This window comes from Ptiloglossa arizonensis, chromosome 6, assembly GCF_051014685.1.
Source record: "Ptiloglossa arizonensis isolate GNS036 chromosome 6, iyPtiAriz1_principal, whole genome shotgun sequence".
Classification (NCBI taxonomy): Eukaryota; Metazoa; Arthropoda; class Insecta; order Hymenoptera; family Colletidae; genus Ptiloglossa; species Ptiloglossa arizonensis.
This window is the reverse complement of record NC_135053.1, coordinates 12,798,367-13,278,603: the sequence shown is the minus strand read 5'-3', so window position 1 is coordinate 13,278,603 and position 480,237 is coordinate 12,798,367. Positions and strand designations below refer to the sequence as shown.

At 38.5% G+C, this 480,237-nt stretch overlaps 34 protein-coding genes and 3 long non-coding RNA genes across 98 annotated transcripts; 18 read left to right on the top strand and 19 right to left on the bottom strand.

Moving 5' to 3' along the window:
* Positions 1–3,713: 3,713 nt before the first annotated feature.
* On the top strand, positions 3,714–17,204 carry LOC143148384 (uncharacterized). The gene is made up of 8 exons (XM_076314687.1): positions 3,714–3,899; positions 4,671–5,273; positions 5,835–6,746; positions 7,473–7,809; positions 12,462–12,786; positions 15,602–15,725; positions 15,800–15,960; positions 16,533–17,204. Exons 1-8 carry the CDS (start codon positions 3,714–3,716, stop codon positions 16,591–16,593), a joined length of 2,709 nt encoding a protein of 902 aa, XP_076170802.1. The 3' UTR covers positions 16,594–17,204.
* A 328-nt stretch (positions 17,205–17,532) lies between these two features.
* LOC143148332 (E3 ubiquitin-protein ligase LRSAM1) lies at positions 17,533–22,325 on the top strand. Of its 2 annotated transcripts, XM_076314586.1 has the most exons (13): positions 17,533–17,737; positions 18,090–18,332; positions 18,701–19,114; positions 19,194–19,223; positions 19,469–19,570; positions 19,666–19,774; positions 19,908–20,069; positions 20,139–20,238; positions 20,324–20,567; positions 20,654–20,779; positions 20,856–21,050; positions 21,135–21,338; positions 21,425–22,325. In XM_076314586.1, exons 1-13 carry the CDS (start codon positions 17,660–17,662, stop codon positions 21,548–21,550), a joined length of 2,133 nt encoding a protein of 710 aa, XP_076170701.1. In that variant the 5' UTR covers positions 17,533–17,659; the 3' UTR covers positions 21,551–22,325. The 2 variants fall into 2 exon arrangements, with proteins under 2 accessions (XP_076170701.1, XP_076170702.1); XM_076314587.1 differs by lacking the exon at positions 19,194–19,223.
* Positions 22,326–22,424: 99 nt separating this feature from the next.
* On the bottom strand, positions 22,425–23,632 carry Chrac-14 (DNA polymerase epsilon subunit 3 Chrac-14). 2 transcript variants are annotated; one of them, XM_076314590.1, is made up of 2 exons: positions 23,127–23,632; positions 22,425–22,969 (listed from the first exon to the last, which is right to left on the bottom strand). In XM_076314590.1, exon 2 carries the CDS (start codon positions 22,954–22,956, stop codon positions 22,567–22,569), a length of 390 nt encoding a protein of 129 aa, XP_076170705.1. In that variant the 5' UTR covers positions 22,957–22,969; positions 23,127–23,632; the 3' UTR covers positions 22,425–22,566. The 2 variants fall into 2 exon arrangements, with proteins under 2 accessions (XP_076170705.1, XP_076170703.1); XM_076314588.1 differs by having other exon boundaries at positions 22,425–22,974; positions 23,127–23,586.
* A 933-nt stretch (positions 23,633–24,565) lies between these two features.
* Positions 24,566–26,646, top strand: LOC143148038 (gamma-soluble NSF attachment protein-like). Its single transcript, XM_076313887.1, has 8 exons — positions 24,566–24,775; positions 24,946–25,013; positions 25,089–25,173; positions 25,289–25,306; positions 25,413–25,620; positions 25,691–25,939; positions 26,004–26,246; positions 26,369–26,646. Exons 1-8 carry the CDS (start codon positions 24,726–24,728, stop codon positions 26,498–26,500), a joined length of 1,053 nt encoding a protein of 350 aa, XP_076170002.1. The 5' UTR covers positions 24,566–24,725; the 3' UTR covers positions 26,501–26,646.
* Positions 26,647–28,181: 1,535 nt separating this feature from the next.
* On the top strand, positions 28,182–35,293 carry LOC143147775 (syntaxin-6). Of its 2 annotated transcripts, XM_076313354.1 has the most exons (7): positions 28,184–28,446; positions 29,633–29,829; positions 30,674–30,768; positions 30,958–31,017; positions 31,675–31,907; positions 31,995–32,089; positions 35,077–35,293. In XM_076313354.1, the coding sequence occupies exons 1-7, from the start codon at positions 28,412–28,414 to the stop codon at positions 35,160–35,162; spliced, it is 801 nt and encodes a 266-aa protein (XP_076169469.1). In that variant the 5' UTR covers positions 28,184–28,411; the 3' UTR covers positions 35,163–35,293. The 2 variants fall into 2 exon arrangements, with proteins under 2 accessions (XP_076169468.1, XP_076169469.1); XM_076313353.1 differs by lacking the exon at positions 35,077–35,293 and having other exon boundaries at positions 28,182–28,446; positions 31,995–32,635.
* Positions 34,867–51,907, bottom strand: Lanb2 (laminin subunit gamma-1). 3 transcript variants are annotated; one of them, XM_076313350.1, is made up of 26 exons: positions 50,747–51,907; positions 49,491–49,867; positions 48,084–48,342; positions 46,478–46,779; positions 45,727–45,932; positions 45,009–45,112; positions 42,693–42,881; positions 41,834–42,059; positions 41,141–41,397; positions 40,843–41,015; positions 40,644–40,776; positions 40,341–40,565; positions 40,063–40,251; positions 39,799–39,984; positions 39,347–39,549; positions 39,057–39,272; positions 38,700–38,970; positions 38,457–38,635; positions 38,247–38,377; positions 38,072–38,182; positions 37,725–37,923; positions 37,414–37,651; positions 37,174–37,349; positions 36,914–37,096; positions 36,716–36,833; positions 34,867–36,640 (listed from the first exon to the last, which is right to left on the bottom strand). In XM_076313350.1, exons 2-26 carry the CDS (start codon positions 49,641–49,643, stop codon positions 36,405–36,407), a joined length of 4,863 nt encoding a protein of 1,620 aa, XP_076169465.1. In that variant the 5' UTR covers positions 49,644–49,867; positions 50,747–51,907; the 3' UTR covers positions 34,867–36,404. The 3 variants fall into 3 exon arrangements, with proteins under 3 accessions (XP_076169465.1, XP_076169466.1, XP_076169467.1); XM_076313351.1 differs by lacking the exon at positions 50,747–51,907 and adding an exon at positions 50,654–50,671; XM_076313352.1 differs by lacking the exons at positions 45,009–45,112; positions 45,727–45,932; positions 46,478–46,779; ... (1 more) ...; positions 49,491–49,867; positions 50,747–51,907 and adding an exon at positions 43,013–43,555 and having other exon boundaries at positions 34,869–36,640.
* Positions 51,908–52,045: 138 nt separating this feature from the next.
* LOC143147776 (rhythmically expressed gene 2 protein) lies at positions 52,046–54,674 on the bottom strand. Of its 2 annotated transcripts, XM_076313355.1 has the most exons (4): positions 54,535–54,674; positions 54,179–54,301; positions 53,328–53,625; positions 52,046–52,739 (listed from the first exon to the last, which is right to left on the bottom strand). In XM_076313355.1, the coding sequence occupies exons 3-4, from the start codon at positions 53,610–53,612 to the stop codon at positions 52,257–52,259; spliced, it is 768 nt and encodes a 255-aa protein (XP_076169470.1). In that variant the 5' UTR covers positions 53,613–53,625; positions 54,179–54,301; positions 54,535–54,674; the 3' UTR covers positions 52,046–52,256. The 2 variants fall into 2 exon arrangements, with proteins under 2 accessions (XP_076169470.1, XP_076169471.1); XM_076313356.1 differs by lacking the exons at positions 54,179–54,301; positions 54,535–54,674 and adding an exon at positions 54,101–54,159.
* Positions 54,675–55,017: 343 nt separating this feature from the next.
* Positions 55,018–65,569, bottom strand: LOC143148240 (uncharacterized). 3 transcript variants are annotated; one of them, XM_076314373.1, is made up of 7 exons: positions 65,315–65,565; positions 63,576–63,878; positions 63,204–63,302; positions 62,955–63,108; positions 62,691–62,868; positions 62,442–62,607; positions 55,018–62,322 (listed from the first exon to the last, which is right to left on the bottom strand). In XM_076314373.1, exons 3-7 carry the CDS (start codon positions 63,275–63,277, stop codon positions 61,701–61,703), a joined length of 1,194 nt encoding a protein of 397 aa, XP_076170488.1. In that variant the 5' UTR covers positions 63,278–63,302; positions 63,576–63,878; positions 65,315–65,565; the 3' UTR covers positions 55,018–61,700. The 3 variants fall into 3 exon arrangements, with proteins under 3 accessions (XP_076170488.1, XP_076170487.1, XP_076170485.1); XM_076314372.1 differs by lacking the exon at positions 63,576–63,878 and having other exon boundaries at positions 62,442–62,604; positions 65,315–65,569; XM_076314370.1 differs by lacking the exon at positions 63,576–63,878 and having other exon boundaries at positions 65,315–65,568.
* Positions 65,570–68,769: 3,200 nt separating this feature from the next.
* On the top strand, positions 68,770–70,522 carry Rab21 (RAS oncogene family member Rab21). 3 transcript variants are annotated; one of them, XM_076313911.1, is made up of 5 exons: positions 68,770–69,043; positions 69,136–69,255; positions 69,506–69,673; positions 69,733–69,851; positions 69,975–70,521. In XM_076313911.1, exons 2-5 carry the CDS (start codon positions 69,226–69,228, stop codon positions 70,213–70,215), a joined length of 558 nt encoding a protein of 185 aa, XP_076170026.1. In that variant the 5' UTR covers positions 68,770–69,043; positions 69,136–69,225; the 3' UTR covers positions 70,216–70,521. The 3 variants fall into 3 exon arrangements, with proteins under 3 accessions (XP_076170026.1, XP_076170027.1, XP_076170025.1); XM_076313910.1 differs by having other exon boundaries at positions 68,789–69,043; positions 69,136–69,301; positions 69,975–70,483; XM_076313912.1 differs by having other exon boundaries at positions 68,770–69,255; positions 69,975–70,522.
* Positions 70,523–72,126: 1,604 nt separating this feature from the next.
* Positions 72,127–76,306, bottom strand: Rhogap68f (Rho GTPase activating protein at 68F). The gene is made up of 10 exons (XM_076313665.1): positions 76,087–76,306; positions 75,351–75,458; positions 74,972–75,109; positions 74,535–74,715; positions 74,216–74,434; positions 74,030–74,128; positions 73,750–73,937; positions 73,467–73,667; positions 73,250–73,356; positions 72,127–73,163 (listed from the first exon to the last, which is right to left on the bottom strand). The coding sequence occupies exons 1-10, from the start codon at positions 76,133–76,135 to the stop codon at positions 72,990–72,992; spliced, it is 1,464 nt and encodes a 487-aa protein (XP_076169780.1). The 5' UTR covers positions 76,136–76,306; the 3' UTR covers positions 72,127–72,989.
* A 1,291-nt stretch (positions 76,307–77,597) lies between these two features.
* On the bottom strand, positions 77,598–156,184 carry Mical (Molecule interacting with CasL). 8 transcript variants are annotated; one of them, XM_076314244.1, is made up of 27 exons: positions 155,871–156,184; positions 99,930–100,227; positions 98,823–99,147; positions 97,837–98,195; positions 97,502–97,759; positions 96,468–96,670; positions 95,944–96,077; positions 95,313–95,560; positions 95,084–95,206; positions 94,298–94,525; positions 92,967–93,206; positions 92,158–92,299; positions 91,675–91,796; positions 91,548–91,598; positions 90,789–90,948; positions 90,552–90,715; positions 90,275–90,477; positions 90,010–90,191; positions 89,794–89,918; positions 82,630–86,172; positions 82,481–82,510; positions 81,623–81,767; positions 81,387–81,534; positions 81,166–81,275; positions 80,931–81,104; positions 80,684–80,798; positions 77,598–79,601 (listed from the first exon to the last, which is right to left on the bottom strand). In XM_076314244.1, coding segments are annotated over exons 1-27 (7,929 nt in total). In that variant the 5' UTR covers positions 155,873–156,184; the 3' UTR covers positions 77,598–79,504. The 8 variants fall into 8 exon arrangements, 7 of the variants coding, with proteins under 7 accessions (XP_076170359.1, XP_076170353.1, XP_076170354.1 ...); XM_076314238.1 differs by having other exon boundaries at positions 91,402–91,626; positions 155,871–156,183; XM_076314239.1 differs by lacking the exon at positions 155,871–156,184 and adding an exon at positions 149,655–149,768 and having other exon boundaries at positions 91,402–91,626.
* LOC143148330 (uncharacterized) lies at positions 136,252–139,632 on the top strand. Its single transcript, XR_012992455.1, has 2 exons — positions 136,252–136,618; positions 139,501–139,632. It is a non-coding gene; the product is annotated as an uncharacterized LOC143148330 (long non-coding RNA).
* LOC143148200 (STING ER exit protein) lies at positions 156,018–159,224 on the top strand. Of its 4 annotated transcripts, none has more exons than XM_076314259.1 (5): positions 156,018–156,305; positions 157,909–158,035; positions 158,134–158,290; positions 158,462–158,690; positions 158,984–159,224. In XM_076314259.1, exons 2-5 carry the CDS (start codon positions 157,915–157,917, stop codon positions 159,128–159,130), a joined length of 654 nt encoding a protein of 217 aa, XP_076170374.1. In that variant the 5' UTR covers positions 156,018–156,305; positions 157,909–157,914; the 3' UTR covers positions 159,131–159,224. The 4 variants fall into 4 exon arrangements, with proteins under 4 accessions (XP_076170374.1, XP_076170372.1, XP_076170373.1 ...); XM_076314257.1 differs by lacking the exon at positions 156,018–156,305 and adding an exon at positions 157,479–157,589; XM_076314258.1 differs by lacking the exon at positions 156,018–156,305 and adding an exon at positions 157,484–157,604.
* A 53-nt stretch (positions 159,225–159,277) lies between these two features.
* LOC143148196 (uncharacterized) lies at positions 159,278–170,171 on the bottom strand. 4 transcript variants are annotated; one of them, XM_076314247.1, is made up of 11 exons: positions 169,319–169,343; positions 169,182–169,225; positions 168,637–168,861; positions 167,901–168,098; positions 167,043–167,171; positions 163,098–166,852; positions 162,614–163,029; positions 162,329–162,520; positions 161,715–162,251; positions 161,397–161,633; positions 159,278–161,271 (listed from the first exon to the last, which is right to left on the bottom strand). In XM_076314247.1, the coding sequence occupies exons 3-11, from the start codon at positions 168,828–168,830 to the stop codon at positions 160,192–160,194; spliced, it is 6,738 nt and encodes a 2,245-aa protein (XP_076170362.1). In that variant the 5' UTR covers positions 168,831–168,861; positions 169,182–169,225; positions 169,319–169,343; the 3' UTR covers positions 159,278–160,191. The 4 variants fall into 4 exon arrangements, with proteins under 4 accessions (XP_076170362.1, XP_076170363.1, XP_076170361.1 ...); XM_076314248.1 differs by lacking the exons at positions 169,182–169,225; positions 169,319–169,343 and adding an exon at positions 169,942–170,171 and having other exon boundaries at positions 162,614–163,026; XM_076314246.1 differs by lacking the exons at positions 169,182–169,225; positions 169,319–169,343 and adding an exon at positions 169,942–170,170.
* Cdk9 (Cyclin-dependent kinase 9) lies at positions 170,015–172,922 on the top strand. Its single transcript, XM_076314256.1, has 7 exons — positions 170,015–170,415; positions 170,508–170,592; positions 171,432–171,522; positions 171,620–171,786; positions 171,871–172,112; positions 172,180–172,327; positions 172,398–172,922. The coding sequence occupies exons 1-7, from the start codon at positions 170,309–170,311 to the stop codon at positions 172,704–172,706; spliced, it is 1,149 nt and encodes a 382-aa protein (XP_076170371.1). The 5' UTR covers positions 170,015–170,308; the 3' UTR covers positions 172,707–172,922.
* A 332-nt stretch (positions 172,923–173,254) lies between these two features.
* Positions 173,255–221,030, bottom strand: Magu (SPARC related modular calcium binding-like protein magu). 5 transcript variants are annotated; one of them, XM_076314253.1, is made up of 11 exons: positions 218,361–221,030; positions 217,172–217,275; positions 187,231–187,390; positions 185,137–185,508; positions 183,595–183,819; positions 176,735–176,815; positions 175,170–175,250; positions 174,559–174,792; positions 174,307–174,479; positions 174,032–174,197; positions 173,255–173,937 (listed from the first exon to the last, which is right to left on the bottom strand). In XM_076314253.1, the coding sequence occupies exons 3-11, from the start codon at positions 187,355–187,357 to the stop codon at positions 173,849–173,851; spliced, it is 1,548 nt and encodes a 515-aa protein (XP_076170368.1). In that variant the 5' UTR covers positions 187,358–187,390; positions 217,172–217,275; positions 218,361–221,030; the 3' UTR covers positions 173,255–173,848. The 5 variants fall into 5 exon arrangements, with proteins under 5 accessions (XP_076170368.1, XP_076170365.1, XP_076170366.1 ...); XM_076314250.1 differs by lacking the exons at positions 217,172–217,275; positions 218,361–221,030 and adding an exon at positions 210,910–212,323; XM_076314251.1 differs by lacking the exons at positions 217,172–217,275; positions 218,361–221,030 and adding an exon at positions 210,910–212,322 and having other exon boundaries at positions 176,735–176,785.
* Positions 199,348–223,748, top strand: LOC143148201 (uncharacterized). Of its 3 annotated transcripts, none has more exons than XR_012992435.1 (2): positions 199,348–199,745; positions 223,041–223,748. XR_012992435.1 is itself a non-coding variant. In XM_076314261.1 (2 exons), exons 1-2 carry the CDS (start codon positions 214,133–214,135, stop codon positions 223,274–223,276), a joined length of 339 nt encoding a protein of 112 aa, XP_076170376.1. In that variant the 5' UTR covers positions 214,118–214,132; the 3' UTR covers positions 223,277–223,748. The 3 variants fall into 3 exon arrangements, 1 of the variants encoding a protein (XP_076170376.1); XM_076314261.1 differs by lacking the exon at positions 199,348–199,745 and adding an exon at positions 214,118–214,235; XR_012992434.1 differs by lacking the exon at positions 199,348–199,745 and adding an exon at positions 222,106–222,882.
* LOC143148202 (uncharacterized) lies at positions 221,471–224,053 on the bottom strand. Its single transcript, XM_076314262.1, has 2 exons — positions 223,772–224,053; positions 221,471–221,590 (listed from the first exon to the last, which is right to left on the bottom strand). The coding sequence occupies exons 1-2, from the start codon at positions 223,847–223,849 to the stop codon at positions 221,486–221,488; spliced, it is 183 nt and encodes a 60-aa protein (XP_076170377.1). The 5' UTR covers positions 223,850–224,053; the 3' UTR covers positions 221,471–221,485.
* A 545-nt stretch (positions 224,054–224,598) lies between these two features.
* On the top strand, positions 224,599–231,853 carry Med23 (mediator complex subunit 23). 3 transcript variants are annotated; one of them, XM_076314056.1, is made up of 11 exons: positions 224,599–224,872; positions 225,146–225,387; positions 225,459–225,591; positions 225,659–225,841; positions 225,916–226,200; positions 226,295–228,437; positions 228,521–228,760; positions 228,827–228,986; positions 229,061–229,348; positions 229,430–229,636; positions 229,773–231,853. In XM_076314056.1, the coding sequence occupies exons 1-11, from the start codon at positions 224,828–224,830 to the stop codon at positions 229,909–229,911; spliced, it is 4,065 nt and encodes a 1,354-aa protein (XP_076170171.1). In that variant the 5' UTR covers positions 224,599–224,827; the 3' UTR covers positions 229,912–231,853. The 3 variants fall into 3 exon arrangements, with proteins under 3 accessions (XP_076170171.1, XP_076170170.1, XP_076170172.1); XM_076314055.1 differs by having other exon boundaries at positions 225,143–225,387; XM_076314057.1 differs by lacking the exons at positions 224,599–224,872; positions 225,146–225,387; positions 225,459–225,591 and having other exon boundaries at positions 225,740–225,857.
* LOC143148122 (pyrimidodiazepine synthase) lies at positions 230,189–232,387 on the bottom strand. 2 transcript variants are annotated; one of them, XM_076314059.1, is made up of 7 exons: positions 232,149–232,387; positions 232,032–232,070; positions 231,556–231,713; positions 231,306–231,470; positions 230,988–231,120; positions 230,784–230,899; positions 230,189–230,713 (listed from the first exon to the last, which is right to left on the bottom strand). In XM_076314059.1, exons 2-7 carry the CDS (start codon positions 232,054–232,056, stop codon positions 230,591–230,593), a joined length of 720 nt encoding a protein of 239 aa, XP_076170174.1. In that variant the 5' UTR covers positions 232,057–232,070; positions 232,149–232,387; the 3' UTR covers positions 230,189–230,590. The 2 variants fall into 2 exon arrangements, with proteins under 2 accessions (XP_076170174.1, XP_076170173.1); XM_076314058.1 differs by having other exon boundaries at positions 230,190–230,713; positions 232,032–232,077; positions 232,149–232,386.
* Positions 232,388–232,820: 433 nt separating this feature from the next.
* Rhogap15b (RhoGAP_ARAP and RA_ARAPs domain-containing protein RhoGAP15B) lies at positions 232,821–254,831 on the bottom strand. Of its 8 annotated transcripts, XM_076315176.1 has the most exons (20): positions 254,265–254,828; positions 253,062–253,264; positions 252,789–252,937; positions 252,468–252,630; positions 252,081–252,353; positions 251,064–251,947; positions 250,542–250,878; positions 250,317–250,459; positions 249,091–249,886; positions 246,797–247,628; positions 242,635–243,100; positions 241,961–242,150; positions 241,262–241,394; positions 240,291–240,530; positions 239,191–239,403; positions 235,178–235,599; positions 234,279–234,518; positions 233,586–233,788; positions 233,464–233,505; positions 232,821–233,392 (listed from the first exon to the last, which is right to left on the bottom strand). In XM_076315176.1, the coding sequence occupies exons 9-20, from the start codon at positions 249,799–249,801 to the stop codon at positions 233,254–233,256; spliced, it is 3,831 nt and encodes a 1,276-aa protein (XP_076171291.1). In that variant the 5' UTR covers positions 249,802–249,886; positions 250,317–250,459; positions 250,542–250,878; positions 251,064–251,947; positions 252,081–252,353; positions 252,468–252,630; positions 252,789–252,937; positions 253,062–253,264; positions 254,265–254,828; the 3' UTR covers positions 232,821–233,253. The 8 variants fall into 8 exon arrangements, with proteins under 8 accessions (XP_076171291.1, XP_076171285.1, XP_076171286.1 ...); XM_076315170.1 differs by lacking the exons at positions 250,317–250,459; positions 250,542–250,878; positions 251,064–251,947 and having other exon boundaries at positions 254,265–254,831; XM_076315171.1 differs by lacking the exons at positions 250,317–250,459; positions 250,542–250,878; positions 251,064–251,947 and having other exon boundaries at positions 252,081–252,369; positions 254,265–254,830.
* LOC143148647 (polyisoprenoid diphosphate/phosphate phosphohydrolase PLPP6-like) lies at positions 251,342–289,021 on the top strand. Of its 3 annotated transcripts, none has more exons than XM_076315192.1 (4): positions 251,342–251,512; positions 287,749–287,880; positions 288,226–288,325; positions 288,471–289,021. In XM_076315192.1, exons 1-4 carry the CDS (start codon positions 251,507–251,509, stop codon positions 288,851–288,853), a joined length of 621 nt encoding a protein of 206 aa, XP_076171307.1. In that variant the 5' UTR covers positions 251,342–251,506; the 3' UTR covers positions 288,854–289,021. The 3 variants fall into 3 exon arrangements, with proteins under 3 accessions (XP_076171307.1, XP_076171308.1, XP_076171306.1); XM_076315193.1 differs by lacking the exon at positions 251,342–251,512 and adding an exon at positions 283,333–283,655; XM_076315191.1 differs by lacking the exon at positions 251,342–251,512 and adding an exon at positions 286,815–287,281.
* Positions 266,102–283,761, bottom strand: LOC143148641 (uncharacterized). 6 transcript variants are annotated; one of them, XM_076315181.1, is made up of 7 exons: positions 283,685–283,761; positions 276,785–277,117; positions 274,719–274,862; positions 273,396–273,556; positions 271,235–271,522; positions 270,155–270,395; positions 266,102–268,725 (listed from the first exon to the last, which is right to left on the bottom strand). In XM_076315181.1, the coding sequence occupies exons 2-7, from the start codon at positions 277,115–277,117 to the stop codon at positions 268,483–268,485; spliced, it is 1,410 nt and encodes a 469-aa protein (XP_076171296.1). In that variant the 5' UTR covers positions 283,685–283,761; the 3' UTR covers positions 266,102–268,482. The 6 variants fall into 6 exon arrangements, with proteins under 6 accessions (XP_076171296.1, XP_076171295.1, XP_076171297.1 ...); XM_076315180.1 differs by lacking the exon at positions 283,685–283,761 and adding an exon at positions 281,485–282,243; XM_076315182.1 differs by lacking the exon at positions 283,685–283,761 and adding an exon at positions 281,718–282,243.
* LOC143148649 (uncharacterized) lies at positions 283,666–286,274 on the top strand. Its single transcript, XR_012992557.1, has 3 exons — positions 283,666–284,448; positions 284,706–284,843; positions 284,909–286,274. It is a non-coding gene; the product is annotated as an uncharacterized LOC143148649 (long non-coding RNA).
* On the bottom strand, positions 284,473–286,606 carry LOC143148645 (uncharacterized). Of its 2 annotated transcripts, none has more exons than XM_076315189.1 (5): positions 285,775–286,606; positions 285,579–285,726; positions 285,175–285,495; positions 284,818–285,085; positions 284,473–284,742 (listed from the first exon to the last, which is right to left on the bottom strand). In XM_076315189.1, exons 2-5 carry the CDS (start codon positions 285,610–285,612, stop codon positions 284,664–284,666), a joined length of 702 nt encoding a protein of 233 aa, XP_076171304.1. In that variant the 5' UTR covers positions 285,613–285,726; positions 285,775–286,606; the 3' UTR covers positions 284,473–284,663. The 2 variants fall into 2 exon arrangements, with proteins under 2 accessions (XP_076171304.1, XP_076171303.1); XM_076315188.1 differs by having other exon boundaries at positions 285,579–285,709.
* On the bottom strand, positions 288,268–291,371 carry LOC143148648 (uncharacterized). 5 transcript variants are annotated; one of them, XR_012992556.1, is made up of 7 exons: positions 291,158–291,371; positions 290,991–291,090; positions 290,377–290,907; positions 290,111–290,273; positions 289,729–289,816; positions 289,575–289,611; positions 288,269–289,487 (listed from the first exon to the last, which is right to left on the bottom strand). It is a non-coding gene; the product is annotated as an uncharacterized LOC143148648 (long non-coding RNA). The 5 variants fall into 5 exon arrangements; XR_012992555.1 differs by having other exon boundaries at positions 288,268–289,611; XR_012992553.1 differs by having other exon boundaries at positions 289,575–289,816.
* On the top strand, positions 291,228–293,598 carry LOC143148646 (polyisoprenoid diphosphate/phosphate phosphohydrolase PLPP6-like). The gene is made up of 4 exons (XM_076315190.1): positions 291,228–291,694; positions 292,150–292,281; positions 292,615–292,714; positions 292,860–293,598. Exons 1-4 carry the CDS (start codon positions 291,686–291,688, stop codon positions 293,252–293,254), a joined length of 636 nt encoding a protein of 211 aa, XP_076171305.1. The 5' UTR covers positions 291,228–291,685; the 3' UTR covers positions 293,255–293,598.
* On the bottom strand, positions 293,587–317,498 carry LOC143148643 (alpha-tubulin N-acetyltransferase). Of its 2 annotated transcripts, XM_076315187.1 has the most exons (9): positions 316,580–317,498; positions 314,605–314,746; positions 307,288–307,437; positions 304,044–304,215; positions 299,545–299,686; positions 297,874–297,979; positions 297,250–297,337; positions 296,667–296,713; positions 293,587–294,907 (listed from the first exon to the last, which is right to left on the bottom strand). In XM_076315187.1, exons 3-9 carry the CDS (start codon positions 307,398–307,400, stop codon positions 294,625–294,627), a joined length of 951 nt encoding a protein of 316 aa, XP_076171302.1. In that variant the 5' UTR covers positions 307,401–307,437; positions 314,605–314,746; positions 316,580–317,498; the 3' UTR covers positions 293,587–294,624. The 2 variants fall into 2 exon arrangements, with proteins under 2 accessions (XP_076171302.1, XP_076171301.1); XM_076315186.1 differs by lacking the exon at positions 314,605–314,746 and having other exon boundaries at positions 316,580–317,493.
* Positions 317,499–320,152: 2,654 nt separating this feature from the next.
* Cyp4aa1 (Probable cytochrome P450 4aa1) lies at positions 320,153–327,725 on the top strand. 2 transcript variants are annotated; one of them, XM_076315185.1, is made up of 7 exons: positions 320,153–320,306; positions 322,420–322,588; positions 323,405–323,782; positions 325,690–325,768; positions 325,896–326,431; positions 326,940–327,119; positions 327,201–327,725. In XM_076315185.1, exons 1-7 carry the CDS (start codon positions 320,292–320,294, stop codon positions 327,386–327,388), a joined length of 1,545 nt encoding a protein of 514 aa, XP_076171300.1. In that variant the 5' UTR covers positions 320,153–320,291; the 3' UTR covers positions 327,389–327,725. The 2 variants fall into 2 exon arrangements, with proteins under 2 accessions (XP_076171300.1, XP_076171299.1); XM_076315184.1 differs by lacking the exon at positions 320,153–320,306 and adding an exon at positions 320,875–321,041.
* Positions 327,726–334,856: 7,131 nt separating this feature from the next.
* Positions 334,857–338,178, top strand: LOC143147967 (uncharacterized). 2 transcript variants are annotated; one of them, XM_076313747.1, is made up of 3 exons: positions 334,857–335,575; positions 336,458–336,649; positions 336,825–338,178. In XM_076313747.1, the coding sequence occupies exons 1-3, from the start codon at positions 335,339–335,341 to the stop codon at positions 337,005–337,007; spliced, it is 612 nt and encodes a 203-aa protein (XP_076169862.1). In that variant the 5' UTR covers positions 334,857–335,338; the 3' UTR covers positions 337,008–338,178. The 2 variants fall into 2 exon arrangements, with proteins under 2 accessions (XP_076169862.1, XP_076169861.1); XM_076313746.1 differs by having other exon boundaries at positions 334,858–335,575; positions 336,771–338,177.
* A 161-nt stretch (positions 338,179–338,339) lies between these two features.
* Positions 338,340–340,091, top strand: Nthl1 (Nth-like DNA glycosylase 1). Its single transcript, XM_076315428.1, has 2 exons — positions 338,340–339,421; positions 339,599–340,091. Exons 1-2 carry the CDS (start codon positions 338,873–338,875, stop codon positions 340,004–340,006), a joined length of 957 nt encoding a protein of 318 aa, XP_076171543.1. The 5' UTR covers positions 338,340–338,872; the 3' UTR covers positions 340,007–340,091.
* On the bottom strand, positions 339,470–341,735 carry Vito (nucleolar protein viriato). Of its 3 annotated transcripts, none has more exons than XM_076315429.1 (5): positions 341,323–341,735; positions 341,065–341,184; positions 340,800–340,987; positions 340,619–340,724; positions 339,475–340,560 (listed from the first exon to the last, which is right to left on the bottom strand). In XM_076315429.1, exons 3-5 carry the CDS (start codon positions 340,907–340,909, stop codon positions 340,072–340,074), a joined length of 705 nt encoding a protein of 234 aa, XP_076171544.1. In that variant the 5' UTR covers positions 340,910–340,987; positions 341,065–341,184; positions 341,323–341,735; the 3' UTR covers positions 339,475–340,071. The 3 variants fall into 3 exon arrangements, with proteins under 3 accessions (XP_076171546.1, XP_076171544.1, XP_076171545.1); XM_076315430.1 differs by having other exon boundaries at positions 341,497–341,735; XM_076315431.1 differs by lacking the exons at positions 341,065–341,184; positions 341,323–341,735 and having other exon boundaries at positions 339,470–340,560; positions 340,619–340,710; positions 340,800–341,057.
* Positions 340,968–357,233, top strand: Agps (alkyldihydroxyacetonephosphate synthase). Of its 3 annotated transcripts, none has more exons than XM_076315425.1 (7): positions 340,968–341,237; positions 341,984–342,111; positions 342,675–342,764; positions 351,917–352,197; positions 354,375–354,663; positions 355,770–356,079; positions 356,169–357,233. In XM_076315425.1, the coding sequence occupies exons 2-7, from the start codon at positions 342,023–342,025 to the stop codon at positions 356,940–356,942; spliced, it is 1,833 nt and encodes a 610-aa protein (XP_076171540.1). In that variant the 5' UTR covers positions 340,968–341,237; positions 341,984–342,022; the 3' UTR covers positions 356,943–357,233. The 3 variants fall into 3 exon arrangements, with proteins under 3 accessions (XP_076171540.1, XP_076171539.1, XP_076171542.1); XM_076315424.1 differs by lacking the exon at positions 340,968–341,237 and adding an exon at positions 341,767–341,902; XM_076315427.1 differs by lacking the exons at positions 340,968–341,237; positions 341,984–342,111; positions 342,675–342,764 and adding an exon at positions 347,063–347,274.
* On the bottom strand, positions 357,157–365,816 carry Hel89b (histone acetyltransferase 1). Its single transcript, XM_076315423.1, has 15 exons — positions 365,657–365,816; positions 365,021–365,070; positions 364,333–364,580; positions 363,890–364,248; positions 363,408–363,762; positions 362,381–363,003; positions 361,525–362,303; positions 360,885–361,455; positions 360,512–360,806; positions 360,138–360,439; positions 359,734–360,047; positions 358,912–359,662; positions 358,516–358,794; positions 357,809–358,447; positions 357,157–357,724 (listed from the first exon to the last, which is right to left on the bottom strand). Exons 2-15 carry the CDS (start codon positions 365,029–365,031, stop codon positions 357,524–357,526), a joined length of 5,727 nt encoding a protein of 1,908 aa, XP_076171538.1. The 5' UTR covers positions 365,032–365,070; positions 365,657–365,816; the 3' UTR covers positions 357,157–357,523.
* Positions 365,817–367,474: 1,658 nt separating this feature from the next.
* Positions 367,475–368,510, bottom strand: Atpsynf (ATP synthase, subunit F). Its single transcript, XM_076315229.1, has 4 exons — positions 368,327–368,510; positions 368,151–368,249; positions 367,734–367,850; positions 367,475–367,622 (listed from the first exon to the last, which is right to left on the bottom strand). Exons 1-4 carry the CDS (start codon positions 368,409–368,411, stop codon positions 367,594–367,596), a joined length of 330 nt encoding a protein of 109 aa, XP_076171344.1. The 5' UTR covers positions 368,412–368,510; the 3' UTR covers positions 367,475–367,593.
* A 483-nt stretch (positions 368,511–368,993) lies between these two features.
* Aln (divergent protein kinase domain 1C) lies at positions 368,994–379,488 on the bottom strand. The gene is made up of 4 exons (XM_076315228.1): positions 379,074–379,488; positions 372,778–372,938; positions 370,700–371,387; positions 368,994–370,263 (listed from the first exon to the last, which is right to left on the bottom strand). The coding sequence occupies exons 1-4, from the start codon at positions 379,221–379,223 to the stop codon at positions 370,033–370,035; spliced, it is 1,230 nt and encodes a 409-aa protein (XP_076171343.1). The 5' UTR covers positions 379,224–379,488; the 3' UTR covers positions 368,994–370,032.
* Positions 379,489–382,632: 3,144 nt separating this feature from the next.
* On the top strand, positions 382,633–478,706 carry Gbs-76a (Glycogen binding subunit 76A). 4 transcript variants are annotated; one of them, XM_076315225.1, is made up of 2 exons: positions 382,633–383,148; positions 476,271–478,706. In XM_076315225.1, the coding sequence occupies exon 2, from the start codon at positions 476,373–476,375 to the stop codon at positions 478,704–478,706; it is 2,334 nt and encodes a 777-aa protein (XP_076171340.1). In that variant the 5' UTR covers positions 382,633–383,148; positions 476,271–476,372. The 4 variants fall into 4 exon arrangements, with proteins under 4 accessions (XP_076171340.1, XP_076171339.1, XP_076171342.1 ...); XM_076315224.1 differs by lacking the exon at positions 382,633–383,148 and adding an exon at positions 414,625–415,668; XM_076315227.1 differs by lacking the exon at positions 382,633–383,148 and adding an exon at positions 468,961–468,988.
* Positions 478,707–480,237: the final 1,531 nt, after the last annotated feature.

Sequence of the window (480,237 nt, the reverse complement as noted above, 5' to 3'; positions counted from 1 at the left end):
TTTTAGGCACCGAAACGTGCGTGTACTGTGTTCGAAAATCACGCTCGATTTAATCATTCGTACGAAGTACGCGCCTCAGCATCAGTGATCCGTCGAAACTTAACCCGTGTACGAGGTCTGCGACGATCATTGTGCGAGTTGGTATTTGCTATCTATCGAATACGAGAGGGTATCTTTACCAATGTACGAAGTAATTAAGCTGTAAAGTGGCTTCAGTGTATTCAGATTTTCTAATCCAGATTAGATTACACCTGAAGCATCCACACTCGCAATAGGAACTTCTAGTACAGTGCACGGCTCACGAGAAGAACTCTGGCGAGAATGCAGGTGTGATTGGTAGAATGGAGGGGACACGCCCAGTTTCGCGCATACTTTGAATTGTAGGGTGCTATTCGCCACGCTGACCATGCGCGCGCACATCGTAGACCGATTGACGAGGAGAGTGGGGGCTGTGTAGGTGGAGCGAATCCAGGAATCCCCTTGGCCCTGTGACGTCTCGGAGTTCTTCTAACGAGCGGTGCAGAGTACTATACCTGGATTCGTATCGAGCTCTGTATACTCGTACTGGTTGACGCGTAACTTTTCTAAACCTTTACTGCCTCGATGGTGAACACGCAGTTGACACGTACAGGGTCTTTTCGATGAGATAATTCAAAACTTTGCACGCAATACTCGTTATATAGTCTATTCGTTGCTTACGGTAAAGTCATCGCTTTATTGTTCGAATCCTGTTACAAGAAATACTGTACACGTTGTACTCTGTTTGGTACATTGCATTGCCCTATGTTTTCCTACTGTCGGTAATAAATAGACGTGGTTAAATAACTTACATCATTGAAACAAAGTATCGCTGTTTACTCCGAACGGATTGATCGGCACGCTTGCATTGACCAAGAATTTTTTACTCGGTGCGGTAAGAATACTATAATTTTTTAACCCTCGATACAGGGTTACCGCGATGTTTCAATTTCATTGATCGACTCGTGGGACTGAGGCACCGATCCTTAACCACCATGTCTTGCATCCGACTATACCGAGAATGTTTCGACAAGAGATCTAAACATCTGGGTAATTTTTCTTTTCAACAGTGTAATATTATATTTAAAGATTATGTCATTACCTCGGTTTGGATCCTCTTCCATAAAAGTGTCGATTCAAAATTTTATGTATCTATAAAAAAGGCTACGCCAAATTATTGTTCTCCAACTTACGCCACAAGCGCACAAAGACGAAGATTCCTCTTTCAAACTGTGTCAACAGAGTTAAGAACCACTAGGGACTACGTACCCTAACACATTTGGGGTTGCGGGAAACTGAGAATCTCGGGGTAATAGAGTCTTAATGCCCCCTTGGTTAGAAAGCAGAGAAATGAAGTCTCTCCTAACATCCCCCTTCATTCGAACCTGTATTCGACTTTATTCTTTTCACTCTATGGTATCGTTTAATCATTTGCACTCGAAGCTTTCTCTGTTAGGGAAAACTAGAAGCTCGGTACAATTTCTCAGTGTGAAAATACATTATACCCACAGTTTTTAATGAAATATTTAATATTCGATGTTATACGTACTTCTACATTATACAAGATACAATATTCGAGCCGCGAGCCTCGACAGATCGATTTGCTGTCGAGTGCAAAGGTTAAAGTCATCGGTACCCCACTCAACGAGATTTTGCACGGCGATGAAATTTGAAATTCTATTGCCAATAATACACGATTTTGAGGTATAGACGGTCAACAAACTCTTAACGTTACAATTTTTGGCGACCGTTGTCTCCCGAAAGACGAGCACAGTTTCCAAGCGAAAGCGTAACGCTGCTGGTAACGCAGCTGCCTACCAGACCTACGATACTCTTTTATCGTAGGTTTGCGCCCCTTTCTCCGACGATATATGTACACATGTATTTCTTTTATACTGTCGATACTTTTCAACATTTTTGCAAGCATTATACTCAATCGATACTTCTGTAGGATTGTACGAGAACTTACGACGAATAGGAAAGTTTCGACACACGCAGGTTACGAGTATGTCGACGAACCAAAAACACGGACTTATGAGCAGATTGCAGCTCACGGGACGAAAATCTTCGTAGCAAAGATGTGAAAAATTTGTTACACGATCATCGTCATCATCCGCTCGTTCGTAGACAAGTAAGGCACTGTTCCTTAGGCGTACCCATTTTCATCGGGTATTTTCTACGTGGACGAACAATTATATATTTCTGTCGTACGTGACTTCCTTAGACTATATTTTTATTAGTTCGCAATCCCATGCAACGTATTATCGCGTTACATTTTTACAAAAATTCGACTTTTTTAAAAATCCTTGTCCAATTACCAGTACTTGGTCAGCACTCACCACTGCCCTCAGTGTGTTCAACGTGCGATGCTACGCCACTGGTTGCAAGTCGGAGGGCAATGCATGTCGAGTTGGTGTACGTTGGTGGGTTCGACCACCCTAGCAGCGAGCCGATGGTGTGATCGAAATGAAGGTATAGCAGGTAAAGCATAGTTCTTTGGACATACCCATTAGCCACTCTACGTGACACCCGGTACTTTCTACGTGGACGAAACAATTGTGTATTTTTGTCAGACGTGAGTACTCTACGCTTATTTTTGACCGGTTCTCAGTCCAGTGCAACGTGATATCGCGTTACATTTTTACAGAAACCCGACTACCGTGTTTGCACAGGGATTACCAGTACTTGGTCGGCGCTCACCGCTGCCCTCAGAGTGTCCAACTCGCGGCGCTACGCCACTGATTGCAAGTCGGAGGGCAATGCATGTCGAGTTGGTGTACGTTGGTGGGTTCGACCACCCTATCAGCGAGCCGAGGGTGTGCAGTGATCGAAATGACGGTATAGCAGTGGCTCGCACAACGGTGGTAGTATCGGGCGTCGTTCGAATTAAAGGGAGCAATACATCGTTCAACTACCCCACCGGGTCGGAGGAGGCGGCAGCAACGGCGTGTCGGTGGCTGGCAATACATACGAGCACCCGATTGCTGGTAGTAGGTACGTAACACGGGGGTAGATCGGTGAAATGGCAGTGGTGGTGAACGATCGTGTCAGAGGGCAATGGATGAAGTCAGTCAGTCGGCGTTCGCTTGCGCCGCCACCACGATGGAAGTTCATCCGTCGTGCTTTCGTTTCAACGATCCTCCGTGTTGATCGCGAACACATCGAGTAAGTATCGAGTATTTTTTCTCGGATCGTTGCTCATTACCTCCGTCTACACTTGGTGTTCCCTTTCTTTCTCTCTTTCTCTCTCTCTTCCTCTCCCTCTACAATTTCACTTGGCTAGATTGTATCGTAGACGATTCTAAAAGACCTTTCGTCGAATCAATCGCGATCGTACGAACGTAAAAGTGTAAAGTAACTATTATCGGTACACCTTTCTTGTTCGACTCATTGAATGCTGAATACTCCCGGCTGAAGCAATCCGCGTGGACGCCTCGTGTCTAGGGGTGGCGATTGTTGATAACGGAGTATACTTTTGCTATTTTTAATAGATTGAATGTACACACAAGTCGCTATTAAGTTATTGTTACAATTCAGTTACGTTTAATTAGATAATGCGAGAAAGTTATTTTCGAACACGCGTCCCTAACACTCAAAGGGTTAATTTCGATTTCGATGCCAGGGATCAGCAATGAATCCTTACGTGTAACATTGTCGCAGAATGTAGTCTCGGCGGGTTTTCTTCGAGCATTGGAATGTCAGGACCTGGAAAATCGGCGCGACCGGTCAGGCAACTGTCTTTGCAACCACCTGCACCGCGTCGACAGCAAGTCAGACGACAGAGGTCCGCGGAGGATGACAAATCGCTGCAGATCAGCGCGAGTCCTCTCGCACGTGGCAAACGCGGAACCAGCGGTAAACCCGGTTCCGAGAGACCCAAGGTACTCCGAGGAATGCTTCTTTTGCGATTTTTTAATTTTCTTTCGATTCGACACTGTTACCAAACTTTCTCCGTACGCTACACCCGCTGGTGACACTACGATATTTTCGTAGCGCACCTCGACCGAAAGAACCAACCAACAGTTACGTTTATCGACACGTTCTCGAAAAATTTGTTTCAGTTTCTTTTTCGTTCCCATCGATGGTTACTAAGCACCAACGACGCGTTTCTCACCCAGTGTTGCATGTCCACGACACACTGTCAATTTCAATTAATTTCTCAGCCACATATCTACTCGTTACAAACGTGTAAAATAATCACTTTCAATTTTGCTCGGAAAAGACTATACATTCACGGGTTGAAAAGAACGAAAGAAATTCGCGTAAGCGTACATAGGTACAATTTGATATTGTTTTCGAATTATGGGGAACTTTGTGTTCCAGTCGTTCTTTCGATATTCTTTCTACACTTTTCATCGTGCGATTATGGTAGCGTGGTGCATAGTAGATCGTTGTTACATCATTTTCAACCAACATACCCACAGTTCCGTCACTGTGCACGTTATCGTTCTCGAGAAGAAGAGTTTGCCCAACGAAACTAACCCTGTGACCCTGACACACCATACGGAGTGTTGAGAAGTTTGAAATATTCCATGGCGAACAGTTTGGGAACCACTGCTTCGACCGAACACGATAATCGCAAAATAAATATTTAACCGTTTACACGGGTGCGTACATGTTGCACGATGATCTGATCCATCGACGAGTTTCAGGTTCGCGTCGCCTGGAGTGAGAATCGTCGAAAGAATGAGGAAGATCTCGAGCAGGTCGAGGTGGTGGCTCGTCAAATTCCCGGACGTTCCAGACCGCTCACTGGAAGATCGAGATGTTTCGCCGGGGTCGAGAAACCGTCGATCCTTTATTCCAGGCAGGAGCTCGCGGAGAGACTGAGACTCGCTTGGAAGCACCGCGAGGCGAACAAAGCCAATATCAATATTTTCCTGGCTCACGGGGTGCTGGAGGAGCGATGCGATTCGGAGATGTCTGGCCAGACGACGATCAACGATCCATCGTCACCTCTGTTGAGGAACAACCCGCCCGAATCAGGTTCGCAAGACGAGCAACACGAAGGGTCGAGGATTCGCGCACGTTTCGATGGAGATCGCACTTACAAGGGAACGAGGAATAACATTACCGGGGAAAAGTCGTTCACAGCTTTGGCGAGCAACGATGCTCTCGATAAAAATGAAGACGAGCTAGATTTCGAGCACCCTTGCACCGAAACGCAACAAATTGCAGCATCCGAGGCGGAAAACTCAACACACGCGAGAGACGAGAGAAAAGAGAGGACCAATGCGGAGGAAACGCGAACAGATGTAAGTGATTCGCGTCAATCGCGAGCTTTTCCTTCCAAGCTGCACAGTAAAAGTTGAATAAGAAACGATCCAGGGCAGAGGTGTGCAACTCAGGCTGAACGCGCTACCTCCGACGCGTCAGTTGCTAACCGCTGCCCGACTTGCCAAGGCAAGAAAAAGGGAAATTGTCGTATCGTGACGTAACAGTTATACCTATCGCGATTCTCGATAAAATTCGAGTCTCCGAATCTATAGTCTCTAAATTAATTTGTATCAGGATTCCTTGCGTTCGTGATAATTCTTCTACTTTTGAAATCGTTTCAAAGACGTTGTACGCCCGAGCAATTTCCATTCGTTAAGGAGCGTCGTCGTCGGTCCTCGTTCGATTCGATGCGAAAATAATTTTGCGAACTCAAGGAAATCCTTTCGCGTGTATATTCTCGTATACTTCGAGAATAGGGGAAAAAGGTCGATTTCTCGAATCCGGATTACCGGAATACACCTCGTTAACGGTTCCCCCTTTGGGAACCCCTACAGCGTTCGCGCGACGTGCCCCGTGTAACATTCCCAAATTTATTCAAGCGAACATCGAGAGGTACGAGCGTCGACGAACCTCCCGTGAACTCGAAGAGGAAACCAACGTTGAGTATCGACTGCACAAACCCGCGTGTTTCGTCCACGACGTTGCCGTCGATTAAAATCGAGAACTCGACACCGAGCGTCACCGCAAAAACGTCGAGAGAAGACTCCTCTTCGGCCAAGCAGAAACGAGCGAGTTTCCATAGCGGCGCGAACCGAGCGTTTCTCGAGCCGATCAGATCGTCCACGGAATTGAAATGGAATTCAATCAACGAGAAGGTTGCGCAACAGAAACCGACAACGGACATCAAGAACGAGAAAGGTTCACCGATACCTGCGTACCTGGAAAATAAGGATCACAATACGGGTGAGAAAACCACGATCACGAGGAACGCATCCGAAGCGGCGTGTGGCTCGATCGTTGAGAGAATCGGGAGTCAAAAGACCATTGTGGATGGTAGATCGGATTCGACGATCGAGAGGAATTCACGGTCGAGGACCGTGGTCGAAAACAAGGAGCTTCAAGACGATAAAACGATCGGTCAGAGGACAAATAAAGCTCCGTCGACGATGAAGAGAATCGCGTCCGCGAACAGTATCGTGGAGAACAAAGATGGCCGCGACAGGATTGGTACCACCGCGAGGAACGAAGTTAGATGCAGCTCGGTGAACGAGAGGAATCCACCGTCGTTGAAGAAGACGACCGAGTATCAGAAAATCGATCAGAAATCGCGGAGGACCAGCTCGGCGCCACCGCAACGCCACTTGGTGAACTCTTCGACGAGTAATCGTGTTCAGGTGAACATCGTAATCGAAGCATCGGGCACACCGACGTCGGAGAGGAGCAACGATCACGAGAAAACGAACACGGATTGCAAGGACAACTTGACGGACAGGGTGGACACTGTCCCCAAGGTACGGTGATTTTTCAAAAAATCTACTATCTCGCGAAAACGATCCGATGACCCGCACGCGACGTTAAAACGAAACAATTATCGAATCTTTCGTCGTTACGCGTTGGCAATACACATTCGTGCACATTATTCGTACGATATTAACATTGGAGGTTTCACGACGAGTGTCTCGCTGTGTCGTGTTTATTATTACGGTGACGAGCAACTTTCTTTCCACGGTGTACCAAAACCTCGAACCTGATACAGTAGTCTCCCCATTCTCAGATCATCCTACCGTCTGAATGTAAAATGAAAAGTTAATTTACTGCAATATAGTAATACGAATTAAATAGGCACAACTCGTGAATTTGGACTGTTGGTCGAGTTACTTTACGATCGTAATTCGGAAGTTGCAGCCACTTGGATTACGTCTTTATTACAGTAAATGAGTAGTGTTCTAAACCGTTGTTTTCCTATTCACGTTTCTACACAAAATTTCAATCGCCGAATATTCGAGAGATTTGTTAATTCAATGTACCTTAAATAAGGCATGTATTATACCCTAAAAACGGTATCTATTATGCCGATCTATGTACTTATATGTACCTATAAGTTGTCCCAACGACTCTTCGTTCAACGTAGAAAACAACACTTTCGTTCAAGTGTCATCGTACGTAACCGAAAAGAAAAAAGAAGCAAATGACACGAATGAAAAAACGTTTCACGAGTCTCGTGTGAATACGATCAGGTGTCTTCGGGGAGGTCCGTGAGATCGGCGCCGTTGAAGAGACGCTCCAGAAGCGCGAAGAGACGTTTCTGTGGCACGAGCAGCTGCAAAAACGACGAGGACGGGAAATCACGAAACCGATCGGCTGGCCGTGGAAGAAACTCGATCGATGCCAGGGCGATGGATATCGTCACAATGGTGTCCCTCGTCAGCTCCGCGGACAGCGACAGCGACACCGAAAATTCACCCGGTGACGATAAATTGATCGATCAATTACGAAGTAAACTGCCCACCACGTCGATCATCAAACCATCGATGAATCCAGCGCTGAGCATCGCGAGGAAACCCATCAAGTCAGGTACGATACAAACGATGCCATTACACTTTTTCGAAAATTAGAAAACACCCCCAAAAGTTTCCCTTAAGGTGAAAGACTTGGAGCGAAACGTTAAAACGAAAGTGATCTTTGGCAATATTTTTGCAACGTAAAACTATGTTAGAATAAAAAATCAAACGAAGTTTCCTTTCGTAATAGAATTATCCATGAACTTTAACCCTGTTTAAAAAAATATGTAAAGTCAATGATAATACGCGGTTCTAGAAATTTCCAGGGAAAATAAGATTTCCACGTTTTGTTGAGTACCATTTACGCTGCGAGTCACTGTTTTTTTAACTTGTATCTTACCGAGTCAGGCTCAAGTTACAAGAAAAGAACTTGAAGCGGTACCGAGGTATCTTCTCCTATAAAGAATTTATCACGTAGAATATCACCGGTTTATTTATTCGCGAATTTGCATAGGACAACGTGTCGTCAGTTGCTCGGTAATTTAATTATCTCGCATCGTTAATGTATGTTTCCAAACGGAAACGTATACACTGTATGCAGTTCCAGAACCCTTAAGAGCTATGGTGAATGACGACATTTGTAACACTCATCGACGAATATCGTGCAGGAATTTAATAACACACACGCGTGCGGAAGCGGCCGTGGAATGATAATTGAACGAGTTAATTAGAAGTGACGCAAGACACGCGAGCTGCGCATGCCGCGAATAATTTCGAAATATCATCGTCCGATCTTTTCGCATTGTCCTTACGTACGATAAAAAGGTGAAACACGAAACCAAAAAAACCACGCGCACTTTCCGTCGATTATCCCACCGTGTTTCTGCGCGATTTTACTTTTCGATCTACGGAGGAAACTAAACACGATTCGATCCACCAATCACAATTTCCTCGAACGCGTACAATTTCGACGAAACTCGAGCGAACAGCTTCGTACAAGTACAAAATCGTTTCTCTCTCTCTCGGTTGTACTCTTTTTCCTGAAATCAATCGGTTCCGGTGCAAACGTGTACTCGATTTAATTACACCCTCGATTTTAAAACGATCGTCGCGAAACGTGTTTTTATCTATCGTTAAATCTTTCAAATGTCGCTCCATCGTTATACAAAAGCACCACTACTTTCCAAATCGAATTCCATCGAAACGTTCCACGCCTTATCTTCGTACAGTTCCTTTCATCCGTAAAGAAACTTAAAAAATTGAATGGTTATTCTCGTGTAAAATTTTATTCCCATACCCCGATAACACCCACGAATCGCGATGGAAATTTTATCACCGTATTCGTGAAACATCACGTGAAAAATATCAACGTGGGGTATACGTAACGATAGATCGTTACCACCGAAAATCGATCGGTGTTCAAACAAAATTCGCTGGGATCGGCTCGCGAGCCAGTATTGTCCTCTCGAGTGACGACTCGATTTTCTCGAAAATTGAACGTGCTCACGTGACAAAATTCCATTCCCAGCGTGCTTTCGACTCGTTTTTCTCGTAACCGATTCGTTATTTTCTTTCGTCTCTTTTCGATCGTGCCACGAATCGGCCAGACCCCTATCCTCTCCGCAAGAACCTAATTCCTGCAAGTTCTATCATTCCAGAATCGCACCTTTCGCGCCCGATAAACGTTACCCTGTTACCGTTCGAATCGCTTCGCCAGCCTTATTTATATACCGTATCTCAGGAAATACTTCTCGCGGGAAACTCGAAGTATGACTGGAATCTGGAAATTCCTGAACGTATCTCTCGCGCGTATGCATCGTCGGTAATACCATCTCGGGTGGTTCGAGGGTGGTGGTTTCGAGGGGGAGAGCCACGTTCTATCGTACACATAGCCGCGCTAATTAAAGGGAACTTCTATCGTGCGACGACACGAAGCTCCTAAAGACAATAGGATCGAACACGTTAAATCGACCAAACTTCTTCTCTTCGTATTACGCCACTGACCCTGAAGCGAAATATTCCATTGAAACTCGGTCCCCTCCCCCATCTCCTAATCGGCTCGTAATAATTGCACTTCTGTCGGCAGTTGCGCGGGACGGCGTAACTGCTGACACGATTAAAGTGCATACCACGATTTAGAGTTGAAAGTTGAGAAAATTGTACGCTCTCAAGGACCCCGCGATGCGAAACGTATTCGCCGTGATTTCGTTGAAAATCGTTCGTTGAATCGTAGCTGAGAAGAAACGAAAGAAAAAGAAATAAAGAAAAAAGAAACGTTTCGAAAGTGATCGAGAGCGCGAGAGGGAGTTTTTAAAATGTCGTAACTTTGGAAACTTTGGGAACGCAAGAACCTAACGACGAAACAACGTTGTATGCATTCAGATGCGTCGAACGCGTTCGTTTCCCGGTTATGGTCCTTCCTCGTCGCCTTGACTGATTCTAGGCGTCATTCGTACCTTCGTAACGCTGTATAATGATGCACGGTTGACTAATTACAGTAACGATCACCGTTTGTGTACGATAACGGACATTTCGGTGTACAGAATGACGCAAACCGCAAAGCTTTCGACCGAGATACACTTGAAAAAGATACACTTGAAAAAAAGCGTTTATGGAAGCCAAAGCGTGAATTCTTCACGGTAAAGATACGTTGTTCTCCACAGTCGACAGGTTGCAATTATCCGATAATTTATTCACCAGTTCGATCTTCTGTTCTTCGAAGACGTTCGAATGCTCACGAGCGATAGTGTACGCACTCGCGAAGTTGAAGACACAGTGTCGAGCACGACCGATTGGAATATTTTCTTCAAAATTGAATTGCTTTCTTTTCTTCTTTTCCGGAATACTAGTTTGTAGAGTACGAGCGATTAGAATATTTTATCGAATTTCCTTTTTTTCTTCTTTTTCGGAATACCAGTTGGTAGAGTACAACCGACTGGAATATTTTGTTCAAAATTGAATTTTCTTCTTTCCTTCTTTTTTGGAATAAAAATTTATAGAGTACAACCGATTGGAATATTTCGTTCAAAATTGAATTTCTTCTTCTCTTCTTTTCCGAGATACCAATTTATAGAGTACGACCGATTGGAATATTTCGTTCAAAATTGAATTTTCTTCTTTTCTTCTTTTCCGGAATACCAGTTCGTAGAATACGAACGATTAGAATATTTGATTCAATTCCATTTTTTTCGAAATACCAGTTCGTAGAATACGACCGATTGGAATATTTCGTTCAAAATTGAATTTTCTTCTTTTCTTCTTTTCCGAGATACCAATTTATAGAGTATGGCCGATTGGAATATTTCGTTCGAGCTTGAATTTCCGTGTTTTCTTCTTTTCCGAAATACCGGTTACCGACGGAATTTTCGATTCGAGTCTCGTTGTTCGTCTTCGAGCCGGTTTCTATTACCGAATGCCCGATGAAAATATACAACGAGGGAAAAAGACGGTTCGCGGAAAATATTAATGGCTCATTTAGTCCCGTAAAACCGAATCGATGACACGAGATATCGTTTGGCCCAGTTTTCTGTAAACGGCCGAGTGTTGTGATCGCCGACCCGCTGAATCGGGTTACTTGATAAACATATGTATCGTGACCATAAAACTCTACCGATATTACCTTGATTCAATTGAATCGACTCCGGTGAACCGCACGGTACGATAGAAAAACGCGATCGAACGATTGTAGCAAGTAAGTTGGGTATTCGTAGCGCGAACGACAAACTAATGCACGCCCCATTACGCCCCGCGACCACCCTGATTCGCGTCTGGATCGTTCGTGAATATTTTACGTTGTTCGTTGAACGCGAGAAAATCGATCGCTGAAATCGCTGGGGTTTCGATTGACGCGAAATCTACCTATGGATAACTTCTACGAATGATTACGGTTCGAATCCGAAACTTTTCGATACGGTGCTGCGTCTTTTCTTTCGTTTTCCTTCTCGGGACCCCCGTACAGAAAATACAGGGTTACTCGTAAACGTACATACTTCAAGGAGGATCAATCTACGCGTCGAAAGAAGCAAAAAAAGCTCTTACGTACGTACACCTTGTATTCTTCAATCTTCGAGTTACGAAGAATCGAAGGAAATGTTTGCCCGCCTCGTGTCGATAAGAAACGAAGCCATTAGGTTCGTCGTCTTATTTTTCTAAAGACGATACCACTGTTCGATAAACGTGTGTAAAGTTTCATATACTTACGATTGTTCAAAGTTGAAGAGTGTCGCAGTATTTTTTCTTTACAATGAAAAAAACGACGAAACTTATCGAACAACCTGATACACTTCCTTTGGAGAACAATTTTAAACACCTTCGCAAATCGATGGACCTATCGTTACCAGCTACCGTACCGGATCTCCCGATTCGAAACAGTTAGATTTTTCCCTATGGGGCCTCCGTTGTGCAAAACAACGCGAGTGAACAATATTAAAAATCTACGAGAAAATGTACAACACGGGTTTGAGACCATTCAACGAACACCTGACATTTTTGAGGAGACTTCGGAGAACACTTTCTTCGACTGTTCGCGACTCGTACGGTAAGTCGTACAGTGGGTTTTGTTTCGTAATAGTGACGTTGCGTTTCGTTGCTTAATTCAACGCGTGGATCCCATCCTGATGTGTAAACACGTGCGTTTACGAATCACCCTATAGATCGAGAGAACGGCCGAAACGAGGTGAAAACTTTGATCGTCGTGGTATTAATAAAAACGAACTCCCCGCATAGTGTCCTTTCAGAAGTATTCCGTCGACGAGGATCTGCCAAAGGAGCAACAACCCTTGTCGAACGAGGAGAAAAAAACGACATCGGCGCGGCTCGCGATCGTTAACCAACGTGGAAACGGAACTGGCCTATCCGGTGAGGAAACACCGCCTTGGAGAACAGACATACCCGGTTTGGCTCTACCTATACTGGCATTGATTCACGATACCGAGGAAGCTCACGATGTACCGTTGACTGATCGCGAAAAGAGATGCCTGGCCGTGCCTATCGGTGATCTACACGACAAGAAGCGGAAGCTTTTGAAAACACGTAGCGCGCCGTCACGACCGTGAGTAGAAAAAAAAAAAGAAAGAAACCTTTCTTCCATCCTTTCTTCTTCCTTCTCGCCTGCCATTTCATCGAAAACAACCTGAAAAGAAGCGGACGCGGATAAATTGATTCTATCGTTCGATACATCCACGAAAGGACTCGTTTCGTTCGCTAATAGTCACCGAGATACACACACGCGCGCGCACGCACACACAGTGGCTCGAAAAATTATTCGAACACGATATTAGAAAGAAATTCCCTTAATCTACAAGTCTGATTTTAACGAGAGTTTGGTACGCGCGTGAAACGTACCGGGCCGAAATTTTTTTTTTCTCGACGAAAAATGTTCTCGAGAACGAACGATAAAATCAATATCTGAAAATTGAATGTTTCTTCGTTTTTTTGATAATGTTATTTGGGGGACTTTACAGCGCTAAAAACTGAATATTTTTTACTTTTAAGAAAGTTTTTCTTGGATCTCGCGCGAGATCACGAAGTTACAAAGTGAAAGTTGTTGCAAACGGTGCCGCTTTGATTTTTCAAATACAACTTCGCGGTAGTGCGAAACAGAGCAAAACTTTTCATATGAAAAATGTTCAGCTCTTAGTGCATTGTCATTCTGTTGTAAAAAAGTCCCGAAAACAATTGCGTTGAAGGAATAATAAAGAAAAAAAGAAACATCGAAACTTTCGAGGCTTGATTTCAACTTCGTGAAGAAATTTTCTGTGGACAAAAAAATTCCTTTATATGTGCAACTATCGTGCACTACGTGTACACAAACTTTCGTTAAAATCAGTCTTACCGGTAAGGAGAATTTTCTTATATTATAGTTTAATTTTCTTATATTTTTCGAGCCACTGTACATATATATGTGTATACGTGGTTTAATAAAATTAACACGTACATACAGGAACGTACGTACACGTAAATTTGATAAGTAAATTTCTCAAAGTTTGTAGAAACATTTTGTCCATCGTTTCATACTATACACGCTTAAAGGAAGCGCGATCATATTTTCACGATCGTACTACGCGTTTCGTATTTTCTTTTAGTGTTAACATTGCACACTCTTTGAGTCGATATCTCTAGGCGATGTGACGTAAAGAATGGATTCAAGATAACCTTGTAATTTATTAGTGATACAATAGTGCCAGATTTACGATTCGTGAATCGGGATCAGCATTGCTGGAGAGAGTCGAATCGATTCATTTTTTGAAACTTGGTTTCGAAGAGTAAGGGAAGATAGCTGCTACACAAAAGGCAGAGTCTCATCAATGACATCTTGCCTCATTCTTTAAGACCGAATTTCAACGACTTTTTCCAGCAACGTCGATCGAGACCACACCTGGACAGTAATCGAGATAGGTGAATAAACGTTCCAGGAATTTTCGCCTTGAAACGGGTACACAGTTAAAGTGAGAAAAAATTGAGTATCGATAAGGTAATGATACTCGACTTAGACACATTTATTTATTTTAGATAGGTATTGTCATCGCAGCACACGTCAGTTCTTATAACTGATAGACATAAAGACTGGCCGTAAAGTAAACACGTTACATGTCCTGCAATCGAGGTGGCCATTTTATAAGTTCGCTCGTTTATCACCGAAACTGTTATAATGTATAATTATACGTTTACTTGTCAGAAATATTATTAAAATAACGCTACGAATTCCTCGAGTAATAATTCTCTTTTCTGTCTATTTTTCTTGTCAAACTTTATCGCGTAGGCGTTGAATTCGTCTCGGTAGTAACTATCGTAAACGGTAAAACAAAAAAAAAAACAAAAAAATGAATCGATTCGAAGTAAAACCGTAACATTGTCGTTTCGTGACCATCGTTGCAAATTTTTAAAAATTATCCCCAAATTTGTATCTCGTGTGTAAAAAAAAAAAAAATTGGCGAAGCTCTCCGCTTTTTCGTTTCTTTTTTTAAAATCTTACGAGAGAAACACTAGGGAGTAATAACGGGAACACCCTGTATATACAACGTATCGTATTTCGTTCCGTGCGAGCCGTTACTTCATTGAACCCTCGTTACACGCTAAGAAGATATATCCGTAATTTTTCTACTATTTTTACCGAAACTTATGGATGGCAAAGTCCACGTTCCTATTTCCCCCGCGTGTGCCGTTAAATACGAAAATCCGCGAAAAGAAAAAAAAAAACTACCGCGGTGAACCGTACTTGTTAAAAACGTTCGTCTATCTCTTGTTCACGTTTTAAATAACCGTACGATTCTGATAGGTTGGTGACTGAAAAAAAAAATGGCGAACCTCTTCGTTTTTTCGCATCCTAACGTTTATCGTACCGAAACGACTCTATCGAATTACGTTGTAAAAAAAAAAAAAAAACTGGACTTTTTATTTAAAATGACACGGTTGATCTTCAAACGTTGCAAAGATAGTCCGGTGACTTGAGCGGGAAGCGTGCGATCGTTTGATCGAATCAATTCTCCGAATTTGTTACGCGCGCAGGTACGATTTCGATTGCTCGAAAATTTATACGATATCGAAAAAAAAAAACTGGAACGATAAGGTTCACCCACGATGATGGAAACAGGGAGGATGGTACGATCGTGAACGAGATGTATTAATAGTTCTCATAATACGCTTCCTTTTATTCAAGGACTACCGAAACGACCGAACGATAAGAAATCACTTTCTCGATTCGTTTACGTCGCAACGATATTGATGAAAATTGTTCGCCCCTCTTTTGTATAATAATTATCAATAGTTGTATATTTTAAGTATCAATAATTATCTAAGATTCTTGTATCGTTTAAAAAAACAACGACACCAGGACGGATGTATTATTCTATTTAATTGCTTTGCAGCGGAATGGAGAAACAAACAATGTCATCGAGAATAAAAATACAAGAGTCGCCCAGAATCGTTCAGCCAAAAATAGAGACACCTGTGCAACACGTCAAAACAACCGCGAACAATTCCCCTCCAAACGTAAGACGAGCACTCTTCTCATCGAATGCAATGTACGGTAGAATTGTCGTGAATTAATTTGTAAAAATTCGTAGACGAAACAGACATTCGCGACAACCTCGAAAGAGGGTGTACAACATGTAAAACCGATACCCACCGAACCGCAATTCCAAACTCATAAAGAAAAAGAGTGCTGGCATCTTTATAGGAAAATGTGCGACAAAGGCGTTTGCGTATCATTTGACACTGTCTTAAGGTTGGAACACTTACGACTATATTTCTAAATACAATTACAATTTTTTATATACGATTCGGTAGAAACTTTGCGATTTATCGATTATACAAGGTATTTTATTTTTATCGATGCAGAGAAACAGATTGAAATTATTAGTACTGTTAAAAATATTTCAAATAGAGATTCAACGGTTTCGAAAATGCATTTCGAAAAGCATGGTCGGGATTCGTTCATACGTGGTCGTTTCGCTAATTGTATCAATTTTAACGTCGGTATTTAAAAAGATGATCCGTGAAGTTTTTCGAATTCACGTAATCATTGGGGTGCGTGAAGTCGTTCGAAAGTGTTACGTTCGGTTCACCTCGGGACGATGTTCGTGTTTTTCATAAAAGTACAATATTACGCGAAAAGGGTACTTATAATGAAGTAACGACGCACCCCTATTCCGAAATCTTTTAATTTTCATCCGAGATACTTTTATAAATTCTGATACAAATGGAACACTTTGTATAATTATAGTTTATAAATATTATAATTGCATAATTGTATATTAATAAATATTTTGTACTCAACGAATCCTGTTAATTTTACAGAGGTATGCTTACACCAACAGAATATCGATTACGACAGAGGGAACTTTTTCAGGACTCATGATAAAGTTGCAGAATCATTGGTGCAATTTTTTTCTTACGAACTCCCAACGGTACTCTCGTAATGAATTTCAGCTGTCCACTATCTACATTCGAACACTTTGAATAGTACGGACACGCGCACTTAAAAAAAGAACGTTACACTGAACTACGTTAAAACAAAAGCAACACTCCAAATCGAATAGCGATCTGAGCTCATAGAGAAACGTATAGCCCAGTATTGTATTCTCAGATTTTAGATACGAGTCGTGTACCTAGGACTCGCGAAAAGACTTTACCTCTTAGCGATTAAAATATCCGAATTAGTTCTATCGAGTTTTAGAACGTACATACACATACCAACTGCCTATTTTTTAGACCATTTATTAACGTACACGAATACACTACTGTACAATAGAAATTGAACTAATCTTATGAGGAAATGAGATTTATGAAACAAAGTTCATAGATGGCGAAAAAAATATCGCTACTGTTAATTATTGCACAAATTGAAGTACACGAGGTTTGATCAGCATCTGATATATTCGAAATAAAATAAATATCGATCGCTATCGTATTCTCGTGTATTCAACGTTTTATATGATGTTTATGACTTGTTCCTTTGTATAGCAATTCATAGTTCAATAAAACCCTTAAATTGTTGTTAGTAATGTTTATTATTTAACATCATATCCGTATGAATGTAGAAAAGATCAAATTTCTAAGTTATTTTATTTTTTTAATTATTAACGATACAATTTTTTTGCACTAATATTAATATTTAACTATTATGATTTAATAAGAAAAAAAATGAATTTTTTCAATTATATTTGTTTAACCTTCCGTTTTTAAAGAAAACAGTTAAGTTTTTCAAAAAGAGTGTACAGACAGAGAATTCGTAAAAATTATCACGGGGACTTGCAACGGTAAGATACGTCACTATTTCGTACGTCAAGTGATTGTCAATTTAACAGTTATTTGGTTAGCATTTTGAAAAGTACACGAAATCACGTGTTGGTGATTTCAGATAAATCGATGGCAGAATGACCTGCGATCGTTATATTTCTTTATTGTCATGACATATACGATTAATGATGTCTCTACCAAGAAAGCATGGGAACAAGGTTAACGTCGATTATAAAGCACGGCTTGAACACAAGTTATACCTGGTATGTTTCTTAATGAATGGAGGTTAATCATTCAGCTCATTCGTATCATCAATAACCTTGTTTCTTAAGCTTTGCACTCTCCCGTACATACATAATAATATTCCCGTAATATCTTACTATTTTCCAATTATAAATATGAATAATCGAAAAATTGTCCGATACGTAATATCCTTTTTCCTTTTGTTCAATATTGGTTTAATTCATTCTTTGGTAACAACATTTTCAATTGATTCTAATAAACGTAATTTCTGAGAAGTGTAAACAAATTTTGAACATATTTTAATAATACAACTTTTATACATATTATTGTTATTAATACTTGCATACATAAATATTACTGTTCATTATATAGGCAAGAGAAAATCCAGAACCAATATTTGATGTATCAGAATGCGCTTTAAAGCATGTACCCTCTGGTATTTACTCATTGTGTAAAGTATTTAGAAAAAAGGTGCTATGGATGTATAATAACAAGTTAACTTCACTTTCGGGTGGAGGTGCCTTAAGCGATTTGTCATTACTTGTTGTGTTAGATATTCATGGAAACGAATTTACCAATTTACCTTCAGACATAATGTGTCTTGTCTCACTCAAGGTATGTATAGCTCAAATATTAAGTTTACTATTAAAAGTAGACAATAAATTGAGCCATCTATGTATATTTACAAACATTATGTTTAACACGTTTGCAGTTTGCACTTATAAGCATAAATATCACTCAAATGTGGAGAAAGCTTTGTTGATTTTTATAATAAATATTCTATCTTTTTTTCTAAATGATAGACATTGTAATCTCTATGATATATCTACATTTTACAATTCTAAACAAATTTTTAATTTAATCGTCCGTATAATATTTATTAAGCTGAAAAACTGTTTAACATACCTGTAAGTCAGAGGACTGTGAACGTGTTGATACATAAATAAAATACATTATTAATTATATTATTTCGTATGCTTTAGGAGCTTTATTTACAAGACAACAATATAAGGAAACTGCCAAATGAAATAGTACACTTAAGTAAATTAACCACTTTAAATGTTGCAAAAAATAATTTGAAACAATTGCCAGAAACTATGGGAAAGTTAAAACAGCTAACTACATTAAACATTAGTCAAAATAAATCCCTTCAAAAACTTCCTAAATCCTTGGGTTATGTGCAGCAATTAGCACAGTTGAACATTGATGGGTTAAATCTATCTTATCCGCCTCAAGATATTGTAAATGCAGGCACAATAGTAATTGTAGCATTTTTAGCAAATGAAAGTGGCATTGAATTTTCACCAGAAGAATCTATTTCAGAAACAGATTTATCAAGAGACATAAGTTCTGAGGGTATGCAAGCAGTATATCATAATAAAAATAATGATGTACAGGTACCACACATTACAGGACCATAAATTTTGATGTTGCACTTGCACAGTGTGTCTTAAATGTTTTTGTTTTTATTTTTAGGCAGCATTACAGAAGCTAGAAAAAATGAAGGCATGTGGATGCTTCTTTTATTTTAGTATGCTTCTAAATGTGTCTCGCTGTATATTAATATTATTTATTATTAAATTTAATTTTGATTTATTGAGTATTTGTTATATGTATTCAAATTATTATACTAATTTTAAGCAATCTTTGATTTTGCTTGAATTATTTGAAAATAATTATTTATATAGTATTTCATTATATTAAAAGAATACATTAAAAATTATGTTCTAATAATTAGTTTCATTTTACAGGAACATCGTCAAAGTGCATTAATGGAAGTGGAGAAGAATATTAAACAACAACAAGAATATGAAATTGGAATTCAATCTATGTTAAAAGAACATAGGAAAAAGGTATTTAATATTACAGTTATTATGTTAGTATTTTTTACTTTCATGTAGAATTAAATTCATTCTAAGTTTTTGCACTAAAATCCTTGTACTTCTAGCTTTTGGAGGATCTTGCTTTACAGCAAACACAATTGGAACATGAATTGGAAAAAGTACAACAAGAAAGAGATTCCAATAGAGCACGTCTACTTTCTTATATTTATAATGGTATAATAAAAATATATATATATATATTTTTTTTTTAACATTTATTTTCTTAAAAAAGAAAATAGAACTACTAATGGAAATGTATACAAATTCTTTAACATAATTATTTTTAACTTCTTAATTTTATTCTTAGCTGAAAAAGAAGCAGATAATGTGATCAAAGAATTTTTAAGAAACAGCGAGGAAGAAAGACAAAGCCAAGCTGAATTACTTGAAAGAGAAAAACGAGAAGAAATGAAAATATTATCCTCTTGCCATTCAGAACAATTTATGTTTAGAACAAAAGATACCCTTCGTAAATATCAAGTATACTATTTAATTATATTTTAGTTGTACATATATACTTACATGTATATATTCACAGTTTCAATGGAGAAGTTGCTAGAAGAAGAACTTCATAGAACAAGGAAATTGGAAGAACATAGTAAATATAGAGATTATGCTGCGCAATCTTTGCTCACACTGTTAGTAAGACAATAATTATAATGTTCCAAATAAGAGAAAGAAAAATATAAATCTAACATATTGTAAATCTTATAAATATTTCAGAGAAGTAAGAAATAATGATCATTTAGCACAAATAGTACAAAATCAGGAGAAGAACAGGCAAAATTTAATTGATACATTAAGGCAAGATGAAGTTCTACAGAAAGCTGCTGTTGCAGCATTACTCGAACGTAGCGATGCACGTTGTTGGAGTATTGTGCAGCAAGTCAATTTAGTACAATCGCAGTTAGCTGCACTTACAAACATTGAATTGGAAAGAAGGAAACTAGAAATTAATCAACAACTTGTATGTATTATTTATGATTATGACACTTCTTTGAACAAAATGTCTAATTTTTTTATCAAAATGTTTCACTACTTTAAAAACAATAGAATGAAATTGCTGAAAAAAGAGTGGCTTTGAGTGCTATTCTGGTAAACCTGTTAGAACAACAAAAAACCAGGAGAGATCAGCTTCTAGAAACAATCAATAATATAGAACAGCAACGTTATATTAGTGTAAGTACAAGTTTAATTTTAAGTTTGTTACTTCTATAATAATAACCATTATAAAATTACATCTTTATATTTAAAGAATTTTAGAAGACGAAGTCAGTTTTGGTTAATGCAATATCAGTTTCTAATGGAAGCGCGTCCTCAGGGTTTATTAGAAATGTTAGAACCCATGCTAGTACGACACGTGGCGATAGCAGGGGCATTGCATTGTTTACCATTTTTAGCATCCCTACCATCATTACTTCCAAATCTTAATGATGAGCAATTAAAGAGTGTATGTGAAAAATAAATTTTTTAAAATATATATGTGATAGATATTTACTAATCTGTAGTAAATCATACATTTTTAATACCATAGATTGGAATACATTGTGAAAGTGATCGTACTGCTATCAAATTAGCAGTTGAAAATTACTTAGCAGAAGTAAAACTCAACGAATTCAAAACACCTGTTACACCTTCAGCACCACCTGAAGAAGCATGTACAAGTTCCAACTACCAAGAATGTAATGCTACTCAGAGTATCAATACTGCCGAATGTGTAATTTGCCTGGATCTACAAGTAAGCATAATTTTTATTCTATTTAAAAATTTCTATAATAAACTTAGGTTTCATATAATTTCTATATGATTCTGTATTTCTTATAGTGTGAAGTAATTTTTTTACCATGTGGACATCTTTGTTGCTGTTCAGGTTGTGCAAATATGGTTCATTCGGGTTGCCCAATGTGTAGAAGTACTATAGATCGCAAAATTCACATTGTAAAGCCTTGAAATTTAAATAATGCTTTTTGTAAATAATTCCATTTAGTCTTTACATCTTTAATGCTATGTTATGTGGACAATATGCGTTTATTGTTTAAAAATTGATACAAAAGAAAATAAGTTATGATATACATATTTATTTTAGACATTTCCAACTATATTCCATTATATAAGACATATAACATTTACACTTGTCCAATGAAAGTATTTTTTAATTATATACCTCTTTCACTTTGTAATTCACATTTAGTGCAACATATTTTTATTTTAGAATGTTATGTTTAGAAAACAGTTTACGTCAGACACATGCATGTTTGCATTCTAATCTGTTACTTTTCAGTGTTATAATAACAGTTCTTTATACCACTAATATAAAAATAGGTTAATATTGCCTACCTTTTTTAATATTATATCTACAATCCATATACTAAATATTTGAAAATTAATTGATAGAATGAATTGCATTTATTAACACTTAACCAAAAATATCAATTTTTATAAAACATGGTCACTGACATATCTATACGTGTAATAGCCTTACAAATACTGTGAAGAAAAATACATTTTAACCTGTTAAGGTGGTTGAGAGTTAATAATGCAAAAGTCAAGATTGTAAGCAAGCTTTTATAAATGATAGAAGTGAATTTTTTATAAAAACTAAATTTTCGTATATAAATACAGTATCTTAAAAGTATCCATTAATAAAGCATTAGCATTTCACTGATTTGTGTACTGTTCAAATAAAAATTGTTAAAGTAAAACAGATCATAAATAAACGGTTTTGAATAAAGAAACTGTAAACCAATTATCCTTTTCATTTAGAAGAATAATGAAAGTTAAGGGAAATTCACTAAATTACAGAAAATTATTTTAAATGCTTGAATGCTTTTTGTACTAATATATTTTACCTTTTATTTAGTAATAATAAATAGAATGTGACAAACTTTTAGACTTATGTACTAATCATGTAAAATAGTATGAATCTGTATACTTATTTTTACATACATTTATATGATTAATATATATCAAAAGACCATAACTTCCCTTCCTCCATCTTCTTCTTCTATTACATCATCTTCATCTTTTTTCTGTTGCTTCTTTTTTGAGGTCGCATCTTTTTTTTCTTTTTGAACTTTACGAAAATTTTCTAATGATTCCTGTAGTGGATCGATAAATTGATCAAAATCTATGTCATTCATTGCTTGAATAACATCTTGGCCGCTTATCATTTTTCGATTTCCTTTTTTTGCAATTATATTTGCAGAAGATGTTAAATACAATATAAAAATTGAAGAAGCCTTTGCTACAGCGGTTCTGGCGTCTTTCGCAATTGTAACTCCTTCTGGTAATGCTTCTTTTATAATTCTTGTTACGACCGCATTTGGTAAATTGAGGTCTTCAAGACGTTCTGCCATCGGATTTTTTAAACTATTCTACAGAAACGTAATATCATTGATTGTAATCCCTTCAAAAAGTATTAGTTTTATATTGTTAGATTATTATGTTTGAAGGTTATGACTTAGCGTGCATGATATGATACGATACACAAACGATTATAGAAAATTAGAATTATTACAAGAATTACCTTGGTCTGTAAACGTTGACTTGATAGAATTATTAATTAGATGAACTGAATTGAAACTGAATTAAAATAAAAGTGATAATTTTCTAAGAACTTCTTATTTCCCGCCAATGCATTCAATTATACATATATGTGAAACAAATTGGAAACAATGTGAAATAAGAAACATTACATGCAACACTTAACAGAACGTCATAGAAGCACAAAATTTACTTCAGCTTGATTGCATGTATTACTAAAAATTTCAGTGAATAATATCAACACTTATACATCTGTTTATAATAGTGATGATATAAAAAGCTTTACCGCAGCACCATCTACTCAATAATTTGAGGCACAGACGAAATAATATTGAATAGACGTTGTAAGCACTGCTTTTTCGTGCTACACGAATCGAAGGCTCACAAGCCCTTTCACCATTTCCGCATCACTTCTAACGTTATCGATTTGAACTAGACTAAACTTTCAACAAAATTAACTATAAAGATTAAAAATATACATAACGAGAATTAATTATTTTGATAGCAATTAAAATCACTATCACAGACGAGATGTAGAGCAGATGATTTATAAAATAGTATCAGACAATCTGAAATACCAATCTCATAAAATATTAGTGATTTTGAAGCGATTGTCTTCTTTAAGAACGGTGAATCTGAGAACTATATTTAACTGAACCACCGAAGTCGGTAAAGGTGATAAAGGTGGTAAAGGGGGTAAAGGTGATAAACTTAGAAAACCTCGTATTTATACGTTTGTAGTACTTACAGATTGATGTGGCAATAAATGAAAATTGGAACATTTTAGTATTATGAAACAAAAAATATTTTCAAAATTACAGTTTTTCTAACAACTTATTAAAATGTTTCAAATTCCATCTCTTGTCATATCAAATCATATTTTTGAGATTTATAAGTTTTACAGAACCACAAATGTTATATAGGAACGAGTTTTTCTACGTTGTATCATTCTTTAAATGAGAAGTCGCTTCAAAACCACTAATATATGACGAGGCCGGTATTTTATGTTGTTCAACACAAACTCCGGTAAGATGAAATGTCTATTTTATACCTTGTCTGTGATAGAAGTACTTGCAAATTGTGTGCAACATTTTGTGCCCTAACAAATTTATAAGACATCTTCGCATAAAATGTAACAAGCTGGTATCTTGAAAACCATTAGAAACTGTTCTAAAATTATGTTTACAAATTTTAAAGCTAAAAAACAAATTTAAAAGCTTTATTGTGATTAATAATTGTAGATAGAAATTCATAGTCAATAATTTCAAATGACACTCACTACTTCCGCCAAAATGTTGTATAGTGTTACGTCGGTAAAACGGAGAATGATATGAAAATGATAAGATAGCAGAGCCCCCTATACCCTTTTCGCATACTATGTATATGATGTATGCATATAGAGATATACAGTGATAAATTTCGTCTTGGAAACATTTAATACTTCGTAGAGCACGAAGCATCTATCGTCTGCAGGGTAATTGTCGAGTGGCATTCAAGATTGAACTGATTCCTAGAGTAACAGTTTTACTGTTACGATTACCGAATTTAAAGAAAATCAAACGAAAGCACCATTCGGAAGAAAATGACAAAAATTGAAGAAGGAAATGCTCATATGCGGCAAGCTGAAAAAAGGTACTGTCAATGTGAAATGACTATTCACGGAAAACTGTGTCAACAATTAATTCGATTTCCATCAACTTCTTACGTGGAACCAATTATATGTATTTTTTTTTTCGAAATAAAAATGATGTAATTTTTATCGATTCATTTCATAAAACAATTAAAACGAATCTATGTTATAGCTTAAAAACAACACTGTTAAAATGGAGACCTGATTTTGATATAGCGGCCGCAGAATATACGATTGCTGGTAAAATATACGTCGATATATTGTATTTGTAGTGTCCTATATTTAATATAATGTACTGCATTCTTTATGTTATAGCTACCTGCTTTAGAATAGCAAAGTCTTACCCACAATGTAAAAATTGTTTGATGAAAGCTGCTGATTGTTATAAAGATAACAAATCGTATCCTTTTCAAAATAAATATGTATTTCTCTATAATTTTTAGAAATATTATGATTTCAATTTTTTATATATGAACTAGAAATGTAATTATTCCTTAACGTTAATTATACAAAAGATGGTTCCAAGCTGCTCAGTAAGTTCTATAATAATTATAATATAAAAAGTTCCTCTTTTAAAGATTTTTTTTAGAATTTGTGTTATACTTTATTTTATAAGAAGTATTATGTTTAAAATTTTAGAAGCATTGAACAGGCTGTATTGATTTCTAAAGAAATGGGAAATCTTGATGAAGTGTCAAAGTTGGCACACAGGTCTTGTTCTCTGTACCAGATGCACGGATCTCCCGAATCAGGTGCATCTGTACTTGACAAAGCTGGAAAGATACTAGAGGCCAGTCAACCGCAAGAGGCACTAGAATTATTTAAACGTGCTGCTAATGTTGTTATGGTTAGATAATGTTTATTCTTATGGCCGTGAACATATAATTAGAAACTACATGACATACTTTCTAATAAAGGGTGAGGATAGTGTATATCAAGCAGCAGAATATATGAGCAAAGTGGCAAGAATATTAGTAAAATTACAAATGTATGATGAGGCAGCAGATGCCATTCGCAGAGAAATTGGAATGCGTCAACAGTTAGATCATGGACCTTCTGTTGGAAGATTAACAGTGGCATTAGTCCTAGTACAATTAGCTCGAGCTGATCAAGTAGCTGCAGAGAAGGCTTTCAAAGAATGGGGAAACTATTGTGAAACACCTGAGGTACAAATTACATTCTTTTTAAATTTTAAATTTCTTTCCAAAAATTTAACACATTCATCCATAGATTCATACATTAGAAATGTTATTACAAGCCTATGATAATGAGGATGCAGATGCTGCTAAAGCAGCTTTAAATAATTCTTTTATTAAACACATGGATGTCGAATATGCCAAACTTGCCAGAGCTATACCTTTACCAGAACAAACATATGCAGTACAACCACCAGGAGTAAGAGCGAATGCTGCAGAATCATATACATCTCCTAATGCAGCAAAATTAATTGATGAAACTACTAGTGAAGCACAAGTATGTAATGTGCACTTTAATTTTTTTCTGTTTAGCAGTAGCACAAACAGAATCATTAAATGGTGTAACTAACTTAAGCAACAAATTCGTTGTAATTTTTAAGAAGAAAAATTACTTTCTAGAGCACTAGTGACAAAGCATCTGAAGATACAACTCAGAAATCGTCGGAAGATATTGTTGCAAAAGAGCAACAACAACCAGCAGCATCCTCACAGAATGAAGAAGAAGATGAATATGAAGGTGGATTATGTTAAACACCTATAGTCATTAAAATCAACATAATTTATGTCTTGAAACATATATGGACTTTATTTTATGAGAAGTATTATATCGTGTTAACTCAGAGATATGTATTTAATGCCTAAAAAATATTCTTTGCAGGCATATATAAATATATATATATATTAAATATATATAATATATATAAATATTTATATAAATATATATAATTGTAAATCTCAAACATGTTAAATAATTCAGTGCACTCTTATTGGCTTGATAAAGAGATTTTCAAATTCTTAAGAAAAATTATATACATAATATTTTATTCTACAAAGTATTTTCAAAAATGTGATATTCTTGAGAAAACTTCATTCATTTAAAATTGCAGTTGCATCAAATATTTTAAATATAGTTCGTTGTGTATATTAAAAAACATGCTATAACAAGAAATAAATATATAATATATATGCATTTATGTTTAATAGAGTACATAAAGTTAATCTTTAAAGGATTAAGCGCGAACTGGTTGCATACTGCTATTTATTTATTTAATAGATAACTCCTCTAGTTTATACAAGTATAAACATGTGATATCAGCTTTGTAAATGTTATGTTTTCTGGTACTTGTAGGACATCTGCGATAAAAATCTATGTATGATTGCAAAAAGCCATGTCAATAAAAGATATATACAAAACACAGATATTTTAATAATCTAATTTCGTGTCTACAAAATATAATATGTAAAAGTATATGTAACAAAATAAATTGTTGTTGAAAATATATAGGCAGTATGTATGGTAGATTCATTTATACGTACATATATATCAAAAAAGAGGTTATGCACATCAAACGTAAGTATATATAATTATAACATAGAATTTTCCACTCACTTGCTTTAAATGTTAAGTTCACGTATACTGCTTTCTTCTATAACAAATCTTCAAGAAATAATAAAAAAGTTTTTTATATAGTACTTTCACATTATACACAAGTCTTTAAACATACTCTTTTACTTGCACGCGTTTTTAAAAGATTGCCGCGAAATTATACGGTGTACTAAACCGAAGACTACAAAGGATACGAATCATACATTGTACAGTTGAATTAAGAAATGTACATTTTTATATAAATGCATTTTATATATTGAATAAAATGTTTAAATTAAATTGTATTTATTTGTATAAAGAGTTTAAACCTATAATTAAAAATCCATTTATTAAACCAATACCAAGCATCTCAAAAATACATACGCTTTATTGAATTTATCTAATGGATTAAAAGTTAACTTTATACAAGTTATCATTAAAAAAAGTTAAGCACAAAATAAAATTAAAATAACGATGAAATTAAATATGCGTTCAATAATAAATTCGACATTTAGATGACATTTTTAAAAAATTAGCGCGCAACCGTTCTTGCAGGGTTTAGTCAATGGCTATAGAGGGGTAAATACTACCACATGATTAAAGAAATTTAATGAAACAATAGAAAACATTTAAACGTCGTATATTGTAGGGAGTTTTATGTAGAATATAATTGAGAATGACATTTGAATCATTATTGCTTACATTTCATTGGCGTTTCGATTATTGGTCGTTCCACCAGTTAATGACTGTGAACTTCACTTTAAGCGTTTCAACGTGAAATCAATATCACACAGTGGCTCTTAGAGAGGCGTGTTTGCGCACGAACGTTAAAATCGAATAAATAGTCGTCTGCAGGAAGAGTCGGAGCAGACGTCACAATACACCACGACGCGTGGTAGCATAACAGTGGGGCGCGAGCAAGTGTCAATTTGATTATTGTCATCGTTTCCGACGGTATTGGTGCTTTTGTTGAGATCGTTCGGAATTTCTACCGATGATCGGCAAATCGTGTATACAAATTCCTGTGGGTGCCGTGAGGCGGCGAGAAAGGCCACCTCTTTAAATTAAAAGAAGGAATGACGCTGGAGAATCCGTTCTTTGTCGTCAAGGAGTAAGTAAAACTTAAACACTATTGCAAACCCCTTTTAGTACTATTTTTTTAACTGTATGACTGGGTGACGATCGAAGAATGTCGATTGTACAAAAATGTACACGTTTGTTAAGTTTAAACTTTTGTTATTCCTTTCGCGACATTGCCGTTGTATATATACATCAGCCCTTTAAGAATAGTCACAAGCTGAATTACAAAGAAACCTCACTTTTGACGTTTTGAAATAATACTTTCAGGACATTTGTTATATATATATGTGTTTCATGGCAATCCTTTTACACAAAATCTTATCTTACCATACATAAATTGTAGACACCTCTAATCTTAGCTTTTTATATATTCTTCCATTTGTTGTATTATTCAACGTCGACGCGTTATATTTATCGGAAGTAGCGTTGAACTTTTTTCGCAATGCTTTTGATTACATTCAATGTTTTTTTAATTGTAAAGCATTTTAACGCATTGATAAAGGAATTTATCAAGTTTATAAAATATATAAACATAAATTCAAGAATTATTATTTTCATAAAAAATAAAGTTAATAATTTCTGCATAATGTTTTGATATAAATACATGGACAAAATGATAGTTAAACATAAAATGATAGTGTATCATCGATTGATTGATATCTTTTTATCGAAATAAGATAATTCTTTGTTTATCAATATCTCTATATCTTTTTTCTGCGCTGCAATTAATTTTCTTCTGATGAAAAAACATTATAATTGTTTAAAACGTTTCTTGAGAACATAAATATGTAATGTTTTTACTTATTATTGCAAAAATTCTAGAAATGATTAATGTTACTGTATTTAAAGCAAAAAGATAAAATTTACTTATTCCTGCCGAAAGTAGACAAATTTTTCGCCATGTAGCAAAAATTTTTGTACGGTTACATAACGCTTGTATACTATGTTCAGATAATCTACATTATGCTTATATTTATTACGAACAGAGTATTAGTACAATAAAACGAAAGGATTTAATAAAGTATTAAATAATTCAATTAATTTTATTTCACACAAGTAATCACGTTTTATTTCATCTTACTCGTTTTGCAATGGTTGTTACATTTCAACATAAGAGGATAAAGAACTTTTATAAACGAAATAGTACGTAGCTATCACTATTTAAATTAATATTTCGTTTTGTGCTCGTTATTGATAATTCTGTTTCTGTTTTTTAGCGAAGTTTGTAAGGCCCTAAATAAAAATCGCGGTTTATACGGGCGCTGGACGGAATTGCAGGATGTTATTGTCACGAGCCCTACTGTGAGTGGGGGAATTCCGATCTCGCGCGACGAATTAGAGTGGACAACTACCGAACTACGGAAAGCATTACGTTCGATTGAATGGGATCTGGATGATCTAGAGGACACGATTCATATCCTTTAATGCATGTGTGCAGGGTGTAACGTAATTAGTGGACAGTACTTTGGAGACTGATTCAACACCTAAAAACAACGAAAAAAGTTCATGTAAACATATGTTTTATTCATCTTATTTACCAGGTGTAGCGAGTTTTGTGTTGTAAGTAATAATAATCCGGCAAGCGAAACTAGTACTACGTATTCTGTTCAACTGTTTACGAACGATGTCTGATGTCTTTCATATGATTCATATCATCTCGTAGTACTCTATGAATCGATTTAATTTGTCTTTTTAATAAGAGCAATACGCGTCAGACTACTGTGTTGTGATCTTTATTCCGTATTAGAATTAAACAAGGATTTCAACAAATTCGATTAGGGATTAATAATCACATCAATAACAAGACGTCTCTAGGTATGCATTGGAATGCACGGTACTCGTTTTGAACACCTGTGTGGGTAACTAAATACGAAATAATAGAATGCAAAATATATATTTCGTAAACAAGATGAATTAGGACATATGTTTATATGAACTTTTTTCATCCTTTTTAGATGCTGAATAAGCCTTTAAAATATTGCCCACTTATTACGTTACACCCTGTATAATATACTCTGTGTATTCGATATTACTACCGAATATTCTTTCGGTAGTAAGATTCGATCACGTAACATAACATCGTCCGGGGAAAGTTTATGGACTTGTTTCTTAACTTTATCGCACTTTTAATAAATCTTATATTATAATTTACGTGCGGTGACGTTAAATCCGATATAAATTGATCTTAAATGGTTAATTTCATACATTTCGAATTTCTATATTCTATATTGTTCTTAACATTTCGTATATGAATATACGTATCGTAGAAAAGAATCCGGCCAAGTTTAAAATAGATAATAAAGAGTTAACGGTTCAACGAAGTTTTATTGAAAAAACACGAGAAGAAGTGAAGGTATTACATTTCATGTACAATCTCAATTTTTACATATTTATTTTCTACAGTATTTCACAATTTTTCCTGTATATGTATATAAAGTGTGGCGTATAATTTTTATTTAATTTGGCATGTTAAATGTTTATAAGATTTTAGTGTAATTAATTAAATATGTAAATAACTGATTTTACAACTGATTTGTTGTAGATCATGAAGGATAAAATGAATTTAAGTAGAGGTCGGGACCGCGACAATACAGCAAGACAGGTTCGTAATAATTAAGTGTTCTTTATAAGTAGAGAAAAATATAAAAACATATATATTTCATATAAACATGTAACATGTATGTACAACAATTAATTATATAATCTTCTTAATTTCCGTGTTTATATTTTGTTTTGTAGTAACAAAATTTATCACGATATAACTGACTTGATTAGTTATTTTTCGCGTCTTTAAATTCCGCTCGCAAAATAAAATTGTGAGCGTTGCGACATCTGTGAGAAACTGTCAAATTGCTGATAATGCTAATCAGCTGTGAACGTCTAGTCGTAACAGTGCGTCAGAAGTGATTCCCGTGTGTTTCTTTTTTTCTTTACGGTACGTTTTTTTATAGTTTCACAAATAAACTAGCATCAATTGGAGTATGATGTAAATACACTTTAAAAAATCTACAGAAAGAAGGAAATGGTTTATGCGGTAAATCAATACTTCTTATCGTTAATTATACATAAAACGAAATCATGAAAAAATATTTTTAAAATCTAGTAGTAATACAGCAATTTAAGTACATTTATTAAATTATTAATTAAAGCATTTTCTCCATTACGTTTCCTATCATTACATAATCAAATAGTTATTAATTCTTTAATTTAATAATTATATTCTTTCCTTATTTTATATAATTGTATATTAATACCACAGCCGCTTTTGGATAATAGTCCTGCTCGAGTTCCTGTCAACCATGGTACAACTAAGTACAGTAAATTGGAAAATGAAATTGATAGTCCAAATAGGCAATTCTTGGGAGATACACTGCAGCAACAGAATGACATGATGAGACAACAAGATGAACAATTGGATATGATAGGAGAAAGTATTGGAACCCTTAAAACAGTATCTAGACAAATCAATACTGAATTAGATGAACAGGCAGTGTAAGTTTATTGATTAATAATCTTTTATTTTCTTATAGAGTAATTTTAGTAATGGACATATTCCTGTCTAATTATTGCATATTTCAGTATGCTAGATGAATTTGGTAATGAGTTAGAGGTGACGGATTCTAAGCTAGATGCAACAATGAAAAAAATGGCCAAAGTTCTTCATATGAGTAATGGTAACTATAATAATTACATTCCTGCTCCTACTACTGCAACATCTAGTGTTTCTGATCTTGCCTCTAAACCTTCTTCTCTATCATCCTTATCAAATACAATAACTAATTGTTTTTTATGTTCTGGAGATTAAATAGGTACTGTTACCACAATTGTACCATAATTATTCAGTAAATTTATAAAATCAAAGCATTATTTACATTCCATTGCTTAACTATTTGCTTCATTCAAATTTATTTATAACATTAATTCAATTTTATTATGTGCACTTGATTTTTATCTGATTGGTATGATATTAATAACAATTTGAAGCATCTACTGAAAACATATGGGCTTCTAAAACAAATCTGTTGTTGGTCACTCACTTTGTCATTACAATAACATTGTATAACAGAATCACCAATGAACAATTTATTTTTTTATACACATTCTGAACTAATTGAAACTAACACTTAGCACTACTACCTTTTAATTATTTTTCTATTCTTACTATTTAACATGTATAGAGTTATATAGACATACGTTTAAGTTCAAAAAGTGATTTATTGGAGAGTAGAAGTCTTGTTAAAATAATATTCAAAATAAAAGTTAATAGATATAAAATATAATTTTTATTTAACCATTCAGAAAACATAAATTGAAATAAGTTTTCCAAAATACTTGTTACATTCTTGATTCATGTATAAAAAAATTAAATTTTTACATTTTTCTGCTTTCATTTTTTTGCTCAAAAAAAAAAAAGAAAAAGTTATGTGAACAAAGCATATTAAATATTAAATTCACACATTATTTAACATATTTTTATTTTATTTAAAAAATATTAAGTAATTAAAGTTTTAAGAGAATGTTAATAGTATAGATAAAATATGTTATAAACATAAAATAAAAGTAATAATTAGTACATATATTTAGTAGTAATCATTACCTGAATACTGGCATATTCCTCTACTATTTTTTGTATAAATTTAAATTATAAAATTCTATAGTAATTAATATGGAAACTGAAACTTAACAAATTTATCTTTCAAATTCTATCTGTGATCTATTCATTCTCTATGCTTTCTTTACATGATTTACATTTAAACACAGTATTTTATAAATGTTATATATACTTATATTTTCACTCTAATAGAAGTAAACGCAGACAAAGAATACTAATTTTTTACTAATGCGATTGAGAGTTTATGTGTCTACAAATAATTTAAAAATTGATAATTTACAGAAATTTATTATTTATTTGAATTTTGTTAATGCCAGAAATGTAGTATCAAAATGGACCAGTTGCAGTCATTAATAATCATTACGTATATAGTATAATAGGCACTAACGAGGGTAGTACATTGCAATTCAATAATAGCATCAGAGACGTATTGTTGAATCATTGTATATCACAAAACTGTAGATAAATGATATATTGTATTTAAGTACCTCATTTACAAACAGATTTAACAAAGTTATGCCAAATATTGTAAGCCAAATGTCAAACCAAGAAAAGTAGCACAAGTAATGTGTGCCTAAGAAAATTTTAACATACTAGACTTATAGATGAAGATATATATTAGAAAAACTTTTCAGTATAATTTGAAACCCTGATACTTCTACTTCCAATGTGTACAACATGTGATATTACTATATTAATTGATGCGTAGATAAAGATAGTTTAGTACACAATATGTGGAACACTCACATGGTATTTTGCGAAAATACCAGTCAGTTTATGTGTGTAATGAATGTAAATGAAAATATAACGTTTGAAAGAAGAAAATGTTTAAAAAAAAGAAAAAAAAGAAAGAAGAAATGTAAAAACAATTAATTGTACGTATGATGGCTGCTGATTGATTGTTTTCTCAATGCGAACAAGATTGTTCATGAATACTATGAGATTTAGCGGTTGTAATTTGAAGCTCCATTATATAAAGATTAGAATTGAGCATTAGAAACAAAAAGCATTGGTAAATTAGAAAATTAAACATTTATTCCATTGTTAGAAGAGTGTTACTAATATAATGTTGTGAATTCATACCAAAAGAGAAATTGTTTATTCTAGTATGTAACTAAAAGCTAAAATGAAAGAGTATACTTTATATTATTTCTCATAAATGACCAATTGTGAAAACAGATACAGATGAATAAAATTTGCGACTTTATTTATACTGTACATGTTGCTGTAAAGTGCCGCAAACTCCTAACCCATTAAAATTATTCAAATAACAATTACAGTAGTAAGATTATATATAAGAATTCGTCACATTAAATTCTGTGCTTGAGAGAACTCAGCTTATAAATAAAACACTTTAATTTTAGTTACAAGTAATTCTTTAAGCAATTTATTTTACCAGCTGTATTCAGTTTCTTTTAGAATTTGTGCTGATTAGTTTTAAAAAATCTCTCAACCATGGAGTATAATCTTTTTCATTTGGAATATACTTATGAATGTGCGTTTATAGATGTGGTATTTTTCTTAATTTTTTTGCTTATGTCTATTTATATAAAAAGATGAATACATATAAGAATTATTGTTTTTGGAGCTTCCATAACATAATTAATGTTGCCATTATTGATCGTTAATTATAAATAACTTCAATTCTACTCGTGTTCCTTTTAGGAATCATTTAAAACACTAAAATAGTTTAAAACATTGATCCTTTGCACTCTAACTTCTTTTTTAAAACAAAAATTCAAAATATATTTTTATCTAATTTGTTAACAATGTTCAATTTGAGTTCAATTTCACTACTTGAGTGCAGGGTATCAATTAAAATTTTCTAATACTGTTACTAAAAGCTTGTTGAAAAAGTGCATGTTCAAAATAATGTACAATGTTCACTGTTTGAAGAAGGGCCAAATATATATGCATTGATTTTTCTTATACAGTATGTATTTCACTCATTCAATTTTATCACTCTTCATTGAATGGTGATAAAATCATTTGATTCTAATAACTTTTTTTATAAGTGACGCATGTGATGTTACTTTCCGTTTGTTTTAGATCGGAGACAATGGGTAGCCATTGGAGTGTTGACTGCTATATTGGTGTTTCTAATACTTTTATTTATAATTAAGCGAATTATTTAATTTCTTAGCGTCCATAAGAATGATTGGTTCTTCTTCATAGCATTTAGTCGAATGTGTTAAATTCTGTTTTAATAACAAATTATTAATAGCGATATTTTATGATCCATTACAATAAATACTTACAGTTATTATATTTTTTACAGGGTTTTTATAAATTTCCTTTCCCAAGAGCAGGTAATAATTGATTTAAAACTGTGGTATTGTCCCAAAATTTATATTGTTTCTAATATTCCATGGTTTTTGTTCTACACTTACTCTACCCTTTAACAGGTTTTAATGATTGAAATATTAACACATCGTCACGTATCATTCGATGATTGTTAATATTTTTATTTGTATTAGATATATAACAATATTTTATAAAAGTGTCATACATAAAAAGAGTTTTATGTCGATATACATTGTAAAATATATTTAGGCTTCTATTGTTCTCCTTTAGATTACTCAAATGTTTTTTTTTTTTTTTTCAAGTTTTAATATAACATTCGACGTAAAAGTAATGCATTATTCTGCTCTTACAACCATATAAATAAGTCACACAATGTAATACATTCAATTTTGTACATTGGAAATAACAAGACTTGCCTTTTTGTCGGAGGAACTCTGGAAGCTCTCATAGAACTTAAAAAAAGACTTAAAAGACATGGCAATTACAAAAAAATGAATGTATATAGATATTATATACATATTTGTACATGAGTACAAAAATCGTATTATAAAGATGTTAAACGAACTGAATAATGCAAATGACCTGGCAATGACAGCAGAGAGAAAATATGTCTACTATATAAAATCTTTGGTATAGTATTCATTATTGCAATCACTCATATGTATACGCGCATGAAATTAATCTTTAAAAATAAATGCAAAAACAGTTCTAAATGATTTGTTAAATAAAATAATCTAAATATAAATGCAAAAATAATATTATTATCTTGTTTTCGTAACGATTCACTACTATGACATATTAAATTCTATCAAATTTTAATACAATTTTTTTGTTCAAGTGAAAATATTTTTTTTGCTTCTCGAGCATATAACTGTAATATACAGTGTAATATTTTGGTTTTTTGAAGGAAATTGATTTATTTAGGAGTTACTGTTGTAAAACATTCACACGTTTGGTGTTATCCTTGATCCATATTTTTTTAAAATGCACGTAAGGCACTTATATAGTGATATGAAAGAAAAAATGGAACGATCGCACTTTCAAGTATCATATAGTTTACAATATACTAATATTTATGGTTCCAATCGTACATGCTTGTGACAATCAACAGGCAATACTTTTCTTATGTCACCGATATTTTCAACTTCCATTCTTAATCTACTAACCTCATCTTCATAATTCTTTACCCATTGTGTCTGTAAGTTCTTTGCATCAGTCAACGCGCGAATTCTTTGATCTAGGTTTGCAGCTGCGATCTCCTTTTCAGCTGCAACTAGACGCTCTTCCAGATGATTTAAGTCAGCGTCATCTAAGTTATAAAAAATTTAAGTTAGATTTTTTAACAAAATTGCCCGAAGTAGAATAATAAGAAAAATAAATAAACCTATTTCCGGTAAATTGTCAAGTTCTTTTATTATTTCAGCTACTTCAGCTAGAGCTTTGTCCACTTGTTGTGATGCTTGAGTTCCGTTAATTTTAGCTTGACTAATTTTATGATTTGCCTAAAAAATATTAATAGCGTGGAAAATATATTATTGTTTAAATATAATATTACATTTACTAGAGATGGCCGATATCTTACTTCTGTCGTGATATTTGTATCCTGACCAACTTTAATTTCATACTTTGTCATCATGGAATCTGTAGTATCAATCCTTAGATGTAATTTTTCAGCCTCATTTCCTACACGAAGTGCTATTACTTTAGTTTCGTTTGCATTAGATCTAATAGCATTCGCTTTTATACTGGCTTCCTCTGCATATCCCTAATGAAAACATTTATTTTTCGTTTAGTAAATGAAAAGATGTGTTATATCACATATTCAATGCACGATTAATATACCTGAGCATTTTGCGCTGTTTCGTAAGCATATGTGGCGTTTTCTTCCGATCCATTTAAAACATTTTCTGCTTCCACAGCTTGATTTCCCACATTCATAATTAATTTCTCAATATTTTCTATATTTTTTAAGGCATCTTGAGCTTTAATCCATTCACGCTGCACTTCAGCATCAAACTCTAAAGAGTACGGTCGCAATTAGAAGTTGCATTATATCTTTTTTTTAATTAAAGTGATAAATACCGCTTAATTTTTTTAACGTTTCCTGAGCTTCCTTTAAAGTTTGATCGCCTCGTTTTACAGCATCGTTCGCTTTTTCATTTGCACCATCTACTTCTGCTAAAAGTTCAGCAGTAACTTCTTGTTGATCCTGCGCTTTTTCTATTAATTCTTCGCTTTTTTTTACTTTTTCTACCATTTCATTTATAAGATTTTCATGTCGGTCTAGTAATAATTGCGCCTGTTCTTTTAGCCGCAATGCCTATAATGATGTTTTCTTCTTAGCATACAGGTTTGTTTTGATATTACAAGATTTATTTTAAATTAAAATTTACCTCATCATTGACCTTTTCGACTTGACTTCGTAACTGCTCATTGTCAACTGTTGGAAGTGTTAAATCCAAAATTAGTAAATTTATCGCTTCTTGCGAAACGGCGGATGACTTCGTGGCTGCTATACTGGTAAGATTTTTCACCTCATTCATACGATGTTCTAATAGCTCTAACTTATTCTTCAATCCTCTGATATCTTCGCTGAAAACAAAATAAACTTTCTAAATAAATATATACTATGTATTTGGATAAATTACAACAAATTTTAGATTATAAAAATTTAGCGAAACGCTTAAAATCAAGCTTAGGACTTTCGCACGATACCAGTTTATAAGTAATGGATACTTACGTCAAATTAGTACTTTTTGCTATAGCTGTCTTTGCAAGATTATAGGCTTCTATTGTTGTATTTCGAGCTTTTTCTGCCAGTGCTTGAATCTTCATAGCTTCGTTAACATTTCTGTGAACAGTCTCAATATAGATAAAGATACAATATTAAATACATGTGATAATGTATTACTTACAAATCAGCTAATCCACGTGCTTCTTGTGCGATCCAAGTCATTTGTTTGTTTTGTTGACCAACTTGTTCTGCACGTGACTTTGCCTCAGTTAATGCAGTCACCCCATCTGTAGCTAAATAGTCTTCAGCATCCTAGGATTTGATAAATTGAATTTAAACTTATTCTCGTTATTGTGAATTCTATTAAAAGCTATGTAAATATTATTCTTACAGTTAACTGAGCGTGTATCTTGTCAAGTACTTTTTCTGCTTCTTCAATGCTCATCAAACCTTTAGAAGTAGTTTTATGTGCCTCAGAAGCTGTTAAGTCTACCGTTTGTGAAATCTGATCAATTTCATTCAATTGATCACGCAGTTCGTCCAGTTGTTCCACCAAAGTTTTATTTTCACCTGAAATATTTTTATTACGAATTTTGTTTAAAAAATATGAAATAATCAGTTAAACCATACTTACTGCCAGATCCCTGTTTCGCAATTCTCAAAAGATTCTTTACTCTATCTTGAATGTTTTGCAGTTCTTTCTCAAAATCTGAGTCTTTTATGACAGTTGGACTACTATTAATTTTTCTGAGTGTGTTTTCTAGTTCAGCCAAACGTTCTCTATGACCATCAACTGCATCTTGAACAAGATTATAACAATCCGGACAATCAACGCATCCATTTTGCCTGTTATGTTTGTTTTCCTTGCAACGGTCGCAACGCCTTCCTTCCACATTTGCGAGACACTGTAGTAATTATATTGTAATAATTGTACCGATTAATCTTCATGACCCACTGCATATATTTAACTTAAAGTATTTGTCAAACTTACTGGACACTGTCCATTAGTGTCACACTGTAAACCTTGGGAACCGATCCTGTCACAATCACAAGGCTTGCAACCTTCTCTGCTGAATCCATATTGATGAGGAAGACATGCATCGCAATATTGACCAGTAACACCAGGTCTACATTCGCACTGGCCACTAACGGGGTTGCAAGTACGATTGTAAGATCCTTCGGGATCACAATTACACGGTGCACATCCCTAAAATGCATATACGTTATTACTATGTTTTTAACAATAAATACTTATTACATACTTAAGAAAATTTGAAGTACCTCTCCACTTAATATGTGATAATATCCTTCTTCACATTTATCGCAATTGCGACCAATAACATGATATTTGCACTTACAATGTCCTGTCAACTGTTCGCACGGCGCTATTCTGCCATCATCGAGTTCAACTGTACCCGATGGGTAACACTGACACAACTTGCATCCGTCTTCTTTACGATCGGATAGAGCGTCTCCATAATATCCTAAGTACAAATATTAATTTCAGCGTTAGTTATCGGTGAGACATTGTTTGATGTTTGTATCTACCGACTTGTATCATGGATGAGTCATGAAAGTCACAGTAAACAAATTATGTAGTATGATGACACGGACAGATGCAATGTAAAGAAGGATTTTTATGATTAATTGTTTGATTAATATAAAAAATATGTTACATAAAAATCAGTTTGCAAATACTTGGAAACTTATGTGGCAATTTACACGTTGTGTACCTGAAAGACATTCCTCGCAGTGAAAACCAGCTGTATTGTTCACGCACTTTAGGCATTCGCCAGTTTCGTGATTGCAGTTTCGAACAGCATTTAAGTCAATGTTATTGTTACAATCGCAAGGGCGGCAAGCTACACCTTTTTCAGGATTTCCAAAATATCCATCCGAGCATGTTTCGCATCTAGGCCCTAAAGATAATGATAGTAACAGATTATTGGCCATTTATAAAGGGTATTATACAAATGTTCCGAAGGTTCTGTTTTTACCTGTTCTACCCAATGGACATTCGGAGCAAATCGGGTCTGGATTATTACCAAGTAATATACAAGGTCCATTGTCTGGACAAGGGCATGGTTTACAATCATCGGGTGTACCCTTCAATGGGTGACCATAATATCCACGTTTACACAATTCACAATTACTTCCAGCCGTATTGTGTTGGCAAATACACTGACCTGAAGTAAATTAAAGTGAAAGGCTTAAGTACAAGCAAATATAAAGTTTAAAATAAATTTTGACCATGAGTTCATTCTGTAATAAATACCAGTTTCGGCTTCGCAAATATCTGCATGGCCGTTACAATTGCAAGTAATACAGTGAGCGAAAGGTCCACCATTTGGTGGGTCGTGATGGAATCCAGGTGCGCACGACTCACAAAATTGACCTACATAGCCATTGGGACACTGACAATGTTCTACCCAATCAGCAGGATCACCTGCAGCCCCACGATGAGCCGTCTCTAGCTTAACGTCATCCAAAAATCCTCTACCTGTAAGAACGAAGCAAAATGCATTAGAAAGTTTATTAACGTAATGTAATTAATGATTAAAGATCGTGATTGACCTACCTTGATGCGTATACGTTCCACGAATTTTTATAGCTGTCAGATTCGATAAGATGGACATGAAAGCTCGAGAAGATAAACGTGGTTCCCATCCATAATTAGGATGCTCGTGCAATTTAAAATGATATTCTTGTGGCTGTAACGATTTGTGATAAATTTAAAACTAACGTACGAAGTTTCATTGCTTCGTTGTTTTACTTACTGTCACTGTAGGTACACGATTGTTTTGCCCAAAGATCGGTTGTGTGATTTGTTCACCATTTCCTCCTTCGAGTATTATATCGCGAGCAGTAGGTGCGGGACCACTTTCTCCGATTCTCAGCGTGAACGATAAATACTGATTATACGATGCTCGTTGATCACCAAGGAATCTATCTGCGCACGATCAATTTTCTATTAATATCTTTTTCACGGTTTTTGAACGTTACACAAATTTGACTTCTTGTAAGTTTTAATAAAGATTGCATTTGAATAGCGCGAAAGTATGTTTATATATTTACCAGGTGCAACGAAATAGACGTTGTCTCGGTCCAGTGCCGTAGCAGATATCGTTTGAGTAAGAGGATCGTAATGAAGTGATATCGAGTTACCAGCCACGGTAGCTGTCCATCGTTCGGCTGCTCTCACGAACATACTCTCGATTACAAGTTTAGAATATCCGGTCGCCGGTCTGCACACTGAAGAGTGACCGTAACAGAAGCACGGTGTACAACCGAACTCATTGTCCATCGCGAGATTGAAATATCCTGGTCGGCATCTATCATCAGGACACAGTGTAAGTGAATTTAATTAGAACATTAAATCGTTAATTTAACGCGTTGTTTGTTTCTGCACTTCTACGGCATACCACAATACAACCGTCATTATCCGAACCTGTCTATTACGCTTACAACACTATTGAATATTACTTCTATAATCTATTATACAATATCCTTTACATTGTCTATGATAATATTATTGAAATATTATTCTATAATGGTTACAGTTAATTCTGATCGCAACAATTTTTTATGACACTTGTTACATTATCGTTGCTACTATTAATATGTATGCTATTTTACTTATTGAAATATAATCGAAAAATTTAGTGTTCTATTATTCGAATATTTCTTCGTTGAAACCTTCCCTACTACTTCGGATAATGAAAATTCTATTGTACTACTGAAATCTTTATTCTAGTAATGTCCACTAACACTCGACATCGCTTTCCTTCAACGTTCTCTTTACAGATGCAAGTGCCAGTGACAGGATCGCAGCTCAGTGTATTTTCCAGGGAGCCGGCTACATTGCATTCGCAAGAAGTGCAACCGTACGAGCCGAAGTTGTAATAATTCGCTGCGCATTGATCACATTTGTCACCCGTGACACCAGGTTTACACTGACATCTTCCTTCGCTGTTACACTGTAAGCTTCTAGAACCTGAAATTGTACCCAATCGGTACTATTCTTTAATACTGTCCCTTTACTTTGTATCGTAGGTAAAAAAATCTGTCGATTCGATTACTGGATCACTTAAATTTGAACATCGATGTTTCGATTACCATACATTACCGCATTACTAACTAAGTTAACCAGGCCATCGACAGATTCTTTCTTCTTAACTTTCTTACATTGTAAATATATACTTTCTACATTAACATGCACCACTTTGGATAAATAGAAAGACTACATACATTTGCACTTAAACTTTTCTTCAATTCTCCTCTTCTATTTGGGACTTACGATTATTTATAAATGGAGAACTAAAGAATATTTTGGAATTTTGTAAACGTACCGGAAAATCCGACCAAAGAACAAAATTGAAAAGTGTAATAACGGGATAACGTTCTCCAAGGAATTGATTTTTCGAGTGAAAATTATTTCAATCCCAGAGGATCCGAACAGAACAGTGTTGTTGATCTTGGCAATTTGCAAGCACGTAAGTTCGAAGTCACGAGCTGAACGAGCACTTGTTTTTTCATCAAGACGGTACAGTGACGTTCGTCCTGATCGTGACCTTCGATTATGAATTGAAATTCACATCGCGGTGAAGCGAAGAGCGCATCCGTATACCGATATCGTTGCAGTTGCAGGCGACGCAATAGTTGTCTTCCTGGCGTTGGTAAAAGTTCTCCCGGCAACGTTCGCAATTCGCGCCGTCACGATTAGCTCGACAATCCAAGCAATGACCACCGTGGCCAGTCGCCTTGTACAGTTCCTTATCGAAGTAACATCTCTCCGAGTAACTATTGCAGTTGCAGGCTGTAAAAGAAAAGAAAAACCATGAAACGAAAATTTAATAACGAAACTCACAAGTACGGTGTCTACACCGTGTAAAAAAACCATCGTAGATTTCTCTCAGAAGTTAACAATAACATTGTCCGGATATTTACTGGATCCCGAGTACCATGGAAGAATTCCGTCCCATCGCGATGGTGTGGATATCGTTACGATCTCGAATATTAATGTCACGACCAATATCGCCCGTAATAAACACTCCATCGTGGCTCTATAGAAGAAAACCGAGAAAATACGATTTACTTCGGTTGTTCTATCACTTGATACGTGAATTCATCTCAGAGATTATCTCGTTGGACGAACGTGCTCGTGTGTTCGCGGTACTCTCGTAAATCGTTCGGCGACGGAAATATATTCGCGAGACAGAAACGATGAATCTGTTACGATGCACGTAAGGGGATTTAAGAACATTCATAAATTGAACATTTTCCGTCGTCGGTTTCCCACTGATCGATCGACGTGGAAAATCAAAATTAAAGGTCCGTAACCGGAACCGAAGTCGATGAACGATTAACGATCAACGTTCAAGACTGGTCGTCGCGATCCTGTTCTCGTTCTAACTATCCGTTCGCGTGCACGATATCGTCCAATTTCGCGGCTCGATCGACGCGATAAATAAATAAATGTTCACTAGTATCGCGGTATCTTGAGCACTGAGCTCTCGCGGCTACAGAAAAGCTGCATTGTGTGCCCCTGCATTGCCAACAATCCCCACTTCAGAACAAGCAATGAACGTAAAAGGTAAAGCTGGTTAGGTAATGCCAACATGCTCGTGAACGCAAACTCTCTTCGGCCGCTCGAGAAGGTGATACCCATAATGCCAAAGAAATCTTTCACCCTCGTGTAGATATTTTTTATTCGTTACGACGTTACTGATAAACCGAACGGATAAATTTCTTTAGAGCCTCGTGAACTTTTGTACGCGTACTTTTTTTTTAAATTTCATTCAATATATAGACGCTGTATTCTTCTTTGGCGAGATACGTGTACGATATCTTAACGCGTCGATCCCTCGAAATTCGAAATTCAACAGCAACGTTGTTCGAACAATCGTGATCGATTTTTAATTTTCACCTACGATCAGAATCTCCTCCCGACCGGTGGATCGGAATTTTTTTACAATAATTACGATCCCGTTTCATTTATTAAACCGTCGTCCCGTCTTTTAAACATTTGGCGTTTTCTCGTTTCGGATTCACCGATGGCCTCTTACGTAAGACTCGTCTAGCAAATTCTACATTAAGACCGAGATTAGATTTGAAATGTTTGCACGTCGTGTTTCCCTTAAACGATGTTGAAAAATTATAGATTTGTATTAAAGGTACGTGACAATCTTCAACAATTTCGCTAAGAATAAACGAACACTTTGTACGAAATCTCCAAGAAATTATCCGTAACTTGGAAACAATACCAAGCGAGATATATGTTAAAATGGTACCTCGAGTGTCGTACACGCTCTGATGATACTTCGAATGTTTTCGTTCGATGTGAAATTTATTTAAGATCTCACAACAACGCAACGGTGTTATATTGAAGGTGATAGTGAAATTTGAACAATTACGATTTCTTGCGACGGTTTCGTACCATGGGTAAATGAAAATATAATTTATGATAACTGCGAGCCATGCGCTTTGGTCACCGGATATAGAACGGTGAAAAACGGCCGTTTGAAGAGCAGGTTTGCCAAGGCCCACCTACACACTGACCAGTATACCGACCTTTCAAAGATACCCTCTCTCATCACCCACACAACGTGCGTGTTCGTTGCGGATAGTCACAAACACGTGCTCTATCAACGCGTTCATTTTTTGTTCGGTATACTACACTCTACGGTACGAACATCGGTATTCTGAATATTTCGTATATAGATATGGATATATAAACGAACGAGAATTTGGATAAATTGATCCGTGTCCCTTTCGTGAAATACGCAGACTCGTAAAACGATCCAATTTTCTTAATTTTCGACCGTTTTTTTTTTTTCTTTTTTCGACGAGCGTCGAAAAAATGAAAATTATTTCAGGAAAAAAAAAGATACTCGATAAAATACAACTCACGCTCGTCTCGTTGAAATAATTACGGTATACTTACGTTTGCATTCGTGCGCGTTCGTAGTTGTAGCACGCCCCCATGGCGCGTCGTTGTAAAATGGCAAACACTCGTTACAATCCGGACCCGCGGTATTGTGCTCGCATCTGTAAAGCACAATTTATCGTAAACAATTGAAAAACATCATTCCGCTCTTGAGAGTTGTCGATCGATTGAAAAGAAGGCTACTTCGAAATTTACATAAACATTTCGACAAACGCTAAAATCGTAACAGAAAGATTGAGAAAGATTAACGGTAGAACTATCGATAAATTCCCGTATACTAAGGTATACATCGTGTGTATATCTGAGGCAAACAAATGAACGAGGAAAAAAGGAGTTTGTACAATTAATCGTATGTGTAGAATAGAAAAAGCCATAATACCTTCAGAAATTATGCTAAAGTAAAATACGGTGAAGTAAATGTCTTTGTAAAATCAGTTGGAACCAGTTATTTTGATTCGTTGGAAGATCTAGTGTTGAAACTCGGAACAAGGAGAAAATTCGATCGGTTAGCGAAACAATATTTTGCAAAAATACGGTTCAGAACTTCTCGTACCTCCGAGGAGTAGAATAAGGATGAATATAATTCGATGGTGAATTTTAAAGTCGGTACGCGATATTATCTCCGTTTGAATGGGGATAAATAACGATACAGACGTCTGGTAATTTTTCATCGGTTAATATGCGTCGAGGAAGATACACTTATAAATTATCTTACCTACATACTCTGCGAGTTCTTCCATCTACGCTGGTACTGTTTACACATTCTCCAGCGTGGCCATTGCAGGCACAACGTGCTCCAACGGCGACGTCAGCGATCGCATAGTAGTAGGATTTCAATACATGATCATCGCCGAACATTTCATCACCGAATGTATTTAGTCTGTCCAGCGTGATCCTTAAATCGATCGCTTGGACCCATTCCTTGAAACGAAAACAAAGTTCGTCGTTTAGTTATTCCACGCAAGGCGTAGTATCGTTCTTAAACAGTTTTCAAAGTTTTTTTGATCACATCGTTCGCAAAGTTTACGTAAATTCCGTTTTCCTTAACAATGATTCAAGGTACCGACGACGGTGCAAGAACATTGAAAACGAATTTGAGAAGAACTATATTCCGTTAATGTAGAGATTCACCAGGAATTTTTTCTTGGAAAAGTAAAGTGCCATTTTAATATCGAAAAGACTGTTTAATAATTCGAACGTAACTGTACGTAGTTTGTAATTCCTGTTGACGAATAAAACGTTCGAAATTTTTTTCGAAAATCATGATCCGATGAAATTTTGTTTATTTGAGTTTACCTTAGATTAAAATATTGATTCTCTTCTTTTTTTTTTTTAAATTTATATTTTAAGTATCGTTCCAAGATTGGAGAAAACAACTCGACTATATTAGAGAATCCGCGATAATCGTTGCAGTGACTCAACGATTTTATGTACGTACCGATGTTTCAGTAAACGGAGTATTATACCTGCAAAGCCGTATTAGTTTCGAAGTAGTAAGCCGAAGGTCGACCTTCCAGAGTGGAAAATGCGACCGTGCCCTTTGTCAGCGGTGATATATCGGAAAAATCCGGGGTACACAGCACCCTTGTGTCGTCCCCTTTCACCGTTTCCTTAGACTCCGGTAAACCATAGTTATCTCTGCAAGCCTGGGAATAAAACTGATAAGGCTCCCATGGTGAATCCTCATTTTTCCTTTTGAAGATGCCCCAGCTTTCCGGACGCGGCGACTCAAAAAGTACTCGAACGTACGTTATGTCGAAGGTCTTGCCTACAATCATGTTCGTTTAAAAATAACAGTGAAAACGGAAAATACGAATTAAAATATTTACCGTACAATGTGAGTATTAATATTTATATATTCTACTGCGCAATATTATAAATGTAGTCGCAGATGATATATTTTAAATACGAGAGAACGAATCAAGTAACGTCGAAGTCCGAGGAAACGTATTCTACGCCACTGTGATTCTCCTACGATTCTACTTTTAAGAGAATGAAAAAAAAAAAAAAAAGTATAGATTAAAATATTTATCGCGTATCGTTTCAATCGATTCACATTTCTTGTCCATTGTTATTATTAATACAGTTGCAAATAGGTTATTTGAATATGTAAAAAAGTTTAAGCGATATTGAAATTATGACGAAAGCGACGAGTTCTACGCCATTGCAATTCTCCACTGTAAAGCCAGCGGGGTGCAAGTGGCTGATTCTTTCGTAAATGAACATGTGGCGCACAGACAGAGATTCTATACATTTCCCATTTTTAAGGAGGATCTACTATTATCCGGATTCTTTTAGCCACTCTTTAAACCAGTTATTCAATGTAATTATTTGTAATTTGAACTAACGGAGTTCAATATAGGAAAGTGTTTCTGCTTTTGGAATAGAGTTCGTTCAGCAGATTATTTTCTAACGGCACACGCTATTAGCGGATTCTGAAGATGCAACGTTAGCATTCCTAAACAGAGATTAAGACCATTACGCTGTGAAACTTTACAATATTATTTATACATATATATATATATATATATATATATATATATATATATATATATATATATATATATAAACGACTCTATAATTGTACGATATTCTTTCCTTGAATACAAAAATTGTATCGAAATATAGTAGTTAAAAATTGAAGACAATTTTTCAACTAACTGCGTAAGTAAAAGCATTCGAACGGAAAAGCTCTACCGTTGAAAAATAGAATATTCACGCTCGAACTCGTGCCTCGCCTGTGTTTCTTCATCGTTCGTGTTCCGAGAATTATCTCATCGTGCACGCATCCTGATAGATAAGGAAGTAAAATGGAAAAAGAAGACGAGAGGCGATGGAAGAAAGAGAACGACAAACATTGAGGATGTGTTAAAAGTTCATCGCGGATACTGATGAATGAACTCTCTTTTTCTATCTATAGTTGCGAGATTTGTCGAAGTTTATCTATTCTAATTCTGCAAAGGAACACATTCCTTGGGATCTAAATTACAAAACCCGATCGATCACGAACAAACCGATTCAAGTGGACGTAAGTTATTGCCGATTCGTTACATTGGTAATATTGCATCGTACCTAAATGAAGTGTGAGATTAACTTGATTCGGATATTCGATGCCTTCGAACATTGTTTCCGACTGCCACCAGGTCGCGTTGTCATTATTATCATGATCGGTAAGGAACAAAGCTGGATGGTCGCCATACCGACATATCTCGCAGGACTTCTTTTGGTCACCAGTCTGTTTACAAAATTCTGTAGGTCGGTCCTGGCCGCACGTGTTCGTTGCTTCCATAAGCACATTGAAAGCTGCGTTCTCGAAAGGTGGTATACACCTCTATAACACAACACGTTCAACAACAACTTTCAATTATAACAATTTAAATTCATATCAAAGTTGTTAAAAAATCATCATGTTCCAAATTTTACAACTACTTTTTTTGTACGCATCGTTAATAACCGAAAAATTTGAAAATTATTGGATATAACTATTTCTATCCTTCTTTTATCGAAATTATCAAAATTTAAATTCTCAATATTAAATTTGAAATGATCTTCGATGGTTACGATAAATTTTCAGATATAAAATATATACGCAGAGATACAAGGTATCCTTGTAAGAGGTGAAACATTATTATAGAACCATCTAGGTGCCGGTGTGTAGTGCTTGACTATCTGTAGGTAGTTTCGTTTCCAGGAAGTTTAAGGAATAAGTTTTGCTGGTAAATCCTAACGACGATTTAAAGTCTCTCGATGTCATTGCATTGGGCACAGTTTTGCAGGATTCGTTTTAAAGGAGTAATATTTCCGATTATGTTAATATTTTCGAAAAATTATAGATTCTTTGCACTATTCTTTTGACAAAATATGGACCGAAATGTACACTAATTATTCATAAAGGTTGAGTCAAATTAATCAATACCTTGCAGACTCTTCGTTAAAAACATTCAGTATTTCGACTGTAATATTCATACGAAAAAATATAAATATCTATAAAACAAGAACGAAGTTTATTGCTTCAAATTTGGAATTTTTGAAATTCTTTTACGTTTAGAACATCCACCTAACTTTATCTTTATATGGCTATCGTTGCAACTCAATGTAACTTCGAACCTTACTTTGATAACCTAATCTAGTATCGTACAAAAAAGTTGGAACTATGTTGACTAAGAACGAACGAGAACCTATTCACGATTGTATTTATACTTCTAGGCTAGTGTTCCTACGTGTAGTTATTTATACTTGTGAAATAAATGAACTAATACAAGATTTAAAAAAGCAATTAAATTACTATACTACATTCGAGAACGTTGTTCGAAGTGTAAAGTCAAATGTAGCGCGATTTACATTACATTATGTTAGTAATATATTTCTCAATATTTACATAAAATTTAACAACAAAATTATTTAAATGTTACTGAATTGTAATGCATTGTGATGTTTTACATAAAAAGAAATCTAATAAAAATAAAGTTATTTACAAACCTGCGGCTGACCGTTGTCATCATAACACTTATCTTCATCACGATTTTTTAGAAATCGATTATAAAGTTCTTCCGACGGTTCGGGATCCGCAAGTACCACCACCAAAGAGATTGCAACTAGTATCAACATCCTCTTGTGTCTTCCTCGCGTCATATTTGAATGTCGTTAGGTAACCCCTCTTTGTTTTAACGTGGATCCACTTTCTTCAGCAGATATAGGTAAGTCCGTCAATTAGAAACTCTCACTTTTTCGAATTTCTTTGAAGGTTAGAGTGAGTATTGTTTCTCGATTGAGTCCATCGGCAAGGAGATCCGCAACAATAATTTTTACTTTTTATTGCCGAGGCCGCATTCCGCGAACGGTTCTCGCCTTCTTATCTAACGTTCATTAATCTTTACATTAGTGTACCGAATAGCTCCTGTTTCTTGATATACCAAACTTGATATATCGATTTTTTTTCTTTTATATTTAGAATAAACAGCGAATAACCATAAATAATTCTGTACAAATAAAACTCTTTTTGAAATTGTATTCAGTAATTTTCTTCTCTTCATACTTTATTTTAATACCGCCATTGTCATAATATGGATGTGACATGAAATTTAATGCACAAATTATATTACTTGATTACCATAAAGGAATCCAAAAGAATCAAAGTATATTTAAAAATGTAGCCAATAATATTGAAATTTTGTCTATAACAGACAAACTAATATGACATGAATAGAACAAGTCTGCCAGCAATCTCATCATTTTTAATTTAAAATAATGTTTTTCTACATTAAATTATTTACAGGTGGCATTCGTTCAGATAACGATGTTTGTGTACTTGTACAACTATTCAAATCTCGATAACTGAGGAACTTATATTATTACTTATACTTTAAATATTTTAAAAATCCTATTCCTTGCTATCTACATCAAATCACGTGAGACTAATATACATATATTCGATTACACGACTTTTAAGCGCACAAATCACAAACCGCAATCTGATGAAACATTTATGAAATGAAATTCAAATTCAGAAACGTTACTTTACGACATAATTGCAATCGAAATCAACCGGAAAATTTCAGGCTAAGAAAAAATCTCGCGTCTCTTACAAAAGGAACAGTAAGATCTGTAAATAATTAACATTCACAACTGGATGAAACACAAACCAATTTGTAAAGCGTTCACTGATTTATCAATTAACAACGCTCGCACTAGGTATCGCGAATTTTTAAAACCAAAGGATAAATTCTCGTTCTAACCTCTTCGACCGACAGAAGACTGGGAAACCGTGAAGAAAGGCTCTCTCCACGCGACAGTACACTGAGAAACTGAACGAGAGGAGTCGTGAGTGAGGCTGTGGGGAAGTCGAGTGTACCGATACTCGGTGTTTGTGGTGGTAACACGCCGCCACTCGTGGTAGAAAGTGCAGGCCCAGAACAAGCCAAGAGAAGCGTAGCGATGGAATTGTTAGGGTTACATTTTATATATTATTATTATTAACAATAGTATATACACAAGCAATAATTATATATATACAGATTTAGTTATTCCCGGATGTATGATATTTTAAGTAAAGCAATTCAGATATTGAACTTTTTGCAAATTATTTCACATCAGATTACTTTATAAATAGTACATTCGTATGTAGTACCCCTAATTTTTGAACGTAATGTTGTATTTAAATGTACTTTTTATTACCTTTAACTTTGCTCAACATCTGTATCTGTAAGTATTTATATATTTTTTGCGTTTCTAAAATTTCTATTTTAATATGAAAAAATATATTTGTCACAAATTTATAAAACGCATAATGTATTCTAATTTTTTTATAACAGTCCTGCATTCGATAAAGGAAGTATAGAGAAGAATAATTTAATAGTTTCAGGCTTTCGTGAGCGAAATCGGAATTTATAGATCGCTTTATTAGCACTCATAAACAACAATCCGTATCTCGTTAAAACGGAAGTAAGAAAGAGATTACTCAGGAAACGATGACTTCTTCCTTCTTCACCTCCTACTACTATTTCATATACGATTACTTTTTTAACTTTTTGATGGTCACGTCATTTGTTAACAAAAAATATGGAAATTTAACATCTACGTAAAAACTGTATAATGAAAATTCGAGTTTTATAATGGAATAGTAAAACACAATGACAATAGGGGGTAAAATTATAAAGTCACTTTTAAAATGCAAGGTAATCTAAGCATATTGAAATATTTTTGTACGCGTCTATAGAAAAATTTAATTTCTACAGTTTACTGTCCATCACATGGGACACACTAGGACAATTATCTTTCTACCAGGAAATGTGTAGCGATACCATAAGATCACCCACGCGTTTATAATTCTTTGATCAGTAGACAAAAAATTAGATTAATTTTTACAACATCGTACTTATATTTTTATAAAAATCTAAACATATATTATATATATATTTTTTCATATTATTGCTCACGATAATGTTATTAGATAATCACAAAATATATACAAATTAATCCTTATTACTATTTAACTAATGTAAAAATAAATGAGAATGTTGTTTCTTAAGCTGCATATTCTATATTGCTATATATTTAAATAGTTTAATCTAAATAAAAATTATACCCATCAGAAGTAAAATTGTTCATTTTATCTTTTATATTTAGGGATAAACAATATCACAATACGGTACAAACACTATAAAATATAATTAAAAAAACACTTCGTTAAAACCGGGTGTGAATGTTTTTTCAATAAGTATTATGTTTTAAAATAATTTTAATAAATTATGGACGTTTTGTTTCCTTATCAAGAAGCGTGGAAAAATATGCTTGCAAATCTTGAAGATTTTTAAAGACATCTTTTTTATGAACATTTTGTTCGTTTTTAACATCATCATCGTGTTTAATAAGAATGGCATTCCAATTGGCGGTTTTAGCGCCAATGTAATCATTTTTGACAGAGTCGCCGATATGTATTGCTTCCTGGGGAGTTACATCGATACTGTGCTGTTCCTTTGTTAATCTGAGCGCCTCGTTAAATATCGAAGTATCTGGTTTCTCTACACCGAAATTGTAGGATGTTAAAACGAACGAAAAATAAAAACGTATCCTCGTATCCAAAAGTATCGCTTCCAATCTCTCATCGAAATTCGATATCACCCCTAAGATCATGCCCTTTTTCTGCAGATATTCCAGTAATTCGATCGTGCCTGGATACTTGTGCCAGCACATGCTTGTGCCGTAGCATTCTATCAAACTGTTAGCAACCTAAGGGTCATAACGATAAACAGGGTCATCGATAGTAGATACGAGTTTGGTTAAATGGGTAAAATCGGCGCTTCTCATTTTTTTTTCTAATTTATTTTTGCGTTTTCTTTTAAAAACATTTTTCTAATTCATAAATATTATCTTACGCCATTGAAATGAGCACAAAGAAATTGAGTTGAAGATAATAAAAAAATATAATAATTGTTGTATAGATGCACTTCAGTTACAGAAAATATCTTAATTTCCTGATGTATACATTTGCGAATATTTCTAACAGTACATGATCGAACCATTTTATATAATTCACCATTAATACGATTTATCATATTTCATTGTATAATATTCTTTGTAGTTATTGAGTTTATAATAATGTAGTAATAAAATAAAGAGTATACGATAAAAATATAGATGACTAATATAGCGGTAAATGCTATGTACTTTACAACTCAAAATCCTTTTCACAAAAGGTAACGCATCGCGCAAATAATATTGAAGTAACAACAATAAAATTAAATACGAAAAGAAAGACGAATAAAAGTATTCATTTTGTTTAAAAAAATGTAAATTATTTATATATTAGATCATCACCTTATTTAAAGTACTTTCTGAAATGTAATTATGTTGATCCTTGAAAACATTGTGAACAATCTGTCGCCACCAATTCTCCCATCCAATGCCTGTGTGTTTTCCATAGACAGGATGTTCCACGCTAAGCTTAACAAAACTGTTTTTGAAACTTCGCGCCAATTTGCGCGGATCGACCGACAAGCCGTGCTGAGTCCCGATTTTGACGTAATGCTCTTCCAGTTTTGTCATGAGTAACGTGCCAGTGACATCGAACGTTACCAACCGCGGTCGGATGAACTTAATCATCGTTAAATCTTGACTACGAAGAGAAACACTATGTATCTATGTGGAACAGTGTTTTTACCGCACCGTATGAGAAAAAAGTCGCAACCACTTCGTGTCGGAAACAGTACTACCAATCGATTTACTGACATGACAGGTCTTTTAACATCCCAAGCGCCGCCAAAAGAAAACAACATAATTTCGAATCACGATGTCTAAAAATATCAGTTTGATATGGCCTTTCGTTTTTGTTTAGATATGTCTCTTACTATTCTTTTTACAATCTTAAAACGGTCGGTGTGTAAAATGCGTTTTAAAGTTAATGCTATGACGTATTAACTTTGATGTTCTTTACTGTAACATTTCCGTTACAGTAAGGAATAAATTAAATAAAGAATTGAATTATATGAATTGTGTATAACTCTACACGATACCAAAGCAGTTTTATTTATGGATTTATTTAACATTTTATGAAATCGATCAGCTTGAAGGATAATATAAACTTGACTTACCTCCAAAGTAAGAAAAGCAGTATAAAGAAATACAAACCGTATAACAATGAAATGCGTTGAACTTGTATACTTACGTACCTCTTTCAACAAGAGCTCAAACGTGACGATTATTTTGATGCCGTTGACACGTGACATATACGTGAGAAAAGCACGTGAACAATGTTAGATATTGTGACACGCCTCCCACCCTATTGTCATTTCCTACAAAAATATGCAAATTAATTGGTCCTTGTATGTTTGCTTTACACGCATTATTCTGTAATAATATTTCTATATTTTGTAGTATGAGTTTCTTAAAAAATATTAAAAAAAAAAAATGTATTATAATAAATTACTTTGGTTAATATTTATAATATATACATTAAAAATTGTAGTTTCGTATTATACTTTTAATTATTAGTAATTTATGTTTTCGGTATATTATTTACACTTACCGGAATAAATAAATATTATAATTTAAATTTTGTTGCAGGAATAAGTAGGTAATTTCAAATCTGTTTTTTATTGAAAAACTTTGAATGAATAAGTGAATATTTTATATAGAAACTTAAACAAATTTACACAATACGAAAGATACATAAAAATGTTAAATTAATGTATAGAAACTTTACTGAATAGAATGAGCTCAGAAAAACGTACGAACTTTATATACAATATTTTAATCAATATTTAACAGTTGGAATAAGTACATAATACTTCTTCGCAGTCTGATCACGACGTAGTAGATAAAAATGTTTATTCAGTATATAATGTACACAAGCATCTTTAAGATGCGTATGTACATATATATCGTACGTATAGTATACTTTAAAAAACTTCTCTATACAATTGTATTTATATATATATATATATATATATATATATATATATATATATATATATATATATATATATATAAAAGTTACGAAACATTGCTATTCAGTGTTTCTAGAGTAATAGTATAGTAACGTATATCACGTATATTAGTACGTATGTAAAATGCAAGATTTTATTACATTCACGTAGTACTATATTAGGGAGAAAAATACCGAGTGTAAGTTTGGCCATTTAAGAATCTTTATCAGTAATCCTAGTTATTGCGTGTACCATTTCTATCATTCTGATCGCATTGTTATGTTTTGATTCCACGTTTGGAGATATTTTCAATTCTAATAAGAATAAATTGCGGAGTCGTCCCGTTGTATTGCTATTTGATTGATATAAACGATGTACAATGTTTACGACTTAAAAAAAATTAATGTCTTAGCACTTGATTCGGTAGAGCAGGGTTTCTCAAACTGCCTGATACCGTACCTCTTGTTTTTACTAATCGATCACTACCATCGTCAAGACTTTTAATTGTTTATTCAATTAAGTTTTACTACTTGTTTCTATTTACTTTCTGATTTTCATTTTATTATGATTAAGTAAGAATTGAATACAAGCAGTTTCTACAAAAGTTTCCAGTACAGGTTCATATATAATATTTTTAATAAGCATTTTGCACTTTCATCGATCCAAGTTCCGTACGAGTACTATAATATTTAGTTTATTATTTAACCCTCTATACGTATCATCATATCGACTTTTTAAGGAAATACGTTCGTTTTGACCACAGCATTTTAATTGCACTTTTACAATCTTTTAAAAATATTTACGAAAAGGGCGGGAAGTTCCGGGACCTTTTCAGTCTCGAATATTATTTAATTTTAAACGCTTATCCTTTTACTATAAAAACATTACATAGAGGGTTAAAAAACTACTCGATTTAACCATAAGAATTATCAGACAATAAAACTTATAAATGCAAAATGCTTCGAGTAAATGTTTCAAATAATTTTCTAATTTTACGAGTTTAAATAAACTTTATGGATTTCATACTTTTAAGTGAAAATTAAATTGAGAATCCCCGCAATAGCGAATTCTCGATTGTAATTATCAATTAACTTGCTGAAGCTTTAAAGACAATAATGTCGTACTGACTAATCATCACAGCAGAACAGCAAAGATGTATATAGTTTTGTATCTCACAAATCTGTATACACCAAAAACATAAAATGAGAGATACACTTATAAAGAGATATTGCGCATCCCCTAAATATGTCTCTATATATATACGATTCACGTTATCTTTTATCTATCTATCAAAATTTGGTATCTCACAGACTTTTCTATACGTGTGTGTATGTGTGTATATATATCTATATATCTATATATACCCATTTTTTTCTTTAATATGATACAAATTTATTAATTCACAATTGGTATTGATTTGTCGATCACTTTTTCCTATAAAAATCACGTTGATGACACATAACGGTAAAAAATACGTACAAGGAAAATCCATTCAATGTATAAGTCTATAAAATCAATTCGTAATCAAACGGAAACGTTTCATACTATTTTCGTTCGTAGAAGTTATATATTCACGGTGTTCATTTTCAGTGTAATAACGTATTGGTTTTCTAATCTGTGTGACTGATGGATTCTTAAGAGTTAAACTGTTTTATTACAAAGTTGTACATAGTTGAAGGTGGCATACTTTGTTTTTCTGAATTATAGAACGATCGTCCCAACGGTTGCTTCTCATCCTCTAGAACCTATGGGATTATCGATCAATCGTAATACTTCCACGATCATTGTACAGTGATTGGAATACGTGCGTTAAAGTCTAAATTAACACAATATACATGTATATATGTACAAATGTTTATACGGTATAATATAATAATCATTGCGATAACGAGATATATTTGTTGCGGCAGTCATCGTTCCTTATTATTAGAATTTCATTTATATATGCACGAAATGGTACAATACCCTTCCCTATCTCTAACAGTTGTATGTAAATAAAAGTTATCTGCTAAATACATCGATCAGTCTCACAATCGTTATTTAAATATTGATGTAAAAGTTTCCTTTTCTTTGTTGCTTCAGCACAGTGCATTAACTATAGTCGATATAATATAAACTGATTGTTCAAGGCCACTGAGGGGCTACTCCCGCCACACCATTTTTTTATTCTACCGTTTTATATGCAAAACTTGCAAGAGTAACGCTCCCTGCCTTTCGAATAGATGGATAAGATGAATTGACATGAAAATAAAAATTGTATTCAATATAGTTCATGGTCAAGAAAGTGGCCTTGAGCAGTCGCTTAAATTTGATCCGACTATAGATGTTCTTTGCGAGATCGAATCCTCTCTTAACACACACACACACACACGCGCACGCGCGCGCGCGTATATATATATTTTTTTACATACATATTTTCCTTGTCATGCTTCAACATTTTATCATTCTTTTCATCTGTCTATCTTTCTGTCCATCTTTTGCTCCAAGTTTGTAAATCAGACAAATTTAGTACGACATTAATTTCTATAACTGAAACTTACTTCATTGGGGGAAAAATAGAGAAACAAAAAATATTGGTAGGGACGAACACCAGTACTATCTGCAGATATAAATAACAGACGTACAAAAACACTCAGAATTTTAAATTCAAAGTCGCACCATAGGTGTTTCCGCACGTGTATACAGAATAAATGCAATTCAAAATGATCGTGTTTCGATAAATACTTAAAATTACAGGACATGCAGAATCATTATGAATCATTTGCTGTCAGACAAACACTCTCTGGATCGTATTATCCCCCCTGTTTATTATCTATTTCGAGTCACCTCCGATCCTTTAAAAATCTCAGATATAAAAAGTCCAGCGTAGAAAAAAAGCTTGCAGGATACTTTCGGGAAGATTCGTTCGTTTCTTTTTTTTTTTCATCGCAAAATATTCAATATCGGAATCTGCCAGGTCACTGTAGTAAAATACTTGCACCACTTTTTTCTTTATCTATCTCTCTCCCTCTCACTCAATCAGTCAATAATATTCTTGTCCGAGGACATTTAGAGAAATGATCGTGAAAAGGTGAAATGCAATTCGACCACCAGTGAATCTCCCAAAGTCACGCAGGTCTTGCAAGATCACATTTATCGATATCATAGACTATATATGGAATGAAGATATACATATGTACATATATCTCCATTTCAGCACATTCTGAATATCTTGTCACACGTTAACATATGACGTATTTAAACGATGCATTGCGTATCCGTGGATTTTTACATTAATGTATATACATCTAATAAAATGTATATAAAAATCAGCAACGTGTATCAGTTTTCCTTTATAATTTGATTTGTTTTATTTTTATAAAAATTCTCGATTCTGAAGAAAAGAATAAAGCTGACAACGTTGTGAACGTGTGTAAATTTCAAAAGGATGCACATGACGAGGACCTCCTGTAATGTTTTCCGTCATCTGCTGATAATTGCAGAAGTGTTTGTAAGATTTATTGAAATGATGGAACAGCGGGTCCTGAGAAAGAGAATTGTCACCTTAATTTTGATCCAAGATTCGTTTGTCGTTCATGTTTCTATTCTGATACTTATAAAACAATTTGAATTTGTTTATTCATAAGATATTGTAATGAAAACTGTTTAAGAAGACGCACAAATAAGAATGAAAATTTTAAGTACATAGTGCTGTCTCTCTCAACTTAGATATTTCAATATATCTCACAAACTTTATCATCTAAAATTGTATTTTCTCGGAATTTTCTATAGATCGAAATATATCAAGTTCTTTTTTCAACTGTTGTGTATGCACGTACAAAAACATCAAATTCAATTTACACGATAGCAATGCACAGACATTTCGATTATATTTTTTTATTTAGTTTCGTTTCTTCAAGGACGTCTAACATGTTGGAAATGACATGTGTATTTCTTATCTTTAATTAACATCTCAATACCTATGCAAGATAATTTGATGTTCTTTCGCATTATTCATAAATAGTATTACTTTGATAGCTGCACATACAATATATCCATTTATATCCTCTTTATCAATAAAGTTTTAATTTATCATCCTCTTTTTGTTTAAAAACACACGAAATTATTCGTATTCTTTATGTATCACGCAATCATGTTACTTTGAATATGAGACCATTTTATATCCATTACAAAATTTTCTTACATAAGCTTATTTTAATGATTCTAGTGCCTAATCAATCTGTGGGCACCATTTACAGTTTTCTTAAGATGTAAATAACTCAATAATAGATTAATATACAAGATAATTGAAAATAAATAATTCACTGAATATTGCCAGGAGGTTGACTTGGAATCAAACGTTTCTCTTTGCGTCATTTCCTGGCAGTGCTACAGAAAGTTCATTCCATAAAAAGCAAAGATTAATTTGTATAAAAATATATATAAATTTATGTAGAAAAGGAATATTATATATTGCAAGTAAATAAACTTACAAAATAAATAAGTTAAACAAGTATTTCTTATTTTTTCAGTTAGAGGAAGGATCATAGAAAGTTATAAAGATCATTTAAAAAATTATATTAGCTATGTGCTGAACGAGTATATTATAGAAATCTTAATTGTAATTTGAGCTTTTTAAGTTGCAAAATTCATTCCTGACTTTAAAAAGATCAACCTTACACGATAGTGCTATATATATGACTTGTTGATCTATGATCCAACCTTAGATCTTGACATATATTAATTATTATAAATCATAACGTGAGTTACAACAAAAACATAGCTATTAATATTCACAGTAAAGAGATCATAAAGTCTCCTAGTCCAAAGAAATATACAATTAAAATTTGTCAAAGGACAAGGTGGTCAACATTGTCCTTGGACAAATTGGAGTTTCGATGTTTGATTCCATATGAAAAACTGTTATCGTTTCCTTGTTACATAACGATTGTCAATGAGCTTAAGCCAGATGGGCAGCAAACGCGGCATTTTAAAATGTAAATCAAATGCCTATATGAGAGAAAATTTACTATAAAGATTGCCAATATCCCAGAAGTAGATTAATCTTAAGTTTGATTATTATCTATGTTAAATTCATTGATCAAAAATTCGGAATATTTTAATTCAAATTATTTAAACTTTAAATTATGCTTGATGTTATATAAAATAAAAGCTATGTATTGCACGTTCATAACTTTTAGCTTTAATTCCGCAAATACTCTGTTTTAATAAAGATTGATGTGATTAACCAAATTATTTATTTAATATAAAAGAAAAGTATATCTTTTGCACATCTTTGGTTTTATTGTTAAGATTATTTTAACCATATGTTTCAAGTTATTATTAATGTTATTGGTTTTATATATTGCTTGAGATGCACTTTATAAAATATAGTTGTAAGAAATTTTTTGTGATCTCCTGGGTTTTTCTATACAAGATATATTACATGTAGATTTGGATAACCTTTGTGCGTACAATATTAAGAATTGACCAAAAATGCGAAAAAATATTAAAAAAAAATAAATAATCCAATGATCACAGTAATCTGTTTTTAACAGGTACTTTTGTGTGCTTTTGTTCGGTCATGTGCCCATCTCTGAAAACTAGGAACTAACAGTTTTCACTTATTTAGCATTATACTTATTTTGCATATCAATAATCTGCTGTTATTCAATTCATTTTCACATTTATGTTGCAGTCATTCTGAAATACTTTAACAAAGTTTACTGGTCCAGTTTGCCAATCTGATTGCCATATTCTCGTTCAATTTCACTCTCTAGTAATACTGCCTAAATATATCATCATATTGATATGATGCTATTCAACAGACTTTATTTATTTTATTATAAAGTACTCTTCGTATTATTGCTATTAATGGGTCAGGATTTACAGTACCTGAACACATTCGTTTCTTAAGTTGAATTACTTAATTTTAACGTCATGGACCTTGGCATGAATCATATCAAATGCATTTGGTACAATGTAGCTATCATGACCCTTAGTGAATTCTTCTTTTAAAATTTTTGGACCCAAATGTTTGAAAAGTGATTGGCATCTTGGAACTCCCACACAAATATTCACATATACAATTGCAATGATAGGTAGCCCAGAGAACAAAAAGCTATGGATAAGAAAATTGTTACACCATACAGTAACTAATGCTTAGGATGTAGATACTATAAACTGCCACTTGCCGAATAATAATCTTATATCTCATGTTACATTAAAATGTCATCACAGTATTTTGATGTACGTAGCTAATTATTACACTTAGAAAATAATTGAAAACTTTCCACGCGATGGAGTTTTTTGTGGAGAGTTAGCAATTATAAGTTCGTGGCAGTTTATTAGTATTCTATATATACTACAAACGGCATTCAGTAGAAACAGTGTGCTCTTTTTCAACTATCTCTCTTAAGAATCATCTAACAGTCGTGGAACACGCCTCAAGAACTTCCGTCCATAAAGACGATATCATATATAATTATATATACTTTTTCAACAACCAACGATCAAGAACATGAATCTTATGCAACCTTTCCTAAGAGCACTATCTACCTACTGTACATTATAACAGTTATTCTAATTACAAGAATTCATTTTTCATCATTCACAACAGTATAAAATCTCTGTGCTCGATATGATAAAACTTAAACACTCTCATCCAGAGCCTTTGTTATCTGGGACGGTAATGGTAGCATACTTAACACACAATTTTGCATCGCGGCATACATCTAACTATACTGTATAAGAAAAAAATAAATTAAAACTCTATGAGAGACTGACATTAATTAGAGACTGATTGCCTAGAGGAGGCTGCGTGCATGGCAAAATCGACGAGTGGATTATTTGGGACGGTAACAATGGAGTGTGAAGTACTACTGCTTAAAGTAACATTGGCAGAAGAAACTAAAGACAATGGCTTACAAGATAGTTGATCAATTTGTTTTATAGGTACCAATTTGATTGGTATGTCTGTTTTTAACCTGACAGCTTCCGATACTGGTATAGCTTTTAGCTGAACACTTTTTAATGGTTGTATTTTGACTGCTGGTTTTACAGTAGCACTCGCATTTTGAATAATTTTGGTTATTTTACTCTCACCAACTCCTTGGTTGGAAGATTCATCATAGCCGGAATCTGATGATGAGTCACTAAACGTTTTACTTGTCTGCTTAGAGACTGCAGTCTCTGTACCAGACTCTACACTATGGGCAGGACTAGCAGATGCAGAACTGTGGACAGGACTGGCTGATGCAGAACTATGTGCTGGACTACAACTTAATGTATTTGTTTGTTGTTGTCGTTGCTGTCTAGCTATGCAACCAATACAAGGCTTTATCAATGAAGGATCCACTATAACTTCTCCATATGGACCTTTGAATATTGTTCCACAACAAATGATCTCCCTAAAATAATAACATAAAAGTAGAATGTATGCTTTAGTAAAAAGAATTACTAAATGTGTTTTGTTAACCATTAAGAGAACATTATATAATTATTTATAGTAATTAACAATGGAACTAACCTCTTAAAATAGGATAGATCAATAAAACCATTAACAGTTAAATCATTCTTTGATTCTGCAACATTCTGCATATCTAATGGTTTTTCAGTAACTGGAATATCATCGCTACCTACAGGACTACCAGCTCGACTTGAACCTTTACTGCCATCTCCATTTAAATAATCTTCTATGGAAAAAAAAAAAATTTAAGATATTATGAAACCTCTATTTTTAAAACCTTTAAATGGAAAATAGTTTTTATATGCCAACCTGTTAAATCATCACTCATTGCTGGACTTTGTTCTCGGTCTCTATCAGTTTTCAAATAGATGTGTTTCTTTTTCATAATCTTCTCAAATTTTTCTGGTATATCTTTCATTTTCTTTTTATTTTTTGATTTAAACTTTGTTAGTGACTTGATACCAGGACCTGCACGTGCATCAACAACCTTAAAAGAGATAAAATTTCATTTATAAACAGTAGTACGATTAATCAACTAATATTAACTATATAACAGAACATGTTAGCACTCACATGTCTCCAATTGCGATTGCTTCCTGCAGGTAATTTTTTCCACCTTTTTACCAAAAGTACACATGCATTACATATTTCTCCAGTTCGTCTTTCTTCAAGTTGGAAACATTCCATAAAATCATCTTCATACTTTTTACTGTCTGTGAATCTTGAACTATAGGCATAAACAAATTGTTCTTTATTGTAATATCTTATTCTCAAAGTATTATTTTATTGTACTACATTAATTAGAATCGTCATATTATTTACCTGCTAGACTTGGCTTTACAAATGCAGCATCCAGTACTAGACCGATACACCTTTGGCTTGTGAAAACTAAACATTTTGCACGTTACTTTTAGACTGCCCCTGTAAATGAAAGAACATTAAATAACATTTTTAAGTTAAAATGAAATATCAGATTAAAAGTTTATAAAACCTTAGACAAATAAAGCATATTACATGATAACAAATTCATTAATAACCAATACAAATTTATTTCAACCAAGTTCATTCCTGTTTTACTGAGAATTTATTATCGGTTTATGTTTATAATTGTAAGTAATTGCCTACAAGAAGAATTAGGTATAAGGATAAAATAATCGTCAACCGTATGTTTAACGCGTCCTGAAAATAATGTACCTTTACTGAAAACAGCATGTTTCGATGATTGTGACAGTAGTCGAAATTAGCTTCATTCTATCCGTACGGAATGTATAAAATCATGTAAGAATTCAATCGCGATAATTTGTCACGACGAAAAAACCACTGATCGCCACCATCTTTATTATACTTGTTTACATCGATTCGTTGCCAGTTCTGTAACTAACACCGCGATTTCGGCTTGACAGTGTATACGTGCGAGACGCTACGCGCCGTGACGCACGCATGCTACTAGGGGGCGTCCATAATCTCACAAATCCCCACTTATAATACACGATAAAACTGCAAAGAAAAACAATGTGCTAAAGGAAATCGACACTTTACAAACACTTCTTTCTACACAGAATCGCCAAAATCTGTCACTTACATTACAAATCATGATTAGTTTACAAATGAACAATATGCTGGACAAAAAAAACAATTTATTCTGTACGAATACTTCTTTCCAGAAAGTCATGTTTTCTTGCTCGTGCCTTGCGAAGTTTATTATTACCAAATAAATAAATTATGTTTTTTGTAATTCATTAAAGAGTGAACATTCATGATGCTATATATTAATTATTTACATATATATACATTATAAAGACAAACTTTGTAATTGTAAAGTATGATTTCATGTAAATATAGCTTACACCAAATGCAACTCTTATAATGTAATATACAACAAGCATTTTAAAAATTCATCAGTAAATAACTATAAAGATAATGAAACGAGCAATTTTGATGTTAGAATGATAAGATTGTTTTCAATTTAAAAAGAAGAAAGAAGAGGAATTGGGAACTGTGTGTCGACAACACATGGGTCTAAAAATAGGAAGCACGAAACCACAACATAGTGCAATGTGGGACTAATATGATGAAGCATAAGATTTCTTAAAATATCATTTTTGTTTCTCCGATAAATTTTTGTAATGTGAATTAAGCTATACGAGTAAAACACGTGTATATCTATTGACTTGCAACCTGTAGTTTAATAAATATTGAGTACATACTGTAAAAGATACTGAAAACCGTTTTAAAATAACATTAAAGTGAAACACACGAAGATTATTTGTTTTTACGTGTTTAATGTTAAGAATGGTGGCCAATTCATTAATGTAATTTATATTTCAGAAATGATCGACGTCAAAATTTGGATTGTACAATATCTATTGTAATTGTTTACTCATTTTTCATGCTATATCCCCTTTTGTCTTAACTAAATTTTAAAAGCAGGTCAGTGACGTTGCATGGCGCATCACACAGATAACGACCAATGAACATTAGTAATACGAGGGCGTGTTTTACTTCAGCAAGTTCGTTGGTCACTTAGGAATATACACGCGAGGCGGCATTTATTCGAGATATACATCGTAGTAGGTGCAACGCGCGGAGGCAAACCAGTTTTCCTTCGATATGCCGAATTTGCTCTGTATAGTACCCATCCGTCCTTGTCTTTCTCAAGGATGATTTTACCCAGGAGCGTAACAGCATTTTCAATGATCCGAACGTAACGTTCATATCACGTACGTAACTACATTCCATACCCATGTCATCCCATCTTAATTAATATTTCATTAAACTGTATCTTAACACCTAGCCTCATATAATTATCAGGATGTTAATCAGAAAAGCATTTAGTAATTATAATAAATACATTTTGAAAAAACTTCACATGTAAGGAAGTTTAATTTGTTACGAAGAATGAATGCAATGTAAATATACCTGAATATATATACCTGAATACGAACGTCTTTCTCGACTCAATGCACAACATATTTTTTCAATCATTCTGGGAGTGGCGCCATCGGTAGTTGAAACCACAAAGCAAGAATGTTGCAACGTACTGTACGCAAAAAAATGTAAATGTGCTTTCGCCGCGTTGCAGTCGATGATTATAGTGGGGGACGATGTAAGGGACATCAGACAACAGGAAGGGGAAAAAAGAGGAGGGTATAGCGATGTTGCCACGTGGTTTGTTGATCGGTTGCCTCTTCATCCCGATACGACTCAGATCTCTGACCCCACTGCGTGCATATTAAATAGTACTCATATTTTGCGTATATGACTACAAATATATTTTTAATATCGATAAAAACAGTAACAACTGTTAACAATTAGTGACAAACTCGCGGTAGCTGTGAGTCTACTTTATTTCATTGGGCAATATATTTTGCAGTCTTAACAATTTATAAATTTTAATCTGTTTATAATTATACTGATTAATATTATCTTGCTTACGTTTACTGTACCCGATTTAATAAAGAAGATTATACATTCAAGCCCATCGATAAGATATTTTTGTACTACTTTTATGTTATTTTCAATTATAAAAGAAAGCAAAACAAGATGTGTATGTGTCAAATATGCTAAATTTATGTTAAATTAATTATCATTGTATAGATACTTTCAAGTTTATATTGTTAATGTAATTTATTATTAAAAACAATATTCTTTACGATAAATTACATTAGGAACTCATTAAGGGACAAATATGGTAAAAACAAAAAATGTACCATGTCTGAACACCGTGTCCCTGACACGCTAACTTAGTAGTTCAACTTTCGTTCTCACTTTTACAGTTGCTTTACGGTTTTAAAAATAGAAGAAGGTACCAACACCAACCATCCCTCCATGTAAATACATGTTATCCAATTATATGAGTTCTTATAAAAATTATTGCAGAGATACAACTTTATTCTTTATATACTGAATAAACAATTAGAAAGATTGCAACCAATGATAAAATTATTTCAGACCAAGAAACTTCGATTTCGTTCAGACGATGTTTAACGATGTCGCAAGTATCTGATCAAGATGACCTACATTATGATAAAACAGGTTCCGGTATTTTGGTCAGAATAAAAATACCGAGACATATTTCTCTACCTTTGAGATATATAAACTCGTAAATTAATTTAATTTATGAACTCGTAAATATGAAATATATTAATACATGTATCCTGAAAATTAAGTTTAAATATATCGAGTATTATCTAATTATAATTACCATCGATATCAAATTTTTTTAATCGTTATTGGTATAGGACATGTCACGTAATACTTGTATCTCTCCCCTCCTCTCCCTGTTAATGATAATATTTTCAAACAACTTTCAATAATCTCCCCAAATTTATAACACAGAATATGTTATATTTAAATAAACGCCACTTCCACATAGTAAATACTATACTACAATAATTAATGAGTTTAAAATTTAATGAACGTGTAATAACAAAAATTGCATGTATGATTAATTTAACATTTCAAAACCAACAAAATCTTAGTTTACTCAATTCACCGACTTATTTAACGAAATTGTTACATTTTTTTGTAATAAAAATTATGTGCTAAATTAATTTAAAAGATATAATCAAATATACAAAAATATTACAAAAAAAAGACGATTAAAAGTGATCTCCGGTCTTTAAAATTTGTCATACATAGACAGTGCTTAGCGTGCATTCGTGAAAAAGTGCATAAGCTGAAGACTACCATCCTATCTAAAAATGTCTTGGACTTTTTTTTTATTCAGTCAGAAGTAAAAAAAAAACCTATCAATTTTCAGGACATATATAACATTGAGCGTAGCTATGGTGATTCCTCTTACAAGCATATTGGGTTCCTACCGAATATCACTCGCGACAGATCGTGTGCCATTTTCATGAACAGAGACAAAAAAAGAAATCTACGGATAAACGTGGTACACCGAACGAAGGACGTGCACGAGCAAGAGACCGACATGGCGCGTGGCACAGTACGGTCGCCGCCATCGTCGGTTCCTTCCCTTCCCACCGTCCTAACCAACCCCGTCACATACTGTGATGAGCACACAGTATGTTCATCCGAATTATTCGATAAATGTAACATTTCCTCCGATTAATTTTCCAGAAATTATTCGAATGATTCCTCTCGAACAACCCATGTGACAATACTAACTGACATGAACCTTGAGCGAACAACACGAGAAAAGTCAGCGATACGATACCCGCCACAAGCGGGCACGCCATGACAGATGATACGGCACGCACAAACAAACAAGTCTACTTGCCAAGTGGAGCACCGCGCAAGTAAAAACGCGGGAATCATCATCGTTCTGAAAGATGAATAACATGTAACGACCGGTCGATCTCTATCACGGTCTATGAAAGATCTTCTCTGTACGTTATTAGGTGTCCTGTCAATACGATGACCAGTGCCGACAATGAAAAATTCGTGAAGGTACGCGGTACCTACGACGGTCTGGTGAAAGTTTCTTGCCGCACTTGACATAAACCACTAAGATTTCAACGATTACATTAACGTGCAGCGAGGGCGGATTAATAGAACAACAAACGAAAAGGCCGGGAAGACAAATACATGTCAAATGTATTGGCGATGATACAGCAGCAGCCTGGCAGATTCTGACCACGGAGCCGAAGACGCTGACATCTCGGAACATATTTATCCGTAACACGTGAGTAATTTCGCATGACAATCCACGAGGCTGCTGACAACGCGTCGCGTTATTAATACATCGTATTTTTGCGACACGTGCTCACGAAATTCACATTAAGATGTTGAGATTAATGACAGCAGAGTCACTTACCTTTTCAATACAGGTGACGGCCAGATTTGAGAGCTCCTTTGCGCAGGCCCACGGCGCTGACTCCGTTGCATACTCTAGTCAAAGAAGCATCTACAACTATCAAATAAGAAATTATGTTTCTTGTACGTTATTATCTTTTTTGATTTTAGAGAAGTATATTTTTTCAAAATAAAATTTTATACATATTATGCATGGTTTATCTCGATGATACATTGAATTTAATACATAAATTTGTCTTTATTCGTGTGAGTTTGATTTCCGGTAGAGGATTTGATTTTTGTCGGACATCAGTTCGATGAAATACCACCAGGGCTCCTGGATAGTAAAAATTCGTTTTTTAAGATACAAATACAATTGAACCGTTTATCTTGATCAAACTTCAACTTATAAATCCATACATAATCGATACAATTTCTGGAATTTGCAACAAGATATCTTCTGTCAGAATAATTTGAAGAAAATTTCGGCAGCTTCGTAACAATGAATGCAGCGCCATCTTCACGAATATTGAAGATGATAAAAAAGAAATTACGCGTAGATGTTGGTTTTTAAATGTAATGCATCAACAACAAATTTTATCAATATGCAATGCATTGAATGTACCTTCATAACATTATGTTAATATACAATACCAAGTTGGATTCGTTTATATTATCTGAATTGTAAGACATTTATGTTAGAAATTCAGTAACATCTTTCGAACTTTAAGGTAGTAGTGCCTAATACTTGTGATTTGCCATCTATCGGCAATACGTTTGAAGTAAGAATAGATGTTTTTGCTTCTTGTTTGTCGGTGGTCATTGAAATGAAAACAGCTGATTGTTTCGTTTTGACGTTGTTCAAGGGAAATAAAAATATAAATCTGTGCTGCTACAAATCCGTAAATACTCAAAATCGTTATGATAGACACTCCTTAAACGATACTAGCAACAATCATTCTACGTAATTATAAACTTTATATTCTCTTCTAAGCATATAGATTAGTTACGTGCAAATTATGGCCAATTCAGTTAGTAGCACTGGTAATGGTTATAATTTCAAAGTGGTTTTACTCGGTGAAGGATGTGTCGGGAAAACTTCTGTTGCACTGCGGTACGTGGAGGGCAAGTTTAATGATAGACATATTAGCACATTACAGGTAATAAATACCATGTTGCTTACTTTTCTTTTGGTCTGTGCTTTTACATTGTGTTTTATTTGTATACTAAAATTAAGTTCATTTTTCTTAATTGTTTTAATGTGTAATCAATACTTTTATATAATTGTTTAATATATTCTACATCCTATAAATTATACATTGCACTGAGTATTGACAGATTTGCTGACAGTTTCTTGCTTTTAGGCTTCATTTTTAAATAAGAAATTGATTATAAATGGAAAGAAAGTAAACTTATCAATATGGGATACAGCTGGTCAAGAAAAATTTCATGCATTAGGACCAATTTATTATAGAATGTCTAATGGTGCCATTTTAGTTTATGATATTACAGATGAAGATACATTTCAAAAGGTAAATTCACAAATGTTTTCTTTATCATCTTATATTCTGTGTTAACTTTTGTTTTACAGGTAAAGAATTGGGTCAAGGAGCTTAAAAAAATGTTAGGCAGTGAAATTTGTTTAGCAATAGCAGGAAATAAAGTAGATTTGGAAAAAGATAGAAGTGTTTCCATAGAAGAAGCTGAAGAGTGAGTATTTTTTACTGTCATTTCATTTTCACTCATTTAATAAACAATTTCTTTGTATGAATGTATTAAATAATGAAAAATGTGTAATGAAAGTATGTTGGTAATATAAAACTTTATGATTAGATACGCTAAACAAGTTGGAGCTATGCACTTTCATACTTCTGCTAAGTTAAATCAAAATATTGAAGAAATATTTTTGGATTTAACAGAACAGATGATACAACATGCAGATGAAGTAGAACAAAAGTCTACATTAACAAGGACAAACAGTACACGCCGTAATGTTGTTGTAGTTGAAGACGAAGCTGAAGAAACAGAACCAGTTAAGACTTCTTGCTGTGGTGGTTCTTCACAAACGTCTTAATTTCAAATGCTTATTTTGAGATGGGTTCTAATTATGAGCAAGTTATATATATATATAAATGTATATGTGTGTATATGTGTATATATATATATATATATGACTTTGAAAAAATTTGTTCTAAACTGCATTTGGTACAATGCAAAAAATGTACTATGGCATTTTAGTACAAAACCAAATATATTTTTTGTTTATATTTTATAGTATAACTGAACAGTAAATATTGTTATTTTATATTTATAAAAGGTATACATATTACGACTGTTTTCTTTTTTTTTTTAATATTACTTTATTACATTAAATAAATCAATAATGTTGAATAATATTGCAGTACTAAAAACATAATTCAGTGTTATAATATGGACAAAGAATTTAAAAAATTTTGTAACTACAATGATTGAACATCTGTAAACATTATGAATTTAAACATTTTTATACATACGTAAGAATTTATTTTAGATCTCTTGTAATATCTCAAAAAACTTCAATGTTATTTCATATAATAATTTCACTTATAATAATGTACATATTAATATTGGTAATTTTATTGTACAAAGTCTATCAAGGCAGTGACTGATAAGCTACATATATCATGAAATTTGTAATATTTTATTTCTTTAAAACGAATAATATAGATATAAAGTGTGAAGCCTAAATAATTTAACTTGGCATAAAATAAGAAATACTGATTATATTTTGAGAGTTGATTTTCATGTATTTCAATATTTCATTACACTAATAGATTAAACCTCAGTTAATTCATAAACCAAATATCTTGTTATTCATGTATATCATATAGCTGGAAGATTTATTATAATTACCAAATGTATGTATTTCTGTCATATAAATGTATCTATATTTAAATACCATTGTGTTTTAATAAAAACTTAATTAACATATACATATATGGAATATAATAGTTCTTGGGAATGTATGGTGTTTTATAGTTCACAATTTAGATTAGTTTATAATTAGTTACAAATTAAAGGACTGTTGGAAAATATAATTATCTTAATTTAATTACATGCATAATATTCGTGAGACTAAAGTACAAATATTCTACTCTATCACAGGTACATACATAGATCATAAACATTCACAAATTCATCTATTGTAGCAACATAAACATTTTTTCATACTGATTCATTATTTCATAATTTTAATCATAGTTGGATGTAAATTTATAGATGGGTTGTCCATGGCCATTTGTGAACCAGAAACATATTTAGAGCATTGGAAATAATGATAAGAAATTATGAATTGCGTAATATACATTTTATGACACATTCAGTATTCTACTTTTTGTATAAATAACCATGCTTTAATACAGCAATGTTATTCTATCAATGATAACAAGGAATGTAATTGAGTTGTATCAGTTCTATAGAAGTTTGGGTTAGTCTTTTTTGATAACAAAGAATGTATTAGATGGTTAGCCTCTATTTTATCTCAGACACCCATAATGGCAGGACTATTTAAAAAATGTACAAAGATACACATTTGATCCTGAAAAGATTAGTGTAAATCTTTTATCCTTAAAATGACAAGATACATTATGCTAAGTATTACATTACACAATACCCTGACAATGATTTTAATCTAATTGTTAAGTTACGATAATAATGAATAACAATTTCTATAGTTCCATTACTATCTCTAACTAGAAAATAATCATGCGAATTATTTCTTTTTAGAAATCTGTTAATTCACAGATTACGATCACGTTTAAAGTTATAGACCAAACATCACATTACATGCTAATCATATCAACAATTGATTCCATTGTATTTACGTGAAAATAAGAAATTTTATTGCAATTTAAACTCAATTTTATAGTGTAATGTAATCATTTTAAAAATTCATTAATATTTTTCATATTTGTATAGTTAAGTGGACAGTTTCATTTAATCAGACTAAAATTTTATACATTACTATTAGTTTTAGTACGTATGTACATAATTGTAATACAAAGGATGCCATATACTATTAGTAATTACTAATTCGTTACCATATTTCGCTTTGGCTATACTAATCAACTATAACAAGATATAATGAATAGTTAATTAATTATGACTTTTATGAATTGTGTCATGTTCATTTTTCTTAAATTAATAAAATTATGCGAACAAGGCATCCTGTACACCATTATACTTCTGCTTGTCTATTTTTATTATGTTATACTACTCCTAAATAATCCTAAATTTTACAATAATTGCATGACATTTTCATGTATCTTTGGTATATCATTAATTTTCATGTAAGTTTACATATTTTTGAACTAGCATCCAGAGTCCTTTGTATTATTTCAATATTTAGTATTTTCATTCTGAAATCATTGTATCAATTCATTAAAAAATCTTGTGCAGGCTGTATAACTAAGCGCTATTTGTGACATTAGTAGGTATGCAAATATTTCTCTATTTGTATATTCAAATATAAAAATATTTTAATTAACGAAGTACGGATGTTATAATTAAATATGAATATTATACATAAATTGTTACGTTCACTTTAAGTTTCAACAAGTTTGATATGACTTCGAAGATCTAAAATTGATAAATGAGATTTTCTTGTTTTTATACATTAAGATGAAAGTCTCAGAAACTTGTCGAAGTTCTTATTAAAAATCCTATAAAATTTTTCTTCAAAGTTATTTTGTGATAGTTTATATAATATCAAACTTGGCAGCCAAATTTGTAGGATTTCTTTTCTAGAACATACATAAAATACTAATTTCGTTTCAAATTAGGCCTTTAACATTTACTTCTACAGTCCCTTTAAATAATAAATATTTCATCTTGATGAATGAATAAAAAATCTATGAATTGATTAATAGGACCTATTGCAGAAAGCGACATTCCACGTGATGGTGGTGCTCTGACAAGATTTGGCCCAAATACCACTGCGAGATTACTTGATGTCATTTTGTTCAAATCACATGTATCCATTACCTATTGCAAATAATATATTTGATTGCAAAATTATCAGTCGTATATATTAGAAACAATTTAATGTAACTATTAGAATAATATCTTACCCTTGATAAAAATTGTACAATATATTTTAAAACCTTATAGTTGTCTTCTGGAAGTTTTTCAAGTACTAGTATTTTTACTTTTCTTGGACGTTCATCTTTTGATAGACCTGAAGAATCAATATTTAAATAATTACTTCCATTACTTAAATAAATTATATACAACAAATTATACATAACATATATAAATAGTAGATATGAATTCAAGTGTAATATTTACTTTGAAATTGTGTTATTTCATCGTATAATTCATATGTCATAAGAGGTTCGTCTAATTCACGAAGAAATGTTTTAAGAAGAACTGCTGCTATATGTGGATCTCCTTGGAAATCGACAGGCAACCCTTGATTACAACGATTCTGAAGTTCTTTAACTACCGCTACATTAGCTGATCGTCTAAATATTCCTTCTGTTTCTAATGCTACAAATTTACAATAATCTTGTTATTACCTTGATTGCATATTAAAATATGTAATACATACGAATAAGTTAGTTGTACACACCATCAGGTGTATCAAGAAATTCAATACATTGTCGCACTATTGGCGGTATAGGATCGCCGTTGTTATTTTCTTTAATAAAAACAAGATTTGCTCCAAATTGAGTAGTACCAACTGGTGTTGTTACTGTACTCTGAGGTGGACTTGTTGGCAAATTCTTTTTATTCTTTAACATTAGCTGTTCATTATGTCTAAAAAGGAATACAATTAAGTAATTGTACAGCAAGCTATTATCAATAAAATAAATATAAACAAATTTAATAATTATCAAAAATATACTTACTCTATTACTTGAGGAGGTATAATAAGTTGATCAAGATTAATATATTGGGCCAGTTCTTCCAAATAATTAACATACATCATTTTACGGCCAAATTTTGCACTACAATAAAAATGAAAGTAAAAGCAATTTTAATACATTAATATAAAAAGTGTATACATTACATAGAAGTGAAAAGAAAAAAATTACCTAATTGCTGGCTTAAATATTTGCCATACAATTCTAATGAAATTGGTTGGGTGTACTAAATACAAAGCCTTTAAATTCTTTTTATACTTTCTATCAAAAGCTTTATACGCTTGCCATAACCAAGATAATGGTGGTTTATTTTTGGAAGTAAGACCATAGTGAAAATAAACCAAACTATAATCTTGCTCTACAAATGTATCTAAAGTATGTGTAAGATACCTGTTGAATAAGCAGATTATTATACATTTGTTACAAAACTAATTTAATTCTAAAGATTTATACATATACATTGATAAAAAATGTATCTATATTAACAAACCTGAGAAGTTTAGCATGATTAAACGTTTCTTTCCCAATAGGAGGTAATTTACATGCAGATACTACGATTATTTTACGACCAGCACTGTCATCACCAGCCACTTCTACAATACCATATCTCGAAATATCAAGATAATCTTCTTCATCAGTAAGTTCGCCATCCAATGCAGCAAGATCCTCTGCTGCTTATTAAAATAGATTATTTTCACAATAATGTTTGATGTTAAATAATTTCTGTTTTCCCCTTGACTTTTTTTTGTGATATTGGAATCTAACACAATTTAGTATTAAGAAATAAAACAAAGTCATTTGTCCTCACTTCTGTGCATTGTTATACCATGCAATAATAAACTGTACAATGGTCTACATAATTCACCTGCTATGCCCCAAATGCCATGACATTTAGTGGCTACTAACAGAAGATAAAAGGTCACACACCAGATTCGATAACTGGAGCATCTACTAAAGCTTCTTCAAAGTTTTCTTCGATCGTTCCATCACTCACTGGACTCTCTAGATAATCAGTACCTGCACCACTGTTAATCAAATCCAATTTTTCTTCTAAAAGTTGTACAGCTATAAAATGATTATTTTAATTATATTCTACAATAATTACATAGAATTACATTTTTAAGATACTTTTGTGGATATTTTTTGATTCACATTTTGAATGAATACAATAGAATTTGCAAATACTATAGAAATGATAATAGTACAAGCATTCAATTTAAATCTATTAACATGATAGTAAAATGGTTTGCATTAATAGATAATAAAGTCAAATATCAATGTTATTATTTATGCTTAAATGTCTTACCATTATTTGAAGTGGGTTGTAATTCAGTATCATCAAATTCCAAGTTGGGCTCATGATCATGATAATCTGACAAACTTGGGTATGGATCCTCGACGTCATTAGCTATTGCTATTATACAAACAGAAGTATGCGCATTATTATTTGTATTAAATAAATTTCAATGAATCACAGGACACTACACTGACCATTGTAATTTTTTACTTGATCAATGGTTTTATTTTATAAATGGATACTTAAAAAATATTAAGTAACATTTTTTAAAAATTATGTTTGCGTAAGAGGTATCATAAATTGATGACTCTATACATTTCGCGGTTTCTCGTTATACATAATTTTCTGGATCGCATTACACGGTATACGATCTTCAATAAACACTTTGTCGCTTTTCATCGGTGTTTACAAACCACCATAGAATCGTAATATCCCAAAAACGAATTTTCAACCAATACGTGTATTTTAACCAAGCAACAAGATTATGTCAAGTTAGAATCTATCTCTGATTTTATGATATGCACTATCATGATAATACGTGAATTATTCGTAGTTTATCGACATGCTTTTTCATATAGTAAATCGAGATCCATCGTGAAATGTTCTTTTGCTAGAACGAACACAAAAAAATATGTGTCGATGCCAGGTGAACTTTTACAATCATGATTTGTACAGCGATATGTACTTGACGTGACGTTTATTTGACATCTAAGGTAGCGTCAACAATCGCAATGGATAAGCTCACCTGTCAAAGTTCGCGTTGGGCTTAGCGTCGGTTGATAGTTCGCTTCCATTTTCTGGCAACTGCACGACAAAACAGTGCCGGGGTTAAATTACGGGGCTTTTTATGTACCCTGCTTTACAAACGGACAACGTTTCTCTTCTCGAACGACATTATCTCGACGCGGTATGGCAAGCCGACGTATTCACGTCACGCTTTCATCTGTTGTGTCGCTAATTGTAATTCGTAGTCACTCGTCACTCCCTTTCCCCACTACGCGATTAACGAATATCTTCATACTGATTCCTATTGGTTCGTCTATACTTTTGCGATATGAACGGCGCGCGCTAAAAATATAAAAGAGTCACGTGACAAATTTAAACGTTAAATTAGGATAATGAATATATACCTAGTCTTTAAATAAATAAATGGTTAAATATAAACCATCTGCACGTGAAATCATTTATTCTTTAATCATGACACGCTTTCAAGCTGATTTTGAATGTGATTGAACTTCTTGTCGTGATATTAATGAGTTTAATTCAAATCTTTCAGAATTTAAAAACTTGATTAAACATGTTTTTATTCGATATTACATACCAAATTCAAGAGAATTAATATTGTTTCTACATAAAAAGACTTTCTAATATTTTTGAAATTTTTAATTCAATACTTTTCGTTTAATAATTTTAACGAATAAATTTTTTACAGCAATTAAATAATCATTAAAGATATTGTATTTATGAAATACAATCATGTAATTTTTGTTAGTTTTTTGAAATTTTATACTAAGAAAATAGTTTGTTATGGATTTGGAAACTTTTAAAAAATAGAGATAACTATTATTGCTTTTTCTAAGACTCATTTTATAAAGCTATAATTTAGGGATAGGGTTTTGGCCTTTTCACATATTTTGTCAATTGTATATCTACATTTATAAATTATATATTCAAAAACGGTGTTTACTTTAATTAATTAAAATTAGGAAATCGTTATTTTTAAAGTACGATGTTAAATAGTTTTCTAATTTTTCTTCTTTAGTTTTCAGACAAAATGCGGAAAAATCGTTTGCTCATTTATGGCTTAAACAAACATTCTGATAATTCGATACATTCATTTATATTTAGCTAAGTATCTCTTTATAATTTGGCAAAATTGACAGTACACAAATTGAGCAACTGTGTGAGAAATCCATAAAGTGATATGTAATCTGCCAATGTTAACAATTTGCCCATCTCTATTCTTGTATGTATGGAAACACTAATTTTGTATTTGATTATAATAATTACATTGTAATTACATATTATATATGTGTATACATCATTCCATAATTTATTGTAATAAAAAAATTTAATTCCTGTTAAAGGCATAGAACATAATAAAATTATAATAAAAGACTTATATGATTGTACAAGTCATGTTTCAGTAAATCTTGTACAAACTATAACATTATTTATTTCCTTTTTAAGGGATTAGTTTTATTTATAATAAAATTACATAGTTTCATAAGGATTTGCACAAAAAATCAAACTGAGTACATGAGCTTCCAGTTTATCGTTTATATGATTTGCTTTCAATTACATATGTTGCACAATTCCACTTTTTAGGCACATGTGATTGCTAATCGTAGTACAACTTTCCCAAATGAGATTGAATATTACAATTAAGAAGCAGGTCAAGGTAGTTCATTATTTTAATTTATAATTATGAGGCACAGTTTATGATAAATTATTTTTAGTGGTAAAAATGGTAACTAAAGTAATAAAAGCTGTTCTTTTACCATAAAGTATATGTATTGTACAATCAAAAACTATTAAAAATTATTCTCTGAGAAGATTAAATCCAAGAGAAGACTAGTATCAAACATGAAACTATCAAATATAGACATATTAAAAAAGAAAGCAGTTTATTAGTTTTGAATTTATTAATTTCTAGTTTACTGATCTATTAACTGATTGCATGAAGTCTAAACAATACTATATAATATTTAGAACATCTTAGCCTTCAGTTCACATTGTTGTTACGTACACTGACTCAAGTTTAAAGAAAACATTTCCTTTCCTACAATTTTGTATATATATTATATGATTTAATTTTTATTCTGCTCTATCTGTTTTATATTGTATATACCTTATTAGCATATCTACAATGACATTTTATATCTTGTAATACATGAAAATATTTTTACATGGTAGATTAATTTAAATTTTGTTATTTAATTCTTATTTAAATGGCAATAATGATTAGAATGATACTACATTTTCTACTTACATTTTGTAATTTCTTGTGTTAAGATTTACAGAGTAACGTTTTCATTACATATTTATTTATATTCTGACTATTATTGTGTTTTTACATTCCAATTAATTGTTCAAATGCCTAACTTTCAAGGCTAAAAAATTGGCAGCTTGCTTCGATGTATGTAACTGATGGTGTAAAGTATTGTGTATATTGAATAGAGTAAGGAAATTAGAGGCTGATTTTAAAATCTTTATCTGATTGTAAATATAAGTTCATTTTCCAATTGTGATTACATTTCATACAAAACTTTACACGTTTGTGCCTTATTATTATTTCATAATTTTTCATACATTTTCTTCACCAGTCTCTTTGTGAACATAAAAATAGATTTATACATCTTATTGAATTATAGAATATACATATCATTCATGTGTATATGCAAAAGATATTTACTATATCACTTCTTCTTTAGTCACTCTATTACATTGCAATATACAACATTTTGTGTTTGCAATAATCGTGTCTATGTATGTATAATGATTACATTTTGATTGATTCACATGAAAAGGCAGAATGTTCTTCTGTATGATAAATTATTTCATAACTATGGTCAATACTTCGCAGTGACAAAATATATATGTATTCACAAAATTTTCTTGAAATCTATATGTCACATTGTGTTTCTGTACAAATATGCACAATATATGTGCAATAATTTTCGTTACGATCATATAAATATTGTTAATCATATTGTTACTCATGATTACTCTTACCTTAAGTTTTAAGCGACAACGATCAAAGTTCATTTATAATACAATTCCACGTGCTTGGACAATTTATAAACGCACGATGTATAATACACAAAAAATGTATACTGTAAATAAACAAAGACTTTCAAACACATATATGATGTGTGCGACTCAAAATAGAAATTTGCACTAGGCAATTTATAAAGTCAAAGATTTAAACAGAATGTTTGGTCCATGATTGTAAAAATTAATATGCGCGATTCATTTATATGTGGTGAAAGACTTATGATACAATATATATTTCAGTATGCATCAAAATTACATGTAACTTTAATTTTGTTTTGTATAAGTTACTATGTGCTTCTTATTTACAGCATCATTAATTTAATTGTTTGTTAAAATTCATTAATGAAAATATAGAATGAAGTATATGTACAATAATGTGATTCCTATTAAACCGAATACTTAGGACCACATTTTTTTATTGGCGTTAATCTGAGGCCTTTAGCCAACATTTGAGCTTCAAGGTCGCGATCTTCATCTTGATACCTAAAAGAAAAGTGTTTCTATTACTGCTAAATATTACAACCAGAATTTAGTTTTTACTGCAATGATAACATCTTTATTTCGTGCAGTTAAAATGTCACAGATATGAATACAAAAGCAACAGAATGTTGATATTGTTTGTATAAACAAAAATGTTTATTATCGTTGATTAAATGTTTCTCTTTTATATTTTATTACCACAGGTAAGATTTAGCAAATCTATAATAATATACATTATACTTCCATTCTTTTTAAATATTGTTTGTTTAAATATTAGTTCTTGGGTCTTTCTCAAAATATACTTAATGATTCTTAGATCTTACCACCTTTTAAGTCAGTGATATGTGTTTAGAAAATAATTATCATAAACACATAAAATAATATATTTTATTTTATTCTCAAATAGATTTAAATACAACTAAAATATTTTTATTCTTACATTGGCACTACTTGTAAGAGAAAACACTAAAGAAAATAGTGTATAAAGGAATGACATGCTTAATTGGATTATGATAAAGATTTAAATTGCACAAAAAAATATAAAAAGTTCATGCTTTTATAACATGCACTGTAAAGTTAAATTATAAGTGAGGGGAATGGTACAGGAACATTATTTTGTTCATTAGTTTCAACAGCATGAACATGTGCTTTTTTTAAAAATAAGTAAGAAATAAAATATGCATGGCTTTGTAATGAAAAATAACATTTAGATTGAAATCTTATAATATAATACTGTAATTATATTCGAAATTGATTTAAGAAAACGTAATTGATTATAAAAAAGTATTCTTTGTATTTATGAAATGAAGAAGTATCAGATTTTATGAAAATCTGAGTAACATTTATGAAATTTAGAAAACACATAATGCATTCAAAATTTGAAAAATGTTAAAGATTCTCTGTGAAAGTTTACAAAGAAGTCTATTAAGTTAGTGAAAAACACGTACGCGAGTAAAATGACTATCAAAGTAAGCACAGAAGATGTTTCATTGAAGTCACAAGGAAAAAAGTTAAGTACGTGCGGGGACCAGGCAATTGTGTGTGTACAAAAAGGTATTAATGTTTGACATGTAGATTTACACCACCTTTGTCGCTCTTCTTCTAAAAGGGCGATGAGCGAATCCCGCTTCGTGACGATTTCCAACATTTCTGTCAAAATTTCCACTTCCTTTTTTACATCAGCACTGGTTTTTTTATTATCTGCAAAATTTAAATATGTTTTTTGTTTCTATACTATTTTTTTAAACAATTTTGTAAGAAAATATACCATTTATAGGAAAATTTTAATTTAATATATTCACAATTGTTATAATATAATATTAAAATATTAACCATCAATAGCTAAACGTTCCCGTAATTCTTGTTGCAATCTTTCATGGCGATCTTCAAGCTGAACCTCTTGAGCTCGTATTAAAAGTTCTTTTTCGTATCTACGCAATTCCGTTCGTTCTTTCATAAGATCAAACCATTCCCTGAGCAAATCCGCTTCTTCTCGATCGGAACAGTCTAAATATTAAAAAACACTACTTCATTTATGTGTCTGTATAGCTATAGTGTTTGATCTTACCTCCTTCCCCACGAAGAGCTTTTTCAACGCTAACACCTCTACTTTCTAATTCTCTCTGTTTAACTTCCGTTTCTTCAAGTTTTCTTTGTATTTCTTGAGCCATACGTAACCTAATAGAATTCATAATTATAATTTTATCATTTTAATTATTGTATAACAATTGTATCATGATTTATTGCATTTCTCAATACTTGGAGTGTAAAATGTCTTTTGCTATGTACCTTTTTAATTGTGCTTGCCTAGCTATTCGTTTTGTAGCTTTTGATTTACGAGAAATACTATTGCACGATCCTTCTGTAACTGTAGCTTTCTGTATACATGAAGTTGACACTGCTGTTGCCTTTGTATCATCTTCTGATAAACTATCATCTGCCAAATAAAATTTATTACTGAGATTAGGAAATGAGATTCTTTTTATTATTTATTAATTATAATAATAAATGTATATAGTTTATACCTGATACTTGTGTAGTAGAAATAGTGTAATTAAGTGGGGGTGGTGGAACTGGTGGCGAATTTTCATTTAGGAAGTTTCTTGTGAGCATACCCTCGCAAACACTTTTTGGTCTTGTAGTAATCTTTGGCAGTGCGACCTTATCAAGCTGAAAAAGAAATTTTTTGTAGCACTGATTTCCTGTTATACTTTTGAGAAATACGAAAAATGTAGGTTGCTCCTGCAATTAATATTATCCTAATATTCAAAACAAAAATTGTAAGAAAAAAAACAGTCAAAAGACTTAAGCTTAACCATGTAAAAAAATATTATTGAAAAAGAAAATAAAGTTAATGCAGTTGTAAAACACATGTTCACACACAGTTGCAAGTATTATAGAATTACGATAAGTAATATTCTAAATATATAAATTTATAATTGATAAAGTAGCAGATTCAATTTGTGCATTGCAAGGAAGCTTAATTAAATGTAATAGCAACTGTCAAATAATTAAGTAACTACCCATCCATTTATCTTTAAACAATATTTTCTTAATATTTACATTATCTATGTATGTTAAAAACAATTTAATTAAAGCACACTACAAAATGAAGATACAAACAGTAATTTATATGTGGAATAAAATCACATGCTTAATTTCAAAGAAGACCATCACTACAAGGATTTAACAACTGTACACTGTAAATCAAATTTAATACATCTTATGCCAATTAATATGTTACCCCTTGTAAGCAGACGAGAAAATGCAGCAAACGAAAATAAAATCATAGTACCTGCACGATATACAATAGCGAATACAAATAGTGGCATAAGAAAGCTAATACTGGAAAAATTAGTATCTATGACTTATGAGTTGCTTACATCTGACCCTTCCGAATATGATTTACATAACTGAAACATTTTAGAATCCAAGTATTAGTTAAAAGAAAATCGAAAATCAGGAACATATTGACTTTGTACAGGAGAAAAAATGTAGAGAGTAACAAATAAAAGAAAGAGTATGTACGTACTTTGCCTTTTGATTTAGATGTTAAGCGGAACATAGATAACTTGTCTTTCTGATTGGATGGTGAAGGAGAGGACTCCTTCTTGAAGAAGAAGTCTGATACTGCTTGAATGATACTTTTTCTTCTTTCCGGATCCTTTGGTTTTTGCTTCTTGTCTCTTTTTAAAACTGTAGTAGAGTTATTTGATTTTGAAGAACAACTAGCATGCAATAGCTCATCCATCGATTTCGCATTGACAGTAGATAGACCTCCAAAATTGATTGCTTCTGCTACAGCCTTCATATTGTCTGTACTTTTGCTTGTCTGTAGTTTTAACCCAGTTTTGTTTGCTCCAGCGCTATAAAATCTCGCTCTAGGTTCAGGTTGAGTTTCCTCTTTATTTTTTCTATCTTCCATTGAAAGCTGTCTTCGCGCTACTTTCATTCTCAGTTCCTTGATCTTGTCCTCTGGGCTGAGACCCAAATCCTCATCAGTCATCAGTCTGGCTCTTTCTCTAGCATCTTGCCTTGCTTTCTCCGCTGTTCTCTTTGCTTCTTCATGCTTCAACCTAGGTGGAGCAATTGGTGTTTTAAACATGTTTCCTACTTCATTATCTGCTTTAATCGATGTGACACTTCCAGAAGGTTGAGCATTAGTTTTGCTGTTTTCATCGTTTTCGTTTTTCTCTGGTTCCGACTTCCAAGGAAATTCCTGGGACTCTTGAGACGTTTCTATCTCGAGAGATTTTTTCGTTTCAGCAAAAGTGGTTCGTAAAGGACTGTTTGTTGGTGTAATTATAGATGTGGGTACAAATTTATTGACAGGTGGAGCGTTGGTAACAGGTGGTCTTATCGGCGATAAAACAGGTGTAGAGTTAAAAGAGGAAGCTCTGGCAGCTCTTCTTGCCTTCTTTTCTGCGGATTTCTGTTTGTGAGCCTCTAGTTTATCCATCAACAAATCTTGTATCACATTTTTTTGCTTAGACCTTTCCCTCGTAATTTCTTCCAGCTTTCTAGAGGTAACTGGAGAATTAAAACTGTTGTTTATTGCAGTTTCCTGACTCTTAATTTCTTCTGCTATCATTTCTGCGGTACGAGATTGCAAAGAACTCTTCGAATTTTTCCTCTTTGATTTTCTGATGTCTATGGAATCTTTTACGTTGCTAAATTCGGCAATTCTAGATTGTAGACGTTTTACGTACTCCAAGTAATCCGGATTGCTTGAATCTGCTACCGTTTTCGTTTGTTCCTCTTGACTTGGTCCTTGTGTTAAAGTTGGAATTATCGAAACTTGTGGATTAACAGGGCTAGCCAGAATCGTAATTACTTCGCTGGTAGTCGTATCTTCGGCTGGCTCGACAATTAGTAAACTATCCTCTTCCATTGATTGAAATAGTTCCTTATTTACTGCTTCTGCAATAGGTTGATTCTGTTGTTCACTACTCAAGTTTGTATCTGTACCTGTTTCTATTTCTGCTTTCTTTGTAGTACCATTCAATCTGTTCCTAACATCATCCATCGTAATTGGATTTATTTCTATCACATTTCTATCATTGTACGCTTCATCTTCCGAACACGAATCATTTTCTAGATCTAATTTCGCTATCGGAGCATCAGCGAATAATTTATCCCGTGAACTTGCAGACGTCGGAGTGCTTTTAATATTCACAAATTCGACATATCCTCTGTTCTTAAGCATCACCATATTGGAAGCGTCTTGAAGACTATCATCTAACAGCGAATCGTTGTCCGTATCCATGAAGTCTATGTTCTCACCGTTAGCTAAAAGCTTCGAGGTGTCATTAGTAGGGATGCTTAGCTTCCTATCAAATTTGAATGAATCCAACTCTTGGTCCGTTAGGTCTTCTTCTTTGGCTATTGTGATCGGAGCATAACCGAATTTCGTAGAGTCAGACAATGTAATTTTTTTTCTCGTGGTTATAAATTCTGGGTTGATGTTGAATTCAACATCTTGTAAATCATCTGAGGCTAAAACCTCGCCATCACGAGCCCATTCTGAGAATTCAGTTTCAGTAAGTGCTGCCGTAGTGATGTCATTTTCTTCAGAATCATCATGCTTATTGGATATAGTTGAGGCTACTGACGTAGGACTACTGCAATTGCTAACGTTTCTCTTGCCATCGTCTTGCAATTCTAACTGCTCAATTTCGTTCTTTACCATTTCTAATTCGACCGACGTTTTGTTTACGCACGATATTGGATCTAAAGTCGTAGACATTAACTTATTGTTGAACTCTTTGTCTCGTAACAGTGAACACTCTATAGAGTCAGGTTCAAACGATTGGCCATCGTCGAAGTCTGTGCATTTATCGGCTTCCTCGTCTAATAGCAAATGTCCCTCTGTGCTATGAATTTGCAATCGTGGTGGAGATAAGTTCACAGCAACCAATTGCTGAACTTGTGCTGCTTCTTCTACTTCACCATCGCTAGAAGACAAAGAATCGCTGTCTATCTCTGAGTCTCCGCTACTAACTGTTTCTTTCGTCTCTTCCTTATTTTTACTCCAATCTACCTGTGGTACAATGATGGAGGTCTCGTGCAATGGACTCCGTGGCCGGAAACCATTTGTTTCGTCCACGTGTCCCGCAAAGTTATTTTCCGTGTTTTGTGAGTTTTTTACGTTTTCTAATATCTCGGTATTTTTAGCTTGACTGGGCACTACTTGTTCCTGTATCAGTTCCTTGTCTACCACGCCTTTAGATTCGCTACAGACGATATTAGGGGCAGTTTTTGACTTTAGAATACTCGATTCTTTTACTAAGTCTGGCAAGTGGGTTTTCGATATTTCAGGTAAAATTGTAGCTTTATAAATAGGATTATCGTTGTTTAGTAAATTCTGAGAGGAACGGTTAGCAATATATGGTCGTATCGAAGACGAGGAGAACAGAGCTGTAGGCGATATAGGAGAAAGTTGAGTATTGTTTGATCGTAGCTTACTAGTCCCTTGCAAAAATGCTTGCATTGTAGGACTTGGTTCTGGGGCTGGGTTCAGAAGTTTTTGATGTTGAGAAATGGCATCGGTCAAATTTCGTAATTGAGTGTCCACATTTGATGCTGATCCAGATTTCATGACGGAACCACCAAAAGCTGTACCACCAAGTAAATACTTCTTTTTAAGTTCCAAAGACAATTTGGAGGCAATGCCTTCTGTAGAATGAGTTCGGTTCAATAAATAATCACCTTTACGTGGATTTATCAGTGGAACTCGGTTTATATAATTGGATCCAAGTAAATTCGAGTTACTTTCCTTCTCTGTATGAGAAGGATTCAAAACATGAACCGTTTTCTTTAACTGCGACTTCGCATCTGTGACTTTTTCTTGTTTTAAGTTGCCATTGAATGGTGAAATAACTTTGCTTTTCACTTGAACTTTTTTTGGTTCTGCATAATTTCCCCTAGTTTTACGGATGTTTGAATCGTTGATTGTAATTTCTGGAATCTCGTGCTGGGTTGGAGTTGCACCATCATGCTCGAATTCAGAGTCGGTGGATATTTCTGTAGCCGAATTTTCCTCGCTTTCCTCTGATGTACCATCGTTAGAGGCAACCTATGAGAATGCAATGACGATTAATAAATGAAAGAAAGCATTGAAAATATTAGATGTTATCGGAAAACAGAAACTCATTTTTAGTGTATTAGTGAGATGACAAATAAAATGCCAAGGAACACAATGCATTCGGTCAGAACAATGCTCTGTACATACAATTTCTTACTCTCTTTTAACATTTTTCAGAGCTTAATAAAATGTTGGCATAAAAATTTATTGTTACAATGAGTTTTTAAGTGCGACATGAATGTATTGAAAAATGTATAATGCTCCTAATTAATTAATCATTTGTAATTGTCCACTTTTAAATATAAAATTAATTATGATGGTATTTGATTGAATTTTACGAAGATGACACAGTGAGATTTTTAATAAAGTATTGGCTGGTGGTAATTTCAAAATTAATAAAAACTTGGTAAGTTATATTGCCAGTTTTAGCACGAACACTAAACCAAGCACAAACAATTAATTGGTTTGAGTCACTGTTAATTCAAAATTAGTACAATAGATCACTCCATTCATATATAAAAATGCTTTACCTTTTCTTCAATGGCCTTGGGTACTTTAAAATGATACATCACCATCAGCCAACTATAAGTAATATCTATTTTTACTTTATTAACATATCTCACATAATTTCTCTAAGTATAAGCCATAAAACTGAAAAATACACTTTCACAGAGATGTAACAATTATGTTCATAGATTTCATTGTATTTAAATGTACTTGTATCGATTAAAAGTTAGTTTATATATGTTGTATTAATTAAAAATTACTTTATATATGTTAGGACACTACACATCTATCTTTCTTTGATCGATCGTTCTTAGAAGGTACGGATTTTGTAGATTCGAGTTGGTCGGATTTAATTGATGGCGGAAACTTTGTGGGATGAGAATGTTTCTGCTCAACAGAAGTATTTCCTAATGCATTCGAAATTTTGCTCGTTCCACTGCTTTTGTTGACTACTTCAACCGAATGTTTCGAGACGTTAGCCCCCCTATCCTTTTCTGTATTTTTGTGCTTATTGGTAACAATGTCCGGTGTTGTCAACCTTTCATTAGATGTAACTGGACTTGACTGCATATTAGAGATAGGTTCTTCCGAAGAAGATGCAAAGGTAGATTTTTTTTTTGCTGATCTTTTTCTTATTGGAATTTCAGGAACAGATGGTACACTAGAAGTATTAGATTTTGTTGAATAACTAAAGTCATTCTGAAGACATTTCCTTTCCGGCCTTTTTGGAATTTTGTTTTCTAATGTATCAGATAAAGTAATACTACCACTTATATTTATTTTATCTACTTGTTTGAGTGTTTCAGTATTTTGTTCAACAATTTTAACTTTTGCTAATAACTCACATTCAGTTGAAAGACTTGTTAATTCAGAAGATTTGAAGTTTTTATGCAACTGGTCAGCTATATTAGAACTCTGTTTTCTTATATTTAGATTACTATCACTTGCATAGAAAGCATTATTTTTATTAATATTTGTTATTTTAACGTTATCGAGGTGTGGAGGCAATGTTACTTGTTTTGTATTAATTTCAATATTATGAGAATCAACTGTGTTGTGTGTTTTCTTTTCATTTAGTTTACTTTCTAAGATGTTATTATCAAGTTGCGAAGAAGGCATTTGTTTTACATTCATTTCAATAATTTCATAAGGTTGAACTATGGTATCTGTTTTCTTTTGATGTAATTTAGTTTCTAAGACATTAGTGTCACAATGTGGAATAAATGTTGTTTCCTTCTCATTAATTTTAGTATCTTTATGGGATTCAATTTTAATGTTCATTTTCTCTTCATCTAATTTACTTTTTACAGTATTACTATTTAAATATTCATTTTCTTCATTTATAGAATTCGCTTGCAATACATCAACTTTGTTGTCTGCTGTCTTAGAAGATGTCGAACATTCTCCTACTTTATTTACAGTTTTTGTGTGATCTTTTTTATTTGTGTTTTCTAAATGCAATTCCATAAATGGAGTGTTGATATCTAATTTAGCCTCTACCTTTTCAGTATCAATTGAAAATATTTCTTTATCTTGCTGTTCTATTTGTTCGAACTGCAAATTAATAGTATCAATATCACTGTCATCAATACTCACATTTATGTCACATTCATCTTTATGTTTCTTACCGTCGTTAACAGTTTCTAATTTCTCAGATTCAAGTTTTGTCTTCTGAAAATATTTCATTATATCCTTTGCTTCAACTGTCATAGACACCCTGGGTTTAATGTCTAGCTCAACGATTGTAACATTAGGTGAATTGTTATTTTGATTCTTCGTCTTTTGTTTCTTCTCTTCTACAAAATATTTATTCATCTTTTGTTGAGCACTTTCTTTGGACAGAGGCCGAAGTTCACCCACTGGGAGTTTGTTTTTTGCTTTTCTTTGCCTCAAGTCTCGTTTCAATTTGTCAAATGAACTATTTCCATCAGATTGAACTGGTTGTTTACGGACTTCTTTGGGAACAGTTAATTTGGTCATTTCAAGAGATGTTTCTTCCGATGCCTTTTCATTTGTTGGAGATGGAGAAGTAATGGTCAAGATTGGAATTTGTTCAATATCTTTTATAAACAACTTCAATTTGTTCTCCTTTTTATCCAACATGTTATTTTCTAACTCTTTGTGTCTTATCATATCATTAGATTCTAATTCTTCTATAATCATTTGATCTTGCGTATCGGACATGCTTAATTCATCGTACAATGTATCAGTTGACTTATACATTTCAGACGAGGAAGATGATGGTGACTCTCTACTGCGATTTGGGGAAGAGGTTATCAGATCCGGTAGTTTCTCCTTGAAGCTTGCACCTTCGGTGTTAGGCAGCATTGTATTATCATAACTAGTTTGACTAAATGGAATAGCATCTGGAAGCATAATTCCTGCAAACGCTGTTTGCAGTTGAGTGTTTAATATAGTACTTGTTTCTGTAGTGTTAATATCTAAACCAGAAGTTACTTCATTACTTAAATCATTATTAACAGAAATCATTTTTTCAACTGGTTCATCAGGGACAAACTTTATTTTGTTGAATTCGTCATTGAGGAAAACTATTTGATTACTTAATTCATTGTTACCCATGTCATCGAGTTTTAAAATAGAATGATTATGTTTATTTTTATTTGGCAATTCATTTGAGATTTCCTGGACTTTATTTGAATTTGAAAGATAATTTCTCTCTATTAGATTTTCATATTCTGAAATATATTCTCCAGTATCTTTATTTTTACATAATCTATTTTCTATAACTTGTTCAGAAGTAACTAAAGGTATTTCCAAATTAATGATATTATTTACTGCATTATTTGTAATTAAACCAAAGGAGGGATCAGGTATTGGAATTATACTTCCACATGCTGCACTTTGAGATGTGTTCTCTATTTGTTGATCTGTATTTACTATCGACTTATCATTCTGCACTATTTCTGTATTCATTAAGTTCTGAATATTTGTAGTACCAATTATATCTTGATCAATTGCAGTATCACTGTTACTCATGTTCGTCTCCTGGGAAGGTATTAAATTAGGGGCTTGCACAGATACAGATTCAAGAAGTACGAGTGACCCTTGAGTTACGTTATCTACAGTATCTTGAGAAATTTTCACCTCCGTTTCTGAACCAGTGTCCGTATCAGAACTGCGAGTCGGATGTTTCAGCCAAACTTCTTGCTTTCTTAGTTCTCTTGCGCGTATGTCTTCTTCATCTTCCGTAGCAGTTGTACTCTCATCATCTGTAGAACAATAAAAATAAGAAAACATCGTGATAATTCAGTGTTTCTAAAATTGTTAAAACAATAGACAGATTTATTTCAACGATATTACCTTCATTCGTATATTCATCACTGGAATCTTCATATTCGTTGCTTCCCGTATCAGACTGTCCCAACGTAGCATGCGGGTGAGAATACCTTAATGTCCAATTTTTAGCAAGTTCAAGAGTTCCTTCAGTCGTTAGCGGCTGATCTATCGCCTCCTCGTATACTTCGTTATCGTCATCTGAATCACTATTATAATAATAGAAAAAATTAATGAAACTATTCCTACATTTCTTACCTACATTTAAAAAAAAATCTAGAAATAATTCTACCTCATATCCGAAATATCGTCACTAGACCCCATTTCTGCAGTGGAAGCACCAAAATTTCTGTCCGTCCATTCATCCTCGTCCATTTGACTTTGTGGTTCTTCAGCATCTGATATACCTGCTAAGTTTTCAAATTCTATTCTTTCAGGCGTTTGACCACGATCGAGCAAGTCAAGCCCAACAACGCCTTCTAAAGGTATCTTTGTCTAAAAGTAATAATTCAAATTTACTCTATTGATTTCAAAAGAGTTTTGTACATAAAATTGGAGATTGGTTATACCTTTTCAGGTGTTTTCAAGTTAACAGGTGCGTTAGGTATATTCTCCTTATTTAACGACGTAAGTCTTTTCTTCTCTGCGCGAGCTTTTATTGTTCCTGAGAAGCCAAAGTGTTGTGAACAATAAAATCGTCCCCCACTTTTCTCCCGATCAAAAGTATGGTTTCCTATAATTGAAAAAATAGGGAATAAAAATCGATTACCTGAATACATTTTAAAATATAACAATAAAGGTCAAACCTATTCTTAATGAGGTAGAGCAATATTCACAGCGGAAACAGCCTCGATGAAAAAATTTCCCTTCAGCAGTAAGTCTCTCCATCAAATAAACTCTTTTATTGCAGAAATGACACACCTCCGAACCTCCTTGTGTAGGTAATGTTATTGTAGGCTTAATGTTCTGTAAGAAAAATGCAAAAGACCGAAGTAGTAACTACTAACTTTAAATGTTCAATACAAAAGAATTTTAGTCAGCACATATATTCTTTTTAAATGAAACACTAACACTTTTAGTAACGTATTAATTGTTACGTTATGATGTATAATTAAAATGTATTGCTATATATTATAAATACAGTACTATCATGTATAGTAAATAATTTTTGACATTTTAGTAAGTAGTTTAGTAGTGGAAATGTTACTCATTATAAACACTATACTAAACGTTCATTAAAAATGTGTTCCTTTGTATCCTGTGAAAAAATAACAAATAATATTTACAATTAGACGGGTACATGAAACGAATTGACTGTCTCGCACCAAATACTGCACGAAATACAACGAACGTCACAAAGACTCGAACATCTTGCTGACTATATCCTCGAGTACTGATATTCAGTAATATCGTATTTACCGATTTCTGCACTCTGGGCTCCGCGTCTTGACTTTTATTCGAAAACTGCTCAGCCATAGCTGAGACTTTATTGTGCCCGAGCACATTACCCTCTTTGATCTTCCTGTCTATACTCTTCAGGGTATTGTCAATATCAGCGTACTTACTATCTGTCTCCTTCTGATCACGTCCCTTCTTCTCCATCTTGATTTGTCGAGCTAAAAACTGAATGAAGCATATACACATCTGAAAAAACGTTGATTACCGAGTACTGTTAATCTTTTGTATGCCAACCTGTTCTCGACTCCATTTCGGTACACGTTCTACTTTTTCGTGTCGAACAGAACGACCCATCTTATTCTCCTCGATTTTTTTTTCAATTTCCTTCACGTTCCAATCAGTCTTCTCGATCTTGCCTTTATAATGGAATTATAAAATTATACGTTGAAAGTGACGTGCATACACTTGAAGTACATAACTGTAATCATCTTAGATTTGATTTTGAATTTGCACTACATAAATAATACACAAAGGAAGCAATGTTACTTTTTCAAGAGTTGTTTGTGGTTTTTAAGACTTTAAAACTATTTTTGTTTTTTTAATAAAAACCTATTTTTTTTGATAATGAGAGAAATTGTGGATATACTCTTAATAAGAAAAGTTGCGGATAATATTAAGAAAAATGCATATATCAAATGAAACTTTACAGAGTTAATAAATTGAATCGACTCTATGCGTCATACTCATGATATATGACATGATACATATCATACAAACCAATAGCACGTAGAAGATCCCTGGGCTTTTTTTCAAACGGAGTAGATCCTTTTAATTTATCTTCGATACTTTTTATTCTTCCCGAAAATTCTTCATCTATACTGTTTCTACGATGGCCAGCATGTATCTTGGGTTCTCTGTCCTAGAAGCAATTAGTGGTATGAAATAAATTGAATATACACATCAGAAAATAAGGACAATCACAAATTTATGAAACTTGTAAGAAAAAGCGAAAATGCACTATAATTTGTAATTATAGTACATCTATGGAAGGAAACCAGGAATTGTATTAATATACATTTGTTATGATTAGCAGATTAGCATATTACGTTTATTTATTTCATAGTGTATACTGTTAGTGTCACAGCACTTTAAAAACATATAAAAATATTCTGTTGATATTATAAATACCATTATTTTGTGAGAACAGTTAGTAGCATAACTGAAAGTCTTCACATTGTTTAATATTATTGATGCATCCCACATGCATAAAATTCGTATCCTTGTACTTTCTTTGTATGGTTAGTTAACACACTCGTTTTTAATTCGTAATGTAAAATAACAGAACAATTTGATTACCCGCTATAATAAAATAAATTAGTATGCAAATACGTAGTTCACGACTAAGTAATTTACACACAAAATTTATTGTATTATATCATATATTTTTTATCACATTATCCATTATATCGTTGGATGAATATAATAATAATATTTTCAGAATTTGTGTAACCGTTTGTTAAAAGTGTACTTAATAAAAAAAAAAAAAAAACATTATACACTCCCAAATCATTCACTCTCCAGCTTACTGGGTGTAATATTTTCTGTTCTAGATATTTCACTCTATCCTTGAAATCCGCTGCTGTTTGGCGATACAAGAATATCGAATAATCTTCGAACGGCTCGTCTTTCTCGCGTTTCGCATTCGCTTGCAGCATCTGCATACTTTTGTAGAATTGCTGCGTCGCCATCTTTCGCAAATATTGCCGCCTTCTCATACGTTCTGCGCGATTTTGTTCTATTTCGGTGAGTCTCTTCTGCCTTTCCTCCTTTACGTACAGCGCAAAACGTACAACAGCGTGACATTAATTTTCCAATTATTCGACAATCGCAAAATCTGTTTTTGTTTTCCAGTTTAAGTCTCATTTTGCCAATTAATTTACACAATGTGTACACCTTATGTTACGTGGTTTAACTATCTATTACATTCGTACGATCACAGCAAGTGACAAGATAGTATTACAAAAACAAGGTAAACGAAGATCGAGGGTTCTTTATCTCGGGTTTGGCTACGCTACCAATATCTGCTCTTTTCGAAACAAGAACGTTAAATGTTGTTTCTACTTTTTGAAATTTAGATTTTTTCTTCTAGCAGGACATTCGTTACAACAAATAGGAAAGAACTCTATTGTAATCTATTCATTAAAAATGCTTTTAGTAAATAGGACAAATACAAGAGCTGGCGTAGCAAATATATTATGACATAAACATAAATAAATATATATATATATTTGTATGTATGTATATAGAAAAAGTTTAAAACATAACCGATAGTGTTCGCAACGATCCACTGACACTTTCGTTGACTATGCGAAGCGATTAGAATGCAATGACTTCCTTCTGCGTCATGGCAATGGTAACTCCAATAATTATGATTAAGAACGATACGATTATCCCACGATACATAAGTGCTTCAATCTTCTGCCACCGTGACTATAGGATACAAGCATTGTAAGTATCGCGCGTGTGTGTATGGAAAGTTAGTGTTCAATTTTTAACCCCTTATGGAATATTTTTATCTGCACAATACAATTAGAGAAATTTATATTGTATTACCATTAAAGAATTGATTCCATAAAGCGTTAAATATACGATTCAACCCTTTGCAATCGCACTGGATTTGCTGTATCTATAAATATTTAAAAAATTCGGAATCAAATTACGCAAAGGGTTGATCTCAGATTTAAGGAAAACAGAATGTTTCAACCTTGGACTGTCTGCTGACTAAAAGCATTCAAAAACATATGATTAAAAAATTTGTAGACAACAGGTTCTATGTGTCTTGTGATGATATATATATTATAATATCGAATACTCTAAACGACTTTCAATTAGAAAGAAAAAAAGAAAAGAAACCTACCACTGTCGCACCCATCTTCTCCGTGCTGCGTCTCTTTCGAGAACGTCGACTAATAGTGTCCCCCTTCTTATCCGTGGGGTTTAAATTTTCGTTATGTCGCGAACGTGAGTGTCTCGTTCTCGTTGCGCTCTCTTGCCTGACGATACGATCGAGCAAGTGAACTTTTTGGTCAGGCGTTAATTGGCTCAATTGTTTACTGTGCGCAGGCCTTTCTTCGTTTTCAGGTTCCTTCATGAAACATGATCAATGCGTTTATTCGTAATATTACAAACTACATAGCTACTATAAGATGAATTAATTAGAAGGGAGTATTATTAGCTCGTTAACTTTACTATTTTCCGTACGACAATATTTCTGGTACTCCCTATTGAAATTTTTTGGCGATTCGAATGTTTTCTTCAACGACGGTCCAAATATATTTTTCCAAAATTTATTTCTTATCCAGCTTATCGTGGATCTGTTATCTTCTGAGATAGTTTCGCTTAACGATATCCTGTTATTATTATAATCTAACGACTTAATGGTTTCCTGAGAAAACGTTCGAGGATTAGGGTGCGAAAATGATTCTGATCTCCGGTCATGAACGATGTATGATGGAGTACGGTTCCTACGGGACGAAGGATCGGGCGTTCTTGGACGAGGATATGTCTTGTTTAGCAAAGAGTGTGCTGTTGACGGTAAATTTTCTATCCCTGATTTCAGACATGATACTGAATACTATAAAACACGGAATATAAATTAAAACTTTCTTAGATCGCTTCTCTACTAAGATACGAATCTACTTACTAATTTCGGGTGTTTAATATATGGAATTTCACCACGGAAAACCTCATATATTTGCGTCAAATATGAAAACATGGCAAGCTTGTCAGGAACGTCGCATTGAGCCATCTCTTCTCCCGTCATTATCTACAAAATTCAATATTTACATTTCGCAATCACTCATTTTTTATTTTGGTTTTCGTAAATTTCGTATTTTCTATTATAGAATTTATAATACGATTAATTAACTTGCCGGAGGTATGCCCAATTCATTTTCCAATACATCGAAGGCCAGCTGATTGTTCTTCGCTATATCCTCCGATTGTAAGTTGTGAAAGTCTATCAGATCTGGACGGTATCTGTGAATGATCGCACAGATAGCCAGACCATTTTTGAAGGACGCACCCATGTCTTCGATTTGAACTGAGTCGTACAGAGCAACCTGTCTTTGTAGCCAGCGAAGCAACATGTCCGGATGAACTTGAGATTCGCCACGGAGATCTGTGAGATATACGGTGACTTGTGGTCATAATATTTAATCGCTATATTTTAACACTTTGAGCCCGGTGATTGTGTAACCAAGCATTCAAATCACCCGAGCGGCGTCCATCTGGTTATTACGTTTATGATTTCATTATGCGAATGTTTACAGCGTTATCGATTTGAACTCTTTCACTGTTCGATTTGCGACTTGTTATCGAATTTTCCATCTTTCCTGGTGTCGAGATTTTAGATTTTCCATCATAAAAATCGATAAGAATAAAATCAACCGCCACGAGGTTATTTAAATGGTACTGGACTCATAGTGTTAAGTGTGCAATAAAGAATCGGTCGAATTAAAAAAAAAAAAAAAAGGCATTTGTTACAAAAGACTCGTAACTTACCGCGTCGGCGACGTTTCTTAGGGATATCGACGTCAGATTGCACGGGGGGCTGTTTGATGCTGTCGGGATCATCTGTATCGAGGAGACTTCGCACTTGCATTGGAGTTACAGAGGATACATTCAGATTTGGGTATCTTAAAGAGAATTGATTAACTGTAGATAGCGAGAAAACAATTATTACCGGGATCAGTAAATGACATTAAACGTTAAATATTGTATTTAATATCGAATTCAAGTAAAGTAGTTACTCGAAGAACTATCTGAATACCATAAATTACTTCAACATGGAAAAACGTGACTAGATCGGAATTTTTGATTTTAAAACAGTTTATAAGTTTTGTACGCATATTTCTCGTTGGTGATATTTTCCTTTTTTTATTTTAATTGAAAGCAACGAGTTTACAACTAAATGTATATGCATACAATCTAATATGTCGTATACATTTTATAATGCATACAGGTGTTGAAACTAGAACAAATTGCACAGTGCAGGAACATTATATTACCCGAGTAGTGCGTTATACCTGGTGTGAGGGTCCAGCGTGTACGCTGCGTAATCTCTGTTTAAATTTTCCGGTGTAGTCTGTCCAAGAAGTCTATAAATTGATTCTCGCTCTGCGATTACTTCTAACGGCGACATTGAGGCGCCCCATTGTTTGATCGCCCAGCAGGCGTCCAACGAGCTCAAGAATCCTCTCGCGCACCCAGAACCCGTCGGCCAAAACGGCTGAAATAATTTTTTACTTCAGTTTTTGACATTTTCATCGAGAAAATGAAAGGCTTAACTTTCTAGCATTGATTTTTACAATTGCAAGACAGACGAGAATAACAGAAAGTTTGCCCAGTTGATACCGTTTTAGATGCTTAGATATAAGTCGTGGATTTTGTTTTGAAAAGATTATCCAAAGAGTCAGCAACACAGTGTAACATATATAAGTTTAATGTTCGAGCAAGTGCCATTGCTTGGTATGACAAATGAGCAAATACCCGATAACACTGATATTACTGTTTTCAAACATTTAGTAATGCTAATATTACACAATGTTTTTTTTTTACTACACGGTTACACTAATGTCACAAATACACGACGATCACGATTTAACGTTAATAGTCGGCCACTTGTATAAATCATAGTTTTAAAAATTTACGTTCCTTTCTCTATACGTAATTTTATATCACTATGAACGTAAAATTATTCCACGCCCGATAATATACCAGTAACCGATACTAATTGTTCGTGTCTTTGGGAACAGTACTGCCACAACATAGGACAAAATTTCCAAATAAATATACTTGTGTTTGAAAACTTTGAACAATATCAACGAAAAGAGTCCAAATCGTAAATATCTCAAAGGTGACAAAAATTTAACACATTTAGAATGAAATTTTCGCAGTTTCGGACCTCACGCTAGTATTGGAGTTACAGAGGATACATTCGGATCGCGGCGTGGAAGTGTTTCTCTCGAACACTTTCATACGAAACGTATTGTTCCAGACTATTCTCGCAGTAGTATTAAAATCGCGGCGTGCCCGTAGAGGAGGCCAGATTTTGATATACCTCGAGCAGGCTGTCGCCGACAAGGATCATAAGCAATCTGTGACCGCGACGCTCCAAAACCCGACTAGCATTCTCCGCCGCGTACATAGACGTGAAATCGAACATAGCCACGTCCGGTTGTCCGTAATGATTCACTGCGAATTCCATATCCATCATCTGGTATTCCGTGGAGAATTCGGCCGCTTCCCGAGCGTAAAGCATCAATGCTTCGCGATCCACATTCTCTTTGGCGAGCAGCTTGGCAGTGTCCGCGTGGTCCTAAACATCGTAAACCGTTATAGTCACCATCGAATTTACCATTCGCGATTAACATTTACCGTAAAAATGATCAATACCTGCAGTATAACTCCCTTGTCGATTAGACTGTGCTTCTTGGCGGTCATCACGAAATAGTGAGTATCGTCCTTGTAATAGACAATATTTTCAAGGTCGATCCCCGTGTCGTGGTACAGCTCCTTGAAGAACTTCTGATTGAAGATGAACGCCACGCCGCTGATCTCCTCGACCCGAGCCTCCGCTTCCGTGCGTTTATTTATGAAATTCGCCGTAATGGCGATGGCCAGCTTCCCCCGAAACTCTTTGCGCTTGAAACCCTCCAAGGTGTTCCGTTTACCATCGGCGCCGATCAACACGTCGAACTCGTATTGGGAGACCGGATGGTCCGCGGGCGTTGTCTTCGCCCTCCAACCGATTTCTGAAAGCAACCGTGGAACAATTAACATTGAAATTGGCTCGAGTTTCAAGCAACGAACGTCGTTGATTCACGGATGGGCGTGGAGTACACATGGCTGGGTCAAGAACGACCCGTACCATGGTATCCGAACTCGGTTAATCCTTCCTCGTGAATATTGTTATGCACGTATATCGTACGATGAGAAATTGGGCGATAAACTTGAAAATCGTACGTGAATAACATTTTTTTTTTTTTCAATCTACGTTTACATCTACGGTCGAGCGGTACGGAATATAGTGCTTCGAAGATCCGTCTTCTCGGATATTATCTTTCGCGAGTTGGGGAGTGTTATCGTCGAGTCGAACGGGTCTAAAATGACCCGGATATTGGATCACGGGGGTTCATCCACCCGATGGTTATTGTCCCCGCGCACGATCTTTTCCGCTAACGATGGAAAACTTTTTGTTCGGCAAAAGCTTCGCGTTTCGATCGTGCGCGGGGAAAGTTTCGTTGTCTGTTCGAGAACGCGCGTCGAAACAACTGGGACGCTTCGCGTCGCGCGACAAACTCGTAACAAGTTGAGAGAGCCCGATTACGGGACGAAAAGGGTCGATTGCGCATCGTAAAAGGGAGGTCCGGTCTACTCACTGCCTTCCTCCTGGTTCTCCGGCGGTGGTATCAAGGAATCGAAGCTTACGTTCTCGTGGAACTCAACGCCCAGTATCAGAGCGACTTTCAGCAATATACACTGTAGCTGTCGGATGCTGATGTGATCGATGGATCCAGCGCAGAATTTCCCGAAGAATTTCTTCGCGCCCAGTCCACGAAGGTCTTGTATAACGAAGGGCCAAAGGTGGAGAACATTGTTCCTGGACATTCGATCCCGTTTCTCCACGACGACAACTTTTGCACCTAATAGTTGCGCCTCGATCGCGGAACGAAGCCCGCAGGGGCCACCTCCGATGATCAATACCTGTAACCAATATATACGATCGATAATACACACGGTGGATCACGTTTCGACGTAACCCCGCTGGTCGTTATCTTAATTAAAAAAAAAAAAAAAAAAAAAAATAGTAACAAACGTTCGTATTCAACGCGAGTAAAAACGAGCGTTACGGTGCAACGGTGCAATTAGTCGTCCATGAGTTTCCAAGGTCGACTTTGTTCCTGTAAATAGAACATTATATTCTTCACCGTACAGGGTTAACAACCGGTTTACTACAAACAGCCTTGTTTTCCAACGATAGAACCTGCCGTTCAAGGTTACAAACGCGTAACAGAACGATCTTGAACAGAGCCGCTTTATCGACGAATCGAAGGCCGAAAGTTCGAGCGTCTATTGTGAAAAATGATGACCCAACGAGATACGACGAGATTTCAAGATCACTTCATCGTGACTTTATCGTCCCTTGGTAACCCTGTGCGACAGGTTGTTGAACTTGCTTTTAAGTTGTGTCGCTACGTTGGATGAAAAATGAGAGAAGAGACCGAGCTGACACCGAGAAACGTTTCGGGTCTACGCTAAGAGCGTGGAACTTGTTTTCACGTGCACCCTTCGGAAGGTGAGTTTCCCCAATTAGGTTCAAACGGTTCGGTGGTAACGTACACCGGACGATACTTCGTCGAAACGATGATCGACAACGTGGATCGAGTCTAGATCGAGTCTAGATCGAGATCTGTCGATCCGAGTGTACTCCATCGTTGGAATAAGTACACTTGGTTCGAGGGATTAATGGATAAAATAATACTTACCCTCGTGTTCGAGCATGCTTTCCCACGATTGTAACATTTGTGATTGGCTCTCTGATCGAACTTCTTCCAGAGTGCTTGAGCCTTCCACGATCGCAGTTTCCCTTTCAATTTCGGATAGAACTGACTGACCGAGTTCGGTCGTATCTTCAACAGTTCGCAGAGATGTCTGAAGTGTCCGAGAATGGACTTGAGCGTGGTTGCGTTGCAAAACTGATCGAACACGTCGTTGGCTATCGCCACTTCCGGCGAATTCACCGTCTGTTTCCGACCGGGCTGCTGATGATCCATGTTCCTGATCCTGCGCATTCGATTTAAGTCCATATGAAATACTCGTTCAGTTTCGAAACATTCAAAAGACAATATTACAACACAGGTGTTTGTACACACGGTGGCTCGTTTATTTTGCAGAAAGGAAAATATAGGAAAAGAAAAATGTTCCTTAGAGAGGGATACATTTAACGATAGCGATGATATTTTTCCAAGACCAGGGTTTTCGAAATTTCAAAGAATCCGACAAAGGGAGTACGTATTTTTTTATCGGTACCATGTTCTACTCGAGGATATCGCGTGTAAACTTTGATACCGCTCAAGAGTACACGATCGCTCGTAGATACGTACATATGTTTGATAAAAGAGGCAACTCTGTCCGATTTGTTAAAAATTAGCAGCAATTTTCGAACAGAGATTGAAAATTCTAAAAATTTGAAATCTTTGGAGATAATTTTAAATACTATTAGAGAATACAACGTATCCAAGTTTGGTAAGGTTCGTAAGGCTCTGAAATAATCGTCAAGAACTCCACGAACCAAAATGAACAATTCTCAAAATTTGGAATCTCTAGAGATACTTTCAAATACTTTTAGAGACTACAACGTATTTAAATACTTCTAGAGTCTATAACGTTTTTAAATACTTTTAGAGCCTATAACGTTTTTAAATACTTCTAGAGTCTATAACGTTTTTAAATACTTTTAGAGCCTATAACGTTTTTAAATACTTTTAGAGCCTATAACGTTTTTAAATACTTTTAGAGCCTATAACGTTTTTAAATACTTTTAGAGACTATAACGTATTCAAATTTCGTAACGTTCGTGTGGTTCCGAAAAATCGTCAACAACTCCAAGAACACTCGCAATGGACAGTGTGGGGTGTTCGTGTTTCATAGTTTGAAACTATGTACGTTCGAGTATGTGTGTGTGTGTGTGTGCAAAGCCTGTTCTCTTGTAACTATCCTTGGGCGGTGTATTTTTGCAAGACACTGGTCCATTATAGTGTTTATGAAAGTACAGAGAGTCAACGCGTGCAGGTACTTAATCCCGGAACGAAAGAAACCGTTGCTATTGTTCTCGCGAACGATGACGTTTCGCCGAGTCGTCTCTTCGTTCCCGACGCTAGAAATATTCGACGGAAATAAAACGTGGCTGCAGGGAAAATTCCAGGATAAATCTGGTGTCGTGTCGGAAGTAGAAAAAGAAGCGTCACGCGACGCACGAGAAGAAAACCGCAAAGAGGCTGAGGCGGACAAACGCTATTGATTTCGTGTACTGGTATTTAGGTGGATTACAGGCATTACGGGAAACATTATCCGGCTAACATTCCACGTGTAACGCGTTCCACGTAACACGAACAACGTTCGGCATACGGATATTATTTATTGTTAATTGGTTTCCATCGGTTTCTATCGTCCACGAAAGAAACCGTAAACTACCATTGTACGAATTTAATTACGATACTTTAACGTTTGGTAAATTATATTCCACAATTACGTGGAACACGATAATTCCCTCTTATCCGTAACTGTTCATAAAACGTCGCCTATTTCGATTGCACGTTATCGGGGTTAATTGACAATAAATTCTAATTAGATTCGAGTGTTTTCGTGCACGCAATCCGTGCGACGATTAACGTTGTTTGCGAATCTCGGTGCAGTTTTACGCTGTGCACGGTCCCCTGTTGTTAATTTATTGCTGTTATTTATTTTCGAATTCAATTAGTTTTTATCGACCATTTTGTTCGACGCTTTACCGACCGCGTGTCGTAAGGGGACGGTAATCGTACACGGTTGCTCTTATTTACCAATTATATATCGTTGCAAACACGAGGCCCGGAGAGAGAAAGGGCTGAAAAATAATCGTTAAACGACCGCCATTGAGGTTTTTGTCTCTTCGACCAAGACTCTAACGCGCTAAAGACAACCAGCCTCGGCTTACGAAAACACAGAATCAATTTTAAACGCGATCCTTTATTTTTGGTAATATGTACACCGGACGTACCTTAAATCCGGCCCGGATTCGTATTTTAGTATTTAATTAAAATCTCGCCTCTGGCATCGAGCTACACGTGTAGATCAAACGCCATTTAATTGCAAATTCTCTTCGAACGAAGACTGTTACTCCAAGGACAATTTATTCCTTCAATTATATCCGTTCTGTTTACAGCATACGGTTCGAAACAATTAGAGGATCCGTGTTCGTAGAAAATTTAGGAGTGTCCCGTGTCCGGTAAATGTTAATTTCTTTTCTTTTTAAATCGATCACACGAATTCTGTTTACCCTCGATATAGTCATTTTGGCGACTAGATCGAAAGAACTATACATTTTCTTCGGCCATCGACCACCATCGATCGCGATCCTGTGCGCGAGACACACGCTTCTGATATTAAAACACGATTAGGCGTTCCGTTTTCCGTGTCCGAGTTTCCGAATAAAAATGAAAACAAAAAAAAATTACAACCCGTGTCCTCCCCGAGTGCGCGATGTATTTCAATATTTTATCCCCGCCCTTCGCGTTTCCTCCGTTGTTCTCCCAGCTAGGGCGTGTTTCGCTCCGTTAAAAGGACAAGACAGGCCTCCATTGGGTTTTCGTTGGGATTACGCGATAATCGATACGTTAAAAATCAAACGTGATTCCTCTGACGTTGCCCGCGTGATGAGGGGAGCGCCCACGTGACACCGCGCACGGTGAAACTGCACCTATTGATTTTTCATTATCTAAGATAGAGCGCGCGATCCGCGACGTGCGCTTAGAAACGGGCCTGCGAATAACCCCGTACTGCTCTATCGTCCCTTACCCCCTCCCCTGTGGTGCTCTATCGCCTCGTATCCGTCCGTCCCGCCCCCCGTCCACGACACCGCGCGAATAACGCCGATCCGCGAGCGAAGAAGAGCGCCCAGAGTCGAGGGTACCTGAGCCAGTCGTGTCCCGGAGCATCCTCGAGCCACTCGAAATGTCACGAGGTGCTGCCCGGGATGCCTTCTGCGTGCCTTTCGCTGTTCGACTCGACCGCGTAGATCGCATCGGTCCTCGTCCTCCGATAAGTGCGAGCCAAATGCAACGAACAGTCCGAGAACCACCGCGACGCTACCATCGGCGCCCTGTATCGTACCGAGCGTAAGAGAACGGCTGCGGGGAGGGGTGGGGGAACGGACAGCAGAAGGAGAAGGAGATACGGGGAGCGATTCGGTCACGCTTTACTATTGATTTACGAATCAATTTAGAAACGACTTCCGCGATACGAGTCCCATAATTTATGCGGATTAGTCGACTGTTCCCTGCGGTTTCTAATGCACCACCACCACCACCATCGCTGGCGTCGGTCAGCGGTGATAGCCCGTACGCTGTGTGTAATGTTTCTTTAAACCGTTGTAAGCAAAAAGGATGTCACGTTGAATGCTTGATTAAACGCGTACCGGACGATTCTCGCGAAGCGGTCCGCGCGTTGATGGGAACTTTTCGCCTTGAGATTGGATATCGTTTCAGTGGTGGAGAGGTAGGAGGGGTGGAGATAATTATTTTAAGCGTCGTCCAGAGGATCGCTTCGAGGCATTTTTTGTCCATTTGTACGGGGACCGGTCGAACGTTCGTTGTAAGATTTCATTGACAAATTTAGAGACGAGACGCGTTCACCGTGGATGCATTTTAAGGTTACCGAGCGCGAAATTGCGGAACACGAGCGAGTTCCTTGTTCCGGGAACGGGGAGCAGCCAAGGATCAACGCGGAAACGATCGTTCAACGACGAATGCGTTTTTATTTTCGTATTTTCCGGTGTAATCGGACGAAATTGTGATTCGGTTGTGTTCTTATGTTCTTACGGTATGAGATTATAGGAATCCGATACGTACGATCTGGGACAAGGCTAAATATGATTGAGAAGACTCCGAACTTGTAAAATTTCAGGCACGCGATTCCGCATTTCCGGTGACACAGAACAAACCGAATTTGGACTCGTGAGATCCAATACGCGACAATCCTGGGATTTGCGAATTTCCAATTACTAGAGATTCGTGGAATACAAGAGACTTTGGGTTTCACGAGTCCAGAGTCGATTGTATCAGGTTTCAGGAGTCCAGAGTCGACTGTATCGAGTTTCACGAGTCCAGAGTCGACTGTATCGGGTTTCACGAGTCCAGAGTCGACTCTATCGGGTTTCACGAGTCCAGAGTTGACTCTATCGGGTTTCACGAGTCCAGAGTCGATTGTATCGGGTTTCACAAGTCCAGAGTCGACTGTATCGGGTTTCACGAGTCCAGAGTCGACTCTATCGGGTTTCACGAATCCAGAGTCGACTCTATCGGGTTTCACGAGTTCAGAGTCGACTGTATCGGGTTTCACGAGTCCAGAGTCGACTCTATCAGGTTTCACGAGTCCAGAGTCGACTGTATCAAGTTTCACGAAACCAAAATCAATCCCATCGTGTTTTACGAGTTCAAACTCGATCGTATCGGGTCTCGTGAGTGCACGTTTTCATTTTTTTCTATCGGTATCGTATCAGATACGATAGCAGTCAAGTTAATCTCGTTTTTATCCTTTCCATTTGAAAGCGTTTACTCGACTTTGGGGTATTTCTCGCGCTTCCACCTACTCCTCGGAAATCGAACAATTTTCAAATTCTAGAGATACTCGATCGCACGTTGAATAATCGAGAATCATGTTTCTGTATAGCAAGTGTCGGTCTTATCCACGACACTCGACACAGAATCGTATATTTTTCAACAAAACCAGATGCCGCGCAAGTACACGCACACCATCGCGATCGTTCCGACGGTGTTAAGCATTTGGCAGTACGGACGCGTTGTCGCGAGCACGAGAATCGTTTCTTCTGGCGCTTCTTGCCCGATAATGGGTTCGTTCGATGTGTGCAATTTTATCTTGCAGGGTAACCGAGATGCGAGAGCAAATGCTAATTTCTCTTCTTACCGTACAATGACTTGTTATGCACGGCCACGTCCACGCGAGCTAGCGCAATATCATGCCACGAACACGTCGATATACCCGATGCTCTTCTACACGGTTCTTTGAACTTACGACCCGATAACTCTGCGCTCCTCCTGCGGATGTTCTCCTCGTGCCTTCGACGCATTACCCCGGGTAAACGGAAGCGGGAAACTTTCTCCGATAGACGTCCTCGGAAGATCAAAGTACCCGTAAACTCGCCGAGGTATCGACTTTTGCAGCGATGTCTTTTTTTACTTTTTTTTTTTTTAATAGCTCAATCGACGATGAAAATAAACGCCGTTATTATTCCTGCGCATTTATTCTCGTTTCCACGTTACTTCCGGAACATACCCAACCAAGAACGATCGGGTGGGGTGGTTGCACTCGAATCGTGAAATGATGTCACGGTAAACAATATCGTGAACGACGGAAACCTGAGTTTTTCAAAATTACATTCGCCTCGATCGAATTGGGTTAATTCGATGTTTCGAGACAGATTAGAAAGTCGTGCTCTTTATGACAATCGCGGACGTATTTTTGAAACAAAGCACTACGATCGAGGTATTTGAGTCGGCTGCGCGACGTGGAACGTGTTAATAGAATACTGCATTATACAAACGTGTAAATTTTGCCCAAGTGTACTAACGTAAATAGAACTGAATCGCGAGTCACGTAGTTCTAGAATTATTTTCACAATCGACTAATTTATTTTGAGACCGGTCGCATTAATAGCGAATACATTTGCTAACTGGAATGATGCAATAGCAATTAACGCGCGGATAATTAGTCTATTAGCTCATATTATCTGTTTTATTTCGTATATTCTACTAAATGATTTACAACGTCAAACAAATGGGGTCGCACGCACGCGCAAACTTTGAATCGGAACTAGTCCGATGGTTTGAGTCTTGGTGTACGTTAAGTATCTCTTTGGTCAAACGATTTGGATGATTTGTAACTTCGTTGGCACATTTTGCACGATGATTGGATGTTCCTTTTTAGAATATTACTGGTCAGAAATAATAACGAGTTCGTTGACGCGTAGACTATTTTGGATCGAAATATTAAAAAAAAAAAAAAAGAAAAAACTATCAAGGTTCGAATTACGAATTCGATATTAACAGTTCGTGCAAGATTCAGTGTACATTTGAATAAGCAGAATCTAAAATTCAATTTATGATCAAACAAACGATAATAGAACAACAGAGTATACACTTATGCAATAACGTCGGTTCGTAGCCGTAACTAACCATTTATTATCTCTATTCAACGTTCTCGATCAATAGTTTACGGTTATCTTCGAAAATACCGGCAAATTATATAGCGACGAGCTACAGATTAAAGTAACTACGTGTTTAAATAAATCGAAATACAAAGATGTAGTTTTCAGGATAAATAAACGTTAACGACGTTACAACCGAGACGTTGTTCGTTTCAATCGAACGAGCTTTACTTCTAATAATAGAACAGTCTTTCGTACTTGTTCCAAAACGTTGGCAAAGAAACTAATACTCTTCGTATTATGTTGAAGCGTTCGTAAAAAAAAAAAAAAAAAGAAAAAGATGAATCAGAGCCTGAAGAACTCGTCGCAACTAAGTGCATACAATACCATCATCCGTATTGCGGAAATTCGAACGAGCAGTCCAAGTTGAGATACATGGTTTCACGCCAGCACCGTAGGAATCGTTTCTCGTTGTGCGCACACGATCAGCTGTTCCGGCCATTATCACAAATTGCCAGGGCAAACGAGCGTCATCCGACGTCCGCGTTATACCTACGCGCATACATACTTTTCGCCTCTAGTACCTTTGTTCTTGGCAAGTGACTCTTGGTCTTTCGAGAAACAACAAAAAGGGCTACCCTCGGCGGAATTTTAAACATTTTCCTCGGACGGTTCTAACGCAAGGTAAACAAGAGCGAACAAGGTAACAAGAGAGAAGAAGCTGCGAGACTCGAGCGGTTAAAATTCAAATATTTCAAAAATTCTTCCACGGGGCTGAAATATTCGAACGTTTCTTCACGAAACACGAACGATAGAAAATATCGAGATCGTTGCGCGCGAAAGAAACGAAGCGTTACGCAATCAACGGAATATATATTTTTTTTTTCAAAGTAAAGAAATATTCTTTAGAAATACGATCGATTATCGAACCGAAACCGATGCCCCGGAATTGTGAACACGTTGGTCCGTTATCGATTCACCCGCGACGTTCAATTACAATTCCGATTGTCGGATAATATTGTATCGATATTCAAGGAAAAGTCGCGGGAAACTCGATTCGCATTCGAGAATAATTCGCACAATGCAGTGTCAATCTCGATACGTTTAGGTCATCGAAGATCTCGATTTGAAAAGAATTGCTTCAAATTCGGGATAAATAAGTTTGCACGGTACTATAGTCCGCGTGATTCTCATTTATCGAATTCGACGAGCGGAATACACTCGATATCCATTTTCCCGCTTCGACGAGTGAACGTAAATCATCGACGAACGTTTTGCAATTCAATTTGGTACGACTGCGAGTTTATTAAAATACGCACGCTCAAATATGCAAAGACTTGGGAAACGATCCAAGAAAACGGAAAAAATAACGTGGTTTTGCAGTTGTTTAGAATTTAAAACGTTCTCTACCGTCCGATCATACGACGAAAGTTTTCGTTGCGAGAACGTCCCGAACGTGTGGAACAATTTTAACTTAATCGTATAACGAGAGAACTGAAGAACTACAGGAGCATTCGATCGCGTATAATAGCTACAATTGCAGAAAAAACGTGTACTGAATCAGAACGCGATGGGTCGAAAGAGACCCGGTGAAATGCAAAAATTGAAATCTCGGTAAATAAAAATCGACGTACTCTAAGGTACACGAATTCTCGATTCTGACAGTATTCGGATTCCTTTCGTGTATTCACTGTGAAAGAGTGACTATAATAGATACTGTCGCAGAAAAATCGTATACTGTCAGACACGCGATGGGTCGAAAGAGACCCGGTGAAATGCACAAATTGAAATCGCGGTAAATAAAAATCGACGTACTCTAAAGTACACGAATTCTCGATTCCGACAGTATTCGGATTCCTTTCGTGTATTCACTGAGAAATAACTGAGAGAAGGTTCGATCGTTCGAGAGTACGAGGCTCGACGGAATCGCTCGCGAAGAGATTCGCGTTAAATATTGTGGTTTACGCGTGTCCGTGCGATAATTGGTCGTCAGAGTGGACGTTCGATCGTACGTTTTAAATATCCATCGATGTTCTAGCGATCCGTTCGCTTATTCCGCAACAGACGCTTAGCTAGAAGTTAGAGCTAATCGACAGCGAGAGAGTGCTGGGAGCCAATTAACACGAATCCGCGAATGATATCTCTAGGAGGAAGATTCGAGTGGTTTATTCGCGGAACTGGAGTCCGATCGAAACGAGTAACCATCACGTGGCTCGAAGGTCTATCGAAAACAGTGTACAGAAAATTTACCGTAAGCTTTGTGCCACCTGCGACGCTTGATCGAACAAGTGACCCGAATGTTAAACGTTGTACGTGGTTAAAGAACGAGCGCAACCGGGCAAGCGGTTCACTGGGTTATCTATTAGAAGTCTTGGAACACTATTGGGCAACTACGATGCCACTGTAGCTAGGTGTCGTGCTACGTTTTGGAAGAACTTGGAACTGAGCCACTGTTCGTTCATTCGGTCCTTTCTGTCGCCGACGAGATGGCGGAAAACACCGATCCGTCCCAAATCCGAACGGAAGAGCCCGATAAAGAGTCGAAAGAATACCACACACACGTACACACCCACGTTTCCGAGAATCAACCGCCAAAAGGATCTTTCGACGAACCAACTTCCGACAGCTTTGTCCCGCTTCGTGCTACAGGGTGATTCAGATATGCACGGGTAGATTCGTCTCACTTGACGAGATTAAGCGATCGAAACGAAGGAAAAATGAGTAAATAATAGTTTACGAACGTATATATTCTATGTAGCTTGGTAAATTGATTTTTTCGAATCGATTTATCAAAGTACCTTCTTAAGGAGAATACAGTACCACGTTGTGTAGGAACGTGGACAGCAATTTTTACTTATCGTTAACCGTGGACCTTCGAAGATCTTAAAAAACGTTTGACCGGATACGATTCTCAATTTCCTTCAGAAGTCAACTTCTCAGTTACGCACAGTACATTGTCGACTTCCGTTGAATAGACGATAGATCTCAAACGGTTCCAAAATAAACGCGTCGAACGACGAAGAGGACACTTTGCAAATTTTCATTAATCGTCCGTAACTCGTAAACTAAGATACACAAGATACAGAAGATATTTCGTGAAGCATTTTTTATTCGTCGTGGCGCGCAGATTCAACCCCCCGAAGTACGGCCAAGTATTTCAGAATCACTCGGTGCAATTCCTTTGTTCCCCGTGTTTGCTCCCAATTGTTCAGAATTCTGATCCCCCCGTGATCGCTTCGAGCGATCCCTCTCCGGTTCTAACACGAATACGAGCTGGAATAGCAAAGAAGTATTGGCCCGGGCTTTCGTAGAAACGAAATTCCATTTCGTCGTACAGCGATAAGATCCGGTTCGTGAGTCTCGAATTTCTACAGAACGAACGATCACGGAACGTGTCCGTTCGAGAATGAAATCGAAAGCGACGAGATTCATCTTTCGATTCGCGAACGAACGTTTCCCCCAGTCTCGTACACGCAGCCCTTTGTGGCCGCAGTTTCCGAGTAATATTATCAATAGTCGCTCTCTGGTCTTTTCAAGTAAAGTTTATCGAAGGAATGCACGCGCAAACATTGATTACCTCTACGGAGAGGCCGTTTCGCGCGATATTTTCCCAGTTTCCCCCAGATTGATTAATCGACGTCCGTGTTATAATAATCAATTTATCGAAGCTCCGCTCAACGAAGCGTGTAAAGGCTCGTGAAACGACCCATCTCCTCGTACAAAATGTTACAAAGTGTACCAACGGGGAATAACCAAAAGGAGACGAACTAGACTACCCGTGATATCAACGGTTTAGGCGATCATGGGAGAGACCACGCGTGGGTCCAAACGGACCCGGTTTCATCTTGCTCGGTAAATATTTCGAAGAACACTAGACCTCATTTCATCGTACTCTTTCTCGAGTAGCAAAATGCGGACAACTCGATTGTTCATCGTTAATACCTAAAATTACCAAAAATGTGTACAATTGCTGCAGAGACCGCGTAATTTCATCTCGCTCGACAAATATATCGTATAAAAATTCCACTACTTCGTCTTCTTGGCACCTTTCTTAATTTCCAAGGGAAGTCGTGCGAACGGTACAATTGATCGATGAAAAAAATCTCTCCGTGTCCGAGAAGACAGCAGTACTTTGGACGTCGAGGGTTAAAAAACGAACGAGATGGTGGTGGTGGTGGTGGTGGTTGTCTTCTTTGTCCCAATTCCGCGAGTAACGCGACGCGAGTTATTCGCGCGTCGGTTCGTCTTTCTCTCGCGGCGGCGTTTATCTGCGCGTATCTCTCGCGCGCCGAAACGAGCGGTATCATTGGCAGCGAACAGATACCTGTTCCCCGTGGAACAAAGTAACGGCGGCCTTTATACATAAATGATCAGAAGCGAGGGCAGGCGTCTATAAATACCACGAATGAGACGGTTTTCGAGCCGCGTTCGCGAAAAAAAAGTTCCAACGAAATGGGACGGCATACTTCGACGGGCGGAATTTCAACAAAACCTTCGCGAGTAAAACGTCTCGGGGTTTGCCGTACCTTCCCGTTCGTTCTTCTTTCCTTTCTCGTAAGGAAAACCCGCTCGCTCGCTCGTAGTAACTACACACCGGCTGGCCTGGCCGGAGCGTATCGATACACATCGAACCGTTCGAACACGCTCGTTAAAAATTTACTCGCGCTCCGAATAATCTTGTAAACCCCTTTTCGGATCGATAACCACACTTTCAGCCGGTCCCGTTTGACCCTCTTTCGTAAATTTTACCACGCCGCGGACACTTTTCTCGATCAACTTTTTCGAGCGTACGAAATCAATCGAGGAACGAGCTTTGGGCGTTCAAGCGCGACGAAAGATGAAAGAAAGCGCTGTTCGGGGGTGTCGTCGTCGTCGTTGAAACGAGTCCCGAATCACGAAGATCGTGCCACGATCCGTGATAACGAGGAAACACGGTGCACCGAACAGAATTTTCGATGAACTAGTGGAAAGTCATTTCGTTTTCCAAATTGGAGAATATACAATTTGACAAAACGTTTGAACATTCTAAAAGAAATCGTGTTTCATTTCTACCGAAAAAATACGAGACGATTTTCCGAACGAGCCAATATATTTACGAGAGAGAAAGAGAGAGTGTCTTCCGCGCCGTGAAAAGCGTTCAATGGTACCCGGTCCGTTTAAAAGTAAAAGTCCCGCTTAAAATGTACGTAACCCGGCAAACGACGACGCCTAAAAATCAATAACCATTTTCAGCCGGTCCCTACTACCCCTCTTTCTCGCTCTTTCTCCCTTTTCCTCTCCGTTGACTCTTATATGGTTTTCCTCTGACCCAGAATCCTTTGCGCGTGCTGCTCCTAAATATACGGAACGCGAAAAAGTCAATGTACAAGTAACGACGAATGTAACAGGTCACGGATCACGGACGGTGCAACTGCAATGTGGCGCGTTTCAATTTACGTGTTCTATATATAGGGTGTGGTTTCAACGATAGAAAAGCTCGCGATCGTCTCGTTGGACAGCAAGGATACGAAAACATTTTACAGCCGGCCGATCGAAATCGATCTATCGCGGTGTGATCGACTCGTTACCGATCGTTTCTCCAACGCAATAAAATCCTTACATCGACGATCATTTGTATCGTGGATTGTTTCGCGCGCGACAAAATTTTCACGATAGACGTTTTCACGGGACATCCGAGCTGACAATAAACTACGTTATCGAAGACGTCGTTGGGTCTCGTTATCTCGAAGAATTATTTATTCCAGAGGTAAAAAAGGTACGCGATTCCATTTGAGGAGATACCGATAACTCTCGTCACCTCGAAGAAAAGCATTTTCGTAAAGATTGTTTGCATTTCGTCAACGGTATAAATCTATCGGGTTATCTCGGTTTGAAGAAGAAACGATGGGTTCGCGCTCTGTCTTTCGAACGCAATGGGCGGACCAACGAGACTAAACACGGAGAGACGGAGTGGTAACTAAAGAACGTAGCGGAGATACATTTTATCCCGAGTAAAATTATTCTTTTCTCTATTTACATGTATCCTACCCCAAGTAAAATCGATTATTTCTCAGTCACTTGTATCCCATCCCGAGTGAAATTATACTTTTCAAATTTGATTTATCTGTATACCCTCGCAAGTAAAATCAATTTCTCTTTGTACGTACTCCATCCCGAACGAAATGATTTTTCCTGTTTATTCGCGTATACATTCTCTCCCGAGTGAACTCGATCTTTTTTTCGCAAAATTTTCCCGGGAATCGACGATTTTCCACTGCCCGTCGAAGACGTCGTTAGGCGCGCGTGTCGCTGCACGAAAACCTTGGAAACTAAGCGTCACCTAAAAACAGTGTCAGCAACCAAGTGGAAGCGAGTATCGAGAAACAAGAGTCAGCGATAACGTGTAACATTGGGACATCCATTAACACTCACGTACTAAACTCGTCCACATAGAACCGAGTGGACTTATCCGCACACGCGTACTCGAAGATCCGATATATACCATTAACGAGTTTATCGGGCACGAAAAAACGGTACCTACTACGCTCAGTGGGAAACAACAAACACTGTACCAGAACGACCACAGGGGAGAAGGTGAGTGTTCCTCTATAAATACGATGGGTCGAGGTGGGCGAGCGAGGGATGCAATCCTGTGGAACTAGAGCGACCGAGCCGACGACGACCAATTTTACAGACGTCGTGGGCGTCGATGAAGAAGCTGCTGCTGCTAGTGGTGTCGTCGCACACGTATTACTGAATATGTCGGTACGTGTAACCAACGACCGACCGACACGAAACGAACAGATTGGATTTTCGTATCGACTCCCCTCCTGCGCGCCAGTCAATTTTCATTCAAAGGATGGACCAGATGGTCGACGTAATTTCAGATTAGGGGAACCACAGGTGGATTCGTCTTTAATCATTTTTCCATCTTCCTTGGATGCGATTACAGTCGCCCCGTAAATAAATGCACGATCGAATTTCGTTAAATTTAAGAGGGCTCTCGAAGAAACGTCGAAGAAGACTATCGATCCGGTTCGAGACAGAATTGGCTCCTAATTGGTCCGAGAGTGTTTTCTTGTTTTTTACAAGATTCAAGACGCACTGTTCGCACAACGCGAAAACTCTAGGAAAAAGAACCACCGTAATGGACGACAAACCAGCGATGACCTTTACGGATAAGAATTGCTCCCAAAAGGAGGGCGTGACTCCACGACGCGAGAATAAAAACAAGAACACTCGACGAAAGAAAATAGAAAGTAGGATACGATTCATTCCGTGCCCGTGGAAAAAGATGAATCGGCCCAGCGATATTTTCTTTCTAATCGTCGCGCGTTTCGTGTGCGAGGAATTCTCAATGTGTAACGATAAATACGATGGGATTGTATACCGTGAAAATGCCGGGAGTATCTTACGTTGAACGTGCACAAAGAGTGACGAGGGGGAAGAAAAAGAACGAGTGACTGAATGATTCGGGTGTGGAAACGAATACAAAGAAAGCAGGTATTTGAAAGGACGTAAGGACAAGAAATACGGAACAAGCGACGGAAAAATAGAGATATTGGAACACCTACCAAGTATACACGTACTTGTGCCAGCTTAGACGCGGCACAAAGAAAAATGGCGGAAGCCTCTTTCGGAGGACAGAAGGAGGAATACAATGAGCAAAAGCAACGTCAGAAAGGATGAAAGGAAGGGAAACGGCGAACAGCGCGCGGGACAGGATATTGTATATTGCAACTCTTCCAACATCGAAGAGCAAACGATAAATAACTAATATTTCTTAGGAGAACCTTGACAATGGTCGTACTTAACGACGATTGTTTTCGAAGAAGGTTTACCAGTGTTTGAAAAGAAAAGCGCGACTGGTGCACGGAAATGCATTTTTTTCTTTTTTTTCTTATTGTTCTACACATTGCGAGCCGAAGGCTCGACAAAAACGTGAATCGTTCGTTGATAAACGAACGATGAATGTCGATGATTGTTTGTGTTACGAGTTACACGTTCACATCGAACCGAAATATACCATTTTGTCGAACGTGTATTACATATCGCTACGCTTTCGATTTAATTGCCAAACAATGATTATTGTTCCCGAAGAACGTTTACTAGTGTTTCTTCCACGAGTATCTGAAAGAAAACCGTAACTGATACACGGAAATGCATTTTTTGTCTTATTGTTCTGCACATTGCGAGTCGAAGTCTCGACAAAAACGTGAATCGTTCGTTGATAAACGATTTTTTTATTCTTATTGCTCCACACATTGCGAGCCGAAGGCTTGACGAAAACGTGAGTCGTTCGTTGATAAACGATTTTTTTATTCTTATCGTTCTACACATTGCGAGCCGAAGGCTTGACGAAAACGTGAATCGTTCGTTGATAAACGACGAATATCGATCGTGGTTTCTGTTACGAGTTACACGTTCACATCGAACCGAAATATACGATTTTGTCGAACGTGTATTACATATCACTGCGCTTTCAATTTGATTGCCAAACCCATCGACGTAAATAACTCGAATCGAAACAGAATTTTCGAGCGCGCGCGAACGTCATCGAATAATGGCGAGTTACAGATAACCCCCCATGGTGGTGGTGGGACCAATCTCTTCGTGCTGGTTTTGATCTTCACCGACGCGACAACGGGAACGTAGCCGCTACGCGATCGTCGTTCGTTTGTTTCTTTCCTTTTTTTTTTCCCCGTTGCCAAGGGTCATAAATTTACGGCAATTAGCGGTATCTACCACGTCGATAGACGACCACCAGACGAGAGCGCAGGTTGTGGACCTCGCGCACTATTGCCAGCCGTGCAACGACACCGCGAGCACTCGGCATGTGCACAATAATATGCACATCGCTGCCGGTGCACGTGGGCGCCTATCGATGAACGCCGGAGACTACTACTATTTTCGTTGCATCGATTTTATTGGACGAACGCGTCTCTACCATATACGGACCTCTATCGTCACACACGTTCGTCTATTATTATCCGTCTCGTCTTCGAACAGAATCAGTGGTTCGGTTCGAAACGCGAATTACTTATAGCTGCGGGCGTCGATTAATTGAATAATAACATCGAACGACCGGGAGAAATTTCTTCCACCAAGGTCTAATATTCAATCACCGGTTGTCATCCGCAGCTCGCCTACAGCTTGCGAAATTTCTGGATGAAAAATCTCGACATTTTCCCACCGCAAATAAAACGAGAATTTAGATGTTTTATTCTCGAGATTAAGTTTCGATTGTATCTAGGATTCATTGTCGAACAAAAATTCGAATTCGGACGTATTGTATTTATCAAATAATTGTATTCGTTGAGCCAACAAGGTCGATGTTGGACGTTTTCCTTTTGAAATCAAGTTAGTTTCATCGTTGAACAAAAATTCAGATTTCAGTGTGTTCCATTTTTGCATCGAGTCTCGAGAGCTATCGCGTGACCAGAATTCGGATTCGAATGCGTTGACGTTTATTGAACAATGCACCGTACCGATCGCTCTACCCGAATCGTCGATGAGTTTCTTTTATCGAGGTTAATCGAGATTATTAATTAATATTCGAGACACGGTTACCGCGCTCGGGCGGCTTAATTTTTTCAAATCGGATGCAATCTCAATAATCGGATGAAAATTCAATTCGCCTCTTTCGAAAATTGTCTACGGGACCGATCGACTAATGGCTGGAAAATGAATACCCGGAGAGTGTTAAACCGAGAAACTCGACGGTCGGGTTGCAATGGGGAATGAACGGAAATACCCGCCTCGTCGCGGCGTAGAAAGTGAGCGCAAGAAGAATTCGTCAGCGTCGCAATTAGCGAGACTTCTTAAATTCCCTCGACAATTAGCGCGTTCGTCAACGACGACAGACAACCCTCAGACGGAGCAAATAGAGAGCGGCGCTGTCCGGAGTTTATTAAGTTGTACCTCGGCGGCCACTTGGTCGAGGTGTAAAGGCTCTGTTGTGCACACGCGGCCACGTGCACTGCACTCCCAGACGGAAGAAAGTGCACCCGAGATGCACGGCCGTTACACTTTTGCGGAACACTTCTGGTAGAAAATCGGAATCGTATTAATTGTTATCTGTTACCTCTGTTGCGTTAATTAGCGCACGATTCCTCGGAACCCGTTTCGCCATTAGAACCGATTCGTCCATTGTAAAAACCTTCGTTAAAAGAGACAGCCGTTACACGTTTAACGCTTTGTTTCAATTAGAAAGTAGAACTGGCAAGGATACCGAATTTTAGCCAGCGAAAGAATATGTATATATACATACACTGTTAGGCGAACCTAGAAATATTAATTGGGTTAACAATAAATTCCGGTATACCGTGTTTCTGTGGTTCATTCATTTTGAGGTGAGCAATATGTTTTTCTGCTCGTTGCACTCGGGAATATTTTCGTTCTTCCTTGGTACCCGTGGCCTCTTTACCCGCAAATTATATTACCGTTCGCGCGAATGTATTTTTCATATCGTGAAATATTCTGACCTAAAGAAATAAATGGTTTGTAAATAGGCGAACGGTTCATCGTTTAATTTGTAATTATTATCGCTGAATTCGTTCGAATGGTGAATTACCGTGCCGTTCGACGGACGAAATAAAATCTGAACCGTAAATTATGCACCTAGCGTTGCGAGCCAAGACGGCGGCACTGAGCCACGCGGAAATAAACGATTCGAGAATTATTGACGAAACGTCCTCCTCAATTATCGATCACTGGATGTACAATCGTCTATCGACTCTGAAACCGAATCGTATTGCTGCCCACGCGCATCCGTGCGCAATAGGTATCCAGTATCTTGTAAAACGATTCTGTGCGTAATTTGTTCTACATATCCGGCGGTATACAACGTAATTCTAGAAACTATGCTGGACTACAGCTCTTATCAAAGCTACGGATCGTGACGGAACGACAAAGGAGAACGTTGCACGATTTTACGTATTTTATTCTCCGATATCCTTCAAAACGAATCGTACCTGCGCATCGAGTGAAAAAATTAATTTCCCTGTTCGAAAATAAACGGTTTCATTTTTTTTCAAATTGAAAAAAATGTGCAATTTCATTTCCAAACATTATCCACTTGTCGATACACCATAATCTTGAATTCATTTCCGTGAGAGTATAAGATACGATCTTCCGTTCGAGGCACGCGTTGTTGTTGTCGTAAAAGCGACCGTACTGCCGGAACTTTTGTTACGACAGCTGAACAATAAAATGATAAATCTCCCGGATAAACGTTACGTTTCCCGTTACCGATTTTCTTTACAGCGCGACGCTCCAACTTCCAGCGATTCTCTTCCATAGAGGAAAGTATCCACGGCTCGGCCCGCTTTCAAGTGTCGGCCTGTACATTTTCTCGAGCGCGATTTCGCAGCCAGCAGCAGCAGCACCACCAGTAGCAGCTGACACGAAGGCGGCGTTCTATTTGCCGTCGAGGAATCCTCGCACGAATTCGAAGAGCTTGGGCGTTGCACAACGCGAAAAAGCGCGTTTCGACGAGTGAGACGCGCCGCAACGCTCGGATAGGTCACTGGTTACGCGTTAAAAAAAGAAACTGAATAAAGTCTTTGCGTAAATTGACTACGAACTAGGGCAAACGCGGCGCTAGTCTGACCTCGTGCCATCCCCCGGACACGTTCAATACCGAAAGCACGAGGAGAAGAAGCGTCGATGACGTCTTTCGAACGTCTTAAAAATCCAACGAGCTGTTACGAACGCAATGTTTGAAATACGTGCGCGCGAAACTGGTGCAGCGATGCACTCGCGTGCTTTTCAACCCTTTCGTAGACGAATTTAAACGATCACGGATCGTGCTCGACCGCGGCGAATAAAATAGTACAAAAATAAGAAAGAAAACACCTTCATTTTTTCTTTGGTACATTCGAACGCAGCGATTCTGATGTACGTTGCATCGAGATGCAATGCGTTGTGTGTTTTATCGAAGTCATCGACGATTTTGATAAGTTATTTTAAACTTTCTCGAATTCTCGTATTTAACCCCCTTTACCCGATAAAATTAACTAATCTGCAAGGGATTGTGGTTTGTTTCGAAATAAATCGTCGAACAAAAGGTTAATACTAGTCGTTAGTGACGATTTGTACCAATTGTACAATATTCTTCTTTTTCATATAGGATAGCGAGTGAAACAATTTTAGTACCAAACTTGGACTTCGTTTTTGCACATAACGGTGCACAGATATTGAAGGTTCATTTATACTTAATAGCAAAAAATAAATAAGAGGCGGTGAATGTTCCGCGCGAGTGTCGTAACACGGTGAAGCCGATAATTTTACTATTCGTTTTATATCTATTACAGAAGCCAGATTGCTGATACGTAAGAATCGTTTTCATTCGAGTGTCGACTTTTCAAGTGACCGTGGTAAAGATAGACTTTGTCGCACGTTTCCGATCAATTGGTAATCTGAACAAATTTTCACGCATAAAACAGATCTCGAGCGATACTGTACTTTAATTTCGGACGATTTTTCGATTAAATAACTTTGAAAATAATTTAACCAAGTTACGCGACATAAGCTTCATCGAGACATCTACCCTTAAACGATCACATTTATTTATCTGTGTATAATAAATGTTATCTATCTTTGTTAATCGGTGTACAATTTATTTGCATTCTGGAAAAAGAATCGAGAATCGTTGATCGAATTTCGATCGTACCTGCGGTGTGTTCGATCCCGTCGCTAACGATCGCCCAACAAACTGCGGAAAGAATTCCGCTTGACGAAATAAGTGCTCCCGAGTCCTCTTTTTTTAACACGACTATAGAGACGTTTTGCCTAGAAGAGAAAGTAGAACCGACGTACGGTCTCACTCCACGGATTTAAGTGTTTTTCACCGGTGTACGGAAAATATTCCGTCGGGGACTATACACTCGCTGTGAATCAAAATTGTTAACCGCGATGATATAATAAGCGTCGCGACGAGAATAAAACGTCTCTTCGATGGTTTCGCTGCCAAGAAACGAAAATGGGGTTAAAACTCAATTCGCGGGTAGAAATTCGATACGTCGCACGATGCTCACGGCAGTGACGAGGAAGTACTCAATCTTACGACGATTATGGTCGGAGATGTTTCTGATTTCAGCCCATTTAGAACGATTCACGTATCATTTTATTTTTACGCGCCTCGATGGAGCGCTTATCCGCTAACGGAATATCCAAGAATTCGAACGAATTATCAAAGAACGATGATCTCTACGTTCGTTTTACGACCGATACGAACAACGGAAGAAACTTTGAATCGAATAAAGTGTTAACAAAAAGAAAAAGAAGAAAAAACTAACGTTGATACGATAACAGTTTCGCTCCGAGTTCAAAGTACGCATTTTTTTTCCTGTAAATATTGTATTTCATCCTACCGACGAAAATAGTGTTCACAATGGCAGACGATAGCTATTTCGGTATATTGAACTCCGGGGAGGGTAGATTCGTCCACGAATCGGATAGTTCCATTAGTTGCAATAGTTGTTCAAACAAACGTGAAATCTAGGTTGGAATTCCGTTTTAGCGATCCAATCCGTCGATAGTGCTGCCTACTACGGTATGGTATATCGTGGCACTCGAAACGAGCTCGATTCTGCCACTTATCTTGGAAAAAGAAAATCCATGTCGGAAGAATTCCACAAATTGCGTTAAACCGTTATCGACGCGAAAGAGGAACAATTGAATCGCGAGAGGTCGCCGATATCATTCTACAACGAGTTCTGTAATTAATTACTTCAATTTACGAGAAACAACCAGCGTGTTATCAATATCGTTGCGTTCTTGTGTTCTCTGAATACCAGACGAGAAGAAACACAAAGGGATCGAGCGATGGAGAGAAAAAAAAAAAGAAAAGGTTTACTTTCTGTACGAATACATACTTTCTAACGAGCGAATATCGAAACATTCTTACGAGTGTTCCATCTAGAGTGTACTTAAGGTAGGACACCACCCCGACGAATCGGAAAAAATCGAATTTTTCTTCGTTTTTTTTAAAGTTCGAAGTACGTAGAATGTTCTATCGAAAAGATATTTCGAAATTCAAACATTTAACGAAGTAGCAGAGATAAATGAACTTCCACGTTTTTTCTCAAAACTATATTTTTCAACCTGGCCGACACCACGAAATCTCCGGAACTACACGTCCGATTTGCTTAAAATTTTATACAGATACTCTGCATAGAGTATTCTACGATATAGCGTACGATCTTTGCACCACGTTAATTATTTAATTCTTCGTAAACGTTCCAAACCGTTCTTTTTGGATAAAAAGTCTTTTCTTCGAACTTCGACCATTTCTATACAATTAGTACAATTTTTCGAAAAATCGTACGCTACGTTTTAGACAATAGTCTCTAGTTTACGAATAAACGACATTTTTTTTATTTCGAACCTCCCTAATTATCGCTAACCCTAGCAGCCAACAAACAACGTCTCACCAGAAGAGGTTCTGGGTACAGCGAATAACTTCGCCATTTTGTACGATTTTTGCTTTAGCAAAATTGTAAAACGAAGCTAAGGGTTATATTAATATTCTCCGAAAAAGACTACATTTTTCGTTCAGTGATTACTTGGAAAAAAATTCGCAAAATTTAGCCATTTCCCGACGTCTCGGAGCGGTCTCTCCCTTTAAATCATGATACAACTCCGCGTTGTCTGTCGTCTCTGGTAAGAGGTAAAGCTGTTCGCGATGATTTGTCGCGTCGTCCCAAAGAGAACACGTTCTCAGAAGTTATTTCGCTTATTCTTACACGAATTCTGATCCACCGCGTTATTTAACGACGCGATAAACGCGCGCAGCTGTTTTAACGCAGCCCATGAAGTATACCGTTGTCGTTTATTAATTAACTTGGAACAGTAACTTATCAGCGGCAGAATGACAGTTCCTCGCCCCTTAGTGAATTTATGTCCATATTTTCACCAGCCACTTAAAATATTGGCTCGTGTCCGTTTTTAAACAACAGATACGCGACTTATTTTCTTCGTTCTTTCTGTCGGTGGCCGTTAAGTTAATTGACTCGTAACGACGATTTATCGCTCCGATTGGCGAATCGTATCCGCGAATCGGTGAATTCGAATTCGATCGCGCTTTCAAGAAATTTAGTGCGCCCGGATAATCTACGGGCGATTCGTTACCAGCGAGACAAATGCTCTTTGTCCTGTTGGCCTATCTCGTACTTTCGAAAAGCTTTAAAAGCGTGGATCGAAACAGCGATGAAACTTTTCTCGATAGGTTTCGCGTAAACGATCGTGAAACTTTTTCTGATAGATTCTGTGCAAACAATCCGAACGAAACTTGAAGAAACGGTTGCGTTGTAAAGAAGTTCGAATAGGATTTACAAAAAAATAAAAATTCTTGCGCAAGAGGAACAGGTACTTTACGCGTTCATATATTGCAACAAATGCTCGGTAATATTCATTGTTCTTGGCGTAAAAATATACGAAACGTTGCACAATTTTCGAAGAAATATCCAACGATGAACTATTTTTCCATAAAGCTGACGGGAGAACAGATATTTCTTTTCAACGAAACGTGGATATTCGAAATGTAAAAACAAAAGGAAAATTAACCGTTTCCCTCGATCCTCGGTTGTCCAGCGATAAATCATCGACGTTCGTTTCACGTTTTCCAATCGTTGCGTCCGATTCGAAATTTTATCAGTCGATCGCTGTTATCTCGCAACTCTTCGAAAAATAAAATTTATTACGCGTCTCTAAGTATCGAGTAATTAGTCTTGCGTAATCTCGTCCGTTGCAATAATATGGAATTTATTTCGTTCGGTGTATCCTCCATCGGTGTAACCGTTAAACAATATCTATACTGTGTAACGAATGGAAAGGGTTGCAATCGGAATAACGATCGAGAAAGTTCCTCCGAATTCGATGCAAATGCCACCAAATAATAGATTGTTACAATAACTAAGACTTGTCGTTCGATAAAACTTATCGAGCTACCTAGTACTATACTATTCAATACTTTTATCGAAGCACAAAACTTATCGTGCAACCTAGTACTACACTGTTCAATGTAGCACCGTTCAATGTAGTACTCTTCAGTAAATTTTATCGAACAACAAAACTTATTGAGGAACCTAGTACTACACTGTTCAATGTAGTACTGTTCAATGTAGTATTGTTTAATGTAGTACTGTTCAATGTAGTATTGTTTAATGTAGTACTGTTCAATGTAGTATTGTTTAATGTAGTACTGTTCAATGTATCACTGTTCAATGTAGTAATCTTCAATAGGTTTTATCAAACGACAAAACTTATCGAGCTACGCTGTTCAATGTATTACTGTTCAATGTAGTACTGTTCAATGTATTACTGTTCAATGTATTACTGTTCAATCCAGTACTGTTCAGTAAGTTTTATCAAACGACAAAACTTCAATAAGTTTTATCGAACGAGAAAACTTATTGAGCAACCTAGTAGCCCTACCTCTTTGAGTTGCAAAAACGGAAGAGGCGATTCGAGGAAGTAGAATGGTCGTCGCGATGTAAAATGCAAATCAGGCGGATACGAGGAGTCAGTTCCGAGCGGATCGATGAAGCAAGACGATAATCGGATAAGCTTATGGCTTATGCGACCGCTGCCTGCCCCCGTGGCGATTGACTTGCCTTAATCCGTGTAATTAAACGCGAAACGAGTCCATCTTCCGCAACGATAGGCGAACGAACAAAAATATTCGTGTTCCCGGTGTAACGTGAATTTCATCGAATCGCTCGGAACGCGGCCGCGCGAATCGATAAACCGCGTGTATGGAAACGAGACTCTCGCGGACGTTAAACCCAGAGGAACAACTTTTACTTATCTGCTACGGATTCATAATCGATGATAATAGCGAAATTTATGAGCTGTTCCCGACGAGATCGCGAACGTTCACGCTAAATTAACGATCTAGAAAGCCGAAGAAAAGAAAAAAAAAAAAAAGAAGAAAAGAAAATGATCGACACGGTTCTCGACCGAGCAACGTTTCCATCGAAACGACACAGACCACTTCGAAACGAGATAATTTTCCAATATTTTTCGAAAATCGTTCCCCCCAACGAAAAGAGAGAATTTTTTTTATCGAGAACAATGAATTTTTCTTAGGTTCGAAGTTTTCACTCGTACGAGAATACTGAATGATCGTTCGACGAAACTCTACCGTTACGTGATAATTGTACAACGATACGAACATTTTTCTTCAAGTTAAAATTTACATCAAGGACACTCATCGGCCGAGATAAATGTTCTACGGTTATTTGAAATACTATAATACGGTAACGGTTACGATCGAAAATAAGCGTATTAAGTTTCTCAATGATGCAACGCGCAGCAATATCCGTTACCAGATTGATAGGTATCGTGTATTGATATCGGTTCGATTTTCGGTTCACTTTGTGCAAAGCAATTCGTTCTTAACGCTCGAAGAGTTTCAAACGATACGAATAACAATATACATTCCTACGGTCGTTGATCGTCGATGATCGACGTGTTAAGTAACTTGGCCGTACCCTGGGTCTTTTCTGACCCAGGGACTCTCGCACGGTTCAATTGTATCGTCAGTATCGTAACTTTCCTTTAGAAATTGAGAAAAGTGTTCAAAATAATGGAATCTCGATATATTTCTGCGAGATCGAGTTAGGGGTCTTTTCGGACCCGGGGAGTGGTTTCATCGATATCGTCGGTATTTGAGACTGTTGGTACGAACAAATGTATAAATAACGTATATTTTTCCGCGTCGAATTATTTCTTTCGCGTCCCCTTTAGATAATAAGTAGCTTCGGTTAGGGTTCGAGGGCTCTGCTTTGGGAAAACATTGTTTCAACGTAATCCTCGAAAGCTGGATACACTCCCAAACGTTGAGGAACCCCTCCGTGACCAACGAGACGGAAAGTTGGAAAACTAGTTCGATAAGCAATTATCGTTGAAAGATTATCAGCGCGTGGCACGTGTACGGGCCGTCGTTTATCGAAAGGATGTGTTTTCTTGCGACAAGATGTTGAGGTAGAACACAAGCTGAGATAAAAAAAAAAAAGAAGAAGAAGAAGAAAGAAAAAAGAATCAGAGGTGCTGAGACTTCCTTATCGGATATAATGTTAACACAAACCGAACCGACGAAGGGCTAATTCAAAGTGAACGATAACACCGGACCTCGTAGGAAACGAGAGACAGAGACAGATAGCCGTTAAACCGTGATAACGCTTATCGGACGAGCATTTTATGCCGCGCGACAGGTTCACTGTTGGTGGAAAGATATCCGTACTCCAATGATTCATAACGCCGTTTCTGTATGTGTCTGTGTGTCGTTTTTTTTTTTTTTTTTAAACATTTCTAATCGTATTTCATTCTTCGACGAGAGAACGCGAGTATCTATTTGGTAATAAGATAAAGCGGACTATTGACGAAGATAGCGATAAGAAACAAAGGTTTGCTTACGCGTGTAGTGATTTCGCGAGCAAACTCTACGTTTCCAAGGAACGTGAGCTTTTGTTTGAGAATAATATTGAACGATGAGTATTCGAGTAGAATTTCTATGAATTAAATGTACTCGTGGCATCGTATGAAAAGGTATGAACGGAGCGATACGCGGTAGCACGGACCAATTATGGTTGTTGTTAAATCTACGTTGTAGCGGATTCGATACGACGAATAACGCGCAAAAGATACCGGTAATTGATGTGTAACAAAGGGGTCAAAGAGAGAAAGATAAAACGATAGAGAAACGTTATCAGAGAATCATCGCGTGTATCGAAGGTATACGTGTGTACATTATACATATGGGTTGAGGTCACAGTCGATGGCCTAGGGTACAATTTTCTTAATATTTTCAGGTTGAGGATGATCCTTGAAACCGAAACGCTGACACGTGATACCGAAGATCGATGGTGTCAGGGTTCTGCTAAAAGATACGGAGGACTGGTAGTAGCTGACATTAGCAATCTGTGGGTCACAAGTGCCGATATCGACGACCGACGAATCGTAGAACTCGATAGTGACGATAATCGTGACCACTTATGTAATTTAAGGATTGTTGGAATCGGTTTAAACGGTACGGAAGTTGCCACAATTGATTCAAACAACTCAGAGGGCGTTCCAAGTTACTGAAACGACCGAGAGAGTGCTGCAATAGACTCGAACCGTCTTTGGTACTCGTTGTTACGGACTCGAACATCTCGGGAAGTTGTTGTAATATACTCGAACACCTTTGAAAGTCGTCGTGATAGATCCAAATATCTTTGAAAGTCGTCGTAATGGACCCGAATATCTTTGAAAGTCGTTGTGAGAGGCTCGAGTGAGTATGAAAGTCGTTGCAATGGATGCAAACGTTGTTGGAAGTCGTAACAGACCCAAACGTTGTTGGAGGTGGTTGTAACATACTCAAACACCTTTGAAAGTCGTCGTGATAAACCGGAATATCTTTGAAAGTCGTTGTAAGAGACTCGAGTGATTTTGAAGGTTGTTGTAATCGATACAAACGTTGTTGGAAGTCGTAACAGACCCAAACGTTGTTGGAAGTCGTAACAGACCCAAACGTTATTGGAGGTGGTTGTAATATACTCAAACGCCTTTGAAAGTCGTCGTGATAGACCCAAGTATCTTTGAAAGTCGTTGCAATAGACCTAAACAACTTTCAAAGTCACTGAAATCGGCTCGGACCACTTTGGCAGTCAAACAACTTGGGGAGCGTTGCAATTGGCTCGAACAATTTTAGCAGGTTGCTGCAATCGATTCTTCAAATAGAAACAACAATTTGAGAATTCTCAGCGCTGATCCTCGGGACCATAGATTTTTATACCCACGAGACCCAGCATAAGAACCAAGGGTGAATCTTGTCCGCAATCGTACGTTCGAATATATTTTCTTGAAAATATTAGAAAGAAACCCTTGTGTAATATTTTCAAAAAGAAAATTCAACGTTCACGAGGACAGTGAGAGGACGCGTTATCGAAATTTAAATCGTAGAGCAGGCAGTTAAATCGATAAATGACAACGAGCAGAATCGTCGAGCAAAAGTCCTTTTCGGTTTCGCGGAAAACGCAACCCTTCAAATTTCCGTCCCACAGTTCGCAGTTCACTTTGCATAAGTAACAAGTTTCAATTAACCGTTGAACCCGAGAGACGTCGTTCATTATACCCGTGATCGTCGCGCGATTATAATCGCCGATGTGGCACGATTTAACATATAAAGGACAACGAAGCCGTGCAGGAAAGGAAACCCGATCTCACGGTTTTATGCAAAAGCCGAATGACGGGAATAGAACGACTCGTTGGAGAGATACACCGGCTCGTAATTGCGGGTAATTGCCACGGTGAAAATTTCACGCGATCATCCGAAGGGAATACAGGTTTCTGCGAAGGCCTAACGATGCTATCATAATTAGGACGGTTCGCAATACTGCAAAGCATCGCGCGTTAAATTACGAGTAAAACGCGCAAGGACGTGGGAAACCGTGCTGCTTAGCATACAATGACGATAAAAAGACAAAAGACCGAGAGACGAGGAGGAGGAAGAAGATGAAGAAGAAGAAGAAAAAAAAAGATGAAAAAAAAAGAGAAAAAAAAAGCAGACATCGCAACCGACCGACCGGGTAATTAAACGAGAATCGTTTTCCTTCGATGAGATCATGTCGATGCTGTGCACGATGAAGGCTCGTTTAACCGAGCCAACAGGCCAACTAATTTAACGTACTTAGCGCGTTAACTCCGCGCGTATAAAGGAGCTAATCGCGCAACAACGCTTGTACGAACCGAACGCATCCGAAACGAACCGGATCAGAAATTACTCCCGCGAAAAGTGCCAACAATTTCGTACGAGCGCGATGGACCGCTCGTGTTCACTCTATTCGGATAAGATCCGATCGTGGATCACGTTTTCTATACCCTCTGAACCGTGTTCGACGCGCGTGGTCAACCTAAACGCGGATCCGGCACCAGACGCGTTAGTTAACGCGAAAGCAACGGGCGCGATGAACCTCTTAGGTACCTTTATTCGGTCAGCGGAGGCACACAGCTCGGTGATTCAGACGGTGGTGGGCTTTCAGATTTTGTCCCGATGAGTAATCCACTGTTCCAGAAGGCTCGTGTACAACCGTGTAGAACATTCACAGAACGTAGGCAAAGATACTCCTCCTCTGTCCGCGCGAAGTTACCGTACGCTTGGGAAACCAGAGTTCTTGCACTCTGGTGCAAAATCAAACTCGTAAGAATTCGTTATCCCTGGTCGAATTCTCGAAATTTCCGTTTTCGAGCACTCTTTCGACAATTCGAACCTTTCCTCGCTAAACTGCGAGGACGAGACTTCGTCGAAACGAATCTCGACTTTCGCGTTACGTTTCGCGTTCGAAAGTTCACGAGACACAATTCATCCCTCGACGATTGACTAACTTTTTTACCCGCGAGGGTCTATATTGATTTCTTCTTTCGGTGTTACGTAAACGGTGCCGCTGGCACGTATCTGGAAACTCGACGAAACGAAACGGTGTACGCACTGGTCGTTCGAGGATCGTCGATTGTCCGGCGAGTTGTAAATACGAGGAATACTCTCTCTCAAAAAAAAAGAATAATTACATTTCGAACGGATCAACGAATTCGTTTTCGAGAAACCACGAGACTTCGACCGATTCGATGTGCGCGGAAACACGATGGGAGGAGTTGTAACGGTGGACAGAAAGAAATTGGGGGAAAAAAATAAGAAAAAGTACGAGCTAATTTTCCACGTGGTTGTTTCGTGGAACGGAAGAAGAGTTACTTGTTCTTCGCTGGATGACGGTCCCTTTCGTTCCCCTCGACGGGTGCAGTCCTGTTTGTGCGTTTGTATGCTGGTGAGGGGGATGCGAGGGGTGTTGTTGCTGCGATCTCTGGTGCTGACGTCACTCCTTTCCCAGGACAAAGCTCCTACCGGGCGAGGGTGCGTTTATATATCCCAGAACATAGACGGGGGGGCCGGTTCGTCGGCGCCGGGCGTCGAGACGCTTCCCCAAACTCTCGCAACAAAACGTTCGTCAGCCCCCATAATACTACAACTTCTCCTTCGTTCGACCCCTGGACCCCCCTCCCCTGCCCCGGGTATCGTTTTCCTCCGGCTCCTTCTTCTTCTTCTTCTTCCTCTTCTTCTTCTGCTTTTAAGCTCTCTCGCGTCTGGCTATCCTATTTTGCCCTTTATTTCCTGTTGACCCTCGCGCTTTTGCTTTCATTTGTCCTTCCGAGTCGCTCCTCCCCTCCAGTTCCGTTTTAGACTTCTCATAAGCCCAACCCTCTTGCCACTTAGATTCTCCTGCCCCCCTCCCCTCGGTCGCTCCGTTGTCTTTGTTCGATGTTTGTCCTTTCACGTAACCGTGCTGCACGCGTTACACGCGACACAGCGAGTCGCGCGTGTGGACGCGTCGGAGACGCGCAACCGTCTGACGTCTTTTCGTGTTTGCACGCGTATATATACGAATATCGCCGACACAGCCGCGGGGGAGTCGTTACCGGTTATCTTTCGAGCACAAAAGATCTCTATCGACCTTGATGCAACGCGAACAACAGCGAGGAACTATCAACGTAACGTCGTCCAATGTACGAAGAAAACGAAGAGATTACGAAATAATAGATCGTTCGATAAGTTTCGCAGTTCGATAAAACTTATCGAACAAGCTGGTAGAATTTATTGAACGGTTACCAACGATTAATTGCTATAAGAGCGCGGTGGGGTCGTAAAAGGCGAAAATACAACCTCCACCCGGGAACAGGGTTATCGCGGGAACACATAAAAACACCCTAAGCTTCGCGAAAGACATAAATCTCCACGAGACGACGTAATCGCGTAGATTTGAATAAAATTTACATCGAGCTTATAGAAAGACTCGTACACATATATGATAATGATAATTGACAGACATCGATGAAATAATCGAAAATATCGGGTCGGTCGGAAAGTCGTTTCGTTTTCCAAAACGGAGAATATGTAATTTAATCAAATGTTTGTACGCTCTAAAAAAATCGTGTTTCGTTTTCACCAAAAACTATATTTATATCTACGTACGAGAAAGATAATCCATTAGGTTGTTCCGAAAGTCATTCCGTTTTTTCCGGTGAAAATGAAACACGATTTTATTAGAGCGTACAAACATTTTATTAAATTACATACTCTCCGTTTTGGAAAACGAAAACGAGCTTCCGAGCAACCCAATAATATTTTCGAATCTTTCGTCGATGTCTCTCGTCAATTCCACGATAAACTCGATCCGAGAACGTCATTCGGACACGAGAGGCGTTCCGTATCTTTTATCGCCGATTGCAATTACTTAATTGCGTTCCACATATTAATTATCGATCGATTCAATATCCGTTGCACCGTTCGCGGTTGCTTCTCGTGTTTCACGTTTCCTCTCGATGGTGAATACGCTGAATCTCAGCGCGGCAGATTCGTCGGATCTGAAAACATTTGATCGGAGAAGTTTCCAACTGTCGAGGGTGCGTTTTCATCCTAGCAACACGCGAGGGTAGTCGACCGACGACGACGACGGTGCCGAGCGTCGAGACGCTTTTCAGACTGTCGCAATAAAACGTCCGCCGCAGCCCCTATCTAATACAACCAACTCGGCGTTCCCGGGGAATCGCCATATTTGCATGAGAACGCCATTTACCGCGAAAAGATCTCTCATGACGAGCACCGTCATCGTGGAAATACGTTTTTACCCCCCTCCCGGTTATTATTCCACCTCCTTCTTTTTCGCGACTCACCGCGGCGAATTATTTTTACCGTCGTACAACCGAACGGACACAACCAACGTTGATTGTGATCAACCGGTACGATAAATTATTTACAGCTCGTTGGTCGAACGTGGACTCTTCGATTCGCGAATACAAATAGCGTTTCCGTTGACCATGGTGTTTTGCTCGAGGCCGTTTAAGGCCCCCAAGTGTGCGTTTTGCGTTTATCACCGAAATAAAATCAACGGAGACGTCGGGACGTCGGTTGGAAAACTGGCCGGGAGTACGTAACGAATAAAATTAGGTTCGATAGGTTCCTCGTAGTACATTTAACAACTTTGCGCGAGATTCTCTCTGAGATTTATTTAAAAACGCGTTCTCTTTTCATTTTTACAATCATCGAATATCCAAAACATCAAAAATCTACGAGAGACACTGACGGAGCATTGTCCGTGGATTTTGTTAAAAATTGAATCGGTTCTCGAGACCAGAATATTGAACTTCGAGAATGTTACAAATAATCGCGTTAAGGGGAAAAATGCGTGTGTGTTACATTTAAACATATTATTAGAAGATTTTATTCGCGTTTCAAATTCTTGCCTTGGAGATTGCCCGATGTTCGAACAAAATTACGAAAAAATTATTTTCGTTGAACGATTTTTATACACGTTGCTCGGTAATATGGAGAGATTTGCAAGTATATTGGAATTTTGGGCGGAAATCGAATAAAATAATAAAGAATGCTCGATTTATCGATTCTGTACTATTCTAGACGAATAAATGAACGGTGAGGGAGAGACGTAATGTACTTGTTTACGTTTGAGCGTTTTATTACACGGAATGGATAATTTTAAGCGCATCCTTTGCTTAAATTAATGTAAGCTACCACCTGCCGATTACAATCTTATCGTAAACCTCGTTGGAAAAATACAACACGAGAGTGGTACGGTCGGGTGAGCTCGTAGGTCAGTTACCTGAAAGGGGCCGTGCTGCGACCTTTAACAGCTCATTGGGATGTTAATTATGAAATTCCCGCTCTGGAAATAAATTGTTCCGCAGAGGAAGCTTCGAAGAATCGGGGCATGTCTATCCGGGATGAACCGGCGCGCTTCGACTCGAAATTTACGGAATAAAAATTCGTTTACGATCCCAGAAGGAAATTAATTCTCAAAAATTCTTCTCCGGCAAAAACGAAAAACTCAATACCGGTTGATAGTTTCGGAGATACAAAATTCATGTTTTTTCCATCGATGCAGTGTTCCCGACCGTTTTGGATCAATACACTTCGAATTGGAAAAGATTCCCGCGACAATTTTTAAAAGAAAAATCTTCAAAACTACCACAAGTGTCGTGATACAACACTTTGGTATATATTTTTCACGGAAGAAATAATCGTACAGTTTTTTCAAGATAGAAATAATCAAGAGTCGAGTACAGTTTGAGAAAAGTTATTCGATGAAAATGATCGAGTATAGGATAAAATTTGAAAAAAAAATAAAAACACATTTACACTAGATACCTATATACTCGTGTGTCGCGGGCTCGTGGATCGGGAAACACTGTATTAACGCGATCGGGAAGGTGAGGAAAAATAATTCCATAAATTGAATTTTCCATTCCACGTGTATATAATGTATCCACGTAATAGGTGCCCGGGTTTTACACCGCTCGGGGCCTGGATATTTATTACACGACCGTTCTTGGAAAATGCTCGCCGACCCTGATCGTTAAACGGGCTCGTCGAGTAGCGAAAAAGGAATTTTCCGGTGCGTTTTCGCGGCTGGCTTTTCCAGAGACTTTCTCTTCGCGCTTCTTCGGGAAGAAAGAGGGGCCCCTCCTCGCGTTTCTCCGTCCTCGTTATACGCACGTCGCAACACAAGAGCGAGGCCACTCCCGCGTCCGTTGCACCGTGTTTTCAGGGTTTGTTGCTCCGTTAATTAGATCGTCCGCGACGAGACCAGAGAGGCGGAGAACTGGTCTCGACGATCGTTACCAACTGGACTGATAGAAATTTAAATTCGTCCCTGTTCGAACCAACGACGAAATCCTCGAAATCCGCGCGTCCGACCGATTGCAACGACAGATCGAAGGAGGAGGCCGCTACCGATTCGCGATTATTGCTCGTATCGTCGTTACGAAGTCCAATTTCATCCTTAGTCGGTACAGTGACATTAGTACGGTCACGTTCGATTATTGTCTCGAAAGTGTATTTCGGTGTAGAATTTTAAAGAAATGAATTTTTGTACACTTTCGCGAAGTATATACTTTAGAAAATATACGTGCAAAAAGATTTCCCTGAATTCGTAATTCCATTTGAGGGACAACTTATATCGTAGAGCGGTACGTAAGTTTTTGACTCGTGCGAACGAGTATTATTGTCTTAAAAGTGTATTTTGGTGTAGAATTTTGAAGAAATTAATTTTTGTACACTTTCGCGAAGTATGTACTTTAGAAAATATACGTGCAAAAGGATTTCCCTGAATTCGTAATTCCATTTGAGGGACAACTTATATCGTAGAGCGGTACGTAAGTTTTTGACTCGTGCGAACAACGAGTATTATTGTCTTAAGAATGTATTTCGGTGTAGAATTTCGAAGAAATCAATTTTTGTACACTTTCGCGAAGTATGTACTTTAGAAAACATACGTGCAGAAGGATTTCCCCGAGTTCGTAAAATTAACAAAGTTACAGTTGTTCAAAGAGAACAGTACACGACCCGCGGCGTGTAACAAGAACTTTGAACGCGTTTTCCTCGAATTACGCCTCTCTTAAACTTCGAATTTGAAGAAAATCTTCCCACGACTTCTCTTCATCGTGCGTGTCGCGGATTTCAAAATTTGTTGTTTCTTTTCTATTTTTTTTTTTTTATAGCGCGCCAAAGTCAAAGAAGACACTAAACATCTATATTTAACTTTCGAAAACTCCCACTTTTTCAATGTTTAAAATTAAACGACACCGATAGTCGTAACAGGGTACTTGTAAAAAGGAAATGAATTTTTCAACCAGATGTTTCTCACCCGAAATATTCTCTCAAATCGCATTAATATTTGAATAAAAAAAAAAGAAAAATGAATATTTCAGAAAACGCTAATTGTATCGGTAACCGTATAGCCGAATACGAAACGAATAGAAAGTTTAACGTAATATCGGTGACCCCAACGTAACCAACTACGGGTTAACCGTATAGATATCGACACGCGAAGGTAACAAAATACGCTCGAAATACGCACGGCTACAAACTAACGGTATTGTAAGCGCGGAGAACTCGCGCTTGGAAAATTGTCAACGAGAGAATCCATTGGGCCGAGTTAAAGATACACAGAAATGTTTATTAGCGGGTTTACGCGCGTTTTATTTTTAGTACCGTGCGACGATGTACACCGATTTAAATCGCTGACACGAGGAGGTTTCCTCGGTTCGTTATCCTTCGTTCGATGATCGTGGTTCGTCGCGTTTATGACGTTTCGGATATAATAATTTTGCGTACGTAATCCGGTGTCGCTTTCGTTCGCGGTACGATGGCAGCTGCAATAAGCGCCCGACGAGTACCACTCGGTATATTTATTACGACATTAATGCCAAGGTAATAACAAGTTTTGTCGGTCGAGCGCGCGCGTATCGTCCGCTATTGATTTCTAAAACATTTCAGGTGTACAAAACCGCGATACAAACGAGCGCGAAGAATAATGTACTCGTCGACGGTTTGAATCGCAACGTGTCAATGAAGAAAGGATAATAACGATCTTCATCGAGTATTACTCTCTCCACGAAGAAGATGGTACATCGATTCATTCTTTTCCTTTTCTTTTACGTTTTCTCTCGATAAACATCAATTCACGATTACGATCCAAGGAAAATAATAACGATGATCATTGAAGGAATATAATAACGATTATCATTGAAGACTACCGTCCCTACGAAGAAGATGGATTCCTTGTTTTTCATTTCTTTTTCGTTTTCTCTCGGTAAAAATAAACTCACGATCACGATCGAAGGAATATAACAACGATGATCATTGAAAGCTACGAGAAAGATTAGAAACATCGATTCCTCCTTTTTCGTTTTCTCTCGCTAAAAATAAACTCACGATCACGATCGAAGAAAAATATTAACGCTGGTCACTGAAGACCACTCTCTCTAGGAAAACGATGACCGATCGGTTCTTTTTCCTTTTCTTTTCTTTTTTTTACCGCAATGGATAAACGTCGAGTCAACACACCTTTTCGTGCAGAAATTAACGCACGGTTACAACTGCCGGATTACGATTTCGGAATTTAATTGTTTACCGAGCAATGTTTCACGAAACGCGGACGTCCGTGTACGATCGATACAGTCATCGAGGTTTCCGAACACGCTGGTCGAACAAATATTTTCTTATCTCTGAACGCACGCTGCTCCAATAAACCGTACCTCGCTTATTTTAATAACTGCGCTGTTTGCGAAGCAAATCCGCGAATGCTCGGTCGCTTTATAATATATACATACATACATACATACATACATACATACATATACATATATATATATATATATAAAATTCATACACGTATGTGTACACGTACATATAATTCGCGAAAATGTATACAACAGCAACGGTTCTGCTCGGCCGTGGCGAGCTTATTTATACAAAATGTTGCGCGGAATATTCGCTGTACAAACGAGCAGGCACTTGAAAAGCTCAAGGAAAAGCGATGTAAAAATTTTTCCTACGGCGATATCAATTCGTGGATAACGAAACAACGAAGAAAAAAAAGAAAAAAAAAAGAAAAAGAATGCTCGGAGTGGCGCGTCTCTCCTCGTATCGTTCGCTTCCCGACAAATATTTCACGCTTATCTCGAAACACCCTATACATACATGCAACGCGTTAACGTTGTCCCTAACTACGACGCAAACACAAGCGGCTGTGTTTTCCATCCTGTTTTTAGAAACGGAACAATTTTAGAAGAGCAACAAAATACGCGCAAAGAAAATTAATGTATGTTTACGTTGGAACTGAGTTCCCGAGCGTGTTCATTCGAAACACGATTACCCGCTGGAAACACCGAAGCTGCGAAATTCTTACACAACTATCGCATTAACGCCAAAGAAGCACCTTCAGTTAATAGATCAACGCGTATGCAGAGTCCACTTTTTTATGCAGCTACGAATTTCGTTCGAACGTACGGGAAATTTTCTCGGTTATCGTGGCAATTAATATTTTATATTCTTCTCTAAACGATGCGCTTTGTTATCCCGTGCGGTGCATCTGCATTTTGCACTTTTCGAGATGATTCCAATTTAATCGTAACGACGTCGTATTTGTCGAATCAGAGATCCGATATGTTAATATTTCTAACGAACAAGCTTTAAAGAATTCAATTCTAATGAAGAATTCTCGATTTCGTTTCAATTTTCCGATGAAGTTCTACGAAGTGTTTGTATAAAAATTTCCGAGTTTTCGAAACGACGAAAGTTTTTGAAAACTCGCTGAAATTTCTCGATTTCGTTTAAATTCGCCAAACTTTGTCCAGTGTTGGTTTAAAAAATGTTCGAACTTTCGACCAGCGAAGTTCTTTAAAAACTCGATTTCGTTTGAATGTTCCGATGGAGTGTATAACCGGTGTTCGTTTAAAAAATTTCCAACCTTTTCGAAACAGAGGAAGTTTTTTGGAAACTCGCACAGATTTCTCGATTATGTTCAATTGATCGAATTCTATCCACTGTTTGTTTAAAAACCTGTACGGACTTTCAAACGGGGTACTTTGGAAGCTCGCGGTAGTTTCTCGATTTCGTTCAAATTTTCAATCTCTCGAGTGTTTATTTAAGAACGGATCACCCGGAACGTGGCCCGGAGATCGACGAATATTTCTCTACGTGTTTGCGTGTTGTATCGTGACGCCAAAAACCAGCTTTCAAACGTTCTCGAGAACACGACCCGAAACCTGAACGGCCACTCGGCGTCGATCTCGAATTTTGAAAATCGGTTCCTTCGATCTGAACGAAGACGAGGCCTCCGTATCAAACGGAACTGCCACTCCACGTCGTCAGAAATACGAGACCTTTCGGCTGGCGAAAATAGAATCGAAACACGTTCGTCTTCTTTCCGTCTTTTCCGGACTCTATGCGTTGATGTTACTTCTAAACGTGGCGCAGCCAGCCGCACTCGAGGCAATTAAATGCGGAACATGATTCACGGGACGATCTACGAGATCGTGACGCAACGATTCCTTTCTATATGAACACGCGCGCGACGCGCGCCTCGCGAATCGGCTTCTTTGCGAGGGAAACGTGGAAGAACGCGTTTCACGACAAATCGTGTCAACAGCCGATCGGTTCGTGTATATTTTTAACCATCGATGAAAATTGCCACGTGTCCCGTTTCTCGTGAAAAAAAAGAAAAAAAAAATGAAGAAGAAAAAGAAGAGGAAGCTTCGACCACGACGAGCGACGATTGTCCCATTTCTATTAACCTTTGATCGTCGAACCGAACGTTTATGGCAACAGTACACTACCGAATAAATATACAGAGCGTAATGAAAATTCTGATCGAAATTCAAACTCACGCGAAGGATCACGATCGGATTTACCTTCGTCGATCGTGTCGTACCCTGCAGGTTCGTTTCGTTTCGACGTTCGATTATAAATAAAGGAATCGAGAATACGCGCGTATGAAATTCGAATCGGTTTGAAATAATTTCGTTGGACGATTAATTAGAATTCCGTGTGCGTATCGAAACGAAAAGTGTTCGTTAACGATACGTTCGTCGTACTGGAAAATCGTCGAAGGGAAAATTTAGACGGAAATTGACGCAAGTTTAAATAAATTACATTTCGAACGTTTCGAATCTGCTGTTCTCTTTGGTGAAGAACGAACATCGATTTAAAAAGAAAGGGAGGAAGAGGAATTTTTGCAAGATTGACGAGAACGAAGAACATTTACGTTACGATTTTCAAATTGTAAATCGTACATTCGATTCAAATTGTAAATTGTACATTCGATTCAAATTGTAAATGGTATATTCGATTCAAATTGTAAATCGTACATTCGATTCAAATTGTACATTAGCTTGGTCGATCTTGACCGAACGCTCGACATTTTTTCGCGTTTCCCTTGTTTCTCGTTGATCGGACTCCACGTTTCGAATTAATTTTTAGCCGCTTCTCTCGCGTCGTTTCATTCGAGAATCCGGGCCGGGAATATTTGATTGGAAACGTTACCGTTTCCGCAACATTTTGGCCGCGTGGCTCGCGCGAAAGTGACTTTTCAAGGTAAATCGTAGACGTTTCCACGAAAACACGTACACGCGTACACAATGCCCGAGTTCGAAAGGAAAAGTAGATCCCGTTTAATTAGCGGCTAATAGGTGTACGGGGGGACTTCGTAACTTCGTTCGAATTTGGTAACACGGTTCGATGATGTTACCGTTATTGCGTGGTTGCGTATAGGTGAATTGCCGCAACGCAAATTGCATTTCGTGCTTGTGTGTTTCTACCTTCTTACGAGATTTCCCCGATCCTGCGTTACGTAACATTTGCGCGCGTTCATCGTTGAAAACTCAATCTCCCGCGTCTACGCTACGTGATCGCGTACTATTACGAGCGATCACGCTCGATCGGAATATCTCTCGCGGGGAAAATATCGCTCGAAACGCGTTCGATCGTATCTGGAATCGATCGCGACACCGCACAGCTTGGAATAATCGCTGGAATAATTATCGATGCATTGGTCACGAGGCTCCTCTCGCCGTCGTTAAATTTTCCATTCGCCCACCGCTGTAAAACGATTCGCGCCAAGGGACTGGCCACGTTGAAACGATGTAGGCGCGTGCACGGCGATTAAACACGGTTGCAAAAATAGTGATCGACGACGACGACGACGCTCGCCACCGCGAACGTCCGACAATTTAAATTTATCGATTGGAATCCGTCCACCGCGGATTATTCGATCGTAATTACGTTATCGCGAGGCGAGCCGCGCATCGAGGTATTTGGCCCGAAAACCCTGACACGAGTCGTTTTCAAAAATTTTGCACATGCGGTACAATTCACCGTTAACTCGAGTTGGTCGAATACGCGAGAAAACGAAGTAACGTTTACCGACACGTTCGCACGATGGTGAAATTACACTTCGGAATCGATCAGCGATTGGTAGGGCTCGACGGACTACGGAGAATTTTATTATCGTCGAAGATTGTATTTATTCCGGTTTCTTGGTAAATCGATTGGAGAGATTCGTAACGCAAGATTCTTGTTTTCTTGGAAACGTTTATGAGAATTTGAACAATAGGGGCCCTACAGACCGCGTCGTAACGCGTGTGTTACGAAATAATTACCATGCTAAGGGTTAATGCTTTTCATAGCGTACGTTACTGTGATATTTGTTCCTTGAAACGTACACAGTTCGCTCGCTCGCGATTTTTGTACCTTTCGAAGAAATCACGTAAATTTCCCTCCATGGAATTTTTCCAGGTAGAACGTTCGAAAAACGCAGGTCTGTTTTAAATATTTGTATCGCGGTTAAAAAATATCTTCCTTTTATCTCTGTTCTACGTACTCTGTAAGGCAAACGATCGTACTTTCCAACGGTACCCGTGAAAATCGCAAAAGAGTGTCGTTTGCAATCCGTGACGCTGGACGAGCATCGAAAACTTTTACAATTTCACGCACCTCGTTTAATCAGCGTATTTCACACCCCGGACCACTCCTCCGTTTCGGTGCACACAGCGTGAAGAATAAAAAATCCAAGCTTCGAAATTTTGTTTTCTCTGCGTCGATCTCCGTCGAATTTTAACGCAGTCGCGAACGGTCGATATCGAGTAAATTTTAAAATAGTTTTGCCCCGACTTTTCGGGCCAAATACCCCACACGGTGCGACACACGACTGCGCATAAATCGGCGACCACGAAAATTCACGAGAATTATTAACTGGTCGCGAGACCGGCAAGGAGCAAGACAAAAAGATTCCGTGACTCAAGGTAGAGATAATACGCCCGGTGCCGGTAAGTCATTAGTCATTGGGCTTCCAGTTGCACGTTCAATCGACAGAGACTGACGGCGACATTGATCGTTCAACGACGAAAGAACGAAACGAGTTCGCGACGATTAAACACCGTACGCTCGAAGCGGTTAATAAATTTCTTTTCGCTCCCCGAGCCTCTCCTCGGTCTACTTTACACCCTTCGGGTTTAATTAGTACGCGTATCGTTCGTTCGTCCGCCGTGTGTCGTAAATTGCCTTTTTCTTTCTCTCTCTCTCTCTCTCTCTCTCTCTCTCTCTCTCTCTCTCTCTCTCTCTCTCTCTCTCTTTTTCTTTCTGTTCCTTCGACGATTTATTTATCATCGATACGCGAGACTTTATCGATTCTGTATCGTCGAGATTCGCGAAACGCTATCTGAACGCGGTACTCGCACGATAACGACGCAAAAACGTTGTTAAATCCGGCCACGATCGAAAAACCCAACGAGGAGTACACTACTCTCGGAACGGTTTGTTCTAGAAGTCACATTTTTGCTCGGCTACTACGTGGGAGGCGTATACCAAGAATAGAGATTAGAACGGTATTTCGGTGTAACCGCCGACGCCACGAATATGATAATTTCGTAGTATCGTCGTCGTTCCTCCTCGTGGCTAACCATTTTTCCATACTACGCGCACCATTTTCCACGATTTTCGACGAAAATGCCCGGTCATCGATACTTTCGATTTGCTTCGCTATTATTAACCGAGAAGGTCATACTGGTTTTGTTCTTTATTTGGAAACTATACACTTGTATATTGTATAACTAGTGTATAGTGTATAACTATATACCACGATTTTCGACGAAAACGCCCAGTCATCGATACTTTCCATTTACTTCGCTATTATTAACCGAGAAGGTAATACTGGTTGTTTTTTGGAAACTATACACTTGTATAGTGTATAACATCTTCTGATGTTATTACCTAGGTAAGAAACAACACTCAGAATTTTCTATCGTCGACGATTCTCGAAACGATGTGTCCACGATTGGGACATTTACCTTAGGCTCCGATTGAAAGAATAAAAACGATAAAAAGTCTCGACGAGTTTCGTTTCTGTAGCTATGGATACAACGTTCTCTCGTTTTGAGAAAGAAAAATTGATCAATGATTGAGAATCCAACGAATGGAGACACCTCTACTCGAGACACTTAAATAATGAACGTGTCTCGATTAGCAATTATCGAGATATCCATACGGGTGAAGCGTACCCGCGAATCAGCGAAAAGGTGAAGGAACTTCATCGATATAGAATCGAAAAGGGAAAAGAAACTTAAAATAATAATAAAAGCAAAAGTGTTTGAAATATTTACGTACAGACGCATAACAGATACGCTAACGTAAATCTATTATTTCACAAAGAAAGAAACATCGACACGAGACACGGTCGTGTTTCACTCGTCCATAAATTCCACACGAATTTCCAACGAACCGAAAAGCTCCTCTTACGATTGCAAACGAGTTTCGAAGCACTTTGAACATCGTGCTCGTACCATTAGAAACTTTCGATTCCACGGAACTTCGGATCCCGTGATACGGTCATCGCTAACGATATTAACTCTTCGGGAAACTCGACGTAATTAAAAATAGAAAAGGAGAAAGAAATTCGTTCGAGTCTCGAACTGTCATCGGAAAGGAAATGCAATTTGCTTCAAAGTTTCGCGGTAGTTCGTGTCGGTCGAGGCAAGGAATCGGCCCGTTATATTCGAGCACGCGAAGGAAATTTGCCATCCCCATCGTGCATGATCATTGCACCGCGGCAGGACGTTATCGTCTCGTGAGTCAACCGCACAGACCGAATATCGATTATCTACGATCGGGTCTGCCGGTCACGTTTCAATGACAATACAAAAACGGGACGATCGTTCAATAAGGACCCGGCCACGATTTTATCGTGCGTTCGATCGTGCCGTTTGTCTCCTGCACGGTGCACGCGTCACGTATCTGCATCGTTCGCGCGCGAATCGATCGTGGCACGAAAAACCGACTCTCGACGGTGGAAATTTCCTTCCAATTGCCAAACACGGTAAGTACAACCCCCATATCGGACTTGGCTCGTCTACTATCCGAAAGTACGTAGATACGCACGAATCGATTGAATTTTAATTAATTATGCGCACGGTACAAAAAGCAGTCTCAAAACCACATCGTAAGTTCGAGCGGTCTTCTTCTTCTTTTTTTCTTTTTTTTTCGAAAAAGTTATTTCAACTTTGGAATGAACGTAAATTTTCTCGATACTTGGAACAGTGAATGTTGACAAATGGTGCACGGTACGAATTTTTTACGATTATTTATCATCGATCGGTTGCGAGTACAACCCTCATATCGAACTTGGTTCGTCTACTATTGAAAAGCACGAATCGATTGAATTTTAATTAATTATGCGCACGGTACAAAAAGCAGTCTCAAAACCACATCGTAAGTTCGAGCGGTCTTCTTCTTCTTTTTTTCTTTTTTTTTCGAAAAAGTTATTTCAACTTTGGAATGAACGTAAATTTTCTCGATACTTGGAACAGTGAATGTTGACAAATGGTGCACGGTACGAATTTTTTACGATTATTTATCATCGATCGGTTGCGAGTACAACCCTCATATCGAACTTGGTTCGTCTACTATTGAAAAGCACGAATCGATTGAATTTGAATTAATTATGCGCACGGTACAAAAAGCAGTCTCAAAACCACATCGTAAGTTCGAGCGGTCTTCTTCTTCTTTTTTTTTTTCGAAAAAGTTATTTCAACTTTGGAATGAACGTAAATTTCCTCGATACTTGGAGCAGTGAATATAGACAAATGGTGCACGGTACGAATTTTTTACGATTATTTATCATCGATAAATATTATCTCTCTCGAACTAGCTTCACGGTCTATGTTTGCGAATAATAAAAGTTCGTACATAGAAATACGCGAAAACTTATGAACTGTTCCGATAACCGATCCTACCCAAAGTACTCGAACAACAAAGATTTATCATTACAGTAGAGTAACGATAGGATCTGTAAATATTTGAACGAACTATGGATTCTCTCCGTTTCTATTCGAATATGAATTTAATATCGAAAAAAATTTTTGCTATCCGAATAACTTACAGATGTGTCTCTATTAGTTCGAATACAAGAGGCTCTGTTGAACCAAATAATCGAATTGCATCGAAACCGTGCTTTCAAAGCAGTGTACCGAACAGCATTGAACAAACGCACCGAGACAAATGATGCACGCAGAAGAGAATGATAAATAAATTATCTTACAATGGAAAATTATCCAATTGACGTTCTCTGTAACTTGACACGCGGATAGAATAATGAAAAATATTAAACGCGTATTTTTTTCATCGGCTGCTATTCGTGTTCAAAGGTTGCGCTATTAACGAAAGTTAGATTTCACGTTGCTCGAAATAATTAGAGTACGATAGACATCAAGGACGAAAGAAATACCTTGTATTTAAGACATTATATGTTTACCGAATGTCTCGATCGCGTACCATATTAGAAATTTTAAGTATTTGGCTCCCGTAGCGAACGATGAAATCATTTCTGTAGGCGGTATTATAATTACACTTCGAACGGTACGTTCAAATACGGAAATTTTTCCTTTCGCTTCTTTTTATCGCGTAAAGCAATTTTCCACGATCCGATCTAACATTGTAATGTTATTACGATTAATTTCGTGTACCGACTCGGATCAATTTTGCAATTAACTTCCTCTCGCCTATTTCATTTTCCAAGTTCTAGCATACTTGATCAGCACGTTCGCTCAGAGGAACGGGGATATCGCGCCTGTTTTCATTAACGTGGAACTCGGGATACTTTATAGAATTTTCTTGCTTTTAAATTGACCATTCGCTGCATTTTGTTTGCAAACAAATTCAAATCGATGAAATTACCAACAACCTCGACTTTTCTCTCAACTTTCACAAGTTTCCCGTATATTGCATTGTACTCCGAGTTTTGGTACGTTTCGAGTGAAAATCGTCCAAAGAAAATATTTATATTTCAGTCACCTTTACAAATACGTACCATTATTTTTCGGAACACTTATATCGAATTGTATTTTATAAATAAAAAGTAACCTGCCCGTATTCAAATACACGATTTCACGATGCCCAAAGTGTTTCGAATCTATTGATTTACATTTTGGGTTTTGAGTTACTTTACGATATCCCATCCGCAACAACCCGTAATAAACAAAGATTACAACAGAAACGCAAACCGTAAAACGGTCCCCAACTGTTACAGATACATCGGTTTCGATCTATATCGATTCACGATTCTTCGATATCGATGTTACATCGGTTCTACGCTTCTTATCTTTTTACGTAACGTTATAAAGAACCGAATCGATACAGAAGTGAAAAGTATCGGTGACGAAACCGGATAAAAGATCGTTAATACGCTAAAACCTCTGCCATATCAAAACCAAACCGACACATTACAACCGAAACCGATATTACAACTGTCTTCGATCACCGGTTACAAAATTATGCAAACAAACCGACAAAGGTTCAAAAAAATGTCAAAAGCACCTGAAGTACAGCTCCCCAAAAATTCGATCGAAATTACAACCTATGGGAGTGTCTCTGCGAGTATCCCAATACTCGTAAATACAATCACCGATCGAATTACCCGTACAGTATTCGAGAACACGTTGTCTCGATATAACTCGCGACACGGTCGTTCCCATCGCTAATTGATACCACGCAACCGCGGGGCCGAACAAGTTTTTCAGCCCCGACGCACGATCTATGAGTAATTTACGATCGACAAATTAAACGACCGGCGCTGGAAACGAAAAATCTCGGTACAGTTAAACGCGATCTTCTTGTTTCGTTTCGGTCGCGCCTCGGAATGGGACTCGATATCGTTTCACCGGGAACCAACGACGTCGCGCTGAAAGAAGATCGCGTACCACCCTAAGTGTGTTAGATAGGTAGTTAGGTGTCGTCGCGTCGATTCTTTTCTCGCACGCGACGCGAGCAATCGTGGATGTATACGCGCGAGGATCCGGAGCGCTCGTTTCGGCGTCGTTCGCAATCATTACCGCGATGATCGCGAAACAACATCGGCCTCGTAACCGGCGCAACGGCTCGCATTAGGCTAAACTACGGGCGTGGAAAAATATAATTAGGGTCACGCCGCCGTAATTCCGCGGTACGCGAAACCTTCCTGCAATTGGACGCGATGAATTTATGCGCGCGGGCGCGTTACCCCGGCGGTGTTTCCGCGCCAGCGAACATCCCGGCAGAAATTTCGTGAACATCGCGAAACCAGGAGATCGAAACGGGGTTCGTTCACCGTCGAACCGGCGGCGTCTCGTTATCCCCGGTACGAGTGTGTGTCTCGCGATGGAAACCGAAATAGGCGAATCGCGCGACCTCGCTTCGAATCTTTGCACGCGCGCACGGACGCGGACACGGCGCAAGAAGCACGCTTGTTGTGTTGTTGTTACGGCTCGGAGCGAACGAATATTATGTATAAAGAAAAAAAAAAGAAGAAGAAGAAGAAGAAGAAAGAGAGAGAAAAAAGAAATCCAGACTGAAACACACGAGATCGGTGTGCAACGATACAATTAACGCGAGGTGTTTCGGGACGCGTGTGCACGGATGTCCTCTACGGGAGCCACGTTGATGGCAATTAATAAGATTGAACGCGGACGGACGGACAGATCGAGATAAAATTTTCATCCAACGTGTATTTAATTTTTAATTGCCACCGATAGAATTCGTAACGGGTGGGGGTGCCCGCGAAACCTCGAGTTAATTGTATAACATCACCTCGATAAAGCACCGGACTTCTACAATCGTGGACTCTTTAATTGCCGTATTATCAATTGATACGCGTAACGGGATTAACGGAAGAGAATGTTACTCTTGTTTTTCAGAGCCACGGTTTATTATTTTCAATGGTACGCTACCAGCTAACGACCGTAGATTTACTCGTCGAATTTACCTCGAGGTTAGTGGAAAACGTTCCGGAAGAACGAACGAAGCTTCTCGTCACAATTTTTTCGGGCATAAATAAAAAGGGCTTCGTCGTCCCTCGGCTTGGTTGGCTACCAAAGGCAAAGGGATCGAATGGTCAGCTACGTTACACGGTCGATTTTTATCGAAAATTTCTACGGGACAAAGGAGTTTCCAAATTTAATTCGCAACGGCCATTGTTACACAGGTTTTCGTCGCAAAAGCAACGACGAACCGGATATCGTACGTTTTTTATAGTTGGCAATCGCTCGCAAAATTGTTCGATGTCACACGAAGTATAGATTTTAACGTCGTGGTTAGTCCACGGTTACGCTTCGCTCGTTTTAATGGGGTATTTTGCATATCCTGTACACAGATCGCGACAAGACGATAACGAAGAGATTCTATCGGGTACTTGTACGCGATGGAAAAATTGTGAGTTTTAATTTTCAAAATTTTCGAGGGGCAAGAATTCTTCGATTTTGCGCGGTATAGATTTTAAGTTGTGACTACTCTAGAGGTACGCTTCAGTCGTTTTAACGGGGTATTGCGCGTATCGAGTATAGATCGCGTTAACCATAAATCGGACATTTGTCAAATTTACACTCGACGAAAAATTTGGTAATTTTAATTTTCAAAATTGTTAATTGCGTGCTCCATTGTCGTCGAAACAATATCAGAGATATCGTACACATTTTATGCTACTCACAGTCTCCTCTTCGAGCAAGAATGATTCGATATCGCGAAGTTTATATTTTATATACACGGTAACGAAAAAATTCCATCGAAAATTCAAACGCGACGAAATCGTACATTTTACGGCTAGAACTTCTCACAGTCCCCTCTTCGAGCAAGAACGACTCGATATCAAAAAGTTTATATTTTCCCGTCGGGTTATTTTATAGACACGTCCACAGTTTCGTTGCAATCGCTCTAGTCGTTTTTCCGGTAACGTGGTAATAAACGGACACAATTGCCCGTTTTATTTGTATAGATTCTATCCGTTGCAGCGATAAGGGATGTACAAGTTTAGGTAGGGCCGCGAAAGGCTTCGATAGCGAGTTCCAGTCATTCGAAGGTTCTAAAGAAAATGATCGGATGATTCGTCGAGCACGCGTAATACTAATCCACCGGTATACTAGTATCGCATCGTGCTTAAATAGTAGCAGCCAATTAGATACCCGATAACGATCCGAGTGACGATTACGGTATCGGTAAAGGCTTCGTTTCCGAGAAAATCAATTCGATTCGAGGTACACCGAGGATTAAAAGTTTAAACGATATCGATACTTCGCGTACAAGCTCCAAGGGCGAGAATTTCGGCCAATACCTCGCTCGAGGTAAGCAAACCGTATCTCGAGTAATTTATTCGCCAATAACGATCTGGATGCAACAGTCTGGTATTTAAAAATCGAGAGAAAATCATATCCTATCGCGTAATCTATACTGGAAACGTTACCGGTAAAAGTACGATGTTTTCAACAAGCTCGCGGATGTGTATTATAATTAACACGTGCTTTCACTTTTATCGAAATCGTACGACTTGACGCGGTTCCGATGCAATAATTCATGTATCGTAAAAAAAAAAAGAAACCGCGGTCGGCGTGCAACCGATATCGGAAACTTAACGAAGTTCGCGAAGATCGGGAAAGACTACTATTATTATTATTATTGTTGTCAGCCTCTCGAGAAACCGCTCTCTAATGATACTTCGCGGCGAGAAACAAAAGCAATTCGAATTGCTTTCTAACGATGCAGGAATTTTCAAGGGTGGAACGAGATCGTCCACTTTTCATTCAATTTCTTTCTAATTTTATACCGGCCGCATTAAATCTTCGTTACTTTCGTTTTCGCTCATTCGACGACTTTCTATCGTATACATGTATAATTGTCTCGGTTTCGACTCGCGAATATCGACCGATCTATCGAACACTCCGCACCGATCTAGAAAGCGTAAAAAGCTTCGGTATGGAACCCGAGCACAGCGAGTAGAAACGACGAATCATCGCCGCGTCCCACCGTGGACAAATTCAACGCAACAATTGGATCGTGGCATCGATTATCGTCGTCAGGGGACGTTCCAGTTTACTATGAAAACCTACCGCGGTTTGCTTTCACGTAATTTTCGACTCGACCGAGCGCTCCCAATTTCCTTCGTTCGCCTCTGCTCTCGGCCCGTTACTCGACGAAGTTCGCGGTTCGATTTCCTCGCGCCATCTTGGGACACGTTTCTCACGAGACACGCGAACTTATCGAAACAATCCAACGAACAATGCTGGAAGATATCTATCGTTATGTATTTTATTTACACAACGCCGGATTGATCGTGTACCTGGCTGTTGAACGCGATTGCGATCCGCCGAGAAACGATCAATCGAACTTGGAACAATAAATATCGTTGTACGCTTTGGTCCGATAACTTCTGTTCCGTCGTGATCTTGAATCGTTTCAAAGAAACTTCAAACCCTTCGTACGCGCTCGATGATAATATTAAACAATTTTCGTTGCCGCAGTATCAACCGTGTGTTTCTTTTTCCCTGGATCATTCTTGATGATCGTGGTACAATGACGAAATAATCGCGAAACTAATTGGTATTATTCTTTCCTTTTATAATTTTATCACGATACCGATGTATATTTAACAACAAAGGGGAATAATGCTCGTAGTATCTAAGGGCGGGCACGGAGAAGCTGAACGAGTTTAGTGGATTATTATTTTATACTTTTACGTTATATACTGGACTACTTTTCTTTAATACTCTCCAATGATAGTTTCGAGTATACATTTTATAAATATTTATGTATCCAATTGCTCGCGATTTCTCGCTTAGAAAAACAATACTAAAAAACTTTGTACAACGTTGCGTAAATTAAAACAGTTTTGATATCAAATTGAACGCGTTGCAACAAATTGTCAATGTTTATGAATTTGTTCCATCGCGGAACCAAATTCCGTTCGTAACCGAAACGCAATGAAACGTCGATTATTCGAAACGTTAATTATCCGAATTTCGGTTATTCGGATGACCGATTATCCGACACGAAACGAGTCATGTAATTAAACTACGTATAGTTATCCCTCGAAATACACGAAAATTTCGGAAGTAGACGTACCGTTTAATTGAAAATTGACCTAATTTTCAAACTCCGTACGCCAGTCTCAAATTATCATTAGACACGTAGTTTCACAATGTATCGTACATATTTATATATTCTCAGAATAAAATATGTGGGTTAGGGAAAAGAAAGTGTTATTCAGAAAATTGTATGTAAGGACGAGAAAGTACTCTATGTGATATAGATACATATATGTATGTGTACATATACATGTATACATATATATAATGTATTGCGTACACGTATTATTTACCTTTTGCGAAAGTACATTTTAATTTTTCCTCAAAACGACTTCTCTTTGCATTATTTTTATATATTTTTATGGACACCGATTTTCCAGTCAACGTTCGTTCGAATTTTAGCGCTCGTGTCATAGAAGGATCTATATATTGTAAAAAAAAGTCACAAACAGTTTTAAATAACCGGAAACCTTCTTTTGGAATATCTATTGTTTTTATTCCATCGAATTTTCTTTCACGTCAATGACGGTGATCGATCGTCGCTCTAAGTCAACGCTTTCTTCGAAATGGCGGCGACTTCAAAGACCGTGAAAGAAACCGCGTCACTTCGAGGGATCACTGTATATAACAATGTTTACATTCTGGATTCAAAAACACGTAACGTAATTCAAGAAATCCTTTGAACTGCTATTTATTTAGAAGATACGATTCTTTATTTGCGATGCGATACGGAAAGATGTACGTATTTCGGAAGAGGTGTACTTTGTTTTATAATCTACGCTTCCTGTGTCCCGATTTTCAGTTCCATTGCACCGACCACCCTAACTGAGATACAAGTAATCTAGGATATCAAATTATGAGCGACGATATTATTTTATCCGTTCTTAACAAAAATAGCGATAAAAATGATGACACAGAAAGACAGGATGTACGAACCCATGTACTGTACCAACCAGGAAGTTGAAAATGCATTGGGTATTGTATTACAATGCGCAAAACGATAAAAAGAAACAGGCACTTTATATGTTACGAACGGATTTGCTTCCGATTATTTCAGACGATCATTTGTTTACTGTAAACAAACAAAGTGCGACGAAAGAAACGTATCGAGCAAGAGATATGATCCCATTAACCTCATCATTAAGCCCCATTACGCCTACCCGTCCCGATAACTGATCACACGCGATACTCTTTCCTGCTCGAAGCGATCATAATGCGCTTCCACGTTATTCAACTTCGTTAATCCTTGTCGGATCACGCTTGGGTCTTTTCAGACCCAAAGAAACTTTTGTATTGCTCAATTATAGCGTTTGTAGAACTCTCTTTACAAATTTGGAAAAGTACGATAAAATAATAGACTCTTCGCTCGAAATATTTGTGCGAGACAGATAAAATTACAGATCCATTAGAACCCATGCGTGGTCTCTCCCGTGATTGCCTAAATCACTGGTATTACAAAGGTTAACACTAGGGATTCAGATCTTAAATCGATATTTGATATTAGTAAATCGATTTTTTGTATCGATTTTTAACGAATGAAAAATCGATTCTTCCAACAAGAATCGGCACCTCTAATTAATATATGGGAATGCTCGCGTACCTTAATTTTCGTCCCGAATTCCCCGAAAAGCGACGAAGTTGCACAAAATCGACGTCTCGCTATTGCTGGAAACTCTCCTGGTCGGAGATCCGATTTCTCCTGGTCCCAACGTCGCCACCGTGTTGCAGATTTCGCGTATGCCTCTAGACCGTGCGGGAGCACAGAACGAGATTGAGTTTCGTTCGTTGAAACCGTAGAACGATAACGTATCGTCGTGGTGCACGGTGTAACGTTTCTTTTTTCCGCGAAGTGCACTTGCGCGGGAAGAGAACGGAGAAAGGGACAAGAGAGGTTAGGAGAGTCCATCGTCGTTCGCAACAGCGAATGAAATTCATAAAGGATCGCGCGGCGTGCTTGGCTCCGGTGGTGGTGATTCCCGTGGATCGATAAACTCGTAAATTCCGACGCCGAATACCGGCTGCAGCCATCGCGTACGTTGAAAGACTGTGTTTCTCCGAAGGGGCTAAGAATAGCGGAAGCCACGCGAACGGCTCGAACGCGAATTCCGATCTCTGGAATCGATCTCGAAAGAGGTCGCGATAAGAAGATCGCATCGACCCGCGAACGGAATTAAGGTCGAACGTTGCGCCAATCGACCAAGTCATTCAAAGATCGTTCGTCGATTCTTGCAAGACAAAGAATCGATACAACTTCGTAAAACGGCGTACGCATGTATTGAGTCAAGGGTGGTGGAACCTATGACACTTTGAGGTCTCATTAGTACGCGGCTGAATTCTGAATAAAATTTTATATTTGAAAACAGATACGATAGATTATAAAGTACGTTTTTATATAACCATTTACCATCGTAAGAGCAACGGATCCCGGTGATGAATTATTCTTGTCGAATCTATTAAAAATTAACCAAAGAACGGATATCTTTTAGGTTAAATACCGGTAGCGTGCGCGCGCCGCTACGTTGAACATCCTTTCGGTCGGTCCATAGTGTACTAAATCCAACACTGGGAACGATCGTTTGAACCTTTCTAATACGTAATTGTTTTTTGAACTTTTCTAATACGTAATTAATCTCGAAATTAAATAGAGAAAACTTGACCAGTGAAAGAAAAAATTTGTCCAGTATTGAATCTGCATGAAAGAACTAGCAAAATGGTGCCTCCGTCGTTCGATAAAGTTACTCGCATTAAACTTTACACGCTTTTAATTTTTATGCCCAAAAATGAATCGATCTAGTACTTGGACGGTATTATTGGAAGCGATTCGCGTCGCAAAATATGCCTTTGCCAAAATATCCTTTCTTAAAAAAGACCGTCGATATCGTGGATACATATCGGCCCCCAAGCGTGGAATTTCACCATGCTTTCCAAAACAGATGTTTGTCTGTTGAGAACGCTCCACGTGGAAGAAATATCGTCGAGAACTCATCGTTTAACGAGAGTCGCGTGTACAGAATGGTCAATTTATTTTTATCGCCCCAAATATCTCCGTTGCTTTTAATAATCGGAAGAAGTTGATTCTGGGTGACAAACAGAAGACTCGGGCGACCTTGGTGATCTCGAAAATGTTATAATAACCTTCATAAAATTTTTCCCCGATTCTAAAATCGAGATATTATAATAATAACAATTACAGAGAATAACAACGACAGAAATGATATAAAATGATGAATAAAGAAAGTTCTGTAATGATTGTTGAAAAAGTAAACCCCATTTTTTAGTAGTACACGTATGCAAAGTGAAAGTTAACTATAAGTACAAACTTCGGTAGTCGATAAAGCACGTTGAAAGAGATAAAAATTCTTTGCACAACTACGAATGATGTATATGTGTATACTTCGCGCGAGACATTTTTAAACAAAAGTGTTCGCAGCGATGGTCGCTTCGTTTGGATGCAGGTCTCTGCAGGTTTATTTTCTAAAGATGACTCACGACTCAAGGGTCGAAACGTTATAATAAAGAGCTCAGTTAAAACCGACTAAATTATCATTCCTTTATATATTATATCGACAAACTCAACTTTTAATATATTTATCCAAGATTTGTTTGTTTTTATCAATGATTTTTATTAACCCCCACATGATAATTTAATATATCGATGAACGTAATCCCTCGTTGCACTCGCAGCAGACGTATCATCTCACACTCATTATGATCGTAATTTTCAACCAAACGGAATAAAATCGATCGCGAGGGATGGGGTTATAAATAGAAAGACCAGGGGGCCATTGATCCTGGTATTCCTATTCGACGCTACAGAAAGTGAATAATACTCCACAAAATCGTACATTGTTGAAGAAAGAAAGGTAATTGAAAGATGTCGCACCAGGTAGAAAGATCGATGTTCAGCATCCTGGACTCTATTGAATGGGAGGCTTTGTAAGTGCAGGAGTGGCAGAAGGATCTCACTGGATCACGTGGATGTTTTCTTCCGTTTATTTTTCAGCGATTCAGAAAAGTACCCGAGGAGCAGCTGCGCAAGGAAGGTGAAGCCTACCGCTTGAATCATCGTAAATACACTTCGCGCCGCGCTCGACTTAATGCTCGATTCAACTATAATAGCCCGGCCACGATTACTACTCGTTGGATCGATATTTCTTTCCAGCGGAAAAAGCAATTTGCTGCTATTTAGAAAGAAGATATTTCATTCGTTATGAAAACAGCGTGTCGCGCCACCTTGCGAATGATTTCTAAACTCCGGACTGATTGGCGCGAAGAAACTCGATATATGTAGTTTGGAAAGGGTTCGGTCACTTAACCTCTTCGAAGATACAGACACACGTTTAGTTAGAAGTAACAATCGTAGTTGCGAACAATAATTTACAATTAAAAGTTCAGTTTGATTTCTTCAAACGAAACAATTTATCCCCGAAAAGGTTATCCGATATTTCATTTCTTTCTATCTCCGCCAGAGACTGTCTTTCGTCTACGATCGTTATTTTCGAACGAGTCTAGTCGGTGCCAATGAATCATCGATCGAAGGACAATTCGATATTCAAACCGCGTCACCGATAGTTAATAAAAGTTTTCTGCGTATCGGTTGCAGCAACTGCAACGTTATTTACAGGTACAAACAGTGATTAAATCGCCGCGTAACGTAACTCGTTGAAACTGTTCGAGCAGTCGGTCGTTCGAGTGTAATTGCAGTTCAAGTTGATCGATTATTCGAGCAGCAGGCAGAACGAAACTTCCGACGATATTGGGTCTAACGAAAAGTTCGGTCCAGTTTCTAAGGTACAAACGTTTCTAGGATTTGGAATATCGAAAGCATGTGGCAAATATTCTCTCGTATCCGTTTTTGGCCACGTACCTATATGTATATTATTTATATGGGGTGCGTCATGCAATTTGAACGGGTCATACTTCTTGTTTTTGTCTTCAACGAACAAATAGTACATGAATCAGTTAAAGGATATAACAAGGTTTAGGTATATTTCTATGACTTTACTTTTTCCACAAATGCAATGAATGCATTGACAAATTCTGTACACAACTTAATTTTTATACGACATAAAAACTTTCGACCGAGGATACTTTCATTGAAAAATATTTCTTATGATATATATTATTATTGTCTATATCTATTATTTACTGAGTGTTCGGATATTTATACACAGTAATATATATAACATATAATGAAAAGTCTTATATAAACTATATCATCGTATCTTTAAAATTAACGATTATCCGCACCTAATATTTTGCATAGAGCAATAGGAACTCGTTTATTACCATCCTGCAAAAGCAGATGAAGACAGAAGGGGAGTGCTTCGAGCTCCTCCTTTGTTAGAAACGAGCAGAACTTTTCGGTAGACCCGATAGATATTGTCCAGAGGTTTCTGTCTATTCCCTAAAGAGGCGAGATCACGCGTGGTACGCGCGCGCGTGGACGACGAGAGGCTTGAATTTTGTCGACCACGCGAAAAAGGACAAAGGCCGGAGCTTTTATCTGTTACAAAGCAGTACGCGCGGCCCACACACGCCGCTGCTTAGGCTACCTACGTTACACAGCGATAAAAATTGTTTGCATGGACGACAGAGCCGCATCGTGGATAGTGGCAATACTTAGATTGCACGCACCTCGACGCGCAAACGCCGAGACCGAGATTTTTCCGAGTGATTCGAGAAAGCACACAAATGAGAAAGTGTTTGGGGACAAACACTTTCGAACTAGGGAAAAACTCGATTTCACACCACTGCAAAACAAAATACGGCGTTTTAAAGGTTCCAGCATGCGGTACACGATAGAACGTCTAAATATGCGTATGGTTCATTTTGAATGTATGGTAATACTACTCGGCAGAAAGTTAAGGGAAAGACTACTATCGCCCTCTCTTCGAGATTTCAAAATTGAGGTACTTTTGTCAATGGAAATGATTCCCCCAGTGAGTTGCACAAACAATTCTAAATACGTTGTTTAATATATAAGGCTGCTTAATTTATTATTTATGCAACTTATTGAACTAATAAATGAGATCACGATGTATAATCTTTTAATTAATATTATTGTCTTCTTACTATAATGTTGTGCGAAGTCTCGAATTTCTTTGGTCGATAAACGTATTTATTAAGGCGGTCGAAAGAAAAACGAAATTATGGAAAATAATTGTAATGGAAAACTATGAAAACGGATTAATTACTGTGAAATTAATTACAATGATTATCGACAAAACGACGAATGAAAAACTAGGATTACATAATATATGTATGTACGTGACGAACAAATGTTCCCACTATAATTTTAAAGGGAATGCGAAACGCGACGTCGCTCATGGAATGAAAGATAAAACCGAGCTTGTTTATTTGCTAAACAGAAGTTCTTTCACTCTCGCCACTGTCCTTCGAGGACAGTAAACACAGATAGGTCGAGTGTCTCGATCATTGTGCGAGAAACGTGTGAACATACTCGCTTGCATGGAAAAAGAAATATGGCTATGCCCCAGTCAACCTATGTAAATTAATAATTCAACTTATTGATTGCGTTCGTTTCGTCGAACACAAACAATGCTATTACAAAATCATGATTATTGGAATTGAATTAGTTCTAAGCAGGAGCATCCTAACTGACATAGAAGCCTTTTTTCAGTCATGAATATCGTTATGTAAGATTGAATAGGATTTAATGACTATTTCCTTCGCTTGCAAACTACTCTTGCGAATTACCTAACTGAATATGCAATATCTTTTTACTTTGTATTGTGCAAAACATCAAATCTTAAAATAGTAATAAATCGTTCATTTAAACGTTTGATTATTGGAATCATTTAACATTCAAAAGTTTCATGAATGAAATTCCTTTCATATAATAACAATAATTGCGAACGTAATCTTTCTGTGCAATGTTTACACCTTTACGGGATATTTTAAAGAGAATCTGAATGAAGGAAATTGAACGTAGTGCATTTTACTCACAAAGTGATTCCGGAATGTAATATCCGTCCTCGATCTTCCGTATTCGGTGTCGTGACGGTGACAAGGAAAAAGGTTTAAAAATGCTGCACACGGAAATGATCGCGAATTGACATGACATGGCTGACTTACCGTCAGCTGACAGATAAACGATTCTGAGATTTTCCAATGCATGCCGATATTTCTCGTAACCTAAAACGCCCACGGTAATGCGGCTGATTTCATTGCATAGAATTGTGTGTAACACGGCTATGCCTATAAATCTCCTCTCATATTATAAACACCGTCAAATTATATCATAGATAATACATCGCGTACGCTCACGCGTATCATTTAGTCGCGACACGGCGAAAGTAAACAAAGAGAGCCGCCTTCGATCCAGCGAACGTTAGTGCATTGAATTGATCGAATGTTTCGCAAGTAATAGAAGGGGAGTCGTAGAAATGTCATGTCTCGCCGTGCGTTTAACTTGTTAATTCATATTTTCAGCGATACACCACCACAAGAGCTTACTACTCTCTTTCTTTGTCTCTCCTCCACACCTTCTTTGTCAGCGCTAAAGATTCTGTAAATGCAATTGACGCACCGTGCAATCGAATTCCAGCGAATAAGCCGGCGCGAATAGTTCGACTATCGTTCATAACAAGTTGGAAAACCGTACAACGCATCGTGTACGAAGCCGAGGGGGCGCGGCCGTAAATCTCGTGTAAAACGAGGGAAAAAAGTGCGACTACGTGCAAGCTACTGCAGGAATGCAGAAGGAACGTTAGAGTGGAAGAGAGGAAACGGAGACAGAGGGAGAAAGAGTCGGCGTGTGAGCCTTTTGTATACGAGCATGTGTAATACATACATGTATGTGTGCGCGAAGGGCCGCTCTGCGTGCACCACCAATCAAACGTCGAGTCACTGCACTTTGTCGCCTTTTACTTTTTACAGCTCACATTACCGCGCGCGTTTGCAAGCTCGATTACAGTTCGATTGTGCACCACATTACGCCGATTTATCACTGTTCACATTCTATCTGACGATCGTCGCGCGACTCATTGCCCACCCACCATTGGCATCTCGTGCTCGCTTCGACTGGCCTCCTTCGACTGCGCGTCAAACTCTGTACCGCAACTGAACGCCGAGTGCGGTCGAGTGAAATTTCCGACCACAGGAGGCACTGGAAAATCCTCTTAGCTCATCCTGCATGATACCGCGATTTTGACCGCCAGATGGCAACACATTTCTACGTTTCTAGCACCATCTTACGGTTACGATCGAAAGAAAATTATCCAAAGAAGTGAGTAATACAGAATAATATAGAAACTACTTCTCTTTCATTTTATTTTTTAAATCAACTTATGTCCTTTCTTTTTTAAACAGTTCCGTTTTATAAAATTTATACTTCATTATAGAAATTTCGGCATGTTTAATGTTTTACATATTCTTTACCACTGACTTGAAGTCTCGTGGGACGACACGGGGGTAAAGAGGAATCGGACCGCCCATCCCCACATGAGCTACACATTCTGAGCCTTAGCCACGGTCTCTGTCATAGTAGTAGAAATAGATTTTAATTGTATCCCTATTTCAATATGGATATGAATATAAAGCTTGGAGATTATAAACTACCGAGGTTTTGTTTATGCTTATATTTAATGCATAAAACGTTTATTTTATCTCATAAGAATTATTTAATATATAAAAAACAATATTATCTAATATTAACAGTTTTTCTATAGGTGGAATAATGAAGATGATTTTGATATATAATTAATTTTCCTTAATCGAATCAAATATTTTGTATGACACAATTCGACTTAACTCTAGTTATTTTCCACAAAAAAGTATTAAGCCATATTTCCCAAGAGAACAATGTTCCAAAGGTATTCAAATTTGACATTCCTATTACCGCATACAGGAAATGCTGAGCGAACAGAATAATAAAAATCAGAAAATTAAGCCTTTTCTTAAAGAAAAGTATACATCTTTTTAAGAAAACAATGGATACATTTTGTCCGCACATTAACACATGAAAGCTGTTATAATATTCATCAAGAAAAATGTTGTTATATCTACATTTGTAACTGACCAGAAACTGATTAAATTTAGACTGAAACATTTTTTCATCAGAGTATTGAAAGTGCCTGAAAAATCGCGGTAACACTTGTGTACCACATACTGTAAATAACTTTTTTTGAAATGAATAAAAAATTCATTTTTATTTATTTCTAAATTATATTTTTATTAAATTATTTTTGTTCTTGGAAAGAATTTTATTTAATTCTCCTAGTAATTATATAACCAACGTTTTTCTAGCATATTGTAAAAAAACCAGCAAAAATTGTTATCCTGTTTTAGGTATAATTAATGTATAATAGTAATATGTTAAAACTACGCCAATGAGGCTCTGCCTGTCGCGTGTTTCTCATTATCTCTCTCTATTTTGTTACCTTCTTCGTCACTTAGTCTACCTGTGTCTGTAACTTCCGCGACAAATAACGGACTAGAATTGAATGTGTACGTGAGAATAGGTGTATCTTTTCCACTTCTCGCATTCGTGCCACGGGACTTCAAGTCAGCGGTGAGGAATAGTATTGTAAGCGCATTGTAAAGGTTTTCAATCAATTAGAAAAAAATTAATATTTTATAACGATACAAGATTATCAACTAATACAGAATTATTTATATAATTATAAAAAGGAAATTCGCAGCTGATTAAAATGACACACAATTTTTCACAATTTTTTATCACTTTTATGATTTGAAAGAATTTTTTTACAATGTAGAAACATTGTGTATATCAATAACGTAAAGAAACACTGATTTTATCATGACTGTTCTTACGCATTAAAATCTGTCATAATGGTATCGAGTGTGTTACATGTATTCTTTAATTTCAGGTGAAAATGCCGAAAGTAGTTTCAAGAAGTATAATATGTTCCGATACCAAGGATCAAGAAGAATACAGCGAAGAAAAACCGCTACATATTTATTATTGTTTATGTGGACAAATGACGTTAATTTTAGGTTAGATTCATTTTCATTATTATTTACATCATCTTTACTTTATTCTAGCAAAAATTCTAATTATACATACAATAATGAATGTTCACACATTTTTGCAGATTGTGCCATAGAAAAGTTGCCTTTGAGAAAGAGAGATGGAGCAAGAGTTATTGATGGAACCAAACATGCTCATAAAATGACTTGTGAGCAAGATGAAATTGTATATTTGAAACGTTCTGAAGGCATAGAAAAACAACATCGTCAAAAATGTAAAAAGTAAGAAATATTTCTGTATGTTTTCAGTAAATATTTAAAAATCCATTTTTATAAATATTTAAAAAGGGTTTCAAGAATAATTATTGTTGATATCAATACTTATATTATAAAATGTTTCTGTAAGTTACAACAGAAGGTATTAATTATAAAATTGTACGTGTGTTTTTATAGGTGTGGACTTTTCCTCTATTATAAACATGACCCAGGAACAAACATTGTATTTATTGTAAAAGGTGCAGTGATTAAAAGTTCTGGCGAAGGTCCTATGACTGACATCTACAATCAAGTAGCTATTGAAAAACCCAAGAAAATAATGGTGACAAAACACACAAAAAATATGGGAAAATTCAGTTCAGTTACTGTTTCTACAATTGATGAAGAGGAAGATGAAATTGAAGCTGTAAGTTAATTATTTGAATATTATTTTGACATTAAAAAGAAGTTTATATATTTAAAAAAAAAAAAAAAAAGACAAAGTAAATTATTACTTGCAAAAAAGGCTATATTTATCTATGATATAATATGCATAAAATTAAAATATAATACTATACTATAAATTTGAAATTAAAATAGATAATCCATTTAAAGTCTTAGGAGATTTTGTAAAAATATAATCCTAAATTTACAAATTTATACTTTGTTTATTTTGTAAAAATGAAGTCTGTATTCAAGATGTATGGTTTATATTTTCAGAGAGAAGTTGCTGATTCATACGCTAATAATGCACGAATAATAGAAAAACAATTAGAGAGGAAAGGAATGAATAAACGGAAAGCCATGCCTCCTCCTGAAGCAGATCCAAAGAGAACAAGACCCCGTGGGACACTATTAGATGTATAAAATTTAGTTGTATATTATTATATATTTAAGCTAAACACCATTGTATATAAAGAAAAAGATTTAAATAAAATGTATAAATATTTTATAAATTTTAACTTATTTTCTTCTTGTCATATATCAAAACTTTTAGACAGTAATGACTTAGAGAATTAAACAGTCTGTTAACGTTATATCGAATTATTTATTAACATTACATAAAAGTAAATATTTAAAATATATAAATGACTAGATACAAATATTGCATAGAAATGTACATTGCAAAATATAGATATAAATGTAATAAATAAATACAATAACTACATATAATTCATTAATAAGGATCACTGGAGGGTAAACGGAGTTCTACTTACAATCAGAATTAGTTAGTAAGATGGCAACATCAAATGGTAAGACAAGGAATTACTTTACATATACTGCAACTAGTAAAATTAGTAAATAATTCTACGAAACAATTTTGGGTGATATGGCTGCTTAATGTGGGAGAAAAAAAAAACTATCTAAATATATTATCTAACTGGCCATGTTAGATCTACAATCTATAAATATGCGGTGTGTAATACTATGACATATTAATGCGCACATTGGTTGAAAACTGGGTGGGACATTAAGCTAGTTGCATTTGTGACCAAAAGTAACGTTGTTGTCGTTATCCTAGTTGTGCAGTATAATAAATTAAATTCAATTGATACCCAAGATGTCTCTAAGAGTCTCATACTTCTATTCTCTGTTAGAGATCAGATAATTGAAAAATTATTTAATTTGAAATCTGTATATTCCTAGTGCCATATTTCATTCATAGTTATATCTTTAACATTATAACAAAATCATAGCACATTTTCTATATATCTAATAAATGCATTTCAAATATATTCCCTTTGACGATTATGTCAACTGCAACTTGCATTAAATTAAAATTATATATAATTCTATTTTTACACATAGTACGATTCCGCAGTTGGAATTATCACGTTTGCGATTACAGATGATAATTTTATATATAATTCGTAAAACTAATGACGCGATGTATGTACAAAAACATACATAGCGATCAATCTATAAATTTAAGTATTGATCTGAGAAGATTTAATATCAGCTTTTTTAAGTATCGTAGGCTCGTCTTTTAAAAAGGTTCCTGATCTAGAGCCCACTGTAGGTTGTTTCGCAACTTCCCCATTATGGCACTTATTTTTTACCTTCTCATCGCAAGGGGCCTTACTAGTTGTCCTTTTATTGGTGACCGCAGTTTTACTTATTTTATTAGTGCCAGACGATTTTGGGGAAGATCTTTTACTAGGGCTTTCGGAACCCTGTTGATTCGGCACTCCTTCTTTCTTTTCTCTTTTTACGGTAGGGTGATTAATCATGGATTGTGTAATCGGCCGTGTATTTGCGGGTTTACACGACACGTTATTCAATGACTTACTTGGAACATCCGGTGTTTTTGCGGCATCTAAAAGATTTCTTCGCAAACTAGGTGAACCGTGGTAAGCGCTTATAGCTGCTACCCTGCTTCTACTTGCTGCAGTCGAGCTTTCCAAAGATCTGGGTGTTCTTCTTGTTATAGTGAGTGGACTTCTTTGCTGTATCGGTGGTGAACTCTTTTTTACTTTGTCATAAATTTGCACTTTATTCGTTGTTTTCCCTAAAGTCGGTGAAAGTTTGTTTGATGCATTTGATTTAGGCGTTGTTGTGATTTCAGTCATAAGACTATCCGTAGACATCGAGGTGTCCATTTTATTGGGTTTCTTTTTAGCAGCTACTGGCTTATTCTTTGATTCCGCTAAAGAATCCACAGATAAGCCTATTTCCGCATTTTTCTGTTTAAAAGTTGGCGATTCTGGACGTGTAATACCGCAACTTTTGCTAATCGAATCCTTTTTATTATTTGTTCTACTTGTATTGGGTTCAGTTAAACTGTCCGAAGAAAGAGCTTTCACATCTTTTTTTATAGGTAATTTTATTTTTGCTAGTGGCTTTTTATCAGTAGCACGTTTCATAGCCGGACTAGATGTTCGAGACGAATCTGAAGACGAAATCATTATTTTTCGTCGTGGTTGCACGATTACCTTTTCTTGATGTACTGGCTGGGTAGTTTCTTTAGGAACAGATTTGTTTCTAGGTTCCAAATATCTCGATTTTACCTGAAAATTCGTACATGAAAAATTTCAAATAAAAATATTGGACTTTTTAAATGTAACTCAATGCATTTTATAATTTAATTGTAATTCCAAAAATGAAAAATTATTAACGAACCCAAAAGAATTACCTCTATTTTATTGGGCCATGATTTTGGTCTACTTGTGTCAGTAGTAGTAGCTTGTTTATCATCTTGCATTTTACGTTCTAGTGGATCACTTTTTGGTTTGTTAACTACCTTCTTTGTTTGTTGTACTGTTGCCATTTGTTTTAAAGTTTTGTCATTATGTTCAGAAATAACCATCTTTACACGCTTCAAATCTAAACTGCGATTTGTTGCTAAACGACTCGACGCTGGTCTCGGTTCCTATAAAAGAGAATAAATTTGTTGTAATCAAGGACAGTCAATATATTTTAATTTAGTTACGTTTTATATAATGTCATTTACTTTCACAAAGTTAGAATGCCTTGATTGACGTTTTGAAGTTTCATGAGGTAGAATTACAAGACATGCTAATTCTTGTATTCTACGTCGAAGTTCTAAGTCCATTTTTAACCATGTGGTGGTTCTTGCTGCTCGTGTTGCATCTCTAACTAAGCACTTTTCCACTCGGCTCTGAATTTTCTTCAAAAAGTCAACAAACAAAGGACCCCATTTAATTTTTTCTTGAGCTTCATCTAGTTGTGCCGATGCTAACATTTTATGTAACTTTGAGTAACTTTTGCATGCCTGTTCAGGAGGCAAACGTTCTGCAGCCGCTAAGAAATTATCTTCCAAACGACTGATGTTCCACGTTAACTCCCGACCAAGAGATTGGAAGTTTTCATTTCCCAAAACTCCTGAGAAGTTATCTGATAAAAACTTCACTGATGTCTCTAGTAAATTTGACACCATTCTAAATACTGGTTCTGCCCAACGAACATTTGGCAAAGTTGCAAGAAGCTTGTCGCAATCCATCATTGTTTGAAGTACATTGTCCGTAGACTAATAATTTGTAATAAACAAAAAGTAATTGTTACAACTTAAAAAATCAGTCAAAAGATACATTAAATTTTGCATACCATATGTACAATATGTTGATGGTAACACTTTTCCATGAGTTCTCTTGGAAGAGTTGCAAATGCTTTACATGGCCATATTCGTACAAAATGTCTAGTAATCCATCGAAGAGATTTTCGGTACACTTCGTCGAGACCATAAGCCGCTGCCAAGGGCATGCATTCCAATACACCAACAGCACATATTTGACAAGGCTAAAATATGTGTGAATAACAGATGAATAATTAGTGTGTTAATAAAAAATGTATTTTAGAGTATTTTACTAAACAGACATAGGTTGTCAATACCTTATGGAATAGATGACAATATTTAACTTTAAGCGTGTATCCAATAACTTCTTTAAGCCCTTCCAAGCATAGCATATCAGCTAATGTTGCTAACTCAACTATACTTATAGAATCTGGTATATTACTTTCTCCACTGTATATGTGGCACAATGCAAAATGTACCGCATCGTATGAATATCCTTGCAGAGAAATAACATTTCCTGCACTTTCGATCCACCCTCCACTAAGAATTGCGGCAAAATATTGACAACGAGAACTCAGTATACATTTGTGAGCTCTTATACGACGACCAGCTACATCAATTGTAACATCTGGATTGATTTCTTCTAAGAACATTCTTAACAAATCTTCTCCCAATCTATTGTATGGTCTTCCTCCTGCTAAACTCGACGTTTCTGTTTCCTCTGTACTACCTTCTAACAAGAAGATATTAATTAATATATAAATGATAAAATAGATACTATATAAATAGTAGATTACATACCAGCTCCAGAACGACCCATACTACTTTGCATACTGCTTAGATCAGATTCTGATATAATACCTTCACCATCATACTCTCCTGTTAAGTCTTCAAGAGGAGATTTTTGTTTAGATGGCAGGGAAGTGCTCATGACCGAAGTAAATTTTCTGGGAAGTGGTCTAACTGAACCATTTGTTCTGGACATAACTAATTTACTTTCAATCCAGGAAGTCTCTGGAATACTATTACACATACGGTATGAAGTTCTATCTTCTTTTACAGTTAAAATATCTGTTGTATGAGATGCAATAGGCGTTTTATCTAAATCTGACAATCGGACAAAATTGGATGTTGTTGCTTTTAGATTAAGCCCCATAGTCCTTTCATTTTTCTTTAATATTGTATTATGGTTATCATATGTTGACTCTGGCTTCACATAATCTGGACTCTTCAATTCACTTTCAATTTTCTTGATTGTTTCATTTAAAGATTTATGGGTTTCAGATATTTTATTACCTACAGCGGGAATTACTTGAGTTCGTTCTATATTTGGCACCTCACCGTTTAATAATTCAGATAATTCATAATCGTGATTATCGCTGTCTGGAGATGGTCCGCTACCACTACTGATATCAAACGTTTCGCTTTTACGTGTCTGTCCTTCGGTACTTTCTGTACACGTCTTTTCCCAAGCCGAAGTTTCCGAATATTCATCTTCCAACGCCTTAATGTCAGCAGCGTTAAGGTTCTCCGTGGTTCGTTCAGTTTTTAATTCTGTGTATTCGTGTTCTTTTATACTTACACGAAGTTCCTCGTTAATTACTTCAACATGAGAATTTGGAGGTGTGTCTCTTACATCATATTCAAAGACATCTTCTGAAGATGTGTCCATATTATTCAAGGCGCCGTTTCCTCCTTGGAGAAGTTTAGAATTTCTTTGAGTAACACATTCTGATTTTGTTGCATCGTTTAAAGAATGATTAGAAGAACTTGGCTTTGCTTGTAGTTTCTTCAAATCTCCCCGGTCTACAGAGAGACTATGTGCACGTTTGTGCTCTTTTCTGAACATTATTTCTTTTGCAACATGTCCATTGTTATTAGCACCTTGCGTTTTATCAACATTCCAAGAATGCCGCTTAAATGCTGGTCGAGAAGAAGACAGAGTTCTTCGTCTTACAACTGGAGAATCAGACTCTATATACATAAACACACTTGGTTTAGCCTTTTCTTTAACACATTTTTGTTCGTTCGGCGATTGGTCTGTCCCAGTTGTGGTACTGTTCTCGCTAGAAATAGTATCATCCAATTTTATTTCCACTCGTTTATCACAAAATGTGGAAAAACTTCTCCTGTGAGTAGGTTGTACCGTATTTTCTGTGCTCTTGGATGAATCACTTAAATCAATAAACATGGAGAAAATATTTTTCTTGTCACCACTTTCAATAGACTTTTCAGATTTGTTATTAGTTTCTTCTACCTCTGATTTTCTACTTTTTAATGTAGTGGTTGTTTTGGATATATCAACATAAAATTCACAGTAAGATTTACTATTTCCATTTTGTTCTTTTTTCTCTACTGGACAATTTTGTTGCTGTGTAACAGGTTTACGATCCATATCTTTCAAGTTAACAAAAAAACCTAAGCTGCCATGCTTGTCATGAACACTTGTTTTTCGAACAGATTTTTTAATACATTCAGAAGTTGAAAAACTTTGTGACATGCCTACATGGGAATTATTTGTTGACTTAGATTCAGTTTTATTACAATCACTCATATCAACTACCCATGCAGTCATGGAAGAAGCCATTCTTGAAGATTTCATTCTTGATTCAGGTTCACTCATAATAACAGAACCTCCAGAAACAATTGGTGTAGACTCTGTCTTCCGACGTACAGTAGGGCTATCAGTAGGCTTAGAATAATCCGAAGTGCTGACACCACCAGAAATAATAGGTGTGGTCTCATCACACTTAGTCTTTTTTAGAGTATCTGTTCTATTATCTTTTTCTAAAATACAATTTAATGTAACAGGTAAACTGTTACTACAACTGCTTGACCCATTATCCAACTCTGTATGGTAATCCATGACTACTTCTTCACTGGCACTTTTTGTTACAGGATAAATTATATTGGATTTACTATCATTTTGCAGAGAATTATTATTTTCTGGTGGTGTCTGATTAATCTCATATTTTCCATTGTCTAATGGCAGATATGGCATTGCATGATATTGTGTACCAGATGGAATTTGAACATCTATATTAAATTTGTTTAGTACAGTGCTTACAGGAATTGGGGGTTCATCTGGTGGATTAAAACATGAATCGCCATCGACCCGATGTCCCGAATATTGAGGTATAGCATTTTGAAATACAAGATTACCTTGTCGTCGTTCATATTCTTGTCTTAGTACCGATATTTTTTCATCATTAGAATCTAGTTCAAATGTATTTCTCCTAATGAGAGAGGGTCGTCGAGTATCGTCCGCTACATTTGTATCTTTGTCATTGGTTTTCTCGGATGCTTCTGTTTTATTATTTATGTTAACAGCAGTATCTTTGTCGTTATTTACTCGTGTTATGACAGGTCGGTCATTGTTTATATGTTTATTATTATCAGGACAAGGAGAAGGATGTGCGCTTTCGCCACTGTCTGCTTCTTTAATTTCTACAACTAAAGACTCTTTGTTTGTTTCTGCACTTATATTTGTCTTATCCTCGGACGTAGAATCGGTTCTTCTTATTTTTCGCGTATCTGTAAGCGGTTCTAAGTGTTCTGTAAGTTTTAATTCTCTTTCAAATTCTGCTACTCTTTCATGTCCAGTTTGCAAATTAGTTGTTTTCAGAGATGTAAATTTATAACACTGTTCATCAACAAGATGATTAGATTTACTTGTAGCATATTCAGAAGAACAACAGGTATATAACTGTAGCTTGTCATCAGAACATTGAGTTTTAGTTGCATTTGAAGATGGAACTTGTACTTCGTCATTCAGAGTAGATGCATCAATAAAATAATAATTGCTTGCATTGCAGGAACTTTTTTGTTTCGGTATATTATAAGACACTTGAAGTCTTGCATTTTCTGATTGTGCATTTTCAATTTGAAAATAATTGGAATGACATATCTTTTCATCTTGCAACTTTTCCGTGCATTCTCTCTTTACGGATTCCTTTTCTACATCAATACTCACAGAAGATGCATTACCAAGATCAATAAACTCAAATGACTCGTTTTCGTCACTACCGCAGTCTGATTCATAAAATGGATCGCTAAGTACGTGATTTTCGTATTGAAAAATTTCATCTGTGTGCAATTTTGCCTTTTGAGCATCCGTAGATGAACTAGAAGAATCTAGTTGTGGTTGTTCTGCATCAACAGAAGAGCATGTTGCACTATGTTCATTTGAAGCACATTCCATCAACCCTGATTCTACTAAGTCCTTTATATGGCATGTGCTACTATAATTATTGGCTGAATCATAGCGTTCTGCATCTACAACTACTTTCTGATCCTTGGTATTCACGCGTCTAACGCGTACATTATCAAAATCATCGTTTGCAGAGGTATATCCTGTGACTTGCAATTCCTCAAAATCAGTACTCGAATTCTCAGATGTTGTATTTTCATGTGGACTTACGGAACCAGTTTCTAAACCAGAATCAGCCATATCGGATAAAGTGGGACTTACATCCACTGTAGCATACTCTCTCACATTTCTTGCACTTTTTGTGTTAGGTGTTGGATTACAGTTTGTTGTTGTGCAATCTGCATATCTTTGACATAAAGACAAATATTTATGAATACATATTGAAAAGAAAATTAACACAAAATTTTGTATAGTATTAATGGAATTACAATTGTTAAAAATACAACTAAGAAATCGTAATTTTAAGCAAACAAAAATAAGATAATTTAGAAACATTACAAAATAAATTTTAGAATATTATAATTAAAAATTGTAACCTTTTATTGTTATTGGAAATAGTATCAACACAGGATACATTCACAAATCTTGATTGGCAAGTAACATTCAAAATAAGGTCTACCAACAGTTGTTCTTCTTGCGAGCAGTTTGTATTGCTGTATAAAAGCCTGAAAATATATGATGCTGTTAAAATATACATAAAAATAAGAGAAAGGAAAAGATATCTACCATATTTATTTTTCTAGTATGTGCATTCTGTTATATTTACAGTAGGAGTGACAAATGAAATACTATAACATGCTGTTGATTATAATTTACATTGTTCATTGAAGTAATGTATATTATGTCACAACAAACGATAATGGAAAAACATTAAAAAATATAGTAAATAGAACTAAAAAATAATAAAATGTATAAAACAAATTAATTTTCTTCTTTTAATTTATTGATGATTAAATATTATTTATAATGTCTAAGTAATTATTTAAGAAGAAGAATTTTTACATGTTCTTTTATACAACAAATATCGATTTGATAAAAGACAATTGCATACATTTTTTACGGGCTCAAAAAACTACCTAATAAAGAAAAATGTTTAATACATAATTTTTACAAAATGCATGCAGATAAATATTTTTAAATTTGTAAAGGAATACATGGAACCTTTAAAATGTTTAATCAGGAAAATTTGTTTATTTTTCTTAGTTGTATTACTGAAATTTTTGTTATAGATGAGTGTTACATTCAGTTAATAATTTTAGAAAATATCAATTTTCACAAATATTCCTGAATTAAGCAGCAGTCCATACAGATACAGTTTGCAGTATTTAAGTAAGAAATACACATAGTTCTGGTAAATACTGCTTCTAGATAAAGGATTATCGATATGGCGATACCTCACAAAGCCTTCAATGTGATGAAAAATTTCCGGTTTATTAATGATGCAATCAATGTGACTGTTAGTGTGTGTAAAATAGGGCCTGAGGACCTTATAAAAATGTGGAGCTCTTGTTTTAACAATACACTGGTTTGTTGGTATTACGTTATGTCCATGTATTATGTTAAGATCACAATACAAGGAGCCCGTAAATATTCTACAATAAAACACTCTATTCAGTTATGTATTTAAGAACTTATATTTTGCATACATAATGGCTTTATACACACATTCTCATTAGTTACAATTTAATAATAACAATAAAGACAAAATTCAAACGAATGCAACAATTATTACATAATGAAATAAAATGTAACAGATTCTTAACAGTTTTTTGGTTGCTATGAATAATTTCATATAAGAGTTTCAAATATTTTATAATTTTTTACAATATATTTGCCAATCACTTCAATATTTAATATTACACATATTAATTACACAAATCACATTACATAACTAAAAACAATTTAATGACACTTTAGAAACATCATGCATGAACGTATAGAAATGATTATATTTTTTAGGCTAAAAACAACTTATCTTTATTTGATAATGTACTATCTTGTATATGATATAATTGTGTCTTAAGAAAATATTTTTTAGTTTTGTCATAATTTTAATCAAATTAATCCTTGAATGTATTTATTAATCATTTTTTATTTTTTAAATGTAATAATATAAAATTATTGCTTTACCTCAAAATATTATTTTGTAGATCACTTAGACTTTTTGCAATAATGCGGTTCTTTTCTGCACGTTGATACCTTTTAAATGTTTCACTTGAAGGAAGCTCAGGCACGACAGAAGCATAAAGTTGATGGCAACATAGCCATTGACATGTTCTGTCTAAATTTCCACTTCGCTTGTTGTTGCTCCTGCCTCCAGCCATGAGGCATGTTTAATGTTTCATACTTGTCCACCTTTAATGTACAAAACTATTATATAAAATAATAATTGAGCATAAAAGTATATAATATATAAAGTAGTTAAGTAAAAATATAAGTTTAAAACTTTAATCCTTTGTGCAGCAGATTTTGTAACTTTATATTCAAATAACCAATTTATTAAATGTATTAAGTTTTATATATATCTATATGAATTTAATTTTGATCAGAAATTGAGAGAATTCTAATACATGAAAGAGACAGGTAGGAAAACTTAAAGTGAATCAATGATTTTCTTTTTAATACATGCATTGCTGACAAAGTAGACAACAATTTCAAGGTCAACATAGTAGTACCTCTTGCATGACAATTACCATTCCTTTTAGGGTATCTTTAATATCTAAACAATTATTACAATTTATTTACACACATCATATAACATACAAAACATCGCAAAATCTAAAGAATTATGTACTCAATCAAGAAATATTACATAATCTTATTTTTAAAGCATCTTCGAAAAAGTGTTAAATATTTAGTGAAAGTATATAACATGCCACTTTATTATGTTTAACCTTAAATTTGATATACAAATGTATATACGTTCATGAATGAAGTAATTTGTTAAATATTTGAAATGAAAATCCAAAAATTTGGTGAAGTTAAAATACGGAAGCCAAAAATAAATGTGTACAGTTTTAGAGTAGTTGAAAGTAGAAATTCAGTCTAAACTGAAAGATATTAAGGCAAAGTAAATGATGCCGAATAATCAATTGGTTTATGGAGTTTGCTGTTATGACAAGTAAAATAAGATACAAAGCGTACTGTCATCAAGTCACGGTTTTTTGACATTTGAAAAGCTCTCATCGAACACACCTTGTTGACTGTCATTCAACGCATCTTTCTACGTATCTTAAGTACGTTTTCAATTTCGAATATTAACTATAACATGCACGAATTAATACGAATTGACAGAGTACATTTATTTTCAGAAAGTTATAGAGGAATGAAAATATTTTTGTACAAAGTATTGTAACATTAGGACATCTTAAATATATTTTTGATAAGACTTTCTCAATAATTTATTGATCGCACTTGGTACATATACGTACGTACCTCGCATTATTTCGGTTCTTGAACACCGGTCCGGTTATATCATGACTATGCGTTGTTATAAGCCAAAATCTTCTCACGCATTTTGTTGAACGCGTCCGCTACGAAATTCGCCGGATATTAACAGCACGATAGTATCAAACGTTTGCTTGTTTGTTGTTCGAAACACATAAATATGCGACGATCGTTCTCAATATGAAAGCGTGAGACAGTCTACAGCAGGCTCCGCTAGGTGACGCGAGGATCGAGATCAATTTTTTATTTTGAGGTTATGTACAAAAATGTTCTGTCAAACTCTTGCGTGGAACATCATGAGTTCAGCCTACAATGCTATGTTGCGGGAGTTATGTTTACCTGATGAATATCGAAGATGAACACGAAAGAAAAGGAGAAGTACATCGAGGAATTCGATTTTCCCCATTGCGACGAGTCCTCGAAATATGAAAAAGTTGCAAAAATTGGCCAGGGTACTTTCGGGTAAGTTCAACTTAATATTCTAATTCGGGTTTAGGTTATGCTCGTACACGACTTAACATTTTTGTTTCTGAAAAATTATGATCGTTTTATAGAGAGGTGTTCAAGGCTAGAGATAAGAATTGTACAAAAAAATTTGTAGCTATGAAAAAAGTGTTAATGGATAATGAAAAGGAAGGGGTATGTACACGTTCAAATATTCGATTGTTTGATGCATCTACAATATCCGAAAAAAGTATTCATACACCATAACTTTGTTCGTAGAACATTAATTTAACAATGAAATACAATAAAATGTATTTCTTTCATTTAGTTTCATATACCTTCCGGAATAATGCTATTTTTTTATTGTTCCTGATTTCTTATGGTCATTTACGATATATTGGATGGTGGCATGGCTTTTTCCTACTAATTCACTAATTTTTCTAGCAGAATTTCCATTTTCATAGAGACTAATTATGATATTCCTATCTTCTAACGTTATTTCTTTGCTTTGGTAGACATTTTAACAATACATGACATTTGACTATTATGGACAGAATAATATTAAACGAAATGAAACAAAAATACATGCACATTGGGATTCTCCTTATTCTATTGTTTTAAATATGATTTATCAATAGATGGCAGCTGTATGAATAATTTTTTCCAATGGTATTTGTACTTACTAAGAATTTTGTTTTATATACTGTAATGAAATGTTTAAACCTTAATAAAATACTGTATCATTTAAAAGCTGTATCAATTTCTTACATTTTATTATATTTCATTGTTAAATTAATGTTCTACAAATAAAGTTATTGCAGTTTAAAATAAAGTACTTAAAGGTATATGAATACTTTTTTTGGATACTGTATTTTCATTTTGTCTACAGCATTTGTCTGCTTAAATATGCCAATTGTGTAAAGTTAGTAATTCATTGAATTCTTATTTTATTCTATAGAGACCTTTACATCTGCACTTGTATTATAATAAAGTATAAATATACAATATGAAATAAATTACTTTTTTTTTTACAGTTTCCTATAACTGCTTTAAGGGAAATAAGGATATTGCAGTTACTAAAGCACGAAAATGTAGTCAATTTAATAGAAATATGTAGAACACGAGGTACACACTTTTCTTGGATATTTGCAAAGTAAAAATGTTTTGAAACAATATTTTTTTATAAAAATGCAAGATAACTAATGTTGAGAACTTTTTGCAGCAACTCAGTATAATCGTTATCGTTCTACATTCTATCTTGTATTTGATTTTTGTGAACATGACTTAGCGGGTTTGCTATCAAATGTAAATGTTAAATTTAGCTTAGGAGAAATTAAAAAAGTTATGCAACAGTTGTTAAATGGTCTTTATTATATTCATAGTAATAAGGTAAGAATAGATGGATTATATGATTAAAGAAAAATAATTTATTTCGTATGATACTTGCACCATAATTAATACATTACTCTTTAGATTTTGCATAGAGATATGAAGGCTGCAAATGTTTTAATAACAAAAAATGGTATACTAAAATTAGCTGACTTTGGATTAGCTCGTGCATTTAGTGCAAATAAAAATGGCCAACCAAATCGTTATACAAATAGAGTTGTTACTCTCTGGTACCGACCACCGGAACTTTTGCTCGGTGACAGAAATTATGGCCCTCCTGTAGATTTGTGGGGTGCAGGATGCATAATGGCTGAAATGTGGACCAGGTTTATATCTTTGTAATTTTTAAAAAATTTATTATTAGACATTTTTTTTTAAATCTCTGTTTTATAGATCACCAATAATGCAAGGAAATACAGAGCAGCAGCAACTCATATTAATTTCTCAGTTATGCGGTTCGATAACGACAGAAGTGTGGCCTGGAGTAGAGAATTTAGAGCTATTTAATAAAATGGATTTACCTAAAGGTCAAAAACGAAAGGTGAATACTGAAAAATGAACAAAGTAGATACCTGTAGTCAGTGTAAAGAAAAAGAAACATTTTTATATAGGTCAAAGACAGATTGAAGCCATATCTAAAGGATCCTTATGCGTGTGACTTGTTAGATAAACTTTTAATTCTTGATCCATCTAAAAGATACGATTCAGATTCTGCATTGAATCATGATTTTTTCTGGACTGATCCAATGCCTTGTGATCTTAGTAAAATGTTAGCACAGCATACACAAAGTATGTTCGAGTACTTAGCTCCACCAAGACGACCTGGACATATACGTCAACCACATCATCAAATACCTGGAGGGCCAGCAAAACCTAGTTCTAGTATGACTGATAGTGGTTACCAAGATCGTGTATTCTAGCATATTTTGTTTGGACAAGTAAGACTGCCCTCTATTGTTCATCTTCTTCAGCTCTTAGAATTTTGATAAATCATATAATGTTTGATTTCAACTCCATCAATAATGATAAGATTTTAAGTTAAAATTAAATGTCTGATTTATACAAACTCTGAAAATAAGATGTAAGATTTCTTATAAAAACACACACACACACATATAAATTTTGTACAAACAGAAGCAGTCTCTTGATTTAAGCCTTACATTTCCAGAAATGTGGTTTACTCAATTTCTTTCAGTTGTGCATTGTTTGCACAAGTATGAACAAAACCATAAGATTTCATATAATCTGTTGTTTTTATTTTATGATCATTATATATTAGAATTTACTAATATTCACGTCTAAATTTGTAATGTTAATAATTCGTTTTTAATACTGTAATTCTTAATTATTTCAAAAATCTAAGAAAAAAGTGAAAACGCTGTGAAATTGTGGAAGAATTCATTAAAGAAACACAAAGTTAATAATAGAAATATTCAGAGCAAAAATAACATCTATTGTTATTTTGAGAACTAGTTCGACAAAGTGTCATGTCAAAACAAATTTATTTCAATAAACAAATTTCAATTTTACAATTGTTTTCAGATCGATAGTGTTAATAATTATAGAAGAAATCTTAAACATGTGCGAGCCTAAATTTACTAAGCCTAAATTATAAAATTTTGAGTAGTACTCATGCAACGAAAGTGTGACAATTAGCTGGTTCGATAGCATTCAGCGATTGTTCACCTAATTTCGCGTTTGCATTACCGTAGTCATGAAAAAGCAATATCGCGCGTAGCACCGAGAAGATATTAAATATGTACACGATCGTATGCCCGTAATACTTTGTTACTTTTATCCTTAAAACTACATCGTTATTATGCTAAAATATACTATCGAATTATCAATCTGTGAGGTACAGATAAATATGATCTATATTAAAATAAATGACGTGACAGTGGTATTTATCACCGGATATAAAAATACAAATAAAATTCTGTTAACAGTAACTGGCTTCCTTTTGAAAGTTCCATTGCTCGTGTTACGATCAGCGTATTAAATGAATGATCACTGTGACATATCGATGAAATGACGAACACACATTATTATATCACATATATTTCTAATCATCGTCGTTTTTAAGAAGCTGATCCAAAGGATTCGGACCCATTCTCTTCGGTTTACTTGTAGACGCTTTTTCTGTGCTGTCAGCTGAAATAATTTATGTACGTGAAATAAGTGTCTTTGGTCATTAAAAATCTGGTGTTCTGAAATTTTCAAAAGAACATATTTGAAAAATAATTACATGGCGTAGGTCGTTGCGCATTTAAACAACTAAGCCATTCTGTCATGCTGATCCTTCTGTCATTGTTGATATCACAGTATCTGGGCAATCTTTTGCCACATCTCTGAAGCTGTCTATTGCTCGCTACCATTGTACGGAAACTTTTCCACTCTTTTCTTTCCAAAACCTGGAAAGATATAGCACATATATTTCCTGATTTTGACTCACTAGAGATTTGTTTACAATTTTTAATATGAAAAGTTCTCAATATTATTAAAAGAGACAACTATACATGCCTTATTCTTGTTCTTATCAAGCATAACAAAATGCCAAGTCGCTATTTGTTCTTCTTTAGAAGCTTGCCACTTAGCTGTTGTTTCTTCAGAATCTGTACCAGAAGCCTTCATCTTTTTTTGCATTAAATCCATTAAATCGCGTAGAAACAGTTGTTTCTTTTGCTCCGGGCAACCTAACACCACAGTTTCAATGACTCATTTAAATTTTGTACTTGTTTCAATTGATACAATAAAATTGTACGATCTAATTACCCTTCATGGGTCTGCTAGGAGTAGGCACTGGATTACAGTTTGGAGTGCGGTCTTTAGAAGATGTTCCGGGAATTGGTTTGCCAGTATCTTGATAGACACACCAACAGTAACCAGAATAACACTGTACTCTGTGATACCTTCCATCAGGAGTACATTCAGGTACATAGAACTTCTCTTGAGAATGTTGCCTTTCGTCCTCTAACACGGATCGTCTATCCGTTAAACAATCGTTTGCTGCAAATTTTATATCAAAAACACATAAATATAATGTTTACAAATTCTTACATTACATGAAATAATTTTTCATTCTTTTTATATTTGTGTTTAGAACTATCACAGGTTTGTAGTTTCTTTAGAATTATTGATATAAATTCCAAATTTAATTAATCTCATTCTTTGTATTTAAACCATCAACTGCAATACAGAGTTAATTTTCTTACAGTAGAATAAAGTTTTGTTGCTCAAATTTGTGGAAATCAAAGATAAATATGAGTCTCTACAAACTAGGCATTCCTTAAAATTATTATTAAAATATTTGGTTCAATCTCTTGAATCATTCAAAAACTTAATTCTTGAATTAGTTTGAACAGTATATATGCAAAAATACTGACCATCGCTATCTTCTTTAGTGTCCGTTGGATCATCGCTAAACGTTGGTCGAGAATGTACAGGAGCAGGATTCCCTTTTAACACTGTGAAAGATAGAGAGCAGAATCACTACCAAACGTTCATTCGTCATCTATTATTACTCGACAAATGAAGTACGAAAATCGACCATTTCACCGGTGACAAAATTCTGAGATTAATGTTAATAATTATGTACAAGGAAATGTTTTAGAAATATTACGAAATCTCTCACTCCCGAATGAGTGTACACAGCGAAAAAATGTCGTTTCTCTATACAGGCTGGCGGTTGTTTCGTACAGTTTGTTAAAGCAGCGGTTAATTTGGAAAACGAAACTCGTATTTACACACACGGGTGATCAGAAGTCTGCACTTTGCTTCCTTCGTCCTTCTCGTACAGAATTTTGAATAAAAAAAAACCGTCACCACCCGACAAACAACAGGATCGTTCACACACACAGACGTACACATGTCGATATATTTATATTCTTTCTGTTTCTTTTGTTTTTACAACGCATGCATGAAATTAGACTAAAAGCATTTTTACGAATAATAAATTATAGTACAGTGTGCGTCGCCTTTTGCTTGATATTTGGTGTTTCAATTTTATACAGAACTGTACATTAACAAACGGGTGGTGACGCACAGCTTTAAGGAAAACTATCGACGAAAGTTATTTATTGCATAAAAGTCCGTGTAATTTGCTTCATTTTAAGAGCACGTGCTTACGAAAAGTAGCATTGCCACGTTGATCGTCCAAATGATACGATTGTTACACGGTAGTTGCAGAAAAATATTCAGATAACTCTAAACGACGTTTTGGCAACTTGAAAGATCGAAAATATTGAAATTTTTTGTTACACAGAAAATACAAGATATATAAAGTATATAAAACTACAAATTTTTGAATGAGATCATTACTATTGAATTGCTGCAGGGATTCTTGCGGATTTTTCACTGTAATAGTTCATCGATATCTTAACCTCTTTTGAACAAATATTTACATTGACCAGGTATCGAAGACTAGCATCGATTGTATTTTATCAAATGAAGCAGCATAGCGTTCGTTTTTATTTATTCCGTGAAATGCTTACGAGCGAAGATGATTTGTATCGGTCTGAATAATTTCTGTACGATAGTCTGAAAAGGAAAACAAATTAATTGGTCTTAACGAATTGGAAAGGGTCATTTCTGTTACACGTTTCCTGTTTCTTGTAACAACGCGGAATTGAACGGAGTTCAAAGGTTATATCGATAAATTTTTCACGCAATTAAAGTATTTAGCGGCGCGAGGATGACTTTGGCTCTAAAAAGTGATTGCCGCGATGAATAATATATTTGAAAAATAACTGTCGGTGACAGTGAAACGCCTTGGTGACTCGTGATCGAAAGAATCGTGGCTGGTCATTCAAACGTCAATATGTATCGGTTTCATAAGTGATCCGCCAAAATCCTTGTAGCAGCGAAACAGCAACGACAGTAGAGGAAGATTTGAAAAGAGATTCATAGAAGTAACGTGACAGTGCTGTTGATGTGCAGAACTAGGACTCACCTTGGTCCGTGGCCCGGGTCCTCTGGGCCTCAGGGACCTCGGGGCGCTCGTCTGCGGGGTTCAGCGACAAGAACAAACGTACTAAATGATAACAATGATGTCACTCAGCCGACCGGCCTTACCTATATGTACAATGTTTTTTTGTCATTCGCGCATCGCAGGTTTTCTAGCAGAGCAGCGAGCGGTGGCGAACATCGAATTGGGTTCTAAATGTTTTCAGGCAGCAGTCTCACGCACCCAAAAACTGGTTTCTTTTACTTATACGCGCATCGTCTAACCTCCTCTTTCGAACGGATGGTTTTTACGATTTCCGTTCCCCTTTGCTCGTACCAGTTACAAATCGAATATACTCATGCGGGATTTTGGCACGTCGTCCGTATTGACCATGCGATGTACGCGTTGCGTACTCGGGGAAAATATTCTACGATTACGAAAAGTTAATCCGTCGAATAGCACTTGTACAGCGAAGAGTGATTTTATCTATACGTATGGAAACATTTAAAGTAATTGGAACAATATACCGAGAATTTAATAAACATTTGGTCCGCAGATACGAGAATCTCGAATTATTTTGAGCAGTATGTCGTGCGTCTAGCTACACAAGAAATTTTCTCCGAGTACGCTTTTCAAGTTTCTGCGATCTGCGCGTTTGGACCATGCAGCTCGATGGGAGCGCATAGAGGGTGCAGTGGCGACTACCGTAACCATTCCATGGGGCGATATTTCGTGCAATACTAAATCGAAATTGCGGAACAAATTCTTTTCGCCCACGGCTTGGTTTTTCGATAAAGTTGATTTTAAACGTTTCTCCGCAGACTATTATTACTTCTGGTTTGCGAATATTGTTTGTAAATATTGTAAATATTACGAATTCTCGTCAATGTTCTACGAGTATTTAACTCGGTCGAATCTTTCGTTCTTTGTTACTCAAGAGCATGCGCGTTAGGCCGATCTTTGAAAGCGATTCTTTCGGTAACCGCGCTTCGTACGAAATGAATTCGTTTCGCAATGTTCGTTTATTTTTTCTCAAGGAATCACCCCGTCGTCTGTTCGCTGTTTGTCACCCCCCGGGGTTATCGCTGCACCCTGTGTTGTTGTAAGTACGGCGGAATACATGCTCGAGATACATCGTGCACAAAGAGTTGGTTATTCGTACTTTACAGCGTGCTAAAAGAGAACTGCGATCGCAATTCTTCTCCTTTATGTTTTTTCCAAAGGCACGCGAGCGCCGAGCGAACGAAATTTCGCGAACGAATGAAATTCCACGAAGTACCCGAGAACAAGACGGTTTTATCAAGGCCATAAGAATATCTACGATTCCCGGGTCACGTGTGTCGATACTGGGTCGCACGAATGCGATTACATGACATGCAATTGACCACAATTCTACGTATCGAGCACTCTATGCGCGATTCTACTCTCGTTGTTAGCGCTTGCTCACCGATAGAATCGCGCGAAAGCGAGCTACCTAGATACTCGCCTCGAAGAAAAAGAAGCGTATAGGAGAAAAAGCGTTCTACCTTGCGCGCGCGAACGAAACTTTCCACGGGTAGCGTACGATTATCCCTTGTCTCGAAAATCTACCTATTCGCTCCTTCCAAAAAAAAAAAAAAAAAAAAAAAAAACTAAATACATTTACAATTTTACACGCGGGATGTAAGTCGGAACGGTCGACAAATACCGTCTCTTCGAGTTTACGGCGGTGTGTACGGATAATTGTGAACCTATTCGAAAATACAGAGAACTTGAAAACCGGCCGAGATATTCTCTTCTCTTTCGCAACCGAAAGTTGTCTCTCGACGATCGCAATTCTTCGAACCGAGATGTGTCTCTCTACGAGTGAAACGCTCGTGGGAAATTGATCGAGATGCATCGTCGATCGGTGCACGGCGCGCGTTCCGTCTTCTGGAGCGAAATTAATGTTACATATGAAAACGGCATTAACTTACGGAACGAGCTGATAGTTCGCGTAGGCGCGGATTTACGAAGCGACGAGCCAGCCGAGCGCGGGCGGGTTCATTCTCGTAGGCTAGCCGCGAGTACGGAGCATGTACGCGAGAGGTCAATTGCTTCAATTCCTCGGTAGCCGGTCGCAGTGTGGGCAAACTTCCGGCAGGATTCACGAATGTTAAGCGGGCCGGCTACAGAGACGGCCCTTGGCGTGCGCGACATCCTGTCGAGGCACCGCTTGTAATTTATGCCACGATTTAGACGCCGAGACGACGACCGCGACGACGATCTTCCGGTATTATCCTCAAACGACACGCAATAAGTAAGACTCTTTGTGAAATTTTTATTTATAGCACCGCGGTGTACGTTTCAGCGTACACCCGCGCTCGCTCGTTATTCCCATCGTCGGCCATCTTTCGATTTCCGTTCAACCCTCCGCGGCGCGTCTCGAATCCGAGTCGAGGAGCGAAACCGGCGGGTAACGAGCGGCAACTATACCAGAATGTAAATTAACGTAGAATCGATAATAGACGACAGGCTAAGTACAGTCAGAATCGTGAGTAATGCGTTCTACGAACGGGTGAATGTTTCTTTCGTTTCCTGTCGCTCGTGATATTGGGTAACGGCGATTTAACAAACATTTTCTAGGTGGTACGCGGCTGGTACCGGTGGGATACAATTTACGAAACCGTGTTCCCCGGTTTCCAACGAAAACAACAAGTCGAATCGGTCGTCGCACGGAACGGATGCATCCGGGATCTTTCGATCCAATTGTACCGGGAATTGTCTCGTGTATTCCGTGTATTCCAGCGTAAAAGCGATTCCCAGCGACGCGGTTGCTTTTAAGAAACGATTTAACCCTTCGAGCGTTGAATACTCCCGAACGAAGCAATCCGCGCGCAAGGTGCGAAATATTTCTTCTTCCAGGTGTGAACTCTGTCGTTTGAATTTACGTACAAGTTGCACTGTAGGTTATCATTGTAATTTTTCCATGTCGAATTGAACGATACGAGAAAGTAATTTTCTTACAGATACGCGTCCATAGTTTACAGCGATAGCTTTCTGTGGACGTGTATATACGTTTAGAACTCTCAGTGATAGCTGTCTCTTGACGTGTATACGCGTTTACAACTCTCAGTGATAGCTCTCTCTAATCGTGTATATACGTTCACAGCTCTCAGTGGTAACTCTCTCTGGACGTGTATATAAGTTTACAGCTCTCAGCGATATCTCTCTCCGGACGTACATATATGCGTCCACAGTATTCAAAAACTTGATCCTCCGATTAGTTCGGAGTTCTGTGCCCGAATTATTTCCGATCACCGATCGTGTTCACGGTCGCGCGAGTTCTTCGTTTTCACGCTTTTACGTCGCGAATTTAAGTTAAATACTTAAAAGCGTGTCGATTTTTCGCGGCACGATTGTATCCCGTTCCTTGTTCTTCCATACGGGAACAACGAGAACAACGAATTCGTTTTTGGGGCACCGCGAAGCAGTCGTTCGATCGGCAGAGAACACGGAGGGTCGAAGTGTAAAGACACCGGAAAACGGTGTCCCAGATAAGTGCACGAGGGGTGTGGCGATCGTCGTGACGAGCGACACGGGAAACTCTCGAAACGCGGGAAAATGGAAAAGAAAAAAAAGAAACCGTGCCCTCTGCGCAAGATGGGTTTCGGGACCGCTGGAAAACTCGCGGGACCGAGTGTCGACGACACCCGTCACGTGAAATACGATACAGACGATGCCAGTCACATGGAACCCGATACAGACCGCCTCGAATCTCGTGGGACCCGATACGAACGACTCTGGACTCGTTCGATTCGATACAGGGGCCTCGAGATGTCCTGTACAGCTCGGGACGTCTCAAAAGATCTCATCGGTCCCATCGGGTACGCAGGATAGCGACTATCCAGAGGTCTTAGGACTCTCGGAACCTCTCGAGAATCTCGAGATTCGTGAGAACGCTGGTACCTCCAGGATACCTGAAACGTTGTTACGATCTGCGGGAGCATCTGAGACTCCTTGGAGCTATTGGATTCTATACAGAGGTTTCGAAACGCCCTCTGTGTAGCTTAAGGTGTTTCGAGAGTCTCGAAAGATCCCATCGGGTGTTTAAGATGGTACCGTGTCTACCCAGGGATCTTCAGACCTCTCGAGAATCTCGAGATTCGCGAGAACACTGGTACCTCCAGGATACCTGAAACTTGTTACGATCTGCGGGAGCATCTGAGACTCCTTGGAGCTATTGGATTCTATACAGAGGTTTCGAAACGCCCTCTGTGTAGCTTAGGGTGATTCGAGAGTCTCGAAAGATTCCATCGGGTGTTTAAGATGGTGCCATATATCTACCCACAGGTCTTCGGGACTCTTGGATACTTAAGATCTCTCGAGATCCACGAGACCATCCGAGACTCCCAGAACTTCGAATACAGGAGTCCAAACTCATCATTAATGGATGTTTCGCGAACCTCCCCTACTGAGATTCGTGGGTCGTATTGGATCGTCATCGAGATAACCACGTGATCTGAACCGTCTGCATCCTGAACTCACGATCTCTGATCCAGTATCGAATCCCAGAGTGCTACAGTGCTGGTAAGTTGGCGAGTGGTAGCTCACAGGGTAGAGAAAGGTGCTCCAATTTCCAACAAGGGCACAACATCCTAACAAGGTCTGAGAAAATTTGGTCCTAACAACGTCTGAGAAAACTTAGTCCTAAGAAAACCCAAGAACCATAGTTTCGGAAAATTGTAATTATCACGAGTTTATCCCGATAAGAATGACACAGCATTCCTCGTACTAGCCAACCTACCAGTTACCCATGATAGGAAAAGAAAACCCATGGACCATAGTTTCGGAAAATTGTAACTATTACGAGTTCGTCCCGATAAGAATGACACATCATTCCTCGGAGCAGCCAACTTACCAGCTCCTCATGGTACCATTGTTCTTGACGAACAGTGCACGAGTGATTCGAGTTTCGTAAGGGTTCGACAGTTTCCAAAGACAGCTGGAAACGCAAGGAAACGTCCAGATCGGGGGAGGGGGGAAATATTTCCGTAACATTGTTCGTCGTTTCGCACAGACACGTAGTCGCGTTCGCACGAGGAATACACGGGGTGGCGCAGGAATGTACAAAAGAAAAGCAGAGTACGTCGAACGTTCCGCTTGGCAAAAAAAGCTTACGTATGTTGTATTTATGCAAATACGCTACCTCCGTGGAAATAAACTATACGATCGCCGCGGGACACCTTGCTTCGTTTCCATTTGGTTTTGTTTCGAATTTTCATGCCGCGACGCGAGCCGTGTGCGAGCGGGCGAGCGTAGTAGCGTTCGCCGCGCCGGAGCGCGCGAAACGACGACGCGGCGGTTATCGCGCATGCGGGCGCGTTATAATAAAATGTCAAGCGACCGTAGAGACGTTCGAACGAAAAAAGAAAAAAAAGAATACACACACACACGCGCGTGCAGAACCGAGGATAACGAATTTTAATTCGACGGATATACCAGTTCGCGCGCGAACACCGATTACGTAACCATTATTATAACCCGCGTAATAAAACGAGCCACGATGCTCGTGCGCGCGATCCTCGCTTCAGATCGCTTCGTCCCGTATCGGATAAATTGTCCACTTTTCGTAAGAGAACGCGCATTGGCGGTCGATAAAGCACGATCGATACATTTCCGTGATCGACGAGCACGCCGATAACTGTACGCGTTTTTTTTTCGCAACGTAATCGCTCCCGTGATTGTATCGTGAGCGAATTCGTTCGAGTCCGTAATTTTTGGTTCCCCAGTGGAACCCTCTCGCGGTTCCCGGCACCGATCGAACGTCCCGTGTGAACGGAACCGGTACACCGGAATTTCCGTTTCGCGGTACGGCGTTACGCGCATCCGAAAGCGACCAAAGAAGCAACCTTCACCCAGGGAAACGAGGAAAGAGGAGCACCGAGCGCGGTAATTGCTCGCGTACGATTGCAATGCGACGCGAGCGGATAGATTAGCACGTGTTAGGCAGCGTAAGTATGAGCGCCGGCGTTAATCCCGATTTACGATCGCCGTAAAACCGTAACCGAAGGTAACTGCGAATTTAACACTGTTCTTTACGCCTCCGGTTTCACGCTCGCGTTGCGACTGGATCGATTCGCGCGAGCGAAACTCCAACCGGCGGACACGCGCTCGACGAGATTGCGCGAAACGGGGCAAACTGAGAAAGAAAAGTGGAAAAGAGAGAGAAAAAAATTAAAAAAAAAAAAAGAAAATACGGCTGCCGTAAATCGAGATCAACCGTACCGTCGTTTCGTACTCGCACGAAAACGATCCTCGATCTTTGTCCTTCTCGTCGTCTCGCAAGGATAAACGTAAAAACACACCGGTGGGACGCGATCGCTTCGAAAGGATCGCGTATCGCGATTCAACCGACGAGGAGTTTTCCTCGGGCGATAACGCGCACCTACGCAACCGATGAGTTCCTAGAGGAGACAATCTTTCGTGGCGCAACCGCGTGGCGCCGCTTCGCAAATATCGTCGTGATCAAAATTGATTTATGCACCGAGTAACCTCGGTTGTAACCTTGGCTAAAAATCTCACCTACCAGGAAAGCGGTTTTGCAAGCGATATTTGCGACGCGAGTTGACAATTCGGTGTCGAACGGTACCGTTTCGATTCGACTCGATTCGAAAGCTGTGGTATACACCCAAAGTTAGTTATCCGGCGCTCGAGATTTGTCGCGAGACGACCCGATGTCGCGACACAGGGAGACCGTACACGATTTCGAGACTTCACGAGCGCGAGAGATCGAAGATCGTTGGATACGTGCGAGTGTCGTTCGTAGAGGTCCGTGAGGCCCCTTGAAAATCTCCCCCGGTATTTTTTTTGTGTGAGAAGCCACGTGCACCACGTGTTAAACTTACGAGTGAAGTCGTTCGCGAGGCAGGCACCCCATTCTTGCCTGGAGAGTTTCAAATCCCGATTTAGGTCGCACGTGCGGGCGAACGTGCGGGCGCATTTCTTCGGCCTTACCGCCTTCTTCGCGAGCCTCCTCAGTTCCTTGTACTCGGCCCGGTCCAGGTAGCCGTCACCGTTCTTGTCCAGCGTGACGAATTTCCACGACAACACGCGTTCAACGTTTTTGTCACCTATCGATCAATCGATCGCGGGGAAACGACGTAAAAAAAATGATTCAGAGACACTGCCGCTCCTACTGAGGAGCCATCGACGACGACGAGAATTTTTCTCGTTGGTATTGGAACTCGAGATCGGAGTCGAGGTCGGGTAAGTCCTTTTCGATTTTCGTTCGCGAGCTCGAATGGTACGTTGCGAATGAAAGATTCCGGGGGAGCGTGCGTTGAACGGTGTATAAAAAAAAAAAATAATGGCAAACTTTGGTCGTGGTTTAGTCAAAGTTTGAAGCGATTTTCGATTTCGGTGATGTCGGTTGTTTAATTTTTCAGCGGGAAGGGTAACGCGTTTTTCGAGAAAATAATCTTTCGGAAAGTACTTGGACGTAATGGACAAGAGTGTCGGATTAATATCGATATTAATAACCGGTGTTGCAATTTTGTAATTTCATGGAATGGCCGCGCTTCCTTGTACGATCGATAATTGGAACAATTTGCATGCGCGTGGAAATGGAAGGATACTCGGAACACCGCAGATATCGGGGCAAGAATATAGCAAGATAATCGTTTATTTATATACTGCCCGCGATGGACGCAAGAAAACGGAAGCGTTCGCATCGTTGAAAGAGAAAATCGCTTCTTACTTCTGCAGGATCTGCTAGATAAGCCTTATCTCATGTGTTTCACCGACAGATTCGGTGATAACTGTTCTCCGTACCGAAAACACTACTTCAGGTATAGTATTTGTCAACTCTTTGAGGCGTAGTCGTTTAAAAAGTGTCTCACCATTTTGATACGCACGGTGAATTTATTTTTCGAGCCTTTATAAAAAACGAAAATAACCCAAATTCGAGACTCGAAACAATCGTTTTCAATTCTTTGAGGCACACCGAGTAAGTGTCTCATCTTTTCCAATAGCCCGATATACGCGCGAAATAAATTTCGATCGTGAAAAAATTAAACAAAATCTACACGAGACAATATTCCACCCTAAACTAGAAACTAGGCACCCGATTTATATTTTTACGCGTTCGATAACCGTATCTCTCTAAGTTAACGCACCGAGGACTTCCAAACGAATGTGTATATCTCCGAGAAATAAAACGGTCGTTCGAAATCTTAGAGAGGTGTTCGATTTTTAAATATCGTATACGGAGAGATCCGTAGACTCTACACTGTCTCGAAGAAAGAACGTGAAACGTTCGAACGAAATTCGTATTCCCGAAAATCGAAAAGAACTTCCACACGAGCCGAGCCGAGCCACGGGTATTCCGTCGCGGTGTGTACGGAATATTTTCCGTCGCGTTTACGCGAATGTTTCGCGGTTGGCCTCACCGTCGGTGGAAATGTTGGTCCGCCTGTACTCGATCTTGAAGTTCTCGATCAGGTTCCCATTAAACTTGGACTTCTCCGCGCGATCGCAGGTGTTCCTGTGCTTACTGCTGTACTGCCTGCGCTGCTTCCAGTTCGGCGAGCGCCTCCTCTGGCCGCTCCTGGTGGAAGCAGCAGATCTGGGACCTGGTTTCAAACATCTTGGTCTTTGGTGTCTTACCGAGGTGTCGGGCAGCGGTCTGCCCTGCGGCGTCACGCACCAACAGTACCCGGTTTCCTCGTGACATTGCACCGGTGCATAAGTGCCATCGGGACGACAGACTGGTCGTGCGCCTGGCCTGGCGGTCAGCCTTGCGGAGAAGCACGCCGGTGTCTCTGGATGGACAGGTTGAACGACGTTGTACCTCGTTAGACGTGACCATTTTTATCGAGACATTTCACTTATCGAGTATCAATTGGTAGCCGATCGCGCTAAAATCGAGGCCCGATGCGGACGTGCGACACATTTCGTCGCGTCGTCTTTGCGTCTTCGTTATTTTCGAAGAACCGGGAGAGTGAGCACGAGTCCGCGTCGAGCCTGATCGCGAGAAGCTGAAAGTCACGTTCAAAGCAACCGAAAGAGAACGAGAAGAATGAAATAAAAAATGATTCTTGGAAAATACAATTATCGAGGTGAGAGAAGCACGCCTGAGCATCGAGCCTGATTCTAAGAGGCCATTTATCGGTATCGAGATTTCAACGGCTCGTCTTCAAAGATACCGAAAGAGGATTCGGAGGGATGAAATGGAGAATGGTTCTTGGAAAAGGTAATTATCGAGGTAAAGCATGGGAGTGACTATTGATACGGTATATTTAACGCTAGAACTACCGACGGTGAACGTATCGCTATTTGTATCAGACTGTGTATACGTATCTTCGAACTTTGAAGTCTAACTTAGACCGAGAAATGGTAAATTAATTTACGAGTACCGTTAGTTTTCTGTTATGATGATTGTTTAAGAATATTGTAGGGAAAGGCACCGTTAATAATCGAGTGATTTTTGAAAAGAAGTTCGAAACAAGTCAAATTGACTCCTTTGGTGGTTCTAGTGTTAATATAGAAACTGGTTCATCGAATTACGATTGTTTGTACGAAAGGTACGCGTGAATATCGATTCGTGCAAAATTAATTCGGCAAGTATTAATGCAAAGATTTAACGAACACGATTCCGTTTATTTCGTACAGGCCTCCGCACGCGAAATCGTGTAACTTTCGTCTGACCCATTTTTCTCTAAAGAGAATCATACAGACGTAAAAAGTAGCAAAGTCCGTAAAATAAATTCTCCCGCGATCTACACGATTATCAGTCAATGCAAATACCTTAAGAACGAATAAAGTTAGAATGTTATAAATACGCAATATTTATTTCATTCTTTGTAACGATTAATTACGATTTTGGAATACTTATACACATCGCAGGGAAAATATTTTTGCAAACCTTGGTATATATAAAGAAATCGAAACGAACGTATTTACGTATTTACGTAATATACGCTACGATTTGTTCGTATAAAGTTACTTATCGTATTAGAAAAAAAAAACAATGGCCAACATTGTACAGGTAACAATATATTTAAACGTTTCGACTCCAATTTGAATTCCTTTCGATAGAATTGATAGTGTAAACAATCGAAAATATCAAAAGAAGAGAAAGTACAAGAAGAACAAGTTGCGTAAAAGTATAAACGATCGAGGTAGCGAGTTACTTGTTACTGGAACGGTTAAAATACAGAGGCTCGATATTAAAATTATATTAAAGTTGGAATATATAAACATTTGTACACGTACTTTGGGAAAATTGGTCAAGAATGTTACAAATTTTTCTTCTCTTCTTTCGAATATTGGGTCACAGTTTTACCAAAGAGGATCCAACCAAGGAAACGTTCAAATATATCCTTAGTCGAGCTGTATGTCGCTATTGGCCGTTGTCTCCTTCTCGTGTGAGAAGATAACCGATCTCTAATTAGAAGAATATTTTCAGCACCGTCGAGATATAAATTAAGCGTCAGTACGGTAAAACAATCTAGCGTTACTGTGAGTAGAATGTATCACCCTACCTGGACAAGGGCCAGTGTGTTTGATAAGAATAGACATGCCTTGACACTGCTTCGAGATGACCTGACACTGACTCGAATACGTAACACCGTCGCTCCCACATACCGGTGTGCTTGCGCCGTCACTCATTGTGCACTCGGCTATCCTTTTCCTGCACTCCTCCTAAAACACACAACCCACACGATGTACACAAGTCAAGAAACACGCGAGCATCGAAGCCGCGAACTCGATTCGAATATAATTTCTTCGTCGAATCATCGGTGACGAGTTACTCGAAGCGACGAAACGTCGCTTGCATCGGATGCACGTTGCACTTACAATCGCGAATACCGATCTACGGAAAATTTTAACAATTTTCAGGAGCAATGGATACTTTTTTCTTAATCGAAACCTTAACGTAGCATCGACAACGAGGTAATAGATTTACCATCTTTTCTAAACAACGCGTGAATGATTAATATGTAAATAATTATTATCCTTGCGATGTGCAACGCCGTTCAAAAATTTGGAGCAACTGTTCATTCTCGGACGAAGAAATATTGTTCGATTCGTATTCAAAGGTTACGTTTTTGGTAGTTTGTGGGAAAAAATATTCGTTTATACGAAAGATTGTAAGTTGCTCCAAACTTTTGAATAACGGGTGTCTACGTTTTACAGCTCAGGGTAATTTTTGATCGTGCGAAAATCCACAATCACGGAATCGATAAACTGTGAACACCGTAACGAATCGATTTTGCGCGGGACTCCGGGAAAACAGAGTATCCGGTTGTGCAGATGCGAACATCCGCGAAAAAACCAAAGATTCGAGTCTCGTCGCTTACGTTGAAATGTAATTTACGCGCGTCTCGAGAGATTCTAATTGATAAACCGAAGTTGACGAGGTTCGCGCGATTCTCGGGCTTCCAGTTCGTGGAATCACCGTAATGAAAACTCGATAATTAGAATCAGGTATTACGCGGAACTCTATCCGGCAATAATGTCACTGGCGAGGCGATCGTAAATAAAATTTCCTCGATCACTTCACCGGCCAACGATCGATCGCACGAATACGTTTGTAAAAAGGAAAAATTATACCTAATCGAATTACAGCCAACGATCGATCGCGTGGATGTGTTTGTAAAAACGAAAAGTTATACTTAACGAATTACAGTCAACGATCCATCGTGTGGATGGGTTTGTGAAAACGAAAAGTTACACCTAATTGAATTACAGTTAACGATCCATCGTGTGGATGGGTTTGTAAAAACGAAAAGTAACACTTAACGAATTACGACCACGGAAAGACAAATATCGTTATTTCGCGCTTAACGATAATTAGGATCGCGTGTCATCGGACGACCGCACGTCGAATTTCACGTTAGGTGTAATATCTTCGGGTTCGCGATGAGTAACGTTTGTGAATCATTTTATAAATACCCTTAACGTAATCGACCGGTCGGTATAACGTTACAAATGCCGCGTCTCGTTTCGCTGTAAGGATACGATGACTCCTCTTCGAGTGGCGCTGGTAAAGAAAGGATTAAAATTAAAACCGGGCGGATGTTTCGCGGTATGACTAATTCTTTGACGATTTTCCTTGAATCCATCGACATCGTTCGGTGTTCCGAGAAGATCGCCGGCGCATTACACTATCTTCCGTGACCTCTCACGCGCGTCTGCGAATCTCATTTCTTGCCCATAATTGGTGGTCGTGTACCAACCTTCGAAACGGTACATACGAAACGGAGAGAATCGCTCGATAATATATTACTCGCGTTGGGCAACGTCGTTTAAAACGTTTCTACCTTTCTTTTACCCGCACGGGACTATCCGACGAGTACATTCGGTAGCCATTTTCGTAGCCATTTTCGTAGTCATTTTACGATCGTCGATCAATGATTTTGGACTTCCTCGTGGAACGATAAAAAAAAAAACAAAATAATAATAGAATCGTTCGTGACGAACGATTTGAGACTTCCTCGAGAACAAATGAAAAAAAAAACATAATATTTTGAGACTTCCTCGAGAACGAATAAAAGAAACAAAAAGATAATAGAATCGTTCGCGACGAACGATTTGAGACTTTCTCGAGAAGGAATAAAAAGAAACCATTCGCGACGAACGATTTTCGATTTCTTCCAGGACGAATAAAAAAAAAAAAATACCATTCCCGAAGAACGATTTGGAACTTCCTCGAGAACGAATAAAGAAAAAAAAAAAGAAAAGAAAAAAAAAACAAAATCGTTCGCGATTAAAGTTCTTTAATCGGCCGCGTCTACCAGTCTTTGCGAAAGGAGACGCGTTATCTTATCGTACAGGAAGACGAAGACACAGCGGCGAACTCTTCCCGAAAAACGTCAACTTGTTTATCGAACTGGATGACTCGGCGCAACAGGCTAATTACACGAAGATTCCCCGATCGAGAACCTCTCTACTTCGGGAATGATTCACTCGGAACAGTCTGGAACAGAGGCGTCTTTAACTCGGCTGGAGGCGCCTCTATCCGGCAAAGAAGGCGCCTCCGATCCATCAGAAGAGGCGCCTGGATCGTTACGTCATGCATTTGCATCGCACGGTATGCGAAACCCGATTTACGATCTTGAATGCGCGACCGTGTCGGTAATTACGGCCGTCGAAAAATTATTTAACGTATCGCTGGGAACGCGTCGCTAATTAGCGCGCATGAAATACTACCATCATCGTTTCACTGTCATTCTTCGCTTCACCTCTCGCGCGTGGTACTTTAACCGGTGTCGGCTTAATCTCTGGATCGTAGGGAAAAATTACATTTACAAGCGGCGAGATAACAACTCGAAACGTGTTTAACGGCGACGTAGATACCGAAAACTCGAATCGTTTACGCGGAGCTCGGAACAGATGGGTGAGAAAAATTTGCAGAGCCATCGGGACGTTTAACTGGATCGATGCCGAGCAATTGGAAGAGTATATTTCATCGACGATCGTTAAAGAAAGAAATTTATAACTATACCACGATTCGAAGTGTAATATAGAATTATCCACGATAATGAGTCTAATATAAAGATTTCCACGATCGCAAGTGTAATATAAAACTGTCTACACTCCTAAGTCTAATATAAAATTATCCACGATCCTAAGTTTAATTTAAAACTATTCATGATCCTAAGTCTAATATAAAACTATCCACGATTCTAAGTGTAATATAGAACTATTCACGCTTCTAAGTCTAATATAAAATTATCCACGATCCTAAGTTTAATTTAAAACTATCCACGATCCTAAGTCTAATATAAAACTATCCACGCTCCTAAGTCTAATATAAAATTATCCACGATTCTACGTGTAATATAAAACTATCGACGATCCGAAGCCTAATCCAAAATTATACACGATTCTAAGTCTAATCTAAAATTATCCACGATCCCGAGTCCAATCTAAAACTATCGATCGATCCCGAGGAATTGGAAGAGTATGTTTCTTCGACGACCGTTACAAAAAGAAATCTAAAACTTTCCACGTCGATCGAACCCGGGACAGGCCGGTGTCGAAAAAAAACATTTAGGCTCGCTGGCATAACGGAATATTTTTCGCAAGACGCCATCGATTTCCATAGGGGGTTTCGGAACCGTGGACACGAATTCGACCGGTTAGTTTATCTCGTACATATGGAATAAAAAGAGACACAGCAAAAGTAATAAACACGAGCGCGTAAATTCTCGCGGTACTCGGTTTTTCAGCTCGTAAGCTGGTAATTTCTTGCACGATCGCGTTGTGTGTTCGACGTGTTTTCAACTAATAGGTGACATCATAATGGTACCCAAGATTCACTTCAAGTGGTGTTAACTAACAATGGTTGCTTACACTTATTCAAATACAGAAACGACGATATTCGTCCGGTCGAGACGTAAAAACGTTAACGCGAGGCCATTCTACGGCACGCGCCCGGGGAATCATCAACTCGTAAATTAAAAGACTGGAACGTTTAAAGAATGGAACACTTTTCGGACTTATGGTTGTATCGAGACCTTTAAAGACGATTTAAAAAAGTGTTCGACCGAACGATACATTTTTACCACGAATCCTCTCGTCGGCTCGGAAACAACGATCGCGTACTATTTCAATAATCACCGAGTATTATTATTTACTTCGATCCACAGTGAATAAACAATATGAATTTCCTCGAGGTATCGAAGCAATTACGATCGAGCAAAATTAATCGAATGAATATTCAATGATACATTCATTTCAACTTCGATAGAAACTCGCGCAAACGGTACGTTCGAATAAATATTCAACTACAATTTAACCGAATAATATTCAAATCGAGAATCTTATTAATAAAACTTTGTAAAACGATCGCTGCGATACACTTTCCGAGAAATGAAAGTATCATATTTCAAGTCCATTTTCAATTCCAACATCGAAACGGGTAGCACCTTCGAACCATTTCTCAATAATAATCTCGCCAATTGTAATCCGAGCCGATAAAAAATTCATCGCTCGTTTCACGCAGCCGGTGATCCGTAACACCTTCTAGGATCCAAAGGTGGCGCCCGATCATCGACGGTGCACGCACCCGCGTTCTCGGGAATGCGTAACGCCGTGCTGCGCCGATGCAATACGATGCAATACAGCGTAATACGGTGCAACGCGGTGCAAGCGCTGGTATAATCGAACAACGCGTTGAATGCTAACGATCGACGATCTACGCTCGATGTGGCTCACTTGGCGCCGCCGCGGACGCGATTAAAGAAAACGACAGATGCGAGGAGCAAAATTGTACCGAGGATCGCTAAGGATCGCTATCGCGAGCGTGCGAGCAAGCGCACGCGAGTGCTCGCGCGATCTATTTTCCCGAGGCACAGAAATTCTTCGCGGTTTTTGCTACACCGGACCAGCTTGATTTTTCTTGCCCGCCTTTTCCCCACCCCACCCCGCCCCATCCCCCTTGATCTCGTCCTTGTTCAATAATCGCGGACGTTATGCACCGAACGGAATGCAACTGGGAAAAACTCTTCTGTTATTTCCGGATCGCAGTCGACGCCGGAGGGAAATTCACCGTCGATGAACGATTAAATCGAGCGCACCACCGCACCACGAGGCGCGCTCGACTCCTTCTCGTTCCTTTTCTCGTAATCGTAGCGGCCCGCCAGCTTACGAACGAGATCGATCTATCGTGTTACACGCAATATAGTGGCCCCCTTTGTGTCATTTTCTCTCAGCGCGTTACGACACCGCGTTTGTCCGATGCATCGTGCACGCATGCACGCACGGTGCGCACCTACGGAGCGGATTCAAGGGGCGTTCGATGCACGCGCGACACAATGTCCGCTGGACACAGGGTGCTCGATAAATAATTTCGCGAGGAAACGAACAGTGGACAGATTGCATCCTGCGTCGATCAGCCTATGCGTTTTATAGTATACCTGAGCGTGAACGAGAATGCACGGTACGTGTGAAATATAGCGAACGAATGGAGAGATCAATGAATCGGTCGGGAACAAAAATTCTTTAACGAATTTTTAATCGAGAATGTTTTGTGAACGAATTTGAAATCGATGAAAAAAAAAATTCCACGGAAGAGGATTTAATTTTCGAACGAGGATTTCGTAACGTAATTTAATTTCTTAACGTATTTTATTTTTTAATTGCAAAGCCTCTACGTACATTTTCTTAACCGTTTTCAGAATATTTGTAGTTTTAGTTGCTAGTATTCTGTGATTTTTTTCAGAATATGAAATGACACTAACACGGGGGTTGTCAAGTTTCCTATATCGAGGTTCGTACAATTATCGAGGTGATCGATGCAGTGTGAGAGAACTGCACTTATGTAAGATACATCTATCTGTGATTTGTGCAAACAATTTGTGCATCAATTTTACTCGTTTCCACTTTTCGATGCAACTAAACAGACGAAATTACACGTATTGAGGTATTTTTCGCAGGATGATACACGTGCAAATCATTGATATCGGAATTGGTTATAATTTGGTGGCTGGATTAGATAAGATAGTTTATACGAACGTCTCTAATTATGTTTCGTATAACTATATTCGTTCTCGAAGCTATATCCACATTTTATAGACCACAGTGTAAGTAGTCTCGTGAATTGTCACTTTTATAATTACCGAATAAAATATCCTGTTCGTTTACAAACAGTTGAACCTGTCTGCTCATTTCCACCTTGGAGTGATCGAAGAGCAAGATAATTATTTCTGTACGTGGAACACGCTATAATACGTGGAACGTGGCTGTCCATTCTAAAATAGGCGAGACTTTAATTCGAGTGGAGTTAGGAATCCTAAAAGTCCTTTGGTGTTAATTGATTACAACGTGCAAATCATCCTTCGTATTTCATACGTGCGTGTAAACGAAAGTATACGGTACGTGTGAAATATAGGAATAAATGGAGAAATCAATGAATCGGCCGAATGGAAAGTGTTCGTTGGTATTCCACATTGAAGCTAATTTATCACGCGTAATGGTAGATTAGAATCTCACAAAGAGAGAACGTACGGTCGAATTCGGTTGATTCTTCGCCGACACCCCGTAGTATCGGCGCAAACTGTTCAGACGAGCGAACAGCATGTAACCACGATGACATAACATGATTAGTAATTATCTACGGTGGTTAAGTGGCGTTAGAGTGATGCACCTGCTCGTGCTATCCTATGCATAGAATCTTGCGCGATACACTCTGATATAGTATCAGGATGTATCTTCGCGATACGGGCAAAAATTGTCTACTATATTAACATATTAACGATCGTAAAGAACTGTTAACGATTATACGATATCGTTACATAACTCTTCGTAGGAAGCGCGTAACTCAGAGCCTGGACATTTTTCTGAATCGAATCCCGAGTTATGGCACGGATAAAAACACGTTTCGAGCTGAGTACATGCATCTAATGACGGGTTCCCAGTAGGTGTAGTTTCTTTCTGCAGACCCGAAGACTAGAGAAACACAGTGATTTGTCAGTGTCTCTGATTATAAGGTCGCCACCGAGGACGCTTGAAAATAGCGATTAACGACCAGTCACTTATACGTGCCACCGTAGCACGTTATTAGTTATGGAATTGTAGTTTACGCGCCGAACCAACCAAAACAATACGACTGACGCGTAGAACTGTCCGAGTTGCTCGAAATTCGATCCGACGGGCTCAAAGTTGCTCGATTATTCGAATATTTTGAAGTAATTCGCTATGGGTTCGAATCTTTTCCGAGTGGATGAACTCTTTCAAATTATACGAACCGATTCGAGTCTCTTGAATTCCTTCAAGTCACTCGAATTTTCCCACGCTACTTGTTCCCTCCAAGTTACTCAATTTTTCCGAGTTTATTATTTCTTCATGAATTTCCTCGAGTTATTTGAATTTTTTCAAGTCACTCGAATTTTCTCGAGTCACTCGTCCCTTCCAAATTATTCAAATTTTTGCAAGTTTCTTACATTCTTCCGTGTTACTCAAATTTCATCAAGTTACTTGAGAATTATCTCACGTTACTTGAATTTCCTCGAGTTACTCGAATTTTCCCACGTTAATCGAATTTCCTCGGGTTACTTGAATTTTCTCACGTTACTCGAATTTTCTCGAGTTACTCGAATTTTCCCACGTTACTCGAATTTTCTCGAGTTACCTGTTTCTTCCAGATTACTCAAGTCTTCCCTTCCAATTTACTCGAATTTTCCCGAGTTACTCGAATTTTCCCAAACTATTCGTATATTTCCAAGTTATCAAAATTTTCCCGAGTTACTGGTACTCTTTCACGTTACTCTCGAGTTACTCGAGTTTTACCGAATTACTCAAATTTTTCTGTTCCCCGTGAATATTCGGTTGCTCGAAATATAACCGAGTAGCTCCGATCACTCATAATTTGTATTCCAAAGTGTTTCGGACGCATTCCGTGTTTTATGCGCTATCGTTTCGTATTAATGAAAATCACCGTACCGATAACTATCAATAACGTTCGTTTCGCACGCAGTTCGTAGATCCAGCAACATAGTCGTCCTTTGTGTCGCAAGGAAAAAATACTTGTGAACGAGGGAACGTGTCAAGTGCTGCAACCGCCACAAAGGGGAGACGTGCGAATCGTTAGAATCCTCGCTGAGGATACGTACGAGTAAATGATCCTTTAACATTCTGCCGGTGTAGCTGGTCGACTGGAAGCCGATAATCAGCTACGAATGTTTAAACAACCGCGAGAACCCGCGCACACGCTGTATCGTGTGTTACATCACGAACGTGCACCAGGATTCAGGTATTCGAATACGAATTGACAATTAGCACTATTATCCGTGGTTATGAAAGTCAAAGTTGGCGTGTTTTACGCCTCTTTAAAACGTCGCTCGGATACAAAAAAATATATATACACCTAAACGAAAATCAATAACACGCGCCACGATTGTTTAAAATATCACCGACGTCGTTCTAACGTGCAATATGTTCGTTTCGGTTCCTATTATACAATGAAATACATACTGGTCAAAAAAATTCAAATCGTAGAGATACAGCTGCTTCGTAGCTAAAAGACGCTTCACCTCACCACGTTTATTTTATCTTTCGAAAAATAAATTATTCCTCGGTTATTTTATACCTCCGTGAATTAATTATGAAATAAGTAACCGAGGCTGCGGAGAGACTGTCCCCGTAAGGGAACATCGTGTGTTAACATCGTAAATTATTTTTATTAAATTATCGATCGAGCACGATGTGCAACAGAGAGGGTCAAGTTCCATTCGAATGGTGTTCCCAAGATCCTATGCGATCATCTCTTCCACTTGTCAACGCAATGCAACGCGCGAGGTTCTCGTGCAATCACCGAGATTGCATTTCTCGAGATTCCACCGTACTTACGGCGTACACTGGACGGTCGTCATTTTACCGCGACACCGATGTTAAGATAACAACAAACTACTAGTTTCTTATGTAAATCACCCACCATCGATTTATCAAGTGTCTCAACCACGATGAATCTACGATCAAGATACCGCGAATAAATTTCGTTACCGATAGAACGACGATTTATTGCAAACATTCGCCTGAAATTTCCATCGTTATCGGAGCTACAATATTAACGAGAACAAGCACACTTTTTCCACATTAATTCCATAAATGTTCCCGATTTTTCTCGTCGTCGAATCGTTAATATTCACGGGAGATGGAATCTCGGGAGTAATTAAGGATAATAAAGACACAAACAGTTCCGAAACGTAATATAAAACGATCGATCGTTCGTTCGTTTCGTACCTTTCGTTTCTGTCTGAAAGACACGATCGGTAAATGAAAACCGAGCAACAAGTAAACCCACTTATCCCGGTAGCCCTTTTTCGTTACCGATCTTAACTAGTATCTCTACTTAGAATTGTTCAGATCGGGCCCCGATACCGCTCGGAGACTAACCGTGGACTTTTTCCACGCGCAATTATTTAACGGCTTCTCCGTGAGCAACCGCAGAAAACTGGGAAGCATGCGCGTACAAGTAATAAATCGCGCACGCGGGGATTCTCAATGAATGATTCCAACCGCTTCCTCGTACAAAGAAACGAGTCTTCTTTTTTTTCCTTTTTTTCCTCTTTTTTCTTCTGTAAAAGACAACGTTTCGAAGAACGCCGTGAATTCCCGTCACGCGATCCATTAACGAGCAGATAATGCGAAACGCTTCGTTCTTGAAATTCTAACCAGCCGCCGACGGAGTCGTTTACGTCCAATTTGTTTACTAATAAACCTAAACGAGTCCTCGACCGGGAGGGAGGGAGGGAGGGTGGAAGCGAGCGAGCGAACGTATCGCGTCGCTCGTAAACGTTACGCGGCGATTTACGAAGAAATTAATTCCGATCGCGAGATCGCGCTTGATTGTCGCGCGGCGGGCTCGTTCCGTCGCCGGCGTGTCCGCTTGTCTCGTTAACGCGCTCCCCGTGGAAGCGTGCAACCTACAAAAATTTGATAACACGATTCGGTCGCTAGACGCGGAACGAGTTTTTCGGCGCGTAATCGCGGACACGGCGTTTCCATCTGGTGGAAAATAAATCTCCGCTCGGCTGGCGTCGAGCTCGCCAAACCGAGACCTGTACCGGGTGTTTGTGTCGTCGAACGAGGAGGGAGGAGTTCGGGGCTCGGGTCTTCTCCGACCCGTCGTGTCCTCCGATTATTTACTTATTTATTTACTTATGTATTTATTTATTTATTTATTTATTTATGTAGATAAATGAGAAGAAACCATTAGTGTACCTAAGTAAATTAATCCATGTGGAAAGAAAACCTACTGTGCGCGACTCGCGAGAAGTCATCTGGAGGAAGTGGAAGACAAAGGAGCCACGGACCTGGGTATCTAAGTAGTGGATTTTCTCCGTTTTTTACATTTTTGGCCAATCTTTGCAATTGCATAGACTATTTTAATAATTATACGACCTGTCTTTACAATTGTGTGGCCTATCTTTCCGATTGTACGACTTATCTTTACAATTGTATTGAAAAAAACGAGCCGGTACCCAGTCAGACGCGCGTTCCTTTCAAGTGACTTCTTGCGAGTGGTGCACAGTACATCGTTACAGATAGAAGAAGTGAAAACGGAACATTAAAAACTTGTCAAATTACGAATTTGACTCTTGAACGCGAAGTTGGTTTTATCTGGCTGTGATTGCACGATGATGCAAAAATTCCGATAGTAAGTGTACGTCCTTAGAATGCGCGAAGGTAATGCGATGACGCTAAGTTGGTGATGAGTATAAGAGACTGTGGATAAGAGAGAAAGAGGAAGAGAAGCAGTGTTTGTAATTCGAGCGCGAGGTGAGAAAGGAGCGGAGTCGGTGGAAGCGAGCGTAGAAAGCGAGAAATTAACGAAAAGTGTTAAACCGAAGTGAGAGCGTAACCATTGTTTGTCTATTTCTTCGTTACTTGTGTTAAATATATTTGTTTATCGAACACAAAGAAGGTATCTCAATCGTCACCGATCTATTCACTTTTCCCCCTCGAATCGTTAGCGTTAAAGATCGCGATTTTTCGTAATATTCCTGAATAATTTTCACGCGTTCTTTCACCGTGTACTTTTCCACGATTAATTTCCCATCTGTCCAGATGACGTATGTCAAGTTACAGGTTAATCGGTTTAACGTTTTAAAAGTAGCACGAAATTCAAATCGACCGGTGACGATCGGGACACCTTGTATTTACTAGCTTCGCTCGTACTGAAGGTAACGATAAAAATGCTCAAAGAAATCGATAATAATTGTACAATATTCGTCACGTATACCACAGATTAGGTCGAAGCGAGCCAAACGAGACGATAAACCGATAACCCGAAAGGCCTGGTACAAAAGTTAATGCTCAATGGATTCTATCAGTTTCCTATAATAATTAAAGTGATCGCAATAAACGGGACATTCTTCTCCCAGAGATTTCGCGGGTAAGGTCGAGTAACGTTAATAAGAACTTTGGAGGAGTGACTCTAATTAGGGAGTGCCAGGCGAGTCTACCACCTAAAACCATAACTTTGAGAGACGTTTGAAAGGAGACTTTTCAACCTCAGGGATTTTACTCAAGGGATTAACCAGACGGAAAAAGAAGGTAAAGTTTACGAAATTTTCAACGAGAAAATATACGTTTCAATTATTAGTCAACGTATCAGGGAATATGCACTTTTACGCGAAGAAAAGAAACCGGTGCAAATTCCGATAAAAATTTCAATATTGCTAAACACGACCCTCCCGGATAAACAAGGTACGTTAATTAAACAGCACACTCGAATAAGCTAGTCGCTAAGGCGCATCGTGGATTTTGTAGCGTCTGTTGGACCTCCTACAGCGACGATACCCTCAAGCTGTCGAATTACACGGCGATTTGCTCATCGTGGCGCGAAACGACTGTGAAATCCACCGAGCCGTGGAAATTCGTTCAGGTGGATTCTTTCGCGGATTTTTGCTACCGTGCCGTGAATCACAGTAGCGATGTTCAGCCACGAAACGTAGAATCACGCATCTCGCGTGTCGCGCGACTAATTGGAATTCTTAGAAAGGGAACACCGGGTGTACAGGCAACGGCGACGCGCGAATGCAAATTTATACAAATAGGTATCGACCACCGCCGATCACTTGTTGCACCTGTCGCCGATCACCTACGTCCGAGCGCGTTTAGGATTTCGTACAGTTCTCTGTGCACGATCCGCACGCGTGGACAGAGCGTTTCGAGGGAATTCAGATCGATCTCGTTTCACCTCGGAGCCGGTTTAACAACGAATAGCGAAAAATCCACGGTGAACATTCGTCACACGTTTCGTTTCTATTAATATCGGAACGCCGCACGAGCGTACGGGGATATGAATCTCGAAATTGAAATTACATAAAATGATCCGCGCACGCGACGTCGACCGAAAGTGAAACACCTGGAGACGATAGAATCGATGTATAGAGAGCAAACGAGTAAATACGAAACGATCGAAATATTGACGTTACGGAACGATTTCGTTTGGAACGGTAATGACGTGACACGTCACGGTGGGACGTTACAACTCCTGGCAAAGAGGTTCTCGATCGAACACGGATCGACGTGACTACGGTAAAAGGTATTTACATATTGGAGGTAGAAAACACTTTCACTGCCAGGCGAAAGAAACGAAATGGAGGAGTTAACTGTACTCGAACAAAACGTTAACGGTAAATGTTTTCGTTTTTTTTCCCTTTTTTTTTTCTTTCTTTCTTCTCTTTCTAGATAACGGAGAACGAACGAACGTACGTTTGCACGCACACGGGACCGGCCATCTTCTTGCACGATGTCTTCTTTATCCGTTATTGAATCAATTTCCCGCATTCTTTCGCAAAACTCGGTCGGTCGATTTTCAAAAACACGTCGAGCATTTTAACTCTGTCGTGTTCCACTCGTTGAAGTTTTTTTTTTTTTTTTCGACTTTGGAATAAAGGCCACCGCGTATATTGTTTATACTCGCGGCGGACCGTGTATCGTGTTCTGCTTTATCAGATTCGACGAACACATCGTGCATAATATACGAACTTTTTGAGATTCATTTTCAACCGATAAGTATCTTGCACCGATTTCGACAGGTGACAAACGATCGAGTGTAGAGGTCGTTTTCTGTGCTTAGACGCACAGTGGACCAAACGACGATTCTAATTTATAAAAATTCCAAATTTTCATCGTTCCCTATCGATCAATTTTTACTTCGTTTGAGTTAAGATCTATCATTGTAGATCTCTGAACGAAATGTCATTTACGTACGAGAATCACTTAAATAGAGCGAAACGTACACCGAAGTCTTTAATCATTAGCGATTTCAATAATACGATACATAGTATTTGACTATAGTGTTCGTGGATTTTTTGTAAGGAAGTATGTACTTTCGTTCGACGGTGAAAGAATTCGATGAATTTGATAACGTTTAAAGATGGACGTATTCAAAATTAGCTGATTTTTTACTTAAAAATGTATAGAGAACTATAAAGAAAATATTCTGTTGTGTACCAAGATGCAACAGAAAATTTATTCCGTGCACTGTTATTTCTCTCCGATCTTAGAATATTAAACGTATGCGAAACATCATCAATACTGTGGAAAAAGGAAAGTGTGCTATACAAAGATGTGACCGATTTATTATCAGATTCAGAACTTCCGGCGTTGCATAAGTGTTCGCTCATAAATGAAGACACTGATCGGGCTTCTGATAATTTTCAACATTTCGGTAACAGGTACGATTGAAATCACATTGAAGTTCTCATTGATACGAATCTCGTCTAAAATAATAGAATGCGTTGCGAAGTAAACGGTACATCAGACACGACTGATAATTCTTCGAAGAAGACGAATGACTTTATCTTCTTTTAAAATACAAAATTGGAAAACGTCGCGCAACGATCACTTTACAATCGTTCGAAAGTACAAACCCTTTGCATTCGTAGTCCTAAATTCTATTTCCTCGAAAATACTTCTGTACTAACAGACGATCGGGAAAACGACGATCTTTCGAAAATTAAAAATAATTCAATAATTCGCGCAGAGAAATACTCTTAAAATGTATGCAAACGATTCGTTATTCGATCGATATTTTAATACAAAATCGACTGTTCTACAATTGTTACCCTTATTGTTTCGAGTAATCCAGAAAACGATCCCGAGCTGTGGTATCGTAATTAAAATGTGCACGTTTCTTCGAGATCGTGTTCGTTCTGTTGTATCGATGTTTTCCTCTTCCGTCGTCGTGGACGTAAATTATCGTGTAACATTGTAAAATTCTTCGTTCGACTTTCGTTTTTCGTACCGTGTTAGATAAACGTGCGCGTACTTGGGCGGCCGATCGCGCGTACGCCAACAAATTGCCAAACGATCGGCTAGATTCGATAACTGCTCGTTTTAAACGTGCGGCCAATCTGAGAACACGAGCCGTCGGTTAACCAATAAAAATGAATAATGATTTGCGAACAAGAGGGAGGTAACCGCTTCGATCCGTCACGACGAGTGGATGGGTTATTAATTAGCCCGAACACTTGCCACTCGAATTCCCAACGAACGAAGGACTCCTCTTAACGGAACGAGTGTTAATTACCGAGGCATGTCTTGACGGCGCCGTCGTCATTGACACGCGCGCCAATTATCAGAGCACATTTTCCGCGGTAGTCGCTATTAATTGTAGGTTCGAGCGAACGTCACGAACGATAATGACGCACCAGGAATTGGAACGTAGCGAGAGAAGTGGCGTAGTGCCGGTTAGATGACGAGAGAGAGGGAAAGAGAGGGGAGCACGAATTAGAGAGAGAGAGAGAGAGAGAGAGAGAACGTTAAAAAAAAATGAAAAGAAACGATATTCTCTCGCAAACGAAAGATAAAAGTAAAAATAAAAATAAAAAAAGAATAGTGTTCCAGCAGGTTGGCGCCATGCGGTACCGCTTGCCCCGTGGTTGACACGAGGAGAATTGATTACAGTGTAGCTGGATTGATTCGAGCCACGATAGTGGCTCAATATTACCATACCGATCGACGATCAAGGTCCCGGTCGGCCTGTTACACCGATTGTAAAATTACGATCGATTTAATTACTTTTCGATCGCGACTCGTTGCGCCGCGGTAATTGGTATTCAAATCGAAACGAGTCGGACTCTACCGCGAGTACCGCCGCAAGTTTCAGGCTTTTTACCCCGCGAACTCGTTCGAAATTCCAGCGACGCCGGTGGATAACGATGCCACGGATACGGTCAGGAGGAAGTAGAGAACCGTGACCGAGCTTTGACTCGGGGAACACGCATTGGAAACGATTGCGCAACGAATGGATAAAGAATAGAAGAAAAAAAAAACCGTGCGTTCAATTGTCAAATTTTCTTATAGATACTTTCTACATTGGTGGCGCGCGTTTCGTTATAAAAATAACGGAGAAATAGTTTCAGAATGATTTGACGACTATTGTAGAGTGTTTTCGATGCAGCGAACGACACTACAGTGTTTACTACTCGTTACTAGTCGTGGTAATTTTGTATTTCTCGATATCGTGTCCAGTTCGTTTCGTTTTTTCTTAATCGTTCGTGAAGTTGGAAGGTGGTACTTATATACGCGTCAAAGTTCGTTTAATTCACATTATCGACAAAATAAGAACAGAACACTCGAGAGAGTACATTTTAGCTACGCGTGGACTGGAACGAGAATCTACAGTCGAATATTGCAGCGAAAAGGATTACGCGATTCATTAACGGTGGTGGGGGTTTGGAAGCAACCGCTTATCGATTCATTAATCCGGAAATCGGGAATTATTTACCTCCCGACAGTTATCCTCTGCCAAGTAGTTCAACTCAGGATAGTTAAACTGACAATTACAAGGAAGTTTACTCTACTCATTTTTGCTGTTGGAGTCTAACGCGCTAATGACGTTAACGATCTATAGTAATACGGAAACACTTTGGGGACGCTCGACGAACGGTACAGGATCGTTGTTAATGCGATACAACTTCAAGGAAGCTAGATCAAAAACGATCATTAGCGTGCCAGGGCCCCGATATTCTCTCAATGACAACCGGGACGTCTTAACAACGCCAAAGATCCTCCGAAGTATGGAAACACATTAGGGACGCTCGACAACTGCAACCAAGATCTCTATTAACGCGATTCATCTCCGAGGAAGCTACACAAATGACACTCATCGATTGACGAGCGTCTCCATAATTCTCTGAACGACAACAGAACGCTCTAACGATGACAAACGGGACGCCCTAACAACGCCAAGGATCCACAGTAGTACGGAAAAGCATTAAAGATGCTCGACAACTGCACCCAAGATCTCTATTAACGCGATTTATCTTCGAGGAAGATACGTACATGACGATCATCAATTGACGAGTATCCTGATATTCTCTGAATGACAACTGGGACGTCCTAACAACGCCAAAGATCCACAGTAGTACGGAAACACAAATTGGAGACGCTCGACAACTCTATCCAAGATCTCTATTAACGCGATTCATCTTCGAGGAAGTTACGTACATGACGATCATCGAGTAACAAGCATCTCTATAATTATCTGAACGACTACAGAACGCCCTAACTATGACAACCGGGACACCTTAACAATGCCAAAGATCCACAGTGATACGGAAACACAAATTGGAGACGCTCGACAACTCTATCCAAGATTTCTATTAACGCGATTCATCTTCGAGGAAGTTACGTACATGACGATCATCGACTGACGAGTATCCTGATATTCTCTGAATGACAACTGGGACGTCCTAACAACGCCAAAGATCCACAGTAGTACGGAAACACAAATTGGAGATGCTCGACAACTCTATCCAAGATCTCTATTAACGCGCTTCATCTTCGAGGAAGTTACGTACATGAGGATCATCGAGTGACAAGCGTACCGATATTCTCTGAACGATAACGGGACGCCCGAACGACGCCAATGATCCGCGGCGGTATGCGCGTTTCGACGAGTCCCGTGGAGGATCCTCGCGCGAGGATCGGTAGACGGCGACGAACGAGCCTGACCGCCGCGGATGCAAAAAGGAACGAGCGCACAAAAGGCAGAAAGGGGAATATTCTGCCAACACCTGAGCATTCGGGAGACGCTCTGCGTGTCGCAATGCACGGGACGTTGCACGTGTGTTCGTCGCGGCGCAGCAGAGTGGCGAGGCGAGGCGGAGGAACGGGGGAAGAGAAGAGAGGACCTCGTAAGATATTGGCTCTCCCCAAACAGGTTTCTTAGACACATTCTTTCTGGGCTTGATGCTCGCCATTCGTGCAGCCCGGCTTCTTATTAATTATTACTCGTCCCGCGCGTGGATTAAAACGCGAAAAGTCACGGACAAACGGACGGACGGGGGGACACATTTTTAGAAATTCTCGATCGGATTCGAAATCGTTGTTTCTTTTCTTTTCTTCTTTTTTTTTTTACTCTTTTTTTCTTCCTCTCCTTTCTTTCTTTTAGTTTCACCCGCGAGACTCCATCGTTCGTTTCAGGTGTCTCGACGAATTCCACGGGACGATCGTTTCGTACCGATACTTTTTTTTCTTTTTTTCTTTTCTCTCTCTGTCCTCTCTCTCTCTCTCTCTCTCTCTCTCTCTCTCTCTCTCTCTCTCTCTCTGTCTGTCTTTCGCTTCGAAGCGATGTAGCGAAAGACCGAGGAGGACGGTCAAGTCTAGCGGTTCTCGAACATGGACGCCGAGGCGTTCGAGCGTGGATCAAAACGCACGACGCGACCCGTACAGTGGATAGGTATTTGCGAACTCGCGCGATAAAACGACGATTTTCAATGAAAATCAGATAAGAGTGGGTGAGAGCGAGAGAGAAAGTCGGGGACGAGATACGCCAATTGGCGAGTACTTGGAAGCGACCTCGTGTCTCTTTTCCAGGTAGTGGCTCGGCTGTTAAGCGATGCACGTGCACCTTCGACACCTTCGTGGCCGGGTGTCCGGATCGGCGGACCCTAGAGATCGTTTTATCTCTTCTCACTCGGCTGCGAGAAAGTTGAGATTACGCGGAAGCGGGCTCCCTACGGTCGTGTCGGTGAAAAGAATTTGTCTCGCGATTTGCATACGTTCAATGTTAACGAACGAAATTCCTGACCGGTAACGAGAGAGGAGCGTGCACGCGTGAAAACGTGTTCCGACGCGTATACATACAACGTAACCGAGAGATCGTTCGCTCGCTAGATTATGGATAAAACGACGTGGATACGGCCACGGCGAGTCTTTCGCGTGTAATTTTAATTTTATATCATCGTCCCGCGAACGTAACGAGACACCTTTATACATAAATAGGATTGGACGAGCCACGGATCGCGCCGCCCGGAGATTCGCTCTTACGATATTGGCGTTTTCGACATCGTTAGGCATCCAGTAATAGCGTTACCGGTACACACCGATCTTATTACGAAACGAGATAATATTTCTAGGATCGCGAGTTCCGCTGGCATCGTCAATGAAGTCGAAGTCGATGCCATCGGCGATCCACTCGAACCGTAAGCGATTCGATGATCACAGAGCCAACAGTGTCCCGCAATCGTTGCAAATTTCCTTACCGATGTCTCTGGTGTGACAAACGCGTGTCGCTAATGTCCATCTAACGTACCAGTTGATTATCTCGGCTTTTGAATCCCTAATGCGATCGGTACATTATCGGTATAGGGGGTCGATTCGATCGTAGAGCAGTGTACCAATATAGAAGCTAATTTCACTATCAAGATTGTCTATGTCTTCGATTGACGCGTGCCACTACTGTTTCTAACGTCGTGGTAAATTATGATTACTTTCGTATCTCTAATACGATCTTTGTATAGGGTCGATTCGATCGTAGAGCAAACAGTGTACCGATATCGACGTTAATTTCCCTATCGAGGTTGTCGATGTCTTCGATTGACGCGTGTCACTACTATTTCTAACGTCGTGATAAATTATTATAAATTTAGTATCTCTAATACGATCGATACGTTACAGGTATATAGGGCAGATTCGATCGTAGAATAAACGTGTACCAGTATCGATGCTAATTTCCCTACGGTCACGTTGATATCTTTAATGCGATTAACGTTAAGGTCGTTCGCGTTGCAGTCAATTATCACAGTTGAATACCTGTTGATACAGATATCTACGATAGAGTCGATATATAGAGCCGATTCGATCGTAGAGCTAGCAGCGTCGACTCTAATCTCTCTACCGAAGTCGATGTCTCCGATGCGATTAACGCGCGTCGTTAATGTCCCCAACGTTGCAGTCAAGGATTACGGCTTTAATATCTCCCAATGGATATCAAAGGCCCTAATGCGGTCGGTATATTAGCAATACCTGTTGAAAGTAATGTCTCTAATCTCACCAGTATGTTACCAATATCTCGAACGATGCACTCGAGCCTGGCATCTTTAATACCTCTTTGCCGATATCGATGTTTCTACCGCAACTACTATACTACCAATCTGCCGATACTAACGTCTCTAATGCGACTAGTACGTTATTAATATCTCGAGTGTTATACCCGAGCCTGACATCTTTAATACCATCCTGTTGATATCGATGTTTCAACCGTGACTAATATATCACCCACCTGATGATATTAACGTCGTTAACACGATTATCGTACAACCGATATCTCGAACGTTACACACCAATATCTTTAATATTTTTCTATCAATAACGACGAACCTATTGCACGTATATTTCCAACACCCAATGACGTTGCTAACGCGACTAACATACGAGTGATATCTTTAACGTTGCATTTGACCCTAACACGTTTAATATCCCCTTACCAACGCCAACGTTTCTAATCCGACCAGCAATTTACTAGCGTCCAATGCCTCGGTTGACTTTAATATCTTTAGGATCGCTGATGTCTTAACTACCGCCGAGATATACCTGCTGTAATTACCACGCCCAATATTTTTCCTCCCAATATTATCCAGCATCCACGTCGTGGCTATTGTCGTTCGTATAACTGCTATCGTCGACATTTGCGCATCATCGACGTCGATGATAATCCCCAGTTTCCCTAATACACCAAGAGAGGAATTTCAATCTTCTCGAATCGCTTCGTAGATCTTCGAGTCTTTCGACTGGTTAAACTTTCTTCGAAATTGTGCATTTGAATCGCTTCTACGGTGATTGTCATTTCGTAGAATTCTCTCGGTAGAAAAATTTCCCAATGTTTCGACACCGAATGCTCCAATAACGTGTCCCTCCGCTCTCCCGATTCTTCTCCAACTTCCTGGCCGAAAGAATGTCAGGAATGCGACGACTCGGGATCACAGACTCGAGGAGCCCGCGGTACGTGAGCGTATGGAATTCCCGAATGAATGACATTTTATTGTACGGATGAAATTTGCATAACGAGAACGTTACTGATTAATGGCATGCGCGCGCGTCGAACTTCGAAGGCCGATCGAAAGACGGCCAAATGGTTCGATGTGAAGAAATCGAAAAGAAGAGAAAAAGAAAGAACGGGAATAGGTTATTTATCGACACCAAGCTGACGAGAGCGTGTAGAGTCCAAGTGGAGAGGTGAAAAAAAAAAAAAAGAAAAAGAGAGAAAATGAAGAAAAAAAAAAAGAAGAAAAGAAGAAGAAGAAGAAGAAGAAGAAAGAAGAACGAAAGAAGCCGTTCGGACGCCGAGTGTGCCCACGTATGAATTCCTCACGGTGGCGGGACCTGTGCCTACGTAAGTGGTTCTCGAGCGGGGAACCGGGATGAAAAAAGTTTGACACATTCCGCAGGTGTGCTTTCTTCGAGGGGGAGAGTTTGCGTTCTCGAACGGGTACGAGCACGCTGTGGTTTACGATGTTTCCTAGGGATAATGTTGCGGGAACCAGTTTCGGTGCGCTTTAAAGAAAACGAAATTACTCGCTCCCGTTGTTCCCATCGGGACCATTTTACACATGGATTCGAAATTGGATAGAAATCGACGCGTAAACGGTTGCACGATTCGTCGTTATGAAAACTCTTCGCGAGAGGATCAACGTTTTCTCGATGTATCGACACTTCTCGTAGACGATGTTGCAAAAATAAATTTTGTCGAGTAGCGAGAAATCGAACAGCCCGGTTGACTCGTTTTGACCCGGTTCTCGTTTCGAGAATCGAATTCGAAACGCTGTTGAAAAATTCGAACGAACGTTTCCTTCGATACATCGACACTCGGTGCTGGAAGAATCAATTTCGAGTAGCGAGAAAATGAAATTAAACAGGTTGGAACTTTTTGAGTCGATAAAATTAAGAAGGCGGTTAAATAGTTCAAACGAGCGTTCGTTTCTCAACGTAGCGAACTTTCGAGACAACGTCCGATAATGGAAAAATAATCACCGTGATCGGTTTCGATGGGTTCGAAGAAGCGGTAATACACTCGACCTTCGTATAACGCGGTTTATTCGTTCCGTGTTGAACGAAACTTAGACAGTGCGATGGAAACGTGGTATAAAAGGGTCGTCCGAGTACAGGTCGTGCTACATGGAAACCGTGTTATAGGAGTATCGCGTTACGGGAGGAATGTCGCAATTTTGCACATCGAAACTATGGTTTTGGACCACTGTGCCATAAGTGGGCTTCCTTGTCGCCATTTTTCGTCGAGATTGAAACTAAAAAAAGGAGTAAAAAACCGAAACAAGTCTTTGAAAACCCCTAATACTAGACAGAAACCTTGTCCTAAGAATATCGCGTTACAGGAGGAACGTTGCAATTTTGCATATCGAAACCGTGTTACAAGAGGGCTCCTTGTCCGATTATTTTTTGTCGAGATTGAGATTAAAAAAAGGAGTAAAATTCATCATCGAAACGAGTCGTTAAAAAGTCCTAATACTGTACAAAAACCTTGTTCTAAGAACATCGTGTTGTCGTCGAAACGTTGCAATTTTGCACATCGAAACGGTGTTACAAGAGGTTCTTTGTCCCATCGGGGCATTTTTCGTCGATGCTGGAAAATGGTGTAAAATTCATCATAGAAACGAGTCGTTGAAATTCCCCGAATACGCTTCTCTCCTCGCGAGCGGAAAATCGTATCCGTCGATACATGGAAGCTCGCGTTGAAGAGGCGCCGGGAGGAAAACAGAAGAACAGAAACAACATCGCCAATCCGCTATCCGCTGATATACGTACGTATATACTAACGGAGCATACGAGCGATCGAGACTATTATTTCGCTACACGGAATATTTCGGCTTGGAATACTCGCGAAACGTTTCCCCTGGAACGCGTTCCCGGGAACATTACCGCGAACCGATCGAGACGAATTTTTTTGTCGCGCGGTGCTGTCCGAGCCCCGTTCGGAATTCCAGAAAATAATTAAAGTAAATTGTTATCCGGCCGCCCGATGAAAAATCGTACTATCGCGCCTAGCTACCCCTCGCGTCTACAATGTAGGGAGCGTAGTTTACAAACAACCGACGGGAGAAGAAAGAACAACCTCTCTCGCAATGGACAATCGGGCGCGGGTTTTATCGTAATTAATTCGATAGCGTGGAAACGAATGACCGCGACATAAATAAATGCGATTTTCTCGTCGAACCGGGGCGTAGTGTTGGTATCGTCCATGGTTCGATCGCGGTATCTCCGCGGAAATTGATTAGACCCCGTGATTTCTGTTTCACGGCGAGCGAGATCGAAGTTTAAGGTTCCGTCGAGTGTCTTACCCCTTTTTCTCTAGATTTTGTTTCTCTCTCTTTTTCTTATTTCTCTTTCCATTGACCACGTTGCGGGAGAGTCGCTCTCGCGGTGGAAACGTCTGTGCAAATTCTCGAAAAAAAGCGCATCGGTGGAATTCTCGAAAAAAAAAGAAAAGAAACTCACCCGTTCGGGTATGGACGACGGGTCCGTGATCAGAAGTTTCGCGGATGGAATCCTCCTCCTGTTCGCGTCGAAACCTCGAGCGGGGAACTAGCCGCGGGAAGAAAACGCGCGGACGCACAATGGAATAAAATTTCGTAACGAGAAATCGAAATTATCTTCTTACGGGCTGTAAAAGCCGGCGCGGTTATCGGTGCTCCACATAATTAAGTTAGCAACGAGCACGGTTGCAGCCGAGGGCCCCGATTAATCATTAGCGGCGCGTACGAGAAAGAGAAAGAGAAAGAGAAAGAAAGAGAAAGAGAGAGAGAGAGAGAGAGAGAGAGAGAGAGAGAGAGAGAGAGAGAGAAAGAGAACGAACGAGCGAACGAGAGAGCGAGCGCGATACCGCGGTGTTTATAATTACACTTGAAAAAGAATCCGCGCTGTCGGATCTTCAATCGAGGCGTCGGATAATACCGCGCTATTTACCTATCCTCTTTGCCTCGCTCGTGCAAACAAAAGACTATTTGTATCGCGCGGGGCACGGAAACGTTCAAAAGGCCGACGCGCTCGCGTACCGCGCATCGAGTGCTAATAATTTTTCCGTCGGGTCGTACGTACCAAGGCGTTAAACGAAAAGAAGAAAAAAGAAAGAAACACATTCTCCCGTCGAGCGTACGAAACGTTACTTCCTGGTGCGTTTAGCGTCCGAGAGAACCTCCGTATCCGGTGTAAACACGGGGTACGAGGATCGATTCGAGGTACGATGAACGACAACCGCCCCTTTTCTCTTCTCGACAACGAGAAAAAACGTTAAACGTACACCCGACGAAGAATTCGACGAGACACCTCAACAGGTCCACTGCTCGAGCTCGCACTCACTCGGAGGAACGAGCCGCGAATAGTAGTCGTGGATCGGTCCCCCTCCCCCTCTCGTAAAGGGGGACTCAAAGAACCGGGTGTTCGTCGTTCCCATCCGGACTTACCTTGGCCATGGTGACGGTGTTCGCGGCGGCATCGAGATAAACGAAGACGGATAGGAGAACGAGCGCGCGGATCATCGGGATCATCATCGTGTCCTCGGCTGATGGTGGTGGTGGTGTACGTCCTCGAGGGTCGAAGGACCGAAGCCACTGGTCCGACACGCACGTTAACACGCACGCCACTCACACGCACTCACTGTTCCTGGCACATGGCATCCTCCTTTTCATGATCTCTCTTGTTGTCACCCGGTTTTGCGCGTTTCTCGTCGTCTCTGCCGTGTGTGTGCTCTACCGAGAGCTCTTTACTCTTCGTTCCGTACCAGCGTGTTCTAAAGAGAGGGGGTGGGTGGGGACCCCGTATAGTTCACCGTGGATCGCACAACGATTCTCTTCCCTTCTTTTCTTCTCTTTCTCTCTCTCTCTCTCTATCTCTCTTTTCGCCGCTCTTCCGTAACCGTGACGATCGTACGGGGGTAGCTCCGCGCGCAAAGAGTACACAAGCCCTCCACCAGGAAAGGACGCAAATGTATGTCCAGCCGTGGCAACTGCCGCCGAGCAACTGGCACTTGCTCGCCTGCTGGAGCAGCCTGTCTCGGCCCGACGGCAGACTCCCCGTTGCAGTTCCTATGTGTTACCGCTCCTCTTCTTCGCTATCGGGAATTTCGACGGTTCGGAAGTGACGGAAACCGGGGGCCCGTTTCTCGCTGGCGGCCTCGTCGCTCGTGCGCCGCGTTTCGTGAAACGCGGCCCGTCGCTACGGGACGAAATCGCCGCGGGGAGGGGGACGCGCAAAAATCGACGTAAACAACGATGCCTCGCGACGCAGACGGACGAGATTTTTATCCGGGGAACAATTTCGAACGACGATTATTTGTATCGCGCGGAAAATAAATTATCGAACGTGGATTCGTTCGACGTTCCGCGATCGGGGAGCGCGAATTGCGGCGATACCGGGTAGATAGATTTCTTCTTTTTTTTCTTTCGTTGCCTGGTTGATTGGAAGAAATAGTTATCGGACACGGTGTAAAGTTTAATATTGAGCGAACGAGGAATACGAATTCAATCGCGGTGATGGTAGGTCAGAATTTATAAATCTTGATAGATCTTTGTATTTTGTTTTTTTCTCGTTGCCTGGTATTGGAAGAGACAGTTATCGGACACGGTGTAAAGTTTAACAGTACGAGAACGAGGAATACGAATTCAATCGCGGTGATGGCAGGTCGAAATTTTTCTATTTCGTTTCTTTTTGTTGCTCGTCACTGAAAGAGATACTTATCGGTACGTTGAAAAGTTTAATGTTGCGCGATCGAGGAATACGAATTCGATTCTAGCGACGAATCGTTGCATTTCGATTTTCTTCGTCGCGCGTTGTTGGATAAATTTCGATTATTGGTATATCGAAGAGTTAAATGTTCCACGACGAGGGAATTGGAATTGAATTGTAGCGGTGGCAAGTCGATAAATCTTTGTATTTCGTTTTCTTCGTCGCCTGTTATTGGAAGAAAAAGGTTACCAGCGCATTGAAAAGTTTTATATTACACGATCGAGCGAATAGGAATTCGACCGTGGCGACAGCGAGCCGATAAATCGTTCTATTTCGATTTTCTTCGCCGCTTGTTATTGGAGTAAATTTTGACCAGAAATAATACGAGGCAAACGTTACAAGGAAAGGTTATTGGCACATTGGAAAGTTTGATATTCCACGATGGACGAATACAAATTTAACCGTTCGGGCACACATCGCCGATAAATCTCTCGAAAAATTTGAAGTAACGAGCGAAAGATAAATTATCGAATACAGATCGGTTTGATATTCCACGCTCGACGAATAAGAATTTCACCGTTCCATTGAACGAACGTTGCCGATAAATCGAGATACGTTGATTTCGTTCGTTACCTCGTTATTGGAGCGAAATTTTGCTCCAAATAGTACGAAGCGAAAATTTACAAGGGTAAGTTATTTATCGGGGAACAGAGTTAGAGTGTGCTTGTTCGTCGATTCTTTAAAACGGAGAAACAATGTTTGATAGAAAAATGATTAATTTCTTAAGATCAAGAGAGTACCATTGCCGTGTAGTCCACTTCGTGTAACGCCTGTACTTTTCTCAAGGCGTTTTAACCGTGAAAAAAATGTACAAATAAAACACCGATCCGTTCCTGTAAAGCTTTCCTACCGGAGAATTCCAAACCGGGAATATTATTTAATTTCTCGAACGATTAATAATTATTTTCACCGAATAACGAATCTAAATTCCATTTGGTTAATAATATTATCGTATTAAGAGCAAGGCGAGCAGAATTTTACTTTCAGAAATCCTTCTAATTATTTCGAGCAACGTCGATCGAATCGAACGACGAGCTTAGTCATTCGCTTACGTTTAACCATAAACTGGAAGACTACATTCTCCGGGCGGCTGATAAAACAAATATTCTTACGTTACGGGGAATATACGTCGATATAAATAAAATGGATACGGAAAGAATTACGATCGGACGGCGTGTTCTATCTTGAAGTTTTTAGTATCTCGGTACGATAGACAATATTCGGTCGGTGGCTCGTGCAAATATTGTTGCAACGGTCTTGGCATTTTCAATAAACCCTCGTACCCTCGAGGCAATCACCTAATTGTCCCTAATCGCGTAACACCGATTGCAAATCGTTACACAAAATTTACAATACCGGGACAATTACGAGTTATCGATTCCGTAACGAACGAGAATGCAATTATGCAGCACGGTGTGTCGTCGAACGCTCTAATCGTTGCTTTATCTTCGCGTGGAGATAACTTCGGCGGAGAGTCCGTTTAAAAAATTAACACCGCAATTAGGTATGTACGTTAACGCGTCCACGCGTATCGCGGCCGATTTCCGCTCGATTATTTCCCAACGCGAGACGCTCGTACCGTTGGTACACCTATTTCCCGATCGCGTTCATTTTTCATATTCGGGAAACGGGCTTATGCAACATTTATTTCTGTCTCGTCGCCTTATCGCATCTCGATCCGAGTAGCAGTTCCTCGCACGAGCTCGATGTTCTCGATGCTGCGACTGTTCGCAGATAAGAGACGAAAATAACATCGATTTCGCGCGTGTTGTTTCTAACGAACTTGGCCCAGACGTATCCGCGCGGATCCGAGAAGCCGGGAAAAGAAAAACAACGTCGAGAGAAGAAAAAAAAAAAACAAAAAAAAAAACAATTAATCCGTCCTGTCTACCGTACGAATGGATGGATACAAGAACGAAAAAGATATTTAATTATCCTATTGTTCTCCGCCATCGACGCGTGGAAACGATCGGAACCTCGCGTACATCTTACGGGACGAGCAAAGGTGATAAATCATATTTTTTTTCTCATTTTTTCTTTTTTCTACGACATCGTCATTAGAGAGACAATAGCCGGGTAAGGTGGTAATGGCCCGATCGAGAGCGTTTGCATTTCCATCGGTACAAATCGAGCAATTTCGATGCTCGTTTCACTGCTCGCCTCTTCGCGCGATACAGACCGAACGGAGATACGTATGTAGTTCCGCGCGATCGAAGATTCATGAGTCATCGAGAATTCGAAACCGATTCAGAACTGGTTGTTTGGCCGATGGAATGTAGCTTTTAACAGCGAGCAACTGTGAGCGTGCCGGCAGAATGGGGTGCGAGAAGGGGTGTACGCGGATTATACGCGTTTAGGAACGGACGTACACCTGTGGGCATCCACGTTCCTCATTAAATTTCAATCGGGAGCCCCGATTTATTCCCTCGTGGCTGTAGTTCGCGCTTCCACCGTGTTCGGGGCCGATTGTCTTCTCGGAATTCCGCAAAAAGCCTTGAGTCCGGGAACAACGTTGCCGCGTCCTTTGAATTAAATAGCTCGCGAACGTATTGTCTCGCGCAACTGTTTTTTCGACACTAGCTCGCCTATCGGCTCTTTCTTCTTCTTTCAATTGCAAATTCCCTCCCTGCCTACCTCCCCAACCCAACTTCGTTGCGCGCCATATTTTTCGCGACTATAAACATGGCGCTCGCGGTACCGAAATAATCGGTTGTTCGATGAAACTTAGTGAACAGTACTCTTCAATGTAGTACTGTTCGGTAAGTTTTATCGAACGACGAAACTTATCGAGCAACCTAGTACTACACTGTTCAATGTAGTACTGTTCAATGTATTACTGTTTAATGTGGTACTGTTCAATGTAGTACTGTTCAATGTAGTACTATTCAATGTAGTACTGTTCAATGTAGTACTCTTCAGTGTATTACTGTTCAATGTATTACTGTTCAATGTAGTACTGTTCAATAAGTTTTATCGAACGACAAAACTTATCGAGCAACCTATTACTACACTGTTCAATAAGTTTTGTCGTTCGATAAAACTTATTGAACAATCGAGTATTAATATTCTAGGTTAACCTGTACCATCGTGTAGTCTATAATATGGTAATTTATGAAGGCACAGTGGATGATCAAATTATTACGAAGATACTACGAAGTTTGGTATCGAAAATGAAGCAACGTCTTATTTTAATAAGCTTTTGCAATAAAAAAAAAAATCTATATATATACGTGTTAACATTCGATCACGCCATCTTTCTTATCTTTAATTGCCTGGACAAGTCTCTGCATGCTTTTAATATTTTTTCGACAGTTTTCTTATACGTATTCCTCGGCTCGTGATGTCATCTGGATATAACTTTCTCGATCGATCGATGTTTATCGCCTATGGATGCAAATATTCATCCGATCAAATATCATCAAATATTCATATTCATACATACATACAAATTTTTGTTTATTGCGAAAGCTTCAAAATAGTTGTAAGATATTATTACGAGTATATAAAAAATCAAGTATCGTTTTAAGGGCATTCTCAATTCTCGACCAAACTCTAAACAAATACCGATCCGTAATAATTCGATCGCCCACTGTAGACTTCTTTGGTAGCTTGCAACATCGCGCTTTAATTGATTCATTAAGATTTCGTATTCTTCCGAGGACTGAAACATTAAGCGTATACGTTTGTTAAATACCAATATCCTACATTATCCCGTAAACGTTACATCTCTGATACTCCATAGTAACTTATCAAAATCGAATTCCACGTTAACTTTCAATACCGAGACACTAGTGCCCTACGGTAACATCAACACACCGTGGTTATTAACACGTTGACATTCCGCGTTACTTCATCCTACCGAAATCCTAGCCATTTCGTATCAACCTGCAACGACGATGCACAACTCCGTATCGATTCGCAACGATAATACCAAGTATCCAAAGTTAAACGTACCCAGGAATCCCTCGCGGTAGTACAATTTACTCGGCGCACACGCGTGTAACGCCGACCGGTGTTGTTACACTCGGTGATTTACAATGCAGACTGTATATACATATTTCGTACACGGAAACTCCACTTCTGTCCGCGCGCGTAGGTACACAATGCAAAATCGGATACGCGTTAAGTCACGAGATCGGGCTCGTCGTCGGATTTAAAAGCGGCCGGTACGTTGGCTTGTTTCATCAATAATTCTTAACGTTGTCGCGTGCAAGCAATATCTGTCTTCGGGACACCTGCTCGAGACAAGCAAACACAATGGTGCTTAATCGGCCAGAACGATCGAACTCTTCGATTGAACTCGTTCCACTGGTAGGCGTAGCGAGCGAGATAATAACTCGCTATTGCTCCGGCTACCTACGTGCCCACGGCTGTAATTCGCTCGTAGGGTTCGCCAGTAACCGCCTTTAAACAACTTTACTAGCTTCGTATTATACTCGGGACGTGTATATAAATATATATATATTTTTTTTTTTTCTTCTACCGCCCAGTGACAAATACCTGGAAACAACCGACCCGAAGTTGGTCGGTATCGACGCTTTTGTACCTTCCACGACCGTTTTTATTACTTTCTGTTATTATTCGACGATTCTTCCTTTCTCTCTCTTTGTATAATTATTACGGATAACGGTACAGGGGAACAGAAACAACAGTTTCGTGGAACGAGCCGCGTCGAATACGTCGCAACGGCTCGGGATTCCCCGCGACGCGGGTGGATTCCATTATCGGGTGACGCAAACGACGCCGAGAGCGATACTTCCCGCAAAACGGAGCCAATTTCAAGATTAAAGGGAGACAACCACCGTTTTACTCGGCGAAGAGCATTCGGAGCAACCGTTGGCATTCGAATGCGCTCGGTCCAGCGGAGAAAGTGGCGACGATCGTGAGCGCAATTATACCGCCGTGTCTGATGTAATTGAGGAGACAAAAGTGTTTCTATACCTGAGCGTCGAAATGTCACTCGATGGTAGTCTGGATGTATCCGCGCGTTGTTAGCCGAGTTGGTTTTTCGTGTTTGGGAATCGTTTTATGACACTTGGCTCGAACTGTAACGAGAGAAGTAAAAATAGTCGATAGTTTATTTGTTTCGTAGAATTGCTAATAATGGTAAGTGTAGCGTAGAAAGTAAAAATGTTTCATAGTTTGTCGGTGTACTTGTTTCAAAGCAATGTCAATGATAGTAATAGTGACGTGTAAAGTAAAAATATTCGATAGTTTATTTGTTTCGTAGAATTGCTAATAATGGTAAGTGTAGCGTAGAAAGTAAAAATGTTTCATAGTTTGTCGGTGTACTTGTTTGAAAGCAATGTTAATGATAGTAACTGTGACGCGAAAAGCAAAAATATTCGATAGTTTGTCGGCGTACTTATTTCACAGCATTGCTAATAATAGTAACTGTAGTTTGAAAAGTAAAAATATTCGATATTTTGTCAGCGTGCTTATTTCATGGCATTGCTAATGGTGGTAACTAATACGTGAAAAGTAAAAATATTCGATAGTTCGTCGGCGTGGTTATTTCACAGCATTGCTAATGCCGTGATAACCATAATGGTAACTATAGCGTGAAAAGTAAAAATATTCGATAGTTTGTCGGCGTGCTTATTTCATAGCATTGCTAATGATGGTAACTATAGCGCGAGAGGTAAAAATATTCGACAGTTCGTCGGCGTGCTTATTTCATAGCATTGCTAACGACAGTAACGTTACTTAAAATTCCACAAATATTAAGTTCCGTTCCTCGTACGTACTTTAAAGAAACGTTACGAGTTTGTAGTGTCGGTCACCGGTGACCACCGTGGCGTTCAACGCGTTAAACGAAAACGAAACACCCTACCGAATAATTCAAAACCCACTTTTTCGGAGCTTCTGAACCGGAATACCCTCCTCGTTTGTACAAGCAAATTGTCAACTAATTACAACCGACCGTGGAATACAAAGTTTAACGATCTCCGTTAATATCAACGCACCCAGCGCTCCCTGCCAAGTTGTCATCGGTTAATCGAACCCAAAAAGGAAAAAAAAAAACACACCCAAGTATCTCTCATTTCATCGTTTAAACGCCCTAAAACGATTACGAGGATATATTCATATATTTATATATTTAAAAATGTCCCCGCCGTGTATTATTCACCTCGTTAAACACGATTTCGTTGATCCAAGTCCGATTGAACTCGAAGCGTCGATCGAGCGATTAGTATCGGAGTACGGGATCGCGGTGGATGGTATCACGGTCGATGATCGGCGCTCGAAAGATTTTACTTTCTCGAGGTGAGTTTCATCGCGAAGTCGCCGGCGAATTCTGAAATCGGCCGGTGTGATTGCGTCCCTGTTCTCCGTGCAAGAAGGGACTTAACAGGCTGCTCGTTGGCCAAGCCGCCGTGGCTGGACAGCAACTCACTTCGTCGTCCACTCCGGCACACCTGTTCACTCAGGTATGCGATATTCCCTCTCTGTCTCCTCGTTTCTTCCCCTCTTCGTTTCTTTCCCCTGGTCGTCTCTTCGGCGACTTTCTTCCGTCTCTTTCTTAAGCCCTCGTCACGACACACGGACGGTGGTTTACCGTTGTTTCAGTGATTCTGGACCCACGGATCGAGCTGGTCCATTCGCGGTATGCAAACCATCGTAGATCTTTCGACCATGTTGATTTTTCTACCTGAAGATCGTCGTCGTCGTCGTCGTCGTTATTGTTGTTCGTACGAGAGACTATTCGTAGCGATAAATGGTTAATCGTCGTTACGATTCGATCGATTTCGTCGTTACCGGGGTAGCAAAGGCAAGAATCGCGATAGTTTCATCGTGTTTGCGGATCCGTGGTATCGGTTGTCGTCCAATCCGTGTATATTCGTGTTGGTTGCCACGGTCGGCTTGTTAAAATTCATCTTCTTCCCTCTTCTGTTCCCGTTCACGGAGTTTACGGTGCCGCCAAGTTTCCATTTATTACCACGAGAAGCCCACGGGGCCCGTAGTCCTGACAGTTTCAGATTGTTTCGGACCGATTGGAACGAGTGGTCGGTTCAGTCTATAGGGGGGCAACTCCCCGAGAGTCGGCTCTCGACCTGCTCGAGCAGAAGAACCAGACAATAGGACGCCAACATCCGCACCGGCGTGCAACTTGTCTTTTTTCGGTGTTGCTCGTTTGTTAGCGTTTCTGCTTTCGCACGCTCTAATGCGCCAGGGAGAAATTGTCCGCCGACTACGAATTGGATAGATCTCGGGGAGGCATGTTTCTCCTTAAACGAGACACCGTTTCTTTTCGTTCCTCTTCTCTTTTCTTTTCTTTCTTTCTTTTTTTTCTTCTTCTAATGGTACATCGATTACAGTATCCGGTGTTTCACCTTGCTCGAGATACTAGAATCGTTCTTCTCGACAGAGGCGACTCTCCTTTGTGGAAAATCGATGTTGGGAAATATTTTATGCGTATTTCTCCTTCAACGAGACACATTTCCTTTTTTATACATAACGATAACTGTTATTGAGAAAAAAACATAATTATGGTAAACGAGTGTTTCACTTTGCTGAGTTACTCGAGATACTATCATAGAATCGTATGGTTCTTCTCGACAGAGGCGACTCTCCTTTGTGGAAAATCGATGTTGGGAAATATTTTATGCGCATTTCTTTTTCAACGAGACACGTTTCTTCTCAAACGTGGCACTTTCTCTTGCATAAAGTTGTGTAAACAGTTTTCTCTCGTCAAATTGATCGAGACATCGAAACTGTGCATTTTTCTTAAGCAATGTCACACAGTTTTGTATACAATTATCGGTAATGTCAAGAATGTAATTACAATGTACAAATAGTTCTTGTTACCCGGTTGTTCGAGGTATTGTGACTCTGCGTTTTTTCTTAAACAAGATATCATTTCCTTGCATACAAAATTAACGACACTACCAGGAAAATACGGTATAAATAGTAACTATTTTAATAATGTAAAATAGTTTGATATACGAATAGTCTAAGTTCCTTCTTAAATGTGACATTTTTTTTTATACAAAATTGTTAACAGTAGTAGACAAATAGTTACGGTAATAAGTATTATTTTGCAACTTGGTCGAGATATCTTTATCTAATATAAGGTAATATATTCGTAATGCAAGTCATAAAATACGTTGATTATGCAAATTTAATTATCCGTTGAAATTCTTGGACTTCGATTGATTGAAGTTACGAGAGAAATAAAACGAACAGGTGGTTGCAAACAGTCTTAAAATTCAATGTTTTTCAGGAACATTAATTTCTAGAAAATAAATCGCATTTCTGACCTGTGCTGCTCCAGATAATTTCAAAATCATTCATCTTAAACTTTTTTATTGCTTATTAGAATGCTCAATGCTTTCAAAACTTCAACGTACTGTATTATACTAAACTGCCCAGAGACATTCGATAAAAATATTCTCTTACTAAGTATAAAGTATTTCTCAATCCCCAATTTACGATTCTATCCCCCTACACTATCCAGAAATATATTCCCATAAATGTTTCGAGTAAGAGTTTAGACAAAATAGATGGCTCCACCGTACGGACGTCGATAAAATAAATATTTTTACATCGTAGAAAATACATTGCCCATTTTCAATAAGTAAACCACGACTAAACACTTTCTCAAATATTAGAGTTTAAGATGTAAACGTTAGATCTTGTTTCGCGTTTTCGTTAGTGGACATATACGGCATACAAATGGAAAAACTTATGCAATGTCGTTATTTACGTTAATTCGGTGACAATGGAAAGTTTTAAAAACCGTTCTTAAAAAATTAATTCCATCCGAGTGACGTTATTTTTAACGAAAATGATCCGTTGACACGGATCTAATTTTCGGTGGTTTCGTAAAGAATTTGTCTCAAAACGCGTGTTCCATCTTCAAGTTTACAATATTTGTACGATGGGTATCTTTCGGTGGGTCTTTCGTGCGAATATTTTTCCAACGATATCGCTTTACCGTCCTCTTCGTTCTTTAAACTCCAAATGTTGGTAAAGTATATCGAATACGTGCTAATATCGCTCATCGCCGTGCAGGACCACACGCACACGTACACCTGAAGCACAAGAAATACTTTCGTTAAAAAAAAAATGTTTCGTTAACTTTAAAAATAGATTCTCGTCCCTTGTGATTACGCATTTTTATTTTTGGAATTTTTTCTTTCTCCACTTACGCTCGTTTTCAAGATTTTCGAACAAGAATTCATCGTGTCGAAGATCACGGAACACGTCCTGGCGATGTGCGCATTCTGCATTACCTTGCTCTGCTCGTGATCGTTAACATAGGTGTCGAAGTCGTCGATTAAGAGTACGGAGGGTAAGGTAGCGTAGGTGTGCAACTCGACGAGTCGTTTCACGAGAGCCTCGTAGTTCTCCAAGTACCTGAGATATTAATTTCTTACGATCATTCAATATTCGTATTACAATCGTGTACATTTATTACACAGTAATGTACGGTAACGCAATCTGGTTGTACAGCGACACGCGAATTCGTTCACGGCGTTTTGAGACACTAGCGAGTATCGGTAAACGCAGAAATAATTCTGACGTTGAACGTTTCTTGAATAAAAATAAACTTTTTGCAACTTTTAACGATATTATTATTAGTAAAAGTATCTGGAACATCGAGTCGTTTGTTTTAAATGTATAAAACTTCTTTCGTAAATTTATTGTTTCAAATTTTGTAGCTATCACTCCCCACTCCCTACCCGCGTTCTTCTTTGAGGATTTTAAAATAGTATAAAACTGCCTTTTATCCGATTCAATTTAAAAAAGAAATTAGAAAGAAAGAAAAGAACGATATCGTTAATAATTCTTTGGAAAATAACGTGCGTCGAAATTAATGGATACATTCCTGCACGTACATATAACAATAAACATTTTGTTCAAATTTAACTTTCACGTGTAACCACGGATCACCAGTAACTCAACGCGCCGCCATTAAAACGAAGCAATTAAAAAAAGGAATTTTCCTCTTTCCTCAGAATCCACGTTCAACGAATCCTCCCCGCGGACACACAATCTTCCTTTGAAAAATAAACCGACGGAGAAGGAAGCTGCTGATTTGCGACGATCCTCGTTCGATTGTTTATTTTACCGTTTCTTCTGATGTCATGATGAATCGCGCATAAAAATTGCGAACTTTGTTTAGTCGATGTTCGGAGCCGAAAGAATAAACCTTTCCAAACTGATTTATATATCTACCAAATATTATCGTTGCGAGGATTAAACAAAAAAGATTAGAACAGACTAGTGCCTTGACTAAATTTATTCGATGCTCATTCAATGATAAATCGAGGTCCTTCGTACAGCAATGTACTGCGTACTCTATGCAGTTCGCTGCAGTCGAATGAGTAATGTTCCTACTGCGTGATCTATGCGCGTTTAAGGCGGGCTCTTGTGAAAATACGATCCGTCGTAAGCAACGCGTATGTTTATGCGCGCAGAATGTCAATAGCTGTCGTGTGTGACGCGCGAAGTAACTAATGTTTCTTGATCGATCGCTTCCGGGACGTCGAACAAACTTCTCGAATTTAAAGACGATCTATGTGCTATTGTTCTGTGGCGCCCGAAATCATAACAATCGAAATCAAACCGAACCTTGCGAAGAAGTTTATGTGGCTTTCCTTGTGAATGAATCGTCTTCTATGTAATTTTCAACTTTCGGTGAAAATGTAAAGGCAATATTGATGAAAAAAAATTCATCTTCGCAGAAACATTTGAACGTTAACCGTCTTTTAGGATTCGAATTCTACCGAAACAGACGCGGCTTCAAAATAAGCTTAAGATTAAGTTTGGTTAAGTGGACATAAATCTGACGCTCTTTTTATAGAAACGAATTCCGAAGGCCGATGCACGTGCAGAAGCACCGCAAGAAAAGTGTTCCGCTTACATAAATCTCATCAGCTTGAAAGCCGCGGGTGCTGGATTACTTCTGTCGTGACAGGCCGCCGGCAGGCTCTCCAACGGAGCTGGTGTAATGTAAACGACGCGGCGTCCTTCTTCGGCCCAGTAAATTGCTGCCTACGAAGGAAAACTCGATTCCGGAAATGTCGGGATCGCTCGTGACAAAACAGACCCGTAACAAGTGCTAGCTGCGCGACAAGACCCTTAAGTCACACCTTCGAATAGTTTGGAAACGAAATGTCAACATTTGCGCGTTCCCGCGAGTTAACGCTTACGCATTTACATCGATGTCGAATTTCGAGAACCTCTATACACGATTCAATTTTCAAACAACCAATACGTTCAACGATGATTCAATCTGTCGTTAATACCACGCATTTGAATTGTAGATTTTGTTTACGTTTTATACTAAAAAGAAAGTTTCTCGTTACCGATTAATATTCGTATCGTTAATATTTGTAGAATATTTTATGAAACATTAATTACTAAGTGTAAATGATATTTTGATTCTAAGAGAAATTAGAAGTATATATATTATAAATGGCAACAAAATTTAGGAGAACCGTTATTGCAGAATAAATCATTATGTAAAATTATTTAACTATGCTGTAAATTATAATAATAAATATACGAGTTACAATATTCTGTTATAATTACCTCGAACATAAAGGACTTGCTTAATTCTGCAGGACCACAAAGTAATGTCGACTTCATATTGTGCTTCGTTGAAAACATATTTTGTTTCGATTATTAAAATCGTATTTAGGTTATGCGATTACCGCGATAAGCAATGCGAATTCTTTTCTTCGTTAATGATGAGTGTGTGCCACCAATAATACGTAATACTAACAAAAGTTAAATCGATTTCGAGAATTTATTCTAAAGCTAGAATTTTGCGTTTTTCAATTGTTTCATATTCTTTGCGCAGCGCTTTCGTAAACACTGACTAATGAAAGAAATTTGAACAAAATGTTCGTCACAAATTACCAGTAGCGTCATCTTTCGATAATAAAAGTAATATAATTTCTATAATAGCGACATCTTGCGTGATACACAGAGGTCCATAAATTTATTCCATTTAAGGGGAATTCGGCACATCAAATGCGTTCCCTTTTCCTTCTCGACAAACTCCTATTTGTCACGCAGCTGAAACGCTAGATGGCGTTAAGCTATGTAATAGGCTATTTTATTATATCTAGATTACACGTATCAAAATTCATTCTTGCAATGCGATAACACATATTTAATAAGAAATGGTTTAATCCTTAATCTGATTAATTATTATAAACTTCAATTATCAAAATGTATGGATATATATTTAATAAGTAACTGTTAATTCTTAAAATGATGCCATACACAAATTTTAAACAACACCATCTAGCGTTTCATCTACGCAATACTAGTAGCTTGATGTGAAGAGGAAGGGGTTGTGTTTGGCATGCTGTATTCCTACACAAAAATTAATTACACGTGTGTATTGTGTGTGTCATCATCATACAAACCACATATCTCTATTTAATACAAATGCATATATAGGTTATGCAAACATAAACAGAACTCGACATATGTTTACAAATTTATTTTATGATGCATTTTGTGTGAACTTTAAAAAGAAATTATGAGAAAAGTGGATTTTAAAACGATAACTTTTGTTCCTATACATTAAGTCTAGACTCTTGTTCTCCTTGAGCGGAAAACCGTAACACTAAAAGCATGAGCAGTGAAACTCAAATCACTAATATCGTAAACGATATTTTGGTAAGTATGTAGTGTCTTAATGTTACTTTTTATGAATTTCTTATGTCACTTTCTATTTTATAACATTTACTATTTGTAATCATAATTCCCAGTAATTTTATAATAAAAATTAATAGAACTTAAAACTTGGCTTCATAGATCATTTATAATTAGAGTTGCTTACTCAAATAAAAAATTCCCTTGTGGTTATATTAAAAAATTCTAACACTAGTTTAACTTTTCTATTAATCGCTTATCCAAATTATAACATTATTTACAAAATTATTATAGAAGGTAGAAGCCATAGAAGAAGCATTCAGTTGTGTACTTGTGCATCATCCAAATAGTGAAAACGAAAAAATATCAGCATGGCAAACAGAGTTAACGTCTGCTATGTCAAATTTGTCCAAAGAACAACAAGAAAATGCTGTGCGACAATTTTTATCCATGGCAGCAGCTATGACCAATCATAGACGATTGCAATTGTTATTGTCATTACTTGAACATTTAGTTATTTCTAATGTTTTGCCAGCAAGGTATATATTTAAAATAATATATTTTAAATTAAATACAATGTAAACTTATGAACAACCATAACTGATTTTAGACTTGTGTGTGAATGTATCTTAAGTTGTGACAAATTACAATATCAATTGGAAGATTTTTGGGTGGAATGTTTTGTACTTATTCGACATATTATTGGAGGAGTTGATTACAAGGGTGTTAGAGAAATAATGAAAGTAAGTATTAATAAAATTATTTTCAAAATTGTATAAATATAAATTAACAAATTTTATGATGCTATAGGGATGCAAAGAAAAAGCACAAACTATCCCTGCAAGATTAAATGCTTCTGTTCAACCACAATTAAAAGCTTTAGAAAATGTAATTGAGTACATTTTCGACAGAAATGCTTGTTTATTACCAGGATACTTCATAGTGAATGAAATTCAAAAGGCTTATCCTGGTGGTAAAAATTGGCCACATTGGGTATGTTATTTAAAAGGTAAAGTTTATTAGATTCTGTTAATTTAATTATATTTTATGAAATTGATTATTTATAGAAACTAGCAAAATTGCTTTCAAACTTTGTTGAAAGTTTTCGCAATACTGCGCAAATGGTGTCTATAGTAGGACATTCAAAAATGTTACCAGTTGTGGAACATACTGGATATGCAGATTTGATTAATCCGTGGGTACTTGATACAACAACATTAAAATTTTCTTTAAAAGGAAATTTGCCTTATGATGAAAAATTACTTAAACCTCAAACTGGGCTACTTAGATATGTTTTAGAACAACCCTATAGCAGAGATATGGTTTGTTCAATGCTTAGTTTACAAAAACAGGTATATATCTTTAATTTATAAAATTGTGTAAAACCAAATTTTTTTATGAAGTGGAATTTAACCACGTTATAATATTATTTTATTTATATTACAGCAAAAACAACGATGTATAGCTTTAGAAGAGCAATTAGTTGAACTTGTAATTCTTGCTATGGAACGTGCAGAAAATGAAACTTTGCCAGCAGAAGGAACAGATGGAACTGTTGCCAATCATTATGTATGGTTGCACCTCTCATCACAGCTTATATATTTTGTCCTATTTTCATATGCTTGCTTTCCAAGTATTGTAATGGCAATACATGATAAATTAGCAGGCAGAGATTTACGAAAAGGGAGAGATCACTTAATGTGGGTCCTGTTACAATTTATTTCTGGAAGTATTCAAAGAAACCCACTATCAAATTTCTTGCCAGTATTAAAATTGTACGATCTGCTTTATCCAGAAAAAGAACCATTACCTGTTCCGGATTATACTCAAGCATTGTGCACTCATCAGATGGCTATCACATGTATATGGATACATTTATTGAAAAAAGCCCAATCTGAGCATTCTAATATTCATAGACCAATACCTCACACATTAAAACTTCATCATGAGTTTTTGCAACATTTAGTAATGCCCAATACTTCTCTTTGTATGGGTTCAGACTATCGTATTGCTTTATTATGTAATGCATATTCGACAAATCAGGAATATTTCGGTAGACCAATGGCAGCGTTGGTTGATACTATTCTTGGTACTCAAAAAGGTCAGCAACAGCAACCAATGCAAACATTACAAAATAATGCAGCTCTTGCAAGTGGTCCAACTACACCATTATCGATGTCAATCTTGGATTCGTTAACAGTTCATTCGAAAATGAGTCTAATACACAGTATTGTTACCCACGTTATTAAGTTAGCGCAATCTAAAAGTAATATGGCATTAGCACCAGCACTAGTGGAAACTTATAGTAGGCTACTGGTTTACACTGAGATTGAAAGTCTTGGTATTAAAGGTTTTATCAGCCAATTACTTCCAACAGTTTTTAAGTCTCATGCATGGGGAACATTGTACACACTTTTAGAAATGTTCAGTTACAGAATGCACCATATACAGCCACATTACAGAGTTCAACTTTTGTCACATTTACACAGTCTTGCAGCTGTGCCACAGACTAATCAGACACAACTTCACCTGTGTGTGGAAAGTACTGCTCTTCGTTTAATTACTGGTTTAGGATCTGCCGAAGTTCAGCCACAGTTATCTAGATTTTTATCAGAACCTAAGACTCTTGTATCTGCAGAATCTGAAGAGTTAAATAGAGCTTTAGTATTAACATTAGCACGGTCTATGCATGTCACAGGAACAGGATCAGATAGTCATAGTGGTACATGGTGCAAGGAATTATTGAATACAATAATGCAAAATACACCACATTCGTGGGCTAATCATACTCTTCAATGTTTTCCTCCAGTACTGAGTGAATTTTTCCAACAAAATAGTGTACCAAAAGAGAATAAGCAACAGATAAAGAAGGCAGTAGAAGAGGAATATCGAAATTGGGCTTCTATGAGCAATGAAAACGACATAATAGCACATTTTTCTGTACCTGGAACTCCACCTCTTTTTCTATGTCTTCTGTGGAAGATGATTTTTGAAACTGATCGTATTAGTCCAATTGCGTATAAAATTCTAGAAAGAATTGGTGCTCGAGCATTGTCGGCTCATCTCCGAAAGTTCTGCGATTATCTTGTATTTGAATTTGCTAATAGCGTGGGTGGACAGCATGTAAATAAATGTGTAGATACAATTAATGATGTGATATGGAAATATAATATAGTAACTATTGATAGACTGATCCTTTGTTTAGTATTGAGAACTCATGAAGGCAGTGAGGCTCAAGTATGTTTCTTCATTATTCAATTACTTTTGCTCAAAGCTGTTGAATTTAGAAATAGGGTCCAAGAGTTCGTAAAAGAAAATTCTCCAGAGCACTGGAAACAGTCAAACTGGCATGAAAAGCATCTTGCATTTCATAGAAAATTTCCTGAAAAGTTTGCTCCTGAGGGTATCATGGAACAAACTAGTGGAGGTCCTAGTCAATATCAAAGTTTACCTGTTTACTTTGGAAACGTTTGCTTACGATTTTTACCAGTTTTTGATATTGTTGTACATAGATATTTAGAAATTCCAGCAGTGTCAAAAAGTTTGGAAACATTGTTAGATCATTTGGGCTGCTTATACAAATTTCATGGTTCGTATATATTCGTATTTGTAATTATAATACAATTTTCATATCTATGATATTTTAATTTAATCTTGTATACTAAATTTCAGATCGACCTGTAACATATCTGTACAATACATTGCATTATTACGAACGTATGTTAAGGGACAGACCACCTCTAAAACGACGTTTAGTATCTGCCGTTTTTGGTTCACTGAGAGATATCAGGGCATCAGGATGGGCGCTTTCAGAAGCTTATCAAATGTATATGACTCGGTCATCTGATGATGTTGTTACGTGGATGCCAGAATTAGATTATTATATTCGTTTAGTACAAAGAATTGTAGAAAGTAAGTTTTTTATTTTTAATGTATAAAATTTTTCAAGTTATGTTTTTTATAATATTTGTATCAAAGCAATGTCAGGTACGGCTCACTTCCCAGCCACTGATTGGAGATTCAATGAATTCCCAAACCCTGCTGCACATGCACTGTATGTTACATGTGTTGAACTTATGGCTGTTCCTGTTGCCCCTAATTTAGTTGCTAATTCATTATTAGATGTGGTTGCAAAAGGGTAAGATATAGTAAATCATTGTATATATTATTAAAATGTCTTAAAACATTTTGACAAACTTTGAAATTTATTAGGTATACTGTGATACCATCAGATGAAATCCATTTGTGGATAAATTGTGTGGGTTTATTGCTAGCAGCTTTACCAGAATGTTACTGGTCAGCACTTCATGATCGGCTAGTAGAAACTATTAACAGTCCTGGATTAGCCAATTGGCAGTACAGTAATTTGACTCCGTTTCAAATGTTTAATTTTAATAATACTCATAATAGTCTGCTGGAAAACAAATACAGTTATATGTTGGCATTAGCACATTCTGTGTGGCACCATGCCGGTGTTGGACAAATAACTACAATGCCTCAGTAAGTCTAAAGACGAATGCAGCATATGTGTAGCAATACTGTTAATATAACTTAATACAGTATGAATACATTTTTGTTTAGATTTATTAAAGAGAAACTTCAACCAGTTGTGAATAGCGAAGAACAATTAATATATGCTTGTCATTTAATTGGTCCTACTTTAGCAAGATTCAATGCTGAAAGACCACATTGTGTTGTAGAATTAGCAGTCTCATTATATGAGATGCTTGAGCAAGTGGATCGTCTTCAGACCCATTTAAAATATATGGATCCAGTTTGTGATTTATTGTATCCTTTCACTAATTATTTCTTTTTTCAAATAGAAATATGGATTCAATCATCAAATGGATTCGCGCATTTGACATGTCTGATATAATTGTTGAAAAAATCATACTAATATTTTCCTTAATAGCAGTTGTAATAGATACCATATAAAATATATGTTTGTCGGTGATACGATGAAAAATGAAGTCGAATGTATTATACGAAGATTAAGGCCGGCTTTGCAAATGAGACTACGGTTTATTGCACACATAAACATAGACGAAATTCAGTCTTCCTGAGATATTCCTAGTACGAGTAATGCGGAAGTAAATACATGCTAATGTTAATAGTTTGGATGTATACACGTTGTCTTCTTGATAATTTAATATTATCTTTGCACAAACAAGGTGTTACAAACATGCTAAAATTATTATCTGAATCTAAAACAAAAAATATTTGAAAATGCAATTTCTACATGTCAAGAATACATGTATATCTCGTATAAAAAAGGATGATTTTTTACATGCAAGTAAGCAGTGCACATATACAAAAAGTAAAAGTATTCCAACGAAGTATTACAAATACAACAAAATTTAAGTTGCTTTGTCTAAACAGTATATTTACGACGCTTATCACTACATGTATTTTCACAGCAAATACAAGGGAGTACTGATGCATTGAACAGGTTCATAAATGTATATTGTCATAGTAGAAGGTATAAGTTACAAAGCTCGATGTTTTATACGTATTTATAAATTAACCAATCGTATTTATAAACGAATACTATTAGATATGTTTTGAGATTAGTCATGGTAAATTTTACTAAATGATTACTGGAATACTGTAAATTGTATTGCATATATATTATTTTAGAAATCTAAATTAAGTATCAACATATATACGTCTGTGCGCGTAACATATGAAGATTAAATTTTTTATTATCACATTGCGGAAGTAATTTTATGTCTGTTAAAAGACTTATAATGTATCATAATTCACGTTTCCCTTTTTCAAGTCTGCAATCAGTTGTGCAAATTTTTCATGTGAACACTCATTTTCTTGTACAAATGGTTGTGCTTTCATTTCTCGAATCCATTCCATCTACAATAAATTTGGAATGTTAGTTTCTACCTTAATGCATACAATGATTTTGACAAAATGCTGAACATACTATGTGTGAAAAACTTCCATCATTAAAACTTATAGATTTTTGGTAAATTAAAGACAGAGACTTTCGTCGTTCAACCCATGGCCACATCAATATATCCAACATACCAGGTTGAGTTCCTAGAATAAGAAACACGAAAACAATATTAATAATAATTTTACAGCCTGTATTGTACAAGTTTAGAAATTGAGAAGTTAATTTAGAAACCTCCAAAGAATGTAGTTCCACGAATTTTAAGTTCTTCTTCAAATTCTACTAATAGAGCTGATATCTGTGCAACAATTTCATTCAGTGGTCTTTTGTCATTACCATGTATACAATTTGAAAAAATACTAACAATCTGAAAATAACAAGTAATTGTCAACAAAATAAATACTAATATATGTATAAATTTGTAATGATTTTGAAAACATAATTACTTTATCAACATTTTCTACCAAGTATTTGATAATCATTTGTTAAAATATTTTACACATAAAATAATATAAATATACATATTTATTTCTGTATAATGACTTCTGTTACCTTGGAATAATGATCCAATAGCTCTAAGTCACGGGTTTTAGTTGTTTCATGATATAATGGAGGTTCGGGATATTTTTCATCTAAATAATTTGCTATTACTACAGAATCTGTAACTACTTCACCATTGACATCGACAAATGCTGGTACCTTACCCTCTGGATTAATCTAAAATTTATAATAAATAATTAATATTTCATAGAATTACTACTATTACATTTAAATAAATGAACATTATGATATATGCATATACCTCTAAATACCATTCTGGCTTATTTTTTAAATTGATGTTGACAATATCATGAGGAATCTTCTTGTAAGAAAGTATTAATCGAATTCGATGTGCAAAAGGACAAAATTTCATGCTGTATAAACGTGCCTGTCCAGCTAATTCTGCTGGTTTTATAGAACCTTGAATGAATCATATTCAATGTAATTATATAGAATCATAATTATGTTAGAATTCAAATCCTAAGTTTCAAATATTAAATAAAGTAAAATTAGATTTTATATTACAGTACAAGAAAACCTAACTGTTTAGAAAATCACAATTTTTGGTGCTCAATGTAAATATTTTATCTAATAAAAAATGTTTATAATATAAAAACTGTACAATTTCTTATAAGAATGAAAATTTTGTGTTGATACATTTCATTAAAAATTTCATTTAAAGTTTACTAATGAGAAAATCATTCCACTTTTAGAAAATGAACAACATAACATACTTACCAGTTCCCAAATGTGCACTGCTCATGATTGTTGATATTTCTGAAAACTTACATTTACAAAAAATAATTGATAAAGTAATAGTATACTACAAGAAATTAAAGAAATAGAAGTACTTACAGTGCTAAAACGGTAATTATTTCTAATACGGTTAATGACACGTGACCACTTATTCAAATTTATGGTGTACGTTAACTGTATTTCTACAAATAAATACTAATACAATTATTTCCAGAAATGATCGAGGAAGTTTTAATTTTTTATGTCTATGTCAAATACATGATTGGAAGTCGATAAACAGAACTACCCACGACGGTATTGCACACTGACAGTTCACATTGTTTTCTCTTCTTTTTACGAAACGGGTTGCCTGTGCGCATGAGCGAAAGTCGATTGATCGAATCGAATTTTTGAATATATGTAGTGTAAATTGTTATTCATTCGGATTAATACAAATTAAGATACACATATATAAAACAAATTGTAATGCAGTTTTTTATCGAATAATATTTATTCTATTGCGGTATGTTCTATCGCTAAATATCAATGTTTTATACAAAAAATCAGATAGCAATTAATTTTATTTTAAAGGTTCTTCAAGAAATTTCAACATTTATTAAGAAAAACGTTCGTACTTGAATAATTCTTGGAGCAATTCGGTTTAACAAATTTTCAAGAAAGAAATTCGAACGCTCGTCACTACTCATTACTACTTGTAGAAAAAAATAACTATTATTATTTTAATTTCAAAGTCGTCGAGAAGGAAATATTATTACAATTTCGTACAAAGTGAAAGATTCATTCTATGTATTTATTTAAAAACAAAAGTGACAAATTTCATTTACAATTAATTTGTTATTTTACACGCTAACATTTGCATAAAATACAATACGTACAAAACTGTTGTATAAAGTTTATTGAAATGTACAACTTATTTCAAATCAGTTTCTTTTATCGAAAATCGTTCAGGTTATTTGAGCCTTTGGAATGTTCAAACAGGCTTTAATATTATATTTGTTTGCTTTATAAACTTTCTCAATGATATCATTTATTTATTGTGATATTCATACATAGATTACGATTCAGAAACGTTGAAACCGTATTCGAGTTAAGGCAAGTATGGGCACTGAATCAAGGACAAAGTCATTTAATGTGTAATACAAAAATATGTAATTGCTATAAATTTTGAAGGCACTAATATAACTTAGAAAAATACATTAGTCATTTATGGATCCATAAGATTAACTGCGGAAGGACGGAGATTTTGCTGATATTCTCCAAAGATCATACCTGCTAACCATTTGTATTGGTCATCTTTTAATGTTCCTGCCAATGTATTTCCAAAAAATGGACTTTCTTTACACCTAAAAGATAATTTTACTTTTAATTTAAACGATTTAAATGGAATATATTTAAAATTTAATTCAATAGTTACCTCGTTGGTTTTTTATTTCTTGGTATAAATGTGATGGACCATCTGTAACAAGAAATGTACATATATTTCTTACAATTACGAATAAAAATCCTTCAATACAAATTAGAGAGTAGCATGATTACCCAGTCTGTGGATTTCGCTTTGGTTCATGGCCCATATACCATACTATATCTTCAATTTTCCATTCGTACAACTTAGTAGAACAAACTTTGTCTTTGTAACAACAAAGCTTAGCTTGAGTAAGTTCAAAGAGGTAGCTTTTAAAATGTTTTGTTTTTCTGTCTGCAAATTTAAGTTCACCGGATGGTGTCAATGGTGGTTTTATCTAAAAGAAAGAAAAGTGGAAAAAATTATACATAAAAAAGTATTTTTTAATATAAAAATAAATAAAACAAAGTAAATGCAAATAATAATATAAAACAGAGAAGCTTGGGAGAGAATGCAATATGATAGTTTTTATGGATCAGTCATTTTTATATTATCAATGTGAACTGAAAACAACGTGCACAATCAAGCCCAATTAAACCACATCCTGTTTTTGTGGTGAATAAATATGCATCTATCTCTCCCTTCTGACTCACGCAATCTGATCCGCACTGAGCAGGTCACTATGGAAAATAGTTTCAGACTTGTACGACCCTGAACCCCTCTAATGCAAATAATATTATACATTCGGACCGTGTGAAACGAAATGTAAAAAAAATTTATAGACTTGTAATTCTATAATAAATGTATAATTTATTTGGTGGCGTTAGATCGTTAATTTTCACCGGAAAAATTATAATTCGATGTTGATTGAACGTTGTCGTGTTTACCAGTAACATTATATCCTTGTAAAGTTGATCTCTTTTAAGAATGAGGACGTTGTCCTTCCTATCCTCCGGATCCCAGTATCCCCACCTTGCCACCGTCTCGAGGACACGCTCGCTGTGGTGCAGCGGTCGTTCCAGTGCACCAGACAGTGTATATTCCTCCAGACACAATTCATGCGCTGGCAAATTCGTTTTCTCGGCGAGTTCCTGGCATATGTCGAACGCAGTCTTTTGTGGCCCAATCTATGGAAGAGATTATACTTCTATATCGAATTTTTTATTTTTCACTAAAAAATATAAAAAAATATGTACACAATATATACTTGTTAAATGCTAGGAATAGAAAGGAACGCAAGGAGATCTTGAAACAAAGAAAAAATTTTTTTCTCAATTTTTCAAAATCGTCTCAAGGTTATCTGGCATTTTTTAAACGAAGCTATGTATTCTTGTAGCAAAACGAAAAAGGTGTAAACACAGATTCAAGACTCGTTTAACGTCACGCATTTAACGCGATGTTCTAAAAATAATCCGAGGTGTTCTAAAGCCGAAATTATCGAATTCGACGAGGAGCGAAATATATGCTACATTTTGTGCGATCAATCGGTCGTTTCACGAACGATTACAATTGCGTTCAAGAGGAATAATTTCTTTGATAATTCCTATTCTCTCGTGACCTTGGATTATTTCACTGACTTTAAACGCGTTTATTGACTTTGTTCTTTTTTTTAGCTTTGATGATGCCGAGACAAAGGCACACAAAAGGACCTTGGCAAACCGTGTAAAAGGATCTGCCTATATTTTTGGTATTTTAACCGTTACTTCGACGTAGCACTTGTTCGAATCGCGACGTATACCCGGAATAGAATCGATTCTTCAAAATTTAAATAAAAAGCGATTCTCACGGTCACGTTGACGCATTCTCCGTCCTTCGAGGATATGTATATCCACATCTTCAGATCGCCCGACGGTGCTTTCCGTGGGCCATTGTTCGAAAAGTGATGCTTCTCGAGAACCTCCAAGATTTTCGCCTCTTTCGCTATATCGGCGGCGGTCAATTGGTAGAGCTTCGGATAGAGTTTTATGAAGTCACCGACGACCTTGGTCTCGACTCTGTTCCATTCCTCGGCGCTGTTCTCACCGGCATGCATCAACGTCGGTCCCCAAATTGCGGATAGATTTTCAGCGGTCATCAGGTTCCTGGAACTCTGTTGGCTCAAGCAGTGAAGGTGAGCGAAAATTCTTCTGAGCGTCGCCGCTGGTATAGGAGCCAACGAAGACAACAATTTTCTATACACCGAGATTTTATCGTTCTCGTTAGTGTTCTCTGAAAATCAAAGTACAGCTTTGTAAATATTTCTCTACCGAATGAAACATTTCTTTTTTCTCCTATTCTCGTTCCTTTTAGCGATAACTTACTTCGTTGAAAAATCGTATATTATCTCCAAGGATAATCTTTGTTAAGTATGACGAGGGTCCAAACCTTAAGGGTCGAAAACCCGTTTATTCGTCCATTTGTTAAGGCCTTGTGAACGCATTAATTTTTTACATAGAAACAAACACGAGATCATATTGTTACTTAAATTTTATCGCGAAGTCTATTAATCTTGATCTCCTATTAATTTTAAAATCCACTTCGCTACTAGCGAGAAACGATGATCGCATGGAACTTTTATCGGAGATGTGTGCACCTGTGTGTACGTATACTGTTGCTTTCACTAATGTGAGAAATACGAAGGTTCGTTATGAAAAACCATGATTCATCGACGATCTCCGTGCGATTCTCACGCAACGTTTCGCAGTAAGCGGACTGAAAATCAACTACAGGCGTCAAATAAATTCGAGTTCAATGTTCGCTTATTATATGGGGTAGAGTTGCTTATTTTGGATCGGTCTCCTAAATTGGACCGTCTGTGGATTCCAATAAAGGAGTATATACTTATACGCACATATGTTTATTGTTTCCGTTAGCAATTGCCTTAACGAGCGGCGATGGAGGAATGTATGAGAACAAAGAAACGATTATTCATTTGTTTATCGAAAAGTGGCATTGCGATATAGAAATACGTAAGTGCGTGATCGTTATTTTTTGTACTATATTAAGTGAATTGTTTTCTACGTCTTCTACGTCATTTGCATATAAGAGAAAAATAAAGAAGTGGTTCAAAATGGATAACTCTTCTCTACATATGTATATTAAGAGCCCTGTCTAGTTTCGACCCGAAGATAAATGGATATCTTTTCCAAGTTTTTTTTTTTAAATGGAAGCTCAAATTATTTTTGTGCCACCAATGAATATATTGCAGCAAATATAATTTATTCATCGGTGCAAGGATTTAGCAAGTGTTCGATTCCCTTTGAAACACCTTTTATATTTAACGAGTAAAAAAATTGAATCGTTCAAAATCGGTATCGATAAATATAGCTTAATTTCTAAATACTCAAAATAAACGTGGAAAATGTCTATAAATTTCGAGTATAGAAATTCTTCCTTTTTTGGAGGGAAAGGGGCGCCTTTGAGAAAGTTTGAAAACCACTGTACTAGTTAGAACCATAGTGCCCCTCCCCCACTCTTGATTTTAGAGCGATCAGACTATGTACATATATTTCAGCGTTGATGAATACCCTCTATTGGCATTTTATACTACAGCAGCGACGGGTCTCTATATCAGTTCTACGGTGTTTGAAAATCAAAGTTCAATACTTCCTAAAAATGTTGTATATAATTGTAAAATTACAAAGGTGATAAACATTGCTTTGGAATCACGAAAATGTCGAAGGTGTTACACATGCAGTGGAAATAACCAGAAACGTAGCACAAGGTGTGTTAGGTGTTTAAAACGAATTTATAATAGGCATGCAAACATTTGAGAACAATATTACACGCGTAGGTTGAAAATATATTGTTTTCAGCTTCAATCGTTATTTAATACGGTTTTTAGAAAAAAGAAGAAAAGTGTTGTGCGGGAAAAATAATTTATAACGCGGATGTGAGGTAAGTATACGACGTGATCAATTTTATTACGGGTTCAGTGAGTACGGTGACCCTATGTTAAAACCAGTATGCGCAAAACCTTCACTCAACTGCATGGTCATTTAAAAAAAAAACTATCGCAACACGTGCATAATTTCTTCAAGTTTCGTTGACAACGATTTTTCAACGAGTTCGGTCCACGACCAGCGTTGGTATTACTTATAAATACTTGCGATAAACGGAAATAATGACGAAACACTATCGACTCGAGTTTCAAGAGTGTGGTCGTTTCAAGCTCGGCTTGTCGCGATATTTATATAAATAAACCTTTAACCCTTTCGATGTACGAGCATGTATATACGCGTCTTATAATTGGTATGCATGTTGACTATGGGCGCGCATACACGTTTACCGAATTGGGCACCAGGAGCGCTGTGAACGTGTTTACACAAAGGAAAGTATTGAGGCTTGTTACAAACAGTAAAAACATTTGTCTAAAGTAACACCGGAAAAGTTAAGGAGGCAGCGAATTTGATCATGGAATCGACATTTTGTATCTCGGATGGACAATTAGCCGTAGCTACGTGCGAACTGTCGATAAGAAAAATGCTTTGCACCAAGAATAACCGTAACAATGAATGTGTCACGCGACAGGCATTCGGTCGCCAAACTTCAAAGCAATACTGCACTCGTATGAGTGTGACAGCCGCCAATGCAAATATATGAACATTTATATTTCTCTTTGTATCTTCGGGAGAATATTATCAGTGTTCGAACCGTTTGTCCCTATCGTAAGATGAATTATTTTTAAGAATAAGAAATGTGAATTTTTTAATTGCTTTGTAATTTGAAACAATAAGAATGAGATCGTGTTTAGGCTTATTTCTGACGGAAGAATCTCGCCAATTCGTTGACAATACTCTTGCGGAGGTACACCGAGATAATACATCAAAGTTTTTAGTTCGTATCAGCGATCACTACACCATTACCCGCGCGGTATCACTTTGAAGCGATTTACACATATAATAATGGTGATGATTCGGCACATTTTATCAAGGGATAAACGCGATGATTTCACGAAGGGTTCTAATACAGGAAATTCAATGATATGCTTCCTGATGAAAAGGAAGGTACAGTGTGAGAAAGTACGCGTGGGTGCGAACACGGGCCGGCTTTACATCCTTCCTATAATTACGTATGCAAATGACGGTCGCGAGTAAAGAGCGATTTATTTGCACGTACCACTCTTCGAGGAAAAGTTTTTACCTTCTATATTAACGAGACAGAAAGATCGCGTCGATTCTCGTACGAACGGATGAAGTAATGCGTTTGTTATTTATTAAAGCTTATATCGTAACGCTAAACAGGTTAGTACGTAATTGAAATTACCGAGTGCAATCTATTGTTACATTGCCCCAGAAAATATCGTTTACACGAAAATGTTAATCCGTTGATGTTGTCCCATTTGTTACTATTTTTACAACGAAAACGTGCGTAACGAAAGTTATTGCAAATTTAAAAACTTTTTCGTTTCGAACAGATTTTCAACGTAACGAAGCAAGTTTCTTGCAATCAGATTGGAATTCTGCATTGTCTACCGAGTGCAACGTGAGAAGGACACCGTATAAAATGAATTGATTGTTCTTCGGGAAGTATCGTAGATTAAGCGTTAGAGGATACTGTTCTTGTATTGGAAAACGTTACCAAGTACCTTATTTCGCTTTATTTGTCGTATAAATTGTTCCTTTAGCGGAAAGAAACCGTTAAATCGTTTGGAAATCGTTGAGTAACATTTTTACTTCCTTAATGTTCCATAGAATTCGACTCATCGTTGCGTTTAACGTCCATAATGTTCGAGCGGTTTCATTGTCAGCAGTTTCGAGCGTCGAGTTAATAGATTAAAACCGAGAGCGCGGCCAGTCAAGGACAGTGAATGCACCTTACCTGCGTTAAAACAAAGCCGATCGTGGATCGTGGTGGGAAACAATGGATTCGGTAAATCACGGAGAAACCTTCTGAGAACTGTGGCGACGTCGTGCTCTGTATATGCGCTTCTTGTAATTTGCGTCGCCCATGCGTCCCGACGAAAGGCCTGCAGCAATCGGACAACAACGCTGGTGGATCCGTTTCGACGATAAATGCCTTCCGTCATGATACCTTCGATGTGACATTAATATTTTCAAAGCAACGTTGCAGATATATAATAATAAATATTATCGCGAATTAATGACCGGTGTTCCGAAAATTGTACGAATCAAAATACGGGTACGTTGATACACGTGTATACGGTTAAATATACGTGAAAAACAACACGGACACTGTGCGTACTTAAAATTACACGTATCGAAGTACCTACGCGTACGTTGAATAGAAAGTAGCGACGCGAGTATTAGTATCACGTGGTGGTATGTTACACGTGGTAAGTTATTAATATATATGTGTATATATATAGAACACGTAGAGTAGATGATTCAATAGATGCCAGTGCCCCTATAACTGCCGTTTAAATTATTATATTTAATAATGGAGTAATGTACGATGAATCGTGAACGAAACAATTCTAATACTAAATTTAGACTTCGTACGTAACTATGGGCGGACATTGTATAGTTGCTTGCACAGTGAATAATTAAAAATAAATATCAATAAGTGTCGTTTGAGCGTAAAAAGTAAGTAAAAATTAATGTAAGTAAAAAGTATGAGAATTGTCGTAACGTGTCAATAAGGGAATAATTTTACTATACGTTTTATATCTGTTACACAAACTGTATCGCCGATAGGTCAAGAATCATTTTCATTTGAGCAACGTTTCAAGTGACGGTGATAGGGGCATTGGACTTTATTGTATATTATTCATTAATTAGTAATCAATTCATTGTATTCCACGTGTAAAAAGATGTCCATAGTGGCAGTAATTGGGACATCTATAATAGACGAAATGTTACTCAGAAACGGAATACGGGAGGACCAGAGAATATATATTTGTCCGTTTAGCGTTGATCGAGTAGAGCGTAATGTGTACAATGACATAGTGAAAAATTTACCGTGGGCATATATGAAATTGATACATTTGTCGAGGATCACAGGCACGTCGTCCTGCGTGAGTTGTTGTTGTTCCAAAGCAGGACCACAGGTGGTGGCTGCTTGATAGAGCGCGTGTCTCCATGCAGATCCCTCGTGAGTGCCCGGTGCAGCCATGTGTAATGCACCGTTGCCACCTGTGTCCACGACCACCACTGGAATGGAACCGGCACCGGAATTTGGCCCTTCCTGTTCGCGCAGAACTGTAACACAGCGTTCGAAACTCTCTAAAGCTACCACTACTGCAAACATTCACCAAGAACCATTGCCAATACCCCACGCGGTGCAGGTTCTGCACATCGTGGCAAAGAAAGACAAAAATAGACGTCGATTTGAAGATACAACTTGTCTCCATTGTGCGGGACACACTGTGTATTATATTAGCAAACTCAGCCTTTAACACGAGACGAATTAAAAAATACTTCTCCCAAGTTGAACGAGCAATTAAGGTAATGATAATTGGATCGATCATTGTTTTCTGACTATTATCGCAACGAGTATATATAAGTACAACTCTTGTTCCTTCTGTACACATGCACGAATGTTGATACATATTTAATACGATGTTGAATTATAGTACATATTAATTAATTAAATATTAATGTTTCGTGGTTTATCTATTCTTCTTTCAGTTTCGTCGAGAACGTTTCGTGATTTACACGTGTCTCCCTTCGGCAGGCAAATACGTTAATTGTTTTATTTACCATGATACGTTAATAAAATAACATGCGACAGCCTCGTATGGTAATAAGTCAGAAGATTATTTCGACTATAAATCTTAATACTGTCCACCGACGCGTATCTGACAAGGTCGGTGCAAGGTCACGTGCAGTCAACACGCGTCATAAGCGGTACGTATAATTCAGAAAAGGGATTTCGCTCGTGTTCCTGTACGAAGCTGTAATTCCTTTTTTTTACAAGGAAGATAACTCACCGATACAACGCGCTTTTCGAAGGTCGAGTTCTCCAAAAGTTGTGGCCAGGAAGGGATCCAAAGATTTCGTGTAAATTAGAGTTCTTTGGTGCAGGAGAACCCAGGCCGGAAACCACGTGCCTGTTACACCTTCCTAGAACACACATCGACTGATATTAACCGATGCAACGCAATGTCTTTAATACCGATTACATTTCTAGATAATTCAGAAGTACGAATCAATCACCAAGAATAAAAGAAACAATGCAATGGACCTGCACTTAACGTAGTAATACTCTTACCAATTATCTCATTTCTAAAACACGTTACCATACAATAAGTTGTATGTCGCTTTTTGGTATTCGTTTGACAAAAGTTTCCTGCTACAAGAAGGTTAACGAGTGTTTACAATTCGTTATAGTTTACAGTCTACTAGTTATCGTCGCAAGTATTTTTGTCATTGCTCGTTGTTGATCTTTGTCATCGTTGTCAGCCAATAGCAACAATGCGGGCAGGAGAATTAGAATACTAAAGTGGAGACGTAAACACCCGTCAGCCTTTTTCTCGCGTAGTTAACAGTACATATAATACATTGGAAATTAAATATTTGAAAATGTACGTATCTTTATCATCGCTAAGATAAATACTCGCAAACTTGGGAATTTAAAAGATTTTCCGAATTGTTCGATTTCGTCGCGCAGTTTTACGTATCGTTTGTACCTTTAAGTAGGCCCATCCTGCTCTCGTCAACTCGGACGTATACTTCGTGGGAAAGACTTGAGTAACAGCCTCCAATATTAATTGAGCCCAAACTCTTCGTTCGGCGATACCCTTTGCGTAGAATACATGAACGCTTGGCCTTCCATCCACGCTAATTGTTATACAATGTACCGTTTCACCGTCGACTACCCTGAACATTTTAAATCATCTTCGTTATCCTTGGTTTCCTTCGCTATTTAACTTCGTTGTACGCGCTGAAAGTATACTTCTTTTTACCGAACATTGAGAACAGATAGTTCGAGTGCAGAACAGTCGAAAGAAACAAGTCGAGCTTCGGTCGTTTCGAATATACGAATACAAGAACGTTCAGAGTAGGTTGGAGTATTTATCGAATTTTCAATGTACGGAACAACACGAACAAATTTTTCATCGCACCTACTGGTCGAGTTTACACAACTCATACTTTACATTCGATTACCACTGTAACTTCTCCATCGTTCCGTTATAATCCGCTAAAAAATCGATACAAAGACCCATAGAAAATCTACCACGAAATCTCGGAGTCTCTCTCGTTTCTGATCGGACTGTCCGCGTTTCCACGTCTCCTTACCAAAGTGGAGTTAACATTATTATTCCAAGACGCGCGTTTCTATCGTACGGAACAGTGGACTCACTTTACATCTTGCAGAAGATGAATGCTGTACACTGTATCGAGTTGAATGACCTCCTTCAATGTAGACATGCCCTTATCGGTGTAAAACGAGAGTTTCTGGTCGGCCAACACTGTCGCCCTCGATACGAGGTCCTTCGCCCTTTCGATGCCCACACCCGTTCTGTAAACAATTCCCCTGTGCGTCACGGAGTTCTGCGAAACGTTGACCTTTGGTCTCTCCAGTTTCGTCGATTTGGAGCTCGACACCCCACCGTGGTCCTTGTTCCTCGACAACAGTTTACTACTGTTCTTCACGAAGCTGATCATGTTCGGCCTGATACCGTGGCTCGTGGATTCGTGCCTCAGTTTCTTCAGTTTCTGTATCATCCCGACTCGTCGATGTTCCTCGGTAGCCTTTCCACTCGTGGGACTGGTTACAGTTTCCTCGGTGTTTTTCACTGTTGTGGCGGCGGTTACCGTTGTCGTGGCTGGAATTTGCAAAAGAGAGTGCTTGAAAACACACGTTTAGCGTTGAAACCACAACTGCTCGAGAGCGATAAAGTGTGCGTTACGTGTTCGGTGGTGCGTCTAACGGGTTTGGTTGCCTGAAATTATTCGACTAATGTGTTCACCAACCCCCTGTCGCGTCGATTTGAATATTTTTAATCGAATCAAGGAGTCGAAGAACGGTGTACATTCAAGAACCACATTTTGAGAAATTTGAAAAAAGTTTCTTGTACTTGATAAATTTAAGAGACCACCCGAAACGCGAGTACAGGGTACATCCTTTGCGTTGTTCTTGATCCTAACGCGTAATTTTGTGGATTTTTCATACGGTTTCGAGATTATTCGAAAATGATCGATGTTGAACTTGCACGATTCCTCGACTCGTAGATTCGGTTGGGAATTTTTCTTCCGGTTGTATATTTCTATTCTAATTCGATCCCTTTCTGAAATGGTCGTCGAAGTCCTACGACGTCTAATTCTGCGTCAATAGAATCCCTACTTCAGTAGGTAAGGGTCGGGGTTTATCAAAAGGTACAGACCTCACACGCCTGTGTGTTTCTATAGCGAAGAGAAGTATACTCGGAGACTTGCACCCTCGTAAGGGTGTCACTTTACACTTTACACTCGAATATGCTTGAGAGAAGTATAGCCCTACAAACAAATATTCATCCAGCTACTCGAATCGTGTGTATATGTATGCAAAGTTTTATACGTATGTGTACACTCACTTGTTTCCATAAAAAGAATCAAGAGTACTGTAACTTTTAGCTCTCCAAAGCAGAATGGCCCTTGAAATGCGAACATTCTACAAAACCTTGCCGACGAATTTTGCGCCATTCTGATCGTACACTCAAATTACGTGTTCAAATGTAGCCGATGACATCGCAAATTATGTTCCAACTCGTGAACGTTTATTCACAGAATTGAAATATTAAAGGTTTTACGAAACATTGTTAGACTCTTCTGAAATCGACGAAGAAACTTATGGTCGCCATCGCCACTTTCCGCGTAGCTCAATATTTAGTATCGATATTTCATTCGGAGCAAAGAGTTCGCGATGTGAAATGTTTTCAGAGAGTATTAAAACTTGAACACGCTTTTGTAAAAATTTGCACGTTTCGGAGTCAGGGGAAACGGAAAGCAAACTGTGGAATTCGATTGAAGATTCTCCCGTTCGAGTCCAATTAAAACACCTCACCGACCACTTTCGAATCTCACACCTTGCTCACTTCCGTTCGAGATACGTGGAATTACGTTAATGGAAGAAACACTTCGTAAATTTTATGAATCGAGCACCGATTAAAGAACGATGACGAGTAAATACAATGTTTCGCTTAACGGGACGACATGTTTACAATCTGTAGAAAAAAGAGTAAAAAGAAAAAGAAAAAAAAGAAAAAAGAAGAATACAAGATACTGTAACGAAAAGTCCAATAAAATTAACCCACACGGACGACTGCTTTGAAATCTACTACACAACGTTGCGTTTCTAAGGTACACTGTGTACTTCGGGAAGCCAATTGCAGATTAGTCTCGTTTCGGTACAATACAAGATACTGTAGTAAAGAGTCCAATAAAATTAACCCACAAAGACGACTGCTTTGAAATCTACTACCCAACGTTGCGCTTCCATGGTACACTTTGTACTTCGTGAAGTCAATTGCAGATTAGTCTCGTTTCGGTGCAATTATGAAAACGTTGATCTGCATCGTCTTACCTATTTCAATTTACGCGTTATTTGATCATATTTAAATACACGAAGACTAATATATGTAAACTGTTTTCGTTTCGGTACAATTATAGAAACGTTGATCTGCATCGTGTACCTATTTCAATTTACGTGTTATTTAATCATATTTAAATAAACGAAGACTAATATATGTAAACTGTTTTCGTTTCGGTACAATTATGGAAACATTGATCTGCATCGTGTTACCTATTTCAATTTACGTGTTGTTTGATCACATTTAAATAAACGAAGATATGTAAACTATTTTATCATTTGCCAGTCGTATTTATGTTCAGAAGTATCTTGAGGAAATTTGACTTACAATAGAGTTCCAGTTACGACTAGCGGTAAATCGTAAGCCGAGTTCCACCTACTTCTTCCACAAAGCATTAAATGAGATTCCTCTCAATTTCTCGACGATTGCATAATTTCTATCTGGTTTACGAGAAATGTAGCTTCAAGACGATGGTATACGTATACTTCAAGCTTGACCACCATTTTTCGTATCTTCTCCGTCGAAGAAATTTTTTCTACAAAAATTAATCGACTTACGATCAGCCACACAGTTGAGTATTAAAATGATCGAGAAATGTTTCTCTTTTCGTAAAGAATCAAGGTCACCTTAACCTTTTGGAACGAATTCAACGACTTACAATACCACGACCTTGAAATGTGCCTCGAAAGTGGTGTTCATCTCGATTTTCACGATTCTTCGTTCGAATTATCATCGGATTTGTTCAACAACGGTTGACCTTGACTTTCTAACGAAGAAGAAGAAACATTCTATAGAAATTTGCATTACCCAAGTACGCGGTATTTAAATTTCATTGGAAATATTTTTTCGAAGGATTAGCAGCAACGCTTGAAAAATGGCGGTGAAACATAAAAAATACACACTGCGTACAAGATACTTTTGAGTTTCGTAACCGATCTTGAAATATCAAATTTTTTTTTTCGGTCTCCGTTCTTGGAAACTCCATTGTTTCTTTAGTACGTTCTTGTTGCTTTAAGGTGCGAGGGTACACTTAGAAACAAAATTGGTAACCGTGGAGATAACAAAAAGTTGCGAATCGAATGGAAATTTCAACCAGTTACCGATAAATGTGCAACGATGCAACGATGGATGAGCTAGTCGGTAAGATGCAGTGAACGCGCGATAATAGGTGAGATTATAGCGACCGATAAAATAAAATGAACGCGCGATGACGAGTGATTATGGTGACCGATAAGATACAATGAACGCGGATAACTATAATATGTATAACGAATGTGCAATAATGGTTGAGCATAGTCACCTATAGGATATAATGCACGCGCGATAATGAACGATTATAGTGACCGATAAGATACAGTGAACGTGAAACGATGGGTGACGATAGTGATCGATGAGATGCGATGATTAATCCTACTGGTCGATAGGATACAAATCGTGCGAACGCGGGTGAGTATAGTCATCCGTAGGGTACAACGAACGTACAACAGATGACTGTGATCGTCTGTAAGATACAACGAACGTACAATGGATGAACTGGTAGTCATCGTTGGTATCGAAATGATCGATCCAACCGTGAAACTGTATTAACGTGCATAGTCACCGATAGGATACAATGCACGCGGAATAATGAGCGATTATAGTGACCGATAAGATACAATGAACGTGAAACGATGAGCGATGATAGTGATCGATAAGAATGCTTGATTAATTCTACCGGTCATCCTGAGTATAGTCATCCGTAGAATACAACGAACGTACGACAGATGACTGCGATCCTCTCTAAGATACAACGAACGTACGACAAATGCCTGTGATCGTCTGTAAGATACAACGAACGTACGACAAATGCCTGTGATCACCTGTAAGATACAACGGGTGACTGGTAGTCATCGTTGGCATCGAAATGGTCGATCCAACCGTGAAAATGTGTTAACGTGGATAGAAAATGTTTACCTGGTGTACTCCCATCGCTGATGGCCGCGGTCACGGTGCTCGGTGCATCTGTCGGTGCATCGTTCGCGCGTGTTTTCGCGACCGATATTCTTGGCGGTACCGCTGGCTGTTTCCGCGTCACCAGGTGCGCCAATTTCGGCAACAAAGCCGGATTCTTTCCCGTGGAGAGCTTGTCCGGAGGCGTGGCCACGATCTCCGCCGTGACCTCGTCGTACTCGCCTTTCGGCAGTGAATCGGATCTTTTCGGCGGTTCCGGCGGCATTGCGGAAATTTGCGGATGCAGCATATCTTCCTCGTCCGCCTCGTTCTGTCCTTCCTCATTATCGACAGCTTCCTGGAAATCGAGAACGCTTCCGGCGCTGCTTGGTGAGTCATTGGTGGCGAGGAGCGTCTCCAGCAGCATCAGATCGTTGTTGTCGAAATTACTGTAAACATTGTTGTCGACGTTCCTCGCGAACGGATCGAACTCGAACAATAGTGACCTGCTATTCTGCTGCCTGGTGTCCCCGCCGTTGCTCGACGTCGGTTGTTTCTCCTCCGGTGGCGCTTTTTCCGGCGATAGATTCTCGTAGAGCGAGTTCTGCACCGATGCCTGGCTCTCGTTCGATTCGATCGACGTACGATCGAGAAGCGGCACCTCTTTGTCCAAAATGTCCTCCTCCGCGCTGGATATCCTGTCCAGCTCGTCGACGATCTCGTCGGATTTGTTCACCGGCGCTGCGTCGTAAAACGTCCACGAATCGGACCTGGACAGCCGCCTCGTGTCGGTCTTGTCGCGCGGCAGGGTCACGTTAATGTCCGACAGATTCAAACTCTGATCGGAGTCGCTGGCCTGATGAGAAACAACGGGAGATTCTCCTGGATAAAGTACCATCACTGTTGATCGCGCAAACCGCGACTCTAGTATACACCGATAAGGGACAACGATCCATCCATACGAGAAAAACGGATGAACCGAAGTCAAACGATCTTCGAAGTTTCCTGCGAGATGTTACCGTTCGATCGATTGCACGCGCGCGAGGTATGGTTGCAATCTTTTTCCTCTTCCGGATGGATGAGAATTTGTATACTTTTCGTACGAGTCGAATGATCGGGGTTCTTCGCGAAAGAGAATATTAATTTCTCGGTAGATGGCACGCAGGGTACATTTGAAATTGAAATACATTACGAGCAAATAAGATCGAATGCTCCGGATGGATGAAAATTTGTATACTTGTCGTACGAGTCGAGTGACCGGAGTTCTTAGAGATAAAAGTGTGTAAAGTGTTTTCGCGAAATTAGTTACCGTTGTTTAGGTTCACGTTTGCAAGATATCGAGGATTCCGAGGCGTGTGCGCGAAATGTACGAACGACTTCGCGAAAAAGAACATTAATAATTTCTCGGTAGATTGCACGCAGGGTGAATTTGAAATTGAAATACATTGCGAGTAAATAAGATCGAATAAGGTTGCAAACTACCGAGTAATGGCGGACGCGAACCGATCGACACGATGGTAAACATAAACGGGCGGAGATGACTAGTCTTTTGTACTTATCTTCGTTTGTGCAACATCGCGCGGAGGGAGCGGACGTTGAATCGGAAATTTGTATACTTTTAAGGAACGATAAGAACGAAAGTAAATTGGTCGTTGCGCGTATCTCGGAGTAACGTAACTCAATAACGCGATCGAGCAGATAATATTCTTGCATCGTTCGATAAATGGCAAACGCGGTAAGATCTTCGTAGGAAGTGCAACGAAGAAAAAACAAATACAAAACACATCGAGTGATATTTAAATTCGTTCGACCGGAATTTCTATACCGATAGAAGAACAAGAAGAAGCAATGTTTCGGTTATACGTTATTGTTCAAAAAATGTTTACTCGCGCGTGATCTCAAACTGGTCAACGTCGTCAAACAATTGGAACCACACGTGGCTCGGCCCTCGATTCGAAACCCAGAACCAACGACCGTGTGGAAGTTTGTCTAAATATCAGAGCGTCGAGCAACGCTATCTCTAACTCGCGACTGTGAATAATAATGTCTGCCGGAACGAATTGACTAGTTTCATCGTCCACGGACCAGTGTAGGCAACCTGTGTCGTTGATCAAACGCGACACAATTATCCTTGAATCGGATAATAACGGGCAAAATGACAAGGGACGATCCGACCGAGACAACTGTTCTACTCCCCTATTCACACTCCCCTATTCCACACCTACGTCGACGTCTCGTTCACTTCTTTTGGAACCGTTCACTCACGGTCCACTCGGGTATCAGGGCGAGAAAATCGTTCGGTACGAGTAATATTTTACCTGATTGAGAGCGAAACTGAGTAGATTGAACGGCTCGGGGAAGTCCCTCTCGATTTTGTCGGAGATGGTCGAGCTGATCGTGTCGTAGTGACTGCTACCCGACGTGACGGACTGCAACTCGTCGTAGATAGACTCGTCAGGATGCGGAGGAGGAGGAGGTGGTGGAGGATAAACCGGAGGCGGTGGACTGTGACGCGTCCCGGAAAGGTCTTCCTCGTTTCGGACGCTCCTCAGATTACTGTTCAAGGGACTGTAGAACGTGATGCCGCTGAAAATATCATTGGCCGGCATCGACACGCATCTCTCGTCCATTATCGGGTCGACGAATATCTGCATGTTTCGGTTACTCTCGCGATACATCTCGTCCTGGTTCAACGAGGTCAATCGTCTTGTGAGAAGATTCTTCACCGACTGCTCCAGCCGTATGCTCGCGTTACGGGTGCTCGAGATCACCGCGCGTCCCTTCAGCGTCATCTTCTCCGAGATCTCGTCTTTCAGTTGACGCGAGCTCGTGCTCAGATTGCGAAAGAAATCGTTGTTCGAGCCCCGCGTCTCCGGGATCAGTTTCGAGTCGTCGCTTTTCTCCGATTGACTCGAGTCGCTGTGATTGCTCACCTGTACCGCCGGTGGGACCGGTGGTAATCTCCTCGGGGTCGGTACTGGTCGTTCCGGCACCATTGATCTGGGTTTCGGTATCGGTTTTACCTCCATCTCGACGGGATATTTCTCCGTCTCGGTGCTCTCTTTTAACCGTACGATCCAGGAACGTAGAAGCTGCGCCACATACTTCGATCCCCTGGGAGAATATTTGAATCGATGAGTCAGAGCACGTTACGGGCCCGGAGTGAACCGAGATTTCGAAACTATACGTAAAAAAAAAAAAAAATAAAAAACAGTACCGTCCGGGGACGCAGGAAGCTGCGCCACACACTCTGATCTCTTGAACAATATTTGAATCGACGAGTCGAAGTCGTAGCGTGCAAGTCCGAAATTAACCATTCCCAAACGATCTGGAAATTATAGGTAAAATACATAGAACCGTTTGGATTCGAGAACAGTGAGAGATAAGGAAGTACTCTACACCCGTGCGGTCCCTTGAATTTAACGAGTGTAGAAAGCGGTAGACTTGTACCGTTCTTCGACTCGTCGATTCATTTACGGTTGAATCATACATAGACTACGCGTCGAATTTGAGTCACCGTAGCGTTACATGCATTATTTCTTACACACGAGTTGAAATTCTTTCAGTCCACGAAATACGAGATCCATCCGCGTCGATGAACGAACTTTACACGGAGGTAGGGGGGTGGGGGTTGTTGCGCAATGATTTTACGAGTTAGAATTTGCGAACGAATCGAGAAATTGGAATCTGTAAGAAAGAAACGATCGTGAAATATACATTTTTGTATAGATTGTAAAAATTTCGCTGCAAATATCGATCGTTGTAATACCATTATATCTACAATTCTATAGAAACTGATTCAATTATTCTTAAATTTCATTATTTCCTGATTCCGAGAATTTCTGAATGTCACTCGAATCGACGCGAATAATCCTAGGTATTTCTCGATTCGGTCATTCGTCGACTCGATTCGATCTACGTATTATTATTTTCTGATTCGACGCGTTCCGGTCAAAGGCAGATTCACTGTCTGTTGGACAACCATTGAAAACATTTTTCGATGGTGATAAATTGTAGAAACGTTTCCATGTGAATTCAAAAGTGATCAAGACAAACGCAGTCCTAGACAAGCGTATTTTATTACGTTTAGATCCATTGTTTTTGTCCTACAAATAAAAAAGAAAATGATAAAAAACATGTAAATTGAATTTATGCGAGAAAATAATAATAATAATAATATCAAAAGGGATGCAAACTCAACGATATGATCACGTATAATATAAAAGAGCGTTATTAAAAAACTATTTAATAAATTTGTCATCGGTCTTTATTGTATCATATGTAGCAGTACCTTTGAAAAATGTCCTGGATGGATGGTCGATGAACAAGTACCGTGAATCAGCCTTTATTCGATTATTTGTAATATTCTACACTCTTAAAATATGAATTTTTGATAACAAGTACTGATAAAGTATGTACCGATCGATACACAAATATTTTTCACACTTTATACGAACGTAAACATTAATTACCCGAGTACTGTCGTCAAACGATGATTTGCTATTATTTAATAATATGACTTGATACTATTATATTATGAGTTGATACTATTGCGTTCAGTGCAACTTGAGACGCAAAGCAAGCCAGATGCGACAGAGGAGTAACCAAGTGTTTTAATCTGGTAATTTCTTAATTCACTGCTCTTTACTCTTTAGAGCCATTCGCGTTTAACCAATACCGGTTGATTCAAATGGAGATCACAAGTTTTGGTTTCATCTCGTTATTTGAAATTCCATGCACGTGAGTACTTTGATTATTAAATTACGTATCATTTTGCAATTGTCCACAAAAGATTAGAGAATGTGCAACGAATAAACTCCGTTTAATTCGTAAATATAAATTCTCCCAATTAATAATTCTTAACGATGAAAACACAATTTTCTGAATGCGTTATTTTTGACCAACGAAAAAGCGTTAACTCGATCGTAATGCCAACGCAAAGAGGTGAAAGTATGCTAAACTTGTTGAGTAAATAGAACTCATTTCAGCTCTTGCAACATACACGTGCAGTATACCGGTACCTAGTTTTATATCGAGTTTAAAAGAACGTAAATCGATATTTTTCTCAATTGAATGCAATTGAAAAACGTCCAGTGACACGTCTCGGAGAAGAAAGTAGAATTTTGGTAAGTGCAAATGCGCTAATAACGAATAGCAAATGTTATTAACGAGTGGCTGAAAGAAATAAAAATTAAACGTTTCGTTTGATTTGAAAACGGTGCTTCAATGATCGACAAAGGTTATGTAGGCTCCGCAACAAGTTGTTACATGTATAGATATAAAAATGAGTATAGGCGGTTAAACATACTTCGCAAGACTCGAAGACGATCCTTCATTTTGGGTATCTCGATGAAGCGTAGAACACGTACTCGAAGAATTATTAACACTTGCTCCGTACATTCCACCAACGACAGTTACTTTAGTAATAAAGACAGCTCAGCGCGAAGCACTTCTGTACGGTTGAATCACCGCATCCGAGTCACGTGATTAGCAATGAAGAGTTGGAATAAATCATGTTTTATAATTTCGATTGCTCTCGATTATCATTTCTGTACTTAGTACTGCCCAGGCACTGCGATCTCTTAACAGTCGAATTTCTCGAAAATATAAATAATTTGTAATCTTATATTTACAATTATAATCTTTCTTATAAAATAATTTTAAGTGTAGAAAATATTCTGTTTCGTATACGCACAAAGTATCCGAGTTAATTTATCCCATTTCCATGTTCCGTGTCTAATGTAGTGAATATGGAAATCATGGTGCATTGTTAAGGAAATAATTCGAATGGTAATTATGCGTGTACACCGTGATTATTATTCCGATCCCTAACGCCGAAGATGTCAGCGTACTCTTCACTGGAATCATTAACATTCTTAAGGTCACGAATCGATTGAGAATAACTCCCTACTAAGATGTTCGATTAACATCGTATTGCTAAATTCCCATGCTGAGCGTATGCAATTAGCGCCAAAAATTTAGGTTAGGAAAGCGCGCGTAAGCCTGGTATACGTACACGTATTTCGATTTTGGAACGATCCTTCGTAACACTGTGATGCAATGGTTATTTAATTTAATATTTATAATTGCGAACAAGTTTATGTTCCACGAGAGAACGATCAACTGTCAACGTCTAGCGACTCTGGTGCGTTTGAATCATCGTATCTAAGTCACGTGACACATGGAATGTTGAAAAAACTTTAAATTAACCTGACAACTATTTTACACTAGTGAATCACCGTTTGGAAATCCAATACCGACATATTTAGTTTCCGCTTTTTGCACTAACCGACATTTACGTCACGTCGACGATTCCATGGTTCCTCGGTTCCGATCCGGGGATCGACGACTGGACCTTAGTTTCCCATGTTCCTCATTGTCGGACAAAGGAGAACCGTTCGTTGTTACCTCTGCTCAGTCCAGGACAGAGCGTGAATCATAAAGTCGCGTCAGTAGATCCATCAGAGTTTCTAAAATTAACTGATAGCTCCGCTGCAAATGATAAGTATTCCTCGTTACCCTCTAATCACCCGGAACTTCCTTTTATAACACGTTAATAAGCAAGGACTTTTGTTCTGAAATTGAAACCACTAGGAAGTACATATATTTTACGATGTTAGCCGTTGTTCACGTATTTCCATCGAATGGTTTCAGAAAAACGTTAATTTCTCCGAGACCCGAGTTCCACTTTTTCGTCGAGAAATTCTCATTGCGACTCCATCGATGTTATTGGAGCAAACGAAATACGATAGATTTATAGTTCGTAACTCGAGATTAAATTACACGAGGAATTAGTTTACCACTATTGCCCGCTGCCGTTTCGAAAGATTTGGACGAGCGTCGTATTATTTTCAACGGATGCAATTTAGCAGTAAAAATACTTCATGCTATGCGACAGTAATGCAATATTGATGTTCGTTCGTACAAATATTATAACGTTGATGCACGGTGCGCGAGATAATCGATAGAACAGTGGAATTCTTTGTGCGATTCGGAATAACGAGTAAAAATATGGGCAACGAGAACAGTCAATAATAAACCCGTTCCAATTACTCCTATCAACTGAGTGGCACACTTGGCAACTGTTCATTAAGCGAGCAAATATTTGCCAAAACGTCAATGGGCTTCTGCGTTTTGTATACGCGCATCGTCGTTGCTCGCGTAACATGTCTGCTTATAATTCACAGCCTCGAAATAAGACGGATCTATCTCTGCTTTCGATAACTTTTTTTTCGACCTATCTGCCCGTTAAATCGTATCGTCGACGTTCTATTACTTCTGGAATAAAATCGAACGAACATCGACCTCTTCGTAACAAAATCTCCAATCACCGAACCGTTCAATGGCTCGGAAACGTTTTATCGCGATGTGTGCGCGATCTCAGTTGCAGCGGTCCAAACTAGTTTTTACTAACCGACACATCGGAACAACTTGTTGATCCTCGGGTGTCATTGGGAGGAAAGCATGGTGAAAGAAAACAACGGGCACGTACCTCGAAACGCTTCCAAGACGAGTCCACGAAACGATTCACGACGTTTCAAGGGTTTTAGATCACCGACGAGGATATAATCCCGTAAAATACTGTTTCAACTTGGACCTGTTTATCGTCCGATGGGGTCAGAGACCCACCTGGTCGATGGCCGTTGCCACTGTCATGATCTCTCTCCACGTCTCTTCTCTTTTCACCTTTGAAAACGTACACTGGCGTCCCCACAGCACGCACACGGACGCGAAATAGTTTAGAGGCACACACCGGCGAAGCACTCACGCACAACGTGGCAGCGCACACTCACGGAATTCACAGTTCACGATCGAGCTTCTCCTTTCTCTTCGCATTCTTTGACATCTCCGTCCAGCCTTGTCTCTTCGTTGGGAAATTCCACGTCCGCGCAGCGTGAAACGGGCAACTTACGGAAACACTGCTTTCCGATGGTATTTGCGCGGCGATAGAACGAGATACGATAAGATAAAGGCAAAAATACCGACACAAGTTCACTTCGACAGCAGCGATCGCGCGACCGCACTAACGCTCTCTTCCTACGCGAGACGCGCGGTTCTGCCGCACGGTGCATCTCCTTCTCCCGTTCCTGTCTCTTCCCGGCCCCCACCACTCCGATCAGCCTATACCTACACGCTCTATACAGTGTGGAGCATTTAAAACTCTACGCTCGAGTATCTCCGTATTGCGTTTGAATTTGCGAACACGGGACGAACGTTAAACGTATCGATCGATTCAACGTTGTTGTTTTTGCGCGTACCTTAAAGTCAATTTATCTTAATTTGTGTTTAAAAATTCAAACACCCTTCGTAAAACAGAGCCCGCGAAACGCGCAATTTGTGTTTATTATTTTTGAATTCACGTACGAGCATCCATGAAATTCGCAAGCGTAAAAGTTGCCCAATTGGAAGATGGACATACGACAATGAACTTGTCGTCTTTCTCAAGGTCATCCGTTCCGAGTATTCGAGACGGTCAATTTTATATTTTAAACGTGATCGTATCTTCTCTTAATATGCGCGAGATGCCAACAACCACATCAACGATATGAATTTATAAATTCGCGTGTCGTTCGTTTACGAAGGAGATTCTTGTTGCGCTGGGTCTAGGAAAATAAGTAACCGAGAAACGGTAGCGTGTAAAAAACAAAAAAAAAGAAACAATAACGTTACTATGTGTGTCGAGAGGGTTTCGTGCAAATACCGAGAAAAACTATTGCTACGTTTTTAAAAATACAAGCGACGACCTTGGAACGTGCACTCGGAGAACAATGATTTTTCACGATCAAGTTTCGTGAATTCAAACGCAACGGTGATATCAAAGTGCAAGTGTATTTTTAAATGTACCACACTGTACGTATCGAAGAAATTGTAATCTCAACAGTATTGTTATTGCGTTTCTTTTTCCTGTTACACGCGTGTTCCGCTATCGGATTTCCTTCGTGAACGTATTGAAAGAAAAGTGAAATAGTGGACTTCAATTACAATTATTAAATCCGAAACGAAATTATAATGTCGATCGACTCCAAAACAATTTCTACATTATATATATAATATATGATATTGTATTATATCATATTATATATAAGAATTACATTGTACGATGTTTGAAATATTCTTAAAATTTTTTTTTCTCGCCTTCAGTCATCGAGTTCGTCTCCTTCGAGCTCCTTGTACAAATATTAAGGGAGTAAATTTGACTGATTATCCGGTCCACGAATGAGTCACACAATTGTCAGCCTCACTGGTGAACCGATAATTTTTATCAACTTATCACAGTTATATCAATTGTGACACAATTGGATACGATCATCGTGTAGAAGATAGGGACGGCTTCTGTTTCATGAGCCGTCCGTTGATTGTACGCTTCATTCTTGACAGATTCGCAATCAATGGCACTCGGTACGATGATTAGTGTTCGCTATTCACGGTGTTTGCGTTGGTTATTTGATAATATATTTTGATGGATATTAGGAAAATTACTGCTGCCAGCGAATTAACTGTACATTTCTTCTGTTCTTCGAATAGTGATGTAAGACACTTCGAAGAATATGTTATCGATAACACATTACTGCATAATTTATATTAAGGAATGCATTGGAAAGATAATTACGAAGATGCATTGCACATGTTCATCGTTCGCCCACACGATGCGCCTTTATAGTCGTGAATGTGTAGTGTCTCAATGTATTTGTTAAATTCTTTTAATAATAACGGAACGGAATTATATTTTTGGAGTTAGATCGTTGGATCGTAAAATTACTTAATGTTCGTTGTTACGAAGAAAATAGCGATGTTATCGATAAATAAGTCGATCGTTGTGGATCAGATAGTAATTGTGACATTCCCCTCGCGATTGATAAAATATCAAATTATTTGCAAAAGATACTATTTACACTTTTTGTAAATGCTTAAACGGAGTGTACAAGATTTGCATAACTGTAACAAAGAGTTGAGATCGAAGCATAATTTATACACAGAGTGAATCACGAAATGCGATTAGCTTAGAGTACTCTGCTGTTAGCGGGTCGATCGTAAATTTGTTCGTCCAAGATAACATAGTTCAAGGAGAGTTTAAAGGCGATTGTAGCAAATTTTTTTGTGAATTCTTTTATCTCAAAATCTTCAAGGTCATCAAAGTTGTGGTAAAATTTGTGCTAATTCTTAGAAACATCAAGCAACACTTACAGTCCGAAGTTCTCTGTCCATAATTATTTAAAAAAAAGTGAAATTGGCTGTAGCAAGACTACAAAGAATAAAGATTTGAAATATAATGTCTTTAAAATTGTTTGAATTAGCAGACTAGTAGTTAAAAACGCATAGTTATTTGACGCTAATTACTGATACATACCGTAAATATAAACAGAAACAAAGTCATGGGATTTGATGTGGTGTGGCCCGCCACTATAGAGGAATAGATGGACACTTTTTTCTTCAAAGCGCCATTTTGTTACTTTTTGTTCTTTTTTCCCATACGAATAGATTTAGTGATCCAAGAATCTCATAGAGATTAGAATTTCACTTGAATCGGTTAATGACGTGTCTTCGATGCAATTTTTCGGGATCTGAGAGTAGGTACGCACGCCAACGCTGTACGTCGATTTTCTCACCTGAAAACATTCTAAAACCTCGTTAAGTAATCGAGAGAACCGTTTTGTAAGATTCGAGGAAGGTTCGTACTTTCTCTGTGAAAAAAATTCTCAAAAGTTGACCCATTTTTCGAAGCACCGGACCGAGAAGGCCCCCCTCCTCTCCTGCCCCGGCCCCGTTGATCGGTGAAAGCACGTGAACACTGGCTGAGTATTTTAATGAAACCTTTATTAAGACTTTATCGCGCCAAAGTCAAATAGTGACTTTGGCAATACAAACAGGTAAACGTTGCCCCGGGGGTCCTCGATGCAGATGCATAACCGACGATCTGTTTACCGTCAAACGAATGTTACATATAATCACGAAGCGTTGGTTCAGCGAATCGCAAACAATAACCGGTATCAAGGAATAGAAGCCGTACGAATATAACGACCGAGAGACCCGAACAAGCGCTGTTAACGATGATTGCAGAGTGGTCAATATCAATTGACCACTTTATCGTAAATTATAAATAAACAGGCCACGTTCGCCGGTTGGATCTGCATATAGAGCGACCGACGCGGGCGGATTCTACTACCTTAAATCACAATGGCGACGACAAGTTTATTCGTTTACTTTGTTTTTTTTTTTTCTTTTCATTATATCCTTAAGAGTTGATCGTTACGTACGTCAGAAGGCGAGTCCGCGACACGCGCGTGCACGGGCTTCGAAATCCGTATACGTGTTAGTGCGCGTGCATCGCGACGCGAATGCATTCTCGCCGTTGCACCGCGCGCAGACCGCGCCGAAACGTGCTCGTCGATAGCGATCAATTTTCCATTGAGGGACGCAGCTTCGAATAATCGAGATACGCAAAATCTGACGACCAACGCGTTCCGTGTAACGACGATCGAAAGAGTGTACGGTACAGTCGCGAGAAATTCAAAGGAAAAAAATATCTTTCGGAAAAATGTGTTTCTTTTTTTTTCTCAAATATCGTTTTCTCGTCGAAGGAGACAACTTGAAATAATCGAAATGCGAAACTCTGCCACGTTGTGCGTTACGACCGTCGAAAGAAGGTACGATACGATCGCGAAAAATTCAAAGGAATAAAAGGTCTTTTGGAAAAACGTGTTTCTTTTTCGAACACATCTTGTTCTCCGTATTTTTAAACCGCGATGGGGACCTTTCGACGTGTGTACACTCGTTCCGTACTGTACGTTGCTGAAAAGTCAACGAGCGGGGGTTACAAGTGTCTCATCGGTCACATTCGAACGATTCGTCTCCTTTCGCACGCATAGAAGCGACCTACTAACGCATCGTCTGACAAAGAGCGAATACAACGCACGGAGACGAAGCGAGAAGGTCCTGAGCCGTCGACGTTTGCACGTGTACTGCCAAGGACCTGTAACAAGGGACTACGGAAGCTTCGGTGGTGGGGGTTGGGCGGAGCGTACTCTGCTCGCGCCTGCGCCGTACCGTTGACCGTCTTTCCAGCTACGCACAGTACATTCGTCACGATCGTTACACGTCGCGAAACGATTCTTAAATTCATATCTATCAACGAACACACTTGACGCGTCGTACGATCGCGGAGAAGAGCGCCCGACGAGCGCGATTCAATGTTATTAATCTAAAGTACGATAGAACAGTCGACGAACTCTGGGACGGTGTTAAGGATGAGCGTCGCGACGCTCCTCGACGAATTCGCGTTTCATCGGCGTAATCGTGCCGATGACCAGATGCACGCCAAGGGGGTCGTTAATCGCGGTGGCGAGCGTTCTCCGGTAATTTATCGTTTTAAAATCCTTAATCGTTGTAACGTTCGTACGCGGATTAAAATATTCGATGCCCGATAAAATTCCACGTGTCCCGTTCTCCGTTCGAACCGTAAAAAAATATTCAACCGTACGAGCTTCGGGCCAATTCGTACGGCTCGCTCGGTTCTCCGAATCTCGTTCGGTCGCGACTCGTTTCGCGACTCACGCGACCGGAGAACACGTTCGTACATACTTTCGTATACTGTGTCGCCGGACGAGACCGCTCGCCCCGCTGCTCTATGACAAATATATAAGTAAATACACGCGCCGTGCACACGCGTCGTTGCACCGCGACTGCATCTATCAAGAGGAACGATCGATGGAATATATATTTATATGTATTATAGGTACAACCGGAACACAGAGAGACAATTGTTAAACAACGCAGTTGATCCTTAACTGACGATATCCCGTCGTATAACGTTATTTTATATCCTATACCGCGAAACGAGAACGAATCTAATAATCGATCGTGAACGATCGTTGTTTCTTCTACCGCGAACGTAATAACGAACGATCGGAGAACACCGAAGAGGATCGGTGTAACGGTGGATTGAACGAGAGAAAAAAGAAAAAAAATAGATAACAATAATAAACAATTGACGTACGAAAAGAAGGTGAAACGATTTTGCGATCGTTCCGTCAGTTAAGGATCGATCAGAGCGATCCGCTCTCTCCCCGTTTCCACTCCGCCGAAAAAATTGCCTATAATCGGAACACGCGACAGAGAGCAGAAGGCGCGCGAAGACGGTAAATATAGAGTGAAAGAGATAGTCCGAAGAGAAAATCTTTTAGGCACACCCACACACATACACATACATTTATATATATAATATATATATAATATATATATGCGTAGAGCGCAAGAGTCTTTATTTTTCGTTTCTTTTCCATTTTTTTTTTTCTCGTTCTTCGTTTCGTTTGTTTTTTTTCTTCTTTTTTTTTTTTTTTTTTTGGTTTTTTTATCCCCCTTTTTTCCATTTCTTCTCTTTAATTGTATACTTAAACACGTTGGAAGCAAATCGTAAATCCGGACTTAGATTTGCCAGCGCGGTTTGCTAACCGAACGCCGCCGTACGCGGCCGTAGCGACGCGACCGGGGGATCTCGTTTGCTTTCGTTCGTTTCGTACAATTTCCCACAATATATTGTATATAATCCCCTTGCGACGCGCCCGAACGACCACTTCGAACGAGTCGCGATTTCTCTATCATCTCGTGATCGGTTTCTTCTCGTTTACGATAATCAAAAAATAAGTTATCAGAGTACTTTGTACTTGTCAAAAAAAGCCGATCGATGGTCGCAGAAGCTCTTGCACGGTGCCCGATTGGTGCAAAGGGACGCGAGAACCCCCGTATATCGCGTCGAGATCGGTTCGCTCGCGGCGTTCGTTGAGACGGACTCCTTAAAATTGCTCGCTGCCCCCACCCCCCGCCCCGCCCCACCATCCTCCCCCAATACCGACCCACCCCCGCAAAAAACCCCGTACGATTCGCGCGATTCGTTAATATAATTGTAATGTAATTAATTACGTCGTAATTCAATAGCAAATATATTATCACATTTAGATTGTATTAATGTTTAAGACGTTCGGCCGGACGTCCTTCGACAAATTCAGACACCTGTCCACCTAAAATTTGTCCAAACGGAAGTTCTTCGCCCATCGACTGCTCGCAGCTCGTTCCCGCTCGCTTACGAGACGTCGCGTCGTCGCGATCGCTCGCGAGGCACACGAGCGATTCGTCGAGCGTTCTAACTCCCGTAACATTAGTTAGGCGTCAATTCCTCGAAGGTTTCCAAAATCGAACGACCCGATGGCTCCGCGAGGAAAATCGTCCGGGACGATCGTTCGCGGTCACAAGTGTCCAATCGTTCGGTGACACGGTTAGAGACACGACCGCGGTGATGTATAATATTTTCGAGAACTCGAGCGACGATCAACGAGAACGATCATCGTAATGGTACGATCGATCGACGCGTTATCATTAACCGCGTCGTATTCACGTGTAACACGTGTTCGCTCGGGGAGAGCTCCGACGATCGGACGATGATCGACGAAAGCCCGCGGGTCGATCGTTCGTGTACGTAAATCTAAGAAACATTAATATAGAATATATTATCGTGTAGTTTATATAAGGTATACGTTAAGACACTTACCATCTACTGCAAAAATTCAACAGTTAAAAGATTGTAACAACTAGTTCGTGTTTCGTACGAGCGCGATGATCGCTCGACGCCGAGCATTTCGTCCGGACATATTTTTCTTTTTTTCATTTCTTTTCTCTTCAATCGTACGATCGATCGGAGCGTCTCTCCGATTAACCGCGAAACGAAGAAACGGACGAAAATGCCCGATCGAGCGACCCGACTCGTCGCAGCCTCCGTCTCTCTAATTCTCTCATTCTCTTAACACGCTACCCTCTTTTATTTTCCCCCTTGCTCCTTGCTTTGCGTTGTATTTTCTTTGTTTCTGTTTTTTTTTTTTCTTTGTATCTTCTACTTCCTTCCTTCGATTTTCTTTTCCCCATTTTTGTTTCTTTGGCACGCATTAATCTCTTACTATTGGCACGACATTTACGAACAATGAACTTGCTAGAATTAATTCGAATAAATCCTCGGACGCACCTGAGATCGATCGTTTGGACGATACGATATAATAAAAAGACCTTTATTATACGCAGCACGCACCGTATACTAAATACTGAATGCCAATAAATCGTCACTCGGCTCGAGGAGGCTCTACGTCCATTCACGAAAGGCAATTCCTTAAAGCAACGATCGATTACCTATGCTCGTGCGTCTCACATCGTCTCGAAATTAGCGACGGGACCGTAGACGGTGTTTCGATACGGTGTGTCGGATACGTTCTCGTTTCGAAAGACGATGCTCTTTGTATCGAATCGGGTAACGTCCTCGAACGATTTCAGACAGAGTCGAATACACGCGAGACCTATCGATCGCGTCGAGCTCCCGTTCAGTTAAATTCGCTTAAGTGATCGGATAAGTGTAATTAGTAATTTCGACGATAATAAGAATAATTTTCTAGAATCGTTTCTCTGAACGAGGAATAAACAATTGTCGAGGAAAAATATCGGTTCCGATTGTGAATACGGAAAAAAATATCTTTTCCTTCTGTATGATCACCTGGTCGATCTTATTTTTGTTTCGCCAATAACGATACGAGACACGATCGTAACGACCAAAATTGGAAGATCTCGAGAAACTACTAATACCGTGAAACACAAACGCGCGCGAGTGAAATCGAACGAAAGGTATCGAATACGATTGTCCGGATATCGCGGAGATGACGCTCGATGTTTCCGATACGTCGATACAAGGAGTGTCGTCGACACGTATACTTCTCAGGAGCGGCAACGATATCGTGTTTCGACGCTCGTTCGATATCTCGATTCACGATTCTCGTGGCAATCGTCGCGAGATCGGTGTTAACGGATCGTCGTATCGGTCCCGTCGCCAGATCGAGAACATCCCGCGTCCGTGACGTTTCCCCGTGAAAAAATCGTCCTTGCGCTAGCTTTTATGCAACGTCAACGAAAGTAAAGCGATGACGCGCGCGGGCGTGTCGAACACGTTCGCGAAATCTTAAAGGCTAGAAATTATCTAAACGCGGCCGTGGACCAATCGTTCTAAATGGAATAATTAATCGAGCGGTTATCAAAAATAGAATATCGTTATCGTGTACGATACACAACGCATCAGTATATACCAACAATCAACAATTCGTCGTTCCGCGGTATCATTCGTCGCGATACCGCGGCGCGTCCGGTACCAAAAATATTACATCTCACGTAGGAGAGCATCGCATCCGCGTGCATTACGAAAGTCCGAAAAAACGAAAGAGACGACGATCCTCCTCAGCTTTAGCCTCCCCTCCCCACCCCCATCGTACACAACCCCCCGCCACGAATCTCTCGCACACACACTCTCCCCCTCCCTCGCCCCTCTACGCGTTAACAAGGGAAATCCGCTAGTACACACACATGTAAAATCATGCATATAAAAAGTGTCGCGAATACGCTACATATGCCGCCTGGAATAAATCCGTCACAAATATAAAGTATCGTTTGAATACAATATACATATATCAAAAGCAAGAAAGTATATTTCTCGGGACGTAGCGTAACTCGTGATACAAACGAACGTTAACGGTTCACACCCCGTTACAACCCCGTAACGCGTCGTTGTAGAAACGTGGAGATCGTTTTCCATCGCTCGTGGCACGGTTTTCGAAATAATTCACGCACTCGAGATCCGATGGTCGTGAGGTCGATCTCAATTGGCACGAAATCAACCGGCCACTCGAGGCCAACCGAGTAACCATCCCGACGATTCTATCTCGGTTGCACTTTGCCGCGTTTTTCTTTTTTCTTTCTTTTTTCTTTTTCTTGTTCATTCAATCCGTGCTACACGGATCACCGCTCGGTTCGTATTTATAAATCGGTCAATGCGTCGCTCGGTGTTACTCCCGATCTCTGCTGTTGTTTGATTTTCAATTTTCATTCGTTGACGTTAACGAGAAACGATCGTCGACGCGACTGTACAGGAACACGTCGTTTAGCATCGGACTTGGTAAATTGGACCCCCATGATCGTCGGATCTCTCTTCGCACGATTTTCATTTATTAGGTCGTATTAATCATCTAAGGGATACCGACGCATACGGGTACGTTTAATTCGTACCGTGAAAACGATCGTTAAAGCCGCGAACGAATAATCAAATCTTTCGAATCGTCGACAAACGGAGCGAGATTGTTGCACGATCGGTAATCGTCACGGATCAGTTTCGATTACACACCGAACGAGATCATTCGTCTCTGAACGGATCAACGAAACGATTGGTTTCGATCAATTCGTTTAACTCGTACTGTGAAAACGATCGTTAAAGCCGCGAACGAATAATCAAATCTCTCGAATCGTCAAAATTGGGGCGAGATCGTTGCACGATCGGTTTCGATTTCGATTCTCGATTACACACCGAACGAGATCGTTCGTCTCTGAACGGATCAACGAAACAATTGGTTTCGATTAATTCGAATTGAATTGATCGCGAGAACGTTCGCAAGAGTGAACACCACGAGCGATCGGTGTAAATTTTCTCGAAGATCCAACCTCGTGCAAACAGGGCAACGTTCCACATTTCGAACTTATTTTTATACGACTAGTCACTCCCTTTCCGGTTGTATCACAATTTACGCCGCACCCTATATATACTGTACACGTACGCGTACAGAGAGAAGTGCGCATATCTTTGGTAATTTTTTTTGTTCGCCGTTACCGTTACGATCGATCATATTTTCGGAGACGTGATTAGAAACCGTTTGTAAAGAATCGTGGAAATTAGAGTTGGAAATCGATTTCGCGTAACGAATGAAAACACCAAGAACCGTAACGAGTACTGTACACAGCTCGGAGCAATTAGGACAAAGAGTCGCGTAACTACGAATAAATCAATTTACCAACAACGAATTATTTCACTCCGCGATATTTTCAACGAATTTCGTATTTTGATACGGTACGAAGTTCGTATTTGCTTCGAAAATTCATCGTCGAGGTACAAATCGATCTAATACAATAACATCGATCGAACATTAACAAATCGATACTAGAATTCTTCCGTTCCGTTAATCTTTATACTGCGAGCAACTTTTTAAATACCGGTTATCTAACCGATCGATTAAACGATTTGCTAACGCATGTGCAGTGTGCGTAATTTTCGCAATATCGAACGATACTCGATAACCAGATTACCGACACGGCCATCGCGAATCACGATGTTGGATAATGGATTGAAAAATAACATTCTTGGTTTATCAATTCAGTTGGAACATCGACGTTGCGTCTTCGCGCGGGACAAAATAATCCACATGATCTCTTAATTACTCCGAACGTTCAACGATACGTTAAATTTCAATCGCCTCTTACGTTACACGTACCGAGTGACCACCGAAAGACCGAAGGTTTTCAAAGAGTCGTGAATTGTTCGTTTTCGAACAATCGACAAACGTAGAAAATATCGTGAAACGATTTAGTTATCGAGAGATCGGGTTCAATTTGTTAAGGTTTTCGAGAAAAGAAACTCTTGTTCGAAATTTGATAAGGAACGAGAAGAATATTTGGTCGTTCATTGGGCACTCAGTGTGCGTGTATCGGCATACGGTGATACGTTTCGTTTCGCGTTTGCGATCGATCGTAACGGTGTCTGTCGAAGAGATTACAGTCGTCTCGGGGATAGATCTTCGTTTTTTTTTTCTTTTTTTTTTCTTTTTGAATGCGAATACAGGCGTCTTGGACGAGAAAAAACGTAGCGTACAATTGCGGCCGTAACGTTGCGCATCGAGGAGCATAGATCCTCTTCCCGTGCCTTGTTCTCTTCCCCATAAAAATCGTTACCGACTAGAACGCAGTTATGATACATTAAAAATTGACACACATTTATGTTATATGGATCGGCATCGGCCTTATCGCCTCCTCCCCCACCTTTCTTCTTCTTCTTCTTCTTCTTCTTTTTTTTTTCTTTTCTTTTTCCGTTAGCAGAAAGTTTACGGTAGAATCGTTGGGGACGGTCTTCGATCCTAAAGAGGAAAAAACTTGCCATTTATTAATACCTATCCGACGTTAAGTGAGGATAGAGTAAAGCCAGTGCGCGCAACGGGAACTCGCTTGCAGACCAATCATATTGTTCGCTGGCTCACACTTTCGACTTAAGAGTTACTTTGAGACACATGAAAAGTTACGGTTCGTTGGAAAATCCTGCATTCTGTATTATTATTATTATTAATATTATTATTATTAATATTATTATTATTATTATTATTATTATTATTATTATTATTATTCACTTCTTTTTTTTTCTTCTCCTTCCCCCTTCCTCGTATAGTTGTACCATCTTTCTAATGGTTAATATAAAAACGTTAAATAATATTACTTGAAAGTATCATATTGTTTCGCGTAATTTAGGCGGTTATATTTATTGACCACAGCAGAAGACTTTCGAGCCTCTTATCGCTATCTCTATGAAATTTGATAAAATTCTCTCGACTACTCTTCCCTCAGTTAACGAACATATGGTACGCTATACCTGTTGCGATCGCGACATACCCCCGTAAGAATAATACCGCGTTCTCGTAAACACGCTAAACAGTAATAATAGCAATGATAATAATTAGTAATAATAACAATGTATATCGTTATCGGTAACACGGTTAACAATCAGAATTATAGCTCGGACAATTATAATATATAGACGGAGCTTAAATACAGGAGGACGCGACGGTAAAATTATGTTTGCAAAATAGCACCTTTCACACAGGCCAGAGATCGTCTCGTGCTTTCGTCGAATCGGAATCGTGCGCGCCGATGGACTCTTTCACGGAGGGGGGGAGAGAAAAAACCTCGGTTACGTATTACGGTGAGAATTATTATTTTCATTCGATGTCGAGTTACGTGACTTTGTTTCGTCAGTTGGGAACGATCCGCGAAAGACTTTCGGAATTTCGCGAAACGCGATCGAAACTAGCCGCGGGGGGAGCACGAGCGGTCTCTTGGCCATCAGTACAAGATAGCAGTCTTTAAGAATCGCTGATTCTCTGTTCGAGTCACGGCGATCGACGCAAAGAGAAACAAAGGACGATGACGCGCCGTGAAGCGTTCCTACTTTCAGTCTTCCACTTAGAGCTGACCGAGAACTCGGAACGTCCGAGTTGCTCGTGGTCCGAGCCGAGATCTCTCGTACGAGATCGGCGCGACTCGGTTCGCTCGTGCAAACTCGGGCGCTACGACCAACTCGAATACGATTCGAGCGATTCGGTATTTATCGAGCGGCTCGAACCTCCCTGTTCCGTGTAATTCGAACAGTTCGAACGATTCGAACGCCTCGAAGTATCGCGGGCGATTCGAATGTTTCGAACGGCTCGTACGCGTCGAGTGACACGAGAACGTTCGATTCCCTCGAATATATTTATTCTAATTTCTATCTCTCTTTATGCAAATGGTAAATCTAGTAAATTTTAACAACGAATAAACGATAACACGAAAACAATCGTAACGAAAGTAACGAATCGAGATTGCTTTTCCCGATGGAGAAACCGAATCAAGATACACGCAAACATCGAAACGAGTTCCACATGTTCGATCGATTCTCGTGATACCGAATTACGTAAACACGAAAGGTATTCCCGAGAACTGAAAATGAGAAACCAAGGCAACTGTATCCGTGGAACAAAATATATTTACGCGATACTTGTTTTAGGTCGAAAATTGTATCGTTGCATCGATGAAAGACTTATCGAATGGAAACAGTAACCCGTAACGATAATAAAAATAAAGAAAATAAAGTTTCTCTATGAATCTAGTTTACGATTCTACCACCATTGCACAGCTTTATTCTCGTTCATCATCGTCTGATCAACGAATGAATTCCGATAATTAAATCGACTAATATAAGATCTCGTTAGAATTTGAAGATTAGATTAAATTATCGATGTTCGCATGCAATTCTCTATATGTTTCCTATTTACTATGGGCAAACCTTAATCGTTGTTAGTCAGAAGTTGCACGCTCTCTCTCTCTCTCTCTCTCTCTTTCTATCTCCCTTTCTTCGTTTACTTTCATCCGTGTCTTCGGTCACGTTTTACAGCGCGTTATTAGAATTATGTACAAATCGTAACTGCGACAAAGCAAGCATTCGAACGTTTCCAGGTGACGGTGGAGAAGCCAAAGACAACTCCCCCGATGAATATTTTAAAATCGTAGCAGGTTTCGTCGATTCAAGAACGATCGAGTATCGTCAACTTCTGACTGTTCCGGCCGTCACTGGTTCTCTGAAAATTCGAGTTTCGCGACGAAACTCGCGAGTTTGCACCGCGTCGAGCGTAAACTCGCGGTGCGTTATCAAATCTTTTTGTTTCCTCTTAGACGTATCCCTTCGAGAAGACGAATTCTTCGAACGGATCGGAATGGAATTGAAACGTTCGCGAAACGTAACAATGTCCCCTTCGAAGTATTCTCCAGACGAGATTCTTCGGCACGATTCATTGAACGGATTCTTCGGCACGATTCTCTTCAATTTCGTAAGGTTCGTATCTCGACGACGAGATGATCATCCCCCGTGGTAGCTTCGAACGGTGACGGCACGATTGGCTTTGCCGATGTAAAACCTCCTCCTCCACGATTCTAACACCTAAGTCGTAGTATTGACAAAGTTAGGACGTGTGAAGCGGCGACGACGACGACGACGACGACAACGATTTTCTCGATCCCTCGCGATCGAACCGTTCGTGTTTCCTTCTGCCAGCGAGATTACTTCGCTAGTTGGTGGACTCCGTGTTGGAGGACGGCGATGGTTCCGGACTCTGCACGAGGGGGGTTTCCCTCCCGATGGTAGGTGTTAGCAGCATACCGCGTGGACTGAACGTGTCGCAATAGAGATTTTCCTTTTTGTGGACTCGTCTTACGTGGCTCCGTAGGTTGTCACGACGGGCACTTCTGTACGCGCAGTGCGGACATAGGTGCGGTTTCTCGCCCGTGTGCATTCGTCGATGTTGAATTAGCTAAAACGAAGCAAGTAGTCTTAGTAACGTGGTTGTCGTTGACACGTAACGTTATCCTAAACTCGGTCGAACGAACGCGATTAGGATAGTCTCGCGAAGTCCAACAAGGTACGTCGAATGAGCCAAAACGAAGCAAGTAGTCTTAATAACGTGGTTGTCGTTGACACGGTACGTAATCCTAATCTCGGTCGAACGAACGCGATTAGGATAGTCTCGCGAAGTCCAACAAGGTACGTCGAATGAGCTAAAACGAAGCAAGTAGTCTTAATAACGTGATTGTCGTTGACACGGTACATAATCCTAATCTCGATCGAACGAACGCGATTATGATAGTCTCGCGTAGTCCAACAAGGTACATCGTTCGATCGACAGTTAAAATCGTACAGGTTTCTTTTTTACGTAAAGTATGTCACGATAGTTACGAAACGAAACGAAAGATGAAAATAAGGGCAGGAGATTGGATAAACCGTCAGTCACGGATAGTGTGGAACACGAAAAACTAGAATAATCGAGATTCCATTGCAATATTCATTGCACGTTATTTTAGTTGGTCAATTTAGTCGATCACGCGTTTCCATGAAACGTCAAAATGGAATTGACGTTTCGGGTACACTTTTAGCTTGGTTTATTTCAAAAACAATTGTAACCTTTCGTTGAAATCTGTAACAAGAGCATTTTCTCGGGGCGTTGTGAAATTTTTCGCGGACTCGTAATGAAGATACAGCGAATGAAAAAACTTGGGAAGAGTGTAAAAGTTTTCGTAATACTACTGTACCGATACTGATTTCTATTAACGATAAATCGTAATTTTTTCGTTGTAATTCTTGCGATTCGTGCGCTTGTTCAACGAAACATACTTTTTCATGGAATCGTGATATCAATCGTTATTACCGAATAATTTTACGTTCAAATTTCATCGGTTGGTTTCTTAGAGAAAATAATTACTCGCGTCGCTCTCGAAAGGAACTGATTTTTAATTTCGTTTTTCTCGAACTTCTACTAATTCGTAACAAAGAGTGCGTGTATACAAAAGAAACTATCGTCGACTAAATTTTCCTCGAAACCCTAGAACGCTTCGGAATAAATAAAACCGACTCTTCTATAAAATGTGCAATCGTGAAAACTTCCACGATCCAGTGTACATCCATTTTGAATGGATTCGGGGATCCGCGTATTTCCATAAAACGATACTTTCGATTAAAGGGGGAGATGGAATATATACTGGTGTTCTAGAAAAATTCAAAAGATCCGGGGTCAGAGCGTCGTTGGATTTACGATCGAGCGAGGATTATACGGATGAGAATCTAAAAAACAATCCCGAATCCATAGACTTTACTCGGATATCGTGTTTGAAAATTCCCGGAAAAGGGGCTTCGATGGCCCCCTCCCACCTGAGTTATTCTTTCACCCGTGGCGGGTGAAGTATTACCTTTTTCAGTTGAACTGTGCGGAAAATGCAAATGTCACAGCAAAAGTACCGGTCGTCGCGATGCCTTCTCATGTGTCTGCTGAGATCGACCTCGGAGGATCGGTCCGCGCCGCAGACCGCGCAGCTCACCCTGGTCTCCGGTGCTGTGCCCTTCGCGTGTGCCCTTAAATGCCTCTGAAACGCCTTCTCGATGGTGCAGGCGTACGAGCACAACGAGCAACGGTACTCCTCTCTTTCGTATCTGCGCACGTACGAGCACAATAAGTCGGAATTACCCACGGATTCGGACACTCTCGGCTCGATTCGACGACCACGGATTCGGCCACTTCTCGTCTCGCGTTATATTATCGAAAATATGTTACATGAAAATATAAAATATATTATCGGAAATATATTGCATAAAAGTATAAAATATATTATCGAAAATATATTGCATAAAAATGTAAAATATATTATCGAAAATATATTACATAAAAATATAAAATATATTATCGAAAATATATTATCTCTGCTACTAGAGGAAACCCGCTTTGGTGACACGATGTTCGATCACGTGTGTGCGTGTATGATAGGATTCAGGTCCGAGTGTACGATACGAGAAGGGAAAATATTTTTATTCTTCGCTTCGTGGCGTAAAATATTTGGTAAGATTTTCGTGACAATTGTCCGATCGATTATGGAAGCAAACACGGTTTTCTTAAAAGAAAAAAAAATAAGAAGAAGAAATAACAAAAAGAAAATGATTCGAGAGAATGTCTTCTGTGATACAGTATTCTTATTTAAGATACTCTAGAAAGTGTTCCCTGTCGTTGGTGGTGAAAACATCGGAATGGAAATCGTTTATTTAATCGCGGTGGGTCCATTTCGTTGAACGAAAATCAATCGTCGACATCCTGTTTAAAATTCTCTATTTCAGGAGGAGGATTAAACCTGCACACTCTCATCGAACTCATGACGCTTCCTAATCGGTTGAAAGTTCCGTGAAATCCAACGTTTATTCCGAATCGAGCTTCGAGGTACTCGCGCTCGCAAATTCAACGAACGGATATTGATAGAAAGTTGGAGGAAATTTTTAAGTACCTATACCTGACGCGTTGCAATGCCAAGCTTCGCTTCTTCCCGGTCGGTGTCATCCCCTGTGCCACGTGGGCGGCCACGTGGGTCTCCATTTCGCATCTGCTGCTCGTTATGAAGTCACAGCCCGAGGACGGACAACTCTTCGTTTCACCGGTTTCCGTGCTGGAAACTGGTGGATGACAGTCGACGATGTGCTTCCGTAGCGCCGGTCTCGTCGGTGCGACCACATCGCAGGAACCGCAGGAGTAACCGCGATGAGCGTTGCTCACGTTTGGACTGCTTCCTCGCGACCTGGAAATCGATTCCAACGTACGGACAACGTTTAGTTTTAGCGTCTGGGGAACATCAACCAGTCGTACACCTACGTCCTTGCCGCGAGGAAAACGTATCGGTTTTCCTGCGGTTACTTTCTTTGGGTAAAGGTAAAGGAATCGAAGTAACGATTTCTTGATAAGAATAGTCTACTGTCCATCGATGCCAAAACAGCAAACGAGTATTTACATCCTCGCTCTGATTCATACCAGTTACTTTGCAATCGTTACTTTCCTTTGGCGAAGTCAAAGGAATCGAAGTAACGAATTGTTGATAAGAATAGTCAATCTACTGTTCCTTCACGACAAAACGGCAAACAAGTGTTTACATCTTTGCTCTGATTCACACTAGTTACTTTGCAATCGTTGCTTTCCTTTGGCGAAGTCAAAGGAATCGAAGTAACGAACTGTTGATAAGAATAGTCAGTCTACTGTTCCTCCGCGACAAAACGGCAAACGAATGTTTACCTCCACTCTAGTTTACAGTCTGCAAGTTCGGTGGATGCTTCACCAGAACGGTGAAAAAGATCGACAGCGGCCAATTGCGACAATACGCGCGTTGGTAGGGATACGCTGTAAACTATAATGAGAATGTAAACACTCGTTTGCAATTTGGCGGCAGACGGACAGTAGGAGTACCTTACACCGATATGTTACGCAAGGTGATTCTCTCACCAATGGGCTCAAAGAGCCTTATCACCCCAGCGATAATCCCGTGTTTGTATATAATGATGAAATGGCCGATGTCCCTGTTGCGTCATCGGTTGGTTAACAACGGCCACTGCAACGTGAACTGCCGTACTTGTATCTGTGATTGTAAGGTGATCTCGCACGGGATTATCGCTGGAGCGATTAGGCGGCAGCATTGTCTTTGTGTCCTCTGACGAGAGAATCATCCTTTACAATAATAATCGTGCGTTCGTGCAACGAAATCATTTGCAAAATAATCATTAAACTCGAACCGAATTTCCTAACATTGTGTCGTTCAAGCGTGACTGACCCTCGCAAAACTGGGTCCAAATGGACCCGTAATTTGACTTCGTTCGCACACATATTTCGAACGAAGACTTTTCGAAGCTTCCGAAAGCTGTACCAACGGTATAATTGAACGTTGCGAAGCTCCCTCTGGGTCCGAGAAGACCCAGACGTGGTACGAGGCCTAACGTTCCCCCATCGAAAAAGAAAACGTTCTATGTATATCGTACTTTTTTCAATTTCCAAATAAAAGCTTTACCAACGGTATGATTGAACGTTGTAAAGTTCCCCCTGGGTCCGAGAAGACCCAGACGTGGTACGGGGACCAACGTTCCCCCCATCGAAAAAGAAAACGTCCTCTGCTTCGAGTTCACCGAGCCGAGGTATCAGAAAAACGTTCGAAACTTTCGTAATCGGTACGCGCGAATCTCCCCATAACTCAGTATCGATCAATATCCCTCGTAGCCGTTGATTTACTGCATTATTTATCCGGGATGGTCCACGGTATCTGAAAAGCGGTATTCGCGTATCGTCTGACAGAAAGAACGATTTGCCTTCTCCGGTTCGACTCCGATTCGTCGGTTTCGTTTTATCGATTTCGCGACGCGTTAAATAACACGGACCGCACTTGAACGCCTTTTGCCCACGGTGTGCTCGATGTAATTTCACGGCACTGACTTGGAACCGGAAAAGGGGTGGGCGAGGTGCGGTGTGGTGCATAGGGTTGTTCTCTGTGGCTTCGAACGTCCACGCGGCTTATCCGACACGCCGGGATAAAGAAGAATTTAAACGCCTCGTGCGCCCGGCACCGCATTAAGTAGGTTCCGTTGTAAGCCACTCGGTGTGGAAAGGGTTGGTAACCGGGATAGGATGCATACTTCTCGGTGTAAGACGAATGTTCGCTCTCCGAATCGCTGTCGGAGGGAATGTTCGGGATCTCTGTAGCCTCGAGGGCCGCCGTCGCCGCGGACAGTCTTCCGAGCATGGCGGTATACGCCCCGAGTACCCAACCATTTAGCACCGGCGTCACCGTTCCTTCCTATTGGAAAATCGAAATATCAAAACACGTAAAAAATCTTCAAACGTAACCCTTTGCGCTCGAAAAACGACTCCCGATCGTCCTAGAATTGACGAAGACTCGTTCGAAAGACTCGTTGAAAGAGACTTGTTCGAATGTCATCTCTGTCTTCTAAAATGCGAAAATATATGAAAGGATAAGAACGAAAAGGCTGAATGAAAAATTATTGTATACAATTCTTCTTCCTAGAAATTTCGTCGACCGATTCATCGCGATGGAGGAATCTTCGAGTGCAAAGGGTTAGGTTGGTTCCTTGCGAAAGGAGAATTGAGAAACGAATAAACGGACGGTAAAATTTTGTTGAGAACGTAGGAGACCGAGTAGAGGTGACCAACGATCGTAAGTACGCTGTCTACCATCTTCTAAAAGTATGAAAGAAGCGTCATTTACGGTGCGAGTTGGTATTTTTCATAGAGTTTCTTTTAAAAGGAGATATTCTGTATGTACGCGATAAAGAAAGGATTCTCTTTCGGATCAACGGTCTAAGTCACTTTCGCGCGAAAAAGTGGGCAGTAACTGTGAAATAAATCCAAGGGTGTGCAACGTACGTGACAGAATTTTACGGTAGACGCTATTCAGTTTTTCTAGCGTCAAACTTGAGACGCGTGATGGAACACTGCCGCGAAGAAAGTTTCTCCGCGACGACGAAAGAATAAAAGTGGATCTTCGAACCGTTTCGCGAGCAAACATTGCACGGCTAACGATACATTTATCCACGCTGGGGAGTTTAATAGATTTATTTCCAAGCGTCGCGATTTATTTCCGAACGAAACGATCGGAATATTTAAACAACGATCAATCCCGCATTTGCATATTCACGACGGTGGAAAGAAATCGTGGACACTTTTTGCGACCGAGATCTAAAATAGTCGCTCGATTCTCCAAACGATTAACCGACCCGAGATTCAATTAACACAATTCGTTCCATCGACGAGAAAATCCATCGCTTCGAGGTGTGGTCGAACGAACCACGAAATGGTACTTTAAACGAGGTTCCCTACGTCGTTGCTCCATCCTAACCGGTTACTTCGTCTATTTCGTATTTCCGTGACGTTTTTATCTCTTTTCGATCGTTTCGTCTTTCCTTTTGCGAAATTCACGTGGTCGATCGAACCCGACGTACCTTATCGAAAGCTAGGTAAGCCATCGGATCCAGCAGCTTCGTCGAAAGATTATTGTTGGCCGAACGATGGGAACTGTTTGTACTTCCGCTGTCGCTATCCTCCCCGGCATCTTCGTTGTCGTTGTTTTCTTTTGGTACGGAGGTCTGTATAATCAAGAAGAAACTGATTGCGTCATCAATTTTTATTCCAACTTAAGGGATTACGCCGAATCCACGGATCGAAGAATAAGACGATTCTGCGGATTTTTGCACAGAGACGAACGTGCAACTTTATCGAACGTTTGAACTACCATTGAAAATTACTTTCGTTGAACTGAAAATTTACCAAATTTTTCGAACAAATTTTGACTCCTGTAAAAACGACAACCGATCGTGTGTAACGTCTCGAAAACTATCCGAACGATCGGTGGAAGAGATATTCGATCACGGTATATTCGCTTAAATAAAAAAAAAAACAGGAAATTGTTAAATCGTTATTATTATCGGTGTCGTTAACGGTGGAGGCGCATTTTTTTCTCGAAAAACTTGTGGACTTCTGTTCGCGGAAATGCGAAAAAAATACGGAATAAAAATACAACGCGAAATTGTGAACCGATACGAAAAATTGAACAATAAAAATAAAGCAAAAAAGTTCGTAAGCTTAAAAATAGCGACACCAACGCCGATGAAAATACAACTTGTTTGCTTATTCCATTTCGAACGATTTGGCGATCGCATAATTTTTTCACCGGTCGATCAGATTTTCATCGCGACGTTCTATCTTTGCACGAAGTAGAATTTTTTAACGAAATTCAACACATTCGTTGTTTCCCGCGTGGACTTTTAGGTAATGAATAAATACTCGATGACACTGTGTATCCGATTTTGAACAAAATATACAAAGAATTACTTATTCATCGATCCGTCATCCTACTCGTAATCCTTTAAATCTCCAGGCTTTCAACGGTTGATATTATTTCGAATATATCTGATGTAATCCATGGTCCTTTTGGAAAAGATTTTCAACGTTCCACCGGCATCGTAGCTATTTCCAACTGTGATTTAAAAGTACACCGATACTGATAATCAGTATCCAACGATGAAGTTAGCTATATCGCTGGCAAAATGCCGTGAACCTCTTCCAAAAGGACACGATTTTCGTTCCGCCGCGGACGACGTTAACTGCAAAACCCCCGAATCCTGAATATCTTACGGACTTTGATCGCAATTTTCATCGAACATAAAAGTAACGCATTAGCGTGCAGATATTTCGATTTTTACGTACACACAACCCCGATGAAACGCTTCGAGGTAACGTTTCCCGACAAACGAAATTAACATCGAATTGGAATCTCGAACTACGAACCAATCGAGTATTTTACAAATATTTTTAACCGGTGGTTCGAGATCCTCCTCAGAATTTAATACAATATTTACGAACCCGAAAAGTAGCATCTGGATTAAAGTGTTCTTCTTTCCTGGGTGAATGTAACTTTGCAAAAAATATTAAAAAACCAAAATATACTTACCAGGACCAATAACAAATTTAATATTTTCCCTGTTAGAAATACCATTCCCTTGAATCAAAGAATCCTTCGCCACGAACTAGAATGTACTCCTCTTCTCTATTTTTGAAAATATTTACAAAAATATGAAAAAAAAACATTCGCGTAGAATAAAGTTCTCACCAGGACCAATAACAAATTTAATACTTCCTCCGTAAAAAATACCACCCCCTCGAATCAAAGGATCCTTCGCCACGATCTAGAATATACTCCTCTTCTCTATTTTTGAAAATATTTACAAAAATATGAAAAAAAAAACATTCGCGTAGAATAAAGTTCTCACCAGGACCAATAACAAATTTAATTTTTCCTTCGCCACAAACTAGAATATGTATCCTCTACGCATCCCCTTCTTCATTTTTGAAAGTATTCACAAAAATATGCGAAAAAAAATATTCGAAACTAACGACGAATTTGATATACGTTCCCTCCGAGACGCACGACCGTCTGGGACCGATTCGAGAACCCCCCATTGGAATAAAGAAAAAAAAGAATAAGAGAGAACTTCCCACGGTGTTATACCTGATTATCGTTCTCGTCCGGTTTTTCGATGTTTCCTTCGTTGTCGTCGCGTTGTTGCTGCTCGTCGTCCCGTTCCCCGTCCTTTTTCCCGGTGTCCCCCTCGCCGGTGACGGCGGTGGGTTTCGTGACCAGTTCCATGGGCCCGTACGGCGGTCCGGGCGACGTCAGCGGTAACGGCACCATGTCCGGTGGCCGATGAAGGGCGCTCAGGGCGAATGCAGCCCTCGGCAGGAGCTGCGTCGCGCTTGGTGGCAGAATCGGGTGCCTTCGGGCGAGACGCGGGTCACCCCAAAGTTCACCCGCGGCGTGAAGACTCCAGATCCCATATTCCATCTGGAACCGTTCGCAAAATTGTGTCAGTCGGGGTAGCGCCCGATCGCGGCCACCGATCCCTGTATTCGACGAACGCGGCATACACGCCCGGTGTACGTGTCGGTGAACAACAGCCGGGGGACACGAAAACAATTAAATCGGCCCCGCGCGTGCCGTTTTTCCCGCGCGATCGGATGTCACCGTTCGGAAACCGTAACGACCCCACCGAACGGTGACGCGTTTAAAAACGGGAATCGAAAATAGCGCGACCGTTTAATGGGAAAGACGATATTCCATTGGTCGCTGGATTGGCACGCCGCGGTGTCTGTTACACGATAGCTAGACGAATTTCGCGATCGTGAAACATTGATGGGATTACGCGTCGGTCAGACCGAAATAGCGTCGTCGGTTAATAAAGAATAAGATCCTCCATCTAAGGAGACATCGATCGTTTAGCAATTACCGGTTGGTACAGGGACGGATACGAAGCGAACAGGTTCTCTCGCGGGACAACAATTATTATACCGTGACAAAACGGTTGTCGGTCCGGGTCTCGAGGAAGAGGACAATGAAGAAGAAGAAGAAGAAGAAGAGGGGGGACAGGACAACCGAATAGACAACCGTAGGAGCGAATTGGCGAGGTTACGAACAACGAGGGTGGGGGTAGTGTGGTGGAAAATATTTCTCGCATCGATAATGGAGTCCGTAGCGTCGAATTGTGTAGGAATGTTATCGGTAACTGATGAAAGTAATACGAAACCGTGCAACCCGGAGACGTAATTATCGCGAGCGAGCGAGCGAGCGCGCGCGCACGTTAATGCGCGTTTGCTTTTCACGGGGCCGATTCCTCCAATACGGTACTTAATGAATTAACGGAAGATAATTTTCATGAAATGAAAATGGCTCGCGAGCCGCGCCGCGCCGCACCGTGCCGCGTGGCGAGATTACAACGGATTTTCGTAACGGGTGGGGGGAACGGGGCCACGGAGAGGGGGTCAGAGAGCAGTGGAGGGGATACGCGTGCACGATTTCGCGCCTCTCTCGTCGAAATCACGGGAATCGTACTCGCAACGATCGGGGGAATCGTGTGCTCGATCGTGCCCGAACGATAGTGGTGGGGGGTCGCGTCTCGGCCCCCCCACCCCAAGATTCGAGAAAATATTTCTTTCCTAGACTTCGGTTGCGACGATCGCGTCCAACGCGAGCACGCGGTTCGATTGTTATATTTTTACGCGGAGGAAAAAAAAGCGAACCGCGAACGAATTCCGTTTATTCAATATTTGCTCCTCCCCCTCCCCTCTTTCCCCCTCCGCGCTTCTACTTACCTGTTTCCCGAGCACCCCCGCGCGCGGTCGAGGGACAAAACGAGAAACATTCGTGGAATTTTCACGAGCGGAAACGCTCGCGTAATTGCAACGCGTTTTGTAATGTTTAATAAGCGAGTCCCGCAAATGGACAAGCCCTGAACTCATTATTTGCAAAACTTCGCCGGCGCTCATTACTCGTAAAACTGTCCGGGGGCAAACGGTAATCATTTTAATGACCGTTTCGCGTTTAAAAATTTCCCAAACGAACTCGGAGGACTTTTGATTGCGGAAGTTTGACGTCGCGTCCTCGTTTATCCCTGCGGATCCGGCGTAAAAATAACGCAACAAATGTCTCGACTAATAAATCCATCGATCGGCCGTTTTGCGAGACGTACAGTCCGCGGAACGAAAATTTCGTTCGTTAAATTAGCGTGGCGGTTATGCGACGGGTGAATATATATATATATATATATATATATATATACATATATATATGTGTGTGTGTGTTCATTGACAGTTCGTCGATACCGATGTAAAGCTAATAAAAGGTTCCCAGCGTAATGAAACGAGGAACGACGAATATCGAAACACTCCTGTTGAAAATAGATGCGCGTCTTGACGTTCGTTAAAGGATTTACCAATCACCGAGTGTGTACAGTATAAACAAGGCACGTTGCCTCGTTACCGTTATTTGCAATACAAATCGAACGATAATAGCGCGAACAGTGTAGAAAAATCACTGGTAACGAATTCTCCATCGTTTTTTTGCGACCATACATCCAAAATAATATCCCCGGGGAACAAAGGGTAAAAAATTTTTATACGCTCCGATGAAAAATAACACAGGATCCATTTACTTTCTTTGGGCGTAAAAATAAATAAACTCTATCATCGGCAATGGTTGAACGTAACTATCCATGGGAAACAATATTAATAATGATATTTACCATCGGACCGATAACGATAATAATTATGTATCAATAACGGTAATAATTTTCAGCCGGTCTTCGAGACTATCGGAATAATTTAACGAAATGAAATAATACGGGGAAAGTGTATCTCATTTTGTGTATTTCCGCGCAAACTACGAGATAAAATCGATGAATCGCGTAACAATGGTAGTTACGAACCGAAGAAGTCGCTTTTGAAAAATTTCCAAATTTGTTCCACGTTCCTATCGAAGTTTAAATATCGAAACAAGAAAGACGTTGTAGTCAATGGTTCTGTTACTCGCGACATTTCGATGTATCTATCGTTTGGATCGATCAAGGTACGTATTTACTCGCGATCGATACTGGTTTCGTTAACACATGGTGTCGAGATAGACACAAATACGTGCAACCCAAGAAACCGATAAGAAATAACGGAAGAACTTTCGCACGTATATTCCATTCCGGCGTAACGTAAAATGTAAAACGGTAAAGTGCATTTCGATATTAGGTCACGGGAATCGGTGTACGCGATGTAATTTCCGACAGTGGATCCGGAAGAATACTGCGCGCACAATCCAACGAAATTTTATTCGCGCTAGTGAAAGAAGTTCGTCGGAATCGGACCAATCGAATCCAACTAACGAATTGTCCGAAAGATAATTCCCCATCTTGGTATAAACTAACAATTTTCTCGCGATTGTTTTCGATCGATTCGCTAGTAGAAAAGTCAAAGACTTCAACTAACGAATTGTCCGAAAGATGATTTTCCTTCTTTGTATAAAATAACAAATTTCTCGCGATTGTTTTCGATCGATTCGCTAGTAGAAATGTCAAAGACTCCAACTAACGAATTGTTCGAAAGATAATTGCCCCTCTCGGTATAAAATAACAAATTTCTCGCGATTGTTTTCGATCGATTCGCCGATAGAAAAGTTTCCACCGTCGAAACACTCCAACTAACGAATTGTCCGAAAGATAATTCCCCCTCTTTGTATAAAATAACAAATTTCTCGCGATTGTTCTCGATCGACTCCCTTGTAGAAAAGTTTCTACCGTCGAAAGCAAAATTTCCTTTCGTCGTTTCACGCGGAATCGTACTCGACGAAAGAAACCCCTCGAAGTCGTCTCTTCTCGACATTTCTCGCGAAACAGATGTTGGTACTTGTTCTCCTATTGACGATCGTTTAAGCATGCAAATACGCTTGGGCAACTTTATCGCGGAGAAGCAAGGCAAAGAAAGAAAGAGAAAAAAATGGAGAAAGGTGAAGTACAAAATCGTAAGAAGCCACCCTTAGAACGAATCGACAGCGGCGTCGTTAATGGGTCTGCATCGCGAAGGATCCTTTGACGGATTCAGGAAGCGAGCGAGCAAGCAAGCTTATCAATAATCGCTAAATAAAAAGAAATTGAAAAATAATGCAAACGAAGCATCAACCGAAACGTGTTCTCAGCACTGGTGGAACAAATTGTAATAAAATAATAAGACCGACATGTCCGTTCTCGAGCTTCGTTACATTTATTTATACAAAACGTTTCTCGGTCGCACTGTTCGGATGTTTCGCGGTATTGTGCCGCAAAAACGAAAACCTAGAATAATTTTGGTTACGTTACTTTTTCTAGGTTGCGCGAAGTTACAAAATTTATATATTGTACGTGTATACGAGTCGCGAACAAAGATCTACTTCCGAGATAAAAAATGATGGTAACGCCGTGTAGTATAAATTACACGCGTACGCGTTATCGTAACGTAACGCAGAAGTTTGATAAAATAATTACAAATAAATACGAATGTAGGTGCGTCGCGGATAAATGATACGCGACAAGAGAAAGAAAATTACAATTCGTACAGTGAACGATTGTGCTCGAAATACGATCTACGTATAATTTATACAACCTGAACGTTCAAAAACCTTAGACACGTTTCCTCGTTCGTGAGCAGATTATTGTTTGTGACTTACACAAATATATATACATACATACAAATTATATTGGGTTGTTCGAAAAGTCGTTTCGTTTTTTTTTTTTTTTTTTTTTTGGTGAAAATGAAACACGGTGTAAACATTTTATTAAATCATATATTCTCCATTTTAGAGAACGAAATAACTTTCCGAACAACCCGACACGTATTCTGTAATAGTATTCAACTTACCAAAAAACGTACGTACCTCCTACAAACGACAATTAACTCTCTACGAAAAATACCGTTAACTAAAGATACGTTAGAATACTCGTTCTCGTGTAATTGTACCGAACAGTACCCAAACACCGTGACCGGAAACGTAACGAATCTCGATTAGGCTCTCCCGGTCCCATTATTTCCTTCCACTCGTACGAGCCTCGAGACTATTTTTCGTAAAATGTAATAAAATTTATTCCTCTTACGGATGCCCGTCCGGCGGCCTACCGCAATTCAGGCCGATCGTCATTACGGTAAATCATCCCCCGGTTACGGTGGCCCGGTACGAGCGAGAAGCAGCCGATCTCTCCGCGTTACCGGTCGACCGGAAGTTACGCAGCAGCACCGCGGCTACGAGTGACGTGCACGCGGCCCGCGAGCCGCGCCGAGAGAAATACGTCCGGATACGTGCTGCCGCAGAACGAACTCGCGAGATTCCTGACCATTGGACCGACCCTCGTGCATGCATACTTTAGCATAACGTTCTCTATACAATATCCAGAAAGAGGGACGACGGGGGTACGAGCGTAAAAGAGAGACAGCGACGAAGGGAGCACGGCCAGAGACGGACAGAGATATACAACAGCCCCCTCTCCCTCTCCGCGCGCGTCGTCCTACCTCGCTGACCCCTTCCCATTGCCCTCGCGAATCGATTTGTTATTGTTTTTGTGTCTGCGGTCGTCGCGGCGAGCAGAGCGAGCGGGGCGCATATCGGTGGGGTGGTAGCCCGGAGACCGGGTTCACGGGATAGAAGGGTGGGCGGTTGGGCGAGAGGCGAACGGTGGGGACGGGGGGAGGGAAACGTTGGGGAGGGTGGGGGGAGTCGGTGGGTGCCGGTCGCAGCTTCAAAGGCTCGGTTTTCGGGCCGGCAGAGAGGCGACCAGGAAGGGCGAGCGGGACTGGCTACACCACCCTGGATAAAAGGGGAAAGGGAACCGGCGGTAAGGGTGCACTTTGGTTGCTCGAAAGAGACGGACGGAACAGTTACACGTTTCCGGCCAGTGGTGTAGCCCTCGTGGACGTTTTCCCTCGATCGAAATTCACGACGGTTGTTACGGTTTCTGGAAACAGGTTCCCGTACGAGAGATACCGAATTGTTTCTTTTCTTTTTTTTTTCTTTTTTTCCTTTTCTTTCTTCGTCCCTGCGAACCTAACCCTTCAAGGTACATCGTTTCTTCGGTGTACGGGGATACGTCGCTTACGAGTGTATCGAGCGTTATATCGTTTACTGCTCGGCGTCATGTCCCCCGACGAACGGAATGTTCTCCTTAGCGTCAGAGAAATCCTGGCTACGCCACTGGCTTCACTGCTAAAAAGAGCGAGAGAAAATGGGTGGGCAAGGATGGAAGCTGGCACACCGATGAGAGGGGAAGAGAGAGAGAGAGAGAGAGCAAGATGAGGAACCGAGGAGATGGGGTGAACAGAAGGGAGGAGGGTGGGTAGAAGGTGGGTGGTGGACGGAAGAAACGACAGGGTGAGAGGGAGGAACCGCGAGGGTTAAGCGGAGAGGGGGTTAGTTGCTGCTGGTACTCGGTGGTGAAGAGGGGGGGACAGGGGTAGAAGAGGGAGGGAAATAGATCGGATTGCGTGGTCGACACGAGGGTTGGTTGGTATGAGTGCAGCGGGATAAAAGAGGGAGCAAAAGTGAGAGAGCAGAAGACAGAGATACTGATAGCTGGCGGCGCGTAAGAGGGAAAGAGAGGGAGGAAGGACGTGGATTGGTCGGAGAGAAAGAGAAAGTCGAGGTAAGACGAGGAATACGACGGCTTGACAGGTGACAACCGATCGGACCACTGACGTCACAGATCACTCGCTCGGCCGTTCGCTCGCACGCACAAACACGATTTACCACACACACGGGCGTACGTAGGAGACGGTGCGCGCGCGCGCGCGCGACGTGTCGTGTATCACGCCGTTACTCGCGTTCCGTGCACAGACTACGTCGTACATAAGCTTTCCACGCCGCGAGAAAAAAAGGTAGTACCGCACGAGAGGGCGAGACAGAGTGAGAGAGCGAGCACGGGACAAGAGAGACGGGAAATTGAGAAAGAAAAAAATATATATAGGACGGCGCGATAAAGAGACAGGGAGAAACGGAAAGGGAAAAGGATCGAGAGTGGGAGACGAGAAATTTTTCGGCGGAAGTAAGTAGTAACGTATTTACGATGCTAACCGGCTGATAGCCCCGCGCGACGCCTCTATCTGGTTACCATTACACTCGGATGTATGAAATGCGCCAGCAGCATACACCATCCCCCCACAATAGCCCTATTTATGATTGGGCAAAATTGCTTTCCATGCGCAGAATAAAATCGCGCGCGGCCGAGGAAAAATCCGCGGGGGTTGGATGCACGCGAGTATCGCGACCTGCGCCGCGCTGCTCCCAACGAGTTCCTTTCGAAATATCGAAATCAACGACATTCTGCGCCCGCGTCCGAATTACACGAATCAATCGCCGGCTCGAGCACGATCTTTGTTCGTCTGATTTTCTTTGCGGTACACGCTTGCAAAATTTGGGGAAAAATTAAATATGGCGAGGGGCCGCGGTCATGCGTAGACGGCGCTTCCAACCCCATCTTTCAGTTCGCCAATCAGCGGATACGAGATGATTTCAAAGAAATTCCGTCAGCAGCGCTATTCTCGTTCGATGGTGAAACGCGTATTTCGGAAAATTCATCGCGATAGTCTTTTGTTAGATTTTTCGAAACGAATGAATATTATCAAAAGGCTCCTTTTGTTTTGGTGACACTGGTTATCTTTCGTTTCAACGAAACGAATACAAACATTGTTCCAATAGCTAATGATCGTGATCGTTAATTAAAGTGTCATACTAATTTTCGAAATATGGCGACGTATACTTTGGAATTATCGTACATGAAATAATTTTGTTACAAAAGTGGACACAGCGTTATATGTGTGTACATACTTATTGCAAATGTAAGAGGAATTTAAAAATTTGTAGCAAACTTGCAAATTAGACTTTATTTCAAATGTATAAACATAATACTTACAACTTTCTGTTTATAAATATGAAATATTATAAAAATATGATCTTTGTATAAAAATATTTTAAAGTAAAAGACAAAATTCTTATCGTACACATTGAATGCAAAATCTAATATTGTAGTATTAAAAAATTGTTTAGTACTCGTTTAATCACGGTTTCGCGCTAAAGACAAGGATGTGGTTTTCAGAACAAGAGCTTGTAACTCACAAATTTCTTTCCCCAACCTAGAAACGTAATAACGTTTATTTGAAAGCATTAAGTAATGTAATTGTAGAGAGCGAAAACTTTTACTTGCATACCTTTCGTAATGATTTTGGGTAGTACTGTAAGTATTCGAGAAATCTTTAATACCATTATTAATACGTTGATAAGAATCGTTCGTTGTTTCAGTCATATCTGTAATAGACTTTAAAGTATCTCCACACGATTTTAAAGCTTTGATTGTTTCTTCCCATTGGTTGGACGTCTCGGGAAGAACTATATTACTGCAGGGAAGTATATCAAAACATTGTAGAAGAGAGTGTAACAGAGATAAAATGTCTTCGAGCTGTTTGATATCCTTATTTCCTGCAGTTAAAATAAAAATTAATTGTCTTTAAAGATGCACCTAATGACATAGTAATTTCAAAGATATAAACATTTAATCTCAAACTTACCAATAGACTTACTCCTTTCAATTTGTGAATCTAGATCATTTTGCAACTTGGTTAAATTTATTATATCTATTTCTCTAGTTTTCAATTTAAATAATTTCTCTTCATTATGCTCAACTTCTTTAGCAATTGTTGCTAATTGTGATAAAAGTAATTTCTCCGTCTCTTCTGTTTTCTTTTGTAGAATAATTTCTGTCATTATGTTTCGTAAATATTCATCGTAAAGAAGTTTTAACTCTGTATCATTGCATTCAGTATCTCTGTCCATGGATAGATGAGTGGGAATCATTAATGATCGATCCATTAATAGATTTCTTGACATACCTAGATCGTTAAACCGATAAATATGTTACATATTGAACAGTTAGATTTTACTGAGAAACTGAAAGAAAATTCTTTATTCTTACCACTCTGTGATAAAGAAAAATCAGATGGAGCCATTGTTGATCTCTGACGAGAACTAGTTGGGCGAATGGAAGTTGTTGTGGTATTCACTGTGTTCTTATTTAATAAGTCTGGTACAGAGCCACAGTGTGTCCTAAAAATATACAAAATCTGTTAAATTAGAAAAGTTAAAAGAAAATAAATTCCTTTCTATTTTACCTCTTAACTCGACGCAGCTTCGGCGTTCCCATATTATCTTTCTGCATCTTTTATCAGCAATTACTTATTATCTATATATTTAAGATCGTTTACTATTACAGTGTAGATCGCGATACTCGTACTAATTATTTATGCACAGCAGGCATGAGGAAATTTTAAGTAAGAGTTGTAAATTAACATTAGAAACTACAGCCATATCACAAAAGTGGTAGTTAAAACTATTCAAATCGTTTCTTGCAACTTACAACGCCGGCAAAATAACGGCAACAAGTGACAACATTTATTGAAGCGACATCTCGTATTTAAAAACCAAATTAATTCTCTAGATAGTCTCTAGCAATTGTAATATCACACAAATAGTTCTCAAACAGTAGAATGAAGAAATTTACATTTTCGACATTAAATAATATCTCCTTTTACAAGTGGAAACAGTTTATACTTGACGTAAATGGATATGGACCACCGTTACAGAGAAAAATTCTACAAGGCGAATGTATAGTGGGGGAAATTCAGTGGTGGGGGGGAAAAATAACAAATAGCCTATTGTAGAGTTAAGTTAGTTCAAAGATACAGTGTCGCTTGGCTTGTCTTTTCCTATTTTTAAAATTTGCATTCGATTACAGTGAAATGCAATGTTACGACCTCTAAGGATTTGACTTTTTTCTCGCTTACAAATTTACGGATCTCGAGTCAAAAACTACAAACTTTCAATCTTCCACTGACATCTGTTGTCACTCTTATTTTCTCATTAGATTCAATAAATGAATGATTATAGTGCTCTATTATAAGATTTCAGAATGAAATTAATAATACTTTGTATAATATCACACATAATGTATAATATATTCCATATATTATGTATATATTGACTTTCGTATTTTATGTATATTTTCATTTTAACTTTATATAATTTTCATAAATATAAAAATAATTAATATTTTACATTAAAATAACTTGAATTAATAATTTTTCAAACATTATTTCTATTTTCTTTTGCATTTAACCAATATAAAAATTTACATTCATATCATTGAAAGAAAATGCCACACAAAACTGCTCACCACCATTTCGCTACAGTATTAGCTATGATCAGTGTTGCCATCTTGAAATTATAAAAATGCGTAACACGAACACAAAATTCCATAGATTTCTCTTAAAAAATCCGTAAATATACACTGCTCTGTTGTAGGATTTCAAGATTAAATTAATAATCATTTATATAATTTGATATCTACGAGAACTGCGAATAATAGCTTCTAATCCAGTAACTTATACAATTCGTATATTTACATAAATTTCCGTAGATATAGCTCTGTAAACAAAATAAAAAATCTGTAGAGATGGTAACACTGACCATGGTATTAACTATTTTAAGTTCCACAATATTCCCCTCGTGGGATTATTTTTAGCAACATTGATTTGAAACAACTGATAATATACTGCAACTAACTAATAATTACGTATAAAACATTTTACAAGTGTATTATTCATAAACAACATGACTGAGGTATATTTTCAATACTTCAATGTGTTACATTTACAAACATAAACCATTATAATCTACAAATAATACTACTGACAATCCATACCCAGCATGCAAATGTTGTGAACCCAACAATTTTATATTAGTTGATTATTAAATAAATTACACTAAAAAAATTAAACACTAACGAATAATTTTAACAGTTATTTCAAACTCATAACAGTATCATTTGCCATTAATCAAACAAATTATGCGTTTTATTTTCTTAGTAGTAATGTCTATTATTAGAATTCTGAAGAAACAGACAAAAACACATTTTTGATAGTTTAGCAATTAATCTTCAATAATAAATTTTATTTTGAAAATAAGTTATACAAAATTTTAATTAATTTGATTCAGTTTATAATTCTTTTAATTTTATAATTGTCTTATTGTGTTAAATCGTATGTAATTAATAATTTCATTAGAAAAATGTATTTTTTATTTAACAGAGTAAGAGGAAAATGTCACCAATTATAAAGAATATATTGATTTTTGACATTAAGTTAACAGAAAATGTTGTGAGATTTGCTGAGAAATTTATGCCTATGAAACAATTGAAAATGCATTATAAAGAATTGGAGGTATGTTAAAAAATATATTTCTTCTTACTAATTTGAAAATGGTTTCTTTTTAAAAATCATTTTAAAAATCACTTAGTAATGATTAATAATAAATTTTTCTGGTGGTACTTGTGTATATAAATTTCCATATTTTATTTTATTTTAGTTATAAAATATTTTAGTTATAGTACTCAGTGTTTGTAATACTTCTTATAAATCTTACATACTTTAAATACAATGTAGTAAGCATAAATTACATCTCACATTTCAATACAAATATTGTACAAAAAATTTTCTCTCATATTTGTAAATGTGACTTCATTACTTTCATTTCTTCAGTGTATATAATTTCCTTTACCTGTATAGATATCGTGTCGTGGCATACTTTGGATTTCTTCATTACTGGCATGTATTTGGATTTTGAATAGTAAAAGACTTTATCAAATACAAGTCAATTTATTAATAGGTAAGCACAGTATCTGAATAATAAATATGACTTTTGTATCCTTTAATTGAACAGATATTTATAAGTAATAATTAGGGTATAAGATTAGTAAAACTAAACATGCTATTTTTTCTAAAAAGTTTTTGTAGTAACATTAGATTTTTAGGCCTGCTGTTGGACATTCTTGTTATTGCTTTGTTGAAAGCAGTCGCACGACGAAGACGGCCTTCATCTCAGCCAGATCCTTTTGTAATAGGATCCGACAAATATTCATTTCCATCGGGTCATGCTTCTCGGGCAATACTTATAGTCTATTTTTTTAAATATCTGTGGCCCGTTTCTGAGATATACCTTGTTCCATTATTTGCATGGGTTGCTGCTATAGCTTTATCTGGGCTCTTAAAGAGGAGACACTATATTCTTGATGTTATTGCAGGCTTACTTGTAGGCTACACTGAAGGACTTCTCATGAATTTTTTATATTTAAAGCCTGAAACGTGTCTCAGTTTTGTATCTTGGATAACTAATAAACAAGTAGAAAAAGCATAATACATCCGGTATTGTTAGTTTGAAATGTCTTATCTACTTTATGAAAGTTTGACTATGGGCATATGTTTAGAAGTGAAACAAATATATAAATTTTGAGTAAGACTGTATGAGGAAAGTTAATGTTTGATTATTTTGTTTAACGTGTTAAATAAATAACAATATTTTATATACTATCCATTTATTCTCTTGTCACATGATGTAATTAGTTCGAGGACAACGAGGACTCTAGTTTTATACTTAGGTAATATTCTGTCATCTTAAATTCATAGATTTCTACGAATTTCAGAATAGAAGGTACAAAATTTTCAAGACATGACTGTTATGAATCATGATATTAAATAGTTTCTAGATTCCACTACACATTTTCTAGTTTTCAATGCAGTTTCATAATACATAACTTAATAGAGATCAATGATAACTGGTTACATTGATTGTAAAATAAAGAAGTATGTTTGCAGTTGCAGAAGTTGTATTGCAGTAGATGCTATTGGATCTTTCACAGAGAAAACTAACTTTCCATGAAATTGTGGTGACAACTTGGCAATAGATGATGACATGCATTTCATGATTATAATTTCTTGTCATGCACAATTTTCTACTGGTAAATCACTGTGATTCCCTGGAGTCCTAATAACTGTAACATAATTAGATTTTATTACTTTCGTAGATTGCTTCTTATTGTCTGTAATAGGTATATATGCACACATATATTTAAATCTACCTGGTACAATTAAAATGTTTTAGTATTTTCTGATGAGCTGCATCAACAAAAACAACGATAAAAGTCTCGTTACATTTTCATTCGATTATCTACCGTTAAGTAGTTATATTAGACGGCACTTACTTTAGGACTCTGTACATTATGGTGTACTTACATTCACCATGGATCAATGCGATCGTGCTGCATTGTACCTGCCGAACGAATTGCATCCAACGAACGGAAGATACTGAACACCGTTCACACTGAAAAACAAAACTCGTTTTATTTCACTACTTCTCTTACTCTCTTCTTTTGAAACATATTTTTTCATTTATTCGATGTAGGCTACAACATATTATATACACATATATAATTTAAGCTCATATTTCTCAACACCTTATAAATATAATAGCTTACTAATAGTATTATTTATTACAATGCTTCAAATAATTAGAGAATTAGCTACTGGAATGGGATACCAACAATATTTTAACAGTGAAATATATAATAATAATTTTGCTACATCTACCATACAGTATTTTCTTTATATCTAATACTTGGTTTAATTCCTAGTTGCAAGGCCTCTCAACTATTCTGGTCAAAGTAATCAAAAAACTGCATCAACCGTTTAGTCCATATAATATTAGTAGCTCTAAAATTGTTATACATTCGTTCGAGTGTTCTGCCATTAACGCACGATATGTGCGTGTCCCTCATGCGCTAGAACAAAAAAAAAAAAAATATAGAATTTCGACTCGACGAAAATAACGAAATAATGAATTCACGTAAAATAAAGGCGGGCGATCTTTCCAGCGATCGTTACCTCGTTTCGTAATATTTCGTTGACACCGTGGTTCTTTTCGATTTTCCATATCATTTTGCACTCCGTTGAATTTCATTCAGCCGCCATTGTTTGCAAAATTCCATGGTTTGCGTAATCTTCTCTGGGTTTGGGGTAGACATTAACAGTCTTGTTTTGTGAAGTGCTTTCATGATAGCAGTTTAGATCGTGATCACGCGCGACGCCTTTCTGATTTTACTCAAAATTGAAGCAAAGTTGTAACATTACTCGATGATAATTCATGGTTGCGGTCCAACCATTTAAGACTTGTCATTGTTAGATGTAGATAGAAGCAGTGCACGGCTAATGATGCTTAGGTGCATTTGTGAATGGCTAAGTGAGTCGAAATACTTAAGAACACCTAAGAATTGCATTTTGTTATTCATTATTTTCATTTTAATTCCTTTTCATAAAGAAGTTTTAACTGTGTATCTTTGCATTCAGCATCTCTATTCAGTGATAGATGAATAGGATCTATTGATTGTTAATTCATTAATACATCTTTTGAAAAATCTAGATTAGTAAACCAATAAATGCATTAAAAATCGTAGAGTTATATTTTCCAGAGAAACTAACGTGAAACCTTTTATTCTTACCAATCTGAGATAAGGAAAAATCAGATACAGCCATTGGAAGGTGCTGTAGAATTCATTGTCTTCTTATTTAATAATTCGGGGAATGAAGGCATGGAATATCCTAGAAGTATATAAAGTTTACATTACCCAACAAATGTTAAAAGAAAACAAATTCTTTTCTATTTTACCTCCTAACTCGGCGTACTTTCCTCCTTTCAAATTGATTTTTTTGTAGTTTTTGTTAGGAATTATTTTTATTCCTATATATTTATAATCGATTACGTTACAAATTGCAGCCATATCCCAAAAGTGGTAATTAAAACTATTCGAAGCGTTTCCTGCAATTTGCAATACTGTCACAATACAATCTAAGCGACACATTTCTTGAAGCGACATCACGTATTTAAAAGCCCAAGTAATTCTCTAGACAGTGTTTAGTAGATAATCGTAATGTCACATAAACAGTTCTCAAACAGTAGAATGAAGAAATCTACATTTTCGACGTTATATAGTGTCGTCCTCTACGAGTAAAAACATTTTAACTTAAAATGGAATTTAGACCGACTGGTAACGTTCACATATGTTGACACTAAATTGCACAAATATTGATAATTATATAGTAATTCATCGAACGCATAATTCATGTCAATTGTATCATATACTTGGCTAATAACTACATATAAAACATTGTACCAGTGTATTATTTATAAAGCAACATGTCTAAGGTATATTCTTAATAATTTATATATAGAAATCACAATATTACTGATAATTCATATCTCTTATGCAAATATCTGTGACCCTATTTCTTACAAAAAATTTTATATTACATGATTTTGAAATAAATTACCTTAAAAATTTTAATAAAAATTACTTTAAGAATGATTTTGACAGTTGATTTAAAATTATGACAATATTATTTTCCAATAATCAAATAAATTCGTTTTATTTTCTTAGCAGTAATGCCTACTATTAGAATTATGAAGAAATAGACAAAGCACACATTTTTCATAGTTCAGTAATTAATTTTCAATAGTACATTTTATTTTGAAAGTGAATGATATAAATTTAAAATAAATTTAATTCAGTTTTGAATTCTTTTAAGTTTATAATTACCTTATTGTGTTAAATTGTATATAATAAATAATTTCATTGGAAAAATGTATTTTATATTTAACAGGGTAAAAGGGAAATTCCATCAATTATAAAAAAGATATTGCTTTTTGATATTAAATTAACAGAAAATGTTGTGAGATACGCCGAGAAGTTTATGCCTACGAAACAATTAAAAATGCATTATACAGCATTGGAGGTATGTTTAGAAATGTATTTCTTGTTATTAATTAGAAAATGGTTTTTTTTTTAAGAATCATTTTAAAAATCACTTAATAATGATAAATAATAAATTTTTCTGGTGGATACTTGTGTATATAAATTTCCATATTTTATTTTATTTTAGTTGTATTACTTAGTGTTTGTAATACTTCTTATAAATCTTACACATACTTTAAATACAACGTAGTAAGTATAAATAATATCTCACATTTCAATACAAATATCGTACAGAAAATTTTCTCTCATATTTGTAAATGTGACTTCATTACTTTCATTTCTTCAGTGTATATAATTTCCTTTACGTGTATAGATATCGTGCCATGGCATATTTTGGATTTGTTCATTACTGGCATCTATTTGGATTTTGAATAATAGAAAACTTTATCAAATACAAGTCAATTTATTAATAGGTAAGCACAGTATCTGAATAATAAATATGACTTTTCTACCCATTAATTGAACAGATATTTATAGGTAGTAATTAGGGTATAAGATTAGTAAAACTAAGCATGCTATTTTTGCTAAAAAGTTTTTGTAGTAACATTAGATTTTTAGGCCTGCTGTTGGACATTCTTGTTATTGCTGTGTTGAAAGCAATCACGCGACGAAGACGGCCTCCATCTCAGCCAGATCCTTTTGTAATAGGACCTGACAAATATTCATTTCCATCAGGTCATGGTTCTCGGGCAATGCTTGTATTCTATTTCTTTAAATATCTGTGGCCTATATCTGACATTTGCCTTATTCCATTATTTGTATGGGTTGTTGCCGTAGCTTTATCTAGGCTTTTAATGAGAAGACATCATATTCTCGATATTATTGTAGGCTTATTTGTAGGATATGCTGAAGGTGTTCTTATTAGTCTTTTATATTTAAAACCTGAAACTTGTCTCAGTTTTGTATCTTGGGTAACTAATGAAAGAGAAGGTGATGCAGAATTTGAGGTCTAGGTGTTAATTGTAGACAAATTGCAACCTGATTTATGAAAAATCATCAGGTCGACAGTGTCTAATGCATACAGTCAGATTCGTCGGTGAATCACGCTGTCGGGAGTGCATTAATTTTTTCATTGGTGAACTGCGCAATCGTGAATGTATTAATCTAAGTCATATAAATAAAAAATATTGTGAGTTTGAATATATCTTATCTATTTTATGAAAGTTTTTAATAAACTGTAGGCAAGTATTTAGGGGTAAAAATAAAGTACATAAATCTTGATTAGGAATCTATGGGAAAGTTTATATCTGATAATTTGGCTCAATGTGTTGAATAAATAACAATATTTTATACACTATCTATTTATTCTCTTGTCACATAATATAATTTGTTCGACAACAACGACGCAATTTTTATATTTAGGTAGTATTCTGTCATCTTAAATTCATAGATTTCTATGAATTTGGGAATAGAACGTACAAAATTTTCAAGGTATGACTGATTTTCTTTTGCTCTAATGAAATATCGAACGCGACAAGATTGAAACTGAATAATAAATCTAATTATAGTTTACTATTATAAAAAGAAGGAATGATAAGTTCATTTATATAATGAACTTATATATGACTACATTTGCGGTATATGAAAAACGTTTTGTACGTTTTGTATATGTATAAAATTACAAGCCAGTTTACATATGGATCCTACACGATTAATGTCAGTCGTGTACTACGCTTCCAATTCATTCTTTTATGAAAAATTTCTACCCATTTTGAACATTATAACTAGTCCAAATAATTGAAATACATCCTTGAGATGTTTATGCTAATATAAATATCTTTCTTATGATCATATTTGAGACAAGTAAATTAAACCTTTAGAAATTACTCTATAATTAAAGCATCGTTTAAAATGATATAAAAAGTAATTAAGTACCCAAGAAATAATTTTCAAATTTTAATTACTGATATTAAATGTGAGCTGATATTAAATAGTTTCTAGGTCTCACTTTACATTTTCTAGTTTATGATGCAGTTTCACAATACATAACTTAATAAAGATTAATGATAATGTGTGAACTGGTCACATTGATTGTAAAGTAAGGAAGAATTACTTTTGTCAACAGGTATGCACTCTTTATGCATTGGTTAAAATAAATTGCATTGTAAGAAACACTTCAATTTTTATAATAATTCTTTTGATAAACATTCAGTTACCATCAAATTAATTACTTTCCTATAAGTAGTTTATTACGAGAGATTAAATTTTACGACCTTGTCACGTATGCAAGCAGTAAAATTTTTCAACATAATTTCGTCAAGAAAGATAATGGAAAAAATAATTCTATTTATAGAAATATTAATTTTTCAATTGTTCGGTTGCATTACCATAAAGGAGAATGGTAAAATTTGAGGTCCAATCGAGTGTGTTGATTGGTGCCAGCTACTTCTTGACTACACGAGGGTGACGGTTTCATGTTCTTTTCAATTTTCTCTGTTTCCCGTAAAATAGTAGTGAGGGGAGTGGGTTGATGATCGGGTAAAGCAGGTGTCGGTACCGTGGACAGTTCACTGGTGCGTTGTTTCTGTTCCTCTTCAGAGTAAAGACTTAATGAGCGTGGTCGGTCCGGTTTCAATTGTATTGCAGCAGATGTCCTGGATCTTTCACTGAAAAAATAACTTCCCATGAAATTGTAGTGAAAATGTGATAGAAAATGATGACATGCATTTCACGATCATAATTTCTTGTCACGCACAATTTTGTACTGTTAAATCACTGTGATTCTCTGAAGTCCTAATAACTGTAACATAATTAGATTTTGTTGTATGAGTGTGAATGTTTTGTTCGTACATTTCTTATTATTTTTAATACGCGTATATGCACACATACTAGAATATTTAGAGTTTTCTGATATTGTATCAGTAAAATGAGAAAAGCGAAACCAGACAAAACTTTTGCATTGGCCTAAAAGAATTGAAATAAGAAAAATGTGATATTATTAATCAAAGAAATTATTATGGGAAAAGTATTCTCCAGTTTTTGTTCAAAATGTGGATGATATAAGTAAATGATAAATCGTTTAAAATTGTAATTATTTAGGTTTTTTAAATTTGATTTTTATTTTATATCTTTACAATTATGAGGTAAAATAATCTAGTATGTTGTAAAATTGTAATGGATATGCAGGGTTCACAGCTTTTGCAAGTGATGCACAAGAAATTACTTACTCTGCAAATAAGAGTGAAAGGAACATGTTGCCATTGTGCAGAGGATTTTGGGGATATTGAACTTGTGTTTTCATAGGAGTGGAATCGCTTAATATCTGTCAATGAAAAGGGAATAAATGTAAATCCATGCTGAACATTCAATGAAACTCTTTTAATAATATGCATTGGTGCAAGTGATAGTTTAAAATAATAGTATATAAATCACAATAAATAAATACACTGTACATACACACATACATGCGCAAATTAATTTAATGAAAAATACGATTGTAATGAACCAAGTATCTGTGCGTTAAAAAAGTATTGCTGAAACGAAACGATTAAATAATATTTGTATTTTCTATATATGCTATGAGTTTGTCATAGTAGATGTAAATTCATTATGTCACATTTAATTATCTAAATCATTTCTATAAATTTCTACATTTAACGTTTACAATACTTTTACTTAAAATAAATGCTACAAATGAATCTTCATTTCTTATTTACAATTTGTCAACCATCAAATCCACGGTCAGTATCACTCCACAACCGAATTCTATACAATACAGAATCTTAATACAGTGAAAGACGTAAATTCATTTTCCTATAGCTAGGTGGCTAAATAAATATTTAAATAAAAAGGTTTAACGTCGAGATCCTAGCTTGTAATATAAAATAAATTCTTAAATTATTATTCTTTAACAATTTAAAGTTATGTTGTTCAATTTGAACAAACTTGAATAAAATTCGAGAAATTAAACGAAGGGAAAATTCAGGAAATATTCAACGCGCGTTTAAACGTGCGTTGGCAAGAGGTAGCGTGTACACATTCAGTGTAAAAATAGTGAAAGCCGCTTTTGCCACGTATTACCGTGTTATTCGTTTTTCTCTTAACCCTTTAGCGACCAGATGAGTTGTTATAAAATCTCAATGAATAATTATCTCGCTATCGAGTTAAATTTTTAATACTATCGATTAAGCGTTCCCATTGACTATTGTACAATCAAGTTATCTACGGAGCATCGATATTTTTTAAAAAATTATTTGCCTAAGACGACTTATCTGGTCATCGAAGGATTAATTAAAGCTTTAACGTCAGACATCCGAGAGAAGCGAGCCTCTCTAAGGTACGAACATAGAAATTAACAACTAATTAATTTAAGCAGCTTGCGGGATCGTTCAACGATCTGGATGACTATCTTTCGATTTTACTCACTCAGTACGTTCGGCGGATGGACCAAGCACAGCAGTGTTATGGATTATCTAGAAAAAAGCGTTAATGCGCCCTTAGTTGCGTCACACCGTACCAGAAACGTTAGAATTCATAAGATCTTTGTCTTTAAGCAATTATTAGTCGGCATATTTTCAGGAAATTGAAAAGTAGTGCTTTAACTATTTCACTTATAGGGTTGGTATACAAAGCTCGAAACAATCAGAGAATTGCATTTTTTGATCATTCGGGAGAGGGGATTGAACGGCAAAAATAGAACGAAAATATTTCTATTATTTCACTTACAAAAAGTCTAAATATTATAGAAAAATACTTTAAACGTTGTTTGAATATATCTGTTATTCAGTGTGTCCTACAATGAGTACTTTCATGACCTTGAAGAATTAAAAGTAAATAATTTTTTGTTCACAGTGACGTTCTATGTATAAAAAAAAGACTATCAAAGTCTCGTTAGATTTTTATCCGATTATATTGCATTAAGTCGTTATATCAGACGACACTTACCCTAGGACACCCTATATATTATACCAATACGCCGACGAGCACCGGTGTTTTATGGTATACTTACATTCGCCATGGAGCAAGGCGGTCGTGCTGCGGCGTACCTGCCAAACGAATTGCGCCCAACAAATGGAGTATACTGAACACCGTTCATACTGAAAAACAAAACCCGTTTTATTTTGCTACTTCTCTTACTCTCTTCTTTCGAAACATGTCTTTTCATCTACACCATGTAGGCCACAAGCATACGTGCATACGTATTTACAATTTAAGCTCATATTTCTCAATACCTTATAAATATAATAGTTAACTAACAGTATTATTTACTACATTGTTTCAAATAATTAGAGAATCAGCTACTGGAATGTAATACCATCAACACTTTGGGAGCAAAGTATACAATAATAATTTTACTACATCTATCATACAGTATTTTCTTTACATCTAACAATACTTGGTTCAATTCCCAATCGTAAGCCTCTCCAACTATATTCTGTTCAAAGTAATCGAGAGGCTGTGTCTCTCGACAACATTGAAACAGGAATCAAATATCAGGGACATAGAAAATACTTCATCGACTGTTTACCCCATACAATATTAGTGGCTCTAAAAATGCTGCTATACATTCGTTCGAGTGGCTGATCCTCTAAACGTTGCACCAAGCGTTGTTCGAACAGTATACTGTACGCACCTAGAATTACTTTTTCCAATGTTGTTGTGAATGTTATTTTGTCCACCGATGTCAACTGTTGCTTTAGGAGACAAACTGTATCTATTTGACCGCATATCTTGACGCTCTGAAAAATATTAAACAGACACGTTAATAGGGTCCAGATTACATTGTGATAGTTGAATTCGAAAAATTATTAATAGAAGTCATCGTCGATGGATATTTATCGTCCTTAGCAACGTATCGTGAAACGATCACGATGATCGATGCTTCGAGTAGACTTTTCTCGTGGATCACGAACAAAAGTGATCAATTTTCAGGCGTGTTAGCCTTTGCTAAAAAAAAAAAAAATAATAAATTCAGAGCGGCTCGTTTGTAATCGACAGAAACATCGTGTCAGGGAAGGTTTCGTTTGAGGACAGCTTTGGATCGATCAAGGGAATCGCATAATAGGGCCATTAATCGTATATAGGATGACATTGACCGCGATTTCATACCTCTCCAGGTAAGAATTACCGATTTAGGTCACGAGGTAGCGAAGGACAGATCATAAGACGAATCGACCTTCGTTTCACCATTCTTGTACCTTTAACTTGAAACCAGATCGACAAAGGATTCATGGGTAGCCTTATACTTTTACGGAGACACCTTGATGATGGTACACGTCGTTTGGTCTGGTTTATTTTTAGGCCATTGAAAATAGTACGAAACGGCTCAAAATTAATATTCGTTGATATTACTTACACAGGAGCGACAATTTACATTCATCGTGTACACGGTCATCGCAGATCGTCAACTCGTTTATTAAACTGTATAATATCTCAGCGTGAAAAATTGACTTAAAAGCATTTTGCAAACGATTGGAAACTTGTTACAATAACACAAAATGATAGTACGAAACAACTCAATACTAATATTCGTTGATATTACTTACACAGGAGCGACAATTTACATTCACCGTGTACACGGTCATCGCAGATCGTCAACTCGTTTATTAAACTGTATAATATCTCAGCGTGAAAAATTGACTTAAAAGCATTTTGCAAACGATTGGAAACTTGTTACAATAACACAAAATGATTTTAAATCGTGTTTCATCGCACACAAATGGCAACAAATATTGCACGAATAACGAACTCGCATTGTATTCCACTACAAGCACATATTTCAATAGTTTCAAACACGATGAAACGAATACCATCGGTCGTATTCATTGTTCAAAAGAACAGATAATATCTGTACACTGATATACACGGTTCAGAAATGTTATTTGCCATTTTCACACCACGTGTATCTTTTACGGTCAGAAATATTACAAACTTAAAATTCTAAGTAGGTGTATCGATCGATTTGATAGAAATTGAGCAGAAAATTACAACGTGACACTAAAACGCTTCAACGTGTTAAAATACAGAAAGGTCGAAACTATACCGGTATTCGACTATTTTTCTGACCGATTACGCGCGAGAATTAAAATTTTTTCGATTTCTGACCGATTACGCGCGAGTATTTAAATTTTTTCGATCTCTGACCGATTACGCGCGAGTATTTAAATTTTCTCGATTTCTGATCGATTACGCGCGAGCTTTGAAATTTTTTCGATCTCTGACCGAGTACACGCGAGCTTTTCGATTAGTTTCGTTCGTTGAATTCACGTCCGAGATTAACGCCGACGAAAATGAATGAACGTACCGTCGTCGAAGAATCCTTGAAACACGACAAATTTATTATTCTGCGGGATTATTTTCGAGAGACCGTAGTACTTGTCCAGGAAGGCTAAGAACTTCCCCGAAGGTCTATCGATCGCCAGCTTCACGGGCCTAATGTTCTCCTCCTGGAAATTGAAAGCAACATCGAGCGTTAGCGGATTGTACAATAGAAGTGTACGAACGAAAGACGAATGAACGTTCTCGCGAACAGAACGTGCGGAAGAAACGAAAAAGAAAAAGAAAAAAAATTGGCCTCAAAGTTGCATCAAGATCGTAGAACGGTACGAACAGAGTAACGATATTTCTTCTTGTAAATCTCGGGATACACGATATTCGTGTTCGCGAGCTTCGTATCGAGTATTTAATTTTCAACAATGTACACGTTTCTTGTGAAACGCGTTAACGTTGTCCCTTGTGCTCGTAGTTTTTCACAAACGAGTAGATGCGACCGAAGGTACCGAGTCGAGACTGTCTGAACGAGTTCAGTCACCTTTTGAGTTACCTTCGACCGTAACGCCCACGCGTAATGACCTTTTGTCACGCTCCTATTTAAGATCATTCGCTAATTCGCCACCGTAGCTCCGAACGTTGTTCTTTCTTATCGAGAGGGAGTCACGGAACCGATATTCTCGGTGAGCAATTCTTTTCCTCGGTATTCGTCGAATCGATGCAAGAAAATCGCGAGATCGGTGCGGTTCTAACAATTAACGATTTTGCATCGATAAGTGTCTCGAACTTGGAGAAATAACAAGATCCACTCTCGTGGAAATTCTATTCTTGAATCGTACGATAAAACGAACGAATCAATTCTTTTCCTCGGTATTCGTCGAATCGTTGCAAAAAAATCGCGAGATCGGTACAGTTTTAACAATTAACGATTTTGCATCGATAAGTGTCTCGAACTTGGAGAAATATCAAAATCCACTCTCGTGGAAATTCTATCCTTGAATCGTACGATGAAACGAACGAATCAATTATTTTCCCGTAACGATTTACGCGAAGATACGGACACCGGTTAATTTCGCTCGTTCAATAAGCTTATAATTTACCATTCAACGAAATGAGTAATTAATTCGATGATCGAACAGTTTCGAGACGTTCAATTACATCGAAACGATACCGTGGAACGTTGTATCGTACGTTTTAAAGTTCGTTAATATCCGAGCAAGTGGCAGTAAATACGTATATTGCGTTAAAGGACAGTTATATGTACAGTTATGGAGAAAATGGCGATTAGAAGATCGTGCGTGATATACGATTCCGTTTATAAAGTTAAGTTCCCTGTCGTTTCGATGTCGACGAGCTCGCTCGGTTTTATGGGAAACTGAATCAAATTGGTATCGATCGTTGCCGCGTGAGACGTCGCTCGTAACGAAGTCTCGAAAAAAAAAAAGAAAAAAAAAACACCAGTCATTACTCTCTTCAACGTCTGGCTTTGTGTTCGACCGTACGTTCCGGTCTGTGTCGTTCCGTCTGCACGGAAAACTGAGAAATCCTTCATTTAGACGAGAGTCGTAACGGTACTGAAATAGCGACATGCTACTTCCATTCTAATCGGTACCGTTCATATTTTTTCTCCACGATTATTACAAACAAAGTAAACCGAACTAGCATCCAGCGAAACAACTGAAACCGCAAAGGTGTTCCTGTTCAGTATTTTCTATCGAGCAATTCTACTAATCGTATCGATGGAAAAGAAGCGATGGAAACAACATCTGCTGAATGTTTCCTTTTCGAATCGCAGACAGTGAAAGTCGCGCAGATCGTGAAATATCGCGATGTTGTAAAAATTATGAAAAAAAAAGAAACTGAAAAGAGAGAAACAGCAACAAATGCACGATCGACATCGAGCGATTCCTTTTTGGACTCGAACGTCGAGAGTTTAAACGCTCCACATGGGTCAACGTAGATCCCAGTGTCGTCGTTTAGTATCACTGAACGATATTTTAAGGTAAAATTGTCCATAAAAAGTCGGAGGAGGTAAGTGTTTGCGAAAGAAGAATAAAAGTGAATCTAATCGTAATTTATCAGTGGCAATTCTGTTGTTGACAAACCATTCGAGTCTACTGTAAGTAGATTACTGTATGTATGTACTTGTTTCGCGAACTATGCATTAGTGAGAGAAGTTTCAGGTGGTTGTATAAACCGACGAGCATGTAAACATTGTTTGACACTGCACGAGCACGATAGCGGAACTCATTTACACGTTACGATCGCAGATCCTGAAGAACGATGACACTAATGGCAGTGTCGCGAAAAATGTTCAACAATCGACAACGATCGAGACGTATTTTTTAAAGAGTACATCGACACTTACGATTTAAGTTTACATCGTTGAATAAGAACGATTCCCCTTTTGCTTCATTCCTCGCGAGAAGAAGTTCACGAACGATAATTTTGTGAAAAGTAAAAATACAGCGCACGATGAGAATTACAAAGTTACGAAATTGGGAATACAAAGTGAAATATTTGCATTCGAAAAAAATACAAATTTGTTCACCATCTTTTATGATTACTATTTCATTCTTTCGTTCGGAAACTTAGGACGAGTTAAACACGTATTTAAAGAATGAAATAAAAGTTAGTAAATATTCAGTGGTTTTCATTTTAGCGAACTTTCTTTTGTATTTGCTGTCGACCGACGCTCGAATCTCGAATGCATTCATCTTTTCAATACCTGTCTTTTAAATACCTATTTAACACCAACCTGAAGAAACTTACAAGCCCTCGTTTGAAATCGGCAGAGAAAAGATGTTTCCCAGAAATTATTTCATAAATCGGGTATTGCGCCCAGCCACCGAAAAAAAATACAAAAAAAAAAAAAAGAAATAAAAGAGGCGCGTCGCGTAATCCTACGTCAAGAAGAAATTCAAAAGGCTGCCGAGAGAATTTTTACCCGGCCGTGGTGGCGGCTCGTATTCCGTATTTTTGTGCTCCGTTCTGCTACGGTCGGTGCACGGTTGTCGGAATCACAGCAAGTGCTGTTGGCTTAGAGACACGTGAATTCACTGCGTGGTCTCGTGCACGGTTGCCTCGACCATTACGATTGCTAGCTCGTACGGTACTTTTCCGTAATTAATGCTTATTAGCCTCACTTCGCGAATGTTTTGCAGAACCTGCCATTAACGCACGGTGTGTGCGTGTCTCTCGTGCGCTAGAGCAAAAAAGAAAAAAGACAAAAATATTAAAATTTCGACTAGACGAAAATAACGAAATAACGAATTCGTGTAAAATCGCGCAGCTTAAAAGCGGACGAATCTTCCAGCGATCGTTACCTCGTCTCGTGATGTTTCGTTGACACCGCGGTTCTTTTCGATTTTCCATATCGTTGTTCTCCACCCCGTTGAATTTCATTCCATCGTTTGCGAAACATTTCGTGTGGTTCGCGTAATCTTCCGTGTACGCGTTAACAGGCTCGTTTCGCGCAACGTCTTCGCGACAACAATTTAGATCGTGATCGCGCGCGACGCCTTTCTGCTTTTACTCGGGAAGTAATTACGTCTCGTTTGCACCGTGGACGTGATTCTCTTCCTACGCGGGCGGACAGTAATTTTCTGCACCGTTCGCGAATCCGTACCCGCGCGTGCGATACACGTTTCTTAACGCCGGTGAGGCAAAATCAGTCGATTCGAACAGGTGCCCGTTTCGAGTGTGGACGAGACGAGTACGATGAACCGACTTCAATCGCGACCGTATGTTGTGCAATTTAATTGGACACTTTGAAAGTAAAAAACACTTGTTAATTCGACGCGGAGAGCGAACGTATAATTATGGAAGATGGTCGAACGTGTAAAAGAATCCTCTTACACGTCGCGTTTGGAAACTCGTTGCAAAAAAATCGTAAGATACAATTGGATCGCATCTACCTCGTTACGATATCGAGGATTCGTTCGATAATCGAGGTAACCGATCGACTAAGGTTAAAAACCACACGTACGATGTATCCCCATTAGCTGTGTTCATTGATACCTGTTGCCCGCCACTTCCAGCTACTCTAAGTAATCATTCTCGAGCGGCCGTCGAGCGTTTATTGACGTACAAGTGTACGAAACGAATCGTAAAACTTTCATTTCCAATTCAACGAGTCGATCAACTCTCACAATTATCTAGCGTTGAATCGAACGATCCATCGGTTCGTGACCGATACGCAAACGTTTCGAGTCAGAGCCACGAAAGTAGTAAAACGGGTAATCAACTATTGCTCGAATCTATTTCCATGACTCTATCTATTCATTCGATGATTCACCCTGTACATTCGTTGGCGTATATCCCATATTCTCTAATACCTGGCTGTCCACTCGCGTTTCCTGTATCCCGCATATTTGCGCTAGAAGCTCCGATCGCGAATAACAATCCCGTTGTCGCGAACGCGCACGATAAAAAAAAGAAAAAAAAACGATCGGACGATCAACCGGTGTCCGTTCGATCACTCGACACTAGTAACGTTAGAATTAATAGCGTTAAATTAGAATTGATACTTACGGAGAGCATGTACTCGTAGAGAATGTTCCCCAGGCCCATGCGTTGCCGAGACTCGTGTACGTAAAAGTCCAAAACGCACCTGGGCTTCAATTGGTAATGAGTTCCTGTCTCGTCGAACATGAAGAGATTCTTCGATCCGGTCTTCAGCAATCCCACCACGCAGCCCAGTCCGCTGTAAAATCGAAGCAAGGTTGTAACATTACGCGACGATGATTCACGGTTGCGGTCCAACCATTCGAGGCTCGCCATCGTTAGACGTAGATAGAAACGGTGCACGGCTGATGATGCTTGGGTGCATCTGTGAACGGCTGAGTGAGTCAAAGTACTTAATAACAGCTAAGAACTGGATCGCATTCGTCGTAGTCGACATTTTCGAGGCGAGCACCTCGCTATTTATTATTCTCGTTTCCCCGCGTTGTTCGTACGTTTACTCCTGAAAACAATACGATCCTCCGTGCGAACAATTGTAAACTTCGAGACGATTGACCAGACATTTAGACGATGTTCCACCGATAACGCGGTTTGCGACGCAGCGAGTGATCAGAATCGAAGGTACTCTAAATTCTTAACAGATTTCTTAACGTTCAGGGTGTCGAGTCAAGAATCACGTTCGTTGATAAGAAGTATCTCTCGATCGACGATCTTCGTTTCTGACGAAATTTCATGCACAGATGGAACATCGACGATTATTAGGCGTTTCTTCTTTACGATTGACCGATCGTGCTCTGTCTAGTTCGGGGAATGTCTCTTTAATAGCTGATACGAGGAACAAACCTGCTCGCGAATTTATCGAATACTTTGGTCGTGTTCTCCACACTTTCTTGGTTAACCAGTCGCTTTTTTCCGTGAAAGTTGTTCGGAATTCCAGATCTATATGGTAATACACGAGAACGAGGTCTAGCCAGCAAACAGAAGGAGGAAGAATTTCGTAGTCCAATTATTGCAAGTTTTTCGAGCTACGATTCATCGAAACGGCTTGCACAGGCTACTTCCGATGTGGAACGTGAATTCCAGCTCGTAACAAAGGGTAATGGTAAATTTCTTTTTTCAGATCACGAAACGAAATGATCCCTGATCGTCGAGCGACGCAGATACTTCGAGAAGCCAGTTTGACTCTGAACGATACTATTGGGTGTTATCTAGAAAGTAATTTTATTTTTTCTCGGTGAAAATGAAACACGATTTATTTAAAGTGTGCAAACATTCCATCGAATTGTACATTCTCCATTTTGGAAAACGAAATGACGTTCCGAATATTTATATAAAATACTGTTTCTCGTGTCATAGGGGAGCGATCTGTCGCCACTGTCAACGTGTCTCGTTCTCATTCCCAAACACTGTATTCATATTTTTCAGATGTCTATTTTTTATGTATTCAGATTAAATATTTCTTTTCCTGTTTAAGTTCTTAGATCACTTAAAGTTCTGATCCAGCTAGTCGAAGCAATACCTTCTCGTTCGAGTAATAAAGCTTCCTTCGTTTTCAACGCATGATTCGATCACTCGTTACGATTCGCACATCGACGGGGTCAACGCTGTACGATTACTATCTAATCTATCGGCAATATCCACGATGCAACGCATCGATGCAATTCGGGTAACCGATTCTATCTCGGGTAATTTCGCTCCGTCACGTAGACGCCGGTGTGCAAGGGCGTCGGTTCCCGGTAATTAATCGCGTGCATCGTTAATGACCGCGCGAGTAACTTTACGACTCGGCCGCTAGATTACGGGGCCGTGGTACGTGTGCACGATTATCAATAATTTTCCCCGAGGAGGTGGCCGTGGAACAGGAAACGGTTGAAGCAAATATGAAACTCCACTGGTCGACAACATCCGTCGCGCAAGGATTCTGCGAGGCCGGGGACGCTGGACTTTCTGTAGCCAAGGCGACACCAGACACGACATATCGATCCACCGACCATTTTGCACGCCACGAACCCCCTTATCCTGGGAAATACAGCTTCCTTTCTACTCGCCGGCTGGCTTCGGGTTACGTTTTTTTTTTTCTCTTTTTTCTTTCTTTTTCAAACGGGCCTAGAGTTAACGTTTACCCACGGTGTTCCGGAAACAATTAAATCGAGCATTTAATTCGTGTACAGACGCCTGCAGAATTTTTTCACTCGAAGCAACAAAATTGTACGAATTGTAGCTTTTTTTTTTGAGATGTTTTTCATTAATAGGGCACTTTGTTTATTAAATTTTGAGGCAGGGATTGTTCGGAATAAAGATTGCACGAATTGTGGCTTTTTTTGAGATGGTTTTCATTAATAGGGCACTTTGTTTATTAAATTTTGAGGCAGGGATTGTTCAGAGGAAAGATTGCACGAATTGTGGCTTTTTTTGAGACGTTTTTCATTAATAGGGCACTTTGTTTATTAAATTTTGAGGCAGGGATTGTTCGGAGTAAAGATTGCACGAATTGTAGCTCTCTTTTTAGATGTTTTTCATTAATAGGGCACTTCATTTACAATTTGGCACTATTAAATTCTGAGGGATCAGAGATTGTTCGGAGTAAAGATTGCACGAATTGTGGCTTTTTTTTTTAGACGTTTTTCATTAATAGAGCACTTTGTCTACAATTTGGCACTATTCAATTCTGAGGGATCAGAGATTGTTCGGAGTAAAGATTGCACGAATTGTGGCTTTTTTTTTAGACGTTTTTCATTAATAGAGCACTTTGTCTACAATTTGGCACTATTCAATTCTGGGGGATCAAGGATTGTTCGGAGCAAAGATTGCACGTTTCGATTTGTTTTTTCATATTTCTTCCACGTCTATCCCTTTGTTTCGTTCGAATTGCAATTTTCAAGATGATTTCGAAAACGACGGATTTATCGTTAATTAAATTACAATTGTTAACGAGTTAAGTACCATTTCAACAACCCAATGGAAATGCAGTAGGGTAACGATAAAGTTTCATAATTTTTGTGTTATTTTGCAGGCAATAAGATTTAGAATTTATCGAATTGTAATTATTCATAAATTGTGGGTCATTCTAGTGACTTGAAAGACTATGAAAATTATAAGTAGAACATTTTACCATTGGAGTAACAAAAAATTTACGATATGTGTGCAATAACAATTTGAAATACTCGATGTGAGACTAGTTTCTCGAGATAACGTGATTTAGAACGAATTTTCTCGTAATTATAAATAATTTATAACTATCGCGATAAAACGCGTAAATTTGAGATAATTCGGCAACGAGTAATTAACTGTACGAAATTTTTGAAAAACTTACTTGTTAGCTTCGTTGTCTACTAATAAATAAACCACATGGTCCGTATCTCGGAGTTTTATGGTGCTGGTTATGGGTTTGTTCAGACCCTGGGCCCTTGCCGAAGCCTCCCCCATATCGTCGAGGACTCTGCCCAATTGCCTTTGGCATTCGCTGGAACAAAGGGTTTTTGGAATTTACATAAGTATTTCAATGCAATGGCAAACACACTTAACGTACAAAAGAAATCTTAACTGGTAGCTATTATAGTTTTCTTTTGTTGTATGCTACTGCTAAGTAGTAGCTAAATATAATTGCACCATTCTTGCAGTATAAGGGCAATTGATCGCACAATGCACAATAATGCATATTTGCATCAATAATATTACATTGTAACTATACCTAACTGCACATGGAGTGTAGACCATAACTGTTACTTCTTTGCTAATTTCTTAGGTGTAACATTGTTTCTTTGAAATAAAAATGATTGAAAATGACTTTTCTTTTAACTTACTTTAAAATTACTTTTAAATTACTTACTTCCTTTAGATAAATGGATTTACAGTAATATTTATAAACTCGTGCACTGTTGTTTCGAGACACTACCTTTGGAAAGTTTACCACAAAGTTTTAAAACAATTTGTTATTAATTCGACTCGGATTTAATCGTCATTTATTAACGTTGTCGTAATGCGTAAGTTGCGGTTTACAACTCAAATAGCACGAAACAACTGTTCCACTTTCAGTTATCTTCTCTTGCCACCTTTTACAATTAATTCGTTTAATTATTGTTTCGTAAGGAAATATCGCTCCTATGAATCTAGACGAATAATACAGACCTTTTTGCTTCAATTAAATGTGAAATTACAAAATGCACAGGGTGATTCGAAAACAAGCCTGCCACTATTTAGAAATATATTCCACTTGTATAATGAAATGTTACACAAATGGTAATCCCATGTACGATTTCTTTCAGGGCTCGAAATAAATAAATATTGCTCGTCGAATAAATTGTTCTATTCATACGGATTAAATATATTTTCCCCTGTTTAAGTTCTTGGAGAACATCACTTGAAGTTCTTCGAAATAAAAATTTTACTTCGAATAGAATTTATAAAAATAAAAATTTCCCCTTGTAACAAGTATGGAAATTCCGTTCATCGATAACAAAAATGTTTTCAATCCCTACCCATTGTCATTATAAATGTCTTATACATACATTGCATTATTGTGCAATAAAACAACTCGTAATCTAAACCTATACACTGAGACGAATTTTGATCGGAGAACGTTATTAGAAGAATTAAGGATCGATCAAATTTTACGATAGTAATCGTAGTATTATTAATTAATATTTAATAATAACGACGATAGGAAACAAGCAGGAAAAGAATTATTATTCAAGAGAGAATAAAAGCGGTGGTGGGTTCTGTTTGCCTGTATGCCGGTTCCCACGAACATTTTCTTTCAAACACGGGGATTGGTAAATCGATTACACAATCTGATTATAACGTCGACGCTCCGAAATTAGTGCCTGACTCATTCAACGTTGTGTGTTTTCTCGTTCCGCATACCTGAACCCGTAGAAACGAAGAATCGCGTAAAAAATGGGCGTCGCGTTAAAGGTGTCAACTGACGTAAATAAAACGCTTTAAAATGGTAATGATTCTTCAGATCTGTCGACGAACGTCAACCACTGCGCCTACTTTTTTTCCCTAGTTAGACCAGCTCTCCCTCGCAATATCGATCATGCTATAAGTTAATGGAATATAAGGACCGACCCAATTTCAGACCTGGATCCCAGCCAATCGGCTACTTTAAAATGCAAATTGTGATGGATTAACCGAACGCTGCAATATTTTCATAAGACATTGAAACAGAGGCGAGCGATGATTGATCATCAAGCACCACGTGATCGTTTAACTCCGCTTTCAGGTTTCACGTGTCGCAAGGGCATACGAGAATTTAGTTAGATACAGAGGCTCGGATAAGGTAGGGTATTTTCGATCACGTAGTTACGCCCACGACCCTTTATTACCCTCGATGTGAAAATAAAATTATTTTTTATTATACCTTTGCGGCAATTCTGGGGCTTGGAATTTTTTTCCCACGGAATCGGTCGTCGTGTACGATCACAAGAAGAAAATGTAAAGGAAACGAGACGAGTAATAATTCTTTCGAATTTTAGTATAAAGAATAGTATATTTTTAAATGTAAAAATTGTGAATATTTTTAAATGTAAACTTCCAACGGGGAAAAAGAGAGGAAAGAGGTCTTCAAATTTTCGAAACGTTTTCGCGTCGAGAAGTATATATAAATTCTCTCTTGAAACCGTGTAAGTTCTGTACGAAACATTTTCTCGTAGAAGGTATAATTTACACGTTATACAAGGCGAGCGTTTCATAGGGAAGAGTCACGTGTTACACATAATTCTCGTAACGTCAACGGAACGTATGCATCGATCCAATATTTCGTATCTATTCGTTCAAAGTCGAGGTTATTTATCAAAATTGTTTCGCGATAAATAAAACTCGACAACTTCTGAGATAACGTTCTTTCGGGGTGATGTATATACATATATTCACGTATTGGATACTTATCAAAGATATCGAACACTTTGATATTAGACGGTTTCGTATCAAAGGCCACGTTAACGTTTTATTGGCAATATTTCATCGCGTAGAGTGCAAGAGTCTCGACAAACTTGTATCAATTAACGTTAAATCGACAGTCGAACACCATTGGAAACCAGTAAAACGTGAAACACGCGGGGCGATCTGTAAAAGAAGACCGAAACACGTGAATTAATGTATCACGGTACTTTCACGAGAAAACAGAAAATTATTTCCATGAATATGTATCGAAATTGTATATTATTACGAGGCTGCGCGGTGAAATTATCGCACTCGTTTTCTAAAATATCTGCGAACCTGGGGGAAATTGCTTTCTATCGTTTCTCGAATTCCGAGAATCGAGAAAATACACGATTACGAACACGTGAAATTTATTTTACGAAGGGATGAGCGTAATTTTTATTTAAATTGTACCCTTCGTCGGACGGAACGTATTTTTATTTTTAATTCTCTTTGGTAATAATTAAAAGTACAACTTAAGATAGTACGACGAAAATACTTTTCTATCATCGAAGAGAGAAATGTACTGTCTCTCTGAAAAAGATGTACTGTCTATTATTATTAATAAATATAAAAATACGACGTTAAAGAAAGTAGGATTAGTGTTTCGGTTAAAATTTTTAATTACCATCGAAGAAGATTAAAATATTTCGGTCGATAATTACAAGAGAGGCGTGCGTGTGCGAACCAATGAAGTATATGGTTTTAACGAAAACATAAACACGAAACTATGCTCACGATTATTTTATGGCATTCTGTTATCGATAACGTTTTCGTTGCGTGAGACACAATAATTTCCTTTCGAGCATCAAGCCACGAACGCAAGTACCTATTACTTTGCTGACATAACATACTTTGCTCTAACAATACAACCGAGATTTAAATTGGCACGATAATGTAGCGTGCGATGATGGAGAGATTGCTATACCCATAGTCTGGACACGTGGGACTACATCATGCGAGATTAGAGAGAGAAACTCATTGTTCGATCATCTGGTTTGGTTTACGTAATTTTACAAATAATTTCCGCTCTAGAAATATTACTATGAATAGTAATCCGTGATGCAACCGAAAATAGGCTGATTTCTCGTACGAAAACATATCGAGTATGTGGAATAAATGTGTTTTTCTAGATTTTTTTCTCTTCGAGATAATAGATTTTGAAAATAAGCAAACTACACTACAGTTTAAGTGAAATTCGTCTCGATGGATCTACTTACGAACTTAGTCATATTCGTGTACAATATACGTAGTAACGCATATTGGAGCATAGTGCTCCAAATTGAAATACCTAGACAAGTGAATGAGCGCGAAGAAATTTGTCAATGAAATGCAAGCGTGCTCCGCATATTTTCAGACTAGATTATCTCAAGAACGTGGGGCATTGTACGAAAAGATTTCGTACCATATTTTCGACGTATTTTCGAACGAGAAAACATTCCTGTTTCGGAATCGATGTATTTGTAAATAAAGATCCTGTGTAAAATTAATTTACAATTGCAAGAGGAATGTACCACGGTGTTCGAGTGAAAGTGAAACTACTGGAAAAGTAGGAAATTTTCAGAAAAATGTAATACGGTCAATCGTATATCGAAACGGTTACGTTACAAATTAATTGCGTTTACTTTTCACGTTCTACGAGGTACGTTTATCGAGTTATGTGGGTTAATGTTATGGTTGATCTTCACTCGGGGTATATTACGTGCAAGTTCGATGAAGGATCAAGGTGATCGAGGAAGTAAATTTATCGATCGTTCTCGTTCGACAAAACGCGTGGATGGTTAAGACTTGTTCTCTTTGCTCCGATAAGTCGACCCGAATGGGAAATAGTTTTCAAAGAATTTCGAAAGTATTTGACACGTTCGAGCATACTGGTAGCTCGTACTATGTTACGATCTCGTTCCCCGATTATTTAGCACTCTATAAATCTGATCTAATCTGGGCTAACTGTACATTAATCGGAAACTGAACTACATTCCTTCACACCAATTTCTCAACGAGCAACGCGCATTTACTTTTATACGTTGGCTTGGTCAATTAAGTAAAAGTAACTACACGGATTAATATTAATAGTCAACGAGTACACCGACGAAGAATCCAGACATCGGATACCTAATCGTGGTGACCCGGTTTTTGTATCGAAGGATCTCGATCTTGGCAATATCCGAGTCATGGAATTTTTATGATCATTTTTTAAGCTGGGAGGCTTCGAAATCGGTACAATCTTTGTTTAAAATATTTTTCGATATCTTTCGCAAATTAAAATCGTGGTTCCTTTCTTAGTATTGAAAAGTAACAATAAAGAAATACGGCACAGATCATAGATCGGATCAATGACAATTGTGTAAAGTTTCATTGAAGTCGACTATCACAATTTCAGGGTCGTCTGTGTCGGGTCTCGCGAGTTCGAGATCGTTTGTGTCGGGTCTCGTGATTCCAGAATCGTTGGTATCGGGTCTCACGGAACTGAGATCGTTCAGGTTTGGTCTCGTAATTCCAGGGTCGTCTGTGTCGGGTCTCACGAGTCCAAAATCATAAGGGTCGTGTCTCACGGGTTCGAAATCGCTCGTGTCGGGTCTCGCGAGTCCAAAATCATAAGGGTCGTGTCTCACGGGTTCGAAATCGCTCGTGTCGGGTCTCACGGTTCCAGAATCGTCCATTCCAAGTCTCACGGAACCGAGATCGCTTAATATTGAGTCTCGTAATTCCAGCGTCGTCTGTGTCGGGTCTCACGGTTCCAGAATCGTCCATTCCAAGTCTCACGGAACCAACATCCCTTAATATTGAGTTTCGTAATTCCAGCGTCGTCTGTGTCGGGTCTCACGAGTCCAAAATCACCCGGATCGTGTCTCACAGGTTCGAAATCACTTCTGTTGGGTCTCAGTACGGTCCGAGTTCTACGAAATCTTTGCATCGCTCCTGTATCTTCGCCTGTACCGAGATTCCTCGTTCCGAAGTGGACACCATCGATACCATACGCCTCGTAGACGACGTAATCGTAATTGTACAACTCGAAGTCCATAGAATCGTCTGTCGACGGTACAGTGATCGTACGTTAACGGCGACGACCACTGCGGAAAGTTCTAAAAAACGCCCCCGAGCAATGTTCACGGTGCGAGAGAAATCGGACTTTTCGCCCATAAACTGCGTGCTCATGGCGGTAATGTTACCGGCCATTAGTTTATGCAATACGAAATCCGTACGAACAGCGAAACAAACTTTTTCCAACAATCTAACGGCATTCTCCCCGACTTCTACGCACGATTACGATCCCACATCATCGGTGATTAACGATGTAGATAATCACTTCGAGATGCGTGCGTTTGAAACGTTCTGCGCCGGCATTTCTCATCGCATTCGACGTATACGTCGCAGAATAGATACGTCACGCTGGAATAGCAATAATTATTATCTTTATCTTGGCGATCGCTAAGCGCTCGGGGGGGGGGGGGGGGGGGGGGATAGGGCGAATAACCGCGGCACAATTTCATCATAGACTTCCGCGAGCGTTGCGGAGTCATCGTTGAAGAATTTACGAACGTTGAAGTTCGTTTTCCAGCTTGCGAAATAAAAGTTCAACGCGACGTTGAAACGTTCTAATGTCGTGCGAACGATCGAAAGGACGTTTACTGAACGAGAGTTAAGCGCACCAAGAGAACCGCAAGTGAAACGTTAAAAGGTAAATTCTGAAATTAGATCGCGAAACGAGAATCGTTCACGGCCCGACCCTGTTGTTTCGAATTAATCCGCAACGTTGTTCGTGAGACAAACGAATCGCGAATGACCAAGTACGAATTGTTACCGAGCGAATTATTTTCAGCTGCCCACCACCAGCCCGGTTCTCTACGCCCACATCTTCAGAGAACAGAAACGATCGAAGGTACTTGCATGACGCGAGAAACTCAAGTTTCGAATCTTTTGTAATAAAATAATCCTATTTCCTTAAGAGTCTTCCGTAGACGTTTAAGATGAAACGTGACTTTAGTCTCGAGACCTTGTTCTTCGACGTACGGTTGTATAAATCGTATTCGTAACTTTCGTAAAAATTCGTACAACTGTATCTTGTATCGTTCTTGAATCTTTGTAAAGATTTATTGAAATTATCGTAGAACAATTTCTCTTCGATATTCCTCGAGTCTCGATATATCGTGGCGTGGGTGAAAAGAGCAAGAACAGCAACATTCGTTCGGTTATTATGTACATATTGGACAAGGAAATGTTGGTCGAACGTGTGCAGTGACCGAGCAACTTTAGATTTGAGTGTGGTAGCGATGTTAGGGACCAATCAAGAGGAAACTAGCCGGTTTTCTGAAGTCAATACTAGATAAACGACTTGCAGTGGTGTACGTGCACTTACAGTGGCGGACAAAAGTATTCGTACGGCGGTAAAATAATAAAAATGTCTCGTCGTGACCTGTAAATGAATCATTTTATTTTAGTAAACATTGCGTTGCACTTATACTAACGAGAGAAATTTTGATTTATCCGGATAATAGAACGTTGTGCAAAAATTCTATATTAGAATTTCAATATTCTTCAAAATGAATCACTTTATTTTAGTAAATATTGCGTTGCACTTATACTAACGAGAGAAATTTTGATTTATCCGGATAACAGAACGTTGTGCAAAAATTCTATATTAGAATTTCAATATTCTTCAAAATGAATCATTTTATTTTAGTAAATATTACCTTGCACTTATACCAACGGTCCGAGAGAAATTTTGATTTATCCGGATAATAGAACGTTGTGCAAAAATTCTATATTAGAATTTCAATATTCTTCCACGAGGTGAAATCTTTCTTCTATTTATTGCGTTAACAAATGGTTCCTTTTCTCCTCCGGTAGTCCTGAAACGTACTTCTTTATTATTATATTCATTGATCTCCGACGAAACTTTTGATGTATTGCACAGTTCTCGTGTGCGACCACATCGCGCCATATTTTGAATTTTTTAATAATACTTCGAACCGTTGTTCGACTTCTTTGAACAATAGTTGCGATTTCAATGAATGATTTATTTTTCTTTCCGATAGAACAGTTTTATTACCTTTACGACCCGTATTTTTAAATTTACTAACTCCGATGTTGTGCAAGTAAGTTCATCTTTGTGTATTTGTTTCTCGCGAATGTTAGTATAAATACTACACAATCTTTACTGAAATGAAATTATTCATTTACGTGTTACAACAAGATAATTTGATTATTTCTTCGTTGTACGAATACTTTTGTTTGCCACTGTATGTACCAGCGTTACGCATTTCACGACGATCCTGTTCTTAACAGGTGAAACACGTTTTATTCCCTTTTTGGTCAGATGATCGAACGAATTAGATTTTATTCGAAATTTACTCTATCGTTTGTTCGTGTTATTAATTATTCATTATTTATTTAAGTTACTAGCTATTGCGTTGATTATTATCCGCGTTACTCATTCGTGTTATTTGTTCTGCGCGATAATTATTACTCGCGTTGCATTCGTTCGTCGTATTGTGTATATTGTAATTCGTGTTAGTCGTGAACGTTATTTGTTATGTTAATAGACGTACGTACGTATTATTTGCGTTATTCGTTACTCTTTATTTGAATAAGAATTTTAGTTCACTGACTTTATTACGCATGTACCGATAAAAAAAAAAAATGCAAGATAAATCGCATAACGCATCGGTTATGCAATAAACATTGAGTAATGAATACCAATGGTAAACCGAGTTGCGGTTATTATTTTACATAATAGGTGATGTGAATATTATTCGAATTACTTTAGCCACTATCCAAACAACTATCGTTAGTAAATTGTTATTTGCATAAAAATGTGTTTGTCTATCACGAACAAATCGTTCGAATTCGTTATTCGTTATTCGAATTGTCGTTAACTGTGATTATTGTACTTATTGGTTATCGTGTTTTCTTTTTAGTGTTTAAGTCGACATATTGTAGATACGATGCGGGTGATTCATTACCTTTAACGACAAAGGTGTATGAATCATAGAAATTCGTGAAAGTGTCGATTAAAGAGCGAGTTCTTTTTGTCGAAATTATGAAAATTGATCGTATCGATAGGGATTTATTCGATAAGGTGGTTTGTGCTTTAAATGTCCACCGTATCGCAAACAATTCCTCCTTTGAATAATCTCGAAGAATTCGAGCCACGCCAACGCGTGTATCTGTTTCATTGACATTTACTTTCGCCATCGATTTACCGACAATATCGGCCAATGCGACAGTGTCAATGCGCTCGAACATGTCGGATACAGTTTATTTACATCGCAGTAGGGAGAACCGATTATAGTTCCGGGAAGTCATCGAGACGCAAGAATGACTTCAAATGACTATGCTCGTGTCATCGACGCGAAGTGAAAGTTTCGTACATGTTCCATATTACGAGATAACCTTGAAGATGACGACCACGATAAATAACACCTCTTACGGTTGTATCGGTCCTCCTCAGTATTACGGTATTCAATGTTTTCGGTTTTTGCCTACAATTTACAAGAACTTGAAACACGATCGATACGCGAGCAGACATTTACAGCTCGCTTTCGACGTTTTACGCTCGAGATTGCACGGTATCGCGATCGAAACAATAGATTCAAGAAAAAGATATCATCGACTACGATAATCGAAACAAAAAAAAAAAAAAAACATTTCAAATCACGGTACGGCGATAAAATGACACTTACTGTAATTCGCGACGATCACCTTTGAAGTCTTCCGGGATGAGAGTTTGCGTGACCTTGTTGATCTTCCTGGGTAGCAGTTTATTTACGTTGAACTTGAACTCCATCTCGATGATGGATTTTCCACTAGGTTCGTTTCGTCGATTTTGCGTACGATACGATTCGATCCTTAACTTTTCAACGCTCTTGTCACTTCACCGATGTACCACCTTTCAAGGTTTTTTCGAAACCTATCTCGAACGATTGTCCTGAATATGGCGGTCAATGGCACCCACCGAGACAACTTCACCGTGCGTTTTCCGGGGAAACTGAGATCGGTTTATCTTATTCCGATGCCTACGGATCGTTCGTGTCACAGAAATATGCGTCTGATTGTTAAACGATTCGACTGTTCGCAGTCTGTCACGATTGCTGTCACATGAATTTTCGTGCCGTCACGTGGCCCTACGCGATGACATCTATTTTCGTTTCTCGATGACGTTAAATCGAGTTTGTTGTATGCATTACTCGTAAGAGAAAAATCTATGAATCCGTGTGGTACGACAACAATCGGTGTCCTCGAGACGATGATGAGCACTCTACGCGATACGACGCACTGTTCTTCGAATCGATCAGGCTTCCATAGCTCCGACTTACTTCACGGCTCGTAGCCGACTGATATCCATTGCTCCCGTGGTGTTGTTTTTCCACTACCACGGTAAGGTTGCGAGAGAAGTTAGGTGATATGCACTGCTGTGATTGATCTGACAGCTAACCGATACGGCTGCGAAATACTTCGAATTCGTAAACGTCAAAAAAAGTAACCCCTTCGGGTAAACGATGTTGGATCGTGGGGATGTATATTTTGCGAACGCGGCGATGAAACGAAATTTAATGTTGACACAGAGTTTCACCTGACGAATCACTGGAAGTCTCACAGTTTACTGGCGAGCGGTACGTTCAATTTTTTCCTGAAAGCCGCGAGTCGCGCCGAGATGCGCGCGCATACGATGGTCGTGGAGCATGACGCCTGTTGTACCGCGCAATGCGTCAAGATTCTCGGTTTTCTTAAAATAATCAAAATCATTTAATCAAGATTACGTAACGAGAAACGCCATTACTAGCATTCTGTGACAATACGAGATTCAAAAATAAGATAAACTGTTGAACGTGTAACCTATTTATCAAGTACGTCGAATTTTTTAAATCTTATTACAATTGCAATACAGAAACGATATCGTACAACGTACCTATCACGGTTTGCAGTCCCTTTTTGCTGAAATTAAAGCCATGACGTTAAATAAATATCCATTTGTCGCGATCTTATTATCTGTCGTTTTATGGTATGATTCCCATTGTGAACACCAGATGTCGATAACGCTCGGTTTAGTATCGACACAAAATATTGCACACTTCAGACATAGGTTCTGCATCGATGATGGTAATATTTTACGAGAATTAATATATTCAAACAAAATGAAAGTATAAACATAATTGTTCATCTCTTTTTACATTCAGAGACAATATTCCACAACTAGAGATTGAAAATATTCCTATGAGTTTATTCGAATTCAAAAGTGAAATAACTAGCTAAAAATTACTAAATTCTGATGCTTATAAAAATACATATTCTTTACCCTTGGCATTTATTTAGACTCGTTTTTACCGATTTATTACCACGATCCTTTGAATCGCAATCAAAGATAAACATAACAATAAAAAACGTATCTATTTAATCAATTATTATATTTATGATCACGGAATGTCTTTCTTTGCAAGTTATTGAACATCGATCAATTTATCAGTCTATACATTCTGTCACTTTTTGAACGATATATCGTTTCAGCAGACTGTCGGCTTTGTCTATGGCTTCCTACGGAAATTAAACGTTACTACATAACCGTCCAACCGAAGCAGATGCATCGTGTAAAATTTGCGCGCGCATCTATGGGGAATATGGGGGTGGCGTGGTGGGGTACTAATATGTAAATGAAGTAGTAGCGAAAGTAAAGTTCGGTTGGAATAAATTTGAATGTAATTAAATACTCTAAGTACCTGTATAGAATTTTACCAATTCGAATAATTAGAATAGAGTTCAAAACATTTTTCCAGGTCCTAGAAGGACACCAAACAGAGGTAGATAGTTATTTATACCTGTTTCATTCGCAGCGATTTTATTCAAAAAAAAAAAAAGAAAAAAAGAACCTTTTACCGTGGAGTAAAATAAACGCAATAAGTGCAAATAACAAGGATAACAGACGCATAATGAAATACTTGGCAAGTTTTCAAGTCGGATCGTAAGATCGTAGACTGATACCAGGTATTCTTTATACCACAGTTAATTGTATTCGACAGTTAATTTACAATTTACATTTGGATATGATAAAGAATTGCAAAAGGAAGAGGTTTGTAAGGTACAATACATAATAAATCAATTACAATTTCGATTTCAAGGTTTTTCTATTTTGCATAAACTCGTTAGAGTTGCTCTTTACGTAGAAAATATGCAAAATGTACGTTGTATTCAGTTAACGTGTAAAAGAAAAGAACTACCGTATAATCGAGTCTATAATATTGTTTTCAATTTTTAAAAAAACACGTCGTTTAAACGTCGCATATGTACTCGAAATATACAACACGTGACATCGATACTGTTCAATAAACAATATGCAACACGTTACATGATTTACCTTGCGCGTATATGCAAAACTGTTATCAATAGCGACTTGTCGATAACAAGTAATCGTTGATGCTTATACACGCGTTCAGATAGAACGCGATGCAACGCATAATGGCAAACGTGAGTTAATGCGATTTAACACTGTAGCTAATTCGTAAATTATACTTTTTTGCGTGACAAATCTACCAATCATGCGACATACTCGTAAAATATGTAAAACATTCTTGTTACGCAAAGCACACGGAAAAATATGTTTTCGAAATTTTCCAATTCACGGTGGAAAATTTCAATTTTACTCCATTCTGAATGTATAACTCCCGGGGGAAAGTTACACCTATCGTATCGTTCGTTTCGAACAACGATAAATTTACAAAGCACGTGTAACTAATTAACTAACAGCTAATAGCTAGTGATAGCTAATTCGATATAATTGTATTTACATTTTAGCGTAAATGTACCCGAAGTTTCTACGAAGTTCTTCCGTACTCGCGTTTCTAGAATTTATTGTTGCTCGAAAAAACCAATAGAAAATCAATAAAAAATCAATAAAAAAGCAATAAAAAATCAATAAAAAATCAATAATCACCTTCAACCTGGTATCTTACGTTCAGTTTAAAACAAGGAACCAATTAATCGATTCGATGTGGTAGTTCTTCCATTCGGTTCTTCGCAAAGGAAAACCGAGTTTTTCTCGCAAAAGTAATAACAATTACCAACGAAGTGAACGCGATAAATTATTCTCCGGGCAAAGTTTTTCGAGGTTCTTTTCTCCCGGGTCGACCCTGACGGGAAGGATGCGCGCAAAGTATCATCTTTGGTGATCGCCTCCCAGGAGCCAAGCGGGAACGATATTTTATAAAGCACGCCTGCACATATCGAGGGTACGTGATTTGCTTGTGAACTGCTTGTTAATAGGTCGCGTAAGATACCTCATACTCCATTACACCTATATAAACTACTACCAGTCATCAGTGAGGGTTTAGTTGACCGATCACTTTAAACGCGAGTGCAGAGGTGTTCGTTACACTTTGCGTTACAAAGGGCTATGGTATTTCTATGGTGTTCATCAAGGTGAGGGATAAATTGGTTCCACGTAATCCTGGTTAATTCGTTCGACTGAAAACAGTACGAGCAAAACACTCGCGTCGTTCGCGTACACGAAGCTAGAGGATCGTCTCGGTGCTACGATATTTTGCAATTCTTTTCAAACGGACTCTTTGTAACGTCAACGTATGTGAATTCTAAATGCATTTTTTTTCTCTTTCTTCACGGTTGAATGGCACGGTCCCATCCACGGTCTGTACGACATCAACAAACAATATAATTCGCTTTTGCGAACGATTCGTTCGAACGGTCGCACGTTTCGTTTCGACGCGCTCCGCGAAAAATGTATTTCGTTTTCGTAAAATCTAGTCGGCTATTTTTTTTCTTCTTCTTCTTTTTCTTTTTTCTTCTTTTATTTCGCGACTCGTTCGCACGAACGGTCGAAAGTATCAGGAATCGGTGTATTAATAATCGTTGACGCCGCCACCGTCGCGATACGTAAGTTTACACTTACTTTTCAACAAATTCACGTGTCTTTTGATACCACTGTGCAGCGTATTCTAAGTACATTACGGACTTCGAATAAATCTCGAGTGGTCCACGCGTATCGGGTGGGAGCGGACGCTTAAATAGCTCGAATCTCTATGGATACGCCGAAGTTCCATTTCGTGGCTCTAAACATTTCGTCAAATGTGTACGAGTGTGAGGAAATTTTAAGAAAACTTCTCTCGAGGGAACATGATCGTTGCCACTCAGCAAATAGTAAGTGAATAACGAATCGTTCGACCGCGCGAACGTTAATTGAATTAATACGCCGTTAAAAGCATCGCGACGATTATTCGTCGTTCGAGTTTCAATTCTCGTACGCGTCGAACGAAATGTACGCGCTACTTTTTCGCCCGGTCCCGGTGCCTTGTTCCCTTCATTATTATTATCGAAATTAATTTTTGGTCGACGAACCTTGTTCCCGGTTGTGAAACATTATTATTCGATTGGCATGTACGCGATTCGATAGCACGTTCCAATAAGCCAGTTAATAAAGGATCCAACTGGAATAGTTAATGAGACGAACGTCCCTCGTGGAACTATGACGAGGGCCTAGACAAATAAACTCGATTGGATTTTCGTTATTTTTCAAGATAGAAATCGCGACTGATCGTTGTTTCGTCTTACCGAATGGAATACATTTGTGATTATTATTGCCGCGTTGTGACAAATTTAGATGATAATGCGATGAAATAATCGAGCGTTAAGACATCACCTTGACAATTATTAGCATCAAAGTTGTTGCTTTCTATTTTAAGAACATTTCAATCACTCGGAAGAAATGCTCAGACACACTAACGATCGTAAAACAAATTTTTCTGGCCCAAAGAGTGCATCGATAATAACTGGATAGACGTGTACACACTTTCGAGACTCCATTTAGATGTGCTAATCGATCATTTTTCTCTGCTACTGGAAAAAGTGTGCATCACAATAAGCGGAACCGGGCGAAAAAATAATTAGCCGAAACGTGATAATAAAAATGTTATCAGTAACCTCGCGAGAAGAGTCGATGTGTCAGTGCTTTGTGGACAAAATTATTCGAATTATTTTTAACTTCGAGGAGCGCGAAATTAGTGCTCGTAACGAAAATTTGTTTGGATGTTATTTATAGAAATTTTCCCGCGATCTAGCAACATATTGTCAAGTTACTTTGAAAGTAATTTAAGTGTGTTTATTGTTCGTAATTCGTTTGTTTCCACCGGGGGTTTATTTCCAATAAATGTAATACGAGTAATACTGCAATATTCTTACGTAAGTAATGTTAGTCGTACGGTGCAGTTGTAAAATATAACAACTTGTTCTCTAAATGTCTTCAACGTTTCAGAAAACGTTACGTTTGTTAATTAAAAACGAATATCGCGCGATTGAAATTGAAAACTTAACGATCAAAGTGGCATTTCAACATCCTAGGTGTATACCGTATAGATCGATACAAAAGTGTTGTGTCATTCAATATTTTATTTATGACGAATAAAATCAACAAATTCAACAAATTTCGGTGCAATTTTGCAACGACTACCGAGTAAATATTTTACGAAAGTTCATTACGAAGACTCGTTTCACGTATCCAAATATTTTTTTATTTCATCAGTGGGATCAAACACCAGGTGGGGTGTGGACTTACCTCGTCGTTTTGGCCAGCATTTACATTCTCTATATTCTGAAGAATTACATCAGGGCCGTCATATTCGTCTCGAGTCTCGATGGTCCGAAAACTGTACCGATCCTTGGAAATGCGAAATGTGTTCTCAAAGACGATCGTAAGTGAAATAATGGAATTAAGATACACGTTTCGTCGTTGTTAAAGCTCACGGGCAAGGATAAATTCACAATCTATTTTTTAATCGCAAGAACAACATAGTCGTATTTGTTGTATCACGTTTAATCGTAATAATTGATCTATCATTGATATCCGTGTTCCGATCAATGTACGATAACCGTGTTCAGAAGTCGACCACAAAAACTACAAAATTTAAAAAACAAAAACACTACCGCTGTTCATTGTTACGACCAACCGTGACAGGAATGCGACCGAGTAGTTGTTTTTACGAGCAAAAAATTAATTTTACCTTACCCTTGTCCAAAATTGTATGTAATCTGTCGCTTCCATAAAGATGAATAATGTCTCAACCGCTTCGTGTCCGCACTTGTGAATATTATTTCTTTTGTTTAAATGCACGCTCGCCCGTTCCTTTGCAAATATTATGAGATTGCGCGAGAATAAATTAAGAGAAAAAAACAATATGTATATATATACACAATGCGAATTGCTTTTTCGATTGTTTTCTTATTGTATTACGAAATTGCGGCAAACACGATTGGACGATACGTGTCAAGTTTAAAAATAATCTATGAAAGACAAATACACGGTCGTTGTTGAAATGATAATATAAATTGTCTGGTTTAGAAGTAGCGCGTCTACTTCGAAGAATGATTCATAAAAGGAAGACACACGGATATTGGAATAACGATACAAAAATTGTTCGATTTCGGTGTACCTGTATCGAAAATAATGGAGGTTTAACAAACGATCAAATGGGTGTTGTGCTACTAAAGAGTTTCAATTATCGTTCCAGTACTTTATAGATTGGCACACGAGAATCAAGCTTATGGTCGCGTCGTCAGGGTATGGCTGACAGGACTACCGTACGTGATGCTCTTCGAACCGGATGACATCCAAACGGTCCTCAGCAGTATGAAGCACACGCACAAGATATTCTTCTACAAATTGTTAGACAATTTCCTTGGCAAGGGCTTGATCACGAGGGACGTGGAAACCTGGCGAACACATCGGAAGTTCCTGCAGCCGGCTTTTCATCTTCATATTCTCGAGAGGTTCACCATTACCTTCGCGGAATGCGCGGACCATTTGATGAACAACTTCGTGAAAAAGGACAACCAGGAGATTAATATCACTTCCTTCGTCAATGATTCCGTCTACGATATTCTGAGCGGTAAATAGTGAGGAAGAAAAATATTCCCTGAATTTTTTAGCGATTTTTAAAGACCATTAGAAATTATTTGGGATTACTGGAGATTGTTAGAGATTATCAGAGATTATTTGGGAAATATTAGAAACTATTAGGGATTATTAGAGATTATTAGAGATTACTAGAGATTATTAAAAATTATCAGAAATTATTAGGGATTATTAGAAATTATCAGGGATTACTAGAGATTATTAGAGATTAGGAATTATTAAAAATGATTAGGGATTGCTAGATTAGAAATTATTATTATTAGAAATTATCAGAGATTATTAGGAATAATTAGAGATTACCACGGACTGTATCCTCTTTCCCATTTACATTTGTTTCGATCGTTACGTTGTATTAGAAATCACCGTGAAACGAAAACGCGTCGAATGGTCGTTATTCGCTCGTAATTGCAAGGACTTCGACGATCAACGATCGAGAAATGCATCGATCACTAGAGATTGTTAGAGATTATTGAAAATGATTAGGGATCGCTAGAGATCATTAGAAATTATCAGAGATTACCAGGAATAATTGGAGATTATTACAGATCGCACCCTCTTTCCCGTTTACATTCGTTACGTTATATCAGAAATCACCGTAAAACAAAAGCGCGTCGTATGGTCGTTATTCGCTCGTAATTGCAAGGACACGATCAACGATCGAGGGATACACGGATACGAACGAAAAAGCTTGAACACTTTGTCCCGTAGACAAATAATAGTAGTTTAAATAATAGGCTGTTCGGTTGTCGGCATCGTTTCAATTTCGTTCCCGTGCGACGTAATTATTCGACACCGGGAATAATATCGTACACGGACGCGTAACATCAAAACGTTCAATTTATATTCACGGTGCGAACATTTAAATCACAGGAGCGGCACACGCTACCGAATTGTTCGCATTCTTTCGACTTTTTACGTTTCCCATTATTTGGGTATCAATTATGCGGGGACACGCGGCGTACAACGAGGTGGCCCGCTACGTATCCGAAGTGATCCGTGACGCGCTTAATTTGCAATATTGCACGTAAATGCACTCGGCGTATGAACAAGAGTGACAACATTCAGCGCCGCCGAGGCAGCCAATATTTTGCAATTCGTAAACAATTCTGGTCAATTACGAAAATGTTTCGTCACGTTTACTCGTTACGTGACTCCTTGTTCGGGTAGACCGGTGTTAAATCGCTCGTCTACGATATATACATATATATACATATCGCAAGGCGTACAATTGTCATTTCGTGCATTCCTTATCTTGCAAATATTCGAAATCGCCCGTCTACGATATATACATATATATATACATATCGCAAGGCGTACAATTGTCATTTCGTACATTCCTTATCTTGCAAATATTCGAAACGTTCGATAACCGATCGATATAGCGGGCGATACCTCTAACGCGTGTCACGGTTCAACGAATTCCGAAACACCGGAAAAACATCGCGTCCCCTGTACTTGCATTTAATCCAAATTACGTTAATTCGTTTGATACGCGAATAACGCGGACACGCTTTCGGAAACCTGTTTTCGTCATTAAAAGTGCATGACGAATTTGTTATTCACCGTGTGCCGTCCTGGAACCTAGTCAGGTTTCAAACAGCCGATATATGCTAACCGTTTCATCAGATTGCAAAGATGTCGCGCTTTCAATATCAATTAGCATATGAATCAAAATCAAATACACGTAATGCTCTGTCGGTCCACCTGTAAGATCTATGTCCATACCTATCTACGTATGTACATTGCAGTGTTTTCATTCAAATGAAAAACCTGCCCAGAATCGCGTAAATATCTACGCACGTGTACTTCGGATAATGTAACGCTTCGATCGACGCGGGTTGCTTCACACTGTTTGAAGTTGTTGTGTATGCTTGTTTGCAGAAACAGTGCTGGGAATAAATCGTGGAAATCGCCGTGGAACCGATCTAGCAGCGATCGACGATGATCTGCCTTTCAGAAAGTGAGAATTCGAATTCAATTGTATTTTCCCAGCACCCCTCGAACTGCCCTCTCCTTCGCGTACCAACGGAGAACAATTGTAAAGACGAACGAGCAACGAGCGAAATAAAACGTTACTCTTTTCGCAGGGGTCAAATAATGCTTCTCTATCGTATGGTGAGACCTTGGTTGTTGATCGATTGGATCTACCGATTGACCAAACACGGCAAACAGGAAGAGAAACAACGAAGAGACCTCTTCGACGCGTGCTTCAAAATGATGAAGGACAAACGGAAGCAATTGAGGAACAAGGACAACGTCGTTAGACACGAGACACAGGGAACACAGAAGATCTCTTTGCTCGAGTACATGGTGGAGATGAACGAGAAGAATCCTTGTTTCACCGACGAGGACATCGTCGAGGAGTGTTGCACGTTCATGCTGGCCGGTCAGGACTCGGTCGGTACCGCCACCGCGATGACCGTCTTCCTTTTAGCCAATCATCCCGAATGGCAGGAGAAGTGTATAGAAGAGCTCGACGCGATCTTCGACGGTGGTACCCGGCTACCCACGTTGAAGGATCTCAAGGAGATGAGATGCTTGGAAATGTGTATCAAGGAGTCGCTTAGACTGTATCCCAGTGTGCCGATTATAGCGAGGATACTCGGCGAAGATGTGAAAATAGGTACGAATACGATTGTTACCTCGATGAACCGAGTTCCCAATAATTTCGAAGGGTAACGATCATCGTCAAAAATTATCATCAATTTAAACAACAAATCTTCCGGTTCTTCCGAACGGATGATATTTATTAACTGTTATCACGTTTTGAAACTCAAAGCATTCAATCTTGTACTCTTTATACTCTGCGTTCTGTATATAGTTCACGTTTGGAGAATATCCTTTCTATCAATGAAACATTTTCGAGGATTTTTCGTGGGTAGAGGGATCTATATTATTTACCTTCTGGAGGTGGTAGATTTGTTCTGGGTTACTGTCGAATTTTCAGAAATATACAAAAGAGAAAGGTTCATTTTAGGCATAAATAACGTTAAAAGATCATTGAATATTGGTTATATTTTCTCGTTTTGGTATCGGTTTTGATTTTAAATTAAAAAGAAGAGGGTGAAGATTCTTTTGTACAAACTAGCAATTGGGTTGTAAGTCGCGCGCTAAGATTGAAAACTTTTTAGGAAAACACGTGATTCCAGCGGGCTGCGGTGTGTTCATGTCACCTTACGGCACGCACCGTTTACCACACCATTTTCCCGATCCCGAAGCGTTCAAACCCGAACGTTTCAGTCCAGAGAATTCCGAGAAAAGGCACCCATACGCTTATTTACCGTTCAGCGCTGGACCGAGAAATTGCATCGGTAAAATAGTTTGTTAAGCGAAATTTTTATTGCCATAATTTTTGGTAACGCTTCTCATAACGTTTGCCGGGTGTTTTCCAGGGCACAAATTCGCGATGCTCGAGATGAAGTCCATGATCAGCGCGATCCTTAGGAAGTGCCGGTTACAATCGGTCCCTGGAAAAGAGGAAGTGCGAGCGAAATTTAGAATGACGATTAGAGCGCAAGGTGGACTCTGGGTTAAAGTTGTGGCTCGCGATGGAAAATCGAAAACCGGTGTAGTTACTTAATTCCAGTGTTTCTTGATCATTCGTTTCTAGTACGTCACTCGCGGTTACGATGAGAAATCTAGCTTAATAATCGTACGATCTGTGAACTGTACATTATTGAATATTCTTTCGAGTAAAAAGCATTTCGAAATTTTTTACTACCATAGTACAAACACTGCGATATTAAAAATATGTCTGAAATAGTTCCTCGCTTAATAAGAAATCAAAGCAAATAGAACGACATTTAGTAATGTAAAAGCCATTCTTTGTATTTTAAGGTATGATTGAATGTAAAATGTAGACAGGAATAAATGCTTAATGTGGGTATGACGAAATAAATAATTTTATAACGATTGAATGGATGTACGTACATATGCTAAAACTGAAACTGTCACGAGGCATCGTGAAATCTATATAATACATAAAGTAACACTTGCGATATTGAAAATGTCCGTACGAAGAAATATTAAATAAATTTCTACGCATCCCTATAACTTAGACCAGAAGTAAATGTTAAGAACAATCGCGGAAAGGAACAAACATTCACCGAAACCGTTCGTCTTCATAGATTTCGCATTATCTTGACGTTTATTTATCATAATTATTAACAACCGTCGTTGGACCGTAGATTAAACAATTATTAACAATGTTCTAGTATAAATAATGGCTAAAAAGCCATCAGTTTGTTGAAATATTCGATTAGATCGAACAAAGACAATGGTAAGTGACCTTGCGGAGGGTATATAAGGAGCCCCCGGTTGTTTAAAATTTCATTGTTCCTGGAGCCTACGAGGTGGACCGATCTCTTCGTTTTAGGTTTATGGAAGGGGGACCCCCCACCTTGGTAACCGGTACTGGCCGCCGGTAGGCGGTGGTCAGTACTGGCGACCACTCTCTCAATCCTTTCTTTTTTTTTTTTAATTGTTTCTTTGTCTAATTCATTTCATTTGTTCTTTGATTTTAATTTCTACTTGTTTTTGCATGTTTATTTTTTTCCACTAACCAACTTCATTTCTATTTTCTATTATACCTTGACTATAGGTTTCTCTTAGATTTCTCTTAGATACATTCTCCAAAATGTATCGGAAAACGAAGAACGAAGAACGAAGAGGACTGATGTATTGCATCCTCCGCGGGACTGTTAATTCTAAGTATAGACTAAGTTAGTTTTAAGGTCACCATGTACGAATATCTGTGATCTGCCGAGCAATTATCCAATCTTTAGCTTCTTTTTGCTCACTTGCTCGTATCTCAATCCGGCACCTCTGCTTGTTGCATAAGCAAGTGACCGGCCGTGGAGGTGGACCGAACGCTCGATCGCCGTCTCTTCTGGTGCGTCCGCTTTGAGAGAGAACATGCTGCGAACACAGGGGCAGGTGTTCGCACCGGTCCCTGTGGAAGCCCTTGTGCCACAAGACCCTCTCTTCGTCATCCTCCGTAAGTCAGGTCCACGCTCTGCGTGGTTCCTGACGCGGAGTTGGGAGAAACGGGGCACTCTATATGAGTGGACGGCGTCGTGCATTTCCTCTTTAATCGGGCCCACCGAGGGGAAACGGGACCGACCTAGTAGGATCAACTCCATGGTTCGCGTCGCGTATTTCCCAATTTTGCCTAATTTTTCCATAATGTAATTGCTCGGCAGAATTAAACGGGGAGATCGAAGGAACATTGATTCCTTCTATCTCTGCAGTTAGAATAAGTTAGTTTTAAGGGTGTGATCTGCCAAGCAATTATCCAATCTTTAGCTTAATTTTGCTCGCTTCCTCGTTCCTCGGTCCAGTCACCACTGCTTCTTGTACAAGCAAGTGGCCGGCCGTGTAAGTAGTCCGAACGGTCTATCGCCGTCTCTTCCGGTGTGTCCTCTTCCAGAGGGGGCATGTTGCGAGCACAGGAGCAGGCATTTTTGCCGGTCCCTGCGAAAGCCTCCAAAATAAGACCCTCTCGTCGTAAAGATGGAGAAACGGGGCACTCCTCTAGGGGAGTGGTAGGCGTTGTTCGTTTTCTCTGGAATCGGAACCACGGAGGGGAAACGGGATAGACCTAGTAGGACCAACTGCACGGTTCGTGTCGCGTCTTTTCTAATTTTGCCCAATTTTTCCACAATGTAATTGCTTGGCAGAACTAAACGAGGAGATCGAAGGAACTTTGATTCCATCTATCTCTCTCCGGGTCTCCGCTCGCAGCAACCTCCACGTGGTGAGACCTGGTAATCGGTATTACTCGCGACGAACAATAATTATTCGTCGTGGGTAGTACCGAGCTAATCGGCTGCGAGTTTAGAATAGTCATTTTTACGGTACAGTAGAGTACTTTACGGTACAGTACTTTCCACAAGTAGAGTACTTTAAAGAACAACATTTTTGTAATGAGTATGAAAGTGCGAATATGTTAATGAATAGAAGAAAAGCGATTGTATTTCCGATGAATTGATGTATTGAAATAAAATCAATTTTACTGACAACAGAAACTTTATTTTTGTCCATTATTTGTTTCCATTTCTTTAACCCGATCCTATCAAACTGCTAAAACTACTCAAAACTATATGTCCTCGACTATCATGTTCTCCTGATACAAAGAAAATCGGGATCCATGATTCAGAAATTCGTTCGAAAGTCCAACAAAATTTCGATTCGCGGAAATTCTTGGAATTTTACGTCAATTCTAAGAATCCGCGAAATCGTGCCACTTCCTCGCATATCGTATACTAACACCAAGAGTCCCAAAATCAAACATTTTCTAAAATTTATGCCTGAATTTCAACCTTTGGTATCAGGAAAATACCAAAAATTTCGATTCTTCAAGTATTAATCAAATGTTAAATTGATATATCTCATAGACAATTATTACTTTCCATGCTTTAAAACTTTAAGAAACATCTCTTTACTTTGAAGTTCGATCAAAATCAATTGCTATAGGCGAATCAATCATTTTTGATGCATAAATACGATGCACATTGTTCGATTAATATTGGGAACCAGCGTAAATGTTAGTAACAATCGCGGAAATGAACAACCATTCACCGAAACCGTTCGCCTTCGCAGATTTCGTAATTTCTTAATGTTTATTTATCATATTTATTAACAATCGTCGTGGGACCGTAGATTAAACAATTATTAACAATGTTTAAAAGCCATCGATTCCTTGAAATATTCGTTAGATCGAACAAAGACAATCGAAGTAACCATGCGATAAAATAAATGAATATTTCTCTACATATCGAAAAAATAGTTTGTATATATGGATATGTGTTCCGCACGCTCAGTGACACACATATGTCACACGGCGATTAAGGTGTGAAAACACCTGGCGGAGAAACGCTCAAGTTTGTTGAGGAATTGTTCTTATTTCCACCAATAGAGAGCGCCACGAGCATTATTTACCGACATTACAGATAAGTAATTCCATTTGTATGGTATTCCCTACGGTGCAATAAAATAAATAAATATTTCTGTACAAAGTTTCGTATGTATCATCTTTCGAATCAATGTAAAGTTAAACGAAATTAGCGTAATGAAATTTCTCTGCATTCTAGCCTTCCTTTATACATTTAAAAAAATCTTTGATACCTCGAAATCAAGGCTACGCGTATCGATTATCGACTCACAAGTGTTTATCACGATGATTTTTCTATATAGAAAAGCGATTAATCGATATTCAGCACGTTTCAGTAAGAAATACAACTTCTACGCGTATTGTGTAAATTATGAGAATTAAATAAATGTTAAACTATTGCACTAAATAGATAATTATTACTTTTCATGCTTTGAAACTTTACTAAAGGAGTTCTTACTTTGAATCTCGATGAAAATTAATTTCTATAAGTATAATCATTTATAATGCATAAATAGGATACAAATTGTTCGATTAATATTGGGAACATGCATAAATGTTAGTAACAATCGCGAAAATTAACAAGTATGTTCTCCAAGGGACGGCAACCCATATAATTACCACGTTACAAATGTTTGGAATTGCGCGTTCCGAATATATTTACATGCATACAAACAATAATTCGATATGTAGAGAAATATTTATTTATTTTATCGCGCGGTAGGGAATATCATACAAATGGAATTACTTATCTTTAATGTCGGTAAATTTATGCTCGTGGCGCTATCTATTGCTAAAATTCAGAACAATTCCTCGACAAACTTGAGCGTTTCTCCGCCAGGTGTTTTCACACCTTAAATGTAGTTTAGCACTTTGTGCAATAGATGGCAACTCATGTAATTATCACGTTATAAAATGTTTGGAATTGCGCGTTCAGAACATATTTGCATGCATACAAACAATAATTTCCATATGTAGAGAAATATTTATTTATTTTACCGCGCGGTAGGGAATATCATACAAATGGAATTATTTATCTTTAATGTCGGTAAATTTATGCTCGTGGCGCTATCTATTGATAAAATTCAGAACAATTCCTCGACAAACTTGAGCGTTTCTCCGCCAGGTGTTTTCACACCTTAAGTGTAGTTCACCTATTCTCTAGTAGATGGCAACTCACTTCATTGCCGTGTGACATATGTGTGTCACTGAGCATTCAGAATGTATTTGCATAAATACAAACTATAATTTCGATATGTAGAGAAATATTCATTTATTTTATCGCACGGTTACTTCGATTGTCTTTGTTCGATCTAACAAATATTTCCAGAAAGTGATGACTTTCAAGCCATTATTTATACTAGAACAATGTTAATAATTGTTGAATCTACGGTCCCACGACGCTTGTTAATAATTATGATAAATAAACGTGATAAATAAACGTCAAGATATTGCTAAATTTGCGAAGGCGAACGGTTTCGGTGAATGTTTGTTCATTTCCGCGATTGTTACTAACATTTATGCATGTTGCCAATATTGATCGAACAATGTGCATATTATTTGTGTATTGCAATTAATTAAGAAACTTATAGAAATTGATTTTGATCGAGACTCGATGTTAAAACGTGTTTCGTAAAGTTTTAAAGCATGGAAAGTAACAATTGTTCATTAGATACATTAATTTAACATTTGTTTAATTCTTATAATTTACACAATACACGTAGAAGTGGTATTTTTTACTTAAAAGTGCTGAAGTTCAATTAATCGGTTTTCTAAATAGAGAAATCATCGCGATGAAATAATCTTTGTTCACGAAGGAATTTTTCGTTGAGATTCAACTGACATTCTCAAGGCTACACATATCGATTGTCGATTTACAAATTTTCATCACGATGATTTTTCTAGAAAAGCGATTGATTGAATTTTTTTGCTTTGAAGTAAAAAATACCACTTCTACGCTTATTGTGTAAATTATAAGAATTAAACAAATATTAATTTAATATACCAAATACACAATTATTACTTTCCATGCTCTAAAACTTTACGAAACACGTTTTTACTTCAAAGCTCGATCAAAATCAATTTCTATGAGTTACTTAATCATTTGTAATGCATAAATAAGATGTACATTGTTCGATCAATATTAGGAACATGCATAAATGTTAGTAACAATGCCGGAAATGAACAAACATTCACCGAAAGCGTTCGCCTTCGCAGATTTCGCAAAATCTTGATGTTTCTTTATCATAATTGTTAACAACCGTTGTAGGACACTAACTTAAAAAATTATTAACAATGTCCGGCTAAAAAGCCATTAATTTCTTGAAATATTCGATTAGATCGAACAAAGACAATCGAAGTAACGGTAAGTGACCTTGTGGTTGATATATAAGGAGCCCCCCCCCCCCCCCCCCGTTTTCTTAAATTTCATTTCAGCGGGAGCCTCCGAGGTGGATGGATGTCTTCGTTTAGGGTTCATGGAAGGGTTCACCGATAGGCGGAGATCAGTACTAGCGACCACTCACTTAATCCTTTCTTTCTTTTGTAACTTTTTTCATTGTTTAATTTATTTAATTAAAATAAACAAGGAATTCCTTGTTCTGTGATTGTAATTTGTACTTGTTTTTCCATGCTTATTTTTTTTCCATTAACCAACTTCATTTCTATTTTCTATCATGCCTTGACTTTATGTTTCTCTTAGATTTTTCTCGTCGCATCCCGCGTGGGATCTTTAGTTAAGCTTAGACTAAGTTAGTTTTATAAGGCCACCATGTACGAATGTCTGTGCTCTGCCGAGCAATTATTCAATCTTTAGCTTATTTTTGCTCGCTTCCTTGTTCCTCAGCCCGGTCACCACTGCTTGTTGCATAAGCAAGTGACCGGCCGTGGAGGTGGACCGAACAGTCGATCGCCGTTTCTTCCGGTGTATCCGCTTTGAGAGAGAACATGCTGCGAACACAGGGGCAGGTGTTCGCACCGGTCCCTGTGGAAGCCCTTGTGCCACAAGACCCTCTCTTCGTCATCCTCCGTGGATCAGGTCCACGCTCTGCGTGGCTTCTGACGCGGAGTTGGGAGAAACGGGGCACTCTATATGAGTGGACGGCGTCGTGCATTTCCTCTTTAATCGGGCCCACCGAGGGGAAACGGGACCGACCTAGTAGGATCAACTCCACGGTTCGCGTCGCGTATTTCCCAATTTTGCCTCGTTTTGTTCGTCGATGTAATTGCTCGGCAGAACTAAACGAGGAGATCGAAGGAACTTTGATTCCATCTATCTCTCTCCGGGTCTCCGCTCGCAGCAACCTCCACGCGGTGAGACCTGGTAATCGGTATTGCTCGCGACGAACAATAATTCTTCATCGTGGGTAATACCGAGCTAATTGGCTGCGAATTTAGAATAGTTTCTTAAGATATGAGAATAAGTTAAATATTCTACATAGAACATTTTTGTAACAACATATTTTACTTAATTGTGTACCGATTTTGGTTTTTTTTTTGCCCATGAATTTTTACGACTCCTTATATATTACATTGAACGATGACTTACTCTTTCATTATCATTAGAATTTCTCTCACTCGTTAACTAGGTATTACATCGGACGATCGCATAATTAGTAGTTTTACTACTCCAAAGTGTTTTATCTGTGGAAATGGATAGAATTTATTGATGCTGTTGATAATAGGACCACACCATTTGAGGGAATCTAAAACGATATTTAAAGATAAGTTTTCTACGTTTTCCCGTTTTATCGACTTCCATTGTCAATTGATTACAGTTCCCAAAATCATCGTTATTAAACGAAGAGTCGCTCCAGACTACTAAAATTTTACCACGTCGATATTTCAGGTCGTGTGTTATCACTCTTGTAATATAACAATTCTATTCTACATTTCATCTGTGTTCATTGGCCATAATTTGCATGACATGCAAAAGCATTGCCTGTCATGTCTATTCGACAGATTTCATATCTCATTTGTATATTCTATTCTTTACTTGTACCTAAGTGTACTTTAACTATTATTTATGATTATATGAAATGCGTTTGCTTTTCCTTCCTCTCTCGAATAATAGAGGGCAGACCCTGACATGAACAATATTATCTTAAAATGTGCCTATAGCAAAAAGCTGACGCCCCATTGACTTGTAGCCTACTTATACGAGGCCTTCTTCAATTATCGTACAAAGTTTGGCTTTGTGCCGCTATACGGCTATAGCATCAGTAAGTTTCCGAAAAATCTAGTTATATTCGTATTTGTTTGCATCACTCGCGTATCATTAATCCACTGTATCTATGGTGATCGACGTGAGCGTAGTCCATACGTGACGTCTTAGTATTTTTAGGCACTGTAGAGTACTGTACGTCATACATGCACGTTGTATCTGCAATGCGAATGTATACATATAGCGATAAACAGTGAAAAATTAAGATTACAGTGTGTAATCTGGAGTTAATAAGTAATTACAAGTGTTTATCGAGGTTGACACGTTAATAAAGTATTATTATTGCGTATTGTATTGGGCAATACCATCTTTTGCCCATTTCTGATCAGTGGACTTAACTAAACGTATCGCAAGTGAGCAAAGTGCCCTTTGTCGGGCACAAGAAAATTGTAAAAATTGCGTACATTTCGCGAGAAGATATGCCAGACAGTGGTGCAGTTTATCAACCCACAACGGTGGGTTACACGTACGACAGCGGAGGTGATGGTGCTGGAGGTGGCGGCGGTTTAAGAAGTGGTTTTTGGAGGATCATATCCAGGCATAAACTCAGTTCTAGAAAATGGTTCGAATGGGTATTACTTTCGGTTGCTTTGTCATTTTTCGTTGCTGGCCTGACAATAATGCTGGTCAGTTTAGTATCGAATGACACATCACAGGTAAATGAAATAGCAGTTAACTTTAAAACTATTTGATAATTATTTAATGCATATTTTCTTCTACATGAATATTTTTAAACAGTAACATTGTCATGTTCATTTAAATTGAATTGAAATGTTTCTTCTTGAATGGAATGAATAAATATTCCATAATTTTATGTAAATTAACAGGTGTGTTCTTGACTCAGTATTTGAGAAATGTCAATACACTTCCATGTTTAAAAATTTTTGTTCTATTTTACTTTCTCTAGATTTTTTTAAAATTATCAAGCATTTTTTTATAATAATACTTACAAAATGTGTAATAAATTTATAATTGTTTGACGATTAAGTTAATAAATATTAATAATGGTGACTCAAAATTTTCTATTACTTATTTGTTCTACTTTTTTAAATATATTAATTTATAATTTTTATTAGTAGATATAACACTCAATATCATTTTAGATATGATAAAACAGGATTAAAACAAAGTAAAATATTTATGAAATCAATATTTTTATTATATTTCATTATAAGTAGACATACAATGCAAGCAGATACAACTTCAAGAATATTATATAATATATATGTAGGCATACTAATAAAAATTAGTGTGTGTATATATATATATATATACACAGATCTTTACAGATAATTGAGTTGTAACAAATATGTTTTATTATTAATTTAGTTTTTACATTATATTTACATAAATTCTAAGTGAAGGATAATGTTAACTTTTTTGTTTTTCTGAATTTATTTATTACATACTGTGTATAGTACTTTTATACAAATTAGATTATTTTTAAATTGTTGAAATGAATTAATCAATTTTAATACTTTCATAATCATGCATTTTTATTATATAATATGTGAACCTAAGGTAGAAAATGATTATAGATAAAGGTGAATGACCATCCAACATCTACAACAAATGTAGAAGAACATGTTGAAGACTCTGCAAAAAGTTCTATAGCCTTAGGTGCTGGTATGATGTTGGTAGGCCTCTTGCTGGGCTTTGTATGGGCATGGCTTCGTTTCTTCCATCGTGGCAAATCTCCAAGAAGCGGAATGGTTGGAAGTAGTGGTCAGGTAGGCAAGATACTTTTAATAGAATTATATTTTGAGTTTTGGTTTTATTTACCGGAAGCGATCCATGCTCTGGTTCGTACGTTCGTTTCTTTATCTTATATACGCGTTGCTATGAGGAAAGATGTTGGGCGGTTTGAATCCATCGACTGACTTGCTGGTGGGTTCCACTTCGCAGTACGGGCCAGTACTCACGGAGTTGCCGAGTCAACTGAAGATGAAGCAATCAAGTTCCCATGATACTCCAGCAATACCACTTTCTGATCAGGAAGAAGAGACGCGTACACTAATGCAGGATTCTACAATTCCTCCAACTGTCTCCATTGGCCCTAACACTATTGCTAATCAGATTCCAGGTTGAGTACAAAGGTTAAATGCATCGATGTGTAGTAAGAACACACGATATGGACATTGTTTTAATTTTATGCGAACCAACCTGAATCGCAGTCTCTGCCATTTTGCTATTTACTTGTTTTACCTACAAACAGAACATTCAACCTTTTTAACGTTCTTCAGTAGCAACCGTAATTGATATCAATTTTGTAAATTCATTTGTACTTTTCCTTTTGCCTGGTCAGTTTTAAAATGTAAAAAGATTTTTTTATAGAACATCAGCACAAGTACTAGTGTAAGGTTTCAATTACCATACTTCTTTTACCTTAAATTTTGTCCCTTTGCTTTTATCTATGCATTCCTCCACTCCGTCCATTATTATTGGTGATATGTTAGATAAGCATTGGATCCAGATGTTTAAAATGTTCAAAGTAAATGGTTTAAAATGTGATACAAGCTATTTTTCAGAAAGTTATTTTCACTATTATTTAAATGCATAGCATGTTTAGTAGTAATACCAATGTCAATGTTTTTGATATGGTTGTGAGTTATATTAGTACAGTATTGACCTTGAAAGAAGACCAATTACGGATGCATGTATAAACAAGTATTAATATTTTATATTTTGTCCAAATTGAATACAATGACGGCAATGAGTGTGGTTGACAATATTCATAACAAAATATTTGCTCATCTATATGTATATGGAGAAAAATGAGCTGTAACACACAATACTAGCAAAGTAAATGGATGTGTATATATTAGGATAACATACATAAATTACAATACAATGTAATCCTATATTTTCAAATTAAGTTGGAATGGGTGTGATATGGAGCAGTAAAGGGAATGCACTGCACAATTTTTGTTATATTGCTTTATTTTTTTTATACTTGTGTTATTTATAATTAGTACATCTAACTGCATACAATTTAATTAGCATGTATGTCTATTATAATACAAGTACATCTTTTATAATATAAATATCTTAACTCTTTCACGGAATTTTGGACTCTGTTTTACTGATTTTTCATATAACTATTGAGACTGGGTAATATTGTGTATATATGTATAAGATAATCTACAGTCAAGATGTTCTGATTATCAGCTATAAATCTAAAAAGATTATTGAAGTATTTCTAAGTAAAATTTTTTATTTATGTATAGTTTTAATTTTATTTCATATCAAAATTGCATTTATGATAAAGGGTCAATTTTTATCATACATAAAAATATAATTATTTATAAATTCTATCATTTATTTTTAATATTTTATAAATTTATTACAACGAATGAAATATAGCTTTCGTAAAAAGAACAAAACTATTTTATTTAATAGAATTTATGAAAGAGCATATTTTTAAAATCTTCAAAAAAATTCTGAAAACTTTATCTGGATTCAATGCTATCATAGAATGAATATACATAACGTTATTAGTTTTTCAATGATTTGTGTGAAATCCGTGCTACATTAGTTCATGATTTATGCATTCATTTATGTAAGTATTCTCATTATATAAAAAAATAAATAACTGAAAAGTAAGACATAGATCTTTTTGATTCTATTTTTTCCTTGTTGAAATTTCTGAACACTTACTACGAACGTATTTTTTAGAATTCAATTAATATTTTTACAAAATTTGTTGATTTATTATGTTTATCTAAAATTTAAGCAATGTAAACCATCCATGTAAAATGATATGTTGAGTGCGAGTTTTCACCAAATAGTGCACATGCGCAGATTGCATGTAATTCGAATTTTAAATTGTCTATTGGGGATTGCGAAGAAGTGCAAAAGGTTATGTTGCTTTTAAATCATGTCACCAGTTATATAGTGTATTTGTTACATCAAAGAGAACTTACATTTATATGTTACTATAATATAATCCTAAAATGAGTAAAAAATTAAAGCTTGATAATCTTACATCTTCGAAATACTTACGATCTGGAAATAAAGCCGGCAGTATAGATCCATCAGGTACAACATCGAAGTATTTTAACAACGAAGATACTTTACCAAAGAAAACAGAAAAGAAAAAGCGTACACCAATAAAAATAAAATGCGAAGAAATTGAAAATGTGAACGACGTAAAAATTTGTGAAGTAAAAACCGATGATGTGAAAAATGAAATCAAAACCGAAGAAAATAATTGGATGCCATTAAATTGGGAAACTATTTTAGAAAATATTAAAGAAATGAGAAAACACAGAACAGCACCTGTGGATGAAATGGGTTGTCACAAATGTGCCGATCCAAAAGCCTCTGCCAAAGTCTCTAGGTTTCAATCGTTAATGGCATTGATGCTCAGCAGTCAGACTAAGGACCAAGTTACTCATGCAGCTATGCAGAAACTAAACAGTTATGGTTGTACTGCAGAAATGATAGCAGGTTCTCCTGATGATGTTCTTGGAAAGCTTATATATCCAGTTGGATTTTGGAAGGTAGATTTATATCATGTTAATAAATTTTAGAATGTTTTCTATATACCATTTTATTAAAAAGAAAAACACAATTTATTACCTAAAATATATTCATTTTATTATTTTGCACAAATCTTCTGTTGAAAGAAAATACTGATTAAACAAGGTACTGGTTTAAAGAGTAATGATATTTTCCAGAAAAAAGTGACATTTATTAAGAAGACATCAGCCATTTTAATTGACAAATATGATGGTGATATTCCTAAAACATTAAAGGAATTATGTGAATTACCAGGAGTGGGACCAAAGATGGCTCATATTTGTATGCAAATAGCATGGGGTGAAGTTTCTGGCATTGGTGTAGATACGCATGTGCATCGTATCGCTAATAGATTAAACTGGGTAGAGAAACCAACAAAGACACCAGAAGAAACAAGAATTGCATTGGAAAAATGGCTTCCAAAAGATCTTTGGCAAGAGGTAAATCATCTATTTGTTGGATTTGGGCAAGAAATTTGCTTACCGCGATTTCCCAAATGTAAAGAATGCCTAAATAAAAATATATGTCCATTTGTTGTGAAAAGTGAAACGAAAAAGAAAACATAATTTTCTAAAATTATTTATTATAAATTGTACTTATTTATAAAACATGAAGCAAAATGTGAAAAAATTCAGTGATTTGATTTTTTTTTAAATTTTCCACTATGTTTTTGTACTTTTTGAACTCTCTTAAGTTTTCTCATGCTTTCTTTTTTATTCTTTTGGCGGTTTAATTTTTGTTTTTGTTGAAATGCTTTACTCTTTTTTATTTGATTTAATGTGGCTTTTCTTATTGTTCGTTTCAAATCTTTCTTATTATTAATCTGCTTTTCTTTTGTAGTTTCTTTAGAACTTTTAACTGCTTTGTTTTCATTTAATGTCATTCCCACAATTTGTTCGTCATCTTCAGAATCCTTATCACTTTCTTCTTGCTCTTTGCTATCTGTTTCATGATTACTTTTATTTTCTCCAATTAATGCATTTTTTTCTGCAAAATCTGCAACATTTAACTCTAAAATACTAACAGTATGCCCTTCTGTTTCAAATTCTCGCTCAGACAATAGTTGTTGAATTTCAGGAATATCACGACTTGACAATAACTTTTTGTAATGTTCCCGTGTCTATGGAAATAATGTATTTTATTATTTTAGTATTAATGAAATTAGTACCAATACTTACATCGTGTTTGATTCTTTTTCGTTCTTCTTTCAATTGCTGTTGCAACTGCTCTTGAGCTTTCTTTTGTCGCTCTACTTTTCGTTTGTGAAATCCTGTCAAAAAGTCTCTATATTTGAGAGTATAGAATGTTCATAATGTTCATAATCTTTTTAATTTCATTAATTAACATGAATATAATTACCGTCTTTTTTTTTCATCAAATACGAGCGTAATTTTTCTTCGTTTCTTCGGTTGACTAGGTTTTCTATTTACATTAAGTAATTTGGGTTGCGTTTTTACATGTGGCGCCATAACCACGCGTACAGGTTACGTAGAGGTTATGTTTAAGTTATGAATATTATGCGCAGCAATGCAACAGAATAGTGTATCCTTATGCAACAAAAAGTAGTGTAATGATGTGCAAAATAATTTAGAAGTACAAAAAAAAACTTATTTTATGTACTTACACGAATAAAATATGATTTACTGATATTTTCAAGTTGAAAGCTAGAACGTACTCTCAAATTTTAAGCATTTCACGTCTATTAATGTATCACTCTTATGTTAATATGTATATTGAACTTTTACTGAAAACAAATTATCAGACTCCTAAGTTTTGCATAGCAATATATATAAAAATGTAAGTATTGTACTCGATTTTATAAGTATCTTTGATATGAAAATTAAAAATCAAATCAAATAGTATATTTTGTATTTAATATTACCGTATTACATGCATAAAATGTAATCTAATTTTTTATCATTAGATACATATCTTTAATACTGCTTCTTTTTTCGTCTATTTGCTTAATACAATGCTATTATTGTATATTCAGTTTCAGTGTAGTCGACTGTTAATACATTTAATGATATTGAAATAACTTCAACATATAACATACCAACAATAATCATTCGTTTTTAAATATATCAAATATCATTGCGTAGCTTGATATTTCATTCGAAATAATGCACAGTTCTCGCAATTATAGATATAAAAATATCTGAATAAACATAGTACTGATTTTACGAGTCCCTCATATTGAATTACTATTCACGCATGCGTGGGAAATCCTTCTCATGAAAAGAATCCCTCAATCTGGTAAGACGTATATAGCACCATGGGACATGTGCGTGAGGAACGCTCAGCGTGGTGAGTCGGCTTGCTACTAGTAGGTGGAAAGCGTTCGTCATTTGCAACGAGAGTGCATCGGGTATAAGTGATTGGTTTCTTTGACGAGGAGAAGATCCGTCGGTAGGCAGGCAGTTGTAGGGCGGGGGCTCTATTGATTTAAATTTGGTTTGCCGGTGCGCGTGTCAATAATCAACACACTGCCGCGAAGAGCGCGCGCTCAAGCATCTACTCTTATACCTGGTCGTTTTGTTCAGATCTAAAGGTTAGGCCCTTCTCGGTGCAGTCAATAGAATATGTCGACTAATCCGAAAAATGGAACAATCAAGGATGTGGAGCATTTAAATGGATCCACCCACTTCCAGAGTGTTATACCGCAAAAAAGGTCAGTTTTGTACCGGCAATTTTTGGTTCGCGTCAGTCCCTACACAGAACTTGATATGATGGGATAATATCGTGAAAAATACCCGCGACAACGTGAACGTTGTTCAATTATTTGTAACCACGCCTTAAGGCAAATACCAGCTGACTCATCGACAGATGTTACGAATCTAAAGCACCCTTCATACTATTCGAGTATAAAAGAAACAGATCGATCGATAATATTTTCTCCGTTCCTTGACACGATTATGATTTTGTGTATTGCGGTTTGTTCGCACCATATACGTAAAAATCACTAAAGCGTTTAAATTTTCTCGATATTTCTTCTTATCAATTCATAATTTTCTATAAAAATCGATTTATTTACAGGAGTTTTGTTTGTTGTGTGAGAAGTTAATGCTCTTTCTACCGATTGGTTATTCGATCAGTCACGTGGTTTCGGAAATGCGCGCCGAATGTGTCGCGAATTACGATTTGAAATATTTCTTGATATTTAATCAGTTTATTAATTATTTTATAATGGTAATAGTACATGTCAAATAATGTTATTCCTTTTCGAATTTAAAGGCATGAATTATTGAAGTGGAATGGCTGGGGTTATAAGGATTCCCAGTTTCGTGTTAACGAAAGGAATGTTCTTGAATTTACTGGCAATCGGTGAGTCTTTTGTGAAAAATAACTTAATTATACTGTTCTATGCATGTATTTATTTATTTCGAATAGATATTGCAATGGAATTAATACTTTTTAACTATTTGACACAAAAAATAAACATAAGTAAACGTATTTATTTTAGAAACAAATGAAGGAAAATTTTAGTACTTTATTTTTTTTATTTCTTAACTTGTTTTATCCGTTGATATATTCGTCATACTGTGTATATCTATCCAAAGATTACCTGTTATTAGTAAAGGAAAAGAATACTAATTGCTCATGCACAAGATGTCTTTCTATTGCTTGCAACATCTATTTTGCAATTAAAGATAACCTTGCAATTATGAACCTTGGCAAAGATAAACACTCGACACTATCTCAAGTTTAAAACGAAGTAAAATCATTGATATAACATCTAACGAAAATGTTTATCTAATTTTTTTTTTAGACAAAATGGTACTTTTTTAAAATTATTCCTAAAGTGCTTTTAACAATTATAATATATACCGTTATAAAGAAATGTGATATTTTTCGACATATTAAACGATAGTGATTGAATATTTACTGTGCAACTATTTAAAATGCCATACTATTATTACTAAAAAAATACTATAACATTACTGCATCAAATATTATTATTATAAATATATATTATATTATACTCTTATTGTTTTTATAATATAATTAACAATCTGCAATGCAAATTGCGTAAGTATTGTTTATTTTTTAAAAAATAATATTGAATTCGTCATTGTTAAGTTCGATATTAAATTCGAATAAGTACGGATAATTCTATTTGTTAAAAGGCATTAGATTTTCTTTCTGTGAACAAGATTTATACTTTCGTTTCGTAGACAATTGTGTAAAAAAATTTTAGCACGGTGCGAATAATTAATACACAATTGTTAATTAACAGTAATTCCCAAAGTGGCATTTTTTTCGTGAAAAAAATGAATAATGTTTATTTATGTACTGTGTGCAATATTATGCATTTTGTCTGCCTATGTTTTTTTTTTGTTTTTGTTGATTTTTGCTTTTTACAAGAGTATTGTTACAATTTTATCATATATTTAGTCTAAAATTATCAAATTTATGAATGAATCGATTTTTACAAGTTTATGACATTTATAACAAATGCAAGGAAAAGATGTCAAAACTTGTACATACGTATATTTAGGGTTTCGAGCCTGTGTGCGTTTGGAATGTTTACGGGGGAGGGGGAAAGGTGGAGTACAAAGTAAGCCAAGTACAGTAGGAGCATTAAGGAAATGTTAAAGTAAACATATGAAGATATAGACAAACATTTATAATGAGGTCTTAAAATTTCCGCGCGTTCTTGAATATCTTGTGTTCGAGTATTTATCGTTCTTTAGATTTTCGAGACCCTCGTGTCTAAAATTCGCGAGGAAACTTTGGAAAAAATCATACGAGTTTAAAAACTATGGTATCGATGATATTCAAGAATAGTTAGATACAGATCGAAGTAATTCAGGGTATAAAATTAATTTCATGTTTCAACCGATGCTTAACAAAAATGACGATGAAAGTAATACAAGTTGAAAAAGATATCGTGGAATGTTCTATTCACTTTTTGGTCCATTTCGATCATTCTTAATAAAAACGTTGATAAAAACAATACAGATGAAGGTATCATGGGATGTTCTATTCACTTTTTGGTCTATTTCGATCATTCTTGATAAAAACGATGATAAAAATGATGCAAAATAAATAAATAATATAAAAGATGAAGATATCGTGGGTTGTTCCAGTCTATGTACTATCCGTTGCTGGAAAGATGACTGACGCGGTGGCACAGGGGCAAGGGGAGTACCTCGTTGACTCCGCCTATACCGTATCTTCAACTCCCCTATAACCCCCACCATTGCACCGCTTGCTTCGCGCTGTATCGCATCGTCCAGTCGTATCCCCTCTCCTTGTCAGGCAACGCGATTAGTAGTAGATGAAGCCATTTCAGCCAATAAGACACCGCGATTAAGAATACGTGCGCGTAGATATGTGGCTAATCCACTGTGCCCAATCGTACACGTATTCCTTTCACTCGTCAACTTTCCATTAATGCACAGTACTGTACCAACGTACCGTAAAGCTAAAATGCATTGTGCATTGTATCACAACAGTGGAGAACAACGAAAAGAACTACACGCTCCACAGATATTTATTTCAAGGGGTGTTCGAAACTTGGCGACATCTAAAAACGATTGATCATTTTTGTCTAATACATTTCTCTTGTTAGCGAATGCATTCTTAATAATTCTTTTACGTAATAAACATTCGTATAAGTTGTCTTATTTTCGGTCGTTTCACGATATATTCGAAAGTTTGGTTCTTCCATACCGATCGTCCGAAAAATTGCTCATTTGAACAGATTTGTTTCTCGATTAGTTTGGATAATTGACGTTCTGCTGAACAAAACGAGAATACAGACGAGAATGTTGCTATTCTTCTTTCAACGCCTATGCACAGCCGACGATAAAATATTCAATCGACGATCTTCCGATAATTTTCAATAACCTTCTTTACTAAATCGATCTCTTGGGGTTGATCTTCGAGGTAAAATATTCCAGTCGGAAAATAATTAAATCACTTTCTGTGTTATTAAGCAATTCGGAAGCAGTTAAACCATTCTATTATTTATCAAGCAACCCGAGAAAAAATCACTTTTTACAAGCGCGTAACGATAAGCCATCAATTTATGTTATGTAGGAAACGAAAACGCCTACTTTTTCGCTGTTTTTTATCTGTATCAAATTGTTGAAACTCGATCACTTTCGTCGTTTATCGCGTTGCGGTTCCGAAACAATTCGGGGAGATTGTAAACGGAACTTGTGGGAAGGACCAATGTAAATTCGAGATTTTGATATCGCTCGTAAAATCGTGCACACGAGCGACGAACAACCATTTTACAGAACGAAACATTTTTCGTGCAACCAATGAATTTTTCTACGAACGAATCCGGATCCTATCTCGATTAAAAAATGCTCAACTCTGGGTGCGATTAGTATACTACTGTTCGTAATTGTTTGAACGCTTTACGTTAAACGGTAGATATTTATTCATTTTTATCGTCCATTTGTTTGTTAGCATTGAACAACATTTTCAGTATTACAATGTAAGCTAAACATTAATGGACAAACAGTATTACGTCTTTTTTTTATTAAGCAGGTAGCACGTATCGACACATCGTGACTTTGAAGTGTAGTTTCCGTATTTCTATCTGCAGGATAAGCGTATCTCGTTATAGGTACGCTGACGTGTAGTCAACGAGAGAAGATTGATCGTTGTAATGTCTAATGTGCAATAAGTACTTTTTAGAATTCACGGTAAAAGGAACTAACTTGTGCCCAAAGATCAACACTCGTTGAACAAACGCATCGTGCAAGTTTAGTGCTGGTTTTTACAATTTTGTGCCTAAGCGATTGTGGAAAATTTTAGAACGAAGTTATTAGCTTTGCTAATACTTGCACAACTGGGGTCACGCGATAAGGCCTTCGTTGCACTCTGTAATACAACAACGAACAACATTGTTGCTATCGGTACCATTTTTATGGAAACGATGTCAATTAATAATAAGACAAAAAATGCATATGAACGGGGATAATTGAATTGTATGTGCAAATATATTCAAACGAGTCACCAGTGAAACCAAAATACATGGTAATCGGTAGCACGTGGAGAAACGATAAGTATTATTTTAATTTTGTGTGTCGATTCAATACGGACTCCCGTAATGGTAAATTCTTTCCAAGTGGAAGAACAAATAAATGATTAGAGAATTTGAAAAATTAAAAAATGAACGTACACTAACGTGCCCGTCGAGACTATTTAATCGTTCTTTCGATAAATACGTTAGCAGTAACGAGTAGCACGACAAGAACCAGCGAGGATACAAGTTATGAATTTTTCATTTTCACTCTACATTGTTCGTCGAATTAACAGAGAACTACGAGCACGGAATACGAGGCAACGTTTGTGTAATTTTTACTATTCGTTTTATTTACAATTTTAGCATTTTTCATCGGAAGATAAAATGGTTCTCATCGATATTGACACGACACGAATTAGCCTTTACGACGTTGTGTACGGGGATTTCGATTTATTAATTGAAAATTTCCAGCAGGGAGCTCCGCTCGCGATACAGATGGCCGATTAAAGTTTATTCGAACGATAACCTACATTAGAACGTAACCGTATGACACATTCGTTTCGCAAAGTGAGATATCTCGTTTCGTAATACCTGCATCACTCACGGATAAAGGAGCACGCGTAACGCGTGTAAATCATGTCGAATATCTTCGTTTCCGAGTAAATATGTCGTGAATTGTTCGTTGTTCGAGAGAACGATCGAGTATCGTCGAGAAATGAATTTCTTTCGAGCGAGTAATTTCAACGAAGAATCTTCATCGTTTTAAACGATATTGTACCACATTTTTAAAAATATTGCGCCAACGAATCTGGTACCATTTAAAAGAAGATGATTATACGCGAGAAAAAAGTAAGTGAGAAATTCCATTTGAAATATCTTTGAAAATTCGTCGAATACGCGTTTATTTTCCGTTTGGTTTTCACGTATCTATTCTTGCGTTGATGCAAGAATTACGTGTAAACAATGATATTATCTGTCTTTCATTGATCTTAACCCTTTTGTATTAAATTACGAGACTCGTGGTGCACGATCAGGATCAAAACGTATCACTGTGAGTTAGATTCACAGTTGTCGATAATTTTCGATCGTAATTTCTATTTGTATCTATATACAACCTGTTTATGGTAATGATATCTCATTTCGCGAATTATCGAGGTGAAATGTAAAAATCTGTCGCAGTTCGTTCACGCGAATAACTAAAGGCCGAGTTTGTCGAGTTATTCGAAGTACAACGAACCGTTTTTAACAATATTGCTCGCATTGGGAGTTTTTGGTGGAAATATCTCTGCTGTAATTAGATATCAATTACGAAGAACGAGAGTTCTCGAAAAGTGAGGTTTTACATTGTTCAAAATTGGCACTTATCAAACGGTACGAAATAAATTTACTAACCGCATAATTTATGGTTTAGGTGATCACGAAAGCGACCATTCCAGGGTCGAAATAAATTCGTAACTTGACCTCGTTCGTACAAATATTTCGAACGAAGATTCTATTATTTGATCGTAGTCTTCGCAATTTGAAAGACGATTAACTTTCCAACACGGTGGTGCAACATTTACAAAAAGGAATAGAGGTTTCTTAAACGGTCGTTGAGTACCTTGGCTTTCAAGATCGGTAAATATTGCACCTCTTGATTTCTACTCACGGGGTCGTATCAAGGAGAATATCTATCTAGACGAGGTTGCAAATTCTTTTCAACTGGAAGATAAAATTATCAAAGAAACTGACAAACGAAAAAGTAAACGTACACCAACGTCCATTGACGATTATTGTTTAATTATTGTCACAATAGATACTATTTTCGATACGTGTTTTCCACTTTTTTATTAACGTAACCATTCAAGGTATACATCGAACGATTACACGTTGATTAAATGAAAAGTGTAATAAATGAAAGCATTCGACCGATTCCATGAGTCATTGTCGATCGTCGTTTAAATGTCATCGATTTAATTAATCTCAACGGTTCATTGTATCCGTGAATCAGCAATCGGTCGATGACACAATGTATTCAGATAATATTTAAACACATTAACGGTATTCGTATCGTTCGAATGGTGCACACTAGAGCAGACTGAAATCAAAATCCTTTCTTTTTTTTTCATTTTTCCAATCCGCGAAAGAGAACCAGAGAATTAAAAAAATCGATAATCAAACCTCGAAATTTGTAAAATTTTTTCAAATTTCGGTTTCTCTTCGATTCTCAATTCTGTCACTACTTGAGAATATTTTTGATTCTTTTCGTCCGGATAAGCAGAACGATCGGAACCATCGAAGGATATTTTTCTAAAAACACGTGCGTTTACTAGACCACATCGACACATAGATCACCGCAAATGGATCGAACTCGAAATCCATTTCCTTCGAAGGAAAATGTTCAAACGTTACCAAAGCACGAACAGTGGACAAGTGGTGGTAAACGTCGTTGTTGGATGGTTTGCAGCGAAGAAAAAGCAGCTTAAAAAAAGACGTTTTACGATAGAAGACCCTCGTAAAGTAATCGAAACGATCGTGCTAACGATACCAGCAGATTACGCGTGCAATTGAGCCCGAAACTTTCGCCGTGCGCTCGACGCTAATAGATCTTTCTCGTATCGAATTGTGACATAAATGTTCGTTGTCCCGCGTGGTCAACGTCTTCTAGAACTCGTTTTCCTACGGTGTCGTAAGTTACGTACGAGAAATTTCATGTTTCTCCTGTTTCTCCCGTCAGCCTTGGAGGATCGTCGATGAGGTGTAACCGTCTTTATTGAACAAATGAATTCTAATGAACGCGAACGAGTAAGCGGCGTGAAACGCAGTCGAAACGTGTTAATTCGGAAATACGCGTACACATACGTCGTGGCATCAGTTTTACCGCGTGTATTTCTCGCATAATATTTCATGTTTACGGCTTTCGCGAAGCCTCGCGTCGATTCTTCGCGTCGGTAAATTTACGTACACCGACGTGCGAACACGAATTGGAAAACGTGTGAAATCAGCTTTTTCGATTAGTGCCAACAATTCGGTACTAAATTTTCAATCGATGACCACTTGTTCTCTTTTCTTTCCTTTTTTTTTTTTTCAAGAAATAAAAATACCCGATGCAATCGAGCTGTAAGACGTTATATGAGAATACACTTTTTAGAAAACTAAAGTATCGTTTCGAGGGAAACTTTTAATTTGATTTCTTATCGAACTTTTTAACGAGTAATAGTTTCGATGTGTCGGTAACAATTTGGTCATTGTATATATTTTTCATTCGTTTTTTCTTCCAAGGAATAGGGGAATCTTCGTTCGACGATTTCTATTCGATACTTCGTTCGATTTTGCATTTTCAACTTTTTTATAATGCTACTTCTGTTTACGTTATTTGTATTTTATATTTGTCGCAGCAATTGCTGGGCAATAACGCGAAGTAACGTCGAATAAACTCAAACGTTATGTAAAAGAATTATTGTTTTCGAGCACTCGTTAATACGTGCAATTTTCTCCTATATAATTTTACTTTTCGCGAAAACGTATATTTATAATAGAAATTGTACCACGAGTGCAATAACACCCGATCGTTTAGGTACGATCACGCGTGTGACGGATGGATGTTACTCGTGCAAAAAGTATCCACGTTTTGTATTATTTTCCAACACTAGACCGTTCATTGTTAATCCATTTGTATCCAGACACGGAATAAGTTGCGTTATCCGTGTCACCGAGCGTGGAATACTTGGCGCGCCGTCGACTTTCTTCAAATTCATTTGTGTCGATAATTTCAATATACCTTGAACTATCTACCTGACGTGCCTATGATACTAACTCGATACTAGTATCATTTTTTTTAAAATTATGGATAAACGTACGCGTAACTCGATACCTGCGAATTGTTCCGCGCCCGATACGACCCAGAAACCGCGCGTTGTATCATAAATGTCATTAATGTCGCGAGATTGTCAGGAAAAATTTATTTCAATGGAACGTTTCTCCATTTATCGAATTCTACGAATTTTACGAATTTTACGAATTTTATGAATTTAAAATTCGTACACGAGTCGTAGTGTCTTTCTTCTCGACGAGAACTGGTCCGAACGGAACAATTTTTAATTATAATCTGATAAATTATAAACGTTTTTTAAAAATGTTCGGTCGAGAGTAACGAAAAATCGGGTCACTTTGTAAACATTGCATCGAGGATATTCGCGCGAAACGAAAAAGCCATCTTTTGCATTAGCGGTTGTAAACGACACCGATACGCGAGCGGCGTCGCTTTGAAGTTCGTGTAGTTGATTTTTAAATTTATAGCCGCTTGGCAGCTCAAAAAGAAGATGTGTAAACATTAGGATGATTCTTAATCTCGAGTCCCAGGCACAAATTGAATTTTTAGGCGAGCTATTACACCACGAACCGTGCTAATGGGTCCTTGACTGAGTTTACCTAATTGTGACTTTTGGATGGCAGCTGCAGAATCAGTCGTTTCCGCGGGAAATTTGCATTGTTACCGTTAATTCTGTTTCGACGAGGAGGAATAAATCTTTATGAATTTACACCGAGTTTACCGGGCAAAAGTATTTTCAACCCACGGTAGGAGAAAAATTTAGTTTCACTTGACGAAAGAACGCGGCGGTGTTATTCGAACACGCATGTGTTTTCTATTATAAATATTTGTTCTCGCGAAAAGTAAAATTACATACGGTAAAATTGCACGCGTTGACTTTTTTTTAACGATAATCTATGTATTATCACGTGGAGTACACAGAATAGTGAGAAAATAACCCGTTTTAGTTTTATTCTTTTTTTTTTTTAGATAGTAACTGGTAGGTGAAATGATTAATATACATTAGTAGAATATCAAACGGTGTATTTAACGACGACGTCTACCATTTCGTTTACTTTCACGTACTGAATAAACCAAGATACGAATAAACTGAATATCAAGGAAATAATAACGAGGAGAGTTTTTTTTTATCGAAAGTGTAACGGTTGTTACGATCACAGTCGTTACGATCTTCGACCTACGGTAACCACGTTTCAAATTATGGGTTATCACGATGATAAGATAAACTGATTAAACGATTCCAATACTAGTACACATAGAAAGCGCCATTTTGATTATTTTCAATCTTTCGTTCGCTATTCGTGCAACAAATCTTTATAAATAGAAACTAGACACCTTGTTTCTTAGCTGATCCAAGAAGAATGTTTCTATTTGCTAGAATCAATCACGCGTAACTGATATACCAACAGAGAAAAAAAGAAAGATAATCTTTCAGTTTCCAATTACTTAACTTTCCACAGATAGACAGCATTTCGACGTTTTACACGCGTGTGCATTTATTTTCTTTTTTCCAAAATTTCTTCGTAGCACGAAATCTCGGAGTAGACACATTTTTTTAATTTTCGAGTCTTTCGGATTATTAGCAGATTCGATAACGTAAACCGTTTCTTAAGAGATAACGTGTTTGTACGTTACGTTGTATCAATTTTCTGACGCGTGTAACGAATGAAATGTTTACAGGTATCCAATCGGAAGTAAAGAACTACCGTATTTCACTCAATGGGTCCAGGATCTGCTTGGCGTAGATCTGACAAGGAAAAGTGTGTCTCAACCGATACCGACTAACTTACCAGAACCAGTCGTATCGTCGGAACTTATGGATGCGATTCAAGACTTGAAAATTGAATACTCTACGAAGGGTATCGATCGGCTCGTTAGAGCACACGGGCACACACTTCGAGAAATATTTATTCTGAGAAATGGGATGTTCAAACGAATACCAGACGTGATCCTCTGGCCAAGTGAGTTCGAAAGAGATTCCCGCTAAAATCATATATATATATGTATATGTATATATTTAACGTGCTCTCTTGAATTCAGTGGTACAGTTTGTTCATTTTCAATGTATTATATTATCTCTCGGAATATGTAGGCGGCGGCCATATTGTGCTTTACGAGACTTACGGACAGAAGGAATGGTCAACGGCCTTGATAACTTCACCCATTAATGCATAATGTCCGACAATTGTGCAATATTAAGTATTTACGACCGTTGCGCGCATACTAAATTTTATTGAAAAAGAACGAAGACGAAACCTTCTGCATTAATGGGTTAAGGCGGTAAGAGCAGTCCGACAATTGGTAATTCTTTTTCTTTTTAAGACACGTTATCTTTATATTTATTAGCAATGCATTTCATTGGGCTACCACTTTCGTACTCTTTCATTCGGAATCTTTCTACATAGCTCTACAGCCTTATCGATTATCGAAGATAGCAGTGGGAGGCGAACAAGTTCCCAAGCCTTGACTTACATACACACTGTAATTTCTGAAACGTGTTTCTATTGTAACGAGCGTGACGCGAACGATGCACGAGTAATTCAAATCGAACGGGAACAAAACCAAGCAACGTATTTTCCAGCCTTGTTTGTTCTTTATTTTAAGTAGACTCGTGTGCATTGAAGATTTTAAACGATCATGATTTTTCGTTCACACTTCTGTTCGTTCAACACTTGGAACGTTTAATATTATTACTTTCAATCTCTCGAACGAGAAATTCAATTCGAATATTTCAAATTATGTACACGGTGCGAGCAAAAAGAAACCGACCTGCGTTCGTAAATAATTTTATTCATCGAACGATCTAAATTTGGCTTTCCTCCCCTTCGAAGCAGTCCCCTCCCTTCACCTCAACGGTGTTACCATGCCTCTAATGATTTTTGGAAATTTTTTTCTCGAGTATCTGTCGCGATGCAATTTCCCTCGTAACGTCGATACTCCGTTTCTCGAGTTTCGATTCAATTTTTGCAAAAAAAAAAAAAAGAAAGAAGTCACGAGTGACCAGATCTGGCGAATAGAGAAGATGTGATCGTCGAGTTAAAGATTCTACCGATTCAAGGTCGAGGAATTGAGGACGCGTGTTCAGATTTTCCGTCACGATTGTTGTACCCTCGCCGGGTCATTTTGGACCCGGAGAAACCGCGCACTTGTACGCGTTAGTACAACTTTCGTTAAAAACGAACAAATGTTAGGGGATAGAATTTTGATTCGAAATATTTGTGCGAGCTTGGTGAAATTACGGGTCAGTTTGGACCCACGCGTGATCTTCACCGTGATCGTCTAAACCGTTGGTGTCGCGTAGGTTACCTACCGTGTCCTACGGAACACTAATGTTGTCAGCAATTTTACGAATGGCATCGTTACTTATCGTTACGTCGACGCGAATCATTTTCTCAATTTTCCAGATTTGTGCCGGTGCGTGGTCTATCAGATTTCTTCGTCGTCTTCGAGGGTCGTTTGGCTATTCTTGAAACGTGAATACCACTCGAAGCATTGACGTCATTGTCGTAGACTCGATGAATTGTTTTCAATATTAATATAGCAGATTTTTCAAATTTTGCACGAAACTTCACGTTATCACCTTGTTCGGACTCAAAGCTCCGTTTTGGAATCACAGAAACACGCAATCGTACACTTCCATTAAATTGCTCGTATCACACGTCACGATATTTGCAGTCGAGAAATAAACAAAGTTCGATTTCTTTTGGATCGCACCGCGTATATCGAGCTGTGAGTATTATGCAGTTATATCATAGTCGATACAATAAAGCGGTAAACATTTTGAACTTTGCACGAAATGTGTATTTGAAATAAAAGTATGTAAGTTCAGCATTTACTTGTTGTACGTGTATTGTTTACGTTATATGCGCAAAATTAATAGAAACTTCAAATATAACTGACTGGAAATTCCAACGTCTATAGATCTCTATTAAACGTACATTGTTGTCTTCTCTTAATAAAATATTTTCGTTTTTATAATTGACAGTGTATCCATTTCCCATTCAATAAATATTGTAAATTAAAACTCGTCAGTCTTAGTCTCGAAATTGTACTTTTAAAGAAGTGTACTGTTAAAGTAAAAAATTGTAATTGTTATAATTTTTTATATTATAATTAAATTTATACTATGTATTTTCAGAGTGTCACGAGGATGTCGTCAAAATAATTAGATTATGTGCTCGGTACGGATCAGTCTGTATTCCATTTGGAGGTGGAACCAGCGTTAGTGGTGCATCGTCTTGTCCGACGAATGAACGACGAACAATCATCCTGTTGGACACTTCGCAGATGAATAGAATATTATGGATAGATAGGGAAAACTTAATTGCCTGCTGTGAATCTGGTATCATCGGCCAAGACCTTGAGAAACAACTGCGTCTTCAAGGTCTGACTTCCGGTCACGAACCTGATTCTTACGAATTTTCTAGGTACACATATCCGAATTAAAAAATAGTTCTCGTGGAATCACTACTATCTACGAAGTGCAAACGATTTCATTTGGGGAACAGTGCTATGCAAATTTCGAAACATTGAATAATAATAGTGTAGAACTACGTGTACAGGGTGCCTGTTTTATCTGTGACACGATAGAATGTCTCACGAGCAACTGACGATATTAAAAGAACGTTTCTATTAAAGTTATTTATCATAGAGGGGAATCCCCTTAACAGACACTCTGTAATGGATAATTCGTGAAAAGTGACGTGATTACCTATAGAGTTGAAGGACGAATGAAAAAATTATTCCGTTTGCATTAGCAAAGGAGATAGAATCTCAAGGTTAATACGGTCCGTTTAAAATTCAGTATTTAAATATTTCACTGTATATCTGTGACATCTCTTTTAAGATTTCAATAATCTATTGCACAAAATTATTCAGAATCACTAAAGAGCAATTATGATACTTAAGTAAAATGATACGTATTTCATACAAAAAACGGAGCTAACTTGAAAATATCTTTAACGATACCCGAGAAAAGATCTCTATTACCGTACATTGTTGTCTTCTCTTAATAAAGTATTTTTAATACGAACACTTTTTTCGTATATTCTCAAATTGTACAGATAATCACATTGAATACTTTACAACGATCATTTTACAGGGATAATTAATATATCTTAGTACCTTAAATAACCCCTTTATAGTATCTTAAGGTCATCTTGTTCATTTTAAATATAATATAGTACATTTTTTTTCACATGATTGTGTAGCCAATTCAGAGAGGAATTAAACAACCAACGATAAGTGTTTACCGAAAGTGAAACGTTGGAGTGATCTTAATATCACAGAAACTATGAGACTCGTAAAAATAAATTATTTCCAAGTATTGAAAGTATCCGATTAAATAGAACACACTGTTCGTGAAACAATGTTTTTGATAATAAACAATAAAGGAGTTATTTAATGTGATTAAACTACAGCCAGACCTATCCTAGATTATGCATGCATTACATAAATAAATATTAGTTGTGTACAATAGCACAAATTGGTCATCTACTATGGTTATAATTGTTTATATTTCTTGGAAGAACAGTTTAGGTGGCTGGGTCGCGACGAGGGCGAGTGGTATGAAGAAGAATCGGTACGGGAACATTGAGGATCTTGTTGTCCGAGTCAGAATGGTCACTGGTAGAACAGAAGACCCTGAAATAACGTTGGAAAGGGGTATACTGGTACCTCGAGCTTCGTGCGGACCTGATTTCGATCATGTGATCCTTGGTAGCGAAGGAACATTAGGCGTCGTCACGGAAGTAGTGTTGAAGATTAGGCCAATACCAAAAGTAGTCAAATATGGTAGCGTAGTTTTTCCAAATTTCCAAACTGGTGTAATGGCGTTGCGTCAGGTGAGAATTTTACTATCAATTAATCTCAACGAGACGTTCAATCGGTCGAATCTCGAAAAATTATTATCATCTTTCATATTTACGTGTAGGTAGCCAAGAAACGATGTCAACCCGCCAGTATACGTTTGATGGACAATGAACAGTTCCAATTCGGTCAGGTACTGAGACCGGAGAGCAGCTGGGGTGGTTTAATTTTACAGGGATTGAAGCAAATCTATATAACGAGGATAAAGAAATTCAAGTGGGACCAAATGTGCGTTGCTACGCTTCTGTTCGAGGGCGACACGTCGGCCGATGTAGCGGCGCAGGAAAAAAAGATCTACGATATCGCGAAACAACATAACGGCGTGCCAGCGGGGGAAACAAACGGTGAACGGGGTTATGTTCTAACGTTCGTTATAGCGTACATTCGAGATCTTGGTCTGGAGTTCTACGTTCTGGCCGAATCGTTCGAGACCTCGGTTTCATGGAAACGTGCTCTACCGTTGTGCAGGAATGTGAAATCGCGTGTGGCCAGAGAGTGTTACGCGCACGGTATCGAACAGTACTTTATCTCTTGTCGTGTTACGCAAACTTACGACGCCGGTTGTTGTGTATATTTCTACATGGCGTTTAATTATAAGAATCTATTGGATCCCGTCGAAACGTACGAAACAATCGAGCACGCCGCGCGTGAAGAGATTCTTGCCAATGGTGGTTCCCTGTCCCATCATCACGGCATCGGTAAACTACGTTCCTGTTTTTACTCGGACGCTGTGGGAGAAGTGGGTGTATCCCTGTACCGGGCAGCCAAACTACATCTGGATCCGCATAACATATTCGCAGCTGGAAACTTGGATCCGAATTGTGTATCGAAACTGTGAACTGAATACCAACGAAAACATTGTGATACTTCGAATTTTATCGCACTGGGGGATTATCTTTTAACTCGGGAGGATAATGGCTCTTATTGAGAGAAATTGTAGATAATAATTAAAACAATTGGTATTGCCGTTTACTGAAATGTCTCGACGATATAGAAAATGCGTGTTAAAGAAAGAGACTAGTAAAATATATAAATAAATATGCACCATGGTGTCAGTTGGTACAAATACGAAATTGTATTTGTGTCGACATTTTTATAAGTTATTATAAATAAACAAGACTCGCTTACTTATAGTACTTAAACAACATTATCTGTAGCCTATTTATCCGAATTTTTTTTTTTTTTTTTCTTTTAAATAAGTAGTTCGTATATCTTGTTTTTTTTCCTAATAAAAGAATATTCGTTATTTTCAGTCCATAAAATTAGGGAGGAGGGAGAGGAGGAAGGGGCGTGATTTTTTTTTTGTTATCTGGTTTGATTTGCGTACATTCGCTTGTCAATATAACCAGTTTTTAAATATACATCAACTTCGTTACATTAGTATGTGGTTCAGTGATATCGATACGCGAAGTGGAAAGCTCATTGGTTATCAGACTTCAGTTTGGATAAAAATGAATCAAAATCGTATTCGTCATCATACTGTTGTTGTTCCCATAATTCAGGAAGAATGTCTAGGACCGAACGACTGACACCTGGCAGACCACTAACTTTTGATACGGTGTCTCCTTGCATATCAGGCCTTTTTCCTTTGCCATTGTCCAATGAAAATAAATCCAATAACTGCTCCAAAAAAATCACAAACATAATTTTAACACGGATTAAAATTGTTTCAATAGTTTGAATATAAGAGCCCTTAAGTATTACCTGATCAGTAGCCATTGTTTCTAGGGACGCATTCTCCGTTGAAATAACGGTGTTTGCCGTGAGAAGCTTAAACTTTTGTAGTCCCATGATTTTTTCTTCTACCGTCGATCTCGTGATAAGCCTATACACATTAACTACCTTCTTTTGTCCAATACGATGCGCTCGGTCCATCGCTTGAAGATCCTTCATAGGATTCCAATCGTGTTCAACGAATATGACAGTATCTGCACCGGTTAAATTCAATCCAAGTCCACCGACTTGAGTCGTTAATAAGAGCACGTCTATCGACGGATCAGCATTGAAACGCGCCACCACGGAATGCCTTTGCGTTGCTGGTATACTACCGTCAAGGCGGAGATATGTAACTGTAGGTAGATGCGTGCGGAGTAGGTCCTTCTCTACAATGTCTAGCATTGCTTTCAATTGACAAAAGATTAATGCTCGATGTTGGCTCACTAATTGTTGCTGTTGCGGTGGTTGATTATCTTGTGTACCACCAGCAGATACGGAATTACGGTTTTGTTGTTGCTGGGGTTGCCCAATACCGCAGTCCAATAACAATTGTTTCAAGGCAGGTAATTTAGCTCCGTGCTCTATGTCGGCTAAAGTACTCTTTTGCTGCTTCAATGAATTGCACACCTAAATATTTTAACATAGAGTCAATTTGCCAAACGAACAATTTCAACGTAAATCACATTGATACTAACCGTGTGATAGAGAGGATGTCGCGGATTTAATACTAATTTAGGATGATTACAAACATTACGTAGATATCGCAATGCTTCAAACACATGTCCACCTTGAGGATTATTCGCCGTCGTAGTGCACGATGCCGTAGACAACATACTGGCAGAATGTCGAGTACGGAAATCTTCGTACAGTGTACGTTGCAGTGTCGATAGATCACAATAATAGTCTTGTGTAATTTTCGGTGGTAAGTCCTGGAGGACGTCTTCTTTATTTCGCCTAAGTAAAAATGGTAGAACCTGCACAGGATGAATTGTAACGTTTTTTTTTTTTTTTTTTTAAAGAAATTATGTATTCATAATTAAAATTATGGTTTTAATTGTTAATTGGCATTAAAAAGTAGATGAAAAAATGACCTGTCTATGCAGTGCTTCCATAGCCAAAGCACCAGCTTCTTGTTCTTTTGGTCCAGCCTTCGGTTCCCTACAAGCTAGAATAGGACGTGAGTACTTCGCCGCAAATTGTTTTTCAGTGCCCAGGAAACCTGGCATTAAAAAGTCGAATAAGGACCATAGCTCTAATACGTCATTTTGCACCGGCGTCCCGGATAATATGAGTCTGTGATTAGCGTGCAATCGTTTCGTCGCCTTTGCACTTTTTGTCTTTCCATTTTTGATAACATGACCTTCGTCGAGAACACAATAATTCCACTGACGTGTTTCGAAGTAATCGATATCCTTACGTACTATGTCGTAACTCGCAACGATCAGTCTATGGTAAGAAACTTTCGGACGTAGTTTTTCACGTTCGGGCGGTGTTCCGGCATATTGTAAAACAGAAAGGTGTTTGCTTTCAAAGAATTTTTCCGCTTCGTAGACCCAATGCCCAGTTAAAGTAGGTGGACACACTACCAAGCTGGGCAGTGCGTGAGGATTACGATGATGATCTAGTGCCAGTATACAAAGCGTCTGCAGCGTTTTTCCAAGACCCATGTCGTCACATAGAACGCCGTGAAGTCGATAACGATTTAAGAAGTTTAGCCAATTTAATCCTTGACGTTGATAAGAACGCAACTCTGCGGCTACAGGAATTGGCAGTTCGGTATCTGGAATACTGCGTGGATTTAGAAGTTGTTCTAGGAATCGTCGTTCCTGAGCTTTCTTCTCTCTGGAATATATTTAAAGTTGTATAATACACATGCTGAATATAATTGTTTGAACTAAAATATTCAAACATACACTAAATCTGGTGGATCGGTAATCGCTCCAGGATCGAGGGGTAAAAGTTGTACAAGTGTCGCAAACGTTGCGCTACAAGCTAATCTTACACATTGATTTTGGTCACTCATACGGCCAAGTAAAGGAACCATGAAAAGCACAGCATATGGAACTATATTAACACCCAAATTCTCGACAAGACATGTTAATGCTTCGGCTGCACCTTGCCTTATCGAATCTACTTCACTCGGTGCTGTTACTGTCGTCGAATATAGTTTTTCGCCGCCAGTTGTTTCTAAAAGAGGTATTACACTGCGCGTAATATATACTATTACCTGCAATAAAAATTAATAACTGGGTTAATTACTAAATTGACAAGAGAAACCCTAGTTGCAGATGTTAACAGAATTTACGTGAAATATTACCTTTTCCGTGTCTAATGTAGCTAATACAGAAATACATCGAGATGCCATATGTCTAACAGCTTTGTAGGGATGAGCTAGTAATTTACACAAACATGAAAGACATTCTAAGACAGGGGGTAGTAAAGCTTTATTGAGACTCGGAGCCATAATTTCTAAAACTTGTAAACCAAAAATTAATTGATTTACTTCTTCTTGAGTATTTTGACGATCAGTGATCTTTTTTTCTTCCCGTAATAAGTTTGGTAGTATTAGTTCCCAAAGATGTGGCAAACGAGTAGGTAATTGATCACCGAAATGAGTAGCTATAAGAATGAATAATGTCAATAGTCTATACAATGTAATTGTATTTTATTACGATTGTCATTAAAGCAAACCTATAGTGATAAGCGCCAAAGTAGCTCCACGGCGTCGCGTTCTCGAGGCTTTGGCCTCGGGTTCTTCGCAAGCAAGTAGTTCTTCCAAAGGAATTTCAGTCGTGGGTGGTCGACCTGGGCCCCTTCCTCCACCGAGACCACTGTTCGCCCCCCGATTATAAGCTACTCTTTCAGCGTGTTTCTGTCTATTGCTTAAAGTAAGAATTCCGTCAAAAAGATCCGCATCCGTATCAGAATTTATACGAGGTGTAAATTCAATATCCGAGCACAGGAATGTACATAAATTGGTCGATATCTATGATATAAAATTCCGATAAGATTACTCAAAGGTATCAAGAATTTGTGCAGAAGTTATTTTATTTTCGGCGCGTACCTTTGCATTAGGAGAAGGTTTTCTATCTAGACAAAGGTCAACTAAATGTGACAAATGCTTTGCAGCTAGTTTTTGTAGCTCTTCATTTTCTTCGCGTTTAATAGCTTCCATCAGTGGTTTCACTAATGGATTAAGAGGTTGTGGAGACGGAGGAAGGCAATGCAACATTGTGGCGGCACCAGCGAGTGCCGCCATTGACATAACATTGTAGGAAAGTTGTTGCGCGGCTGTATCGGCAGCGCCTACTTCCAACGCTTTTCGCCGTTCTTCCAAACTTTCTATCAATTTTGGTTTTAGTTTAATCGTGCTTGGAGTGCCGCCAATGTTTCCACCCGATCTTCCGGAGCCCGCCGCATTGCCCATGGCACAAAGCTCTGAAATTGGTTTCCCGGCAAGGCACGCAATTTGATCGAGTGTTATTACTCCTGATGCATCTGTTTCGATAGGAACAGGTAATTTATAATGTTTGAGAGTGGCAATATAATCACGGCTGTCGTGTATTAGACGACTGAAAGATGCGGCGATCTCATCATAGTATACACATTCGTTTAAACATCTCAAGAGTTTGTCCCTTTTAAGCAAATACATTATTATTATATTATACTAAATTAAAGTAAGATAGAATAATTTATTTGTATACCTGAGAATGTCCGGTATCGTAGGTGATTTCATATTGTTTACAGTTGCCCAGTGGGACATTGTCAAACCTGCAACGGTGCGTTGCAATGCAGAGCGCGAGTTAAGATGGGCCAGTAATACTTTAGCGTAACAAAGTGCAGGACTAGGTATGTCTGGTGTATAAGTAACACCCGGTGCTGGTTGTACTACGTAATGCGATAGCAATCCTAGCATTCGTGCAGCTCTACAACGAGCTTGTACCACGTTTGATTTCCTTATATTTTGAGCTACAGTCTCGATCCCACCAATATAAACTTTCAGTTCGGATATCGATTTTACGTTTCCGCTTACAGTATTATTTCCTCCGTTGTTACTATTATCTGATTGTCCATCGCATGTACCGATAAACTGATTACTCTTAGTCCCTTTATTGGGTGAACTTATAGTCATTAATAAGTTTGGATTAAATGGCACGTGTTCTGGTTGCATAGCAAGGCAGAGCCATGTGCTGACAAGAGGACACGCTGCATGCAATAATAGTTCGAGATCACTCTGTACGACTAGATTCTCCCAAACACGTTCGGCTATGTCCTGTATGGCAGTTACGTGCTCGATAAGTACACGTTGAAAAACATGACGAAGAGCTTCCTGTAATACAAGGCCACCACCTTCGCCCCATCGTTCTTTTCTATCTTCAGTATGAGCACCGTCATCTCCGGTTAATGTTTGTAACGTTTGTAAAGTGGCTTTGCGTACACTTGAACTAGAATGACTAAGAAATGGCCATAATCTTGGCAAAACCTACAATTACATTGTTTAATATCCAACATGAATACTAAATAGGGATGAAATGGTTTTCGTTGTATATCGACTATTACCTGAGACAATGGCTGAGGCGTAAGACAAGCGCGTGCTGTAGGCAATGAAAGTATAGCAGCTAGCAGCCCCATAAAACTATTGCATGCTGCTGCTAAATCATCTTGTTCGCGTAAAAGTTCCCAAAGACGGATTACAACAGCTTCTAATTCTGATGGTTCCAATAATCGTGGGAGAGCAGATGCCACAGGTATGAGTGCACTAGCTGCAGCAGCGCCTACATCGTCAACAGGATCAGAAAGACCTTTCATGGTGGCTGGAAAGACTCTTGGTAATATGTCATCCAGTAAATCGTCCCGTACGGCGAGTAAATATTTGAGTGCAAGTAATGCACCATGTCTTGCTTCCCATTCGTCATGTTCTAAAAGTTTCAGCATGACCGAAAGTATGCCTACAATACCCTTATTTTTATTGTCATTATCTTTTTGATTTGGCACTAGTAGCAAAAGAGAACCTAGTGCTTGAGCACACGTTTCTCGTACGGGTGCAACAACTTGATCGGAAACAAAGTCTCCAAATCGATCTAATCCTAATACACATAATAATCGTAGAGCGGCATCAATAATCCATTGATAATGACTTTCTTCCATTTCTTCCGCAGTTTGATCTCTAGATTTACCTGCGCCTATTAAGTACCAGTTAAAAATTCGATTTAGATATTATTTTAATACTAATAGTTGAAGACTATTATTTCAAAAACTAATTTTCAAAAATGCGTCTTCAACAAACTAAGCATTAAAGTTTAAAAGTCTAAAGAGGGTACAAGTAAAAAATACAGTGAACAGTCTGTATTAATGAAGTTGCATTAAAAGATATTCAATGTAATGAAAATATGTGGTAAAAAACAGAGAGGAACTCTTGCAATTAAAACTAATTAAAACAGGTGGTCACTTTTTATCCTTAGTTGTTAAAACTTGATCAATCCTTATGTTCAATCATGGTTAGACAACCACAATTTATTCTAACCAAAATATAAATATTCCTTGTTTCCTCCTGATAGTTTTCAATTACTATTGAAGTCTTATATACCTTTTCCATGGAGTTTTATAAGTTCCCGTAAAGCAGTGGCAGCTCCATGCCTGACTTCCCACTTTTGGCTAAATAAATCTTGACGAAGACTTTCAGCAAACGATTCTAATGGCCAGTCTATTACCGAATCTGGCCAGCAACCAGTACTGTCTGGTACTCCATTTGTTGACTCAGTCTGTATATTATAGTTAAAATTCATCTCTGATGAGATCACTTCTTCTAACTTTATTTTTTTATTCAATGATTCGCCTGTGCTATTAACAGGGGATTGAGCATTTGAATTATTATGATAATCTTCATTGCTGCGATGGTCATCTGGTTCTCGTGAACGTTGTTTTGATACTGACTGTCGTGCCTGTATTTAGAAAATATTAATATGTTAAGACTTTTCAAACTATATTGGTATCTTTTTTGTCATTTGCTATACTCGAAACTTTATATTATTATAACAGTAATATTTAGATAAAAGAAATATATAGTACCTTGCGTCTAGCTCTGTTCATTTCACGTCTACTAAGTCCACCAGGTTGTTTTAAAGTTTCACCCACAGATATCTTAATATGTGTATTTGTAGTAGGTGATAATACTACTGGTGTAAGATCTTCAGCAGTAAACAACTCTGATGTATCAACACCCATTAATCGTGGATGAAGACCCAACTTATCAGCAATAATTTTTTCCCCTTGATTAGGAAGTGGCATTTGCTCTCCATCAGCAGCAATTAAATCATATTCACTGCCTTCTGATCCAGTAAGGTGTGAACTATGTGCTAAGACTTTTTCCATATCAAATTTTTCAAAATTTAATCTATTATTTGGTACATGTTTTTTTGCTTCCCCATCTATTAATTAATAAGATTCATAAATCAGCAACCAAGGATAATAAACTATGTATTATTAAGTGACATAAGAAATTCATCAATTACCTGTACATGTTTCCTTTTTAATAGGTTGCGGATCCCAAGCAGGAACTTGAGCAAGTATAGCTTGCACAGCCTGTGCAGCTGAAACTCTTGTGTCCCATTGTGGTAACTTCAAAAGAGTAGATACTCTTGCTAACAAATGATGTAAATCATGAGGATGTAATCTTTGTGCCTCTCCTAATTGTTGTGCTGCAGCTCTTTTGGTTACAGCATTTGTTCCTGTCTCCAATAATATGAACAGTCTATCCAATCTGTGAAAGCCAATAATTTATGTTGCATGTAATCATGTTACTAAATTAATTATCCCCTTAGTACAGGGCATTATAGAATGCATCATGTTCTACTTAGTTATTATCATCCAAACTCTTTTCACTATTATATAAATTTAAAGGTACAATTATATATTCAATAGACATAAATTTTGTTTTAACTTAGATTAAACAATAAATATTTAATTTTCAATGCATCTATTGGTTAAAATAAGTGATTAATAAATAAATCTTATATTAATCAATATTTATTGTGTATTTCACGAAATAGGATCTTTAATGATGCATCATTTTGTTAATATCATGCTGATGTTTAATAGTTTTCTGTATTAATATTTAATGTTTATATTACTGCAACTATTATATAAATGTAAATGTTTATATTGTTTAGTATTTTATATTTTGATTAGGTAATACTTTACCTTGATGTCATGTTTACAAGTGATGTTGATTGATGAACAGCTGTGAAAACCTGAAACCAAAATAAAAGCATGCATATATATATATATATATATGTCTTTTCAGACATATTATAAAATTAATGAACTTTGAAAATTTGTAATACATTTATTCATATACTTAGAGCAAATTAATATAAATTTTTTGACAGCAATGCATTTTTGAAATTTTTGTATGTTAATTGTTAAATGTATTTTCATTATGTGGTTAGATATCATAAAAGTACAGTAGGAAGTACAGTGAATGCTCCAGCTGTGTAAAATAAAATGGAGTACAGGAAACGCTATAACAATCTGCATGTTATATATCACTTGTTGATGAAAGAAATCAAATATGCAAGTAGCAAAACATGATTGTCAAATCCAACAATGAAGTCTGCTACAGTTAAGTTGATGAGGTGGAGACGATAGATGACATCTGCGAAGACGCGTTTTTCGATCGGTCCAGAGGTTCGTGGACATAAGTAACGCAATATTCGAGTATAGCGCAAAAAGTTTTAATTAAGAAGATCAAATACAATATAATATTTGTCGAGATATTATAAACAAATGCAATATGGATATATAAATAAATAATGATTAACGAACTTCTAAACATACCTGATTTTAAAATACAATGTGTCTAATCGTTATACTTCAGCTAACCCGCATAGCCGTTTCCCACTGTATTGATTCTTCGAAAATTACATTACGTTGTGTATTTTGAAAAAGTCGACAGATAGACAGACTATTTGTCAAATTTTTCGGAGAGAAACGCATGTTACAACCATCAAATTTATACTGACAGCCATATTGCAGGGGAACCTGACTTTTGTCCCCCGATTTTGCTCTCATTGGCGGATTACACGCATCTTATGGATCGATCAACCAATCAACACTTTCTTCGTGCTATGATTACATCAAATTGCGCATACTTCGTGCACAGGATGAATTTATGCCGCGTACACATACCTACCGGATACATTGCTTGTTTCAGAATTAATTTGCATCTTATAATTTAAGAGCATTGAACGCATTTGTAATGCTTATCATTAACTTATTCAATCTATTATCTTCTGTAAGTATTATTTGTTTCAATAATTTGTGTAGTTAAATTTGTTGATAATTAATTTGTTGATAACTTGTGCATTGTTTGAAAAGTTCTATAATTAGAACAAATTTATGTATCATTTAACGCCACAATATTATATCAGAGTGTTACGAATCATTTAATGCGCTGCTTTTAAGTAAGCGACATATAATTTTTCAAGTATAATTTTATTTATTTTACAATGGATTTTAAATTTTTTCAAATACAAAATTTCAGATGACTGTATATTTTCTTTTAATAAAAGATTTTTAATTTCAAAATATTTGGGAGTAATATGACATTAGAGATTACCAATGATAAATATTAACTTTTTTTTAATATTTTGGATGTTTAAAACTTTCATAATTTATAATTCATACAATTTATTTAAAAAGTCTAACATATATCATATATTGTATGTTTGAAAAATTAGATCAAATGTGATCGAAGTATATAAAATTAATATAGTGTAATAAAAGTTGAAAATGCGGACAGAAAATTTCAATCTCGCGCCATAACGATATACTCTGTGACTTTATTTGAATCGTTTTCAAGCTTACAACGTAATACTTCTAAAAATTAAAAATACATTATTGTTGAAGTTTAATCTGCTGAAGTAGGATTATATATTACATATTTAGAGGTATTTATTTATTATTATAATAATACTCTAAATTTACAATATAGAAATTTACAAAAAAAATCTACATAGAATACTTTCTAAAATACTTTAATTAATTTTCTTAAAAAGTTATAATTTTAGTGATCGTAAAAAAATTAATATAATGGAAAATTTGCATTATTTTTTTCCAAGTTTTGAATATAACAGAATATATAATTACATAAGAATTACTTTTACTACGATAACCGCAATAATCGAGAAATTTCTGGGCCCTGTAATCAAAATAGTTGTCCTTTTTTATTTTTTACCTCTAAAAAATTTCACGATTATTTATTTTAAATTCGGTGTAATTTGGTAGTATATTAGATAAATTATTTGTTTAACTTAATTTTGGAATATAAAAAAATCATTTAATGTCAGGTTGTTAATAGGAATACTTTTGAAAATTAAATTGAGTAAATGATATTATATTAAAAATGTGATTTTAATTTTTAAACGATAAATAGTAAACGTAAGTAACATTAATGATAAACCGTAATTAAATGATATGGAATGTTTCATAATGAAGAATAATGTTATTACTTTTAAATTATTACCAAAATTGATTTCTTCTTTTTAAGTACAAAAACTTATATATTTTTAGAAGTTATATTACTATTACATACTGCTTGAAAGTTTTTAATCCATTTATTTTTTTATGTATATATTCAAAGAATATGCTCGGGTATATGTTTCAAGAATTTTTATTTCGCATTACATGTGATCGTAATCGTTAACTTTTTATACTTAATATGTTGTGTAGTATTCTATTTTGACTGAACATATCTTTGATAATGAAGCTGAATTTTAATGGTATTTGTAATTCCTGTGACCTCCTGAAAAGTAAAATGCATAATATTATATTATGCTATATTTTTTATGCAATATATTTATATAATTATTACACAGTATTTAAATTAAAAGTTAATTTTGAGATTATAACTTACTAATACGCAAGTAATTGAAACAATAGAACAATGCACACAATGGGACAACTACTTGGAAAAACGGAGCCACACCAGTTTTTTGAGGAAACACATATTTATGTTGCCAGCGCCAGTAAGCTGAAATTGAAAAATAATTTCTAGTTAAATTATATTTTGCCTGTAATATAATAGAAATATTTTTGTTTTATTTTTTATATCAAATCGTGTCTAATGAAAATAACAAATTATACCAAATTAATCATATTTTTTTTCTATATTCAGAAGATATAAAATTAAAGTTTGAAAGATTTCTTATAGATGCACAAAAAAGTATTTCATTTTTGCAATTCCATTAGTAAGAAAGAGACTTTAGAATAAGGTGATTGTTATGCAATTTTTTAGCCATATTATAGCCATTTTGATAGAGAAAATATGTACCTCGTGAAAATAATGCTATTAGCGGACGGGGTCCCTTTTTACGTCGTCCCACCCATGAAACCAGCTCACCCAGTTTTACTTCGCCAAAAGGAGTGTCGGCTGTAAATATATAATTTTTTATAATTAGTAAATTTTCAATCGAAAGATTAGTGCCAAGGTGGATCGATGAAACTCACGTTTTCCATAATATCGAGCTGGGTCGTAAGGACCATGACGTACTGGATCATATTCTAAGGGATAGTCACCAATTCCTTGTTTCATGATGATAGAAATGAACAAATAAGAACGTTAACGAATGATCGAATCTTCGGTAACACGTATCATCAAGGAACGGGTACCGTCTACAGATTATTTCAGATGTAGTGTATATAACCTTCCAGAAAAGAAATCCCTAGACAAGTCGATCGTATAGTGATAAAGTAGTGTAGTGTCTAGTGATTTAATGGAATGTACGTTGGAAAAATTACTATACAAGACATATCTGTAGTATCTACAATGATAAGAAAAAATTTTAAAAATAATACTTTGTGACACGAGTAATAACGATAATATACATAATAAATAGATCGTATTATATTTTTCGAACAGAGGAGAACACTACTTCCAAAATAGTAAAATAGAAACCATATTTATTATTTAAGAATCTTCACACATAGTATTTTGTTTAAGAGATGTTATTTATTCTACGAAACAATATAAGCTTTATTAAAATTTTAGTACAGCTCGATTCAAATAGTTAATTATTACATTCTCGGTTTTACTCTAAAGTATCATTCATGTCAGGGAGAAGTCAATAAGTTTTTATTTTCGAAAATAAGGTTTATTAATAATTTCGTTAAAACGGATAGTCAAATAATCTATAAATAAATGGGAGTTAATTATTTTTTTTCAAAACATTTCGTTGAACGTATTAAAATTTTTAAATTACTGACCTTGATTCTAATACTATTTAACTTACTTTTTCAATCAGTTTAAATTCTCATACACCATAATAACACTATTAAAATTTAAAAATTCTAATGGCAAATTAAAGGAAAAAATCTAATATCAATTTCTTAAGAAGTAGCACTGAAAAAGACAGTACTGAATTAATATTTGCCATTTAAATATTTCAAGTCGCACGGGCAAATACTAAAAATAATAATTCTTGTACTTTGGCTCCTATTTAAGCGTATCGAGTAAATTTAAAGTACACAGTAGTACGGCTATAATTAAGTGAATGTAGTTCATATTTGTGCTCGTTGTTGATAACGTTGTTTATACAATTGCTATCCTTATTACTATCACTAGCCTCTAGTGGTCACTTATTTCCTTATATTTTTACAGTACAAAGGTTTGTTCGTCTCTCGTTTTCTCGTAATCGGTAGAAATTTAGAAATTCCTCGATCGTTTCTATCGCACGCAAGTGGTGTATTGTGTATTGTTCGTTCAAGTTGCGCACAAAGGATTACAAAATGAACGGAAATAAATTTGGAAAGTCGAGACGACAAACAAAACGCGGGATTCGATTGTTTTCATAGAAACGGCATTGTCACCATGAAAGGTAGATCCGTTCGTGTCACGCATCTTGTTATAATCTATAAATCTATATACAGGGTATCCTAGAAATAAATAGTAAAATTTTGGAAACTTACACTACTCCCGATTAGAATGAAAAAAGTATGTACGCTTATATATATATATATGCTCGCAACTATATCTTTTCGAATTATAAATACTATTTTATTTTTACTTTCTCCGTCTACGAATAGTCGTTCAAATAATCTGTTGTGCGCGAAATCTATTCAATTCAACGTTGTTTTTCAGACGCATCCAATATGTAGATTAAAATGGGACATCCTGTAGATTTCCATGCTCGCTTTATAGTTTAACAAAAATGTGTCTACACGGAAGCGGCAACCTCCTGTTCCATTTCGTGTAATATATTGTATAAACGTGTTTTCAAGCTGTCCGGCACTGCAGCACGTGATAAATGCTCGACGTCACCGGCTGGGTTTGCACACTGTCGCAACATTACTGCCAGTGTACTGGTGGTGTGCTCCGACATAAGTAGTCCAGGAATTATGATAGTCCCCGAGAGAGTCCAGCCGAGAAATATCTTCTCGCACACGATCTGAAATCCCAGAAATAATCGTGAGATTACTAATCGATACCTTGTACTCCTCCCTCTGATATTTTGAAATTAAAATATAATTTTGTATCTAGTATATATCTGCGAATATATACGATCCGATTCGTTTAAGTTACGTCGAAAGATAACAGTATTGGGCTTATTTTCGCGATGCAACAAGTAGAACCGTAAATCGTTCTAAACAATTGGAGAGAGTTTCCGAACGATTCACGAATATATCGTGTACAAGGAACGAGGCAAACTATTCGCATATTTATAGTCTATTGACTATATAAATTGAAGAATCTCGACCGTTCGGACGGTCTTGGAAAACATTTTTCTTCGACTGCTCCGCGAAATATTCAATTCGAGATTTCTAATTATCGATCGACGTGTGGACGGAGATCCATACTGTTACGTAACAGTGGGGACGAATTACTTGTAAATTATTGTTCATGACCGGGGACTCGCAGCGTTTGTCCTTCGAGCAGAGGGACCTGCAATCGAAGAAATCGCAATCCTCGTGTTTCTCGCAGCTCTTTCTGTCCGACGTGATACGGCTGATAATCGTTTTAGGGAACACGCCGTCCAGGTCGAGGAACTTGAGTTTCTGACCACCGAGGGGCAGACCGAAATGGTTTATCTTCACGTCGCACAGATAGATCGGCTCGGGGAAGCTGGTGTCGAGTTCCTCGAGCAGGTCCAGAATCATCACAGCGAGTTTCAACCGTTTCGCCCATTCCGGCTTCGAGTCGGACAGGGCCAGGACCGTTGTGGGGGTTTCGATCGGTCTGACGTACTCGACCGCGTAGAACGTCCCGCACGTGCCAATCAATTGGGGAAAAATGTCCCTGTCCTCGTAGAGGATGCTCATCAGGTACTCGTTCTCCTGCAACAGCGGCCAGAGATTCTCCATCTCGAGCTGTCGTCTGCTCGGCTCGGTCTCGACGCGATGCGTGCGCAGCCGCGCGAGCCTCTCTAATTGATGCTGCGACAGCGTCACGTTCAGTTTGCTAACGACCAGATCCCTGATCATGGCGCCGAACTCCTTCTCGGACGGGAAGTGCTTCTCGCCGGCAATGTCCGTCCAGAACAACGACTCGAACTGTTCCGTTCGGGATTTCGTTCTGCGAACGAAAAATCCAATCAAAATTTGCGATTCAAATGCATACGAAAATAACCGTTTCGAACAGTTGTAGTACACGTGTATATCGGTTCTTACCGAAACGGTACACGTAAAATCGAAACAATGTTATCGGAATTGTTGTCGGGTATAATTTGGTAGGGTGTTCTAACCTAGTATCAACGAGTTCGAAAGACGTTACCGAACTTGTAACGTAAATATCTCGCAACTTCTTCGATGCGAAACTCGTCTTAACCTTTGGACACGGCCACGTGTTTTTTTTTTTTTTTTTTATCGCGCAAAGTACACGACCGTCCGGACGGTCTTGGAAAATATTTTTCTTCGACTGTTTCGAGAATCTTGGAAAATATTAATAACGTATCGATGTGTTCGTTGCTCGAGGGATCGATGGATATCGCTTATTAGAAAAAATAATATCGCGAATACTTCGAAATAAAATTACTTACGAAAGCAACGAGCACGCGAAAACATTAATATCTACACGGTTTATTCTCCAAACGTATAATTCATCGTTTTGTTCATTCGGTTTTGCGTACAATACGCGAATACCACGTGGGATCTTTAACCGAGGGTAGACATAAATTTATTAATTTCGGTCGTTTCGGTACAACTTGGCAACACGTAACCACGTCATAGTATTAAACAGCTTAAAAGAGAAAATTACATAAAATGGCAAACGTTCATTCAATTAAACGAACGACAAAATAACGAGTCTGGGGTCCCTGATGGACCCCCCGTGCGGTTGTCTATGGGTTATGACGCGATTAAAGGCGAGTTCATATTGCGAATAAAATCATCGTTGCTCGAAGAACGAAAATGCAATGTATATATGTTTCATTCGTACGTAAAAGCATTGGAAGTTCATAATTTTTGCTTCAAAATTATATTCGATTATATTCGCAACAGTTCGTAATACAACTGATAATAACATTATTATCGACCAACGTATTCGAATTTAAAGTTGGTATCAACGATATTCATAATGTACTTGGCGATATTGGCAACGTGCTACGAATTTTGTCACGTATTTAAAGTATACCACCAGTTGTTTACAGAACTCCTATTCCCTGTGATCGGTAACAAATGAACCGAGGTCAAGAAACCTCTACAACCGTTTACAATACCGTAAACGTTTCGTGAAAAATTAACTTCTCGAGTCTTGAATATTTCAAATACTCGAATACAAAACTTTTGAAATACTCAAATACAAAACTTGTCAAATACTCAAATAACAAAACAAAGTTTCGAAAGTTGGGTTTCGTTCGTGCTCGTCGCTCGGTTTATTCCACGGAATTGGAAACGACTTATTACGATACTAAAAGAAACGATACGCCTAATTGTGTCGAGCAGCGTGTACACCATAAGAAACGAACCTCGAAGCCTTGAATACGAGTCGTGTTGCTTCCCAGTGTGCAGAGAAGACCGCCTCCTTGCCAGCGTGCAGCGTTTCGCACGCGAGCGAGTGAATCCCCTTTTCCGAGCATAGCGGCTCGCACAGAATTCCTATCGCAGACCCTTTTCTGTGCGTGCTGCACTGAAATGAAAATTACGATCAGGTACTGCGTGAACGACCATTGCAGATTACAGAAATGCTTCCAGTGAGAACGATCGAACATCAACGCGATCTTACCCATTCGTTTACTCGGTTGAAAGTTTTCGGAGTACCTCGGTCGCGACACCTGTAGCGTAACGCGCGAAACGTATTCTTATTACGCAAGAGGTTTCCTTCTTTTTTCCCCACCGATTCACACAATTTTGCGAATATTCTTTCGCAGAGTCACGCGTAACGTATGCACGTTACGTATTCGTATTGTACGATACTTGGCGTGAAACTTTTCGTACGAGACGCAAAAACTTTCAAGATTATTTAAAATAATATCTCAGGTTTTTATTTACACTGGGTGGAGCATTTGCAAGTGTATCCCTCGAGTATCTCCGTTGAGAACGAAGTAACGGAGAAGTAACGACGAGAATCGATACGAAGGGAAAAATATGACGAAAGATCGTTCTTTTCGTCGATCATTTGCATTCGAATTTTCGTCGATCATTTTTTTTTTTTCTTCAATCGAAACGTTCGCTCTCTCAATATATAAGTTACGAACAACTTCAAAGGCAAAGTTACTTGTTCACCACACGCGGATTATCATTTTTTTCATCTTTTCGTGTTTCTTTCGTTTCTCGAAACACAACCGTGTCGTTACAGAGAGACGATCTTAAATTGCAAGACTCGAGTAATGAAACAATGGAAGGACAATTGCCGGTTCGGTGTATGTAATTTTAGTTACAAAATGATACCGAGACTTCATCCATTCCGGTCGTTCGATTGTTCCCATCTTTTTTTTTTTATATTCGTGCAACGATTATTCGCCAACTTGAATTTAAACATCGAAACGAACACCATTTAAACATCGACGTTTTCGTAACGTTCCGAAAAACGAAAACGGTTTCGTCACGACTGGAAATTTACGAACGACGATAAATATTCACGACTAAAAAATCGCCGTTGCTATAAATACCTTGATATTTTGGTCACTTCCGAGCAACAAAAAAAAAAGGTTTCTCGTACGAAATTTATGCATCGTTAAAGGAGGAAACGTATCGTCCTTGAGGTTCTGATTAAAAAAGAAAAAAAGAAAGAAGAAAAAAAAGAAAAGAAGTAGTTGTAGGCGATACCGGCAGCTTCCTCAATGAAACGAAGCGACTTTCGTTCGGGATATTTGCATATTCGAGCCGAGACGCGTGAAAGATATTTGAATCGATCACATCGGCTCGGGACGCGCGTAAAAGTCGCAATTTAAGGATAGTTTCCACGTGAAACGGTGTTACGGCCGATATTACGTTTAAGCTTCGTATAAGTTTGTTTTCTTACGCTCATTGCGATCACGAGGAAACGGATTCCCGTGTGTCCGTGTCTGTTTTTCGTTATGCGCGTATTTCGTTCTAAAACTCGTTCCGGAATGAAGTAAGGTTATGGCGAGGGTAATACACATATACAGCCGTTGTAAAGGGAACGAAGGGGTAACAAGAGACTTTGACCATGGGAATGGGTTAGTTTTCTTTGAGAAGTCCACGTACATTTACGTGCATACAGGGTGATTCTTATTAATACGATCGATGACGATCCATCTCAAATTTCGAGAAACACGAAGAGATTTTTTAGGTTAGAGGTGTACATTGCGCTATACAAATGGCGGTCTCCCGATGCAAACATTTCGAAAGTCAATTTGAAGACAATTTTGAAAAAAGAAAACATTTATCGATTCTATCGTTATAATTGTAATATCGAAATTAAAAAATAATTTTTCTCCAGTATGGACCCGATCAATGAGTTTTCTTTATTCCTTCGAAAATCGATAATTTTCATTTTAATCGTACAGCTGCCCTAAAATCGTCCACCCTGTAGACTCGGTATGCGATGCAAGGGGACTCGATAAATTGTCCATTCATAAACGAACTTTTAAACCATTTGCAATCAGGCCGGACGCAAAGGGCGGTTACTACGGGAATATATTTTCCATCTTGGAACCCGTTTACAACCGACCTCGTGTTCGATCGTAATACGACCAAATATCTGTTACAGCCTAATGCAATCAATTACGCACGGTACGCACGAGCGAATATTAACTTCGCGCGTTCATTAAACGGTCAATTAGATCGGTTTAATTGAAATCGCAACACAGAGTTCACTTGGCGATCTATCGAATATAATTTCATCGATACGCTTCTTGTTTAATCGCCAATGGAATGCGTCAAATACGATTCGCGTGTACCGTACAAATTTATGGAAAATAAATTCGTAACAAAATTACAAGGCGTTAATTTTCGTACGTCGATGCAAGATTACGTAAAGGAAAACTTTTATTTTTATCGTTGTCTCGGAACCAAGATCGCGAACAGTTGAAAGAAGCAACAAAATTAGAAAAGTCGAACGTTCGCGACAATGTTGTTTCATTTATTCGATTCACAGCTGTCGTTAATGTTTCGTATGATATTGCGCTTAAACCAAAAGAGAAAAAGAATTATTATGTCAATGTTTGAAAAAGTAGAACTAATTCCCAATTCTTTCAATTTAAAATCAAATTGAAAGAAACCTTTGTCCCTCTGGTTATTAAATTCAATTCAAGCGTTTCGCAATCGTCGTTTCGATCCTCCATAAAGAGAAGAAATTTGAAAATACAGCAACTGTCGATTATGTTTCTCTACGCTAAATTTCTTCGATATTTACAATTCGCTCGAAACTTCCTGAATTCTCATGTTACATTCTCTTTCAGAGATAAGCCAAACGAGAACAAAGCATATATTAACTCCTCACTCTATACCTGGTACAAACAGCAGTAATGGATTAGGTGTACCCTCTTAGGAGTTAGAATCATAAACCGACGACTTAGTTTACCTTGAAATATGAGATTTAATCATTCGGTGTACATGTACCGGTAACACGACAATTTCATTGATCAAGAATCGACACGAATTTTTAAACAATAATCATTCCATTCGAAATTATACGAATACAAACGTGTACCTATCCTCATTTCTGCTCCAAAAAGTTTGAAACTAGATTTGAAACGACTCTTTAAAATTCAATAAAAAATTCTTCGCGATTTATTATTCGCGCAAGGAAGACATTGTAAATCGATCGATACTGCAAGAATCTTTACTTTCGATTATAGTTTAACCGCGATCGGGATCACCGAAGACCGAGCCAAAAGCTCTAATCCACACTCTTGAAGAGTATCGTTGTTCCCTTGTCGAACGTCGTTGAAACAAGATCGGTACGACCAATTAAGAAGTCCAGTTCGAACAAAGGCTATCGGTCGACCATGTGCAAACGAATAGTTATTCAAATATATACTAATTGAGAGGAAAGGAGTTTCGTGGGTGGATGCTCGAGGCATGTCGTGGAGCTTTTACGTTCGATCCGTGGATGTTCAAGCACCGCTGGAATGAGAGCAATAAAAGTGAATTATCTTCTTGATGCGTGGGTGGTGCTTACGTTACGTGCAGTACGCGCGCATATTCGCACACGTAGCGCGTTTCGCGTGCGTGAACACGCGCGTGGACCCGTACACAGGGGACCGTGCTCACGATATTTTTAGTTGCGTCGTGACCGCCATGATGAGAGGATTTCTCGAGCTGAGGCGGCCGCCATAAGATGCGTGTCGCGCGTCTTTGCACACTGTAACGCTCGAATGTAACTTATCGAACGTACTTTTCGCGAACGATCGATTCGTTCGGGACGCGTTCATTATCGACGAATAGTACGTTGAAGATAACTATTCGTTAACATTTTTTCCACCTTCTCGGCTGACCGCGGACCGGGAAAATCTAAACGAGAACAGAACCGTGACGAGAGACGAAACTCGGCGAGGAATTTTATTTAATTTTCTTCGAGTTTAAGAAACACCTCGAACGAAAAGAAAAAGAAAGACATTCGAAGTAGATCGTTTGCCTTCGACCGATCAGAAATCACGATCGCGATACGTGTATGGTTTCGAGAACCCAAAGATTAAAAAATAAACTTCGTCTCGATAGTATCGTGTATGTCTACTACTTTGTACACGAAGTACAACGTAGTGATACTACGTCGTTTGGTGACGAACTGGAGAGGTTTGAAAAATCAAATTTTCGATAGATAGTTCTTCGTGCTTTGTGCCCTGAACGGTTTAGAATTTTTTTTAATCAGTTTTGCAACACAATGTACGTTTGATTTATTTGAGAAAGATAAGTGGAAAATGTTGTCGCTCGTTTACGTTTAGTCTCGACCCTTTCTCTATGTTTATTACATTGAAAGGTGCTCGTTTACGATTGCACTTTCAGTGAATATCATCGTGAATAGGGTATCATCAACGAGCAATAATTTCGTACGAATAGTAGCGCAGCATTTTTTTTTTTCTCCTCGCGACCTTGCGTGCGTTGGACGATGCATTACGTAAATGGTTTCGTTTTTAATATTCCGGCACGATAGTTGAATGGTTGAATGTAATGAGTAGCGACACTAAGCTGGCATTCGACGTCTCGGTACCTCGATGCAGCCAGTCACGATAAATTGAATTTATAACCGCAATCAATGAACTTTTTACACAAGGTGGGGTAAGGACGAGGAATGTTAATCCACTTATGATCGCCAGGAGGCTGAAAATCTCTTAAGCTGTATTAGAGAAGGAAATTTGCAAGTAAAGATTGTAACCAGTGGAAAGCATACATTGAAACGTATTTGAACGTCAGCTTGTAATCACGTTAAAGAATTTCTAGGCGTTTCGAAACATTTTGCTCCGATTCTAAGAGGGAGGCTCGAAAATAAAATAATTCACTTTCCATCCCTTCGTTATCTTCATAATTGTACGTTCTCGATTGTGTTCCATTAGAATTTGGAGCGAGTCGTGTTATACGGTCACTTTTAACGAAATCATGGACGAAGGTCTTTGGAACTGTACTTAATACTTATAGGACGGTATACTATTTCTTCAGATTGTGCCGATTTCACGTATTTTTGAGGTAGTTAAATAAAACGATAAATCTACGGGACCCTTTCCCGCGTAGATGGCATGTAAAAACGTAGATCTACGTGACCTGTATTTCAAGCGTTTAAGGGTTGGTCATAGGGCGATGGATCGAGAGATAAGGCAAACTATGGAAATTATTTTCCAAAGTGACTACGTGATTTTGTCAAATCTTTATCCATTACCTAAAAATATCATTAAACTTGCAAACCCGATGAATCTTATTTAAAAAATTTGATTTGCGCGAAAGTTATGTCCAATCGCGTGGTGAGCTTTCTACGATACGTATTTACATTCTTCCGGTCGTAAAACTATACGTATTTCAATACAGAAAGGATCTATACGTATAACGATAAACCACGTTTCAAAATTTTATATTGAAATTTACTACGTGTACAGTTACAGGTAAGAGATTTATTACTCTTAGGTGATACATAAGCGTTTGATAAAATCACACAGCCGTCTTCGAAGAGAAATTTTAAAGGCTACCTTACTTATCGACTTATCACCCTGCCGTATCCCTCGATAGAAGAATAAAAGATTCCAAAGTAACAGGTACAAGAACGACTCTAAATTATCGAACGTATTTCGATGTCGGATTACGAGTTAACGTACGTACGAATTTATGGTACTTTCGTTAGCAGTGGTTAACGGTACATGATATAAACTTTTCAGAAATCGTCAGCTCTCGAAAGACCCGTTTCCTTCGAGGAATCGAGGCCCACCGGGTCTAAATTCCACGAACGCATTCACGGGGGAAAGTAAATAGACCAGCATTAAATCTGCACAGCGAGGACGTTTCCCCTTCCAATTCGCCAACGACCGCAAACTTCGAAAATCGGCGTCCTTTAGCGTCGTAACCACAACAGGGCACCGCGATAGGTTTGTAAACAGAGGCAAGCACGTACACAGAGTTCCCTCTCGACATCCGTACGTACATGTACACGCACGTACACGCGTGAAATCGTCACGTATCTCGCGGTTCAGTTTCAGTTTCGTGCACGTCGCGAGGGCGCGTGCGTGCCTGTTTCGTTCCCTGTCCCTTTCTCTACTACCCTCGTTTCGTCTCTTCGAGCATCCCCGTGCGATCTTCGGCGTGTACGCACATTGCGTCGATAGAACCGTGTAGTAGATTTCCCATTGTGCGACGCTGGTTCGAAAGGACTCACCACGTTGGATACGTGAAGCCAGGCCTCGAGGTTCGTGCACATTATACCCCAGTGGAGGAGCAAGTATACGACGAGGAGGAGCGTCGAGGCCAGGAAGACCGTGATCACCTTGTAGTGGTACATGAAACCCGGTAACCGTCGAACGTTCATGATCCTGGGGGCTTCTGTTACTTCAGGTGAGACGACCAACACGCGCGACGCGGACGTTTACTTTTTATTCGTCTCGGATACGTGGCTCGTTGTTTCCTCGTATTTTTTCAGCTCACGGATCGGTCAGTCGTCGTCGTCGACCGCGGCGGCGCATCGTGTCGTTTAATTTTCAACTTATTCCCCGATCGACTCGTTTGTTCGTTTCACGAATCTCGTCACGACGCGCTCGTCGACCGACCGGTGCCGTACGGTTGTGGCAATGCGGCATAATCTGCGGCACATGACAGCGTTGCGACGCTGCGCCTCTCGCGGCGAATCTCCCTGACGGTGTTCGTTGCGCAGGTCCGCGTGCAGTTAGAATCGTCGACGGTCGAATTCGAATCTCGCTCGACCGCTTTCAGTATCGCGTTCGTTTGTGAAGGATGTCTCGACGGTGACGGTGTATCGATGCTTATAGAGAGATTTGAGGTTAGATCGCGGAAAGATTTAGTTTTCCAAGGTTCTACGCTGGCTCGTTTACGATAGATTTGTCTACGACGATATTTGCTTACCGCCGATGGAAACGTCGTACGTTTGTATCGCAACGCGATGTCTTTTTATCGAAAAAGTTGATTTTCGCATCGATAGGAAATTGGGAACCGTCGATGGTCGAGAATTCGAATCCTGTTCGATTGTATTCGATATCTCGTTAGTCGCGTAGGATTTCTCGACGATGGCGGTGTAGCGTTGTTTTCGGTGAGATTTGAGGTTAGATCGCGGAATGATTATTCTTCGAGGCTTCGTTGGCTCGTTTCTGAATGATTTTAAAACGAATATTGTTTTCTTTTACCTCGGGGAATATTTTTGAACCTTTACCGGAAAGGATGGTTGTTACACAAGTGGGAAATCGGGACGCAGAAAGAAATTGTTGCGCACTGTTTGTACGTGCGGCGTTCGCGATTTCGAAATTCATTCAAACATTTTTTCGATAAAAGTCATGCGTTGCTTTGGGTCGGTAAGATATTTTATCTTATATATGTTTTTACGCTACAGAGATGATCATCATTCATAAAAAGCTACTTGATAATTGCGAGCCAAATAAAAGATTATCGACAACGCTTAAAATATACTCCATTTCGTAGCAACATGACTGTGAGAAATTATTCAATACGAGACAGGAACTTTTGTCGGTTTTCGACTGTCAGCGAAATAAGTACATATCTTGGGTATCTCTGATTTCATCACCTTGGAAATATTCTATTCGAACGAGAACCAAGTTTAACGATACAGGACACAAGTGACTGTTGAACTACTTAATTCAAAATAAGGGCAATGAATCATGAAACGGGCAATGCATTAAGTAACAAAAATAAAGCAAAGCTGGCATTCAGCCCCGAGAAATTTCACAAAGAAGCTAGCAATTACATATTTCTCGTTTGATTTTCAAACGACATTCTTGACTTACATTCGCACGATGTATTTATATCACGATTATTTTTCAGCAAAAAAAATTAACTTTACCCAGTAACCTATGTAACCACTTACCGTATTCCCACGTTCGACGATCGTGGAACTATTTGTTTGCACTGAATCGCATCGAATTATTTTAATACGTCGAATGTCACGACGGACACCGATGTTTGTCGTTAATCGTTTCGTTTAGCTTGCGTCGATCACCCGACGACCGACATTTCGAACTCACGACTCTGCCTTAAAACGTTTACTATAAATAAACCTTAATTCCTCCGAATACCGTTAATATCGTTCTACCCGAACAAACGAACACGGTCACACACGTGCCTTGTTTTCCTTCGTTTGAAAGTACCATCTGCGTTACTCTTGCTCGGGGTGGGGAAAAAGAAATGGTTAAAAATAAAAATAAAATATTTGTTTAGCGTTTGAAGCTAACTCGAGGATTTTTTTACATTCGGTGTCCGAAATCCGGCACAGAATTTTTCGTTGGCGAATCGTTCTCGAGGTCACGCATGTTCTAGCTTTTACGAACGGACGGAATTACATAAAAACGAATTAATACAGACGAAAGAAAATCAAGTGGTCCACGAAGGCCACCGTGGTGCGCTTATCCTATATCGCTGTATTCGACTGGCTCCGTTTCTTTTTTTCGTCGCGGAAATTCGTAAACGCACCTTTGCCCTTTAAACGGATGGGGGCAAGCTGGCATCTCGTAAAAGTCGAAATCATCTCTGGCTGGTGATTCACGATCGGGGAAGTGGTCTCGGGCGGTTGATTTTGTTCCGACTATATCTTTTAATTGGAGGTCCAGCTGGTGCTGCCTCCATTGCCATGCCGTGGGATAGAAGTAACAACAGCGAAAATTTACGATCGATGAGACAATCGGAATTTCTTTCACCGGAATCTTTTTCAAGATCGTGTTCTCGAACATCCCGATCAACTCGATTCAATTATTGTACATTTCTCGGACACCGGAGACTACTTAATACGATCGGGGGTATAGTATACTTTTTTTCGAATATTTTTACGATTCAACGAAACAAACAGGTCGAGAGATATTGGTAAATAGTATACGTAAGTCGATTGATAGGATACAGATGTAAGAGAGCTTATACGAAGTTTATTCGCATAAATATTCATAAGTTCCTAATCAATACCACGTGTTCTTCCCCCGAGACTAATAAATTCACCGGTTACGCGTTCGTTTAAAAGGCCCTGGCGCCAAAAGAATGTTGGTCCGGGCTCCCATTGAAACTCCAACTGCGTTGAACGAAATAGACCTGGGTTCGTTCCGATCGAGCACAATATTCCGAGTATTATCTATATTACCAACGATGATATAATTACCATTACTGTAACCATCGGAAATCGATTTTGTTTCTCAAAACGGAGAATCTTTAATTTACTAAAATGTTTACGTAGCCTAAAAATATCGTGTCTCATTTTCGCCAAAAAAAAAAAAAAAACGAACTAACTTTCCGAACAACCCAATATTTCGGAGTCTTCGTTGCGCGAAGAGAAACGAGCGAACGTGCGTCCCGGCCCGATACGCAATTCCCAATTCCCCGATTCTGTACCGCGGAGCCCAAAATATTTACTATCCCCGACCTATCTGCTCAGTTTGCCGACCCCTGACCCAGAGCCAGAGACCCAACTTTATCCAACGAGGTAGTCCGGGCGGATAGTTCTGGATCTCTCTCCCGTTGGTCCGGCGGGTCCTCGCGGGCTCCCCGATACGCGGGCGAACCAGTCGCGTTTGCCAAAACGTCATCGCCACGAGTACCCCGAGCCGCATTTAGACCGGGTTCACAAGCCAGCCTTCCTCGTTTCCCCACCCCCGGGACCCGTCAGCCCCCCACCGTTCGGTGTGTGTCTGGTTGCGCGGTGGTTTCGTGCGATAGGAGCGCGTCCCGCGGGGCTGGGCTGGCGGATTCGGCGGCAGTTTCCAAATCGCGCGCGCGGTCCCGCGTATCGCGAAAGAGGGACGCACCTGCATGCCGCTGCTCGGCGCGCAGCTGCGACCTTCGACGCCCTTGTGCCGGCGGACGTGCAGCGCGACGCCCGTCCTCGTCATTTTTACGCCGGACGCACGCACGATCGCGCGCGCGGACCACACCGTCTGAGATCGGATTCACTTGGGTCGCGTCGTGTACCGTTTGCGACACGCAAATCGCGCTTCGTTTTCGCTGGTACAACCGAATCGTCGCCGCGTCGCCGGGTCCGTGTCGTGTCGTGTCGTGTCGTGCCGCGTCGCCTTGTCCTCGTCGTCGTCGTCGTCGTCGTCGTTGTCGTTGGTTTGCGTCGTGGTCGATCTCTCCCGCGGAAAAGTGTGCTACCGTCCGTGGACACCGTCCGTGCTTACCCCGGAGGGCACGGCCTCCGCCACGACGCCTGTGTACCCCGTGAATCGCTCCCCGCTCGTATCGGCCCTCTGGAAGGGGCGGCAGCGAAAGGATTGCACGGCGGAAAGACGGTGAGTGCCGCGCGACTTGCACGCGTTCGCTTGCGCGTTTGTTTACCCCCCTCCCCCGTTCTACCACCGGGGACATTCGAGGTGTGCTACCGCGGACCGTACCTGCGCGATGGATCTTTAAATCCGTGGAACGTGTACCCGCTCACGATCAACCGTTTCTTCTTCGTGGATTTCACGCGAGAAAATTCCTTCTCGGACACAGTTTTCTTTGAGAACATTTCTCATTGGGAAGAATTGCTTTTTATTTTGTTTCCGGTAGACTTTTCTTTGAGAAAATTTCTTATTGGGAAGAATTGCTTTTTATTTTGTTTCTGGTAGACTTTTCTTTGAGAAAATTTCCCATTGGGATGAATTGCTTTTTATTTTGTTTCTGGTAGACTTTTCTTTGAGAAAATTTCCCATTGGGATGAATTGCTTTTTATTTTGTTTCTGGTAGACTTTTCTTTGAGAACATTTCTCGGTAGGAAGAACTGCTTTCTATTTTGATTTCGATAGACTTTTCTTTGAGAAAATTTCTCTTTTGGAAAAGTCTCTTTTCATTTTCTTTTTTGTACACTTTTCTTTAAGAAAATTACTTTCCTTTTGGGAAAAATTTCTTTTCTTTTTGTACACTTTTCTTTAAGAAAATTAATTTCCTTTTGAGAAAAATTTCTTTTCTTTTTTTTTTGTATACTTTTTGTTGAGAAAATTAGTTTCCCTTTGGGAAAAATTTCTTTTCTTTTTGTACACTTTTCTGTAAAAAAATTATTTTCCTTTTGGGAAAAATTTCTTTTCTTTTGTATACTTTTCGTTAAGAAAATTACTTTCCTTTTGGGAAAAATTTCTTTTCCTTTTGTACACTTTTCTTTAAGAAAATTACTCTCCTGTAGGGAAAATTTCTTTGCATTATTTTTAGAGAATTTTTTTTGAAAAGATTTCTTTCCTTTAGGAAAAGTTTCGCTTCTTTTTTTCTTGGCACACTTTTCTTCGAGTCGAGCGTTCGTTCTTGGACGTGTTTTCGGAGCGATTTTTAAATCGCTCGGATCTCGAGAATAGAATACACTGGAATTTTGTGTCCGTGCTTATTTCGAACGTCAAATTTTGCCTCAAGAGCGATGATGTATTACCGATTCAAACACGGATTTTGAATTTGGTTCTTTCGACGTTTTTCTCCCTCTTTTTTTTTTGTTCCTTTTTCGAATACATATCTGTGTGATAAACGACATTGCTTGGTACTCACAGTTACACTTTCGGTTATTTATTTTCTTCTCAGTAGGAAATATCGAGTCTGTGTGTTTTGATGATCCACGGTTGTCTGATTCGACGTGGATGGATCGTTGCTAGTATTAGTAACACGGTCAGAGACATCGAGACAGTCGTTGGAACGTACGAGATTGTTAAATTAATTTTTTCTTTATTTCGACAAGGCGAGCGAGTAACAATGAAAATTGTTTCATTTTCATATGTAGGTTAGCCGATGGTTGTTAAGCGTTCGTTGCGTTTAATTACTGCGGTGTTACGTGTCGCACAATTTAGGCAAGATTTTTAGGAATTTTAACAGGTTCACCGTTTTATTTACCTCCGTTTGTATGTATACAAATTCGTTTCATCGAGTCACAGATGCGAATCAAAAACAGTGTTGTGGTAGCGAAACTATAAATAACAACATAAGAAACGTGTGCACGATCGAATTGAAGTATACTTCTGCGTGTTCTATTACTCTTTCGTTACGTAATAATCATCCTCGTGTGTGTAATCGGTGAGTTTTGCTTAGGCGAGATTAAACCTTCGTTACAATCCGAAACGGGACTACGACGAAAATTTCGGCCGTGAATCGGTGTTTTTCAAAAAGGACGAATCACGCGTTACTGGTGTTTACAGTGAACTCGTTGTATCTTGCAACGCGACAATGTAAACTAATTGCATTTTTGTCCTTCACGTCGCGTGATTTCTGTTAAAATTAACAATGTTCGCTTCGCGGAGCCGCGAAACAGCCGACGAATCCAATTGGTAGTGAAACCGACAACTTTCGATAACTTGTCTAATCGCTCGGGCCATTTGGACTCAGATTTGTCGTTTTTTCATCGCGAAACTTGCTCACGATTCTCCTTCTCAATTCTTCGAGAAATAAAAAGAAAAAAAGAAAATATACTTCTTCCCGATATCGCTGCGAAAATTGGTCGTTCGGTAATCGATGTTTTATTTTGAAAAATTCGGTGAAATTCTCGAACTTCGTCGCCACCGAACGTGAAACGCGTGTAGGTGTTTGCTCGCGGAACGTTCGATGTTAGTTGCTTTCTTTCGTAACATTGAATTATCGTTGTATCGTGTCGCGCGATTTATGTTTTGCCGTATCTCTCTTGGTAATTCGTTACACCATTTTTCGTACAATCTCGTAGGTGTGAGTCGTTAGGATTTGCTCTACTTATACGTACTTACGTGTGGTTGATCCACTTGCGAATACGATCAAAAGACCTGTGCTAATAGATTGCTCCAGATTCGTATCGTGTTACAGGCACTCGCATAGTGTTAACGTTTTGACACGGGAACTTTCCAAATGTATCGAACAAATTAATGCATCTGACGGCAAGGAACGTCACGTGGCGTTCATGTCCCGCTCAACTTCGGGCCTCTTATCATCCCCGATACAGTTTGTTCCGTATTGATTGCCGTGACGTCAGCTGGCAATATATATATATATATATATATATATACACACATACACAATACCTTACGATTTCGTATTCCAGTACTCTCAATCGACTCCGTTAATTAATATTCAAAGAGGTTCCGTACGTAACGCGCTCAGAATGGTTATCGATCGAGTCTTCAATATTCGTACTTAAAGATTCGTAATTTATCGTTAATTATTGCCCGCGATTTACGCACCGTATTTTTTTTTTTCTCTCTTCTTCTTTAATTACAAATTCGCTGTCGCGGTGAAATTATTTATTCGTTGGGCGTACGATCCGCGATTCGTAATTACCGAGTAAATATTTAACAATCTCGCGCGTCAATTTCCGCGCAAAATTTAGAATTGTTTCAACGGATTTCAATTTCGATACGCGAGTCCGAGCAGTTGCGAACGTATGATATTAGAGCCTTAGAATGTTACGTAAAATGTTAGTTAACATTGTTTGTAAATGTATTGGATAAAAGTTCAGAAAATACAGCGTCGATGTTTATGGAAATTGTGCGATCCGAGAGATTGCGATTGAATGCGTGGCGAATGATGTGAAACTCGTAATAAGTAATTAATCGATGTTTGCGCACATTATTGCAAACATGTACACATGTGTGTGTATATATATATATATATACGAAAAGATGATAAACAATCTATTATATTATATAACATCTATCGAATTATACGTTATTGATTATTAATCGTCGTTGGTTTATTGTAATAAGGTTAGCAAGGTGATAGCGTTGAGATTATTGGATCGAGATACCAATGGAATGTAATCTATACAAAATTGCACAACACGCAGCAACAGGTAAACGCGTTTAAATTCCAAAACGTAGAGAAGCGTACCGACGCGAGCGATCTGTTTTCAATGTAAGCGGAAATGTTGGAATAAATCGCTGCACTCGTACAGTGTGTCGATCCTCCCTCTCATCGATCTATCGACTGGTAATTAAAGTGTATTCGTTGTTCTCCCGCGGTATTGTACCATGTACTGACCGCGTGGCGTACCATACTCGTGTATATGTGCACTTCGATCGTTTAAATAACAGAAGATAGCATTGTTACCGCTATTCTTGGCCGTTCCGATTAGCCATCGGGATTTTCCTCGCGAGATTGCCGCGTTTGTTGCAGATGTTCACGCGCGTTGTTGATAGATCGATTATTGATATAAATATGTAATCTTTTCAGTTTCGTGTTTATAAATCCGATACTCTTGTTTGGTATTGTGTATAATTGAGAGTACACAAGATCACGTGGAAACGTTCTCGTGGAAAATTTAGCGTCTTTATTCTTTTCGTGGTACATTATACATACGCGAAGTTCAACACACAGCGATCCGAACAAAATTTACAACGAAATTTAACTCGACCAGATTTTACGATACAAGGAATACATCGTTTTTTTTTTTTGTTATCGTACCGTGCAATTCCGTATACGTTAGTTGCTGGTTTTTAAAATTAATCGAAGAGTGTTTTTTATTATTTCGTTCGCTAAGATCATTCAACGTTCAAAATTTGAAAGTTAAAAGACCGGGTTAGATGCACAGAGGAAAGACGAACAATTTTTTATCCGTTTTATACAACTTTTGTGTTTCACGAATGAATATAATCTTTATGGAATATTTTATCGCGTACAAATACAAAAATATAACTCCAATGGAATAATACGTTTACTTCATTCTTCGTATTTTATTCGAGTAGAATTGTGTCCGTTTCTGGTTAAATGTATCTATGTATTATCAGAGATGTATAATAAAATACATAGTACGCATTACTATGTCGGAGACACTTAGCTCGTAGCTGATGAAAACACGTATTTAGTATGTCATCACTCGCGAGTGTGTTATCTCGATACACCGTAAATAGTATTTCTTTCGTTTAATTCCTTTTACGTTATTAAAACGGTTGAAAATGTCGTTTCGTACGTGCTGTCAGCAACGTACGAAAAGATCACAGATAGTAAATTTTAATTCTACCGGTTGAAAGTATCACTACGTCGTACCATTATCATGCTCTGGACGCGTGATAGATCCACGTTACCCGGCTAATCGTAGTACATACTTACATACGGTCTTTGGTGGCGTTTGGTAATACCAATCAATCATCCTCTTAATCGTATTCAGTAGATCATTGCTGGTAGAGTTAATTTAATTCCGTTCGGTTGCGAAATGTCAATAGAACATACACAGAAAGTAAACAGTAGTAAATAGGCGAGATGTAATTGTACATTTTTCGAATAGATTTATTTCGATTTCAATAACTTTGTTACTTTGTAATCTTCTCCGAGTGCGGAATAAAAGATAACGAACGAACCAACGTGCAGCGATTTATTGAATCTTTGTTCGTTCGTTGTGGAATATTTCATTTTACAAATCAAATTCTAACTTCAATACAGTTTATTCGATACATTCAAACGAGTAACGCGCGAGAAGTTGTTTATCTTCGATTCGTTATTCGAAACTTTTATCCAGAGAAACATTTTGCATTTCTCTGTTCGAAAGTAACGAAACACTTGCTTATCGTACGTGGAATTATTTCGAGCTTCCGGTTAAACGGGAAAACAATAATTTTACAAATGAACGTCGTTGAACGCTCGTACCTAGGTCCGCGGGACAGTTGGATTGTTGTGTATCAAGAGCGAAATCATTGTTGATACGATCGTTGGTACGAAGTGTTGGCCATTGGCCAGTGATACATTATAATTTCAACAAACGATGGTAATTAAAATGCAATTTATATCGACGGTGACGATAAATCTGTCGAAAGCGAGTTACTTCGACGAGTTCGTTAAAAATACGGTCTAATTTGGTATTCGGATTACTTTAAATAATTTTGGATCGGACTTGTTGTCTTGAAATAGCAACGAACGAATCAAAAGGGACATTTGCGTCACTGGTGGTACATCTGCGTACTTTTATCCGATTATAAACAAGAAGACGTTGCACAGTCGAGATAAACCGAGTGAAAAATAAAAATAGTAGGAAAAAGGTATTTGTGGTTTTCGTAATGGTTGTAATCGGGTCTTCGATTGCGAAAGTACCACGATTTCGACGAGAGGAATTCATGGCAGACACTTTCCGACTCTGTGTGTACGAGAGAACTTATTTTCTTTTTTTCGGTTAACTATTGTACGTTTCTTCGTCGCGTTCCTCCATTGTTCGCAGATTCGATAACCCGGTGACCATCGTTATCCTCAAACTATTTTAAAAATGCAGTTGGATCAAGCTTATAACCGAGTTTCACGATAATATTGGTTAATACTGGTAAATAATTAATAACAGACCTTCGAACGGATGAAACGAAATATGATCGGCTGGTACTTTTCGCTTATCGTACTAAACAGAGACGATAAAATCACATTTGCCGATAATACCGTTTGATTCGAAAGCGTGACGTCGACATTTTAACGCGCTCGTTTTCCCGCATCAGAAATAAATTATAGTTAAGTTTACCTTAAAGGTTTCATCGCGCATTGATCTAAACGCGGCTCGTGCCGATAATGTTGGGGTTAACGAAGTTTTCTACAGAAGAATGGTCTTCCTTGATCTTAGGATCCCTCACATGTGTTTTACAAGATGGTCGAAAAAGTGTAATTGATGTTCAGCCGCGAATGAGCGGCTAATTTACTTCAACGTTGGTGTGCGCGGCCTGACCATTCATTAACTCTCTAACGAGAACCCAGTATGAAAAAGGTTACGATGCCGAAGTTACAAATTTTCTCGAACGTTTATTTGCGCGTGGGAACATTACCTTTCGCGTATTGTCTGAAATTTTAATTACGCGTTACCAGTTGGGAGTGAAACGAGAATAAAAAGAAATTTATTTAAACACAGAGAGGAATAAGAAACGCTCAAACTCGTGAGTTTCGGATGCAACGGTGCTTCTAATGCGCGTTAATTTATCGTTAGTACGCGAGGTGAAAATTAGAAAGAGAATGGTATTTTTTCGAGCGACCTTTGGAAAAAAGAAAATTGTTTCTCAAGGTGATCGAAATCGTCGATAATATTTTTCTTACGCATCGCCTTTTCACGCGTAGCAGACGAGATTCGTTTAATATATGCATCGTTGAAGAATTACCATTCTGATTAACCGAGTGAATCGATTTGATAATAGGTGAAATTACTCGGAACGATATCGATAACTGATTATTCATACATTGTTTCTGATTAGCGAAAAGTTGAAGAAAAATAACGTTACACTCGTTTCGGGTAATCGAAGCGTTCTAAATTCGGTTCAATATGAAATCTCGAGCTGTATTACATAAGTTATAGAATTTCACGTTTCTTTTTTTTGAAATTGAATACATTTATTGGCCGTAAAAGGAGAAAATTATTATATATATTACGTCGATATTAATTTCACGTTCTGTTGATTCGAATTCTTAGAGAGAGAGAGAGAGAGAGAGAGAGAGAGAGAGAGAGAGAGAGAGTAGAAAGATTCATTGTTAGGTATCTCGGGGCGAGGCGTATCGCTGCACATGACAAACATTCGAGTTCAGATTGTATTGAGCATTATCGAATTATATTCGAAGACCCCAGTTTCGTGTTTACGTGTTCGTACGCGCGAATCTGTCAATATTGAAATCTCCGTTACACTCTTACATAACCATACCGTTAATATTGATCCACCGAATTTTTCTCCGGCATAGTCAGATCGCAGATACCACCAATGTTTACCAAACGCATATTTACTTTAATATCCTCGATCGAAGCGACAGTTATCGGGAAGCAGAAAAATACTCGTGCAAATGCAATAATATGCAATAATAAATTGATGAAAAAACGTACGGTGGTAGTGAACGCGATTATTTTAATTTAGCGACGCTACGCTGACATCATTCTATCGTTTCCAGACTGCGATAAAGATTACAAACTTACTGTTTATTATGTTAAAACAATACACGAAAACGTCCGAGTAATCCTACGCGGTTGATTTACGAATTCAATTAATCGTCGAAACTCGAAAGGTATCGGTGCCCGTTTATTTACGACACCAATTGTTTCAAATGTTGGATACATACCCGCGTGCAGAGTAATTGAATTGTTTGTCGTTCTAAAATTGGCAAATGTTATCGAAAACTATCACGAGGAAAAGTCGAGCGGTTGAATTAACAGAAACGGTTCCGAGTGGATGAAAACAAACGAAAGAAAAGTCCAGAAACGGTACAACTACCAATTCGGAAGAGTTATGACGGACGTAAATAAAATCGGCTCCGATGTTAGGAGTGGTTTCTCCCTTAACGGTCGACGAGTAGCAACAACGATATACGGTTTGCTACGTTCTTAGCTCGATCCTAGCTTCCCCCGGTTGAACGCCATACCCGGTTTCCAGGTCCTAAACTATTTCCTTCGACACTCGGTGCATACATCGAGCGCCCGAAGGGATTCGAATTCACTCGGGCAACAACCCGGCCGAGCGTAGTCTTTTAAACACGAGGAGCATCTCGGATAACCAATTAAATTCGCATAGGAGTCTCGTTGCCGGTTCGCACCACCGTCGCGCGAAATAGTTGTACCGCGTTACCTCGCATCTCCGCGACTCACTGTTAGTAACTTAATAGCGTAAATGACACAGCCCCGAGTTTACGTTCGCGTAGATGCAGCCTATTTTCATCGAGCCGTGTAGCCGACCGGTGTCCGATTCCCCCGCCTAGTTTCCTCTCGCCTAGCCATCGGCGAGAGTTCAGGATAGCAGTAATGTGATATCGCAGGACGCCCGTAATCAAGAATAAAATTTGCCCGTATCCCTCCCGGCCGGGCACGACCCGGGTACCAGGTGTGTTGTAAGGTCGCCGCCGGGATCCTTCTTAGCGTCTTCAGGTTGTCGACACGTAAAAAGGAGCCAGCGCACACAGTCTTTGATCTTGGCGGTCGAGTCGTCGCGGTGGGGCCCCCGCAACGACCTCTGATCCCCTTCTGCGTGAGTTCGCGTTCCCTGTTCGCTCGACGCGTCGTGGATGGTAACGCGCGAACGACGACCTCGATTCGGCGGCGTCACGTCGTATCAATTGATCGCGTCAGTCTTTCGTCGACCTTTAAATCCCGATTACACGGACGCGTCAGGTAGGATTCTGCGCGAGGGAGTAGGGGAGAGGTACGGGAAGCGGGACGCAATTTGTCCGGGTCGCCAGTCAATCGACTTCTTCGGTCCTCTTTCGCGCGAGCCGGGAGAGAAGTTGCCCGGGCCCTCGATTAGTTTAACCTCGCGGCGAAGCTACGGAGCTGGCGCGTCGAGATTGCCCTTGGATGGAATTCAAATTCAGCGTACAGACATTTTTCTCAAAGGTTGTTACACGCTCGGTAAGAGACACATCCTGAGTATTTTTTTGTTTGTTTGGTTTTTTTTTTTGGGCGGGAGGGACATCTGGAGAGTTTTGAAGGTATACTTGGACAGGATGCTCTTGAATGGAATTGAAATTCAGCAATAAGGAAGTTTCGTTAAATGTTAATTACACGGTTAGTGAGAACCACACCTTGAGTATTTTTTTTTTTTTTTTGGAGGCATTCGGAGAGTTTTAAAGGTATACTCGGAGAGGATACCCTTGAATGGAATTGAAATTCAATGATAAGGAAGTTTCGTTAAATGTTAATTACACGATTAGTGAAAGGTACATCCTGAGTATTTTTTTGGGCGGGAGGGACATCCGGAGAGTTTTGAAGGTATACTATAAAGGATACCCTTGAATGGAATTGAAATTTAGCGATCAGGAAGTTTCGATAACTGTTAATTACACGATTAGTGAAAGGCACACCTTGAGTATTTTTTTTTGGAGGCATCCAGAGAGATTTGAAGGTATACTCGGAGAAGATGCTCTTGAATGAAATTGAAATTCAGCGATCAGAAAGTTTCGTTAAATGTTAATTACACGGTTAGCAAGAGACACTTCCTGAGTATTTTTTTGCAGGCATACGAGGAGACTTCAAACGGGAACCTCGAGTGGTTTGATCTTCGAACGAAGTTTAGGTTTATCTGGAGAGGATGATTTTGGATGGAATTCGAATTCAACGATCAGGAATTTTTATCGAAGGTTATTACACGGTTAGTAAGAGGCACTTCCTGGGTACCTTTTCGCGAGCATCCAGAGAGATTTGAAACGTGGCCCTTGACTAATTTCATCTTCGAGCAAAGTTTTAAAGATATACTCGAAGAGAACACTCTTGGGTGAAATTGAAAGTTAACGATAAGGAATTTTTGGGAATGGTTATTACACGGTTAGCAAGAGAAACTTCCTGGTTATTTTTTTGTAGGCATACCGAGAGATTTCAAACGACGTCTTTAACTAGTTTAATTTTTGAGCGAAGTTTTAAAGACATACTCAAAGAGAACACTCTTGTGTGCAATTGAAATTTAGCGATACGGTATTTTTGCGAATGATTGTTACACGGTTAGCAAGAGAAACTTTCTGGGTATTTTTTGTAGGCATACGGAGAGATTTCAAACGGGGTCCTTGACTAGTTTAATCTTCGAGTAAAGTTTTAAAAGCATACTCAAAGGGAACACTCTCGGGTGGAATTGAAATTCAGCAATCAGGAATTTTTCTCAAGGGTTATTACACATTTAGTAAGAGGCACTTCCTGGGTACCTTTTCGCGAGCATCCGGAGAGATTTGAAACCGGGTCCTTGACTGGTTTAATCTTCGAGCAAAGTTTTAAAGATGTACTCCGGGAGAATGCTCTTGGTTGGAATTCAAATACAGTGATCCGGAATTTCTACAAAGATTATTACACGGTTAGTAAGAAACACTTTCTCCGTGATCTTTACGCGAATTGGGAGGGACGTTGACCGTGCTATCGATTAGTTTAACCACCCAGCGAAGTTTCGAAAATATACTTACGCTGTCCTTGGTTGGAACTAAAATTTAGCTATCGGGAAGTTTAAAAAATAGTTATTACTCTATTCTTAAGCTACATTTTGTTCTTTCTGTTACTCGTATAATATTCTCTCACGCTATAAAAACAAGAATTCAATCGTATATTTAAAAATATAGTCCACAGTTTGACGACAAGTGTTAGGTAAAAGGGAAACTAGATACTCGCGAGAATTGATCCGGAATGAAATAAAAAGTGAAAAACTGGATCGAACCCAAGTGAAAAGATCGTTCTTATATTTTTGAATCCAACAAGCAATAAATGCTTGCGGAAGCAGTGGGCAAGAGTAAAAGATATTTCAATTTATTACGATGTTTTCGACAAAAGGTGGCAAGATATACGATCGTGCTCAATATAATGCAAAGAAAAAAAGAAACACTTATTTTACTACTGGTCAGGAGTTCGTATCACAGAAACTACCGACTAATAGCATTACTATCGTGAATACGTAATTTACGGTCGAGAAGACGGATTTCTCTCACATGGTGAACATCAGTCAGGGACATTCTTTATAGCTCCTCGCAGCGTGTAGCGACAGATCGAGGGAATTGATTTCACGCTTTTAGTAGGATCGTGTGATTTCTCTCTTGTTGACACGGGCTATTGATTTTTCAAACTTGTCTCACCAAGCATCCGGATTCGCCTTTCGACCATTCATGGGATGTTCACGGTGTTTCGCAAACGGATAAGATCGAAGGATGGTCGGATTGGCTCTCCAGCGACAAATTTCGTCTCGTCGCGTGGAATCTTGTAAAAATTGATAACCTGAAAATGATACGCGACAGTGCTCGGTGTCTGAGCCCAGTTCGCGCGAAAAAACCGAGGGGGAATTTAATTCCAAAAGATAATCTCGTCTCGTTACGGTCTAACGTCTTCGTCGTTAAAGCTCGCCTCTCGACGAAAAATTCGTTACCCTGAAGCGATTAAGTAGAGTCAAAACGGTCCCTGCTGTTTTATCCGTGCGTCATATGACGCTCGGTTATAGCAATCTTCCGTAATGATCCGTAGGGGAGACCGAGCACGAAAGTACGAAATTTTAGTATTTACTTTTCCCCGACTGGATCCTTTTTCGTCGTAGATAACTCAATGCAACGAACAAAGTGGACAAGTTTTTGCGCAAATATACCGATTAAACTACCTACCATTGGCTCAAGTGAATCAATTTTTCCTAAAAAGATTTTCAACCCGAAAACTGTGGTCACTTTTGGCCCTCTTAACAGAGCAAATTATAACCATTCAATGGGGTAGATCGTAGCAAGAAATCCATCTACAGCGAATACGTGAATACATCTATTACACACGATAGAAAATCGATTCAATTTAAATAAACTTTGCTACACTTTTCAAATTTCCTTCCACGTGTTTATATTGTAACCTCTAACAAGAGATCAATCGTACCGAACAGTTATCCAACAATACGACGTATCGAATTATCTCCGTTTATCATTTAAAACACTTACCAATTGACTTAAAACTTCTTCAATTTGATCAGTGATCGTATTAACTCGTCCAGGTCTGTGTAGATCCCGTCATATTAGTTACTTGACGAAGTGTATCATTCAGTCGTAATTTTGGTAAGTTTTCTTTTCCGAAAAAAAGCTTCACCGGTCCGTATTAGCATGCTTCGGTGCTTGGTTGCTACGCACTACTCGGTTCCAAGTATAATCCAATTCTCCGTCAGCTGTGTCTGCCATCTCCTTTTATTCCATGGATACGGATTACGTCAACGAAGGTCACCTTGAACCAGAGGGTTGCGTTGGATCGAACGTGTGCCGGGTGGATTGTAGTTGTTGAAAGTCACCCCGAGGCGCAAGCTCCTCCCACGAGTCGAGCCTCCATGTAGTGGTTTTACGCAGTTTCCTGTTCGTGGTCTGGAAAGGTCATCGCGTAGGGATCGTTCTCTTCTCTCCGGCGCAGCTTCGCCGTGGCAAAAAAGCGGGAAAGAATGGCTCCGGGGATTTCGTTTATCTGGCTTGGCTCTTTCGAGCACTGTCGTACGGTGTCCTCGATCGCATCTTATGGATTCGAGATTGTCGATGTAACATAATTCCCAGGGTCCCGGGAATAGATCACCGGCGCTCGTACGATCTCGATGGCGGAAGGTGGAAGAAAAAAAAAGTAAAAATTTTCTTTCGTATTTGAAGAATTTTCCAGCCAACGAAATTATCAGCTCCGGGTACGCAAACGCTGATTACTTTATCCGCGAAGACTCCCTGTATCTACTAGTACGTATGGTACTGAGTCATTTTAAGGGCTATATATAGAACGTACGAGGTAGACGGATCAAGCTGTTTAGCGCTTCGCATCCGTGGAAGATGTACCGTGCACGTGGAAGAACTAACGAACGATTTCTCCACGAGGATATCTTTCTATCGTAGGAAATTTACGAACTTTGATCAAATTACGGAAAGTGTTCTCGCTGCACTTTTTTATTATATATTAATTTATATTGTATCGGGTTGTTCGAAATAATGGAGAATATATAATTTGATAAAATGTTTATACACTCTAAAAAAATCGTGTTTCGTTTTCACCAAAAAAAAAAACGAAATGACTTTCCGAACAACCCGATATATTACCCGAAATAATCTGTTCGGAACTTCTTTATTGCTCAGGGCCAACTTCACGGTACTTGAACCCAATGATTAGGTAGAACATTGTTTCTAAACTTAATTTTTATTATTTTGTAATTTAAATTATTTCATTCATGATTAAACGAGTTGTACAATCAACGGTACACATAACACAGAAACTGTGTCTTCGAACAATCACTTCTTAAAGAAACTTAAGATAAATATACGTTAATAACGGAATAAATGAAATAAGTTGGACGAAATAATTCCTTTTCACTAAAAGTTTATTTCGAACCACTGTTTAAACTACTACAACTGCGACCACCATCATCGACCGAATAAAGTTCGGTTTGTTTAAAAAAAATCGAATCGTTAAAGAAACATGAGACAAATATACGTTAATAACGGAATAAATGAAATAACTTGGACGAAATAATTCCTTTTGACTAAAAGTTTATTTCGAACCACTGTTTAAACTTCTACAACTGCGATCACCATCATCGACCGAATAAAGTTCGGTTTGTTTAAAAAAGATCGAACCGTTCGAATAAGTCGAGCAAAACTGGAGGGAAATCGAACGATTCGAATCGATCGAAGCGAAGAAAACACGCAGTGCGAATTTCGAAAGTTCTATTGAAACCATTTGCTTTATTCTGACCGGAGAAAAAGTCCTGGAGCTCGAGAAACTAGACCGATAGCTGATCAGTTTAACCGATCGCGTAGGCGTTAACGTAAACATCGATATCTCGTCTCTTAGGATGAACCATAGTTTCCCTGTACTCGTGGTAACGATGTTGCTTCTCGAAGTATCACGTCGTTCCCTGACCGCTCACCGACAAATGGATCCACGTAGACGCGAGTCCACCGACTCGTAGGAGCAACAGTAATTACGCAAAGAGCTTTTAATTACTCGTATGCTCATTCGGAGGTCGTATTTAATTAGCTCTCCGGTGCACGGAGCACAGGAGGTAGAAACAAGTATCGTCGACGATACGATACACCGGCGATCATCTTATTTACAACTCGTGCGTGTGTTTCATTTTAACACTAGGTTTACGGATATCTCTTGCGTTAAATTGGCGCGTATCGAGAAGAAATAGGTACACCGTGTAGAGAATTATAAAATTGCAAAGCTTCGAAGAAAATGAATTTCGATACATATTTCTCGCGTTAAATTGGCGCGTATCGAGAAGAAATAGGTACACCGTGTAGAGGATTATAAAATTGGAAAGCTTCAGAAGAAAATGAATTTCGATAAATATTTCTTGCGTTAAATTGGCGCGTATCGAGAAGAAATAGGTACACCGTGTAGAGAATTATAAAATTGGAAAGCTTCGAAGAAAATGAATTTCGATACATATTTCTTGCGTTAAATTGGCGCGTATCGAGAAGAAATAGGTACACCGTGTAGAGAATTATAAAATTGGAAAGCTTCGAAGAAAATGAATTTCGATACGTATTTGTCTCGTTATATGGATAAAACTCGGTGCAAGTGACCGAAGAAAAATGTAAACGGTATTCGTAATTTTCCTCATCGATGGAAATCCGTCAAAATGACTTGTCTCGTAAACCTAGCGTTAATGGCGTTTCGTTCATTTCGTTTCCCTTTATTCCCTTCCGGTTGATCGCTTACGGGATTTTTCTCGCCCCTCGTGCGAACTCTCGCGTTATGACGCGCTGATGTTCGCAGCAACCTGACGATCGACCTTTCGCTGCCTCTAGAAATAGATGTCGGAGAGAGAGCCAGGAAGGTGGTAGAAAGAACTTTGACTGTGGTCAGTTCAAGCGCGTTTCGACAAAGGTTGAAGAATCGACGAATTAGCGCGATTAGAACGTGGAGTTTCACTCGCGGGCTCGAGCGGTACGCTTGGTTTCGAGGTAAACGAAAATTGGAATTTCTTTTTTTTTTTGAGATTCTCTTCGCGAAAAAATAACATCTCGAAAAGACGGCGGTGAATATCGCAAAATGGCCGACTTTATCGATATTCGTTCGTTCGCGACTTCTTGATCGCGGTAGGACGAAACAGTAAACAGAAAAAAATAAAAGAACGTGTAATGCACCGGTTGCATAATGCAAAAGTCGTTTTACAACCTGACCCTGACTACGTGTCGAAACGTCATTATTCGTGTTGGTGATGTAATATTTTAGAAACCGATAGACCGATTGATTTTTAATTTGACGCGCGTACGAAGTATCTTTGGCATCGGCATCGAATTCGGCGCCATTTTTTTCTCGTTCAAAAGTTCCAAAATTTCTTGAGAATTCCTTCTCTTGGATACTCTGATTTTTGTGTTCGGTCTCAATAAGAGACTTTTTGACTTTTGTGTTCGGAATGACCGAAATAAATGTTATCGCGACGAACGTGGACGTAATCGAGAAAATTAATTATTCACGGTTAAAAAGAAATTTTTAAAGCTCGGAAACGCGCGAACGAATATTCAAAGTTTGAAATCGATGGCTCTGGTACCTTTTCAAAAAGAAACATAATTTCTGAAGATTCGAACTGGTTGGAACCTTAATGTTTTTCGAGAAACTCGTAAGATTATTCGAATCGTACTTTATTCAAGATCTTGTACTCCTTTATTAGGTCGCTGCGGAGATTCTTTGCTACTTTTAATCTCATAGAAGTAAACATTTACACTGTGTACACATGTTAGAGACTTTACATTGCACACGTACAAAGTGCATGCATATTATTAAACAGAGAACTTCTCGGAGACCGAGTTTCTGTAATGATCTCAAAGTACACACCAATTTTGCGCGCAACTGGGTCTTAATTGACTGTTTGGTAGGACTGGGTAATTAAGATTTAGTATTTCCCAGCGAAATCGCGCGAAAGATAATGCGGTGAATTAAGAGCAAGGAATGTTTCCAAACGCGTGTAACAATGTTGAAAGCAGAAATAATTTCAGAGATACTTGTGATTCGTTGAGAGACGTACCTTGCACAACATAACGTTGTACGTTACAATTTACGCACAAATCTCAAACCTCGCGCTCTTGATTCGTATCCTTTCCAAAGTTTTTACAATTTCCAATAAGAATCTATCGGTAAATTTACCATAAAAGAGACTCTCGTGCGGGAGAGAAACGTTGAAAAAATTCCCAGGACCGATCCAAAGTCCCTTTACATCGTGATCGTTGTCCCGTCGCATCGAGAATTATCCGAGAAATCGGTAACCGTGGAAAACTTGAACAGCCGTCCCGGCAATTAGTTTTATTTTGTCTCCGTAAGAGAAATTGCCCCTACTTTCAGTTCATCGAACCAAGTGGCTCCTCGGCGACAGTGCAATTTGTGGTTGTTTCGTTTATGGTTTTGCGGTGAATAGTGCAGTTAAGGGTACCGCCGCGAAGAATTCGTTGAGAATAACGCGTAAATTCGAAGTAAACGCGTTTCGAGCGCCCGTGGTGCACCTCTCGGTACATCGACGGACGCGTACGAGATCGTTCGTTTCCGTTCACCATCGATTTGTTCTCCACGATGGAGATCTCGGCGACCCGACGCACCACGAACGAGAAAAATCACGGTGACGCGGGTTACGAGTTACAGATATTTTACGTCGTTCGTCGTGAATCCTCACCCCCGTGATCAATTATACCGACGGTATACGGAGGATCGGTAATTAATCGTGCCATCCAGTTGCGCCAATTAAGCGAAACGCTCGGTGTGTTTCACTTAAGTTTTCCTCGCGGCGGTTCGGCCACGGACGTGTTAATTTTTCGTTATTTATGGCAGCCGGCGAATCTCATAAGTAAGACCAATTACAAGGGCGCGGTAGGTTTCCCCTCCCCCGTACGAGGACGATCGTGGAGGGTTGAGGAGCCGGCGGTCTCGCGTGCTGCGCGGCCGAGGTTGCGTTTTGCACGCCCGTGCGCCGCGAGCCGACTCGCGTCGCGAGCGCGCGAGCGCGCCACCGCGCATGCGTACGGGGACGTTGCATACCAGTCGGTTGCGCTTTGCCTGTGGTTGCAGAGGCTGCTACGGCCAATGACTTCTGGTTACGGTCGCTCCTTCGACGCTCGCATGCGAAATTAACGGGCCTACCTTTGCTCGTCGAATTTTGGCCGCTGCTAGGGAACCGTCTTCGGTGTCCCCCTCCCCTCCCCCCACCCTCCAGCTTCCACGAAGCTCGCCGCAACGGGACTTCGGGTATTTAACGAAAAACAAGCGCGTGACCGTTTCCGTTTCCTTTATTTTCGCAACGGTGTCTCGTTCTACGAAGGGATTCTCGCGATTCGAAACTCGATCGGGAGAGAACAACCGAACGCGAATCGTTACGGGGATCGTTACTGTTCTCGCGGGGAATACCAACGGTAGGTGTCGCGTATTTCGCGACATGGAGATTATTCGATACGTCGATTCTGGTAATCTCAGCGTACGAGTTTAACGAGCTAGTTCTTGTATTTTTTTCGAGATCTTGAAAGTGAAAGTAAATTGTCTCGAGTGTTCGAAACGGTTGATACACAGGGTTCAACGGAGAGTAACGTTGAATTTTAGAGATTCTTCGTTGGGTGATCTGTCGGTGCAGGATGTTTAAATAATATTACGTTCAATGTGCGTCGAATCGAGCAATCTTCGAATGTTCCAAGTGCTCGATCGATTTTCATGTTCTTCGGTTTAGATTGTCTGCACTCCGTACTGCTCAGCGGTTCAGAAGTGTTATTCACCCTTAATGGTCTCCGTCAGACATTCACCTTGCATTGTTGCAAGTCTCGCCGGTGGCTACGGCCCTGACAACGAGGTATTCGTATACAGGGTGGGTCGCGCACTGTGACTGCTCGTATATCTCTGTTTTGACCGGGAACAGAAAAAGAGGAAGGATTCGAATAATTTCCCACCCGTGGAATCGTTTCTGGAATGGTGGAACGTTCGTGGGTGTTCGAGATCAACGTACACTTCCGTGAAAAATGTTTCTCGCGATGTACATTTCTCGATCACTTTTACTTCAATAGTTTTCTACGCATGATAGTCGGGAGAATCGATTTACATGTTAAAGAAGGTACACGTTCGAAAGAAAAGTGCATTCGGTAGCCGTAGCTGCGTCACCGTTGCATTTACGGTAAAATAAGGTCACGAACGTTACGAATGTCACAAGAGCGGACGATGGTTTTCAACTTCGATCTTTGCCGTTTTGTCTCGCTCTCTATGGAAAACGAAACGCTTCATTTCTTCTCAATTGTATCAAAACTTACATTCCATGTTACGAGGAACGCGCAAAAACTCTAACAATATCTTCGCCTAATAATGGTTATTTCGGAAGGTTCGTTGGAAAATGTTTCACGATATAACTAAAATTATCGCAACGTATTAGGTTGTCGGAAAGTCATTTCGTTTTTTTTTGGGTGAAAATGAAACATTTGTTGGAGCGTGTAAACATTTTATCAAACGATATATTCTCCATTTTGGAAAACGAAATTACTTTCCGAACAACTCAATAGTACGTACAAAACGCGGGAATTTTTCCCAAACAAGTTTAAATTTACTCTCTTCGAACAGTACCTTTTTAAATAGGTACTACGAAAAGGTCTTTCTTTGCGAATCCACGCTGAGAAAAATTTCCAATTCGAGTAAAATTAACAAACCATGAAAACCAACGATTCTACCTTGAACAATTATTACCGAACAAATTCTAAATCGTTCCACAATCTCCAAAAAGGTTCGCAATGGTAACATTCCCGAAAAAGTACCAATCGTTCGGGGTAGAATCATTGGTTTTCATGTGTTGTTAATTCTACTCGAATTGGAAATTTTTATCAGCGTGGATTCGCAATCAAGACCTTTTCGAAGTACCTATTTAAAAAGGTACCGTTCGAAGTGGTGTCCTTTCGAAAAGATTTTCAACGCGAAACTCTTTCCTCCGTGTTTCACTATCCAAATCATTTGTCCCCCGTGTCTCGAGTGGAATGGCGTCCGGTTTGTCCGGGTCACCCTGTATACTCGCACGGGCGCGTTGCGAGACGTTTATTTTCGCGGGAGATACAGGCCCCCTCGAACTCGGCCAGGTTGAAATACGATGCGTTACGCACGATAATGCGTCTTAAGAGAGCAACGAGATTTTCCTCCCTTTCCGCCGCGGGACCACACCCTCCGCGGACCGTATACCGGGTGTCCCCGTGAGCGTAACAACGTAATTGCAACGCGACGCAGGGCCGATTATTCGACGCGGCATTAATAACGAGCGAAACTGGACCATTATTAGCCGGTGGAAGTCCCGATGGCGATCCTACGTGGAAAAATATATACGATCGACCGGATTGACCATTTGCGCGCGATGCTGAGAGACGCGTTACTAGACAGGATCGGGTCTCGCTCCGTTCCCTTTTATTTTCGTATTTTCTTTTTTCCTTTTCCCTTTTCTTTCCCTTTCTTTTCTTTGCCTGTACTCATTCTTCGGGCGGTAACCACTCCCTGCTCAGTTATGTCGTGTGCGTTCTTACGGCTTCGAGACCACGTAACGCGTCCTATCGCGTCCAACGTCACGCACCGTCGTTCGGTTTTTTTTTCTTTCTTCTTTTCTTTTCTTTTCTTTTCGTTTCTCTTCCCCTCCCGCGAAAATGATTTAACGTAATGATTCGGAATTGGCGCTGTATGTTCAGGGAATTCTTCCTGTTTCAACCGGCCCGAACGATACGGATGAAACGCGCCGTGGCGGCCTCGCGTGCGTCTCACCTTGTGGAATGCTTTTTTAGCGGGTCGTTTAAAGGAAACGATTATTTTTAGCGTTGCTCGTTCCCGCACGGCTCGGGGTGGCGCACTCGTAACGCGTGGTCACGATTTCGCTTACGGGGAGCTTCTTCTAAACCGGGGGTCGGCGAACTAGCCCTGAGAAGGGTCCGATAATAAAAATTTCCGGTCAAAAGATAATATCTGGGATAATACTTGTACCGGGGAGTAAAATCGATACGTATCGATCGGAGCCGGGCGAACGTTTTATTCGAATAATGCGCACGGATAACGTTTTATTCGAATAATGCGCACAGATAACGTTTTATTCGAATAATACGCGCGGATAACGTTTAAAATCGGTGTTCAATTTTGATTCGTTCGTCGCACGGACGATATTTCGTTTTGTAGTTGAAGTTTTTATTCGACGAGTAACGGAGAGAATGTTGCTTCGAAAGTCTTTTGTTCGTTGCACGAGTGAACATTTTGGAAACGTTTGGGTATCGATGGTATGAAAAATATATTCCCGGAGAAACAGATCTTTCGAGAAATCGACGAGGAGTGCAAAATTCCTTTGAGACTCGATCTTAATCGCGGTTCAAAGTTGGCGTTCCTCGTGGTCGAAATTGTTCGCTAATCGGATAAGATTGACTCGTAATAAGATCTTACGTATTTTATCCTCGAGTATCTTTTCTCGACGTAATTTCAATTACTGTTCTTTGGAATTCGAAGTTGGCGTTCCTCGTGGTCGAAATTGTTCGCTAATCGGATAAGATTGACACGTAATAAGATCTTACGTAATTTATCTTCGAGTATATTTTCTCGACTTAATTTTAATTACCGTTCTTTGGAATTCGAAGTTGGCATTCCTCGTGGTCGAAATTGTTTACTAATCGGATAAGATTCGTAATAAGATCTTACGTATTTTTTATCTTTCGCAATGATTTTCACACGAACGGATAGGTGGGTAGTGGAAAATATTAAAATCGGTTCATGTACAGTAGAACCTCGATTATTGCGCGAGATCCTCGTTCGTTGCACCGTATTGACAAGTGGAAGGGATGGTTGCTCAGCAACGCGCGAAGGTGGAGGGGGAACTGGTAGCAAACTATAGATAGTGGATATACACTTTACGAATAAGGTTCCTTTCCATTGACTATATCTATCGTGGCTCATCTTATCCTTCGTTGTAACAATTTTTCTCTAATATTAATTCCTGCTCTGCAGAAAATAATTTAAAGCACCTCGAAAATGTATTAACGTATTACTGCACTATTTGAAGAGAAATTCTTTCGAGAATTCTAACACGTAATTAACAAATTCGATCGAGTTACTGGTAACTCGTTCGAAGTAAAAAAAGAAATTCATAGTTCATCGAATAGAGAAACGAAACAGATCGTTCACCTTTCTTTACAACACTTATTTTAACATATTGCAGCCGAGATAGTTTCCACGGCGAAGATTCGAAGCAATTTCCCGAAAGAAAATTTTTCCGCGCCGGAACGCTAGGAAAATATACTCGGTGACATAATCTCTCCACGAAACACATAATTTACACACGTGTCGTCACCCGAGAAGAATCGTTCCCTACCCAAGAGCGCAACAACTGTGCACTGGTAAATGAAAACCTCGAGGGAGGAAAGAAACTCGAATCGTCCGGACTCGTTTCGAAAGGAAAAGAAAAATTGTTCTCTGTTCGCAAATTACATCGTCGTACAGAAACTCCCCGAATTCGTACACCGAACGAACACATCGAATTTTTATTTTAACTCGATTTGATTTTTTTCAAATCGAGATAAATCGGTAACGTCGATTCGAAGATTCTTTCGTCGAACGTTTCGAAACGACGTTACACCTTGACGCGAAAAAAAAGGAGAAAAGAAAAAAAAAAACCCACATCGAACGTAACGCGCAAAAATATTTGCTCAATAATACTATTTGTAAATTAAAGCGCGAGTCGTGGAGTCAACGACGAGAATAGACTCGAAACGCGAGAATAACATAATTGCGGTGGCGCATCGTGGCAATAATTTACATCCACCCGTATCTGACACAATTCGTTATCCGGGAATTGTTTGGTAGGTAATGGGTTTTTTTCATCGTCCGTGCACCATACGTCCCCCCTACCCAGTACCGCGGGATTACTCGAAAAATTCGATAATTCGCGCGTCTCGCGTTCGAAACGAGGGGCAGAATAATGCGGCTCGCGAGGCGGATCATTAACGTAGCTTATCTTGTCCCGATAAAGCAGGTTATCGACGGGAGGAGGCCTTTTGGCATTTCGATTGTGCGGTTGAAAAATTCGTGTCGTACTCGGTGCCGCGGGACAGTCTATTTTCCGCGAACGCGATCCGTCCCGGCTTGGTTTTTCATTAAACGCGCGCGCGGAACGGTGCGGCCGGTCATGCGAACCGCGAGACGCGTCGCGGAAACACTTGTAGCCAGGCTAGATTAATATTTATAGCGCGTAGAGCGTGGCAATAATTTATACGATTATCGACAACGGGTCTTTGTCTCAGGCTGCGGGCCGCCTGTCTATCGCGATGAATTGTAACTGTTCATGCGGTTTATGCATGAAATTTAGACGTACGGCGAGCACTCGGTAGATATTTACGAGATACACGGGGCATCTCGAAACCGGTGTGATTTTCCGCGCCCTTGTTCCACTCTTTTCTTTTTATTATTCCCCGTCTCTGGGGAGTGGAATCGATCGTACGAAACGAAAGAGTGTAAATATTGTAAAGGGTTCTCTATCTATGTTTTTTTTGTTTTTGTGTGTGTTTCGTTACTCACTTACACCACCCTCTAACTCGAGGTAAACGTCTCAATTATCGATTCGTTCGACGACGATCGTCGCTCGGTACCGATAACAGAATATTCTGGGTAACGTTATCGTTCGTCTACGATACGGGGCGATATTATTTTTAGAAACGTCAATTAGCTACGCGTTGTATTTAAATCGTACACGCAACGAAGATCACCGGTGCGCGTTGATCGTCGTGTCGATGCACGATTTTTTAACAAGCCCGACGAGAAGCTCAATAACGCGTATCGTCGAACACACCCCCTGGAAATCACAGCGAAATCTGTCTCGTTTTGATTTTATTTCGAGCTCGTTTTCAATTCGCATCGAGCGAACGGAGGTCGTTCACCACTGTGCGAATATTAACAACGATTCCTCGTATTTTTTATGTACTTCGTTCGAAAATTTTACCTATCCGTACGATGCAATTCTCTCTTCCGTTTCGAGGATATTTCTCGGTAGTTAGACATTTTTATTCCAGCTAAAAAAAAGGAAGAAAAAGTGTCATTTTTTTTTTTTAATTTTATTTCGAGTCGCCATCTCGGTATCCAGGAGACCACTGGGTTCGGTTTTTCGATGCGCAATACGGAGCGTGCAACCGAACGATCCGAGTTTCCCGGTGGTTCGAGCCGATTCGACGCGAAAAGCTCGAAGACAATCGCGAGTTTGGTCGTTGGAGCACGCTCGCTGTCTCCGACATTATCAGCGAGCGAATTCAACGAGTCCTCGGTCTATTAATAGTATCGGCGTATCCTCGGATCCGCGATGAAGCCAGCTGCGACGTCTGTACATAAACACACTCGTGAACCTTTTTACAGACGAGCGATGCCCTACGTTGTCAACGATTGATCGGTGTCGGTCGATTTGCCAATTTTCGACGGACCAGTTTCGCGTTCCTGACCTTCGGCGTGCGCCGTGTCCGTGAATGGCGGGGCGATCGATTACACGCGCGACAAACGTGAAAATGAATGGCGAAACGTCGCCGTGGGACAGCGATTCGTCGCCGGTTTATGTGTATCGTTGTCTCGGGCCAGTCTGCGTACGATATTCGTCGGTCGGGCACCGTCACCGCGCGCGAATTATCTTTATTGCTCCTCTCGTTCTCCTTCTTGCACACCGGGCACCCACGACACGCGCTGTTCATGTGACGAACAGCGTGCAACCGTATCTCCGAGTCTTGCGACAGTGATATCGTTCCTTGCGGACCGGGCTCTTTAGCTCCCTTTCTTCGACTTTTCGAAACGGGTTCAGCGTTCCGATTCCACGGGGTTCTCGTTCCGTTTCGAGACTCGATTTCGAGAGCCGAGTTTCTTTTCTTTTTTTCTTTCTTTCTTTCTTACCGTCTCACGGAGGGCGATTGAACATTTTCGAATCTGTAATCTGCGTTTTCATTTTACGGGGTTCTCGCTCCGTTTGTGATTCGATTTCGAGAGAGAGGTTTACTTTCTTCTTTTTTCTTTTTTGTTGTCTTACTTACGGAGGGCGATTGAAAATTTTCGAATCTGTAATCTGCGTTTTGATTTTACAGGGTTCTCACTCCCTTTGTGACTCGATTTCGAGAGCCAAGTTTCTTTTTTTTTTCTTTCTTTTTTATCGTCTTACGGAGGACGATTGAACATTTTCGAATCTGTAATCTGCGTTTTCATTTTACGGGGTTCTCGCTCCGTTTGTGATTCGATTTCGAGAACGAGGTTTACTTTCTTCTTTTTTCTTTTTTGTTGTCCTTTTAAGGAACACGATTCAATATTTTAGAATTTTCGACGAATCTTTGACCAATGTTTTGATTTTATAGGGTTCTCGCTCCCTTTGTGATTCGATTTCGAGAACTAAGTTTCTATTTTTCTTTTTTTTTTAAATCTTTAATTAAAAGTTGTCCGAATATGGTCGTGTTTGGATTCATTTTCATCGGGAAACCCTTGTCAATGCATCGATAATTTCGTCATAAAAATATAATGAAAAACATAACGGTATTTATTTTGCAATAATAGTCGACGAAATCTACCACCGAGTTACACGAAGTAATATTTAAACGCATTTAAGAACTTAGTATTATACATAAGTAGTATAATATATCAAAGAATCAGTATCGAGAGGTACAAAATCTAAATTTATTATTTTATAATCCGGAAAGATTATAGAGACTTTTTAAAGTCTCTTCAAAAGTAAGAGACTTTTGAAGAAGTGACTTTTTCTTTCCAGAATTATAACTAAATGTCCACGATCAAGTTCACAGTCAGAATGAACTTTAAAATTCTTTTCATTCTTCCCGAAAGAGTTCAACTCTTACAAGTTTTCACTTTAAAAGAGTTCAAAGTGTAAATATTCTAAAGTATCCTAATTGGAACATTATCGGTATTAAAATTATACAAGTCGAAAGTATTTTTTTTTAATTTTCTTTTCTTCGTTACTGTGTTTCAAATTCGTTTCAGTATTAGTGTCTATTAATAAAAGAGATATTAATCCATCGTATGAAAACCAAATAACGAAACACGTATACGGTTACACGATGAAATTATTGTAAAGAGTTCAGAAATTGCGATTTATTTGCACAACTTTAAGATATTTGGCAGCTACTCGTTGATCTAAGAATACCACCTCTTCTTGGAGTTTTATCTAGGTCAATGCGACTATTCGTTTCCTAAGATCCCGTTGCTTATTGTTAAGCAGTTCTTCTCACAGAGGGATACCGGCGATAAAGCTTCCATTTCACCGTACAAAGGAATCGGTATTCAATATTTCAGCCGAGAATTCTAAGCTCGTTAATTGCCTGGAGGCCTTCTGTGCGTCTGTTTCCTTTTCTCGATCGTTATTAACTTTTCATCAGGTCAGTCAACGTGATAAATAGATTCAATCAAAGTAGAATGAGGGGAATGGACCAGAAAATCAGGCTTAATGAATATTAATGACTTCATGCGTTCGCTAATTTAGCTACCAATGGAGAAAAGCCTTCAGACAGGATCTTACATTAGACGCTTAAGTTGAACGTTGATGTTGAGAAAAATACAAATTTGTATTCGTTCTCTTATCAATTAGCAGATGTTTCAAAAGAACGGTTAATCGTTTTATGTAATCGTATGCGCCTGCATAAATTACACTCGTGGATAAAATAAGGTACAACTTATAGGATTTAACTGTTATCGTCACCGTAAATTCTATTTAGGTCGATTCTTATCGTTGGTTTGTTTCGTTAAGATTCGAAGAAACAACGAATGTCACCTTTGTTGTTATCGTTCAGTTGTATCGTTTAATTTGAGCGAAAATTGTTTCTTGCGGATGTTAAATGGATCAGAAAGAACCATAAATTCAACGGTGAAACATTTTATCGCTACGTTCAGATCGTATTATTATTTAATATCGTCGAATTTATTTCAGTACGAAACTGAAGATAAGCTTGGTTTCGTGTTCGATTCGTTCCTTTAAAAACGAATATTTCAATACGAATATATAGATATATATATATCAAAAGTTGTTCGTAACGTTAAAATAAATTCATGTGTTGCAAACGACGCGATCTCGATCGATTTTCGGTATTAAATTGCATCATTCTACAAATATCAAGTTCTACAAATTTTCGTCGACAACCGATGTGTCTTTTTACATTCTAACATTTTTAAACAACGCGTTCGTTGTATTCATCTTTCGCGTTTAATCGAGCGCGTAATCGTTGACAACTCGTCCAACGAAACATCTCCCGACCAACGAATAATAATTTCACCGCGATAACGATCTCACTTGAAAAGCTTTCGAACATTTTCATTCTCGCGCGTCTCGATTTCGAACCGTTTTCACAACCACATCGTTTTAAACAACATTAAGTATTCACCTTCCTCGAGTTCGTTTGAATTAACCCCGACGCGAAAGAAACCGTCTTAATGATTTCAAATAACGAACGATCGCTGGTAATTAAATTTCCCGCCGATGTAACGCGGCCACGTCGTTATTACAAATACTATACGCGATACTAAGCGGGTCCGGTATCGGTTCGAATTATTTTTCCTCGCGAGGAACGAGCTAATTGGCTCCCGAAGGGGTTAATGACGCAGTCAGTGACAATCTCATTCTCCTGAAAGATTCAATCGTGTCTGCCACGCTCCTAACACTTCCACTTCACGGATCTACCCGTGCATCGATGCACATCTCTGGCGCATTCCTTTTATGGGGCTCCTTCACCCGCAGGGAGGCTAGCATTCCAGAGGCTGCATTTACGCCTCATTTCATTATTTTCAGCGCAAGTCGTTCTGGCTTTCTCTCTTTATCTCGCCGGTGAAAACGAGGTTGCCTAGGTCTGCGGCGTGTGTGTTGGCGTAGGTCGCGCACAGTTGAGCCGTGATTACGAACGCGTAGGCGTTTCGTGCTGTCGCGATAAGATCGATGAAATGGGTCGATAAGATCGATAGAAGATCCACTCCTTAATAGCAGGAACCGAGGGCGCGCATAATTTAATAATATTGCATCCGCCGTTGATTTACGACCGCCCGACAACGCATAAAATCACCCGTGCTGATTTCTTTTTTCTTTTTCATTCTTTTGCCCCTTTTATTTTCTTCTCTACCTTCCGTTTTCTTTTTCTTTCTTCTTTTCTTCGGCGAACCGTTTCGTCGTGCCAGTTTCGTAACGCGTCGTTTCGTTTCTACCTCGCGATGCGCGCTCGTGAACGATTGTTACGATCGTGCATCGTTATCAAAGCATCGTGTTCGGTTCGAACGATCCGTGCAGCCCGAACTGCAGTCGCCTGCAACCGAACACCTAAACACCGGTTATCGTGGTTTTTCAATCGAAAACACACCGAAAAGAATCGATCAAATCGAGTAGTCTTTAACAGACGCGTAATTGCGTATTTTTTGTGTTTTATTTCACGTGTATTTAAACGTGCGTGCGTTATTTTTGCACGTGTATTTAAATGTAGGTGCGTTATTATTGTACGTGTATTTAAATGTAAGTGCGTTATTTTTGCACGTGTATTTAAATGTAGGTGCGTTATTATTGCACGTGTATTTAAATGTAACTTGCATTATTATTTCACGTGTATTTAATTGCACGCTTATTAATCTGTTCGTATTTTAATTCTTATTATTTTCAAAATATGGTGATTGATTCACCGAACCGAGAACACGGTGATTAATTTACCAAACGAGAATGGAATTTTAGAAATTTCGAAATCTCAAATGAAAAGATCAATTAAAACATCAGGAGTCGCTAAAATTCAAAAGAAGATCTGTCTAATCATTGTACGTTGCACCAGTAACATTTGTTACTCTCGAACGATGTTTTTCGACAGTCGGGAATTATTTTCAGAAAATGTGAACAGGTTCAAGTTTTCGTATCAAATCGGACGATCGATCGAGCGAATCGTCTCGATGGAAGTAATTTTGAAATTTACTCGTGCATCTGTAGCTTGAAAATTTTGTACAATTGTATTCTCATTTCGCAAATTGGTAACCGTGTTTTAAAAAATTTAAAATACGTTTTGGTTAATACACGTGTATTTAAATAAACGTGGAAAACAGTACAGGGTTACTCGCGTATTTAAAATGATAAGGTACAGAAGTCTATGAAACACCTCCCAGTGATTCGGTGACACGGAGAAACAGGAATTTGAATAATTTGGATCAAGGAACGGGGACGAACTCGATTGTTTTCTCCTCCAAGGTCGTCAAAGTTATGAATTGTATTTCGAGCTGGTCGATCGTGACACTGTAACGACCTTGGACTCAAAAATTTCTTCGGACAACGGAGCCGGTCATTTATTCCCGAATCGAACGGTTACTTTGGAGGACTAACGACACGTATATCTCCTCGATGGGACACGTACAACGCGACATGCGCGTAATAACAATTCTCGAGAGTAGTATGCCGATAGTACAGATTACCGTTCGTTAAAACCGAAATTTGAATGGTCAGAGAAGTTAATGTTACCATTCGAGACCTCTCTTTTTTATTTCGATTCAACGTTTCGCGTTCAAGATCATTTATGATATTGTATGTATTCGAATCGACTCCAATTCGTTAGTTTCAATATACAAGTAACAAGGATACGTAAAAGATGTAAATTTCTTAAATTAAAATCGATTTTGATCGATTATAAAATAAGAATCTGGTATATTTTTGAGCAGAAGAAATTGTATTTGTTATCTTTGTCTTTCAAAATCACCCAAATTTCCTATACATTTTTCTGCAGTTTCAAAGTATTAAAGTTTTCCTTCGATTCTTTATTTAATCCATTACTTGCCAAATGATTACTTAGTAGTAAACGCGAATGAAAGATTACACTTAATTTTCTATTATTTATCTTCTTTACTAACAAGAGCAAACGAAAAAACAAATCTAATTTCTTTGACAATACTCTTTCAGTCGGAATATATTGTAGAAAAAGCATTACAAAAAATGTACAGTGCATTTCGAGTCTTAATATCGTGCCAGTAAACAAGCGTTTTTCGAACGTCTTCTAAACAGATATAAAATGTGTTAATTTAATATACATCCGGTTGTCCAACACCGAGCAAAGTAAACACAACAACGTATCCAATCGTCTTTTTAAATCGAACAATCGTACCAGAGTATTTCGTTGAAAAATTCGATTTCGAAATTAACATACAATTTTCCCTAATTTGCAAATAAACTCCTTCAGTTCCTTGTTTCGTACTGTTTAATCTCGAGCTATTTCGGTACAAGTTATCTCCAGATAATGTGTCGCGTTCTAACCAGTGTCTTCTCAATTTTTCATACAAAATTTACAAGTACCGAACAAACAATTTCCTTCATCGATCCATCGTTCGTCCAAACATGTTTACATTTTTCAAGCGAAACAAAAGACTTTTTTCTCGCGTTAAACAAATATATTACCAGCGAAATAAGTTCCAAAATCCTCGGTTCGAAATTACAAATAATCCAAGGTCGCGTTCAGTACCTCCAAATTCACCTTAATTCTCCACTAGGATCGTTCATAGAGTGAACGAAAACTTTTCCCATTTTTCCTCTCAAGTTCCAAAATCCCCGGTTCAAAGTTGCAAACAATTCAAAGTCGCGTTTAATTCTTCCCAATACACTAATTCTCTTCTACGATCGTCTATAGACTCTAAGACAATTTTCTCCATTTTTCCTCTCAAGTTCCAAAATCCTCGATTTAAAGTTACAAAAACAATCCAAGGTGTCGTTCAATCCCTCTCAAATCATCCTAATTCTGCACTACGATTATCTATACTCTAAACAAAAATTTCCCCCATTGTTCCTCTCGAGTTCCAAAATCCCCTATTCAAAGTTACAAAAACAATGCAAGATCGGGTTCAATCCCTCTCAAATCATTTTAATTATCCACTACGATCGTCTATACTCTAAACAAAAATTTCCCCCATTTTTCCTTTTAAGTTCCAAGATCCCTAATTCGAAATTAGAAATAATTCAAGGTCGCGTTCAATCCCTCCCAAATCATTCTAATTCTCCATTACGATCGTCCATACCCTAAACAAAAATTTCCCCCATTGTTCCTCTCAAATTCCAAAATCCCCGCTTGAAAGTTACAAAAATAATCCAAGATCGCGTTCAAATCATCCTAATTCTCCACTACGATCGTCCATACCCTAAACAAAAATTTCCCCCATTATTCCTCTCGAGTTCCAAAATCCCCCATTCAAATTTACAAAAACAATGCAAGATCGCGTTCAATCCCTCCCAAATCATTCTAATTCTCCACTACGATCGTCCATAACTTAAACAAAAATTTCCCCCATTGTTCCTCTCGAGTTCCAAAATCCCCTATTCAAATTTACAAAAACAATGCAAGATCGCGTTCAATCCTTCCCAAATCATTCTAATTCTCCACTACGATCGTCCATACCCTGAACAAAAATTTCCCCCATTGTTCCTCTCGAATTTCAAAATCCCCCGTTCAAAGTTACAAAAACAATCCAAGATCGTTCCTTCGATCCCTCCTAATCCATTAATTCCCATCCACGATCGTCGACAGAGCAGAAACAATTTCCCCCGTATATTTCGCCGTGGTCTCTCGTAGGAACGTTATTAGACTATCGGGGCGGTAATGTCGGTGCTCGATCACGCACGACCGTCAGGACGATACGTCGAACCCGACAGAATGCGCGAACTTATCACTCGTCTTGCGAGGCAGTTGCTATGCGTTATGGAAGGGGTCCACCGAGAGTCACCTACCGGCCCGACCAGTCGGAATTCACCGTGGTTCGCTTATTGCTAATTTTTCCACGGCGCGGTTCTCCCCGAAATTCCCCCGTGATCCGTGACCACCGTGAGACCACCGAGACCACGTGAACAACGGTGACACCGGTGGTGGTTCCTGGACGAGAGTCGGATCACGGCGAGCGTCCGTCGGGACGATCTGTCGATCCCAACAGAATGCAAGAACTTATCAGTCGTCTTGCGAGCAGTTGCTATGCGTTATGGAAGGGGTCCCCGGAGTCACCTACTAGCTCGACCAGTCAGAAGTCAGTGTGTGGTAAGCCGGCCGGTCGCGCCGGCTCCTTTTCTGTCTTTGCTCCGTTGCACCTTCGTGTGTGCCCCGAAAAATACGTACCCGACCTCTTCGTGTTCGTTCGAACGCGTTCGCGACTGGATCGATCGCGGCTCGTTAACCGGTGGCTTTAGAAGAAAACGAAAAAAAAAAAAGAAAAGAAAACGAAAACGAAAACGAAAAGAAACAACGAACTACGAGAAAAGAAGAACCGAGTAAAAGAATCGTCCCGTTTCGATAATCCGTTCACCGACGACGAAGAGACAGAGAGAGAGAAAAGAAAAGAAAAAAATAAAGAAGAAAAACCAGAAAGATTCCGTTTTTCGATCGTCGCGAAATCGTCGTTGAATCGTCGTTGGGATCCCGTTAAGGAGAACGTGTCGAGAGTTTCCGTGCCAGTACCCGATGGATCTAGGGGGGACTTGGTCGGGGGGATGGGAAGTTTCGTTTCTCGTGTACACCGATTATTATCAACGTGAAAATTAATACCGAAGGGTTCGATCGACGGACCGGTAGGTTTCTGGCGAGGCTCGCGAGCACGCGTTAAAGCGGCTACGAAACACGGACGATCGACGTCGCTGGAGAGTGGATTCCTCGTGAAACGTGTACACACGTCGCGAGACTCGACTCGCGTCGGCGTAGCAGCGGAAACATTTCCGAACGGAAAGAAACGGCACCGATATCGGTTGTTTTATTTCTGTTCGCGATCGCGGAGGGCTCTCTCGCACGAGTGTAGCTGCGTAACGACACACCGGGGGGGACTCGCAACAGTTGGATTATCGGAGCTCGATGCGAAACACCGGCCGCCACCGCGGTGGAGGAGAATCACGAACGAGTCGCGAGTCGTATCGCGGCGAAGGAGATCTTTTTTCCAAGTGTGAGCGAGCCCGCGCGCCCGCACCCGCGCCCGTGCCCGCGTCCGCGCCCGCGCCCGCGCCCGCGCCCGCGACCGGGGGCGTGTGAATTTTCACGTGAGCCGCCGACTCGTGGAAACAGAAACGGTGGAACGGACGGTGATTTTCTTCGGAAATCGATCGCGCGGATCGATAATAAAAGAACCGAGAAACGTATCCCGCGTAAGGAAACAGGAGATGAATTCTTCCCGACGATACAAGAGTGATATTGTTCGACGCGTACCGAGTGCTGACCGTTTCGTCGTGTAACGTCGGGAATCGATCGCGCGTACCAAGCCCGGTCCGGACGATCGTTAACGTCTTCGTCTACCATAATCGTGTCGCAACGAACGAATCGATGACACTCTACGGACTGTGTCGTCGGTATTCGAAAATGTGATGATGCGCCAAGTACATCGGACAGTGAACACGGAGAATATTCATCGGAAGTAGTTGGTTCGTTCTGCGTCTGGTTTTGGAAGGAAACAGAGAATGATTATGACGCACACGGAAGAGGCCACCACGACTTACGAGTCGAAAACACCGACGGAACAAATGAACGGGCACTCGATGGTGAATAAATCAATTCAACGTTCGTCTTTAAATTAGCGTTAGCTCTCGCGCGAAACGTGAACGTTGATTCTGCTTTTTTCTTTCTTTTCGATTTTTTTTCTTTCTTTTTTTTCTAAATATTCGTAAGTCAACGGACGCGAATCGTAACGATTAGTCTCGCGATTCGCGGAAAAACGAACCGATTCGCGATAACGATTATTCCAACGATTCGTTGGAAAAGGATACGTCGCTGTACGACGAAGGGTTCACGTTTCTCGAACCTTTCGCGCAATTGTGCACGTTTTCTCTATGTCCCGAGCGGCACGATGCTGGAAACAACGAATCGATCGCGACGAGGGTGACCCGCGACGGTAAGGAGTGCCAACTCGGGTGCTGTGATTTCTTTTTTCACTGAAGTTTCATCGGTTTCTTCTCGTCTCGTCTCACGTTTTTGGAAATCGAGACGAAACAGGTACCAGGAGCGATGCAACCGGGGGGAGGATCGCGTTTCGCGCGAAATCCGTATTTTCGCGCGTCGAAAGCTCGAATAAACGGATCGTTGATTTTTTTTTCTCTTTTTTTTTTCTTTTTTTTCTTTCGTTTCGAAAAAATCGAACTCGCTCGTTAGACTATCGATTCGTCGTAACTCAGTTTCCGAGCGTATTATTGTTCAGCGCCGCGTTTGACTTGGCTGATTTACATTGGCGCTCCGTCGGCTTATCTCGTTATATCGAAAAAGTCGCAGATAAGTGTTATTTGTTCTGAAATTAAAACACATATCTAATAACGACCACATTTATATTTAGTCCGCTTCGTATCGTATCGCGCATGACTTTCAGCGTTCTCTCCGCGTCGCGACGCATCGATGCGCTCAACGTCTTGTGTATACTCTAATTACTCTGTTTAATTTTTCTTTTTTTTCCTTTTCCTTCGTTCCGTACGATTTTTCCTTCTCGTTTCTCTTTACTCCTTTTTGCACGTTTACGCTCGAGGTTCGCGATCGATTTTTATTTCAATGGCAAACCAAACGGCGACGTGCACCGAATTCACGACGATTTCTCGCGCGCAGAAATACGCTCCGCGAATATTTATGGTTGCATATTTCATTCCGCGAATATAAATATACCTTTTCGATACGAGAATTATTATATCGCTTTTCTTTTCTTTTCTGTTCTTTCCGTTTTTTTTTCTTTCTTCTCTTTTCTCTCCTTTTCTTTTCTTTCTGCCTCGTCGAGTATCGCGCCCGATACGCGCTGGAAATGTAATAATTTATTTGGTCTTTCCAGAGCGATACAATTGTCGCGTTGTAACGCAAGGGAATACCGAATAAATTATTACGCCTCCAACGTAAATATTCCTGGTTAATTTTGACATTCGAAAGCGAGGGACGTTGGTCGGAGCTTCGTTCGATTTATGCACGCTTTATGGGAAATTTATCGATGCAGAAAGGTTTCCGCTCGTAACGATTTTCAATTTGCACGCGAAACGTAACGTTCGCGCGAGAAACTGCGCCTCGTTCTTTTCTTTTCTTTTTTTTCTTTTTTTTTCTCATTTCTTTTTCATCAATTTCGGCCTCCAACGAGATCTTTATTTTTGTTGCGTTTAATTATCACAACAAGCCGGTCCGTCGAAAAAGTTTGACCCAATTATCTCATTTTTTGGTTAACGATACGAAAAAATGCTCACCATTTCATAATGAGAGCGAGGGGTCGAAGATTATTTTGTCCATCATTTTTCTCCCAATGCACGTACAATTCAGGTCAATATTTTCATCGCGTGTTTTTTCTTTTGTTTTTTTTTTTTCGACAATTCAAAATATCGTATTTCACGACGATCGTTTTTCGTACGATAATGTTCGCCCGTCTCAACAAATCAGAACCGTGGTATTCGAACGCTTCTCACGACTCGATTAAAGAAAAAAAAAAGAAAAATTTATTCGACGATCGAATTCGTTTGAAAAAAGAACGCGTTATTCGGTGTAGAAAAGAGAGATGCGATTTAATTCCAGAGAAAGGTAAACAACGTTACCCGAGAACGGGAAAAAGGTGATTAATTTTTTAAAGAATTATCCTTATTCGTTCAAATCGAATCTGGTCGCTCTTTCGTATCGTTTGGCAGTAAAAATTGAATCTGAAATAAAAACGAACCACGTTACCCAAGAACGCGAAAAAGGTGATTAATTTTTTAAAGAATTATCCTTATTCGTTAAAATCGTATCTGGTCGCTCTTTCGTATCGTTCGACGGTAAAAATTGAATCTGAAATAAAAACGAACCACGTTACCCAAGAACGCGAAAAAGGTGATTAATTTTTGAAAGAATTATCCTTATTCGTTAAAATCGTATCTGGTCGCTCTTTCGACAGTAAAACTTGAATCTAAAATAAAAACGAACCGCGTTACCCGAGAACGCGCGAAAAGATGAATTTTCGGAAATAATTCTCTCGACTGGTCGATAGAATCGTTTTTCAGCTCGGTGTTTCGTGTCCCGTAACAGCAAAGGAAATCCAACAACGAGGCTCGGTACCGTTTCTGGACCACCCTGTACGAATAAATGAATATTATCTCGTATCTCGCTAAGAGAACAACGTGGTTGAAAATACGATAGAGGGGCAACGATTGCGATTATTCGACACGGCGTTCGTGCTCTAATCTGCTTTCTAATTCTCTTTCAATGTCCCGCGATCATCGACGCCGCGATCCATCGTCCGGTAACAGGGAGCCACGTTCGTTCGAGTAATTGATCGAGGATGGATTTTTCGGTGGTAACTGTGGTCGGCCAGGTTATTCCCCTTGCGGCTGGTACTATGAATGAATTAACGTTTCACCGCAAAACGAAGGCCGCGCCGATAGTGCGCGTCTTCTGGAACACCTTGACACCGAAAATGTTCGTTCAGAAGACGACGCGTTCGCCGACTGCAGCCGCTCGCGACCGTTTTGCACTGAATTGCATCGTAGCGACGAATATACAGGGTTACGCGTACGCGCAATTGGGACGAGTCGTAACTCTTGTTTCGTTGCAGACAGAACAAAACGATAGAGCGACAAACCCGAACGAACGGTGTAACAAGCTCCGTCTTCCCATGGTCTCGCGTTCTTTTTCGTAACTGCAACGATGCAAAGTGCATTCGCGGTTGCATTCTTTTATCGAACGGAATTATTGCATTTTTACCACAGATTCGTCCCGTTGTTCCGCGTGTAAACGTATGAATAATGTTATGAAAAATATTTCACCAAGTGTTCGTCAAATATTTCACGAACTCTTCTATCATTTTTTAACCAGACGTTTCTTCAAGGTTCGAACCTCTCCAGTGAATTTTTCAAACAGTCGTCTCCTATCGGGGGTATTGAAATTATTTCGCGACTCGAAATCGATTTTCGTGTCAATTTGAAGAAACGTTCGATACGCGAAGTATAATTATTATTTATTTAATTATATTTTATCATAAAGTATATTCGTACGTATACCGACACGTGTACGTAACAAAGTTACGAAAAATTTCATAATTCTTTCGAGAAATCGACGTTCGGGTAACGTTAGACACAAGATCGACGAAGTTCTCGCGAAAAAAGAAATGGAATCTTGTTTAGTGGCGAGGTTTGGCAAATATTTGTCCCGTTGCACGAAGAAACGACACTCGAGACCACGTTTAGGAATGCATTGTCGCGCGATATTTCCTTTCCCTTATCGAGTTCACGGTAATTGAAGCTTCCCCGAATTGTACACCTGACACGATAACCGTGTTTGATCGCCCCAGAACCTTAATACGAGTTTCTCCGCGGAATTGAATTTGCACGGGATTAACTTCCACGTTTGATAAACCAACATGTCACCGGTGTCGAGTAACCGATAAAAATCGTGGTTGCCGCGATTACGATAAAACTGGCGTACGCGTACCGGTGTACATCGAATTTCGTTTCGACCGGAGCCGATTACGTATTCGTAGAATTTTCCATATGGCAGTTAGTCATCGTATATTCCTCAACAGCTGACAATGAATGAACGAGTTCTTCGTTGCTTCAAGTGCAGCACTTTGTTGGAGATAGTTCGCAGATTTATTGCCGAGCGGATGCAACGACTGCCGATAACTCCGATAATTTCCATTTCTCGGGTTGGAACGACATTATTAACCGTCTCGCGTACGGTGTGTGTGGGGTCTTTGGTTAATAATAGTTTCGTCGTTCGTTAACCGTTACGCGTGAAACATCGATAATCGACTCGTCGATCGTTTCTCGATCGATATCACGAACGAAAAAACGAATCGTTGACGATCCTCCTCGAGCATTACTGTTGCAGTTTACGAACGATAATCGTGTTAACACGCAAGAGCTGTTGACTAATCGTGCACGCAATTTTATTCGTTTCAATTAAGTATGGAAAGTCGGGACGATAAGCTTGTTTATTGTCGGGACGGTCGATTGGATATTAATAAATTCACGTGATCCGTGTAAGAAGAAAGTATCTTCGAGAAAATTCCGCCAGCATTTTCATCGAGAGTCGTTGTTCACGGTTCCTCTTAAAACCGCTGACGACTTTATTGCTACATCGCCCTTGTATTCCTTTGAATACAAATTTCTTGAGTGATCGTATCTTCTTATGCATCGTTCGTATTGTTTTTTTTCTTCTTTGTTTTTTTTTTTTATATTCCGCAGCAGACGAGGTGACTCGCTCTTTTTACGCAACGAAATTGACAAAATCGTGTCCCGTTCTTAGTCGGCCATCTTGCTCGACGACGAGTAAGCTCGATTTTTAAAAATGGTACACCGATGTGAGACACGCTAGACTTTTCGGGAATAATTATTTACTCGATAAAGAATCAAGATTGACACATGTAAACGAATTATCCTAATTGGATAAAGATCGAAACCTCTAGAAAATTTTAATCGGTTCTCTTTCATTTTTCTCTTTTGTGTTTTTAAAATAAATTATCGACGTTTGCAGTATTTCGAAAAATTGATTTTCTTTGTTCGATCGAAAGATTGGAAATATTTGTAGCCCGTTTTATTGGATTATCGTAAATTCGATGTGTCGAGAAAGATTCGAGAGACAAACGAGAATAAAACACGATCGAAATTTCACCGATAACGTTATCGATCGTATAAAAATGTTGTATCGTTCGATCGTTCGTAAATCGAACGAAATTCAAATCCACGTGATATTGTGTATCAGTTCCCACGTTTCTTTTCGATATCTCGAGATATTGCATCCGATGCGGGCATCGAAATCACTGTTCTCTTAAAGTATTCATAACGGTGCTTTGCGTCGAAGGCTTGTCATTGAGACATCGATCACTTCTACTGTATCGTGATAAGCGTTTACGGTACGCAGAGAGACGACTTTCTTTTTCGATCGATTCGTCTTCGTTCGCTATATTATTGTCAATAGTCTTTCTAATATAGTTTCACATCGGTTGAATCTCCGGAAAAATTTTTATTCCAATATTCTAATTCTAAAACTAATGATACTACTAATATCAATACCATCATAATTCCAATTTCTATTATAATAGCTACTGAGAATTTTTATTGGCATTAGTATTATTATTAATTTTAAGATTAGAATTTGAAATAAGAGTTTTACCATATTTTGACAAAGACTGAGAATTTGTATAGATATTATTATTAGTTTTAAGATTAGAATCCTGGAATAAGACTTTTGCAATATTTTGACAAAGACTGAGAATTTTTATAGATATTATTATTAATTTTCAAATTAGAATCCTGGAATAAGAGTTTTGCCATATTTTAGTAGACCGAGAATTCGTCTAGATATTATTCTTAGTTTTAAGATTAGAATCCAGGAATAAGAGCTTTGCCATATTTTAACAGTTTATTATTATTAGCTTTAAGATTGGAACGTTGCTCTACAGTAATAAGGAGCGAGATTATATATCGGTGTTGGTATTATTCAGCTCCATTCATACGTCCACTCGTATCTGCCACTACCGCGCTATTGCATCAAATTTAACCCTTATCGTTCCAAGTGTGGTTGTCAGGCACCGTTGATATCCAGCGTTCTGTTCCAAGTGTGCCTTTCAAGCATCGTCGATATCCAACCTTCGACTCCAATTGTGCTTGTTAGACGTTCCATCGACTTGTTCCTTATCATTTTCGGCGATACAGTAAGGAAAAACCGTTTTCTACCGCGAGACCTGGGAACCGAACCCGATTCCCAACGATTGTTTCAAGAAATACCACGCGTTCGTCGATCATCGTGACTAATCCGTTATGTATCGTCATCGAAATAATACTACTTTCGAGACTAATAAAAACGGTCACGAAACCGATTTAATTCGCGCGATACCAACGATTTGAGTGACCTCGGGAGAGACCACGGGTCCAAAGGGACCCGTAACTTGACCTCCTTCGCATAAATATTTCCAACGAAGATTCAATTATTGTTCTTAATTTTTAAGAAGGTCCGTACCAACGTGTACCATTACGCAATACGAAAGTCTCTCTGGGTCCGAGAGGACCCACAGGTGTGTTATAACGAGACCACGGGTCCAGATGGACCCGTAACTTGACCTCCTTCGCATAAATATTTCAAAGAAGATTATTGTACTTTTCTTAATTTTTAAGAAAGTCCGTACCAACGTGTACAATTACGCAAAGTCTCTCTGGGTCCAAGAGGACCCACAGGTGCGACACAACGAAGATTAAAGATGGTCGTTTGCGCGTTATCGTCGCGCTCGAAGATAAGCTCGATATCTTCGAAAATTGATAATCTAAGGGTGGATTGTGATTATCTGAACGTGTACAATCGTCTCGAGTACACGTTGGTTAAAATTCTCGGGGATTCGTTCGAAGAGACCGGTGTTTTCCCGAGACGAATGCGAAACGGTTCGAGATCTGAGAATGGAAAGTGAAAAATGGCCTCATCGACTCGGTCGACCCACTCCCTTCATGCAAATCCAATAGAGAACGTACGGTCGGTAACGAAGCACAAGCTCGGGAGAAAACTTATTTTTTAAATTAAGAACTCTAATGGACGGTATTCGACGAATATGGTGGTCGTTATCCGCTACACGCCGAAAAATTGGTAGAAAGCACGCCGAGAGTGTGCCAAGCCGATGGCGGAGATTTGACTCGTTATCAAGTAAGAGCGCATCGATTCTTATGTACATTGTACCGGTGAACTTCAATAGAGTATAGTACACGTATAATGCAACAGAAACATAAATTACAACAAACGTGGAAATATAAATTATAATTACCTACAAACACTACCTACCAAACGCTCCTCCGTGGTAGATCTTACAACCTTGTAATATTAAAAAAAAAAAATAGATACATTCCATCCGTGTACAATGTTTCGTAAATAAATATATTTATTTCTACCGATACATTTATTCGAGACGTTCTCGCGGACTGTGAGATCTCACGAGCAAGCGTATACGTACAAGAGGAATAAGTCGTAGTTGATGGTCGCTCGCGTTGAACACTCGTTGCGATAAGGGTTAACCATTATCTTTGCTATAATTGTTTTCGTTCGGTATGAGAACCGCGTGCATTATCTCGATCGCGGATCGAAAGCGTCCCGATGGCGCTAAACACGTGGAGCACATACGGCCGTTTCGCTCTTACGAAACTTTGTAGCGTTTATGAATGCGTCGACGGGTTTTATCGCGATTGCGAACAGCATAGTAAACCTACGTGCAACGTCTCGCGGATGTTTCGCGACAAAACACATTAGGATGCGCGTGCTTACGACGGTCCGTAAATACGAATGCCTTGTCAAAACGTGTTTACACGAATCCGCGGCGTGCTCGACAGTCCGCGACGTAGAGTTCACCGAATGCTTCGGGAACGAGTATTTTTAATCGTGGACGATAATGTGCGCACGATACCGTGCGGAAGGTCAGTGCAGGTATTTGTACAACGTTCGTCATATTTATTGCATAAAATTTGTACTGCTCCGTTATCGGTTACACTCGCGAGTAGAGGTTTCGGTGGTACTCGTCGTGCAGCTCTCGACGACCGATATCGTCGCTAATTGTTCTCCACTCGTGAACCTTCGAGAATTTAGTTTTCAATTTTTCGCTGCTCGGTTCTCCATCGTTTATATTACTGGAAGGATAACGTTGGTTAATGTGCTCGGAGCTTTGAAATTTTTAAAGGTCTCGTTTGGAGTACCCAAGCTCTCGCAAGTACTCAACGTTTCCAATTTGTTTTCAATTTTTTGATCGTTCGTTTTTCAATCGTATACATTGTTAAAACGGTAACGTTGGCCAACGTGACAAATGTATAAAAATTTCAGGAGTACTCAAACTTTTAAAAGTAGTTAACATTTCCAATTTATTTTCCATTTTTCACTGTTCATATTTCCATCGTACACATTGTTAGAACGTTAACATTGACCAACGTAATAAATTTATAAAAATTTCAGGAGTACTCAAACTTTCACAAGTACTCAATATTTTCAATTTTTCGTTGTTATTTTTTCCATCGTACATATCGGTAGAACGTTAACGTTGCCCAACGTGATAAATGTATAAAAATTTCGCGAGTACTCAAACTTTCACAATTACTCAACATTTCCAATTTATTTTCAATTTTTTCCCTGTTATTTTTTCCATCGTACATATTGGTAGAACGTTAACGTTGGCGAACGTGCTAAATTCTCAGCTTCGGAATTTACAAAGATCTCACGAGTACTCAACCTCTCGGTGTAAACCACGAAGTAACGTTCTCCACAGTGAGTTACGATGTTTGCGGCGAGTTAACTGTTATTTCATTTTAACACGCGTCATAGCGTTACGTGAAAATACGGTTATTTTTAGACCACCCTCCCACCGACAATAGCGTAAAAATAAAATTCTACGTCGTAGCGATACTATTTTCGTCCATAAATTGAATATTTTTAAAAGCAGCACACGTCGCTGGGAAAAATATTCGAAAGAAAGGCTCGAAATTTTCTATCGAACACCCATAGCCCTCGAAATCTATTTCGCGAGCTAACTTTCCGTAACATTTATTTATTCTTAATGTCATTCGTACGTTCCGGACCACAAGAATATTTCTTCTCGAAATATGAATTTTGCGGAGGAAGTTCCAAGAAGTAGACTGATATTTTTTATCACCGGAAGGTGCATCGTTTCGTTTCATACGCGACCGGAACTATGCGCGTTAACCTTTAAACAAAATTTCGCACGTGCGCTACCACGAGTTAACCCTCCAACGTATAGTTCTTTTTGCGAACGTTTCGGAGAAAAATTGCAAAAAAATATCTCATTCGTTACATCGAGTAGATATACGCTGGGAAATAAATTGACAAAAATGTATCGTGAAAATGCAATCGTGCGGGAGTAACAAATAATATTTGCATACGTGAAAAATAAATACGTCGAATATCTGCAAACGAGATGCATTTGAAAATTTTGTTTTCCAAGTAGATACTAGTCGGATTTGCAACAAGACAGAGAGCCACGTTCAGAAAGGAAAATCGATGCATTAATTTGAGATATTTTTATTAAGTATACCCTTTCACGAAATTTTGTAATATAAGAGTCGTACAGTCCCTTGGATAATTTCGATATCCGGGATTTATTTATACGTGGATCGATTAAATCTAGGGGTGTGTTCCAGCCATGAACGGACAAGTTTGAAAAGTTACAATTTACGTTTATTAAACGAGGTTCCGGGTAACTTTCTCACAGTTTCAGTCACACCGCTTGAACTTTAACGCGAAGTTCAAGATGCTCTTGCAACAAACTTAAAGCTATACGCTTATTACGTGCTCCCGGCAAATGCAAGTCTCTAAATTCCTGACTTTACTGACACCGCTGCTATTTAAATAGCACGGGGAACAACGCAAGCACTTTCGTACGAACACAGGCGGCTGTCGACGGAATCTCGGAACAAAACTGTGAAATTCGCGTAAAGCAAGCGAAACTTACGCCCGTACAAAATTCCGATCGAAAAACTACTCGATCTTGCAAATACTTTCGTCGTCTTGCGTACGCGTCAGAAGTATGGAAAGAAAGTCTTCTCATCGAGGAAGGAATTGCTGGAGAAAATTTCGAAAATGTCGAAAATTGATCAATTATAATAGAAATGGAAAGTTTAAAGCGAAAAATTATTGTATTTTTATTAATAATTAGAGATAGGAACAGGAATGGAATTGCTGGAGAAAATTTTAAAGAAGTCGAAAATTGATAAATTATAATAGAAATGGAAAGTCTAAGGCGAAACATTGATGTATTTTTATTAATAATTAGAGACAGGAACAGGAAAGAAATTGTTGGAGAAAAAAATTTTGAAGAAATCGAAAATCGATAAATTATAATAGAAATGGAAAGTCTAAGGCGAAATATCATGTATTTTTATTAGTAATTAAAGACAGGAACAGGAAAGGAATTGCTGGAGAAAATTTCAAAGAAGTCGAAAATCGATAAATTATAATAGAAATGATAAGTCTAAGGAGAAAAATTCATGTATTTTTATTAATAATTAAAGACAGGAACAGGAAAGGAATTGCTGGGGGAAAGAATTTCGAAGAAATCGAAAATCGATAAACTATAATAGAAATGGAACGCTTAAAGCGAAGAATCGTTCTATTTTTTATAAATAATTAGCGATAGCAACAGAAGAGTCTGGCGTCGCTGTTTGAAATTTATACATCGTTTAAAACATGAAGCGATTGGCGCTCACATCCTCCGGAGATAATTCTCTACTGTGCATGTCAAAGTCCTCCCAGGTCTGCAATATCAAAGGATGTTATTATTATCTGAATAATTAAGTTAATTTCTAAAACAACGAAGAATTTTTCCTTTCGTCAGGATCTACGATTTGAAATATCGACGCATGAAAGCCATTTTGAAAAAAATGGTCGAGCGTCAGCGATATTAATTTAATATTCTGGAAGATTTTGTAAATTTGTTTAACGTTGCCTCAATCGTGGCAACTACGGAGATCTGTGTGAATTTAGCGATAGGAGGGAATAGGAATTATTATTTTTCTGATAACATTATATATAATATTATTAGATATTTTTTTAATAATATTATATATTTGATTTATAATTGCATTTAAACTAAATCTTTCTACTCTTTACGCATTCTTTTATAATCTTTAGTTTCTCCCTAGAAATTACACACAATAATCTTTTTCCTCCTCAAACTGTTGCCAACCCTCGATGCACAAAATGCCTCATTCGTTGCCAACTTTCTACGTTCGCTCATTGGCTCACACACCGTACCAATAAACACTATCATACAATCAACGTATTTTTCTTACAAAAAACACTTCTCGAATATAAAATTTAAATATTGTTTTCGGTTGGGTTTAGCTGATCATTTTTCTCGGCAATTTTAAATGAATTCTAATGTTCGATGTAAAATATAAATTCTGAAATAAATAAATGCATAGATAATATGTACGTTAGTCATTGAGTATTAGGCACGAGAAAATTATGTGCCTTAAAGTATTAGGTACACGTGTATTACCATCAGGTGCGAAAGAGTTAATACAGAGTCGCACAGAAGGCACGTACAATTTGTCTTCGTTCCGACCTAGTCGGGGGAAGGCTCTCGGTAGTGCAACCAGAGGGGGGTAGGTGCCCCCTTACGAAAGAATTACAACAATTTTGAAGGTTCGTGAAAAATATCGGTGAAAATATTTTTCTTCGAAATAAAAATATATAAATATATTCCCCTATATTTCTATAGGCAATTTCTTGATTGTGAAACCATAGGGGGGCAGGTGCCCCTTTACGAAAGAATTAAAATAATTTTAAACGTTCGTGAATCGGTAAAAATATATTTCCTCAAGGTAAAAAAATGTTTTCTCCCCTCTACTTTCCTACATGAAACTTCTCGATTGTGACACCAGAGGGGAGCAGGTGCCCTTTACGTGAGAATTACAATAATTTTGAACGTTCGTGAATCGGTAAAAATATTTTTCTTCGTAGTAAAAAATTATTTTCTCCCCTCTACTTTCCTATTAGAAATTCCCCGACCGTATCGCATAGCTTCCTCTCGGTACACTCGCGCGTAGTCGGCGCGGGCGAACGCGATTAAAAGTATGAAGGGCGACGCGAAAAAAATTGCGCGCGCAGCGGTTAACGGTAACCGGTTCCTTTTCGAGATTAATGATCGCAATCCTGTCGTTTTATTATCGAAAATCCGGCGGCGTAGCATCGAGTCACGGCGGATATGGCGATCTAATCTGCACGAAGACGTATGGCAGCCGGATTTCTTCGTGGTTCAGCGATCCTCGCGAGGAACGTGCACGTTGAGGTCCTTACAGTCCGGGTCGTTGCGCGAAACTCCTTATCGCCGGTCCAGCTACGAAACGGGGAAACAAAACGGCCGTAGCGCCCGGCACTTTGCTGAAGTTACTAACAAGCCTTCCTAGTGTACCCTCCGCCTTCTCCTTTTCCACGTCGAGAGGCAGAAAAGAGTACCGACACACCACGAGCGGAGAGAAAGAGATTTATCAGCGAACCACCGCGAGACTAGCAACCCGATAGACGTGCAGATAGGCCGTCGTTTAAATAAATTACCCTCCGGAGGCTTGGCTGCCCCGGTACCTTCTTCTCCCGCTCGCTCAGCTCTCGCTACTCCACTTGGTGCATACCTGTTGCTACACCACCCCTTCTGTTCTCTCCTGTTTGATCTAGTTTGAGCCTCCCCTCTACCTCGTGCCCGGACTCGGCCAGCCATTGTGTACGTCCCGAGTAATTGATATTCCCTTGGGAGTCGTTTTGCATTCGTATTAGCGGAGTTCCACGGGACCATTTGTCGAGTTCCTCCCGTATTCGAACCCAAGTAATTCGAACGGTAATCGAATACCCGAGCGAAGTGCGAAACTATTTTTTCACCGTTAACCCGGTCAACTCGTTTTACTCGAGGAAGATCCGAGCCACCTACTCGTCCTGTGTTTTCGATCGCACCTAACAACCTCCATAACGATACGGAACCGTTATAAGTATTCCTATCGTCGCCGTAGATACCGGTCTCTCGATACGAGTTTACGGTAGTCGAGTATTCGAGTGTTCGAATACTTTTCCAATCGATCGTTCGGATATGTTCGATCAGTGAGTACTCTGATCGAATTCTTTGATAATGTAAAGGTCCAAATATTTACTCATTAAGTAAGTAATAAATACATAGATACTTACTTACTAGGTAAGTAATATATAGATACTTACCTACCAAGTAAATAGTATATAGATACTTACCAAGTAAACAGTATATAGATACTTACTAAGTAAGTATTTCGAGTATATACGCAACCGAGAGGTAGAATTGTTCCTTTGTTTTATAATATCGAGCGACAACAGTCTTGGGACATTTTTTAACCAAAGATGAACCTATAAGTGAAAAAACCCTTTAAAATCGCGCAAACCGTCATCGTCACCGACGATACGAATATTTACACTAATTTGGCACACATTTTCCATATCGTAACGAACAAACGCAATCCACGATCAAAAATGCAGCACGAGTGTTTACATCTTCCTCGTATAAACACAGTGGATCGCGGTTAACGGTGAAAAAATTGTTGCGTGCATCGTAACGCGATTACAACTCGATACGAAGGTCTCGTACATTGTTAAGCTACGTTTTCATGTGACGGTAAATGTCACGACGATGCGACAATTTCGATTCTCCGGTAACGAGTTTCATCGTTTCGAGAACCATAGGAACGAAGACGCTGAAATTAATTTATTAAAAGGTGTTTTAATTATAACAAATTGTTCTATATCTGTATAGAAATAGTCGAAAATCCCGTTGCACAATTTTCGCGGCGGTCGTTTGAAAACGTACCATTAGGGACAAGTGTATCCGCGATGTCGCGAAACGTTTGAAATTCGGTGTACGAATTAATCGGTGGTTTATCGTGACGGTATCGCGTTCCATATATCGACCTTCTCGATGCTGGAACAACGAATCGTAATTAACGCGTTAATTATTGGAAAGGAAGATATCATCTGTCGGACGTAACCAATCAGAAGGACGCTTACTGGGAATCGCGGCGCGATAACCTCGCGCATGCCTTTGCTTTATAAACTCGATCGCGAAAAAACAAAAGGGATCGGCGTTGGCGCAATGACTCCTGCGGATACATTTCACGGCGTACGCAGTGGTGTGTATGAAAACACGGGGCGGAGAAAAAGTCGCGTCGTGTATCACAGCGTTATAATTAGCAGATAGTTGCAGAAGACCCGTTCTGCGAGCTCGATTACGTTCCCATCGACTTTCGAGTTATCGCGCGCACCGAACGCTCGCAACTTTTCATCCCGAATAGACGAACCGTGTTTAGAAAACAAACAAATTTACAGCTGTTGGTTTCGATCGACACTTCCCAATCGAAAAGAATTTTTCCTCCATTCATTTTCGAACGAATTGGTCCGATCGTTTGTCGTATTACAGGGAACTGGTTGATTTAATTGAACTCTAAATAATTGGAATTTTTAGAAATTGAAATTTTTATGGTTTCTCATAACTAGAGGTTCGTTTATAGTACCATAGGCAGCTGGTAAATCTATCGAATGCTGTTGCATTCGTTTTTTATAGGGGTGAACTTTAAATAATTAGAATTTTCAGAAATTGTAATTTTTATGGTTTTTATGATATTATACTTGTATGCTGTGTCTGTGCTCTCATTGGAAGTTATAGCAGTAGAGTACGTTCGTTTATAGTACTATAGGCAGTTGGTAAATATATGGAATGCTGTTACATTCTTTTTTATCTGGGTAAACTTTAAATAATTAGAATTTTCAGAAATTGTACTTTTTATGGTTTCTCACGCTACTTGTACGTTGTGTCTATGCTATCATTGGAAGTTATAGCAGTAGAGTACGTTCGTCTATTATACTATAAGCAGCTATATAAATCAATGAAATGTTGTTACATTCGTTTTTTATAGGGGCAAATTTTAAATATTTAGAATATTCAGAAAGTATATTTTTTGTATTTTCTCACATTACTCCCTATTAAGAAAATTATAGCAGTAGAGTACGTTCGTCTATTATACTATAGGCAGCTATATAAATCAAGGAAATGTTGTTACATTCGTTTTTTATAGGGGTAAACTTTAAATAATTAGAATTTTTAGAGAGTATAATTTTTATATATTCTCACGCTACTCCCATACTGTGCCTGTGCTCTCATCGGAAATTAGAGCAGTAGAGTACGATCGTTCATTGCCCTATAGGGAGGTGGTCCGTTGGCGAGTCTATGGAATGTTACATTCATTTTCAACTGAACAGCTCTTAATAATTCCAATTTTCAGAAAGTATAATTTTTATATTTTCTCACGTTACTCTCTATTAAGAAAATTATAGCAGTAGAGTACGTTGATTTATTTTACTACAGGTAGCTGGTAAATCTATGGAATGCTATTATATTCTTTTTCATCGATATAAAAATTTAAATAAGTAAAATTTTCAGAAATTGTAATTTTTACAGTTTCTAGCGCTACTCGTACACTGTGTCTGTGCTCTCATTGTAAGTTATAGCAGTAGAGTACATTCCTCTATTGTACTATAGGCATCTGGTAAATCTATGGAATGCTATTATATTCTTTTTCATCGATGTAAAAATTTAAATAATTAGAAATTTCAGAAATTGTAATTTTAACAATTTCTCGCGCTACTCGTACGCTGTGTCTGTGCTCTCATTGGAAATTACAGCAGTAGAGTACATTCCTCTATTGTACTATAGGCATCTGGTGAATCTATGGAATGCTATTATATTCTCTTTCATCGGTGTAAAAATGTAAATAATTATTTCTTTTTCTTTTCCAATTTCTTAAATAATTAGAAATTTCAGAAATAGTAATTTTAACAGTTTCTCGCGCTACTTTTACTCTGTGAGTGTGCTCTCATCGAAAACTAGAGCACGAAAATCCTTCTCTACGAGGTCCAGCTCGCCAACCACCAACTTCCCACAACACGATCGTCTTCTCTCGAACAACGTATACTTGAATCGTTCGTCCACAGATCAACGCTAGATCCACGTACGCAAAACAATCGTGGAATGTAAATAACAAATTCTTTTTTTTTTCAATTGTTTTTATCTATTCGCTTGTTGGTCGTTCGGTTCAATGCGTGCCAAGGCTGCAGGCCTGATAATAACGTTAATATGTCGAAACACACGCAACGATAGCGGGCGAACTAGTACACAGATAGATGTTTATCCGGCAGAGGCATCGGACCGATAGACCGTATCTCGTTTAAATCTTAATTCTCTCGATAGCCATCGCAGAATCCAGGACGGAACAGCCGTTAAATATGTAAGAATTTCAGGACCGTAGAACGCCGACACCCGAGTAAAAAACCTGTACAGATAGGCGAACGGATAAAACCCGGGGAGTATTCCTCAACTCGATTGCATGCAACGTAGGCCTGCGAAATCGAGACCTCGACATAAATTATTTGAAACGCGATGTGCGAACTCGTACGACAAATCATAAATCGTACGAGTTGTTTCTCCCGGTTGTCAACGCGCACGTTAGGAAACTGTCCCTTTTATCGATGCCAAGTAAATTATACGAACCGAATTAGACACTGGACGTTTTCGATGGATATTATTTTCTCGATCGTTAATCTCGTGCTTTGCATTCGCAGGAAATTTGTCTCGCAGGAACAATTTCACGTACAGACGATCGAAAGTAACGCGAAATTTGATAATACATATCGTTCATTATTTTCCAAGTGTATTAATAAAGGTTACGTTTGATTCGATTCTGTACGAACTGTAACACGTTGCAACGGAACCTGTAATATTCGTGAATTAAATTTTCAAACGAGATACGCTAAAATGAAAATTGTATCGTTCATTTGATTTCTAATCGATAAAGTTCAAACATCAAGGACTCCGAGAACACTTCCATTTTGCATTTCGATCGACGTACGGAAGAATTGGATTATAAATTCGACAAAGCGAATAGTGTATATAACTCGTTCATAATTTTTGATCTTTCTTTCTTTCTTTTCGTTCGTTACTTTCTCGCGAAGGAACCGTCCCGTCGTTAACGGTAAACAATTCCTATTATTATTCTCGTTATTGGACTGGTATCTGCCACGGGAGAAAAATGCGTTCTCTTGAAACATGTATAGAGATACACGTATCGTGTTCGAGAAAGCGATTACCGATACAGCGTACGAGCAAAAAATCCACGAGGAAATCCCATTCTTTCGCGTTGAAAACCGGAAGACTGACAGAACCGTAGGCTCGGTTTCTCGAATTACCCGCGGGCAGTTGTATTGCATAAACGAACAAGCGAAAAGTGGCAGTCTCCATAGCCTCGATTAGAGGAGCCGTCGCGTCAACAGGAAGTTCATCATCTCTGTTGTCAGTTGAAGCCGTAGAGGCGAGCCAATTTTTATTCCTAGCGCGAGGTGCGAGCCGTATCGCGTATTGCAAATACAAAGCGCGCGGCTTTCCACGAGTTATCAGCCTTGTGCTATTCTTAATTAAGGGAAGTGGGTCAAGGTGTACTCACGTATGTAGACGAGTAGTCCGTTTGATACACGAAGCTGGTTAGAATTTCGGGTTGGACGCGTTCGTTGAACCGCGAGCGGAAACGAGACTTCTCGAGGACTTTTAACCGACGGTGTAGAACACACGCGGCTCTCTACGGTCTATGGTGTGCACGCTTTCTCGAATCACTCGGTGCGAGACGAATTCTATATTCAGATTCGCTTAGGCGATCGAATTCCTGCGCCATACGATATTTTAATAGTTACGTCGATACGACAGCGCATCGATTATCTAACCTACATCCTTGTAAAAATCGGCTGCGGCTTGGCAGACGCAATACAATCCCGACGATCTTAGCCGCGACTATGCGTTATTGCGTGATAACCCCGCGTCGAGGAGCAATCATCTATTTCACACCTGTAGGCTAACGTTTCCGTCGTTCGTCCAATTTTACGCGGCTTCTAATAGGCAGAAAATATCGCACGGTTAATGCTTCGTGTTAGTCGCGCGTTTCTCACCGGGGACCAGTCGAAAATCGAGGTCGGGCGTTCGCGTAATCGATGGATCGAGATTAATTTTCAAAATAGAATCGTTAATTTGGGACGAACGCGATGGTTGGAACGATGTATAATATTCTTAATTGTGGAGAATATTATACCAATTTCAAAGTAATTTTTAAAATAGAATCATTCATTTGGGACGAACGCGATAGTTGGAACGATGTATAATATTGTTAATTGTGGAGAATATTATACCAATTTCAAAGTAATTTTTAAAATAGAATCATTCATTTGGGACGAACGCGATAGTTGGAACGACGAATAATATTCTTAATTGTGGAGAATATTATATCAATTTCAAAGTAATTTTTAAAATAGAATCATTCATTTGGGACGAACGCGATAGTTGGAACGACGAATAATATTCTTAATTGTGGAGAATACTATACCAATTTCAAAGTAATTTTTAAAGTAGAATCATTCATTTGGGACGAACGCGATGGTTGGAACGATGTATAATATTCTTAATTGTGGAGAATATTATACCAATTTCAAAGTAATTTTTAAAATAAAATCATTCATTTGGGACGAACGAGATAGTTGGAACGACGAATAATATTCTTAATTGTGGAGAATATTACGAATTTCGAAGTAGAGATCGATTAGAGGTAATTGTAAAATTAATTTTCAAAGTAGAATCATCAATTTGGAACGAATGCGAGAGTTAGAAGGACAAAGAATATTCTTAATTGTGGAAAATACTATACCAATTTCAAAGTAGAGATCGATTAGAGGTAATTGTAAAATTAATTTTCAAAATAGAATCATCAATTTAGAACGAATGCGAGGGTTAGAACGACGATTAATATTCTTAATTGTGGAAAATATTACGAATTTCAAAGTAGAGATCGATTGGAGATACTTGTAAAATTAAATTTCAAAATAGAATCATCAATTTAGAACGAACGTGATAGTTGAAACAAGAGAAATAATATTTAGAATTGTGGAGAATACAACGAATTTTAAAGTAAAGATTTTGACAATAATTGCAAAATTGATCGTTTCTCGAGGAGGACGAGTTAAAAATTGAGGTCGAGCGTTTTGTATGGAAAGAACGAAATTAATTTTCAAAATAATAGAACCACCGATTTACGACTAATGCGATAGTTGGAACGACAAGTGTATTAAGATTTTTAACTGCGGAAAATAGACATCGATTGGTGTCAATTTTCAAAAGAAATTTTAACGATAATCATAAACTTAATGGGATAATATTGTTTTTGAAAGACACGAGTAATGCTTCTTAATAGTATTTGATTCGTGTTACGCCCCCTCCATCCAAAGCATTAAATCATCGTCGCTAATAACCACCTAGGTGTACTTCGTGCGGTGTTAAATATGTATATAATAAAAAAAAAAAGAAAGTAAGAAAAGAAAAGATCAGTAGTAAAGAACTTGCACGAATCGAAATGAATATTTGTAAGTTAATTTTGTTCAGTCCACGAACGATATTCGATATTCGATTTTAAACAATATTAACGCAATATTGTACACGATGAATCGGAGCAATTTTATTCCACTTATAGTAACTTGAATCCGTGTGAAACTTTGGTTGCAAGTTTCTACGTTTTCTATCATCGTTGAAAATTGAAGGTAGACCTTTTCTTCGGTGCATAATAATTATCTGAAAATTGAGCACAGTAGCTACGATCACGTTGTATAAAGGAGAGGCGGTAATTCGCGGTAGCAATAATATTTATTTAGCATTCACGACAGGCTGTGCTCGAAGAAACAGGCGTGTCAGCCGGTGTCAGAAAGTTATGACAGGCGTGTATAATTTCGGTCTGTTACAGTCGTAAAAAACGATACGAAAAATTTCGTTGTGTATTCTGCGATGCTACGCATCGCGATGAATATCTTCTTCGATGACGCGTAAACGTTAGATCGTCGTAACGAAGAAAAGAAATGGAAAATTAAAACAAATTGTTCGACTAAAGTATAACGGTACACTTTGGACTGAGACTTTACTCGATACGTAGGTTCTTCTTTAATTTTTATTTTTAAATATTATTCTCTATTTGAAGATTACACAGATCGTTGTATCGAAGAAAAGAAATGGAAAATTAAAAGAAATAGCTTGACCAAAGTATAACGGTACGCTTTGGACTGAGACTTTACTCAACACGTAGATTCTTTTTTGATTTTTATTTTAAAAAATTATTCTTTATTTGAAGCTTACACAGATCGTCGTATCGAAGAAAAGAAATAGAAAATTTGAACTGAGACTTTACTCGATACGTAGATTCTTCTTTGATTTTTATTTTAAAATATTATTCTCTATTTGAAGCTTACACAAATTGTCGTATCGAAGAAAATAAATGGAAAATTAAAACAAATAGCTCGACCAAAGTATAACGGTACGCTATGAACTGAGACTTTACTCGATACGTAGGTTCTTCTTTGATTTTTATTTTAAAATATTATTCTCTATTTTAAGCTTACTCGTCCTTGTGGTTTCATCCAAGACTTCCTGCTTCATAAAATTCAGATTTTTGGGTAAACTTCGACCTTGGTTTTTGCATACTACGTATCGCTACTCGTAACATCCACGTTTCTCGCGTTTCTGAAAAAAAACCAGGAGATCGAGAATGTTTCTAGTGTTCTGGTTCGCGATCCAATCGTCCACGTTGATGTATTTCGGAGATGATTCGTCGTGTCGGAACACAAACAGTTTTAAAGCTGTAATTACCATTTAATTATACTTATCCATATTTAATTACCATTCCTCTGTACACGGAATAACGATTTAATTAACGTTTAATGACGTCGTTAAATTCTTCAATATTGCGTAGATTGGAAGACAAACGGACAGCAATGAGTAATAAAATCATCCGCGTTTAATCGTCGATTAGAAAATTTTACAACGAGGGCCAATGTTCAATGAAACGGTATTACACAACACATAGCGTGGCCGAGTTAAGAGGCAAGTACAGATTCTACAATAAAAACAATTATCCTATCTTTCGAATCTCAACACGCTTAACTTTTTCGTTCTTCTTGGACTATGTTATCGTATCGAGGTACATTTACGAAAAGGGCCTAAAATCAGAGTCAAAGGGTGTATTAATAATTACTTAATAATTATTTTTAAACCATCCTTATTTTGACTATCATCGCATAGAGCAGACTCGTCAAGTTCTATCGATCAATTTTGCGAGCAATGTAAACATTAATACCACAAACACTCTGTTCAAAGCAAAATATGATAGAATTTCGTTCAAACAATAAACGACGAATAACTCTTTACAATTATTTATTCTCAACATTCACTCGAATAAACTTTCATTCAACCTTTAACGCGATTCGATGGTAATTTTCCCTAAACACCGCATCGTGTTCACATTTAATTCGTTGTTGGTTGAATTATTTTCTTCGTTTTCGTCTCGAGTGGCCAAGTCACGTGTTGTTAGGGTTCTCCTATGCAAATCTAAACTTAAATGACCGAAAAGTGCAAGCTGTGCACACAGATTACCCGCTGAAGTTTCTTTACGCGTTAGACTGTCCGTGGATCGTGCACGCTTCGTTATGCGTCGTCCACGGGCATGATAAACCACGTGCAAGTAATTACAGCTCGCAAAGATGTTTTGTCCGAAAGCATTAATGACTCGTCGCAACCCCGACGCGACTATACGTCGAGTACCGCTTCGTCTAATCTTCCCCGTCGGTAATCGGTCGCTAGATACCGGTTGACTCTTATTATTAACCCCTTCCGCGACCGGTTGCTCACCTTCGGGTACGCTTCACCTTCGTCGACCGGCAATTACTCGCCTGCGTATCGGCCTCAAGACGCTCGTTGAAAAAAACTGACGAAGTTCCAAAGAAACGGACAGGTGATTGAGAATACTCTCACCCTTCCTTTTGGGACGACTCTTTCGATTAGAATCGACTCGTCCACCGACGAGGGTAGTCCGCGAGCTGACGGACGACGATTTTTCCGAGAAACGTTGCAGAAACCAAGGATATCGATCTTGAACCGATTTAACGGTAGAACTAGCAAAGGGGTCAATTTGAGCTGTTGCAAACTTATTTTTAAAATTATTCGATTATCAATGGTGTTTTTGCCTAGAATGTTCGTGGAGATTTATCAAAATAGACAATTCATTGTAATCGTAGATTAATAGTGGAACTACCGAAAGGGTCAATTCGATTTGTTGCAAACTTCTTTTTAAAATTATTTAATTGTCAATGGTGTTTTTGCCTAGAATATTCGTGGAGATTTATCAAAGTAGACAATTAATTGTAATCGTAGATTAATAGTAGAATTACCGAAGGGATCAATTTGATCTGTTGCAAACTTCTTTTTAAAATTATTCAATTATCAATGGTGTTTTTGCCTAGAATCTTCGTGGAGATTTATCAAAGTAGACAATTAATTGTAATCGTAGATTAGTAGTAGAATTACCGAAGGGATCAATTTGTCCTGTTGCAAACTTCTTTTTAAAATTATTTTATCGTTTTATCAACGATGTCTTTGACTACAATATTTGTGGAGATTTAACAAAATGGATAATTTTCAATAAGAATCCCTAGCAGAGACCTTTTAATAATTATAAAACATTTTTAGGTTCGATTCTACACTCAAAATCGTCGAATTTTCGTCAAACGTGAAATCTTTTTGGCCCTGACTGTTAAGTGAAACATTTAATTCTAGGTTCAGATACTCGTTCATTTCTTGTACAATTTGAAATTCCAACAGAAAAAAGTGAACGTGCGTTATCGATCGAATTTCATTTATGAAACGGTACGAAAGATAAGCGGTGGAAGTCTTTAAAGCAAAGAAAAAAGAAAAGGTATTTTAAATGTATTATATCGAAGAGATATATACATTGAAAAACGAGAGTGTCCCAAGCGATCATCCAAAGATAGAGTACTTCGTTTTAAATTTACGAAATTGATTAAACACGTTTCTCGACGGATGATCATTTATTCTCGTGTAAATGGAGAACACGTTTCTACGCGAATATATTGTGATAACTCCGGGTGCAAATCCGATTCGTACTTAATTTAGAACGAATATGCAATTTTAATACCCGGTGAACTGGTTGCGATAATAAATTTTTGATTGCGCGTAAATCGTGTCCGATCGCGTTGTAGCTCGTAGTAGCACGTGCACGTACGACGCATATAAATTGATCGTTCCGGACAAATAATACGCATTATCCAACAGCTTACCCACGTACAAAATAGTTGTGGACACAGTTTTGCATCCCTACCACTTTACATGGACATCAATTGTCTATTATCCGTACGGAATGCGCCAAGGTGCTCGACAAGTACCTAATTGAATAATTTATCGAAGAAATTTTGCATCCAAATAGATAACCTAACGAATAAATTTCTTTTCTTCCGATCAGGTCACGGCAAACTCCTTTCGACACGTTCCATAATGTCGTACAATATCTCAGTATTCTATATTATAGAAGTTTAACTGTTAACTATTCTCAATGGGTCTTTCTTCAAGTTACAAAATAACGGAGAATTTTCCAGAAGACATCTCCCAACGAGAGCTGAAAACTTAGAAAGTAAATAGATACATTATTTTTCAAAGTTTTTTCAAAGCACGATTATTTAATTTAAAAGAGAGTATTATAATACAGTCTGAACGTAGTTTATTTTCAATGAACATTCCTATCATTTATTCGATTTATTTGATTTTCGCTGTACGAACCTAGAAGTATAGGGCTCGTAAAGTTATATAACACATAACTTGTACTTTGATCGTAAGTATCATCGTTTCCATAATAAAGAGGACTTAAAGATTGAAACGTTTACTTTAAGTGGACCATGCTTGTTTCGATTATATTTATTCTCAACCTGACAGGCAATGTACATGTACACTTTCACGATTAATTCGAAAGTAATTATCGTTAAAACGCCATTCAGAGATGCAATAAAAAAAGAAACACGCGCATAAGAATATGATAAATATCCAGAAATTCCGGCCTGTATTGCGTTCGATGGTTCGGTTGCTTTACCAAACTTTGCTCTCTTAATTTTCGTTTTTCGAAATTATGGTAGCAAACTTTGCTTTACCAATTTTTTCTCTCTCAATTTTTTCTTTTCCAAACTATAGTAGCAAACTATCTTTCAACCAATCTCTCGAAGAGTCGTGATCAATTTCAATTTTAATCCTTTATTATTTATCAATTTCAAATTTGATCCTTTGTTTGGTTTACCAATTTTTTCTCTTTCAATTTGTTATTTTCGAAACTACAATAGCAAACGATCCACAAAATGTGAACCAATCTCTCGAAGAGTCGTGTTATCAATTTCAAATTTGATCCTTTGTTTGGTTTACCAATTTTTTCTCTTTCAATTTTTTATTTTCCAAACTATAATAGCAAATTATCGACGAAATTTCAATCAATCCCTCGAAGAGTCATGTTATCAGTTTTACATTCGATCCTCTGTTTGCTTTACCAATTTTTTTCCTTTGAATTTTTTATTTTCGAAACTACAATAGCAAACGATCCACAAACTTTGAACCAATCCCTCGAAGAGTCACTCTACCTCTCTCTTTTAATCGTTTACTGTTTCGTCGTTGGTTCTTCTTCCTTTTGCTATTCCTGGCAGTCGCGGAAGATCTTCCTGTTGCAGGTCGCAGGATCATTTGCCATTAATCTAATGATATCTGTCGCGATTACTCCGGTAAGATTCGTTGGCCGCTGCGAGATTTATCTAATCGGTCGTTCGAATAAGTTTTCTCATCGTCGTTCTTTCTCGCGTCGGGACGATTGCATCTGCGACTCGTAAGTCTCCGGTTAAATAGAGAAGGAAATTAATCCTCGTTATAAAGTCTCGCGCGGGACGACTTGTGAGTCGCGTAATCGTCTCTGGCAACCACTTGGAAATCAATACCCGTTTATTATCAAAACGACAACAGCCATAAGAATGGGAATTTTTCCGGCGCACAGGTGTCCGCGATATCAATATCCCTCTTGAAATTCCAAAGCAATTATTCGACGCAAGATCTTCTTCTTTTTCTTTTTAATTTTTTTCGTTTCGTTTCGTTTTGTTTTTCTTTTCCTTTTCTCTTCTGCCGCGCAACACGAAAAGAAAGACCGAATAAGATGCAAATTGAGGGGACGTTGCTTCGCGCGGAGATTGCGACAGGACGAGTTTCAGATATACAAGGTGGACCGTAGAAAGTGTTTCGAGACGCGACGAATCGATAAAATATAGATTTCTTCGGCAAAGGTGCAACTGGGTTCATGGTCGAACTGTATACATATTTATTTATTTATTAAAGGGAGTAAACCTTCTATAAATATTTATTTATTTATTAAAAGGAGCAAACCTTGTATACATATTGATTTTTTATCAAAGAGAGTAAACCTTGTATACAAATTCATTTTTTTATTAAAGGGAGTAAACCTTCTATACATACTTATTTATTTATTAAGCGGGGTAAACCCTTTGAAATACAGGAAAAGGTACAAATTAATCATAAGAACTTAAACCTAGCAAAAGTCGATATATTTACAGTAATTGTTGAAACTGCACTTCTTGGACAGTATTTCGATCAGAGATCGTTTTCGATCGTACAAGAAACGTCGAGAGTTTCATCGACCCCCGCACGTATTATAAATAAATATTCGATCGGATACTTGACCTACGACATTCGTAGACGTTGGTACGTTTACTCGTAACGTGGGAAAATTAAATTCCGTCTCGGCGGTTATTTTCGTGTCACGATAGTCGAAATAACCTCAGCACGTGCCAGTTATCCTTGGATAGGTTAGGATGTCGGCCATTTTGTACGCGACAACCGAATATTTCGAGGTTTTTCCTTCGCTCGTGGAGACAGTCGGGCGATACAAATGACTGTTGTGTAATACAATAGCGGTGTGTACGAAACAATTCTAGAATACCGTTTGTTGCCATTTGCTCGGGACAAAATGCCAGCCAAGTTGCGGATGTTGAAAAGGACACGATGGACGCGAGCCTCGTAAAAGTTAACACACCGTGGACCGTTACACGAACGATGGTGGCTCTATTTTTAGTAACACTGGCCAATTAGAAATTAACGATTACGATTAAACGGGGCGGAGTTCACCGTGTACGTACGGATTGTACAATGTTGATATTAAAACAAACCGGCGTAGATTCGAGGAACGAAATGGTAACGGTACCGGTGATTGAACATCGACTTGGAGATGAATTGGCAAAGATACAGAGGCTCGAATGCCTAACACAGTAGCGAGATCGAAACGAGAACTGCTAACGATGTTCAGCCCGTACGACTTTCTTCGGCATTTATTTAGCTTTTCGTGGGTCGTACGAGCGGGATAAATTACATTCGAAATCGCGTTGTTCGAGAAGACTCAGATTTAATAATAACCGTTTAGAGAAAACGTGGGTGAATACGCGGAACTATTCCATTCTATTCTCGTATCGAACGAAAATAGTGTCGCGAATCATTTCCGAATGGACGTTGAACAGACATCTTTGCTCTATACCGTAGTGAGCGAGAACGCTTTCGAATGTTATTAGGACGTTGTTCGAATAAGTTAACGTTGGAGGTTAAGACGATTTATTTATTGTTTCCTTCTTCGTGCAACGTTCCATCGATTTAACGACGACCGAACAATGCGAAATGTCACAACACGAGCATTCGTCCGATTACATTTGTCCAGTAACTGTACCTAGAGGGGGTTGGTACATTACGAGGATGATGAAGCAGCAATTGAAGTTGGACGTGGTATTTGTTCTTACTGCCGAGACTGCTTGATGTTTCGCGTAAATCTTGCCATAAATGAAAAGCATGTTTCTCGATGGTACTTCTCTATCTCCTACTCACGATACTTCAACCTTGTATCAACTAAAATTTATCATAGCTTTCTCCCGAGGAGGCAAAAATGAAAAAGTGTAAATTCCTGGAATCTTTGCGCGGCGCAATACTCTGTTACTTCAGTAATGTCGCCGCGAAATATCTTCCCACTTGATCAGCATTCCTTATTTATCGCGTACGGAGCTGTACCGAGTACTCGAACCGCTCGAGTAGCTCGAACTTCGAGCCGCGCGAAACTCGTTTCGTCGAACCGAGTCGAGGGCTCGATCTCGCGCGAATAGTTCGAAAAGTTTCGGGTGGCTGGAAAAACACGGTTCAATTTCCACGAGTTACTCGAAACTCTTTGAACTCGTTTCGTGGAACCAACTCGAGCGAATTATTCGAGAAGTTTCGAGAAGTACGGTTGAATTTTCTCGAATTACTCGAAACTTTTCGAACTTGTTTCATGGAACCGACTCGAGCGAATTATTCGAGAAGTTTCGAGTAGTACGGTTGAATTTTCTCGAATTACTCGAAACTTTTCGAACTTGTTCCGTCGAATTGACTCGAAGGAATTATTCGAAAAGTTTCGAGTAGTACAGTTGAATTTTCTCGAATTACTCGAAACTTTTCGAACTTGTTTCGTGGAACCGACTCGAGCAAATTATTCGAGAAGTTTCGAGTAGTACGGTTGAATTTTCTCGAGTTCCTCGAAACTTTTTGAAGTCGTTTCGTCGAACCGACTCGAAGGAATTATTCAAAAACTTTCGAGTAGTTCGACTTGGTTGAATTTTCTCGAGTTATTCGAAACTTTTTAAAGTCGTTTCGTGGAACCAACTCGAGCGAATTATTCGAGAAATTTCGAGTAGTACGGTTGAATTTTCTCGAGTTACTCGAAACTTTTTGAACTTGTTCCGTCGAATCGACTCGAAGGAATTATTCGAAAAGTTTCGAGTAGTACAGTTGAATTTTCTCGAGTTACTAGAAACTTTTTAAAGTCGTTTCGTGAAACCGACTCGAGCGAATAATTCGAAAAGTTTCGAGTAATTCCACCCGGTTAAATTTTCTCAACACGAAACTATTCGAGCTCGTTTCGTCGAATCGACTCGATAGCCCGATCTCCGGCAAATGTTTCAAAAAATTTCTTGTGACTCGCCAAAATTCATTCCGGTCAGTTCCAGCGACTCGAAAAACCATCCTCACCGGAGTCGTCGATTCCATGCACGCGAACGTCTTCATTGGCGTTCGATCGTCGCTGCGATCGATAATCGAACGGTGTCGGTAGTTTTTCTTTCTTTTAACGACGCCACGCGCCGGAATCGGACGTGTCGTAAATTTTACGAATCGAGCTCCCTCCATTAACGTTTAGGAACAAGCGTTAACGGTTTACGAGATTCGAATTGCATCTTGATTCACGACTCGGTGCAACGAACTTTGATATTGTAAACGGTTACACGCGGCGCGGCGCAGATAAGGGATATTGCGCATCGAACGTCAGTCAAACGATGGAGGATTAGCGCGGGATGGTCGACGTCGCTGAAAGGTAACGGACCGATTTAAATAGCGCGAACGCGAGCCGCGATGCGCGCCACGATTAATTCGTCGATTGCACGTGCTTGCTTCTATAACCGTGTTGCAACGATCTTATCCCGCCACGGCTTTAAAAATAGACAGCGGCGGAACTTGTCACCGACTTTCTCTGCCGTCTTAGAAACGGCTCGCTTGGTATTCACTGACGTGGCGTGCGAGCACACAACGATGGGAACTCGTTGCACTTCCGCTATTTTATACGTACGAAATTCAGCGAGTTACGGTTACCGAATTCATTGAAGAAAAATAAAACCGATAGGTAGGAACAGTTATTTTCGTTGTTGCGGAAATAGCTACGAACTGGGTGTCCCTTCTATTGTTGGAAACGGCTTGATATCGTGTGACGCAACCGTGAACGAGATTCGTTGCATTTCCGTTATTTTCTCCGTTCGAAATTTATCGAATTACGGTATTCAAATTTATGGAGAAGGTGGGGAGAAGATAGAGAAGAACGGTTATTTGTCTTCTTGCGATAATAATATTACTATTATTGCACTTCACTTTACGTGCATGTCATTTTCGTTGCGTTGGAAACGGTTTGATATCGAGTGACGCAATTACGAAGGAAATTCGTTGCACTTTCGTTATATTTTCTCCGCTTGAATTTGACGGAGTTACGGTATCGAAATTTATGGAAAAGGTGGGGAGAAGATAGAGAAGAACGGTTATTTTTCTTCCTGCGATAATAATAGCAAAGTGCGTGTCTTTTTCGTTGCGTTGGAAACGGTTCGATATCGAGTGACGCAATTACGAAGGAAATTCGTTGCACTTTCGTTATATTTTCTCCGCTTGAATTTGACGGAGTTACGGTATCGAAATTTATGGAAAAGGTGGGGAGAAGATAGAGAAGAACGATTATTTTTCTTCCTGCGATAATAATAGTAAAGTGCGTGTCTTTTTCGTTGCGTTGGAAACGGTTCGATATCGAGTGACGCAATTACGAAGGAAATTCGTCGCACTTTCGTTATATTTTCTCCGCTTGAATTCGACGGAGTTACGGTATTTAAATTCATGGAGAAAATATCGGGAGAAAATAGAGAAGAGGAGTTCTTTTTTCTTTTTTTTCTTCTTGCGAAAATAATACAGAATTGGATGTCTGTTTCTTTGCGTTAGGAAAGGCTTAGTATCGAGTAACGTGACCATGAAGGGAACTGGTTGCACTTCCGTTATTTTCTCCGCTTGGAATTCATCGACTCACTCCATTCGCATATACGGAAACAAATAACGAAAAGAAATGTAAATAATAACAATTGACCTAGTGTCTGGCTAACCAGGTGTGTCCTTCGTTGTGTTAGAAGTGCGAAGCTTAGTATTCAGTGACGCGGTGTGCATTACGGTGGGGACTGGTTGCACATCAATATGTTTCTAATTAAAATTCATCGACCGACCGTGCGTAAAATTGATTTAAAAAGGATATGTAAATACGAATTGCTCGAAAGGCATAATTATGCAAAACAAACGTACAGATTTTTTTAACAGTGAACGAAAATACGAGCGATTGTAAATAAAAGGCAAAAACTGTACACGGTAATCCACGGGCTCGGAATTATTCATCGATACGTGCATTACAGCGTTTAACATTTTCCTCGCTCTATTTGGAGTCCTCTTCAGAGCTACCACTGATAATGGGCGGTGCCGCGCGATAACGAAAATCCTATTTCGAACGAGAATCGAGCAACGAACAAAAAGAACAATCTTCGTCGCGCTAACGGTTAATACATACTTTTGTTAGTTTAACGGTTGTCCGTTCTTTGAACATCGAAACTATAAAAGTCTCCTCGATGCGTAATTTATGCACGCGTTGCACGAGCTCGAGAAAATAATTTTAAATACGTTCAAAGGTTCGAGCGAGTATTAATTAATACGGCAACATTCTTTCCCCCCTCCCCTCCCCTCCTTTGTTCGTTACTTAATAAAAAGGTCGGTATCGGTCTACGTTTACGTATAAAAATGAAGGATTTCTCAATGGCTGAATACCTTGCACGCTCGGTGTGCATAGAATCAAGTTTACACCAGCGGGACGACCGAGTGCGCAAGAAGTGCATTTCGGAATGCACGCGCGCGTGCATATACACAGGGGCACGTGTCCGTCTCCATTTCGCATCGAGTGCCAAAGGAGGCCTGGGGACCTATGTACATTCGCGGCTAGCGAAATGTCATCCTGTTTTTATCCTGTTAATAAAAATGTTCCGCGTATTGGCAAGCATCCCGGCCGCCGCGATCGAATTCGACTTTTCGCCCATCGGTATTCACCCGCTAATTGCCGTTGCAAAATAACGCGCTGGAGGTGGTGATTTTAATTGACTTTCTACGATCGGCGACCATTAACGAATACAAAACGATCCCACGAAACGCGCAGACACCGCCGCGATTTCCATCTCGGCTAAATATAAACCGCGACTTTATTTATTCTTGGCAACGTGACGGCCCTCGCCGCGACGCCGTGGCCTCGCGTTACAATATTTGCAAGGTGTATCGATGAATATTCAACCGTATCGATCAAGTGCCATCATTTCTCTTCCGTCGTCCTTCTTTGCGATGAACGGAGACTCCCGACAGACTGACACGCGCTCGTAAGTCACTCGACACTTGGTAAATTCAGAATAAGAACGGAGAAACGTTACGCGATACGATAGCAACACTTGTCCATTTCGTATCTAGAGAAATTCAACGTTTTCAATTGCCGATGGATCGGAAGTTTTCTTCTTACTGTCTGTCACTTTTTGAATTTTCTTGGATCAGTTTTTTTTGTAAATTTCCTTGAACTACACTTCAGAAATGCGGAATGTAGTATCTACATTGCGCGTTTACTTGCCAGTAGGATCGTGTTCATCGAGTATTTTTTTCAGAATACTCGTAAGTCACTCGACACTTGGTAAATTTAGAATAAGAACGAACAAACGTTACGCGATATGATAGCAACACTTGTCCATTTCGTATTTAGAAGAACTGAACACTTTCAATTGTCGAAGGATCGTAAGTTTTCTTCTTACTGTCTATTACTTTTTAAATATTCTTGGATCAATTTTTGAAAAATTTCAGTACTCTTTCAGTACTCTTCAGAAATACGTAATGTAATTACGTATTAGTAAAATTAGTTAAATTTTCTTCTTATTCGCGTACCGTACTGTTTGTTACTTTTTGAATATTCTTGAATCAATTTTTTTTTAAATTTCCTTGCAATACTCTTCAGAAATACGCAATGTCGTATTTAGATTGTTCAATAAGTTTTATCGTTCTTTCCATTGCAAAAAAATACTATGACACTTTAAGTTTGAACATTTGTAAATATACGAACGAATCGACAGATCTATATGAAACTTCACACATGTTCGATAAATAGTAATACCATTTTTAGAAAAATAAAACAACGAACCTGATAGCTTCATTTCTTATCGAAAGACAAAACTTATCGAGCAACCTATTGCATTGCGCATTTACTTGCCAGTACGATTGTGTCTATGGCGTATTTTGTTTTTCAGACTCGATACGTGCATTATAAATTTTTACGGTAAATATGGAAGTAGAGCGAACTGGGGTAATAAAAGTGGCTTCGGAAAATTGCATCGATACCTTCATTTGCATTTTCCAAGCTGGACAAGCAAGTGTCCGGTGATTTACGGGCGACAGTGTAGTGTAACAGACTTGTGCAGCTGATACAGTGAATTTCTAAATATAGCAAATAGAACGAAATTTGTATATAGCTGGAAACAATTAAACAATCGTAGAAATTGTTACTCGATCTTGTATACTTTGTGTATTTCGACATGTTGCACTCTCTATGTATCCGAAAATACACTTCTCGTTATTATATAATATTCGTTACAATATTTGTGTTACGTAAGTGCATATTAATTTTGTGTGTTTATTATGCACGTGTATACAGTAGTTTCTTAAAGGAGGTCGCAGAAAATTTGATTTAAATTATTATTTTCTTACTATTTTTGGTTTCTTATTATTTTGAAGTATTGGAATATTTTATCAGAATATATTAATATTAATTTTTTGTTTATTATGCACGTGTATACAATAGTTTCTTAAAGGAGGTCGCAGAAAATTTGATTTAAATTATTATTTTCTTACCATTTCTGGTTTCTTATTATTTTGAAGTAATGGAATATTTTACTCGTATGTAAAAACTATACTTGTGTAGCGATTATTATTACACGATAATTGAATTGGCAGTATTTATAGATTTGATAAAAGTAGTGGTCGTTAATTACTTCGAGTGAAAAAAGTTGAAGAAGCGTTGGCATATAGGGTGAGTCACGCAATTGGGATCAGCTTGAACGATACGGCGAGGTCTATCTTTCTGTGACCTCACTTTTCTTGTAATTCTGTCGATACGGCTGCGTTTTTTCCCCAATACCGTGTACGAACAAATAATAGATTAACACGTTGAATGCCGATTTAACTCGTAGCCGACGATTCGTCACCAGACTCCACCTACGAATAAATAATGAACAGTGGGCGTTTGAAAGAGGAATAAAAATGAGTGTACACCAGTGGACGGAATATTTATTGGGTAAAAAAAAATAAAGTAAATAAGGAGTTGTCTCGTGGCTGGCGTCTGCTCGACGATTGGCGCCATGAATCGTTTCATCGGACGACACTGTGGCAATCGATGTGTCGATGTGTCTGAAAAAATAACATCACCGATTCTCCAACTCAATAAAGCATATGGGATCCTTCACTTTGGTTTATCTCGGGAATAGTATTCACACGTCTGTTAAGATTCACCGCGGAGCCATCGAAAGAACCAGAGTCGATTATTCGAGTGTAAACATTGACTGCTACTCCATTAGAAATAATAAAGAAACGGTTCGTTAGATGTTGTTCGATAACGAGATGTTCGAAGATTCGAAGTGTCTGACTCGTTAAACTCGATATCGATTTTCAACGATTCGGTATCGTTTCTTCGAGTATTTATTTTCTCAGTGTTAACGATTCGATACTCGTTGGCCTTTCGTAGACGAGTTTGGAAACAGTTGAAACGCACGGTGGAAGGGTTTCGCGATAATATTCAAAATTCAGAATCGATCGATAAATCCCCAAGATGCGCGACGATATGTTCACAACGACGGTCGCACGACGCGATAACGACGCCCTATTTTAACCGCGATAGCCCTTATCGCGTCACCGTGATAACCGGTGAGTCGGAATTAGCGTATATCCGCGAAAAGTACTTAAATGGACGACCATCGATTTTTCTATCTACGTTTCCACGGTCCTTAAGTGGCAAAGTCCACCGAGTTGATCGAACGTCAATTCGTCTTGTTTCTCTTAAGTCTTTGTTCCGGTGTAGACTGCAATTTGTCAGTTGCTTATTGAAAAACATTTTCAAAAGAAATCTTCGTTAAAAAAAAAATGAACCGGTAATACGTCTATTTAGCTTTCATTTGTGTGTTAGATATACACACAATTGTTTTTCCTATAAAAATAATTCAAATACAAGAATTACAGTTACTTTGGTACAGTCTCTTACGTTAAAAGTATTTTCATAATTGTCAACAATGCTATTCAGCTTATATAAAATGACAAAATTAAAAATCTATTTATTATTATAACCAGGACTAAAATTGCGAGAAAATATTGAAAATTAAACATTCGATAACACTTCGAAGTTAGACTATGAATTCTTTCCTTTATTTTTCTTTCCATCTTTAGTTTACCAAAAGAAAATTAAAAAAGTAGTAAAAAAAAGACCTTGAATTTCGATACACCTGTCGAAGACTCTCTCCAAATTTAATACCGCTCGGTTAATTAGAATTTGAAACATTGTAGCAATCGGAGTAGTCCAACAGGACTGACACGGGTCCCCTTTACGAACCCGGAAACCTCTGATAGTTAAAAGCTAGGGGAACTCGTGGAAAACTATATCTACCATTGCGGTACCCGCATCGACAACGTTCTCGTTGAACGCTCGTAACTTTGTTCAACGGTAGAAATATTTTCGCGGCCGTGTACCTCGAGAGAATAAAGTAAAAGAAAAATAAAAAAAAAAATAAAAAATCGATGTTTCGAAGGTTCTAGACTAGAATACTCAGCCAAGTATAATAATTAGCCGGGGTTTTGATCGTCGAGTACAGGTATTATAACGCGAGATATGTTCGACGATTGGAACTCGGATTCCCTGTATCTGGTATACCGTTTTGATGAACGAAGACGAGCGAATAAGAAATTATCCGGCGATTAAATTGTTCATTCCACGTGCTCCTGGCAGATAATTCGAGGACGAGGGGCGATAAACGAAAGGTTGTTGACTCGATGATCGCGGTGATGCATCGTCGTTGGAACGTTTCACGAGGTGGAAAAAAAATGGCGCCGCGATAACCTAGGTTAGGATTTATCGACGCGGCGCGCAATTAGTTTTCGATCGATGGGCGATTAAGCGACTTCGTGGCCGGCGCGTTTCCACCGTGAACAATGTAAATATTTTCAGAATGTTGCGACTCCTTTTCACGAGTTTAAACGAGGACGAGGAAGCCAGGACACCGATACAGGCGAAATTCGACGAATCGTGGACCAATATGGCGGACGTTCGCGTTCGATGTTTACCGATGGAGAAATATTACTTCGTACGCGATGATCTGGAAAGGAACTCGATCGAATAGTTTGTAAATTTTACTAAATCGTACAAGTATCGTACGATGTTTATCGCGTGTTATCTAGTTTGGAATTATACGTAAATTGTTCGTATCGTTTCTTAATTTTCATCGCCATCGTACGCGATCTATCGCGATGATCTGGAAACGAACGCGACTGGATAGTTTGTTAAATTTTACTTCGCTCAAGTACCGTACGATGTTTATCGCGTATCATCCAGTTTAGAATAACGCGTAATTTGTTCGTATCGTTACTTAATCTTCGTCGTTTCGCAGTTCGTGCCTCGACTCTCGTGTACTTGACGAAAATATTTTGGAATTACCAAAACACGTTTTATCTCGAATCACGATCGAACGTATCTCGTGGATAAGTATTACACGAACGTCGATGCAATCGCTGTTTATTGTACCGTCCGATTAATATCTACCGTCTACGAAAATCTTTCGATATCGATCGTACTCCAAAGTTTCGGTTGAATAATCGCGATAACAATCTCTCTCTCGAGATAGTTAATTGTTTCGTACGTTACGGTGAAGAGCGATCGACGTGTTTAATAACCGGTATATACGCGTTTAATTTGAAAATTAGACAAATCGTTACACCTATCGTTACGACGATACGAAACAATCTAAAGAAGATAAAGGAGGTTTGTACATTCCACCGGTATGTACAGACCAGATGGTACGATTTACAACGCAAAGATCGCGTAATTGTATTGTCTTTGGAAAGATTTCGAACACAATGAACCAATTTCCCTAAAGATGATCTCGGAACGGAGCTCGATCTTCGCCATTTGTCTTTTGTTGATACATTTGTTTTGCAGCAGTAACCCAACAGAAGATATTAAAGCGGCTTATGAGGCACTTAATTGCCTCGTATATTCCATTGTTACGTACACTGCCCACCAAAAGTACGAGACCTGCTCGACTTGTTGCTACTTTTCACGAGGGACGGACCGGCTTGTTAAAATTAAACACGCGAAGGTCGGCGTACGTCTGGGCCGAGAACGACCACTTAGAATTGAAATTTGTTTCGTCGCGGCAACTTTCGCGTTGCAAAAGTCGGAACAGAATTAATTGGCTGTTCGTGGCCACCGAAAGGCTACCACCCCCCCATCGTGTCGTTTCGTTACCCCCACCGTAACGTTTGGCTACTTAGGCGCTCTCTCTCGTCTCTTCCAATAAATCTACAGAAACGGGGTCGTGACCGACACGATTCACAGTCGAGAAAGTACCCTTGAGCGACCAATTGAGTTCGATACGCCTATAGTTGTTAACACTTTGACGGCACGTTTTGCGAGCAAAAAATACTACTGTCTGCCGCTGGCGACTTTCCTGGGAGTGTTCCGTGTCACGAAAGATCCCGAACTCTCTCGATCCGAAATTTTCGTACGGACAATTTTCTAAGTACGATTATGATAATAGATTTGAATTTTTATCGAGATCGTGAAGTATTTCTTATTACCAATTGTACAAGTGTTTTTGAAAAATACTATCTATTCGATCTTTAATTTGTATCTATTTTCAAATATTGCCACATTCAACGTTGAAACGTTGAGAAGGTCGTGAACAATTTCTTATTACCAATTGTACAAGTGTTTTTGAAAAATACTATCGATTCGATTTTTAATTTACATCTATTTTCAAATATTGTCACATTCAACGTTGAGAAGGTCGTGAACAATTTCTTATTACCAATTGTACAAATGTTTTTGAAAAATACTATCGATTCGATTTTTAATTTGCAATTATTTTTAAATATTGTCACGTTTCCCAACGTTTCAACGCGAAACGAATTTTATTTAGAATTCGAATCGCGTGCCGGTCGAATCAGATTCGCCAAGCCTGATTTAACTAATCAATGTTGAATATCGGGCGAGTTCGAAACATTTTTTATCTTAAAATCATAGAACGCCCGCAACTCGCAGTGTTTTAATAGTCTACGTAATTAAGCGTGCAAAATTTCAACGTAAAGTATTTATTATTTAATTTTGTACGATTTTCTAGAAGTCTGCGCACTTTCGATTTTCTACGGATCGTTTAAATCTGACTACCAAAGTTACCAGGGTCGTTCAAACACGAGGAATGTACAATTTATTATTTAATTTCTTACGTTAAAAGGGACAATTCTCGTGTACATCACACTCTATAAATATACGCGCAAAAATTCAACGTACAAAATTTATTATTTAATTTTTTACGTTAATAGGGACAACTTTCTCCTACATCACACTCTATAAATATACGCGCGAAAATTCAACGTACAAAATTTATTATTAAATTTTTTACGTTAAAAGGGACAAATTTCCCGTACATCGCGCTACATAAATATACACGTGAAATTTCAAGGTACAATATCAATTATTGAACTTTTTGCAATTCTTAGAAAGTTTTTAAAAGTCTGCTCACCGTCGACTTCCTACGAAACGTTTAAGCCCGACTACCAGAGTCACCAGAGCCGTTTATACACGACGTGAATGAGTTAAAAAAAGAAAACGCTCTCGTAGACCACCGATCGGTAAAATTGCTAACGCGGATGGCGAGCAGTCAGTCGTTCCCTCGTGACTCGAGTTTCCCGGCTGGGCGTGGACACGTTGTTTTCGTTCAAAATTTCTCCTATTTCAAACGAGCGTCGATTCGAGAATCGGACTGCGCGGACACTTGACCGTAACGACCTCTACGGCCCTTCTCGTCGTTCCGTATTTCCGACAGGTAGGTTTTTCTCCCGAGTTGATTCTATTTATGTATTATCTACGCCGCGAAGTAGGAATTCAACGGTGGAAAACACCGTGTGCGCAAAAGGCGACAGGGAACGGTCGTTAATTTGTCTCGCGAGTCGTTTCTAACGATGTGTAAAAAGTGAAGGGCGAGCATTTTCTGCGAGGAGCCCACGCGCGGGTATATATCGCGTCGCCCCACGTAATTTGTTGCTAATCAATTAGAGCGGGATCTCGGCGTTGATTGGCCGGTCTCCTTGTAGGAGTAGAGGCGATAAATCTGTCACGATAAATTGCGAGGCTGCCCTAGCCGTGGGTCAAGTAGTCACGATTTAAACTGTGCCGGTGAACGATCGAGCGAAAATAAAACCTCGTGTTTCAGAATCGGAGCTGGGAACACGGAGACAACGGTTATACACCGGCTGGCTACCCTGCCACGTGTACATTTTTAATAACGATCGATCCGATCCGAGTTAATTCGGGAACTTTCGAATCTACGTCTCGAAACGTTGATCCGTCTATCGGGCGACAAAGGAAACGTTGATCCGCGATAGTCACTTCGACGACTCGTTCGCCCAGATACGAAATTAAATTCGATAAACATTGACCGGGAGTAGGGGGCCCGGATTACCGGCAGGGTGACCCTGTTCAATCGATCCACGTGAACAACGTGGAAATTTTAACTCTAGATCGTCATTTTTTCAACCAACGACCACTCGACGATACACTCTTTTTTTAAATGGAATTGTACGATTTATTTAAGTTGCACGTTTTGGAAAATATATACAAGAACGTGGAAATTTTAACGTTGGATGGTGATTTTTTTAACGAACGACCACTAGAAGATACACTCTTTTTTTTATATAGAATTGTACGATTCATTTACGTTGCACGTTTTGGAAAATATATGCAATAATGTGGAAATTTTAATTCTCGATCGTCATTTTTTCAACCAACGACCACTCGACGATACACTCTTTTTTTAAATGGAATTGTACGATTTATTTACGTTGCATGTTTTGAAAAATATGTACAATCACGTGGAAATTTTAACGTTGGATGGTGATTTTTTTAACGAACGACCACTAGAAGATACACTCTTTTTTTTTAATAGAATTGTACGATTCTTTTACGTTGCACATTTCGAAAAATATATACAATCACGTGGAAATTTTAACGTTCGATGGTGATTTTTTTAACCAAAGACCACTTGACGACACACTTTTATTTTGTTTCCTTTCTCAAACAGAATTACACGATCTGTTAGCATCGTACTGTAATTTCGAAAAATATATACAAACAATGACTGGTGACGTGGAAATTGTAACGTTATACGATAATTTTTTCTCAACGAAAGGTCACCAGACGATGCACCTTCTTTTTTCCAAGTAGAATTACACGATCTATTTACGTTGCACCGCCGTTTCAGTAAATATATACAAACAATGACTGGTATTTACGCGTTCAGGGTCGGCTGCAAATCGCCGCAATGAGTGTCGTAGAGCTTGTGCTCGAAGGATGTACTTCCTGCTTTATGATTCCAGAGTACTTTTCCAGAGTGTTGAATTAATTGGCAAAACGACTGCCTATGACCTCGATTGTTACGGATCGTCGTCTCTGTACTCCTCGAAGTTGCAATTGACAACGCGAGACATCGCGCGCGGTTACGTTCGAAAGAATAACCAACGTTTGCACGTCTATTTTGTAATATTTTTCGTAAACCTTGTCGTAACGGTTACTTTCGATTATGTTCACGGGGATCGATCGAAACGGGACACCCGGTAGATTTCAATCGAGATCCGAGGTTGATGAAAGGTTACATACGGTGGTTCGTTCGAAATGAACCTTAACTTCTGCTAGGCTGTAACAAAAGACACACATTAACAAACAATGGATCATTTCACGGGGCAAAGATACACGCGGGGACAAGGTCGTCGGTAGTTTCTTTAAATTGTACATTTTCATTGGGCCCGATGAACGTTATTAACGTGAACGAAACGATTTTACTTTGCCTCGAAATTCTTCCACCGAATCGCAATTTACAAGTTTACCTCGGCACCGTGTTCGTTATCATCCATCGAAATTGTAATTCCAATAATTGTTGTTATTTCTTTATCTGGATGGAGAACGCTCGCGTGTTCGGCGCTGAATTAGCGTTAATTCGTTGGAAAATTAATAGACGCGAAATGAACCGGTCGAAGCGTTTCGAGCGCGAAATAAAGAAAGATGAATGTAACTAAAATCGAACGTTGTTTTACAAATCGAAATTAACATAGAAAGTTCGAAATTTCACTGTTTTAATAATCAGAAAACAACAAATTACGGTTAGGTTGGTTTTCATTTCATCCACCATTAATCCCGTTGGAATTATTCTCATTTGTTGTACACAACGAGCAGCTTTCTACTCGCTAGAAAAATGCATGAATGGAGCAATTTGTGTAAAGCGTAATCTTGATTTCTTTAATGGGGAATGTTCGTGTAGAATGGCAATCGTTTGTGCTCTCGTTCAATTAATGTCGTAAAATAATTCTAGGCGTAATCGTGGCATTATTACGATCACGAATCCACGGTTATGCGTGTTCTAATTGTTCATAGTCCAACTGCGTCGAGAATGACATCGGAACTGAAAACACAAAAATACTTGGTTCGTTCGATAAATTTTATCGTTTTTTCTATTCTAAAAAAATACTACGACGCTTCAACTTTGAACAACTGTAAATACACGAACGAATCGACGGATCTATATGAAACTTCACACATGTTCATTAAACAGTAGTAACATTAAACATAGTACATCGAACAGTAATAACAGTTTCCTTCGTATCCAGATTTTTCATCCAGAAAGAAGAATGCGCGTTTAATAATAAAACGAGAAACTAAAATACAAATTGTTCATTGCATACTAGGTTGTTCCATAAATTTTGTCGTTTTTTCTATTGTAAAAAAAATACTACGACGCTTCAACTTTGAACAATTGTAAATACACGAACGAGTCGATGGATCTATATGAAATTTTACACATGTTCATTAAACAGTAGTAACATTAAACATAGTACATCGAACAGTAATCTATCATGTATGTATTTCGTATCATCGATCATAGTACATCGCATTTTCAAAATTCTAAAATAGATCTGGCTACGAACGTTTCGAACGATTCGAATTTATTTCCAATGAAGATGAAAGAGAACTATCTTTGAAAGTAATTACATTTTTTTCTATTCTATAACACTTGTAACAGTTTCCTTCGTATCCAGATTTTTCATCCATAAAGAAGAATGCGCGTTTAATAATAAAACGAAAAATAATACAAACTAAAATACAAATTGTTCCTAACACACTAGGTCGTTCGATAAATTTTATCGCGTTCATTAATGCATTAGTACCATACATTTAGAAAAATAAAACGACGAAACTAATAGCACGGTTTCTTAACGAACGAAGGAAACTTATTGAGCAATCTATCAGCGTAATTTGAAACGTTTAACATCTTCGCGATGCAACGATACGCGAATACTTGGTTCGATAATATTGTTTGCAGAGTTTCGCGCGACACGCGCGAACCTCGCCAATTGCAAAATAGGATAAGCGTATAGAAAAATGGTATTCGAATAATACGGTGACGCGACGATCCCGATTATCGTCCAACCGAACAGCGATCGACCGTGTCGGTTAATTACACGATGATAATTGGTTCTCGCGACCTTGACCCGCGCTCTCGATGGAAATTGAGACTATTAATTAACCAAACGATCGCGCCTCGCTATCACCGAACGGTCTATTCGTGTCCAACGAAGGATATCGAGATCAGCGTGACCGTTTTAACGATAGTTGAAAACCGTTCCCATTATGTCGCGCGCGTGAATGTTAAAAACCGTTCGACTTTATCCTCTATCCGATACCGGACCCGAGGAGCTTGTTCGCGATGATTTAATTGCCCGCGCGACAGCTTCGGAGATTACAAAATTACGCGTGTCCCCTTCAAGGGGGTTTTTCTTTTTCTTTTTTTTTTAAATACGCTTCTACCTCATCCTGGTACAAGGATTTCCGAAGCGAGAGACCTTCTCACCTTTTCTTTTTCCATCGTGTACCGCGCAGACGGTACAACTACCCACGAATCTATTTATTAACGTTTCGAGCGCAAACCGTGTTTACGAGACGATTTTTTTTGGTTATTTTCGAGTATCGAGCACGATTGGATAATGTTTCTTCCAATCGATTATTTTCCAGTGTACCAGCGGGAGGAAATTTCTAGAGGGTAGTTTCAAACCTGTGGTTTGTCTCGTAGTTGAAATAAAATTCTGTTTTATTAGTTTCCATTGGGTAACACTTGTAACGTTTAAGGAATCTTTTTTGGGTAAATTCTTCCCAGGGTGGTGTTTCAATTACAGAAAATTCGTATAAAATTGACGGTAGAAATATAAAAGTTGCTAGTCACGTTTCTGAACACATAATGCCAATGTTCGAGTGTTTATTTCGTATTTTAAAAATTTTAAAATAGATCTGGCTTCGAAAGTTTCGAACGATTCGAATTTATTTTCAATGAAGACGAAAAAAGAGAACCATCTTCGAAACCAACTACCTATTCCATTTATTAATGATCCGAGCGCAAACGTTGTTTACTTGAGCACAACTGAACAATATTTTCGTATCTCTGATAGTTCACGAAACGATGTATTAGAAAGATGAAAATTTTTGAGAGTAGTTTCAACCGTATGGTTTGGCTTATTGTAGCTCAAAAGAATTCCCTCCTATTTTTTTTCTATTCTACAACACTCGCAACGTTTAAGCAATATTTTAAGTAAATTCTTTCCCGAGTGGTATTAAAATTACCAAACATTCACACGAAATTGACGATAGAAATACAAAACTTCCAAGTCGCACACGAAACTTCTTGTACACACGATACCAACGATCGAGTGTTCGTTTCGCATTTTTAAAATTCTACAAAAGATCTGGCTACGAACGTTTCGAATTTATTTCCATCGTACGCGAAAGAGGAGAACCATCTTCGAAAACAACTCGCGGATCTGCTTTATACGTAGCGGGAGATGGTTGAAATTTTATATTAATCCGCTCAGCCACATTTTCATTACGCTGAATTGCGTACGAGAACAAAGAACACGATCATATCGAATTGCCGAGTCCTTGTTCCTCCTCTGTCGTACTCCCCCACCGTGTTTTAATTATTCGTTAATCACGTCGTCAGGGACGTCGATAGATCCCGCCACGAGGGAAGACCCTTCGAACGTAAGCCGTTTTGTATCTCGTTTCGTTTCTTCCAGGTGCAATGTTCTCAACGCGTGGGCACACGTACACGAATACACCGAGACTTAGGCGTGTTCAACACGTTCGCAAACCTTTGTCGACTTTTGCAACGTCTTTTATCACCGCGTTACGATTTTTTCCCGAATTTTCATCGAACAAACGTAAACTTCCTCGAAAACCAGAGAGGAGTGAAATTATAATTGAAAAATCGTCAAAATTCTACGGTTCGAATTTTTATTTCCATTTCAACAAATGTAAAAAGTTGAAGTCCGTACAAAAATTTTGTTCATTCACAGGGGAGAAGGTATATTTGAATCTCAAGTTTGGAAATTTATACTTCGTTTCTTTATTTGCACGTCTATCGCAAATTTTGTGCAATGATGTTGCAAAACAAATGTTGTCGAATGAATGTTCTTCATCATCGATAAAGTGTTATAAATAACAGCTTTTCGACAAATATTGTTATGCTCCGAAATTCTTGGCTTGTGCTTCGAATAATGCATTTTTGGCGACATTGTCTCGCACGGTATTCGTTATCGGTTTCTCCGATGCAATGACGGTGCAATTGTGCACCATTGATGCAATTCTGTTTTCGTTGTCGCGCCAAATCTGTTTCTCTTTCGAAGTGAAATAGAATTTTCACGATCGAGCGTGTGTTTCGTGGCGATTCGTCGTGTATGTTGACCCTCTTCGGAGTTTGCATTGTGAAAAATCGGTGTCGATGGTTCGTGCACAAATGGTAGGAAGTTCGAAACGCGTGTGCGTGCAAACAGATATCGAATCGACTGCACACGATGGTAAACGTGTTAAATTAGTGGCCGACCTGGTCGCAGGAAGTCGACGATTACCGGCGCGTGTATCGGTAACGGATCGCTGAAAATCGCTTCCGAATCGATCACCGATGGATCGATTCGATCGTTGAACATTTACAAGGGGAATTCAGAAGCGACTCTCGTCGATTTTAATAGAATTGGCAGACTGATAAATTCGACTCGTGAAAAGAAATTAGTATAAAGTTTGGAAGAATGTCTCCTTTCCTCGATTTCTCGAGAAACCGAGTCTATGCATTATAAATCTTATTCGTATCGAAAGTGAATTTTCAAATTCAAATTCTAAGCAGACTTCTCGAGAAATGTAATAACAACGACGATTCTGAGAATACCGAAGAACTTCAGCAATTGTAAATAGCTTACACTTAGAATAGTAACGTTAATTCAGGAGAAGATGAACTTTGAAATTCGAAAAAGGAATTTCATATTTTTGAATTCATTGGATGAGGATATTCAATGTTACAGAAATTTGTGGATGTTTTACGTACGATTGTGTCAACATTTGTGCAAAATAAAGAAATTTTTTTATAGGTATAGATTCTGTTACAAAAGATACCAACGCTTGTCCATTTCGTAGCCAAAAGAAATGAAAATTTTTAATTTCGTAGAATCATCGATTTTCTTTTCATGGATTCTGATTAATTTTTTTTTTTTTAATATTTTTCGTTCCAGTTTCGTTCCAAACTTTCTGCGAAATACTTTTCAGAGATACTTAAATTTCAATCGCGTTTATTCGCACGCACGATCGTGCTTATCGCTTTTTTTTTATTACACTCGAGGTATTATAAATTTTACGATAAATATGGAAGTAGAACGAACGAGTGCAACAGAGGTCGCTTTGGAAAATCGCATCGATACCTTCGTTTGCATTTTCCAAGCTGGACAAGCAAGTGTCCGGTGACTTACGAACGCCAGTGTACGTTTCACTGCGCAACCGACATTGTACAACTTGTGCGGCGAATTTCTAAATATAGCAAATAGGATAAAGTTAGTATATCGCTGTAAACAATTAGACAATCGCCGATACTTCGTATATTTCAACATCCTGCACACTCTGTACACATCCAATAGTACATTTCTCACAGTTATATAACACTCGTTACGATATTTATGTTATGCACGGAACATTCGTTATAATTGTATAGTATTTATTACAATATTTGCGTTATATGTGCATGTACATATACACTCTAGTGTCTTTATTATGCACGTATATATACTATTATCTATACTGCAGTGTGTCTAGTATGCACATACATATATTGTATTATTATTGTATATACTGCAGTGTGTTTATTATGCACTTGTACATATATACTATTGTATACACTATAATGTGTCTACTATCCACGTGTATATATTGTACTATTGTATATATTACATTGTGTTCATTATGCACGTGTATATACTATTACTAGCAGGTCGCAGAAGATTTTATTTAAAATACGTCCTTTATTGTTTCGAAGTCACCGAATATTTGATCCGTACATAGAACCCGTACTTTTAGAGTGATTATTATTATACGACAGTTCAATTCGTAACATCTATAGATTTGATAAAAGTGTACGGCGTTAATAATTTCGTTTCGCGACAAAAGGAGTGAAAAATGTTCACGAAGCTATACAGGGTGTGTTACACAATTGAGACGAATTTTATCTACGACATATTTGGTCGAAGGTAGTAGAAAGTGGCCAGTTCCGATAGCGAGTGGAGCCAATCGTAGTCCGCGATAGGGTCCCCGAACAATGCACCGTCGCAGTTGCAATTCACCGCGCTTTTTAACGTGGTTCTCTGCTTTTGATGTTGCACAGAACGTGGATCAGATGTCGGACACTGCGCAGACATATTTAAGAGCTCGATTCGTGGTTCTTTTGCTTTCTGCGATTGAATCGTGCTTTTCATGCTGCACGCCAGTGGTGCCCAACCTTTCGGTTCGTTGAACACGTGAAACGTTACAAAACGAGCGAAACTGAGAAACAGCTTAATCGCGTATACTTAATCGCGAGACGGGATATCGATGATCTCGTCGTGAAACTTGCGACGAGTTATTTAATCTTTTCGCGCAAGATTGAACAAATTATCGCGCATCGAAACGTTGAGACACTCTTCGCGCGAAAAGTTTAAAAAAAAACTAAAAACAAAATTCGAAAGTCGACGATTAGCGTATATTTGTAACGAAAATCAAGAATTTTCTACCGTTAGAATTTTATCGTTCCAATTTTCTTACTCTCGATACGTTGCCAGTACAATTTACAACTTTCAGAACTAAGATGCTTGAATTAAGATATCGTTGTGTAGGTAATTTCGTGGGCGATTGTTTGGGAGAGAGTGTTGTTTTAAAGAATATTTTCGTGCATTGCATTTGTTAAAGACGAAGTTCGAAAATATCGCGGCTCCGAGAGAAGAATTCACGAGTCTATTTTTGGTAAAAGTTTGCGTTAACATTACCTATAGACACTCTGCACACGGTATCGATTATGGACAGATTCGTCGATACGCGAATAAATTTGTTTCTGTTTTTTTTTTTTTAAACACGGAGACACCCGTACGCCCAACATCCGTATCGTTATTGGCTTCTTCTGAATCGGAGTTATTATCTTACACATATACGGATACACAATTATTACTTTCCATATTCGGCGCGCCTGTAGAGGCACGCCGGTGTATATTAGAATTTTAAAAACGGGATCCTTAATACCATGCATCGAGGAGCCGGATAATCGATTGTACCGTTACGGGACATCGAGCCAACGAAAGTAGCGAAAATATAACCATTCGGATGTGCAAATTGCAACGCGAACCTTTTCGTCTCGAATCGTTGATTGCATTATTTTCCGGGACATTATCGCATTCAATTTCTTTCCATCAACTGGTAATCAATTGTATCGACTTTCAAGTACGAGTCGAACGAAAGTAATCAATCGTAACCACTTTTGTGCACCGGTTGGTCAAAAGTGTAATCGATTGTATCGATTTTCAAGCACGAGTTCTTTAAAAGTAACCAATTGTATCGATTTTCAAGCACGAGTTCTTTAAAAGTAACCAATTGTATCGATTTTCAAGCACGAGTTCTTTAAAAGTAACCAATTGTATCGATTTTCAAGCACGAGTTCTTTAAAAGTAACCAATTGTATCGATTTTCAAGCACGAGTTCTTTAAAAGTAACCAATTGTATCGATTTTCAAGCACGAGTTCTTTAAAAGTAACCAATTGTATCGATTTTCAAGCACGAGTTCTTTAAAAGTAACCAATTGCATCGATTCTCGAGTACGAGTCGACTCGATGTTTAAAATATTGAAAAATTTCGAAACGAAAAATGCAACGATTCGACGTATACTCCGATACACTATTGTCGCTATCGCACGAGTGCTATTTTTATTTCTCACCTTGCCTCGATAAAAGGAACTGGTTCGTTGACACGAATGAACAATGCCCAATCAATAGTATCGATATCGTGAAACGAAGTAGAATTTTCAATCAAGCCTTGTTAACGGTATCGCAGAGAATCGATGCCAATTCGATACCGGCACGAAAATGTCAATTAAAAACGTAACGACAATAAAAGTAGATCATTGGTCCCTTACCAACGATTACACGAGAGGTCAGCGCAAACTTTAGGTGGTGGGGATATATTGTGTAAGTGGCGCTCCTTATTGAATCGGTTACTCCGATAATTACGTCAATCGTCGCGATACTTGCATCTCTCGGTCCCTTTTACCTACAACTATCGAAGTCGTACAGTTGCAGATTGGAATGATTGCTCTCGCGAACGTCAACTAGATTCTACCGATTAACTTCTTCAGGGACGAGTCAGATCGTTTGAAACACCACCACGTCCATTTTGCGACGACATTTCGTATCATTCGAACATCCAACGTCAATTTCTTCGCAATCGCAACGGTCACTTCCATGTGTGTTTCAAATAAAATAAACGAGCAACGTAATTCAAATAAACGACGAAAGCTGAATATGTAAACTTAAAAATCTACGAATAGATCAAGAGTAAACAATAATATCAACGAGTACGAATCACGTTAGAAATATTCCAGTAAGCGAGAACGATTGCACAAGTCCTGAGTATCTGACAAATTTGCAATAGTTCGATGCAAAGTGCAAGATTCAAGCTCGCTCGGATTAAAGGTAAAGAGCGACTATATCGATCGACGGTTCGATCGTACTCGATTCTCGTTGTTGTTTTTTTTTTTTCAATTTTTTCCCCGAAGCGTGTTTGCGTGTCGACAACGAAAATTACAAGTTACTTCCAGTTATGAGCGTCGATAGGCACGCTGCCAATACGGTAACGATTTGGAAAGGGGAAACGACCAACGTATTTGATTGGTTAAAGACACGCTGTATTTAATTGTGTTTAAGTGGTTAAACACGCGTTCGGTTACAGCGATGTAACCGTCCTCTTATAACGAGCACCCTCAGGTATCAAAGGACCATTCCCCCGGATGTTGTTCGCGGAAATTTTGCGTGTCTCTGTAGTTGGTTTTGCAGGTTGCAAACCAACGAAGCGTCCGTATCTGGAAAAGACGCGGACAATTTGCGGTCCAATTAGCAGCTTTCGCGACAGTGAGCCGAGAGGATGAACATTTTCGCGGTTCCTAAGGTACGAATAACCGTGCATCCGTTTCCTGTGTGGAATCTACTTTTGAATCTATCCACTGTTGAAACGCGAGACAGAGGTACCACTGTGTTCGCTGTGCGCTTGATTCCATTGCTGGTCTAAATTAATCTCGCCTTAGAAGCTTCTTCGGAGATCGGTGGAATCGTTACACGATAATTGGGGATAGGCCTGGAAATATTCAAATATTCTGTGGTTAGGTAATCGAATATTGTGCGTAGAATGTGTTACGATTCGAGGGTTGTTCGTCAAATATGGGATAATTTGAGTATCGTTCGTCGAATGTGGGAGAATTCGAATATCGTTCGTCGAATATGGGAGAATTCGAATATCGTTCGTTGAATGTGTGATAATTCGAATATCATTATACGTGATAATTCGAGTATCATTCGTCGAACATGTGATTATTCGAATATCATTCGTCGAATATGGGAGAACTCGAATATCATTCGTTGAATATGTGATTATTCGAATATCGTTCGTCGAATATGGGAGAACTCGAATATCATCCGTTGAATATGTGATTATTCGAATATCATTCGTTGAATATGTGATTATTCGAATATCATTCGTCGAATATAGAAACACTCGAATATCATTCGTTGAATATGTGATTATTCGAATATCATTCGTCGAATATAGGAACACTCGAATATCATTCGTTGAATATGTGATTATTCGAATATCATTCGTTGGATCTTTGTAAATCGTTACCAGAATATTCAACTATTTGAATATTATTCGTCGAGTATACGAACAATTGAACATAACCATTTGAATATTTAAACACAAAAATACATCGAACACGATTAAATACACAATTCTGTAACTCGAAGAACCTGATTTACAGTTCGTATCGCGATATTCAAACAGTACAACGAACATTCGGACACTCGATCGTTGCACAAAGATATTCCAATATCCGAGTATACGAGTAGCACTCCAATTTCGTAGCTCGAATGCAATCGATCGAATATTCGAGTACACGAATATCCTAATCGTGGTATTCGACTATTCGAATACTACCGATACAAAAAAAAGCTAAATACCCACTCGACGAAGAACTCGATTCACGATCCGTATCGCGTTATCCGAGTACCACGAATATCCGGTCTCTCGAACGATACGGAAAACGTATTCGAACGCGTATTCGCTGTGTTCCAATTTCACATGGAACATTCGACTCGTACTCGCGTTCGTGTATACGAGCCGCACGAAAAATCCACCGACTAGTCCCCGGGCCCTGTTCTAGGCCAGCGGGCAGATTCTAAAAGAGTCGTCGATACGGGACACCGAACGCTTAGTAATCGGGAACATCTGTTTTCCCATGTACAGTCGTACACGTATCCGCGACGTCTGCTCGCACACACGGGCGCTCGTCTATCGGAAGTCTAGGCGTGCGTGATAGATAATCGTTATGTAAGACGAGGCTTCGAGGCTGTTGGCCTCCAAGGCTCATCGACGTGCACCGACGTTATATTCCAGTCACGGGAACGCCCTGGCTTCGACACGCTTAACCCGCGGGCAGCATCGCTCGTCCGCGTGCTCCTTTCTGTATTTATGATCCAGATAAAGAAACTTTACGATTCAGATAGGATCGACGGCGTTGGCGGGGATCGAGGTGCAATCCGAGCCAGGAAAGAAATCCGCGAGAGGAGCGCGCATGCCGGAGGCGCGACGTCCCTCGTTGCGTTTTCTGTGCCGCGCGTAATAATAGAGTCTCGCTCGAGCCTTCCTAGCCGCGTCCTGCCGACGACGATCCAGCCGCGTAATTATTTTCGAGCAACCGATCGAACAGAAATCCCTCGAAACAGAGAGAGAGTACGTCATTTCCCGAGAAGTCGCCGCGATTTTTCACCAATAAGTCACCCCAGACGAATTACGCAACCAAATTCCAGATATTATGGAAATGAAAAATTGGAATGGGAATGAAAAACAACTCGGTGAGATCGTCGAAGAAGTCATTCGAGATGAATTCGAACGAAATCTCAGATATTATGGGAAGTTGCTCGAGATGAATTACACGGTCAAATTCTAGAAATTATGGAAATGAAAAATTGAAATTGGAATGAAAAACGGTGAGATCTTCGTCGAAGAAGTCATTCGAGATGAATTACACAATCGGATCCTAGATATTATGGAAATGGAAAATTGGGATAGGAATGAAAAACAACTCGGTGAGATCGTTAAAGAAGTCATTCGAGATGAATTCGAACGAAATCTCAGATATTATGGGAAGTTGCTCGAGATGAATTACACGGTCAAATTCTAGAAATTATGGAAATGAAAAATTGAAATAGGAATGGAAAACGGTGAGATCTTCGTCGAAGAAGTCATTCGAGATGAATTACACAATCGGATCCTAGATATTATGGAAATGAAAAATTGGGATAGGAATGAAAAACAACTCGGTGAGATCATCGAAGAAGTCATTCGAGATGAATTCGAACGAAATCTCAGATATTATGGGAAGTTGCTCGAGATGAATTACACGGTCAAATTCTAGAAATTATGGAAATGAAAAATTGAAATTGGAATGGAAAACGGTGAGATCTTCGTCGAAGAAGTCATTCGAGATGAATTACACAATCGGATCCTAGATATTATGGAAATGGAAAATTGGGATAGGAATGAAAAACAACTCGGTGAGATCGTTAAAGAAGTCATTCGAGATGAATTCGAACGAAATCTCAGATATTATGGGAAGTTGCTCGAGATGAATTACACGGTCAAATTCTAGAAATTATGGAAATGAAAAATTGAAATAGGAATGGAAAACGGTGAGATCTTCGTCGAAGAAGTCATTCGAGATGAATTACACAATCGGATTCTAGAGATTATGGAAATGGAAAATTGGAATGGGAATGAAAAACAACTCGGTGAGATCGTTGAAGAAGTCATTCGAGATGAATTACACAATCGGATCCTAGATATTATGGAAATTGAAAGTCGAGATAGGAATGAAAAACAACTCGGTGAGATTCTTGTCGAAGAAATTGTCCAGGATGAATTAGAACCAAAGCTCACATATTATGCGAAGTCTACCGAGATGAATTACACAATCGGATTCTAGATATTATGGAAATGAAAAATCGAGATAGAAATGGAAAACAACTCGGTGAGATTCTTGTCGAAGAAATTATCCAGGATGAATTAGAACCAAATCTCACATATTATGCGAAGTCTACCGAGATGAATTACACAATCGAATCCCAGATATTATGGAAATGAAAAATCGAGATAGGAATGGAAAACAACTCGATGTTTTTCATTTTTGGCGAAGAAGTCACTTGAGATGAATCATACAACCGAATCCCAAATATTATGAAAATTACCGGAAAAAGAAAGACCGTAAGACTCGTACAATTACGTACGATGGAAAAATCGTCTTAAACGACGATTCGACCGATCGACCGATCGCTAAAATATTTTCCGAACGATTCATAGGCGCCGAAAGAGAAATTTACGAGGTACGCGCAAAGACGTTACGAAATTGTTTTCTTCGTATCCAGATTTTTCATCCACAAAGGAAAATGCGCGTTTAACAATAAAACGAGAAACTGAAACACAAATTGTTCATAACATATTAAATTCTTAAGTAAATTTTGTCGTGTTTTCCATACTAAAAAAATACTGACACTTCAACTTTGAACAACTGTAAATATACAAACGAATCGACAGATCTACATGAAATTTCACACATGTTCACTAAACAGTAGTACCATTAAACATAGTTCATTACACAGTAGCAACAGTTTTCTTCGTATCCCGATTTTTCATCCACAAAGAAGAATGCGCGTTTAACAATAAAACGAGAAACTGAAACACAAATCGTTCATAACATACTAAATTCTTGTGTAAATTTTGTCGTGTTTTCCATACTAAAAAAATACTGACACTTCAACTTTGAACAACAGTAAATATACGAACGAGTCGACGGATCTACATGAAACTTCACACATGTTCGTCAATTTTTAGAAAAATAAAACAACGAACCTAATATCTCCATTTTTTATCGAACGACGAAACTTATCGAGCAGTCTATCATATTTCGATCATCTCGTAGAAATTTATATATAAATAATCCTGTTGCGATATTATCCAAACCTCGATTCTTCGCGCGAGAAGAATGCGCCTATGGTCGCATACTCGCGCACTGTACCGTGGAAATATCCCGAAAGAGTACACATAGAACTATATCTTGCGACGAACATTTGTGTACAAGACTACCATAACGTTCACGTTATAAGATCGTTGAAAAATTCGTCGATTGTCGCCTTGGAAAGTCAACCTTGGAAACTTTTATTTTCGATCGAGAGTTTCTTTAATTGTCGATCTGTTCTCGGTCGTTCAGTGTTGTCACTCGACGACATTGTTTCGTTAACTTGAAACGCAAATTCTCCTTGAACCGTGCCACGAATGTCCCCGTAAGTGACGTAGTGCGACGTAACGCGCGGAATTGTGTTACGAGTTATCTAATTCGTTCATCGTTGCAATAGTTTGTTTTTTCACCACGGCGCAGTATCGCGAGTCTCCATGGTCGAAGCTGGTTCGATGAAGCTCGATCGTTCGCGTGATTGAATCTTCATAGTTCGCGCGAACATGTTCGAGGAGCGGATTCTATTTTTTTATTTTTTTCTCGACTTTTGGGATCACGTCGAACGATCGCGACTCAGTGTACGAAACACCGTTCACGACTTGGAGTAGACAGCACGTTGGAGTAGTCAGAGTAGAAAGCATCGTGCACGATTCAGAGTAGAAAGCACGGTGCACGATTCAGAGTAGAAAGATCTTACGGAAACGAACGCATTTCGAGTCGAAACGGAACTCGAGCATCGGTAAACATCCCGACGCGTACGTGTACGCGTAAACGCGCGTCTCTCGCGAAGAATCTCAGATATTTGAAAATTTCGCGCCGTTGGGATGTCGGTTCGGCGGAAATCAGGTAGGCAGAACTGATTCTTTGCCAATGGTATTTATATCGTTCTAATTTCCACACTCGACTCGCGTAATATTTAGAAAATGTTTTCTCAATGGCGTCGTGGAAAAAAAATCGCTCGTTCCTCGAACCCGTTTTCCTCCTGCTCGCGCTATATTTAGAATCGAAATTTTCGAATTTATAACGCGATCCATCTGAACCGAAACCATCGATAATTTACTCGCGGTATAGAGTCGAGAAGAAAATTTTTCTCTGGCGGTAGAAACGATTCTTACAAGTGGTTGCTTTTGTTTATACAATAGATCGACAGATAGATTTTAACAATCGTTGTATAAACGCTATCGGACGCGTTCTTTAACGATTCCAACGCGTGGATATATTTGTTAATAAAATTCTCGAAAAACGATCGAAGTTAATCGTCATTTAGTGGTACTGTAGTTCGTGGGTTTGTATTTCTTTACACTTCGTTCGAAATTAAATTCGAAACAGTTAGTTTTATATATATACACACCAATAAATACGATCAATCTACCGAAATTTAAAACATGGTCGATTAGTAAGTTAATTAGTAAGAAAAAAAAAGAATTCAACTTTTCAAGCGTTGAAAACAATTCATCGACGTTTCGTTCTATCGCTCGTTCGAGATTCGATACCCAATCGATTCTAAATCTCCATTTCCAATGTCTCTTCATCCTTCGAATGGTGTTTCTAGTAGGGACACTTTTTCCAATTTTATCATCCACACGTTCGTAATTCCGCGCTCTTGCGTCGCGTGCTCGGTTTAATTATATTTACACTTCCTTTTAGTTAATTTCACCGAGCAAAGAGAGCTCCAAGGCGGTGTATTAAAATGTCCACCGGGTAAATTACGTTCCGCGTATCCCCGGCTACGTTTGAACCCACCATTACGTGTAAACAAGAAAGGAATAATTATCTCCCGGGTTCGATCGTTGTCCAATTATCGCGGATCAACGAAATTTATTCCACCTGGGATTATTCGTCTCGTATCGTCGATTTCAGCGATCGTTCGTTGCTGGCTAAAAAGTATCCGCGAGGATCCACCGTATGGTTTTTCCACTTGCACGTTAAAATATTTCGGTGTTTTTTTTTCGATTGGAATTCTCGACGCGCAAACATCGAATCGATCGGTTTGCACTCGGTTCGAAAATCGACGAACGATGTCGATTCGATCGGTCCGGGCGTACGAGTCATGGTGGTCATCACGCTCCATTTCTTGACCAATTGCTCTCGATGATCGGCTATGGCGAGCTCGGCGCCAAAAATAATTGCCAGACCTCTGCGATTGCGAGGCAGAAGGCGAAACGAGGGCGTTTCTTCCTCTCTTCGTCTTCGTGTGTACGTTTCGCGACTGCGTTGCTTTCCCGACAAGTCGCTTCTGTTTTTGTTGCACGATTTGCATGCGAGTGCCCATGGACCGGTGGAACGGTAACACCATACGGGAGGTGAGAGTGGAAAACATATTAATATTTCGACGTGTTCGAATCGCGGACGATTCATCGCGAAACGAAACGTTCGATCAATGAAAATCAATTTAACTTTCGAGCAACACTCGACTTGACTTCGACTCGACTTGACTTCGACTCGACTCGACTTCGACTCGACTTGTCTTCGACTCGACTTGACTTCGACTCGACTCGACTTCGACTCGACTCGACTTGACTTCGACTCGACTCGACTTCAACTCGACTCGACTTCGACTCGACTTGTCTTCGACTCGACTTGACTTCGACTCGACTTGACTTGATTCGACTTTGACTCGACTCGACTCGATTCGACTTGACTTCGACTCGACTCGACTCGATTCGACTCGACTCGACTTGACTTCGACTCGACTCGACGATAACTACGCAATACGCAACATAGTCGCACACCGAAGTGTACACCACGCGCGATAAGTAAGTGTTTTCAACGGCCAGTAAGTGTTTCCTTCGTTGATCTTATACCGTGTCTCATTTTTGCGTTAAACGATCGCGAGATTATTTTTACGATTGTCTCGACCGTGATCTATACATATTATATAATATGTATAGATGTTCTCAAGATGAAAACAAAGCAAGTCGGTATTCAGAGTTCAATCTCGTCCGCGTTACCGATTTTCTTTACGTAAGACACTCAACGATCGAATAATCGAACACTGTTCAAATTCGTTCGATTTTTTTCGTCGTTTCTAGCAAACAGATTACCGATCTTTCAACTTTGTTCTTCGGTACGATCTTGGTCCCTTTGCGCGAATTTTTACAAATTTTGTATATCAATTGTCTTGTATATTTAAAAATTCTCGATAATTGTCTCTTTTTTAAAGTAAATTCTCGATAATTGTCTCTTTTTTAAAATAAATTCTCAATATTATTTGTCTCTTTGTAAAAATTTTCGATCGTATTTGTCCTCTTCTTTTGAAGTCTCGATAACGTTTGTCTTTGTACAAAAATAATTCTTCCGAGCAAAGTATTATACCTCGACCGTACCGAAGTACGATCAATTTGTCCATGGATCTCCGATGGCCGAAAATTCGAACGAAGTTACCGTCTCCTCCGAAGCGAGAAGTCTCGTTTCACGGTTCCCGGGGGACCGAGACATTGTTCCCTCTTATCGTAAGATTTATCAACCGTTGTTGGTATTACGATGCCATTATTTCCGCGGCGCACGAACCGATTCGCAGCGGTTCGTTGCGTCGTCGAAATGTCGACACGTAGGTCGAGATGACGATCATCATCCGCATTTCCTGCGCTCACTCTTTCTATTAGCATCGTGGCCGTGAGCCAACCTTGTGATCTCCGCTCAAATTTCTCCGCGATGTCATTAACGCGGGTTCATTTTCGCCATCTTGTTTACAAACAAGCAGCGACCGTTCGTTCGCTCCTGCGACCGAATAATTAACAATCGCGATAAGTCACGTTACACCGTAACCGAAGCGACAAGGTAACCATCGGTCCCTCGAACGAGTTTACCGCCTGTTCGAGAAAGAAAAGAGAATGGAAAAAGAAAAAATAAATAGAGTAACAGAGAGAGAGAGAGAGAGAGAGAGAGAAAAAGAAGAACGATTTCAATTTATGTTTCCACGTCGCGCGATAATTATTATCCCGATGGCTCTTAAACGTCTTTATTACGCGCATAAGTAAAGCGGCACCGTACATTACGGAACGCGAGGAATAATTTCGCGTAATGGCGCGGTACCCGGGGCCCGAGCGGCTCCTTTCGAACCTAACCTCGAATTAATCGCTCCGAGGGAAAAGAGAAAGAACGAACGAACGAACGAACGAACGAACGAACGAGCGATTCGTTCTGGTTGACTTTCGTGTCGACGAATTCGCCACGTTTATCGATACGCAGGAACGCGGATCGGCCACGATATCGGTTTATATTAGAATTTAAGGGCATATAAATAGAACGACGTTATTTCTATTCAAGGATGTTGCGGCGGTTACACAGCGCGCGACGCACGGTGGACGTAATTCGAAGCTATTATAATAACAACATTGTAATAACGGTTGTAACTCCTAACGTCCAAGGGGAGGGGTTTAGACTCTTGGTGGGGGTACAGTGGGAGGGAGGTGGAGTAATAATATGATTGTGCGATGCGCAGAGTGAGTAACTGTTACAGTAACTAGACTTCCACGGTGTGTCCGATAAATGTTACCGAGCCGTATTCTTCGTCGTTTGTCGTGTTTGCGCGTATCTAGCTCGCGCAGCTCCCTTACGGTTCAACGTAGACGACAACGACAACGATAACGACGAAGACGACGACGACGAGGATCGTTTCGTCGTTCGTTTTGTCCGTACTCGTCAACGTCACACGAGCGGGTACGGTCGGCGGCCATTCGTTTCGATTTATGCGCGACGCAGCATCCCACAGCTGTTTCGTCCGGTTATTTTCGCAGGCGGATTAAATTAAACTCAATCGACTTTTCTTCCTCGTCTTTCTCTTCGCGGACGGCCGCGGTGCTAACAACCACGTAATTCTATTCCGCGGTGCCAAAGCGTTCCCGAGTATTAAGTGGAAAACAAGATTTACGAGCCGATACCAGATATGGAGATGATCAAATTTATACGCGAAACCGGGATTCGATCCCCGAGACGACGGCCGCGAATTGTATTCAAATGACGATCCGTGAACCTCCCGCCCCTCCCCCAACCCCCCCACCCCACCCCTTCGTCCACCTACTTCACGATCATCCGCCCCCTCCCTCCTTTCTCGTGACCTTTCGCGTTACGAAACAGCCTTTAAATTCATGGTTTATAAGGACGCTTCTCCTCGTGCACAATTAAACCTTCCCTCGTGCCAGCCTGGCTGCCTGGCTGCCTGCGCAGCGCTGTACTTTGTCGTGGAGGTAACCGTAGGCAAATTATACGTATACAGGGTGACGGTGGAATAATGGGACCGTGACCGGTAGCCGTATCCGAGACGAATCGCGGCGAAAATTGCCACGGTTTTACGCGATCCGCGTTACCGAGACCTGATTCGTCCACGACCTCTTCCGCGACGAGTTAATCACCCATGGGAAAACTCGACGCGCCGGATCGATTTCGAAATTTATTCGTCGACGAAGAGAGATCGATTTTGAAATTATTTCGACGAAGATAGATCGATTTTGAAATTGTTTCGTCGAGGATTCAACGATTTGGAAATCTTTTCGTCGACGAAGTTAGATCGATTTTGAAATTGTTTCGACGAAGATAGATCGATTTTGAAATTGTTTCGTCAAGGATCGATCAATTTTGAAATTTTCTCGTTTGAAATTGCTTCGTCAAGGATTGATCGATTTTGAAATTTTTTTGTCGACAAGGATCGATCGATTTGGAAATTGTTTCATCGACGAAGTTAGATCGATTTTGAAATCGTTTCGTTAAGGATCGATCGATTTGGAAATTTTTTCAATAAGGATTCATCGATTTTGAAATTGTTTCGTCAAGGATCGATCGATTTAGAAATTGTTTCGTCAAGGATCGATCGATATTGAAATTTTCTCGTCGACAAGGATCGATCGATTTAGAAATTTATTCGTCGATAACGATCAATTTTTATTTCCACGACACTGAATGGAAAATTTTGCAAAACTGGGTAGGAATGAAAATTAATCTTATTAGAAGTTAGTGTTTACTTCGACTCGAGCATCTGGAATAATTTTGTCGCGGTTGTCACGGTGGAATTGTTAAAGGGTGCATCTACCTATAGATGCAATTGTAGATTGCAAAAGATCGAGATTTAAAATGCAACCGTGTACTCTCGCGTTCAGAGAATTCGATTCTTTTCCTCGTTTTGGGATACAAAAGTATCGAGATAGGGGAAGAACGAATGATTTCGAGATTTGGATATCCATAGACGAAGCATGCTTATGGTTACCTTCGAAACGCAGTAAGAAGGTCCTGGAATTCCTTAAAGATACAAAACCGATCGGTTATCGATGCAACTATAAATGCATGCAACAGAAAGGAAAACTTCTATCCTATTTTCTTGTTCTATATAGCTGCATTCTAGAACCACTCTGTGTACATTAATAATATCTATACAATGAAGTATTATCTCCTTATCGACGACGGACACGCGACGACAATTCAATCCTGGCACCAATAGGAATATTAAATAAATGAACTGTGCTACACCGGTATTATATACATGGTATTTCAAGCGTCTTTACGCAGAGTAAACTACGAAACGCAAACCTCTTAAATAGCTTGGAAAATATCGATTACGTATTTCGAAATAAATTCGTAAATATTGACCGTAACGGACGATGGTCCGACTAATGTTACTCCAAAGAAATAATATTCGACGAATCGTTAAAATTGTATCGTTTTTTTTTTTGAAGATTTCAGGATCTTCTTTTTTCAAACGAATATATATATTTTCCTCTATCGAAAGTTGCAGACCATGTGTTCTACGTTAAACAACAAGTATTATCTATATTTGTTGGTTTAGCGTCGCTTGTACAATAGTTTGATCATTTTTCGACGAAAGATATTCGAACTCGTTTGAAATGTTTGAACATTTTGACTAAAAATTATATTCGTATTTATGCGACTCTAAATTGCACTTGTGTTCGTATAGCTTTAAATTGCATTTGTGTTCATGTAGCTCTAAATTGTATTCGTGTTCGTGTAGCTCTAAATTGTATTCCTATTTACACGATTCTAAATTGTATTCGTGTTTCGTGCGACTCTAAATAATATTCGCGTAACAATTTCGCTGTAGTCCACGTGTTTGTGCACGTATCGGTATTCGGTGGTATCGGAAATCGGGGAATCCCTTAAGAATTATTTTCAAGCTAGCGACCCGATCGTGAGAAATGATTCCATCGAGGATCCGAAGACGCTCGAATATAGCGTACGTTATTGACTCGTAGAAGAATGCAACGCGTCAGAGACTTAAATAGGCAGGAATATATTAGACACCCAGAGAGGCATCGTTAGATCGTACACGAACGAATACCGTTTCGATCGAGGCTTGTATCGAAAGCATTAAAACGGACACTTTGATAGACACCACTGAATCGGACACTTGGATAGATAGAGTACCGGATAGAGACTTGGCTAGAAACCGCTATATTAGACGGTTTAATAGACACCGCTAGATAGCCACTATTAGATCGGACACTCGGACAGTATTGGATCAGGTGTATGGATAGACGGTACTGGATAGGCACTTGAATAGAAACCACTGTATTAGATAGTTAGATATATTGGATGGACACCGGTACGTTAGACATTTGGATAGCCACTACCGGATCGAACACTCCAACGGACGGTACTGAACGGACACTTGAATAGAAAGCACTGTATTGGACGGTTTAATAGACACCGCTGCGTCGGACGCGCGGACAGACGCTACCGGATCGGACACTTGGACGGTACTAAATCAGATATTTCGACGCTGTTGGATCAGGTATTCGAACATTGCTAAATCGTAGATACTCGGATATACAGTACCAAGCGCGGACACTTGGACAACCGCTATCGTACAGTCGCTACTGTACAAACACTTGAACAAACATCACCCGATAGGCTCTCCTAGAACGTGTCTTGAGAATCTCGGTAAACAGGGTTAAAAGGACAGCCACGTTACCGAAGAGATCGTTTATTTCCTTATCGTCGACGATACGTTACAAGAATTTCAATCGTTCGTCGATTCGTTGAACACGATTATTTACACGTTACTCCATTTATAAATATTACAGACGATTAAAGGTCGTCGCGTTCCCGTAAAAAAAGGAACGATCTCGCGCAACGACGGACAATCGTTTCTAAACCGCGACCGTTTTCTGCATTCCAGGCGAACACCGAAAGTCGCGAGCCGGAAGAGCAGGGTAGCAGCACGAGCTCGCCCTCGGAGGGCAGGCACGGCGACGGGACATCCGGCTCGTCCGTCCTTGAGATGGGCAGCACAGACTCGGCGGGCAGCGCCCACAGCGGCGGTCCTTCCTGCGGGCTGGTCAGTTCCCTGTTCCCGAGCAGCTGCCGTGGTCGCGCGGAGGCATTCGCCAGACGTCTCCATCGGCGGCTGACGTCCCTGGGCGGTGAGGAAACGGCGCAACGTAACATGGAGACCGCGAAGCCGAAGGAGACTTCTTGGCTGCGTTCCTCGACCGCGTCGAAACCGGTGACGAACAACGCGGTGGCGGCGGCGGCGGTGGCGGCGACGACGGCGACGGCGACGACCAATCACGTGCTACAACATCAGCCGCGTCACAGCTCGGGAACGGATCTCTGCTACGATTTGGTTCTCGACATCGAGGACGGTTTCAGTTCACCGGCCGAGGAAGCCACGGCCGCCGAGGTTGCGGATCTTCTAGTGAACCCGGAAGTGTTGAAGGCGTCTAACAACCATCGCGGCGCCGGCTGCAACTGCACACCGAACGGTTCCAAAGCGAATCTTGCCAGCTTGGATCTGGAATCGGGTTGCGTGTTCGCGTCACCGATCACCGGTACATCGCCCGACAGCGATTCCTCCGATATATACTTCGATCCGGAATCCTCGGACGTCGAGAAAACGAAAAACGAGGTGTACTTCGATCCGGTGACCACCTCGGACAGCGAGGTCACCAGCTCGAATCTCTCCAACGGTTGCGAGATTCCGACGAAAAGCAAGGAGCCGGTGTACCGCAAGAGGCCCGAGATCAACGTCGAACATTCCGAGGACACGTCCGAGTCGAGTTCCTCGATCAGACGGAACAATTTCCGGGATAGCAACGAGCACAGGAACGAGGACACGGTCTGCAACTCGGAGGACTCGAACGATCGTAGCTCGTTGGAGACCACCTCGGTGAGCCACGAGTCGCTCTGGAGCACGTTCGACGAGAGCACCGTCTCCCTGCAGGACGAGACCCCGTCGATAATCAGCCCGAGCATAACCACGTTGCAGAATCGGTTGCCGAAGTCGCACTCCGATTCCGAGATACCGGTACACGGGACAAGAACGTTGATCGGCCGCGAGCTGAGCAGGAGGGACGAGACCAAGATCGAGGACGGGGTCGACGAGGTCGATTTCGCGAACGGGATCACGGTGAACGGGAAACTGGAGGACATCAAGAACGCGAGGAACCTGGCGAAAGAGGAATCACCGGACACCTCCGACGAAACCAACGAGGAAGAGTTACCGCGCGACGAGGAGGAACCGAACACCGCGAACAATCTCGTCGAACCGAAAACGGAGGATTTCTTGTCACTGAACGAGCAGGACGATCACTCGACCTACAGTAGCACGATCAACATACCCGGTGCTCTCACCCTCGAGTGTACCACCGGCGGTATGGTGATCGAGACCACGTTGAAGAACGAGGTGCAGCTACAGATCGAGAACGGTGGTACAGTGATGAACAGCACCGAGGAGGACAAGATGTGTCTACTCTTGCAAAAGATCGCGACCAGCCCGACGGTGAGGGACGACATACCGATAACCACTCAAGAATCGCGCGAGGGTAGCACCGAGGAGGAGGAGGAAGAGGAGGAACGCCCGCAAAAGATCAGACGTTGCTCGTCGTTGAAAACGGGGAAGACACCGCCCGGTACACCGGGCAGGAAGAAGATCGTGAGATTCGCGGACGTGTTGGGACTGGACCTGGCCGACGTGAGAACCTTCCTGGACGAGATACCGAAAGTACCGAACTCGGCGTACAGCGATCTGATCTACGACGATATCTTCCAGAAGGACACCAGCCCGGTGAACACCGTATCGAACTCATGGGGGAACAGGTATATGGACAGTAGACGCGGTTCCGGGGCGTTTCCGCCGCGCAAGCTGGACAGAACGTTGGTACCGTTGTTCCAGCAGCCGGGCGGTCAACCGAACTTCCTCGATCTGGTGCGGGAGCGTCGCGTGTGCCTGGAGAACGTTCTCGTCCAGGACCCGGTATCGTTGTGCATCCAGGGCACGGTGCGGGTGATCAATCTCGATTTCCACAAGTCGGTCCACATACGGTACACGTTGAACTCGTGGCGTAACTTCAGCGATCTACAGGCGACCTACGTGCCGAACACGTGCGACGGTTTCAGCGACAAGTTCGCGTTCGCTCTCTACTGTTACACGCTGACGGTCGGACAGCGGCTCGAGTTCGCCGTGCGTTTCCAATGCAAGGGCGAGCAGTACTGGGACAACAACGCCGGGGCCAATTACTGTTTCCAGTGTTTGCCAGCGTCCTCGGCGGTCGGTTACCTGCCGATCACCGCCAACGAGAGCCAACAGCACGAGTGGTCGCCGATGTTCTACTGATGGACTCCGCCAGATCGTCGGTGTTTGCACGGGGGTCGCCGCCGCGACGCCGGTGGCCGGGGTGAGACGACCAGTACGGGGAGGAGCGGTGAGGTGGACGACGGGGGAGCCGGGGCCGTTCGCGTATCGCGAGAACAGTGGATGGACGGATGGACGGACGGACGGACGGACCGTGGAGGGCCGGGGCCCGAAAGAGGGGACCCGAATACGGCTAACGAGCGACGCTGAGAGAGAGAGCGACCACGGATGTAATAAACGTTCCTAAAGTGTACCTACCGTACAGAACTGTCCTACGAGACCACGCAAGAAGACGGAGAGACGGAGAGACGGAGAGACGGATCGGGGAGAACCCGACCGGGGATCGTACGCGATACCAACACGCACCGCGTATACACCGACGTTCGCATATCGACACACGCGTACACATACACGCACGCATGCACGAGCGCGCGTGCGTACACATGTACACACACCGGCGTCAATTATTCTTTCCTGCCATTACCCCGAGCGGAGCGCTTCGAGTGGACCGGGAGAACTTGACGCGACTGTTAGACTGACAATTTTTTACACGTTTATCGTTCCAATGTTTGCACAACAATGTGTACGCACGTTGTATATATATACGTATACGTATGTGGATACTTGCGCGTATACGTATACGTATACGTACGTGGATACTTGTGCGTATACGTATACGTATACGTGAGTGTGTTCTTATATGTATACGTATACGTATGTGTGTAATACGTATACGTATACGTATACGTATACGTATAATATATGTATACGTGTACGTATATACGCGCGTGTGTGTACGTGTACGCGTGTATACATGTACGCTCGGTACGAACTCTTCGGAGGGTGGACGAGAAACCGCGTTCAGGGAGGAAGAGACCGGACGGGGACCTCGAGGGCTCGTTTTTCGAGAAAACGACCCAACGAGAGAGTTCGATCCTCGGAGAGGGCTGGGGTCCGACCGTGAGAGTCGATCGAGAAGCTGGAACGAGACAATGCCCGGGATTCGGATGGATTCCGTCGAGAATCCCCACACGGGGACCGAGCACACCGATCGAGAGATCCACACGTCTAGGAGAGGAGAGATTATTATTTACACGTTCCTAGAAAGTACCTAATTTTACCGAATCGAGCCTAACGATACGCGTACACGGAGGATTCGCCGTACACGGGACCCACGAGGATCTCCCGAGGCAGAGGTCGAAGAGGACGAGGAGAAACTTCGAACCCGGCGACGAAAGTGTTGTTAACCGCGACGAGTATACCCGAGATGGACTTGTTTCTCGGTAACGGTCTATTTCACGTTTGCTGTTCTTCCCCGGGAGGAGACAAAGTCGAAGGTTTCTTTTCAGTTGCTTTTTTTTCTCTATTTTTTTTTCCCTTGCTCTGTTTCTTTTCTTCTCTTTCAATTTTTTAAACACACGACGCGATACACACCCTCGATACGAGGACCGAGGAACCTCGGGACGAGTCGTCCTCCGGCATTCTCCGAGAAGAAACGATATTTTTTTACCAA

Excerpts from the sequence above, each read along its gene's own strand:
- LOC143148384 (XM_076314687.1), top strand. The coding sequence starts at position 3,714 with ATGTCAGGACCTGGAAAATCGGCGCGACCGGTCAGGCAACTGTCTTTG. Across the intron at positions 3,900-4,670 it reads CCGGTTCCGAGAGACCCAAG|GTTCGCGTCGCCTGGAGTGA; the intron begins GTACTCCGAGGA and ends GACGAGTTTCAG. Across the intron at positions 15,726-15,799 it reads CGAACAATTCCCCTCCAAAC|ACGAAACAGACATTCGCGAC; the intron begins GTAAGACGAGCA and ends AAAAATTCGTAG.
- LOC143148332 (XM_076314586.1), top strand. The coding sequence starts at position 17,660 with ATGATGTCTCTACCAAGAAAGCATGGGAACAAGGTTAACGTCGATTAT. Across the intron at positions 19,115-19,193 it reads ATAAAAATAATGATGTACAG|GCAGCATTACAGAAGCTAGA; the intron begins GTACCACACATT and ends TTTTATTTTTAG. Across the intron at positions 21,051-21,134 it reads ATGATGAGCAATTAAAGAGT|ATTGGAATACATTGTGAAAG; the intron begins GTATGTGAAAAA and ends TTAATACCATAG.
- Chrac-14 (XM_076314590.1), bottom strand. The coding sequence starts at position 22,956 with ATGGCAGAACGTCTTGAAGACCTCAATTTACCAAATGCGGTCGTAACA.
- LOC143148038 (XM_076313887.1), top strand. The coding sequence starts at position 24,726 with ATGACAAAAATTGAAGAAGGAAATGCTCATATGCGGCAAGCTGAAAAA. Across the intron at positions 24,776-24,945 it reads ATGCGGCAAGCTGAAAAAAG|CTTAAAAACAACACTGTTAA; the intron begins GTACTGTCAATG and ends TCTATGTTATAG. Across the intron at positions 25,014-25,088 it reads CGCAGAATATACGATTGCTG|CTACCTGCTTTAGAATAGCA; the intron begins GTAAAATATACG and ends TTTATGTTATAG.
- LOC143147775 (XM_076313353.1), top strand. The coding sequence starts at position 28,412 with ATGACGCTGGAGAATCCGTTCTTTGTCGTCAAGGA. Across the intron at positions 30,769-30,957 it reads AAACACGAGAAGAAGTGAAG|ATCATGAAGGATAAAATGAA; the intron begins GTATTACATTTC and ends GATTTGTTGTAG. Across the intron at positions 31,908-31,994 it reads GAATTAGATGAACAGGCAGT|TATGCTAGATGAATTTGGTA; the intron begins GTAAGTTTATTG and ends TGCATATTTCAG.
- Lanb2 (XM_076313350.1), bottom strand. The coding sequence starts at position 49,643 with ATGACGCGAGGAAGACACAAGAGGATGTTGATACTAGTTGCAATCTCT. Across the intron at positions 41,016-41,140 it reads CGTCTATTTCGTTGCACCTG|ATAGATTCCTTGGTGATCAA; the intron begins GTAAATATATAA and ends GATCGTGCGCAG. Across the intron at positions 37,924-38,071 it reads GCAAAAAGTACTAATTTGAC|CGAAGATATCAGAGGATTGA; the intron begins GTAAGTATCCAT and ends TTTTGTTTTCAG.
- LOC143147776 (XM_076313355.1), bottom strand. The coding sequence starts at position 53,612 with ATGATTAAGTTCATCCGACCGCGGTTGGTAACGTTCGATGTCACTGGC. Across the intron at positions 52,740-53,327 it reads CAGAAAGTACTTTAAATAAG|GTTGCTAACAGTTTGATAGA; the intron begins GTGATGATCTAA and ends TATGACCCTTAG.
- LOC143148240 (XM_076314370.1), bottom strand. The coding sequence starts at position 65,352 with ATGTTGTGCATTGAGTCGAGAAAGACGTTCGTATTCAG. Across the intron at positions 63,109-63,203 it reads TGTAAAGCCAAGTCTAGCAG|TTCAAGATTCACAGACAGTA; the intron begins GTAAATAATATG and ends TTATGCCTATAG. Across the intron at positions 62,869-62,954 it reads GCAATCGCAATTGGAGACAT|GTTGTTGATGCACGTGCAGG; the intron begins GTGAGTGCTAAC and ends ATCTCTTTTAAG.
- Rab21 (XM_076313910.1), top strand. The coding sequence starts at position 69,161 with ATGGCCAATTCAGTTAGTAGCACTGGTAATGGTTATAATTTCAAAGTG. Across the intron at positions 69,302-69,505 it reads GACATATTAGCACATTACAG|GCTTCATTTTTAAATAAGAA; the intron begins GTAATAAATACC and ends TCTTGCTTTTAG. Across the intron at positions 69,674-69,732 it reads ATGAAGATACATTTCAAAAG|GTAAAGAATTGGGTCAAGGA; the intron begins GTAAATTCACAA and ends TTTGTTTTACAG.
- Rhogap68f (XM_076313665.1), bottom strand. The coding sequence starts at position 76,135 with ATGGAAGCGAACTATCAACCGACGCTAAGCCCAACGCGAACTTTGACA. Across the intron at positions 74,435-74,534 it reads AATCATGCTAAACTTCTCAG|GTATCTTACACATACTTTAG; the intron begins GTTTGTTAATAT and ends CTTATTCAACAG. Across the intron at positions 73,668-73,749 it reads ATTTCTTGATACACCTGATG|CATTAGAAACAGAAGGAATA; the intron begins GTGTGTACAACT and ends GTAAATTTGTAG.
- Mical (XM_076314238.1), bottom strand. Across the intron at positions 81,535-81,622 it reads TTCTACTACACAAGTATCAG|ATGATAGTTTATCAGAAGAT; the intron begins GTATAAACTATA and ends TTTATTTGGCAG. Across the intron at positions 81,276-81,386 it reads AGGCAAGCACAATTAAAAAG|GTTACGTATGGCTCAAGAAA; the intron begins GTACATAGCAAA and ends GAATTCTATTAG.
- LOC143148200 (XM_076314259.1), top strand. The coding sequence starts at position 157,915 with ATGCCGAAAGTAGTTTCAAGAAGTATAATATGTTCCGATACCAAGGAT. Across the intron at positions 158,036-158,133 it reads ACAAATGACGTTAATTTTAG|ATTGTGCCATAGAAAAGTTG; the intron begins GTTAGATTCATT and ends ACATTTTTGCAG. Across the intron at positions 158,691-158,983 it reads AGGAAGATGAAATTGAAGCT|AGAGAAGTTGCTGATTCATA; the intron begins GTAAGTTAATTA and ends TTATATTTTCAG.
- LOC143148196 (XM_076314246.1), bottom strand. The coding sequence starts at position 168,830 with ATGGCTGGAGGCAGGAGCAACAACAAGCGAAGTGGAAATTTAGACAGA. Across the intron at positions 162,521-162,613 it reads ATTGTCATCTATTCCATAAG|CCTTGTCAAATATGTGCTGT; the intron begins GTATTGACAACC and ends CACATATTTTAG. Across the intron at positions 162,252-162,328 it reads ATCAACATATTGTACATATG|TCTACGGACAATGTACTTCA; the intron begins GTATGCAAAATT and ends ACAAATTATTAG.
- Cdk9 (XM_076314256.1), top strand. The coding sequence starts at position 170,309 with ATGAACACGAAAGAAAAGGAGAAGTACATCGAGGAATTCGATTTTCCC. Across the intron at positions 170,416-170,507 it reads ATTGGCCAGGGTACTTTCGG|AGAGGTGTTCAAGGCTAGAG; the intron begins GTAAGTTCAACT and ends ATCGTTTTATAG. Across the intron at positions 172,113-172,179 it reads ATGGCTGAAATGTGGACCAG|ATCACCAATAATGCAAGGAA; the intron begins GTTTATATCTTT and ends TCTGTTTTATAG.
- Magu (XM_076314250.1), bottom strand. The coding sequence starts at position 210,996 with ATGATGATCCCGATGATCCGCGCGCTCGTTCTCCTATCCGTCTTCGTT. Across the intron at positions 183,820-185,136 it reads GACCAACATTTCCACCGACG|GTGACAAAAACGTTGAACGC; the intron begins GTGAGGCCAACC and ends ATTGATCGATAG. Across the intron at positions 176,816-183,594 it reads CCTCGCGAACGACTTCACTC|TACGTTTGTTCTTGTCGCTG; the intron begins GTAAGTTTAACA and ends GTTATCATTTAG.
- LOC143148201 (XM_076314261.1), top strand. The coding sequence starts at position 214,133 with ATGGATACAAGAACGAAAAAGATATTTAATTATCCTATTGTTCTCCGC. Across the intron at positions 214,236-223,040 it reads ATCTTACGGGACGAGCAAAG|AAACGAATTCCGAAGGCCGA; the intron begins GTGATAAATCAT and ends CTCTTTTTATAG.
- LOC143148202 (XM_076314262.1), bottom strand. The coding sequence starts at position 223,849 with ATGTTTTCAACGAAGCACAATATGAAGTCGACATTACTTTGTGGTCCT. Across the intron at positions 221,591-223,771 it reads GCAAGTCCTTTATGTTCGAG|GTACTTGGAGAACTACGAGG; the intron begins GTAATTATAACA and ends TTAATATCTCAG.
- Med23 (XM_076314055.1), top strand. The coding sequence starts at position 224,828 with ATGAGCAGTGAAACTCAAATCACTAATATCGTAAACGATATTTTG. Across the intron at positions 226,201-226,294 it reads TGCTTAGTTTACAAAAACAG|CAAAAACAACGATGTATAGC; the intron begins GTATATATCTTT and ends TTTATATTACAG. Across the intron at positions 229,349-229,429 it reads CAAATAACTACAATGCCTCA|ATTTATTAAAGAGAAACTTC; the intron begins GTAAGTCTAAAG and ends ATTTTTGTTTAG.
- LOC143148122 (XM_076314059.1), bottom strand. The coding sequence starts at position 232,056 with ATGAGCAGTGCACATTTGGGAACTG. Across the intron at positions 231,714-232,031 it reads CAGTGCACATTTGGGAACTG|GTTCTATAAAACCAGCAGAA; the intron begins GTAAGTATGTTA and ends GATTCATTCAAG. Across the intron at positions 230,714-230,783 it reads ATGGAAGTTTTTCACACATA|ATGGAATGGATTCGAGAAAT; the intron begins GTATGTTCAGCA and ends AATTTATTGTAG.
- Rhogap15b (XM_076315170.1), bottom strand. The coding sequence starts at position 252,172 with ATGTACGGAGCAAGTGTTAATAATTCTTCGAGTACGTGTTCTACGCTT. Across the intron at positions 247,629-249,090 it reads TCAGTTTCGCTCTCAATCAG|GCCAGCGACTCCGATCAGAG; the intron begins GTAAAATATTAC and ends GTTTCTCATCAG. Across the intron at positions 235,600-239,190 it reads TCGGCTTTGTTTTAACGCAG|AGAACACTAACGAGAACGAT; the intron begins GTAAGGTGCATT and ends TTTGATTTTCAG.
- LOC143148641 (XM_076315178.1), bottom strand. The coding sequence starts at position 277,787 with ATGCGAGAAATATTTTCCACCACACTACCCCCACCCTCGTTGTTCGTA. Across the intron at positions 274,863-276,784 it reads CGGACGAGAACGATAATCAG|ACCTCCGTACCAAAAGAAAA; the intron begins GTATAACACCGT and ends TTGATTATACAG. Across the intron at positions 270,396-271,234 it reads TTGCAACGCGTCAGGTATAG|ATACGAAAGAGAGGAGTACC; the intron begins GTACTTAAAAAT and ends GTACGTGCGCAG.
- LOC143148645 (XM_076315188.1), bottom strand. The coding sequence starts at position 285,821 with ATGCAGAAAGATAATATGGGAACGCCGAAGCTGCGTCGAGTTAAGAG. Across the intron at positions 285,496-285,578 it reads TTTTTCTTTATCACAGAGTG|GTATGTCAAGAAATCTATTA; the intron begins GTAAGAATAAAG and ends TTAACGATCTAG. Across the intron at positions 284,743-284,817 it reads ACCCAAAATCATTACGAAAG|GTTGGGGAAAGAAATTTGTG; the intron begins GTATGCAAGTAA and ends TTACGTTTCTAG.
- LOC143148647 (XM_076315191.1), top strand. Across the intron at positions 287,881-288,225 it reads TGCATTATAAAGAATTGGAG|ATATCGTGTCGTGGCATACT; the intron begins GTATGTTAAAAA and ends TTACCTGTATAG. Across the intron at positions 288,326-288,470 it reads ACAAGTCAATTTATTAATAG|GCCTGCTGTTGGACATTCTT; the intron begins GTAAGCACAGTA and ends TTAGATTTTTAG.
- LOC143148646 (XM_076315190.1), top strand. Across the intron at positions 292,282-292,614 it reads TGCATTATACAGCATTGGAG|ATATCGTGCCATGGCATATT; the intron begins GTATGTTTAGAA and ends TTACGTGTATAG. Across the intron at positions 292,715-292,859 it reads ACAAGTCAATTTATTAATAG|GCCTGCTGTTGGACATTCTT; the intron begins GTAAGCACAGTA and ends TTAGATTTTTAG.
- LOC143148643 (XM_076315186.1), bottom strand. The coding sequence starts at position 316,683 with ATGGAGTTCAAGTTCAACGTAAATAAACTGCTACCCAGGAAGATCAAC. Across the intron at positions 307,438-316,579 it reads GGTGATCGTCGCGAATTACA|CGAATGCCAAAGGCAATTGG; the intron begins GTAAGTGTCATT and ends CCTTTGTTCCAG. Across the intron at positions 294,908-296,666 it reads CCATCCGCCGAACGTACTGA|TGAAAGATCCAGGACATCTG; the intron begins GTGAGTAAAATC and ends TTATTTTTTCAG.
- Cyp4aa1 (XM_076315184.1), top strand. The coding sequence starts at position 321,018 with ATGATCGTTGCCACTCAGCAAATA. Across the intron at positions 322,589-323,404 it reads ATGTGTTCTCAAAGACGATC|TACTTTATAGATTGGCACAC; the intron begins GTAAGTGAAATA and ends TTATCGTTCCAG. Across the intron at positions 325,769-325,895 it reads GATGATCTGCCTTTCAGAAA|GGGTCAAATAATGCTTCTCT; the intron begins GTGAGAATTCGA and ends CTCTTTTCGCAG.
- LOC143147967 (XM_076313746.1), top strand. The coding sequence starts at position 335,339 with ATGCCAGACAGTGGTGCAGTTTATCAACCCACAACGGTGGGTTACACG. Across the intron at positions 335,576-336,457 it reads TATCGAATGACACATCACAG|ATAAAGGTGAATGACCATCC; the intron begins GTAAATGAAATA and ends AAATGATTATAG. Across the intron at positions 336,650-336,770 it reads TGGTTGGAAGTAGTGGTCAG|ATGTTGGGCGGTTTGAATCC; the intron begins GTAGGCAAGATA and ends CTATGAGGAAAG.
- Nthl1 (XM_076315428.1), top strand. The coding sequence starts at position 338,873 with ATGAGTAAAAAATTAAAGCTTGATAATCTTACATCTTCGAAATACTTA. Across the intron at positions 339,422-339,598 it reads ATCCAGTTGGATTTTGGAAG|AAAAAAGTGACATTTATTAA; the intron begins GTAGATTTATAT and ends GATATTTTCCAG.
- Vito (XM_076315429.1), bottom strand. The coding sequence starts at position 340,909 with ATGGCGCCACATGTAAAAACGCAACCCAAATTACTTAATGTAAATAGA. Across the intron at positions 340,725-340,799 it reads TTTGATGAAAAAAAAAGACG|AGACTTTTTGACAGGATTTC; the intron begins GTAATTATATTC and ends TCTCAAATATAG. Across the intron at positions 340,561-340,618 it reads GAAAAAGAATCAAACACGAT|ACACGGGAACATTACAAAAA; the intron begins GTAAGTATTGGT and ends TTATTTCCATAG.
- Agps (XM_076315425.1), top strand. The coding sequence starts at position 342,023 with ATGTCGACTAATCCGAAAAATGGAACAATCAAGGATGTGGAGCATTTA. Across the intron at positions 342,112-342,674 it reads AGTGTTATACCGCAAAAAAG|GCATGAATTATTGAAGTGGA; the intron begins GTCAGTTTTGTA and ends TCGAATTTAAAG. Across the intron at positions 356,080-356,168 it reads GTGTAATGGCGTTGCGTCAG|GTAGCCAAGAAACGATGTCA; the intron begins GTGAGAATTTTA and ends ATTTACGTGTAG.
- Hel89b (XM_076315423.1), bottom strand. Across the intron at positions 363,763-363,889 it reads TGAACAGAGCTAGACGCAAG|GCACGACAGTCAGTATCAAA; the intron begins GTACTATATATT and ends TTCTAAATACAG. Across the intron at positions 361,456-361,524 it reads ACGATACCGGACATTCTCAG|GGACAAACTCTTGAGATGTT; the intron begins GTATACAAATAA and ends TTTGCTTAAAAG.
- Atpsynf (XM_076315229.1), bottom strand. The coding sequence starts at position 368,411 with ATGAAACAAGGAATTGGTGACTATCCCTTAGAATATGATCCAGTACGT. Across the intron at positions 368,250-368,326 it reads AGCTCGATATTATGGAAAAC|CCGACACTCCTTTTGGCGAA; the intron begins GTGAGTTTCATC and ends ATATATTTACAG. Across the intron at positions 367,623-367,733 it reads TTTCAATTACTTGCGTATTA|GAGGTCACAGGAATTACAAA; the intron begins GTAAGTTATAAT and ends TTTACTTTTCAG.
- Aln (XM_076315228.1), bottom strand. The coding sequence starts at position 379,223 with ATGAACGTTCGACGGTTACCGGGTTTCATGTACCACTACAAGGTGATC. Across the intron at positions 371,388-372,777 it reads CTCGTATTCAAGGCTTCGAG|AACGAAATCCCGAACGGAAC; the intron begins GTTCGTTTCTTA and ends TTTCGTTCGCAG. Across the intron at positions 370,264-370,699 it reads TCATGAACAATAATTTACAA|ATCGTGTGCGAGAAGATATT; the intron begins GTAATTCGTCCC and ends CTGGGATTTCAG.
- Gbs-76a (XM_076315224.1), top strand. The coding sequence starts at position 415,588 with ATGATTATGACGCACACGGAAGAGGCCACCACGACTTACGAGTCGAAA. Across the intron at positions 415,669-476,270 it reads AAATGAACGGGCACTCGATG|GCGAACACCGAAAGTCGCGA; the intron begins GTGAATAAATCA and ends TCTGCATTCCAG.